Source organism: Bombus huntii, chromosome 14, assembly GCF_024542735.1.
Source record: "Bombus huntii isolate Logan2020A chromosome 14, iyBomHunt1.1, whole genome shotgun sequence".
Lineage (NCBI taxonomy): Eukaryota > Metazoa > Arthropoda > Insecta > Hymenoptera > Apidae > Bombus > Bombus huntii.
This window is the reverse complement of record NC_066251.1, coordinates 4,414,990-4,859,537: the sequence shown is the minus strand read 5'-3', so window position 1 is coordinate 4,859,537 and position 444,548 is coordinate 4,414,990. Positions and strand designations below refer to the sequence as shown.

The 444,548-nt window shown below is 39.3% G+C and overlaps 12 protein-coding genes, 2 long non-coding RNA genes and 2 other non-coding genes across 69 annotated transcripts; 8 read left to right on the top strand and 8 right to left on the bottom strand.

Moving 5' to 3' along the window:
* Window positions 1–6,094: 6,094 nt before the first annotated feature.
* Window positions 6,095–40,607, bottom strand: LOC126873490 (uncharacterized). Of its 4 annotated transcripts, XM_050634375.1 has the most exons (9): window positions 40,237–40,607; window positions 38,230–38,282; window positions 34,333–37,206; window positions 33,759–33,989; window positions 20,595–20,726; window positions 19,608–19,694; window positions 9,114–9,314; window positions 8,206–8,391; window positions 6,095–7,546 (listed from the first exon to the last, which is right to left on the bottom strand). In XM_050634375.1, the coding sequence occupies exons 3-9, from the start codon at window positions 34,640–34,642 to the stop codon at window positions 6,840–6,842; spliced, it is 1,854 nt and encodes a 617-aa protein (XP_050490332.1). In that variant the 5' UTR covers window positions 34,643–37,206; window positions 38,230–38,282; window positions 40,237–40,607; the 3' UTR covers window positions 6,095–6,839. The 4 variants fall into 4 exon arrangements, with proteins under 4 accessions (XP_050490332.1, XP_050490331.1, XP_050490333.1 ...); XM_050634374.1 differs by lacking the exon at window positions 38,230–38,282; XM_050634376.1 differs by lacking the exons at window positions 38,230–38,282; window positions 40,237–40,607 and adding an exon at window positions 39,973–39,990.
* Window positions 40,608–53,809: 13,202 nt separating this feature from the next.
* Window positions 53,810–55,739, top strand: LOC126873531 (ceramide-1-phosphate transfer protein). 2 transcript variants are annotated; one of them, XM_050634502.1, is made up of 5 exons: window positions 53,810–54,008; window positions 54,252–54,470; window positions 54,730–54,938; window positions 55,012–55,187; window positions 55,260–55,739. In XM_050634502.1, exons 2-5 carry the CDS (start codon window positions 54,343–54,345, stop codon window positions 55,380–55,382), a joined length of 636 nt encoding a protein of 211 aa, XP_050490459.1. In that variant the 5' UTR covers window positions 53,810–54,008; window positions 54,252–54,342; the 3' UTR covers window positions 55,383–55,739. The 2 variants fall into 2 exon arrangements, with proteins under 2 accessions (XP_050490459.1, XP_050490458.1); XM_050634501.1 differs by lacking the exon at window positions 53,810–54,008 and having other exon boundaries at window positions 54,104–54,470.
* LOC126873530 (solute carrier family 28 member 3-like) lies at window positions 55,659–60,975 on the bottom strand. Of its 3 annotated transcripts, XM_050634498.1 has the most exons (12): window positions 59,296–59,901; window positions 58,966–59,028; window positions 58,544–58,706; window positions 58,318–58,477; window positions 58,059–58,224; window positions 57,253–57,447; window positions 57,022–57,183; window positions 56,859–56,952; window positions 56,637–56,796; window positions 56,389–56,557; window positions 55,979–56,318; window positions 55,659–55,916 (listed from the first exon to the last, which is right to left on the bottom strand). In XM_050634498.1, the coding sequence occupies exons 1-12, from the start codon at window positions 59,323–59,325 to the stop codon at window positions 55,888–55,890; spliced, it is 1,731 nt and encodes a 576-aa protein (XP_050490455.1). In that variant the 5' UTR covers window positions 59,326–59,901; the 3' UTR covers window positions 55,659–55,887. The 3 variants fall into 3 exon arrangements, with proteins under 3 accessions (XP_050490455.1, XP_050490457.1, XP_050490456.1); XM_050634500.1 differs by lacking the exons at window positions 58,966–59,028; window positions 59,296–59,901 and adding an exon at window positions 60,548–60,975; XM_050634499.1 differs by lacking the exon at window positions 58,966–59,028 and having other exon boundaries at window positions 59,296–59,899.
* Window positions 60,976–68,254: 7,279 nt separating this feature from the next.
* On the bottom strand, window positions 68,255–74,697 carry LOC126873473 (uncharacterized). Its single transcript, XR_007692416.1, has 3 exons — window positions 72,946–74,697; window positions 72,767–72,873; window positions 68,255–68,392 (listed from the first exon to the last, which is right to left on the bottom strand). It is a non-coding gene; the product is annotated as an uncharacterized LOC126873473 (long non-coding RNA).
* LOC126873470 (uncharacterized) lies at window positions 68,386–78,164 on the top strand. Of its 5 annotated transcripts, none has more exons than XR_007692415.1 (7): window positions 68,386–71,970; window positions 72,263–72,289; window positions 75,388–75,509; window positions 75,831–76,070; window positions 76,165–76,401; window positions 76,844–77,460; window positions 77,600–78,164. XR_007692415.1 is itself a non-coding variant. In XM_050634338.1 (7 exons), the coding sequence occupies exons 1-7, from the start codon at window positions 70,481–70,483 to the stop codon at window positions 76,936–76,938; spliced, it is 2,130 nt and encodes a 709-aa protein (XP_050490295.1). In that variant the 5' UTR covers window positions 68,386–70,480; the 3' UTR covers window positions 76,939–78,164. The 5 variants fall into 5 exon arrangements, 4 of the variants coding, with proteins under 4 accessions (XP_050490295.1, XP_050490294.1, XP_050490292.1 ...); XM_050634338.1 differs by having other exon boundaries at window positions 68,386–71,477; window positions 71,559–71,970; window positions 76,844–78,164; XM_050634337.1 differs by having other exon boundaries at window positions 76,165–76,397; window positions 76,844–78,164.
* A 474-nt stretch (window positions 78,165–78,638) lies between these two features.
* LOC126873471 (NAD kinase-like) lies at window positions 78,639–105,387 on the bottom strand. Of its 12 annotated transcripts, none has more exons than XM_050634344.1 (9): window positions 105,082–105,387; window positions 103,189–103,242; window positions 88,244–88,327; window positions 83,830–83,959; window positions 83,239–83,364; window positions 82,945–83,116; window positions 81,498–81,850; window positions 80,467–80,549; window positions 78,639–79,878 (listed from the first exon to the last, which is right to left on the bottom strand). In XM_050634344.1, exons 1-9 carry the CDS (start codon window positions 105,192–105,194, stop codon window positions 79,686–79,688), a joined length of 1,308 nt encoding a protein of 435 aa, XP_050490301.1. In that variant the 5' UTR covers window positions 105,195–105,387; the 3' UTR covers window positions 78,639–79,685. The 12 variants fall into 12 exon arrangements, with proteins under 12 accessions (XP_050490301.1, XP_050490299.1, XP_050490297.1 ...); XM_050634342.1 differs by lacking the exons at window positions 103,189–103,242; window positions 105,082–105,387 and adding exons at window positions 93,571–94,077; window positions 95,349–95,399; XM_050634340.1 differs by lacking the exons at window positions 103,189–103,242; window positions 105,082–105,387 and adding exons at window positions 93,571–94,184; window positions 95,115–95,388.
* Trnae-cuc (transfer RNA glutamic acid (anticodon CUC)) lies at window positions 93,216–93,287 on the bottom strand. Its single transcript has one exon. It is a non-coding gene; the product is annotated as a tRNA-Glu (tRNA).
* Window positions 99,448–99,518, top strand: Trnag-ccc (transfer RNA glycine (anticodon CCC)). Its single transcript has one exon. It is a non-coding gene; the product is annotated as a tRNA-Gly (tRNA).
* Window positions 105,388–105,458: 71 nt separating the features above from the next.
* Window positions 105,459–108,873, top strand: LOC126873474 (uncharacterized). The gene is made up of 3 exons (XR_007692417.1): window positions 105,459–105,917; window positions 106,608–106,664; window positions 107,811–108,873. It is a non-coding gene; the product is annotated as an uncharacterized LOC126873474 (long non-coding RNA).
* Window positions 108,874–116,115: 7,242 nt separating this feature from the next.
* On the bottom strand, window positions 116,116–166,691 carry LOC126873538 (uncharacterized). Its single transcript, XM_050634510.1, has 3 exons — window positions 164,940–166,691; window positions 124,883–125,082; window positions 116,116–122,439 (listed from the first exon to the last, which is right to left on the bottom strand). Exons 1-3 carry the CDS (start codon window positions 165,040–165,042, stop codon window positions 120,886–120,888), a joined length of 1,857 nt encoding a protein of 618 aa, XP_050490467.1. The 5' UTR covers window positions 165,043–166,691; the 3' UTR covers window positions 116,116–120,885.
* Window positions 166,692–183,812: 17,121 nt separating this feature from the next.
* On the top strand, window positions 183,813–233,682 carry LOC126873382 (fl(2)d-associated complex component). 2 transcript variants are annotated; one of them, XM_050634203.1, is made up of 9 exons: window positions 183,813–184,189; window positions 191,773–192,019; window positions 217,857–217,919; window positions 223,793–223,860; window positions 224,139–224,253; window positions 225,317–225,485; window positions 225,553–225,695; window positions 225,823–225,953; window positions 226,252–233,682. In XM_050634203.1, exons 2-9 carry the CDS (start codon window positions 191,783–191,785, stop codon window positions 226,592–226,594), a joined length of 1,269 nt encoding a protein of 422 aa, XP_050490160.1. In that variant the 5' UTR covers window positions 183,813–184,189; window positions 191,773–191,782; the 3' UTR covers window positions 226,595–233,682. The 2 variants fall into 2 exon arrangements, with proteins under 2 accessions (XP_050490160.1, XP_050490161.1); XM_050634204.1 differs by lacking the exon at window positions 183,813–184,189 and adding an exon at window positions 184,409–184,628.
* Window positions 219,434–223,515, top strand: LOC126873386 (translation initiation factor IF-2-like). The gene is made up of 4 exons (XM_050634230.1): window positions 219,434–221,415; window positions 221,517–221,703; window positions 222,592–222,976; window positions 223,355–223,515. The coding sequence occupies exons 2-4, from the start codon at window positions 221,656–221,658 to the stop codon at window positions 223,366–223,368; spliced, it is 447 nt and encodes a 148-aa protein (XP_050490187.1). The 5' UTR covers window positions 219,434–221,415; window positions 221,517–221,655; the 3' UTR covers window positions 223,369–223,515.
* A 528-nt stretch (window positions 233,683–234,210) lies between the features above and the next one.
* On the top strand, window positions 234,211–238,552 carry LOC126873381 (alkaline phosphatase-like). The gene is made up of 8 exons (XM_050634202.1): window positions 234,211–234,379; window positions 235,362–235,564; window positions 235,854–236,046; window positions 236,551–236,714; window positions 236,881–237,228; window positions 237,311–237,509; window positions 237,796–238,014; window positions 238,101–238,552. The coding sequence occupies exons 1-8, from the start codon at window positions 234,289–234,291 to the stop codon at window positions 238,271–238,273; spliced, it is 1,590 nt and encodes a 529-aa protein (XP_050490159.1). The 5' UTR covers window positions 234,211–234,288; the 3' UTR covers window positions 238,274–238,552.
* Window positions 238,335–242,427, bottom strand: LOC126873385 (uncharacterized). Of its 5 annotated transcripts, none has more exons than XM_050634228.1 (3): window positions 242,204–242,427; window positions 240,061–240,255; window positions 238,335–239,904 (listed from the first exon to the last, which is right to left on the bottom strand). In XM_050634228.1, exons 2-3 carry the CDS (start codon window positions 240,143–240,145, stop codon window positions 239,354–239,356), a joined length of 636 nt encoding a protein of 211 aa, XP_050490185.1. In that variant the 5' UTR covers window positions 240,146–240,255; window positions 242,204–242,427; the 3' UTR covers window positions 238,335–239,353. The 5 variants fall into 5 exon arrangements, with proteins under 5 accessions (XP_050490185.1, XP_050490181.1, XP_050490186.1 ...); XM_050634224.1 differs by having other exon boundaries at window positions 242,123–242,426; XM_050634229.1 differs by lacking the exon at window positions 242,204–242,427 and adding an exon at window positions 241,346–242,109.
* A 196-nt stretch (window positions 242,428–242,623) lies between these two features.
* On the top strand, window positions 242,624–256,072 carry LOC126873383 (uncharacterized). Of its 21 annotated transcripts, none has more exons than XM_050634219.1 (9): window positions 242,624–242,762; window positions 242,840–251,454; window positions 251,565–252,407; window positions 252,821–253,005; window positions 253,115–253,183; window positions 253,259–253,459; window positions 253,537–253,569; window positions 253,748–253,962; window positions 255,538–255,877. In XM_050634219.1, the coding sequence occupies exons 2-4, from the start codon at window positions 251,405–251,407 to the stop codon at window positions 252,828–252,830; spliced, it is 903 nt and encodes a 300-aa protein (XP_050490176.1). In that variant the 5' UTR covers window positions 242,624–242,762; window positions 242,840–251,404; the 3' UTR covers window positions 252,831–253,005; window positions 253,115–253,183; window positions 253,259–253,459; window positions 253,537–253,569; window positions 253,748–253,962; window positions 255,538–255,877. The 21 variants fall into 21 exon arrangements, 17 of the variants coding, with proteins under 17 accessions (XP_050490176.1, XP_050490178.1, XP_050490177.1 ...); XM_050634221.1 differs by having other exon boundaries at window positions 252,821–252,988; window positions 253,115–253,191; window positions 253,390–253,459; window positions 255,538–255,875; XM_050634220.1 differs by having other exon boundaries at window positions 252,821–252,994; window positions 253,115–253,191; window positions 253,390–253,459; window positions 255,538–255,875.
* A 4,051-nt stretch (window positions 256,073–260,123) lies between these two features.
* On the bottom strand, window positions 260,124–424,732 carry LOC126873368 (uncharacterized). Of its 8 annotated transcripts, none has more exons than XM_050634158.1 (12): window positions 424,591–424,732; window positions 423,655–423,750; window positions 332,911–332,978; window positions 331,420–331,965; window positions 330,107–330,395; window positions 304,094–304,512; window positions 296,380–296,443; window positions 269,877–270,455; window positions 267,682–269,322; window positions 266,515–266,613; window positions 265,452–266,370; window positions 260,124–264,902 (listed from the first exon to the last, which is right to left on the bottom strand). In XM_050634158.1, exons 3-12 carry the CDS (start codon window positions 332,917–332,919, stop codon window positions 264,398–264,400), a joined length of 5,070 nt encoding a protein of 1,689 aa, XP_050490115.1. In that variant the 5' UTR covers window positions 332,920–332,978; window positions 423,655–423,750; window positions 424,591–424,732; the 3' UTR covers window positions 260,124–264,397. The 8 variants fall into 8 exon arrangements, with proteins under 8 accessions (XP_050490115.1, XP_050490118.1, XP_050490113.1 ...); XM_050634161.1 differs by having other exon boundaries at window positions 331,420–331,862; XM_050634156.1 differs by lacking the exons at window positions 423,655–423,750; window positions 424,591–424,732 and adding exons at window positions 373,551–373,677; window positions 381,629–383,055.
* Window positions 424,733–444,548: the final 19,816 nt, after the last annotated feature.

The following is a 444,548-nucleotide window of genomic DNA, read 5'->3' as shown; positions in this document are numbered from 1 at the left end:
CAGTAAATCCACCATACTAAAGCGAATTGAAAATACAACGGATAACACAAATAGATAGAAAACTTCTACAAGAGGAATTATTCGGTAGCCATACTTGCAACCACGCGTGGTACGAAGAACTCGAAAGTAGTAACGGGCGGCACTGGTCAGACACTATGCTTCGCCTACACTGAATCACTCTCTTTTAAACGAATTAAACACACAACAAATGGCACGAATACGTATAAAACTTTTATAGGACCGTCTGCACTTTTACGCGCACTGTGGAAGGTCGTAAGTCGTAAGTAGTAACAGGTGGCACTAATCAGACGCGTCACTTAATTTATTGGGTTCTCCAGAAAAACCGGACAATGAATCGACCTTTCCAAAATGAATTAAAAAGCAAACATATAAACCCGAACAAGAAGAACGTGTTTGTACTTTTGATCTGTAAAACAAAGCTACATTTCTGCATTGTAAACGGAGAATGAATTAACAATCCTGGCAAATGAACAGCGAACCTATCGAAAAATCAACAGAACCGAATCCAAATTCCGGAACCTTTAACATTTCATACCGGATGGTAAAATCGCGTTGGAACGCTGATCCCTTTCTTGCTGAAACACCCACAGATCCCGCCACCCCCGATAAATTATATGTCGATAAATTAAAGCGTGCCGGACGTCCGCCGATAAAAATCGAAGATGCGAACCGACCAAGCCGATGGAGGAGAGAGCAAAAGGCCGGTGGTAACAGCGATTCATTTTTCATCGACCTAACCGAATTTGTCGAACTCGGGAGCCGCGCCAAGGGTGGGATCTAATTTCAGGGCCATTACGATGTATACGAGCTTCACCACCCTCCACCGACATACTCTACCCCTGTGATCGCCGTGAACTATCATTTGTACGAATTACATCGACCTGCCTCCACTATATCTGCGATCGTTTATTATTATTAGCATCGAGCCAACGCGTCACGCTTCCGGGACCAAAGGATCCTCCATTAATCCTTCCGGAAATCTTTGAGGAAACTTGGAGATATAGGAAATCGAAGTTTCCTTGTTATAATGCAGCTTTCGCGCAGGTGAATCGTAGAAAATTATTGGGGTTGTTGGAATATGATACTTAGAAGACCTCTGGGAAATATTTGGAAAATAATTGACCTTCTTGGAAAATAATTTTTAAAAGACTTTTAGGGAAAATATGTTCGGTGATGTTGAAATACATCGAATTCGATAGTTTCGACGATATTTCGTCTTTTTATAAAGAATTTTTTATACGATGAAAGTATTCCGATATTCCGATATTCCGATATTTAAATATTAGGTCATAAATTATTAAAAGTATGTAAATATTAAGTAATATATAAAATACATATGTCTGTGTCTTTTTTTAATTAAGATAAACATACTTCCACACGTCATCAGAATAGATTTAGTTTTAATGGAAATAACGTTTCGCTGAGATTGAACGTTTCGCTAAAATTTATAAAATTTTCAAGGCTAGTGCGATCGAAAGAAAATTTCGAAAACTACCGGTAAACAGTACATTCATTGGTAGTATCCTTGGAAAATTCCATTTTTCTCATCTCTGTAGGCAATTTATCATCCTGTATCATACGTGCATACAAACCTAAGAACCACATCGGCATTAATTTAAAAAACCAGCAAAGACTCGAGATCGAAAGATCTGCCCTTTTACATTTCAGGAAAGTAGAGCATCCGGAAGAAAATAACTCCGGCGTGAATAAATGATAGGAGCCGAAAAAAGTTGGCGGGCATCCCTTCAGCCGACCAGTTGGTTGTACGTTCGCGAGGAGGAGCTGTCCTTTTAATACTTTTTGTCCTTGCAAACCCAGCAGCAGCGCTCTCCTTGCCGTCAGAAGGGTGCATGTTCTTTTTCTTTTTCTCTTTCCCTCCTTCTTTCCTCTTTTTTTTTATCCCTTGCCTGTTCGTTCGTTGTCAGCCTCTCGCAGCCCGAGCACTTTAGATAATAAGGCCAGGATGCTCGGGCTCGGACGAAAGGGTAAATTGGGTATTCGTCCGAGGAATTATCTCTCTAATTTCTTTAACGTAGCAGTCTCTCACCTTGCTCTTATGTATGCGTATAATTTTCATCGTCGCGGATCGGGGCTTGCCTCGAATCCCCGCCATCGCCAGCCAACCCACCCTACGATGCTCTCTCCTCAGGATGAAAGGGTTCATCTACCTGATGGAAAAGATCAGAAGAAGTCGAGAAGCCGCGTTAAATAATTCCTGATCCCTCCTTCGCTGACCCTTCCTGTACGCCTTTTGCACCCTTTAATCAGGCGCAACTGTCTCGTCTGCATCACTAGCGATCGGAAATCTTTAGCCGTCTTGAAAATGTATGAGGTACTGCGATTAGAAGAACTGATGGCTAATCGATTCTGTCTTGATCAGTGTTTCTGCTAGATTTTGATAGTGGTGGATCGCTTCAGTGCATAGTTTATATAAAGTTAAATATCGAAATCAGTGGGAATGAACAAATTAACCAATGTTAGGTTAACATTAACATTGCTAGGATCATCCAACTTTTATATTTTATTCTCACTCCTGTTTCAGCCAGTAAAAAGAATTTCCGATATTTTAAGAAACTTAACGTAAAATTGAACCGAGTAATCATGCATACTTTTCATATTTTGTCCAAACTGTGAAAATATTTCTTAACGTTAATAAAATAGAATTCAGTCGAAAATGATAGAGAAAACGAAGCAGAGTTATGACGATAAAATCCTAATATTCTGTTAGAAATAAAAGATATCCTAACGCAGCCAGACAACGGATCTACGTACAGCTTCAATTGCACACTCTACAACAAACAGTATCTTTCGAATGACCAGATACCGACCAATTTATCAAAGTCTCCCAACTTTCGTCACCTCGTCGCATTTTACAGTATACAATCCACAAAAGGCTCATTGCCAGTAGCTACAGTCTTCCATATGGAACAAAGACAAAGTTTAGTACCTCTGAAGCGGAAAACCCTGACCAGTCACGGTTTCTCTCGTCTGGATCGAGATCGGTGAAAGAGAGCCGGCCGAGAGCCGCAGGCGGCCACACCGCGATTGAAAGAACGGCCCCAATCATCGACTCTGGAAATGCATTTTCCGTCTCTCTGGCTTCTGTGCCCGACGCCGTGGCGGCGGTTTTCGGGCATAGCTTCATACGGGCTAGCTCCGGTCCGCACACCGGGCAAGAGGAGAGGGCCAGTCTTTGTCGCTATTTCGGGGGGATGAACGAGCCGGGGACACGAATACGTGTTCGATCGATGAATCACTCGGCGTGCACCGTTGACGTTGACGCGGAACGAGAGCGCGACACGCAAACACACAGAGTGAAAGGGAAAGAGAGCGAGAGAGCGAGATCGAGCACTCGTGACGAACGATGCAGCAGCACCAAACCGGTAGCTGAAGGAGAAAGAGAGAAAGAGAGAAAGAGAGAGAGAGAGAGAGAGGAAGGAAGAGGAGCAGAGCTACTAGTGGGTAGTAGTAGAACGGGGGGACGGGTTAGGGGGGGTTGGATGCACCCTCTCTGGTGTATGTACGGTGGCAGCTCACCGGTTGCGGGTGTGGAGTATGCAGGTGCGGGTGTATTAAAAAGCGGGGGTGGCTGCGGTCGCGTACCAATCACCCGACGGGGATGAGGGGGTGGCTCCGTGAGCGAGAGGGGGATCGAAAGGTGGTCTGGTCCGGCTCGATGGACGGGGTAGGCACGGCAGAGAGAGGGATCATACAGAGAGACGGTTTGTTCCGAGAGAGAGAACACGCCCGTGCCACGCAACCCCCGTGAAATTTTAATCGTGTCGTCATTGGGGTAGTTTGTTACGATAACCCGACCAGCATGGACGTGTACGCTAGGGTCTTTCGACGAAGGGAGAAAAAAAGAAAAAAAGAAATAAAACGTCCTGAAAAGATCGAGAGAAGAGGACCGGAGTTTCTGTATTAGTCTCTTTTTACAGATGGATGGAAAATAGTTGAGACTGTGTCGTAGTTTTCGGGAATGTGATAGAAATCTTTAAAGGTAAGATTTCTTTTTACATAAAATTGTCGTTTCTTGTGTTACATATTAGGCGTTAAGTATCGTTTAAGAGATTTTGTAAAAAAATCTGTATCACGCATCTCTATGATACTCGCGCCATTTTTATGGGTGCATATAATTTACACTTCTTATTCATTAATGGGACTTCATCCTATATGTGAAATAAATAATGTGGAATATAGAAACCATTGCTGGGTGTCCAAATTATTTCATCATGCATACATAGCAATTATTTAATTTAATTCATTTATTATTAACTCATGTCACAGAGCCAAATTCGTCAGGAAATTCCTTTTATGAAAGAATATTCGCATATTTCCATAATCAGGTAATTCGCTCAACTTCAATGTTACTGGAAATTTCTATAGACTCGTCCCCAACCATATTACTTGATTTGCAGATAAAAATTCAAAATGTTTGATAAAATAATCAGATCATAAGATGCATACAATGCATAAACATGTAGATAAAAATACGAACTATAACCAAGGAATAGGAAGGCAAGACACAAATATGTATAATACCTTAGCAATTAGTAAAATTTCATATACATGTATATGTATGTAGGATTCTAACAAAAATACGTCGTACTTTTATATGCATTACAACATAAGTAATACAGCGTGTAAATAGTACGGTAAATAATAAGTGCATTAAAACACAAAAAATCCATACTAAAACTCAAAGTTAAAAAGCTAGATGATCCTAATTCGATGGCCAATTGACTATTGAAAACTAAGTAACTCTAATGACTTTTCACCGTTCCATTTCGAATCTCCGTGCTATTTTTACCGGGCTCGTTGCGGATATTTACCTGTATCGTAATTAGCAACGTGGACGAGCGACGTTTTCATCGTTTGGGAACGCGTCGCTGCACCAACGCCGCTCACGGTTGAATACATCGTTTGAAAGATTCATGGCAATGCGGTGTGCCGGGCATTATTGCTCATTTGATCGGGCGGCGCATCCGAAAATAATGTAGAAAATTGTTTTGCGGTCTTTTTATCTCGATTTCAACCACGTGACACGGACACAGAAAGAGAGAGAGAGAGACAAGGGTTGGAAGCGAAGGGCGTGTTGGTGAATGTTGAAGCATATATGCAGAGAGGGACAGAAACAGAGAAAGAAAGAGAGGAAGAGAGAGAGGGTGAGAGAGAGGAAGGGGTCGCTTTGTGTGTCCCATCAATCACGCGGACCTTTTCACCGAGCGGATATCGGGCCTGGCCGTTTTTGCGTGCGGTGCATCCCGCTCGATTGCAATCGTGGCGAATTATTGAATCTGCTGCATATCTCGTCCGTCCGGATTAGGTTGGGTTAGTTGGCGCGCGTCCGCGACTTCGCCGATTTTGCCCCCGCGAATCGGCCAATTCTCACCCTTCCACTGGAAAGGATATCGATCCGCGAAACGTGACGAGTGTTTGCGAAATTTTCCTGTCCTAATCAAGAATCTTCCAATAAATCGATAGAGTTGCCAAACGACCCGGTTCGTTTTCCTTTCCTCGAGTTTTCGAAGAGTTCGAATTTCTAAAATTTCCTCTGTGATGGAACTAACGAATTTTCTCTATCCCAAAACCTCGTGAAAGTAAAGACATCTGCTAAAACTTACTAGGAACCAATTATCCTTTCCCCTTCTCTTTAAGTTTCCGAGGAATTCGAGATTTTTTGAAACTCTGAAAGTTTCCTTCGTAGTACTGTGTAAGAAACATTAACAGAAACTAATTTTTATAGATCACTGTGTCCTACGAACGGTAATTGTCAAAGACGTTTTAAAAGTAATCTCTAAAAAGTAAATAGATTTCCTATGTTCCAAACCTTGGCCGAAACAAGAAAATATTTAAGAAGTTAATAAACACGAACTGTTATTGAACGTTGTTCCTTGCTAGCAAAACAGTCCTACAATAATAAAAATCACGATCTCAAATCTAAAATATGTATCTTGTAAAATCAACGAGTTATTACGTAAAATATCAGAGCTTAACAGATAAAAGCAGTACTTACTATTTGAAGACCAGTCCAGGCTGGTGTCGAAGAGAATGCTGCGTAAGAAGATGGTCATTCATGGAACGGATGATATTACTTTATTTGATGATGTACTTAAACAGTGAAAGAAACTCATCGTCGAGGCCAGTCACATCGACTCGTACTTGATCTTCGTTACGTACACTTTCTGACGGTCGATTAATGTCTCTCATAAAAAGAAGCGAAAAAACAAAAAGGAGATGGGGTAGCCTAGAGGCACGTGACTCTGGCCTGGACTCTTTAAGTCAGTGATATTTACAATGTCACGGATTCACAGTTACCGCGACGAGAAAGAATCGAACGATACCTATCACACACAGACCTTGATAATAACCTAACTCGTCGGAGTTGAAGTTTCGCGAGATTCTATCAACCTTGTGTCCATTGAAACGAAAATCAGGACTGGTGTGATAAAGATCGTTCGAAAAAATCGATTAATCTCACTCGAAATGACAATGGGTAGCGTTTCACACGTACGCGAAATAGTAACCTAAATAATAATTGGACGCCGCTTATATATTTACATACTATACGAACGTAAACCCTGGTTAGTCCTCGAGTCCATGATAATTCCTGGTTCCAGGACCAGGCTCTGAGCTTTCCACGAACCTTGTTCAGGCTCATCTACATCGATACAAATCTCTCTTATAATCACCTGGCCGTACGACTGTCTAATATTAAAACAGACCCTAAATTAATCGAGGCAGATCTGGTTGAAATTTACAACAAGACCATCACGTAAAATTTCGATATTTATCTATCGAATGAAGAATATCCTCGTTTAATACGGTCTCCAGACTTGTCTAGGCTTAGGGCTTCTCTCTCTTCTGCTTCGCACGCCTTCCCTCTCCACGTCGGTATCGTCTTCTTTCTTCCTGGTGGTAAGATCTTGTCCTACGTTCTCTTTATCCTGTCCTTTCTTTGTACTGAGATCCACAGTGCCTTCCAGACGGATCTTCAGATCTCTGCGAGGAATCTCATCGTTCGTGATCTCTTGATCGTTCGAATTTTCTATACTAGGTCTTAGGTGAACGGAGGCATCTTGAAATGTGACGTCAGTAGTGTCTTCCAGGTCGCTTCTAATGGGAGAGATCCTTGGAGAATCCTGTTCCGGAAGAGACTCGTCGCTCCTCACGCGATCTCTGTTTGCATCATTCTCGTTCCTATCGTCCACTTCTATGCTTCCGTCAGGACTGTCCAGACCTGATCTACGAAGAACATCTTGATCGTCGTCTCGACGTTTTTCTTCCTTCAACGCGGATTCTGGACTGCTACTGCTGCCACGAAGTTTCCTCATTTCTTCCACTCGCGCCTGGTCAGGTCTCTGGAGCCGTTGCTGGGCCATTCTTAACGCTAGAGCATGCCATTCCGGCTCTAAGACGTACTGCTGCGTGTGGTAGAGTGGATTGTAGAGCCAAGAGGATTGTGGCAGCAACGGAGCGAATATCGATCCGAAGATAGACCCAGTGGCCCCCAGAAGATGAAGACCTATCATTAAAGTGATTATATCAGTTCTATGAATTCTTCATTTTTTTGTTAATTTATCGAGATGAATTAGAGATTGAAGTTCAGGCATAAGATTTAAATTGGAGATCGAAGTTTAAGATAAGAGGTGATATTTGAGTTCAGTAAGTATATTTTAATAGGCAGTTGTAATCCTCGACTTGTGTAAAACAGATCAAATCGCTAACAGAGAAGATATCTTCTTTTCGATACGATTTCTCGGCATGTTGCTCTTTTCATACTGTTATAATGGAATTTGTTGTTAAATCCGAACTCTTTATTATATTATTATATAATTGACATATTTTTGGTTGATCGAATTTCGATCGTATCTTTAATAGTACGTTGCGCTTTAAGGTACACCTTTTTAGGTGTACCTTGAAGAAGTAATTTGGAATGTCCACCGAACTCAACTTCTTCGGGACTCCGAGGAAGTGAACTGAAGCATTCGAAAATACGATCGAAACCCGAAGAACCACCAATGTGCCATCACCGTGATCGTCTAATCATCGTGAAAGTTTAAAATCTAAAACTATATGACTTTTTATTTATTCCCTGTTTATTAGCGATTTAAAGGGTTAAAAGAATAATTTTCGTTAGTTTTATAATGTTAATTTAAAGATTTGGTTGAAGCGAATCGATACCTTGAAAATGTGAATGATGTCCAGAGGGGCTAGGCGTAGTAGTGGTGGTGGTAGGTTCCGCCGGAGGCGTTGGTGCCGCAACAGTAGCCGTCGTGAGTAATCCAGGTCCAGGATTACCAGGTGACGTGGTCGGGGTCACCTCCCTGACGGATACGCTGATTGGACCCAAATCATTCCTGGACGGTTCTTTAAGAAACCCATTGACCAATCAGTTTTCATCTCTTTGCCAAACATCTATAAATCATCTGACACTATTACCAAGGTCTGATATCCTTTTTACAGATCGTACAAACAAGATCATTGAAAGAAATAATTTGATTAAATCTAATCTTTTCTATCATTTTTGGGTAATTCTTTTTTTTTTTTTTTTTTTTTGCAGCATGCCATGGCCTTTTATGTAAACTACGGATGTTTATGCAAATTTATGAATTTGTCATCATATACAAGGATTTATACGAGCTGTTCAAAAAAGTCAAATAATTGATATAATCGATATTAATATAAACTATTACGAATAATCATACAAAATATATAATGAGTGATCCCATCAACCATATAGTTTACCAAAATCATTGCAATCTTGAAAAGTCTTTAAAAATACCCTTTAGAATACCACGAATTGATCATTTAAATCGCGCTGCTAATTTCAGTGCTAAAACAATTAAAAGAACACGCAGGCAAAGATAGTTCGTATAAAAATCAGAATCACACGGAGCAAACTATCTTCTAATTATTTCGCGCAGTATATTTTTGTACATTACGCGTTGTCGCGTTAAATATTCCATAAATATATAAAGATGCGCTTTATATTTTCGCATATTATGTGCATCGCTGCAGCTTGCAACAATCCACAAACACATAAAGATCCGCAGTTTATTTATAAGACGATAAAGTTAAAAACGGCTTACCAGAGTTAGGTCCAGGAAGTCTAGGAGATCTTTGCTCGATGCTGTGGTGGAAGGGATTGAAGGCCGACGCACCAGCTGCCGGAGGATGTGTATGCGAATGGTGACCGGGAGGCGGCGGAAGACAGTGCGGCGGAAGAGAGCCCCGAGGTAATCCACCCCACCCTTGGCTGGCTCCTTGCTCCAGACCCAGGTGTTGCAAGCCTGTGCAATCCAAGAGATCTAAAATAATGTCTGTCAGTCGCTTGGCTTTTTGGCCAGCACCTTGGCCACCGTTTCTTCGATCGATAAAGACCAAAGTCCTTCTCAAAACGAGAAAAAGCTGTTTTCTTTTTTTGTAAATTATTCTTCAATTTTGTAGTTTTCCAGACGTATTTGGTTGTGTAATAAATTCATTCATATTTCCTTAGACGAACCTGAGAAAACGTATCTATGTATTATTTTGTTCTATTATCCTCTGCAAGTAGATTAAGCGAATTATAAACTGCGCTCATTTTAGTTCGCAAAGATTTTGTCCTTTTACGAATTTTGGTATTCTTTAAATTATTCGACGATTATTCGCGAACAATATTTCTGCAAATATTAGGATAATTGATGTTCCGATATTTATAGTACAGTAAATATTCCATTATTATAATTTGGAACATTGTAAACGTACACTGTGTACCACGAAGGAGATGTTCATATTATCATATGTTCATATTATCATATGTTCGTAGGCCGCGGCTAAAAATATAGATTAGATAGTGAACGAATTTATTACGCAACGTAATTACCATGTTATACTTTTATTTTCAAACTATATCAATTAAAGGTTTTTGTATTTTCAAAGAGTCAATTTCGTATCCAATAAAAAATTGAACGCCACTTTTAAAAGGAATCAATCTTGGCCCAGGATGAATATAGAACGTGAGGAACGACCGCAATAAATAGCAACGAGACTGAAAAAGAAACGCACTCTGGAGGAGATGTGGAAATGTTATATAATGTCAGGTGGATAAACGATCGGCGGATGACAGATAGAGGTACAGAAACGCTTCTCTTTGACGTAGCGAACGTTTGACGTGGATGGACAGTTAAATTTATCCAACAGAGAATAGAGAAACGATCGATCACCTTTCTTTTTTATTTCAATTCTAGCCGATACCGGGTGACCATGGGAATCGTTCACATATGCAGCTATACAATTAAATTCAGGACATCACAAAGCTTAACCTGTTCCAACGCAATTACCCTTCCTCCAAACTTCCATTGCCTTCTTCTTAAACAGACGAAAACCAAGGTAAAAAAAAAAAAGAAGAAATTAATCCTAATTATATCTATTACATCGAATCATCGAAAAACTCATCCCCCAGAGGATATAAAAATAGATAAATATTCGATCTTGGAACTAACACGATAAAAACGAGGAGAAGTGGAAGCGTTAACAGAAACGATCGAGTAAAGAAGTTAGGAAACCGCGGCGGAACGAGTTGTAGCTCGCGAGCAGGGGTGGCGGACGTTTGGGGGTGGAAAGGAGTAAAAGTGAAGCCCGTAGTCATCGGTATGGTATCGGTTTTTCGAAACACCTTGATCAATAGCAGATTATACCGTCATCTGTGCGGGGCAGTTTAAAAATTCCGTGAAAGCTCCGAAGCCACCGGCTTCAGGGGTAGGGATCACAACGGGGGTGACAAGTAGGGGAAGTCTGTTAAAGAGTGGGGAGGGTTGTCTGGTCACTGGAACGTGGGCGTGGCGTACATAGCTCGCGACCATCGCTATTGGCTGCCATTGAATCCCCTCCAACAGTTGTATGGTTGGTAGAAGGGATGGAAAAAGCTCGGTAGGGGTTGAAGGGGTGATTTTTAAGCTCTCTTTAAGCCGAGCTTGCCAGAGAGGACACCACTATCTCGCGTTCTACCACATCGTCGTGGAACTACGAGCAACCCAGCTGGAAACTCACAGAGGAAAAGAGAGACGGAGAGACAGAGAGAGGGGTGGAAGGTTGTAGGATGCAGCTACTTTATGAGGGGATTAAGAAAACGATAAGAGGCGCGCGAAAGCTACGCTGTGAGCGAGCTTAAGGAGGCCAAGGGTTTCCTGTACCTGATGCGCCGTAAGTGACGACTTTGCTTGCCTATTCTCTGAAAATCCACCCTCGAGTCTTCGCACAGGAATTCATATTTATTTTAAACGAAGATATCCTTAAACCTTCGAACGTATTAATAGAAACTTTTATACCGAGGAATGTATTTCTGTATGCCAAAAGGTTCCACAATCGTATACTTGAGAGTTTGTAAACTTTTATACTTGAAATTTTCCAAATCTTTATATTCCTAATATTTTCCTAATCTTCTGTGTTCGAGACTCCGCAAAATTTTATTTTTTTTTTTATATATTTGAGACTTTGCAAAATTTTATACTCGAAAGTTTCCAAATTTTTATATGTGACACTTTGGAAGATTTCGTATTTGAAAATTCGCAAAATCGTCTCATCCCTTAGAATTGAGGGAATTTCGGTTCTCCTAATCGCTGATAGAACGGAACTGGAGAGTTTCGGTATTTGACAGCGGCGCGTATCTGTTTCAACCAGCTCGTAACATACTTTCAATTTAATAAACCCCCAAAACGGCTGGCACCCTTTTCGGAGGGGGAGAGAGTTCGCGTGCCAGGTTGGAGGGTGGCGGGCGATAATTCCGAAAACAAATGAAGACTAATGAGGGGAGAAGCCAGGCGAGAGCCTCTGAAAGAGTCGGAGGGAAAGAGACACAACCACGCCAGAGAGCTGAAAGGGTTCAAGGAGCCGCTACCCTTTAAGGGGTGAGAAATGTTAAGCTTAAACGTTACGGCCCTAGGGTTAGTTGCCTTTATGTGTACCTTCCACCGGGGTACAGAAGCTTTAAGGGATGATGTATTATCGAGCAGCATGTTCAAAATGTGCTCCGCTGTTTTAACCACCCCACACGTCGGGTTACGCGTTCATGTTATTTCTCGATACTTGTCGTGTTTGAAACTTGGCCAGAGAAGCTTGTGGTTAACTAATTTTTAGAGCTATAATATCGTCTAATGATTTTAATAAAAGATGTAATTGAAAACATTACGATAATCTTTGCAAAAGGTAGCTTATATTGGCAGCTAGTAGTATGAGTCAATGGTATGGCAGACAATCGTTGAAAGTAACGATTAGAGATAATTAGTCGGAATAAATTATTGTATAATAAGGACAGGTAACGCAGACAGTCTCATTAAAATGAATCGTGAATGAAATATACTGATCGAGTCAATTTCGTTAAAATTGAAAATGGTAGAATTATGATAATCTTGGTAAAAAGTAATTTCTACCGCGAATTAGTAGTACGAATCAATGATATTGAAAATCAGATATTGAAAGTCGGATATTGGAAATATTAATACAGAAAATAGCTATGCGTAATAAATTACTAAATAATAAGAACGGCTTGCACAGCTTTGTTGTAGTCTATCGCATATGAAGTATCCAGGGAACTAGTAGTATGTATCGGTGATACGTAAGACACTCATTGGAAATAACCTTGTTATACCAATTTCCGAAATGTTTCCCTTTCTCAAAATAAATATAAACATATCTAATATATCATTTCGAAATACAATAATGGTAATTTTAACCCCTTAACACTTACATAAACATCTACATGTGTTCTTTCCAGAACTCAGTAAAATATGAATCCTTAAGAATGGGACATTTCATATGTTCCTACCTGAACATACGGTTAAAATCTACCCACATAGAACATACGCTATGACTGAAAATACAATAGAAAACGTTAAATCTCCTTCTTTCCTTAATTGCACAGCGATTAAGAAAACAGAAAACGAACAAGAGAAAAAAGTACGTCACCCGCCTCCAGATTCTTTCCATCTTCCCTGAAACTCTAAGCCGTGAGATTCAGAAGCGAATTACGTTTGTCATAGCTAGAAGAAAGAGAAAGAGAGCGGAGGAAAGGAGAGTGAGAGCCGTCGGGAAACTTAGGGGGGGGGGGGGGGGCGGCGTTTAAAGACGTTGGGCTAAAGGGTGACGGGCAGGCTCGAAAGTAAAGAGTAAAGCCGGTTCCGTTCGGGTTGCTCGCTTAAAACCCCTCCGGGCGGCAACCAGCCAGAGATACATAATAAATTAATTCGCGTATTTTCCTGTCCTCCTTATCTATTCAAATCTATGCAAAACAGGAGTTAAAACGCCCTTCTTACTGCTAAGGCGTTAACCCTTGTGTAGCTTGCTCGCTCAACCTCCCCCCTCTCTCTCTCTCTTTTCAGCTTCTTCTCTAACTACCCCCGCCGTCCCTCTAACCTGCCGCCGACCTACCACCCCCAACCCCCGTTTCCCACGTCCTAGCCTCTCGCTACCGACGGTCGGATGTCTTTGCACACCCACCCTTTGCGCCCGTTCTCATTATCGCGTCGCAGCAACCCCTAAAATGCCACCCTGGAAAGGTCCCTGGCACCGATCTAAGCTCTGCGAGGAGATATTTCGAGAAAGGACGAGAAAATTGCTGTCTCTCTCGCTCTCGCCCTCCGCACACCAACCTTTCATCCCCTCTCACCCTCGGTGCCTGTTTCCTTCTCTTATTTACGCTTGCATCCTCTTTGAAGTTACGGATAAAAACGGCCAACTTTTCGTAACGTTCATTGTACAGGTTTCCTCGCTACCCTTTCGAGTCACGTCTATCCGTCGTATTCTTCGCTCGTTCTTTGACTAGATACGGTTATGTACGAGGAAATAGAAATTGACGAGTTTCGAGATGCCGATTCCATTCCAATACTTTTTCGGGTCACGAGTGACAATCTCTTAGGGGAGCCTCGATATTTTAGGAGGAGAGAGGCGCAAGGTGTTTCTGAAGAAGTTGAGGCTGGCTAAATTTTATATTTCAGTCACTTAATACTGAATTAGAATTATATTTTGAAATATTATAGCATCCAAATTATTTGTCTGCATAAGAAGGAGAGGTTGCAAGTCATTTAAATATAACGAAAGAGTTACAACTCGAAAAAAGGTTGGGTGACGCTGATGTAACCAAATAGCTTTCTTTAGTTGCAATTTGAAAATTAGAAGTGACGTCAAGTAACATGTAAGTCACCAAATATCGAATGAATTAAGAAGTCGTAAGAAATGAAATTATGCAGAAGTAAATTAGAAATTTACAAGGTCGTATGTAAATTCATTAAATTCATTTACCGTCTTTTTGTGTTTACGGATTCTCGTGTCATTATAAGATAAAAGAGATAGAGGAAACGATAGAAGTTAGGGAACGAAGAAGGACAGAGGGTATCATTAGTTACCGTCGCCGCGACCGAAAGTTCCTGGTCACCAGGGCTGATTAAAAGACGGGACGCCCCAGGAGGCTCTTGCAAGACACGCAGGAGGGTGAAATGTGACGCGAATTTAAAGGATCCGCCGTGATTTGACGCTGGGGTGGACAGAGGCAACCCTTAAAAAGGGAACCTTTAAGGATCCTGCACCGCACTCGTCAAGGGTTACTCGCTTCTCCGTGGACGTGAAAGGATCCTTTAAGAAGGACTCGGGTTCCGTCTGAAAATCGACACCCTGCCTTTCGATTAGGGGTTGGTTTCTTCGGAAACTCGGAACTGAACTAAATAAACTAATTAAGATATTCTGTGGAATATTCTATGAGCGATTCTATAATATTCTATAGATTCAACGTAGAAAAGGTGTGTGAAATTTTGTTGGAATTTGTTTCATTGTAAAATTGACAAAATTTAAGTTTACGTTCACACAGTGAATTTTATAAGATTGAAGTTAAAAGAATCATTCCAAATAATCATTTTCGAACACGAATACAATACAACGAATAAAAGAGCTCGTCGATGTTTTCACTTGAAAAAACTGTCGATGGTCTCGAACATTATCTCGAAGGAAAAATATTATTAACTGCAATTCTAGATCGACTAAATTTCTCTACAATTCTTCGTATCAAAACGCACAAGTAACTAAAATATTAATGAACCCAAAATGAACAAAGCTCCTTGTATATTATAACATTCGTTTACGTATATCTACGCTAAACTCCTTGTTTCGTGATTTACGGAGTCATTTATATCAGTTCGTACTGCAAAATCCTGTAAAACGAACTTGACAATCAGATCGTAGATCTGAAACACGATCCACCTTCTGTTTTCTACAATCGATTAGATATTTCTCCGAGAAAATTTACCATATCGAATTTCCAAAAGAAGCACTACATGGGAGAGGAAATGAAGGAAAGAGAAGAAAACGAGCGGTCCTCTTTAAAGAAAGCTCGCGAAGATCTACTGTAAAACGATCCGTGAAACGAAGGCGCGCGACAGTTTTAAACTGAACGCTCCTAACAATCTCCCCCAAATGAGGTAAAGGCCACCTTATTGAAACAGGGGTTGCGATTTTTCCGGCGCAACCCCCAACCCCTGGTAGGCGGTTAATTGACACTGGAGGGTGGAAAGAGGTGGAACAACGGAACTCGGGGTGAGTTGGGAATCGAGCTGCGCGAGCTGTTCTTGTTAACTCGAATCCCTGGCTGCTCTCGCGATTTTTCATCCCCTTAGCTAGATTGGCAAAGACGCCCTCCCGGGAGCCACGTGATCGGCCTGTTTTCGTTCTTCGGACAATCTCAACGAGGATCTTCTCGCGTGTTGCCACTCACCGAATACATTAATTTTCCCCGTGTTTCTTCCATCCTGTCGCTGCCCGTTCTGAAATTCAATCGTCCAGCTGTGCAACAACCCGATCGCGAATCGATGATCTTTGAAGATAAAGAGTTTCGAAGAAAAATATCAAAGATAATTACTAGCTAGAAATAAGATGATTATTTTTTAAGAATCCTCTAAAGTTTGGAACGTTCTTCTTGCGTGAAAATTAATTTCAACGATGAAACTTCATCTGACGAATTGATAAATCCTTGAACAAAGACTTTTCGCGTTTCTGCTAATAGTTACAGGTAAGAGGAATCGATTCAAAGACGAATGAAGAATTAAAAAACACAGTCAGTTACATATATCTCTCGTTTATAAATATACAGACACCTGGTTACATATGAGATACGATGATTCATCCGAATTAATAAGAATTAACAAAAATTTGCATTTATACAAGATAACCGCCCAGAAATTTGAAAAAGTTGTTTATTACGATTAATATTGCAAAATCTAGTAGTATAAGAGGCACATGAATAGTTTAACAATCGTACGTTGATCTTCACGATCCTCTAATCGCATTGAATAAATATTGAACGAATTAGATGCAGAACACAGAGAAGTTCTCTTAAAAATCAAACTAGAATCTCGGCTCAAGTAACAACAAATACAACAGAAAAATTGACAGTATGGATGACAGGATCGGTTAACCAAGAGCAGTAATCAAGGAATGTAGTGGATATAAATGAAAGAAAGAATTCGATCTTAGCACGCATGAAGGTAGAAAAGAGGTTTGATCGCAACATCCAATATATGAATTCTTCATTTGTCTGACATTCTATAATCTCAAGCAAGTAATAATTACTTTGCGAGCTTTTAATCATTTTCTAGCAGTTTAAAACTAATTTAGATAATAGTTCTCAAAGTTTTTAACAATTAAAAAGCGAGATAACAATCCCAAAGCTTTTGATAATTTTCTAGTAACTTCTAAAATTAACCTCACTCTTCATAAGCGTTCTGATACTTATAAGCGAGAGTTAAATTCAAACACAGTTGCTATACAAGTATCCAGATACCGACGAACAATAGTATACGTCGCTTCTTGAACACCTTCAAAGAAACAGGACAAAAGAAGAGAAAATTCACGGATGGAATAAAGACAGACTCTGTACCGGACTTCGATGGTCCTCAGGGATAGCATAAAATTCGAGCCTCCCCTCGAGCTAGGCCCGAACGAAATTTAATAACATCCCCCTAGTTACACCTCAATGGGCACCTTAACAACCCCTGGCTCGCCGTGTAGCCAGCCGTCTCTCGCTTCTTCTCTTTCCCCTTTCCTCTCCTTATCAACCCCCGGACGCGGATATCTAATAAACCAGCTCTTGAAACGCGTCTTTATCCGAACAACGATAGGCTATAGCCCCTTTGGTGTTGCAAAGGGTGGGCGAAAGTTGAAACGCTTGTCCGACTGACCCCAGCGGCGAACTGGACAGAGGCGCAACCTATGCGCTGACCGTCGAACTACCAGCGAAAGGGTTGAAAAAGTGGTGGACACGAGCTTGGAATAAACCGATCGATATGAGGGTGATGTCGGTCGCGACTGCGACCCAGTTACGCGACAGCGCGTTTCCTTCGAAGGAGAATTGAATTTGTCGTGGAAGGGTGGTTAAGGAACTAGCGAACGAACATTCTTCCTCGTGGTACGTAAGGGTTGTGCTTGAAGTACAAGGGTGAAAACTCTGTTGGTTAGAAATCGAAGAAATATTTTTCTAGAAGCGGGAGATCGAGACTTTGGAAGCTGGATATCGAGTGTGACGAGATTTTTGACAAAAGTACAATTTTTTTCAGGCATAGTTGGTTGTCGAGTTTTGTCGCAAAAGAATAAAGACACTCGCGTGTAATCGTGTTTTCAGATGATGACAATTTTCCTGTAGAAGATTACTACTGCGAACAACTCTTGGGTAAAAGTGGAACTTCTACATGGTGGATTATGAAGCTCCACTTCAAAAGAAATGCAAAGACTCGTAGCTATACTCTATTTTCGGATGAGAATATCTTTAATATAGGACGACGCTAAAACCAGCACACGTGGTAAAGTGGTCGTTGAAACTGTTCCTCGCGTCCGTCATGTACATTTCGATACTCAAATGTGTTTTTATAAAAAGAATATTGAAACAAGTACGAAGATAGACCAGAGAACAGCGATCCTATCATAAAACCTTAAATACAAGTACGACCAACCTTACCAAGAGTAATTCCAACAAAGTTGATTATACCTAGGGCAAGCAAGTTCGACAATGGCAAAAATAGAACTGACGAAGTCGTTGTTCCTGCACGTCGTACCCTATCCTCTTCTATTTTCCTGCCACAGCCGGCGTTCTCCGCAAAATATCCAACGCGGCGAACTTCCATCGCGCAGCTCGGTAATTCGATTTAGCCGTGCTGTATAGCCGCGTTACGACACGAGACTGTGCGACACTTCCGCTCAGCGATTACCGTGGAACAATTTTATGCAGCCGACCTGGAAATTGTTGCGTCCGTCCTCGTTAGCTGAAATTACTATGGGAAATCTGAAGGAAAGAAGAAGAGGAGAAAGTCGACGGGGGCGCGGTCCTTGATTGAGTAGACCACGGGGGTGGTAGGACAAAAGGGAGGGTTGGAAAGGGTGGATAGAGAGAAAGAGAGGGAGAGGAAGAGAGAGAGAAGGGGATGGATAGGAGCGCAGAGACGAGAAATCGACGGCAGGACTGCTACTCCGCACTACCCCCGGGGGCAGGCAGGGGAGAGAAGCTCCGTTAAGCCGCTTATCATGCCGAAACAATACACTGTCGGTGCACCAGTATCAGTAGCCGACCCTCGCTGCTCGAGGCTAGTCCCATCAAAATTTCGAGCTTCGAACGAATTTGAATTGGAATCCGCGCCGCCAAACTAGCTCGTCGAATGCGCCGCCACCGGAAATCGCCGCTGCAACCGGCCGCTCGCTCTGGCTTTCTCGTGTGGTAATAAATCGACAAAAATGGATGCTTCAGAGATGAAACTTTTTGTGTTTGAGGTAATAGAGACTTGTGGTATCAAGACGTTAATCATATTCGATCTTTTAAAGATCGGGATAGAAGCCTGTGATGCGGTTGCTCGTGTGATGATAAATTGACAAAAATGGATGCTTCAGAGATGGAACCTTCTAGTGTTGAAAATAACGAAGACCTGTGGTACCCGGGATTAACCATATTCGATTTTTTGGAGGCCCAAGATGACAGAGGTCTGGAAATATATGGATTTTAGTAATTCGTTAGAAAATCAAGTTTGATAGTTCCAATATTAATTTTAGTCGTTTGCTGATAGCCACTGGCGAATTTCACCACAATTTACCAAAACGAATCTAAACCTAGAGAATCCTCGTGACGATGAAACCACCGAATGTTCCTTCCGTTCCTCTCCAACTGCCAAGGAAAGTCAAAGTATGGGCCTAGCGGCTGTTTCCCTCGAAGACGATCGGAAATTTCAGTAGCGCGAGAAGTCGCTCGTCAAACGGGGCGCAAAGTTTCGGCGAAGAGTGGCGTCGACAAACGAAAGGCCGGGGCTTAATCAGAGTCTTCTCCACTTAGACGCCCCGTGGCAAAACTCAATTTTGAGTCGGCGCCTGCCGACGCTCAATTTTGACACCCTTCGTAGCCACCAAGCAAGCCAAGACTGAGTGGAGCAAGCTTGCCTTCGCGACATCGGCAAAGGGGATGATGCAGGGTTGTAAACTTAGTTATCCGGTTGGAGCTGGAGACGAGCTACGAGGTGGATGCTGTACTATGTGCCATACCGGCAGGTAGCAGATCTGGACGGAGTGTTCTATCGGCAGACACTTACCGGACAACTTGAATCCCAGAGGATCCTGAGGGTGGCCGAAAGGGAACGGCCTGGGCCCGAAGTGGAAGGGATGAAAGGCCTGGTGTCCTGAAACGCAACGTGAATTCGTGTGGTATATTACAACGTGTGTTCTTTTTCTAATCTGAAGTGATATGGGGTCAGACAAATCACTGACTTTCGTTTCTCATATTTTTTTACAAACTTGACAACAGCGTTTGAACATCGTGCGATGTAAATTGTCCACTTGTTAGCTGAGCTCTTTATTAATCATTACTACAGTTTGTTAACATTTTTAATTGACCAGTGACTTGCATTCTTTGTATTCTCTTCGTAGATTATTACTGTTCTCAATATCTCTGTCAAATTTGATATTTTTACGATGTAAGCTATTCGATAATTGTTACTTGAGTTCTCTATGAGTTTAGTACAATTTATTATAACTATTACATAATTAGTTATCAGTATATGTTCATCCAGTGATTTGACCCGTACTATATTAGTTGAAGTTGGAAAGTATTAGCTAAAGAAATTGTAAGGCAACGGGTTAAGGTTTGATGGAGTTTTAGTGAATATCAGTGATTTCGGAAGATGATTTCTATTTTTCTTTTCCTCTTCTTTTTAGAAATTTTGCGTCTAAAAATGAATGGCGTTAAAAAGAAATACAACTATTAGGTATGCTCAGTAATAGAAAGAAGGAGGATAGTTTGTTAGTTGGTGAGTTAACTGTCACTTGCGTTTGTAAATTATTTGCATCTAATTAAGTGCAGATGTTCCATCCAACTAAATTCATATTTATATATTTAGGAGAACAGAAGTATTCGAAAACGTAATTAAATTTTTTTCAAACAATTAGCTTCTTTAAATTTCTACTTCGTAATAATCCACTCCAAATTTTCAAAAATATAAGCAGATGATTAAACATCTATTGTGTCTGTTCAAGTTTAAAAGCTGAGTTACCTACTGCTGGTAAAACCCTGTAACACTTACTTGTCTTTGATCTGGGTTCTCTTGGTCCATCGACGGTGACCTTGATCGCTTTCGACAGAGTGGCTATTTGAGGTGGCGATGTTTGTAGCATAATCGTCAAGGTGAAGCTCTTCCCTGAAACAAAAGTAGAAACTTAAAACAGGATGTTGACGGAATTATCGCCAGGCGGTAAAACGAGATCACATCTCAGTTTCCTAGCAAATTCTTTCGAACCTAAAGATAATAAAAAACTCATGTAGTACTATTATTTACGATAAGAAACGTAAAAAGGACAAAAGCGAAATCCAATAAACTTTCTGAAGCTGAGAATTCTCGGAATGTAAAGCGAATTATTGAAAACAAAGATTTGTCTGTTCTGTAAGTCTGATTCTACTTACACCGATTCTTCGCACGCTTTCACACTATTTCGTTGTTATAAATACAAGAAACCTCGTTTATAGTAAATAGGAAATTAGTACAAGAAATTACAAGTACAAGTAGATACAAGAGTACAAGAATTTAAATATAAGAATAAAGATATAAAAATGTTGTACAAAATGGATGTACTTCACTTGAAGTTTATAAAAAATGATTCGCAATTAAATGAGTATATAAAACTACAAACTCACTTTAAAGTATATGATAATATACCTCTGCAAAACGCATTCTCACTAAAAAACATGTTTACCTTGAAATAAGAAGAACAATCACCAAAAATTAGCACACAACCAAACCAAATTCTCCGACGAGGAGAAATGCTCAGAAAAAAAGCTAGGAATACTCTTGTACGACTTTCGTCGACGCGCAACAAACATCCCTAACGACAAAACCACCCCTAGCACGCGCCTTGCCAACGCGTTTTTCGCGAGAAACGCGGCCAACTGTTCGCGAAAACGGCGACGCGCGTTCGCGGGGTGCGTTCGCTGGAAACAAAACACAAATGTGCCGGAAGTAAGGGGTGAACGAGTGGCGCCGCTGCGTCGATGTTTGCCCTGAATCGGCCGGAATATGTTAATGTCGAGGGGGGAGGGCTAAACGCGAGCCCACCCCCCGACAAATGTACACGGCCGTTTGTTACGCGCGATTTCGTCCTCTCCACCTTTTCCACCGATACCCGGCCTGTCGACCGGTTCGATCGCTCGATCCACGGCCGTGATGCCCCTGTCAAACCTTCGTCGAGATGCAGCCTGTCGCTTCAATCAGCGGCAGCTCGATTTTTCTGCCTCAAATTTTGTCGTCGACATTTCGAATCCGCCGATGCATTAACAGATTATGCTTGTAAAAGGTATCTTTTGTGAGATAGAAAAGATGTACATTTTGAAGTTGAGAAATGCGTGTTCAAAGAGGACTACATTTTTCCTACTTTTTAATAAGACGAGATGTGTTGGATAATTAAATTGTTGGATAAAATGAGCAAAGTATAATAGCTTTTATGGAAGTTTAACACTAGAATTACCAAAAGCGCCAAAGTGTTCCCATTGGGGTTTCGGATTTTCCTTTTTTACAATTATTGATAATATACAGGTGATTTTGTTAATATTGATATTGATTTTTATTTAGATGATGTTTAGATGATAAATCTATATAAGCATGTCGCTAAACTAACTAAAATATCTATTTACTTCGATCAATGTCGCTTGAATTATACCGATTTATGTATGGAACATTTAGTTACATATTAAAAGTTGTTAATCTTTATATTTTTATGATGTTAAAAAGTATCTATAGTTCGTGCGAAACACGAAAGAACAGTAACATGACTTCTCGTTTCAATTCTATACTAAAGCTTTTCTTAAAACGTTAACAATTTTTCTGCTTATTAAAATAAAAATGAGACTGAAGTATAAAAATTCAAATATTGTAACAAGACTAACGAGTCGCCTGTGTTTTTGTAATTACCATGCGAAGACCGCAGATGAGAAACATGATAGTCATATTTTCTTCTTTCGTAGGAAAGCCATTTCGAAGCCAATTCCACGCCAAAACTATTATTTCATTTGATTATGAGACTAAATCCAATTCTAAAGAACGTTTGTGAATCCAAGTTCGAATTTAACATTTTCCACATAAAATAATCGATAGTGAACGCGTATGCATAAAACAGAATCACTGTTAACTATCAACACTGTACCAATATTCACTAATATTCACTAACATTCACTCATAAAAGTATTTTACAAATTAAACACACGAAAGAAGTGATCATCGATTTTCAACTTTCAGCCAAGATTTTTTAACGTCGATTTGACGATCAGCTGGGATACATCGACGGAGGGTCACAGGCTAAACGATGAAATAAAAGCTGGCACTTACGCGAGTTTTCATGCTACGAGCGCCGAGTTATACGGCTTATAATGGGGTCGGCGTGCATACACGCACGCGGTTGCGCAGTTTTATTTTATGGCGGCGTGGCTTGGACGGCAAACGACCGGGTTTTTACGGTGAACCACGACATTTAACCGGCTTACCGCCGTCGTCCAGCGAAATATTCAACTCCGGACGTTTAACGTCACCCAGGAAACGTTCTGCTTCTCCGCGTGTTCCGTTTCGTGATGCGAACATTCTTGTTTCTAACCCTTTGAAATACTTCAATTTCCTTCGTAAAATATTTGTGACCAAGTGACGAGCCTGCATTCGCAACATATTTTTTTTAAATACAATTGGATCGTGATATTTTAAAATAATAAGATCATACAAGTTGGTTCGAATCTCAGAACTAGGATAATTTATCAAGAAAAATTTAGCCAATTTTGATGTTATGGAAATTTCACTCCTTTAGGTATAACGTTATTATAAATGACAAATTGTTACTGGGCATGTAGATTAGATACACATCGATATTATTCAACTTATTTAGTATGTCAGAACTAATTCACATAGTTCGTTTTACAAAAAGATATCTCTATAAATAGCGATGCTGCAAATAAAATTGCTCTTGTGCACATACAATTCTCCTCGCTTAAATGCTATCAAAAATGTCTGAAACCTATACAAAAATCACGTGTACATTCTCGATCATTATATTTCTCCAATTAGAAATAAAAATTCGATGTAGTTGTTGAAATAATTACAGCATATATTATATGAACAAACTAGTGCATAGAGAAGACGTGGAAAAAGATTAATTAACAAACTCTGCTACTATAGATTTGGTTCATGCCCTTCAATTCCAGTAAAAGAACAAACAACGTTAAAAGCGTTAAGTGAAAGAATTAAAAATAGAAATTAAATTAAAAAGAAAAAAGTTTTCTAGTTGGAGCTCCTCTAATAGTAAAGTAATAAAAATCCACTATACGATACTCTTTCGAATGATTTAACTTTCGACTCGAGTAAAAAGCGATGACAAAAATTCATCGATGCCTTTTAATCCCTGGAATAAAATAGAAAAAACACAGTCGGGGTGAGGAAAAAAATTATTCGAAATAGAATACAGAGATTTCCGAGGGTGGAAGCGGAGGGCTAACAAGGCCAAAGTTTATTGCCGGTGCGGTGTCAGATTCGTGATGGCGGTGGCGGCGCGAATCGAGGGTGATGGCAGGCGTTTTGAGGGTGTTTATGAGGCATTATGTGTAACTCGCTGGAAGAACGATCCTCCCCCTTGAGGTCTGCTGCCCTCCACCTGTCTACGCTCGCCGAAATCGTAATTCGTTACGTGCTAAACGCTGCCTTTCCACGCATCAATCTGCGCCCTGTTGCAGCCTTCTGCATAATTTCTCAATTCAGCCTACATATCCTCCAAGCGTTCAATTTCTCAGGCCATATTGTCTATGAAAATTATCTTCCTTCTTTTTTCGAATTATGTCCGATCGAGTAATAAATTCCATTTCTTTAAAAATCGTGGTATTTTTGATACAAATAATAGTATTTTTAATTCTTAACGAAGTAACAGAAATGGATAAGTCTTCGCGTTTCTGACTCAATGGAAGTAAATATTAATTTTGTGAATTACAAAAGAGAGAAGTCAAATATCAGTCAGTTCGAAATCTGAAAAAATATAAAAACTTATCGAACCATATTGTCTTCGCAGCTGTTTTTTAATCTTACGGCTCGTCGACGTGTCGATTAGATCGTTGTTTCTTAAAAACGTCGCAACGTAAACTGCAACGAAAAATGGCATTCCCTTGACTGAGGTGATCGGCGAGACTGAAAAGTCTTCGTTGGGAATATAAAGAGGGCCAGTCGATAGAAGCGCACACGAGCCTCATTTCGCCGCGATTCGGCCAGTCAAAACGTCAGAATCTTAAAACACGACAAACACTCTGAAATAACGATCCGAGCCACCCTCGGCTACGAGCTTCGCCGGTAAACAGGGGAGTTTTTAACACTGCATGATCCCTGGGCAAACTTAGGGTGTACGCGAACGTTCTCTCGTGTCTTCTCGCGGTGTGCAAATCCCTGTCGTGTAAATGGACGTAGACTATCGCGAGCCCGTAAACACGCGGCCATTATGCTTTTTCCTTGCCGTCGGAGGAGAAAAGAATCTGCCGGCGATTCTTTTTATCGCGGTCGAAATACCAAAGCCGAGGGACTCCGTGGAAAGTAATTCCGTCGGGATTATCGAAGTCGAAGCGATCTTTTTTCTCGAACGAAAAATGTCTGGAAAATGAGCTATTCCTAAACCGTTTTGTGGACCAAACGTTTGAATGTTAATTAACGAAAAATAGCAATTAAAAGTGATTAGAGATAGATATTTGTGAATATTTACCGTATAAAATTCTTGTGCCCATATTACATGCGTTATGCGAAGCATTTTGAAATTTCATTGTGTATCATAATCATATTAGCAAAATTTAAAACCAGTCTGAAAATTATTGAAATATTCAAATCACTCCAACTATTAAAGATAGTTCTGATTCTAATTTGAAGCTCGAAAAAGATCCTCCAATCCACATATATTATTTCGCATCTATCCACGGAATTCTATCTTCCGACGTTCAAACTTGTAAAGAAGTTTACCTTTAATTACCAACAACGCTACGTAATACACCGGCGTTTGTTAGAAACGATCCGCGAAGAGGGAACGAGCGCAGATATACACCGAGACAAGCTACAAAGGGAAAGAGAAAGAGAGAAAACGAGACGAAGCTGGGCCTCGTTCACGGGTAATCGAAGCGCAACGATAGCGCGAGCGAGGAATCTCTCAGGCAGGACACGTCGACATCGAGTCGAGGATTCATCGGAGCGAGAGCACGGCGTACGGTTGAAAAGGGCCAGGAAAAACGTGGAGAGCGTGGAATTAGCATATGTAAAAAGAAACAGAAGGCCGGGTCCAGGCGCGTACGACGAGAGGAGCGGAGACCAGCAGGAAAAATAATGTTTAATCGGTAGAAAATCTCGGTGCAGTCATCCGCCGTAGAACTGTTTCTCCCTCTCGCTGGCCAAGCCCTCCCATCTCGTGTCTCCTGCGTGATCCTTTACTTGAGAGAGGGCTGGATTTTTTAATTTTTAATTGGGAAAAAACGTCGCTGAGGTGGTCGACGAAATCCACCGAATCTCTCTGTGAATTTCGACGACGTTTCTCCAACCCTTCGCTCCGCGCTGCCGATTTCTTGGTACCAGACAGGTCTTTTCACGGCTTATAAATTTATTCGTTCGATACGAATCTGATTAGGTACACGTCTAAATTCGCGGTGCAAGAGAAATCAGGATGATTCTATGATTCGAAGTAAAACGAAAATCAAGAACGACGTGATTGTATTAGGGGGCTCATCTCCTTGGAAAATTGAGTTTAAAAATTGGAAGGCTCGTTATAAAAAATGATCTCTTGAATATATCTATAAATCTGATCTTGTTCTATAAAAATCTATTCTGTTTGTCGTGGAATCTACAATTTTATGATTTAATGAGGCATAATTCTTCTCCGATATAACTTGCAGAAACATTCATAGAAATCATGTAATACGATGAATACTGTGTTTAAATAAGGACAGAAATACATTAAAGATGCTGAAACTTTATTTAGCTTTCCAGAAAGAAGCTCATAAGAACAACCTTTAACCGATTGTTTAGTCGCATCTAGTTTGAACTATAGCAAATTCGCGTATAGTTGGACCACGAAATTGGGTCTACGGTATATTTCTAACCGTCGGTTACAAGGAGCAAGTTTCTTCGGAGGAATTTACTTTGGCAGCAGGAACGAAGGGCAGGCGATTAATTAGAATAAGAGGGTGAGCGTTGTAAGTCACGCACGATCGAAGCGAAATTTCGGCAACGATGGTCGCAACAGCTGTTCCATGATCGCGGGAGTGGCGAGATTTGGAGGTCTATGAAAAAGAACCTCGACCCTCTTCAACGTCGACCGATCTTTACGACTTATTAAATCATTTCCACGCGTCTCTAACTTCGCTGAAGAGTTGAAAGTTCAGAGGAATATAGTCGAATGAAATGAAAGTTCCGTTCAGAGTGGAATCTCGAGCAACAGGAGTGTTTTACAATTCCACAAAACGATAGTTGAAGGTTGATTGATAAGAGGAATATTTCGTCCACTTTCTTCTTGAAAGAATTTTTGAGAAATGCTGCGATGAATAACAATTGGAAGAAGAATTTATAAAGGAAACTTTAGCCTCTATGAATTATTTGAGAGATTGTCGAGAATAATATGAATCACAATCTGAAATAACAAGTTACAATGAATGACAGTTTAAAAACGAACGTTTAAAAACATTATCACCCACAAAATCTTTCAGCTTTTTAACAGGAAATAAAGAATCTTTAGAGAACTTAACCATCTACGAATTATACCACGACAGTCATTGAATTAGCCTAAAAATAATTACTGGTAATAATGGAAAACCCTCTACGATGAATGACAATTGTACGAAGAACCTCCAAAAAAGCTTACCACCTTCTAGACATGGAACCAGCTATCCTAAATCACGATCTAAAACATCCCCATAATAATAATAATAGCAAAAAATTTTCTAGAAATACTACTGTGAATTTCTTCGAATTGCAGAATTACTTAAAATTACACGAACCATCTACGACAACGTTACGACAATGACAATGACCTCGCCGATACCGATACGAAGAATTTTTTGGAAACGTTCCAATCAATAACAACTGTCCAAAGAAATCTTCAGTAAACTCTAGCACCCACGATCCCTACCACCTTGCACGCAACGAGTCAGCAACCCAACTCAAAGATGATGAGATCGACGAGTAAGGGTTGTCGAGAATCGCATGAATCACGGGCTAAAACAGCCCCACTAACAACACTAGTGGTATGAGTAGCAGGAGGAAGAGGAAGCAACGAGGACGAATAGCGAATGCAATGCGCGAGGACATCGGTCAGGATCTGGCCTGTCGATAGTTGGAGCTTTGCCTCGGATTCTGCCGCCTCCAGCTCGGGGCCCGAGCACGTCATAAAACACAGGTAACTCCGGTATTTATGTCCGTCGTTTTTACGGGCGTCGCTGGCCACCGGCTCGCAGAGGCAGCCGAATCGCACACACGCGCGCTCGTCTCGCCGCCGCCTCGTGACTCTCTCCTAGGCAACAAGAGAGAGCTTCGCGCTAATCCCTGTCGGGAACGAAAGGGGTGGCCGAGTGATATACGCCTCTGCGCCGCTATGATAATATCCCCCCTGTCTCCACCTGCGAGCGACCGGGACCACCCTTTTGTTTCGCGACTACCATCCCGGGTGCTCGACGAGACTTTTCTCCGCTAGAACTCCCACGTTTTCTGACACTCTAAGATTCGTTTGAGAAGACCTGCAGATTCGAGAATAATCGTGAACCCGCTAAAAGATACGCGAAACTTTGCAAACTATGACGGTGAGATGGAAGAATGTTTGAGAAATATTATGACAGATTTATTTGAGATGCGATCATCGATTTGTCGGTTGGCTTTGATAGTTTTGTTCAATTTTTCCATCGTGCCTGATTAGTAGACTGCGGATATTTGTGCATCCATGGGGAATATGAAAGTGTAAAAGTGTGCAGAATGCACGTATTATGCGAACATATGCGTAATATGTAAAATAATATGGTCGTTATAATATTTTGTGGGTAGAAGAAATTTCTATACAGACTCCAATTTTCTAGTTAAGTTCATGGAAATATGAAATTGCATAAACGTTCGCGGTATACTGATTATTTAATGACGCGTGTCTTCTATGCTAATTTTTAACTGTGGAAGTTAAGGGATTTCGGGCCCTTTTGAAAGCTCTGGAAATTATGGTGAAAAGATAGAACTCTATCTGAGGTACATTTGTCGATTGTTAAATGGTTTCGAGAACATTGTTACATAGATATTATATGTATACAGGGGTATTATCAACTCTTCTATTTTTTAGGATGATGATAGTTACTCTAGGATATTAATAGTACACAAAAGTTCACTCTGGCATTCGTTAACATCTCACTTAGGTGCTTCTTTACAAATTTAGTTAACTTAGAACGATTACGATCGATATTTAAGAGGAACTACATTGTTTTTCATACTTCAATTGACGTGTCGTTTTATTCTCTATAAAGAAGTGCTTGAGTCTAATAAATGTAAGGATTCTTTTTTTAGAAGAATCTATTTCCACCAATTTTACATAATATTAAAGAATCTGAAAGATATCCTGTATATTGTAGTCATTTATTCATCACCACATGTGTGACGTTTTGGAACTACTGTAATTTAGATTCAATTTCAAGCTGCGAAGTATATAACACGCACTTGAGAGATAAGGTTACTCTATAAAGAATCTTTCATATTTTTTAAATTTCAATATCTACATCATCTAGCGTGAAGTTTGAACATTCGCAGGCATCTATAGTATCAGGGAATACTAAAATATTAATGGTACTATTAGTTAGGTGTTTCCTGGAGAAACGATTCTTTCTCTATCGATTAAAAGGACTGATTCGAATTTTTGCGAACAATGTTCGGTGGCTCGCCTTGACTAAAATCATTCCTCATCCGCAGTCGCAGTATTAAATTGGCATGGCGAAGCCCGCGAGCGAGCACGGAACAAATATTTACCCCAAAATGGTCAGTGAGCGCGGGCCACGTGCAAAATAACGGAGGCGAAAAAACGGGGAAAAATGTACACGGAATCCGTATATGAAGCGGCCGCTGCGACTCGTCTCTTCGCGGTATTATGCGCGATACACGACGTGACTCGCCTGCAAACATCATAAATTTTCCATTTATTTAGCAAATCTGTTTACCCGACTCCGTAGATGATAACGATTGTTATCGGTGTGTTATCGGTGATCGGTGATCGGTGATCGCATATTTTCCAGCAGACCGCCTGAAAAACGCGTGACCATCGACCGTTTTGTTAAAGTACGACGAACATATCACGGTCACAGGTGGAAATTATTCTGTGGAACAGGAAATTCGAAAATTTTCATTCGTTATACGAGAACGATTATTCGATGAAACCTTGCTTCGTTGTTTCAGATTGAGGTGGAAGTAACGTCTGGTGTTTTTTTACAAATTTTTCATTTCTCTTGCTTTCCCTTTTTTCGTATTTTGTTATCGATTTCCTTTTGAAGATGTAAAAAGCATGATAATATTTGCTTTATCCGGCATCGTGTTCAGTTTTAAAAACAGGATAGTGGGAATGCCAGAGGCTCGAGTCTATAACTACATTAGCTACTCGATAAAACAGACTACGGTCCATCTGTTCCTCAATTTTTCCAAATGAATTATTCAAGCCAGATTCTTCAAATCTGACAATTTCAAAATTGCAAAGTTTCATGAAAAATGGAGATATGAACCTGAAGATTTTCTAAGATCCAGTACGATAATATTTTTCTACTTTATTGAAATAGGGACAACGAATTACATTAATAGTAATCTCACAGAAAACCGTTAGAAAAAATTAAATTCGCAGAAGACATCTCTATGACAAAAAGATTTTCCTGAAATTTCATAAAACTGTAGGATCTAAATTGAACAAGAAATAATGATGAAAAAAATGTTGAACGTACTCCTGAAGCTGCCTTACACAATTACAACGTCGGAGAAAAGAATTCAATAACAGGAATTATTTTAAAAAATTGCAAATAATACATTGCGTTAATGCGATCCTAGTTTCAATAAGTTATCGACTTCATTCTTCAATAAGAGGCCAAAGAATATTTATTCTAACCGCCAAAAAATCAGAAAAAAAGATTCACGTATAACTAACATCTTGGACCTGAAGGGAGGAAAATTTGCCTATGTATCGCAGCGTGCACGAAGAGGAACTACGTTAGAAGGGAATATTTCCGGCAGATTGGAATATCGGAGTTTCCCGGACACGCGGAAAACAATCTTGCATGATCCGTCACCCTCATAGAGGTTCTAGAAGCAAATCGTTGCGTTCGGCTGGTAGTTAGGGGCTGCCCGTAATACAGTAATGAGGGCTTACTGCCATGGAAACCAAAGCCGCTTACAGCCAACCACTCTACTCCCAACCACCCCCTGCCACCCCTTTGTCTCTCTCCCGCTCTATCACTCTGACCCGTCCTATTCTCTGATTTCCTATATATCCGCGATATCCTTCTCATCCGACGAGTTTCGCGAAAAAATTGTGAAAACCGTTCATGGACGTCCATTGTTTCTCCACGTTGCGTTGGTTCGTTCATTTTTTTCCCCACGTATCAGAAAAGAAGATCGAGGGAAAAGCAGTAAGAGGTCTCATCTTTCCCGGATGCTGGTTGTCTTCTGAGAAAAGTGAAATTTAGTTCTGCATGCTGGTCGGCTCTGTTGATACAGCTTGTCTTTAATCTGAATTTATCTTGTACCTTTGAGTGTTTCGGCCGTGTCTTGTACACGATATGAACAAGATTTGATGGTAATTGCGTAGTTGGAAAGTAAATTGCAAGAGAAGGAAGATTTTATTATCCGGCTTTAGGTATTCCTCGTTTTAAACTCACTATGTCGGAGGCAATTATCAAAAATTCAGAAAGTTACATAGGTAATAGATAGCAGGGAAAAAATGTTGAATTAATAAAAGGTTATATACATCGAATGGATAAATAGACAGATATATAAGAAGAAAGAAGACTTAAAATTTAATAGAAGACTAATAAAAGAGGCGAAGATATCCTTAAAATACATATATTCCAGACATAAAAGAATATGAACATCGATTTTGATCATTTTAGTGGCCATTCAAATTGTTCAATTTCTTCGAATAAACCGCCTTCAACTTTTATTCGTTCGTACTAAAAACTCATTCCTGAAATAGTCAAAATATCTGTCTTGCTAGTTAACTTCATACTTTCCTTTGTTAATTTCTGTAGTAACAAGAAGATAAAGGAAACGAACTTCTGTACCTCTTGTCACGCCGCAAATAGCAAATTTTTGCAAAAACTGCCTCTGTAACGTTTCGTCGTACCTGTAACATCTCGCCACCTTAAGCATCAAACGAGAAACGACTTGATCGTACAAAGTAGCATCAGCCCTCGATCTTTGATTTCCCGAAGGAAGGTGGAAATATTTGGAAATTTACTTGCTCTGCTGGCCGATATCGTCGTCGACGATTCGGGACAGGGGTGATCCATAAAAACGGCTGGCATTTAAACCACCGTTTAAGGACGATCGTCGATGTGTGCGTGTCACGGTGAACGGAAGAGAGTCGATATCGCGCAGACCCCGCAATTTCCTTTCCCAATTTGCCATAAACAAGTCGCCTCCCCTCGTTAACCTACGCTCGTGACTGCTCTCTTGAAAGTTGCTCTCGCGACGGTAAGAAAGAGGATCAGGAAAGAAGAAGACGAGGAAAAGGGACGTCGTTGCGAGTCGGTCGAATTAAAGGAATTAAAGGACGCCTCGTTACTCGTATCTCTCGATCCTCGCCACCCTCTTGGCCGGAAAAAACGGGCCAGGTCCGAAGGGAGAACGACGAAACGCAGGGTGAGCAACTTGCTCGTTCTCCTTTCTTAGCTCGATCCTTGGTCGCGAGAGAGCGTTTGCATTAAGAGACCGTAATGGCAGTGATTATTAGGCTGCATTATTCAACTCCGACCTATGGGCCTCTGATTATTTTTTTCTTTCCCTTCTTATATTTTTTCTCCTACAACCGCCCACCCCCCATCCCGCCTTCTCCACGTTTGTCGAAGGAACGACTGAATTATTGAGTCGCGGGAGGCGAGAATTAAAAAATCTCCGGCGACGACCGGCCGAGATATCGAGAGTCACGGAGACGACGACACTGTTTGCCGGTTGAATTAAAAATGAGGATGAAACGGAGGGGCCAGCTGGCTCTCCTCGCCTCGCGTCCGAGGAAAAACGAGGCCATCAGTCGGCCCACCACCTTAATGTACCGACTACTGAATGATTTAAGACGCCGACCCCCCCCCCCCCTCGAGAAAGATTCGCCGAGCTGCATCGGCTACGGTTGATCGAATTTTTTCAATCGCTCTTCCTCGAGGGGCCCTCGCTTAATTGTCTGCCCGCCTGAAGAACGCTCAACGGAGGGATTCTTAAGGAAAGTTGGAAGAATTAAGAGCTAAATTTCTGAAAATTCTTTCTTTCCACGTCTGTTTCACGAGATCTTTAACTATATTTGTTCTGGGCTATATTTCTTCGACTATGTCCACTTTTTCTTTTTACCATTAGATAATATGACTCACTCGTGCCGATCAACCCCATAAATCAGAATGCATAAAAGAAATGAAAATTGATAGAACTATTTTTCTTCAATTGACTTTAAAATTTGCGATTATTCATGCTGTGCCTTTACGATAAAAAAATTCATGAAAGCGAGAATTCTTTTTTAACGTGTTGAATATCGATTATGTGTCTGGATACAGTGAAACTGATAACTATATGAAAGAGTTTATCGATTTGACTTCTACGTTGTTCATACATGAGATGCCCAATTTTTACAGGTTCCTACAATACTTCACTGAGCCGTAAAAAATATTCAAAGGTAACTTCCAAAGGAGGATTTAAATTGTATACGAATTCTTACCTTTACAATAGTGTACGATAATACAGATTTATCTACAAAGATAAGAAAATTTATCGAGAAAGAATATCAGAAAGTCGTAACAAAATTGAACATTTTACGCGTTATAATCTAATATATCTATAACATAACATATATGAATTTATTAAGAAAGGGTAAGTCGAAGATGTAGAGAATTAAATTCCAATAATCATTTTGCGATACCTCTTCGCTTAAGTTATGACGTAAATTTGTTTTTCTTATATGGGGGAAGAAGTAGAGGAGTATAAAATATGGAAATATCTTACCTCTTCCGCTTCTACCGACGAACCTAAGATCGTTGAATTTCGCCACCTGGTTCTTCATAACCGCCGTGGAATTTCGCAATTCCGCGCAGCAATTTTCATCATTTCCGGCACGCACTGTCACCAGAGTCCCATCACCGACCTCGCCCAGAGCTACTACCTTGAACGCTACCGGAAGTGTCTTGTTTGACCGCCAATGTTGCGGTAGCACCGTACAGACCACGTGTGGCGAGCCTGTTGACAATAATCGCCGAATCATCAACAAATGAAATTCTAACACAAAATATAATCGTACATTAATTACTAAATTAATAAATTACTAAATTAAAAAGATCTAGGTTTTCACCGATCTACAGTACTAAAACCCAATGAAATAAAATGCCAAGATTTTTCGAACAAAAATTATATCCAATTTTATCTCTACGCAGAAATTTCCCAGTATGCTCCTAATCTTAAAAACTAACTATTAACCCTTCCGACGAGAAATTAAACAAGAAGTAAAATTAAGAAAGCTAAACACCCACTGGACAACGAATTTGTAAACTTTCCTAAACGAAAATTAATCGATATTTTTTACCTGTTCGCACAAGTTCTCCAGGATGTTCAGCAAACAGGCCATCCAAAGTTCTCTCGGCGAGCAGATCCGCGGTGAGTGCATAATCCGGTATATTATTTCCACCAGTGGATCCTTGTGGAGGGACCTCGTTGGCCAGGTGCATTCTTCTCCTCGATGACGAGGTCCTGGTTCTCCTAATTCTCCCGCCACCGATCTGATGCGTCGAGTTCCCTTGATGGTCCTGATGACCGTTTCGAACCAATCTCGGATCCGGATAATCTAAGCCTAGAGGCCGATCCTCGGGGCGTGCATCTCGTAAAGGATTCGTCATGAGAACAGGCTCATTGGACTCTTTTCCGGAAAGATCCTCCTCGCCGACAAACCTCGATGAATTCGACTCAATTTTTTTCTACTCGATCGGCCAGCCTTTCCTTTATTAACTCCGATCCATCGCACGCTCTATCAAAAATTCGACAGTTTATCTTCTTTATTTTTATTTGTTATTGTCGAAAATGTATCCAACGACTAACGATATCCAATGATAATTAAGTTCCGTGGTAAAATTCAACTAATAAAGCAGCATCTCTTTTCTTCTTTATTTTGACACGTAGCCAAGCCTTTTATCTTTTCTATTTTTGTCTTTTATAATCAAAGTGTGCACGCAATGTATCCAGTGATAATTAAGTTCTTTATTAAGATTAAACTAATAGAGTAGATCGATGATGGTCATTATTTCGGTAGCAGCTGATTAAAGATAAATTTCCGGTTCCTTCGGTGGCACGCGCACAACTTGGTCGGCCCCGCGTGGCCCAGGATCCTTTGATCCTTATTTCATTATCCCGCGACAGGGCCGAGGCAAGAGCATCCGTTTGCAAATTCTTCCTCTCGTCTCGATTGCCAACTCGCGGGGAAAATTCGTTTTATTGAAATCGACGTCGTCCCTCGTTTCTTCGTTTCTTTGAACGAAATGCACCCCACTATGTGATTCGACGGAAGTGAAACCAACCTTGACTATCTCTTCTGCTACTCGCGTTCATAAATGAATAACAACGATTCACGATAATACACTCACTCTGAAATCTGGCTTCCAGTGTTCCGCGGTCGATCGAAATTACTCCACGTTCATGTCACATCAGCACTTCTGCCCGACCATCTAACAGGTGTTAACTCTGCACCCGGGATCCTCCGAGCCAAACCGCGGCACAAACCTCACGTTCGCACATTATTCTTCCGGAGAATTCTAACTCCCATACACCAGGTTTTATTTCAAACGACAAAAGATTCGGGGATTCACTTTCCGAAGACTTTACGAAAGATTCAGGCATCCATTATTATACATAGGAATCATCAAATCAGTCACTACACAACACGTTTCTTCGAACAATAATAGTCACGAATTTAAAATAAGTTCGAGATCTTTAGTCTCGCCAGATACGTTCCATGTATTCGCCGACGATCATTTCCGCTGTCTCGATAATAATTCAATCCTTTCCTCAACAGCATGACACTTTCTTAACATTTTTCAAGACATAATGACGTGACAGGGGAGAACTATAAATTTCTTCGGTTCTGTCGCCTATCAACGATGAGACACAGGACCAGATTTCGAGAGACACCTCTTCGTGGCTGACGATTAATCAATTGTTTCTTCGGTAACGTTTCTTGGACGAGAGAGGTTGCAGTTGGCGCGACGATGGAAAATTGTAAATTCCACCGGTTTCGTTGGCTGTCAGCGATGAAGCACGGGACCAGAAGGCGAATGATACTTCTTCGTGGCTGGTACTTCGGCGGGTGGCAGCGGCAACTTCCACGGGGAAGTAGGATAGGGTGTTTAACTCGCGCGGTCTCGTTTCGGTTCGGCGGTGGAAGATGGCGGCTTCTGCGGTGGAGCCGCGCGGTGTGGTTGCGGTGTATTTTTGAGGCTGCCGCCCCCAGCCACCACCGAGACCACCCTGGCTAACCTACCCCTCCGTGCCTCTCTTCCACGCCGCCGCCACCACCGCCTGGCCGTACTAAGCGACTGGTGGGGGTTGGTTTTTCCAAGCGGTGGGGAAAAATCTCTCTCTCCTGCTGCACCCTCTTCCACGATCCTGATGCTATACTCCTGCTGATCGCGACTACCCGATGACAACACCCGTTGCTTCTCTTTTCCTCTCCTCTGTTTCACCGTTTGTCACGCGTTTCGTAGAACAGTAGAGAAATCCCTTTGGCCCCGAAAAATACCCTCCGATGAACACACAGAATTTCTTTCGCTTTCCAACGGCCTCTCCTCTCAGCGAAATTCGAATTTACTTGGTCATTATAGACGATGATTAGTCACGAGGTCATATTTAATCGCAGTTTCGTCTGTTTCCGCGTGTCTCGATTTATAGGATCCACACCATTGAATTCGCACTGAGAATAATTCCTATCCTTGAGATCGTTAAAAGGATTCATCTTTGTGAAAATTGACGGCTCTTTAACTGCACATTACCATCTTCGACGCTCTAATCTTTTCATAATATCACCTGCTCGCGTTACAACTTTCCATAATGACACTTGCGTGTAACATCACTCCGTTGCTTATTTCAAAGTCGTCCATAGAGTTCGAGTTCTTTACTTAAGAGTGCCGTAGATCAGAGCGACAGCGAACGCTTATCCAAAACACCACACGATTGCCAAGCGCGGTTTCGAGGTCCCGAAATGAAGAAACGAAATAAAAAGAAACTCGTTCCCTGGTCTGTAATTACTGCGCGGGTCGGCCGGATCGTTTCCACGTTGCGGTCAGCCGGTACACCGATAACGAGGTTGCCTTTCGGCTTCCTTCTACGCCTCTCGTTCGATTGTCTTTTTTTCCGGCCGTTTCCTCGTCGAGTCTTTCCTGCTTCCGTCGTTCAACGACCTCCCCGCGCGAGACTGCAAAACGACACTGGGAAGAAAGGGAAAACAAAGACGGCAGAAAGGTCCCTCGTGTAGTTGCGTTTAGCACCGAGAAATACGGGGGTTGCGCGATGCTTGGGGGCTCTTCGAGGGAGCAAGGCGAGCAACGAAGACAGGACGGAAGGCTGTATCGAGGAGAAAGAGGGGAATACTTTGTCTTAATGTCCCCGTCATACGTGCACCGACGACCGTTGCAACGAATCTTTCCAGATTGCTAGGGTGGATCTTCGAGTGGTCGCAATTATCGTTATTGCGACGCGAGGATAAAATGACATAGAACTCGAGGAAATTTAAGAATTAATAACAAATTGGAAGAGGGCGAAGTTTACTCTTGGCGGTAGAATCTGTGTGCTTCGAGAATTGGAAATAAATCGACTAAGAAGATTTTGAGAAAGTGAATTTAGGGAAACTTAAGAATCGATGACGAATTGGAATGATGTGCAGTTTATTCTTCGAAGAAAAGAATTTTTGTATTTTTGGAGTAAGAAACAAATTAAGTGGAAAAGACAATTTCGTTTTTTTTTTCTCTTGTTTAATTAAATTGGAAGTTTGAAGGAAATTTGAAAATTATGAAAAAACAGACTTGAGGAATCGAATACTAGCTGATAGTGTCATAGCATAATTCATAGCTGTTGAAGTAATTACTTCTAGGAAAAGCCTACATTCTTTTCTTTTTTGTATACCCGTGACCTGGACATCGTCGTTACGAAGAAAATAGAATTTAGTGAAGCAAAAATTTAAAAAAGAGAGGCCCATATTATTGTGGCCTTGAATATGAATGTTGTTTTGGGTTACAAGGTCTATAAATAAAAGAGCTATGAGTAGATTTTTATTGCTGTTTCTTGTAACTTTCAGTTAGAGTTACACATCAAAGTTAATTTTTTGGTAATGTCCTTTGTTATAAATGTATCAACATGCTCCCTATCACTTCTATTGTAATGTAACAATGCTAAAGTGAGGATCTAGATCAGCATACACTATAGCTGTACTTATACTTACTTCAATATATATTTCTATTACAAATTCATCCACGCGTTCCTCTATCAGATAACCTGAACGAAAGCAAAAGGCAATTTGTATTTGGTTAACATAGAAAAACAATTTTGTTTTTTCAAAATTAATTCTCGAATTTGCAAGAAATTTAAGGAACCTCGCATATAGATTCGAGGAATTAAATATCAATAGGTGAAAGATAATCTAGAAGAAAAGGAATCTCGTATCTTCTTTTAAAATAAGAAGTAAATTAAACGCAAAAAACAAACGAGACACGAGTACACCATCTAAGTTGAAGGATGATCTTCCTTTTTTGAAATTACTTATTTCTTTAACAAAATGAGTTCGAGAAGTTGATTGTAGGTAGATAAGGGATGATTCGGAATAAAATGCAATTTGAATATCTTCTTAAATAAAAAAGATACACGAATGCATCATCCAAGCCGAAAAACAATTTTCTTCTCCCAAAATTAATTACAAGTTTGAAAGGAACTTGAAGATCGTTAAAAAGGAGGTTGAAGAAATGAAATACCAGTAGATAGGGGATGATTCAAAGCAAAAGGCAATCTCACCACTGGAAATTAAACTACGGGCCACGAGAATGGTATCGTGTTTCTCTTTCGACCGACGACAGAAGACTATCGATCATGACGGATCTGTAGCAAGTTACGAGGATCCCTGAACGGGAGAGAGCACCCCATATAATCCTACACCCCTATGGGTAACAATGCAACGCCTCCGCGTCCCTAAATTGTCGAGTTCCCAAGATGCATTTCGTCATACATTTTGGCCCCCCGGGCGATACATCGCCTTTTTTGTGTTTCTACCCGACCCGTTATTTTCGACACCGTATACAGTGAACCGAAAGAAATGCAATAATTTCGCGATCGTCATTTGGTCGACTAATGAGGACGTTCGATCATTTATAAATATATTTCGTAATGATACGCGTATCGTATAAAATTGAAAATTAATGATCACCGATCGAACGAACAAAAATACAAATTTGTGTGAAAATCAATTTGCGGAAAATATATTATCCTCCTATCCCTTGGAATTATTCAGTTTTCCTTTAAAATTTCCGAGGAAATGTTACTATCGAACAGACGCGTCGTGCGTTGTTCTAAAATAAAATTCTTTGCGCGTTCGACACGCGAGAAACGAAGGAAATATTTCGAAAGGAGAATCGTCGCGTCGAGGGAATTTCAAAGTTGCGTATGATCCTCGTGGAAAAACGTGAATCGAAGATATAAGAGCCGAGTACTGGCGGGATACGCGTGAAACAGGCGATGGATAGGATATTTAGCAGGTTTCGGATATTTCAATAAAATCGTGGCTCGCGCTGCCGTCAGTTTTTCACAAAAAACAGATATTTAATTATATTGTTCGGTTCGACGTGATTTCGTGTAATTAAATCCTGTCTCCATAAAATTACCAGCCGAAACAGCCAAGCGACAATATTTTTCAATTAAAAGAAAAATATATTCGATTACGTGACCGGTGTCCGGTGCGTTTCGACCGGCGTTTCGCACCTCCCTCGTTCTTCATTTTTATGATCCTCTCTCTCTTTTTTTTCTCTATTTTTTTATTTGTCACGAGTCGCTCTCGGCCTTTTGACGGTAACGATATTCCATAACCCGCATCCGACACGGTCCACATAATCGGTATCGCGGCGGTGAATGCTGGACGATTATCGACGCACTTTTCCGTACAAATTAATTGGCCCAATTATCGACACCGAACAATTACCTACTGGCGACCAATTAGATCAACGCCGGTCGTTGTTCCCGCGCTGCCTGGCAAGAAATAATTGGTGCTCACGATTCCCCTCCCCGCCCCCACTTTTGCTCCCCGAAAAAATGAAAAAGTCGTTAACCAAAAACAAAAAAAAAAAATGAAAGAATAGGGAAAAATTCGCACTCTCCAAAGCAGAGAGAACAGAGAAAAAAAAGTGGAGGGACGCGTGGAGACCGATACAAACATTTAGGAATCGATCTCGATCGGAAGACTCACACTGTGACGAACCCACCCTCCATTCATCCACTTTCTATCCTTCACTTCTTCCACCAACTACAACTCACGATAAATTTAACACGATCCGCGAACGGTCCACGCAACGATACGATACGATACGATACGATACGATACAAGACATCTTAACTCGATTCTTCGACTAACGAGTGTCGTGACACTTTGATTTTCACGGCCACGAGAATGTTTCTCATGAACCAAGACTGTCGCGTGTTGGAATACGAAGTAAAAGGGGTGGGAAAGGGTAGGAGAAGGTAGGAAGAAGGGTTGAGTTGTAGAACGCTGGTAATCACACACGGTTAGCACATGTTAGACGGGGCCAATTGTCGAAAAAGGCCGCAGCTCGTCCTCCAAGACGGCCACGTCTTGGGGGGACTAGGGGGTCCTTGTAGGTGAGAGGATCGTCGCGGGGGTGGAAAGGGGTTGGAAACGATAGAGGCGGCGCCGGAGGCGGGCCGCAGTTTTTCACGAGTTTGCGCATGCGGCTACTTTTATACCCCACCAACGTTGCCGCCGCCTTGGCGTTCTTAAAGGCTTCTTAGGGTGAGTTTTGTCCCCTACAACCACGCCACCCTCCGCCAAGCCTCGCGCCAGCCACCGCGCCGGGGGGGTGGCCGGGCTTTACGCCGTTTTCCAAAGGGTTGCACCCGCGGACACGATGCTTGCGGACGATGACAGTCTCGGTGAACCTCCGGAAAGTTGAATCTTTTTGTCGATCGCGGACTCGATCGAATCCATTAATCGTGGAACTCGTTTCAGCTCTGGCGCGTGTCGCGAGCTCGAATATACCGGAATATACCGGATGCTCTGGAAAATTAGATTAAAGTAGGACTACAGGTGAGAATCGTGACGGGACTGTGGATTTTTATAAATTTATGGGAAATTTAAAAATGACGGGGCATAATATAGGAAAATATGTAAACTACGTATCTAAAATAGAATACTCGTTATACGTTTTAATAAGTAAAATGAATCTCTACTTAACCAGTTAGCTGTTGCGACCTCTTCGAAACATGTGTACCTAAAATGTGTGGTAAGAAGTAAACGACGACGAGTATACTCGTCGAAAACAGCTAACTGGTTGGTTAAGTACTATTTCTTTGGTCGTGTCGATTAAAATATAAATTTGTATAAAAGTCCAGGTGTTAATAATTATGATCTCGTCTTTTATGGAAGAACAATTTTTATGAAGAATGCTGCTCATTCTACGTCAAAACTATCTTTGCATCTGATTTCGTGGTTGAGTATATATTTTACATTCTCGAAAGCTTAACAAATATCAATAATACTGACTATGCAGATCAATATTAACATATTATTCGTTCCTCAGAAAGCATCTTTCACGTTATTCTATAATGGCTTATATTTTCGAATCTATCGAGTTATTTACCTTTTACTTCTTCTTAACCATCAATCATCAAGTGACCATACAAAAAGGATAGAGAATGTTTATGTCACTGTCAATGTATTATGTCACCTTGTATTGCGAAGTAAAATTTAATAAGAGAGAAGAAAAGTGGCATAGTATTTCTGGGATGTGGCTTGTCTTTATATGATTGACAGCGTTCTGGATATTCTGTCTCGAAAGGGTTAAGTCACTCGACCCGAGGGATCACGTGTAAGTATCATCGGCACAAGATTCCGTGCTGCGAACTCGTCGTTTATCCAACGTAACAAGATTGTCGAGAGAAACCAAAGGAGTAGCGCTAAGGAGCTGTTGGTCCGGAGGTGGGTGAAATCACATTAGCTGACAGACGCGTATTCGGGGCTTCTCACCAGGTACCAGTGGACATTGCGTACCTCGCTGAAACTGCATCGTCTGATTATTATCAAGCTATCGGTTGCAGGAACCTCGCAGTTACTAAAAAAATTCTGCAGCCATTGAACTCCATATAAAATTATGAATATTCTTCGGAAATTATATTTCTCAATGTTAGAGAAAAATAATTTCTTAGCATATTTGACATCATACGCCACATATATTGTCAATCGTAAGGTGCGAAGACACTTAATAGTTGATCAACTCCACGTTTTATCTATCATAAGGAGATAGCATTAATAATTGTACGTTTCGAAGAAAATGTTAAGAAACAGTACTTGTAATTCTCGTTCTTCTTTTTACATTTTAATTTACGCAGTTGATCAACATTGTCTCTGAACGACTCGTTCATTGGAGAAGTTAAACGAGTGTTACTTTGATACTTTACGTTCTGACACACGTATACATGCTGCAGACGAAATAACAGATATACAATAACGTAGCTAGACGATATAATAATATAAAAATATAGAAAAATAATGATAAAAATATAGAAAATATCGTCATATGTTCCAAATACTTACCTAAACTACAGTACAATTAAATAAAATATTCTACATTCCGCGAACGATCGACCTGCATTCGACGAAAGTTAATGAAAGTAGCGGTGGAATATTGTTTTACCAAACCATTAAATCTTAGAAGAATCACCCAACACCGTGATTTCTCGGCATAACGCGTTCCTCCTCTGTATCCGGAGGAAAATTGCCAAAGGAAAATGCGGGGTCTCATTTTTCGATAGCTCGAGACGGTGGTGTTTTGGGGTGAGAAACGGAAGGCCGGAGGAAGAAAGACAGCCAGGTCGCGGAGAAAATAAGAAAGCAAATTACCTAGCAGTCACCTACCCCTCGGGGTGAGGTGTCGATATGACATGTAGGGAGACAAGGGACCTACGGCTGGCAACCCCTGGGGTTTATTACAAGGGTGGAATCAAATACACCGGGTGTCAAAAAATGAAACGCCACCCTACCGCGTTCTTTCTGCACCCTCCCATCAGACGCTCGTCGGGGGATGAGGTCACGGTAACTTACGGAATGGTGGCAGGGGCTGCAGTTGTAACGGAGTCAGCCTTGGATGATTCTTCGCGGGTTAGGGGCTGCGGATACCTTCTTCCTGAATCTTTATCTTGAAGTTCGATGGTAAATTATACTGATGTTTTCGAAGCAAACTGTATTTCCAGATGAAGACCACATTGGTATACAAATATTTAAGGACAAGTCTATCTTTGTCGGTTTTCTGACATTGTCATTTGGCAACTAAAAATGTACTTTATAAAATAGTTTAAAAAGGGAACAGACCAATATATTCGAAGATGCGAACCTCTTCGAAGCAGATGATAAATCTACGATGATTCGTGGAAAACAATACTTCGTTAAATGATCACGAGGTATGTTTGACGTGTAAGTTGTTGACGAGATATTACATTTTAAGATTGCTCTCCTTAAAAGACTATCATGATATTTCGCTTGACGTTCGATTATTTTTCCATACAAGGTGAGAATTTTATTTATCACTATTTTCTTCTGTGGTTTTCAGACAGTCGTTTTTCCTTCTTCTATCCTCTTTTATCCAGAGCTTTCAGTTTGTGTCGCAACTGATTAACAGTAATGTTCAACGTTTAAATCTACGCGAAGAACGCTTCTACTCTTATCCCCATCGAGAATTTTATAGAAATAATCAATTCCGTTCCCAGCTTATTACGGAAAATCGTTGTCTCTCGCGAAGACATCGGTAGGGGCGGGATCTAAGGGGATGGTGGTGTTCTCCCTCTGCATCGTCACCCCATTCGCCGGCTTCGCGCTCTTGTTTGTTTCGTAATCTTTAAGATCGGAAGGGTTCGAAGTTCTCTCAGTGCCTGAAAATCTATTGTCGAACTTGCTGCCCCGTTCCTCTTGACATTTCATTGATAAAGTCCATCAATTACATCGACGAGTAGCCACAAGAATTAAATTCCAACCACCGTGACGAAAGTCTGAGAAAAGTAAAATTTTCCTTTCACGTGAAAAGTTTGCACGAAGAAGTGTGTACCTTTTAACGTGATGGACGATTTATTCTCATCTTTCAACGAAGAAACTTCTTACAGGACCAGGGGAAGAAGCGAACAGTGATTAAATATTATGACCAGCGCGATCTTCGAGAACGCATCTACGAAAAACGTTACTTAGGATAATTAAAAAGACTTTTTGTCGGTGGAATCCGCACTGTGGACTGCGTCACGGGAACACAATTTTCCCATTCGAGTAGCTTGATCGCTTTAATCCTATGGTGTGGAAAGTTTCATGTTCAGTTTCACAGTCAGCCGTCTATTACGTTTTCCGCTTGAATTCTGTTTCAAATAAATTCGAAAACAACGTAAAAGAATCTCCAGATTATAGAATATTCTAAAGTTCTAGAAGAATCGCGATCTTTTCCTCTTGTCCCACAAGTTAGAAAATTAAAGCAAGCGATGTTTAACGAGTCGTCGTCTGTTATATTTTCTTCTCTAATTCTAATTTCCGATAATTTTGAAAATAATCTACACGAATCATTAGAATATAGAGTATCTTAACTTTCCAGAAGATTTCTGTGATTTTTATATCTCGCTCGTTTGTTATACTTTCTATTCGAATTCTATTTCAAATAAATTCTGAAATAATCTAAATGATTCATGTAGATTCTTTCTTCTGTGTAATACTTTTTTCGATATTCTAGAAGTCTGAAAGTTAGGAACTGGACACTTACATGGCTGTTCTTTGACAATTACAAGCACGATCTCCTGGCAGTTAGACTAGCAGCCGGAATGATCCACGATGAAAATGTCTCGTAGACGACGGTAATGTCGCGTTGGACGTAGAAACGAGGGTCCGTTAGCGTCAAGAAACGACTCGTCACACGAAGGGTGCACATCCACACACCCTCTTCAGCCAAGTTCCTCATCGTTTCTGAGCAACCTTCGATTACCTCGGTTACGTTAAAGTTCTGCCTCCTACGAATCAACCTTATCTTTCCTCTGAACTTGCTAATTACGCTTGAAATTGCAATTAAATACAAGAATGATCTGTTTAAGTATATAATAATCTTTAACTCTAGGGATTTACCTTAGTCTACATTGATACGTTCAAGTATTTCTTTACCTATACGACAATCATCATCGATCTAATTGATTCAAATTCCAGGTTGTTCATACCCTTCCTTCTTTCCTCCTCTTCTCTTACTTGTCATCTTTCCTACCTTCCTTCCATTTCTCTACCTTCCCTTGTTATCCTTCGTCTTTTTCCTTTTTACCCTGTCTTCGCCTTCTTTCACCCTTCCTTCTTTTCCTTCCTTTCCTTCTTTCCGCGTCCTGTATTCTTCCCCAATTGCACCTCTGCTTAAAACATTCTCACATTCGAAAAATCCGATTCCCCGAATTTACTAGTATTAATTAGTACGATACCGATAGTCCTACCGTAAACAGATTCGTCAAATAAAATTGTCAAATAAGTCACGTCCACTAATCTCGCGGCAAGTAACCCTCGAACTTGATAATAGACGTATAATTTCTGCAGTACAGAAATTAACGCGCGCTTCTCACAGCAATTACAAAGAATGCGACCGCTGTATGTGGAGAATTATATGGGTTAGAGGATAGCCGGAACGCGACCGCTCCTTAATCAGGGTAGTTCTGTTACCCTGTCCCTCGGAATCGTCATCGTCTCTGACCAAGAACGACCCAAGAGAGTGGCGAGCCGGAGCCGGAGGCGATTCAATGGTCATTTCCATTCGCTCCTTGCAAAGTGGTATCATTTCCCAAGAGGCTGGGGTCCGTTGGTCTTCAAGGTCCTGCGGCACGGCTGCCCTTTCGCTCCATCGAGTACGATACCGTCCAGCTGCGAGGTGCGGATCGATACACGCAACGAGGAACACAATCCGCGACAGAAGTCGTCGTTGATAATGGAATTGCCCCCTCCCCCCTCCCTCCGCACGTGATATCCTCCACGAAGAAAGAAAGAAGCAAGTGGAACGTTCTTGAAATGCGATCTTCCGCCCGGAACTAACTACAGATGCTGTAATTTTTTCCAGATTCAACCTACTGGAATTATGGCCCGGCGATTTGCATGGAAATGGGATGTCTCGTTTCACGAACATCTTCAACTCGAACCTGTTCCACGGTACCTGGGAAAAGATTACGATATTAATATAAAAATTAGATTGTTAAACAGATCGATTGCTTGAAAGGAAAGTGAATATTATAAGGAAATAACGCTGTATAGGTTACATCTTCTACTTTTCTTTTTTTTTTTTTTTTTCTTTACGGGACGGCAGTTTTAACATTCAGTACATTGCGCTTCTATTTGATTTTTGGGTAAAACATTTTCCCATCTTTTTAATAATTTAAAGAAAGGTATTTGTCATGGTGTTAAAATATTGTTCTTTCCACCTTCAGCCATTTTGCGTAAAAATGTTTCTCTTAGTTAATCTAGTAAAGTGACATTGAGATCAAATGATAATTCAAGTGATAAGGCCAAGAAGATGAGTTTTGTATTCCGATGTTCCCGCCGAATGGCTTTAATAAATACTTATTAAATCATTTTTCACTTTGCCACCTTTCACTCGAACCTTTCTAACTTAAAATAGAAGATACGATATTAATTATACAAAAAATTAGACAATTTACCGAATGAATTGTGGCAAAAAAAGGTACTTCCCTTGCTGTACGAGAAACGAAATTTTCCTTGCTTACTTAGTACAAACACACTCCTATAGTAAGTAACAAACACCTGACAACTAGAAATATTATCAATTAAATATCGGTCAATTGATAAAATAACTCATTCTCTTCTCGACGCTTTCGTTGTACTTGCGCTGCGGTAATTACTTTCATGCAAACCAGTCATACGCTGTCAGTGATACATTGTCTATCGAAGGAAAGAAAGAAAGTACTTGTACACTTCGGTTACCAGTTTAACTTTTTAATAAATAAATTATACGCTAAAGGTTCCAGTTGAACCTGCTAAATAAATAAATAAATATATAAATAAATAAATCTTCAACTCAGATCTTTCCTACGACAGGTAAACAAAATTACCATATCAATACAAAAATTAGACGATTAATCGAATGGATCGTGTCGAAGAAACGTGATAGGGCTAGGGAGGAGTAGTTTCGAATAGCGAGGCCTTCCGCTAGTGACAGTTTATCAAATTGCAGGGCAGCCAGGCTTGCCCCTAAAGGGATGTAAGGGTCGTAAGGTGGAACGGTGGTTGGGGGTAGCTTATTAGAGCCACGACAGCAGCTCCGGCTCCACCTTGAAACCTCCAACCAACCGCCATCCTGCCGTGAGTCTTACCACCTTGCTTCCTTCCACCCAGCCGTCGCCTTCCTATCTTCAACCCGGCTACCTTTCGCCCCTCGCTCTCCTCACCATCTTCTCTTCTATATAGTTCAAGCAGCGTAGAAACGTGGCTCGACATAAAGGGTCGCCTGGGACCGTCGTACTTGCCGCTCGTCTTTAATCTACGAGGTCACCAAGCAACGACGGCGACTGCCATCCTCCCGAGCAAATGAGCACGGCCTCCGCGAGACTGTGTTCGAAAGATTCCGAGTGTTCAGTCAGATTTAATATTCGCCTCTTTCTTCGGAGAAGAATAATTGTTTCTCGTTAAAAAAAAAAAAAGAAGAAAAGAATGAGAACTTGAAATTGTACGAAAAACATATCATGTAAAGCATATGCTTTGTATATGCGCAGAGGATATTTATATAGGATCGATTTGAGACATCGAAAGGATGAAAACACGAAAAAATCGACTGGCCCAATCTTAAAAAAGTTATTCTGGTTTGAAGAGTGTCTGCTTAATTCTGTCCACGACTGTACAGTGTGTAAGAGCGCGGTGTTATCGAGAATCCCAATTTGGGATACGGAATAATTTTGTATGAGTTTGTCGTTGCATGGTATAGTTGAATAAATGTATCCTATATTTGCATTATAAAATGTATAATATACAATAATACAATATTGCATTCGATAATGTGTTATATTAAATAATTTATTATAATTTGTATAGTATAATGTAAAATCTATGCAAATCCTTCGTCATCTCTTATTCCTATACAGTAATTAATAAATTACCTATGACTCGTCATATTCATTTTTCTACGCATATGTTTTAGGTCGCAAGAGTGAAAGATAGCTCATATGTTGAACATTATAGCGTGTCGATTCGACGCTGACAGAAGTATCGACACACGGCCCTATGGGATTTGTATTTCTTCACGCAACAGCGAGGCCGGGCGTGTAGCAGTCTGATTCAAAAAGACGGACTGACGCCAACTTTGCCGTTTCTCTCCAGGGGGTAGTTTTAAAATTCAATCCCCATACGAGGTCTAAGGGGCCGTACGCTACACGGTGCTCATATCAAACCGAGGGATCAATAGAAAACCATCCTTGGCTAGTAGTGGAATTATCGGCGATTCTCCGTGAATTACACCTAATGGATTCAGAAGGATCCCTGAAACATCCCGAAACAATTACCATAACGCTATAACACAGTGATATCATTTAAATGCTACTTTCTTTCCACGAAACTGCTAACCACTAACTGTTTGATAGGTTTACGTACACCCAAGTCTATAAACGATACTTTTAGAAGCCGAACTGATCAACTACATTTTTATATAATAAAATTCATAGGTGTAAAACCAGCGTTTATCTTAAACAATAAAGAATTTTTTTCAGGAATTTACTAGTCAGAAGGAAGTAATATACACAATTGCAAGTTTCAAGATAAAATTTCACCCGCAGTGTTTGTAAACGACATTTTTATTTGCATTTTATACAGTCGATCATCATGGCTTCTATAGGACATTAAGAAATTATGCGCAAAGGATTTTGGAACACAGATTCTTTAGAACAGAAGCTTCGAACAGACTTCCTGCAATTTTCTATACAAACCACCATCAACACGTAACCACTGTAATTTATTATATTACCAAATATAATTCTTCCAAATAGCTTCAACAAATTCTTATACTGGAACCTTGCACGGGTACAAAATTCTGATCGATCAATCGTTTCCACGATATTTTGGATTAATCGTCGCCGTTTCGTGCACAACCAGCAGGCGTCCTAATACTTCTGGACGCCGTTGACGATAGGAGGTACTTTAAATTCGTTCGCTAGCCAAACAGAGACTTTCAAAAGCTTCATCTGTATATCAGCGAACGTATTCATAGACTTTGTTTGACAGATCGCCTTGCTCGTTCTTTTTCCTTTGTCAGGACGGCGAGGCGCACGATTCTCGTTTACCGTGTCCTACCCTCACCCCCGAATGTATGTCTTCGCCCGCGAAGGGAATCCTTTGATAATCCAGATTTATCTATCTCTGCCGATAATATCAGCTACTGCAGAGAGCATGGCGACTTCCGGTGTTTTCCATAAATCAAGAGACTCGAGAGTCCACCGCCGCGACGCGAAAAATTGATCGGCACCGGGGAAACCGGTTTTAAGTTTCGATGCGTGTTGCTTCGCTCTAGCTCGCGCGCGCCACGCTAATCGTATCGATCCCAGCACTCTTAATCCATTAATGAACTTCCCGGGCTCGTTTTACGCCGGCTACCTGGGCTTTTCGCGCTCGATCCGTTACATCCGACGTACATGTACCGTAGAACTGTATCCCTCGATCGACAGACGTGAAACGAGCCGACCTGTTTCCCTCCTGCCTCTTCGAATCGCAGGTGCTATAGCGTCCACAGTTTTCTGTGAAATCCGATCGATGCAATGATCCAACTAGTGATTCATTTATCTTTTTATACTTCATCGATCCGTTCCAAATTTATTCCGCCCTAGTGTAGGTAATTCTTTACGATTATCTTGTTTCCGAGCGAAAATATAATAAAACCGCTCACTGTCTTTATCGCCTTACCGCCTTTACACACTTTCTAAAAGTAAGTCGTTTGTATCTTTTACTTGTAACTTCTGTGCCTGTACATCTTCAAAATGTTTTGCATAATATATTCATGAAAAGATTCTACAAGCATTCGGATACTTTTACGAGCCATTGATTTGCACTTTGATTTACACTTACAACATTATTACGCATTCTACGCTTCGCAGTACTTTGATTGCCTGCGTAAGGGTTAAGAAGGAAGCAAAATCTCAATAAAACGGCGTCTCTTAGTATAATAGCGTAATGTTCGCGTAACATAGGATTGGAAAAGATCGTGTTTCCTCACGATAATTACGTTAGCAACCCCTACCGCCGTAGTTCACCCTCGTACGTTCTGCATACGGGGATTGACTGAAATCCTTTTTTACGAAGCTGGTAAACAAGCGATAGGTCTCCCGATGCCGACGTCTTCCGCGACGACAAATTCCTCAAATATTTATCTGTCTTCCCCTTGGAACCCTTCAATCGTCGCCGCCCCAAACGTCGCTTCCGTTTCACGCTCGCGGAGTATGTCAATCCTGACGCCTATCGACGTATGACAAATACCTCGTCTTCGACTGCTTGCACTCTCTGTCAGCCTTGACAACCGGAACAAAAGGAGACTGTGAGGGAAGAAAAGATTCGTAAGGGTGTCTGTCGACCAGCCACCGTGGCTTCGCGTTTCTTCTACTTCTCAGCAGTCGCTCTCCCACTCGGGAAAACGCTACTCTACTGATACATAGTTTTCTTCGATTGGTTCTATAATCGATGCGGTTGTTCAGTCTGAGAGTCGAGTCTGAAACAACGGGAATTCTCAGCATCGGAGTTTTATAAAATTGGGCTAGAAAATTTAATAGAAAAGGATAAGATAAAGAGTTATAGAAACAGAAGAGGTAATTATTTTATTTTCATTTAGTATTACTTGCCAGACGACAAAGTATATTTGATACTGTACATATACACTGTGTTCTTTTAGACCGGAGTTCGATTAGATTAATACTAATAAGAACACTCCACAAAGTTCTATATAAACTGCCACTATCTTTTTGTTAATTAACGAATCTAATCGAAATCTACCCAAAACCCGCAAAAATAGCTTTATACGTGGGAAACTAAAACCGAGGAAGGCGATGGTTATACGTACAAGTGAAACTATTCAGAACGTTGATTTTGATAATACATGTAATTGTCTCTTCTCCGGCTATTTCCTCTATTTTCTTGCTTCTTCCTTTTAGTATCGATCACTAGTTTGTAAAGCGCAACAAAACGCTTTATCATCGGCGGCGTATCTTCAACGCGTGGGCTTTCGTAAGTCTCTCTAACAGAACTGGAGAAAATGCCTCTGGTCTGTCCAATAGATTAGGCCGCGTGTTTCTGACACGCGGCGCTAGTTCGCAATTAATTTATTTTTCCCTAGTCGGCCGTTAATTGTTAAACTTAGATGGGCGGTCGTCGGCAATCCCGCAGCTAGACTTCCAGACGGAAGAAAAGAGAGGAGACGCGTCGCGGGACCAAGGAGCGCAAGGAACCGACAGCTTGAAAGGAAAGAGAAGAAGCTAGATATTGGAGCAGGAGGGAACGATGACGATCGACGAAGAAGGAGACGACCGACAACTCAGCTTGGGAGGGTAGAAAATTTGTTAGACAGGGTGCGGACTGGGACGAGAGAATCGAGAATTTGAGGAGGGAATGGAGGCAAGAAGCCAAGGCGCGACACGAACACCGGATTGGGTTACCGGGATAATTAGAATGATGATTAGGAGCGGAGTACGCCTCGTTGACCAATTCTTTCTGGCGCCCTTCATCCGGACGATGTTGCCTTCGAAAGATCAGCTTTCTTACAAAGGGTCACCGGAACTGAATGGGGTGAAAGAGTAAATAACGGGACGATTATCGAGTCGACGATAAAAACAACATCCACAGCGTGTCTATGTTATAGCGGAGGACTTCTCTGCATTTGCAACTAAGAAAAGAAATATCGAATTAGTGGCACGTCATAGACGAGTTACGTAAGAAATTGGGCTTTTTTCAAAGCATGAACACAACAGCTGTATGGGGAGAAAGGCTAAACAGCGGGATAGTTATCAAAGTCAGGATGAGTTACAAAGAAGGAGAAACGTTGAAACACATGGAGTGTGTTCAAAGAACGAGCCTTTTTCGAAGAATAGATGAGTTGAAGAAGTAAAGAACAGAACAATCATCGAGTTGACGATAAAACAACATTCTAAAAATGTGCCTGTTGTAATAGAAAATATTCTGTACTATGAATTACGAAAAGAAGAAGGTTGAAACTGACCGGATTTATGACACATCATGGATGATCCGTCAGGAATTCAGATATTTTCAAAAGTAACCTCGTCATCTCCTTTACAATGGAACACTTATCCACTTACTCGAATGATATACAAAGAAGGGGGAAAAACGCTGAAACTGACCAAATTCGTGGCACATCGCGGGCAACTATCAAGACGATTGGTGAAATCGCTATTGTCAAGCTTGGACGGCGGACGTTACAACACCCCAGTGACACATTTTTATGCGCCTCAGCGTGATTGGTCGTTCGAGTTGAACCCCCGTGAGATCACTTGACTGAATACGGGTAACCGTCGTAAAAAAAGAAAGGCTAAGACATATGGCATAGACCGGAATGTTTGGATTTCTGAATTCGGTGATTCGTAAGCAGCGCGAAGGTTTTCGAAAGGAAAAAGGATATGAGAGATGGTCAATCTCGATTTTGCTGCTTCTTGTTTTCTCGGTTACGTTCTCCATACTCGACGCTGCTTAGCTCCATCCGCGTTGAAGTAGACGTGAATATTTGATCGGCCCTTCAACCTTCGCCTCCTTCGCCCTCCCACAAGCTTCGCCTCTTACCTAACCCTCAGTCCCAGCTGCGGTGAATTATTTAACGCCCCCAGGGATACCAGTTACCAACGTATATCTATGTGTCAGTCAGATTCTCAAACTCTTTTGTTCGTACGCTATTGTTCGTATGCGTAACCGATTACGTAATGGTCAATACTAATTACTGCCGTGGACTTTTTTTCTTAAGGTTCATGGTCGTGGAAATTATGGTCGATTTTCGAATTAATTATTTTTAGCGAATTGCCAATTTCAATTGATAAAACGTAGCAATGATAAAATTGTAAAATATTCTTCCTTGATATTACAAAAAGATAGGAGAAGATTGAAAAGAAGGGAGATGAAGATTTTTCTGTCAAAGTACATGTTCCTTCAGAGTTTTCTATTCATTTGCTTTCACGCGAATGAATATGCGGTAGCGCAAGTTTGAAATGTTTAATGGTCATTCGTTTGCAGTTGAATTAGATTGCAGAGGAGAAAACAGAGGGACAGTGTACAGCGACCCACTTGGAGATGTTTGGAAACCTGTGAAGAAACTACGATCGGTAAACTATTTATCAATTACCGATTGCAGTGTTGATAGATAACGATTTAAAAATCAAGTTACGTTCATATACCGCAACATTATTACACCCATCAATTTATAGTAGAGTATTAAAATTAAAATACTAATAACTTAATTACATTTACGAGTTCAACTTTTGTTACATTTCCTACCTTACCGAGCAACTCGCTTCTCTATCTTCCTTACCCTTATCTAAAAAACAATAAATGGTATATTTTATGGTATATGTTGGTATGATATAAAAAGAACAAATTATGTTAAAGTGAAGCAATAATCAAGGTTAAAGTACTTCTGAAATCTCATTGTATGAGTTACCAAAGAAATGTATCAGTCAAAAAGATGATTCAATAAGATTTAATTTCAAATTTTAATTACAAAATTTACTAGTAGGGTGTGCTTGATTCTATAACGATTCATGTTCTATCTCTCTGCTTTTACCACTACTTAAGGAATCGATAATCTTGTATACAATAAATCATTACATGTCACATCTATTTTGTATTTTGGTTGTGATAGAACTAAAGAAATTTCATATTCGATGATACGAAGAAAGATATTTTGTTATTTCCTCTACGGTTTGAAGGATTAAACCTAAAATTTATGCGCAATGTGATACCATAATCACTAGGTTAGAAAATAAAGTTTATCAAAATAACACTTTTATAAATGAAGTTCATCTCCTAAAATTTTCAATATACATAAATACTAAAATTTATCGACATTGATAATTAACTACCATCCAGTCTAACAGCAGAATAAAATTGACTTCTACAGTCCGGTTTATCATCTTTGTTTCGTTATCTCAGTTTACACGAAGAACAGAACGCATAAAAGCAGAACTGCGTTTAATTAGTATGTTATCTTTGATCAGATAAGATGATTTAAATTTTACCTGCGTGGCAAGTAACAAGTGGCAAATGAGTTTAGTCGTCATTTACTGTGCCTAATACGGAAACGCGAAAATGGCGGAAGGCTCCGAACTGCTGTATTTCGATCTTAGACTAGTTCACGACCATTTTGATCGAGCGCTCTTACAAGACGACGATATTGACCTCAGAGCCTATTTGGATGCCTACAATGAACTTTACAAGTAAGGTGGCAAGAGATTGTGTTTTCTATTAACTATAACCTATAATCAGCTGGAAGTAAACTTTGCATCTAATTAATAGTCATTCATAACTTTCTCCTAAGTCTGAATTATTGTCGTAATGTCAATGACATGCGTAATATCCACAATTCGTGTAATATCTTTTATTGATCTAAATTTACAAATTCCTGTCATTAAATACTTCTTACCATCTGTTTACATTTGAGAATGACATATGTGTAATGTTATTTCTTGTTTGCAGATTTTTCCAATTGATGGGCAGTGTTTTTGGCTTTGTATCCTCTGACTTGAAGGAAAAAATCCAGGTATTGAATGATTTAATGAACAAAGATGACCGGAATTATACCACGATAAAATCTATGATAGAATATGAGAAAGAAAACAAGATTCTGGACAAAGGAGATCACTCAAATGGTGCTCGTACGCTGTTGAGACTTCATAGAGGATTAGGTATTACAATGTATGAAAGTTTCTCTGCAAGGATGTATTGTGTTCTATTCACTAATATCTTCTGAATTTGTAGATTTTATTAGAGAGTTTTTAAGACAATTAGGAGAATTGTCGGACAGTGATAAGACATCCAGCTGTTGCCAGGATGCTTACAATAAAACATTAGCTAAGCACCATCCATGGGTAGTCAGAAAGGCAGCGGTGGTTGCCATGTATACAATGCCTACCAGAGAATTATTATTCAGAAAGGTATTTATGTTTTTATATAAAAATAATAGACCATTCTGGATTTTAATCATTCTTTTCATATCTCTTTTTTAGGTCTGTGGTACAGACGTTCAAAGAAACGTCGATGTTTTGCCAAAAATGTTGGAGGTAACCACTGATGTATTCAATCGAACACACAATCTCTACGATGTCCATCAACTTCACAGTCTACCATAAAAATGCATTTAGGATACGTATAATATTGCACCCACTTCTTGTTGTTCGAGAAAGTACACAACACAAACATTCCACATCCAAGATGTGATACATTGCCAATCCCATACATTGAATAGCACCTATATCGATGTCTTTTGTGATATTTCTTTACTTATTATTATACACGATCGCATTTATGATCACCGAAAATGTACAAAATGCACTAGCTTAGATTTCCATGTTACTCGTACTTTTTTCAAAACTTACTTAGAGTGATTTAAAGAACTCGATGTAGCCGCCGGGAGTTATTTGTCGATTTTAATATTTATGTTATAATATAATATTGTGCAATAATATCAGTTAAGTCTGTCGAGGAAACTAAGTCTTCCTTATTGACCTACCTATTTACAATAATATTTTACAAAACGGTAAACCAATGGCGTTTTCTGATAATTGGGTAATCAATAGATATTGTGGTGATCACTAGACTGTCAGTCACGGTCCATGGCAATATGATCACTCATTGTTAGTAATAGTCATCGGATATCAGCATTCCTGAAAATGAAAGTTCGTCAGTAGAGAAAATCTTAACTGGAAAATGATCTTCCAAATCTTACCAGCAATGCTGGCAGTGATGAAACAGATAATGCTGCCACCCACGAATGCTCTCATGACAGCATTGGCCACAGCTTCCTTCTTATCAGGAGCTAGAGAATTCATCATGCTCATGGTGATTCCCACTGAGCTAGGATTCGCAAATCCACAAATCGCAAAAGTAGCTATGGCCTCGGTTCTACCAAAAATTCGACCTTGTTCCTTATACTTTCCTAGAGTTTCGTAGGCCACAAACTCGTTAACCACAGTCTTCAGACCTATGAGAGTAGCCACGTCGTCACATTGATCCCAGGGCACTCCCATGATCCAACTAAGTGGCATGAATACTTTCGATAGGATCAACTAGAAAAGAATGACCTTTCAACAAAACAGAAAGAATGAAATTATTCTGAGTATTTTAATGTTTCCTCACTTCCAAGCTCAATTCTTCGTAACCAACCAATGACCCTATCCAAGAGAGCAGAGAGTTGACCAACGCCATAAAGGACACGAACGCGACGATGTTAGCGATTATGCCTAAAATCAGAGGAATCGCTGCCACAGCTCCTTTGCTCGCAGCATCGACTAAACTAGAGTCCTTCCTAAAACAAATTTTCTATGATAAATAACATTTCGTTGAAGTACTATCACCGTAGTACGCTATATTGCAAAGAAACTCACGATTTTTCCAATTTAACATTATGAGAAGTGACTATGACCTTTTCGGTTTCCGGGTAAAATAACTTGGAGTAACAGAGAGTTCCTGGTGCTGCCATCAAAGTGGAGGTTATCAGATGAGCAGGATTTGCACCAAACTTTATGTACGCGGCGAAAACGGTTCCTAAAAATTATAATTAGCATCTTCTCGATAAAGGAAAATAATCGAACATTTTGTTTAGTCACCTGACACCGTGGCAAAACCCGAACACATAATGGTGTGCAATTCCGAGGTAGTCAGTTTGTTCAAATAAGGTTTGATCATTAACGGTGATTCCGTCTGAAAATAAATATACAGTCACAATATCCAAAAAAAAAAAAAAAAAAAAATACCGGTCTACCTTCATACCATTCCAAGAAAAATGTTTCCAGCACATGTTACTGATTCGCAAATCGAAGTTCCCACGACACTCTGTAGTATTCTACCTAAATTGAAAATGAACCATTGCATGGTACCTAAATAGTAGAAAATCTGGATGAAGAAGCTGAAGTAAAAGATCACAGGCAGCACCTGAAATATAAAGTATTTTAGTTAGCGAGGATAATTTATTTTGTGGGCTAAAAGAGGGAATTCACTGACGCTGAAAGCGAAGACACCATCGGTGACTAATTTGTCGGAGTAAATGAAGCTTGCACCGCTCTTGGCGAAGTTCAAGAACCCCTCTACTTTGTTAGCGAGGCATTGGAAAATAGATCGACCCAAGGGCCATCGAATTAAGAAGAGACCAAAGAGAAATTGTAGAATCAATCCAGACAAAACTGGCCTCCATTTGACCTGAATTTGTAAAGATAATAAATATCAATTCTTGGTCAAACTTTTCCGATTTTTATGTAAAATAGAACATGTAATGTTAAGCGTTTGTTTTAATAGCGGCGAGCATATAAATGGGAAGGGTTCTGTGCAAATTCATACCTTTATGAATACAAATAAAGAATCGGAAGCTAAATAAAAATTTGTTTCACCTATCAGATACTATAATAAATACTTTACTTGGAATGTTTCGTACGTTTTGCATTTCATGTGCATTCTATGTATGGTTACACATTTACATATTCTTTAAATACATATCTACACCATTACAATATTGTCATTATTTAAGATAAAAAGCCGTTCTATATTTAAAGCGCTTTAGAATATGAAAAGCGTACTTTTAAATCCTACATTACAGGGAAAAAATAAAAATGGAACTTCCATAATACAACTCATTGAATTTAGAAATAAGTATCCTATTTATACGCTCGTCATTATATCTCAAGATATCCGTTCGATAATTTACTCAGAGTGAAGGTAAAATAAAATTTGATGAAAAATTTCGGTAGTATATCGAATTGATAGTGTGTGTATTAAATTGTAATTTTGTAATATCTGACATGCGATTTACTCACGCGACCAGGATGTTTTGAGAATATGTATCCGATAGCGAGCAATATAATGATCCCAAGTCCACTCCTTAATCTCTCCCTCGAATTAGCAGTGTCAATAATGAGAAATACTATGATTCCAATTAAGAAACAGGCATAAAGTACCGTCTGAATAATAATGCTTCCATATCTACCAAAAATAGAAATGAAACATTCGGTATAATCAATTGAATCATTGATAACATGGCCGATCATGCATTTATTAAATCGAGTAGATTTTTACCTTGTTTTGTTGAGATTTTTGACGACGTTGTTGAATGGTCGGCAACAATATCTGAGAATTAAGTGCCCTAAGTAATGATAAAAAAGTCCGCCATAAGTGATCGCTAATAAGATGATTAGCAGTCCGTAACCATCGCACCAATTGAAGTAATTCTCGTCATCTGATAAAAGTCTGGATTAAATAAAAATAACGAAATAATCGAATTTTCAGAATCGTGATTACTCACTGTTTTTTTTCCAGTATAATGTGGCAGAAACAAGATAAATTACTACCACAGCATTTACTATAATCAAATACAGACACTTGAACAGTAGCTGATGTTTTGAATAAAAATTGTTCAAGGCATCGTGTCCTGCACGCAAATAACCAGATGAATTTTCTGCCATTTCCTGAAAAAGGAAACAGAAGTTGAAAATATAAGTCTATTTTATAGTCAAAGTGATAACGAAAATAATATTGCGCTAAATATGAATATAAAAAATTCTGCACAGTTTTCGCTAGTACTCTAGATAACGAGAAACATGACTATCATTGATAAATACTTGACGAAACTTTTATGTAATAATTTATCTCACTGAACAATAGCATTCTTTTAACAATCTTTTATCATTGTCATTACAAACGAAGAGACACAAGCGCGCCGCATACCACGTTTCTTGTCATTTCCTCGCTTGTCAGATGTTCAATCTCGAATGTGTTAAACTCGTTACTCTGTAAAAACGGAGAAACTTGCTAAAAATAATCGCTTGAGGAATACTAATCACTCTCAGTTGAAATCTCGACGCAATAGAATATTTTATATAATACGGAAATAATGTTTTACGATAATACTTTTCAGAAATTAACTAATTAAAGTAAGAGGAAATATTTTTAGGGAAAAAATTATAGAGAATAATAGGAAATTGTATAGAAGAAATGAAGTATAAAATATCTGAAATACTCGAAATGATTGAACAGAATAAACTAAATATAAAATACCTCAAACCCGGGATTTAGGGTCCCAGACATATTTCCAACAGAAATGTGCTCTCTTTGTCAGGCGCAGTTTGTTACTAACTAACTAACTGGCATAAAGATAACTAACGCATTGTGATCGAGAAAAAAAGGCAATTATTTCTGCAGAAGCAGGGTTACCTTACTCGTACGAGCAACTGATAAGTGGTACAATAATTGCTTATTTCGATACCAGATAACTCTGATAAGAGTAAGTCCACTAATTGCCGAATTTCGCACAAAACATGGTTTAATTTTCAAAAAATAACTTTTACCCAAACACAAAAAAGAAAAAAAATATATATATAAGAAAAAGAAGAGTAAACTGTTCTTTTTATCAACACTAATTATACCGATCAAATTATATCACGTATTCGATCACAGCCTTTACGATACGTAACGCACAAATTTAATAATAATTGAATGTAAAATTATAGAACGTTAAGTAAGCAAAAGTTCTTAGTCACGATCCGTCTTGGGCAAAGAAAAGAATTCTACTATACTAACGCTCGACGGATCAGAAATGCTACGGCATCGATATCTTCGGACGCGTGCACTCAGATAAGCCTCTTGTACCACTGAAGATGATATGACTATTAATCATTACCATCAATGGATAGTAGGGGAAACAATGAATTTCGAGTACAAGATTTTACAATTGACCTCGTTTCATACGATCGGCCTCGTGTCGCGTAGGGGACACGGGTTAAGCGCGCTAATTATTGTAGATTTCCACCTGCAGCGCGATAAGACAATGGAGTATCACGCTTATCGTACATGTTGTTACGTTATATGTTATATATTATACATGCTTGTTAAAATTGACTACCGATACATAGTCCATCATTGTAGCCGAAGCAATTTTTGAATCATTTTTATTTTTCATTTTTAACCGTAATAGATTCAAAAATAAAATAAAATTACGCTATAGAGCCACACGATACTATTACCATCGAGTTTGATCTGTGAAAAGTGATCTGTAGAAAACGTTAATCTTTTTTATTTTGTAAAATTACGAAGCGGTCTTACGTACACAGATGGCCACCGCTATATGCAAGTATTTTGAAATAGATTTCTTTCAACTTGAATTTTTTTTAATGGATACGAGTTTTCAGTAGTCTGTTAATTCGACAGACTATGAATTCCCTCTCGATGGCTCGAAAATTACCTAAACGAGAGAATACCTTGAGGCGAATTTCTTCCGACAGCCACGAATTTTCGGTGGTTCGAAAATTACCTGCGCAATAACAGAAAAGGGCGACAATCCTGAGGAGTCGATTCGAATGCCTCGTTCATCCAGCGAGCCCTACGAGCCCTGAATTCGAAAAGAACCCGTGAATTTCGAGGAGACAGGGCAATTGTATCGGCGACAGGTCGAAAAAAATTCCTGGCTCTTTTTCACACGAGTCTGGTACGTAGCTGTCGGTCACGTGACGACGCGTCGTTGTAACGGATCGTGGGTGAAGGCGGACGCGAAACGCAATTTAACAGGGTGAACGTCGCGACGGCTGTCGATACTTTCTCTTGCGTGGTCCATCAAAATTCTTCCGCCGTGTTTAGCCACGCACAAGTCGTTGGCGGCCTCCGCGTGCACCAGCAAACCGGAAAACCGTGCTCGTAATCGACGATATCTGCTCGCAATTCAGATTTCAGGCGAGAATCACGAGGATCATGACGATTCTACGACATTCCGTGTAATGACTGACCGGGAGGAAATTGCGAGACGCGCTTCCTAGACGATAAAAATAATTATCGTGCGCGAGAAGTATTGCGTTAATCGTACGGCGTATACCTTGAAAAAGGAAATCACCTTCGCCGTAATCACCTAATGACGGACGCGCGAATAATTGAGAAGGAATTAGGGGAATTCACTGCGAGTTACGTCGATTTCAAGAATCGTTCTTGAGATTTTGCGTTCTTTGATGGTACAAGGTAATGAGATCGTTGGACAATAGCGAATTTCTGAGAAACATCTTAAAATCCTATATTAACTTTAGAATTATCAGAGTTTATAAAGTTATCAATTCGTAATTTTTAAATAGAAATTTTACAGATTTACAATGATGCATTTTTCGTAATTTCAATGATTTTCTACCTTTGTATTTGATCACGGAGCTGAAATATGCGTCTTCCTCATAAACTTTAAAAACATTGCTCTCCGTAATATTGAAATATCGTTTGTGTTAATAATGATAATGATTATAATTATCAATTATTTTGAAAAGACTTACATCCTTGTACGCAGCAACTTCTATCAGTTTTCAATTATGTCGTATTAAAATTCTTCTATTTAACCAGAAGGCGATATTGGGATTAGAAATTCAACAAGAAGAATATTATATTTTCTCCTGTGATCTTCATATATTTTTTACATAGCTTCTAATACTAAAATTAAAGTATTATGTAATTGTGGAAAATTACAAAAGTAATTTGCAAATACCTTCTAAGAATAATATTGTTCCTTTAATTGCTCACTAATCTATGTAAAATTTGAAAAACACGGGTATTACGGAACTTCAGCGCGTTAAATATTCACTCGCGCAAACAAACGCTTTATCGGCGACCTCCGAGAGGATTGCGAGTATGTTGCCACTAGATAATTAGTCACTCCTGCACGTTGAAGCTTTCACCCATTTATTTAGGGAAAGGTTACGATGAATGTGTCGCCTGGAGCGTAAGTCGGAATGCCATCGATTTCAATCGTCCCTTTTTTCTTTGCCTGAGATTTCGATCAAATTATATAACGAGGCTTATTTGTCCGCGTACCCGAATAATGGGAGAGGCGGATTTCTTAAGCGCACGTGGACCGATCGAAGGTCTTTCCAAAAAAAAAAAAAGATCGGTTCACGAATAATATAACTTCGAAAACCTTCAGAATTGATTTCAGATGCGATTTCAGATCGATTCGCAAGAAGACAGGAATATGCTAAAGAAAGCCCTTCGTTGACAAAAAAATCCAATTACTCAAGATCTAAGTGATCTGTTAATCACGGCTATTTGTTAACACTAGAACTACCAATTAAAATGATTGGTATCAAATTTTTTCTTTTCCTAATTATTGAAAATTATTGTAATTTAATTTTTACTTTCATCGAAGCAGAAACATGACTACGTATATGTACTTATTTATTTAGTTCTAATTAGCTATATTTAACATACTTTGGATGCATGGTAAAGATCAGTAGTTCTAGTTTAATTAGTCTAATCGCGCAAAATGGTGCACATTGTTTCATCTCTATATAAAATAAATTGTATCATGCTTATGAATAATTAAATTATATATATATATATATATATATATCGTACTAACATACTTTGGAAGAATTAAAATCAAACTACCTGAAACTGATTTGTTTTCGCGAATTTTTAATTTCACGATTATAGGAAGTGATTAACAAATTAATTCGGCGGAGCAAAGATTAAGACGATGTGGATCAGGAAGATGAGTCGCCTCTTATCTATCCGAGACGTGACGGGAGACGAGACAGGAACACGAGTCACGTACAAATTTTTGTAGGAAACCAGGCCCGCATGTTTTTCATGCGCTATCTGACACCCTAACTGCGAAGAACTTGATTTCCTAGACAGTCTAGGTCTAGGTAGACAGTGCTTATACAGCGACTGCGATGCGTCGTAAGAAGTGGAAGTTAAAAAACAGAGATAAACAGTCCTTGATCAACGTCTACAAGAAGAGTTTCTTCTTGATCGATCGTTTCATCGATCAAACAAACAACGTACGTCCATTCTGTTAGGTCATTCTCCTGGTATCTGAGTCATTTTTAAGCCATTTATTTTTTGAAGGACATTTTTATTTGAATAAAATTTTATGATGTTCAATGCACGCCCTTGACAATCTACTCGGAGAAAAGAAATTCGAAGGGAAAGTAAAAATTCAAGAAACACGAGGGATGAAGCGAAACGTCAATAACAAATTGATGAGATATTTGTAAAGTTTGCAACCCCTTGTTAAGCAAAAGAAGATCATTGCCCTTCTTAACTAAAATGCCCCATCTACTATATCGACATTGAAGAAAACGAAAGTTTTATACCATCTTTGTTTTTCTTCGTTCGATTAAAAATATCGAACCTGTATACCTTCTGACGTTCCTTAAAGGTGCAAAACGCATGGAGCTTCAAATATTTCAACATATCTTGAAAAATGAGAAGATGCTAAATTTCAGCTAAGAAAAACAAATCAGTTCGTAGGTATTTTAGAGAAAGGAGGTGCGAGTTACTACAGACATAATTAAATTACTGTTTAAAATAAGAATAGAGATCGGATTCAGGACGAACTAAGAATTTCCCTCAACCATTAGTTTTTCCTTAATCGTTCGATAAATCCCCGAGAATGTTCTTTCTAAGAATAGAGAAAACGAGTAGACCGAAATTATTTCAAGATAAATGGCTGCGTCAAACGAACGATTGACGTACGTTCCCGCCACTCAGGCGCAATTTGCATTTTTCGGAGCTATCCGCTTCGCCGAACTGTCTACGGCCTTGATAATTCTACACACCTCCTCTATTTTCCTGTTCTACGTAGTAGAAGTTAAGCAAGCCAGTTTTAGGTCCCTGGCACGGGGCCAAGCCCGTTGAGAATAGCGAAATCCGAAGAGCATAACTTGTGGATAAACATCGGCGTTACACATGCTTCTCAACATCAGCGCGGTGCAGCACGTCGCGGCATCACGTTGCCTCCCGGATCGAAAAATCGTCTCTAAGGAACCTCCAGTGCGAAAATTCACCAATCCTGTCCTCTAACTATGCTGTCGTTAGCTTATTCCTTAGTAGGTTAAACAAAAATTTCGTGGAACACAGTTGTCATCGATGAACCATATTACAATTTTAATCGAATTTGGATGTTTCTAAACAATGCATTATGAGCATAACGATGTATAATAATTAGAATTTCTAAAAAGAAGAAGCGACTGTACGAAGATGTTTTCAATGTTCTCTCATTTTCTAAATTATTTTCATTCATGGTAATTCATCAAAATTTATGAAAGAGATAAGTACGAGGATAAAGCAGCGTATCGACAATCAATTCTCGTAAGGGTCGCAAAAAATTGTCCCTCTTAATTAAAATAACGCATTAACGATTCCAGTTGGAGATCATACTGTGGCGCACGAAAGTATTGGAATAATTTCATTTAATATCGGCCAGCTCAAAATTAGGTTCACTTATTCATTCGTATTAAATTGATAATAATATCGTATTTATCTTTGTCATCTTTCCTTTTTGTGCGTTTGTAGAAAACGATTTATGAAAACACAACCTTAATTAAAGATTCGAAAGTCGCTGAACGTAACAAATTGAAAAGATACAGAGAGTCTGGGAATGCGATGCCGGAAGATAAAAAACAACGTTGACTGCACTACGATCGGAGACTCGCCGGATTCTGGTACATGGATCTGGTTCAGCCGAACGTATCGTATCTGATCCAAGTGAACAGTGTGATTCCCACAGAGGAATTTAACGCGCGGAAATGCGTAGTTGCTGGCCACGATGGAAACAGTAAACCAGATGGCCAGCCAGTCCTAGAAGATGAGAACCGAAGAAAATTGAAGATTCTTCCGAGGCATCTTCCTGTTCCTCTTATTTCGCGCGATTCTGCTGGAACATTTAAAAAAGAAGAATCCCCGAAATGCCAACGACAGAGCCAGGAACAAGTTTCGTTGCGACGATCGTTTCGACGAAATCCTGAGCGATTTATCATCGACGACTCCGATTTAAATAACGCCGTGTGGCGATTGTAATGCATTTTTAATTGGAATATTCGTGTCTTGTGACTTCAAATTAGTGGTGAATGATTGGCCTCATTGATATTCCTCGATACTCTTCAGGAATTGCATCGATTTAAATCCCTTCTCGACACTGGCAATGCATTTTTAATTCGATTCTTGAATTATTCCTGCATTATTAAAAAGTATCGATAACGTTTGATACGGGATGAGAGAAGGGAAATACAAGTACGCATTAAAATTGGAATACTCATGTTCCTCTCTTCGTGGTCTCGGGCACGTCTCGCCGGAATGCGACGAATCCGATCCGTCGTCTTTCGTCGCAGCACGCGACTTTTCTCCCGAGGCGGGAAGAGTCGGATTCCGCCCTTTATCATCTCTGCGTCAGTTCCTATGTTCTGTTATCTGGACTGGCGATCATCTTCCGAAAGCTTGGTAGCCGCTGGAAATTAATCTCCGCGCTGGACACGCGTTGAATCGACGGGTAGGAACAATTTGTGCTCTGACAGCGAATTTATTTTATCTCTGATCTCCGACTAACCAGACTGCATCCTATAAATTACCATCTAATACGAAATGCTGCTTTTTATATTAAATTTATCGATCGGGACAAGAAGATCGATAATGACGGACGGCAATAATAAATAATATTTCCTTTAAAAAAGAGGGAAATGTTTGAAAAATGCAAAAATCCAAAAGGTCTACTACTGCTCAATAATACATGACTAATTTATTACGCGTATTGTATAAAACATTTTGAAGTTTCATTAACATTGCAATCAGACACATTATTATATTGGATAAAGTTTGAAACCGTTCTGAAAAAATGTACAAGTTACAATATATTTATTACAAGCACGTGTTTTGCAAAATATTATCAAAGCGTTTGAACAGTCAACTGTTAATCATTTGGTTGGTAAAAATGAAATGTCATTTATTCGAGGTTTGAATTTAATGAATCTAATACCATATATTCAATGATCAACGATCAGCAGGAAATAATTGACTGTTCTCAAATACAACGAATAAACTGTGACAATAAACTTTTATATACATTTTCAAATTGCAATCAAACTGTGCCAATATAATCGCGACAGTCGACTCTGATTACGATGTTAATGAAACTCCAAAAAGTTTCATCTAACGCGCGTAATACATTCGTCAAAATTTTCTGTGTTAAGTGTCCCAATACTTTTGTCAGTCACTGTAATTATGCATGATGTAACGGTACTTGTGAAATCTATGATCGAGAATCGTCTAGGAGCGTGATCGTTCAAGTTGAATATTTTACTTTCGTCTAATAAAAATACTGGAATATTACAAAAAGGGTGGACGGGACACCGATGTTTTCGATTTCATAAGATTCCACGTGCGATGGCGAGGCGGCGGAACGAGTGCACCTATGCGTGGGTGCGATTGCGCAATACAATTCGAAATTCAAATTTCGCTTCCACGAAGCCCGAGGATCGAGCAGGCGAGACCGAATCTCCCTTTCTTACCGGATTCCAGGTATATTCCTTATCTCGATAGTTGTCTGCCTTCGTGAAGGTGTCAGAGGAAGAGAGATGTATCCGAGTCATGTAAATTGCAGCATTTCCATTTTTTCCTTCTTGTCTACGTGTTCTCGCGCTGCCTTTTCACCCTTGACCGAGCTGTATCACACTTAACATTTCTCTCTCACTGTTATTTTCGCACGTTTCAATTCCAATCGGAGAAATAATTCGACAAACGTGGGCGACGCAAACACGTCCATAGTTTTTCCCCGAATTGCGACCAGTCGTTTTACATCAGGATATCAAGGAAATCTGAACAGTCGTTTGACGTATCAAGAGAATCTGGCAACTGGTCGAAATCTTAACAGAGTTTGGGTTCGTGGAGAAAGTCATCGAACCTACATCACATTTTGTCTAGCGCACAACCCGGCTACTATTATCAATGTTTTTCTGCGTCAATCGAACAATCGATGATTCCGCCGAGCTGGCGTAAGAATATATAAGTTACAAGGATTACGCGAATTGCGCAGAAATAGATTCTGATAATTGTACTGCGAATCGTATTTTTATATCTTAATCTTACTTTTGTTTTATCAAACAAGAAGATATCTAAGAGATAGTTCATACTTTTCCATAATTTCCTGAAGTGTAACCTCCTAATCTACAAACTTTCTATCGATTAAGCAAAGATGATTATATTCTCTTATCACAAAAATATGAAAATGAAGTTGAGAATATAATATACATATATATATATATATCTTTCATAAAGTATATACATATTTATTTTAGAGTAAGTTTAGAACTAGGCTAAAACAAGTGACTAAAACTCATACGCATTTAGATTGAAATGGTTAAGAAATTTATTAAAAATAAGAAAACACGATTGGGTCTAAAATGACTAAAAGAACGCAGCAAGTTTAATTACATTTGATGCTTCCTGAATGGTAAACTTTCCTAAGAACTTAAGCTACCCCAAATTCATCACTCTTTTACAAACTCGCTGAACTGAAATTTCTACTGATTTCAAAAAGCACCCAGTCACGAATGAATGTCTCCTAGGATGTTAATCGAACGATCCAGATTAATACGACACGGGGTGTCCACGGGCCGGTTCCGAAAGGGTTCCGCTCTATTCCTCATCCCTATCCGCGACGCGAGGGGCCTGACAAGGCCGACAGATAAGTGTTACGATTGCAAACAACAGTTTGATGGCGAGGCAAGGCCCCGCGTTATTTATTTTGGTACGTCTAGACGCCAGATTGTCTGTCCGTACGTCCGAATCGCGACGGAGGATTCGGAGGTGACGTCAGACGTGACTGTATTGCATCGTCGCGTCGGAGAGATTCGACGATTCGACTTGTCTCTCTTCGCCGGATCAAATTGCATTCTCTCTCTCTTTCACCCGACGTCTGCCATCTAACTTCTCTGTTGTCCGTCAGTATCATGTGGCCTCCCTCTTTTTGTACATTTAAATGCGTGCACGTGTCTGCGTGTGCGCAGCGACCTGCGATTATATGCACCCGTGATCCAAACGCATCGGTCAACACAGTCGCTCGCTGTAGCTCCGGGGGTGAATAAAGTATCCCTCGCATTTTCTTTCTCTTTTCGTGACCCCGTCCATTTGTTTACGATCGAGGTGATCCTGCCGCTGCCACATATTCATTCGATTCCAGAAAGATCGCATACACCCGGCTAAATTTACCCTTTTGGTAGACTGGTCCGAACGCACGATGCGTTCAACGAAAATTTGATTCAGAATTTTCCAGGCATCTTCTGATGTGAAGGTGTGTAGGAGAAGAAGGAGGAGGAGGTGTAGTCTAGCAAAGTTTATCCTGGACGATGGCTACCTGCCAAGAGAAATCAATCATTAATAAAGAGGCTTTCTTGTTGCAACACATCTTCAACTCGCTTTAGACAAACCGAGGGATAACCGAGGATAACCTAAGATACAGAATAGAATCTAAATTTATCTTAATTCTGAGAAAGATTTAGCATGAAAATTTATTCTATATTATTCTAGCATTCTTGTTAAAAGATACATTTCTACTGTTGCAACATACCTTCAACTTGTTACAAGGATAACCGAGCATAATCTAAGATACAAAATAGAATGTAAAATCTTAACTTTCAGCAACTTCTTTATCGTTCTATCATTCTTATTCAGAAATATGGTGTTAGTTAACCCTACCTAGGCTGAGAATAGATACGAACGACTGTTATGAAGAATTTTAGACGCGAACCATTTCCGATAAATCTCGCCCTGGCGCACTATAACATATCACAAATGATTTATTTCAGAAAGCAGACGGTCGCCTGGCCGATGTCTGTCCAGCAGAGAGACAGTCACAGCAGACAGGTTCAAAGAACCGAATCCTTTAACCTAATTTTCAGATTCGGTCGCGTCACCACAATTTACGTCGTCCGTCGAAAAAAAACAAAAGATTCACGACCTTTCTAATCTTTCTCGTTTGCAGCCAAATTTATGGATTTTCACACGGATCCCGGCGACCGATTCGATCACGAGCACGGGTTTATTTTTCGTCCCGCTCTGTCTCTCCCGGTCTCTCTCAGTCTGCGCTTGTTTTTTCCCCCTTTCCTCGTTCCCGTTCTTCTTTTTGGGCCCCGTCGTCGACGTGCTTTGCCACGTATTTTCACGCACGCACGCGGAGGCTGCATTTATTAAAAGCGATACATTATGATTCAAAGATCATATCTTGGGATTCGTCTAGACGGTGGAGAGGGAGACACCCTATAAAGTCGTACGTGGCTGCCCCTGAAACAAGCAACCGAATACAAGGTGCCTTCTCGTTCATTTCTTCTCGCCTCCGAGCCACCGTTTTTCGTTTCCTTCTTTTCTCCCGCGAGCCCCTTCGTCACGCCAGTCCGCGTTCCTCTCGAACACGTGAAAACGTCTCCCTTCTCTTCCCACACCACGAACAAATCGTTTCATCGGACGAAAATTCTTCCGAAAATGTCACATGGGGCGAATTCACGTTCCTAGATTTGTCATGATATACTGATCCTGAATCCCTCGTCTGCATCTGGCGAAGAATTATTCCAAGTAGCATTGGTCTGCATCTTATCGAATAGAACATCGCCATTGCCAAAAAGTGGGTCTGTGAGATACCTATTTTGACATTTCGAAAAGACAAAGGGGCGAACAGGAGAGATAAGAATCGTTGGAAAAAGGGAAAAATCGAGCAGACGAAGAAGAAGAAGAAGATGCGAGCGCGATAAAGCGTCACGGAGATCGAGAAAAGGCAGTCGACCGCGGGATTTGGGCGAGCGAGGGAAAGGGATTACCACACGCGCGCGGCGGGTGGAGCGAGAGGAACAGACGCACGAAGAGAAAGAGAAAGGAGACGAAGGAGAAGAAGAAAAAAGCGAGTGATCGTAGTAACACCGGCGCGTCTCCTCTCGCGGCTTCGTGCTTGTCTCGGAATTAGTGAGTAGACAGAATTATGTCCGTGAGCAGACCAGCTCGGCTCAGTTGAGACTTACTGCTCAGCCCGTGCACACGTATGCTACGAATCTTTCCTACTTACATATATACCGCGGCTTCCTGATGCGATTAGACTAGTCCGCGATCACCCGCCACAGAGTATCACGGACCAGTTTATTTAACACTTCTTCGTAACGCGGATACACAGCCAGCGTCTTCCGTCAACGTTTGTCGATCCGTTCTCTGGGTCACTCGCTACGACGAGAAGAACCACGCGGTTTTCAGCGAACCTACCTCGTCACGACGATTGCTTACCTTTCGGGGGTTGTGAATTCCCTCGCGCGATAAAAATGAAAGACTCCATTGAACGATAACAGTGGCTACATTACCGTATCAATGAACGAAGTGGTGGCATTTTCTGCCTTCGTACGATCCTGACAGAGAGAAAGGGACAAAACAAGTGAGAATTTCTCAGTCTGAGAAGAAGAGTTTGATGGTGGTCGTCATGGAATTCTCTGGGTTCTTCGTGTTGTTGTTGGTCGTCTCGATTGCAAACAGTGTCTCGGGCCACCATCATCACCGCAGTGTGCACGCGGACGACAAGAAGAAGGGAGATCTGATGGACCACGTGAAAAGGTACGCGGCCAGTGACAACGAGAACGTGGTGCTCTCCGAGGGCGACAAGAGCAGGAGTCTGAGGGGCGAAGAAGCTAAAGGCACCGTTCCCTTCAGCGAGAGGAGGCTGGAGAAGATGCTGGAGAAAGCTATCCTAAAAATAATCACTGGCGATCTCAGCACGGGTGACATGTTGCTATTAAAAAGCCTAAATTACAGTCTAGAGGAAGTTCTGGCGATTCGTGAGAGGGAGCTGAACAAGAAGAAAGACGAAGAACTGAGGAAAAAGGAAAATATGAAATCTTGGTCGAAGGTGTTGTACGGAGATGGAGAAAAGAAAAGTAGAAATTGGAATAAAAATTCCATGGACCGTTCGTCTTCGAAGAAACCTGATTTTGAAAACGTTAAACGAGAAGGTAAAAAGAATCGTCACGTGGATAGGTCACCTTCTTACAAAGATTTCGACTTTGAGGCGTATAATCGACAGGCGATCCTCGATTACGAGAACTTACCCTCCAACTTAGAATTTCAGCAATCCTGGTCAGAACCCACGGTTGTCGACTACGAAGAAGCTACCAAAGCTTCCAAGGAGCAGGATGTCGCAAATAATCTTCATCGTGACTTTGACAGAGCTATGGAGCCTCACGTGGTCTTTAAGATCCGATACGATGACTCTGAGTTCGATTCCAGCTCAGGTTCCGAGGAAAGTAACAAAAATCATCTTAGAATGCCTAAACATCACGTTTCGATGATGAGACATACAACTTCGAGGAATACTGGCAATTCCTTTCATGCATCCACATCGTCACCGCTCTCTTCAACTACTGCTACTACTGTGCCTTTGGTTTATCAATTGAGCAGCACCAACATAAAGGGTAACTATCTAAACAATGATCCTATAGCAACCACACTTTCAACATCGAGTGGCGTCAGTACCACCAAGAGTACCATTTCAGATAAAATTTCGGAGGACAAAAATGGTACAGATACCGTCGTTCATGTTACCAATTCTACTGATAAAATAGAAGTTTCAAAAAGTGTAGAGAAACTTAGTGAGAATAAAAGGATCAGTGAATACGAAGGACTCGAATGGGTCGAGGATGACGTTTACAGAGTTATCCCTGAATTCGTGGATTCCCTTGGTTTCGAGAATACCGAGGATAATGAGACATCTGACTATGAAGACTCTACTCACGATTCCCGACTAAATTGGAATCCGGAGGATAACGAAAATGATACGTTGGGGTATCTAAACGACACTCCTGATTCTGTCAAGCTCTTCATGGCCAACAATAACGTATCCGCCGGCAGCCTTCCCTTAGCCAATTTGTCGTCCTACCTGCAACTAGCCATTGCTCATCGACGAGGGTAAGTGAGCTAATCAATGTGTTTTATGATTCGACGTTTTCCTAATCTATGCTTCAGTTCACTATGCTCTTGATAATTAAGATATATTTCTATGTAATTAATTCAGTACAGATTCGATTCATGGGGGAAGATTATAAATTTCAATAATCGTAGATGGCTCGATATTTTTTTCATTCATTATGTTCCTCTTTGTCTCATTCATTTTTCACATTAAATGTTGTTTATCGTGTGTCTCGCTTTGCAAATATGTCTAATAAAAAAATCTATACAATGTGCTTTTTGTGTCTTTTAGAGGAAACCTAACCTCAAGCTTCGACAGGTAAGCTTCACCCTGATGGCACTATGATCTGATGCTTTTTGGGTAAGGGACTCGGTTTACCGAGCAAGATGGACAGATAAATTCTGTCGAACTCTTTTTGTTTTGCTCCCCCGGCCGACCGGCTGCCTTCCTTCTGGCTTGGCTTGCATAATCTAAAAATACATTCTCTCTCATCACGATTATCTCATTGCTCGTATTGCATGAGATACGATTTATTGCGATAACAACAGGAGATCTATTCTCCACAGAGGTATGTTGTGTCTGCATGAAAAGGTAACACGCATTCTTCCCTTCTTACTCTTTCCCTTGAAACCAAATCGGCAATCTTCTCTTTAATTATCGTAATGAAAGAAAAAGGCAAACGGTTTTCCAACGACGTAACCCAGACCTGTGCTCGCGAATACTTGACGACAAAGGCGTTCTCGACGAATCATTGCCCCCGCCACGTAAAAATATCTCGATGGCCCGTAAAAATACCGTGATGAAACGAAGAACCACGAAGCGCCACTGAATTTCTACGCCTCGGGCTGACCAGCGTCCGCTTCTTCAACCGCTTCGCCTCCCTTTTCCTCGCTGATATTTTTCTAAACAAAAAATTCAAAAATTAATTAAAGATCGTTCAAATTTTTTAGAAGAGTATTGACAAAATTTTATACCTGAACAAATCCAGTTACGAACGTAAACTATTTTAAAATGATTATGTCAAGATTTCGTGATAAAATTAGTGATTCATAATATCGTTTAGAGATTTCTGGTGCCAGCGAAAAATGATTTATCGACCAGAGTGGTCGAGAAAGACAGACGCGGGAACGAAAAGCAAGCCAGGAAGGACGCGCTGTGGAAATTCCGCCGTGGTCCCTAGCTATGTTTTTAAATCGCCCTCCTTCTCCTCCACCACCTTGGCCTCTGGTGCGAAGGCGTTTCTTTTATTTTATTAAGTCTAGACGCGTAAATGCATTCGTGTCGGCACTGGCGTAGCCTGCTGAGAGTCCTCCGGTGTACCCGTCGTTCCGCTTCTTCCTCGGGACTCTACAGGGTGATCTGGACAATCCACCGATACTAGAATCCTCTTGCTCGATTTCAAAGGTTAGCCTGGTTTCAGTCGAAGGAAAAGGAACAGAGTAATCGCAGTTACTTCATCTAAAGAATTATACGTGTTACTCAACGGTAACAACGTGGATTAGGGACGCAGATCAAGGGGAGAGGCTGATGTAAAGTGGTTCTATAGTATCAGACGGATTAATTTATTTCTTACAATGTCTATAGTAAAGCGGACGTGAGTTAGATCGCAACGACGCAGCAGCCTTAAGTTGAGCACCCTCATAATCACCGGGTGTCTAGTCAGACTGCAGTTAGGACTGCTCTCTTATGAGGTTATGTAATACATTTTAATTTAATGCGCTGACCTTGTCTATGCGTCTCTCTTCCTATGCCGACAAAGATGATGCGAGATGCGCAACGGAGAGCGAGGAGGAAGTTTTCGTCAGTGGCTCCCCACCTCACCGCCAGACGATGCAACGTGCATTTTTTGACGTCGTTAATCAGGTCGTCGTTCACCGTTTCGGGATCTAACATTTTCTTCAGCCTTCTGACCTCCGCCACCTACCAATCATCTCGCGTTAATTTTTTTCATCCAGAACAGCTTCCAAGTTTTTTCTCCTAAAAGTTATGATACTTTTTATAATATTTTAAAGATTATTCTGTAATACAATATTCGCCTGGTTGATCGAAGACCTGTCCAACTATACAATAAATTCTTCATAATGATAAAAATGAAAGATCCTTGAAGAAATTGAAGAAATCTTCTTGACTAGATTTCCACGTGCCGACGCTACTTCGTGTTCGTCCGAAGGCTGTTACAAAACCGGCGTAACGTAGCCAATTTTCTTAATACGGTACTCGGGAAGGATCACTGGATTCATTCTCATGATGCAACGGCCTCCAGACACCCGAGTCCTTCCCTTTCCCAGACGGCAGACAGACGTGACACGTACGCAACGAGACGCTGTAGAATGCGTGACTTGGACGTGGCTAGATTAAGGAGCATGTCTAGAATGGAATACAACCCGTCAAGATTTCGTGGCGAGATTTCGTCCGAATACTCTCATCCTTCTAGTTCTCCGCTTCCCTAAAGGGGTTCCTATACAAAAAAAAGTGGGACAAGTTGAAACTCGTAAAAAAGAAATCTATTTTTTTCACATTTTCTCATGGACGTCTAACCGCACGTGGTCACCATTCCCGTAACCTGACCAGTCGATTGTTTAGGAAAACCACTTCTGGTTGTTTGTCGAGCAACAACGAGGTCGTTGACGCGCGATTGGCTGCGCTTAAAGGTCCAAGTGGGCGTCCAGTGAAGCAATCCTTGCCAGTGACGTAGAGAAAAGACGCTCCTCCTTTTTTCCTGCCGGGTTTAATGACTTAGAGCTTCCATTATGCAATCCCGTAATCTCACCTGATGGTCGATGCAAGTTCTACATAGATAGACTTGAAAGTCTTCTCTTCTGTAAGTTTAATTAGTAGTTAATTAGTATTTATCGTTATCGTAAGCTCAGATTATGAGATTGTTCTCTGTTCGATGAAACATTCGAAAGTAAAAATTCATTTAATAGGAGATATTAAAATTCGAGATATAATACAAATGCATTAACACTTCCCTGCTAGACGAGACGAATGAGGTATATACGAGTGCTCGTGTCGGCTGTCTAGTCAATGTCTAGAACGTATAATAAATATCTGTGACCCACACTATGGGCCCTATAGGTCACTGACCACCATCCATTAGTCTGCCTTGCTGCCCGGAAAGCTTACACGTATCTCCAAGTGAAAATTTTTACGTCGTCATCATCAGGCACGGAATTCTTCGAATATTTCTGATTCTTTTATTTCACTTTACTCTCTAACTATCAATTTCTATCCTCGATTCAATCTAAAACTTCAGTTTCTATCTACTAATAGATTTAAATTGCAAACTCTCCTTTTTTATTGTTTTATTCGAGTATTTATATTGAGAATTTGTCGGCTGCTGTGATTTCTTATTTTCCAGTTTACTTTTTATTGCTAGTTTATATCGGTTTATAAACCTTTGTTTCTGTGTGCAGCCAGGGTGAAAAAGCCATCGAGGACATCAAGACGCGGGTTCTGGCTCTCACCGGAAGATTCAACCTCAGCACCGATGCCAACCAAGTTCAACGCGAACGACTCACCATGTTTTCACCGACCTGTAAGTTACTTAACTTGTTAACAGCAATATTTCTTAACTATGTGTAATCGCGGATTAAAAATTTAATATAGATAAATCAATTTCAGTTAAGTTTTCAGGGTCCGAAAATATAAATGCGATACAACTTATTTTTAATAAAAACGAAATAACGTATTAAACAATAGAGAATCTATAAATAAATGAAATAATGCATCAAAGAATAGGGGATCCATAAATAAAGAAATTATTATATCCGACGAGCTTTCTAATTAATAGACTAATATCTCGTTAATACTCTAAATATTTTTCTGGTATAAAATATGTATCGTTCTCTTTCACCAGGTCAAATTCCTCGGAACACGGATCAAGATGCCTGGACGGACTCATTCTCTATGAATATGCACTTTCAATTGAATTTGACTTCCAGCGATCACGTGGTCGCCGCTAAATTAAGAATATTCAAATTACCACAAGAAAACACGACATCTTCTTCAGAAAGCACGTTCGACGAGGAGGAGGAAGACGAGAAGAAGATCAGGATATCGGTCTACTATTACACGAAAACTTTGAAGAGGCATCGATGTAAGTTGTGGATTGATCTATAACATTAATTGAATAAAAATGTATTATTAACAGCGAATGATAATATTAACTGAATAAAAATTTGTATTAACAGCGAAGAAACGCCTGATGGATTCGGTTGTGACTCCTCTCACATCCAGAGGTACCCATTTGGCATTGGATGTGAGACAAAGCCTTCGATTCTGGAGACTTAACCAACGGAATTCTCATGGAAACGGAAGTAACCATGGGCTGGTAATACAAGTTGAAGATCAAGATGGCAGGCCGCTGAAACCGGCTCTATATATTCAACAACCGTCTTGCGCGGATCAGGATTCAGATCAGAAGGCATGTGAGTGTGTGCTCTAACAATACTAACTCCGATGTGACAATTTCGATTGCCTGCTTGCATACCTGCGTGACACTTAACATCGTGTGCCATAACAGACTTGGATGCCTTAGATCATTTGAATAAGTTAAATGATTCAAACAGTCGCGATTGTTGACTATCGCGATTAATAGTTTGCGAGTTTTGCTGTATTGGCGATGCTGTGTGGTTTTTGTCGTGATTTCACGCTGGCGCGCAGCCAGTTCCATCATATTGAGACTAAATTTTTATTTCATAGATAGCTACATTTTTCATAATGTAACAGCAAAAATATTTGTACCGCATAATTTACTTGGAGTAGTTATTTAAATATTTTGAGAGATAGCTTTAAAGATTTAGTCTTAGTATAATTAATGGCATTACCTATTATAAAACATATTTACAACAGTGCCTTCTTTTTCTACAGACCAGCGAGTACCTGCACTCTTCGTACGAGCCTGTACTCGTTACGTTCGCATCGTAAATGGAAAAACGGAGACGTACGTCAACTGCAGGCATTAGAGTGGAAAAGAAAAACACTTACATGCTGTGAGAAAATAGACAATCATTCACGTTGCACTTTATCCTTGGAAAAAACAAGGATCATTTTTACGAAGACCATAGAACATAATCCTTGAACTGTTGCTCGATTCAAACACATACCAACAATAAGTGTGAAATACACTTTTGTAGAAAGAATAGTCGTCATTAAGCTGCGACGTGTTTGTATCGATTATCGATCATAACTACATACTTTATAAATTCGTTAAGAAAATGGAAAAACCAATTTTTCCATTGCTATGCAATGCATATGCAATTATTCTTGCATAAGTGAATGCGTTAAATTCATTAATATAATAAAACAAAATTTAATATTTTTTATACAAAAATCATATTGACGACATTCTGGGTTTTTTTTTATCGTTCTAAGCGCGCGCAATACAAAACGCAGACAAATGCGCCGTCACCGCTGTAATTAGTTTCGTAGCAGTAACGAAGTAAAAAAACGCGCGAAAATTGCATTAGTGGCGAACTGGTGAGAGAGTGAGTATAATCCCAGTAAAAGTTTTTTTATAGACTGCTTTTTAATTTAAACAAGATGTTAACTTAAAGATGGAATGCCGTGTTATTTAAGTGCAGTAGTGGTAAGCTGTATTTTATTGTTTTTTATCATTTCTTGTAGTATGCGTACAGACCGTGGCTTCTACGAGAAAAACATCGAAATACCCGTTATTTTATGAATAATATTAGAGTTAAATTTTAGTATGATTTAATGATGTACATACCAGTGAAATCGAATCAGTAGATTGATTAATATTAAATTAGATTAGATCATGTTAGATTATCGAATAGGTTACTCTCTTGACATGTATGCATGTACACGTTGCACATGTATGTGCAAAGTAATACGCGCATATACATGTCATGCCCACGACTGATGCAACCAAATGTAAGAGCTTAGACATAGATATTTATGTTTTACGTTAATTAAGCAGTGCAAATCCGTGCTGAATTTCTATTACTACACTTTAGGTGGGACCATATAGAATATTACAGTTTGGTACAAGCACTAAGTACTTCACTATGTTGTAATGGCCCATCTGAAAGATTATGTTACTTACTATTATATGCTGTTGTTGTTTAACAAAGAAGACAACACGTTCTCAAAAATCCTACATAATTCCTGTACATAATGTATATTTAATTGCCTAGTTGTTTAAAAATAAATGGTTTGATGTCGAATTTTATGATGCCTTTATACTGAACACATTTTAAGTTTGACTCCTACCTTTTATATGATGGATTGTCTTTTAGCTGTTTTATATTTTCTTTTTAATGAAAAAAGGTATTTTTTAAGAAATAGAGCTTTTTGAAATTATATAATGTTCCAGTGTCTAAACTAAACTTTGTGTATTAGCTTATTTCTTTATTTAAAGAAAGTATTAACTTTATGTTAATCTGTATAAGTTGTTTACTGAAAATACTATTTTATTAATTCACTGTCAAGCATATGTATTATCCTTATATTATATCTATTATATCTCAAATTGTTTTTACTTTCATTTATATCTCAGCATAAATTTGTCTTTTAATCTAGTTTTATATTTTGGTGTATTACTCCTTATTGAACAAAATAAATTGTTTCTCTTATCATGGTTTATATCTTTTGCAATGTTTGAAAGTATTTTAGATTATTGTGTTGGATGTTATTGATGTAGACCTTATATGTAGTACAAAAATGTCTTTATTAAAAATTTTCATTTATAGGAAAAGTACATTCAACATTTACAAAAAAATGATCCTTAACCGGATCATATTCGTTGTAAGAACACAAAACTTATCAACAACAATATCTTTAGTTGATTCTCGCTTATGTGCTCTTTGCTGCAGTTAACGAAACCAGTTTGATAACATTAACAGAATATGAATCCATATAGGAAACATAGACTTATTAAAATGCATCAAAACTAATGAAAAATAAATAATTATATATGTATGATGTGAGGTGTCTTTCATAACCTTTTTCTTTAATATTGTTTACTTATAAGGAATATTAATAATTATATTAACTATGTTTTTTTCACAAATCAATTCAATAGCTTTGATGTAATCACTTCTTAAATAATTTTTTACTACTAGTATCACTAACGACAATAGTCCTTGCGTTTTTTACCTTTATTTTCAATTTTGTCTATGTTAATAAAAATCTATTAATTCAATAAGAAGAAAAACAGAAGGAAGAAGAAAAGAAAGGAAATAAAGATCCATTCCAAAATGATTTCGCGGATTAGAACGTCGTCGTAGAGCGTAGAATTATGCGTTGGAAATATAGGAAAACACTCTTGTTGGGCTTTTTGATGCATTAATTACAGATTATACGTAAATTCTTGATGATCCTTTATCTCGTAAAAACGAATCCGACTTGAAGAATTTGTAATTCTGCAACATAGCTAATCCACTGTTTTTTACGACGCATCCAAATACTATTAGGTTCTTTTGGTAGCTTTGAGTTGCGGTGTACCATGAATTTATGCACCACTAATGACGCTTAGAGGGTACGTACTATTTCTTCTCAGTTTCTTCAGCGACTACTAGACGAGTTCATTCTCCTCTATTCTTATGATAAAATGAACACAGGTTAGGCTTGTTCTTTTCATGTATCATGCAGCGAGTCATTGAAGTTCTTTGAGACCAGTCCTTACTGATAAATCATAATGATCTTTTAGGATCTGGTTTAAAGGCAGTGCATTGTGACTTTCTTGCCTGGCCTAGCTGTCGCGATCTAGAGAGTCCAAAGTGTCATTACTGGATGAATGAGTCAAATCACTTAGTTCGTCCAAGTGTTTCTGCTTCTTGCGTACGTTCCAATGCAAACACTCTGCCAATGAATCGAACCAGTCGGTAATTTGGTCCGCAGCGCAAATGCTGGGCACTGGGTAGATGGATGTGGTTACTCTAAGACTGAAAATAATAGAAAAACATTAAGAATATGTAAAAAAAAGATATATGATATGAAAACATGATAACAGCGATAAGTAGTAGCAGATGAAGCATCGATAGTACTTTCAGCTTGCAGTACAGCTAACGTCTCGTTTCTAGGAAAATATCATATTTTCTCAGCTATGTAAGTTGACTTACATTCTGGAAATCTGAGAAACAATCAGTTGTAGCTGTAAGGAAACTCTCCAAGTGAGTTGAAACCAAAACCATGAAATCAAAATCTCTCTTCATGAACCCAAAACCATGGAAACATTGAAAAATGAAACGTACTTCAGAAGGAAGAACAAAATTCAAAAATGTATGAAGGAATGTCGTAATAAGTTGCAATATTTTAGAAGAGCTGGAATTTTTAGAACTGATGAAGATAAGAAAAGACAGAAAGTCTTATAGTATTTAATAGTAGGACGGACCTGTCCCCATAACGTAGCTCTTGTTGATTGCGACCATCAAAGGAGACGTAAGCTGTGCTACAGTCCCTGCTGTTAGCCATTATCTGTAATAACAGCCAAAAATGCAGAGAGTTAGATTCAGAAATTGATCGATCTTTACCTGTCGCCATGAAAAAGTTCCTGCCTATTTCTGCCATCGAACGATACCCATGAAGTGTTCCTGCTATCTGGTGAAACTGAGATCTATGATAGAAAAGAACTTTCAGTTAATCTTCAACAACGGAGCATGATATCTTCTAACAATTGCCTTTCCTTTATCAACAGAATGTATTGTGACATTAATTCATTCTGTTCTTACACACATGTCACAGATCGCAATAAATAAACAGGATGAATCTATGTTACAACTTAGTAAGTCTAATTGATGGTACGTAGCATACATTCTCTAGAATATATGTTGGAACAACGGTTTGAAAATTTGTTCAGAGGATAACAAAGCAGCGCATGGTCTGAGAATGTGGGCGATATCCACCAAGTTTCCTTCTATGGCAACATCATAAAATACTGACACCACTATGATAAGGAACCTTTAGTGACTCACACGGAAAGACTATTATGTTAACGCTACATTAATTTCTAGAATCGTGGTTTCCTAGCTGCAATGATGATAAAACATTGAAACGGATTTCCCTCAAGAATTGGCTCACATTCAGAATGTCTGATTTTAAGAATTCTGCAGCACCGTGATAGCTTCAAATCTCTGATTAAGGCTCCTCCTCTACATTATAATAAACATCGACTTGTATTGTACAATTGCAAATCTGAATTTACATAACTCTACAACTAACAGTATTGACTATCACTTTGAAGTTTCTCGATTCTAAAAATTCTATGATATTGGACTGCGAACATCTAAAATCTCTGATCAAAAGATTTCTATAGAATCTCTCAATTAATATGATAGAATCTCCTAGAATAGAATCTTCCAACAAAAATAGATTATTGCAAATAAAATTTCGTGGAATTCTACAATTACAGTCTACTAATCAAATTCTCCTACGGTTACGAAATTTTTCCGAGTTTACGTATTCGATTCTTTTTCGCAATTCAAGACCTTTTGTACCGAAACTTGTGCTGACTATAAAAGGTATCCGGCATATTGGTAGGATAGTGAAAAAAATTCGGAAATACCTTCAACTCGACGCCGGCGGGCACAACGATTGGTCTGAAGGACAAAGAGTGAGGGCAGATCGGTGTGATCATAATCGCAGGTACTGAAGGATGAATCATGCTGGCTCCAGCCGCAACAGCGTACGCAGTCGACCCAGTCGGCGTGCTCACGATCAGGCCGTCACCCTGCACACTGGTGACGTGTTTTCCGTCGATGAAGAGGTCGATGTTCGAGAGGTATGGGGACGGGCCTCGATCCACCACGACCTCGTTCAGCACCAGCAAATTCGTTGGTGGCTTCGCCTCCTTATCTTCTTCTCCTTTCCTCATGATGATACATCGCAGCCTGCTCCTCAAGGTCAAGGCCGCGTGGCCTAAAGCAAGGCAAACAATCGTCAGATTTATAACCCGCTTTTTATCACATTGTCAACTTTCAAGCACAACTCTCGGGTGCTAATAGGTTTTCAATAAGCAACTTAGTTGTTTCATATGATTTGTTTCTTGTCTATGCAAATGTTTAGAAGAATATATTGAAGAAATAAAGAATATTAAATGCCAGGCTAACTTGAGCGGAGAGTTGAATCAATTATGATGTCAATGGTTGCGGTTATAAATATGATGTTAATAGCGCTATAATTGCTATATAGTAAAATGATCAACACGTTTATTTTACGTTACGACCGTTCGCGGAGAGACGCGATCGCTAGGAAAACGCGTCAGCGAGAGGCGTAAATTCTCGCTACGATTCTGTTAATCGACGCCGCGAAATAGTCGTTCCCCTGTTTCGATTAAGATAACAGAGGTGGTTCACTGACTTTAACACTGTATTAACAGATGAACACGCCACAAATTGTTTAACAATGAATGAAGTAATATGTTACAGAAAATTGACTCGACTTTACAATATCTCTCAATGAATTCGTTAGACTATGCGTCTTTGATTTTGCTCGTCAGACCTCTCGATGTATAACGTTTGGCTCGTCAGAAGGGACTGATTGCCCTGCGATCATTTCTTTGTCTTCTTTGGAAGACGACCCCCAATATGCTGGAAAACGTAACGGACAAAAATCGACGTTTCTAGAGCTCGCTGCTTGGCTACAACTATGCGCTCGTCGATACATTGTATATCATCCGTTGGGCAGATAAGACGATCTGCCTGCGACACCATAGGGCCGCGAGCGACAGCTAGAAAATACAGCCTGTGGTAAGTCTCGTGGCGTAACATTTTACCTTTGGTATTTCTCTAAATCCTTTGTTTTTTGTCATGCTTTTTAATGTGAATAACGAATGATCACGTGGAGGAATTGTTAGCAATATATAATAATTGCACAAAATATATCAAGGGTTCGCGTTCTTGTTAAACATTATGAAGCCTTGTGCTATCAACAAGGAAGAAATGAGGGAAATATTGAAGGACGTAGATCATCGCTATCGCTGAGATCATCGTTGCGAAGTTCTACGTGCTTACCTTCTAGTACATTTGTTACTTGCTCCTGGAAATTATCGAACTCAAAAGGGGTGAGAAATCCTAATGACCCAAGGTGAAATGCCATGACTGGTGGTACGGATTGTTGAAATAGTAAACTGGCGTATAAAAGAGTTCCATCGCCTCCCAGGCACACGATGAAGTCGATACGATCCTTGAATAAAAACATATAATAATGACACATATAATATAAAATAATACAATAGAAACATATTTTAATTATTGAGAATCAATAAGAGCACAAATAAACGTTTTATGGCGGCTAAAAATGATTACCTGAAGGTCATCCGTGCCATCTCTGAAAGTTTGTAGCCTATCTCGAACCGCCTGAAATCTAAGGTCCCTAGCTAAGGCTGGATCTTCCAGAACAGACGCCTCGACGAACACTACCATTCGTTTTTCCTACAAAAACATTCAAACATTAAATTTCATGAATTTTAAACATAGAAAATTTAAAAATGCTCGTTGGCCTTTAGATAAGTTGGTCATTAGATTAACAAAATGCGTAACCTCGCTTCTGCAAGAAATATATTACAAAGCTATGTGACTAAGTGTAGATAAGTGTATGAAAAAAGTGCAATCACGTGATTCAAATCGATAGACTAGAGCACGAGCACAGAGTCTTCGCAAAGAAACTAGTCTGACTATGATTGCACAAGTGAAAGTATGATATCGTCTAAATAATATATACGGACGTTCGAATATAGTTTTCCTCTTTGTCCAGTAGATCTGGCTATCGAACCTCAAATTATGCGCAGTGATTTGCACAATTAAAATTATCGAACAGTCAAAGAATCGATAGAGTTTTTTCGCATCAATTATACAATATACATACAAAATGGTCGGACAGGAGAGAATAATACTTACTTCTATTAGCCATGTGACTAATTGTACAAACGGTGGCAATACCGAGTTATCACGGACCTTCTTGATGACTAGAACAGTAAGTGGGGGTTTATACCACGTCAACCTCTGAGAGGCTGGATCCTGAATGGTCCTGCAATAAAATAAACGGCAAATTTGTTAATCGAATTCTATGAAATTCTAGAGGATCGTTCAGACGATAAATATTATTGTCGATATTTAAGGGTTTCAACATTGTATTGACAATATACGTATACGAATTATCTAAAGATTCTGTAGAGTCCAGAAGGTCTCTTACGTAGGATAATGTTGAGATAATTACTATGTAATGTCTATTACGTAGGATAATTTAAGTACCTTAAATATTGGCGATGATATTGACAATAATATCGTGGACACAAAATATTGGCAATGATATTCACAATAATATTGATCGCTCAAACACTTCTTAACGATAAAACGATTCTTCTGGAGGCTTTATTATTACAAAACTTTAATCTTAAACATGACATGGTGTAATTAGTGATAATATCGACAAGTTCTCACGTTGAAGTTTTATGCTCTGATTGATAGGAATTTTTTCACGTTTCAGGATGAATTGGACTTTTATACCTAATGAATATTGTCAATCTATAAAGATACGGTGGGTTGAACTCTTTAACATACTTTACGAGCTACCGCGCGCGACTCGAACTCTTTTTAACACTTAGCCAACCGAATAGGGAGACCTCCCTTCTGTGAAGAACACCGCTGCGTAAGCGAACAGGGAGATCTCCCTTTTTGACTTTAGCAACGCGTTCTCATTTTTGTTGTTGTTGTTGTTATTATCAGTTATTGTTTATCTGGAATTGTTCCCAATTAATTCGCCACTTTTTCTACTTTTATAAAGTATAGTATATAATAAAATACAGGAATTTAGTGGTGTTAAAATTAATTAAAAAGTTACACTATCAGTTATGACTAAACAAAGTTATAATCGAACGATACGACACTGTAAAAAAATATTAAAATGCATTATGAATTTGTAATTTCACGTTCAAGTCGTGTTATCAATCTTTAGTTATCTTTAATGTTTTTAATTTTACCTATATTATTTTATACTTTTAATGTAAACTTCTAATTTGATCTTTTGAATAAACAATATGTGAAATCGTTAAATAAAATCATTACCGCCAGATATAATTAACCACTTAAATAATTTTTAGACTTCTTTGTTTTTCAAGTAATGAATATTAGTCCTAGATACTTGGAAAAATATGAGGTTGACATCGTATAGGTTGGCTTGTCCGAGCGCGGCGGAAACGTATAGCTCGCTGCAGCGCGCGCGGTTGGCTAAGTGTTAACATAAAGGTAATCGATTGCAAATCTTATCAGTAAATTAGGGTCACGGGGATCAAACGTGTGATTATGTACATATTTTATGATCGAACGCGGTCATTGTCTTGGTTTTATATCATTCATTACTGCTACCGATTCTTGATGATTTACGTCAACAATTTTATTAAAAACATTTGGAAAAAATGATAAGATATACAAAATGAAAATAGTGTAGAGAAACTATTTCGTAGGGAATATACTTGCGCATTACTCAACAGAAATATATAATTTAACGTATAATTTCCAATTGTCATAAATCAAAGATTCACTTCTAATGTTTCCACTTTTCTGTGCTGAGTTTGTTGTGTAATTTTTAAGGTCAATTTGTAATGTTTTTATTTTTCTGTGTCGAATTCGTTGTGTAACTTTTAATTGCCAAATCACGTAAGAACCAAAAATTCTCACTGATAAGTAGTCGCGATAGAAAGCCGATGATAAGTATACACTGATGTGCGTGACTAAAGCGAAAACGGAGGTAATTCTTGATTTGGTAATTTACTGTCAAATTATGGAGTTTGTCAGACCTACCTGATAGAACCAACCATGGTGACACTAGACTGAGAGTTGTACTCGTACTGAACGTGGACCGAACACAGCGCTACGTATTTTAACGGTAAACAGTTGGACGATGCGCAAGCGCACGAGACCTTTCGTATGCACGTGAGAGCATCGTGGGGCGTTCTTATATGCAGAATACTTGAAATGACGCGAATAACTGATGCACGTGCACGGCTTTATTTGTTTCCGTACCTTCATTGACTTCATTATTATTCTAAGAAATTTCATTAATTTCAAAAATATTTAATGTACATTAATATTTTAATCGTTCAATAATGATCGCAAAGTTCAACTACGATTTATAGTCTTTGGTTGTATTTATTCAGATATAAAAAGTAAATTGGCTGGAATTTTGACGTAACAGATTTACAAAAAAAAATTTTAATTGATCATTACAAAATTTTATACATTGGATTTATCGATACGAAAGATTATTAATTAAACAGTTTTGATAGATAGAACTGAATATTAATTGCATGTATATGTAAATGGATGAATCGTCTTAATTTTCATATTAAAAATGCTTGAAATGAAAGCTTATCTAAGCACACGAATCGTGTTGATTTACATTCAAAAATAATGATATGCTAAAAAGAATCGTTAATCGACTTTTTTTCCATTTACGCACATAAACTGTATATGTTCAGTAATCACTAAATTATTATAATCATGTTAGTGCGCACTGTTTTTAATTCACAAAATTTATGAAACTAGATACTGTTATGTAAAGTTCCTGACGATGATGTGTACAAAACACATCCAGAATCAAACGCAGTGCATAGTTGTTTCTCGATTCTTTCGTTGCATAATGTGATTGTCACAATGACAGCAACATTGTTAGCATAATATTACTTAAGAAGATCGAGATATTCTGCTTGGTTCTCAATGTGTTCGCTAACAACGTACCTCTTGAGTTTATAAAACCGCTTTCTACTTCACACTGGCAAAACAACGCTTAGGTTCGCTTAAAAAGTCATTGTCACGGATAATTAGGTCAAAATACTCGCGTGCAGCGTAGTTTTTATTTGGTACGCTCTCTTTTGCTTCGTAAACTCACCTTCTAATTAACCGAGACGAAAAAAAAGACCAGAGGAAGATACTTTCCAATTTCGTATGATTTTTTAAACTTTGGAATTATCGAGTCATTTCACAGTAAAGTCGTTCGACATTATACACATACAGTTCACATGCACAGTACGAATAACATTAATAAAAAATCAGATAAGGTTTAAAATTTATGGGAATTGGAAGAATTATACATGGAATTATGAATAGCTATTAGTAAAGAAATAATCGGTATAATAATAAGAGTCGAGAAGCAAGTTTATTTTACCGTTTCAATGTTCAACATTGGATAGAATAAAAGGATATATTTAAAAATTCTGCATTTGGTCGGCAAACAACTTTCTAAAGTAATAACGCAATATTTGACACCACAATTTTTGGAATTTTTCAATAAAAGAATTTAAAAATTATCAGGGCGTTCCTGCACAATAATTTATTAACTAATAATATTAGCACGTTGAATGCTATGGGGGTCACCGGTGGCCGGAGCACCAAGATGAGTCATGAAGAGAGAAGAACAAACGTCAATAGATATACATTTTTTATCATTACCATCGTTACTACAATGGTGTGACGAAATTAATGCAGTATAAAATGTATGAAAATAATTTTATTTATACATGAAATATAGATCTATTATGTGCGCCCCCCACCAATGGCTGTAGAACATGGAAACACCCGCTTTTTCCGTGTTTCACCTTAATGAACAATAACCCTAAGGAACGTTTCGACTTGAAAGCTGTTTGGTGACAATTAAGAGCCTTGATAATAAAGTAGAAAATGCTAAATCTTGTAACGGTTCTTTAGGATTGCGGGTCCGGGTTTATGATAAGTCTCTGGACGTAACAACATGGGACAGTTATTTAGCAACGCGAAGAAACAATATAAGGTAATTGATAATCTCAAAAAATAAGTGAATCGAGCAAAATTGCACTATAGCGCTATGGGGAGGGGAGGTAATATTTCAGCATTATATATATCGCATAATAAAAAATTCATCGTGGTAACTCGGCTAAACCTTGCGAAACTGGCATGACATTCAACATGTTAATGGATCGATAAATGACAAGTTGCAGATTGTGGATTTCTACCGAACAATTTTACTATTTTAGACAATTAAACAAATTGTGATCTGTAAAATTGGCGCGTAGAATTTACGCGCTTTATTGTTATGCAAAACAATCTATCAACACCGATAATTTGTAACTTGCGTCAAATTGCGTTAATATTGAACCGATAACAGTATCAGTTCAGTTGTGTAAGAAAGCCTAGAAAGGTGGAGCATAGCGTCAGAAAATAAATAATATTATTCCTCGATAAAATTGACAAAATTTTTACATTTTGAAGTTACATATGTATATTATATTATTTATGGAATGATCTAATACATATTTTCGAAATTTATATATGTACTCACATGATCATTGCAGAATTTTTCATGATGCGCCCGCATGGCCCAAATTGTTGTATGGGACTAGGTGCATTTAGACTTCTAGTTCTCCTGCAAATAAAAAAAAACAAGTGAATAAACAATTAAGGTCGTCGTTATGACAGTTACGAACATTTTATCATTCTTATCTAATCTATCTGTTTTCCACTTTCCGTAAGAAATAACAAAGTTCTGTTATTATCGCTATAAAACGAGAAAAGAAACCTGTATTTTAATTATATTATAATTTTGTTATTAATGAAATCTTTGACGGAGTAACAAACGGGCACTGACGTCAAGATAGAGAATTAATAGTAAACATCATATGAAAAAGATACATTTGCATGAATGACTTGATAAATGATAATTGAAATAGCTAGAAGTAGCGATAAAAAAAAATGATAACTAATCGATGACATATAGAATGAGATTAAATTGTTAGTTATATAATATCATTAAAAACTAAAAACTGATGAGTCCTTTGAAAACTGAGCGGCCAATGTATTAGAAGCTGGCAAATAGACATATACAATATACATATATATGTGAAAATATTAAAATGCAATATTCGAGTACATGAATATTTTGTTTCTTTTTTCAATTCGACGTAATGTATATACATAATAAAGAAATTGGACGGTAATTGCTTTACGCAGAAACTTAGTAGAATTGCTAATTCATAACGCTCATAACTGTGACACATGATTATAAATCTTCGAAGAAAAAACAGTGTCTACCTGAGCACTCTGCTCCGTGGAATATTGTCTGCCGACGAGGTGATCGATCCGTTCCTGAGACGATCAAGCATATCGCAATTAAAATGAAAACGGTCATTGCACTGAATATCCAGTAAAGGTGAGACTTGGTCTGCCATTTTGTAAGACTTTTATCGAATTAATCAGTTCTACGTTAAATTTAATTCCTTTCTCAGATCTTACATAAAAAAATCCATTTAACTTATCTTCTAGCTTATTCCTTATTCTTAGCATCGATATACATATACACATATAACGTTATTCAGAGCAGAATATAATGTTTAAATATTCAGTTGGATTAGAAGTGTTCCACTCTGTTGTTCCCCTAAATATGTAGTTGGCGTACAACAGTTATATCAATTGATGAAATAGATATATCATTCGATACGGCTCGAGTAACCGCTAATAGCAGCAATTTTTCTTCATGATAGAGTCGACGCGAAGACTTTAGTAAAAGCTTAGTCGCAACGGTAGGATATCATTCGCCTGGAAACACGAAGATTCTTGAAACGTTGCAAAATCGTCTTTGTTTTGCGGAACTATGCAGTCATTAAAATCCGAAGGTCGACTAATGTGAAATTAATGCGATGTCCCCTAAGCGAGTTACCAAGAAGTAGTAAGATTTACTCTCAAGGGCGCGTTCTTTCTTTGCATCGAGCCTCTCTCGTCATATCCTTTTTCACTAATTTGCTTAATATTTACAGTATAGCACTGGCAAAATTATGTGTACGTTGAATAAATTAGTCGAACGGTTCTAAAGGATTTTGTTCGGGATTTGAAGTCGCCGTTCGTTTCTGACTCAGACGATACATTTTTCCTTTTTGGGAAAGTCCGAATTTCCTACTTTTGATGTGATTTATGGTTATAAATTTTACGACGATGACGTCATTAAAGAGAGTAATAAGCATAACCCTAACCTAACCCAAACTAACTCTATGTCATGATGAGTCTTGTCTAAAGTAAACAAACAACAAAACCAGAGGATATGTGCCTACGAGAATACACAATTACAAGATTTGAAAGAATAGATTTCCTTCCCATAGAAACGATGGTACGAAGGAAAACCAGGGGACAGAGAGTTAGTCTGTAAGGACCAGACGAAGTTCCTTAAGGAAGTCTTACAACAGTCTTCTCATCAGAGCGTCATGCTCTTTGTGTTAGTCAACAGTGCAACTAAATTAGCTAAACAAAACATTATTCAGCATCTTAACTTGCCAGTGATTTTCTTCGTATATACTAAAGAGTGAAAATAAATAAACTAAACATACTATTACTCCGTATCTCTACTTCCACCTTGAACGTTAATCTCGTTCAAGATTCACGATATCAACCGATCAGTTGCACCTGACGATCGCCAATTAGTTGAGAATTCGCAACAAGTTTCACGACCTTTCTCTTTTTCGATGAATTTTAATAATTAAATCAGCAATGTACGAATTATGTATCGGCGACGATAAAAGATTTTAATTTGTTAACTCCGAACTCATGTTGGAAAATCCTATTCAAAAAAGCGAACCATCAATAACCATCTTTCGTGCATTATTTATTTCAATCTTGTCAATCGATGTACGCCAATGATTCTATGTGGTATAGAATCGGCGTCTCTCTCTTATTATCGAGAGATCTCGAAGAAATTCACTGTTCCACAAACACGATCAAATTTTCACATCACTGTCACCGTCCAGAACCAAGGGAAATGATATTAGTCACAAGCGTAGCATTATGTATCAGCGAACATTTCTCTCGAAGGCAGTAACTTTTTAGAAAGGACCGAATCCCAAGGTGGCTGCACGCAGAATGACGATCAGATCGGAGGTAGCCAACAATTATGGGATTCTTTCCACGGAACCGTCGGTATACCGTAAACTTCATGGTTCTTGTCGACACTAACACTAACGTTACGTAATAATATCCAATTATATCGTATTATATTATCTTATCTTGCAACGAATCTTCGATAGTACGCTTCTGTATAAACGTATAGATCGTAGTGCTGTGTCATTGATCTCAAATGACGACAGATACTCGAACCACTAGAACCCGAATTATTTAGAAATCGAAGAAAAAAATAGTAAAATGAGAAGCAATCTTTACAAATTATTACAAGGATCTTTCGGACATCATTAGGTAACTTTTTCCTCTCGGTTTCACTCGGTCCAACTATTCGACATACAACTTTCTCTCAATTGATTGAGAAACTCGAAGAGAGAAAGAGAAGCCTGAAGAAAAATGAACACGCTGGATGAGAAACGAAGGAAGAAGAGAAAGAAAGAGAAAGAGCCCTTTTGTTCGCCAACAACGATCACGTATCCCTAATCGTGGCTTGGCCCAGATTGCCGTGCATGGAAAGCTTGCAAAACACCATGATCGATTTTCTTTCCCAACCTGTTGTCGGCTCTCTCTTCGACTCTGATCTGTTAAAGGAGAAAACGATCGGCTCACGGCTACGTCCGGTTCGGTAATCGATTGCATCGAACGTGAATTTCTGAAATTCCGAACGCGACGGTTGTTAACGGGGCCGCTATTGGCGTGTAAAGGCTTACGGTAGCCCATAGGGCCATCGGTGACCGACCTACAAGCTGCGAAAAATGGAATCTACCTGGCAAAACGTGAACGCGTTCTCGTTCACAAAAGAAAGGAGCAACAGAAAACACTCCCACTATGCCGATTCCAACAGGTACTCCGACCTTTTTGTACACGTGTGCGAAACGAGGTGCAATGCGTGCCCCCTTAATGATGTCTACCTCCGCCGGCCTCAACGTCATCCTTCCACTTGGAACGGTCTACTTCGTTGCCATGCGACATAACCTAGGACAAATAGTCCCGTTCCTTTGGATTTAGACAGTGGAACAACAACGTTTGAGTTCGTAGAACGTCTTTTAAAAATATGCATGGGTCACTACGGTTCAATTCTTATTTACATAAACGATAACAGTATATACCAATTAAATCACAACTTTTTGATCGCCTTTAACTTTAATCCCCTGTTTTTGTGGTCTTATCAACGACGAAATTAAGCACCGTTGTAGTTCTATAATTTCTGCGTTGGCTATTTTTGTTAATTAATCGTTGAACGATATCACGCCTGCATCACGAGCCTCTGTTACATAAACGACAGATTGGAAAAAGCGAACAGTGTTTGATATCGGCACGAGCACATGTCCCCGCGCGAGATTTAGGTTAACCAACACCTACCTCCAGTCCTACCTCAATTCTGCGTCGTCCATGTTGACCGATTTGCAAAACAGACGCCCTGTTTCGTCGAGGTTCTCAATGATGCACACAGAATATGTTCAGATATTAGAGAAAAGGGTTTGAATTGATGCAGGCACGTTTCATTATTAAATAAAAGTTAATAAATAGACGAAGCTCGTTGACGCTACGGGCGGGTCGACGCTGGCGTCGCGACGCCTGACGTACGCCACGCATGCTCTAACACTGTGGACCAATCAATTGCGTACCGGATATACGCTTATGTTCTGATGATTTTATTTAACTACTTTTACGCAATTTAGAGTATGAAAGTGACAATGTGAAGTTAACAAAAACGAAGCAGAAAAGATAATCGAATGGAGTATTAAATCAGTTATATTATATTATACGTATTACTTCATTAACAGCCAAATTTGCATTAACATAAATTATGAATGTCATTCACAATTTTTTTTAATCAATTTATGTTAATGTAATCTGATTTCTATTTTCAATTTATGATAAATACATTACAATTTCTTTTCTTGAAAATTTATGGCATTACACAGTAACCGTAAATGTATCTGTAATTGTTATTTAATACTTTTTCACTTTTCCCAGACCACACTCATCGATTATTCGACAATATGTATAGTTTATACGCCAGACAAATTGTCAGTTTGCACGGGCGTCGCGATGAAGTGTCCCTGACTAACAAGAATGTTGAGCAAGCAAACTTCGCTCAAGTTTCGCACGAATTGGAATCGGATTACGCGAGGTCCCAGTTTAATTACGAAATTGAACAGCTGTATATGTACAGGTTTCGTGATAGTCGCGCTATACCATTCGGTTTACTTTTCATTTCCTTTCCAACAAAATTCATGCTCGCTTCATATACATAATTATATATAACAAAAAATTATTCTAATTAATTTAATTCTTCATAGTTTAAAATTTGTCTTTTACATAAACCTAAGATTAAAATATTAAATAGCCAAAAATAAAATTAAATTTTCCGGTACCGGGAATCGAACCCGAGCCTCCTGGGTGAGAGCCAGGTATCCTAGCCACTAGACCATACCGGATTACATACTACTATACAGAAAAATTTCGAATTTTAAGCAGACCCTAATTTACTATTTTATATACTTTAATCGGTTAATTGTAATTAAATTATTTGCAATCAATCAATCACTAGTTCACTACCACTATATAAATTTTACCCTAAAACTAAGTCTCATATTTATCAATATTTTATCAAATTTACCATTCTCGCGTATTTATCATTTTTCATTAAATTATAGCAGCCCAAGAAGGAATTACTTTTCCATTCCAATCTTTCAAAGGGTCGTAAAGTAATTTACTCACGGCCAAGTACCGGAACGTTTCCTGCGACGCATTTTCGTATCCTTGTCGTAGTCCTCGAGGAAGGGCACGTTCATGCATGTATCGTCCATATCGTCCCCTTTATTCCTGACGACACATCGCCAATCGAGCATTTCGCTCACACTTCGACGTCTCTGTTTATCTCCCACCATGTTTATTACCCATGCAACATCTTTTTTTCTCGAATAGTTTTAGTAACTTCGTGCTGAATCATGGATTTTATTGCATATTTTCAATAATTTGCCAGTCTAAACGTTTCCCCGTCGAAGCAACACATTTTACACAAATCAAACATTTCATGGTTTCACGCACATATTCAACACTTTAATAGTTTTAATGTCTCAATAATTTTTAAATTATTTTTACGTTCCCTTGTTTTATAGCGTTTGGTATAAGATTTTACAGTAACCTTTGCGAAGTCGTAAACACCTTTGACGATTTTTGCCACACGCGATCGACCATGACGGATCTCCAATATTAATCAACTACCTATCACGTGACACTTGATTAACGCGCCACTTTCGAACGCCCTATGAGGCACCGCTTTCTTTCTTTTTTCGTTTGCGCAACGAAGAAGATTATTATGCCAGCTTAGACTTAACAAAGAGCGAGTTGGAATAAGGAAAAAATTTGTTAGATTGAGTTTAGTTGATATTACTTGCACGCTTATGTAAATGAAACTTTGCAAGCGTTGCGCAATTCCCACTTGTCGCTTGTAAGTTCGCCTCCATCTTTTATGCTTGACGTGCAATTTGCACAATTTTCAACGTTCAAACGAATGACTATTTTTTCAAATATAATAAGCCAACAACTTTTTTTGGCACAATTTCCATAAAAGATTCAATTCTACTTATTTGTCTTCATTTTAACATGATTAGAACGTACTTCTTGTAGTTCAGAAAGATTGCACTTAGAAATAATTAATGGCTCGTTGAAAATATTTGTATTATTCATCGTTTTGATTTACAATTTATTAAAACATCCGCTTCAGTTTATTTTTTCGGTAACGGTCTATTTTCTAAACTGGCAGTATAGTAGCAGCAAAAATATGTTACAAGTATTATGTAATATATACGATACCTTATTTTAGTATTTATTATCGTACCGAAGGTTATATGTAAATCTCAAATTTTTCTACAAATGTATATTCTGATGGATGCCTGTGAATATGGAAATAAAATATATGCATAGTATTGATTTTGGAAACAAAAATTGTAGTAATTACGTATACACGTAGGTCGTAATTAGGAATCTTCAGATCACTAATATGGTTTATCTTATTTTTTCAAACTAACTTTAATTTTATATCTATGGTTGTGTCAATCGCAATTAAGGATCGATCGCTTAAACAGACAAGAATATCCTATTTTAAATTGTCTCCAATTTGTTATCGAAATTTACATGGATTGCGACGAGAAATCGGTCAGTTTTTCAAGATAATTTTCCTTGATCGCACAAAGTCGCTCGTCGATCGTTCAAATCGCGAAATTACACACAACTATTTTTAAAAGAGAAAGCATACTTACAAGGCCGTGAATTCTAGCTTTTAAACGTATCGTCGCGACTAAAGAAATGTTTGCGCGAGCGTCTTTGCTCGTTTGAGATATATCGAGCTAGTTCGCAAATAACAGTGCTTCCTAGGGAGACATTTTGATAGAAATCGAACGCGTCGTATAGAAACGAGGTCTGGAAGCCGGAATTCTCATTCTGGTGAATGAAACGATCGCGTAAGTGTATACGGTATACAGTAACGAGCGTACCTCGATCGACGACTGCTCCGATTTCACTGAGCAACCAAGACTGTACTGGCTACAGCCTCTGAAAGGCACTTACGACTTTCTAACTCACACACGTCCCCACCAATCTGCACCAACTATCTGAATGTACACGCAGTACACGATAAAAAACATGTAGGGGAAGTGGCGATGGATCGTTCGATCGTGGCCATCAACATTTGCTGTAACATTATTCTGCGATTGCAAAGTTTCAGCAACTTCCAAATTTTTAATGAAAGGACCTGTGGTACGGTACATTGAACATTGATTGGATAGATGAACATTTGATTGTAATTGCTAAAACAGTTCATTATTTTATTCCATGATTGTATATTTCCTCGCTGAGTTTCCATCCGCAATAAATTTCCAGAACGATTCAGTGAATGTTGCTAATTAGGGATGATCACTATTAGTGGCAAATTCAGTAAACCTTGTCTAAAACCTTTCAACAGGATCTTTCGAAAGAGTATCACCGAAATTTCCATTTATTCTACTTCATTGTATTCATATTTTACGTTTCTTCGTAAAACTTTAAAATTTTATAATGCTTGTTGTCAATACAAGATGGATTAGTATATATATATATATATATATATATATATATATATATATATATACTAATATAAATATATATATATATATTCTGTATAGTGTATATATATTAGTGTATATTAGTGTATATATATGGATTCCGTATATATCTGGATATGGTATATAACTGGAAAGGATACACCAGGTTGGAATATTCTACATACTATGTACAAAAGTTTAAAATAACGGGAAAGGAAGAATGGAGGAATTTTCCTTTATTGATCTGGCAACAAGGCCCTTGCGTTTTCATAACGGACCCTAACGAATATCAGACCGTATTGAGTACATTAGAACATTTTAACAATAGTAGCAGCGTAGTATAGTCGGATTGTATAATTTTAAGTTCAAAAACACCTCTAAACTGCACTTCTTACATTAGTAAACAAAGATCTTATTGGATGTGATATTTCACCAATTTGCTATTTAACATAAGTCAAAGAGTATATAGTACATGACGTATTTAATTTTGTTTAATTATTGGTTATTATCAGAGTGAGATTTTCTCGTGAAACTCAAGTTAATTTGTTTTCAAAGATTCCGAGTTCATATGTACATACTTGTTGCTTTGCGCCTGCGCTCCATATGGTTTTCTGGAACTTTCAGATAACATATGCACTTAGATACCCTTTTCACGACATATCCCTTTGTTCTCCCATTGTTAAAAGAGAAATGCTTGAAAGAAGAAAGGTTCCTTTCATGGTAGTCTCGGCACTAAGTTAAGCTAGTCGCTAATCGTGGTAAAAGCGACAATGAAAGGCGAACGAACGATTAACTGGTTCATTTTCAAAGAGACCATACAGCTGCTCGACAGCCTAAATCGAATTGAACTCGACCTATTTTTATTATTCTTTCTAAAATCTAATAGGATATCCGACTTTTGATTCATCATATTAATAATAGATATTTACACGTATGTATGATGACTAATTTTATTCTTCAACGATCAATTTTATCTATTTTCACTTTTCAACGATCAATTTTATTCATTTTTTGTTTAATAAAGAATCACATCATATTACCTAATTCCACAATGGTTAATTTTATATATCTTTAGATAGAAAGACAGTCTCCAAGAATGAAATTTCCTTTCCTCTCATGTCCATTGTTTTTTTCTCTACCGTTTTCCCTCCGGCGTTATATCTTGATAAGAAAAACCGTAGTCGACTTCCGGTCGTCGACTTCGCAACTACAATGCTGTTTATTTCTGTCGCCTATTCTGTCAGACAGTTGCGAATAGACTAAAATATGTGTATACCGTGGGCTTAAATTTAAGGAAACACGAGAAAATAAAAGAAAAATTTATTCGATATGTTGCACTTATTTCCACACAAAGGATAATTTCCTGTCGATCATTCATTTCGATCTACTTTGGAAGTAAGCAAATCCACGTATAACTACTTGGCAAACCTTCAATTTCGAATTTCTTAAAAATGAAGTCTACAACGCAATCTTGTTATTTTTGGTTTTCGTCTTATCTTGAGCTGTAAAATTTCCTTGACTTCGCTTGTAACAAGGATTTAAACCCACGGTGTATATGTCAGTAAAGCTCCATCGCGAAGAAAATATTTCTCGCGAATACGAGGCGCTCCATTCGATGCTTCATCGATTGCATAATAAACAGTGGTACGTTCTGCGAGAATATATATAACAAGCAAGTCGTAAGGCATAACTGTAAACCAGTTGCGTGTAATGCAATTATGGTATGAAAGTGATCAAAATTTATTGCGGCCGCCAGTGCCGGCGTTGCAAAACCGATGGGCGAGAAACAGAGTGAAGTGTCCCGTGGAGAAACAAGCGTCTCATCAGGGCCGTACCGATTGTACCATTATTTCCACTTTTTTCTCGATATGCGACTAAAAATAATAATTTACGCCTTTTACGATATGTTGCTTTCTGTTAAGATACTTTAGATAAAGATAGATATTTTTGATACATACAGTGACTTATGAAGATATTTAAACACTTATTATATAGAAAGCGTATAATATTTTATAGCATATAAAATATTTTGATATTTCATTAACACTGTAATGAAGCACGATTGCCATGATTATATTGGTGGAAACAAAAATTCGTGTAAATGAGGAACGACAGAGGATTGAAGGAATGAGAATCGAATTGTTTATGCTGGTGTATCTGTGGCGATTGAGGCGCGTAAATTAAAGTAGATTTATGGTGTCAGCAAGAAAGAGAGTTCTATGTGAATCGTCGAATAGGTAATAGTGCCATTTGAAAGTCAACTAGAGACAAGTTTGAGAAACTCGGGATCTACGTATACTAGAAGTTACCATTTCCATTTTATTTATAAATTTAGCTTTTATTCTGTGTGAATCATAGAGTGGATAATAGAACTACTCGAAAACTGAAGAAAGAAAATTTTAAAGAATAGGAAGTTTCGTTCTTAAATATAGCTTTTGTACTGTGTGAATCATTGAGTGGTTTGTTATTTTGTCCTTAAATACAACCTTCTTTAGTACTCTACATGTTCAAGAAAAAATCTGTCTGCAACATTTCTATAATAAGATCTAACAGACGAGCGCTTTTCACAGGAAGATAATGCTCGGACTTATTATTTTATGCATTTCATGAAATAAAATACTTTCTCGCGGAGGAATACAAAACTGGTGGCTTGCGGATGATATTGTGGTTAACAGTGAGATTACGTGTTTTTAGAAAGACGCTAAAAGTGGCGAGCAAGTGGAAACGAACGTACAAGCGATCATCGCGTTTCCCCCAGTTAAATTGCCACGATGAGCAGGAAAGTGGAAAATTATGCAAATTTAACGAATGACATCGCTTACAATTGAAGGAAAATGTGTTATAAAAAATGAAATCGAATGAAATAAAATTGGGATCAATTTTGAGGTACAGTAGAAATAAAAATGACATATATTGTTCGCATAATCAAATTTCTGTGTAATCAAAATCAAAATTTAATGCGAGGGAAGATTATTTATTTTAAATTTTATATACATTAAAATTTTAATATATCATAAAAATAAGAATTAATAAATTCAATATTATACTGTACAATTCTCTGACATACAGTGGAATCAATATTAAATATGCGCTGCTGTATAAGCGAGAGCATAGTTGTGTTCCACTTCTGATCATTGTATTTCTGATTGTTTTTGTATTTTCTAATTTTGTATTTTTTCAAAAATTCTTACATATTTTAAGATTTATCTATATTATAAGAAGATCGTAAAAATTCAAGCGCTAAAATATGCATTTTCATTTCAACGGTATTTAATGAAAATTTTATGCAACTGCATATATGTAGTACTTTACTACATCAGATTTTATACATACTTACATATACAATACAGTATATACAAACTTGAGCAAGGATTCTTCGTATAAAACGATGAAAGGTTATTGCTAATGTTTATATAATTATTTTGTATTTTGAGTATTTCTAAATATAACAGTATAAAAATACTTGGAATTTCGTGACCTTATCTTCACTAAAGTAATCTACGCTTTGCAAGAAGCACTGTTGGTGTAGTGGTATCATGCAGGATTCCCATTCTTGCGACCCGGGTTCGATTCCCGGGCAGTGCATAATATATTTTTTTTTTTTTGGGAAAATATTTCTAAAGAAATACACGCATGTCCTTCCAATATTTCTTAAATATAAATAATTTAATGTATTGAAACCGTGACATATTAATCTTTTCTTAAAAGAAAATTACTTGACAATTTCTACCACTACACTTGCCATTTAAATCCATATTTCTACGTTCTAATGATAAAATTTAAAGCAATACCTCATATCTTTTATCACTACTACACTTACTACTATCACTTTTATCACTCCTATGTTCTAATGTCAGATTTTAAGCGAAAATATTCGAATAGAATTTTTAGAGCAAAAACGATGACTGTTATCAATTTCATTTTCAAAAAGTCTTAACCAGTATTTTATAGCTTTTATCACTACACTTGCCAGTTAAATTCGTACTTCTATATTTTAATGCCATATTTAATGTAAACGTATTCTACTATTTTGCATTGGTTAACTTCTGCGGATTAACTGAAAATACTTTGATCTTCGTTATCATGGTAATTCGACATGAAATTTTATCCGCAATAGCCCGGTTAACTTGGAGGATTTGTTTCATTACCGATAACAGTACCATACCTGATAATTTTATCGATACTTGAATATCGTTTGAGCAAAACCGCCCTACTCAGCACACTGCCACTACGTTGCATCACTATATAACGGGTACCACTATACTGAAACGACTCGACAACGTACACTTTCGATCGGCGTTTTGCTGGACAAAGGAGAAAAACAAAAATTTCCAATGATAAGACGGAACCTTAGCGATAACCCAACGAACATTGATAAAAACAGATCGTGTTCGCGTGCTTTACTAGTGCGTCGTGATTTTTGATTGACCTGAGGATTCTGAATTCCCAAGCCGCTGTCCCCTCCAAATTTACTCTCAGCTTCCTTATCTTTCCACCACAAATTGAACACGTGATATATAAGTTCAAAGCAACTATGAATTAGTCATAGTCTTGCCATATTAGCTCGAACGTATTCTCGAAGGAAGATGTAATTTTATATTGCAATTTAAGTATCGTTATAAAGGAATTAACTCGTCATTTGAATGATAATTTCTTTATTTAGAGATACCTTATCTTTTAACACGTACTTTTGTTTTTATAGGAAATTAATTGTGTCATATTTACACTTGTAATACTGACCTAACTGAAATTGTTTTTGTCTTTATTAAGATAATTAGTTCGTATAATCTGAGTAATATAGTAATAGTTCATGTTCAGATAAACGAATTCAATCGGTGGAAATTCAATCATCTAAGGGCTGACTAGAATTTGGTTCCAAAAAATGAAGTCATATTGCAATTTTTAATTTCATAATTATGAAAGTTTCTGTAAATGTTAGGTAACAACAGACCTAACAGTGAAGAGGTTAAAGAATCTGACCTAGTCACGAGTATTTTTATCTAGCTAATAAACAAAGCTCCCAATCTGACAATAGGCTTATTGTTAGTCTTATCAGATTTCATGCTCAGTCTTATTTTAGTACGTTATCAAAGATCATTCGATAGACTTTCCTAATTCAGTTAAGAGTTTTCGTGTGGTTATATTGTGTTAAACGATGATGAAGATTATTCTGTTGGATTAAATCTTGCACAATAATTGAGTAATTAATAATATTAGTAAATTGACAAGTCATATGGTAGATTATAGACCTCATTATTTTCTAATAAATACGATTATTACTAGGCTTGTTCCAATTATCTAAGAAAATCAATTGGCATTACTGATTCGTGACACGTAAGTTTCAGCATTTCACTAATGATATTAATTGAATTATACAAGATAAACTAAGAATAAGTGAGATGAATCTGTATTTTTTTTTGCAACAAAATTGTCAACCTGCCTTTTGAGTATCTTCTTGCTTGATGTACGATGTGAAAAATCAGCGATACAGAGCGATAACCTCGGCTAATAAGATATAAGTTTATCATCTATCGCTAATAAAAGTTACCGATAATTAGCTACTAGTCGATTTGCTTTGTTATAAAACTTTGTTTACAATAATTATGGAGAAAAGGAGATCATCGTTTAGTCACTCAAGTACACATAAACTGACGAAGAAAAACTATTATCGCCGAATGACGACAATGACATTGTGATCTTGAAAATGATAGTGGAGTATTGACAAATATAGGCAGATCGACCGCGATCTCGATCCTGCATGCAGGTTACCATGCTCGGATAAGTTACGTGGTAATCATTCACATTCTTCGAATAACTGTTTACATAGAAGCAGAAGCATTATTTAATCAACATTTTTTAATCGACATTTGCGAGATATTACAGGCTATTCACTTAAATATTTGCTTCCTCGATTTTGTAAATTGTAACACGTAAATGCATATTCTCATGTTTGTATAATGAGATACTTAAAAATATTGGCAACTTTTTCTTTTTTCAACAGGTGGTTCACAGACCCATCAACTATTATATTATAACAGTTACTATAATAACACAAAGAATTGATTTGCGTCAAATATTCTAATAGCTATTATAATAATATTCAGAAATATACATATGTATATTGTCAAATAATAATACAATGCATTCAAAGGTTAATTAAATGTTCATTTATTCTAAATGAAAGTGAAACTTTTTATGCACCAAACTATTGTTCCTAGTTGATTAAACGTTTTAATAATAACGAGGAATCGTAACGAGGAATATGATCTTTGAACCAGGTTGACGTCGATGATTGTAAATGAAAGCAGCTAGAACGACTGTGAATTGGATTAACTTTCTTGATACGACAGGACTAACTTGTTCTCGAACGCTTGAAAACCAGTATCCTCAGTGCGTGTCAATTGCACTGCGAGAAAGTTCCTTCTAAGGCTCAAGGTTAATTTGCAACATTCGGTCGATCGAAAGCTAGTTTCTTTTTTAAAACGGTCACGCCAGTTATGAAAAGCTACACTATGCTTCAGGGTATTTAGCAAATAAAGTGATCGTATTTAACTAACAAACAGGCATAGACAATTCGATGAAGGCTATGACTATAACATATCTAGAACTAATCTAGAACTAATTAGAAAGCATATGTACAATAACAGACGAAACAAATTCCATGCATTAAATTATAGAAATATTGAAGTAACATCGTACAGCATGCTAAAGGAGGAAGGGAAGCAATTCGGGTTAGGAAGCGTTCTCGTGTGTGTTACGAGAAAGTTTGCTTCTTTACGAAAACAGGAACAAGAGGAATGGATGTGCATTCCAAGCAAAAACTCAAACGTTGTAAACGTATACAGTGTCATGATATGAGTTTCAGATGGGACAGATTTTGTATTTTATATTGCAAAAGCAATATATAAAAGAATATTGATTAATATTTCGTATAAAGATATGGCGAGTAAAAAGAATACCAATACATATATAGCAAAATAATATTAATTACGTTTCTTTATCTTTTTGCTGACAGATATTGGACCCATTTTGATTCTAGCAGAATTTAAAATATTGCTTTTGCAATGTAAAGTGAAAAATCTGTCTGGCCAAAAACTTTTGCACATCACTGTACATAAACGGTGCGTTACACATATATCTCGTTTAAGATATTACGGAACACAAAAAACACAAAAGATCATACAAGGACTCTTTTGTCATGCTGATGGCGCTAGTTACAAGGACAAGAATGTTAAAAAGTAGAAATCTGCGTTACCTTCGCGGTTCCACTGCCTCCAAGTAATCGACTGTTAACTCGCACCGCGTGTTGCTTCAAGAGAAAGAGAACTGGTTAGATATCAGTGAAGAATAGATTAGTCAAGTAACATGTATCAAATCCTTAACATTTTGAAGAACTTTCAGTATCAGCTGTTTCAAAACTGAATCATAGAAATTTTGTATTTGTACGAGAACGATAAGTAGATAATGTATGCATACAAGGATGGTTAGAAACATTAATATTAAAATAGATATAAAAATGACTTATGTAATTCACTCCGTTTGCTAATAATATAGAGATCTCATTAGAGTTTGAAATGAGGCTGTGGGTCATTAACAAGTGTGTATATCATTTGTTGATAAACTATTGATTGAGCGCTAATTAAACATTAATTGGATATCAATAATATGATAATTCTAATATTACGATCACGATGTGCGTGCATTTATACGTAGCTTTCCATTGTATGCACTATTCCAAAATAGAGAGCGTTGTTAGAAATAAGAATGGCAAGGTCCGTTTCCGGCCTTGCTCTAGATCGGTTAATTCATTTCTGTGAAGAGTTTCGATCTAAGCTTGTAGTACGTAGAAAGTATTAGGACTATAAAAAAAAAAAAGGTAAAGAAATTAAGATCTTTGATAGAAAGATAAACATCTTTGTTGTGATTTTTCTGTCATACTTGAAGATCACGGATAAAAGACATAATAAGTCTATTTTTATTGGTTTTCTGGTTTTAAAGCCACTTAATGACTAAAAGGATGTATGTTAATATGAGATATTCGAAATGCGGATAATTAGATCTAGATTTACAAATTATCATGAAAAACCAATAAACCAATATTTAAGCGGGATAATATTGTATAATATTATAGTTAGCCTCGTAATTAGAGTGAGGATATTCATGCATATATCTGAGAGTGTGTACAAAAGTATATTCAAAGTAAACTATTCAATATTTAGTAAGTGAAATAAAACTCTGATTGAGTCTCATTTCTTTGACTGTATAATAATAATACAAATATAAATTTGTATTGAAATCCTCAGTCTATTTATAAAGGCCACCATCTTTTAAACGTTCAAGATACTCACAAAATCACATATTTAGAAACAAAATAAAAAGTAAATAAAAATCTAAAACCAAATAAAAAGACAATTTTGAACTTGGTTGATTGAAAAGATAGAAATATGGGTGGTTATCACGAGTTTCTTTTGTGGATTTCGTTTGAATAATAATACTGGAAGAAAGGAAAAAATAAATCATGGGCGACGGTTAGGAATCGAATTCCAGTCAATTGCTTTTAAGGCAAGAATGCTGAGCATTACACCACAAAAAGATTCGAAAAATAAAGTCAGCCTCACATTGTGACCTATTGCTTAATATAAATTAATCGATATCGTAGCAGGTTTGAGCATTCTTTGGCCTTGACTTTTACACCAACTCTAAGGAAATTTCGTGTCCATGGATGTCACGGCCGTGCCTCACAATCAATGAGCGTATCTCTTATTTTTAACGCGTCTTCCACAGGCGCGCTCCTTGCGGGCCCGATAGACGCGACTGCCAATTTATTTTCGGCCAGCAGCTTCTATTAATTATACACGCGACAAAAATCAAATACTATTACGATACGCGAGTTAATACGTGTAACAAGCAACGCGCATTATAATCGGTGACGTAGATTCACACACGATTCATGAAATTTAAATGATATTCCATAATTGGAACAACCTATCGATCCTAAATTATAGATCGTTCATGAATCAATTAAAGTTCACCAATCAACACATAATCGTAATTTATAATCAAACCATTTTTCGACTTTAATCTTGCGTCAATTATTTTAACAGAATACTAATTGGTTAGTTTAACAAGATATTGATACGAACACTACCTGAACGTTTGCTGTTTATCGTGCATCTTGATGACAATCGTTTTTTTCGGAGCATTTTCATCCAACTCAAGATCCACCATTGCTCTAGCCAACTGTAGATCTCTCTCATTCATCCTGTTCAGTTTTCTTTCTTTTCCTTTTACTGTATGTACTATCACCGTGAAAAATAACTGTTGGTGTGGTGTATTTGATTGGAGAAACAACGTTGGAGAACAACTTGTTTTGATGGGTGCACTATGAATCAGCAGAGGATCTAGTTGCAAGAACCACACCAAGAGATGTCTCGTCGCGTACTGAAAGCGAACACTCACGGAGTTAACTTTATCGAGGTTGTTACGCCTATGGATTGGCTGCTACTCTAATGGAACCCTCTTTCCCTTCCCTCCAACATACTTTTCTCGCCACTCGCCGAATACATAATATCCTCGTGTTAATACCGGCCGTACAATTTTATTATCCTCGGCTGCAGTCCCGGCAATCTACTCTTTTGCGATACATGCTTAGTACAACCGTTTGTTCCACTTTCGAATCATCTCTGTACTTCCCGCTTTATTCCCTATTGGTTCTTCGATTCTTGTCCGCGCGTCTACTCACTTAGGTGATCAAAGACAAAAGAATGGTAGATGACATTTCATAGTAGTCCATTTGTTCAACGGTCCATGTTACCTTGCTCGACCTGGACTTCAATCGTCTGCGTAATATTCTTCAGTTGTGTAAAGATATAATGGAAATTACTTCGTTATGAAATTCTGCACTTTTGTCTAAACTGCTCGTTGAATAATGTAAATAGAGGTTGTGAATGCTTTTCAGACGATGCAGTTTTACAGCAGACGACGGTAGGCTTTAGTGTTTGATTATTTTCAACATTGTCAATTCCATATCAAGATATGTACAATTCATTATTTACAACTATTGAAGTTGTCTCGAAATTGTCTATCTAATCACGTAATTAGGATTTACTATTCTACTTGGATAAATTGTATTTAATTTTTAGAGAACTGATGCAAAATGCTATAAATAATTGTTGTTACAGTTCTTATATTTCTAACCTGCTCAGGTAATGTTTTACTATTCTCAATCTATTGTATATATTCGTCAGATAAGATGTGTTTCTATATCCATGGCTCCAAAACTCTGAAAGATTGTTCTTTATTTTATGCTAGATGGCGATATTCCTTCCTTCTTATAGTTCCTTGTAAGCTCAGTCGGTAAACTTCATATTGCACCTAAAAGAAGAATTTAGATACTCGTGTCAGTCTTTTTTTATAAACTTGAGCAACATACAAAAATTAGTACACAACGTGAACAGTAGTTTTAAATGTAAAATAAATGCCAAAGATGATTTCATAATTGGTGTCTGTATATCATGGTTCGTTAATGTACTGAATAATTGACTGTTTCAATATATGATGATTTTTGCGAAATGTTGTGTTTTCAATGAACATCTTACATACATACATTTTTATATACGTTTTAAATTTTACCAATCAGTGATTATTAATTGCGATATTCATGTCTCGTTACAGTGCTAGTGAGATTTCAAAATGTTTTGTACAATCTACACAATAAAAGTTTCTAAGAAGGTTAGTAGGGTTTTATTTTAATATTATAACCTCCCTCCACATTAGAATCATATTTTACTTTGTTCTATATCAATTGAAATTAATAAAAAATGATGATAAAAGAATTTTCAATGTCTTAAAACATTTATGAATAATAACAGCAAGTATAAATAACATACATATAATTGATGAAATTTGTCATACGAATGGCATATGAAAAAGTCTTATAAGTGTTAAATGTTTTGAGATTTTAAGACGATTATAATCAATTATTCGTATAGATGTTATAAGTGTTAAATGTTTTAACATCTATACGAATAATTGATTATAGTCGCCAGATTAACAGTAGCATTAATGATTCATAATAATGTATGAGTAACATATAATTAATAAAAATTGTCATACGAATAAAATATAAATGAAAGAATAATAAATATGTTTATGCAGGCTCTTCTGTATACATACGTATGTACGAGATATCAATCACAGTTAATCACAGTTCCTTCGGCCCAGATATTATTTTATTTTGAATTCAAAATTATTTTTTTCCAGCTTTGTATCGAATAATCAGTTTCTCAGATACATTTTTGTTCGTCGAAATGATACTAGATCATTTGTGTTTACTTTCTATAGTTTCTAGGTGCATCTTACTGTTCAGTCTAATGTATTTTTTTTTCTTTCGAGGCATAATATGTTTATTGAAAACATATCCTTGAGCATAAGTTTCTCAGGAATTTGACGAATCCTATTCGTGCATATGCATATAACTAGCGAGCCGCCCCCCTCCCACTCCTTGCTTGACGAAATTCGCTGGGTAAATCGCGGTACGGGGTGTCAGTTAAGTGTGGGCAATCAAAGAGATTAGACGTAGATCAATTCGTGTCACTTCGTGATAGGTGTCTTTGGTACTTTCATACAAATTTTTCTACCAAGTTCAAATCCACGCTATTGTTATTTTCATTTAATTGTACGTTTTTCTTTAACACTTCATTATAATCTATTATTTACATATCTTCTTTCTTTTAATTGTCTTTTTGATTGCCCCATTTGCCGGTAGCTCGTATAATGGGTTTTCGAAAGGCAATTTGACCTTGATCATTGTTTTATTTTCACATAATTTGTTCTTTTTATACATTTGTTTTAATATTTTGTTCTATTTTTATGCAGATTGCAATTATTTGATTCCGAGGGAAAATATTAGACGGATGCTGCGAAATTCGAAAGGACAGAGTGAAAGTCGAAAAGACGCCATGGTGATTAACGGTAAATTTAACAACTTTTGTCTCGAAATGAGGTAATATTTCGTATATTTTAAGGAAGGTAAACGTATTTATATGTTTGTTTCCTTTTTTTAGTTAGGTAATTGGTAATATTTATTCACTATGCAATTAACTCCATTTATTATAAATATTTTGTGACATTAAGTTAATTAATATCTAATATAGCAAATTTTAAATTTACGGTGAATTAAGAATACCAAGATGAAAAATGCAAGATTAAGGAAATTACTTTTTTCTTTCGAATATATTAAATTATGTTTCCGAAGAAATTGAAAAGATTATTTAACATAAATTTGACATAGATTTTCCCCGATTCTGTTTCATTTGAGTAAGAAATTCAAATAACTTTTTCATTTTGTTTCATTTTCATTCATTTTGTTTGTTTGTAAATTATCTGTAATATAATATTGACTATTAATTTCGTCATTTTCATTTTCAATAACTTCTATTACATTCGAGAAAGTACGCTATCAGAGACAAGTTTGAACAGGTTCTGTGCATCGCATTTTTTTCGTATTGTGCAGCTTTGTTTAACGGTCAGAAAAAGTGCGCCATGTTGCATTAGAAGGAAGTCACGTAACGCATAAAGTACTAGAAGCTGTAATGGCGGACATTCAATTTGGCGGGTAATTTTTACAAATCAATCGTATTATGAAATATTCATATATATATATACATTTTCTTTCGTATTCTTGGTATGATATTTGTATGTATATTTTACCTATTGTAAATAAATAATAATTAATTCGTAGTTCTAAAAAAGGAGTATTTTCAAAAACAAACACTCGACTCCCTATCCCCTACCTTTTATAAAGTTTTTCTTTTAGAATATTTTTGTGACCGCGCGCAATGCGGTTGGTAGAGTCAGTGCTTGCTGCGTTAAATCACATTTAATATTGACTTAGAACATAACAACTTTCATTAAATTTAATTGTAATAATCAGACGCGAAATTAGAGTCAGTGTGTCCGCCGATTGTCATTTGACTTAAACGGACGTGTTAATAGTCTATGATTCTCTTTTTTTTATTTGTTAAACATTCGTTTTCGGTAGTAGAGTCGCAGGTCTCGCAAGAGGATAAAGCCTTTCCTGGAGCTCAAGAATGTAAGTTTTTCGTACATTGCATTTTAATTTATTTATCGAACTAAAATGTTAAAATTTTGCTATTGAAGTACACAATAAAAATGTTTGATATCGTTCAGAAATTGGTAGAGACTCAATTTCTGCCTGTCGTTGTTGTGTTAAAGTTCCACTTTTTATATAGTAATTAAACTTTATTAGAATTTCAAATCTTTTTATTATTAAAATTTGACGTTTGAATAGAGTTTTATTTTTCATTGTTTTAAGTTTTCTAACAATAACAAGTACGTTTTCAAGAACATCTTACAATATTTAACATGTTTTGTTACAGGTTTTTCATAACTTCCATCTTTTTTTCTCTTCTTTGGGAAGGATGTAGCTGTGTTTTAAATTTATACATGTAAGAATCTTTGCACATTGTATTTTATTATTTTTATTCTTTGTATTTCGCTGTAATTATTATTAATTAAATACTAAAATCTGGTTTTAAATTTTTATATTAGAATTTTAATTTCTTTTGCTATTAAAGTTAAGTCTTCATAGAGTTTCATATTTTATTTGTGAAATTTTTTTTACAACTTAACAACAATTTAAGTATTTCTAAAAATAAATTATAATAATTCATATTTTGTTAAAGGTATGCCACTTCTTCCCCTTCTTCCTGTTGCCTGGAAAATACCTAGTGGTGTTTCAAAAGCCAAAAATGTAAGTAACTACTTATTTTATATTTTATTTAAGTCGATTTTTTATATTTCATGATAATTATTATTAATTAAAAAATAAAATTTGATTAAAAATTTGAAAACTTGTAAATTTTTCATTCCTAAATTGAATATTATTAAAAAAAATATTTATTTAGTAGAAATTAGTCTTTTATCATTTCAAACTTTTAAAGTAATTAACACCGTCATTACGAGTAAATTAAAATATTCTATGCTTTGTTACAGTTTTCTTCCATTGAATTCGACGATTCCAATTTGATAATGGCTTGATGACAAACTGGATCAGAACATCATCGAAGGCAATATTCTTCACATCTAACCGTGAGTCGCATGTATTTGTGTTCCTCCGGTCATTCAATCATGTCGAAGGATGAATGATCCGAATCGACACGGGTGATCGGTTGTATACGTAGAATTTTTGACGAGCATAGTGACCGTGGGTATTTATACCCGTGAGTAATAACATTTTTTGTCTATATTTTATTTATTAGTTTAGGATAGGTTTTCTTGCACACCGCGTTTTTAAATGTTGATGCTAATATATATAATATATATAAGTATGATATTTACATACTGCAATATAAAGTATTTTGTATAAGTAATATAATGTTATGAGATATAATTAGTATATATATATATGCATATGATTGAAAATTTCACAATATATTCATTATAATTATTTATAAAATCAAAGTATTTTGTAGTGAAGAAGTCTGATACCCTCAGACTTCGTTAATATGGAAATTCAAGTATGATTAAAGTTATTATAATGCTGATGAAGACTATAAATGATTTGTTTTATTTTATTTATTTTATTTATTTTATTTATTTTAATGTTTTACTTTATTCTTATATTTATACCTTTATTCTTATAATTATACCATTATTTATGGTATAGAGCAGTTTTATCATTTGAGTATACATAGTATAATTTCAGTAAAATTCGGAATATGAAATATGAAAGTATATGTTAAAGTATAACTTTGTCTGTCCGTTATGACGGATGTTATCAAATTTCACGTGCAAGAAAACATTTCGCGGCAGGCTGATATCAGAATCAAAACAAGTTTTGAACGTTTTTTTGTGTTTTCAAAGATGTGTTTTGATAAAGATATCGCCTGAGGATATTTTGAGTAATAAAGTTCATTTAGAATCCATTGTTATTCATTGATATAAATATTACTTGCTTTGAATCTTAGTTTATATTTAATAAATATCTGTATTCTTCATTAATTTCCTTCATTCTAGCTTAATAGTTTAATTGTTCATTAAAATAATAAAGTAAAATGCAGTATAGAATTATTAAAATTTGAAATGAAATTAGATTGCAAAATCAAAGAATATTAGCCCGTTAGACAGAAAATATAATAGATAGGCTAATCATATTTTTAGCATAGGATTTTCAGGTTTAACCCCTTCCATGTTCATTGTCAGAATCTCACTCACGTGCCCAGGTGCTTCTTGGGTGGGAGGAAGGCAATGGGCATGATGAGTAGTCTATAAGCTTAACAATTTTTTCAGCGACTGACGTTGCGTTAGCGTATCGTGCACGACGTATTTTCCACTGTGTGTGTGTGTGTGTGGTTAGGCTGTGGAATTGCGTCGTTTCTGCTATTTATTATAATCTTGAAATAGTTATGGATTCGGAAATATGAATCCAATTACCATTGGAAATAACATTGTTAGTAAATAGGTATAGTGGATGTAAATATTAATATTACTAATCTCAGTATTAAACTAATGATAATTACATTGAGTAAAATACAACCTATTCCAGTCAAATTATTTCTTTAGATGATATACATATACATGATTATATACGATTATGGGTATTTAATTAAAATTGAAATTTAAATATATTTGGATAATTAAAGTTGAAATATACAGAATATTTTTACGCAATGGTCGCTAGCCATCGTCAGTCGATTTCAGGGAAATGGTACGTACTTTAGAGTGTGAAAGTTGTATGCCAAACTCGGGTGTCGGAGGCGTCCCGGGACGTCTCTCTAGTGTAGGCCTTTGCGCCCGGGTTATGTGTGAGAACCGTGGAGTGAATGTGTTGGTGTGCTTGTTTTGCCATTTTTTCAGGTTTAAATAAAGGTTTCCGGGTAGGATAGGTAGCATATTTTCTGGTATGAGTGTTAACTATAAGTAGGTAGGACCGGGCAGGTTGGCACAGTCTTTCGTCGGGTAGGCGCGTTTTCGCGTGTCCAACCTGTTTCAGGAAATTTGATTTGAAAAATTGACGGTGAAGCTGACATCACGAATGGAGCATACCATTTGTCTTGAGCCTTGCCTATCGATTTTTCGAATATCGCGGTCGTGGTCGCGAATGGGTTCCGAAACGAACGTTTATTGCTCGAGCTTGCACATGCGAACGGACAGCGGTCGCTATGATCGTTGGTCGTCCATGTGCGCTGGGAATAGCATCCGCGATTTATCTTTTTATTGTACCTTTATAAGTTATTTTTTATTTTGCGATTAGAAAGACTCGAGCCTAGATTTAAGTTTCAGCGGGCATTGCGCCCGAAGAAAGAAGAGGCTACGAACCGAAGAGGCCCGGCAAACTGCCGTTCAAGAGGGCAACTACCAATGGCTTTCCATCCTCTGGATCATCCAGAGCATGGAAAGTCATTCTCGTTACTACTTTGTCACTATGCTCGCTTTTAGTATTTGTAGTAGTAGTAGTAGTAGTTCTTTCTTTTCTTTTTTGGCCGATGTATATGTTGGTCCATCGTCACATTTCGCGGTAGATCGCGGTTTTTCTTATTAGTGTCGCGAGAGATTAATTACGGATTGAATTAGAGTTGCGAAATAATAACGTGCCTTTTTATTAATGTCGCGAGAGAATGTTTACGGTTTGAATTAAAGTTGCGATAAAATGATAATCGTGTTTGCTTTAGAGTTGCGAATTATGATATCGCGATTTTCTTTTGCACTTTTGATTATGAATTTCCAGAATTTCTAAGAGAGTAATACATTTTAGCTTTCTTGTGTCCTTTAAAATGTTTCCTTCATTTAAGGTTAGATTTAAAATTATTAACGTTTCATTAATTTTATAATATTGCAGTGCATTAGACCCTCATAGGTAGAGCTTATACAAAATTTTTTATTTTATTTTAATCGATTTAAATTCAAGTTTGTTTCAGAAATGTCTACAGGAACGAAATATTTCAAGATACAAGTATTTCATAAAATACCCCTTCTCCCAGTCCCAGTTATATTAAAATATTTGTGTAGTTAGAACTCATGAGAACTTTGACTTTTTACTAGGCAGATTAAATTGGATTATCAATTAAGTAGGGGTTTTCTTGAAATTAGCAAATAGGATGCTTACAAGTTGCTTGCAATGCCTTTAAGTTGCTTTTAATGCTTTCAGTGCTTGCGATTAGTTTTGGGTTCAATACATGCATAATTAAAGTACTATTTAGTAATAGCAGTAGTAGTAGTAGTAGTAGTAGTGGTAGTAGTAGTAGTGGTAGTAGTAGTGGTAGTAGTGGTCGTAGTGGTAGTAGTAGTAGTGGTAGTAGTAGTAAGTTTTATATCATTTACTGTCAGATTTAGCTGTTCGCGTCGGTTTTTGAAATGTTTCTTTTGTTGTTCCCTCTGCACAACGATCAAAGGTTTGATAGTTTTGGAAACGCACATCAAAAGAAGAATTTCCTTAAACTTTTTAATGAAAAATTAGTCAATTTTTGCGTAAAAGGAAGGGTGGATGGGATCGTGGATAGGGAGGGTCTCCACTCGCAGCAACCTCCATGCGGTGAGTCCCGGGTAATCGTCATTATTTCATATATAATTACTAATCGCATTACTTTACGTAATACAATTATTAATTATATAGCAAATAATACGAGCTGATTGGCTGCGATTGCGATGGTAGTTTTTGTCATTCAATCGGTTGATTAAGTTCTTCGGCGTAGCAAATCGCAGGGGGTATAAAATACAACTAATTTTTTTCCAAGTCAGTATTTCAAAACCTGAGATGTAAAGTTTAATATCACGTTCATTGATAGGTATCTTCGTATAGGTCTTCGTATTACTTTTTAAACATTCTACGAACTGTAGATGAGGACTAAGTGCAGGTTAAAGAGATTGTTGTGCTTGTCGAATTGCATGCGACAAGTGCATCGTAAGCGAATCGTTGCACTGATAGCATTATAATACTTCGAGGTCAGTCTTCAGCGAGCATGTTTTCGATTTCCATTCCTATCCGTGATTAGAAAGCCAACAGCATCTTAATTCCTTCTAATGACTGCGAATACCATTACGATTCTTTCTAACAAACAACTACTATCGAAACCTGATTTCTTCCTATCACGAGGTACTAATGACGCTCGTTAAAAACCAGTTAAATCTTTTTTTTCTTGAAACAAAGTTCCGCCGGAGAAGGTACTAATTTCTCGACTTTCGAAGACAGTGTCATCGGGACGAAATATTGTATTCATGCTAGAAACGACCGTTTTCAATGTTCAACTGGCTCATGTATCTGAACGTATCTGAAACCTTTTATGAATATATTATATGTATATATTTTATGAATGTACCTCACGAATATATTAAACGAATAGGTATATTTTATGAATATATCATGGAAACTGAGTCGTTCTGAAACCACACTGATCAACTTCATGAATAGAAAGATACAGAATAGCAATGATGTTACAAAACTGCCATTCTTTTTTTTAATGTACTTTGGAATTTATTATTATTGTAATGTATTATTCATGTCATCTTCTAGCAAAGAATCTGCTTGATCTGATGTAAGTTATTTGTTTCTTGAAGACTGAACATTAATCGTATTCTTATGTAATGAAATAAAGAAATTAGTAGAAAGTTGAGTAGCTTCTGATAGGCCCGATTGTAATCATGTCGTGCACTATGCAAAATCTTTTATATAACATTCATGGCATAGTCATCAAAAGTTTTTAGAAGTGTTCAGACACTTTGTCAAGCCACTGTAGTTGCTTTCGTTTCACTGGTGATCAGATAACAGGAGAGTAAATAGCGTCGCGGTAGGAGTCTAGGTATATTCGAAAAGCTAGCCATCGATCGATAGATCAGGAGATCGCGAATGTACCTGTTTCGCTTTGAATCGGTTCACGTGGTCAACACCGGCAACTATCAAGGCCAGTCAGTCACTCGATTACGCGCGTTTCTTCTACGCCCAACGTGAAACCGACAGGACACACGAGCCTTCTCTACTCTGTAATGGACGACCAGGCATTAGTTTACGTCGACTGTTTTTACCACACCCGGGACACCTGCTTGTCCGATCGCCGTGAAAAAAAATTTTGTGCCCGTGAAAAAATTCTTCACGCTAGCACGAAACCCGGTAAATGGTCAACGAACCCGTTTAACGTGCTTTCCTTCGATTTTTCACTTCAACTCCGGCTGATGTCGCGTAGGTGATAGCCATTTGATGAACTGATAGAACACCAAAAAAGAAAAAGATAATCGAAAAAGGTGGATAGAACGTGTCGTGATCGCGCGGCAGTGATTAACAAAGTGAACACGAGCACCTTATCAAGGAGACAAATTGCATTGAGCGCAGGTGTGTCTCTTGAACGTGTATGCATATGCATCGAGTTGCTCGCGATCCAACGAGGAAAAATGTAAATTATGATAAGCGTTGTGATCTTCGTGACGACTGTATGATACTCTAGTTTCTTGTTTCTTACTCGTGTATCCTACATTCTTTTCTCTTCTTTTCTTCTTTTTTTTTTATTTATGTTAGTGGTAGAGTTTGATGGCAGAGTTTAGATTATCAGACGCAGAGTCGTGTACTCTTTTTCCAGGAGGCTGTGTTCAGGTGCTCGGCTAACGACATCGTTAAATTTATCGCAACATTTGACTTCATTAAAGCTAGCAAATAAATTATCTGCCGGTCGATTCCTCCCTATGGAATATTCTATTTTTCCCGAGAGCGCGTGTGCGAGTGCGTGGAATGAAAATTACATGGGGAACGTAAAGTGGGCGGTCCTGTAAACGCAAGAACGAGTTCACCAGCAGGCCAAATAAACGAGAGTTAAAGAGTATCGGCATGGAGGACAGTCTGCGATCCTTGCAAAAACTTTCTGGCCTTCGAGCCTGCAAATTAACTCTGTTTCATCGACGACCGTCCCTTTTCAATCTTAAACTTCTACTCTTGCTAGAGGAGATATGACGAGGTCATCGTCGAATCGTCAAGTTGATCAGATTTCAGAGTATACGACTAGTTCTGATCGTAGAAACAAAAATTCGAAAAAATCTAAAGGGAGATAAAGTGCTTGAACCTCGCCAGGAACGTAGAATGACAATGCAGAATTAGTTTTTTTCCTTTCGCAGCTGCAAGTAAAGCACTATTGAACCTATTAAAATGACAGGATTCAGATAATTTGTTTTCGCAATTATTGAAAATGTATATGTGCTGTTGAAAAAATAATTTTTAATTTTCATTGAAATAACAGGATGGAAATTAATGAAATAGCAGGATGTACTTATCCTTTTGCACTATGATTTTTGGTGCATCATGAAATTGTAAGCAGCAATACATAAAAATTCTATGAAAATAAGTCTACGCGCGTAGGAAACACGTAAGAATCTAGCTGCGGCTAAATCGATCAATATATCCACTTAATGTTTTAATTGTGACTTTGTTATATTCCATCAAGAATAATTCTCGATTTCTATCTTCCTTCCTCAGGCGTTTCTCGGAATTTTCCACTTTCCTATTGTAACAGAGGAGCGTGCTAGAGATACAATAATTTCACAGTGTCGATGGTTGCACAAGCCTCCTCTCCTTTTCTAAAGTTCACCTCAAGAGACCTGCTAATCTTCGCTCGCGATCTTACGAAAACACGCGCTAATTAGCGGAGCGCGTGGCTGGTCGCGGACTCAGGTGGAAAGAAGGAAAATCGCGTGGGTGTTCGTAAAAGAAGAGCGTGTAAAAGAACACGAGAGCAGTTGATGGGGGAATAGAACGAAGTATAAAAGTATAAGCTATGGAGTGCACGAGAAGTGCCAAGGCCTTCTCCCCGTCCACTTTCTAACGACAATCACTTTTATGTAACGGCCATTATTCGTCCTTTTTTATTACAACAAACGTAACATACAAATCCGCCAGAGTTGTGTCTGTTCTTCTATTATAATATTTATTGTTATCATTATTTAGGACAACGAATACTTCAGCCACTATAGGATCGTATGTATTGCAGGGATGATCTCTTTTTTTTTATGGGGGTTTCTGTTACGCAGCCCCGTATAGGGGATACATGTATACAGCCTTTTCGGATTTCTCCGACCAGGGACTAGAGGACTCTTTGGCGATCGACCGGTTTTACAGGCTGCCAGTGTGTTTCCGCGGAACAACGTCCGCTCCGAGTTTTTCCACTTTTTTCCGGCAACAACCCCTTCACTGCCCGGATGACTTCTCACGTTCGCCCTACCGCGTTCAATTGCTACATTTTTACAGACGAGCTCTGCACGTGTTTCCTCTCGACGTGCATGCGCGGCCATTATTCGCGAGCGAAAGAATAAGGAGATAAGACATCCGGGCACAGAGGGTTGCCAGGACACACCCTGAACACGGTCGTCGGCTTGCTGACGCGAAAACGATCGAGCCTTGCTGGAGGTTGTTCTGCTGCAGGTTAACTATTTCTTCGGTGCACATTGCGAGTGTATAAATAGAGAACATCTTTATTATTGATTAAATTTAATCTGTAATCATAGTTCGATAATTGAAAGTAAAATAAAACTTTGAAAATCGTTTTAAGTACAAAAAATATCTCTTTAAATTCTGTATTATGGGAAAACATAGAAATGTAATTTATCATGTTAGCAATTACTGAACATAAATATCCTATTTATACATTCGTTATATGTTCTCGAACTCTTCATTCGTTTTTATTATACGTATTAGATTGTTCGGAAAGTTTGTAGCCTTTTTGATAATAAATATATTCTTTATTGTGTTGGTAGGATTAGGGAACAATTTTATTTATCTTCAATTTCTCTCAAACATTGAAATGTTTAATTCGAACAAATGTTGTCTCTGATTGGGAAAAGAAACCAATTAATTACAAATGTTCTGTTTCCCAACAAGACGATATCGAACTTTGGCTGGAATATTTAATATCATTTACCTTATCCACGAAATATGACATATTATTATAATTATTTGTTGTTCATTTTATAAAATTTTTTCATTCTTGACACAGTTTAATCCTTCTAAGACTTGAAGCAAATTATTGTGGAAAAAGATGAATGATTTTTTTCTAAAAAGTGGAGGTACTTGATGGTCACAAGACTGGCCATACGTTATTCAATTTGTATCTTACAAATTTTACTACAAACTATCCAATTTTTTCGTATTTTGTTATAATTATCTTATAATTGTTATTTACTTTATAATATTTTATTTTGCTCTTTGGAAAGTGTTTTTGGAAGTTGCGTTTTTTAATGAGCTATTCGACAAATTTACTAGGTGATTAACTAAAAATTTCGATTAGATTTGTAATACGAAAGTTCACCAAGGCTCGATCAATTCACTGTCGTTTAAATTAATCTTCCCGCTGTTAATCGTCATACATATTTCCATTATACTTCCATCAGCTTACAGGTTTCTACACAAAGCACACTAATTTTTCGAATTATCGTACATTGTCACACAATCGTACATACGGCTTCCTATGTGATACGCGTATACGAAGATACGAAAAATAAATGGATTCGATCTTTGATTAGCGAAAGGCTACTTTACCTAGAAGAATTAATTTATTGTATAAAATTATCGTCGAAACGTTTCCAACATCAGTCGATCGATTCTCACAGAACCAACTCAATATAACTATATCTTAATAATAATATATATATATATTTTATACACATGTAATAAATAATCGCTTTGCAGATCGCATAAAAGCTAATTCCAATGTAACTTTTCTGCGATCTGAAATAACCGAGACACGAAACAAAAAAATTATATCGATCTCTGTAATCCTAAAATTAACAAGTATATACAGATTTAATTATTTATATTTTTCTATACATTTTCATATTTCTTCTCGACAAAAGCAACATAACACTTTTTCTTTTTTGGCACTTCGTTATATAGTTAGCGCTATTTCTCGATGATAATTCGATATCTCTTGGCTATCGTTAATCGATAGGTTGCAGGCAAAGGAAATCGCCTCGAGAAAAAAAATCTCGTCATCGTTAAAAGTCGTTCTTCTTCTATTTTTTCCGTCTGGTTCCTAATGCGATTATTTTTTTTCGGAACAAAAGAAAAGAGTCACGAGATACACGGTTCAGGGGCCGTTCGCATGACCTAGTTGAACTCAAAGAGAAAAAGACGAATGAGAAAGAGAGAAGGAGAGCAAAGGAGAAACAGGAATGGAAATGTTCGTCCTGACTGGAAGAGCAAACGGAAGTCGATATTAGTTCACGCGCCACTCGTTGAAACGGATGTTCGAGATCCGACCAATAGCTGGCTACGTTCTCCCGGCTTCCGATTTTTAACTAAATAAATTATTTACAACAGCCATCGCTGATCAAACGACGGGCGAATTAAATGCGAATTTTATTCGTTCAGGTACGCGTGGAAGGAAATATAGGGTTGTTTGAAACGTTCGTAGCCTTTTCATGATTGGAAGATGCTCATTCGTTAGAAATTTTTGTGAGATAATAGAATAAATAATAAATGATAAACCAAAGTCGTAATTTTAATTAAACAAGAATAATTCCAGTTAATATGTTCCATTACATTTGAATCATTTACTTTTATTCTAATCTCTATAAAACCTTTTTTAATGGCAAAAACCAGAGTACTTTAGAATCTTTCAAACACCATTTGAAAGAACTGGTTGTTGAAAAATTCTGCGAGAAAATAATCTAATAAATAGCAGAATATTATCACAAAAAGAAACAATGCATAGATTATTCAATAAAATTCTAGTTCTATACAAATGTCATTTTCCAATCATTCTTAAATTTCATTTTTACGATTTTTTCGAACAACCTGAATATAATTACTTTATGTACAAAATTAAAGGACCCCTAACTGTTTACGGTTTCAAAAACTTCGTTAATCTATTTATACAACTTAATAATTGCAACTTTCCGTAAGAACTCTTAAGAACTTATCTCTCATTCCACTCAACAAAATACGTAGAACTTTTCAGGATGGTTCAGTCTCTCATTTGTAACTATCGTATCTCCGGATATTAACGATTCCACGAGTCTTGGTCGGTTAATCGAGAAATCGAAGACCGCCTTCGACTTGCATTCGGCAGGTGTTTCGTGCGCGAGAATCGCTTAGTGAATGGAAATTACCGGTTTCTCCTATTCCCTCTCTTTTTCTCTTCCTCCTCATCTTTCGATTCGATGCGCTCTTTATCCGTGACGTCGAATCACGTTCGTGGACTACGCTAGGCTCCGGGGAATATCGTACAAAAAACAGAACGAAAATACAATAAATAAGAAAAATTGACAAAACCGCGCTCGCAAAAACCTTGTATTTCTTCCTGTACTTTGCCAGGCATCGTCGATGCTCGTGTCGCGTGGAAACGTCTGATCGGAACCTCGAATCGAGCACAGTTCAAATCCTGGAGAGCAAAAAAACCAGCTGCTCCAGGCAGCGACTTTCTCTCGACACGAGTGTGACGATCCATCGCAGTCAAGCGAGCGGATTCGCGTCTAAACTGATCGATATCGATCCTTTCTAACTTCACGATTCGGTCTATAATACCAGTAAATCTACGGAATCGGAAATCGAAGTATCAGATCTGGCGCTTTTCTCTGTGACTCTAATCACTCAAATCTAGGACAGAGTATGTTCCTCTGAAAGGCCTGCTTTCGAACAAGAATTTCTCAGCAGAGACACATCAGAGCCTCAGACACCGAAAACTCGAAAACACCATCCTCTAACACAATTGAGCTAATATTATTAGTGGAGCTTCGTAAGTTACATATCTAACAGCAATATGTTCGCTAAGAAAGAAAATTAGATTTTACGAATCCACAAGTCATCTGATCATTTCGCGTGATATTGCAAAGGAAGATTGTAAAGAAAAAGTGTATAAGCAAAACAATTTGCAATTTGTCAAGTCATTAATATTATCAGTTAGTAAGTTATTGTGCAGGAGGATCTAGGACTTGTAAAGATGAACCTCGAACACAACCATTACTTTAAATAATGTTTCTTTCTCGTGGAAGATCTTATGTGAGGCGTGTCGTTGCCTTTGGAACTCGCAGCATCCTTCCACGTAGTACTCCTAGTAGGTGTCACAGGGTCACTGAACCTCGTTTTGGCAAGAGGAGTTTTCTGATTCTGATCCTGTTCAACGTCTCCCTCGAAGAATCGACACATTTCCCTGACGGGAACGGCCCTCGCTCCTCTGTTGAGATCGTGAAGCGACCGGGCACGTTGCTTCCCTCTGGGACTCGGTTTCGAAGACGTTCGACCGAGATCTTCGGTGCTTCTAGCCAGTCGACCACCTAGTCTAGACAGAGATTCGAACAGAGTCAGCTTCTCTCGTACTGGCACGTAATGGTCTACCCTTTGACACCGTTCCAAGAGCCTGGCCACGTCTTCCTCGCAAGGTGGCTCGGTCAGAACCGACAGAGAGGTCGACGACCTAGGCAGAGCCGTCGAATTGTAATTCTCCGCGAGTTTCGAATTCTGCGACAATTGTCGAGGCACTGGAATCCTCGAGGATAATTGGGCCAATCGTTCCTTACGTTCCTGAAGAGTCTCTACAGTTGTATTAGTAAATTGCTGTGTTTGAAGCAATTGGCTCTTCTCTCTGATGCTTCTCCTCTCTCTTGCACGACTTCTTCTCTCATTCATATCCATTCTAAGTATACCAGGACTCGCGTTACCATTTCTGGGACTATTATTGTTCCTCTTATCATCCTCATTCCGATGATCGTCTTCGAATCTGACTAAGGAAGACTCGTTAGGCTTCACAGGAGGCAATCTGATAATGATGTTCTTCTCGTTTTTTAGTCTAGAAGTTTCATAGCCACTATCGTTGTCCTTCTTTATGGATGTTAGACAATAGGTGTCATTGTCGTTGCCAGAGTAGAACCTACTTCTCGATTTCGAGCCATAAGTTTTTAGGATATCGTTGTTGTTCTCTTCAGCTCTGTCTTTTCGTCTCCTAGCATCTTCTTCTAGCACTCTTCTACTTCTAGCTTCGTTCTCTCGTCTTCTGGCTTCTTTATACCTTTGGATCCGTTGTTCTCTGGTATCTGGTTCAGGAATAGACACTGCTGAGTCCACGGAATCCACGCTGGAACGACACACGCCGCTCCAAGGAAGACTATCGTCACTTCCCTCGCTGCTTTCGCTGCAGCCCCAGGTCCTGGTCATCGGCTGGTCCTTTGTTATTATCGTTGGAATACTTCGAAAGTCCCCTAACAGATCTTCGTCGCTGGAGTTACTACTGGACCAACCACGTAACTCGCTTCTCGCTCTTCGTCTGGATTCTTCTAAGATTGTCGTGGTTGTTCTAGGCTCCTTCTCTGTGGGAGAGTCACTGGTCCAGCAGCGTAACTCGCTTCTGGAACGTCTTCTGGATTCTGTGGGACTGTCGGGTAATGGAACGGGTCCCCTTGGACAGATGGTCAGGATCTCCAGGAAGTTTAGACAGCGTTGGGCTCGAAATGGTGTTTGCCTGACCAATTCTGCTGCTATTGCTCTCACCCAGGACCAGTACACGGGTTCTGAATCCGCCTGTAAAACAGGAAAGTAGTTTTGTCTTAACAAATATTGGATATATACTTCTTAGATATTTTCTTCAGTACTAAATACATAGATTTTCTGACTTATATATGGATCAATGTAACTTCTATCCAGGCGTCTCGAATGTAATTCGAATTCCAGTGGAAATCTGAAGCGAAATTATTTTTTATTTTTCCAATAGGATTCGAAGAATATGTTCAATATATCTTATGTAAATATTGTGTATTAATTATTAGTCTGCGGGCGTTTGTGCAAATTCATATTTTTGTCCATATATTTGAAGAGATAAAACTTAAACAATGATTTGCTTTATACATCGAATGCTATAAAAAGTATACTTTCAATACTTCATATAAGGAGTTCACTTTTGATGTTGTATTCATTGAATATTATAGACTATACCTTTGATGTTTTGTACATAGTATTATAAAATGTGAGAGGGATATTTATGCAGTTGAGTCGTTTTACTGGTGTTAACGAAAGGTGTTCAGTTGACGAATCTTTCCCTTTTCCTCGTTCATACTTCATGTTTCTCATTCTAATGTAGCGATTGAAATTCTAGCCACGTCCTATGTCATTCGTTTAATGGGTCTTAGAGAACCCTCGCTACTATATAATTATTCTTGAAATATTCAAGGAAACCGACGTTAGGAGTCTGTTAGCCGATTGTAAACTCAATTACAGGCTATTATTAAGATCTGTGAATGGCGACTCAAGCTTTGTTGCTCCGAGCGAGACGCCGCTGGATGACCGCGCGAACGTCCTTTGAGTCAGTAAGGTAACGAGGCGAAGGAACTCGTTTGCCAGGAAAGGAGGATGGTGGGACTCCTTGACAATGCCGGGTCATGGGAGAGTGGCGCGCGGATCTCCCACGCGTCCGCTTATCGTCGTGATCGCTCCGGCGGATTTTGACCTTGCCTACTGACCTTATTACCTTCCGCACCCCGTACGGATACGAGTTACGTCACCTGCTCGCGTCCTTCGCGTCTCTTCCTTATCTTATCAATCGACCTTTATGAATTTTTCATTGGTTCCTTTCAAAACCTTGATAAACTCAATTTTTTATGAATTTCTCAATTTCATTACATAGCTGCACGATTAATGTTCAATTCTTAAGAAATAAATGACATTTATACAATTGCACATTAATCATGTATCTGGATAATAAATTGGCAAATTTACAAGAAGAATTGATTAATTTAGTTTCTGAGAGGTTCATCCACAGTGACTCATGAAGGTATTTGTATACTTACAATGGAAGACTCATACGAATTATGATTATAATGTATTATAACTAAACTTTTTGGCATTTCATTAACAGTAGAAACAATCTGGAAATATACATAAACGTGTCTCCTAACAGCGTTAATGAAATTTCAAAATGCTTCCTATAACACATGTATAATATATTCATAAAATATATTTTCAGCCATTTAAACTTGAATTTCAACCAAAGTCAAAGAAAATAGACTGCTGGATACAGATAATTAGCACAGAAATTCAAATGAATCGAAACTTTTGATAAACTAAGAGTCGAGATAGATGGTAGGATTGTATAACTAGATAGAAATCGAGCTGCAGACGTTGGCAGAGCGTAATTAGAAATTGCGGCGTTTAGCAAAACAGGAGCTTTGACCAAGACGAGAAAGTGTTTGCGGGCGAGGAAACGGATCGTGCCACGGATAAAAGCCATTTACATGTAATTACATTGCGTGTTGCGGCGAATTATTCTATCTCGCCTGTCCACTTCTTCTTTCTTTCACGTCCAGGTTCCTGATACTGTTATGCCTCGAATTACATACCGACAAAAAGGTCGAAATCTTGAAACACAGATTCGAATCAGTTAACATCTAACGTCAAAAGAGAGTCAAGCCTCCGATTTTTAACGTTAAAGCTGTCAAACTAATCAAAATGACCGGTATCACATTCTTATTCTGATATTAATGTGTACTTTTATTGAGATAGGTATAACCATAAGATATAATTACGTGTATCTATCTCATTTTGTCATTTCTACTTTAATTATAATTAAATATGTATGACATATTTAGATACATTTTATAGTGTACGTGCAGTGGTTTGAACTGATCGCTGACATGTTTGCTGATAAATATCTTTAACCTAGGACGTCCTGTGTTCGTAAAACATAAGTTTTTCCAAAAACAGAATTTTTGTACAAAGTTAACAATTTGTTTTTAAATAAAAGAATAATTTTAATGAGTAATATTCAGTGACTGTAAGTGAAGCAATTAGATACTGATTCAGGTTTTTGTGAGAGTGCCATGAAAGTGCCACATGGACATAAATTAACTTTCCCCTGACATGTCTTAAACCTTCTAATACCCTCCAAAGGTTAAAGATCGTTAAGATTGATATAAAAAAATAATTTCTCTGCCTGTAAGTTCAGTAGTCAATAAAAAAACTGAGAAGTTACCCAAAAAGTGGCGAGAGTGTGGCCCTGCGAGTTGCTGAGTGTGAACCCAAGAGCCAGTGCGTGCGGTTGACATAGGCTGGGTGCTGCTTGTCGTAGGTTCAATGCCCTCAACGGGAGCCTGGGAGTACCCTCGACCCAAAGCCATCCCATTCTGATGGATACGATCCGCCTCTCACCTAGGTCCTCCACGTACAGTTCGCCTGGAACAAACGAGAGAGAAAAAAGAAAATTAGACTCTTAATACGGATCAATCAGTGCCACAGCCTAAAGTGATTCGAATTATACTGATTGTTCGTGCAGTACTTGCGGATGTATGCGGTGGCCTTTCGCTCCAATCATATCTAATTAAAAGTACCCTGTCGACCGTGCATAATTTATCTGAAAGTTGTCAATGCGTTCAGTTGACATTCCCTTTGACTCGTCGGTTGACTGCGACTTCAATTTAATAATATGTTTCGAGCTTTTTCTCCGCTCGAACGCGGGCGGATGAATCGCGTAAGCTTAGGTAATCAAAAGATTGACGTCATTCAATTGAACGGCGTAGGAGCGAGGATGGGTCTCGCAGGCACCCTAGGTGCTTTCTCTCTTTACGGTTCATCTCCCCTTTCCCCGGCCAATTACCGTCGGAAACAGTACCTAAACACACCCACGTTTCGTCGACTATAATGACTATTTCAGCCATAAGATAGAGATAGACGCCGGGATTCCTACTACACCCTTGTCGTCGACGTCTTCCAATTTTACGACGCGACGCCAGTAGGGAATCTTCTACATATACGTATGTATATACAGCTTTGTTTATAGGTATTGAGGTATTCGTTGGTTTTATACAGAAAATGATAATTGGTTCGGATTGTTAGAGAAACAATAAATCTAAATATGCTTGAATTATTTTGCGATACTTTTTAAAGTAATTTTTTAACATTTCTTCTTTATTCGACGTCTAGATTGATCGAATCAAATTCTTTCTATTGCTGCTAGTTATTATGATAGATTATAACACATACTCGTGTTTCCTCTTACATGAATGTTATAGTAGGTGTAGGTTAATATATAATTTTTCATTATAAGACATATAGATATCCATATTCCTATCACTTTGAGGTAACGGTGATCAAAGTTTGATTGTGAATTTGAGTCACAAGTTATATTGATTTGATGTTTATTAAAGTAAACTTAAGCTTCTTGTGTGAATCCAAATCACAGAGGTAAAATAATGTATCTAAACACGACAGATGATTGGAAATAACTTTTAAACATATTTCCATTTGTAGAGAGTTTTCACAGCTACAAAATTGTTGTATAGAAATTTTCGAGTTGTCCCGGTTCCATTGTATTATCTCGCCTATTATATTGAACACTCGGCGCAGAGTAACACGAGAAGGTGCACAAAGTGGTTGGGAAACGAGTCATCGGCTAAGTACATCCATTAACCTTCCATGAGGAATTCCTTATCACGAGCGAAGGACGTTCATGGATAAAATATCGGGAAGGACGCGATGGACAGGATTCCAGACATTTTTCAGCCCAATAAGGAAGTAAATTGGCGCAGAGAAACTACGTGGAAATCCTTCACCTGCATTCCTGACCGCTTGGTGTACGTCCACGCGGATGGATTCGACGACCAGCCTACGCTCGACGACCTACGACACACGCCCCCACCTGGTTTCCACGGAAACCAGCTGATGGTCACCGAATAGTCCGCGATCATTTCCATATTCGCATCGATTGCCACTGCTAAAGATAGAAACGAAGGGGAAACACCCATGATGACACAAAACATTTTTAATGCTTTTTACCTTACAGGGTATAGAACTGCATAATTTAATAAATTATGTCGGCAATATAGCTTCGAGAGTGGTGTAAGTGCATCACCTTGCTAACAGAAGAGTATTTGTGGAATTTTTCGAATGTAGAAGATATAGATTCATAAATATTATAGTATATATCGTCTATGTAATTATACAAATCTATAAAGTTCTAAAATCTCACATCGTGAATGAAATAAAAGTCATTGTTGAGTATTTTCCTATTTTATGTGTATTTTATTCTTTGTGAATTTCGTGAGTGGAATAAGTATAAATGTGATGGATTTCTGCCTTTTTTTAAACTCTACATCGATGGATATTTATACCTTGCTTAGCCTTCGACAGAAGCTATCAGGGGTGAAATTTCACTCCATGCCATTTTTGTTTGAATATTGTCGTCTCCTAATAGAATTGCCGCGATGTTATTTATAACCTTCGCAAACAATCACTTTTTTGCTTTTCATTTAATATTGGGTAATAATAGAGTAGTGGATTTATTGATTTCTAGAATAAAAATATCGTACTGGGGTAACATTGTATCCATGATAAATTAATCTAATAGATAGCTTTCAAGAGATAATATTACGTCCGGATATTAAATTGATGTCTTTTTTTAGGATTCGGAGCAGTTTGAAACGATAGGAAATTATTTTTCACTCAGTCGTTAACTTTAGTTGTTCAGTTCGAGTAGAATTATCATTCAACTGTTGAAGTTGTTCGTTTCGAAATATTTAATAAAATTCAACATCTTTTACAAAAAAGTTACGTCAAAACTTTCAATTGCAGTATTTTCCCGTCACTCGGTATTACATCGATAAAGTGCGAATTAAAAATCGTAACGCGAGTTCTGTGGTTGTTCTTCTCGCTCCAACGAATGTGGAAAACTGCACGCGGCGTCCGCATAAATTATACTGGCACAAATTACTACATGATGTCTGTAAATTATTACGAAGTGACAGGTCTACCTATCAGGACGCTGTAGTGTCTCGTGTGTAGCAAATCCTCGACCGTTTTTGGACCTATTCCGCGAGAGATTGAGCACGTCATTATCGCGAAAGTGTCGCCATGATCGATCGTATTCTCCACTACTAAACGTCGATGGAAAACTAAGCCAACGGAGTTTCGCTCGCATGAAAATGGAAAATGAAAGCAGCTCCGAGCTACGCTGCCGTTTCTGGAACGAATTTTCTAATCTCGCTCCAGCTGAAGCACGGTTCCGAATCGCTTGGTCCGAAACATTTCTGCAACGGTGAATCACACGCTGCTTTCAAGGTCAGTCTATTTGTCGGATACAATTACGGACTACGTGTGATTTTCCAGGAACGGAATTACGAAACGTGTGAATCATCGTTGACTTCGGTTTTTAGGCGTCCATCTTGCAAACAGAAAATTATAGCCAGAGTGTTTCTTTTTATTGGTAGTTCAAAAGCGAAGAAACATCTGTTTGAGACGGGAAATCGGCGAATCGTATTTTCTGCGAAGAGATTCATTTATGAAACCTTTTGAGCTGAGATTGTATATACAGTCAGTCACAAATGTCTGTATACGCTTCTTACATTTTATGTATCCGTTTTATTCGGAAAAGAAATTTTCATTTCGATTTAATATCGCAACATCGTTTTTAAGATGTTCAATATGACGCAAAAACGTATATTTTATCTTAAAACTCACAAAAAAAAATGGGTTTTGATAACATGGAATTGATTATTGACTTTTAAAATCGTTCAATTATTGCGTTAAATTAATACAAAATTTGATGCAAAAATACAACTAAAACAATCTTCTCTGTAATGCACCAAATTTAAAGAATCTACGTAAATGTTTATGATCGATATATATGTATAATATATCTTTCTATTCAAATGGTAGTATTTCGAGAGCAGAAAACATGTTTCGAATTAAAGAATCCTAGAGAGTCAGCATCCTCTCTCTTTCTTTCACGGTCCATTAAATTTGAGAACTAGTATATACACTAGGCAGTTGTGAATGGCTCATAAATAAGGCAATCCTCCTGTAGACCCGCATCCTGTCGATCCAAAAGTTCTTCGACGAGAGTATATACAAACCAGTAACTCTTCTTGCCTTATCTCAGCGAGTTGAAGGTCCCTATCAAACATCGTCGTTCAGGCATCGCTTAATCAACCAAAATTGAACGATAACAGATCTTCGATTTGACAAATATGATTCTTCGATTCGATGAAGAAAGAGGTATATAAAGTTGGATATTCTTCCCTTATGACATTTGTTCAAGGACAGTCCCTTTTTCCATTCACGAACTCTTAATACAAAGATGTATGAATATTTATGAACATACGGAAATGCTGAAGCATTGCATTGGTTGGTTCTTTGCGTGGAAGAGGCTCAAACGTGCCTCGACGTATGTTTTATCTGTCCCTCGTAGCTGGCCCACACCACAGTGGCACGTTTCACTCAGGAAACCGTTTATTTCCTCAGATCCTAGGATAACGCATGACTGTCACGTATACCGGGTGACTCTTTCAAAAATCAATACCGTTAACTTATTCTTTTCGAAGCACAACTGTGGGAGGTATGCCTTTGATCTTTCAGTTTGCATCCGTGATTTTAGAAAGTCGATCTTTTTCTTAGAATACAGTGTCCCTCGAAAATTTCTGATATTTGCGACTTGTAAAAGAAAATGAAATTACAGATATTGTAATTCGTTATATTAGGAATTTTTGTCACAGAATTTTCCACTTTGAAATTATTTAAAAAATTATTGAATTATGTAATTATTCATTACGTAATTAATTGTGCATAGTATTTATAATTGTTAGCTATATAGGATTTGATAATGTTGCATCAGATATCGAATCGTCCAAACTCGAGCTACAATAATTTGATAGAGACTTTAAACCGAGACCTAATTCTCGACTTCTATACAATAGAAAAAGTAAGAAAAGTCTCTTCGACAGTCGAACGGAGTCCGTCGGTCCCACGAAGATCAAAGAAACGAAGCTTCCGTGCTTCCCTCAGGAAGTACCGTCCTCGTTTTCCGTTGCCTCGGTCAACATCGAAAATCCTGTTTAACAGTCCTCCATTTTTCACCTTGTTCCTTCACGCTCATCTGCCTCCTGTCAGTCCCGGAACGTCATCCTGGTTAAACAGGGCCCCAGACGTTTTTACCGCCATGGTCCTGTCCCCGCAAACACCATGAATTATTTATTCACTGATGAATCGCCGGCGTGAACGCCCTCGGTTTTCCTCACGTTTTTCTTTTTTTCTTATTTTTCAATACATCCACGTGGAGTCCCTTGTATTAAATTAACATTGGGAATTGAATCAAGTCTAAACATAAATAATATTTCTGGAATAGTTCGGGATTTTAATGTTAGGTAATGAGGATCTTTCTGAACACTATAGCTTTTGATTAGTTTAGAACGTAACTTTCACGTCAAGAGGGAATAAAGTATGATTTCTATCGTGTTCATAGAATAACTTGAATTATTAGAAAGGTAGAAAAAGAAGAATAGATAATTCAAGAACGTACGTATAATCTGCAGAAGGTTATTTTTCATCCAAAAATAAATTGAAAATCTATAATAAAATACATTCGTTTGAAGCCTAGAAAATTGTACTCGAAAATTCATCGATATCGCGCCAATTTTTAACCAAACAAGTTCAAACGTACTTTCCTAAAAAATAAAGCCCTAAACAACAAATTTATTCTATATGTTTAACTTACTTTCACGGGTACACCAATTTACCAGTCGTCCAGTCGTATATTCAGTCAAAAAGTTGCAAAGTCCACGTGTTCACGTTGACAGGATTTCAAACTCGACTGGCTTAGAAACAAAGCTCCATTGGCAAAATTCTGTTGCACATTTCCAACTTATCTTTGCACGTATTACATAATAAAATAACCTTCTGTCTAATTATACCGCGCAATCTTCCACGTCTTATATTATTATTGCTACTAGTCAACAGTCACGTGGCGCCAATGTCGCATCGCCGATAAGCGTTAACGAGCGAGTCAAAGTTGTGTTTCTCTGACTTCTTTCGGTGATTTGAGCGCGACCGCAAACCGGTAGTTCACGAGGAAGGAAGTCTGCATCACTCGGAGGTGAAATGCGACGTGAAAGTGGCGAAGCTGTAATGTTGGGACGGAACGAGCGGTGGACCAGGACGGGCTGTCACGAGACCGGAAGCTTCGCTAGGAACCAGGAAGCGGAGGTGGGAACCATATGCATTGACAGTCGTCATGCGAGTCGTACGGAAGATAAAACAAGCAAGTTATAATAAAAACGGTCACCGTTATTGCGTGCTGTTACTTTCTGGTGCGCAGAGTTAACCGTGACAGTATAATCCAGCTAGTTCATGAACCAGCGCTACTGTTTCTCTTCGGACATACCTTCCTCTTCATCATTCTCGTTACGAAACCTAGCGTTTTCCCATGATTAATACGATCGAATTGGGTCGGTATTTATCTTCATTTTCTCACAAGCACTGCCTCAAAACACAGTGCATTGCTTCACCGATTATCCTGCTGTTATACGAACCGCTATTAATAAGACTTTCGTAACCGTCATAGTCTACCCTCTCTAAAAACACTGTCATAATAATTGGTCCCTCGAACTGAAATGCATCAGTGAACATCAGTTCCGACTATTGCTGCATACCGCTAATGAGAACCGGTCATTAAGGTTTTGCTGGTCAAAATCAGAAAACGACATCGATTTCCATTGACATTCCGTTTACGTTCCTTCGTAATATAATTTAGCAATATTTTAGTAATACAGTTTAACGCAGAATGAATCAAATAAGTTTCCAGTCTGTCTAATCGCAATATAATTTGGTGATATAACACCATTTGTACAGTAAAATGAACCAAACAGAATGATTTAAATTCGACTTCGCTAAAATTTTTAATTCAAAGAAATCGTCTTATATCTCTCCGCCCAGCTTCGAAAGAATTCAATTCGAGAATAAGAAAGTACAATCTTTCCTCTTTAACGTAACTCTTTATGCAGGTCGTTATATAATATTTTCTAGTCAGTTACTATAACATTATAAAATACTCTGGATATTTCGTTATATACATCTCTACATTCCGCATGTTCAAATTTCCCATAAATGCGTAAAAATCCTCGGTACAACAATAGCAGAGCAAAAATCAAACTGTAGTTAAAAAAGAATCTACGATAACATGATACACGATAAAAAAACATTTTAAATCACTTACCTCCATAGCTTCTAATCTCCGCGAAGAAGGCTTTAATACCGTCGAATATTAAATTACTATTAATTATTGTAATCGTTAACGAGCAACTACCGAAGATCTTTGTTTCGGTGCGCAACGGAATATCTCGGTGCAACGTTCGCGAATCGTTACGTCGGCTATTATGTAATCTCGGTGCGCTTTGGCGCCGGGTACCTCGATACTAAAAGCACACCTGTGAGTCACCGTGTGTCTCGTCGAGCGAAACAAACGGTTCGTTAGTAGTAATTACGCGACGAACCCGTTAGGTACGCTTACGAGGGACCGTTCTTTTTTTCGCGGGACTATGTTTGCACCGAGTGGTTCCTCTGCAACGATGAGAGATTCAGGACTAACCACGCGTCCTAAACCCTTTACATTAACGTCTAGCAACTCTCCTAATGAATTCTCGGCTTTTATCCATACTCTATTAAGACCACCTTTTCCATCCAGTTCTTTCTGGCCATGTGAAACGCGCCGATTTAAAAGGCTACGAACCGTACGATTCGCTAGCTAACGGTTAGTTTTGACTTTTCACAATCCCTGCACAATGGGTGGCAAGAACGCCTGCTGGAGAAAGTCGTGAAAAGACTTCAGGGGGGACACGAAGCTTCCTTCGTCCCTTCGTTTGGAAAAATTCTCTGCAAGGGGGCTCTTTTCAAGACGCGTCTCTCCTTTCCCAGTTTTCCACGATTTTCCGTGGGTCACGCCACGGGTCATTCCCTCAACGATCGAGTATTGTGTTTGGAAATAAACAGCTACCGGGTATGACCTCGTTGCAGTTTGAACGTTTAGAATGTTCAGATATTAGATTGCAACATATTACACTTTGATGGGTTGTTATTAGACGCTATCGTTATGCATTCATGGGAAATTTAAATGTGTGAAACGCAATGCGCGTAATATGTAAAGGTAAATAAAATTTTACATATTCCTGATGTTACGCAGAAATGAATCTTTAGATATTTTGTGATGGTTTTATCTGCCTGTAGTATATGTAGTATAGTAGGATAATTGGTAAGAGAAACGTTTTAATATGTTCACAATCTGGGGCAGAAAATACATCCACGAAACCGATACAGGCGTTTCATCGATTAAAATGTTGCATAGATTATAACTATATCGCGGATGTTATACAAAATCAGGTTTTCGTGAATACCACTAAAGAAGCAGAGCTTAAATCGAGATTTGTCTTACTCTCTCTCTAAATATTATAACAGTTCTTTACTTCCGTGTGTATACATTATGTGCATCTTATAAATTTTAATACATTTAAATTTCCCATAAATGAATAAACGTCTACTTGTAACATGTTATTATATCAACTCCTTAAAACTATTTTTTCTTGCCAATAAATACTTTTGTATTTATAGAAGCATCATTGGATATCGTTTCAGAGCTGAGAATTTTCTCCTTTGCGTAAAGTTCGGATTTTTTAACGCTTACAAATATATAAACGTATACTTCCCAAGTTAGAATTCAGTGAAGTACGAATCTTTAAGAATCGAACACTTTATACGTTACAACATAACAAGTATGTTAATGTATTCCTCTGTGAAAGATGCATTTAAGTATTCATTATTCCCTGGCCGAATAAGCGGAAAGAGGTTCATTAATTATTTCAAGGCACGTTCCGTTTGATTCTAATCCGACATTGAGCTTTTTATACCGAAGTGGAAAAACTAGCGATTCGAGGATTAAAATATGCGTAGAAAGGGCAGGGAAGCAAAATGGCCGAGCTGTACTCTTCCTTCTGCTCATCAATCTTCGCATGGAAAACATGACGATCGTCTTCGAGGCGAATCATTTGTTATCTAGCTTTTCGTCCCCTTACCTCGCACATTTAATGATCTTTAATCTTCCTTTGTGTACTTCCTTCCGTGAGACATTTTGCATCGTCGAGATTAAGTTTGTACGTATGGAAAAGATGTTTTTCTGAAGATTAAATTTGATAATATCACTCATTAAACTTCGTCATGCCGTCTATTATCAACCACACTGATAACTGAAAAGAAGAGATTTGTTAAAGAAGAAGAAAACTACTAAAAAGGAAATTCGTTATAAAGAGTGTGTATAAAGGGTGAACGCTTCAAAAAGATTCATAATGAAAATATTGATCATCGCGGATAATTAAAACGCTCATGTGACTTTCTTATGAATTTAAATTCGGCGAGACTAAGGTAAAAATTATGGGAAATGAAAATTTAGCATTTGTGGAAGATCACACCTAGACAATTTTTTAATGAATACATTATTTTGAAAGAATCCGTAAACGAAGAGGCCGTAACTAAGAATTTTTGAATTGTAAAACTGACAGTTCTTTCAAATCTGGAATAATGAAGTTAGATAATCGCCGAGAAAGTGCATCGAATGATACGAAGATTACTTTGATCGAATATGTGATATTTTACAGAAATTACGTACGGTTGAACTTTTAGCGACAACCTACGTAAAGAGAACAACATTTCCTCTGATTTTCTCTTACTTCGCGCTTGGTTATTATTTTTTCGGTCGATCGATCGATGCAGCGTTTTCCAACCGGAAAATTATGCGATAAACAGCCGAGGATTGTCCGACGAGTGACAAAGGCTATTGTTAGCTTCGACAATGAAGAAGAGGAACAATCGAGAGTGACAATCGACAAGAAGACGTTGTAGAAGCTATCAGACTTGGTGGAGATTTAAACAAGAATTCTTCGTAGAGTTCTTGTTGTTCAAGTTTGAGAACAGAGACAGTAATTGGAATACTTGGAATCTACAGGAAGAGGACGACGCTGATATCAATTTTGCGTTTGATTATTACGGTTCGTGCTAAGTTTTTTAATCTTAAAAATTCCTATCAGAAGATTCTCTAGATTTCTCTGTAGTAGTTTTATTAAAAATACAAGGGAGAAATATTTACGAGATTCTTACTATAGCACAAAATATGTAAATTCGTTAGAATATAATTCCTCCTATCGTTGTACGTAACTATGAACTGCCTCACGAATCAGTATTTTCCACTCCTGTCTTTTATCTATCATGTTGTCTATTTTATATTTGCCCTTGTTTCCTTTTTGTTGTTATCTTTTGCTGTTGTCGTTCCACACTTTTTGTAGCAGAGCATTTGTGTCGTTCATATCGATAAATTACTATTATTGTCGTAATCTCAAATGAATTTCAAACAAGACGATAATCTTGAAGTACAATCGACGATCAACAGAGGAAAGATTTATTCGATCCAGGAGAAGGAAAAGCCAAGAGAAGAAGAAGTTCCCAAGGAAAAGGCGACTTTCCCACGAGGCTGTTCGTTTCTCGGTTCGTTTACAAGGAAATTTCGCGTTCAATTACCCAAGTTTCGCGCTGCTCGAGACGATTCGCTCTCGTGGATGATGTTCTTGCTAGGGGACTCGCGAGGAAACACGTGTCGTCGTTCCATGAATGCTTCTTCTGTCTTCGCGTATCCGTTACTCTCGCGCACACTCCCGGCCTTTCTTCCTCCTCTTCTTGATCTTCTCTTTTTCTTTTTGCGCTATCGCCCCGCAACGCCCACGAATCGCGTCTCGAACAAAGTGCGCCGGGGAAAAAATGATGCGCAAGATCAAAGGACGCGAACGCAGAACAGGGAATTGGAGGATCGTGTTCCGGGAGCGTGGATAATTGCGTCGCGACGAATAAGTCTGCAGAGATCAGAAGCTGATTAAAGGAACGCAGCGTTTGATTGGTTATATATAGTATCGCGGAGTCGCATTTTCACGTCATTGTAAAAATAGAGTGCACGAATTCTTGTCATTGATCGAAACTGTCGTGATCTCATTCACTTTATTGAATTGGACTTTTTTATAAACCAATCGAAGTTGCTTTTTATTCGCTCTAAAAGGTATTAAGTTACTTACGCCAGAAAATTATGATTTTAAAATTAGTGTACTAGAATATAGTTCAATTCAGAAAAATAGAAATAACGTTAACATGCTTTTAAAACGCCTCATCTTACAAAAATCGCATACACCATACAGCGATGAACCACTTGAAACGATTTAAGTTCGCGTAATGAAATTTTTATCCATCTTTCATCATTTTATTTCTTCTATGGCTTCAGAGTTATGATTTTGTAATCGATATAATGTCACGTGACTGTGCAAACAGAAGAGGTCGAGATCAATTGATCTTATAAGTCATTTGTGTATTATATATCTAATAAAATATAGATGTATTGTATCTTGAGTTACGATCTTCCCAACTATGAGTTACTTAGGTTTAGCAAATTTTGTATAACGAAGATTCCTCATCTCTGGCTCACCATCTTTGGCTCTTCATCTCGACCCTTTGCAGAGTCTCATTACATACTTGGAAGTCGAACGTTTGCGCGGCGCTGACGCGGCTCGATTCGCGATTAATTGCTCTTATCTATTTATACCGCGGATTTTTATCGGTAACGAAGAAAGGAGGGCCGTGAATAGACGATGACTCACGGTAAACATTCACTTACCCTTCTGCAATGGGGAACGTGTCGGGGATTCAGAAACGTCATGGTATGTAGTTGAAGAAAATGACGTGGCGAGAAGAAAGGAACTGGCAACACGAATAACGTGTCTTCAGAGGAGGGGAAAACGGTAGAAAGAGGAGAAAGGAAATCGATTCTTTTCTCCGGAACAAATTTCCACCAGGCAAAAAGGAAGGTGGTTTTGCCACCATGATCGATGAACCTCATCCCTTGATATACGCCGATGAACAAAAGTATTGGCACGGATTTCCTGTGTAAAATGTTGTCTTTTTGTAAAAAATACGATTTTTTATTTAATTTTTTGGTACTTATTCGGAGCTTATTTTCCCGTATTAAATAGTTATCTATTTTTGCATGATGCATAATTATGCAAAATTTTTGGGGGTTAAAGTTATGATATCCTCGGTTTTTAAAATCATTATCCACAATCTTATCCTGAATAATAGTTATGACGAATCGGAATTTTTGCTTTGATTACAATTTTTATATCGGTTGTTGTATCGTGTCTACAATTCGCTTATACAGTTCATTGTTATCAAGTTTCATTGTAATGTGTAGCTGCTTGACGATGATAAATCATGATGTACTTAAGCTTTACACTGAAAAAATATATCGCATAAAGAAATCTGATAAAGAATCGCGTATTTTTTACACTTAAAAAGATTTCGTAGAAAAATCCGCTTTGTGACAATTATTTAACAGCTGTTTAACAAATCGAGCGACGATGACTTGCTATGATATCATATTAGCAAACGTTCAGATTCAATTGGAAAATTCGTTAGAATCACACGAGCAGGGAGAAAGATACGATTGTCCCGGGATGATTTATCTTCACTACGAATAGAGAAATGATCGACGATCTCCGATGACAAAAGGATCAACCAGCATCCCCATTCATCGATGAAAGACATACTGTACAGGACAATGGTTCTGTTTACCCAAGAAATTATCAAGATCCATTTGGAAGGGTCGCGGAAGAATTGTCGTGTAGGATTTTTAACAGACACTACCATTTTGCCATTCGATCGTCATTTGGTTGCTTCATTCTTGATGATTCTTTTTGTTTCCCGCTGAGAGATTTCGTGAAACGGTTGAGGACAGTGTTGTTGTTAAAATAAGAGTCGACAGACTGATGTTTTAAAAGCCGTCGACGTTCAAGCTACAAATGTTCGAACTTTTTGTATTTTTACCTTAATGTTTCAGCTTCTAAGCTTGAAGACTAAAATCGACTAAATTGCAAACTGTATATATGTATATACATATGTATATACGTATACTAGTTGAAAATGAGAAGCGATTCAGAGAATGACCATGGAGTTTTTACTACGCTTAACGAGAAGATTAAGTGTACATGTGGTGAAATTAATTAATTAAATTCTATCAAACTGTATGATACGATCTGAAATTGGTTTCTGATGCCAGTTATGTTTCACTACAATGCTAATGAAATTTCAATATGTTTCTTATAACGTATACAACATATACCTAAAAGTTTTCTACGGTAAATGTTCAAATTATGATTCGTAATGGGAATATTTGGAGAAAATTAATGGCGGAGTTTGATTGCTTATAAGACGCGGTTTTGTTGGTACTCTGATTTGGTTGATACGATATTGGCTGAAAGCGAGCACATCTTGCGGCGAGACCACATCTGTCAAACGTTTCTACGCTTTTTCTTTCAGATTCAACTTTCCCGACTCGCACGAGTACGCGCGTATACGCGACTAGAGCACTCTCGAAGCCCTCTCTTTTGCCCCGAGAGTCAAGAGGGCTTTTCTTTTCCTCCCGATCGATCGTGTGACCGAGCCGATTCGGTCTTTTTTTTCTCTTCTTTTTATTTTCCCTCTCTTCCTTCCTTCCTTCCTCCGGTGCACAATTCGAGTGCATTATGCCCGGCGAAACAATGGCACAAAGGTCCTGGCGAGCTCACGCGCCGGGCAGGATCTCTCGAGGAACAGCTGGCGCGAATTTTGCCGTAATTTTTACAGTATCTGTCGTCGAAAAATCGTTAAAACGCCGGACATCTGGTGTTAAAAAGCGCGTTCCTCTTTTATTTCGCCATTTAAACCATCTAATAATTTTTATTTGCTCGTAGTAATTGCTATTCGGTGTATCTCGATAAATGTTTCAGGAAGAAATATATGGCATTCAGAAATGCCAATATGGCACTCAGAAATGCCATTTTTATTGAAATAAAATTTTACAATAATTTTATGCCAAGCTAATTATCGACTGTTTTATACGTTAACAGAAAAATGTTAAATTATGTTAAATTCTATAATTCTTCTCTGTATCTTTATTCTGTTATCTGAAATAATTTTTACGCTTTATGGATGCTTAAATTCAATCTCTTGAGATTTGAATTATGCAAACACAATTTCTCAATATTTTTCAATATTTGTGTTATTATAACCCCGGACTTCCTGTTGGGAAACGATATTTACATCATACATATAAAATTTCATCAACATTGTAAGTCTAACACAGAGGAGAAGATTAATAAAAGATTTTACTAGACATTTGTAATAATTTTCTTATTAAATCTTCTGAATGTATTAACTAGAAAGCGAATATACAATGCAACCAATAAGAATGAAGCAATTAGTGTGAATAATACCAACAAAGAGTTAAATATGTTATTGCACCTCGCTTACGAAAAACGTGCGATAAAAAATGCATATATTAGTTATGCTATAACCAAACTGTATTCGCGTAGTCGTTAACGTGTTAATTCCATTCTTTATCTAATGTATTATTATTACTAAATCACGAATACCACAGAAAGATCGTAAATAAGAATATTAACTGTTGCCAACCTGGCAATGATTCAAAGCTATACCTTTCCTGCCGCGCAATCATTAACGTTCTCAGACAGGGGAACAATAACCTACTACTTCCTTAATTAGAGCCGAATAACTGCGTCTTGTTGCATAATCGACACAGTGCGCGCGCGCGCGCTACGTTTCAACGCACAAGTTCATATTCTCATCATACTGCAAGCAGCATAAGTTGCAATACGTCCAAAGCTCCATAATAGTGGAACCATGATGACAATCTTGATCGATTTTCGAATAGAGCAATGTTTAAAGGGCCACGAGCAAAATGCCCGTTTTTCAAAAGGAAAAACTTAGAAGCATCGTTGAGAAACGTCTCGAGTTACGTACGTACCCGCATGCACCACACCCCCATACAGAATCATGGTGTCCCATAGCGTCGCTGTTAGAACGTCTTAATAATATCGTCGAATTTACCAAAGAAAAAATAGGTCGTTGGTCTATTCTTTTGGTCTCACTAACGGTTGACAAACCGTTTGGCAACTCTATAGTGTTGGTTGGGTGCATTGTGGTCGTGTTTTGGACCCGAATGACGAATGATTCAACGGGAGGGAATCAGACAATTAATCATGGACCAATTTTTGCGGTTCGAATACTGAAAAGCGGATGAGAGATTTTTCTAATAGAACTAGTTGGTTGGAAAAATGCGCAGTCACCTATGATTGTCTTCAATTTACTCTTTGTGGACGATATATTTGTACTTGGATGAAGTATATATGTATCAGTCTAGACTTTTTGGCTTTATATTAATATCGAATTATCGAAATGCTTCCACGAATTTATGTATCACAACGAAACGTCATAAGGAATCATAAATTCCAAAGTGAATTTAAAATATGATTTTCGTTGCATCACCACCTTTTCTGCTTTTAAATTTATGGAGCTGATTAGTATACTTTAAGATTCCTCTTCTTCCCTAACTCCTTCACGCTCGATGTTGCGTATAAGAAGCATTATACTTTAGCACATTATTAATTAACAAATGATGTTTCTAATTTTGGTGCATCTTCGTCATATAAAGATTAGAAAAGAAGTGTTCCTTTTATTAATAGTTGACAAAAGACAATATCTTTTGGGAGAATTGATGGTGATATTATTTAAATCAGCCTCGTACGAGCCTCTCCACTAATTTCACTTTATTGTATATTTCTCACATCTTTAGGAAATGGAACACAAAGCCACATTAAACTCATGCAAAAAACTGAGAATTTTTCTCTTTATAATCACTTGCTAAAATAATCTCAAACTTTACTTATTCTTAGACGTCTCCGGATGGTACACTTCTTTATTAACAAAGAAAGTTTTTTGCTCCTTCCAATAAATCCAATTTAACCGGTCCAGACTCTTACAAAGGAAACAGAAAAAGCTTCTTCTTTTCTCAAAACGTATACGTTACTGTTCATGTGATTGGACGCGATCACTGGTCCCGATAATTTGCTCGGTAAATTGCTGGGAAGAAAGCAAAACGAGAACGCGGCGAGCCAATGAAGAAGCCCCGTTCGTTCAGCCTTTCGACACGGTCATTTTCCGACCGGTAAAATTTCCATACAAACAGCGGACCGCTGCAGCTTCGCAGCAGGGTTAAAATTAACTGACTTTCACACTATGCGTCTCTCCGTCTCTTTGCATACGTATTGCTAGTTTAGAGGCTATTACTGTGATCATTAGAGCGACCGTTGGGAGTAGCCTCGGTGCAGATCGAATTTCAGCTGAACTTTTCGTCATTACAATAGTATCATTGCCTAGTTGATACTCAGTCTATTCAGATCCAATCGTATATTGCTTATAATTGGTTCAAAGACGTGAACATTGTTTGAAATTAAATGCATATTACAGCTTAACCCTCACCCTTGTGTCAATTTGATACACTTTTCGGATAAAATACTATATCATTCGGTCATTTATAGAACGATTTTTCTGAAACTTGTTGAGTTTGACGTGCGAATGAAATTCGATATGAATCCGATACGCGTAATGGTCAAAACAATTAATTCTAAATTCTATAGACTAAGAGACCAATAAACGACACAAACTTATCGGACGATTTGAAACTTTATTGAGACTGAAATTATCTCAAATATTCACATTTTCGAATGGTCCCTCAGTCTAATTGGTAATCGCGTTTCATTCAAGTATTTTTAACCTACCGATTGGCCAATACGAAATTCGACCAATAGAATGGCCATCTCTTAACACCGTGTCATTGTAATGTAAATGAGGATCACGCGTACACGAACCACTCTGTAGCAGGCGATATTTTTGCCACTTTATTGGCGTAATTTCGTAACGGTACACCAAAAGGGTTAGCAGGCTCCGTAGTTGGCCCATGTGATTGCACGAAATTCGACTCGATATACGCAGCCCTTGAACCGGCTACCTAGTGCGTCGTACATACCAACCATCACAGAAAGAGAGAGAAAGGGAAGCTTTTGATTTATGAGAGCCTGGCATCAATTGTGTGCAACTATGTGGCTACCCCTTTAACGCCGCTTTCGTCACTCCCTCCGTGCGTTCGATCGTACGATCCACCGGGGGAAAAAGGACGGAGTCGAGCGTGGAACGAGCGATTCTACGGGTTACTTCCGTCTCCGGTTTGCAAGTTTGTTGCAAGGGAGAGAAAGAGAGAGAGAGAGAGAGAGAAAGAGGAACGCGGTGCTACACGCCTCTTGGGAACGGTTTGATGGCTTACTTCGTGTGAAACAATGAAATCGAATGTTCTTTTCTTCGATGAGTATTCCAGAATTTTTTCAGATTTTTTGGAAACTTAGAATAATAAGAAACATAGACGTGAACGTAAATGACTCAGCTGGAAAACATGCTTGCCCATGGATGATCGATTCTCCCGTCTCTATACGAAAAAAAACAAACTTTCATCCGTATGTTGTACGAGAGATCACTGAAATTCTAAAAAATGCATCGGTGTAAATGTATAAAATTCTTATGAAAAATTAGGAATTACACTAGCGGCATTGCACCACCGATCAAAGATTTGGAACCGCTTTTCTAGTGTTACTTGTTTTGTTAATTCGCACTTGTTGAACGTGCATGATACGACTACCCCAATTAGGGTCATGGAAACTGTATATTCACGTTTTATATATAGCTACTATTACGATATCGCAAATAGTATGTAGAAAGTCTCTCTTATCTTTTTGGGTCATTTTATCTGCTAATTTGCATTTTTTAGCATATTTGTAACAGACCCACAAGCGTCCTAATACTTGCGAATAGATGCTTATACATATGTAAGGCAACACTAGAACTATAATATTTTCTACAATGTATGTACGTATATTTATATACATAAATATTTAACAAACATCGAGATAGAAGTATAAATTCAACATTAATCTACATTTTAACATACATTATATATATTGATTCATCTCTAAAATTCACTATCTTTCCATTAGTCACTACTACTATATATTTTTCCACATGAAATATTCATATGTTTTTATTATTATTACAGTAGAGTATAAGAGTATTAATAGTAACTCAAATAATAGTCATTAGTAGTTGCAGTATTAAACAATCTCTAGATTGACCCTCAACTGTTTGACAAGGTAATTCCAGTTACGTGTAAAGACGTTATCAAATGGTCGACAAGACGTTTGATCGACGAACCCTTCGACTTCCTAGAGTGAGGTGTTGCGTGAGAAAAGGGTGAGAAATGTTGCCATGTCTATGTGACTGCACGCTATGGTTCCTCCGAGATCTTTTGTAGATGATTATGATTTTCTGTCGCCTGTTTCTTCCACTAGGAAGCTGCTACCAGATATCAGCGCACGACTTGATTTTCCAACCCTTTCACTGGCTCTCCCTCCCTCGAGTTCTAGTCGTCAAACTCATTTCACCCTTCTTTTTCTGGGTTCAGAAAGCGGCGCAACATTGCGGTACTGTGCAAACATCGACGCGAGTCCCGATGGAAATGGAATTGTTGAAGGCAAGGTCGAACGTAGAGGAACACGCGAGAGGCACCGTCGTGGAAGACCGGTTTCTTCGGTTACCCTACTTTTTTTTAGGCTACACAGAATCACTGACCAAAATATTCCTTCCTATTGACTCTTTCGATGCGAGCAAAGAAACAATTTTGTGAGGGGCAAAGAGACTTTAGCAGCTCTAGGCTGTTGTTTGCTTTTTTCACCGAAAGCCAAACCGCCGCTTTGTGAGGTCAAGCTGCCTGCCTCGTACGACAAGCCAAAATGACGACTAATTTGTTATCCTGTTATTGTGCGGCCATCCCTTGAAAAAACCCTTTTGCCTTAGATGAGAAAGTAGCACAATGTCCAACTTTTTCCTCCTCTTCTTCAGTTCAAAGGTTAGCTTTCTCCTTTGACTCTGTTCGTGTTTATATTTGTAGAACATTTTTTGGATTTACATATGTGCATTACAATTTGTCCGAAAGTATTCTATTCTATGAAATAATTTAGAGAAACAGGAAAAAAAGACTATTTCTTGAGTTTATATTTTTAGAATGTTTTGATATCATCGATAGTTTAACATTGATCTGAAACTATTGTCCTCTATTGAGCAAAAAGGAAAACAAAATAAAGAAAGGAAGAAAAGAAGTCGAAAAATCGAGTTGCCCGTTTATCACGTAGATCTCTATGGTTCGTACAATTCATCTCGTCAACCAACATCCCTGACGACTCAATTTCTGCGACGCGACCCTGTAAAGAAAGTAAGATCGAGATAACATTGTCGTCAGATTTTTCGTGACGACCATTGTGCTGTACATCTGGTCAAAGGGTTGCACCGCCATTACGTCGATTTCATCCCTCGAGTCAGAGGACCGACCCTACTAAGAAAGTACCTACGCGACTTCCCAACTGTCTCCTTTCAAAATCAATCGTCGCTCTGGAACCAATGTTTCCTAATATATATCAATAGTGTATCGAAATATGTAATATAATAATATAATTTTAATAATAATAATTAATTAATAGTAATAATTTTAATCTTTTGAGAGAATCTTATTATCGCACAGAAATAAAAATTCTTTCTGTATTTTCTCTATCACTATAAAATAAAAAATTCAATATTTGTAACTATTCGACTATGCTTCCACTATGAGTAAGCGAGGTTTAAGCATGAAAATTTGCCATTTCGCTGGTCCTAGAAACGGAAGCAAATTCAATTATTCTCTGCAGGCCACGTAGCATCTTTTCTCACCGTAAGCTTTTCACCGTAGAATGTAATACGATGCAAGGTATTATACCCCAGCTCGAGGAGGCCTAATTGACCCCGAAGGGTGCACACGTATCGCGACCGTTACACCCCGACGATGAAAAATAAGCCCCTACACAAATTGGCTGTCGATTTGAGGGAATCTTCGAACCTAACAATTGGATGACGAATCTTCAATGCGTAATCCGCTTTGCAGAAGTGTGAAAACCGGATGGCCTTTCGTTCACTCGCGCTTAACCTTGTTTGAAGTACAACTTCTTAATCTGTTTTACTTGTAAGGGAAAGAACAGTATGAATATAAGAATATGAAACAAAGAAATAGTTCGATCAATTGCGCTTCTCAGAAGCTAGAGCGACTAACTTTATTTTCTGTAAATTTCACTGTGTTATAATATAATGATAGATAATTCAGAATGAACGATTTAGGGATTACTAGGTTCGTACGTACGAAATGTCGTTTATTATTGAGATGGAGCAATATTTTGACAATCGAAGAAGATGAACAAACACGCGTGTAGTTCCAAAACCAAATAGAAAGACAACTTTAGTAACGGTTCTGAATTGATTGAATTCCAAATTTCTCACAAATACACAAACATTCACAATCTACCCGTCGTGCGTTCCTCCACGATATTTCCGCCAATAAACATTAAAGTTTGGGTTTCAAGAGGTCCATCAGAATAATTTTCATAGTGTCTGGCCTCCATCCAGAACAAGCAAGGCACAGCTGTTGCAACAGTAGATAACCCAGATCCGTCGAATATTTTCGTCTGGACGAAAAAAACGCTTTTCTCCGACGTATCTATGTACGGGCGTGTGTGTGTACACGGATTGATCCCCGTAATCCAAACTATACGGTGCCCCTATAATAATTGTCACGTGACGACCCGGTATGTTGCCAGCTGTTGCTTAAGTTTCGCCCTGCGAGAGAATGAGCCACGTTTTGATGATTCGACAAGGTTCTGTCAGCCCTTTCTCCATTTCTATTTTTCTTTTTATAACCCCGGATCGAATAATTGCGCGGAAGTCTGCTTATGCTTTCAGTAAAATATCCCTAAGGGTTTCAGTAGCAAATCTATGCACACCCACGGTGACTTCCTAGTTTCTTTTTCACCTTCCTGCTCTGTGTATCTTAAAATGTCTCTATACAGATATCCAAAATGTGATTTCGAAGCTTGTCATGTTGTTAGATATTCCTTTATATTAAAAAATAATAAAACTAGTAATGTCTGAAATTTTTGGTGTGAATCTCAACCGTAAGTTCTGTAAATTATAGCCTAAAATTCTTCGATATAGATCTCTAAAATGTTGCTTCGATATATCTCACGGAAGATATTTTTGTTATCTTATTTCAGTCCATTTTCAGATTCTTAAGTATAGAATACAATACGAAGCTCTTAACTTGAATTCTTTTGTCCAACTTGAAATATCTCGATACAAATCTCTGAATTGTTGTCTTGGGACTTTTCATAATGTCAGACATTCTTTTTGTCTTATTGTAGTAAATTTTCAGATTCTTAAGTCAATACAATAAGACACCCTTTGGTCTAAAACGGCTTCTTGTCTTGGCCATTTTATTTACCAGCTGTCAGTTTCTCACCTCTCGTCCGCTGTCAAAATAAGTAGTCAGCATCGGAAGTTCCATCCTGTTCGCTGTTTCTTTTCGAGAACCAGAATTACGTATAGCGCAAAACTGGTCCCCTCTCTCTGTCTCTTGTCAAAAAATCTGCTGCACGATGCACGTGTGTGCTCGTGTCACTCGTGTTACTCTTGCAGACACTGTTTGACGTCATCACCAGGATGCCTGAGCGGATCCTGTGAGAATCGTTGACAGATCTTCTCTACAACCCTCCTTCCATATTTTTCCTATCTTATCTACTTCTTTCAAATTTCTTCTCCAGAGAAAATAATCTCTTTATCGAGTAAATCCACTTTGATACCTTAAATTGTCTGTACAGCAACTTGTTACATAACTAATTGTGTCACTTGTCACATGAACTAATTACTAAAATTCTGCAACACAGCGAAAGGCATGTTGTATCTGGTTCAAGATAGGCCATTCACACTGGACGGCTATTATTGTTTTTATTCGACAATCTAAAGAAGAATAGGTCAGTGACCCCGACTAAGTAGTCACGTATTGCATGTTTTAAAAATTCATGCGGTACATTAGTTGAAAATCGCGTATGTATACAGTGACGAGGAAAAGAAAGTTTATAAAGTAAGAGGCGTAGGAAAACACTATAATCATACAAAATGGATATTTATTTAACATAAATATAATATATACAGCAGATGATAATATATATAATAGATGTCTGTTATAAATATGGTGAAAAAATTGCCATTATTATAAAAATTACTAAAATTCATAATGTATCAACTCTCAACTTTCCTTTATACGCCACTGTGTGTTCGAAGTTCAACTAGTGGCTCATAAATATAGGATCGTCAGAGTTCAGTGAAGTGTGCCAGGAACTCATCTACAACTTCCAGTCACCATCATTATTGACGTAATTGTACCCTCTTCGATCGAGTCTGTACTCTTGAGTCAGCAGAAACTCCAGGAATCTAATTAAAGCTGCGTCCATTGTTGGGACGAACTGTTGCTTCTAACGATGTCGTTTAACCCTAAAGTAATTCTTCGAGGGTTCAATCGAGGAAATGCAAACCATTGCAATCATCGACTAACGTTTCTTCAAAAGTGGCGTGTGTTGAATAGCCTCGCCCTATGTTAAAATGGCGTACCCTAATTTCGAGAGACGTTAGGAAAATTGAAATCCGAATCGCGATTGGAAATAGCAAGGAGCATGTAGCAAAAGACACCGCCCGCAGAGCGTTGCGACAAAACCAGGGGCGTAACGTGCAAAAGGAAAGCGGCATGCAATCGTGCAATCACGTCGATCCAACGCGTCCAAGGCGGCAATTATTCCGCCACGGCTCCCGTAAGTTCGCCCGGATCCCTTCGAGCGTGTCCATCCGACTAGAAACGCCAACTTGGCCGATCGCTGTTAACCGTCGTTCCCTTCCACGTGCATCGCTCCTTTTTCTTTTGCCTGTCTACGCGCGATTAACTGGCGATTTTCTTCCAGTTAATGAAACAAAAAAAAAAAAACCTACGAGATTCGCGGAAGTGAGATTCTCAACGTTGAATCTTGGGAAATCTAGCGAATCAGTAGGTCGCGAATATGTTGTGATTCAATGTATATAATTCAGAGGAGAATGTATATAATTTCTTTAGTTCTAACTGAGAGGAGATTATAAAGTTATAAAATGGCGGTGAAAGGCACGGAGAGTAGGTAGGAAGAATTAGTGACGAAGATAATCGAGACGAAGGATTGAAGAAAATTTGAGATTGCAGAATGATGAAATCTCGTTGATGAATGCAAGAAGTATAATAGATGTGAGGTATAGTCATTCACAAAATTCGTTCATCTTATGTAAAAGGGTTATTCTCATTAAGATAAATCGTGTCCATTTGTTAGAAGCGAAGAAGACGAGTTCAGGAAAATTTGAGATTTCGAAATGATTTAAGAAATCGTTAATGAAGTAAGAAACAAATACATGCAACACGCACGACAATTTTCGTATATTTTATAAATAGCTGCTTTTAATCAAATAAATCACGTTTATTTATTAACCCGCCCAAAGTTCGAATTCTTCTTAGCCTGTGAAAGAAGGTTTTGTTCGTTAATTTGTTAGCAGTAGAAATATTTCCTCTGGTGGATTTTTAAACAACTGATGACTGTAAATAACAGACTTGTGAGTTGAGAATAGTCTTACTAAATCTTATTTTGATTTCAATAAAAATACTCTTGTCGTACAGCGAACAAAGACTATTGTAACTGATCATAAACAGAAAAGCAAGTCATAGGAAGAAGTGGAAATTACAAAATCCTAATAGAAGACACGATAAAAAATATAAAGAAAAATTGGTAAAAAATCTGTAAACGAAGTAGGGAGTAAAGGAGATAGGCAACGCGGAAAAGAAGGCGCTACGCTCGTGCGCGTAACGCGCAGGAATTACAAGGCTTACTATCTTGCATGGGTTCGTATGGTTGTTCTACTTATCTTTCAACATAGCGGAATGCCTGGCTAGTTAACCCACAAAAAGTGTAGCGGTGGATTCGAAGTACGCGCAGCCTTGCTGAAATAACGAGCACGTGCACTCTCGGTGGGACGAACGAGAATCGTGAATGGAAACAGAAGAAAAAGACCATTTGAAATGGTTATACAGCTCCGCGAGCATCGGTCAGTCTATCATTAATCATAAAAATGGAATTATTAACCTCGCATTGTTGTTAGGAATCTAATTGTTCCTCGCTGTTCTCCTCTCGAGGAATTCTCTGTAACACGGTCTATCGCGCTCCCGGCAAAAATGCATTTTAAAGCAACCAATTTGCACAGTTATTAAGGTTAAAACGTACATTCTTCATCAGTTGAATTGTCTATAACAGGCTACGATGAGGTTATTCCAGTCATGCCGAGTAATTTGGAAAATTTGGTTGAACAACTTTTGAACGATCTATATTTGAAAACAGATTATTTAACTTGTTAGCAGCGGCGTGATAAACGGTGAAATATGCCGTGTACATTGACAGCTTGTTGGCCGGTTTCCTAGGAGGAAATAATTTCTACTCCTCGAGAAGAAAGAAGTTTGTTCACCTAGTGTTAATATTCTCTGCCGTAATTATAATTCAATAGCTTGTGTACATTGTCTTATTTGCGGAAGTTACTTGTATATTTTATTGGTTCTTATATAATACCACCTCGCTGATTCAAATAACACAGTGATCGAGTTATTCGCATCATTTTCTCGTTTTTGATATTGTCTCTTGCGGGATATACAGAACGCTGTATTTTCTCGTTCTTACATTGCATTACAGACTAACGGTCTGTCGCGTGATATGCAAGTTTGATTATTCTATGCAAAGTTCGAGATTGAATTTTAATGTGGTGAAGCTTAAGCTTTGATTCAAATTCAAATAACTATGTATCGCGTTAAAACAATCTATTTTACGGTCTGTGTTCCAGTTCACCTCTACGAGAGCTGACCTTGGGGCCATGCCTGAGTCGAAGAGTATCGATCAAACGAAAGAAAACGATATCACTACGAGTTTCCATATCACGATCTGTCGCCACGGTAACCGCAAACCTATGTACTCGAATATTCCCTAATCACCTTTGTGTCGTCGTTATTGCTATAAATCGGATAAATATGAGTCATAAACAGCTCGGATAGCGAGAAAAACAAGCAGTATTTTATAACCCTTGAAAGAATTATTCGTTTAACTAGTCAATCGATGTTTAACTTCAAGAAACAGAAGTATTGAGGTTTTTTATAATAATGAAAATAGAACATCGTGTTATACGTAACAATGGACTGACTTACATCATTCTGATTTTCAATCTGTCATATAAATGAATCACGCGTCGACTATACTTAAAGTATACTGAAAAACAGTAAAATAAAATAAAATAAAATAGTGACGACAAGGAAAAATTGGTCCAAAGTGGTGTTCGAAGGTCGGAGAGGCAGTATCATCAGTGTCGAAAGGAATAGTGGAAGAAGCAGAGATAGGAAGACAACACGAGGCATCCATAAGCGACCACTGGGTCACAGCAATCGGTGCAACGTCCTGACCTGTCTCCGTCTTCTTTTTTCCACACTATACACACTCTTTTATCTAATATGTGTACACTTTTTTCCTCACGATCTTTGGTATCCCTTCCAATTCATCATCTCTACTCATCTCCCTCGTGGCAATCTAACTTCTCTTTCTCTTCTTACAGTCTTTCATAGCTCTTCGTATCTTACCTCATTGCCAGTTAAACTATTGTGTACATACTCACAGACTCAAGAAAGTATTGGAACACTTGTTGATACATCTTTCATGAATGTATTATGTGTGTAATACGAAACGTTTTGAAATTTCATTAACACTGTTATGAAAAGTGACTATCATTATCACACTGATAAAGCTTGAAACAAATCTGAAAATAATAATAGAAAATTAGCACTGAAAACGCTTGAACTAGGCGTTAAGTGAATAAGAGACTGTTATATTGATATAACTTTGTTAACAGTATTTGCTATATTAATATAAATTTATAATATTAGTAAACCCCAGTTATCTTTAACACGTATTATATGCTTAAAATGGCTATTAATGTAGTATACTAATGTTTTACTAAATATAAGCATGAAATACATAAATATCTCACAATTGCTATGCATATTTCATATTAGTTTCAAATTTGACCGATATAGTCATGACAGCTGTGTCTCATTACAGTACTAATAAAATATCAAAATGTTTTATACAACTCGTACGATATGGACGTAAATGTTTTGTATGCTGAAGCTTCAAATGCTTTCGTAAGCCAAGATATAAGCATATTTTCGGTTCGTTTTAAATCTCTCAGCAGGCACGGAAGTTTCATGCTTGTTCACTATTTACTATATACATAAAACGAATCAGTCGACGAACAGCTGACTCGTCCTCCGACTGCAGATGATTTTTCTATTGATCTTTAGCTGCCTACTGAGTTGGCACGCTCTTCGAGGTTGATTCATTTGGAAATGGTCAACGGTAGATATGATCAACACAACAATGTTATGTAGTATAGGTTGTGAGGGAATCGTGTCGTGTCAACGTTAGAATTTCTTCCTTTCTACCAATATTTCAAACCTTTTCTCATGCAAATACAGGTTTTAACACTCTTTTAAAACCGGAGAAACACGTGCTTGGATATTTTGAAGATGTAGAAATTTCTCGTTATCCTACAAAGAAAATTATCGTAGTTGATTCTCCTACAAATATATTTCAATCACGAGTGTCTCGAATTTTTTGCCTTGGTTCCGGAATGAAATTGGAAACTTGTGAAAACTTTCTAACCTAAATTGTGCAATGGTTTTATACTGTCATTAGCTTCATTCATATTCATCATATTCATTAGCTTAATTGCGCTGTATTCATATCTCGACCAATTCAATTCAATTATCTATTTGAAATTGATCTTTCTTTGCTAACTTTTAACTTTATACTGGTAGAAGTTCCTCATGATGGAATGATCCAGATAATGTTAATGGTCCGAGTAATGCTCTCATTTTAACGCACCAAAAGTTTAATGTTCTATTAAAATTTCAAACAAAAACATTAGTAGGAAAACCCATAACAATTACTTTAATGTTTCTTCAAGCTCGAGAAGCTTGTTAGAGATAGCAAAATACAACTGGGTTGAAAATGACTCTAAGAATGAATTAGAATTAAAGAGTAGTTAATATCTGTCAGTGACAATTTTGAGGAATTTCTAGCACGAAGATCCTTCCCTTACGTCAATTCCCTAATTCCCTGCCCTCTCTGTTAATCGGGTTTATCTATGACGCACAAGCAGTCGGAAAGAAGAAAAAAGGGAGAGGGCCATTTCCTGTCCACGCATTATCCCCATCAGCTGAGAAGCCAAGCTAACGCACCCGAAAATTCCACATCGCTCGTCGCGCCTCGTCAGCTTGTCCGTTTCGTTCCCGTTATCGCGTCTGCTCTATCATTATTGAACCAACGCCCCACTATGCAAGATGTTTCCCATCTACATAGTTAACCCAATCGTGATGAAGTACAGTCAGCTCGGACAGAAGCCGCGACAGAGCTGGAATTCCTCGTGGAACTTGATTAACCGCGAATCTGTTTAATCACGACGTGTCTTTCGATCCCTTCATCCTCAGTCCGACGATTGATCCAGACGATTGGTGAGAAATTCCGGTGTATAAAGTGCAATTTGACCCATAAAGAACCAATATTGCGTTGATAGGGTTCGTTTTCAATTTTCTTTTGGACAATATTTACATTTTACATTTATATTTTATAATTTACAATTTATTTGATTTTTATGTCATAAATTCAAGGATCTGTGTAATATGTGTCTGTATTTGATACTATTTCTCCTGGCATCTAGACTTTTAAATTTTAGTTGGGAGAAATTATTACATAACTATTTCTAATGATCTTTGTATGGGTAAACAATATCAATAAACGATAAATAATGTCGCGTTTATATAACTTTTACGCATTATTTTGCTGCGTAGTCCTTAATGGATCAAAACCAGCCGGTCACAGAAATTAATGGACATTAGCCGCGCTATCGTGTGCAGGGGCCTGTCGTAGTACAGTCCACTTAACAATTTCGCGTTCTTTTCGGAGCAGAGAAGAAAGTTTTTCCTCCGAATTAGCGAGCTCAATGAAGCATTGGCTATTGGGTGAGAAAGTTTAGAACTGCGGTCGCCTTCGGAACGAAACTAGGGAAAGAAATTAATGGACATAGAGTTTGTTTGCTCGATGAACTACACTCAGCTTGCCGAAGCAGTTCTCGAGTTCTTTCCACCCTTTATACTACGAATTACGTTACTTTTAGTTCTCATTACTATTTTTCCTCTAAATGTTTTTGGACTTTTCAAATAATATGTATATCAGGTATAAATATATTTTAGAATTATTGCAGCATAGTTATGCAGTATTTATATTATATTTGGATGATCACATTTATTTTCTAAATTTATTTTCGTGGATAAAGTATTTGAAAATTTGAGAAGAAGATATCTAAAGGGATACAATGGTGAAGAAAGAGTGAGAGAAGAACAGCAGGGTTAATCGTGCGACTATTAATATCATGATCGAAGGTAAAACATTGGCAGAAAATGCTAAACCGAGGGATTCCAACGAGATAGTTTTCTATTCAAACGCGTTGCTGCTTTCTCTTTCCGCCGGGACCATCGTTCCACGCGACGCGAGCAAAGTCTTTATTTTCTCTTTCTCTCTCTCTCTGTCTCTTCTCTCCGCATTTTCTTGCTGCGGCGACAGACGCGCGAGGGCGTCTAATTACACCCACTTGAGACATTAATTAATTCGTGGACCGGAGAAACACGTGCGCCGGCAAAAAGTCATGCGGATGCCTCATGTCGTGGGGAAAAGTCGCAGAACGTGTATATTGGAAAAAGCTCGTCTGGATATTGCGGGAAAAAAATGACATCTGTCAGGCGAAAGTTACTTGATTAATCATGGCTGATCGGAACAGAAATTGTCCAAAAGCTTTGTTCTACTTTATAGAATTTCTTTCTCTTAACTATCAATAGATATTAAAATATACTTGCAATATGTACTTGCTTATCCATATACTGATATAGTTTTCTATAAGCGTTATTCCTAAGACACAAAACTGCGATAAAAGACTTGTGGCTAAGTATGTTGCTACCATACAAGTAAATATGACAAGGATACATACAAGAACTTGTAAATTTGTTCATTTATTAGTTAATCATTTTTAGAAACGTATATATCTTGAAGAAGCGTATACTTTATATAAAAAGAGCAATTTTAACAAATATACTCGATGTATGAATTAGTATATTAGTATTCTCATTACTTTATAAACAGATTATTATGTACATACTACCGTATAAGTATTAGAATCCAACTTTTATGGTTTCAATTTCAATGGCTTGCCACTTCACGCAATTAGATTCTCATTTTCTACTTCCCAGTCATCAAATTCATTTCTCCATAAAAGTAATACGTTCTGCTTCCTTGTTCCTATTTCTTATTGTCGATTCAATTTTATGAAACGATCTTTCCCTGCCAATACTTTCTTATCTTTTCTTCTCCACTTCCTGATTTAATTTCCTGTCCAGGACGTCGCGCACAGTTTTGACAATCTAACGAGTCTCGCGTGTGCCGTTGTACGGAATATTTTTACCTCATGCAAATCATTTTTTAGAAAGTCCCATAGCGTCCCGTCCGTTTCCAGGCAAAACTGATCGCAGTAAAATATGATATCCAAGCCGGTTGGAGTAAGAATCGCGGCTGGTGAAATTCAGCCATCCTACATAGTCGGTGTCAATGGAATTAACGAGCTTTCCGATTCTCGACTTCCCTCCTCGATTCCATAGAAATTCTACAGCGTCATGAATATCCAGTGTTCTGATATTCATTCTGCGATTATGTAATAGATAAGCAGGCAGAAACATTACTAGTATTTCGTATCGAATTCCTTCGACGATTTCAACCTAGTTAACACGTAATGGGAATCTGCACTTTTATCGAATACATTGGTAAATTGTGGAGAACGAGTTGCTCAATTCCTCTCTGTAACTTCATTCAGATACGATCGGATGATATCAACGCGGACGTGGATCCTCTTACACGATTGAATTAGTATTACATACTAATGAAATTACAAGATGGAAGTTAGCACTATTAATAAATATAATGAATAAAAATTCCTGCATAATATTATTAAGTTTGATTTTCTATCCAGAATTATACAACGATTATCCATAATGAAAATAAAATTTAATAAATTCTTTATTTTTTCGATAAAATTTATTATTCTCTACTGTATAATTTCTTTTTATTATACAGTGAAATCAATCACACTGAATATTTAAATGCATTAAATGTAGGTTCTGTAGAAAATAATGCACATACATAAATAACAGTTTGAATCGATTACAAGAAGGCAAAAGTTTTTATAAGAATTCAATTTTATGTATTTTTGCATATAAGTTTCCTCGTCTCTAAATTTGCATGGAATTGCATGCCTTTCTCGACCAGCGATATAGTTTCAAACCTGTTGATGTAATTCATCGATTTCTATCAAATTCATCGATGCAGTGGCGTAATTCCAAAATTATACAACAAAAAAAAAAAAAAAAAAAAAAAAAGGAAAAAAGGAAGAAAAGGAAAAAATGGTACAGGGAGCAAACTTCTTGGAACAGCTGGAATAGTGAAAGTGTACCAGACGAAGGTGCATCTTGCTTTGTGGCACGCGTTTCATCGAGAAAATAATAATTCGACTCGGAAGAGGCTACGCGATCCAGTCGGTGAACGCGCGCACGATCGCGGCGTGCGCCACGATCATAGATCCTGGATCACGTAGATCTAGCCGCACGACTCGCACCGAGACATTTTCACAACCGCTTTTCCCTCGCAGGACTGGTTGCGAATCCGGGCGGCCAGAACCCGGTTCTATGCGATACAACCTCGTAGAAATCCGGCTTAAAGGGGTCGACGGAACAACTCGCCGATACTATCGGAGAAAATCGTTCGCCGACAAAAAAATATCGACGTTCCATGTTCTAACAGAGCGACCATCTGAATTATATTTCTTAGATAAACGATAACGATGATGATTTCTGGATTGTTTCTCGAACGATTGCTGCTGTTGATTTTCATAATTCTCGTATTACGAAGTTTTTTATCATACGAGCTTCGTTTTATTTTCAATAACGTGGCAGTTTTAGTTTGAAGCGTATCCATATGTAATTCGAAACAGTTGTTTGTAGACGCTTTTGTCGAGACTCATCAACTACGCGAAGGGAACACGGTCCAACGAGGCGTACGTTGAACGTTGAATAATTCCGGATGCTTTATCATCCGAGGTTGTGATAAGAAGCACGGAACAACGAGATAATATACAGTTCTGCGTATAACCGCCGGCTCTTCATTGTGCTACTATTTCTGTTCGAGAGATCGCGTATACATATGTATGTAAGTAGTTCTTCTCCGCTTCAACGAGCTCTGCTTATGTAAAATCCATTTAGATTAGCCTTATCGCAAATAGTATACGGGTTTGTCGAACTGTTCGGTTTTGTGTACGTCGTTGCAAGTTCGATCAGTCTAATTTTTATTTTTTTTTTTTTAATTCATCGGGAAAACATTATTGAGCAACGAACTTGGAAGAAAATATTACAGCACAATGGAACAGATCTTTTTACTTATTCTTCAGAATATGCTGTAAAATATTTTTGAAATTATCCTTTCCAGTCTTGTGACGTAGGAAAATTACAATTTTACTTTTCTAAGTTTTGCTTCTCTTAATTTGCGGAGAAAGTAATATTACGATTTTTATTCAACCACAAATCTTCAGAATAAAATTCTCAAAGTAGCGAGATTTTTTAAATTACTTCTTCTAGGTTTGCGAAAAATTTGCAAGGGTTAATTCTTTCATATTTTTGCAATCATTTTACAGTTATTTTGTGAAAAACGTATTTTATCTATGCCTAGCAGAGGAATGTAGAGCAATTCGAGAACCCGAAAACGATCGATAATGAGGCTCACTCGAAAATGTTAAGTCGTGACCGAGCAAGTTCGGTGCAATCACGAACTCTGGAATTAGAAAGTGAATATTATTAAATCCTCTGGTCGGCTAATTGTGATATCGATGCGGCGAGAGATCGTCGTGAAATAAAAAAACGGTCACGTCCAGTTTTCACCGGAATGATTCCTCAGCTTCTCGACGCGATCCGTGATCGATTTATGATCGATAGATGGATGGCTACTAGTCGAACGGCATTTCTTCGGAGAAACGAATATTTTTTTCTTTGTTGGCGTGTTCTTTGCGCGAGAAATCACGGAAGACGTCAATTCTACGCTCCAAGACTCGTCGAGCCTCGATCGATTGCTTTACCGAGTGATCGACGATTATCGAAAATGATCACTTGCAAACCTGGCTAAGTCGAGTAACCGAAGGAGATCAACTTCGCCACGCCTGCTGTTTTAATTATTCTCTCGTAACTGGAGCGATCTTCCAATCTAACCGCTGCTTTAATATTAATGAAGCAACGAGGAAAGAGTTTTGCAGTACTTTGCTCGAGAACGAATATATCAAAACAGAGAAAACATTGCAATACACTTTCATATTATATAGAATCATCCTTTCAATTTTTATGTACTGTGTTATATATTTTCAAACGAAAGAAACAAATTTTGCAATACGCTCTTACAAGTGTATAACCAGCTACAAACATTCAATGTTCATATTTTGTGACATATATCTTTATATATTAGCGTGATGAGTAGGCTACGAATTTTTATGCAAATTTATATTTTTGTGAACACAGTTAGTGAAATAGGACTGACATAAAACCCATAAATTAAAAAATATATATATGTATATTTTAAGATTTAGAAGGAAAATAAAATTTCCAAAAAATTGTAGAAATTCGAGATTTTTTTTATGTTAGATTTATTTCTAAAATCAGGCATCGTTCTCCTTTCTTTAGGCAAGCTCGGAAACAGATGAAAGTGAATTATTGAAATCGCCCACCATAGCGGCGCCCACGTTCCTCTGAAACACCTGTTTACCTACGAATAACACCGCAAGAGGAATCGTTCCACTTCCTCTGCCCCCGTTTTCCACGACTTTACAAACATTTTCAATCTGCGCCGCGCGTTTAAGCGCTGTTCACATGGTTCAATTTGAGTACCACCGCAGTTTCTACTATTCGAGGAGAAAATTTTAAGCTATATCTGTAACTATATTATACTATCTTATTTAAGCCTTGGCGTGTAAATATGAATTTTTATTTATGTGTTTTATTTCATACTGTTTACCACATAATGTATTTCAATTGTTTTTCAAAAAATTGATGATAATTTTAACTTAGTATTTTCGAAGACTTCATAGGAATTTTTTAAAATTTTCTTTAGACTATCTTTAGATTATCCATCGAAAGATCGCAACACACATGAACGACCCACGTTTGCAATCTAACGCCGCATTTTTTCGGCCATTTTCAATCAATTCTATTTTTCCAACGTTAACAAATATCTCAAGGTTGAACGCAATTTTTCGTTTGTCGAAATAAGGACAAGATTAAAATATAAAAATTCCAAGATCGCAGCCAGATTAAGAGTATAAAATGAAATATTACACAATGAGATAATTTTACTCTTCCTTCAGCGAATAAATCAGTCCAAGTTTAATCTCATTGTTTTCCTCGCGGAACGTGTGTTTGGATACGCACAATGAGGAACGCTCTACGGACAGCGCAATGATATAGAGAACCTCGAATGGTAAATGGCACGACCGGGTCGACTATTTGAATCCCGAATACGTGTAAAAGAAGACGGTCGAGCATTTAGTGAAAGGCAGAACGCGCGTCTTTCGTGGCCGAGATTCGATTCGATCGACGAACCTAAGTCACGGTGTCGTTCCTCGCGATTTGCAGTCGATCCTCTTCGCATCGTTCGCCGTGTCATTTGCACGATCACCTCCGTGTCCTTTTTATTTACACCCGCGTTCATTTGCAGTGGCTACAAAAGAGGTTTGCATACCATGCTGTTTGTTACTTAATTTGTTACTTAATTTAGGACCAAGTATGTTAAATTTCATATCATTAGTAATACTTTGATATGGAATGACAATGTGGTATTATGGCAATGAAATGTAGAACCGGATAAGAAATTGCTTCACTGTGAAATAAAGGTATATATGCAATTACTTTTGATGGTATTGTACGTCATGAATAAAATTTTATTAGGAAAATAGAGGAGCTCGTAACAAGAACAATCCTCGTTTTCTTGACTTTTTAGATAATGACGTACTCCAGTTGTCAGAAGACTCGCAATATGCTGGAATTAATATTATCAAAAATTACCTATATTTTGTCTCACGATGAATGAAACATGTCGAATGAAAATTGGCTGATTCTATAAAATCATTTATCAAGATTCCATAATTTCCTGGTTCAATTAAATACGTTTCTCATAGCCTCATATACTTTTCTAGTTCAGATAACTTTTATCACACTTGTGTCGAATCAAACTTGTGTTTATCAGTATAATAGTCGAGTCTCATTACATTACTAATATTGTTTAATTGTGTTTGGTAATATTCATAAAAGATTTCTAGAAAATATTGCAATATTTTTGCGAGTTACTGCAAGAACGGATATATTCGTGGCAATTGTGTAATATGATGAATATACCAATAAAATAATGGAAATGTATCGAACAAAAATGACAAGTGTGGAGGAAGCTTTTGTTATGAATTTCAATTCATCCAAAGGAAGTGTGGTTATGAATTTCAATTATTATATATCATGACGTTTGAATAGTAGAAAACGTACTACATCTTTCTTTTTGTTCGTCGTTAAAGGATTTCCCAATGGTTTCTTGTTCCATAAAGGTCCTCCATTTTCCTTCAACGAGAGAAGCTTAAGGAATTAATTCTCGTAAACGTATCAACAGGGGCAAACTTCTCACAGGAGGATAGAATTGAGTTCATGAAAGGATTCGCGGACATTCGAAGAAACTCGACGAATGGGGATTAAACATTATCTTCGTGTATACATCTTAATCCCTGGTCGTAGCGGGTTTTCGTCAATGGCACTTGTGAACCGTGCTTAATTCGACGCTGTGACCTAAATTTCAATAGCGTGCACAAGCTGGCGTCCTCGCGACGCAACGAGAATTACGATACAGTACATTCTACTCGCAAATACCAATTCTGACTTCCTTAAATGACATATTCGAGTCTTCCTCCAGACAAAGGATATTCGATATTATTCTCACTCTATTTATATTGTACTATTAGTCTAAAACTACTATTATACTATTAATTGAATATCGACTATTTAACATCTCTATTTATAATGAATATAGTTTCAAATCTACACAATCCAATTTTAAAGAATAGCAGCCAGATATAAAAAAGTATATAAAAAAGTGGGAATTTTGGTTGATAAAATAATTCGCACGATCATAGATCCGTTCTTATGCGTCAGAAGTGAGGAAATTCGTAAGGCATTAAACATCTTCCCTGAACAGGAAGAAATTACATGAGTCACGAAGATGCACAATACGACAGTTGAATCTCACATAAATTTTTCGTTAAATAAATGCTACACTGGCATAGTCAGAAGACTGAAACCAACAAAAATTCATCAGATTTATTAAGAACATAAATCTGCTCACAGGATTATAATATTACCCTAAAAAGGAAACATACGTATGTCTCCAGTAATATCTGTCATTTAAAACGTAATGACAGTCAAAAGTTCTTAAACGTTGTTATAAATGGTCCGAAACGATGAATAGAATTTGAAGATCGTGAAAATTATCAGATTCGAAGGAACAACCTCTCGAATTCGAGATAGATATGAAAGTGTGATCGTGAATAAAAACACACTTAAGTTTTCTACATTTGCACATTTACATAACGTGTTGAAAGTCAAAAGTTATTTGACGGTCATATCATACGATGAAATTTTCAAAAAAATCCTTAAATTTATCAAACTCGAAGGAGAAGAGTTTCGTCTTTCGAATTCAAGGTCGATAAGAAATTGAACCATCATACCGAAGCATACACGTCCGAAAGGATCGCGAAATTCGAGGAGAAACGTCCCAGTCGTGTCTCTTGTCAACGTGGACGTTATCGTGGAGGCCGTGTCATTGAGTTGCAAATTTATTTCACCTCGACCATTGGTCGGATATTTCATGAGCGACAATTTATTTACGGCAAGGCAACAGCCACTTGCGTACAGCCTAAAAAATCCGGAGATCCTGTTTCCCGGCTCGTACACGCGGACCTCGAAGTGTGAAACGTGTGTCACCATTTGCGGACACTCGTGCGAGTTCCGTGGGGTTCTTTAAGGGGACCCATTGGCTATTTACAAGAATTGCAAAGCCCCTCTGCACTACAAAGAACGCTCCTTTATGTCAGGACTCGCGTTTCGCGAAAAATCCTTCGAGGGGAACCGAAGAGAGGAACTGAAGATGCTTCGAAAAATGAAATGCAAGGGATTCAAACTCCCCTTCTGCAACATCTATACACGGTTCGTTCGAACCTGGTCGGCTCGAAAATTCATCGAGAATGTGGAAAATTAGCGTAACGTAATGCCCTAAGATCTCGCATTCGCGTATAAAGAAACTTTCCCTTCGATTAACTCCGTTTCTGCACGATTAAGTGCCGAATTTGTTGCGTCGGCCGTGTCCGGGGAAAAGTCGACGCTGCCGGGAAAAGTATTCTTTGTGAAAGTAAAAAATCGAGACCACTATCTTTTTGTAACGGTAATGCTAAAAAAGTTATTGGGATATACGGGATGCTTCGAAGAGTTGCAGTCAAAGTTGAGGACCATGTGGTACTCGTCAGAAGCAAAAGTCTTGATAAATGTGTCTCCATATGTCATTGGTTTTATAAAACATTTCCGAGATGAGTCTGTAATATCATAAGAGAAGAATCTTTTTATTGCGTGAATAATGTTTTTTGCACTGCAGACAGCCGATCATAAATTCGTTCACTGCCATATGTCAACGATTAAGAGATACAATATTGAAGGGTAATTTTCTAAATTGTGGAACATGGGAAGCAGGTCGAATTTTTAGATTTCAGTTAGGAAAAAGAGTTCTACAAAGAACTGATGATAATCCCAACGCAAGTTGTCAAAGGATAACATACGAAGAAGGAACTGATAGCCACATCATTGCGTAGAAAATTGTGCATGACCAGCTGATGTTTCCTTATCATATGCTATTCGTAAATAAATAATTCGTTGATGAAGATGTCAAATAATTATAATGATATGTGGACCCACGTTTATTAAAAGATTCTTACTTCTTTTGATGAGTGTTATGTGGTCCTGAAGTTTGAGATTTGCCTCCATGGAAGCTAATATTACACATTTATTATAAATTCGTTTCTGTGAACAGTGCTATTTGACACATTTCATTTCGAAAAGTCAGAACATAGTTTGTAAATAGAACAAGTAAGGAGTTAAAAATTGGAGAAGTTTCCGTTAGAAGAGAAAGGGTGTTTGATAATTGGTCGTACAGGGGGAGGAAGGCAGGTAGAAATTCAGTGTGGCGGCGTCAAAACCAGTACGGATACGTTGATAGACTCACCTGCTTTCCTTTTACTGTTTCTTGACCTGCCGTAAACGATGGAATTTAGGTACTCCACTTGTCAGTCACAATTAGCCACACGGCGCAACAAGCTTTCGCGCGATCCTCCCACTTTTATCTCAACCCTGAACCTACGCGATACTCAACGAAGAACTTTCCAGGTATTCTTACCGATTTTTCCAAGTGATATCTTTTAGAACTCGGGATATCGTTCATTAAGCCACATATCGTGATTGATATTTGAAATCGGATGATATAGATTAGATAAAACGTTACAAAACAGATACTACATTATTTGTCATCTACCTATAAACAAGATTAACTGGAAATCGTTGCGAAAAGTGGAATTATGACTAGCAACTGCAATACCATTCGTAATGCGTGTTATACACGTACATGTATTGATAGAATTAAAATGATATGACGAAAAGAATGGAATAAAATTCAACATAAATTTCATCCGAAGCATCTGCTCTAAACTTTCAGATGCCTAACTACTGAAATAACCATATTCGGATCCTACTCGTCATAAACTACCTACCATATGTTACTAAGACAAATCAGAAACTTGGTGTGCCGCAAAATGAAATTCAGCCGTATTTTTACGCGGAATGTACTTAAAAACGAAGAAAATCCGTTGAGGAGACGAAGAGTTTCCAGAATTTCGTTCGACCTCGATCGATCCACGGTGATTAAAGGTTCGTATAAATTCTGTCATCGAAGCCGGTGAAATTTCCTCGGGTGTCGTCAACCCTGACATTAAATCATGGACGGTGTCAGGGCCACGATCCCTCGGATCGTAGAGCTCGTATGCGGAGAAAAAGGAACGAGAAGCTTCTCGTAGTGGAAGTCGACGCTAGACAGCCAGTTTTCATGTTCCCCAGAGTGGATAACCGCGTAAAAGTATCCCGTTACCACGGTAGCCCAGATACCGGATTACGGAGCACGAATTGTCAATCGAATCGTGAGAGGTTGCGAGTTTCCGTTGCGGAAAAAGCCGACCATACTAGTCGCCCGGGGGACCGCAAGAATTTCGTGATACGCTTTTTTTTATTATGCTAAGACAAGTGAAGGAATGGCGGCGCTTGGTGAACGGCTCGTGTTCTTCCGTTATATTCAGTGCGATATTTCTATGTTACATATTTGCAAAAGATTCGTGGAGTATTAATTCTTTTGACGTGGGTTGAAACCTTTCTTCTCCAGTTACGGCATTTTCGTGATATTTGAAATGATTTCGCGAATATTAATCCTTTTAACGTTAGTTGGAATTTTTCTACCCTCTTCGTGACTTTTCTACGTTATTTGAAAAGAATTTCTAAATGTTAATCTTTCCAATGTCGATTAAAATGTTTCTTCTTTCGACATGACGTTGCCATGTTATTTGAAAAGAATTCCTGAATATTAATTGCAATATTAAACGTAAAGAAGTGGTGAACATTAATATTATTCCTTTTGACGTTGATCGAGATCTTCTTACTTTCCTCGTGGTGTTTCTACGTTGTTTGAAAATTCGCAAATATTAACACTTCAATATTAGTTGAAATTTTTCTACTTCTACGTCACGACGTTTCTATGTTACGTAAAAAGACTTCCTGAATGTTAACTATTTTGATATTGTTATCTATCTTTCTTCTTCTTCCACGTTTCCTCGTTATTTTGAAAGAATTCGCGATTGTTAATCATTTTAGTTTCGATTGAAATCTTTTTCTTTTCGTCACGACTTTTATATATTATTTGGATAACATTCATGAATATTAACCCATCTATTGTTGATTAAAATCTTTTTTCTTTTATAATAACGTTCCTACGTTATTTGGGAAATATTCATGAATATTAACCCTTTTATTGTTGATTAAGATCTTTCTACTTTCGTCACGGTGTTTCCACGTTATTTTGAAAAGATTCATGAATATTAATCTTTTTATTGTTGATTAAAATCTTCCTTCTCTGAATTGGATTCACTTGGAATCGTTTGAAGATCCAAATGCGACAATTCATATCATTCAGCTGATTTGTTACAGACATTAAAAATCGCATATCATATTTTGCACGATATTAAATATATTTATGTAACTGATTATGTAACGGATTACACGTAACAAATCATTGACGATAGGAAAATAATAAACCAAGCATTTGATAATCACAAGATACATAAACAATATTATCTGCAAATACAAGAGTTTCTAGTACAAGATAAGCAATTTTTCAAAACCAATATATAGATTCAGAGCGCTAAAACGGCTAATAAACGTATTTCACCGTTATCGCATGATAAATCGTCAGAATATCATGCTAAATCATTCCACACGCTATTAATCAGCGAGATACGTAAAACACCAGGTTTCTTTCGATACGAGGTTTATCCAGAAAATCGATAGATCCGATGAGCGAAACCCGCGTGTTTCAGGGAACGGTTGAACATTCACTTTCATTCGAAACAGCGCCTCGAGTTATGGCCCGATAAGATGAATGTTGTAACAACACGGCCCAATGAATCATAACATCGATAATATAATGAGGATCGAGCATAGAAGGCCGGTGGTGAATGGTGAGTTTACGTTTCCGCGCATCCAATCGACTGGTAAACAACTACTTCCAGCCCAACTAACGCCATTAGAGTCACATTCAAACCAATTTAAACTCAACCGAACACGCTTGCCTTGTATCTCCAATAATTAAATTCCACGCGAAATCTTCAACCTAACCCCAGGAGGAGTTCAACGATCCCTAAAAACGTTTATTCTCAAGGCGAAACTCGTTTATCACGCAGGACTTCCTTGATATTATTAATTAAACACAGTCGAGACTAGATAAGATACAAAGCAGATCCGTTACGAAGAAACTAACCTCTGATTTTCGTTTCCTGTGGGTCCAACGGTGGAAAACGTGGGTGGTTCTGCTGTCCCGGTTTCTTCAACAAGACACCCACGACCTGCGGTGCCATCATCATCTTGACGAATCCTCTGTTTCTTTCTCCCCTTTCGATCAGTTTCGTCCAGTCATCGTCCACGATATTTTCGATCTTCGTTTCACTATTAACTCGTATATCCAAGATAAAAAAGAAAGAAACAACACCAACTTCCTTTTTCTCAAACGAACCAAAATAAAAAAAGAGGAAAAGCAATTGGAAGGCCCCCAAAAAAGATTCTTGTTATTTGCTGATCACTTTTCTCACTGGATACTCGACCGAGGATTTAATGCTAGGTCTGACTGGATCTGAAATTAAAGCGGACGGGGCCAACGTACGAGGCGCACACCGGGAGAGCAGCTGCCGATTCCGTTCAGTTTAGACCGTCTGTCGTTTTATTGGCCAAGGCGACGTGTCACTTTAGCGAGGAAGGAACGAGGCGCCAGACTCCTTTTCCACTCTCTTTCGGCCTTATCACTCTATCTAGTTTCTCGCGGCGCACGCGAAGCTTCACCTTATCGCGTGACCAAACGCTACAACGCACTGTACGATCGATTCAGCCTCTTTTTGATTCTATTCTCTCGTTTCATGTGAGCTCGCTACGCACTCTTTCCCTTTCATTCAAACTCCTGTTCGATTGATAACGTCCCACTCTCTCGACCTTTTGTCTCTCGCGATCGTATCACCTGTTGACACACACGGTCAGCAGCTTTCGCCTCAACGGAGCCTCCACGTTCGACGACAATGGCCGACCGTAATACACAGCCTGCAATTATTGCAGCCAGATAACGCTTATCAAGCCGGCGCGTTCGCCTTCGAAACCGAGTTAACAAGTATCGCCGGTCAACTCCCTCGGTCTGCTGATTTCTCAACTCCGAAAACTGTAGTCTAGTTGCGTGATGGAGCCTTCAGTTTTAAGGTCAACTCTTTCGGCCGGCGGATTTTTCAATAACAGAAACGTTGATTGTGATTTAATTTCAGAATCCTCAATTTTAAGATGAACGACTCGCCTTTGGTTCGCCGACTTTTTAAACGCTTTAATTTAAATCTAATTTTAGAACCTTCGATTTTAAAGGCCTACAACTTTGGTTCACCGTCTCCTTGATAACAGAAGCTTCAATTCAGATATAATTTTACAATCTCTGATTTTAGTTCGGGCCAATTGCTAACACTTTTTAATTCCACGGATCTTAATTATAGCTTAAATACAAACTTCGGTTTAATTACAGAATCTTCACAGTTTCAGTACAGTTGAACGCAGAAACCTTGGACTCAACTGGCACCGAAATTTTAGTAATATGTACGCGTATACTTTAGTATAATAATTCCTTGTTGCGACGATATTTCGTAGAACAGTCTTCGTTTCACAACACCAGGTTTTTCGCTTGACAACCAGATACGTACGTTTCCATCGAATCGAGGCTAGTTTCAACGACACTCGCGATTTCCATCACAGTCGCAATGTTCTGTACGTAGTTGCAAAAACGGAGGAAATATGGTCTGATTAATCCGATTTTCTCGCCGAGTTTCCCCCCCAACCCCCCGGCGTTGTCAACGATCGTTCACGAGCCAGGAGGCTGTTTAATTAACGCGTCGATGAGGAAAACACGGACACATTTGGTCGCAATAGCAACGTAAAAACGATCGTTGTCGATCCAGCATGGCGCGCGCACGACCAACGACTAAATAGACGGCCGAGTGCATCGAGCTCGACTGCCTCGTGTTCCCCTTCCATCGCCATCGTTGGTTTCTCTTTCTCCCCCTTTCAGAACCAACCCTCTGTCGTTCTTCGTTCTGTTTACACGCATCCCTCGAGGATAGGAGTGGCACGCTAATTTTTCAACTTTCCTCTTTCACTCATGCGATAATACGATAACACGTATGAAATTGTTAAACGAGTCTCTTTGAATTCGATCATCGACTTTGTCTTTTGCAAGTTTCTCGATTTTACTTGCCAAATACGTGTCCAATTATACACGTAGCGTCGAATTTCTGAAGGAATTTCTTCACTTGCACGAGTTTGTTTATTGGAAGCAGTTTCCTGAAAAATGTATGGATTTATGGCGTTAGATATCTATGACTTTTGAGCAGCTGAAATATGAATGGCGAAAAGGAATAATATTATTAAAATCCGAAATCTATTCATACGTTGGCCATTTCTAGAGTTGTGTCGATGTCGAATAAAAGAACGATTTTTACAAGTATGATGAGTAAACTACGTACATGTACGCAAATTTACATTTTTATGAACAAAACTAAAGGAATGAGATTTGTTTCGTCCTTTAAATATTACAATGAGTACTTTAAGTGTCGTGTAAATCTTTGTGTATTATTTGTGCATTTCGTACATATTTATTTGAATCGTAATTTCATAGTATGCATAAACATCCACCGTGATTAAAGTACATATATTGACAATCCTATTATTTTTCAAACAAACTGTACATTTTCGATATGTTTCTGAAATCCTTAGGGAATAGATGTAATGCACTAATTTTCAACTTCTTCCATCCTTCATATCGTATGCTAAGATTTACGATATTGGTAATGTGGATGGCGAAAAGAAAATATTAATGGTCCAGAAACGTTGGATTGGTTTGGTGTGCGGCAAAACGTCATTCTTATCGGACGTGTCGATAATGATACGAGATAATGAAACCATTGGCGCGTTTTTAGTGAAACAATAGTGATAAAGTCGTAATATTTCGACAGCTGAAATTTGACTCTTGGAAGTTTATTCTTACACCATTAGAGTCACAATTCACCCCCTTAGTAAACCTACATTTAATCTTCTTATTTCCATTCGATCGAACACGTACTCTGTTCTATTTTTTAAGCCAGTAAAACCACGAACTTTTGTTGAAAGGATGCCAATAAGATCATGAATTTTCACTCGTGTAAGTTCGTATTTAAACCATTAGAACCACAATTCACCCCTTTAGTAAATCCACGTTTGATCTTCTTATTTCTATTCGATCGAACACGTATTCTTCTCTATCTCTCGAGCGAGTAAAACCACGAATTTTCGTTGTTACTCCGAGCTCGTGATATCTCAATGGTTAAAATGTGACTCGTGGCAGTTTATTTTCACATCATAGTTTCTTTTACGATCATAATTCACCCTTTGGTAATAACCCTCTGTCTGATCTTCTCGTTTCCATTTGATCGGACACGTATGTTTTCCTATTTTTCGAACGAGCATTATTCCCGTACCTACAACTTCATCGTTCTTCACGTTGGATAAATATTATAGATCTCTACCCGGTAGGCTTCTATCTGGATCTTGTTAAACCGAAGTGTACTTGGACGTCAAGTGAATGGCCCGCGGAAATGGCTATCGGCGGGAACGCATGACGTCAAAACGTCTCAAGACCACCGTCTGCGAGTAACACGTGAAAAACGAAAAATACGGTGACACACTTTCACTCGTTGGCTCGCGCGGGCTACCTGCGAACGGGCCCCATTGAAGTTCCGTCTAATTACGTGCAAAACGACACGGAACACCGGATATCGATGGAAGGAAGGAGCTGAGTCACACCCTCATCACCCTCACTTTATTGGTGAAGCTAGATAAGAAATGGACGCAAACATGCGTCAACTTGACGTTGCAAATATTGAATTCTAATGGAAAGTTGGGAAATTGGAGATGCGTTTACGATGATTATTTGACTCATCTCTTAGATATATTTCAACCTATGAATAGTATGTACATATATGTATCTGATACATTAGAATTCTTTTACTGTATTTATATTTACATTTCATTTCTATTTTATTACAATTTTCGTGCTGTGGATTATTACTTTCTTCGAAATAAAAATAATCCTACAGCGATGAAACGAATATGAAAGTAACGGAAGATGCTTCATGCTTCAAGCATTATTTGAATTATAAATGAAAAAATATACAACGAGTCGAATATGAAGAAAAATCTTCATGCCTCGAACGTTGATTTTATATTTATAAATAATATTAATTTTAATTAATTAACAATATTAATTTTATATTTATAAATAAGAGAAATTTCAGACTAACGAGTCGAATACGAAATTCACACTTCAAACGTTACTTTTCTATAAATAAGAACAAACGTAGAGCTACCAGTAGGATATGAAAGTCACAGAAAAATATTCGGTCGTCCACTAAGCAAAGTCACCCCCCAAAAAAAGGGTACATAGGGTACCATCCCTAGTAGGGATGGATGCTCCAGGTATCGCTTTTACTATCTTCCCGGCTCGAATACTATAAACTCCGAAAAATGTCATATGTCCTGCCTCGCAGCGGAATTGTGGCGACGACATATTAGTAACGTGCTATTGTCACCGAGGAAAAACGGATCAGAGGGACCGAAGAGGAAGACGAAATTACTTCGCCGAGGGTTACCACAATATGGCCAGGTGAAAAAATAAGGTGAATCGGACTGGTATCGATTCACATGTCGTGAGATTAGAAATTATATGCAGATCAAACTTCTTCTTCTATTTTCTCTGCGCATTAAGACATACATATTCGAGGGAAACATAAATTTGTGAATTTATATTCTGTAATAAAATCAACAATCCAAAGAGAATGAAAAAAGATTGTAGGGTAAATTGGGGTTGAAGCATTCAGCATTTTTGTACTGTTTTTTCCCATAACATTCTATTATTTATTTACAGTAGCCTCGGGAAGTAATTTTTTCGGGAAGCTTTTCTCAAGTAGATTTTATAGGTTTTTAACGTGTTTAGTTTTGTGGTATAAAAACTTGAAAAACAAATGAATGACATTTGTAGCGCTATGTACGATAAATGTTTTATCGAATAACCGATACTTCTGTTAATAACTACGATACATTTTAAATATTTAATTTTTTATTCGGTCTACTCTATGTCAGGGATGTATATCTTGAAAAATATCGTTAGTAACAGTTGTATCTCGTTCCTTTTTTAACGAAATATTCTCGATATTCGTTTTAACATTATCGATCGGCAATGCAACCGAGCACGTCAGACGTAATTGGACAATGCACCGATCCATATCGAGGTTGCATTGTATCGACAATGGTGACCAGCGATTGAGACCTCTCGAATGTCCCCTGCGACTCGATATCAGTATTCTCGTCGCATATTTACGGTCGCACAAAGAGACACGGAGTATATTGAGGCTCGTGGCCATCGTCCAATCGTGACACCTCGTGAACCAATACGAATAATGATGTTAAGGAACAAAAAGGATAGAAAAAAGAAGATATTTTTATCCGACGTGCATCGAGCGGAAAAAATGCGGCTGCTGCGATGAAACGACTGCCCAAAGCGAGAGTCAGAGGAGGAAAGAGAAAAAGGGAAAAGAGACGGCGCCAAAAATATCAGACGCGTAGCTCGCACACGCGACGTCTTGCTGTTCCGATTCTTAACGCTGTAGAAATGAACGTTCCGTGGCTTGAAATAAAATTGAGCTCCCCCTGCTGGGGCTTCTCAAATCGAAAGAGTTTTGGTAACGATAACTTTGGTAGAGAACGAAATGGGAAAATAGGTGAATTTGGAGTTGTTTGATGTTCAGTTGAGTTAATGGATCGTCAACGTCAATTCCATACGATTGACTCGTATTTTCTTGCAGAGTATATACATGTACAGCTCGCCTGACACTAATAGTAGTGGGATTTATGATTTTTTAAATGTAATTATTAGCGTTGTTTTAAACTTATGTTTAGATATACGAATAGCAACTTTTCATAAAAATCAAACATGTACATATATGTGTATACTATACAGTTGATAGTATGTATCTTAGTACATCTGGTTTCCTTTGTACGATGATTCACCTGCTCACCTAATGCAGTTTTGTTGCAGTTCAGAATCGTTGAGTGAAAAGTATAACGTAACAAGTCTTGATCATTCATTGTATTTATATAATTTAACCTCGTACAATTACTTCCTACTTCCAAGGCTGAAAATTCCAATAAAAGTTTCCAAACGTTACAGATCAGCTATTTTTTAAATATCTCCATATTTGCATCTAACTGATTGATCTCTCCTTTTCGACCATACCAATGTATTTCCGAATTTTTCATTAGTTTTCAAGTACACAGCTCAACCATAGATTTGAGTTCCTGATTATTTAACTAAAAATACAATAAATGTTTATTTCTCGTACACTAGATATTTCCTTTTCATTTCGTGAATGTATCACGGTGATCAATATAGGAAAGTGGATTTCGTCGATCGTCGATTATTCGAGTATTAATCCGGAGGGAATTGATACGGGCGTCTAACTACGTTCTAATCGACTCGAGTATCGTTTCAGTCGATGAGAACCAAGTTTACCGCGGCGCTTAACCCGACCCTACCTTGATCGATATTCGCATAAACGCAAGCTGGACATACACCGACCAAAATGTCCGCAGCTACCTAAACCGTGGCTTCACATAGGTATATGGGGTCTCGCAATCGGTTTAGAAAATAGTACTAGACGGATCCTGAGTCACGATATAGATGCAGATTAACGTAAACGCGTGCATGCAGACCATGCACGGTTGCCACACAACCCGCTTAATTAAACATGAGTGTAAAGTGATGTTAACACCATGATGACCGGGCACGCTACAGTAAGTACAACCATGTATGTGCACAATGTGTACAGCATTTATCGAATATGTTAGAATAGTTTAGATATTCCATTTTTTAATCGAACTTTCTCCTCTAATCTATGTACATGACTCAGAATGAAAATTATAATTCAGTAGATAATATTAGAACAATTATGATACAATAGATATTATTAGAACAATCATTGTTTAATAGATATTATTAGGACACAGCTGATGGAGATAGAATGGTGTTTGAATATTTTAGTATTCAATATGCATATTTATATTTTTCTGCTTTTCATGTAATTCGCTATTTCGCGAATGAAATATTCCACAATTTTTTAAAAGAATATACCTGAAGTTAGATGGACATACAGAAGAGGTAAAAACAGAGTTAATAGAAAAATATAATTAATGTTTTGATAGAATTGCAATAGAACATTACAGTTGTCTTAGTGTGTCTATTGGTGTGCCTCTTTATGGAAGAGTTAATATTCATTTTTCTCTAACAAATTATAAAATACAATAGCCTATTCGAGAGAAACCAGTATAAAAGTTTTCTATGATGAATGTTCGAATACTTTGGTGAGTCATTGTAAATATGTATAATCCTAAGAAGTAGTGGCTGTATCTTAATAGCAGCCAATGTGCTAAGACAAAGAGCCTTCAGATGTCCCAAATTCTGCAGTTTCTACAGTCACACGGGACTCACAAAATTTTCTGCTAATATAAGAAATATAAAATTCCAACATTTGAAACATAAAAAGGTCGCGAGAGCGACTTAACGAGTGCGCAGACGACTTACTAAGCGGACGTCTAAATTTGGCGCATTTGTCGGGGTGTATCTCGCTGATAGGACGTATATGAATTCTGTTTGTGGAATTTTCTTAATCTCTTTCACCTACGCGTCATAAAAATGTCTCTCGTTAATCACATGCTTAATCACTTTATAAAAATCATTATCAAATCAAATTAAAAACATCTATGTCGTTGAAATGATCATTTTGAAATTGATATAAAAGGGATGATTTAAAAAATAGAAAATAATTGATATTACAGATCCAGAGACAAAGGAGAAATTATAGAATTTTGTATAGACTTGGAAAGAGCAATCGGGACTAAAAATGTAGTGATGCAAGCTATCGAATGAGTAAAGCGGAAAACAATATTGGCGGAACTGGTCAGGTTCGGATTTCGAAATAATTAATCGACGTATTATAATTGATCCATAAAGACAGGCTGCCGCAACACGAGCGGCGCACGTTTCCTCAAAGGTGAAAGTAAAAGCTGCCCAACACTTAGCTCACGCTGTGTAAAACCGCACGTTTTACTCAGCTCTTATCGATCCGCACGTTTCAACGTTCCTACTGCGGTGACAGCAATCACGAGACTTCACGCTCTCCGTCTGATCTTTTCCGTGAAATCCGAATGTCCCTCCTTCGTTTCTTATTTTTCATATTTTTAACGATATTTTTTCAATCCCACCGTTTTTTCCATTACTGATAAATACCAATATTGCGTCGTGACTGGCGGAAATGGAAACGTTGCAACGATCAGGGTCCATTTTCATGTTTTGCTTTCGCGTGTAACACTCTGACGGTTTAATGTCTCTCGTGTCAAGTGTATTAATAAAATATAGATCTAATTGTAGGGAAATTCGATAACTTCGAATATCTGAAGAGTGCAAAGATGGAAGAAAGAAATAATTCAGGAAATGCATAAATGGCCACGTAAAATATCTTCGTTATTTCATATAATAAGCGGTAACATTATTTATGAAAGTTATATAATTAGAAAAAGAATGTTGGTAAAGTAGCAAGATTTGCCTGATTTAATGGAATACTAAGAACGAATATTTATAAACTATCTATATTTTAATACGTATCTATCGAAATATGATTTTGATTTTGTGTCATACACACCGAAGGCGAACTGCAAGATTAAAAAATATAGAAACAAAAATTGTTGCGTTAATAATTATACAATCTAATAATAAAGTTTTAGATAATTAGCCCTCAACTGGTATCGTTGAATCATAGGCGACCACGATGATTCAAATTACGGTCGAGTTAGCTTATTTTATCTTAATTTTAACTATATTGATAATTGCATTAGGATAGTCTTCATGGCGTAAAAGATAGGATACAAATTCAAGTAAAAAATACTCCAAAGTCTACATAACATTTCATCAAAACCCTTCTGAGTCACTTAACGATACTAATCGAAACTCTAAAACTGAATGATACCAATTGGCGACATACAGGCGCACCATATACGTCACTAATTTGAACGGTTAGCTTGACGGAAATTCTTTCCAAATTTTTGGACTGATCAGATAGAATTGACAAATGTCAGGAATCTCATCGGTTATCTGAGGACTTTGTAACATTCTATGACAAGGCGCCACCGAGGAAAGTTTTCACGATAAGACGAGAAAGACTGCTCCTCTTCTCTCGCTAATGTATTTTTACTTTCGTTGACTCATCGGTGAATTGCAAAAGCTTGCTTCGAGACCAATCCTCTTTTTAGTCGGATTATGAGCAAATTCTCGAGACCTAGAATCCTACGTTCTCCGTATTGTTCCCGAGTATTTTTTAGATCGTTATCGTGGGATGCACTCGACGTGGAGATTGCACGCTTATTACTGTCGATGCTTTCGCTAGCAACTCGTAAATTCGTAACAAAGAATCCACGAGATTGCGAAAGGAGCGTCGAAGTAGTCTAATGAACATTTAAGTTTCATTACTCGCAATTCTCCTCAATTTCCCTGATAGTCAGACGATGAAATTGCGGAAATTCAACAGGCTCAGATTACCATGCACCAATTCGTATCTAAATCTTTCTAGATCAAACGAATAAAAAATAATAATGAAATTCTGTGCTCCAGAAATTCAAAAGACGTTGAAATAGATATCTTTAATTTGTCTATTTGATTGTGTAACAGATTTATTTGTATTTCTTTAAGAGTGTATCGGTGATCTTTAAACAGATGCTTTACATAAGATCTATTTAGTCGGTTGATATCTACTTCGAACTGTTCATTATGTCTTTTGCAGTCGTGCGTGAATTTAAGAAAAAACTCAACATGCAGCAATACCAGCTTGCTTTATAATTCTTCGTATTTAAGTTATTTTTCTTCAACTCATGCACGATTACAAAAAACCGAGTGGCTACTGTTGGGAGTAAATGTTTTCTGGGAAGATAACGAAAAAAGTAAATATATGATAATTAAGATCGTTAATTATTATATACGTAGCATATTTATTGTACAGCTTTATATCAGTTTCTAATCTCTCATTTAAAAAATCTTTGATGAGAAAAATATCATGATTGATGCAAGACACATTTAGATTCACGAATGCAGATTTTGAAGAGTATTTAGGATATTCCTACTTCTTTAGAAAACATTAGTCTATTTCTGTCTTCAAAAAATTCTTCCCTCCAGAGATCAAACAGGAACAAAAGCTTTTCAGTAAAAACGTAACAACTTCTTTCAGTTTTCATTTTCGTTTTTCAATCTTCGATACAAGGCACTACTTTTAAAATTTTCAATTAATCGAAGTTACAATAATCGTTGTGTTAATCGATATCTTGATAATCGAAGCTCTGCAGAAATATTATTTTGGTTTGCACATTGGAGGGAAAACTCGTTTCCTACCAGAGAAGTGGCAGTTGTCAAACGCACTCACCGACACAAGCTTGATAGCGCTGATGAACTCTGACACACGCGGAACGTGACTAACCCAAGAGTTAATCAGCGAGCTACAAATCTTTGTTTAACTTATGCGGAAAAGATTTAATAGAGGCGCAAGGTGTTGATGCAATTTCTCCTCGCCGGATGATGAACCCACGCGCCGTTTTGCTCGTTACATCCTCGCAAACGAATCGAGCCACGACGACACTCGAAAACGGCTCAACGATGAATCATTGCGTTGACTAATTGAATTGTAATCGGCAGAATGCAGGGATAATATATTTTCGCGAATCGTTTCGTATTACTAACATTTATGCAATTATGTGATTCGTGTACAATAGTTTTATTAAATTCATCAAATGCATCGCACAATTTTATACTTTAGAATTTTTTGGAGAGTTTAAGGTTTACTGATAGATAGTTAAGTGGTAGATATATACATATATCAATCCAGTACAAATTAGGATTTCTATAGGAAATTCTTATCGTTTCCAACAATACCGACTAGGGATAGAATAAGATTGCAACACTACAGTGGCGGAAAGTGTAACTAAAATATATAATACCATCACTGCATCGACTACGTGCACAGTTTGTCGATAGTCAATGGTTTTGTACTCTGTATATATTGTGCACATTGTTTACCTATTTTATCTCCAATTTGTATATATAGTTCGCGTATTTAAAATTAGAAACTAGTTGTACTCCTAAGATGCATTCATACATCTCATTCACTCATAACAATTTTGCATACTCATCTGTGATTCGAGTAAATATATGCATGGTAATGTAATGTTATAATAGGGTTCTTCTATGCCTACAACAAATGGCTGAACAATGATATTTGCTTTCCCCATGGGAATTTTTGCCGCTTTATCGATGGAATATAGAAATATTTCATATGATTTTACCTACCGAGTAAGGAACGTACAATTGGTTTTGTCACGTGCTTTCGAGGGCGACACAAGAAACACGAATTTTTTTCAATTAAACGTATTTCATCGAAGAGTAAGATGATTAAAAAATCCTACTGAATACCACTTTAAAATATTCGAATGTCCTTCTCTAATGAATCCAAGTGATTCTTAACTCATTTTACAAATTGATTTCCTCAATTGTAAGAACAATATGCGAATTACATTTCAGAAAAAGATCTATTGTTCGCAAGAGCTATGTGCTCTTTAATTCACTATAATTTCTCCTCTTGCGTGGATATTCAAACGTTAACAAACTACATAAACTATAAGTTTCCCCTGCCCGTGGAATAAGGTTCTTGCTGATTAATGCAGACATTCCTATGAAATTCTCTCGTTGGCCTCCATCTAATTTCTGAATAGCTCTGGCCAGACATTGTTTAAACGGAAAGGAAATCGATGCTCGAGAGTCAGGAAATCCTCATTCATCTTGCCCGGGTAATTAAATGTGGAAATCGGCTGTCGCACGTAAAAGTAGAACACCGAAAACTGCGTTTTCGCCAGTTTTATTATTGCTAAAAAATCAATTTACCTCGAGATTTAACGATCCATGGAAAAGGAAGTGGAATATAGATGGATGGAGAGTCGCAATCGTTCCACGCGACGTATGTAATGATTCAGATGATCTAGTTTTAGTGGAAAGAATATAAAGTAGCCATAAATTAAAGTAGCCATAAATATTCAGTAGCAACGCTGATTAATCTTTAGATTTTAAACTTTTACGGTGATTGGATGACGTATTTGTAGTTCTTGGGTTTTTAGTAGCAAAAAGCCGAAGAACCACGAATATTGTCATCAGTTATTGTAGTCATTAAAATTATGTGCATTTTCTGTCGATTTTTATCAATTTGAAATATCCTGACATGAAAACATGTAGAATTTTAGGTTGCAAATGCTGTTTAATTCATCTCGGAGCAGTGAAATTTTTCTGAATTTTCTGTCATATGGTAGAGATCGTATACAGAAAAAGCCAATACAGAATATAATATTGTTAATACTAGATTAATTAATATAATGTACTGAATTTCAAAATATCTCTCCTATAAAACTTAAAAAATGTGGCTTATTATCCCCCTGTAATCTTTATATACTAAAAGTAGAAGGAATAAAAGAATGTACAATGTCAAGTTCAGCTCAATATAGAATTAGAGCAAGGGGTTAGAGATAAATAGAGACGCCGAATAAAAATAAAATCTTTTAATAATTTTAATTAGGATAAGCAGAACGATCAAAAGATAATTAAGGTTATTCCAGGAAGAAGCGACAAATTAACCTGGAAGTCCAGATTGCACGAACACATGCATATTTGCATATGCAATAGGGTAGCAGAGGCTCGCTATGTCGACTGATTCTGGAGCACGAAGAAGAGGCGCGTTGAGTGGATACCGAGCCTCGAAGAGGCAGGTGGCTCGGCATCTAAACGAGGATTTTCTCGACATACATATACCCTAGTCGTTGCGTTCCCGAAAGCTGAATTTTCTCTTTTATCGTTCGAAAGAAGCCAACTTGAAGGATCCTCTTCTCGTTTGAAACTTCTTTTCCGGCTCGTACACGAGACAAGATCTCGCTTCGTTCGAACCGCTGCATCTACGAAAGTTCTGTCTTTTACGCGACGTTACGGCGAAGAAGTTGAAAAAGATCACGGAGAAGTAATTCGACTCGAAACGAGCCGTGAAATATTTTCGCGACACTACCGCCTACAATTCTATTTCAATTTCCACTCACAGTCAAATACTGTGCGTATATGTTTGTTTAAGACGCGATTCACTGATTCTGTGGAATGCTTGATTTTTAATTGGCAAACGATCTGTGGGTGTTGTTCGTGTATGGAATAGGTTGCTTTAAGGCCGGCAATTTTCAAGAACGAATGTTCTACGAGATCTCCAGCGACCTGTTTATCCGTTCTTGGGGATGCAATTCAGGGTAGCCGCATTGCGCCACCCCCTACTATCAGTCAGGGCTGCTTATAAAAGGTACGCTTGTAATTTTCGTTCCGCGACGCGGTGCACTCTGCGGTTTCCGACTGGCCGGAAGACGGAACACCGGAAACACCATCGTCAACGCTCCCTTCTTGACCGTTAAATCGCGTTACGTAACGCTGCTGCTCGAGCATCGTCCCTTCCACTTATTTATATACTTCGAACGCGACATTCCAGCTTTCGTTCGCAAATGCATTCTCAGTGGAAAGCGGAAATACGGTGAATTGGTGAAATTAATGAGGCTTGAAGGTATACCAAATGTTGGTATTGATCGGCAAAACAGGAGTTTGGCAAGTTCAAAGGGAAAATAAGGTGATCGTGCGTTATTAGGAACGTAGAATATCAACTTGGAACTACTTCTTCTTTTGCAGTTGCAGCTTCATTTTTACCAACACTGTAATTATTACGAGCGTCTCAGAAATCAAACTGATCAACTTCTCCTTTTCTAAATCCCTCGAACTGGTCATCCAGATACACAATAAACGTTCGATTTTCGAGGAACGGGTGATATACTTCCATAGGTTCACTTATTTTATGGATACAACAGTAAGTAATAGTAAATTCCAAGAAAAATTGGGAAAAGTACTTGGAAGATGTCATTCCTTTTCCTTGCTTCTCAGTTTATAAAATTAGTCAGTGCAGTTTCTGAACGGGCCATAATAAGTGGTCACGGAATGTTGTTGCACGCTGCTGTACTTATAGTAATTACGTGTTAATCAGTTAAATTCAATATATTAAATTTCGTTTCGTCTAGTAGTGTTTCTAGATATTAAGCTTTCGAGATACTATTTAACATAACTAGAGCACATTTGTGGCTTTTCATATCTCGATCATGTTTTAATAGTTTGTCCACGATACGAAATGTCAGCAGAAAGCGCGGTGTGTCGTTGAAGGCAAGATCGAAATCCGAATTTTCACAAACGTGTCATATGCATAGATGTTCTCAGTGGTAGTAGTAAGCGTTCAAATACTCCATCTATTTTAACTCGCAAAAGATTATACAACACGTACGAAGAAAAATTCTAGGTAACTTGTGGGAAAAAATCTCGTGGAAAAAATTCGTCAGGCATGCGATATAGAATTTTAGTACCGCGTGGAAATGTCGAGAGAGAAAAGGATTGGGAGGAAATGGTAACAACACGGCCGAATCTGTCAGCCTAGTTCTTTGATCTACGAGGCCAGTGTAGTAGTAGCATTCAGTTGCAACGGCGTGAAAAGTCTCTCGTTCTCCACGCTGACTTCCCCTTTGACGCTGTGTACGTATATATGTGTGCACAGCTTCGTTTCCTCTCTATCCCCTACCGTGGTCCTGAGCGCTTCTCGGTGAACCAACCCCCACCATCGGATCGCGGTGTATCGAACGGTCTATGACGTCATTGAACTTTCTGTGACGTCATGCCAGTGGTTCTCAACACCCACGAAACCCGGGAGGAAAGTAACTTTTCTCGGCCGTGTCATCGACCAAGCTAGAAGCCTCTTCGATGGCTCTCCACGATACAAACTGTACCGAAACGAAGCAATCGTATCGAGATTAAGCGAATCGATCGAACGTCTCGAAGAAAGAATGGAAGCACGTTTGAGCACCACCACGAGAGCATCAATTTTCGAAGATGAGTGTTGTCACTGAAACTATTAAGCCGAGATTGATGCCCTATTGAGAGGACACAATTTCGTGGTAATGGGTTTGTGAAGGATTCATAGGGGGTAGAATATGTTTACTGAAAGCGAATATTCTCCTCTTTGGCGATTACGTTATAATTAACCGGCGTATGAAAGACAGAAACAGGAGGCAGTTGAAAAAAAATGTGTCAGTAATGCACACGTGTACGGGAAAATGTTAAAGGTAGCGGACAGATTGGATTAACAGATATGGAAGGAACAAGTTAGACTAACTGTGAATCATAGAATTTGCAACGTACGTGGTATCTGTCGTCATCCTCGATAATTTCGATTGTAACTCGCGTGGGCAGTCTGTGTGCACGTGTTTATCAGGAACGGTGGTTGAACGAGGTACCGGAGGATGTAAAGGTAGGAAAGCAGTGCCACCAACCCCTGGGGACCATTGATCTGACATTCCCTGCGGTGACGTCATGCTCATCCAATAGAAACGGGTCAAACGTCACGAAAAATGGCTATGCTCGTACGACGTTGGCTACGATTCAAGGATGTCGACTTTTTGTATCTTTCTCGAATCATTTACCAAGATGAAAAGTCGCTGTATTTCACTTTCATCAATCGACAGTCGTCACCCTATATAACTCCATATATAACTAAAATTTCAGGTTTTGTCACATTTCTCAACTTTTTAATGTATCGGCCTTTTAGTTTCATAATTAGTTAAATCACAGCTTTGAAGATGTAAAATGAAAATAGTCTGACTCACAGCATTATTGATTCTCAATCTTTCAATCATCGTCAGAATTTATCATTGTTATTCGTTATGAAGTCGATGTAAACTTTCGCGATAAATTATTCGTCGCAAATAGATATTCTTTCACGATACCACTGTTGGGATCTGATATATGACCTATTAATGCAAGCGCGTTTTGTAACACAGCAGTCGTATAAAACGTCCTATGCATGTGACGAAATTGCCATACATTAAAATAAGTCACTACTTTCCATTATTCTTTATGCATAGCCTAACTTCTCGTAGTAATAGTATCTTTATTTGTTGCTAAATTACGTTTCTTTAGTATTTTTTGTGCATTGCTTGGAACGAGCAGTTATGTTTCCTAATATCACATACAATACACCCTTTGCTGTAAAATAATAAACGAAACAACCAGACGAATTCCAGTCATAAAATTTACATATACAAATTCATTGAAAAATTTAAGCTTAATTCAAGAGAAACTGACACTGTCCAATTTCGTTTTCTATCAAATTGCAAAGCGTCCCTGGTAGACGTACACCAGGAGATAAAGGGAAAGAAGAAAGGAGTAGTGTACTCTGGAGAGATCCTCGCAGCAAAAGAGAAGACTACTAAATTGCTTGTTTCTGGCAGCGTGACTCGCGAGGAGGTAACACGCCGGATTTTCAGAGATATTATTACGTAACGACACTCTTTTACCCCTAGCTTAGGCGTAGAAGAACCTCTGGGCACTTTTGTTCGGAGGCCTCGTTATTTCGAGGAGACGTCAGAAGCTCGTACTCGTTACCAACCCTGCATTGAAACGGCCGGGCTGCGACACATAAACCGGAGAGAAAGAAAGAGAGAGAGAGAGAGAGAGAGATTCACGGATTTTTTTCGGTGCGCGCGATCTCTGGATGCGCTCTTTTGTATCTATTTCTTCCCGCTTTAATCCGTGAAGTTGAAGTTAAAGGCAGCGCCCCACCGCTTCCAAATCGAGAGGCAATGCCAGTTTTATGACTGACGTTCACTGGTAATCAGCAAAATATCAAAGTGACTCACGGTCTTCTGGACCGGCATTGCGAGGGCGTATATCTACTCTGACCTTTTGCCTGCCTCTGGGATCAGCCAGTTTTGTACAACTAACACGATAGAATCCGATTTATTATTACGTTGTACTCGAGAGTGGTTAAGTAGATAAAATCTGTGACGAAACTCCAATTTGGGAATAATAATAACCGGGAAACCTTTAATAGGGAGAAACGAGGAAGGGTATCAACGAAAGCATGAAATTATATACAATAGATTTTCGAATCTTGGTAGGAAACCAAGGAACAGTATCTTGTACTATTTTCTTTCTAAACCTCTTCCAAGGCAGAATCATTTATTTTCCAGGAACTCCTCAAGGCTGGCTGCATACAGGTGTTCCTTGATAAATTGTTGATGAATTATTTAAACGGGGTATGGAACATTCCGAGCTTCTTCTCACAGTGGATCGCAAACTAGGTACTCCTATATATTAGGTTTTCCAGACCATGCGCTCATCAATGAATGGCCACGACTGGTTAATTAACCCCTTGCGTCCACGTCTTTAATTATCATATGCTTGAATACCAAATAAAGGGGCGACCTAACCTAATTCCATTCCACGAACCAATCAGCGAAAACGCTGGCCAGGAAAAGGAAGCTAGGCCAGTTAACGAAGGAAGGAAATAATTAGAATCGTCGCTTTTACACACGGGAAAATAATCAGCTGCCTAGTGAAAAGAGCTCGGACGCTTATCTGCGTCGATTCAGAGTTCACTAACCCTAATATTGCAGCGGTACGTCTACGGCTAGATGGAACTGGTATTCCAAAGGTAGGAAGAGAAAGGGGAGAGGAGATAGATGTAGAAAAAAAAGGGGTAAGAAGAGGTTGGGAGCCAGGTGGAAGAGAGAACCGAAGAATAGACCGACATCAGCGAATCTACCGAACAGTCATGCGTTGTGGGTGAGCAACGTGCTCGAGGGGTTTGGGGGAAGGAAGAGCGCAGATTCCGTCGTTTCTTCCCGGGTGGTTCCATCCCTCCTCCCTTTATCGATCCTTCTCCAGCAGAGCAGTAGCGCAACATCGTCGCTAGGAATCAGCAACGGGGACCATGTACCACCTCAGTGAATACCCGGCCATTATGCCGACAGAAATGCTTCGATTCTAGCTTTTACGTGCATTGCGTCACGCACTCCCTAGTTGCATAGTCACGCGTATGATTGATTCGATGAATCCTTTACTGATTGGTTAGTAACAGTCAGCGGAATATTTCAAGCAAAATTTCATAAATGAACGTCGTAATGAGGTTAGGACTTTATTGCCATAATTTGTTACGCGGGTTATAGATTCGGTAGTTTAGGGATTGAGGGTAATTGATGGAATAAAAATCCTAATGGTATATGTCAGAATAATGAGAACTTGGGTTTAGATATCTACCTCGACCATAAAGGGTATCATCCCTTCAGTTTCATAATTAATTAACGCGCAACCTCATTCTCTTGTCACGATACGTTTTTACGGTCTGAAAAAGTATAACGAATTTTCATAATTACAATGGATTGTCATGCACCGTTATGATACTCAGTATTTACCCTTCGATTAATTATCGTCAGAGTACCATTTGTTACAGGTTATAAATTCGCTTAAATTTAACAAAATTTATTATTAACCACCTTTTACAATAAATTCCAGTACGTTTACCAAAATTTACTAACAATCCTCAAGCACTACGTTGGAATCTTTTGTACAGGATAAAGCCTCGCGATAGTTATCGTCAGAATTTATCATTATGGATCATATACTCCTCTATAAACCTGCGATAGATTCCAGTAGATTTAACAAAGTCTTTCAACAAACACCCTCTCACAGTACCATCTTTAGAACGTATTACACAAATGAAAGGTTCCCACCAATCCTCGTCAAAATCTATTCTATTCCAGGTTCTAAACCTACGAAATAAGTTCCAGTAGATCGGCCAAAATTTCCGACAAATTCCCCTCCAATAACCTAAACCTACTCGGGTATAACTCGCCTGGAATATAGCCAGAGCTCTGCACCCGAGCCAACGCCAAGAAAGAAACTCGGAAGGTAGGAACGCTCGCACAGGTAGAACAGAACCTGTGTAGATGCGCAGTGCATGGATGCGCCTTCGAACAGCAGCGGCGAGAATCGTGAACCAGAGTCGTGGAGTTGCAACCCTGTGGCTCGTACGCGCAGGCGGTCGAAGTTCCTCGAAGACCGCCAAAAAGTATCGAGGTCGGCCGGCTAGAGGCGGAACGGGCCGAGTTGCGGCGGAAATTGTCGGGCCGCGGCGAACAGCCACGAGCCAGACCCGTTGCGCGGTTTGCCTCGTTGCAGGCGCACAGTGCAGCCGCCGGTAGAAGCAGCCTCGCAGTCGCTGCTCGGCGATGTTTCAGCTGAGCTGAGCGCACGAGGAACGCTCGTGTCGCCGGCGCTGGCGTTCGTCTCTCTTCTCGTGCTTTTTCCGCTCGTTTCTCGCCGCCTTTCCATTCACCTTCACGCGCACGTTCCCGATTAACCCCGTGGACACCGGGCTCTGGCGCGATCCACCATCGAACGAAACCACCGACCACGACGTAAGTGCTCTGTGACAGTTATCACGGTGTTGCTTAGATACTATACTATACTAGTATTCTTTCGCTGTGACACGATGTATATCGGGGGAGGAATCGGGGAGAGGTAGACAGTGTGAATAGGAGCTGTTTGGTAGAATCTCGTTTGGTGAATTTTTGGTGGAATTGCATACGAGAATTGGTTTATTACGGGGGATCGTTACGTGTGTCAATGGTTAGATTTGAAGGTTGAGTTAAGTTAAGGGGTGGGTTTGTGTCAGTGTTTGTTAAGAATTGGCGGCTTTTTTGCGATGTGTTTTCGCTGGTGCCTTCGACCAATCGCCGGCTGTGTTTACATATGCGGTCGAATCGCTGTGCTCTATCCTTGACGATGAACGGCCTTCGTAACTTCGCCTCGTAAATTCGCACGGGCTCGTAGAAACGTGTTGTCGAGCCTAATCAGGTAACCGCTTGCTGAAAATGTCGCGACGATCATGTCGAACGATATATGTATTTCAACGGTATACATGTCTTGCTCGCACCACAGACATTCGGAACATTGTTTATCAAAAATATACGTGTTACAGTAATCGAAATATTATTACAAATTGAAATAAGAAAGTAGGATATTCGAGTATAAAAATAAAATTCTTATTTCTGATCCTTGTTAACATTTCGATGATATAATGGATGTGGCAGTCGCAGCGGGACGATGACTAGTTGTTTACCCGTTTGTTTAATTAAAGGCTTGTATCCGTAATACGGTAAAATTGTGCACGAAACCGCACGTTATTTCTGTCTGCCCAACCCCTCTCAGCCTGTCTAAAGTTACACGTTCGCTGCAATTCGATAACACTAGGCTAGCGTACTCGAAACGTTAATGATACTACAATGGAGCTTAATGAATGGTCGATTCGTGTTCTATTCGAAGCGTTTTTCTATTAAAACGCGTATAGGCGTCGATGACGTTTCGCGACCAAATCAGAAAACGACCCCCCGCCCCCCCTCCCTCTTTGTGTGTGCGTGCGTGTGTGTTTCTCTCTGTCACGGCATCAGGTTTCGCGTGGAGTCACGTGAGGATGAGGGAAAAGAGTGGGCAGATCGATTCTAATCGTGCAACACACGGCACAATCGAAGTCGGGCCAACGGTGAACAACAGAGGGAGGAAAAGTGGCATAAAAATAGAAGTCAGAGCACAGGACGTGTACTTGGCCGTGTAGCCTATGCGATACGATGTTATCCTGCCGCGGTGGGTGTCCTTGTTCTTGCGACCGCCATTACGACATGTCAAGGCGAGACGCATATGTACGTGTAATATTAGATCGAGCACGATAATCGTCGTGATAATAGCGTAATAATTTTTAACAGCGCGGTTCGAGGTTCGACCGTTTCTCGACGATATCTTCTTCCTTGCGTCCCTTCCTCCCTTCCTTTCTCTTTTTTTCCTTAGAATGTCTGGAGAAATTTGTGTGGAATTTACTGTATATATATATGAGATTATAACATAAAACGTTTAACTTTTAAGGATCGTATTGTGTTGCATTCTAAGAGAGATACGGTTAATTTAGATAGTTGAGGTTACGTATGCAATAAAGAATTCTTAGTTTTAGAATGATACGCATAGATACATTTGCACAGGTATTTATCGAAGACAAAGAAGATTTAGAAAAATGATACAAGAAAATTCAATGTTTCGCGTACTAAGAGCTGGTATGCATTTATGGTGTTGTGTTTCCCCTTCTTTCTCCTTCTTTTCTCCCTCTCTTTGGAATTTCCAAAGGAATTTATTCAGATGTTTGTAGAGTATTGAATGTTGTTCCTTCAATCGTCACTATAATAGCATACAATTTCTAAGAGTATTTTTGATACACTGCTCCTTGACATTTTCTTCCTCTCATCTTTCCCTTCTGTGTATTAGATTGTATATAACATTCAATGATTTCTTACTATTCATGCTTCAGTGAATTTTAAGAAGGATGACTTTAATTAAAAAATATTAAGGTTATACATATGTATGTGGAAGAGAATTCTCCGCTCTAAAATGTAATAGTATGTAATAATGTATCTTCAAAAACAGAAATGTTTATTCAAAAAGAATGAAGATTGGGAAAATTGATACTATAAAGTAGAACATTTTATATGGTAGATCTTAATACTTATAGCGCTGTTTTCTCTCTTTTCTCATTCAAATCTGCGTCAATTTTTAAAGAACTACAAATTGTTCATATCACGCTGCCGCGTTTTCTCACTTATCACTTCATTTTTTCCCGGCTGAAAGACGTAAAAGCAGAGCCGCAGTATCCGTGTAACCGTGCTCGTTGGAGTTTTTTTCGGAGTCTGCGAAAAAACGCGTGAACTTGCCCTTGCTCGAAAAACAGCGAATCCCAAGGTGGCGTGCGTTTCTACGGTGTCGGATGTACCACGTCAGTCAATATATCGACTCATTTCCGATAATGTATTGCCACTCGAAGCGATAACACGTACAAAAGCACACGCTTAGATTATGTTACACGTACATGACACGTCGAAAACGCCTTGCCTCGTATCGAATTTCTTACTCTTTTTTTTTACCCGGTTTCGAGATACTACAAACCATGTACCAACCTTTTTTAACGGCTCGTTCAATTGCTAGTAGAACAACGCGCGTTCTATTTGATACGCCTTCTTATCTCGAGAGAACGGTATCGAGTTTCGCGTATACACTTTACACACTATTATCTTTACTACGGTTAGGAAGACCGCGTCCATTTTTTGTGAGCTTTGTTCGATTTGGAATTGTTCCATAGTCCACAAACACGGAAATGAGTATTTGCGAAACACAGAGAAAATGAAGTGTAAATAGGTTAAGTTAGATTAGTAGATTTCTGTTCCCATTCGTCAAATGATCCATTATTTTTTAGATTTATTCGTGAAACATGAATATAATCACTGTTTTCTATGATTATTGATAGGATAATGTGATTCATTATCACATGTATTATTAAATCGTTAGAAACAAATCTCGCTACTTAGTAAATATGTAACAAATCCTTAGACTTTACAAATTAGCTATGTTAGTAATAGCATGAATCTGTATAAGCTACATCCACGATCGAATCGAAATCGCAAATTAGACCATCGTAAATTTTTCATGTGAGAGACGTCAGAGTAAGCAAATTGACAGAAATCTTATGAGATTTGAATTTTTTGTGATCCAGTAACATACTCTAAAATTAGAACAAAAGGAATTATTGGAATTCCTAACTCAGCTTTCTACGATTACGACTCCTTTTTTCTGCCTTTGATCTACTTTTTTCATAGCTGGATTCCTTTCTCATGGCGTTGCATTATTTTTTTTCATGGTTGGAAATCCTTCTTCATTTCCTCCTGATGCTTCCTTCTTTTTTGCTGTTAGAATTCTTTCCTCAATGTCCTTGCACTATTTTGTGTAAATGGAGTTCCTTTTTATATTTTTACGTCTCACTTTCCTCTTTTTTTTTTTTTAGCCGTGGAATTCCTTCTCTAACGTTCTTGTGTTGTTTTTAAGTTTGCAGCTACTTTTTTTTCAAGTTCCTGCGCTGCTTTTTTTTATCGATGAAATTTCTTCCTAACGTTGTCGTATTGTTATTTCTATGACTAGGATTCCTTTTACTCCTCATTCTAACATTTTCTTTTTTAGTACTTCCTGCTTGGTGTCTCTACTATCTTTTTAGTTACTGGAAAATTCTTTTTGATTGTTCTAACCTCCTTACTTTCTTTTTTCCATTGAAATTTGTCTCAGTACTCTTGCATCCTTTTCTTTTCTTCAATCTTTCTTTCTTCTCAAGTTTAAAAGTTCTATCGATGCTAGAACTTTTTCTCTATATTCGAGAATCCTCATCCTGGTAGAATTGTTTCAAGGAATGCGGAAATTTTTCCAAGTCCCAGTTTCATCATGGCAGACGTATAGCAAGAACTCGAGTAATAAATTAGTTTCCCCATTTCGTTATTCCCCGACCACCTTGATAAACATTATCCATGAATCTGGAAGAGCAGAATCTGGAAGAGTAGTGCTACAACACTCCTGAGATATACAGCAATCAGATAGTTGCTAGGAACAATATTTGAGAAAGTGATCCGCTAGTAACCACTGGTTGACCACAAAGGATGAACGTCGTTCTCTTCAAGTAATCGACTAGAAGATAATTGATAGCATATATCAGCCTTGGACACCTTGACAATGGCAGAAAAATCGAACTGGAGAATGGAGGTTTCCCTTGAAATATTTGCTGTCACCCATTCTGCCATAAATGTAATCTGATTAATACAATTTGTTTTAATCATCCAAAAGATGTCTATTTTTTCTATAAAATAATTGGGTACTTCATATTTGTGATTCTGCATCTTAATAAGAAACACGCCCATTCAAAAGTCTCCGGACAGTTATTATACTAGCTTCACAATTGGAAGAAGTTACGTATGTCTCAAAGACATCAGGAATTGGTATTTAGATATATGACAGTAACATGACAAAATATAGCAATTAATAAAGTTAATACTATATGATTTTTAAAACACAAATGCAACTTAAAGTTCATAATGTATGTGCATTGAATACCAAAGTTTTATTAAAAGTAGGAAACGTTGTAAGACCTTTATATTACAATGTTCATCAATCACTGGAGATGCTGTATCATCTAATCTTCTTACTCTTACGTAGATAATTGATAAATAAATCACAAAGATTATAATGAAGCAACGTAGCTTCAAATCTTCTATATTTATTCAACCACTTCGATCTACAAATTAATAGGAATCTAGGAAGATTCAAGTGATTCAGAATCTCGAAGTTAGATGAAGTACTATATCTCACCCTAGTTCCAAGCTCCATTAAAACCATATAGAATCTTACATGTTATCATCATTGTTACTAAATCAATGGATAGTAGCATTACTCGATGTTTTAATTCAAGATCTCAAGATACTACGAAGACTACTATTATCCTAACGCCACTGATAGAGACGATAGCAGCATCTCGGGTGCAAATTGCAACGATGCGAGGGTACACGACCTAGCCACGGGTGACGTAACAGCTCGCGTATTTCTAGAGCAGCAGGTTAAGAATAGCACGGCAAGTAGACGGCTGAATTAAATATAGTCGGTGAACGACCGGCTAGCACAGTACGAAATTTCATTGAAGTCACGGAAATCCGTCAGAACATTGTCCAGCTGATAGACAAATTTTTTCGATCCACCAAAATAATCAATACGTGGGATCAATGAAACGTCGATTGTCATAAGAGGTTACATATGAGACGCTGAGAAGCGACGCTGATCACTTTCGTAAACCGTAATGTTAGGGAAAATTACAATTACTAGCGTGATTTTTCAAAATGTACCTCGAAATTGGCGATTATTTATACACATGTACATACGCGTTATTTATACATATTGTATACACACATATATATATATATATTTCTGCGTGTAATAAACAAATTCATAGAAACTAGTGCTATGCTTCCTGAGGTGTTGAATATTAATTATGGATCTGACTAATGAAATTGTGAGCATCCTGCAAAATGGAGTTGATCAGTGACTTCTGAAAAGCACATATGACCATTCTAATGAAAGGCTTCGAATTTTTTTTCCTTTCAATTTTTCCAATAACCAAAGCATCACAGAGCAGAAGATAGGGCATTGGCATATCTTCCCTTCCTTTTTTATTTTTTTACTCTAATCACTTGCAACAGAGAACTGTTTCATTCCACGTATTTCAGGAAGACATTAACGAGGATTATAAATATCGGGAAACGGGGGAAGAAATACAGATGACAAGGGACGTGGTATTGTAAAAAACGATTTGATGGAAAACCAATACCCAATAGTCATCTCCCGCTGACCTAGAACTCTTCCAGCTCGCCTGCTGAACTTTTATCAGTACATTGAAATTCTTCGCGAAACATATAAAAATTCCGATCACTCTATAAAGAATCATTCCCGAGGACTGCACACAGCATCCAGTGAATTCTTCCTTTTACAGACTGATAGACTACAGTGACTAACGAAAATATTCAAATATTTACTACAGAATATTTTTCTCAATATATTATGTGCATTAAATGTCGTGACCAGTGTAAATGAGACACGACTATCGTGACTATGAACAGTAACGTTCGAAACCATTCCGAAAATGTGTATAGAAGTTATAATACAAGACATTTATTGCAAGTATACATTCAGTGAAAAATTGAGTAGTAGTTTTAAACATACAACTAGTGCTACAGATGGTTTCACTATACATCGTTTTCTTGCCTTCGATCGTTTCGCCTTGTTAATAAACTGCAAACGTATATGGAAATTCATATTTTCATTAAGATAAATAAGTAAGTGAAATTTAGATAGAAAATTTGTCTATCTACCAAATATCGTAACAAGTATTCTACTTTGGATATATTTTTACATATTAGTTCATTCTGTATATTTTTGCATCTTCAAGTTTCACAGGAATACGTACAAATTCGCGATCTACTTATTAACAATAAATAATGGACTGTTCAAATACTTTGTTGGTCTTTGCAAAGTCTATGCTTTCAAGAAATATCTTGTATCTGCTACATGGATTCTCAGTTTATTCACAGTTTCAAATTTTACCAATATAATTACGATAGCCATGTGCCATTACAGTGGCAATAAATTTCAAAATGTTTTTTTATAATATATACATATAAGGCTTCTAGGAGTGTTCGTACACTTTCGCCAGTCACCGTATTTACGAGTATGTAGAAGTTTTTAACGTTGAAGAGTCAGTGTTGCGACTAATTAAGCGTTTCGAACAAATGATCCATTATGAGACTCGGAGAGCTGCGTTTCTCTTGTCAACTACATTCCGGCCAATTGAAATGGTAGCCGCGTCGTTTCAATATCCTCGATGAAGTACAATACGCCGGTACAAGCTATTGTCCGACACGGTAATAATCGGATGCGATGTCATTAATTAATCAGCGCCGAAACGATTTCCCTTTGACGCGTGTTTCACTATACAAGACGCAATGCGTGTACATAGTTGCGAACAATCAGACCACTCGAAGGAGTTATTTTCCAGTGGTGTGAATAATCATGAATGGCTGGATTAATTTTCCTAAGGAGGAATACAGTGATGGACAAAAGAAAATTTAAAATCGATACACTGAATTTTAGTAACTTTTGTAGTAGACTAATTTGCTTATCATATTCCTTAACAATTGTTTATTGTGTGATGTATATTATATTTATTCATTGCTCTTATTAGATATAAATTTATAGTGCTTTCTTATATTTTTCATTTCAATTTTATATTTTTAATAATTTTTATATTTCAAATTTGCTTTCATTTCAGCAAAAAGAGAGAATATTTGTAATGTTTGTAATGTTTCAACATGAAAATAAAACGAGGCATTATGCATACCAACTTTATGAAGATATTTTTTAACGTTAGGAAAATATAATTAAATCGAAGATGATCGAAAGAACGTAGCAGGTTTAAGTATAACGATGAATCTAATTTTTTTTTATTCATCCACTCGATTCCATTTTTCTCCTTGTCCTGTGAATATCGATTTTAACAATATACAACAACCATACTAATTTTCGAATTTCTCTGTTTTAGATAATCAATCATGCCGGTGGTGCCAGCTTTGGCCGAGGGTGCTGGCCAACTGGAGGACCTTGACGAGCCTCCAGAGCCTCGTGTTCGCGGAGGAAGCGGAAGAGCCAGCCTGATGAAACCCCTGGTTGTTCTCGCGCTTCCTGGCATGTATCTCTTCTACAAGTACAGCCAATATAGAAGGGAACAACGCGAATTGTCTCGAAGGCGGGTCACCGAAAGGGAGCTTCAGCATCTTCATCATAAGATCGTAAGTAATTTGGATTTTAATATTAGTGTTGTAGAGTGATCCAGTCCAATATTTGGCGAATTTAAATGAAAGATGAATTTAATATGAAAATGTAGAGTATGTACAATACAAAAGTCTTGGACCATTTATTAAAAAGAAAGATTTGGTTATTACGAGTGAATGTAGGAATACTCGAGGACTCTTTTGTACAATAAATTATCAACTGACAATGCGATCAAATATTTAAAATTCTTACGAAAGAAACCCCCTTTGTAGGTGTATGGTATTGTACCTACGAAAGTCTTGGACCATTTATTAAAAGGAAAGATTTCGTTGTTACGGATGAATGTAAAGATACTCGAGAGTTCTTTTGTACAATAAATTACCGACTGACGATGCAATCCGATATTTGAAATTCTTTCACAAGAAGATCTCTGTGAAAGTGTACAGCATTGTACAAAAGTCTTGGATCATTTACTGAAAGGAAAGGTTTTGCAATGAATGTAGGGATACTTGGGTCCTTGTATGTATCAACTAATGATATTTAATGAATTGATAAGTTACAAGTACGTAGATGACTATGGCTTCTTACAACCTTACGTCAAATAAGATCCTCAAATAGCTTGCAATTCGTAAATTTCATTTACTATCACCAAGTCTGTGATTGTCGTGCAAATTGTCGCTTATCTGTGCTTACTTTTTGAACAACTACACTAAAAATCGAAGAATTCATAAAATATCTCCTATTCCTCTTAATAATCCTTTTATGCGACTCTCTGATTCCACCTGTTGTGGCTTTTCCACGGTTCTGTCGTCTGCATAAAGAAAGGGCGACTTGATTTCTTCGTTGGAAATAGCGCAGCTTCATCCAGTGTTCATTATATTTTCATCGAGTTTCGGCAAGTGAAGAGTACGCCTCCCCTAAATATCCAGAGCTTCGTCGATTCTCTTCTTTCAATGAACCTGTGCCCTTTCGTATAATCGTGTTGCATCGTTGTTAAGAAGCTTTCAAGACATTCTCGCGATGATTACCAAGGGACGACAGCCGGGAAGAGGCGTATCTAAACACACGATATCCGAGAAAGTAGACTCGAAAGGATGAGACAGCCTTTACTATAGGAAAGCAAGGGAAAGGGAAGGAGGGTTCAATTACCCGAGGTTAACGCGATCATCCCTCACTCGAAAGCCTCTGTAACACCTCCGAAAGGCTAAAGCCATTTATTACTGTATATTTCCAGCCGTATTGAATGTCCTGCTTTGCTCACAAACCTGCCTTCAATTTTATATCCCAACACATACCCTTTTTACCTTCTTCTGTGTAGTTTGTCTTTTAACGTATTTTTAGGATTTACAAGCATTGCATTAAATTCATCTATGTCGAGTCCAAAGCAAGACGATTTTGGCTACAAAGTCCGTAACACACAGGTCGTTCTGAAATGATGTAAGCTCTTTGGAAGATTTTTAAGCATCGCACTAAATTGACTACTCGGAAGCCAACAAAACTGGCAATCTATCACCAGTCTAAATGCCAATAATTAATCAGACTTACTTTTTCTCTTTGAATCATTTTAATCGTGAAAAACAGGCCACGATAGTCGCACACGTTGAACAAATATCGATTTCAGTATACCCAGCGTACTTAATCTCCCAACTTAAGACTCTGATTTGTATCACGCTCCGATCGTACATCAGAGATTCGATTTCTTCTCTTCCTTTAAAGAACCAACGATATTATCTTGTGTACTCTTGAACTTACGCCCAATAGCGTTTTATGAAGGCAATTTGTCCGACTCTTAATAGGCGAACTGAAGTTTCTGCATCCGGAGATAATTATCGTAAGGTCACCTTGGGAAATTGCCTCCACCCAGCAGAGTTGAGTAGGTCAGTCGCAGTTTTGGCATGGTACGTGGAAAATGAAAATGGAAAAAGTGTCCCTGTCAGGATGGATGCCAAGCAGCAATATTCACGGCCTCTGGATCGACGACTGGTCGGATAGCCTGGATATTTGGTTCGGTTACTATGGCCAACATTTCTGTCCCACCTAACTGGAATTTCTCGAATCCATTTAGCCACCGTCACCACTCTGATTTACTGCCTGTCTCGATTCCTCCTGTCGGTGACTGGAAACAAGGATATGATAGGAATATTCCTATCGGTTCGAATGTTCGATTCGTGAATATTATGCGGACCATTCAGCTGGTAGAAAAGGGAACACGGTAAGATAGGGTTATTCGAGACAAGTTTCTATATCTCAAAATTCAATGTTCAACCTTTTGCAGGAAATAGCGAAGCTTGTTGTACGTTGTGAGAAGAATGCAGATTTTCGTGCATTGATGGAAAGTGTAAAAGCACAAAAAGTAAAAAATTCATGTATACTATGCAAGAATATTGTAAAGTATTCCAAGCAGAATGTTGTAACGAACATAGGTGAAACAAATTTTTACTTAGATATCATATTTTTGAATATAAAGATATAAAAATGCATGGAAATTCGCGGTCTGACTATGAGGAATTTATTTGTCTGCAATATGTAATAACGAAAGAATTAGAAAATATCGTGACATTTTCATATTTGTTTCAAACTTTATCGATCTAATCGTGATAATTGTGTCTCGTTCTAACGTTAACGAAATTTCGAAACGTTTCGTACAACACAGACAATATATTCATAAAAGATCTCTATAATTGCTCGGATACATTCGTGAGCTACTATATTTTCGTCATTTCTTCCTTTTCTACGTTTGAAGGGAGCAATTTATGAAAATGTATCCGCACTTAAAGGGTTAATCAGACCCTTCAGTCACGAAAGTTCCAGTGAAAAATCGAATTGGTCGTGGACCCGTTGCTGGAACTCGCGTGTCGGTAAACGACGACTGGGAGAGCCTTGGAATTTTTCGAGCTTATCGCGATATCCAGCCTGCTGCGACCTTAATAACCAACCTCAGGATCATTAATGACTGCAACGAATCGTTAGATTATCGGCACTGTTGCTAGTGCAGGTCTTGCTTTTGTAATTTTTGAAATATTCCAAACGCGCTCGCGTGCGAGTAAACGCTCGAAACCGATGTCTGTGTGTGTATAGTGATCGAAGAATGGGTCTTGACCTTGCATGTGTAGACACCCTGGCATTGATCATTTCGCCACGTGAATTGTCCGATCGTCGAATAGAACGTACAGTCTTTCATTATCGAATTAGGACCAGCGAAAACTTCAAACATTTTTCTTACTTTTAATCGGATTGGGACGTGTAGATAGTTCAGGATAAATCACTTAAGATTAGAATCTTAAATGGTTCAGTTCTAGAGAGAAATGTCATAAAGAGAATTTAAATGGGTTTCAGGGGTAGCGAATTTTTGTGTAATAAATTTCTTTATAGATCGCTGCATAGAAATCATATAAACGACGAATAATATCTTTTTCAATCACGTTGTCGTCTGAATTATCATTGTAATGTGACTAGTGAAGAACAAATGACGTAACTTAATGCTAAAATACAGTTTTTTGATGAAAGTTTACCTCGTTTTACGAAATGGATATATAAAAATAATTTTTATAGTGACTGGCTGTCTCTTTCGCTACATCTTCCTTAGATTCTTAGGACAAATAATGTTTCCGTTCTTAATGGATCACATTTTCATGTAATTAACAAATTCCAGTAATAAGAGGGTATGAAGGCTCTCGCGATATATTGGTAAATTCTGATAATAAACAAGTATTTATAGCCATTTATAAAGATAAAGTTTTTGGTTTTGGAGACGTTTTAAGCAAGAGTCGACATAGTTTTTGGATCTCGAAGCCACGAGTCTTGATCCTGAAACCTCAACCTTGACAGTAGCACGTGGAAGTGGCCAGGTAAAAGTTGCTGGAAAGTCAAGTCCTTCTTGCTGGTTCGAAGGACTTCGTAACTCAACTGGCAGCTAGACATTGTGCCAGATAAGGTGCACGCCAACTCCGCGTTAAGATCGCGATCACCTGGTGTACGTGAACCTTAACGTCGTTCGTCTGACCTGCCGGAATACCTTTGCTACGTGGAAAAAGGAAAAAAGCGGGTTTCCTTCCCATTAACAGTCGACCAATTATGTATTTGCAAATTCTTTTTACCACTTTCCATTTCAATTGGTCATTTTATTAATGAACCAATTTCTTTTCTTTTTTTTCTTTTTTTTCAGTAAAGTAATACTTCGTAATTGCTTCAGCCTTATTCCAACATTAGAAACTACTAACATTCATTCCAGTAACGCGTTTAATAAATTCACTATTATTAGAGTGCGACTATTATTGGAGTTGCATTTCGTCGAAATACACAGAAATTAAAATGCAACAGTTGTATCAGTCGCACTACTTAAATAATTGAATCGATGCACCATATGCAGTAGTGAACGTATCAATATATAATAACTGCAGTATCACTTGTCTACTGGTATTTTTAACTTTCTATGTCACGTTGAAAACATTCTACGTACGTTTTATGTAAAGAAAGTAAAAGATAGAAACCAAAATAGCTATTTGATTGAGTAAAAATAACGAATTACGAATATGTAAGAAATATTTATGTTTAGAATAATTGTTATCGGCTGTTAAATATCTAAAAGAAGACTGACGATAAAAATATTCTTCCACTGATATAATTCAATACTTGAAGGGTTCAGATAAGCACATCCAATTAATTTTCTTGAAAAAACTATACTTCTTGTTGCGTGACCACGTCCTACGTTATCCCTTACTCCCTGTTCTCATTGCATAGAATTTTCCGTAACTTAGGAATTTTCTTAATCTTAACCTGCTGCTCGATTACACAAAATCGAATCCCCGTAACTTCGTGTGAATAGCTAGCCTCGCAATATTCTTAACGTTGAACTTACATCTTGTCGAAAATTGCAGTTCAAGAGGGTCTCTATTGTGACCTTATCCGAAGCTGCTAGCGACGTAACGCACGGGTGGCGCCAATGAACTCTCCCTTTGTGACAATGAACCGGGCGGTAATGTATATCCTGTGCATGTGTGGGTCGTGCCATTTTTAGAGCGCTTTCGTGTTAATTTCCTCGAATGAAACCAAGTTAATTAAGGAGAGCGAAGCGGACGAAGAACAAAGAGAGAAAAAAGAAAGGAAGATAAGGAGGGAGAAAAAAAAGTGGAAAGAATGCAGCCGACTGGCCAATGACCTGAAAGCCGTCCAGCTTTAAGGGTTGATAATACCATTAGACCGACCGCATGAACCCCCATAATGCGCAGACCTTAGAAATGCCGATCGATGCAGCTTCTGCTTCCGTTAGATTACGAGGCTTGTTCACTTTCCAGAACACAGGTTTCGGCGATTATCTCTATAATCGATCGACGTCAACGTATTTTAGTTTGGTCCCCTTTTTTCTTTTTTCTCTCTTCTTTTTTTTTTTTTTTTTTTTTTTGACAGGCAATAAGAAAAAGTCTTTAATTAAACGAAACAGTTAGACGAGTATTTTCATCGTGAAATAAAAAGGCAAAGGAAATATCGATCGTGCAAGAGAACATGCTCCATCGTTGAGAGTATCTTGAACATTCTCCATTGCATTTTTCTCCTGTCTCGTGCTATTGTTTTAAAGCGATGACCGGCGAAGATCGGCCTCGCTCCTTTTATTGGATTCCAGGCAGACTCGAATACGCTCCAGTGGGGTTGCTCGCAAGAAAAACTGTTGCTCGAACGTCCCGGGATGAGTATCCCCGGCTGCATTTTCTCGGTACTCGTTGAATATCGCATGTGTTCACGCCACGTTCAACCCAGCTCTCTCGAATACCAAGCGCATTCTAGCTGATCCATTCCTTTTTCTTCCGTATTGCATGTATATTTGTTTTATCTTGTACAATTATTCATGAAACGTGGGTAGTTTCTTCTCATTTATAATTAATTAAATGGCTGGGGACATTTACATAAATTCGTAGCTTTATGTATATAATTCAAGAAGTGAAATTTAAGCAGAAATTTATTTCGTCCACTGAATGTTATAATTATTATACCTTGAATATTTAATATGTTTTCGCGTATTACATGCAATCTCTGTGCTTTTGCATCCCGAAATTTCTCGTAAATCGATTTATCGTTGAGCGCATGAGTGTTGGAATGAGAGTGTGAAAAGAAGAAAATAGCAAGAGTCAGTGTGTTGATTAATATTTTAAAATAAGAATTTTTACAACGTGCACGATAATGTAATAGCGCAAACTGTAATGCATTCTTCTTTGGAAGAGTATGAGTTAATTACTATTCTCTAAGTAGTATGTGTAGTTCCATTTATATATAATGGAATCCTATTTGCCGATAGCTCTCAATGGTGCCACAAAAGCTATATGTAGCATGTAGCAACCCAGTATTCTCCTTAAGAATTACCTTGGGACGTATCGTCATCCATTACAGTCATTCTTTCTATTTCTCAACCTGTATGTAAAACTTCTTTAATCTACGATGCATCAGAACACATGTTCTGTTATTATTGTTGGGCATACGTCTCGGATACTTGCTGTGTCTGCACAAAATATATTCGGTACATAAAAATACTTCCCACTGCTCTTTTTATTTTTCTAATTATTTTATCGTGAACCTATTATTTCTCCCGTATCACATTTGTCTTATAACATGAAATATGAAATAAAATATTAAATCCAAGATTAAATATTAAATTCAAGATTAAATATGAGATAAAATATTAAATCCAAGATTAAATATTAAATAAAATTTGCTTGAATTTCCCAATAAATGTACATGACATATGTTTTGCGTTGCGTGCTTAATGCTTATGTCCGCCGGTTTATCTTTATTATTATTAAATAAATGATTAAATAAATTAATATTAAATAAACAATTAAATCCAACGATTAATAGGAATTTCTAATAAAGCGAAAGTAATTGATAGATCGGTTCAGGTTCGCACAGAACAGAATGGTTCGGTAGTTAAATATTCCGCAGGCCTAATTACTGCTGGACCTAACTCTCAAAGCTTCTACAAGAGCCTCTCAACCGTGCACTTGGACGTTGGAGTAATCTTAAAAATTAACGACGTTGTTGTAAAGGATGTTCGCCATTTATCTTCGTGTTTCTGTGCTGCGGTTAGAACGATGAGGGTGGTTCGTAATGATCGTCAAAATGACATTATCCATCTGCATGCACGTATTTTCCTTTATATTCCATTAAAGCAACACTTGTGTCAGTTGAATTTCCATATTCGCAACGAAGATTAAATTTATTTAAGTATCTGACTATTATCTCGCAGAATTTTCCACGAAATTCATACGAGCTACTTCGATGAAGTACAAGTCAAGGTAGGTCGACACGTATGATTCTTAATTTATCGCGTTTCTCTTGTAACTCTTAAAAATATCTTTTACAAATTTTCCAATATTTAAATATTCGCTGGCAGAGTATGTTCGATAACAGAAATTTAAAAATTCACCAGCAAAAATGAGTCGAGTTAGATGTATCGTCAGATAGTTGAAAAACAACCATAAATAACGATGAATATTATATTGAAGCACGAAAACTTAAAAACTTTTCTAATATCTTTCTTCGATACGTGTTACGGAGTATTTTTGAACGAGAAATTTACCCTAGGGAAAGAAGAGGAAAGTTTGTTAGCTTTCACGTGGATGGAGGGTAATCATGGGACGTTTAAAACGCCCACGAAATCGGATTACGAGTTTGAAAGCGTTCTTCGTTTCGGATCTCGCGACAAATAGTCCCACGCTACTTGTGTAACCGAGCATTTCGGTTTAGAGTTTCTGTTATCTAACTCCAGAAGATTTTCCAGTTCCAATTTCGTCAGAGTTTAGAACCTGCATGGAATATCTTCATTGAAATTTTTGGAATAGACATACTGCGATACATCGACGGATATCGAATTGAAATCGTAAAATTTCACCGAACATAACTTAATCTCCGACTGAAGCTTGGAATGCAAATCGATCACTAACTGAAACTACTCTGTATAATTTCGATGTTTATCTAATCAGTTAAATTCACTTTCGTAGTCTTCGGATCTCAGATAGATTTTCATTCGACGTTATTTTTGGGCTAGATAGTTTTGCAATATTTTCTGATGCGAGATAGAAGCAAACGAATTTTTAAAACGTACCGAAGGTTTTATATGAGATTTCACAATCTATGAATCTTAATATTTTGTTATATATCCGTTGAATTCATTTTGTGCTATTTTGCAATGAAGTAGTTGTAAACAGCCCTTGAAACTAAAAGCAAAGATAAATCATGGAGGTCTTTAAAATTTTCAAAGCGCCTTAAAAGTTTTAGATCGAATCGAGTTTAAATTAAATTTCGCAATCACCGGATCGTAATGTCTTTCAACGTATTGTCATATTTTATTCCGTATTATTTCGCGAATAGATTACGTAAAAAAGAACTTCCAAGTTAAAAGCAAGAGGGAAAGGATGCCGAGTTTCTTAAAATCTCCAACTCTTGGAGCTTGCTAAGAGTTTCGGATAAAATCGCTGAATCGACACGATAAAATGTTGTCTAATGGAGATTCGTTCAAGCTGGAAGACATAATTCGGTGCTTCCGTGACGATGCAACTCTCCCCGTTGTCATTAATGGCTGCCGAGGAACTTCCTGCGAAATTGCAACGCGTGAGTGGATTCACAGCTATTGTCTGGTTGCATCTTCAAGGATGAATGAAACTGTACCGCGTATAATTCACCGTAATGGAAGGAAAACGGTCGGTAGAACGGAACTGCGAGACAAAATGGGTTTGGAATAAGGTGAAGGGATGAGAAAAAAAATCATGATTATTCCGAGCGCTACAATTTTCTCAAGCTCGCCGTAAAACTGGTGCATTGGAGACCAATTAAAATTAACCTAACCTCGAAGATGACAAGGCTTTAGAAAATCGCGTTCCATCGAACGAAGCTTTTTAAATCGGAAATTCATCTCGATTTCGTGAGATCGACGCCTTTCGGAGAATCAGAAAAGGGACAGAAATAGCGTGGAAAAAGACCGAAGCTGGGAAGCCCAGTGCAATTGAAACGAAGAGTTTAATTACTGGGAGGCGAGATTTCTGGACGAACTACAGCACACGGCAGAAATAGAATAGTCATGATATTTCAGTCTGCCTTCAGGCTTAATGAGGCTCCATGTATAAGCAGACTGTGGCGTAATTTGTCTTCGTGGTGGAATATGGTAATACCATAATCGTCGTATCTATAATTAAGATTATAGTAAGGTAGGGTTATTTGAGTCGCTTAAGCTACAGCATATTGAGATGCAGTCTAGAAGTTTGCACAGATTATACAAGTTTGTATATTACGAGACACCATTTAATATACGATAAAAGAATAAGGAAATACCGTGTACTTTAGGTGCTGCAAGAAAAAATATTAAAAATGAAAAGATGATGAATTTTATGCAGATATTTTATTTAATTGTGCAAGCAACGATGCTATTGATTTAGAAGATGATATTTTTTAAAAATATAGTTCTTATGTAGACGATGTGAATTTTAAAGCAACTGAAAGATAGGAAACCTTAGGGATCGATACTGATATTGAGCATGACATTCCTGCTGCTGGGGAATGAAATTCAGAATTATGTGGAAAATAACAGACTGCAGACATTAGTTTCTGCATAGATTTCACGGTGAACAACGTTGTTAAATGTAGCGTTATTTATCTTGTTTTATGTTCAATGAGTAACAGCCAGTCTGTATTACACTACCTATTACACTGTAAAGTACCTCTTCGTGTACAAATTTAGAGAGAACTGTTTACTGTTACAAGCGTCTTTACGCTGATAGCGGAGCATGACAACCTATTCTGGCGAAGATGAACGTTTATAGACCGGTCTCCAACCGGTAGCAACCTCCAGAGACTTGTTACATTTCCTGAACGTTAGGCTGCCGTTTCGTTTCAGAAGAAGCATTAAATGGACCATGGAGGAATACACGAAGCAACAAGATTTCTCAGTTTCTTTCCTCTTCGATTTAAGGACGAGAAATCTGTGATATAAAAATTTCATGGAAAAAAAGCAAAGAAATCTTTATCTCACGTGTGCGAGTCGGGCGAAGTCACACGGAATGACATACAAAATTATGAGAGCAACCGGATGAGGAGACTGAAAAAGCGGAGGATGAAGCGTGACACAAGGGATGTGGAAACAAGTGGTGGCACGTGACGAAGGATCACGTCATTTATGGAAAGCGTTAATGAGGCGTTACTGCCTCGAGCGTCACTGCCGGCTGCGTAAGTTTTTCCTTCGCGGAAATAATCACGTGACGTCACCAGAACATACTCGACATTGTCGCACATTAATCTTCCAGCACAGTGAAATTGTACCATTGTTATTCATGTAAAAAATTCCCAACGGAATAAAGCATAGAGTTCGTAGAAGTCAGTGAGATTTATTTAAGAAGCTAAAGAACACGCAGCATACCTTCTAACGTTCTGCTGCTAAGAGTGAGTGAATATTCTAACCGACGAAATGTTCGCAAAACCATTGATTTCCATTAGCCCACGACGCGGTACAGGGAAGGGTTTAATTTATGACACCGTCGAGGGTCAAGGCTTCTGATAAGAAGATTGAGAAACACTCTATTCCATTTATGTTAGAATTGTAAGAATTGTCCATTCAATTCCACAAATTTTTTATGGAATTCCATACAGTTCTATGCAGTTCTGTATAATTCGTCCAAGACGTATACATATATCGTATACAGCTATATAGAATTAATAGAATAACGTACACATATCTCACATACTCTGTTCGTATTTCCATAGAATTCCATAAAGTCGAATGCAATTTCATACAGTTGCATACAGTTTTAAATGTTTCATCCAAGCAGTATACCGCACTCAGCTATCAAAAATTTCTGACATATACATGCCTCACACAGTATATTGGTATTTCCATGCGAAAGCTGTCTAGAAGGGTAAAATTCTCAGCTCCGAAGGTACATAACTCATATCGTAGAAACATGATTCACTTCCAGTTCCGTTAAAAAATTAGATTTCACGTGGCGTGCAACACGCCAGGAAACGCTGAGTAAAGAGAGGGTGGCCGAAGGGGTAGACAACCCCTTGGACACACGAGCTGTTCTAGGAACACAATCGTGTACAGACGGAAAGTAATGCAGCGGGGGCGGAATAACGCATCGACTGGTATCGTACTGACGTGTTCATAATCTGAGTCGCCAAGAACAAAGGAACAAAGGTGGAAATCGATACGAGCGAGTTCAGATAGGCGCCCTGTCTCTGCTCTGGAGAGAGGTTCCAGACATTTCGTGTTTCGTTTTCTATTTCCGCGGGGGACAATGCACCTTCATCGATGCTGGATCGAAGCCTCGATACACCGCTGTGATTTGAATGCAGCCGAGACTGCGCCAACTAGACTTCATTCCATTCCATCGATTTCAACACTGTCACTGACAGCGATAGTAAACCCAATAACGTTATGATGTCTCATTGGAATCAATTTGCTGAGAAATTTCTGGATACTTTTCATCGATGCATCGATGCAAGTTTTTCGTTATCGTGAATATTTTTTATTTTATTATCCAATACATATGTATGTTTCCACTATCATCAGATATGTTTTATTATTTAATAATTACATAATTATTGGATTTATTGATATTTTGCCAAGAATAGCGTATGTAGGGTAAATTTGAGTCCCTGTAATGATATTACTATCATCAATATATATTATATTTAAAACTCCACTTATTGGATTCCACTTCGTTTTATTCTGGGAAACCTGGTCGCTGTGATGAACATAGTCAGCGATTTCGTTAGAATATATCAGGCATTAATATTGTATTATATTAATGTACGATGGAAATTGAACTCGATATATATATGGGAATTGAATTTTAATATATATAATTTTTATTAAAAAATTCATAAACTCTCCTCTACAATGAAATACGTCATGAATTTCTTATTTATAACATCAAGATAATCGGTGTTCTTCCAAGTCCTTATCATTATATCATTTCCATGTATTTGATGTTTCATTTTTTTCTAGATAGCTATTATGTATTGATCATACATCACAGATCTTCGCATAGAAGGAACATATTTTTGAATAGCAATTTTGTGCCTCACTTAACATTTAGCAAATCCAATCTCACCTTATCGATCCTAGTAACAAACTTCTATGTAAGGAGAAATATGCGACCGCTGGTATTTTGAGCTTCTCGGAAATTAGTCTCGAAATAAATTTCAATTCGCTCAGTCAGAAAGCTAAGCATAGATTTAACGAGTACAACATTAGACTCTCCGGGGGATATTCGAGGTGGAAGTGAAACGTGTCTTAAAACCACAGAGAATTTCCCCGGCTCCTAGATATTCTCTTGTCGTTTCACTTATTGAGTCGCCACATAAATAACCTGTGCTTTTCACGCTTCTGGAAATCTGCTGCAGAAAATGGAATTTCGACTTTAAAACCAACATCGACTCTACACTTCCACTCACCAATACTGAGATTTCCTACTTTCTTCACGCGGAATTCGAATGTTAACCTAAAATAATAAAGAGACGATCAACAGACCAGAATTTTGTGCTCGAGCAAGATCAACGATTCAAATGAAATAACACCGTTTCGGACGAGATAGTAATTCTTAAATGTTTGAATAATTTCTTAACGAATTTTCAAGTTCGCTTAAGTTTCCATAAGTATTCCGGTACTTACAGTCTGGAGCGTACTTTTCAACACTTGGGCTTAAGTTCCGTTTTATAGTTGAATCTCGTGGAAGAATTTTTAAGTTCACTTAATTGGAACGTCAGTGAAAGAACGGACTAGCTTACGGCAAAAAAGTGGAGTTTCTTCCGGTAATTCGAACGTCTTCGATCGGACTTTGAATGATCGCCGTCAGCGAAACTTTAATTAAAGAGCCATTAGCGTCCATAACAACAGGGATAATCGGTTTCTCGCGCGAAACTCGGCTTGGTTTTCCGCAGAAGGTGACGAGAACACAGCTGGTCACGACACTCGTGGGATTTCCATGACAGCAGAGAGAAATGTGGTCGAACGTGGACGATGCACGGCGCGTTCGTGTCCGGTCTTTACAACCGGTGGTCTTTCAAGACTAGGGTCATCTATAACCCTGGCCATAGGTCGTCGATCGTTATCGACCTGTCAGTGGTGAATTTTTTAACGTACGGTGCCGGGTTGACTGACCGACAGTACAGATTGCAAGATTTCGCGTGCAGGTACACTCAACGCTTATAAGTATCCGGACATTTTGATCGATTCATAGTAGCAGCGCTTACGTGAATTTTCCCAAAGTGTACAACTAGTGGAGAATTAATGAATAGGAGCGAAACTTGAATCATCTATTGATAAACGTAGATGCGATATATTACAATTAAGTACGTGATTTGCTAAATTCATTTTGATATCCTATCTACTGTGATTCACAAGAGTATTTGAATATTTTAAATGTATTACACAAAACTTTTCAAAATTAATAATGATTGATACAATTAAATTATATTATATTGATAAAATTAGAAAGCAAGACAAGTGAATAGTTACTTTAAACGTATGATTAACATTAAAAATGATCTCGTTAAATACCGAGGCGTATTATTTATGTAATTAATGTTCAAATGTGAAGGTTTATCGATGTAATGAGTAATATAAAGGACAATTGACTGTTCAAATAATTTACGACGAAGTAATGACTAAATGTTTGAAATTAGCTGAAGAAAAACAAAGATGACACGCAGAAAATGATGGAACTTTAGATTTCTTCAGTCTCAAAATAATATGTAGATAGTATATAGAATATTTTTGAATAATTTTACACATACATATAATACCCATTTCTGAGTTTAAAAAATCGATCCTTCTCTTTGGTATCCACTCGTCAAAAATAACAATACTTCGCTTGAAAAAGTGTCATTCACTGTATTGCAGATAATTCGGTCGAGGTAGTCTGAGGAAGAGGAGTCGGACAAACACAGTTCACCACTTTACATAAATCATTCCATCGATTCCTCGGAATTGCACTCTATTGTGAGCTACGTCTACGATTCATCTAAGTGCACCCTCGACTACTTCTCAAGACACGCTCCTCGAGTTTGCTTGGATTCTTTTTTCTTTGGTCCACTTTCTTCTATTCGTAGCTCAGCTAAATCGTTAACAAATTTCGACCGGTATTTGGATAATCGTTTTAGACCACCACCGTTACGTAACCACCTTACGAAAGTCTCCACTATGCGCTTCCATCGACTTTTCGAGAGCACTTCAGACCACTCGAACTCTGGATTCGTTCGAAAATACCAGATACTAGCTGATTCGATGCACTCCCGGGTAAACATTTGGATTTTAGAGTGGCAGCTTTTCGAAACTTCTGTTTTCGCGCTCGGGATACCAAAAATTCTCATCGGAAAGTTCAGTCGTCCTTGAGATAAAGGAGAGGTTGGAAGAATCGTTAACAATAAGCGTTGTAAGAGGTTCTCGTTAATTTTTAATTATCAGGAAGGGAGAAACTAGGCTGATAGCACGATGCAATTCAAGCTGGTTCGATTTCTTTCGTGCTTGGAAATGACTGCACCCATTCTCCACACGAAACCGACGTGGAAAACGCTGCTGGTGAAAAACTCAGAAAAGCATTGTCTCGCGTGGATGCCTGGATCATTGGAAAGTATCCACGCTCTGTGTGTTCTGGTAAAGGCAAAAAAGGTGAAGGAGGATAGTAGCTTCCGTTTCTAGAAACGTTTTTGTTGTCTCGACGAATTGGAAAGTCTTTGACGCCAACAGGATACGTTCGAGTTTTATAGGAAACTTTTAATTTCTTTGAAATGCATCTGACAAGTAATTCGTCTATAACGTAGAATATGAAAGATTTGTTGATACGTTCCTTTTTATTTATAAATATTTAGACATTTTGGAGTATTTCTGGTCATGCAGTTACGTACAAAAAAGACTTAGGTACTTTATTTCATCTAATAAATATTGTAACAGGTACTTTATCTTGGATATTTTGCATATGTATGTTTTTTACATTATGTACATTATGTGCATTTTTATACTCTCCCATAAGTGTACTCCTATAAACACCAGCGATTTAAAAATGATTTCTGTCGTGCAAATATCATTACATCATCGATATTTTCAGTCGACAGAAACAATTTCGTCATTAACAGATAATAAATGTCATTCACAAAGAATGTTAATCAAAATCATATTAGAATGACTAAATTATTCCTATCAAATGAAGGTCTAAGTTAAAATTTCTTCATTTTTTTAATTACCCAGTAAAATCATCGATTATGTATGAAATACTTTAGAGATTGGAGAATTGTTTGATATTTTTAGTCATCGAATATTATAGATATTTCTCTTCTTATTTATAACTATCTTCCAAAGACTGCATAATTTTTGAACATCTCTGACCCAGTGATATTACAATAAAGCAAAAGTTCAGAACAGTATTGGAGATCATCCAATTCCGTTTTTTTTCGTGATCTTCGCTCCTCATTGTGCTCCTGTTTCCGAATTGATGAATTGTGCAATGTTTAACACAATTACTCCCGTCTCGGGGAGTCGTTCCAATCCTCATCGATTGTCTAAAATAGAAAATAAGAAGACCGCCCTTGGAATTTCCATATTTCGTGAGTAGCCAAGGCGCATCGGAAATAATGCTAAATTGCAGACCATTTTGCCTCGTGTCCCGTATCCGTGGTCGTAAAGGAGGGAAACTACGCGTTCGATGGTAGTCAATTTTATTGACATTCTTCACAATTGATAACAGGAACCTTTATATCAATTTTTTTGTCTATCAATCTATCGATTTTTTATTTTCTCCTGCGGAGAGATTGTTTTATAAAGTTTCTCGCCATTTTTGTGAGAATGCTTTGCCATTTCTCGATAATATTATTCCTAATTTCGAGCATCGATTTTCAGGATCATTATAATCTATCAATATTTATTTCCATATTTTTCGTCAAGGAATTATTCCACAACATTATTTCGCCATTTCTGTGAGAATATCTTTACTGAATATTCTTACTTCGATGGTTTCAGTGCTTTTAAATTTGTCTACTTTTAATCTTCTCCTACGAAAAAATTATTCCACGATGTTCCTCGCCGTTTTTTGTGACTTAATGAAACTAGGATGAACTGTGCAGTTTCTTGTGAATATTGTCGTTACACTTTGAGCGTCCATTAGTTAGTTAGAATCCTCGTTTCCTCTTTTTTCTCGGACTATACTCAAAGAATTGGGATTTTTTGCTCGTCTGGTTCATCCAAACTAATATCATTTTCTCATGTACCCAGTTGCGTTCCTCGCGAAGGGTGCTTGCGCGTTGGTTCTTAGATAAAACTTCCCTCTGACTCTAGAATCCACCGCGAAGCCCATTAAAACATCAGGTGTCCACGTGCACTGTGCCTGGATATTCGGGTGCCATTTTGGACACTGACTGGCAGGGAATCCAAACGGATTTGTCACGGATTCCGCATAAAACATCCATGCTCTGTTATGTCCACAGACGACTAGACAGAAAGAAATAGCGATTCATTCATTAAGGGAAATTAAATTATGGGAGCAATATAATGAGGTTGTGATATAAAGCTTTAACGCTATCGTGGGCAATCATTACTATTTTAATGATTATTTTATTATATTTATTCATAGAATTCTTTTGCAAAGAAAAACTAATCTGTAATTTCTAGTTCAAAGACCACGATATAATAGATAATTTATTCCCTTCCAAGAATAAAATTCTCCTTTTTATAAAAAGTCACTGGCCATTTTCTTTTTATTTCTTTTCCCTGCTGAAAGTATTATGGAATTGCCCTGCATACCTATTTTTGGATATTTCTGTTATTTATCAAAATTTATAGAATAATTTTAAGCATTAAAGCTTCAAATGTTGTGTTTTACCACGATTAAATATAATTTAATAAGTAAAGTTACCGTTTGCGATAATTACAAAAAACATAACAATGATATTACTATGGTTAAATTTCCTTCATGATAGACTTTATGGACTGAAAGCTAAACCTTAACTTTATGACCAATATCGTTGATCTCATTATATCTCTTACGCCAATCTTTTTAGACTTTTTTTAGATTTTTGGCCTAATAAAGAAGAATCTTAATAAAAAATGAGTTCATAATTCGCAGAAGATTCAGTACATACTATATTGGTTGATGAGTCTCGACACACTTCTCCGAATAACACTATCCAAATTGCATCCAGGCTGAATAGGTTTGCCACCGTTCGGATAAAAATCGACATGACCCAGAGGATTCGGGAAGCCAAAGTTTCCACCATCGGTGTGAATCACGTCGACGAACATGGCGTCAGTCTTTGTCAGATGCCCGTCTCCGCCCGTGTTCATGTAAAGAGGATAGGCGGCGTCCAATCCTGTGATCCTTCCAACCTGAATTCAGATTGAACGTCTTTGGTGAAAGTGAAATTTCTTCTTACTCTGGATAAGCGAAATTTCCATACCTTCCGCGGAGCAAGAGCTTTCCCCATGAAACCAGCGATCTCGGCTCCCAAGCTGAAACCAATTACGTGCAAGCTGGCTAGGGATATCGCTCCCTGAGCGTCCAGCCAATTCACCAGACGAGCGACCTGAGGTCCGACTATTCTCGTGTTTCGAACCGCTGTCACGTACCATGGCAGACCGGCCAATTTGGTCCAGTGCACTAAGATTATATTGTACTCGCCTCGTTTCAGGTAAACTGAAAGATGGCCAATAATTTTTTATCAGAGGGAAAATTGTATTCTTGAAAGTGAATAAGGGACCTATTGTATCTTGTCGATTGAGCTAGAGCCACTCAATATTTTTGAAATTTTTTTTATAGAATTAAAAGATGCAAGGAAATTCTATGGTAATAATAATTTGGATAGCCAAAGACAATTTTCTATTTATGATATAGTGTCGTCGTGTTGATTCAATGGTCAATATCAAGTAATATTTCATTCTACGATAGCATACGATTAATATTAACGCTAAAGACTTAATTTATTAACACTAAAGTTAATATTAAAACGTTTCAAATGCATAGCTTCTTATAAATTATGATGATATAATAAATCTCGATTAAATAAGAATATATATTGGTAAACTAATACTATATAAATTTCTCAAGTAATTGTTATGTATGTATCTGCATATAGATAATTATTTACGTATTGAATAATTTGTTACAGTCCAAGAAAGAAATTTACCATCTGTATGATGTAGTTTCATAGATGAGAAATTTAAATTTTAGCACGTGGTCCTAGTTCAATGGCCAGAGGGCATAAATATACATATATTTTTCTTAAAAGATATTAGTCATCTGATGGATGTAGTTCAAGTTCAAGTTTACTCATTTCAATTCCACTGGTATGGAAACGAGTCGCGGAAAGTTCCCAACGATTTGGAAACTTGTCTGTGGCCAGCACAGTAGAGTTCGCCGTTGAAAAGGAGCAGAGTGAATGTCATAGTCGGGCCAGAAATATGGATCCCGCGTGTACGGGGAAGTTTCCATAGTGAAAGGGTGAACTTTCAAGAGATTCACGATTTATCATCCTGTCAAAATGTCTTACAGTGGCTTGTCTACTTGATTCTTGTAGCTACTAATGTCCCCAGCCTAGTTCCATCAGTTTCTGTCTACCAAGCTCTGTCTTGGCAAATCTGATAATATACGTATGTATATCGGAATATTTCACGTAAATTCATTCAGAAATTCTGTGTCTGCGAAACGAACACTTTGATAATCGATAATGTTCAATGATCTAAATTTAGTCGTTACGAGACGATTACTAAATACGTCCAATATAGCAAAGTAGGATTATTCGTGTCACCCAAGCTTCGACATTTTAAAATTCAATTTTAAACTTTGCACGTAATGATCAAACTTGTTGTATAATATTTCAATATTATTTGACCCAATGTATGCTAATTGTTTTATCGCAGTCAGTAAATTTCCTGAATTTTTAAATACAATTTAACTTAATTTCAAAAAGTAAACTTTCCGTGAATTTGTTGAATTGTAAAACACAATTTCAAAGTAAAAAATTATTCGAGTAGAAAATAAATACTGAATATGAATTAAGGAACGAACGTATGTTGTTAGATATCTTAAAGTTTAGGGGATTAATTTTAAACGAGAAAACGGAACATAATAATGATCCGTGAGGAGGAGGATTTAATTAAAAATGGTTCGACGGTGACTATAACACATGAATAACTAACTGAATAATGAAGAGTACCGTCTCTTATTGCCGTGGCACTTCCTGCCCTCGCACTGCCGCTGTATCCGTGAATGAAAATTACTGTTGGATATCTGTCGTTAAAATTACTCTTCCGCAAGGAATACGGGTCTGAAATATTTAACGTCGTCCCACAAGTTGGATTCCTCCTAATATAACAGAGAATAATGATTTAGATGAAGTTTGAGGCTTCTTCATACCATCGTTAGTAGAATATTTCTATTTATATCGTAAAATTGTTACTTGAAAATTTGATAATTAAAGATAGTTAGTTAGACATTTATCGCAAGTCTACCTAATGAACTCTATATATAATAATTTAATAAAACAATTTTCTATTTTCCTACATTGTCGTTAGTAAGATTGAACAAGTTCTAAGAATTTTTTAATTAATTACCGACGTACCTGGTAAAAAGCAGGTACTCTATATCTTGGTCCACGTCGATAGGACAACAATAAGAACAGGTACCAGCTGGCAACGTCGTTACGTGCAGTGGATTCTCACCTGGTGGCAGAAAGCGAACGTAACTTGGAATGTTCGTTGTTGTTTTTTGCATGGCGACGCTTGGCCTCGACCAATCGTCGCGGTCTTCGTCATTGAACCTGAAAACGGCACGTGATGTCGCGTGCGTTACCGATTCCACTTCACGATCTAAATTCTCCTCTCTCCTGTTCGGTGCTCCTTTCTCCCGACAGAGAAATTCTTTCACTATTTCCATTAGAGATACGGTAGGATGATTTGTAAGAACAACAGATTTATAAGGTAGAACACGCCGATCGGAGACCATCGTTTGGAAGATTACAAAAATCTGAGTTTCTTATATTCGAGTTTGATGAAACGACGAGGTTCAAAGTGTAGCTCACATTACGGCCGTCTTGTTAATTGAGACTACCACGAATTTTTGTATTCAACCAAACTTATTGAGAAGATATCTAGCTGCACGCAACTACTCAAAGCAACACTGGAAGCACTAAACTTACTAACTTGGACCTTGGCTTGGAAATAAATATAATAAAAATTAGCGCACTTGATACATTTAGCGAACGTTTCTCTTCACCATTGCAAATCACATTGACCATGAATTCCTTGTATCCACTCGCAAATTTATCGTTGTTTCATCAAGTCAAAGGAAGGAAACGTCACGCACACGATACATAGTGACAGATGCAGCGTGGTTTAATATTTCAGTAGAAACCATAAACGACGAACATTCACAAAGCGTCGCAAACCGGAATTCCATGCGCGAGTGGAACGTAAATCAGCAACGGCGTTTATGGCCTGGTAAATTTTGCCACGTCGCTTACCGTCCCGAGATACTGTCCGTAATTTCGGCCGAGGACGAAGGATACCCAGTGTTTCTGTTCTGTCTCGTTACAGACCGATCTATCGCGTGATCCACTATCGTGCCTCCTGGCGATTAAATTTTTATCGAAACGGACCGCACCGACGATGAATGTTTCTCTAACTTCAACCCTAGACTTACCGAATAATAGATTGTCTGCGAGCAGAATAAACGTGCAATAAAATGGCTCACCTTGATTCCAGGATCGCTGGACGACGAAGGATTTTGTGTCATAGTGAATTGTCCTAGACCAACGATATGTCATTACGTAACTTGTTTGAGTTGTTTTTTTATCCTACGCTAGAGATACAATTTCATTCCATTTTGAAGTCAAAAAGGTTTTGAGTTGATGGAAAAAATAGCGTTGATTTTTCATCGTATCGAGAAAATCAGCTTCGAGCTGGATCATACGCCGCAGTTTACGGTAAAGTCGTTTTATAAGAATGGCGTTGTATGTACAAATTAATGTAGGTCGAACAATCGTAGCGATTAGACATGGAAGAAGACGAAGTCTATTTTTGGTTAGTTATGAGATATACATTTCAAAATAGATATAAACTAGTTAAAATTCTTCTTCACATTATTAAAAATGCCTGTCCTCTACACATAGCACCAGACTATTACCATTTTTCTTTGCAAAATTATTTATATATTCTATTCTATTCTTCTCTGTATCAAAAGCAACTTCTTTCTACGACGGTGAAATAAATAGGCTTCCACAACGGTGCGACAATAAAAAACGATGGGTATTACATAACTGATTAAACAGATTGTAGCATAACAACATCGCAGTAAACTGATTCTCTTTTATGTCTACAAAATTGACAGCTCATCGTTTTCTGCAAACCTAGTCTATCTAACTCGGAAACTGAAGGTTTCTTCAACGACGGTGAAAGTGTTCGAAAGTCTAAGAAGAAGTTAATCAACTGCAAGTATTGTTGCGACGTGACGATAAACCGTGGTGTGAAAAGTCAAGCGAGACGGAATCGCTTCAAGGAAGCTAGGCTGTCGTAATATCGATTAGTACTGTTAATCTAATAGGACACAGTAGCTTGATAGCCGTGATCTTGTTGTAACGTGAAATTATTTACTACGACCATCGCGATAATACGACAGCGTAACGTGCAATCGTTATTCCACGTGATAACGGCGCTCAGGCGAATTTATTAGTCGATTAGTAGGTTTTTAGTAATAGTATCTTAGAAAGCTGGTGCATAGCACGCTCTAATTAATGCGTTTAATTTATGGTAATGGATTCCCATTGAATCTCGTGTAGCTTGTTACCTACTCTTCGAACTTTAAAGTGGAAGTATAGCAGTACATACGTTACATGTGTTGGTGCATTAAACACTCCTCTAAATCGTTTCCCAAGAAGTTTTCTGTCCTAAACATTCTAAGTTGTTTCGAAACATTTTAGATTGTTCAAAGTTTGATCATTCTATTTTGAAATATCCTTAATTGTTTCCCAGGAAGTTTCCTATTCTGAAACTTCCTACCAAAAACTTCCCTCTTATTAAAAGACATTCAATTAAGGTATTAAACAGTTACAACGATATTTACGAAAGATATTATTGCGTATATACACCATAATTCGTAAAAATCGGCAAAATTTAGACTACACACGACTATAAACTACCTATTAAAAAAGAGCAGTAATGCAATTTTGCTGTTACTATATACATTGCACTATTACATACATATATGTATCGTTCAAATAGCAACGCTTGTATTAACACTGGAACTCTCTCTGTCAATTTAGAAGATCCTACTTATAATTCAGGAAATAAAAAGAATCTGAAGATAAAGAGTGTGTCGAATGATAAAATAGTTCTATAAGATTTGATAATTGTGATACAATCCCCACCTTCAATATTGGATGTCGCCTTCCAAAGATCAGTTTAATCCCATCGGTATACTATTGTGCAGAACTACGGTGATTATATAGAATAAAATAGTAACAGTTTCAATTTTTATGCTAAATTTTATTATTAAAATACGCTTCGTCGAAAATAGGCAAATGGATAACTTTAAACATTAATATAAATTTCAACTAGAAAATTCAGCGGGTGAATAACATTTTTTAACATACAAAAGGCACCGAAATTTCCACAGACACCGTATTCTATCCGTGAAAAGAACCATTCAGAGGCTCTTTTTTATGTAAAACGTGGTCGGCTAAGGCAATCCGCCGAAAATTTAAATGGACGCCGTTATTCGCCTCCTTCGTTCCGAATACGCGCGCATTAGAAAAGTGACTCTTTTAGAACAAAGAAGGAAAACAGATACTCTACCACTTTCAGCTGCATTCACTGCATTTCATTCGAACGAACCATAGAACTAATTAATTAATTAGCTCGTAGAATTAATCGAGATCAATAGAAAAGGATTCACATAAACGATCATCGAACACTCGCGAGGATTTTAACGAACGATCATTATTCATTGATTATTACCTCTTCTGATGATGATTACACGACACAATAAAGAGGTTAGAAAGAGTGGTATCATATCGACAAAAGAAGCTTAAGACAAGAGGATCAGCGAAAGAACCGGATTCCTGTCAGCGATAGCTGCAGGAGCAAAACTGACAGAAATCGAGAGTCGAGATCTATAGCACCTCGAATGGAGGATCTCGAGCATGACGCTAGCCTCGTTTTTCTTCCAATTTTAGACAATTTCTATCGTAAAATTGTTCTGGACCATTAGTGTCCGGTGAACAATTCAAAGCAATCAGATTTACGGGGATATTTGAGCCTAAAGTGTCATTGCTTACATTCCTTCGCAACCGTTTCACGAACAAACCATAAAATTTTATGGAATCGATTATATTATTTGCGCACATATCTGTTTGCGTTTTAGAAATATTCATTAACATTTTGAAGCAAAAATAATCAGAATTGTGTCAATTATATCTCACTTAGTACGAGTCTTGAGAATAAATATAAGTGTAATTATCATCGAATGTTCATCTAATTCTAAGATTGTAATGGACGAACATTCAACACAATAAACAAGTTTTAAACTACTACTATTAGTAGTATAGTAGTATGAACCTTGGAAAAAATAAGAGTTCAATTGGTTGACAGGATACTGATCAAACGCGTGGCTGATGCGAGCCTGAATGAAATAAAAGATATTAAAAATACAGAAAATGTCACTTTTTAAAATAACATTTTAGATATTTATTTTTTTCTATTGTGTTTTCTGTTCTAGACAGATGGTTTTTCGATAATTTTGTTTTATCTGTTAAATAATATATCCATCGAAAATACGCGCAAAGATTGAAAATGAAAAGAAAACCGATTACATTGTCGGCTCCATTGAAAAATACGGTTCTGAGAAAAACACATTTAATTAAAGAAAAGTGTTTCATAATTACCACTAATCTGTTGATCTAAATTCGCACAACATAAATACCTTTCTCCTGTTTGGAAAAAGTCTTACACCACTGGTTTATTTTCTCCAGGAGCAGTCTGTCAACCGGAATCTACGATCATTTAGATACGAGCTTGACAAATTGACTCTTTCGTGAAGATTTCATCGGTATGAGAAAATATGTATATAGACTATTGCTCGATCGATTTGGTGTACGCGCTATAACAATTACCGAGAAAATTGGAAGCAATAAATTGCAAACTAATCGAATGCTTGATGGACTTCTTCACTCCGATGGAAACGATTGCAAATACGCTGTCGATCGGCTCTGTATCGAATAGAAATTGCACAATTTCCTCGCGGTAATTCCATTATCCTAACGATTGTAGAATTTTGAGGAGTTTAATCGACTGTGATTACACGCTACGAACTACTTTCAGAAATGGCGAAACTACCCAAAAGAACAATAAACAGCAATGGGATCAAGTTTCTTGCGATAATTTCCTATTTATAATACCGAACAAAATTGAAAACACGTTGTATATAATCTCCTATACGAATCGTTTAAATCAATCGATATCCAAATCGATCAACTCCATTCCTTCAAAATTCCTCTATTTTAATAACGATATACATAATTAATGTTCAATTTTCCAGAAACTTATCTGTGGGTTAATCGAAAACGATTAACATACAATAGCTCTATAGCTTTTGTACTCCAACTGCAGCGTTTTCAAATGTTAAAAATTGTCGCACGTAGTCGAACCCTATTCATACTCGCTTTGAAATTCGAAATCAAAATACCTCATAAATACACAAAAATAAAACGTAATATCTAATATCTAGTAAATCAAACATCGTAAAGTGAAACTTCGTATTAGGATTACGATTGGTTGGAAATCGTGGAAATACAGAACTCGACCACATCGCTAACGATAACGATAAATAAGATTGGAACTGGCTCGAAATTTCGCTGACGATAAAGCAGATATTCGAAATTGACTGGGACGAAATTTCCGATGTATCGCCACGAACATTGCCGCGTACGATTCGTTGCGGCAATCCTTACAAAACGCCTGACATAAAACCCGATTGCGAATGTCGCGGAGGTTTTCATTTGATGTCGGATGATCCTGCTAGAGGACCGTCCGGTTGTTCCGCACGTACGTGTATCTGGGTCAGGGTGCTTTCTAGATATTAGGGGGATGATGCGCAAAATATCCCCACCACCGTGCAACATTGGTACAGCAACTTTTCACTGTGACGCACTAGCCGTGGACCATCTCGAATCACAGGCCGCCTAATTTTCTATTTAAACTTCGCTGAAGAACGTGCCTTTCAATCGACATCCTAGCAATTTTCCGGGGGACAGTTTGATTTCTACGAAATTCTCTTTGCAGTCTCTCAGAAACTAAACTAATCAGCTTATAAACTTCGCAATTTTATTATCCGGAATTAATTTCCAATGTCTGGAAAAGATAAATACTTTCTGTTTTATTTATCACAAGGAAACAGTATATTATAATTGGAGATACATAGCTAATATTAGAAAAGTAGGACTAAAGTTTTGCAAATATCATGAAAATAAATAAAGTCAATATTGATTATTTTTGTTGTGAATCCTCTAATTTTATTTTAGGCGTAATTAACAAATGAAGGGAATGGTAGTGACAAAATTTTGCAATCGTGGAATCTAATCAAGTAAAGTGGTTTGTAAAAAAAGAAAAATCCAAGGGAACTGATAAAGACATAACTTATCGATCGATTCCTAGTACGCGCGGTGCAATAATAGCACCGGAAACTATTATTGAAGTACTATATCACAATTGTTCAGCCTTCTACGAAAACGCCCAGGCCTTCAACATGTTTGTTCCAGAGAAAAAATCGATTCACGTTAGTTGTTAACCTGTCACTTTCAGCGAAATCTCTGCTAACAAATATGTTTTTGTTTCAGGACAAACTATTGACGAAGCTGGAGAAGAACGAACCGGAGTTAGCGTCCTCTCAGGAAGACGAGGTGAGCATGTAAACGATTCTCTTCGATAGATCTTCATCTTATTTATTATACTTTATACTTTTTTAAAAGTATTCCATTCTAACATTCAAATGTCTAATTTTCTTAATGTTAATAATCGCGTAGACTTAAACATGTCGATCGAATGTCAATCGTCTTACCATTATAATAATTAGGCTGTGGATACTTATGCAAATTTATATTTTTATAAATATAACTTAAAAAATGGAAACTAGATAGACATTTGTTGTATTTGTTAAATATTATAAGGAGTACTATATTTTGGATACGTTATATATTTTTGCACGTTATGTATATTCTATGCATCTTTTGCACTTATCTTCCATAGTTGCATAAAAATCCGCAGTCTAGTTATAATACAAACTACAAAATTCCATTTTTTGCGAATTATTAATCCTTGGCAAATTTCAGGAGAAAATTTCTCTTCTTTTATAAAATTCTACTTTATGCTGCAAATACACTTTTTAAAAATCAGCAGTATAATTCTAATATAAACTACAATGTTCTTTTTTTCACGAATTAGCAATCCTTGCTAAATTCTAAGAAGAAATTTTACCTTTCTCTCTGTGAAGCTTCGCTTTATCTTCACTGCAAAACTACTTAAAAAATTTTTTATTGTATCGATTATCAACCACATTACAGTAAGAAAAAAATACTCGTAATGATTAGTAGTGCACGACCTTTCCCTGGTCAATCAGGTTTGAAAAATTCTCGGCCCACTCGGCAGTTGGTCATAAAAATCGGATATTTCGATTGAGTGGAAAGCCGCAGAAGGAGAAATTACCACTTAATTCTGGCGTAGAATGAAAGAAATTTTCAGTGAAATGTCGAGGTAACCCTCGATTTAATTAATACCTCTGGAACACTGTGCGGGAGAGGTCCCCCCGACTGGTCCCAATGGAGATTAGGTCAGCTGCATTTTCTTACGCGTTTGCCTTCGCCTTTTTTTCTTCAAGGTTGCTCGAGGTAACCTCGTTACTTTCTTTCTTATTGCCAGGGACAAGGCATAATCAAGCCTAATTCGTAATTTTGCCAGAAGGAGAGACGATGATTGGCGAGGGAATGAGATTTGCGCGGTACCCTCGCGAGGAAAGAGAGCGGAATAAAAGAAATCGTTCTCTTTTGATGTCTGGGGAAAAATTTCATTAAATCAATCACGATTGACAATGAGATTTCGATCATTTTTACGCAGCATCCTTTTCTACCTATCATCTCTCACGGATCTGAATTAATCGAGAAGCGTTGCTGATTGGAAAGTTCTGTTATTAAATTTTGTTTTTGTATATTTGTAACTTTGTCTGGAGATTTTCGTAAATAAATGAGACAGTAATTGACTACGATTGAAGATAGTACGCGACAAGTTGTCTAGTTTTGACAAAGTGTAATTTAATTACGAAATTACAAATGGGAGGATCTTGGATGACTCTATTCTTTACCAGAGTTGTTGACATGATGCAATTTAATTTTGGAAATTAATATGCAATCGAATTGGAGCAGTTTCTTTACTTATTCAAGTTCATCAAGACCTTTAAGTTTTTGTTAATTTAATCAGTTAAGTGTTTTATAATAAAGTATATTACAGACGCTATATTTTTTAAGAGTTACAAATACAACTTATAATGAAGAGGCTGCTTTTATATCATTTCCTAGATAGATTGGTGGTTTGTTTAAATTATCAAATTATCAAACGAAAGCTTTTTGATAGAAAAATCATTCAGTACATTAAATTAGACTACAGAGGTACTGAAGAAATATTTCAGTAAAAAAATGAAAAATTCGATAGCAATGAAATAAATGAATTCCCACGAAATAAATGAACAAAATGAATAGTATTAATATCAATGACCAATTAACAACAATTTCAGTGAAAGCAGATTTCTTTCTTTTCAAACAATAAGATCGTCAGGGTCTTCCAGTCAACTTCATATCAGACTTAATTTTAGTTTGAATAAATTTTGAGGTGAACGAACGTAGACTATTTCAGACATTAGGGAAAAAATCGTTGCGCGAGAGGAAAAGCTTAAAAACAGGCATTTCGAGACTGGCCTCGGTCTTAAAAACTAAATCCGCGTTATTTTGAACTATGCAAGTTATTTTCAACAACGACAGAATCAGAGTGGAGAAAAGGAAGAGAAGCTGGCAGGTACAGTGACCCAGAAAGAAATTAATACACCAAACGAGCGACGACACAAGGGCTGCAGAGAGAATTTTCGACGGTCAAATGGACGCTGCATAGAGAGGAGAAGCCTTTCTGTTCGTTCGAAAGACAGCCGCTGGTCCAGAAAAGTTGCAATTTCCGAGCGAATAGGCCGCTCAATGGGTTGAAAAAGTCGATTAACGAAGCTGACAAAGTGGTTGCTACGACCCTGCGACTCCTGACATGTTCGTCCACCCTCGAGCAGCTATTAATATTCCAATTTAATCGACGCTTCATTTGGTTATGTCCATTACAATCCTCTAGGTCTCTGAAGATAACGCCTCAAAGAGGTAAACAGGGATATTTTATTCGTAATTATGCTTGAAGAATTTTATGTTATTAGACGAAAATGGATAATTTATTAAATAAATAAATTTATCATGTGGAAGAATTATTCTATTGGTATCATCAAAGAACTGATCAACTTAATATTGTTAATTTTATTCGAAGTATTTGATGTTATTGTGTGACGATGGAAAATTCGTTTTTTAATGAAATCATCTTGTAAATTCTAAATTATTAAAGAATTAGCTGTACTCGATTCTACTGACTAACGAGGAAAATTTCTTGTTTAAAGAAATCATCTTGTATCAAAATGTCATCGAGCAGTTGGTTCGAGATTTAATAAAGACTTAATCCTAATGACTGAGAAGAACGATTCGTTGACAGGAAGATTAATTACTTGAAATACTATAAAAAAGTAGTATTTTCCATGTATTTAAATTCAAGTGGACCATGTATTCGTATGTACTTCGAGGTCTTACGGAGCGACATAGTTTGTGCTAACATTGCGAAACATATTTTGAATAATATCTATATCCCAACACCACTCTTATTATCAATAATAGCTGCCACATTAAATATGAAATATAAGAAATAAAAGATCAAAAAATTGAAGTAATTGCGGAACGCCAAACCATCATAAATCATTCAAGAACATTAGGAAAATAACTTTTGCAAGTTGCATCGTACGAGAGGAAATAATCGATTATTGTTTGTAGAAAAACAAAGCATACAGGCTTCGTTTAAGACGGCTGGTTACATAATTTGGAGACAATGGTTGACATTATTATCGTCGGTGAGCAAATTAGTTTCCTGAGAAGATAAGTATCACTGTCATCAAAGGCGGTGCTAAGTAAACGATTCGGCAAACGATAACATTCGGACGAGTTACAGTAATTATCTTCCGTGCATCTGTGTTGTAGAATAATATTTTTTCAACTAACATCACGAACCATCAGAATTCTTCCATTATCTGTGGCTACGATTGCGACAAAGAACGTAAGAAAAAAAACAAAAAGATAGGAATCGTAGCTTCTGTGGAAAAATAAGCGACAATGGAGGTAGCTGATAATGACACCCAACCATCATTTCCTTTTCAGCGAATCCTTTTTTCATGCACCTGTGCAATATCTGATGCATCTCATTCCATCTCCCCTTTTCATGTAATCACGTCGTGACTATTTATTCGACGGGCCAAAAGCGAGAGAAACAGTGTCGAGTGTCGAGATATCAGTGAATATGAAGTATCTCCTCGTTTGCAGCGTGGTCGCTTTGCTGGGACTCTCTGTAAGCAAGCTTTTCCCTTTATTTATCAAGCTTCGAGTACAGAAGATATTATTTTAATTATTTTTTCAATTCTACTAACCTTTTTGCATCCATTTTTTTATACATATAATTTGGGTCATGTATATGCCGAGGTTGCACGAATTAAATTAAATTGATACATTAAATTGACGAATTGATAGCAATATGAATAGACCTAAAACCTACATTAGAGTCATATGAGCAAATCTTTTATACAGAATCAATGTACTCTTTGTAGCATGTTGACATAAAAATTAAGAGAGGATAATTTAAAAAGGTAATAAACATTTCCTGCTTTTCTACTTGCAACTGAAGTACTTAGTCAATAAGTAGACTGCGATATTTATACGTTTATAAGATATTTAAAAGTTCCAAATTGTATAGAATACACAGAATATACTGAAATGCATAAAGTGAAGTAAATTACTCGTTGTAGTATTCAATGGATAAAACGAACCTTTATTGATTCTATTTCTTTGTTAGTTATAGTTCATAAAAGTGTAAATTTACATAAACATCCACAGTATATGGATTTCTATATAAATTTTCATTTTTATAGACATAACTAAAAAGATAAGAGATTCGCTTGAATCTTTAAATATCATAAACCAATACATATCTCGAATGTTTTATATTACATCTACATTCCAGTCATCTTTTTTATTTGTATTTCCAAATGTATTTCCAATGTATTTCCAATATATTCCCAAACTTAAGTAAGCCTAGAACTCGAGATGTGAAATCAATTTATTTTTGTCAAATCAAGAATCAATCTATTTTACCTACTCTACTGCCTCGCTATATCATGACCCAAATAATAACTGAAAATCCAAACTACCTAAACTAAACTATCTCTAAAAATAATTCGAGGTCCTTGGAGCTCCCTCGGAGTCTAGTTCCTCCAGTTCTGCCAGCCTTCACAGCGACCGAGAAAAACGCAGCCCCCAAGATAACTCTCAAAATTGCGGCCCACCACCGAATGGATCACCATGCGGGCCACCTCCAGGATCACCTCCAGGACCACCCCCAGGTATGTCTCCTGACGATATGGCCCAATCGGGGCACGCAATGATGTCTCAGTCTGGATCCTCTGGATTCGTGAATGGAGATATGAAGAGAAGCAGAAGGGCTACTCGAGGAGGTGGAGACGGTGGTGGAGGAAGAGGGCGAGGAGGTGGTGATATGGGAGGTGGTATGGGTGGTGGATTTGGAGTTGGCAGGGGTGCTAACGTTGGTGCTGGAGGTCAACATGGAGGTGGGTTAAGAAGCGCGAATAAAATATAAATTGACACTAGAACTACACCGAGTTGAGAAATTATATTTGAACACTTGCTATAGAAAAGTTTTATTTCCGTTTCTGCACATGATGCTTTTATAATAAAGTTAATTAAATTGTTGGACAACAATTTACTTATTTATATGCTTGTTATCGTGGAAACGGTATATAAACATGAAAAAATATATGATAATTATGTTTCTGTTTTGATAAAAGTGAACATTCATTTTGTCAAAAGCACTTGTGCATTTTTTTATTAATTACAAAGCAGCTAATTTCGTTGAGCTTGGTAATTCTAGTGATAATAATAAGGATCATAATGAGATTGAATGTTTTTAGAGCACTATTATGTTACAGGTGGCATGGAATAAATAAATTCACGAACATCATAGCTTTAAGGTGATAGATATATGGAGTTCTAGAAATGGTTATGAAACTGCGGATGTAGTGTAGATTAGCACGTTGAAATAAATCAATTGATAAAAAAACAACTTGTCTTTGAAATATCATCAACCAAATTTTTAGACCTTAGATCCTGATCCTTAGGCAAACTGTCTTCTTTGAGGAAATTTGTAATCCTTTACTGAATCAAATGTTACTTGTTTAGCCACTGAAAGTCTCTGCTGATCAACCAGAAACTCCCAGTGGGAGTTCATTGGATTTATCTTTCGTTTTCTCGTGCGAATCGCTCGATGAATCTCAAATGGGGTGGAGAATGATCAGCGCTTTGCTAGCGCAAAGCTAATGCGCTTTGTCGAGATTAAATTTTAATTACTCTTCTTTCCCTTCTCGTAGTGCGTGATCTGTGTGAATGCCAGGGCCACGATGCAAACTGCTCCCTGCGGCCATCGGGTTGTTTGCAGGTAAAATGATTTTTTTTCTGCATCCTTTTGTGCGTACTATATCATGCATACTATACTACAATATTCTCGCATTTATACATATATATCTTCTCTGTCAATGATTCATTCTAGATGTCATTGATTGAAATACTATCTGGTAGTTTTTGTGTCAATTTAGAAGAATCTTCATTATCTCGACATTATCTCGTTATCAATAAGACAAATACATAAATGAGCAATAATAATTTACAACCAAATTTAATTACGTTCACCACATTTTTCTTTGAATCATTTTACAGGCGTTGCTTCGTCAAAACGATACAAATGGCGGTGTCACAGAGACTTTTACCACTGAGATGCGTCATATGCAGAGCAAAGATTCTACGCCTGAAACAAACCCTCATCCCTCGGGACGTAAGTAGTACAAATAATGAACATTGTTTTCTTCCAGTTCTCACACTCTCTCCCTCTACCTACCTGCTATACCGACTTATTTACTATCTATCTACCTACTACCTATTTATCTACTACCTACTTACCTACCACCTACCTACCTATTTAAGTACTTCTCACCCTCGTCGAAGAACACCCTACGACGTGTTGTGTTTTACGATTATTTCGTGATGCAATTTTTTCACTCGGAGTTTCATAGAAACGTATGCAACCAGAATAAAACGGTCTTCGTGCTCGCCGATGTGATTGCAGGGGTGTAAAATCGTCGTTAATTGGAGCGAACCGGGAAAGCACTTGTCGCCTTGCTAGCGAGGCCAAATGGGCTCGTAAGGCATGACGTATGACCATTCTTTTTTGGAACAGTTTTAATAAATATCATTTCGACTCTCTTTTCACACCAGCGGCTCTGCAATTAATTTCGTGAAATATTAAACACGAACATGGGATACATGGGAAATTATTGGTTTTGTTCGTACAACCTTGCTGAAACCGATATTTCGTTTCTATAATATAACTTCAAAGCGATTGCTCGTTGGCCATATTTGATAAAAATGAATCGATGAAACTTTCTTGAGCTAGTATGATAGTTTCATATGAATGGAAATTTTGGACGATGTGAATTAAATATTTTATTAATTTCTGAATATTTTAACAAATATTTCACTTTCAAGCGCTAGATATTGTATAGACCAAGTGCTTGAGATTAGGGTGTAATTAATTAATTTACTTCAAATTGAGGGTTGAATTAAGGATTAAGCGAGCGACTCATGCTACTTAGTTTGTATTTGAGGGACCCTTTTTGCGTTACATTCTACTTTCGTACTTTTAATATATCTATATAATCCTAATTTTATTTTAGCATCAAAACTTTATTTCGCTTAAAACATTTACACCTTCTCATCCTTCCTGACATACTACCTACATTTTATGATACCTTTTATAATTCCTTTTATAACACTTTTACAAACTTTAATACATTTTTATAACGTCGTATGATAAATCTTGCAATATCTGTATTTTATAGTACTCGATGTCTGGAAAGTCTTGGGTTCTGCCACAAAGCGCGTCAGAGTATAACATGGGGACAGGAGTGCCAGTGGGAGTGACTGGACCTGGCGGTAGATGGGTCGCCGGAAATGTGCCAGCCTCCGCCTCTTTGTACTCTATGGCCAGTGGTTCATCCTCTATTTCCGGTTCGCCATGTTCCTAACAAATCACAAAATGAATTACCTCTTCTATAACATTATCTCAATGTTTTAGGAGTGTCTTCCGTATCTTCTTCGAGTTCGTCTTCTGCAAGTAGCACTGGAAGCTCTAACCTTGGGAAACCTACGAGGGTGAGGCAACCTTCTGGCGCGACTCTGAGACGCTCGCAGACGCAATCTATGAAAATGAGAATTCAGGTTGTTTAAATTTGTTTGGAAATTCTAATAATCGAATTCATATACGTATATTAAAAAATAGAATAACATAAAATAAATATTGATAAAATGTTAGAGTTCAATTTGTTTCGTTTATTATTGTTATTAGGAGTATCAAGATCCGATTCAGCAGGTCGTGGAAGAGGAAGAAGTGATGAGGGAAAATCGGGATCGCAGGTTGCCGCCGATCAAGGAATTCCAGAGGGACTATCGTGCAGGAAAAGCATCCACTAGGATAAGGTAATAAATTATTAAATCTTTTATACAGATTTTCGATCTTTTCTTCATGAGCATCAAGGTTCTTCGTTTCGTACGCATCAATTGGGATTTCAAGTGAAATAATGATCCATACAGTTCTTTAAATAGTAATTCTTTGACTTCTAGTTTCCCAATAAATATTCACGTTTATCTAAATTTTCGTAAGTGTCTAATACTTATGCACAAGTTCGTATCTTATAAAACTGCTTCGTGAAAACTTAATTTATCTATTACTAAATTTGTTTGCTATATAATATACGACATAACTTCTATTCACCAGATGTGCTCAAAAAATCGTGACTCAATTGGAAACGTCGCCGACCCCAAGAGATTCTAACAACGTGAACAGCTCGACGTCCTCATCATCGACGAAGTCCACGTCGAAGAGGCCTCAGTCAGCTCCGAAGCTGTCGGTGGTTCAGGAGATTCAGAAGTCGAAGAAGGAGAAGGAGAGAGAGAAGGAGCGGGAGAAAGCGGAGAAGGCTCGTCAGAAAGAGGAAGAAAAGGCAGAGAAGACTAGACAGAAGGAGGCCAAGAAATTGGCCAAGGAGGAGAAGAAAAGAGCGAAGAAGGAGGCGAAAGCGAGGCGAAAGGAGGCCGAGGAAGCTCTCCTTAGAGAGTAAAAGTAGTCTTCGAGTTGAATAGGAACGACAAGTAGAAGTTCACAACGATCAATAAAGTATTCGAAAATCCTCAACATAGGATTTTCAATGCGATTGATCTTGATCGCACTCGGGGTCCGTTCAAGCTGCATCGCGAACGCGATAGTCATTAAAAATGAAAAAAATGAAATCAAAGGATTCACGAGCATTTTGTAATTCTTAGAGTCTAGTTAGTATTCTTCTCGAGGCACGTGCGATCTCTTTCGATTCTTTGAGATCGAAGAGTGCACGGTGTCGCCAACGATAGCGTTTCATTCCGGAGAGGAAGGGTCTATTTATCGACTATATTAATCGCTTTATTTGACAAACAATTAGGATAAGGCGTTTTAACATTTTATAAAAAGGGCGCGAGACGTAGGTGTTGCTTTCGTGAGGCAGCTTGAACCAAAGGCAATCCCGAGGGACGCGAGGAACGTATAGCGGCGATATAGAGACGTATATCTAAGATAACCTAGAAGCGGCCAAACTTAGTAACCTGTCATATCGAGTTATCGCGGACTAATAATACTAATCGATAGGAAGACTCGAGAAAAGCGTAGCGCTACGTTGCTATTATTTGATTATCGCGTAATCTTTACCCTTTATCCTGGGCGTTTCCTTTTTGTAGGAACAGTAACCTCGTGACGTTTTGTCGTTACTTTTTTTATAGGATCATCCATCGAATCATTCTCATCGATCTGACTAAACGTAACTTGAATCGTCGGTCGTTTTAGCGGTTAACGAACACACCGATCCGAGACCTATTTTTCGACTCCGCTTCACGGACAATACTTTGAGGAAAACGTAGTTTAATTCGCAGTTAAATCTCCCCTTTGTCATATTCTAAGAAAAGAAAAAAAGAAAAAAAGAGACACGTAAAACAATTCTTCATCAGTAGACTACGGATGTTTATGAATTTATGAAAAATTCCGAAGTGCAAGAATGTACAGAGTACACGTTATATGCAGAAATATATAAAGTATAACATAAAACAAAAAAGTATTCTTTGTAATATTCCGTAGGTTTAGAAAGACCAGTTTTTTAATTATGTTCGTAAAAATACGAAATAAACATCCGCAGTTTGCTCGTTAGCAATCTCCGATCATTCGATCATAAAATTGATAATCCTGTTCCTCCAATCGATTTGTAGTAATCATCGTTAGTTCGTTAGAAACTCTAACATTTCCTGTTTCCGTTCTTCATCCCTGAAACTACTCCGAAAGGAAGAACAAAAACACGAAAACATGCAAAAATTTGGGATAATTGAACGCGAAAAAATTCCCGCGGTACTTCATCGAGTACTGATTAAAAGTACTAATTTCGACAGCTAAAGAGATACATATGTACGTTCTTTTTCACTTTCATCCCTGCCGATTGAATTATTTCACCATTTTCTTCGCGCACATGTGCGTGCGTGTGTGTATATGTGTGTGTGCGCGCGTGTGCGTGTATGTGTACATATTCGCGAGACGAGTACTCGTTTCACTTCGGGGAAGACGAACAATTCGCGTAAATATACTACGATAAGCCTAAGCGAGGGTTCGACTAATCGAAGAACACGCGAAAGTGTGTCTACGGCGGAATAGTAAAAAGAAAAAAAATAAAGAAAATGAAAAAAATAATGATAGTACAATACCGATAGATAGAAATGACGAAAGCAGAGTTTCGAGTGCAGTGCGTGCCTCGTTTATCGACTTTTCGTGATTACCGTAGATGCGTAGCGTTTTATCGATTCATTTAATCCTCTTCTCTCTCTCGAGACGCGGCTCGAGAAGCTTAATTAATCGATGAACTATAACTTACAAAACTATTACCCTTCGCCACGTTACACTAGACGCTATTTCAGAGATCCCCTTTTACCCTTGTAACCCTTTTACTGGGCGGAGGCAAGGTAATTACTCGTTTCACAATAACCAGTCGTGTGTGATGATGTTTGTACACGTAAATTCGAGAACTCGTTGGATATTATTCTCTAACTTGTATTAAAAACAGCTTTGACTAAATTCAAACAAGAAGCTAAGAATTTGTGGTTTTATCGGAAGGTTAGAGCTTCAGTCAAAGGGTTACGGAGAAGAAAGACATACAACAAAAAGAGAGAGAGAGAGAGAAAGAGTAACTGTATACATATTAAATATTATACGTAATGTCCTATTATACTCGGATAAGAAGAACGAAAGAAGGAGAGAAAGTAGGTTGAATATCACGAGTATACGATTCACGGTTACGAGACTAATCCGCGATTAAACCTCTTTGAAACTGTTCTCACCCTCTGCCCCTTGCCCCCATACTTTTCAACCCCTCGGTTCGATGAGCGATACTGGATAAAATGATGCTCGGGGTAGAATTAATAATGTTTGAATCGATATTCTATATTATTATTAGACAAGATGGCACTTCGTCCTTGCTACGAGATCGGTTACTTGGAATTTCGAGTTTTCGTTTTAGTCTCACGATGATTGGAAAACAAGCCAGCATCGCTCCGGAGCCAGCTCAAGCAGCCAAAAATCAAAAGCAATTTTTTACAGCGCACGACAATGATTTAAAAAAAAGAAAAACGACGCGATATCAAAAATATACGAAAATGAAGAAGCGAAGCGTGCAGATGTGAGAATCTTAAAGAACAAAGAGAACAAGAGTTGCAGACATCTATTATTGGTAGATGATAATCTCTGGAAAAGAAGAGATTTGTCGATTCATTTTTCCGATACGAATTCGTTTGTAAATTACACCCTACTTCGTTCTTCTTGTGTCATTTTGTTACGCATGAAACGTGCGTTCAAATGTTGTTCGTCCTCCTCCAACTTGACCTAATTTATGCACTGCCGGTAATTTTTATTTCTTAACGATCGAACTTGCGAGGGAAAAGTGACTGTTATCAAAGGGCGTGTTCCCAGGAGCGATCATTCGTAGAATTCGAACCAGTTTAGTCGACCGTTATCTTTTCTATAAAAAAAAATCGATCACGTTCGACGAGGTGAGGGAATCGCCTCGTTCCGATCAGATTGTTTTCATTCCCTTTCTTTTCCTTTATCTTTCTTTCGTCTTACGTAGGTAAGGTTTTTCTCACAGAGCGAACAAACGGTCTCTCGAGAAAGTCTCCAGTTTTCCTCTGTTCGAACGAGCTCATGCAAGACTCGCGTACAGACGAATCTCGACGAGAATCGAACTGCGTCCTCTCTGTAGCGATAACGAGGAATCTTTTGTTGCCTGTTGTTGGTGAACTTTTAAACGGTAAACCTGTTCTATGAATATCAATAGCAACATTTTATCCACACCGAAGCACGGGAATATTTCAGTTTCATTTCAACTTCAATGTATCGTGAAACAAGCCACAAATTGCACGCAGTAAAGGAATTCTTGTTTCTTACTTTTCTTTGATCTTTACCATTTCGAATAGAAACAGGCAACAGCAAGCAACAACTTCTGTCACCGGCAACAGAAGCGAAGAAACGTGGAGAAACATTTCGAGAAACATCGAACGTTAAATATGGAATTGTTTTTCGCTGTTGCTTCAGCGGAGATGCAGAGACTCTCCTTTGATTTAATCGCGACGCATTCGATGGAATGCGATGAAGAAACTCGACAGACGATCTTTATTGTATCCGAGAAAAACATCGCGCACATATCAGTAGTGATTAATGCAATTTTACTTGGCGTCTTTGCTCGAACTTCAAATGTCGAATCGTCTGGTTAACATGTTGACTGCCGATGATGCCACGTTGGCGTCACGCGCAAATGATTTTCAATTGACGTCGGAAAGAGGTCGATGAGTTTGAAGAAAAAAATTTCAGTCGCTATAAAAGGCAGTTAATGTGTTAAAAACCCAGCGAAAGGTCGGATCTTCATCGTCAGGCTGCGAACAGTGGAGTGTAACAACGTCGAAGACGCTACCAATTAGCGTGTAATGTAGACTGTCAATTATTACCTGTTACATCGGTTTCATCCGTAAACGAGTCTCGAGCATTTTGGAGAACAAGCACATTGTGTGGTCGACGAATTCTCTGAGTAACCACTCGAGCGCCACTCGAACTCTGTTAAGCAGAAGCACGCTTCTTTAGGGTTCAATGGAGGAGTGTCAAGACTACACTGCGGATTTTTATGTGTCTATGCGAAATTTAAATGTGCAAAAATACATAAAATAAATATTTTAATTTACCATAAATATTTCAACCACTTAACGCACATGACATATAAGAATATGGATTCAAGAGCTACGATTGTCTTATATGCGCATTAAAAAATTGAAAAAAAAAACACATATATATCTCATAAAACATATAATATCCATTTGCAGTGTAAGAAATTGAATGATTCGCATTAGTAAGTCCGAGGAAAAATTGTGCGTTAAGGAATCAAGTATTTTAAATTCTTATAAAAGTCATCCAAAAGTGACATCGATCAGTCCCATAAACTGAAAAGTATTGGAAAATGATGATATTATAAATAATGGTTTTTAAATTTACTTTAGAATTTAACGTGGTTTGTATTATTTTCTTGCGATAGATGAATTATAGAAGTAACTCATTCGAATTTGGAGAGTAATTCATTTCTCGAGAATTCAATGTTAATCGTCTACGTATGCGTCGAAGGAAACTAACGAGAAGCGAAGTTGATCACTTTGGCATTCCTGCTCAATTCTCATCTCTAATTAAGTTCATAAAAAATATAAATTGACATAAAAATCCGCGGTCTAACCGAGAGAATCTTCACGCGTTCACACCACGGATCGTTTCATTGCGTTTGTGAGACTTTCTCGAATCGAATAACGAAAAGAAGTGATGGACAAGCAACAGGAAGAAGACGAGGAAGATGAAAGTGTCGGGAAAGAGTGATTGAGTAGAAGAGATCGCAGAAACAGAGAGAAGGAAAGGAAGAGAGTGCGTGCGTGAGAGAGTGTGCGAGTGTTTTCTGCCATCGTAAAGTCAATTTTATCGTGTACGTATGTATATGTATCGTCTGAAATGCGCGCGCGCGCGCATCCAATAAAGCGGACGCTGCAGGTAGGATATTTTTGCTGAGATTCAGCGGACGATTCTCCGGTATACGTGGCCTGAAACTCGAAACAGACGAGAAACGAGGAAAGAATAGACTAGACGTTAATACTGATCGCCGAAGTCCAGCGATTTTATTATTGCCATAGTTTGATCGTAGAAGATTAAGTATCTTACGATCTGACTATAATTTGGACTTCTAGCGTCTGATGTGTTTGTATAAGATTTTGGTCCTTTTGTGATGACGAATTCTACGTCTTACTCGATCCACTGATCTGGAAGCAAAACGACCGGAAAATACGATGCACAGATAATGATTCGCTAGCCTTGATCAGTGATACGATCGATGCTGTATAAGGATTGAAGAAACAAACTAGACGGGTTTAACATCCTTTGGCAGTGTGATAAAATAACGAGAAATTGAAAATGAACGATTATAATAAGCAATTATTTCTTTATCGTCAAGATCTTTTCGAATTCATTACTTTGGATGGATTGAACCTTTTAATAACACGATAGTTTAACGAAACATTCAGAACGAGCGATTTAAGAAATAATTACACATTTGTTTATCATCAAGATTCCTTGCGTTTATAGAACCAGATACAAACACTTCTTACGAGAAACAAATATTAACAATTGCATTAATAAGTATATTTAACGTGTAAAATTTGCAGTACCATATTTCATAGTATTTAATGGCCTCTCTTATGTTACACTGTGAAAGGCTTCAGCTACAAGAGTTCATCACGCATGAATGAACGAAAGAATCATCTGAAAGGAGATGGAGAGCAAACTAAAATATCTAGAGACACGAAATTTGTTGGCAATAATATTCAACTTAAAAAACTTAAAATAAGGAAGCAGGGAAAGGGAAAGTGAGACGAGAGAGACGAATCGTGCGGCGTCTGTAGTCGATACAGCGCGACGTGCATGTATCGCGTTCAATGCGTACAGAGAACAACTTTATTGTACTTTATCGTATAAGAGAGATTTGTAGAGAGTTTATATTAGGCCAATTGTCACAGCGAGAGTTCTACGATAGCGATGTTCTTTCTTCAACAGTCGTGGCCAACTATTCAAAATCGTTCCCAATCGAAAAGAAATGCCGTTTTGCTTCGCGTCTGATCTACCGTTTTAATTAGCTCATATTATTCTCTTTCTCCCCCTACCCTCCCCCTAGTTTTATCCACGAAGCTTGCAATCGATCGACGCTCAATAATCGACGAGACAAATTGGAGAAATAGCATCACGTGGACGAAGCAAAGTGCTAAAAGTGACGCAGCGACCTCGAGCAGCCCAAATAGTTGGCCACACCTACAGCCACAAGAGATCATGTCGCGTTCCAGCGTAATACTCGCGTAACAATTGCCTCGACGAGATGAATTCGTATTCGTATGGTCATTAAGACCATCAAAGGATACCTCAAATGTCAGTTAAGAACGTATACACGTAGTAATAATTTTCGTTCGTTTTCAAGATACCTGTTCTTGGCCAAAGATAGATTAATAGAACTGTGTTTAGTATCAATTTAGAGTAAACGTGATTCGTTTATCTAATAGATGATTTCCTATTATTTTATTTATTTTATTTGGAAGGATTCATCAGAACAAGAAGCTGGTTCCGTGTGCTGAAAAATCAAAATTTACAGACTTATATAACTAATTACAATAAGAGGTTGATTAGAATAATAATATTAGAATAATAATAAATAAGACGCAATGGAACTTTGCTTCTTCGTGAATCCTTTAGTGGATATCGTTTTGAACGCGTGAAGACTTGGATAGAGTGAGGTTCGATAATTAGATTTGTAGATTGTCTGGTTTCTTTTTTACTGTGCGTTTTTTAAGTAGAATCAGACGTCGAGCTAAGAGGGACGAAAAGAGCGTGGAGAGACATTTTGGAATGGTAGATTTTATCGATTCTATTTTTCCTAGTTTCGTTAAGAATGTGAGACACGCGAGAAGAGGTGGAAGAGAGTTCTACAAGGATTGTATTACGCGACGTGTTACGATCTGTACGAATAGACGACGAATATGAACAAAAATCAAATAAAACGTTACAGTGAATGTTAGCTAATCCCTTCCTATTTTTTCGTTACACCAATCTAAGGAGTTTCCAACTTCCCCAGCCAACCCCAGGGAAATAATTTTCACTTAAAGATATGAAGTTTTGTTTGCAAATATTATATTACAAAATTGTAATTGTAAGATCGTCAAGTTTAACCTGAAATATGTAAAAGTATTTCTATTTAGATTTCATCTTTCTCACCAAGCATATATTTTACGTTGCATTCAATATTTGCTTACAACTTTCTAAGAAAATACTCACTTTTTTCTCTTATTATGACATTACATTATTTTCTTCTCACTTTCACTTACAAACTTATGTCCCTGTAATTTGCCCGAGAAATTGGAAATACCCTATATTAAATCCTCCTGATCATTCTCTGTTCTATCAATCCTCGGTCAACGATCTACGATCTAGGATAATCTAGATCTTTATAATGGAAAAAATAAAACAGAGTTCTTCATGATCGACTTAATACAGCCTTTTCCCAATAGAGAGCGTTCTAATCCGAAGCAAACAAGGTAATTATGTACTTACATTGCTCTTTTATTTAGTCGCTCTTAGCATGAACACCTATCAACGTCTCTTTCGTGACGTGACACGCAACTATCAACAATGTATCTCACTGATATGATAAAAATAAGGCTTGTCACGTTATACATCAGTTTCTTGCACATTGGGATCGTTAGAACCACGCTTAAAGAAGGTATAATAATTTCATCGATTTCCAATTCGTGCATGTATCTATTTTGTGATCATCAGTGACCTTCCATTAGTCATCAAACCAGCCGACTTCTGCCGATGACAACATAATCGAAACGATACTCATCTTTAAAATTCTCCAGCTTCTTTATATTCCGTACATTTCCTCTCATTCATCTCAGGCGCTTACAATAATTTTCATGCATAGCAACGATGATTCTCCAGTCAGAATATAAAATTTTGTTCGCAGTCAATTTCATATCTTATCAGTATACAAAGTGTAAGTGTTTCGCACGTACATCGTGGATAGAATTGACCTAGTATCTTTTAAAACAGAATAACTGTTTTAGAATTGGGCCAAACAAATTGATTTTTTTCCTTTTTTCTTCTTTTTTTTTTGGAGTAGTTGAAAGAATTAGTTGACGATTAATTGAATAATTAAATGACGTGTAATAAAATTCAGAATATTCTAATCGGCCGGAGTTGCGAGGAAGAAAGTAAAGCTTACTTTTTACAGCATTCTTTATCTGGGCTTGTAATCAAAATTTAAACAACACGTTTTATATTAGTTGGAGTTATGTTAGTCATGTGTTAAAAATTTTATCAAAGTCAATCGACGCGGAAGCAAGCACCAAATTTTCAGCACGTATATAACTGATATAACTCTTCAAAATGTGTTGTTTAAATTTTCATTACAGACCCGGGTAAAAAAGTAACCTTAGCTCTTTTCTCTTCCCGATTCCGATCAATATTCAAAAATTCAATGTCTTCAAAATTTGTTTACACCTCATCTAGTAAACTAGTCCTTTTAGCTGGTCGAAAACAAAATCAAGTCGTTTGTTTCAATTTTGAAGAAGTTATCCTGTGTTAAAAAGTGCCCGTTTTATTCTGCCCACGACTGCATGTATACGTGCATAGATTCCCGAAGGAGCGAGGCTCAATCGTTCCATAATTTTTAATGAATCACTTACTTCCTCGGTATTCAGATACTAAACATTGGCGGGAATTAGCTGACGGAGAATTGGAGAAGGCTTTATCGTACAAATGGAATGTGAATACAGCGAAGAATGTGATCATTTTCGTGGGCGATGGCATGAGTCCTGATACAATTACCGCTAGTAGAATATTTCGTGCTGGTGAGACCAGCCAATTGTCTTGGGAGAGTTTTCCTCATATAGGAATTCTTAAGGTCTACGTCCAACAATCTTCTATAATCGTAGTATAATTCTATAATGTCGAATGTATTCTATGCACATACAGAAAAACTCTTTTATAATCATATGATTATAAAAGATTTTATAATATAGAAGATATCGTTCATATAGAAAATTCTGTAATCAAATAATTAGAAAAAATGTTATACTATAGCATATATTCTACGTATAGAAAATTCTTCTGTAGCTATAGAAACATAAGTAACTAGTATTAAAAGTAAAATATGATTAAAATAAAATTGAAATTAAAATATATTGAAATAGACGTACAATACTGACAAGCAAGTACCAGATTCAGCTTCGACAGCAACAGCTCTATTCGGCGGAGTGAAGACAAATTACAACGTAGTCGGCGTGGATGCAAACGTAGCAATGAATAATTGTTCTGCAAGCTTGAATGCTGACTACCACGTGGACTCTATAATCTCGTGGGCGCAGGCGGCTGGCAAAGACACAGGTCAGCGATAACAAATGCCAAGATTGTAAACGATAATTTGTCATATTAGGCTGTTGTCCAACTTTTCGTTCATATATAAATGCCACTAATATTATTAATGAATATGACGTTACTATGTAAGTCGATAAATCGCGCTTCTACTGTCGACAGTAGAATATTTTCATTAGTTTTTTAATGATCGGGCATTAGGGAAGGATTCTATAATACCAGATTTGGCACTCATAATTTTTATCTTTTTCAAGTGAAACAATTTGCGGAGGGAAAAGATTAAATAATTTTGAGATCGTAGGAATGCGATAAGTCGCTTCTTAATATATCTGGAGATTTTTCTATCCACATGGATGTATATCATAAATCAAAATGCTAAGAATTTTGGAAAATATTTATTTCTTTATCGCGAAGATTTTCTCGAATATGTACTGTGTTTTTGGATTAATTCAATCTTTTGGGCGTTTAACGATTCTAAATTAAGAGTAAACTAATCTAAACTGTGATCTTTTACAGGATTCGTGACAACCACCAGGGTGACTCATGCGACTCCGGCACCCCTGTACGCGCACAGCGCGAACAGAAAATGGGAGTGCGAGTCGACAATGCCGAAGACCGCCGAAAAGTGCAAAGACATCGCCAGACAACTCGTGGAGGATCAGCCAGGGAAAAATATCAAGGCAAACTATAATATATCGCGATTGTTCAGTAAAATGTTTCACTTCAATTTAAGAGATTGTTAAGTATATTCTTCGTCGTTTCCTTCAGTACAGTTGCTTGAAACGTTCGACAGCGACAAATGAAGATTACGACGAGAAATGTTAATTAGAAGTGTATTTGGTTTAGGTAATCATGGGAGGAGGTAGACAAATGTTGAAATCCAATGCCACAGGCACTGAATTCGATCCTATAGACAATTGGGCTGGCCAAAGAAACGATGGTAGAGATTTAATAGAGGAATGGAAGCGGGACAAAGCTGCTAGAAATCTTTCCTTCAAGATCGTTCAAAATAACGAAGAATTGTTTCGCGTGGATACTGATAAAGTTGATTATTTGTTGGGTGTTTTTGCAAATGGCCACATCAGTATGGATTGGAATAGAGAAAAAGGTCCCAAAGGACAGCCAAGTCTTGAAGAGATGACCGTGACTGCCTTGAAGATCTTACAAAAGTCAAAACATGGCTATCTTCTTATGGTCTAGTTCTTATCTTCTTTATATTTATTAGACTAAAAAAAGTATGTCGTTTTGAATAGATATATTAAATGGTAATTTTTAGGTCGAGGGCGGGCTCATTGATTATGCTCATCATCGTGGCCACGCTGCACAGGCGTTGCTAGAAACTGTTAGGTTCTCAGACGCAATTAATACGACCTTGGGTATGGTTGACACTCGAGACACTCTTATTATTGTGACCAGCGATCATACTCATTCTATGAGTTTTAATGGCTACAGCAATAGGGGCTCGCACATTCTAGGTATTTCTGATAAATCCTGTTGCGTTTCTTAAACCATTTCCGACTCAATTTTATCTCCTTTATTGTTAAAAGATCCATTAAATTTGTAGGAAAAACGAAAGAATCGTTGTTTATATTCATGAATCTTTATTTCATTTCTGTGGCAAAGTATTTTTTAAGATATTACGAATCGTTTTGTTTGTTAAAACTAATTAAACTTTCCTACTGAAATACATTGTAAAACTTTAATGTTAAATACATTTCAAATGAGATTTTAATATGAATTAATAATTCATTCGTCTTACAGGTATATCTCAGAAGTCCAAGCACGATGGAATTCCATATACAACGCTGACGTACAGTACAGGGGGGCCGAATAACATAGCGTACACGCTCAAGAATGGTTCCGCCGTCAGGTTGGATCCTTCCGAAGAAAATACAACCGCGTATACGTACAGTCAACAGGCAACTATCATATCTGACGAAGCTTACCACGGAGGCGGTGATGTCGCTGTCTATGCAATAGGTATAACGCGTCGATGATTTATATATTACGTATAAAAAAAGTAACGCGATAATTATTAAATTAATCGACAAACTTTTGTCATTTAGGACCGTTTGCACATTTGTTTCATAGCGTGCACGAACAAAGTTACGTCGCCCGTGTGATTGCACACGCTGCTGGTATGCAGCCGAAAGCGTATGGGAGCGCTGGAAAGCAATACAATAGTCTGGTTGACGTTTCCATGTACATTTGCTTCTTCCTCTTACTTTTACTTCATTGACGATAAAAATAGATTAAACCACAAATGCGTACAATCTTAAAAAAAAGAAAAGTACAACGTCTTATGTAAGATGTAATGTATATTTAAAAAAAAAAGATCAAAGTTACATGTCTCCTTATCGTACTTAAGTAAGTAGGATAGCGAATGGCCGCGAAAAATACACTTGGATCCACTTGATCACAGATTACCCTAACTCGTTTTAGTGGACACATCAAGTCATTTTGACGAGCGACAGCTAATATAACCTTACGATATAGAATAAATCATTTTTTTCTCGCATTATGTATACATATATAACGTAGTATATTTTAATATATATCTTCTCCTCTTTTATATACAAGTTAAAACGATTTTCAGTCTTCTGCCGTAGAGGATAAGGTGAACCGCGATACATTATCCAGGTAACTCGTAAATTGCATTTCATTTACATGTGTACACAGCGTTCATATGGCGCCTATGAAATGCTAAGTAATTCTCGGAAGTTAGAATTCGAGAAAACGAAAAGAAGCTAAAAAAAAAAAAAAGAGAGAAATAAAAGGAAGAATAAAGATTATGCGTAGATAAAAGCAATACATATGTTGTACGAACTTCTTCAAAAAAAGACCGTATTCGTAATCTGAAGCACGTGGTTACAAACTGTCTATCCTCTAAAGTTGCAACTACGTTACTTACGCGTACGATTACATGTATCAGTCCGATAATAACGAAATGTAAAAAAAAAAAAAAAAAACATGGAACTTGCGAACCAATCGACTCGAAATTCTAGACTAACTAGAAAGCCATCGATGGGCAACTAACATACATATGTATATTATAGAAAGAGAGAAAGGAAGAAAAAGAGAGAAAAAGAAAGTGAGAAAGGCAGAGTATGAGGGAATAAAAAAAAGGGTATGAACAAGCATGGACAAACTAGTTTCATGCGATATACAGAAGTAATATGTAAGCTCTATCTGGCATCGCGTCGTTTAAGTAATCAAATGCGACAATGGGGAATTGTAAAAGAGACTCTCAATACTCTCTGGTCTATTATCTGATAAACAGTCTGATCGCAGAGTGATGGCAACGACAGCCGGAACATGATCATTGCATTTTGATTTTCACACTTTTACGGCTCTCCTCGGCGCTCTCGTGGAAGAGAATCTTGAGCGAGATGCATCCGAGGAACAACAGGGCGAAGAACAGAAAAATGAAACCGGGCGTGTATTTTTCGAAGACCATCGCACTGGCCAGCCCGATCAGTTGGAAAACCAACAGCAGAGGGGCGAAGTATACAGCTAGGGTCAAGAACAGGCAGCTATCTTGTTTTCGTTTCTGTAGCCTGGTCATTCGGAATCGTGGCGTCAACTTGCAAAATTCGACGCTCTTTGGTGGCTCCGCTACTTCAAACTCCTTCGAACGAATACCGCGTAGCAGCGTCTGTCGGAAACTCCTGCATAGGAAGAAGATCCTCGCGGTGATGAGCTGAAGGAACTGACCAAGGCAATGGTGCACCTTTCGTGCAACTGGATGCGATTTCGAGTTACCGAAGGAGTAGAGCAGATATGGAAAGAGATTTAAGTTTTGGCAGCAATGGCGAATCTTCTGCATTGAGGCATGGCGAAACAGCATCGGTGGTCCACTGTTACTTCCATCTGTTGAGAATAAAAACAATATATAAGCTCACATAGGCTCTATTAACAAACTAACAATGATATTATCGGAAACGATGCGATACGATCGTGCCTTGCAATTTCAAAGCGATTAATCTTAAAATTGTTAATTAATATAACTTAACCAGGTTCCCTTACCTTTCAGCATATTGGACATACGTCGTACCAGAGTTGGCTTGCCGACGGCGTCTTCCGTCTCTATCATTCCTGACACTTTGGTCATTTCGCTTATCACAATGGTAGAAACAACAACCGTAAATTACTCCAGATATCCTTCCTTCAACTCTCCGATGATTCGATCAGACTGTTGTTCGCACTATTTGTTAATTTTCTCTGTAAAATGGCAATTACAACATTATTATCTTTCATGGTTCGACGTGAGCCGAATTTTTGTTAGTATATAAAACCGAGAATCTCGTGTCGCGAATGAAAACTTTGATGGTCTCGGACGCAAGTTCTACCTCTTTTCCTCTGGAACCTCTGTTCGGGACGAGAATCGCGAAGGAACTCTTCGATCTGCACTGAACAGACCTTCGACTTTACCAAAGCCGAGTGGCAAAAAGAGACAAGTGCCACGTTTCGATAGCCCTTGCGACCCGAGATTAAAGCTCGAGCTGCTTTTTCAACGAATATCTCGACTAATATCTCCACCAATCAAATCGTTTATTTTAACCCATTAAGGGCCAATACTACATTAACGTGATATTACATTTACAACTATTTTTAATCAATTACTGAATTCTGTTTTCCAATGTAGTAGTTATGAAAGGGAGTTGCAAGAATTTGCTGAATACTTTCGCCATCGCTATTTCTTCCATTTCTAATTAGATTCTATAATTAAAAGAACTGCTGCAATAAAGAGACGCTTCCACTTTCCAGTAATATAAGTAAACCAAGACAAAACTCAAATAAAAATCAAATGACTTTTTCAAACATGCTATAAGAAATATTGATAATAATAAACTCTTGCACTTTTGAATATAAAACTTATACCTTTCTTTCTCTTCTAGCAAGTACAATTTAGATATTAGAGCAAATTGTTCAGTTTTCTATTTCTTAAAAAACCTGAAGTATTCACAAACTCAAGAGCGCGGTAGCCTATTAATAGCCAAGCAACATATATATTATGTACTTTATTATAATAACGTTATAGGTAGTTCAATTTCTTTGATATTCCGTAAAATTGCAGAATCTAGGTAACGAAATAGTAGTGAAAAAAATATTCAGTGAATCCTCGGAAACGTTCATTCATCCACAACGTTAAGAAAAACAATTCGACAATGAAAAAGAAAAAATGAACTTTGGCGTTAAACAACTTCGACCCTTAAGGCGCATTTAGGCGATTGTCAATATTATTTCGATATTTAAAATTCAAAAATTCTACATTGTACTGGCTATATATATTGACCATTTAGAGAACCACCTGTTATGTACGATAATGTTGAAAACCTAAATATTGACAATAATATCGATCGTCCGAATGCTCCTTAAATCGGCTAAGATCGTACTTTCCAGACGAAATTCCAAGATTCTCATTTGTCGATGGGCGCAGGACTAAAGAAATATTACGGAACGATTCACTGTTTTGCAACGACACAAACTTTATGACACACTCGCCGATCGGTTGACTGATCATAATATACCTCTCCTGCATCACTCCCGCGCGCCCCTTATCACGGTAAATTGGCCGTGTTTGTAGGTATATAGAGTCAGTGAACGCGAATCTCAAGGGTACTGCGAACGTGCGTTCCGTCGTGTGCAAATTTCTCAAAGCTGACGCATAAACCCCCTCGATCTGTATAAATGTCCGCGTAGCCGATTTCCCTATCGAACACGGGCTGAACGAATCGATACGTCGATAACAATCGTCACTGTGAGCTTATGGTAATAGAAACTCGAGGAACGCAATGTATTATACATTAGTGAGTGATAATACGAAGCTTCTCGATAATTCTCTTTCCCATGGATACATACATGAGGTTGATTAGCGCGACAAGGTAAACAAGAGGGATAAAAAACTCGTTGACTAGCCCTTGACGATGTACGCTATGGTTACCTAGATAATTGTATCTAGAGAGGAAACGATGCGTGATTGTGATCGACCATGAGGCCAATTGACCACGCTTGAATTATCGAACGGTGGGGAATAATGAATTAAACGAATATTCTCCTGGAAAGTTCTGCGACTTTATTGACTCACCTCGGGGATCGTTGGCAATATTTAGACGAACGTTGAGTTAGTAGAACTTCGTTGAGTTAGTAGAACATATAACCCACTCACAATTTTCCTCCAGCGGTTTCTTCGTTCTTTCCTCGTCGAACGTTTAACTATATTTCTTGTAAAGATTAAAAACGAGCGGATATTCACGGAATATGCCCATCCTTCGTTGCCTCAGCGACTATATCCCTCGACAGATCAATAGAGTCGCATGCTTCCTCTGTCGAGAGTTAGAGAACAACTAAATCCGGTCGGAGCACGGCTCATCGCTTCGTACGAACACGACAAAACACAAACAACGACTATGATCACCAGGCGTAGCGGGGCGCATCGTTGAAGCTAGCACGAGCAGCGACCTCACGTTTCCTTCGAGCAACCGTACCGCAGCCTAACAGCTGATTGGTCGTTCACTTCAGTTCCGAAAGTGACCCAACCAATTGGCTGGCATCTTAAAAGAATCTACGCCAGAGCATATGTGGAGTAACAAAGGAGCCGTTTAAGTGGAAACGCGAGATCTGTCACGTATTTACATCACGAGGCTTCCACGTGATCTTTCGAAATGTTCTGGCCCTTTGGATGACCTCCATAGAACGCCACTAATAACTTTCGTTGCTGTGTCAAGGTGAGGAATTGGGAACAGATTTACTGATGCGTCCGATTGCTGTATTGACATGTTATACAGTGTGATTCCGTCGTTAGATGCTTCAAAAGGAGAAGCCGGTGTTGGCTCGTCGCTAGACGCCGAGCAAATTCATATTTTTATGGACACGAATAAAAAGATGGATCGATGACAGATAGTACAAAGAATACTTTGCCTAATATTTACCTAAACTTTGTATGTTTCGCACATTATGTAAATTCTGTATAAGTTCATTTAAGTTTCACATAAATGCATGAGTATTTACGGTCTGTTTATCGTCATACAGTAGCTACAGAAAGTATTTGTACATACTCTTTCATTTTTCAATTAAATGTTCCTTAACCCCTTAACCTACAGCTACGGGCATAGCCCGTAGTACGATGATCGAACCAAACGTAAATATTACGGGCATAACCCGTAGTAGATGATCGGACCAAACGTAAATATTACGGGCATAGCCCGTAGTACGTACTACACAAGTCGTGCGAATGGCTCGAAGGCTGCGCGAGTTTGTTTACATTTTCGGCCCAAAATTCTCAAACGTAAATCGTAGGTTAAGGGGGGGGGGGCTAAGGTTAATTCGTACAAAAATAAGGCATGTTTTTGTGAATTATTTGTGACGACACAGTTAAAATCTCTTTATTAAAACCAATAGTACATTAAAGTATGACATTCGAAGAATATTGTGTAAAATTTTCACGGAGAAATATTAAAAAATACGGCAATGGCAGCAATTATTCGGACGTGTCTCGGAAAAAAGGTAGAACACAGACGTTAACTCTTTTAATGTCGAAATAACAACAAACAATAGCTTCTCATTTGGGACTTCTAAGGGAATATTAGATATGACCTGCAGCTCGTTCTATTAGGGAGTAGTGAAGTTTACCTGGACCTTCTTAGAAAAATATTTAAAGAAAGACGAAGCTTAAAGGATATGGATTTATTATAGTTTAAGTATAGTACAGATTTATTTAGTGATGAAGTTATTGCTTCGGTGGTAGGAAAATTTGTGAATTATATCGAATAAAGGTTAACTATTCCACGGAGTTGTAAACGTGATTCGAATATGGTAATGGCATGTGATCGTGACGAATACGAGACAGCCTAGCACGTGTCCTCGTGAGTGAAAGCCATGGGTCGCCCTGTGGCTTACAAAATTCGTAATTATAATTATGTATCAGAGTTTTGACCCGGTATAAAGTCCACCACAAGTGTGCTTATTAAAGTATTGGAATTGAATGTGCCATATGGCATTGACTCGTATCAACGTCATTTGCCATCCAAATGTATCACCGTTATCTATGTTGTCTCCAATTTCTTTTCTCATTAAAAAACTCCGTCGTTAGGAAAAAACACGAAATCCATCGAATTTCTTCGATTCCTTTCCTGGGGAAGCTTAATACTTGAATGACATTTCTCAAGGAAGCTTCTCGAGTAAGCCTTTCAAGTATAATGCATACCTCTAAAGTACAACTTTCTTCGCAACTCGTAAAACTAATAAATTTTCCAACTACTATGTAGAAACACAAACTCGATGAAGCGGAGTCAGTTACCTTCTTACTCTATTTCCTATCTTCTACATTTTATGTTTCTATCTTATTCTACTTCTTTTTCTATTGCAATATTGTTTATTATAGTATCAACATATATCAACATCATAGTTGAAAATTTGACTGAAAAACGTAAACAATTATCATTAACATAGAGTAAAGTTAGGCTTATAATACGATTTAACAAACTCAGCATTAAGTATCATATAAATTTATATCATAACGTAAAGTTAAGCCTATATTATAAATTAAATAACGCCAGAGGTAATAAATCGTCTGAATGACGAAAGGGAGTCATTAAAAAGATCGAGCACATCACAAAAACGGTTTGCAGATAGACAAATCCGATTAAAACAGTTATTTTGACTGTACAAAGTTCGGTGTGTTTCCAACTTGAAAAAAGTATGGCTTCTAAGATAGTGTGCGAAGATATGAAAGTCGAGCATGTGCAGAATATCTCGAGAAGCAATCAGCTGATTGATTACAGTGTATATAAACAAGAGATCGGCTAAGGTAGAACGCTGTTGGAGCGGCCATCAAACCCAAGTGAGCAATAATAGGATCGTAATTATGGCAATAGGTTGACATGGGCGAAACGGTATAGCACGAAGCAAGTGTAAGAAATTTGCGCTGCACACTTTCAATTGTTGCGATACGATTTTTAATATAGGGAGGTCATATTACGTAACCATACTCTAATATAAATCAAGCCAAACATTTATAAAATAATAAAAGAGTGGTAACGTCAGAGAATACTTAAACTATACTGAAAGAAGCTTCTCAATTTAATGTGCGTACTTTTATGTATAAATCAAAAAACTAATGGACTTGCTACTGATTCAATTATCGAGTATATTAGCAAGTCATTATTTTGCCAATCGTCGATTATCAGAGACACAGTTTTTTTCGAAGAGGTATGTTAGCTCTTGACTACGAAAAATTGTGTCGTTGACGCCGATAAACGCTAACGTTATGTAACAATTCATTGATCTCTGGCTTAGTAGCAGTGTAAAGCGAGGTAGAAGAGACGGTAAAATCACATGGGCGGTTATTATAGAAGTGTAGACAGCGAAGCATCCGCTCACGATGCGTATCCAGTTTTCACGCTCTATTCGCGTGATTATAGTAGGAAAGTGGAGGCGGAATACTTCATACATAGTGAGGTTGTAAAAAATCGGTTAGTAGACCGATATATAGAGTGGCTGTAAAAATTATATATAATACTCTTATCTTCCAGTTAAACGATTTTCTTTGTCAGCTTCTATATATTTCAATTTTATAGTATTAAATTTTTTAATTATATAAAAATTTCAAATGGTATGAAATTTAATATACTTGGATCTAATTAATTAGTATGTAAGTGCTGCAATAAATACAATGGTATATTCATACTTTTCATAAATATTTTTTCATAAATATTTGGTGGAAAAGATATAATAAGGTTATAAATCAATTAGTCGGTAGACGCGCTTAACGTTGTACGAATCTGGTAAAAGGATTTTGGGTGTAAGGCTATAAAGTATGAGAAAAATAGTTGACAGATGTTTTGAATGAGGTTCCTACCTGCTTAATGTTCTTACTTGTCTTAAATTATTGTTTCAGCCCTATTTTAACGTCAATAGCTGAATAATCTTATACTATAGATAATATATACTATATACTATAATCTTATAACACTATATACTAATAATCTTATATTATAGGTACTTGACTGCACCTTTTTCACTTAATAGTTTGGGATATTTTAGTTATTTGTAGTTTGGGATATAAGAACATACTTAGAGCATCATTATAGACTGTTCGATGTCAACTTGAAAGCTGTTCTTCCTCTGTAGTATATTTAAAAAAAAAAAAACTCTCTTCTTGAGAAAAGGAATAATTGTGACTCGTTTAGCATTTTTATCCTGGAAATACCGATTATATGATCATTATATATACATCATTGGACTCTTGACGATGATAGGAATTGAGAAACTAAAATCGTACAACATTTCAGACTATTTACTGTATCACTCATATTGAATAATTCCCAGAATATAAAATTAAATGTATCAGAATCTTTTATGAGATTATATAGTAATCACTAGAAAAACAGGACAAATTATTTACTTAACCCATTTACATGAAAACATATATACATATAATTTTCTCTAGGTTGTACATAAAAATTACAATCTTTGAATTTGGCTTTTTTAAAGGAATGGGAATTGACTTATTAGGTACACAACCTAATATTTTACGACCTCGCTACGTATATTTCTTCCATTTCGATACACGGGTGTACTCGAGTAGGATACTTGAAAAAAATCCTACGGAAGTCCGCTAATTTTCTAATTTCCTATCGAGTAATCGCATTTATGTATGGACGTTGGCCCATGTAACGACGAGAGGTTCCGGCGAAACTTGGACTCCATTTATCTACACTTTTTTCTAGCGTATCTTCCTATCAAGAAACGTGGGTGAGCGAAAAATTAGACGCCAATAACCCCAGTCAACGATTCTCGAAACTAGTGGGCGATTCGACGATAGATAATCTTTCGTTAAATTGTGGTCGTTCTGATTTGCATTCGTAATACTTCATTCGCTTGTTATTCAAGCGCATCGGATATTTAATATACAGCGATCAAACGATGTATATATAAGAATCATAAAAAACCTTGATGATGACTAGGTTGATTCTCACGAAATAAATTCTCTACGCGCATGTAGCCGTGATGTAAAGAGGTCTTTGGAACTTTGCTATTGGCTATGTAAATATGTACCTATTTTTGTAAGCGATTGTGAAATTTGATATTTATGCAAAACAGCAATGAAATAGGCAGATATGTATCTTAGAATTTTAAGTCTAGTTCTCATTGATTATATATTTTGTAGTTTTATTTTGTAATGCAAATTATCTACTTGAAAAAGGCAAAGTAAATGACGATATTCGTCTCGGTATTACAAATTACTTCAGTTTAAATTATGAAATTCTCTATTTAGATATCTATTAGGCAATGACGAGCAAGAAGTTCTGATGAGTCTTTCGAACTTTGCAATCGATGAATGTCAAGAAATCGCCATTCAAATGAAATAAAGTAAATTGCGATATGTTACTCACTATTAATCATTAGTTATAAAAGTAGCAATTTGTTCACGAAATTTTGCATATAACTTTCAGATTACGGTGATTAAAAAGAGACATTCCCTGAAATTTTGTAAACAGTAAAAAATGAAAGTAATCTTTAATATTCGTTTTATTACGAAGGATTATTTAAAACAGATCAATTTTTATATTCTTTTTGAGTAATGGATCTAATGAAGTCGTAAATTAAAAAAAGATAAATTTCAGATTTTAAAGGCTATTTCTGAATTGATATTTACAATCTGTACTTGTAATCTTCCATGAAGATCATACTATATCAACTCCTTATCAATTTCTACTTTAAGTATAGTTAATAATACTACTATAGTTAATTGATAAAAATGTTCCTCCAGCTACAAAATAAATTTATAGCTCTGAGTGAGTCGATACTTTACGTTCTTGTCGAAACTCGAGCACCTTATCTCGGTAATTGAAATTCCTGTTTCGGCGATCAAAACTCGTGTTCTTTCAAGTCTGATTAAGTTTGCAACCTCGCTATATCCTTTAGTATGTATTTAGTATATACCAAGCGTATATACATGCATGCATATCTTGAATGGCCGGAAAATTCTCGAGAATTCTGAATCGATAAATGTCAAGAACTTTATTATTAAAAATTATTAGTAAAAAGTACCAAATTTTGCCAGTGAAATTTTGCAAATAATTCTCGGACAACGTCTTCTATCTTATAGTAACATTACATAGCAATATAATGATCAAATATGATCCTTCTTTTAAATTTTCTAATTGATATGTATGAAGGAGTCAGCATTTGAATTTAATATATTAGGTTAAAAATTGAAAGGTAACAATCATGCGGCTGATTACGTTCATATGTAGTCAACGCCAACTACGAGAGGCTCTTCCAGGAATTTCGTAATCAGTAGCAATTAAAGAGTCGTCACATAAAAGCATAGTAACTTAGAATATTCTATTCATCGCTCAAAATCAATTAAATTCATTATGCGATGTTGTCGCCCTTTTCCTATACATATTCCTATACCTAATCAATGTCGAGGACAACAGGTTCAGCCCTAATATTTTGTAATCAATTTAGATGTCAATGAATGGACAGTCGCTGCGTTAGCATCCAAGGGCAAAGATCACCGAGAGAGTTTCACAGATTTAGGTCGTGTAGCGCTAGACAAAATAATAAATATATACGTAGATTATGTAATTGCACAAGAGACGCTGTCTGCCTTATTTCGGTTTTTTGAGTGGGGTAGTATGTATGTACATTCCACGAGGTAAACACATTGATCAGATAACGAGCAATAACACTTTTAAACAGTATTGTTTCTATCGTATTACCTCGATAACATCCGAAATAAACCTGATTACACATACAAACCAAAGAATGCCGACCGGATATTAGTCATCTCCGTAGAAGCTACATATATGTAGTATGTGTGCAAATTTGCAGGTGCTCCCTCTTTCTTCTTATTTTGGTTTGTTTCGATTATTGCAATGTATTACTTTACGTATTTCGTTGAGTTCTTTTTTTTTTTTTTTGTTAAATACACAAATAATTGTGACAAAAGAAGAAAAGGAACATTGAACTGTTGTTACTTTTTTTATTGTTTTTTTTTTTCTTTTGAGGCGATGAAAGCAACAAGAGTGGAAACATCGAATGGGATTTTTATGAATGCTCTATCGAAATTTCAATTCTGTCTGTAATATTCGTTTTGAAAGATAATTCGTTAGATAGAGAATAAATTAAGACAAAAGAGGAAAGAAGATATTCATTCAGTTTTGAGCGCAAAATTTCATTTTGTTGCTCTTTCTAAACATTGAAAATGGAGTAGATATTTTAGAATTTTTACAGATTCTTTACGATTGGTGATTTGAAGGAATCTCAAATTTTGTTTTCGATATCTACTTATTCTTGGAAAATAAGTCGCAAGATAAAAAGCAAGTTGAAACAAATGAAGGAAGAACACAGTGAATTTAAGAAAACTCAAAAGTGAAACAAAAATTGCAGAATTTTTATGAATTCGTGACATTTAACCATTTGAAGGGATTTTGAACTCTGTCTCGTTCTGAAGCGATAACTCGGTATTAATAACATATCGTTGTGGTCTTATTGTCGCGACAATTATGCTTTTTATATTAGGTGCTATATTATGGTAACCTCGAGCGCATATGTTACTATAATCGCGATTTTTTTCCATCACAGTTCAGTCGTATTACGTAAAAATTAGATATGCAAATTAATACTCCTTAATCACGTCTGTTATTATGTATTAACTCAATGTTTTCTATTATCGAGTCATTCTTTTTCTGTTTCGTTCTATTCTTAATTTTTGTAGCTCAAAACAACAGCGAAAATTACGATTGTATTATTACTGGTAATCGAATAACTAAATTAAATATCCCACTTTAAAATGAATAAAAATTACATATAATCTACCAATTTCGAAATCTCGACAATTGCAACGATAATTGCAGTCGTTCATAGGTTAAAGTGATTAACACGACTTGTGAAATTCTTGAAATTTTAGTGCCAAATTATTTGATTGACGCTTCTCTTATATAATTCTATCAATTTTCTCTATTTTTTGCTTTGTGGAATTAGTCAACTTAGCAGATAAGCGCCCTAATTACAGCTTAAAATTTCTCGCTTCCCAAGATATAGAAACGCGTTTTCGCAGGATCGGTATTATCTGCAGATCGTTATTTTTCCAAGCAATCGCTGATAAGGCGCGATAAGCAGCGATTGTTTGTCTTCTCCGTGCTTCTGCACTGACATTTAGGGAAATTTTCGCGTTTTTACTTTTCCCCCTCTTGTGTTACGCGAACGTTCGTATCAAATTCGCATTGAATTCGCGTGGTTTTTGCGCGGAATTTCGCATGCTCGATATGTATCGTCGCGGAGGACAAATCGCAGAAGGTGAAATTGCGTAAACCAGTGACCGGAAAAAATTGTTCTGCGATTGTTCGCGAAACTTTGTCGACCAGTCACGAAATGTTTATTTTTATTTAATCTAAGAAGAATTCGATTGATAAAAGAGAGACGTACAGTTGTTCGATTCGTCTTTCTTCGTTCTAGAAGACAGTCGTTGCTTTTCTTTTTAAATAGAACAATTCGTCGGAGTTACGTCATTTTTCTTTGGCACGTGTATCGAGCCGATATACAAAGTGCCTCTTTACTTCACCTTATCCTCTGATTAACAGTTTCTTTGTGTTAGCATTTACCCATAATGGTTTCCTAAGTATTTATGTAAGCTGTGTAAAATTAAAAAGCTAGGAATAAGAAACATAATACAATTATAGCTTTCTAAATAATTCATTGCAAATATATTACAAAATACACAAATATCTGAAGGAGATGAAAGGACATCGGGACTTCCCGTCTGGAATATTGGGAAAATCCCTATACCTCAGTCCAGACTTTTACTATAGCTACACTTAAATAATAATAATAAAAAAAAAAAGAAATAGTTTTAATGTTCTAATCCGATTTTATGACAATGGGTTTGGGCTCGAAGTGACATAGCGAGTCACTGGACGTAGCCACGGTCACGGGAGACCTGACAGAGGTATGGAATGATTATATGGCTCTCCTTAAAAACAAAGATTAACCCGAGAGGTGGGGAGAGGAATATATAAGGGCAGTTCCACTTGGATTTTTTTTTTTTTTTTTTTTTGGAGTTCATGCACATAAGTTTTACTTGTACGTCGAGTTATACGTGTATCACATCGCATTCGTCATCCCGTGGACCGTGGATTCGTTATCGAACCTGAATTCGTTGTCATCAACATCTCGACCATCCTATCGCCGCTATTACTTATAGGCTCCTGTAGTGTCCACATTTGTACCAATAAACATCAGCTATATCCGCGATGGTAAATTGAGTGAAGCTTCATCGAACGCCCAAAATTCCAACCTTAATGCGACATATCTATCTGAATAAATGGAAGATCGAGTTTTATCTGCAACCATCTAAAAGATGGCACGTACAGGGCTTCCTACAGACACACTTTTCAACTACATTGATGCGTAAGTTTTCTTTTCCCCCTGAAAGACTTGTTTTTTTAACGCTTACAGTATTTTTTACAAGCATTCGTTTCATTTGTCATAAATATCCTCAAGTTCAATGAATTTTACAGCCGACTGGCACTGCCGATTACCAGATCTCTTATCCTTTCACCACGAGGAAGTTGCCGCGGGTGGAGATTGATAGAGAATTTTACCACAAGTTACCGACCACTAACGAAGTTCGCCAAGCGGACATTTAAATTAGTTATATCGTTTCGTCTCTATCTGGATGTGGTTTCTTTCTCAGCAGTGTCGCCTCTTGTTTTATCTCTACTTCTCGACAAGACCTCAATACCTTATAATCTCAACAAAGTCTACTCCTCGTTTCAAGCTTGTAATCCTCGAAAATTAAAAGTACAAGTGCACTACATCGATTCTTGTATCCAGAAAGCAAGACCCACTGAACTTCTCCTATCTGATATTCTACCTGGAAATATCTTTCAGGTCGACGTGTTTTACAGAACAAATAAAGGAAGGAACTTCTGGGTAATAGTTTTTCCGTACATACACCGGGAATCATCGTACGGCATGGGATCATTAGCTGTTCGCGGTCAACGTCTCTGGTCTCTCCTCGCACTCGGTTTCAAAGCCGCAGAAACTCGTCTATTCCCGTGTCGACGATTTTCCACGGTTCTGGTGTGCTTTTTCGTCCCTATATGTGTCGACGGGTCGACGAACGGCACACGGATACGGCCCTGGCCAGCCCGCAAACAGCATTTTTCCACGGCGACTCGGTTTACGCTCGCGGTTAAAAAGAATCCGCTCCGTGTTGGTCGCGCGTCGCCACCCAAGTACCAACAGAAGAAATGGCAGAGGCTAAAGACGGGCAGAACGAGCAAGGGAGCCGCTATAGCGGGCAAAAATCAAGAGATACCGAGTCAAGTTCCGGGAAACGGTTATATCGTATCGATCGTGTAAGTTAATCGCGTGGATTTGATATTTCATGGCGGAAAAATTCTTCTGAGTTTAATATGTATATCTTCCTACTTCTTCTTTTATCAGAAAGTAGGAGATGATGAGAAAGCACGCGTAATAACCGCGAATGCGTTAATATTCTCTAACGTCGTTTAAAATGGATGGAAGATGGAAAATTTCAGTCGGAGCTGTCCGTCGAGTATTTTAAGAAGTAAAAATTACTTTAAACAAGGTTTCTCTTTGTTTAAAGAATTGAAACGACGAAAGACGCATGGTAGATGCAAGTGTGTGAATATTTTACAGGATTAAAAATGCAAATATAAATCGATAACATGTATTTGGTACTGTATAGAACAAAGATTGTTTTAGATTTCTCTGATTCTCTTTATTCATTTTTTTTTCTTTTCTTTAGTCGGAGGTAGCGGATATATAATAACTGAGAGTGCGTGAGCAATTTCTGTATAATATATAGAATTGCAGCGACAAGGACACACGTGAATTAATCGCATATGTTTGATATTTCAAGAAGAAAAGATTAGTCAAGTATTATGCAGTCTTCTCGTATCAAAGAATCAAAAATGTGATTGTAAGATACAAGTATAGTATAGACATTTTCTATGATTAAAAATACTATCTCGAAGGAAGATTGAATATTTCATCGAGTTAAAATTCTTCCAACTTTGTTTGGTTTTCGTTTTACTTTCAGGACACCTTAGCTGATAACGAGGAACGTGTCGTAACTAGAAACGTGCAAATATCCTCTGCGATAAAAATCGTAAGTAAGTTGTAGGAATTACATATTTTAAACAGCAGAGATTATTGTAAGTTTATTTGGTCCTTATCTTTCCAGAAAATCGAGTATGTCATAATCGAAGACATGAGAATATTTTTTACGATTACACGTTATTTGCGTAAAATCGAATATTCAAAAAAAAAAAAAAACACAGCTATCACTGTGTAAATTTATCTGCATTTTTTCAGAGAACCACAACTTGATGGCAAGGAACGTGTGATAACAACAGACGCTGAAACATGTCCCATGATGAAAAATGTAAGTTAATCAAGCGAATTCGATATCTTAAGATTACACAAAACTCATTAAGCTTGTCTGGTTTTCCTTTTTTACAGAGGGTAGTTGACGATAATAACGAAAGACGCATGGTAATCATTTTTGTACAATTAAAAACGCAAAGATCGCCGGTTACAGTCAATAGCACAGATATTTTTGGCATAAAATTAACTAGTTTACAGATACTTGTTCGTTTGTTCGAACTTGTTTATCCTCATCTAATTTGCATTTTGTGATAAGGAATCACTGGATGTATTTTATTCTTTGCAGCTTTTTCTCGAGTACAAGTCTCGAGTCAGCTGATTGGCAGAATCGCTAATTATTCTTTAAAATAGACGAGGATCTTTGGAATTCCGATTAATCCATGACCTCGGTTACTAGAAACGAGCTTCGACGTGCTACAATAAACTTCAACATTAGAACTACCAGAATTATGAAAATGTCCAGTCGATAGTTTTTCATAGGAATTTTATAAATATACAGCGGTAAATTTTTGAGAATTTTATACGAGATATTGACTTATCTATATCTTATATATCTTTTCAAAATTTTATACCTTTAAAAAGATACGTATTTAGGGATTTTTTGCGACGTTTTATAAAATCTGCAGATGAAATGTTATTCTTCATTTTACATTATAATATCTCTCCACATATACTTCTCATTTTAATTCTTTTACACTGTCAGCCATAAGTATTAGGACATGCTTTTAGTACAAATTGAATATTTTTCCACTCTTTTCATTTTGTGGTTCATTTTTTTTTTTTTTATTATAAATTTGTCATTTCATTCGCGTCATACGACGAACTAAAGATCATAATGGTGTATATAAGATAAAATTTTCAGCACTGTAATTTACTTACACACACACCCTCACATATATATGTATATCTCAACCTTGAAAAGTATCGTCACTCTAATTTCATAATTAATTAAGTTATAACTTTATTCTTCGTCGCAATACGTTTTCGTGACTTGGAGAAGTACAATTAATTTTTACCAAATTTTAATTTATGAAAACTAACTTACACTACTATGACCTTCAGAACTCCGTATGTGTCTTATGGCGAGTAACGTTAAATAAAGTAAAGTTTATTAAAGTATTGCGACAGTAAAACACTTATGGCAGCGTATTTTAATCTAAACTATCATCGGCATGATACAACGTACTATTCCCAATAGTTCTAGTGTTAGAGAAACTATAATCTTATATATTTATTATTGTATATGTTTTATTTAACTCTATATATTTTTTTTCTCTAGATAAAATATTAAAAAATTTTATATCTTTCTATCTATATAGAATGTTTATTCCGCTGTTAATTTATTACGCTTCGATCTTGTTGCGTTGTATAATTTCTGCGCAATTACAAATTCGTTTAATTCCAGAAAAATGTGAAGAGCTTTGCTGCCTCAGCAAGAATAAATGTATTGCTTATACATTCATATCATATAGTATATGATATTATACAATATTTGTATGAACATTGGATCATTATATGATAAATATAAATAGTAATTACATAACTTGCAATTATTGCAACCGTTTAGATATAAAAAAAGAAAAGGAAATATATAGATGTAGATGCATTCAAAGTCGACATAGAACATGCGGAAATGTATATATAATATTATGCAATTGTGTATAAGATTAGGTGTTTTAAAAGAAACATATGAGATATCTGGACATATATTCATTTGATAATCAATGGCGCACATATTTAATATAATTTTGCAATAATTATCTCATATTCTGTTGCAATATTTATATGATAACTTGTATATCTTATGAATATCTCATGAATATATTGTGTTATATACAAGAAATTCTAAGAAATATGTAAATAGATTATGACCTTATAATTTAGCATAGTAATTTATTTCAAAACCGTCTGCTTCGTCATATTTAAACACATCGCATAAAATTCTAAATTTTAAACTTTGGATCGATTGTATCCTTCACCACTTCCATATTATCCTTGCACGTTCTACAAGCTACCCAACAATATTTCCATTCTACATAAATCCTTTATTTAATGTGTGTAATTTTGTGTCTGCAGGATTTTCTTCATAAGCCAGGATGAGGACAGTAAGAGTCATAAGGCAGCGAACAAGATTATTTCTGACTATAATAACTAGTGCGATTTGCTGTTCAGCGAACAATATGGAAAATAGAAAAATATTCCCTGTTCTTGAATTATTGCAGAAATTCTGATTGAATTAGAGAAGCAACGAAGAAAACGTGAATTATTAATTTATAAAGATAATTGTTAGATGCTAAATTAAGATACCATAATCATAGTGATAGGACTATAAAATATATATAATGCATGTGTATACATTATTAAAAGGTCTTAATAAACATTAAGCTATAGTTAATCAACTGTCCACCCGTTGCATTGCCTGTCCAGCAATCCTAGAGTGACCAAACGCAACGCTTAAACGAGAAGCAACGTTCAGAAGCTTTAAACCAATGTACAAAAACGAGAAACACGAAAAATAGTCCTAATCACAATTAAATTAAATTATAAGTACCGAAAGTTAATCTATTCTACTCCTCGTCTGCGGTTAACTTGTGCAGTGTCATCTAGTACATGGTGGTGGAACTGAAATTTTGGGCGATCACACATAGATGGCAGAACGATGCACATCCGAACACAGAAATCGAGCTCCTTGGTTTGAACGTGTGTTGGACAAACCATGTGCTGCCATCTATGCTTAAACGCCTCAAGTCTCAGTTCCTTTAGTACATAACAGATGGCAGAACGTGGCACGTCCGAACGCAGAAATCGAGCTTCTTGGTCCGAAACGTGTGTTGGACAAGCCACGTCCTGCCATCTATGCATAAACGCCTCAAGTCTCAGTTCCTTTAGTACGTAACAGATGGCAGAACGTGGCACGTCCGAACGCAGAAATCGAGCTTCTTGGTTCGAAACGTGTGTTGGACAAGCCATGTCCTGCCATCTTTGCGTAAACGCTTCAAGTTTCAGTTCCTTCATTATCTAATAGATGACCAGACATGACTTGACCGCAGACAAGAAGGGCTACAGTGTGCGATAAGGACAAATGATACGAGTGGTGGAAGGAGAGGATACAGTGTACAACGAAGACAGACATCACGAGTGATGCTAATAAGAGAGGATATAGTGTGCGACAAAGACAGGCGATGCAAGTGCCGGTAGAAAGAGGGAATCTCTTTCTTTTTCTCTCTACTATGCTAGTGTAAACATACAGGAAACATAAATTAATTCTACTTCAATTAGAACGAATAACGAGTTGTGAATGTAAAACTAGTTGTAGTGTAAAAAGTAATTCAAGTATTCTCCTATAATTAAACTACCATTAAATGCAAATTAACTACTATCATTAATAACTCGGATATCTGAATTTATGGCATTTTTCAAATTGATACTTTGTTCCTTCCGATATATAGTAATTACATTTTTATATTATACCTTATTTCTAATTTATTATTGCACCTGCTAGGCTAAAAGAGTCATTTAAAATGCAAACTATGTCCCTAAGGTTTGCAGAATATACAAAAATTGTTTTATAATCATCATTTAATCCTAATTTCATCAAATTGTTAACCAAGTAATACAGGACACTTTGATACAATTAATTCTTTTATCCGCACGTCCAACCCCTTCCTACAGCTCGTTTCATATTTGTTAAGAATAAATTACATTCTATTTACATTTGCAGCAAGTGAAATCGATTTAATCTCTAATCGATCAATTGATTTGTCTGTATTTATTAATTTGCAATTTATTGTACTTTAATTATTTCTTTGATTTTATTGTCTTCCTTTGCATTTTGCATAAGAAAACGTAGAAATTTTCGATCAAACCATCAAACGATTGGCAGGTCAAACATCGACAAATTTCAACAAATCTTCCAAAATCTCTTACTTTTATTTGTCCTTATGTCATCACCACCACGATTAACCGTCACATGTACAAGATTTTTCCAAAATAACGTCGCTGGAGTTATATCGGAAAGTCAAAAGACCTCGAAGAGTCGATGTTGCGCAGGAGAACTAGCGTTTGCTGCCAGTAGATCAATGAAAAGTTTGATTCACCGAGGGTATTCGCTCGTTTTTCGTCATCGCTATCGCTGCACGTGATCTGACCCTTCCCCTGGATCGATTAGACCCACCTCACACGTGGCTGTCGTGTGTTTCAGTCTGCACACCAACTTGATCTTTATTTTTAGCAAAATGGCAAAAAAAGAGTAGAATATTTAATTAATTGTTATTTATTATAAATTTTGTAAATTTTTCTAGCATTTTATATGAATTTTGCAGATGCACTTTCGGCATTTGAGAATGGGGAAGATTTTGTAGTCATCGTAAATGGAGGGTTTAAAGAAGAGATCAGTAGCCTTCGATCAATCATTCGGAGTCAAGATAGCGGAATATTAAAGGCAACACGCTATTGTATTTTTTATGTTTGCTTTTCAGATAGAGTAATTGGATATTGACTCACTTAAATTTAATTTACACCGAAGAAAATAGCATTTAAATAAAATTACAGAAGTACGTAAGTAAAATTGTAGAATTTTGGTCAAATAATACTCCCTTAATTTCCTTTTCTACGTTTTATCACTGATTACTCATATTATCAATATTACTAATTCTCTATGTACATTAACAATAAAATAATATTATAAAATCGATATTTTCATAAAATTGCTTGTGCTTATTCTTCTATTTATTTTATTTACTTACTCTATCTTCTACAGGGTGGTTGGTAACTGGTGGTACAAGCGGAAAGGGGGTGATTCTACGCGAAAAAAGAAGTCGAAAATATAGAATAAACATTTTTCGTTTGAGGTTTTGTTTTCGAGAAAATCGACTTTGAATTTTCGCTCGGTACGCGTGCACTTTATCGCGTCTCGTTATAACTCACTGTAGATCGTTGTCTCGATGGAAAAATTAAAAAAAAAAAATTTTTATTCCATATTTTCGACTTCTTTTTTCGCGTAAAATCACCCCCTTTACGCTTGTACCGCCAGTTACCAACCACCCTGTATATCTCTTTAATTAAATTTAAATAATCTCTACATTTATCTAATGTATCCTTCTCATTTAAATGTATAGAATGTACTGGCAAAGTTTAGCTGTTGCTATACGCCGCGTATTTGGTAAATATTATTATTTATGCCAAAGCGTTACGAAATACAAATGTTTTCTTATTTCAATAAATACGTATATTTATCTTAACATTTTTAACAGATAATTATGAGCTAACCATGTTCATGTTGCCAAGCGATTAATCAATGTTATTCATTAGATTATGTTTAGTAAATTGAGCGATAAACCAGTTGATAAACCACCCAGTAAACAGCATCCAAAAAAAAAAAGAAAAAAAAAGAAAGGAAAAGAAAGGAAAAGAAATGAGAAAGCAAATAACTAGTTCGCCCATGTCGTTGTCATTACGTCAAACTTTCGATAAACTGAATTATTGCGCAAAATCTTTCGATAACTAATCGATAACCAAAGCTTGTCTCGCCTCGCGAAGATTTATTTACAAAATTACGATCTCGTTCTCGATTTCATTGAAATTCAGTGTTCATTGGTTCAGTTGGTTCATTGAAATTAGATAAGAACTGAAAAATTCTGCCAATATCTACCATCTTTCTCTTAGACGATGTAATTGTGTTGTTTCACTAGCCTTCGAGTAACTATTAATTAAACCAATTTGTAATTAAAGTTTCCAAGCGATATAGTAGCGGAGGAAACGGCCAGAGGAGATAAATGACACGAAGATTGCTTCAACGTTTCTATGTACGATGCTTTACGATGTTAATTAACTGGTGAAAATTCCCTTCGAATTAATTCTGCCCTCTTCCTATACGTATCATATACTACAATGTTCTATTTGTCATTTTTAAACTGTTTCGCGTACCTTTGCCGAGAGCACGATCTATAAAATGGAAATAAATTAATTTCGTACAGTGGTTTATAGACGCTGAGATAACATGGCGAACGTCCTTCGTTTAATTTAGAAATATTGTTTACCGGATACTAATTTACAATATAAAAATGATCGATATTGAAATATTCTTTGCCTGAATAATTAAAGGATGCTTGTGGAAAGCACACGTTTTTAAATTACTCGTTTCTAGTCACAGAGCGACATCGGAATGAAACAAGCGAATAAAAATGTGAGTCTTTCCTCGTTGCTTGTGAACTTCATTCGGTTTCAATTTCTACAGTTTATTGGTGGTTTTCTGGAATATAAACTGGCTATCGTAAGTATATACTTAGAAGTTAAGTATTTCATGGGAACAGTTGCTGAATAATAAAACTGTTTTGGAAGCTGCTTCGACTGCAAAGTGGTTGCTTTGGAGAAAGAATTTCGAAAATATTTTGTCAAACTCCGCTTTCAGCAGATCTTGTGATCTTGAAATTCCTTTGGAATGTCAATTCGTCTACTTTCGATTCAGCTTTTTCTTTCGATGATACGAAAGTATAAAAAAAAAAAACATATCGATAGCTATGTCATCTTTTTTCTTGCTCCAAACGAAGAATCTTTTATCGTGGACCTTCGACACAACGGCTTATCTTGTTAGAAAAATATCTGATTCTACTTTCGTTTCTTCGATAGCCAGAATATTTGATGAAATGACAAAATGCTTCTCGTTGCTATAAATATTTTTAATCTTTACTTGTTCGAAAGCAAAATCACAGCTACATAAGGTGTGTGTTTCCGATATTCATTCATAATATAATAATAATAATAATAATAATAATAGAGAATATTAATTAATAATTAATAATAATTAATAATAATAGATAAAATTATATAATAGCTTTCTTTTCTCTTACATCCATACAGCAGGTATTTTAATACTAATGACCGTACGATAAATTTTCCTTTCTCTCAACTTTCCACAAACAATAGTACGTTTTTTTTCTTTCTACTGGTATACATATATCACTCTTTTACACAATTTCTCCCTCTCACACACGCGCACACAAACACACACGCACGCATAAACATACCCATACATACTTCCATCGTTACTTAATATTTTTTCTCCATCGTCATCGATAATCTTCACAATAATATATATTTCTATTTATATATATATATTTTTATATATATATATATAATATAGGCTCGATAGTTATAAGGCAACCTCAGTTCATCGTCGCTACACCAAACATACACTCTCTCTCTCTTTCGTTCTCTCTCTCTCTCTCTCTCTCTCTCTTTATTTCTTTCCAAGTCTCTCGCGATGATCCATCGAGGTTGGTTCACCCTCTGAACGCTCGATCCTCTCGCGATCTCGCCGACTTCGGTCCTCGCCAGACCACAAAACGCGCTCGTATCGCGATTTACAATAAATATTTTACAGCTTCGGTTCAGGTTCTTCGTCGTTCTTCGCGCGTTTCTATCGCGCGCGAAAGAGGAATTGAAAGCGACAGGCGCTCGAGAGAGAGACTCTACATCGTTTATGGCACTCGTTTAATAATGGCTCGGCTCTCAAGCAGCTTATCCACGATCCTCCGCTTCTCCTCGAAGCTTCGACACGTACAATTCGTGAGATCTCTCGCGAATAGTTTGAACAATCTCGCGATTACCGAGATAAAACAGCGAGAGATCGAGGTCGCGAAGTTTGGCGCGATTTTTGCTCGATCGCGAGAGGACGGGGACCGTTTTATGACTAATCGACTTCGTTGACACGCGTAACCTTGCTAGTGGAATGATATACTAGTAGAGACTAATAGGGGAAAAGATTGGGGTTGAGTTTGGGAAGGCTCGTCCTGGATCGCTGAGCACCCGCTTTTTGTTCTTGAACATCGTGAAAGTTTGATGGTTGATACAAATTATTGAGAATAATAAACGTGGGAGAATCGTTGCTGTAACAATGTAAGAATTTTCAAAATTCTCCTGATTGTTCTTGGAATTCGACGTTCCATATAAATTATTAAGAATATCGTTAAAACGTATAGAAGAATTTTTAGGATTCTCTTCGTACTTCTTAAAATTTCATTTTTAACACGAACTACGGCGTATGAATTGTTAAAATACGCGAGAGAAGCAGTTTTCTGTAGCAGTAAAAGGTTTTAAAAAAGCCTGCTCGAATTCTTTTGTAAACGAACGACTGTCTTTTATGATAGAACCTTTCGAATGTTAGGAATTTTCAATCGCTTGAATTGTAAAAGTGTGGAATTGAAAAATCTTCAAACGAAATTTACAAAAAGCGGGTCTCCAAAATGACGAGCTAAATTCTCGTCTTCGTGACTCTCGACTCACGACACGTGGAAAAAAGTGTCTAAAAAACGAAGAATCCTTATCAGTCGCAAAGTTTCTAACTCCTTTAATCGCATATACAAGCATCTAAAATTTCTATTGGTGTATAAAATTCCAAACAAACTAATATTATCTCCGATATTGTTTATAAAATAATGACAGGATAATTCTTGGCGACTGAGTTTTCATTTTCTTTCTTTCTTTTCTTTTTTCTTTTTTTTTTTTGTTTTTCTTGTATTTCGACGCGCTTCTTTAAGGCACTAACTTCCTACGATCGTGTTTCACATCGTTGCAGTGTGTCTTTTTTTTCTTATTCTTTTCATTATCGTTCGTATTAAAAGAATTTGTGTAAATAATCGGTCATTGTTGCTAAGGCACGGTCCTACAAGTTCGGGGAAAACTCTAAAGGCACCCTAGCGCGTCATCATCCAACGCTCGCACGCTTACATTTCATCCCGGTGGGATTATGCACACTCTAAAAGCTACATAGTTGATCGTATTCCTCGAGAAAATACGCAATTCACTGTCTTCTTTAGGTCCGTCGTGTTACTCGTCGATCGTCTTTTTTTTTAACAGGGGAGGAAGCTCCAACGATACGATAAATAAAGTGGAAAATTTGCATAGGAATTGTTAAAATTGGTATCTTATAGGATATTAAAGAGAATAATAAAATTATAAAATATTAATTTTTTAAATTAATAGATAAACGCATACTGTGATGTTTGGCAACTTTAAAAGGATAAACTTTTAGAGAGACGAAGCTTCTTTAATTGATATTTCGGAAAATGGAAAAGCTCTTTCTACTCAAATTTGCTGCATACGATCGCTCCGATATTGAGACGAATGAAAATATTTTTCCAGTAGAAATCCTACTTCTTTACCAAATTAATGATATCGTAACATTGCTGAGTATCCCCTGGGAACAGGAACGCGAGAATTCCTATCGTTTCCGATACGCACCGCATCTAAAACGCACACCAGCCGATCTTCTATTTCGAGCATTCGCATTTTAAAGTATACCTTTCGTACATGCTTCTCTTTTAAAACTCCTTTAAAATTACAACAAGCAACGGTTGCCTGAAAAGCGAACAAGAGTCACTGAATCATCCTTGATCTGTGTTCGCCCTGTCTCGTCTTGGCTGGCAGTCTTTTTATTAACTCTCAGTTTTCTTGCAGTTTTTTCTTTTTTTTTTATTACTTTATATCCTTTTTTTATCAATACTGTTCGTAATACGATTAATGAGAAACGCATACCCTCCTAGTCGTGGCACGTGTCCCGAGAAAGCGTATAATCTTTAGTACGAGTCGCTACCATTTCGGCTATGCAAGTTCCTTTGTCGACATAAAAGAGGAACTAAGGAAACAACTGTGAGTTCTTATTAAAAGAAAAAAGAAAAAAAAAAGGAAAACTGTGAACAATCGTAGAAAAATCATTGCATCATTGACGAACGATCTCTTTGCTATATGTTTTCATTTTACCAATTACCGTGAATTTTTGGAAAATTCTTCGGCATTAATTAGCAACGATCATCAATGACGCGATGGACTAGACACAATGTTCTTGTCTTTTTAACTCGCCTTTCTTGCCGGTGATCATTTACATAGAAAAACAACAGTCTGAACTATATAATCCTGGACTCGAGTTTCAGTAAATTTCATTAATAAGTTCTCTGCAAAGAGATTCGAGCTTTTTCTCTCTCGCGTATCAGTTCTTTACATATATTAACTATCTATATTCTAGGAGCTAAATCGTCGTGACGACTAATTTCGCGGAGGGTACGCGAGCGATACTAGAAAAAAAAAAAAAAAAAAAATATGAGGAAAACAAAGAAGGAAAACGAAATGTACAAGGTCTTTTTCTATTTTAAATATTATAGTTTGTCTTTTATCCTCGCGATCTAAAGCTATAAGATAGACTTGTCGTTCATGTTTATTGTCTACGGTTCTATGCCAGGTTTCTTCCGTCGTTCCATAGATCTCTTTCATCACGAAATCATTCTGTGACACGAAATTCATTCAAAATTCTTCAAAAATTCTTCTCCACTTCTTCGCCCATCGCCGAGACGATTCGAGAAGGATCGTGAAAATATTAAAAAAAAAAAATGATCGTCATTCAGTTAATAAATATCTCCTCTGGTAAGTACGAAGTCATCGAGTTTGACTGAACAGTTCCATTCGATGCATCGACCGATATATATGTATATATATATATATATATATGTATATATACATATGCTGTTTCGATCCGAACGAGAAGACACACACGCCGCCAAGAGCTATCGATTTCTCCTGGTCGATAGAACGGCTGAAGATTAATGACTAGGCCGCGGTCGGGGTCTGCTCCTAATCATCCAGCCTCGACGAACAAACGTACATACGCGTTGTGCGTATCGGGCATGGACAATCGCGAGCGAAATTCTGCAGGGAATGTCTACAGGGTGCATGAAATTGTCTTTTTTAGTTTACTCCTCCCTCGGTCCTCTTGTAATCAGATTTCATCAGCGAGATCCGAATTTGTCGGCTGGATCCAGCCCCCCGCTGCTTCCTTACTCTTTCTTCGGCTTCGGGCCTGGACTCTTCAAGGAATGTCTACCGGGGACCAGAGAATTGTCTTTCTTGAGTCTTCTCCAACGAGTGGCAGCTCCGGTGATCGTCGTTATGTATCCATGTGTCGATACTTGTGAGCAGACATCTGCGCTAGGCCCAGAACAGCGTACTGACACTGAAGACAGTGGTAGTGTGTCTGTTTACCGGAATGCTGACATTGGACACCACCGCAAGGCTGACTCGGCGTGAATTTCTGAAAACCGGCCGCCGCGATACTGTCCAATTTCGCATGCTGTCGCCTGTGAGCGACCACTTTGTTCGTATCTGTGCAGACGAAATCGCATTTCAAACAGTGAAAGTGCGAAGCCTTGTTCTGCATCGAGCCTAACGAAGAGGTGTAGGCACACTGTGCTCTTCCACAGGGAACATTGGCTCTATATTGTTGGAAATCACCGCCCATTAGAGTGTCGAGACGCTCGTGTCTCGCCGTGTGCTGAACGAAACGCGTTTTGTCGCAGAACGAGTAGCCACAGTCTTGACGCATGCAATGGAAATGTGTCTGGTGCTCTCTGTAGCCGCAGTGCGGGTACCTACAGTCTTCGTTGAATCTGAACCTGAAATGGAAATTAAAATCGTTACTTACGTGACTTACAAATAAAAATTTACATCCCGCTATTACTATTTATCGTTGTGTCTAATGTTATTACTAGATATTTTAATTATTTGTATTAAATATTATTAATTTGCATTAAATGGATACATTTAACGACGGGACGAATTTTCTCAGAATATCATTGTCTTTTTTATTGTATATGAAAAAGCATAGAGGCTTTTGGGTCGAAATTGATTCATGCATTAAATTTGATGAAATTAGAATAGAAATAACTCGTAAGCGTTAAGTATACTTCTAGACACTAGTATCCTATTCTAGATGACCTTGAAATCTGAGAAAATGACCTGGAGAAGAAGTATGTCTCATGCTTATATATGGCTCTTTAAATAATGTGACTTTGTCCTAAGGATTTCTCTCGTAAAATTAATTTCATAAAAATTTCATAAAATAACAAAATAATTAGATATTCCTATTTAAACATCTCACCCTGTATTATAAAATATAACGTAACACAGTAAAAATTTCAACCTAGGAAAAGCATAACACAGACCTGACGTATCCCTCCGGTACAGGCTCGTCCTTCAGCATCCGCATGGAATGATGAAGCCTCTGCTTCTTCGCCTCCGGAGAATTGCTATCAGGTGGAGACAGGGATCTCTTGTTGAGATTAAGATTCGCAGCTAACGAGGCCAAAGGATTTTCATCTCTGGTTGGAGGTAGAAAATTGGTCGGAGGTAAACCTGGAGCAAACATCAGCCCTGGTCCACCAGTGTACATGCCGCCATGCTGCAGGAAAGGTGGCAGGGCTTGGTTCATCAGGGCTATCTGTTGATTCATAGCAGCCATTACAGCAGGGTTAGGAAAATGGAATCCGTGGCTAAGGTCGAGTTCGAAGCTGGTGGGAACCGGGGATTGTTGGACACTGGTTGGCATACTCGGCTGAGACAACTGGCCATTCTCGTTGTTATCCATCACCGAATTGTTTCCATCGTCCCTCGATACTTCACTCGGTTCTCTCTTAACGTTGGGAACGTTCTGAACTCCCACGTCCGAGCCACATCTCGTTGGCTCGATTTTCACCTCTTTCACTTGGGTCTGTTGGCTAATTTGACCCAGAGTCTGCTGCATCTGACGTTGCATTTGATTCTGGAAATTCTGAATATTCTGAGCCATTTGAGCGTTCTGCGCCATAAAGTCGTGCTTCTGCGATAATTGCGTCAGATAGTCGTGTTGCATTTGACTAGGCGCCTGACTGGTTAGATCGTGCTGCTGTTGACTGAGAATGGCGCCTGTAGAATGTTTCGCTATGTGTGCCACTAGTCGGTCCAGTTCGGAGAATGCTTGATTACAGGCGTTACAGTGATAATGGTTTTTGCGTTTTAATTTGCAGAAAGGCCTGCTACAGCTCTGCTCTGGTCCATACAGGGTATGCGGCGACGCTGAAGACGTGGATGGAAGAACCGGCGACTCTGCAATGGAAAAGTTTAGCGTAAATACAGGTGCGAATTTTGAAAAATGCGGAAGGCGAAAGGCGACGACTGATTTACTATTTACTGATTACTAATCGAACACAATTCAAGGCAAGAAAATTGGTCGTCGAAAGAGACACGAACCTTGGTGCACGGAAGTTCGCATGGATAGCACGACGCCCGGAAGTGCGGGTTCACTCGGCGGTCCACTGACCGGATAATAGGTGCCAGCCGCCCTCACCACTAGCAACAATCAACCAAACAACCAACACTTCAAATATACCTCCCACTATAATTACAACCACCTTGTACAATAGATACATCAAACGCAACAAGAAAATATAATGTACATGAAAACAAAAATAGGAATAAAATAAAGGATAATTGGGAAATGTATTGTAATCCTTTCGAGAGCAGGCTAAATGAATTGAAGGGCACATAACTAAAACGAGCCTTATCTATGGTTTATATTCCTCAGGGGAGCAAAAGTATAGTTTAATTTCTTTTAATATTAATCGACTAATTTTCATTCGTCGGTACTGTGCTTAAAATGTCCAGCTGCTACTTTGAGATATCCGAAGAAACAAAAGTTTTACATTTTAATGTCTTTTCTATTCAATTCATAATATTTAGTTATTAATATTTAGTTATCCATAACAGTCTGTGTACTATAATTTTATTTAAAAGAGTAAGGACACGGGGAACTTCGAAAAAGAAAAAATGCCAGATAAGACACTTTAACTAAAGAAAAGATTTTTTATAATATCGAGTCCACTATGTTGTGAGTCTAGTTTCTCACTATTAGAATGCAGTATTAGAAAAAAAATTGATATGATTGAAAAATTTGACAAGAATCATTTTGTTATAAGTGGACTGCGAATTTTTATGCATTTATAGAAAATTTAAAGGTGTACAAATTAAAAATGCATAAAATGCAGATAACATGCAAGAATATATAAAGTATTCAAAACAAAATATTATGATATTTATCATAATTTTTATAAGTTTATTCGATAAAAAAATATTTATCTATCCAAATTCCATTTCTTTAATTGGATTAAATAAAAATACGAATTTGCATAAATATTTGCAGTCTAATGACGAGCTTAACAATTCATAGTGACATCGAAAGGATTAAGGAGTGCTGACGTGTATCGTAATATACGCTGGAGTGCGTGTACGTGCAAAAGACATGCATTGATTGGATAACTGTCTCGGTAAACATCTCAAGTAACTACCAAACAAGACTCATCTATAAAACAGTACTATACAGGTGCACTGGTTCGTGTCCATGTTGAAAGTTACACTTACCGGTGGTCTTATTAACATCTGGGCTGGGGATCTCCGATTCCTTTTCGTCCATAATTGATCTGTTCTCCATGTCGTTGGCCAAGCTTTCCTCAGGTTTTTCGATTAATTCAGCCGGATTCTTTACTTGAATCCTCGGCTTCGTTTCTTGAACCATAGGTTGAATTTGCGTCTGACATTCTTGGTTCGACGAGCATTCAGGTCGATCGTCGTGACTACTGTGCTGTTTCTCGTGCATCGCCATCGTCGAGTATCTGACGAAGGAGTAGCCGCAGTTCGGCCTGGTACAGTGAAAATGCCGATTAACGCGATTACTGTGACAGCCAGCCAGTCGACAATCTACCATCTTATCGAAGAAGGCAAAGCCGGGCGGTATGTCGACGTTATCGTGAAAGTCTTTGCTATGCATCAGTAGCTGGTCGGGTCTATCGGTGGAGAAATGACACCTCAGCTGCGAGCAGTGATGGTGTCTCGTTGATCTGAGAACACAAGCCGGATCTGGACAACCGTCTGGGTTGTAGGTGGAGAATCCTTCTGGTTCGCCGAGACTGTTCGAAGGTGAGATACTTCCTTCTCTCTCTTCGATCATAGGATTGGGTGTCAGACTAGGTGTCTGAGGTTTGGGTAGCTTGAAACTGGTGAAGATCGCTTGTGGAGAGTCGTGAGTATGAGTAGCTGGGTCACCGCCGGACCAAATTTCGATAACCCTATTTTTTGGAGGCCTGCCTCTCTTCCGCCTGAACATCGCGTCGATATTAGTCAAGTGCGTTAACGTAACATCAGAGGATAGAGCGTGAGAAGAACAAGAGAGATTTAACTGTCGACTATATTCATGAATCTTATAATGTTGCAGTCGACGGAAGGGTTTGTCAGTCGAAAGGATTACTTCGCGACAGTTCTCCCAATTACAATGATAATGTTTCTCCTTATCGGCATACGGACAACTGTCGTCGCAGCCACCTTCCTCGAAGAAGGCATCGGTGATGCGCTCTTGAGTCTCGTGCTCTCTCAAATGTTCCCTGACTTCGCGAGGATCCTTCAGAGCTGTACCACAGCGATCTAATCCGCAGTGATGATGCTCCCTGCCTATGTGACAGGGACAGTCGACTGTCGCAGGTACCAGATACGCAAGTTCTGTGGCAGTAAGCTGCTGACTCTGTTGCTGCTGCTGATGCTGATGATCCACAGTCACTGTGGAACTTCCACTAGCAGTGACCGTGGTTGTTGGCGCGGTGAGATCCATCGCTAGGTCGCTACCACTCTGAAAGGAATCATCCAAAGAATAATACGACGGCGAGCCTCTATCCTCGTTCGAGCTTTCGCCATTAAGACTCAAGGAGAGACTCTGCGTGCTGAGATCATCCGGTGGCCATGATCCTGGCGGTCGAATACCGCCAACAGCATTGATCTGCTTGTACTTTCTGTAAGCCAATTCCGTTTCATGACGCTCGTGTTTTCGTTTATGAGAAAACAGCTGACCGGATGAATGGAGAACGTAGCTGCAATGAGGTCGTATGCAATGGATGTGATTGCAGACGCGTGAGAAACGACATTGCTCGAAGGGACACGCCTCGGACTTCATGAATTTCTTGAACCCGTCGCGGGATAATTGCTCGTCTTTGATGTGGTACGATTTGTGCTTGTCTGTAAGAAGAAGACGGAGAAAGGAACTTATTAAATAAACCAGTTAAGGACCTTGGGCTAGATTGGTACTAGGTGTATTAGGTGCATTAGGTATTAGGTAGATCGGAAAGTTCTGTCGTTTTTGATCTTTGAAAGGATAGAAATGAATTGTTTTAGTTGAAATGTCTATCAATCGTTTAATATAATATCTATTGTTAATTCATTTACTGATAATTCATTTACTTCGTTGTTGTAGAATTTGTTATTTTTCTTGTTGATATATTCTCCCCTCGGTCTCATTTAAAGCATGAAACAATTCACGAGTTAGAAAGTAGGTCACTGTACACTTTAATTACCTAGGAACTCTGGAACCCTCGGAACGAAGTTGTAATACATACATGTATCAGCAAAATCTGGCGACAAAACTTTTCGATCAACCTAAACGGTTAACTGTATAGAGATATCGGCAAGCAAACAGAAATCGCTAATATTGTCACGGTAAACACAACGAATAATCTAGGAAAGAGAGGACTATAATTTCTAATTTTAAGGGAGAACTGCGAGTAGTTCTTTACCCATGTCAGCCTTGTTCTTGAAGGTGAACCGGCAACCTGGTCGGCGACAATGGAAGTGCGTGGTCCGCTGGCCAACGAAGGGACAGTGATCGGTAGCACAGCTCTCGGTAGCGCGAAATCTCTGGAAACCTTCTTGTATGATAGCCGAGTCCTTGCGATGGTAGTTGGCGTGCATCTGCACGTCCGATGTCGATATGTAAACCTTATCGCAATTTTCATGGATACAGTGGTAGTGTGTCTGTTTTCTATTGTGGGGGCAAGCACGACCCGGATGCCTCTCCGAGCAATCATCCGTCGGCGAATACCTCATGAACCCGTGCTGCAAAGATTCGTCCCTCTTTTTGTGCCACTTGAAATGCCTGATCATTTCCTCCTTTTTCACAAAGACCCTACCACTGCAGTCCAGACAGTGAAAATGCTCTCGGCAACCGAGCTCCTTACAATACGAGCTACCGCATTCTTGACCCGACGTGTACCGCCTCACGTATCGGGAGTAATCGATTATCGGTTGTGACACAGAGCTTTTCGAGCTACCGATCAAGGTGTCCGCAACCGGAGACATGCTTTGTCTCAACAATGCTGAAATCAGAAACCAAAGAGACGAGGTGAGGATTACTCTCGGGCTGAGGATTTACGGGATGATGATCAGCAGGATCGAATGTACGGAACTTTTTCTTTTATATATAGGGAATTTCAGTTTGAACTGGCAAGTTAATTCTTGAATTTTTCGATAGCAGATTCGAGTGGTATCGTCTGCTGTTAATAAAGAATCGGATGGTTGGTAAAGAAGCGTTCTGTAGTTCACTGAGTTCACTGAAGAGCTTCACTGTGCGCGCTTGATTTACCGACCCTATCTGCGACAGTCTAATGTGGTTAGTAAGAAGTAGAGTTTGTCATTGATGTAGACGTTTAAAGTGTAATTACACGAAGAAATTGATGGATATTACAGAAAAGAAATTTGTCTTTCATTAAATGTCAGCAGCAATTAACGGTGACATGATTAATATTTAAACGATCAACCGTAACGTTTAAGAAATCATAAATATGTCCACGACTTTTAAAAAACCTTTGGTAATGATACTGTAGTATCTCAGATATGAGTTATAGCATAGCCTTTCAAAACCAAATGAACAGAAGTGAAATAAAAACGAGTTTCGTTGCAGGTCCTACAACTTCAAGTCATTAAATTATCAATTTGCAACAGCTTGTTTATGATTGACTTATTCTAGTTAATTAATTACAGGTCCTTATGGGATACTATAATGTTTTGCCGAATTTTCAATGAATTTCAAAAAATATTATCGATATAGGGATGCAATATGGCCTCGTGTAATTCATATTGAGAACTTGCGAACTGTAACTTGGAACAATGCGGACTGCCATTATTAGGAATACTGAAAGCACGGAGTTACTTTGTACATCAAATATACTTGCCAATTCTTTTTAATTGGGTATTTTGATTTCGAAAACTTGACGATTTTTCTTCCTATTATTTTGAATTTCATTTTCGAGACAAGATTCGCTACATTTTATTCTGAATCGAACTATCAGCGATTTATGATTGCAACACGTCATTGTAGTTTTATCTGACTACCTCCAAAGTAACGTAAGTCCACAGACCTTAGGACATCTTTTGATATTTAATTTAAAATACTCTTCACTATTTGGTAATGTACCAAAGAAATTAAAATTTGTTAGAATTTTTCAACAAATATGAATGTGTTATAGTCTATCTAAAAATGTACTAATCACTATGCTACATCATGTCTACAAGACCAACGTACTTCTGAATCTCTAACAAGGTTCTCTGGTTCCATAGCAGTCTCGTCATGACGCGTTAGAAGTTTCCAGGATGTTTGTCGTGTTCATACGGTTTAAGTGACAATAACACGCTCTTCCCAAGAATTTCGCGAATAGCCGCGAAATATATGTATAACCACCAGGAGAATATATGGCAAAGACCCCACCTCTGTTAGCCGGAAACCATGGTCCACGTTCGGCGTGCCCTACCAAAGGCTTGGTTGATTCCAAGAAATTCCTACTTGTCGACTGTGCACGTTTGAATGCGTTCAGAAACGAGTTTAAAAATTGTCGAATATTTCTCTTAGGGGTTCCCCCCATCGGACCCTTTGGTGGGGATAGGTACCAGCGAAGTTTTATGCGCACGTGTGTACGCGAAAGAGAAGAAGGGTTCCCCGTGTGGCAGGGAAACGAAAGAAAAAGGAACAACGAGAAAAGAGACGAAATGGTAAAGGTTGCGAGGGAGAGGCGAACCATTATACATACTTCCCATACTTTCATATTACGTTCTCTCAAATGCACGAAGCTTCTGGATCGATCTCGTTTTTTCGTGAATGAAATCAGCAACGCATGAAACTACGATTACGGAATTGAAGTCCAGAAAATTTATCCCATAAGAAGATTGCGGAAGAAGAATGCGATAAGTAACAAAGTTGCCTTTGTATTTGATTTCGGAATTAAATATGTTCATCCTCCTCAAAATTATCAAAATATTAGTGATAATAGTATTAAAATAACTTCGTCAACTAGATTTAAGGGATATTTTGACACACAGACATTTTTTGAGACATTTATTGGTCCGAATAATGGTTTTCGCTCCCAATTATGGTATATTAAAATTCTACCATGGTCTTCACATTTAACAAATTAAATGAAGAATTCGTGAAACTGTGATTACAGAATTAGGATTCTAAAAATGGCACCATACTGCGATTTTCTCGCGAATAAGATGAGCATATCCTTCTTTAACGGGGTTAGGCCGAAGACAGCACGTGCTCAAATTACGAAATTTACATTTCGCTCTGGATGCTTAAATTAATTATCCAGTTTAGCTGAACCGGGAACGTTGATGCATATTGTTGCGTAACATTCGGTTTGGACTGTTAATCTATCCTCCGGTGCAGTAATTATGTAACACAGCTGCGTGTTTTGTGTAGCTCGTTAGAGCACCTTCTGACTACTAGCCGTCGAGGAAATTCTTATTCGCGCGAATTTACAGCCAACATCCACGATGTAACTCATTACGTGTGAGAAAGTTGCAAACATACGAACGTTGGGGGTCAAGGCTCCTCTTATCGAGTTGCTATTAATTAAGAATAAACGCATAGTATGGCGAGTGCTACCAAGAGTGTCCATGATTCTTCTTTAATATCCGGGAATGTTAGACATTTTGTTGATGCCTAATTATGCGTACCGCGTCGCAGGAAGCGTGCCAAAACGGCTGCTAGGCATCGAACGGAACCTGGCCTTGGATCTTGTTAAAAGATACAATGATGTATATTCGATCCTAAATTTGATCAAACAATTGAGTATTTGAGTATTAAAATATCAATAAAGTAGGCCATTGATCTCACAAATCTCTTTATCATGGTATACGATGGTCGAATTTGTTGAATAATCGAACAAGTATTAAGAATTATTTCGTGAACATTAATATTAGATGGGAACTAAAATTTCTAATTGAACATTGAATAATCTCCATTACTGTCTTTCGTTTATTCTTAAAAAACGTTTAAGGATCATTTTTATGATTATGTTGATAACAATATGAATATGCATAGATAGAAAAGCCATATTTCGTCAATTCTCGGTATAAAAGTTGCGTTGGAAACTAGTGTCGAAGCGATTAAAAACTGTTTCAAGTTTAAGACGGAAGGGAGTGGCAGTGCCGCCCATACAGTGGGACAAAAATGCTGACAACAGTGCGCAACGAAATGAAGAATACGAGAAACGTGACGGGACTTAAGGGTCAAATCTTAAAAAATATGAGAAATTCACGGAACGACACGCGCAATCGGGATCCCTCTTTTTCTACCCCTTTGCACGAATATCCAGCAGCTTTCAAAGGCTGAACCCTTTTATTCGTAGTTCTTGAAACTCGTATAGGCTGGAGGGGAGAGGTCGATCCGGCTGTGGATGAAAAACCCCGGGCCCTGATCGGGGAGTTTAAAATTTTCAAAAAGCCCAATCCTGAAAAGAAGGCCCCGTATTTCAGCGCGCAGGCTCTCTCCTCCTTTTTTTATCATTTAATCCGCGCGCTGAATAACCCTTTATACGCGTCCCGTGATCTGGTGAGCTGAAAATCCTCGACCCGAGCACGATCTCCAACCAAATCTACACGACATACTTTCAAACAGGCTTATATGTTACGGAAATAAACAATTTTTCAAATATTATGACATAAGTTTTATTCTCACAGCCAAGCAAATTTCATTTTTATTTAATTCATCACCAATTATCATGATTATCTTCGCGGTCGATACTCACTTCTTTCGTATTACTCACAAGCTCTCATTAGTTGTAGTTTTAAGTTATAAGTATAGTGAGAAAGATAGATGTTAGACTCAATTTTTACCAAATTATCTATAAATGAACTTTGCATTTGTAAAAGAGAGCAGACATTTTTGTAATAAAAGGAATATTTTGTATAGAACATATAATATAAACTATAGAATATTCGAACATTTTCTTTTTCTTAATGATAAACATTGCTTAACAAATTTGTAATTTTAATTTGTGGAACGTTTCTATAAAGAAAGAAGGGGAGGGGCGCGTATTAACATAACCTACAAAATCGCGTGTTTGGATAATGCGTCAAGTGCCCGCTGCGTCGTAGTCCGTTCTACGCGGCAGCCGCGAAGGGTCCATTGAACCTTTTCCTTCCTTTTTCTCTCTCGAGAGGTCCTAAATACCGACAAAAAAAAAATCCCAACGGGCAACCCCCCTCACGGCTTCTTTACCCCTTTTTCGACGGCCCTCGTCACAACATTGTTTCCGGAAAAACGGCTCCGTTAAAGGAGTAACCAGCCAGATGCGATTTAATGAGCTAGAATAGAGATGCTGCGTCGATTTCACGGACCTCTGGGGAGGAGTGGTGCGGAAACGTGATCGATGGGAATATTTTGACGTTGCACGCCAATATTTCTGAAACTTCGAGAAAGGATCACGTTAATCTTCCATCGATCTGTGTAGGAAACTTCCATCGATTCTTGGAAAGTGACCTTTTATTTTCAAAATTATCGATAGGAAGATTCTTCCCGTTTTCACTGTCTCAAAAGGGTACAATATGTTATTCAACCCCAAGAAAAAAGAAGAAGAAAACTTTCGAAGCTCACCAAAAGTTTCCTCGAACGCTACCAAACAACAATTTAATAAAAAGTTGTTACCATCGTAATTATCAATAAAAATTCTCTTCTACTGGATAAGTAGTAAACGAGTTCGAGCTATCTCGTTCTAAAGGGAAGAAAGTAGAAATCTTTCGAAGTTCTTCAAAAGTTTCCTCAGGAGAAACCAAAGAACAGTTGATCCCATCAAAATTATCAATAGAAATAACCTTCTTCTGAGTAAGCGTCAAAAGGGTATAAAAAATGCTTAGCTCTAAAAAGGAGAGAAAAGAAAATATACGAAGTTGTCTAAAAGTTTCCACGAAAGTACGCAAACCATGGTTTACCGAAAAGTTGACCCGGAAAGGGTGCAACTAAAATGGCGCAGCGTCTGTATACAGCGCAATCATCAATCCGGTCGCAACCATGAAAATCGTGGCGCCAAGAGGGTCACGCAAAGCAAGCAGACGAAACGGGAAAGTCTCGGACGAAGGTGGAACAGAGGATAGAGATGGAGAATACAGTGAGAGGAAGAGACCAGCGGACACTAAACTATTCTAAGATCCCCTGCGAGAGAGTGTCGCGGACTTATTGTCTCTTAGCGAGCACGGCGGCGTTATTTCTGTCAAAATTACGTTATGGTCGCCATTCTGCTGTCCCGTTTCTCTCGGTGCTATCCGTTTAGCACCTTCTTTCATGCCGTACCAGCTCGTCCTTTCTTCTTCTCCTGCTTTCGAATCTTCTTCGTTGTTGGAAATCAAATTTCGTTCGCGACCAGAATAAACGGCGGTTACACGCTGCCATTATAATTAACGCGATTCCTACTTTAGGGAAGAGACAGCAGCTTCCAGAGGACTGGCGAGATTCTTGGACACGCTCCCTTTCCAACCGGCAATTTACGAGCTTCCCTTCATGTTCTGCCGATAGAATTATTCCCGCCTTTGTCTACTCGTTCCTCCTAATTATTACTAGCGAGCTGTACCGCGAGATTTATAGACAGTATTTATAGATCTGGGCGTTCTGATATCCGTGGATTCGCCAATCTTACAGGCTACGTAAATCGTGTGCGTTCATCCTCGAATATCATATATATTTTCTTCAGAGGCAACTTGAAAGCTTGATTGGTTAGAAATAAATCAGCCGCCTGTCAAAATTCCTCTATCTATCATCTGATCTGCTCATATATGTGGATACGAACAGAAGCGCATGATTTTCTAGAATTAGACTATGATTACAGTGGATGAGTGTTCTGGCGAACTGTCATTCTGATGAACTCAATACGTCGAAGCAACCAAATATGCATATAGATTCTTACGAGTGTATGCACATCCGCTTTCAGATGTTTCATTCGTCGTTCAAAGTAATAGTAGTTAGTAGGACGTAGTAGTAATAGTTATTTATATGCATGTAACAATCATTAATGCTCTGAAAATGGAATTACTTGTTCGCCAGCTTGTCGGAATCCCTCTCTTCGTCCTCCAATCAATTCACAGTACGAACAGAAGCTCGTAACTTGCAACGATTAAGGCGCAGTCAGAGACTATACTTATTGCTCCATTCTACAAAATTTTACAAGGCGTTAGAATTCGTGCAACGATCGCTTGCGCTCAGAAAACAAAGTTATCCAACGTCTGCGTGTCAAAATTCATCCTCGTATCCTCCAATCTGTTCACGGTATGAACAGAGGCGCGTGATTTCCAAGAATCAGAGCGTAAGGGACTCATTACCTCGTTCGACGAAATTCTTCCCTTTCGTCGAGGTGTTGAAATTCGCGTAACAATCGTCGATGCTCCGAAAACGAGATTATTCATCAACGGCGATTATTAAGCGACTCGTGAGGCTTTCGTGAGGCGCAGCGTGCGTGAACGAACGCGCGCGCGTACAAACGGTCGTTAAAGCAATCGAGCCACGTGCTACGCGGCTCTCTCTTTTTTTCTCTCCCTGGTTCTCTCTTCCTCCCTCGGCGTGGCCGTTTCTAAAGGCACATTCATTAATGTCGCGTATAGCTGGTATCGTTTTACCCCTCCGGCGAGGCGCGGAATTTTTTTCCTCCATCTCTCCTTCTCCTTTCTTTTTTCATTTTAATCTAGCCTGCCTGCCCTCGGACGTATGGATTTTTCGGGCCACTGTTACGGACATACTACTTAGTGTCAACCGACCACCCCTCTTTCCGTACTCTTTTCTACGCGGTGCCCCCTTCTTTTCACGGAGTCGTGGGTCGACCAACCCCTTCCCCTCTTTCTCGCTCTACTGTTACTTATGGCGGCCGCGTTAAATTTAACGAGGGGAAACCTCTCCGTGGAATATTGGAGAACAATGATTTCCGAAATTATTGACCGAGCGGTCCGGTCGACTCGAGTTGGTTTTTTTCTTCAAAGCACACACACGCAACTGCGATATGGAAATACTTCTTAACGCTGATTCAAGTGCACTGGACTGTGTATGAATTATGAAACATCGAGGACTTTCAGTTTAATCCCTGTGCAGGCAATCAATGCTACACGGTCGTCCAACAAGTGCACGAGTGTGCATGGCTAAACGTAATATCCAAGAATATGTAAAATATGCAAAGTACAATGCTCGTTACAATATTTGATAAGTGAGACAAATTTTTGCCTATGTTACACTTAATTATCTTCAGAAAACTCTTGCATAAATCTCTAAAGTTGGTCACGCACTCGCTGATTACTAAAAATGAAATTTATACGATATATCGTCACTAGAAAATATCGAAGTTGTTGAAAGAAACGAATAGCTTCAGATCTTCAAGTATTTAATTAACTCAAGACTCGTATTTCTTACATTTAAAATTCAGTAATTTACAAGAAAGAGCCATGGTTTATATTATACATTGTAAAAAGAAAGGGAGAGTACATCTATCAAACTACGCGTACCTATTAGCGCGATATTCGAAGGGGTCCGTCACGCGCCCCTGGCGTTTAAAAATCCTGGCAAAGGATAAAGATTTTTCGTTTCAAAGGAAAGGCCACCCTTTTGCCGGTGTTTCCAGCGTTGCGAGGGTAAATTGAGTTCGAGCGAAAACACGCGTACTACTTATCGCCGCGACCCCCGAATTCACCCCCGGTTTCTACGCCGCCGCCCCAATCCGACTCTTACGTGGGACGCGCGTAAACTTTTCACGAAGGGTGAAGAGAGCGCGCGCGTAATATCGGCCATTCACGTGTGAGCGTATCCTCCTACCCCTTAGCACATATACACGCACACCCTGTCCCCCACTTTAGCTGCCAAAAATAAACAGAATCGAACCCTTTCTACAAATTCAAATAGCCAGAGGAGGGTGCCTTGTCTCCTCGCGCACCCCATTTGCTCGACTTTCGAAAAACTCGGCCTAGGAACCACGTAAAAAAAAGGATAAAGACGAGGAAAGAAAATAGCCACGGATCGACGATCCGCTGTCAAAACACGAAATCCGATGCCCGATCGTTCGCCATCACCCCGATTTTTCACTCAACAAATTTCCCAAAGCGGCAATAGGAAAGGGGTGACGAAATGGATCGGTAATAAAATAGTATCCGCGGTGAAATATCGAGCGATCGATTGAACGCTATTTACGGAAACACGATAGCGTTGAACCGAGTCAATTTTCCAGGGGTGATGACGTAAATGATTAATCAGCTTTGGGATAATTGGGGGAAGAGACTGCGAATGAATACGTTTGTTTTTTTTTTATTTGTATTGCTGTTCTAGGTTTTAAGAGCAGTTTCTTGAGACACAATCCTTTCCCATAATATTGCTAAACATAATCTCCCTTGTATACGAAGATATCATATTTTACCTGCTGTCTCCGTGTGAAAAGATATTTTTAATAAAACGTATAATTTGTTTTTATTCCATACGATAATGTAGTTATATCAAAATTAATAAACGCTAGCAATATTTATATTATAAAATTCTAATTATATCTTCTAGGTCCTACCAAAGATACATATTGGCGATTCACAGATGAAGGGCCAGGATTTCAGAGCCCTCGTTTTCCAAGAAAACTTTAAGAAACCATTATATCTTTGATTAAATCGCACAATCTCAGCGACGACACGCGAAACAGGGAAGTCAGGGGCAACATCCGAGTTGTCGGACTAATAGAATTACTTAAGATAATTGGGGGAATTAGTTAACGCAGCGGACCAAACGAGTTCCAGATTGGCTAAGCAACCGTCACGATGGAATTGCGAAATTATCTTTAAAGAAACACGTCCTTCCTGGTGAAGGAATTTAGTTTCACCGCGTTGAAAATAACTTCGTCCGTTCGATTATATTGCTGCTGGCTTGAAACGAAGATTCATGACAAATTATTAGAGCGTGTGCTCCAAAGTTCCACAAAGTCCCATAACGCGCATTGATTTACGAGATCGCGTGTCCGATAACTTTCGAATATTCCCCGAGAGCGAGTGGCTGTTAGCCTTAACAAGGCAGTTCGACGAGTGCGTAACGAGCGAGGACTATTATTAAGTGCACCGCCACGCTCTATCGATGCCCGGTGGCGTTTCTGTCTCCGTTCCGAGCCACGACAGACTGGATCTACCCTTCCTCTGATCACCTTCTTCCGGAAAAACCTCATATTTTTAACCCTTTAAAGAGCCTCACCTCTTTCAACGACCAATGAATCAATTATTTACATCGCAGAACTCTTTCCTTTCATCTTGTCAATTAATAACAAAATTTATAACGCTGCTAATATCTAGGACGAAATTAATAACTACTCGAAACTTAAGCAAGAGAAATTTAATTTAGTATCTAATTAGTAGTTTTTGTGTAGTTATTTACGACTAGACGGTGAATTATTTTCAGAAAAATATGAATTTGTATAAATATCAGCGACATAACAATTTCACCAATATAATATCAGCTGCATCCTGCAGAAGACCCATTTGCGAATGAATAGACGCAAAAAAAGAAGCGGCTGAACTATTTTTCGGAAATTAGATTTTAATCTGAAGGAATTACTTTAGAATCTATAGAGATTTCAAGAGCAAAGTGTAACTATGATGCCTGAATAGCGAAGATATAGAGAATATTCGTGCATCAATGTGGATGAAGGGTGGCTGCGAGCGTAGATATATAGAAAGGGCGGTCGAGGGTTCTCGAGGGTGAACAGTGGTAAGAGAGAATTTTCAAAGAGCGCAGCGAATGTCTAACGAATTTTAAAGTGCGAATAAAGAGCGAGTACTCGAAGAATTTGGCCAAGTATGTGTTTCTTGCGACGTATTCAAGTACGTGCCCCTACGACGAATTTTCGTTTCTTGCAAAATGATGGTAAATATTCCGATTGATTTTGATAGGAGTTTGATTCGTGAGCTCTTTGATCGTGGAGTTATTAAGTGAAATATGGAGTCGGGGAATTGATCCAACGACGGGCAAGCGTGGGAAAGCGAAATTGAAATTGGGGCTCTCGTTGACCTCTTCATTGCTCGGACTCGGTCTTCTTTCTTCTCGCTTTTTAACTCGATCTTCTTAACTCTTTAATTCATAATAAGTCGTTTCCTTCGACTTGCACTCCATTCATTGCATTCGAATGTTTCTGCTCCTGCTATAAAATATTCCGTCTGATTGTTACAAGTCAAAATCACTCGAACGATAACTCGATGACAATAGAATCTAAATATTATTCCCTCTTCAACCTTTCACTTGTGCTTCATACGTGGTAATTTAACAACATGTATATATAACAATAAAATATTTCTGTTCTTATTGAAAATGTTTCTCTTAATTGTTGGAGTCTTAAAAGCTCCTGAAAGCTATTTTCTTTCAATGGACAATTCGATGACAATCAGACTTTCTTAAGTGATTTCAATTCCTTCAACTTGTGAGTTCTATGCATTATAAGAATTCTAATAGTATTATTAAATCTTTTTACTCTCAGAATGTTCCTCTGCAATGTTAAACATTTAAACGATTCAAGACATTTCGCTTTAGACCTAAATCTTCTTAACTCTTTTCTGCTTAATGAATCATTTCCTTTGACTAGTGCTTCATATATATGTAGATTTGACAGGAAATCTAACAACGTTGTCTGATATTTCTGCTCAAATTAAAAATATTCCTTCTAATTGTTGAAAACATAAATAATTCCGAACATCTTTCCCTTAGATGCGACAATTCGTTGACGATAGGGTTCAGAGATTCGAGGCGTTTCTTTCTTCTTTCCCTTTTTTTCAACGATACAAATGCTACCCCGCCAGAGTGCCTTGTCCGTTCGGTTCGTCGATCGGCTATTTTTCAACCAGCCATTGGCAGCCCGGACGATTTCGAAAGACCGAGGGTCGGCGTCGGGGTAATTAAATTTAGAATATTTTTTAAATTTCTCCGATTCCACTCGAATGATTTGGCACGTGGTCGCTCTCTTGTCTCCGCCTCGTATAGAGAAGAAGAAGAAGAAAGAAGCAGTGAAACCATCAACGGATGGAGGGGAAAAAGCGCGAAGGGAAAACAGAGGATCGATTCTTCGCGAACCTCTTGCAAAACCTTGTTGAGTGCTGACAGTAGCGTAACCATCGATTTTGCAAACGGAATTTTCCCTAAACGAAACACCTGAACTACTTGCGCAATATCAAACCAACGAGCTAATAAAAGAATCATCTCACGCGACTTTGCGAATGACTCACTAACACCTACACGATTTGCACTATTTTCACGCGTTACTCTTCTTCCTATCTTCTGGCCAATTTCACAGATACGCACTAGTTTCATTAATTCGAAAGGAGCTCGTAGCAGAATCTCATTTGTTGGAACGAAATTCTAATTAAAATCTCTGTAGTTGTTGTGATGGTCATTTTCTCGTATAAACTTTATAAGTTTAAAAAAGATGATATCGTATTATTTGTGTAGATGTTGAATTCACTTATTTGAACGTAAACTCATATTATACGAATGATAAATAATATACGTATATAGTGAGAAAAATTGATGAACTTCCATTAAATGGACTCCAATTCGTTATACGAATTTGATACTCCAGGAATACTGCGAATAACACAGGGTGATACAACCCTCAATCACGTAATATATCGCAAGAAAATCAGATCTACTTTCTGGATGATCGACTTTCAGTCGTTAACATGATAAATTCTTTCCAATTCGAAGATTGAGAGTTTATTTTGAAGCAGGAGGGCTAATGAAGAATGCGGTAAACCTCGATTATGCAATGTATTGCAGTAAAAAAGGAATTCTGATTATAAGCTGGAAGAATCTTTTCATTTCGAAGATCGAAAACTCATTTTGATACAGTTATTGATATATTTCGTCATTCGTAACGAAACATTAATTAATATCCATTCAGCTAAATTCTGTTCGAACGGAATCCATTTATTTGACTTCCTATTGCATGACTAAAAAATAACAATGATAAAGAAATCCGATGAATCACTATTATACGAACTCCAGCTGCAAGAACCTTCGCCTCCGGACAAGTTCAGAGAAATGGAATTCCTATTATAATTTAATTCCAAGTTGCTGCGGATAATATTCCCTGAAATCGAAATTTCCTCGGGGAGAACGATGTGTCGAACGATTCGACTGCGGTTGTTTCCCGTGCCCCCTGCAAGACCCCTCTGTCACGGCCCTGACCCTCCGGAGTTCTCCGGCCGTTTTAGTTCTTGGCCTAGGGCTAAAACAATCGGCGCGGTTCGTGGTCTTGGTCTCGGTCCTCTTGCTCGGTCGTTTCCACCGACGGTGCGACGTTCTCTTCTTTTTTCTCGCTTTTCGCCAAGCGCGAAATAACAGAGAAGGCGGGCAGAGGAGGACGGGACGAGTCGGCGGCCGTGCAAGCGAGAGAGGAAGAGGCGGCGGAGGGCCAGCTTCAACAGCTAACTCGAATTACTAAAGCGCCGAAGAGCAACGGCTTTAAGCGACTTATGGCGAACCGAGAGGAACGACGCGGGATAAAGCCGGGAAGAAAGCTCGATTTATTAACGACACGACGCGACGCCACGCTCTCTCGCTCTCTGTGATTTTCTCGACCGGCGAGGAAATTGATTTACGGGGTTACTTCCCCGAATCATCGTACCACCGGCCGGAAATTCGGCCAAGTTATGGACAACGAAGGTATGCGATCGTCGAGAGAACGTGGTTTTTTCGTTCTTTGATGGAACGACCATCGAGAGAACGTAGTTGTTTTCGTTGTTCGATCGAACGGCCACCACTTAGAGAAGGAAAACTCGAGCGTAATGGATACTAATAACGCGATGAATTATTAATCCGTATACTGTTAAGATCTGTATCTTTTAATTACGGATGTTTCCCGTTTCTTCTTGCGTGAATCCTCGCCATCAACGTGATTCCATTGCGGAATGTGATTTGGAGAGGGAGAGGAAATGAACTGCTCGAGATAAGAATTGGTAATTGATAGCAGATCAAAGAGATTTTTATATGATCGATGGTGTAAAGGAAGATGTTGAAACAGATTTTTGATAGTCCGTTGAACAGTTGAGATTGGAAATGATTTTCTATTGGAGCAATTAGAAAGAGAAAAATTCTAAGTTAATTAATAGCAAAGGCATTATTTTTTAAATAGATGATGACAGAGTTTATGTATCTATTCAGAGCAAACAAGAGATTCTAGAGCTTGAATAGAATTCTGAATCACGTCTGATATATCTATTTATTAGTCATAGACCATCGTTTCATCTATGATATATTCCAATCTTCGATACGTTGAATGCATTAGAAACGTGCAGAAATTGCTTCAAACAATTCATGAACAAAAGAACGAGTCCCTTAAGAAAACGATCATGAAGGTAACTAATAAATAACAAAGAAACAATACATACACTTCAATAAATTACCAACTTCATAAAGATACATCCCTTTAAATTCATTCTAAATTTCGATTACGAAGAATTTCATTTGATGGATAAAAATCTTCCATATCAAGTGTGTAGTTCAGAAGAAGAATAGTTCAGTGAATAAAAATGTGTCCATAGCAAGCATAGTAATCAGAAAAGAATCATGAATTTCAAGTACGTGGTTCATATATGGTACACGAGATTGTTTCTTGGTAGCTGGCCTGTCATCGCGTGCTTAAAATGAACGAAATGGCCCATTACTGGCTCTGGTACAGTGGATAAAGAACGAAGGTATACCGAGTAATCCAGTAAAACGCAGAAAAACACTTTCTCAACGGAGTTTGCCCCTTTTCTTCCAAGAGCGGCTCGCGATCTTCCGACCCCTTTTCCTCCCGTTTCGCGATTATATTCTCGAAATAGTCAACCGGATGCCGGCCGACAGCTCGCGGATATTCCGTATATTTCTGGCTACGCTTTTTCCAACGAAAACGAAGAAAACCGACTGGGTCGATTTTGAAAGAAACAATCCCCTTCTTCTCGTTTGAAAATACACGTAAACAATATAGATGGGAAAATGTATGGAAAAAGAAGAAATGGAATGTGAGTTTGGAAAAGAATCTGTACGAGTTCTATTTGCAGAAGAATCATGCATTGAAAGATTCGATCGACACACCGTGTAATTTTCTTCTCTCGATTCCAGTTCCAAGCTCATCCATGACGATGGACTCATGGCTACTGGCTGTCTTCATACGGACACGCGATTCATCTGCTCGGTTCATTAAAGAGATACAACGAAAACGAAGACAAACCATGAAATCAGAGTAGAAGATTGAGGAAATGATTAAACAAAATTACGAGCGGTGTATTTAATATGCCTTCGTTTTGTGTTTTTTAATGTGCTAATTGAACGAATGTAGAATTCTGCTTGAAAATTGCAAATTGAAATCCCAGAACCCGTAGGTGTACCCCGAGACTTCACGTTTTATGCGGTTTAACGTGTGCAAAACTGTTCGAAGGGTTTCGGATTAAGCGCTTTCCGCGTGGCTGGACGAGCATGGCGTCTGAATTACTTCGTGAAAATCGATAATACACTCCTCTCCATAATGCTGTCGGCGTACGGCAGCTGTTAAAGTGTTTGACAAATCGCCCCTTTGTACGAATCCACCCATATCGGTTCAAAACTGCTTGGTGTATCTAACCTCGATTTCTACTTCCCACTATAACAAAAAAATCGCTCTTTAAACAGAAAGAATTCAAAGGGATGATATTTTCTTTGCGAAATGCAGAGCGATTCCCGGTAAAAAAATTTCACAGTACAAAGGGAAAGCTCCAATATAAATGACATTTATTTGAACGAAACTGTACTGTCCGATTAGATGGACTTTTAGAGGCTGAATCTACTTGTTTGCGTGTGAATTCCTAGTATAAGAAGAAAAATCATAAACAGTGGGAGGATCACTTTCAGTGTACGATCTCCAATTACATAAACTATCTGTTCTTTCAAAAGTCCATATAAACAGAATTCTACTGTAGTGTCTTCGATAGCATTTACTAGCAGATAAATACTTTTACATTATATCTATGATATCAACGAATACTAGACCATTGTTAAATGATTTTTCCATCGTATTAAGAACATATTGGCACAATATTATGGAGTACACCGTAATGTTATCATTTTTCGAAAATTATGGTATAGTTACACTTTTCATGTACGCAAGGAACATTAAACTATCATACAGTTTCATAAGCAGAATATAAGAATAATTTCAAGTACCAGTATACTAAATAAATTGATATGGACATATTTGCCCCCCAATAAATTGTTCTGGTAAATGATTATTTAATATCAGACCTACTTAGTCATACAATTATATCATTTGTGGATCTTGGAAATGGACGTCCAAGCAGGATCCCACGCGTTACGAAACCGCCTGCATAACAATCGACCTGGGATCGTTGGAGTTCCAACGAAAACGCTGAGGGATTCGCGAACAGGGTCGGGGCAGAGAGAGAGGAGGATCGTTTTGCTCGAAACCGGAATATTTCTTCTCCCTTTCCGGTGATTCTGGAATCCGAGACGGACGCTGGCCGCGCGCGCGTTCTTTTTCTCGTTGTCCGGCGTTCCCTTTTTCCTGACGGGATTCGACGGGTCTTACGGGGCCTGGCCGCGGGGAAAAAAGGGCCCCGGCTAATTAATAGAGCCGGATTGAGGAGCCAACCGACGCGGAGGATCGACGACTCTCAGGCCCGTACGAAAAATAAAATGCGCCCCCTCCCCCTCTCGAGTAAATTAACAGAGTGGAGAGCGAGCTGCCGCGAGCTAATTAATAGAGCAGCCAAACGGAAGAAGAAGGGAGATGCCAGGAAGCAAGAGAAGGATATAGTTGGACCATAGGGTATCTCTGGTCTTCTCGTTCCTCTCTTGTCTATCTCTTTCGTTTTCGCCCCTTTTTTGCGCACGAGCAACCATCCAAAGGATCGCGGTCCTTCGACGATGGTCTTGTTTCCCTGGGCCACGTTCGAGAGCATGCTGGCTCGCCTTTTATGAATCGATTCGATTTATATTCCCGCGCGTATAAATATTTAAGTATGTAATTAAACGGCTCCTCTGGCTCGACCGCGGCCGTTGAAAACGCGCTGTAAAAGGAGAAACGCGAACGTAATGATACGTCTGTCGATCGATTACGAATGGAAATCTCGCGCCAATTCCTAGGCATCCGCAGAGTGAATAATCGTGAATAATTTTCAGCCGCGCACGGTGGTTCGCTCCCCGTTAAGACGGATTCGATGTTTCTTCTCGATACAGTCGATTATCGAGCCGGCGGACTATCATGTTTATCGCAGCAACGTGAAATTCCCCTCATTTGATGGTCTTTCGTTCGCTCGAGGATAACTTGAGGAAGAAAAGTAGCGAAGATAAGAAAGATGTTGTGCTGTTTGGAAAATTTGTAAGAAAAATTTAAAGACAACTTACGAGAGTTTAAAACAAGAAGAGAATCGCCATTATGTAGAATTCTAGTGCACCATTCGAGAGAAGAAAAGCGGAGTTATGCCAAACATGATAGAGCGACATACCATTTGTATGATACTATGATAAGGACTGACTTTAAGACAATTATTTGAAGAAATGTATAGACAAAAGAAACGAATGTAAAAATCGAAGTGATATGGAAGAGGATTCACAAAATCAATATTTTATTGAATAATACATAGTCTCTTTTGATGTCTTCCTACTAATCAAGCTGTTCTTCACTTCTTCAAAGAATCATTTGTCTTTCTCAATACGAATTCCTCTAAGTAGTTAATGCAAGTTTTCAAGTCTTACAACTATTCTAATTTCTTCAGCTCTGAAAAATTTGATAAAAGCAAGACTGCGTTATAGTTGAACGTTCCAACACAATCAACTAATCAGCTGATAAAAATCCCTTAAAGCATACAAAAGGGAAAGCGGGGGGACCCATCTTCTTCTTCTTTTTACGGATGGCATTTTCATTCGGTGGTTCTCCACACCAGAAAATAGGAATATTTAATAGCCATGAGGGCTACCGCCATGATATGTGCCAAATTGGCAGTCAAAACACAGAGGCGCCTAGTTGACTGACGACCATCACATCCTTGCCACCCTTCAGGAGAAGTGGCACGCTATACGTCCGAAAAATCAGATTTCGGAAAATACGGGCGCCGGGATTCGAATCCGGGTCCCGAACGTTCGTACCCTAAGGCGCTAACCACTGCGTTGCCGTCGTCCGGCAGTTTAACGTTCCAACAAATGTCGTCTTATTGAGAACCGAAACCTTTTTAACCAATCGAAACTGGTCTGTCTTTCGAACGAGAAACGATATTGCTTCCAAACTTAATAATTAAATACTTAACAGAGAAACTCATGATTGGGCACTGCGAATTTTTATGCATTTGAAGATACAAGATCACACATAATGCACACAATATGAAAAAAGATTATATAAAATATCTGAAGTATAATGTTTTCTATAATATTTGGTAAGTGAAACAATTTTCTATCAAGTACCTTCGCTGTCAAAAAAATCAATTGTATACTCTCAAAAGCATAAATCTGCATAAAAACCCGCAGTGTGTTCATGATAAATTTCTTCCAATTCTACCAATTGAAGAATTCTATCAAAACCTATCCTGACGTAGGATACATTAACTATTGAACGCTATACAAGCTTTCTGAGCAACCTAATAGTTTTATTTCTTTGCTTCTCCGTTCCCTCGCTATAATTAACGCGAGAGCAGACCAGGGAGGCGAGCGGGGGTTGAGAGTAACAGAGGCTAAGATATCTGGCAATAAAAGTGGCGAGTTCGAAAAGGGAATTGCGAAAGCAAGTGCACCGCAATGTTAGTTGGCCGCTTGATTGGCCCCGATCGCCTTTGTATCGGGAAACAAACGATTGGCAATCGCATGCCGTCCTCGAAACTCAGGAATCCATCGTTGCTCGATCAAACGATACTTCGCCCCCTTCACGCCTTCTTCTAACCCCCTTCTACGATCAAGCGTATTTCAGATCATGTGCAACACGCCCCTCTGCCCCGTTTCATCCACATCATGCTTCGTTTCGGTTTTGCCCGTCCTCGTTTTTTCCTGGCCGACGTTTCGCGATTTTTCAGCCGCCAAGAATACACGACTTTATCTCACCGCGCAGTCGATTAACTAATCGATCCTTCTAATTTCGAGCTGTCGCGAACCTTGAAACCGGTATCTCCGATCGAGTTTTTTTAGCCTCAGCCAGTGGAAACTCGTTATACGATTTCAATATAACGTCGTGTTATTTTTAATAGTATTCTGTTATATTTTTATAATAAAAGAATCTAATTCTATCGATAATATATAGCTTGCGAGCCGGTCAAGTGGTCCAAGTGATTAACTCTTCGCTTTTTGAAATTCTTAAAATGTTAGCGAGCTTTGATCGATGCTGATTACCTTACATGCGTATAATTTCATCCATCTTCTTTAGTTTCTGGTTTATCCAATTAACTGATTAGACAAATAAGAGGCTCGTATACATCATCATTACTTATTCTCGTTAATGGCTGATCAAGAATTAAATTTCATCATAGATGCGTAACTATTATCCACGATTTCAGCTATCCATGGAGAACTGTGCAACCTATGCCGCGGATTTAATTTGATTCGGCTGTATTCCAGAAAGTCCCAACGGGCGGACATAGTCGAATGAAATAGCGGGATGATCCGCGCGCGGAATTTCCAACCGGATCCGTTTTTACGAGAAGTGAAAGAGGGGGTGGGTGGAGCGCCACCAGTGCGGCATTTTGCGGAAAAATGTGTTTCTTTTGTCGGTATGCCCGATAGCATCGATGGGCCAAAAGCTAGTAAGGGGATCAGCGGACACCGCGCGCTGAAAGAACGGAACGAGGAGGATCCTCGCGGTCGCGGCACAGGAGAACGAGGAGAGGAAAGAGGACACGGGGGAGGATGGAGAAGAGCGAAAAATTAGGGACGGCATTCCGTTTGTGTACCGATGCATTTCGGTGACCGTTCAGCGGCCGTGGACGTTCCTTTTAATGCGATCGCGATTCCGCGAGCAGTAAGAAATTAATAAAAAGTTGAGGAACGATAAATTAGGCCGGCGACGAGACGGCGCGAGAAGCGGCTGACGAGGGGAGGGAACACGGACGCCGCGGAAAGAATACCGGTGAACGAGAAGGGGACCGACCAGGCCAGTCAGGGCGATAATAAATTTCAAATATAAATAATAAAATTTCCAATCTGCCTGGCTTTCGAGCAGTTTTTTCCCAGGGGACCGACTATGCATCTAACTCGACCGCATTGTTTCGCTTCCACAGTGAAATTCGCTGTTCTACCCTCGCTTAGTTTGTCCCTTCTCCGAATTCTTTTTACTTCGTTGACAATGAACGAAACACGTCTGAGATTTTCGGCGAGAGTTTCATTAATTCGCCCCACTTCGTCTTTTTTTGCGACCAAGGCTGTGAACATACAGATAAGCGGTTAGTAACAATATTGGCATGCGGAGCATTGGCATTGGTTGTGCCATCACTTGCTTTGCCGCTTACCGCTCTGTATGCTCGCGTTCTAAGAGAGTACGAAGATTTAAATAAAATTATAGGTGAATTATAAATTTGTTGAACACAGAGGCTGTGTACGTTTTGCGATATACCAAGTGCATTTGAATTTACGATCTCCTATGGCTGGCGAGATCAAAAGGGTCTTTAATTATTTTTTATCGCGCCGCATCCACCTCGGGGCCAACCGAGTCAAAGATCTCGAACGCGGTCCTCCTCAAACAGTCGCAAGGAATTTCAATCAGTCCCAGACGGTTCACGAGTGTTAGCGAAATTAGAAACACAATCGGTCCGAGGGCCGAGGTAAAAGGGAGAGAAAAAAGGGTTGGAAAAAAGAGAAGGAGAATAAAAAAAAATAGAGGAACGACGCCCATGTCGTAAGAGTTTAATGTTTATGCATGGGCTGCGAAACGAGCCGAGCCGAAGAATAATGCATCTGTAACCAATTATGCGGAGAGGGGCCGGCGCGAGAGAGCCAGGCGAGAAGGAAACCAGCGACAAGAAATCGCCGGTATCTACTTGTCAAATATTTACTTAACCGTTAATTCGCTGAATTTCAACCCCCTTTTTCGAGTAATGGCTGGCGCCCGTAGATATTTCTCGGAGATGTTTTTAATCAAACATGAAATTCGCTTCCATGTTCGAGGGTGTCCCTGTTAAATATCGAGCTGCTTGAGCAATCATTTCTTGACCGTCTTGTATATTAATCTTTCATTTTGTAATATTGAAATTAGAATATTTTCTGTACTAATTATTTTTTGGCACAAATAGTGTAATATATTATCATATAAATTGCTGTACCTGTTATACTTTTTATACAACACTTCTTGGACATTTTAATGTTAAAATAACATTCATTATTTTGGTATACATAATTTAATATCGTTTTACAGGAATGACAAGTTGCAGAAACATTGCACAAAAACCGGCAGCATTTTTTGGTATATATATAGTACGAAATAGCTTTTATTAATAGAAAAATGGTATTTCCTTGGTCACTTCAATTTTTTCGTTAAGGATAAACATAATTCTATACTACAGAGAACGTATACGTCAGCTTTCGGTTTACCCAATACTTGGGAACGTATACGTACTTTTAGAATACAAGATTCTAATACAGCATATCTAAAAAATATGTGATACTGTTTAAAAAATGAAACTTAAGCTTCGCATGTTCCTTGCACGTCTACCTATACTAAACTAACATCAAATTACCGCCGTCAATACAATTCTACGTCAACTCATCTTACATGTGAAACATTCCTTTCAAACACTAAATAATTTATGAATTATTTGTCACCGTATACGTATAAACCAATCTATAAATAAACTTGCATGTCAGAAAGGAGAAGATTACCGAAAATCCGACTAGTCATTCACATTTCATCCCAGAACTACATTCTTCCGGAGCGAGCAGCTTTTGGGACTGGTGTAATTCCTTAAAAATGCAGCTCTTCAAATAAAAGGAAGCGAGAGTGGTCCCCTAAATCCGTTTTCACGGCAACCGCATAAGTCAGGAACGATTTTTCTCAAAGCCTGGCTGCTCTCTTGGCGACTGCGTTATGACATATATATGGTCCTTAAAGGGGGGCCCATTGGTGGGGGTGGTGGAACGTCGAGGAACGATGGTAGGGAGAAACGACTATGGAGAAAGAAAGAAAGAGAAATAAGGCCCCGAAGGGTCCGTGGCTCCGAGTATATGCAGAGAACGCGGTGCACCAGTTATTTATTGTAGCTCCCGTTTATGCTTTATTTGTTATTTGCCTGGTCGGCTGGCTCGGCTTGACTGCCAGCCCACGTAGGTGTACGAGAACCTCTACGAGGGTACCTTATCTACCTTCCAGACATGCGTTACACAGCCGTTCGTTCGCCGAGATGAGCCAGATTCGCATAATTGGCCGCTTAATACGGTGCATTTTTATCCCGGTCGACGAACGTGCAACCCCGCCGATCGAATAGAATTTTTTCCTCCTCCTTCTCCTCCGTATGTGCACGATGATTAAATCCTTCGCGGGTCTGATTTGTTAATCACCGTAACACGAAGTTAATGAGATTTTCTTGGAAAGCGGACAGATATACGATGTGGAACACGATTTTCATTTTTCTCGCCAGTCTAGCTACTTATACACTTTGACAACGAGTAAAATCGTGCATCGATTGGAAACTCTTATCTGGATTAATAGAATTTTACGTCGTGTCGAGGATCGATATTTGAAACGTGCGTACTACACGAGCTACGTAACATGATCGTAAAGAACAGTAAAGTGGCACGGAGTTGTTCAATTAATGCTTATCGCGCACTAACTGTACGTAACCGGGACAATTTTCGGCGGATGTTCGGTATATTAATGCAACAGAAGGATGCACGGGATAAGTCGGGGATCTGTTAATTAAATTGTATTTGATACGAATTAATGACCGCGCGTATCATCGTGCCTGTTAAACCATCCGTCGTAAATGATTGTCGAACAGGTGCAGCACGGCAGACGTGGTTCACGGATGTCGGCGGTAATTGTTCCAGTCGTAAATTGCTTGTAATTGTTTAAAGCCCGTCCGTGGCATTCTACGTAACGCGTGTTCGCTGAAATTTCGATGCGGACCGTAATCGAAGGCTGGCGAGCCGAGGGCCAGCGGGTCGCGGATAATCAATTAAGCTTCGTTTGTACATCCAGGGAATGGTAGTCGTATATAAACGTGGAACAATTGCTTACAGAGCGAGGGATCTTCGAATCCCTCGTAATATCTTGTCATCGTTGACTACATGATAAAGATCAAGATAACGAAACTACATGCACTGACAGCGACTTGATATCTCGCAAACTTTTCGATCGCATTTATAACGCTTTTACCTTCATGAACGATATATAAATATTTAAAGACCTGTTTTCAAGAAATTTTAGTCCGCGAGCGAGTTGTCCGCAATCAAGAAATTAACGAAAATGAACTCTCCTCATAATAGACATTTAAGATCATCATTGAATCATTGAAAACGACAATTTGATATATCTCGAATCGCGCTCCTCTTTTCTTGATTCTATTGCACATTAGAATTACCAGCTCATAGAGTACACGATTGATATCGCATTCTCAATTCTCAAATGACTTACTTCAATAAGTAAATTCGTCGCCAGAAGATGACATAAATAATCGTATTCTGAGGTAAATTTATAGAAACGGCGTTTGTTGGAGAACGTCGTTGGAGAGGAAACGACGGAAGCGGTAAACTATCGTGGCGACTGCATCGACGCGCTGCACACACGCTCGCCGATGGTTAAGTCATCTGTGGCGTAAACGGCGCTCTGAAGAGCGCACGTAAATGCAAGGTGGTGGGTAACGTGAACGTGGAACAACGTGGTGAAGAGAAGTCGCGGAGAGTCCAGAGAGGTAGGAACCGAGATGGATAGGAGGGCGAAGGAAAGCACTTCCCTCGTTCGAAGGAGACTCTAAAAGATGGTCCAGCGATGAGACATTGTAACACGAGGGGCAAGAAGAAGGCCAGGGTGGGGAGGGGTGGGGAGGGGGGAGAGGGGCCGAAGACACCGCGAGAAAGAGAGAATAATGCGTTAAAGCAGCAAGCAGCAACTACTCTAATTGGCCACTTTGTCCATTTATTCGATTTATTTAAATTATGGGACAATTGACAGTAGGCATTCTATTTTTTAAATCTCCCCGGCCAACCGGTTGATTGGGCGAGATTGGCGTGAGACACTGGCCCCACAGATTCCCCAGTTGTGGGCTTAATCAGCTTTGATTGCTGCCCTCTCTCTCTCTTTCCCTCTTTCTCCTTCTGCGCCGCCGCTCTCCCTCGCTCTTTCCTTCTTTCTCTTCTGGCCATCTGTCGCACCGTCTCTGTCCCGCCGACTCATATTCTTTCTCCCTCTCCCCTTTTTTTCCTTTCTCGTTGCGGGGCGAGTAGTACAACGACGAACCCGAGCGAACAACGCACAATTTTATTTTATTCGGTTTGAACCGCGGATCTCGCGACGAGCTTAATATCGTCCGGGAGCGCGAGAGACGTTGATTGGCCGATCCGAAATTGTGGGAATGTGTCTCTGGATAACAGAGACACCGAGCGAGGCCGCCCACTCTTCTCTTTCTCTCTCTCTCTCTCTCCCTCACACATACACACACCCCTCCCCCTTCTTCGGCCCTCCTTTGTCAAACGATTACCATAATTTCCGCTGTCAGTTCTGATTCGTTTCTTCGTTTTCAACTGAAAACCTCGTCGTCGAGCGCGCGACTCAACGCCCGAGTGCAGACATCGAACCGTGTGAGCATAAGCGAAAGAGAAATAGGCGACAAGGAATCCGCGCATTGCTAATAAAACGAAGGAATCAACGAGACACAACGCAATAGGTAGACAGACGTTGAAGCTGGCGTATTTATAAACGAGTATCGACGGGATTACGTAACGTCTCGATCCTATCCCCGCGATGTCCTATAATTAATGAAATTCTCATCGAGTCACTGACTTCTCGATTCTATAGCCAATCGATCGTGGTGCTTCGTGGCCGATCTAAAATTAACTCGTGTCGTTAGAACGTCACTGGGACCTCTTTTGCTAGGGACTTTTTCGTCTCGTTGCATGCAGCTCGTTTAGGAATCTCTTTGCTCCAACATCTGACGTAACCTTTCTTCTAGAAACATTCTTATTCATCGAGGAATAGCCTAACTATATATCCTAGATAATCGCGACAATACATCGCACCATTAGTCTTCCTCTAAATCTAAAATTCTGATTAAAAATCGACAAAATTGCCGTGATATCCTCATTTCATCTATCATCAATATAATCAAACTTAGAGATAAATTTAAACAATTACGAAATTTGTAAAATCCTCATCATCCAAGAATAACCTAACTGTACATCGTAAGTAAACGCGGCACGATCTATCATATCGTTTAACGAAAATCTTTAACGATAAAAGGGCGATAAAATGCCTAGTTGAGAATCGATAGAATTTTTCTAAAATCCTCATCATCCCTATTGTCAATGACTATAACGATGTTTCTTCATCGATATGTGACATAATTTTTCTGAACGGAGTATATTGGGGTGGTGGGTGTGTATGGGGGACCTGCATGAATCCGTTTCCACGCACGGTCTTCCTCTCTTTCCCGATCGTCCGCGGCCACGCAAACCCCCTTCAGCCCCCTCGTGGGACCCACTTGCGCTCATCCCATTTCCTTGATAATTCCCATAATGCTGTGGGCGGATATTCCAATAAAGGGGGAAGAGCCCCAGGCCACAAAACGCTGAAAGCATGGGACACGACTCGTTTCGTCAGGTTGCACACGATTTACGAGCCTGCACCGATTCAATCGAATAAATAGAAGGCGAGACGCGTGTGCGTCCTTCGTTTCCAGACGAGATTCACGGACCGGTCACGTGGCCGTGGGAATTGATAATTGGTCCAGGGATACGGGACCATCGTGTCCAAGACGATTTGAACGATTTCGGGAAAACACAATGTGCTCCAAAATCTTCGAAATCGTGATTCGGAACAAAGTAGGAAACGAACTTCTGATACAGTTTCTATGATCGAAGAGCTCATGACAAGAACAACCCTTGTGCATGTTTGTCTTCATCCAGGAGAGCAAAAGAATTTCTCTTGAATATATTTTAAAGGGAAAATTTTTGTTAATAATTTCCAATGTGTCTGTAATTGTATCTAATTATAACAAAGAAGTGAAGTTGTCAATCTCGTAATGTCAATTCTACCATGTTGAATTCTAGCTTCTAATTACTAGAATACATTGTTATCAAAGAAGTCGAAAGATCCGACGAGAGTAGTTCTTGTTATGAACTGTCCAATTTTGTACAAGAAACTTCAAATCACAGACTCGGATACTCTTTGATTATTCGGTGTCGAAATTATGAACCACCTGTTGAGTCTGACTCATCCCTCTAACGAAGTAAATGCAAACGTACTATTGGAAAAACGATTGAAGCTTTCAAAACCGCGAACGAATGAGCATGACCTTCGGTGTAACAAGAGATTTTTATCGAAATAATTGAAAAGAAATAGAGCAAATGGATGGATTTAAACAAAATACGCGATTTCCCAGTGTAAATAAACGAACATTTTCATCGAATGTATGGCAACAGGATTTTATCGCAACAATTAAAAAACAGAGCAAACAGGCTGATTTAAACAAGTATGCGGACATTCGAGCGTAAATGAATTAAGACTTTCATCTTAGGTGCGATAACAGGTTTCTGGTTCTGGAATAATTAAAAAGGAATGGGACAAATAGGCTGGTTTCAAGCACAGATCGTTGTCGATTTCAACGTGCACCGCTCGCGACCCCTTGCCTGCCCTCCGCCCACCCCCGCGTCGCCGACCGACCGATATCTTTTCCTTTTGTTTTCCCCGTTGCACCTTTCTTTTTCTGTATCCCTCCCTTCCTGTCTGCTTGCCGGTTGGCGCAGGGTCGTCGAACGGCGGAGACTCGATTTGAATCTAATTACGATCCCGATAATTCCGTAAGGAGGCGGAAATAGTAACTCACCGGAAACCTTCGGGTCAGCTGCCTCCACCTTCATCGCCGCCAGGCTCGCTATTGTCGGCGGTACCTAAAAGAAAATACATTACGATGTACAATGCACCAGCATGCTCAGGGCCGTGCTCGCGATGGGGACGAAAGGGGGGAGTCGCCCACGCAACACGAATGGGGGAGAGACGGAGCGCGCCTCTATGAATCCGCGACACGTGTCGTTAAAAAGTTGAATGCCTCCAAATTATCCGGGGCACGAGATCTTTTGGGAAAACCTGGTTACCCTAACTAGGAGGCTGCGACTTTCTACGTGTCGATCTACAGGGTGTCCTAGGGTATAAGTAAGGAGGGCAGTTTTTATTTCTCACAGGATGTAACCTAATGGCAAAATTAGCGAAAGGCTGATCCATTATGATCGTGCATCAAAGGATATTATGACACACTTGTTTTGGTTATAATTTTATGAAATTGGTTTACGATTTAAGAAACTTCTTATCTGACTCATATGAGTCGAAGAGGGAAAGTTCTAAGCACGGTAGGTTATGAAAGCATTCGAACACTTGCAAAAATGTTTTATGAATATATTATGACATATATTATGTGCGTCATACGGAACACTTTGAAATTTTATTAGCACTATAATGACACCCGACTATCAAAATTATATTGATAAATATATATATATTTAGTTACCCACACATAAAATAGTGAAGTTCGAGACGATATTAGTATTGAAATAGGGGCATTAATTCTTTGTATTTCGTATTTTCATTATAATTTCTTAGCGAAATTGTAAATGACCATTTATTATTTAGCACTTTATGGTCATTTTCAATGAACATCTTTTGATTATAGCCATAGAACGCAATGATAAATTTTGCCTGTTAAACGATAGGGCATCCTGCCCTAAATAAAGGATGCTCTTTGAGAGGCTTTTTTCCTTTTATAAGACCGGTACACTTTGGTGTAATAAAATAAATCTTTGAATTGCTCTAAATTGAGCTCCGTGTGGACCATTCGTCTCCCCTTCTTCTTCGTAGCGGAACTTTCATTTGTCTAGAATATCTTCAATTAAAGATGGTTTCGTGTGTACGATAGGTACTGTGAGAAATTCCAGGAATTAACCTTTAGTCGGCGATTTTTCGCGATGACAGAAATTGCGCCTTTATCGTTACGACATCCTCTCTTCGAGACGTTATGCGAAACGGAAACGGCTTCCGGTTCCCCAAAAACTTTCAAGTACGAGGTATAGGGTCATCGACCTTCGAAATGCAATGTGCAAATGTGTGTCAAGAACAACTGCAGGAAAATGCGTTTCAAACCACGTTTTCGATTAAGATTTCTGATTTCGGAGAACAAATTCATTTTATCAGTGATGTTTTCCTTTACATCTATCACAATTCTTCTGTTAAGTTTACGGACTAATCCTTTGACAATTTCCTATATTTCCGTGTATCAGATTTAATAAATACGTAAAATTTCAATTTTTTATAGGAAATAGAAATAAATAATTGAACTTACGTATGATGAAATTTAAACCTTCATATCATTTTTTACTTTTATTACTGTTTTTGTTGCATATATTTTCGTTTTATGTATTTGTCGTATATCCTAGAAATTTCCAAATAACACACACATACACGTTAAATCTCAAAAGCTTGAGACTGAGGCAGAAAAATTCAAAGAGAATTAAAATATCGTCAGAGGATAAAAGATTAAATTTATAATGCTATATTCGTCTGTTTGGTCAAGTCTCTCTCGAACTACGTTGTAAAAGATTTGAACGTGGGACAAACGGAGGAAGAGAAAAAAATCAGAATATCGACGGTGTGATGCTCGAAAGGGACGCCAGTTGTCCGGAAGCCCCATCGCGGTGCAAATTATTCGAATCCTGTACGATTTCCGAAGCCGTATCTGCGATGCCGATCCGTGGCGTCGTTGAATTTATAAAGCGATTGCCACATCGTGTGTTCATCGTGTTTGTCTTGCGTGTCTTCTTTTCCTCCCATTTCCATTTTCAGCCAAAGGGGTCGATTTTCTTTTCTGTTTCTGCTTTCCCGCGGAGAGAACGCGGCTCACGTGCACGGCAATCGCGTTCCACCGATCCCGTGGCCAACGATCCACCATTTATATTCTATGCTCATAATTATCGTCGACCTTCGATGCCCAATATTACGGATCGCTGTGCGGATCGCATGGCAATGCGCAACAAAGAATGTTTCGCGGCCATTTTCACGGGAAATCGATCGATAAGTCGACAAATTCAGGGAAGAGCGCGGAAATTCCAAGATTCTAAGCTTGTTGACGATTTTTCAACGCGCACAGAGTGAATACTTTATCGCGGATGACGCGATGCACAGTATGTTTCGTAACCGTTTCTATGAAAAATCGATTGATGCTCTAGATTGTATTGGGAAGAACACTTATTCGATTCTAGATCTTTCGATGAGTTTTAAACTCACAGACAATCCATATGTATCCGAATTATATTTTTTTTTTTTTTTTTTTTTTTTAGTAATTCTAAGAAGAGAAAATCGATGGATGAGTGAACAAATTCGAAAAGAAGCGAGTAAATTTTAATATCGCGAACATTCCGACGATTTATCGGAACGCAGAAAGCGAACACGAGTATTTCAATTTTGATTTATATGTTCGTCGTGGACAGTTTAATGACTAAAACGGGGAATAATTAATTAAGGTTTCGAGACCTTCTGCAGATTCTACCGAGTAGTTGCGTTCTATCCTTGGGTGATTCACGTCGCCAGAATGCCGCGCAAACGTGACAGAATTTGACTGGTAGACGGAATCACGGATAGCATGAGAATTTTTGTCGTATGAAACACTCGGCTAATCCGTGTCATAAAGCGTGTCCCCCCGGTTGCTTCTTTCCTTTAATGGCCAGCGATAATGTTTGAAAAGAATATTCAGGAGAGAAGACAACATATGTATGTAAGATAACCGGAAGAAGCGTGCGACCACCACAAAGGGGAAAGAAACCAGCGAAAAGGAACCAGCCCCCTTTCCAGACATCGAAAAGTCAGTACGTGCGCCACAAAGCAGATTTCGATTGCAGAGTGGCCCACCATAGGGGTTTCATAGGGAGTCCCACAGGAGGTACCATGCGAAACTCGATGTATAAGGAAGAAAGGCAAGAGAAGAAAAGGAGGACGAGGAAGAGAGCCAGAGGAAGGAAGCAACGATCGTAGAAACAAATAGAAAATACTATACAACGGTTACGTGTATACGTATATGTATGTGCATGTTGGTTAAGAAGACGACAACGACGACAAGAGAGGAGGAAGAAGAAGATCGGCCACGAAAAGAATGAGCGAAGAATCGAGCAAGAGAAAGAGGAGAGGGTAAAAGAAGAGCGTTCCAGAGTTAGAGGGAGAGAGAAAAGAGAGAGAAGAATACGGAGGGTAGGAGGAGCGCATGGGGGGAGGGCGAAGAGGGAACCGGGAGAGTATAGAGGTATATGAGAAAACAATAGAGCTGATTTGCAAACAATAGAATAACGTTAAGAGTCGAGTATTATACGCCGTTGTTACTTCTTGTGCCATAACGCCGGAGAGCATATGCCCATTAATATTCAAAGGCGAAAATAATGTAAACGACACGACAAAAATCGGGGGAATAATTTCAATTCTCCCCGTATGGGATTCCATCGTGGCGATACACCGAGCCTCCCGGGCCATTTCGTGTCTCTTCTTTGGCCACGTACACATGTATATTTAGCTCGACTTGCACACCGCCGCCCGGTACACAGCGAGACCGATGCAAACGCCGACCTATCGTTTCCCGTGAATTTCCCTCCATTCGAACAGTCATCGCCATAAACAGAGGTTTTCTCGCGAATCGTTTGAATGGGGTGGTTGCACGAGCGGTTTACATTCTATATTTAGAATCCCTGGTCATCAGTTACATAGGAATTTGCACCACTACATTTTCCACGTTTCCCAATATTTTTAGTAAAATCGTTCAATTTATTGTTATCGTGCGTTCCTATTTCTTAAGATTATAGGAATATACGTCGCACGAGTAAACTGCTTTCGTGTCCGATAAATTCCGATTTTTATTTAGCATTATTAGATTTTAGAACAATTGCAGATTTCTTCTTAAGAGAATAAATTGTATAAAAAGGCTGAAATTGAGAATTGTTTTATCTATCAACATATTGTGGTATCATATCGTATTATACGTTGAGTAACTTTTAGTAATTCTTCGATTCCTCCCAAGAAAAATCGATAAAATCCTGACGTAACATATTCGTTTATAGCTTCGCGGTTCTCTATTGGGTTCAACTTTGTACCCTTTATGACATTCTGTAATGATCAAACTACAAAAAAATTTATCCGCGCTAAGTGTAGATAGCGTAGAGTGGGTGACGTAATAATTTTCAATTATTCTCTTTTATTCTATCCAATTTGGTTTCCGTTCTGTGTTTCTTTAAATATTGGAGCTGCTTCCTTATTGCAGCGAACCCTACAATTCTATCTACAACATCTGCGTTATTCGTATAATTTTTATCACAGGACAAAATACTAGGCTCCTTATTGTTAGGCTATTCAAGGTGTGGTGCGAATCTTGATTTACTCGCAAATACTATATGATACTATATGCATGAAGATTCTTCGTGATATTCACGAGGCTGTTCCAAGTTACTGGAATAACCCGTGTATGAAACTTGTATATCGAATGTAGGGTGTGTCGAAGGATGGCGTAGAATGTTAATTGTTCTTTTAGAAAGTTAATTCCCCGACGCCTGACGTAATGTTTCTCACCCAAACCGAACCATCGGCGATTTTTTCTCTTTTCTTGCCTGGCGATTTGAACAATCCTACTTCAGATGTTTTATTAGTCATTGTGAAAATGCAATCACATTAAAACCAAGTTTCTTTCCGTTCGAGTCGGTCGTCCATCATTTTTCGAAGCGATTTCAAAGCGAACTCAATTTCGAGACGATTGTTAGCAGCCTACACGCGATAAGATAAACCGAAGAATCTGTCCAAATTTTATGGTGACCGGGCTTTTTATCGTTGGATAAAATCGAATTGCTTGTCCTTTTTTCCTGCCCCTCGATACGATTCTGTACGCGTGCGCAGTGCGAATCGAGGGGAAAGGAATCATTGTTCTCTCGATTATTTCATGGGAACACGTCTGAACGAATTAAGGTCAAGAATCAGGGACTCTCGGAGATTACGGCAATGCATATCGAGGGACAAATTATGATTAGTTGGTTCGTGGTTCCAGGAACCCCTGAATTATTCTAGCGTAGCTACGCGTTTCCCGCTGGAATGCCACAGACTTTTACGAGTCTGTCGACGAGTCATCATTGAGCCATCAAAGAGACACGATGATTCACTGCCCATCGTCGCTAGAACCTTCTATTATTTTTCGTCGATAATATTTTCCAATTATTTTTAGGCGAACTACGATGTTTTACCCGCTCGCAGAATGTTATTTTAAAACGATGAAGGTACAGTAGTGCGCAAAAATTGTTGGCTATTTACTGCTGCTCTTCTTAATTAAAATATTCCACCTAGCACCTAGTGTTTCGTTTGTCGGAAAGTAAATCGATCAACTCTATTTTTTAATGGTTTCTCAGTCGTATTACATATCTACACGATTAACGTACGAGTTTCAAGAAACGAATGACTAATACAAGTTCATGGCCATTTGATCGTAGTTTCTCTGACTCTTCAATTTTTTAAAAGTATTTTAATAAATTGTGTCGAACTAAATCGTAATACGAATTAATTCGTATCGAATTAAATATCCAACAAATATAGAACAATTTTAGAGCGAGCCAAAAAAATGGATGTCAAAAACGTAAATAAATTTAGAACAGAATGGCAGATATTTTTGTCATCGAGGGACCAGAAGATCATACAATATATTGCTTACCTCAAATTAATTAATATTTTCTTCATCGAACAACGAAGTAATTCTTGAACTAACCACTTCTTCGAATAAAATAACAAAAATTAAACACAACATCGAGTATCTTTGTATTCATTCATAATAGCAAAACATTTTGACAGATGGCATCAAACCTGTGCACAGCAGGTACTATAGTTCTAAACTAGATCTAAAATATGATGCTAAAATACGACTCATTTCTCTATAGAACTATTCGATTGCCATCGAAGTAGTTGAAGAAACGAAACGAGAACTAGCTAACGATGGAAACGAAACGATTTCGCGCAGAGTCAACTCTGCATACATCATCGAGTCATCAATGCAGCGTGCTGTAACATGTTCTTGGATGTAGTTCAATTTCACGGAACAACGAACCGCGACCAACTAGATTTATATTGCATCGTGGCAAATTTTCTACACAAAAAGACATAGAAATGAAAATAAACTGCAATTCGATATCTGCATCTGCAGCTTTTTCGCGGCAGAAATCTTTTCCTGATTTCATTTGAAGCGTAAAAAAAAGAAACCTGTTGGCATTTGTAAAAACATCGAAGAAATCGCAATGAGAATAAATTAGTTGGCAGATTTGGTTTACAAGGGAAACGGCAATCAACGGGTCGAGTCAATTAAGGAAAGCTTTTAAACCGCGAACAAGATTTCACGGTGAATTAGTTATCTCGGGTATTGCGTGAGCCAGTCACCAATAAATTGAGATAATTATTTTCATATAATTGGCACGGCGTGTATGGATCTTGGCGTTGGTCATTAAAGTGGAAACAAGTTGAACGAAATCCAACCGCTGTAGCAGATGCTCGCGGCATGTTGACAATCCGGTGTCACGTCATCATCAACAGGCCCGGTGTCCACGAGGTCTACTATAATCGATCTACGTCTTCGAGTCACGAGTTAAGCTCGATTCACAGTGGGTTAAGTATGAATAACTACACCAAACTATCTTGTTTCTTCATAAAATTATACATAGAGCGATAAAAATAATCGGCTCGTTCTATTATTTTCCTGATCTTTAGTGCATCACATTATTTCTGTCTATAATTAAATAAGCTACGTTGAGCAAACGAAAAGCGCTTTATCGTTTGTGTGAAATTTAATGAACAAATATTTTTCTTCGTTATTTGGCTAATTTATTTTTATTTTATTTTGCTTATTTCCTTTTCACGTTTGTAACCATTAGATACTTCATTCTCAAATTTTGAAATACTTTACTGATGGAAAATGTAGTATCAAAATTTAAATATACTAAAATGTATATACTAACACATATGTGAGGTATAATATTTTTCACTGAATTTTAAAAATAACTTTTCCACTTTTCATTAAGCTTCGAAGAAAATTCTGAAGAAATTTAAAAGATTTCCATTTACCAAAAATTCCACCGTAAATGGGTTTCTTGAAAAAGAAATAAACATACTAAATTTAGAAAGGAATTTTGCCAATTTTCATTACATTTAAGAAAGACATTTTTAAAGATCCCATTTACGAAAACTTCCACTGTGAACGTGCCGTCTTTTAAAACGAACAAACATGATAAATTTGAAAAGGAATTTCTCCAATTTTCATTACATTTAAAAACAAATTTTAAAGATTCCATTTACGAAAGAAATCTCACTGTGAACGTGTTGCTCTCGGAAAGTATCCGCGGCGACGAGCACGATGCGAAGGAAAAGAAGGAAAAAGGAAACGAAACAATCCATTTCCGTCGCGAGGGCGGAGAGAGAGCAGGGGACACGGCGAAACGCTCCGCGGGAGATGAAAGGGACCCTCGTCTAATTAATTTGTTCGACTGACTCACCCTCGGCTCTTCAGGTTCCTCCCTCCTGACGTTCTGGAAAAGGACGCTGCCGATCTGAACTTGAAGATTTTGCTGCAACAACTGCGCCAATTGCGGATTCTGCGACAGAATCGCTGGATTTTGTTGCAATAGTTGAGCAACTGCCGGATTCTGCACTAAGATCTGGCTGAGGGGTGTGTTAGCCATCGCGTGAAGCGATTGATGCTGCTGTTGCTGTTGTTGATTCGATTCTTGTTGCTGATGCTGCTGCTGTTGCTGTTGTAAGTTTGGTGAATTGGCATTCGAAGTCTGACAGGATTGAGACAGGTTGCTAGGGGGTGGATTGTGTCGCGGTGGGCTTTGGGGGGTGTGCGGAGGCGTCGGAGGACTTCCCGGCGCCATTGACGATGCATCCTTTTCCTCTTTCACTTTCACCTTCCCTGTAACAAAAATTTGCATCATTTGATTGGCATAAATTTCATAATACTATTAATTCGGATAGTGTCTTTAATTGTTCATTATTTATCATTATTGCTTCTTATGATTAAGATCAGTTGATGTCACTTTGAAAACTTCTTCGAGGATAAATATAAATTAAAAAGTTTCACTCTTAAATGTTAATGTCACTTTGATAAGTATAAATATGAATCGATTAGTGCATTAACCCTGCTGCGGTCCACTTATTTTTATGTCCCAGTCTCATTCTGTTTTTTTAAATACATCGTTTCAGAAAAGATTCTCGCATAAAATTGAGAAGAAGTATGATGGACGACACTTTCCTCAAACTTGACAAACTTGTTAACTGTAGAAAAGCACGACAAATCGAAAATGATCCAAAAGAACGCAGTAAGGTTAACAGATTCTATAAGATCTTCCGTAGAGGTCCAAACGTTCTTCTTTCACCTATCGGATTGGCTCTTCGACCCGCTTTCAGTGACACCTCGAAGAGACTGACAGAGCGACCTGTATTTTCCAAGATTCTGGAAAGCAAGGTGGGGAACGGGCCTGTCGATTGGTCGAAAGCCGGAACATGGATCAACGAATAGAAACGCGACGACTTTGTGGAGGTAAAAAAGTGACTGAGGGGAAGTTTTTTGCCGGTTGAAGCTGAGAGTCGTGAAATTGAGACGTCTCAATAGTGAAAAAGCCGCAATCGACTGCGGGAAGCAGGTACATCTGCTGATTCCCTCAGTTACGAATTTTCATACCCCTCCAGATACTTTCAAATTGCATTTAAACGACAGTTATAGTACCTTTTAAAATATATCTTTTATTTAAATAGTTTTTTTCTGTGTTTCTGCTCTGTTTCATATTCCTAAAATTATTACAATTTTTCCAAAAATCATTATTTCGTACTTTATTGGTGTAATTTCTTTTCCAAAGCGTTCTTTCGTTGTTTTCCATTGTTAGAATTCTGAACACTTTCATGTTGTACCATACAAAGATATCTATTTCTTCTTCTATTCTGCCATATCCTAATGTGAAAGACTAACAGTATTGCAAAAATGTTGCTACTATTTTTCCTGTAGTTCGCGCTTTTGAAAATCCATTTAATAATAATTCCATAATTCCTGTCAAAAATTATTCAATTTTTTGGAAAAATAATTGTTTACAAATTCCCAGTTATTAATAAGATAGTTGGCGATCGAAATCCTGGGCAAAGACAGCTGAATGACTGCTCGTTCTTTCCCAAAGAGAAGACAAACGAAGACAGCGCATCCTAAGGAGGGTTTAAATCGATGGAAGGAGTTAGGGCAGCGTTTAATACCCCCGGGTGAGAAGTCTGCGATTCAGGTAGATCCAACAGGGTTTATTCGCACCGAGGAGGATCCATGAGAACATCAAACTAAGACTAGGAAATTTTTACCTGCAGCTTTCGACCTGGCCAGTCGATCTCGTGGCCGCGAAACGAGGAAGAAAGTGAACCAGGTGAACCAAAAGAAAAAAAGGAGATTGGAAAACTCTGAAAAGGGCTTTAAAATTCCGTGAGACCCCCTTCTGCTCGAATCGATGACGTCTATCGAAATTACGCAACCCCTTAAGCTTCATCTCTACCATCCCTTATTTCGTTTCTTTTATATCGCTTCTAGGATTTTCCTTCTCTACGATTTTTACCACGGGACGATCCTAGAGTCGTTTAACGAGACGGATATGCGGTTCCGTCGTCGACATCGATGAAAAATGACTATTCTCCGAGATAATTTAGGAGACTGGCGCGGACGTGTGGGAAAATACTTCGGAATTATTTTTAGGGTCCCGGCGGATTGACTGGCTTTTTTAATTGAATGGAGTGTTATTTTAGTATTCCTTTTTTTAAAAATCAAAGGTGAAAGGTAAAAAAAAAAATAACTTTTCATCGGCTTTACATTTGTGAAAAAGTTAACATGGTATTTAACCTTCAATCATAGACAATTCCGGATTGAATTTTTATTTTATTTCCATGTTCAAACGAAGAATTTTAATATATATATATTCTGAAAGAATGATTTTTTTTTCATTGCCATAATCAAACGGAGAATCTTAAGAGTGTCAATATTGATTCAATATGTACCTTGAATTTTAGAAAATTTTTAAATATAAATGATATATTGATACTAAATGCAAATTGGTATTTCTAAATTCACTAAATATCATAACAAGTATTATGCTTTGAATATTTTATATAATTTTTGGTACTGTGCGAATCCTGTGCATATTTCACATTCTTGAATTTTTCATGAATGCATATTTTTTATAATATAAATACTGAAATATATGACAAAGGAACATCTGTAGCTAAGGATCGTGGAACTTTTAAAAATTAAACAGACAAAGCTTCTTATTGCTTTCTTACTTATTGATATCTGAACCTTAAAAAAATATACAAGGTGTATCTTGCGGTTGTAGGCGATAAAAAAGGAGCGACTTGGAATGATTTCGTACACGTTTCAACGGTAAATGGATTTCTACGAGGGGATACTTCTGAAGAATCGCATGCACGCTCGCGTTATGCTTGTATCCCGAGCCGGATCCTTAAATTGACTCGATTTTTAAGGTCCAACCCGAAGAGGAGGTTGCGCCGCGGGGATCCTGTGTTTCTTTTCCTTTCGCGACGTTCTCCCTTTCATCTTTGCTCCACATATCGTCTTGGCCAGCCGATTGATAAAAATCAAGCGTAAGAAAAAAAAAGAAAGAATGCCCGAGAAAAATGGCAAAGGGGGTTGAGGGTGGCGGTGAAATCGAAACGTCCAAGAAAATAATTGACGCAGTTAACGACTTAAGAAGAAGATTTATAAATCGAAACATTATATATACACTTGGAAGAAACATGATTGCACGTCGACCCATTATTTGAAATTTTGATTACATCTTAAAGATTTATAGATGTTGATGATTTTCAAGACGGTAAATGTATACTTACGACTCAAAAGTATCTGGACACTTGTCCGTAATATAACGTAGAAGTTGGAAATAAGAACGATGTACTGATAAATGATTACATTTACAATGAATCGCTGTTTTCTGATAAAATAATACATCGATCAAAGATTTCATTATTACACTATATATTACTACTGATAGATATCGTTGAAGGATATTAATTATTTAATTCAACAGTTCAAACGAATCGATTCAACGAATACTTCCACTATTGACTGTATGTATTTTTATTAAGTATACGACACTGCTTGTAAAAGTATTAATTTCATGCTAGCAGAATGTAATTTCTCGAATCAAATAACAATGCGAAACAAACGCGGAACGAAGAACCATGACGATGACATCTGACCCGCTTACCCTTGCACGAACATTCCAAAGAAAAAAAAAGAGAAAAAACACGAAAAATCTTCCGGATCGTGTGCACCCATTTTTACGAGATACTTAAGCCTTTAAACGAAAGCTGGCTCCTCTCCGATTTCCGAATTCGCCGGAGAGAAATCGGTTAACCCCCGATCGACGTCTGGGGTCGCGCGATTTTTCTCAGGGGTTAAATCGACCGTGGCCCCCAAAAACTCGCGTTTTTTCCCCCTTCATCCACTCCACGAGTTCGCAGGTAGCCGCAGCTACCTGCAACACGCGCGTACGTCCGCCAGTAACCCGGAAAAGAATCCAGTAAAGAAAAAAAAAAGAAAAAAACGGGGGAAAAAGGTGGAATAAAATAAAAGGCAGAAAGGGAGGTGAGCGCCGAGCGGAGAAAGGGAGAGATTACGCAGGAAACATCGGAAAGGGGAAGGAAAACACGTAGTAGCTGGCCCTTACAGCTCGAAGAAACCCTCTTTTCTCTCTCGTCGTCTTCGTCTCTGTTCCTTTCACGCGGCCTCTGTCGCGCTCTCTAGGGCGCAGGGGGTAAGAAAACAGGGTAAAAGTGAGTTAATAGTCGGTAAAACGGTATTCACCCCGTGACCCGACGGGGTTACCGGCTCCTTTAGGGCTGAGCCTCTTTTTTTCTTCCTTCTCTTTTCTCACTGTCGTGAGTTCCTCTTCCGGAAAGGGGTCGTGAACGGGACACGCCGGAGGGGTGGAAAGGGATCATCGTTCCGTTTCGTAACGGGAAATGGAAAACCGAGACACGAGACACTCCTTTCGCTGAGAAATCTGAGTAATCGTTCCGGGTGCGATGGTTCGTCGAGTACCTCGCAAGGGACTTTGAGTATTTTTTTCTGGGCAAACTCTCGCATAGCAGCGTGAGAGAAAATGGTGAAATTTTAGAGATTCGCGAGTTATCGGTCAATCTACCAGCAGTCGGATTTCCTGAGAATTTAACGATTTTTTCCTTTTTTTTTTTTTTTGATATAACGACTCACGATAGAAAAGTCATATCACTATATTATGTGTGCTGGATGAAACATCTTGGAAACTTCGTTAACATTGTAGCGAGGCAAACTATCGCGGTTTTCTTAATAAAGTTTGAAACGAATCCAAAAATATATGGTAGAAGTAACACGATATGAAATATGATTTTTAATGTGTTTCTTATCTGTCCTGCGTAAAGGATTGAACGAAAGTTGAGAAGTAAATACGAGCGGTATAAGAGAACGAGGAAAGGGTTAACGAACGGACGTAATAAAGCGTGTGAACAGTAAATCGAAGACTCTCCGTGGGAAGTGGAGACGCGACGTTGGCCGATCGCGAAATCCGTGTCGCGATTTCCACGTATGCACGTTAGGCATGCGTAACGCGAGGAACACTATAAACGCTCGCGTGTTTCATTACACGACGATACGCACGAAATTCGATTCTAATGGGAAACAAGAAAGCCGAGAGGCCGCGGCCACTCGTAATCCGACGTCCTGGCGCGTTTCAAATACCTAAATCACGAATAACGACGCGATTCCTCGTAAAACGGAGTGGCCTGGCTCTCGACAGAGATCGCGCCGGACTTATCGCTAATTGCGATATTACCGCGGGGACAACGATCGTTTTTCGCGCGAGCCATCGAAACGCGAGGATTTCACGCGTTCCTGGAATGCGTCGCATAAAATTCCACGACCCTGTTTATCGGCTGAGTGTCCTCCCTTTTCCTTCTTCTTCTCTTTGCAACAGTCGCGCTCAAAACGGCACGCGGTATCTTGGCGATCTAACAGTTGGAAGAATAGCGGATTGAGACATTTTTATCTGTTCGATAAAACGTCACTCAGGCAGAAAATCTTAATGATGACGGTTGGAATTCAAGAATCGGGGATTTGGATCGGGAAACGATGGATAGTCTTCGATCATCGAATTGGTACCATATCGGGAATTTCATTCTTCTAAGTATAACACGATTTTACATCGTGTGAACACCATGGGAAAAGATGCGGCCAGTCTACCTACGTCGAGTTTTAAATTTTGCTGCTACTCGGTGATTAGAAATATTTCGATATTTCTCTTCGGTTGGGAATAAGATTTGTTAAATCGAAAGAAATCTTATACCGAACCAATGGTATAATATGACAATCAATATCTTCGAAACGTTTAAGAAACTGACGAACGTATACATATATTTAATACCAAAATCAGATAAAAAGGAAGAAACTGGAGATGCAGAATTAACTCATTGAATTTTGCAATAATTTTAATTAACTGCACGAAGTGTATTTACCGAAGCATATTTATGTAAATATGTCGTAGCTGTACATTTTCAATTCTGTTTAAATATCGTATGCATATAATAAATAGAAAAATATATTAATTGAAAATCTTCGATTTTCGCTCTGTTTCATATTTTTGATACTTAAAAGTCCCTGTCCCGTTCTTCTGTGTTTTTCATATTAGTTTCATATTAGTAGGCAGACCTAATATTTTGCAAGAGATCAATCGTTAAATGATTTAACGCAGTTTTTAAAGGACGCTCTAGAATGCTTGATAGATTGAAAAATAGAAAGATACATTTTTATCGTGAATGTTTTTCTCGGGTTTCGAACGCCTCCCAGCTGTACGTTTTCGAGACGCGGGTATGGTACGGGCGAAGAACCGGCTGCGAGAGGCTTTAATGACGGCAGTCGATTCGCCTCGGTCGATATATCGTCGTCGGCGATGACGAGCCGATGGAGAATCGACGATTTATGAGGGAGATTCGTCCGAGGCCGACTTTTCCATCGCGATCCTCGCGGGCCTCGTGTGCAACTCTTTGATGGATCGAGTCTTTTATCGCGCGACCTTGAACCCTCAACAGGTGTCGGTACCTGGCCACCTCGAATCGATTTTCATTTTTCCTAGCCGCGAAATTATTGGATTATATCCCCCTTGGCTTTCGCCTAACAAATGAACCGTCCATTAAGGCGTTCCAACCTCACCGCGCGCTTTTTCAGCTTCCATGACGACCGATCTCTTTCTCTTTTCATGCTCCATCTTCGGATTTCGATGCTCTTAATAAAAGAGTTGGAAAAATTCATCAACGTTGAAATATTAGCATTGCTCTTCCTACGAAGATTAATGTTACTACGTTCGTGTTTCTGTAATTGTTCACAAGTCTCCTCAATTTGAAACAAGTATAAAAGAATCGTTGATACGCAGAATTTCCTATCTTAAGCGTACGTCAAAGTTTTCCTCGGAACGTTACAAAAATCGTTGCTTGGTAAATGCTAGAAAGTAGAATCGTGACACGAAAAAATCGAGCATCGGAGCAGGGTTGAACGATAATCGACGAAATGTAGGTAGAAAATTAAAAAATAGTTTAAAAATAGCTTAAAGATACTTCACAACCAAATTTAGCGAATTACAAGACCTACGAGACAAATTACTAAGTCCGACTCAAATATCCTGCTCACTCGAATAACCCTAACTCACCCTCCTATAGGAACATCGCGGTAGATTAGAAGACGACCAAATCATAGAAGCCTCATCCTGCTGAAGGGACTGAACCACGAAAGGCAAACTAGAACCTTGGGGTTCTCGGTTTCGCGCGATGCCGATCTCGCGAGATTCCCTGGCAGAAAAATCGCCACGGGGAGCGAGAGCCGCGTTCGAATTAATGAGCCATCTGCGTAATTTTTTAAGCGTAGGCCTCGCAGCGGCTTGCGAAAAACGAGGATTCGTCGGGGGCCGGGTGTAACGTTTCCCAAATTTTAATATTTGACCGTGGCGAAGAGGGAGAGAGGAGATGCGTCAGCGGCATGGCGGGGGCAGGGGGTGTAAAAAGAACGGATAGGAAGAAAGAGACGGATGTTCGTGGAGAGGTAGAATAGATAGGACGTGCGAAGGCAAGGAAAGGAGGGTAGAAGAAGCGGAGCTGGGGCGAGATAAAGACCGAAGGGCCCCGCGGGGCCCATTTTTAACACCTAACAGAAGTCAAGATGCCCGGCCGTGATTAGCGTTCCGCCGGGCCACGATGGGGCCTCGGACATTATCCTGTGAGAAATTGGCGGCCGTTCGTTCCTTTGTTCCAGGCGATTTTTTATTGACTCAAATTCTGAAAAAAACACCCGGGTGGAAGGCGAGCAAGCAGCAGCGCGGCCAACACACGAGGACGAACACGAGGGGATGAGAAAGAGGAAAGTGGGGGGCAACAGGGATATGCCGGTTTAGAATCCCGCGGTGCCCCACGAAACGCGACGGTGTGGGAGGCGACGTCCACCGGGATCAGCTGCAGAGATAGAAGGGAGGAAAGGGGATGAGGGGAGACGGGCCAACAGAGAAATATAAAGACGGAAAGACACCGCGGAACGGGGCACAGGGGGAGAGAGAGAAAGAGGGAGAGAGAGAGAAAAAAGGGGCAGCGAACAACTGGCTACGGTCGAAGCCAGAGCTGCGCTCATTTTTTCTCGCGACCGAACCCGAAAACCCTTTTATGCCCACCCAAGATTAATTATCCGCCGTACTCGAAAAATGAAACGGCCATGAACAAAGAGGAGCCGCGCCGAACCGTGCCAGAAAACGCAGCCTCTGTCCTCCCGCTCGTTCGAGACCACTCTTTCTCTCTCCCTTTCTCTCTCACTCTCTCTCTCTCTCTCGTCGTCGTCGTCGTCGTCGTTCGATACGCGCCATTAAATTGGAAGGTAAACGATTTTCGCTTAATTATTGACCGAGACTTGACCCTTTTGTTGTTCATTAAAATGGCAATAGTAACAATTGTGACGAGAGTCTTGGCAAAGGAAAGTCGTGTTATGCGAAGTTTGTACAGAGAAGAGAATGGAAGTACAGGATACCGAGATTTCAATTAATGATTGGATATTAAGGAAAGATTGCAGCAGACAGATACGACGAGCGCAGTTTCGTTGATTTCCTGATTTTGATGTTGTTCAGTGGTTAAAAGAGCGCACTTTCATATGGCGCGCTTAAAAAGGGGAACAATCTTTCCGGTGCAAAGATATGTCTTTTAGCAATAGGTGACAGATGCATGGGATTTTGTCGGAAAACAGGATGCAATCACATAACTTGATCGACGAATTAAAACTGAAATGCGAATGAAACATTGCGGCGAGACATTCATAGAGATTAGCTCAATGTTCACAATGCTTATAATGAACGTTCATTTTTACGAAATACCTATAAATCAGCGAAGAATGTCGCAAAGAATATTCTACACAATAGTTGACGATTAATTATCATTTAGCTGAATCATTATCGAATCATTAGAACGAAGTATATTATGCCACAGCATTAGAGCGAAGAGCCTACTGAAAATAATTTCAACCCCTAAATAAAAACTAAATTCACTTAAAAAACAAAATTACTCGTAACGCATAAATATAATGTAGAACGGAACAAAGAACAAATATTCGCGAGTCGAAATTCATGCAGCGTTTGCTATTCGAGAAGGAATTCTGCGATACAGCGCGGAATAACGTAATCTCCTGTTTCTTCATCGACATGAGAGGAACGGCCGTGACTCTGCGCAGGCAAAATGCAGCCGGGGGGCGTGGATAGAAGGGGGTTAAGGAAAAAGGGGGTAGGAGCTCGTTAGACCGAAAAATTCCACCGGGCCCGATTTGAATATCGCATAATGTCGAATTAATGCCGGAAATTCGACTCGGTGGGGCCCCTCGCGACGCGGTAATGGGTGGGGGCCCCGAAATTTCGTGGCGACCCCCATAAAGCTGTTTCGCGTATGGAAAACGTGCCAGGGCAATAAGTCTCCCTTCTCTCTCTTCCCATCCTCGTCTTCCCCTTTCCACCACGATATGACACTCTTAAAACGGATTTAAAACGCAGAAACCCGAACGTTCGAGGCGCGAGACTCGTTCTTCTACTTTTTCCTCCGACGAGATAAGGGTGTTACTTAAACGACCGAGATATTTCAACCGTAAATGGACCGTGATGTGACTATATTTTGCGCATGGTTGTTGTAAACGTTGAAATCAACGAGATTATTGGCTAAATCAATTTGATTTTGCTGATAAGTTATCGTTTCTAACAAATTATTATTACTAGGCTGCGGATTTTTATTCGTGGGAAATTTGAACGTGCAATTATGTGCCGAATGCACGTAGTATGTAGAAATATACAATCCAGTGTATAGTACTCGTTATAACACATAGTAACATCATTTTTCAACTGGATTTCATTTTTCTAATCGCATATCTTCGTAGAAATACGGATGTGTATAAATATCTTCTATCTGATTATTAGCAATAACAACGATTCAGCAATAATGTTCATTAAAATATTGTCTGACGTGATAATTACATGAAACTTCGACTTATCGAAGCTACTTTTAAACGATCTACATCTTTGCACGTTGTTTTCATATTAAAATCAGAAAATCAACAAAAATTACGTTTTTCTCGCGTGATTTGCACATGGCTGCTTCTTGAAATACAGCCACGTGTACGTGATTTTGTATTTGGCAATGTAGAAAGCTATTATTCTATGAAATATGTTCGCGTGCACAAAATGTGGTATTTGAAGATGTAGGGGGTATTATTCTATGAAATATGACTATATTATAGAACGTGGTTATCAAAATATTGTTTCACGAAAATCTGGCCTGCTTAATAATCCTCAGGGGCCTGATTTGGGTTCTTCGGGGCCTGTCGAGGCTTTTCTGCTTTTTTCTAGAGCATCATGGGAGGGGGAGGGGGGAGGGCGCTCTTCTCTCGTTCTACTCTTATTTTATCCGAGGTCGGGTCCCATCCGCGCGTCCTTTCTTTTTGCTTGACATAATTTAAAATTTATGAGTTCGAGAATCGGTTATGCGCGGCCTCCGCTTGCTCGGCTCACTTTTACCATCCCCCTTCCACGTCCCTGCACCCCATTCCGCCATCCCACCCCCGTCGAACCGGCGAGGTTTCGCCGCAGAATTTGAATATTAAGATTAGACTAGCTTTAATGCCGTTCCACTCTGTATTCGGCTCACCGATACACCGAGGATTCCTCGCGAAAACGTTTTCATAAACTACTATCCATCGCCATCCTCTGCTTTGCCTTATTTGCACATCGTTCACTCCGGCGGACAAGTGTTGACTATTGGAAACATCCGAGTTCGAGATTTGCAAACTTTCCAACTTTCAAATTCGAGGCATTCAAGGATAATTCCTTTTGTCTCAGAGCCAATGGGAGACACGTCATTAGATGTTCTTTTATTGGAAGTTGAAAAAGAAAAAAATTTTAGTTTTTAAAAAAAATTCTCAGAAAAAAGAATTTACTTTTTTAAGTAGTCTTCTTCGATATTCAAGCATAGGATATTTGGAAATTTAACATTGAAGATTTCTCAGAATAAATTATTTTACAGCCAACGGCAGACGCGTTGGATAATTTCTTTTTTCTTTCGGAAATTAAAGAGAATTCAATACGGAAATTTTGAATTGAAGAAGCTTGAGAATAAATTATTTCTAGCACGAGACACGTCATACGATATTCTTATATACGAAATTGAAGAAGGATTTCGATACGTAGCCTCTTTCCATGTGTTCCTCTCTATCATGCAAATTGACTATCGAATCGCGGATTCGTCGAAAAGCGGCGATTGTTTTTGAGGTGAAGATTAGGTGGGCATCGGAAAGAGAGAAGTTCATTAAGATCGTCGAAGCCACAGTCACCGTATTAGGTTCGACAAACTGGTTTTCGCGGGTCTTTTCTGTACCCTGCATCATCCGGCGTATCAGGATCGAATAAGAGAGACATGCGACTTTGCATGGCCCTTAACCCTTTGTTTGAACACGTGCAACTAAGATTACGTGAAATTTCCCTTCGATCAACGAATTTTCGATGCTTAATCGTCTTTTAATCCTTTGAGGCTTTATGTCGAAGTATACTTTCCATCTCATTCAATTCTTTTTAATTTCAACACACGAAGCACGTTCTTCTATGCATAAATAAAATTGAAATGCACAAAAGGCAATTTTTCTATGCAACGAAAAGGAAATTTAAATGATAAACGATAAAACAGTACATCGTGATATTACGAAACGAAATTATATTTGATAAGTCAACGAATACGTACAATATACAGTGAGTAGGTAAAGTAAGTAAAAATAAGGGTGTTATATACCTAAGCATAGATCATTCAAAGCTTCATTACGAGCTCACCACACCCTCATTATCGAAGAACAGATGATTGTTATCAACGTAGTACAAAAATTACCAATACCAATACGGTACCAATCTAAAACTTTCCTTTGACTGTGAAAGTATAAAAAACTTCACAGAAACTGTAACCAAGTTTCGAAAGCAGATTATTAAATAGGAAACAATAAACATAACTCTGATCATAGAGGGTTAATCGATTGCTACTTTATAGTGAAATTTTTAAAAGCGCCTCAATGGTCTGTCGACTTCTAAAAACGAACGCCTACGTTGTCGCATGATGAAAGTGAACGATAATGTCGACACAGGAAAACGAAGGGCCAGAGAGCCGCGTTAACCTAATCCGGAATGATCGTGCCAATTCTAGCGGGCTCTAGAAAATGATATAGAAAGGATCGGGAGGAGGCGGCCGATTTAAATATAATCGGTGATCCCATTGTTTCCGTTCGATTCTAAAACCGTGGCGCGTGACCGCTAATTTGCCAATTGCCTGTAATAAATAGTTGGCAAATGCCTGGCGAAATTTTGTGCAATCGCCAAGTAAAAAAGCGTGTCACGCGTGTCATTGTGACCGTTCTCACGGAATGCACGAAGAAATCTTCGCCCGATCGATCGTTCCGTGTGTAATGTTCGTCGATCATCGATCGTTCAACAGGCACTTTTCACCAGGACTGTACGCAACACTGGCCATGTGTTTTCGAGTCTAGCACGCACTCCTACGAAAGGGGCGACACGTCTGCGTTCTTATTTCCCCTTTCTGTTTGGTGGAGGCGAATTTTGCCGGAGAAACGGGCCGCTTCAATCCCGAGTGATTCGTAATTACCGGCCACGTCAACAAACAGACACGAAAATTTTATCGTCTGAATGACTTTCCACGGCAGTCTGAGAAAATATACAACGCTACAAACGCTCGTTCTATCGTGTTCGAAGGAAGAGAAGAAGAGAATTGGAGCTCGGAGATTATTTCGATCTTCTTAGAATCTGATTGTGCATACGACACAAGTTCATTTACACCGTTGGCTATAAATGTTAAAAAGACACAGATTTCAAGTTCGTGGAGCAATCACAGCCGAAATTCCAATAAATAAATCTTACTGTATATTTTACGTTGTAAGACACAGATATTAAGGACAGAAGGTAACGGATTTATGTTAAAATAATCAGAAAATAAAAAATAGTGAACTAGTCAGTAGTCTACTGAGTATCCTTAGATTTGTTTAATACTTATAGCCTATTTGAACTCATGGCAAATTCATACAATAGAAGTTTACGAAATTGTCCCACTACCAATTATTTTATCACGCGATAAAACTTCCTGTTAAGTCAAACGTATTCAATGCAAAACAGTCCAGTCAATCGAGCGTCAATTAATATTTCTAACAAACGATTTTCGAATGAACTTTCCACTGTAATCGAACGACAAGGTTACTATCTAAATTATCCCAATACGAAAGACGTTTACGCAGTAGAAAGCAAAAATGAAGCAAGTTGCTCGCTTCACAACATCAATCGTTTCGTCACACATTAATCGAGCCAACGGACTAAAAACCAACGATCCACGATAATTTCAATAATCGCCGATATCCGTCGAGAGACCACCGTCAGAAAAAGCTCGACAACCTTTCTGCCCTGGCCTAGAGGCTGCGCAAACACTTCCCCCGATCCGGGTCTGACAACGCAGAAGGGTTAGCATTACTCATCCAGAAGCATCGTGGTCGCGCGCTGTGTCCTCTTCCCCTGCATTAACATTATCTATCAAAGAGCAGAAGACACCGAGCGAAAGAGAGAAAGATATGAAGAAGAAGGCCGCAGAAGAAGCGTCAGGTTGCCTGGTACACACGCATACCATAACGTTTCCTCGAAAAAAGGGGGCAGAAACTACGTCGAAATCCTGGTGCTGTCGTTGTCCTCGTCCGGAACGAGGATCGGTCTGCTGGGCAGAAAACGGACAGAGAAAGAGAGAAAGAGAGAGCCAAGCAAAGATTCTCCTCGGCTAGGAATGCCTGCTGATGGATTGGTCATCCGTGATTAATTTGACAAGCTGACTTTCTGGTTTTCGGAGACTGACAAGGGGCAGCAGGGGCCTCCGCGCCGCGGGGCCTAATGGGCCCTCTCGTTTTCTCTCTTTCTCTAACGTGGGACGTGTTCAGGTCTCCCTATCTCGGGCCACGAATCGATGAGTCCAGCCAGTGGGATTGTTTGAAAAATTAATCGACCCTCCGCGCCGGCCCTCCGTGGAAACGCTAATGGACACGGTCGTCTTTTCTATCGTTTATGAAGCCCGTTGACCCGACACGTTTCACCCATGGGATAACGAGGATCGCGCTCTCCCTCCGCCAGAAATGTCGCGGATAATGGCAACATCTTATTAATCTCTTTCCCTGCTTTTTTCAATTCAACGTGTTTACCAAGGATCCGATTTCTGTTACCGGCCTCTGCATGTTATTAGGAGAAATCACGATGCAAAATTGTGTAAAAGTATCATTTAGAGACCAGGAAAATTAATAAACAAGCTACACAACAAATAAATTGAAATCGAAAGGGCGTGACATTTTGAAACTTTTTTATCGAGAAAAAAAATGGTTAGTTAAATTACTAGAAATTATAACGCCCTGGTGGAATTACAACGAGCGTACATTAAATAAAAAAGACGTAAAAATACGGAGACACATGAAACATGTTGATTTCCTGACAGTTAACAAACCTTTAATTGCTTTATTTCTTTAATGTCGGTTCCCTTTTCCCAAGGAGCACAAAGCGTGAATTTTATAGCCGCCTCTTTGCACCTTATTGATCGTGACACGCGAGACCACTTTATCTTTACGAATACCGGTTTTCTTTCTAGTCGATCTTTTACGCGAATGAAGAAAAGCAAAGACAGATTGAAATTCCAGAAACAAGATCTACTTCGATACAAGTGTTCAAATACCTTTGCCAATAACTGCATGCTTTATACATTTTGCCAATAGTTTCCTTCTCACAAACAAATAAATGAATGAAAATACGATAATAAATGAACAAAAAAATCTTTACCTTCGTCCAGATATACTCGCATTTCGCTACACTCTTCTGCTTTCTGATCGTAAATCACAGCTGCAACGATTTTTATCGTCTCGTTTCGTCGAATCCTTGATAACGTAATCATCGACGATCGATCGGCGGTGTATTCGCGTCGAGCAAGCAGATAAGCATCGACAGAGGTGTCTAAGCTCAGCCGTGGAACGCGTTTCACGCGAAAATCAAGCAACTCTCTATCTCGAGCCGATCTATCGAGGATCTGGAAGAACCTGTCCGCCGCGCTTCACTGATTTACGCGGGAGTTCGCATGCGTACGAAGAACGTGGAAACGCGATCGTATACAAAAGACGGGGTGGAGTTCTGTCGGATAAGATCTGGGCAAAATGCGGAGAAAGATCGCCACGAGCCATGTAAACCGGGGATGAAGCTAAAATAGCGAACGAGTGGAGGAAAAAGCCAAGAAAGTTTTATACGCAAGTTAGTTGATCTCGTGGAATACTCCTTCAATCGGGACGCTTAGAACCAAAACGAAAGTTTTGGAATTTTTTAACTGAGCACAGAAATGGTTGCTTGTATGAGGAAAAATGACGTCGTAAGTAGCGTTGTATGAAAAGATTATTTGCTATGAATAAATATAAATTGTATGATAGTATCATTTAGGATGTGGAAAAACTAATTGCTAAGCGAATTATAGAAATCAGAATTATGTGTAGACAATTGATATAACTTAGTATCGCTTAGAAGCTGTAGAACTATAGAAATAAATCGAAGGCAAAGAAACACAGACATCACAAATTGTTTTCTCTATATTCGATAATCTACAACGTGAAAGATGACACTCGTTAAGAATATGGTCTGTAGTATACATTATATCAAAGAGAAAATATGTACAACGTAATACAAACACGATTTATTCTGAATAGCAGAAAAATATCTCTGGTTCCAGATATATCAATTATTATTTACAGAGAGTTCCAAGTCAATGTAGTTTCGTTAAATGCAACCATGTGATATTTTTATTATTATCATGTTTTATTAAAAATTCCAAAACGAACGCAACGATATGTGCAGCGAGTGTATAAGAAGAGAATATTCGCTGGAGAAGCAATAAAAATATTTACATCGCGTTTCGAGTGAGGTCGGAGGAAGAGGAAGACACGGAGGAGTGATCGACGCTGGACCGGAATTAAACAAATAATCTCCCCCGTGCTGGAACCAGGGAATCCGTTATGGCACCAAAGTGCGCCCCGGTAAAAAGGATCCCATTGAATTCTAAATTTAAACGAATGTCCGAGTGTCAGCGGGCTGACATGACGGGCAAAATAAACAAGATGCCGGGTGGAGTAGAAAAAAAGAAGAGAAAAACGAGAGAGGCGGGAATCGTGGAGAGTGAAAAACCCCGGGCGCGGTCTGATATTCGTTTTCATCTTTCATCGTTCAACGCCCATTGACCTCGATGATCGTGTTAATTTCGCTAGAGAAAAAGAGGACGAACGGCAGCGGGGCCCTCGCTTTTTTCCCTCGTTTTATGGAAAGTTGTTAATTTGACAAAAAGTCGGACAATTGACGGTAATTCTACATCCTTCGTCTTTTGTTCGTTCGCTCGGAGTACTCGCGCAAAAGTTAAAATCGGCCAGAGAGTACAAAAATTGAACAGTTGCTCGATTCTCCACGATCTTGTGATAAAACCAACTGATTGCTTGGTTAATCTCCGAACAATTCTCTCGCGTTAGAACGAGAACGATTCGAGTGAAACGTCAAGTATTTTGCATTTCGTCACACATACAACGATTATTTAATATTTATTTCACATAAACAGCTGAAAGTATGTATTTTTCGTACGTACTTATACGATATTGCAAAATTGGACTAATATCGTTAATGAAATTTGACAAGTCGGAAATTGTTAATACGAATTGTTAATACCGAGAAATTTAGCGCTAAAACGAATGAAATTTTCTATGTAATTTTGTAGACAAAGCTTTACAAATTATTGTAAAATTATAAAAGGGAAGTTTGCAACCTCGTCGGTTCACTGATATTATGAGTTAACAAATTATTGCGTAAAACAGTCCAGAAATAGAAAAAAGAGAAATCTTGACGATAAAGAAAGAATTATTTTCTGAATCGTTCATTCTCAATTCTTCGTCGTTTTATTACACCGTCAAAGAGTTAAATTTCATTACGCCAGAAATGCAGGAAATCGTGACGATAAAGAAATCGTTCATTCTCAAACCGCCGTTTCATCGTCGTTTTATTACACTGTGAAGAGCTTGAGATCTACCGAATCCTACTGTAATTCCACGAAACCAAGAATTCTCACGAGAAGCACAAGCAGAAAAACAATTCGACTAGAAATGGCCGTACCATCCTCAATAAGACCTCTTTCTCTGTTAGTCTCTGACTCAGAACTTAATTGACGAACAAAAAAAGAAGATTCAATTAACCCGGAAGCGGACATCACCAATAGACTCGACCAGAAGACGAATCACACGCGTTCCTCTCCTTCACGTTAGCAACGTTTCGATTTTTCCATAAACATCGCGGATGTTATCGAGCACGTAACGAAGAAAAGCAGGAGATGCAAATGTATATACAAGAAGGAAGGCCTCACGTGTTCAACAGAAGCAGGCCTAGTTCGGGACGTGGCTCGTAAAGGCTTTCATAAAAGCTTCCATAAAACGTTCCGCGATTCCAGTTGACGTCTCCGTGAATTCCTCCGGTTTCCTTCGACTCGCCGCGCGTTGAAATTCCAACACATTAGACCGCACTTGTCACCGTTTCCCGTCGTTTGGAGGAATGATTGATCGTTGCACGATCAAAGCCAATATATCGATTTATTATTCGGTGTTTCTAACAAGCTTTTGGAGTATTAATATCTGTTTGATCATATTAGTAATCGTTTATATATGTTGGCGATTGGAAAGTTGAAATAGACGGAATGTAGATTCTGGCTGGGGACAGATAGATTGCGGATTTGTACGCATTTAGAAATTTTAAAGTGCAAGTATGTATACATATGTATAGGCGAAAATAAATAGAAATAAGTAGAGATAAGAGCAGGATAATGTTATATTTCCAATGATAGTGGGATATTTGTATTAAGATTGCGTAAAAAAGTATGAATTTGCATAATGGAAACACTTCTCTTGTTGATTTCAAAAACGGGCCACGCGTGTATTTCGTAACGATTAACGTGTTAGAAATGTCTCTTGAGAAACTCAGTCACATTATCTGAACCTAGGAATCTAACGAACAGATAGTGAACATTTATACAAATTCCTATATGATTACGAGTAAGGTAATACAAATTTTCAGGTTCACCTGAATCAAGATTTGTTCCACCTACGAAATACTGTACGGGTGCCTTACTCTGTGGACATTGTGCGCATTCTGCAAATTTTTGCGTCTTTAAATTCGCCATGAATGCACAGTAGATATTGCGATCAGTTAATAACCTTCTCAGTTTGCAAGCGTGGAATGTTCCACTACGTGATTTCATCGTTTCTAAACTTAATTTAAACGACGCGAAACACCATAGAATATACCCTTTACTCTCTTCCAGGTGACCATGGTACTGCGGAAAATTCGCAGAAAATCAGCCAAGTAGTTACAGTCGAACTACCATCACTAACGTTAACTATCCTCGCGATAATTCCAGTTTGCCATGGCAAACGAATTAAATTCGACTCTGGTGGGGGTAATAATGGGCCACGTGGGCCACAGTCTCGCGATTATTCCGAAATCCTTCTTTGTGAAACGGTAGATAAGGGTTAACGTATTTCGGCCTCTCGAGAAGCGCACGGTCCCTCTTTTCCTGTTCGTTTTTTCTTCTTTCACAATAATGCAGAATTCGTTGAAGGTTATGAGAGAGAAAGAGAAAGAGGGAGAGAGAGAGAGAGAGTGAAGGGATTCAACAGGTCGCCGATCCCAAAGGTTCTCGACACCTCCTGTCATCCGGACCAGGGTCCCTTTTGTCTCCCAACGAAGAAGGAGCTCCGATTTCGATCTCGTGGCAGACCTACATCGCGCTATTCCTCGGTACATACTCTACCTACGTGCTCAAGTGGCCTACACGTGGAGACATAAAAGCTCGTAACCAGAACGATCTCCCCCTTCCGTTTATGCCGCTGATCCAGGGCCCACCAGAGTCTCGAATTAAATCGGAAGCGATTCGTAACGCTCGTTGAAAAGCGAGCCAGCTGATTTCGAGTTTTCTCCGGTTCCTCTACGCATCTGGTGAATTTCGTCGTGTTTTATTCATATTTTTTTAACTGAAAGGGTTTCGTTCGTAATGGACGTTCTTAACCGAACGTTGTCAATGAAAGATCGTAATGAAAAGTTCTCAGTGAAAGTTGTCGATTGAAAGTATTTTTGTTAGATAGCGGACTGACTAATCGTTAATACGCTTAGCGCGGTATGTTCGTAATTAGAATAAATTTAGTGTTTTTACGAGAAATTGGGGAGTATAGAAATGCAAATTGTAGCTATTTGAAGCAAAGAACAAGTTATGATATATAGTAGGTGAGACCAACGTGTATTCAGATTCCATATCTTCGTGAAATTGTAACATTCACAGTCTAATTATAATTAATATTTAATGCAAATGCTAGCACACTAACGCTCCTTCTTCTATGCTATTCTTCCTCTAGCAATTTACATCTGTTATATATCGGCTTCAAAGCAAAAGCGTGACATCTGTACAACAAACTTTGTATACTTCGTCATCGCTGAACAAACCTCTTGTCGAAGTTCGAAACTCTGTCAACCTCGAATGGAACTTCCCAAACTCGTCAAGTGCCAGTCTCAATTTCATCGTCCAACACACCAATCCAACGCGTCTCTCAATTTTGACGAATTCAAAATGTGGAACGCTGTATTACGCATCGATGAATCATTTTCCACTTCATTCGTTGTACATTTTCCCGAGTAATAGCGATCCAAAAGGTGCGCACAAAAATCTCCTAAGTACATTGTGTCCCAACAGGTGTCCAAAAGCCTTCTCGTGGCGGGATATCATTTTCAACAACAGAACGACCGAAGAAAGAATCGCGTTATCAGTTAATGAATCTTCTCCCCGTCGAAATGAGCGCTGGTCGGACCTCGGGTTCAGTCTCGTCCGAGAGAGTCTCTCTCTCTTCTCTCGTGGGCCCCGACAATAGGAGCGCCCGACGAATTTCGAAAAGAGGCAAAATAAAAAATGATCCTTCGGGGGCCGTAGCGGAGGAAGAGAAGGCGATCGAAGCGAAACAACGACAGAAGGAACGAAAGGAAGAGCTTTCTCTCTCTCTCTCTCTTTCTCTCTCCTTGGCCGCCTGCATGCCTTGCTCGCCGTCCGTCCGACTGTCTGTCTTCTCTTTTCATCCTTGCTGCCTTTTATCCGGCTGGAATGATTAATGGGTTCACGGAGGCATCGCTGTCCTCCACCCCACTGTGCCCTGAGACTAGCACCAGCAACAGCACACGCGGCTTTTCTGCTTTTCTTCGCGCCGGATTACCCCGTCCCTGCCCGCTTCGCTCCTCTAACATGATTCAACCGTTGCTGGTTGTTCGCTCACGCACCCCCGAAATAAATAGCGCGATAAATATGCCGGTTTAACACGTTCATTTCGCTATTGAAACGCACGAAGAAGCATCCGTTCTATCCTCTCTTGGACCACATGACCCGATATAAATTTTTTATTTCGATAGATGTTATTAAAGTACAGGGCAGTCTTCGAGTATTTGGTTCTAGTTGCACTCAATAGACCTAAATCTTACTTTTCACTTACTTTCTCGTGTACTTCACGCCTTTGAAGTATCATGAAATCGTAAAGGAGGAGATCGCCGAAGGCATTCAGACGCGAAGAGCAAGCGAGCAGAATGGTAAGGTTAACCACCCTACTGGGGTGGACGAATTGTTTAGTTTCAATCCAGGAAAACATTTATAGCGTTTGAAGGAAATTAATGAGGCGTAATAAAATAATCTTGCAGTTATTTTGCAAGTTGATGAACTCAGTGTAATTCACGTCGCTATAATTCTCAATTCTTCCCTCCATGTCTGAATTAAACTAGAGAAATAATGCAACTTCAGGGGTGAATAGTCATAATTTAATACGTATATCTTAAAGTATTTAGGTTGGAATGATCTATAGATCGATCAATAGTCGATGTTCACTTTATCGTTCTTTGCCTCGCGATTCAACTCGTCACGGTTCTTTCATAGAGGGAACTTTTTTCCTCGTTTCTTTTTCTTTCTTCGTCGGAGATAGCAAAGGATCTTTTCTCTAACTAATTATTAGAATTATTACGTAAACTCGCGCGCGTTTTCTAGGTTAACGTGAATGGTTAATGTATTCCTGACGGAAGAAATGGATACGCAGCGTATTCGAGGGAACGTCAAGGTTCATAGAAAAGACGGACGTCTGAAGAGGCAGAAGAAACCACGGTGTTCCTTTTTCCTTCGTCTCTCTACCGGCAAGCCGATTCACCGCGGCGACACGCGGTTTCTGTTCGAGTCGCTTTTACATGATAAATTATGCCCGATTTTTTCCGTATCAATCCCTAAGATACAACGCAAGAGGTAGTCTTTTGTTCCATCGTGTGTCTGTGTGTAGGTGGCGAAACTTGTGGGAGACGAAACATCGAAGAAGATGAAGAAAAGTCAAAGGGATTCTCGCCGGATCTCGCCTTCGATGTTACGCTCGTTCTCGTTTTAAATTTCATTCGAATCATTCAAGTTATCTTAACTGAAGCAACTTGACATCGTTTTACCGCTGTGAACCGGTTACTTATTTGACTGGGAACATCCTTTCGAGTTTCTATTCTTCTTCGCGTTAATCTTTAATTAATCGCGTTAATAAATTTCTATTGGCCGGTTGAAGTGAAATTTGACAGATAGCAAATGAAAAATATAAATGTACTGTATAGATTTTCTGATTTTCATGCTACTTGATGTATGTCGAGGGATACATTTTAATATGAAATATGCGGAACATAGAAAAAGAAATAGGTGATACATCTACTGGCCTTTATAAAAGAATCAACAACGTAATTAACACTATGACAGTTATTTAGGACAATGGTAAAAATATGTATTTAATCTCAAATTCAAATAAGAAGTGGTCTTCTCATCGTTTCGCGTTTCGTTCATTAGAAAAGACGCTTACAGAGATAGAAAACTTGCGAGGTTAGAATTATTTTTGAATTAAATTTCAATTAGGCATAGGTTAAGTGTAATCGCCGAATTATCAAATCTAACATTTCGTGTTTTAGTTTCATCTACTGTCCGTGATACCAGCCAAGTTTCATCTTCGTCGCTAACTGCCACTCGAAACAACATCCGGTATTTGAATCTAACGAATTCAATGATTCTAGGTCGTTCGCTAAATTATTTAAATTCAAATTTCCGAGAATATTCTTGAACGATGACTGACAAGCGTAGTTTCTCGACAGAAATTAATTTCTTTTCCTCTTCTTCTTCTCACAGGTTGGTTCTGTTGCTTCGAGGTTAATCCTCAATCTCTAATCTTGTTACCGGCTCTTGATGAAGAAATAACGCGTGACAGTGCTTCCATTTGCCACACTCTCGAAGATTCTCAAGCGAGAAGAAAGGATAAGAGTAGATGTGTGTCAGCAAAGATTCCCAATTCCTGACGAAAAGGAGAAGGAGAAGGGAACATACTCTGGTGACGAGTTACGAGGCATGTCGCATTCGATTTCACGCGGTCAGTTTTCTGGTAATTGGCAGGATGGCGTCGTACAACGGACCGTGAATTTAATCGAATACGACGAAAGATTATTCTCAAACCGGATGGGACAATGGGACGATACAAAGAAAGAGTCAATCGACGCGATATACGATATACTCGATCGACCAATAATGGACAGTCCTTCTACGTACATCGATGTAAGATTAACTTACATAATGTATGAATATTATGATGGAAGGTTTACGATTGAAACGATGAGTCATAGCCGAAGAATTTTCACCAAGTGTTAGAATTCGACAATCGACGCCACTTTTAACCTACACCTCTCGTGTCATCTATAAAATAAATTTCGTGATTGATAGACTGTACATGTTCAGGCGTTTGAAGGGAATTTAAAAGTACGAGAATTAATTCACGTAATGTTCAAAAATATGTGCGATAAAAAATGTATAAAATATCCATATTCTACTGACCAACGAAAACGTTGGTAGTGTTTCATTGATAGAAAGGGGGCGCAGTAGCTAACGAGATTTAATTATTTATACCATTATAACAAACTATTACTAATGCATTCGTATAAATAATCTAATTATCGAGCGTTTGTACTTATAAATACATAATGATAATAAATTGTGTACAGATGGAATATTGCATTGTGGTATCTATCACGCAATAGATTGCATATGTTTATACAAATTTAGACTTTGAAAAATATCACTGCAGAAATAGAATCTAAGCGGAGATTTCTTCTATCGTGGAAGATATTATAAACAGTATTTCACGTCGCATGTTTCATGTATCTTTTTTCCTATTAGCCGCATTCTCTACATTTATGCGCCTTTCAATTTTCCATCTAACCAAGAAAAATGCCGATGGCGTTTCATTGATACAAAGAAGACGCAGTAACCAGTTGCGTCTTTGCGAATGAAGAAAACTCAATTCGCCAGGAAGACGTTAATCTGGCAAGGACTTCGGCTATGAATCAATCAGCTCTGGCAGAAGGTAATTCAAAAACTCGACGGCTAGTATCTTCGAGGCAAAAGCCGGACGAAGAATAGCGAAATTGACTCGTTAGTCTGCGGCGTGGACGAGGGCGCGCGCGCGTGCGCTCCAACTCGCTCGCTCGCGCGTCAAGCCGAGGCGTACATACAATACACACCGCGAGGAATTCGTGAGACTGTCAACCCACGCGAGACGCGCGGCAACGGGAAACGATGACGCTGGCTGATCTCAAAGGCATCCATCGATCGCGAGGCAGTCAACGGTTCGCGCAGTCCGACCGACTTTATGAGTTATAAGTCGGCCATCTTGCGAGAGCCATCGCATATTCACGTGCGCGCATATGCGATGCACTGGCAATATGTAAGTGCCACATTCTGTTCTGGTGCATACGTACAGTCTAATCTAAAAACTAGTCTGCCCGCCGGTCGTCACTTCCCTCGTTGCTAATAATTTTCAGCGGCCGAGGAAACTGCAGCGACTGTTACCGTTTCTTTCGCCAACATTTCGATTCTTCGATCATTCGGTATCGGAGCGTTCGACTTGAGAAAGTTGAATACAATTAGAGCGGATGGAACACGAACGAACCACGTACCAGAGTGACTGTTCTACTCGTTGTTCTTTTCAAACGGAGGGAACATCTCTCGAACAATTGAAGCAATAAATTGTATTCAGCGTTTTATTAAGAACAGAACATCTCGTTCTTCGGCGCAAGAAACATCCTGCCTATACATATACGGGAATTTAATATAAAAAGTACTATAAAGGGCAATTTGAAAGATCGTAAGTCGATACTACGAGAGCCATTAAATTATCTAAAATGCTCTAAATTATATAGTAAGTATAATTGCGACTTCTCCATTCAACCGGTTGATACGACTATAAATAATGAAAAGAAAAGACCTCTCTTGCGTAACCGCACCGAGTTGCTAAGATAAGATCTATTTAAAATTCGAATTATTTAGATCAGGTTCAAAGTTGTCGGAATAAGAAGAAGAATCATCGAGAAGGAAAAATTGCCAATTAGAGTGAGATGCAGTCATTTCGAATTAGAAGCGCTATTTAGATTATGCCCAAAGTTGTGAGCCAAGGAAGAAGAACTGCGCCAACTTCGATTATGGGAAAACGAAATGGTACAAACAAATTTTACAAGCTCTCCTATTTGGCGTAAAATTGTACGAGACAAGTTTACACCCTACGATTCCCAATTTGTCAATTCGTCAATATCATCAGTTTCTAAATAATAGCGCAGGAGATCGGTTTAATAACAAAAGCAGTCGATTCTTTCTCGATCGATCAGAGTGGTTTCGCGGTAACCTCGTTTCACTTAAGAATCTATCGGAGAGAATAACCAGCCGTATAATCGATAAGCCCGGTTACGATAACAGAAACAATGAATCTCCATAGTTGAATTAATCTGACCAAGCTAATTTCACGTTAACGCCGAGTTTTCCTTTTTCTCTGACGGGCGATAAAACGACGTTAAAAGAGCCGAGGTCGTGAATACCATGCGTTTGAATAAAATTGATTTTCCGCCAAGTACGATCACGAATGCCAGCCAGTTACAGTTGTCAATTGTTCGTAGCCCAACCCCGAATTCGATGCCAACCAATCGTCCAACGTGCGACAGTTGCCTCGACTAACGATTTCGTCGAACACCGAGAGCGCCTTTAATTTCTCTTCAGCGAAGAGTGCGAAGTCCTGCCGCGAATAATAACGATTCGTGGAACCTGACGCGACCACCATCGATGCTCTTCCAAACCGATGGTATTTCGTGGGATCCTTGAAAATCGAGGATCCAACCGTTTTATCCTTTCGCTCTCTCTCTTTCTCTCTCTCTTTCTCTCTTCAGCTTCGAGCACCGCCCACGCGTTAATAGCCTCTAGCTGAAGCTTGTACGGCGAACGACAAGTTCTAGTTTGTTCTCGCAAGACGGTCGTTAACAACTGTTAACCTGCTTACTTCTAATTGCTCGCTAGGTGAGTCTTGGATAGAAATAAATGTACATGGTCGGAGAGACGTTTGCAAATAACGAGCTTGGCCTGTGATGGAGTTGCAGTTGTAATTCGATTAGGACATTTGTTAGGTCGCGGATGTTTATACGTTTATGGGAAATTCAAATGGTACACCGATAATAGATAAATTGAAATGCGTATCGTATATCGTACTAATATAATACGAATGGTATGCAAAAAAAATTTGATTAAGAGATTTGTTAGCAGATTGTAGATATTTATAGGCTTGCGCGAAATTTAAATACTACACTGACATTAGGGAAATTGATATAGCTACGTGTCTCATATTTATAACAGTTGCATAGAGAACCTATTTTTTTTTTTTTTTTTAAAGAAAACTGTACATTGTAAGTTAAAAGAGCAAGATCAGCAGGAGGAAGACTTACCGTGAGGCTGATGACCAGTCGGAGGGTTCAGAAAGGTCGGCGGTAGCTGTCTGCTCACTGACTTGGCCAATTCTCCTCCCGCCAGCCCGTAGATCGCCAACAACTCCTGCATAGTCGATTCAGCGTACTCCCTCATTCCTTCGAAGGGTTTCCTCTCCTCGCACTCGGTCTCACCGTCACCATCCTGCCCTCGATCATCCTCGAACGGCGTATCGTCCAATCGTCCCGATTCGGTATCCAAAACGCCGCTTCCACTTTTCTCCGACGATTCTGAGTTCGGACTCCTGGCCTGTGGACGATCGATACATGTCACGTGAATGAAATGACGCGAATGAATTCCTATGCAAGTTATTTTGCGCATGTTAACCGACGTGCGATTCCACCAAGCACGCTAGACACCACTAGAAGTCGTCATAACGTTTGACGTTGCATCGAAATTTTCCCGTTGCACGCCGATAAGCGTTGTAAAAGTAAACACGAAATATTCCGTTGCGCGCGTATTATATAAACGGTTAATAATACAGCTAAGGAAATGGCACTTGAACAGAAATTTATCTCACGCTCTGAATATTACATGTAATTAGTTTCTAACCCTTAATTAGTACCATTGATAATAACACATGTAACAGGTTGTGTTTTAATGTAAGGTTACTTAATTTCAGGTTGTTTAAATTTATATTTTGCATCCTATTTTGTTTCTCTTGTTCTTCGTTTTATTTTATCCCCTTCCTTGGGCAAGGAATTGGAACATTATTCATTGAACAGAAAATATTCCTAGACTGTACGGATGCTTGTTTAATTATGAGAAATTTTCAGATATGAAAACATTCAAAATCAGATATTCGTTTATACGTGTTTAACGAGTGAAACAAATCCTTTATTTAGGTTCCATTTCTTTAGCTATGGTTATAAAAATATGAATTTGAATAAACATCCGCAGTCTTGATATGCTTCATGAAAAGCACAGCAGTCACATTGATTAATTCCGTAAATTAAAAAATAGAATAAGGTTAGAAACGCTGTTTTCTAAATTTACCATTATTTAATCATCTTCGTGAAAATAATTTGTTTCTTGAGAATTCACTGTTAATCGTGTACTTAATTAATGAAAAGTAGAGTCAAGTCAATTTCGCTTTTAAGCCTGCTGCGTTCTTCGTATCATTTTCGCCTCAGCTAACGTTTTCCCGTTACCAAAATGTGTCTTAAGCGTAGAGTAGATACGAAACACCTGTCATCGATACGCATAAAATATGAATAGCCAATATCAATAGCGTATGTATTAAACAAGAAACACCATAGATGAAGATACTCACCTCAGTACCAGGGGAGTAAAGTTTCTGAGATCTGAGCTGTTCCAGGATGAACTTATGCCTAAGTGAATCCCCACTGTCATCGTCAGCCTCGGAAGATGGTGGCCTGGTGGCAACGGACAGATCCATGGGGCTGACCTCGTTGTTGTTCAGCCTTTGCTTCGATCTATCCTCCGCTGGCAACAGCATCGTCTTCCTCTCGTATTCCAATATCTCACTGGAACTCTCCTCCAACGCTTCCAACTCATCGTCCTCCTTTTCAGATTCATCGGACACTTCCACCATCCGGCTGCTTATCGGCTTGAAGTTCTTGCGTTTGTTACGCGGCTTTTGGATGCTCGTGATCTGCAGCTGGGCCTGGCCCTCGTACTGGGAGTCGCTGTCCTGATCGGCGGTCCCCCGCCGGGTCGTCGCGTAGTTGTACACCGAGTCGGAAAGCATCTCCGCTGATGAGAAAGGAACCGGGGCATCAGACACCGAGGCAGGTGCAGACTCCGGGTCCTTCGACCCGGGAAAAGCGAGGAATCTTAGCTCACACTCGACTCTCCGCTGATGGGAAAGCAACCGGAGTATCAGACACTGATACAGGGGTGAATATTGGGTCCACAGACCCGGAAAAGCGAGGAATCTTAGCTTAGTTTCTTTAATTCTTTTTAATCATCCTTGTTAGGCAAAGTATCACAGCTTCTATTTATCATAAATTACTTTTTGATTTTGGCCCACTGAAAGATCGAATATCTTTATGATCAAAGAGATTTACTTCTGATCTAATGAAAATTGCAATTTTTCCTGATAAAGAGATCCGCTCTTTGTCCAGTAGAAGATCCGATTTTTCTAATCCGAGAGACACACGATTGGGGGAATCGATTTGCTTTAGGGCGAATCCAGACCCCGCTGCCACGATCGGTCGAGGCTCGTCGAACAGGATGCAGTTCGAAGGACCAAAAGTTATTTACAAATCGCGAATCGAGCGATCTCTAACTGGACACAGGTGTGCTGCAACGCGACGAATCTAACTGTTACTCGATATATATTTCGTTTCCTTCGATTCTTCCTAATCGGCCTTATTAATCGAATTCTCGATGCTTTATTCTACTTCTCTATTTAATCCAGTAGAAGATTGAATATTTTTCCGATCGAACAGATACAAAGGATGGAATTCAAAGGATCAATTCGTTAATTACGAATGTTACTTGCGAATCTCGAATCGAGCGATGTTTAACTGGAGGACGCGATGTATGTTGCAGCGCAACGCGAAGGCCGTTCTGCCCGCTTGTCGCGAATGAATTTTTAACATTAATTAGAATTCAACCGGTCCGTACGAACGTTAATTGAACGTTCTTGGAATCGTTGAAGGAGCCGAGCGCGGCTATTACGATTCGATCAAACGGGACGGCGCATGACGCAATTGCAAGGCTGGCTATGTTTCCTCGCTAAAGTATCGTAACGAGGGGTTGCTGTGCGGTGATACATTAGCAAAAGGGAGTGTCTTACTGGGGCCATACGGGCTGGTTACGGCGGACATCTCGAATCTCCTCACTCGGCCGGCTCTTCAATGCATTCTGAAACAGAAAAACACGACCAAACGTCATTTTCATTTGTATTCTACACCTGGATGGTTTAATCGTACTAATTTTTCTTGCCTTGAATTGAACTGAATTCGACAATGCATAATAGAATTCTGATAGATCGCATAGTTTTCATCACGATGGTGTTTCGTCATTTGATATTTAGACGATGGAAGCAAAGGAACGCTATAACGTGTACGTGTACGTTATACGTATATAATTAATTGGAATTGAAGCAATGTAATTGTATTTCTGTCTTACTAATATTATCAAAAACGCTTGCGTGTTTCTTAGGTAATTGCGGAAGCGAAGAATCTGATAGCAAGTATTTTTACTGATTTCGCGATTCTAGTGCTTAAGGAAATTACATGTTTATTTTATGTAACTTTTATTTTTGTTAATATGCTGCATTACTACATCAATCATCGTTGTTTCTTAAATTACTTATCCTCGCTCTCATGTGTTACAGATACAATCCAATAATCCGACATATTTGATAGTCCAACACTGCGAAAATTCCTAGCACGTCGCATTATACGAGTTTTATCGCAGTTCATTTCTGAGAAATGATATTTTTCAAAGAAATCTATTTGCATTATCAGTAATTAACAAAAAAAAAAAAAATTTGTTCGCAACAATCTATGAAAAATTCGATCGAATACGAATCCATCAAGAAACAGAACACGAACCACGCAAAATGTTAAACGTGGCTCAAACTGCAAAGGGTTGATATCTTCAGTTTCTACCGCGAGTCGACGTTTCCCCTAAATTTGGCTAATAAACTACCAATGAGAATAAGGAACGGTGGTTCCCTGCACAGCTGACACAATCGTCGGAACGTGGAAAGAATTCCCCGACACGTCTCGGTTATCTATTTCTGTGTCAGTGCGAAAGTGGGTTAAAGCAAGTTCAGCGAAACCCCTGTGTGTTGCCCGGGCCTGTTACAGGCTGCCGAGTGCCGAACCAAGAACCCGTCCACGTTCGCACCACTGGAACGAGACGCGAGAACAAGGCGAAAACAAAGGCACGTCGCCGTAACAAAAGCTACGCTGATATACGAGCGCTGCTCGGTCAGCCGAGTAGACGGGCCTGCGATAACATGAAACGAGGGACAATTCGTTTCTACGTTGGTGAAACCGCGTCCATTTTCGTAGCGTCTCGATGCTCCTTTCGAACTAGTCGTCGATCACTCGGAACCGCCAATTCGTGGAACTTGAGCAATTGGAAACTGGATAGTTCACGAGTCGAGCGTAATTTCACCCTTAAACATTCTTTCCGCTAAATTTTTATTTTCATTGAAAGAGTCCATTGAAAGAAGATATCATCGAGCATTTAACTTAGGAAGGGTTGGATTAATATAGCAGAGACATCGATAGGCAGAAACGGTTAATTTTTACGCATTTATGGGTAACTTGGTGATACGCAAATACACGCAATAATACGAAATATTTTGAAGTTATATTCACAAAAATATGAACAACCCAGTTTATCTATGAAGGGTGAAATATTCGTAATTAACGATCACGTACAAATTTCACAAGGATACGAAAGAAATTTGTTTCGCGAGCCGAAACGTAGTCTATTAACGTGGTAGATAATTCTGTGATCTGCGATGCAATAGAGGTGGTGTGATATATACATATTTTCAATTCACTATCTCGATCTCAATTATTACATAGAATTGTTAATGTGGAAGCAATTAAAAGCCAACAAACTTGTTCGCAGGAATTGAATTAGCTGTGGCAGTCGTTCTTCTCGTTTCATCATTCGTTAATCATTTATTTCAGGCTGTTGATTACCAGTTAGCTCTCTCAATCGATTTGGATGACTCCGCCGGAGGCATCCATGGCTCGCTGCCTAATTCGGCCTGAAAATCGTTAGTTCCGTTTTTGCCTGGTTCATTATCGGTTATTTATTTCCGCACTAAAACTGCCCCATTAAAGATCCCCGACGAATATGGCAACGCGACCGTTCAGCTGCGCCACAAGAAACCATTTTCCCCCGACGTGGTCGCTCCGAAATTCCATCTTGCCCTCCGCGACAAGAACATCTTCCATTCTACCGTAGACTTACGGGACGAGACACGAGCTGTCATTCTTGATCTACTTGTTCACTGACAAACTCAACCCTGATGCTGGACCCACGTTACTATTCGCGAACGGTACGCAAGCAGTTCACGAACTATATTTGTTGGCGTCGTGGTGGCTTCTGGCACTTTTGCCACCAGCGTACAATAAGTAAATTCGTCAACGATTCTCGCCGATATTTCCCTCTATCTACGATTTCTTACTCCTAACAATATTTTACATAATTTTAATAATTTATGCACATAAAATGAGACCTCGTTCTAATAAACTGTTCAATTTGAATGACCTTTTATTCTCGCCGGATTCAGGTATTTGCGGTTTGCTTTAAACGGCATTCGTGATTCTCCTTTCTCGACTTTCTTACGCATCCTCGTCCAATTAACCCCTCGAGAACGAAACTGGTTTCGTGATTAAGGAAAGGGTATCTTATCTCCGTTTCTTCGACATAAATGACGCGATGCCTGAAATGTTTGAACGTCATTGATTATTTGAAGAAATGAACTAAACGAACATCGCGTCGATACCGGGTCACATAAAAGTTATCTTCGTCTGCAGACTCTAAACGGCCAAAATCCAACCAACTTCAATCAAAATCTAACGAACTATTCAGGACTTTCGGACTAGCCGAAAAACCAGTACACGTGGAAGGTACTGTGTTCTACTTGACTGAGCAAAAAGAATTCGATCTAAGGCGAATTTCCCTAGTGGGCACGGCGGAAGTTGAACGCGATTGGAGCGTGCGTACTAGGCGGGCCACGTGAGTCTGTTCGAAGCGTGGACACAAGAGGCATTCTCAACGGGGATGTAACACGAGTGGACGATATGTCCGAGCGAGAGACCAGGCTCTTTTTTTGCTGACTATACACAGAAGGGATAATTAACATCTGTTACAGTACGTATAGCGAGCGGGCCGCCCCGTTTCACCCCCACCATCGCCAACGGGGCGGACCTTGAATACATTATCACCCTGTTTGCACATGTACGTACGTAGAACCGGGCCGTCGAATCGGAGTGCAGCGCGATCGACCCTGAACAATGGGATCCGAGTGTCTTTGTCGTCGCTGCGCAAGGTACATCTTTTCTCTTCTCCGTGAAATCCTTCCATTTTTCTACCCTTGCGCGCTGCTGACACGTTAACGGTGGTAAAATGGTTCAAAGAAGGTACCGAAAAACGTTTCACATGATATTGTTGGAGAAGGTGTTGGCAAATGTAATATAATATTTACCTGTAGCGTATAGTGTCGGCGTATAATAACTAGGCTAACGATGGCATAAGAGCAAAGCGCGGAAGGATGATCCAAGCGCGTGGCTAGAAAATGATAAAAATAGAAAACTCGCGTTTCTTGGCTGCGGGGTGTAAATCGGATAAATTATTATCATTATTATCAACGCTATTACGAAATAGAATATTTGGCAACAATGAAATATCCTGGTGTATTTTTTTCTTTTTCAATCTACCACGGTTCCCAAGACAAGATACGGAAAATTCGCGTGGCAGTCAACGTGTTAAAGAAACGTTCGAATGAAAATTAACTACGCTCAAGTCTGACGCGATTCTTAAATCTTTATGTTTCGATTTTGTTTGAATAAGCGAAAGCTATATAAGTGAAATTATCAAAATAAAGACAAAGAATAGCTAGATCGCTGTTAATTAATAAAAGGAACTTAAAACATTAAGAAAAGGATTTCAAAATTCCTTTTCGATATAGACATGGAAGGAATTTCGCTTGAGAACTCATTGTCTGCTGCGTCTCTTCTTTCGAGGAAAGAGAAATTCCTGGTTCGTTGGCCTAGATTCTTGGGGTGCCGGTCTCGAACCCATCGAGAATAAAAGTCGGAAAGTGTCCACGGCGGGAAACCTTGAAATTCTTCGGACTATTATTCGCGTACGGTTACAAAAAGCCACGACTGAGCTCCTAATGATTCAATTTGAATGGAAGACGCACGCGCGCGTGGACTGAGGGATGATTAGGAAAAAAAAAGTCGAGCAAACGATTCGCGCGTTACGCCTCGACGATGATGAATTCAGGCTGGTTACCGCGAATGGAAGAGCCGGTTGGGGCTGGCTCGCGATGCTCGATGGATATTGAGACATTTTCCTAGGACTTGCTCCTTCCTTTTCTTTCGCCGAGGCAAAACTTGAAACCTAGAATCCTTAATGAACGTTGTCACACTTGAGGAAACAACTCGGGAATGGTGTTTCTTCGGGATTCTGGTTTTTATGCGCTGTCATTTACGAGATAAACTTTATTACTTAGGTTAGAATTTTCTATCAATTAACCTGTCTTTTTGCTGATAGCAGATATAGTTGGAATTTTTTCAATTATTTCAAGAAGATCGAAAAGAAGGAAAGTTACGTTGATCAATTCCATTCGTTAAAATACAGAGAAATTTTCCATCGAATTTCGAAAAATTACTCTTTCGTTATGCTAAGCTCTGCGAATTGGGATAGATATAAATAAACAGCGACGATTACAAATATCGTTCTTTCGAGAACTCTGAAACTTACGATCATTCGTGGCGTCTCTCCGTGACAGATAAAAAATTCATCATTCATTCATCAATTCATCAAACATCGAGCACTAATTAGATCGCCGAAGGCACAAAAGAAATTTCACGTTTCAATCTCTTTCTCGTGGATTTCTGCTTTTATTGATCAAACTGTCGATTTAAGGAACGATTGCCTAATTTTCTAGAAACATTAAGAGGTGTTCAAAAACTTCGTACGATTCTTTAGAGGTGTGGAATTTAGGTTTGGATACAAACCATCCAATTTACCTACGGACGACTAATTACGTACTTGGTTAATGAAATTGAGAAATCCATAAAAAGTGGACTTAATCAGTTATCTCTGGAGATATTCATATCTGTCTGAAGATTGTAATATTCGTAATAAATTACTCGGAGCGTAACCATCGTTGCCAGTTTCCCAGTAAATCATCTCGTCGAGCGAGCAGATCACCGCCACTACCCTTGGAATCTGTACAAGAAACCGCGTCTAACAGACTCAACAGACCAGAGACTCCATATATCGTAGCGAAGAAAAATTGAGTAGAAACAGGCCACTGGGCGTTCTGATCCCGAGGGAATTCGATCGAAGATCAACGTTCGCGTGCAACAAGATCGTTCAAGGTGCGTTCAAGCTAAAGCGAACGAACGCCGTAGCTTTTCCTCCGCTTTGCTTAAATTCAGTAGCGATGAATCGTTCACAAGCCAAATGCGATTAACATCACATTTCGCAATTTTTTAAATCTCACCCTCGAAACTGTCGATCGATGCTTATCGATTTTTTTCTACTTTTTGTTGCACAGGAATTACCATAATCAATAATATACCGTAACTGGTATATTTTTGAAACATGCGATAAGCAACTATCTAGCGAGGGGCGTCGACTTCTTTTCCCTTCGATCGTTAAAGGAAAAAATGACAGCAGCCAAAAAACGACGATAGCTGTTGAATGTCCTGTCTGGAATCAACTGTAACATATCTATTTACAATATACTTTTTATCGAGAATTTCGTCTGGTAGAAAAAGCGATTGAAAATCGCTGGTCTAAAAGGCACTGTAGCAGAAAGGAACGATCACGAATTCTGGCAACGCGTGTACGAGGCAAGCCAGAAGAGACAGTAGCAGAGTCGTGAGAGTGGTGGCTACACTCGACATAGCTCGACGCTGATGCCGATACCAGAAGCAGGAAAACAAAAAAGCAGGCGACGTAACGCGTTCGTTCGTCAAACACTTGAATGTAATGTTGCCAGGCCTGGGGGCTGGACGGGCCTCGTGGCTTTTCAAGTGTCTGCTGGAATACCGGTAGATTATTCAAATTCGCCAGCGACTTAAAGCCTTAAAATAAGCGTTGCTTATCTCTCCGACGTATTTCCTCGAGTGGGTCTCGATCGTTCGGGAAAACGACGTTTGCCTCTGATCCGCGTGTAATTGTTTTCCTGAGACGTTACTTCTTTTTGACATTGCTTTCGAGTATCAGTATGCTTGGCGTAAAATTGCACTTTCGAACTTCGCTCTCTCACTCTCGTTCACTGTGGATCGTACGTTTGCTATTATAGAGTGGATATTTATACGAATTCACACTTTTATGAAAATAATTGAAAAAGTAAGACGTAGATAGAGATTTTTTTCGTTTATTTAACACTGTAAGGAGTCCTGTATTTTGCATATTTACGTTGTTCCACGTCATGTGACAGATCCGCGACGAACTCATTAATCATATTTAATCGTTATAGGATATGACTTTTTGCAGATTTTTTACTACAGGTCTTTAGACATTAAGTATTCTCTTGTTTACCAAGATGATGATTCAGACATAAAAATTCGAGGATTGCAGGCTTAAGAAGATCTCGTTGCGCTTCGATACTCGTACCCTAGAAACGACAAAGAATTCTCGAATCGTCCTGAACCTCTGTGTTCTGGTCCTACAAGATGAAAGCATCTGGCCCTAGAAACACTTGCTTATCTGTTTCAAACTGAACAGTTTTTAAAGTCACTGTACCGGCGAATAGCAGTTCAAAGCTAACCATATCGCTAAACTGCTGACATCAATCATCTCTGCATTACCTCAACCAGTTCAAACGGTATTCGAAGCAGTCGGAACCGTGTCTCGGACAGGGACGCGCGTGGTGAAACAACGGAAGGCACGTAGAAGCGGCCAGCAAGTGCAACAATCGTTTTCTAACTATTCTCTCGGCTTCGCGGAGACGATTCACGTGCGCGCACGGTTAGGTGGATCGTGAAGAAGGCGAGAGAACACCAACCATGCTTCTTCTCTTGCGAGAAACTCGGGGAAGAGAAACGAGACGACGAGCTACCGGGCTAGAAAGAGGGCGAGTGTGTTCATAAGATATGGTGTGAAACACGAGGAGGCCGAGATTAAAGAATGAAAAACATAGAATTCTGAGAACTGGTTGAAGTCATAATATTCGTAATTTCAAGCTGCGCCTTGTGGCGACCGTCTTCTGCGTCGTTGAAATTAATGTGAGCGGAAATAAAATTCCTCTCCGTTTCGCCCCGTGGTCCCTTCCACGCGCGCGCGAGCTGCCTAACGGCTTGTTCCCTCCTCTTCTTCTCGCTTTTCTCTGCCGTATAGCCGAGCGACAGAGAGGAAGAAAGGGAAAGAGGAGGAAAGAAAGAGAGAGAGAGAGGGTATACGACAAGTGGAGGAACGTTTAAACGGTTCGAGCGGCGTGCAAATAAATTCGCAGCGCCGCCGCCGCCGCCGCCGCCGCCGCCGCACCGGGAGAGAGAACGATGTTTGCCTCCAATATTTGGATTTCGACGATGTCAAAAGAATTACTGACATCGAGCCGCGCCGTGGGAGGGAGAGATTCACTTCGTTTACTCGTTCCTGTCGCGACCTAATTAATAATCACGTGAGAAATACGGGAAATACAGAGGAAGTTACGTTGATAAAATATATGAGCCACTTGCGTATCGAACGCTAGAACGATACGTACACGAATGTTCTAATATTTTGAAAACGCTATACGACTATCGAATAGCAACAGGGGAAATACAAAGGAAATCTTTTAGGGAACTATGAATGATACTTGTGAATCGAATACCGCGAGGAACTGAGACTTTACAATTGGTAGGTTAGAAGATGAAATACTTAGAAAATAGAAAATATATAACTAGTAGAAAAAATGAAAGAAATTTTTTATACGTTTTTCTGATTGTTAACTACACTTATAACTAGGGCATTAGGTTACTGCAGTGACGACGTTAGGAAAGAGGAAAAATAGAGAAGGAATTTTATTTCTTAAGAAATCGTAATTACTACTTGTGAATTAAACAAGATCAGAAACCGAGACTCTACGATTACGTACGGAATAAAAAATGAAATATTCAACGAACAAGGAAGATGAAAAATGGAGAACACGAGACATTTGACATACTTAATAACAGCGTAAGAAGCAGGAAAAATACGGAAGCAATGCCTTTTAAGAAACTGTGATTGCCATCTATGAATCTTGGACTAATAGTTCAAGGATACCATAATTCTAAAGAATCGAAGATAAGACACGGTTACTCGCTCAACAAATTCGCTCAACACCTCGCTCAAGTAAAATTCTTATCTGTGAATACTCATGCTTTCTATGAATAAAATTAAGAAGGTGAAACTTCTGTACGTTTTCTAAATTTCCTAATACTTGGCACTTTATTCTCTATGAACCAGTAGTGGAAAAAATAGTTTGTACATATAACTCGAATACGTTAATTCTCCCACTACTCACGACTTTTCGTTCATAAAATAAGAGTTCACATTCAGACAAGTAGAAAGAGTCAACAGATGTCCGCCTATTCGGACATTTACACAGAAAAATATTACTCAAATAAATCGAGTTTATTTCGTTCGAGTAAACATATACACTGCATTACGAATGCATTAAGAAAAAAAACCGTTGTCCTAACTGTAAGAAATCGCGACTGTAAAATTAGTTGTGGAACGGAAAGCGAAACGAATCGGACGAATGGAAACGGTAATGAGGATGGAAATTGAAAGAAATCTTAGAAAACTGGATGGAACTACGTACATGCCATTATAACATAACTCGTGCGTCGGTAATCTCTATGCAAATGATCGTGGTTCGAACAAAACCCGTCGGGAGCTAGCGAAACGCGATGGCAAAGAGAAGAAGACTAGATGGGAGCAGGAAACAAGGGCAAACGCTTCGAAGAGGACGTGTCTCGTTTACGGGGATTAGGATAAAGCTACGAAGGCCCTTCCTCTTCTACTACTCGGTTCCTTATGTTCGTCCTTTTCTATCTCAGCTTCAGCTGGCTTTTTATCTGGCCAGCTTTTACATCCTTCTCTTTATTTCTTTCTCGCTTTCACACTGTTCTGGTTCAGCATTCTCTTCTGCTGCTCTCTCTGTGTTCCACGTAAAACGCCTCGAATGCCGGCGGCGCGCCGTTAAAAATAGAGCACGCAACGACTTACTAATCTGGTTAGGGCTACTTAGCGTAACTCCAACTATTTAGACCTGGATACGGTTACGGTAGTTAGGCCGCCTCTATCGGCTCTAAGTAGACCCAACGAGGACCAGAGGGGATCACCTTCTATCCTCCTACTCTTTCTTCTTCCTTCTATTTCTTTTTTCCCTTCACTCTTCTTCGTTTCACGAAACACGCTAAAACGTCTTAATGGCTTCGCTGCTCGCGCGGAAAAACGCGACTTCGAGATCTCTCTCTCCCTCTCTCTCTCTCTCTCTCTCCCTCTCTCTCTCTCTCTCTCTCTGACCTCTGTACACTGGAGCTGGGGTTATTCGAGCCAACCCGAGATTCAACCTCTTAAGACACGTTAAAATTCAATCTGCGACTTTGCATGCTTGTTTTATATCGCGCGGCACCATTAGTCTTAAAATTTGATCTTCATCAAGTTCGCATGCGGTAATTAAACTTGTCGTAGCTATATCATGAGACATCGTTGGTATTTTAATGTAACTGTATGAAACTGGTATTTTAATGTAATGTAATGTAATTTCAGGTTCAGCAATTGTTTGCTTCAGCGACCGGGCATTACATAAGAACTGACACAGTGATAGAATAATTTCCAGGAATAAAGTGACGTATCCACGCCACTGAATTATCATAATTACAATTGAGAATATTAAAACGTTAAAGAAACTTTCGTGCTTTTCGCGAGTGGAATTATATCCACGTAGCTATTGGATGTAAGTACACGATGTATTTCTCTGTTTATCACGTCGCCAACAACGAACGAATGCAACAGCCTGTTTGAAAATGTAGATCGCTTAAAAATTGTTCGTAAATCGATTTAACGAATTACAAGGCAAAATAATTGGCTCAAATAATTCTACGATACTTCACGCTACTATATTCCTATAGAAATAATTTTAGGGTATATATAAGTGTGTTTATATCTGATTTGTTTGTTCACGGAAGGAATGTAGATGTTTCGATTTAACGAGCCTGGTGTAAAAAGACATGAAAATTGACCGGTTTCACGACTTCAACACAGAGGCCCGCCTTTTTTCGGGTTTCAATTATTCGCGTTTAATGGAGGCGTTGTTATCGTGACCGACGATTCGATTTCTGCATGGACGATGCACGTCGCGGGCCTTCAAGGCTAATTAACGAGTGAGCGCCGGGTAATTAATCGATGGATGGACCGGGGGACGTGCGGACAGGGAAGGCTTGGCCGTTTCTACCTCCCACGAGAGTCGTTTCATGATCCTCCAGGTGTACAAACTTTCGATGTTCTTCGAGCAAGAATTCCTGCGTACACGAATCGAGCCAGGATTTCTAGACGAAACAAATAACTCATTATCCTCTGTTCTTTAAACAAAAGAAGGAAGATAAGAAGCTGTTTATGGAAAATTTGATACGCTGTGGAACCCAAGAAACTTCTGCACGAAATATAAGAACGGGAAGAACGAAAGGAACATTCGTAAATGAATTTTTTCTATAATATAATCCTTAATAATAGAAGAAAAATGGGAGAAAATTGATAAGTTGTTAATGGAAAATATAAGTCGGTGAACCAACTTTGGCAGCTGCGCTGTCAAACAGAGAATGAAACCAAAATTCATGAATTTCCGTAGATGGGACGAATCGTTAATTCTCTTTTGCTCTACGATTAAACGCTGAATGATAGAAAGAAGATGCGTGGGATCGAATGATCGCGTGCGAATGATAAAAATATCGAACGTGAAGCTAAGATTCGCAGATATCTGTATCTGAGTTTGCTCTCTGCTCTAAACAAAGGCAGCAGACTGGAAGGAATCTAATGAACGGAAAATTCGAAGAATAGATCGATTTATATACGATGACACGTATATGAAATATACGTTACATTAAAAATTAGATACATTAAAAATGAGATCATAACCCATAAATGCTCGTACACAGAACGAATAACTAATTTCCCCCTCCCTTCTGCGCGAAACAAAGAAACGAAAAGGAAACTGTTGAATGGAAAATTCGATGCGTGGATAAACGCTGTCGGCCCATGCGAAATATGCTCACACGTGTTGGCGCAGCCGTCGCGACCCCTGTGATCTGTCCGAAAACGAGATTTCGAAAATCCGTTATTTAAATAAGGAGGGTCCCGAGGGTACGGAGTATAGAGGAACCAGCGACACATCGAAGAAGGAAGAAAGGGAAAGAGGATGAAATTGAACACACACACACGCGCGCGCGCACAGACACACACACACAAAGAAAGAAAAAAAGGCAAGAAGACGAAACGGGGGATGGAGAAAGCGGGTTGAATGATTTTATAAAATTAATAGTAAAGGGTAGCTCTGCATTTGCTATTATGCGCATATGCAAATAGGACGGAAGGGGTGGCGGGGTTCTGGATGAATTCGTGGATCGAATCCACGGAAAGGGTATAAGAGGGAGGGAGAGGATATGATGAGAAGAAGAAGGGGGAAGAGAAAAGAGGCAGTCGGTGAAGAGAAGGGACGAGCGTGCAGGCTGCAAGGCATTAAAACTTCCGAGATTTATAGTGGCACGGACTGGTCTGGCCTCGCTCGATTCGGGGTAGCTTCCACTAAAAAGGGGGGGCCATATTGCTGGTAACGAGCAAAGAAGGGGCGGACTATCGGGGATGCGTAATATTTCGTTCCAAGGATTTTAATGCGCAAGTACAGGGCGACTTGTATAATCCGGACTCCTGGCAACTGTAGGGGGACCAATCCTTTATACTTTTTACCTCTGTTGCGATGCCACCTCCAATAATTCCTTGGATTATTCGATCAATCCATGATTCGAATTCTTTACATTCCGCGAAGAAGGAATACCCTTTGCGTGAAAAATGGTTTTTCTCTGAGGGGCAGATTTCGTCGAATCTACTCTCTAATAATCGTGGAAGAATCAATTTTCTGTTGCGATATAACTTGTGATGATTCTTTGCATCGCTCGATCAATCCTAGGTTTGTGTTTCTTTCGATTCGTAACGAAGGAGAACTTTTCTTTCGCACGAGTAATAGATATCGTCGGATTTTTCCAATTTATCTTCCAACGACCATGGCAGAACCAATTGTCTTTTCATCTCGGTCGCGATATGACAATTCCAAGGATTCCTCGAACCACTCTTCCAATTTCTAGTTATTTCTATTCCGTAAAGAATCGTTCTTGTAAAATTATACACCTGGCAGTGTCGAGAAAATAAAGTCGACATTTGCAAGTTTTATGATTCTGCAATCGTCTTCAGTGCTGAAGATTTCGATGAAAAGTCGCAAGCGTTGGTTATTCGATCGGAGTTGCACAGAGTCGTGGCACCCGGGACGAGCTGAAATATAGTCGGTCCGACACCAGGGAATCTCTGGTGAAGAAAACGATCGTGTTGCGAGTTGCCGAAGAAAGCGAGCATTCAGGCTCCGCGCGTTTCTTCAGCCGAGGAGACGTTTCGTCCATAAAAAGAGACCCCGCTGGAAGCGCCAATCGTTTCGCTTGGCAAGTGTAACGTTTACAGGCTGCCTCTAATTGGTGTTCGAGGCTGATGAACGCCAATGAAACATGGAAAAGATGGGAACGTACGATACACGTTTGCTGTCTGCTCTCTCTTTCTCTCTCCCTCTATGAGTTCTGTGCCGTGTAACTCGCAAAAATCAAACCGGCACGAAGAGAAACGGTTTTACCAAATACGCGAGTCGCTAGAAGACGCTAGACGCCATGTAAGATCGGCCATTTATCCGCGAACATCTTGTTTCGTTTTCATCTGCGATGTAAACGCTCGTTTATGATCGTCGTTCGACGACTATTGATTAATTATCATTTAGCTTACAGTGAACATTATTTTTTCGAAAGCTCTCGTCACTTTATTACGAAGCTGATAGCAAAATACAAGGAACAGAGTGTCGGACGTAAAGTGTTACGATCTTTGCTTTATAAAACGATACGAAAACTCGAAGAGAATTTTACAAGACGTGGCCTGTCGTAATCAATTCCAAACGCTGTCGTCTTTGAAGGAGGAATAAAAGCAGGTGTTGCTCGATAATCTATTATCGGCGCTCAAACAGATATTCAAAAAGAATATCGCGGACCATCGTTGTCTTGTGTCATCGACTCTTTTTTTTTTCTTCTTTCTACTATTGAACAAACAAGCAATAAGAACAGCTTTGTCTGAAATCACCTCGGCCGATCGTTTTTGCATGATCAAGGAGATGAAATATATCGCGTAAACGAAAGATTATAGAGGAATCGAAGAAGGAGGAGTCGGATAGATGTCCTGGAGATCGCTGCGTTACGTTCTTACCAGATGTTTTAGGCTGCCTGTCAGTCGAGAAGAGCATCGACGATCCCGAAGGCTTGATTGATTCCTAATAGCGCGACCGACAAGAAACCAATCGAGATGTAACGCTCGTCCGCGGCTAATGAATAATGGAAAAATTTGCTCTCCTTTCGGACACGGCTCATCCGAGCACGAGTTTTCTGAATTATTGGTCGATACCGTTAACCTCGTTCCAGTACACTTGCTCCTCATTTTTCCCGTCTCTATTTTATGTTAATAACTTATAAATACATCTACAGACTTTGATCACGGGTTAATTAGAATCGCTTAAAATTTTCGATGTTTTTCATCCTTTTAGCAAAATTGAGAGACGTACAGGAATTCTATTGGGTTGGCAACTAAGTGATCAATACCACCTAATGACAAAATCAATAGTATCAAATTTTGTTAATTACTGTAAGTTGTTTCATACATGCCATGCTCCTTTTCGCTACAGCTGATATCGTTTCCACATTCTGAATTTTTGTTTCCAACTCGTGTAACGTAGCGATGGCGAGCAACGAGCAGCGACTTACAGATATTTCCAATGGCTCTCAGATCATCCGAGTGTTATCTGATCGTGGAAGATAATAAATGAAATAATTGCGATTTATATTTACATGATCATTTACGTGTTTAGGAACAATCTAGACGATCAATCATAATTTGCTTTTTTATCTGTATATGTTTCAACGACGTCTGGTAGTTGGAAGAATGAAATTTCTGCGTGTGGTCTTAATTCCACGATCAGCGACTGAATATGTTTCCCCGATAGTAATCACGATTTCATTCGTTTTCTTTCACCAATCACTAAATAACAGTCTACAGAGTTACATGTAACATACATTACTACTGTATGTACGGTATTATGTAATTGTAATAAATTCTATCAACATTCCAACCGCTCGATTCTACGTACACCTTGAAAAGGTCTTGTACAAGCATAAAACCTTACATAGCACAGTAGCTTCAAAGAGCGTTTTAGCCTGTTCCGATGATGATGATCGAAGTCAGAGACTTTCACGAAATAGATCATCGTTCTATCTCATTTCACCTCGTTCAATAGAAGCAGGGCTTATTAAAAGTTTGCCTCAAATTCCGAGTCGTTTAAAATACAAGAGCCGAACGACCTTGTCCAGTCCAAAACGAGAAACAAGCAGGTATAAGAAGCAAAGGAGGAGGAGGAGGAGGAGGAGGAGGAGGAGGAGGAGGAGAAGGAAGGTACACAGAGGGAGCGTATGGAATTCCCCCGAAATCCCGGCAGCTCTGACATAATGAGACATCGAACTCCAGGACGAGATCGTGGTCGTACGAAAAAACGCGGAGAAGAAGCCTGCAGAAAAAGCGAGCGGATCGTTTCTGCACGACGAGTCCTTCTCTCTGGATAGAGCCGCGAACAGCAGAGCCCCAGAGGGTTTTGATCGCGATCGAAGCTCGGAAACAAAAGGCTCCCGAGCAAGGTTTCAGCAAGACCGTTGAAAATCCCTTGGCAGCATTGGAATAAGAGAGAGCAGAACGCTCGGTGAGGTCTCGAAGAAGAAATTATGCGAAAGAAGGTGGACGCTGAGATTCCGCGAAATCCAGCGTTGTATCCACTCGCATAAAATTTCGAGCGAGCAAAACGAGCCGAGTCCGAGACACGGGGCGCCCGCGTCTCGAAGATAAAAGCGAAAACCTTTCGGTCGAAATTCCGCGAAATCCGGTAAAAATTGAAAGCGAAAGGCGGTGGACAAAGGAGCCGAAGAGGAAAGAAGAAGGAAGAGAGAGAGAGAAAAGATTCGTGTGTCCTGCCGATGCGTTCGTTTCTTCGGGCATAGAAGGAGAGAAGCCAAGGGGGCCAGAAGCAGCGAGAGAGCTTCTTCTTCTTCTTTCTGAAGAAGAAAAAGAAGCTCCGAGGGGGCCCCGTGGAATGATGAATCGTTTCTATTAAAATACTTTTTCGACGGGGAATACAGAGTGGGCATCCAGCCTGCGGAGCCGCGAGTGGATTTATTTACATATTTTCAATCTGGATTAAGAGGTATAGAGCCGGGCCCACAGGAGAGAGAGCGCCTTCTACGCGCTTTAGAACACGCTACCAAGCTTTCCCCCAAAACCTTCATCGTTCGGCTTTTACGATTTTTATGAGCTTCCATCGCGACTCTTTTAAACACACTTCTTCCAAAATTCGTGGATTCTTTTTCCATATATAATATGTATATACACATAGTTATTCTGTTTTAAAGATCGATCTTAATCATTCATTTAGGATATTCTTTAGTAGTATCTTTTAGCAAATTGAAAGTCTTTCCGGAAAAAGGATTTATGGATGCGAAGCAAGAATTTTGTAGTCAAGTAGCAAAAAATTATTACGAAGTGTTTCTTTAGTTTGTAAATAATGAAAAGAACAAGGTTGAAGACCACACGGGAGATTACATGACGAGTCCACCTTTTTGTTGATTTCCTGACTTTCATGTTTTACTTGGCAAGTAAGAAGAAGTATTTGAGCAACTACCATTAAGCTAGTAGTTTAGTGGCTACCATTAAAAAAGTCAGATGTAACGTTTCCAGTACAGTTTACACAATTCATCATTTCTCTTATGATCCCTTTTCCATAAATCGTTTCGAGATTAAAGAAAACTAACGTTATTTCTTTTCTCTCATTTCTTCGTATTTTTGCTTTCCTTCGTTCAGCTGGAAATATCTATTTATTATTCCCTATCAGCCTGTACAATATAATTTTACTTGAACGATCAACTTCGAATATTTTAACACGCAAAGAGCAAGAGAACTGCGAATATTGCAAGAACATTAAATGATGGTAAACGATGTTACCACTTAATTGCCAATAGAATAGCAAAGAATATTAAGAAATTAAAAAATGCCATTGTGGAGCATAAGGAGATGATTACCATCGAAGGGTCGAAACAACGGAGGATTTTACATTGCGAGGATAAGACAAATTTGGCCGAAGAATTTCGCCTCGAACCTTTTCCGTTTGAACGGCCCTAAATTTATTCGAAGCTTTGCCTGACAAATTCGAGGCGTCTCGAAGCTGCCGACAGAAGCCGAATTCCGTCGCGATGATGGAGACACTTAGGTGACTGTGAACGATGCGAACACTTGCTCGCCTGTCTCCTGCCTACACGTCTTTCTTCGCCAAACGATACTTTTCACGGCGTGGGTTCCGTCGAAAGCGGAAAATAGCCAACGAGCAAAACCATGGGAACAATCCGGGAAACCAGTTTTCCACGGAGCGGCGAAATCACAAACGCGATTCGATCGGATTTCTCTAATCGAACAAGACATAAACTGGCTGTCAGCGATCGATTACACCTGGCCACCGGGACTCGACTTTCGCCTGATCGAACTTGGAAAAGAAACGTCTTATTCAAGTCTCCGTTTGACGTCGAACAACGAAGAAAATATAAGTAAATCGATTCTTGAACAAAGTATTGACAATTAGATGGAATTTGTAATTTATTTAACAAGGCTACGATGATCCGGTTTGTTAGTAATTCATGAATCTGCTTGAAATCTTCCGAGGTCGATGATCAATCGTATCGCTCACAAGGGAACCTTTCGTAATGTCGAAGAGATTCTGCTATTTTTCCATCTTTTTTATCGCTGTTGCGATACGACGATCCCTTAGATTACTTGATTTTCCATTTTAACTCCATCTGAGCACCTTAAATTTTTTCTCAAAAAGGATCTGCGATCTTCCTGAAGTTCGCATGAAAGAGAATTTACAGTGATTTAATTAATAAGATTATCAATATGAAACTGCCCTATTCTAAGATGATCAGATTTATATATTTTACAGAACTCTTCCGAGATATTCCAACAATTCCAAAATTCAAAAAACCCATTTGTTTCGTTATCGTATTAGTGATCCAATTCGTATCGACATAAAAATTTCCTAATTATATTACCAACATTCGAAGAGATCGCTCCATCGATTCTCCATTTTCTAAAGAAAAAGAGGGAGATCTTCCTATAGTTTGTATGGAAGAAAATATACAAATTCTAGCTTTTTATTATAAACGGTATAAGAATATTTTGCGTAAAACTCTGTTTGCAGCTATGGAGGGACCGGAAGTGAATAGCACAGGCTTCCTCACGGGGCAAGGATTTCGCTTGTTCGCATCAAGATTCGCTTGGCTGGCTGATTAATTGGCTCTCATTAACGTCGCGTCGAGTCGCCGTTTCTTAAGCACGTGCATTGTCCTGCCGGTGTTAACGCACGGCCGTTGAAATACAACGAAATAATATTCCTCGAACACGCTCGAGAAATATAGAAAATAAAAATCAGTACGAAGACTGATAAGCATAGAACAACAAACATCCTTTTTCTAACATTTCCTTGATAATCTTTTTCTTTAGAAGAGAACAAAGGAGAGAGTTTTCAGTATCATTAGTGGAAACTGAATTGTTTGGTACTCGTCTCGATCGAACAACCATGCTCGTGGTCCAAGAAATGCGTCTTCGTCTCTCGAGGGATTAACGCCTTGACATCTACACGTGTTCCAGCGTCATCCGCTCGTGCTTTTCTCCGTCGAGCTGGCTGCGAGCCGATGACGAACGATCCGCGCTTCAGATTCTGACGCCTCGTTTCGGACTGCCGAGGAAACCCGTCTTTCCATCGACTTTGAGGACCAACACTAAGTCTCTTTCAGCTTTATTAATTACCCAACTGTCTGGCTCTAATTACGAAGCGATTCTTCCACCTATTTCCAAGATATTTCGAAAATCCTGTCAACTATCGTCTCGTCGTTCAGTTTATGACGACCGACTAGTTTCGAGTGCAGCTTTTCTATCAGCAAATTAATAGAATACGATTTCAGTCACGTTTCAACCAGTTCAATTCGATTCATTTAATACGAAGATTTCATCAGACGTTTCATTCGCCTCGATTCGTTCAATTTCAAGGTGTCGATTCGATGGTTGAAAATATCTAAGCTTAACTAAAGGTAGTTTATTAAAAAGCTACAATTGTTACGCAGGTAAAGAAATATTACTTTATTAGTAACTAGTAGTTAACAACAATCGTCGAATGCTCTGTTCGATGTGCAGTCTCGCTCTTGTTTCAATCGAAACGGGACTTTCTTAATCCTTTACAGATCGCTTTCATACAATGATTCTTTCATGCCTCTCTCCGACTTCAGCTCTAATCAGAAACAGGATTCTGTTGACAACGACCCAGAAAATGCACGTGTCTTAAGAAGAAACGGGATGACAGATTAAAAATATCGGATCGTCGATCGATGAAATCAAGAGCTTTCGCTTTTCTTTCCTGTTTTCCCCACTAACCCACAGCAGTCAACGTCGCGTCGTCCTTATCCCTCGCCAACGTAAAGAACCGGTTTTTTCAACAGTTCAAAGACACTTGTTTTTTTTCGCCGCGGAGGGAACTCGCGCCACCAAGAGGAACCGTTGCGCCGTGAAAATGGTGGAAACAGTCCCGCGTTGCGTCGCAACAATGGTGACCAATGCGAGTTGGTGATCGCGAAGGGAGGCAAAGGGGATGTGATACACCGAGAGCAAGGCAGAGATTCGAGGCGATGGAAGTTGTACGTGAATCCTCTGGATGGAAGCGACGCGGCGAATGATAAATGAACTCCTCTTAAACCGCGAGCTCTCATATCGGCCCGCTATTAACATAGTGCCGGATAAAGTAACGAATTTAAAAGAAATCCAATATAAAAGCCACGGGAATTCCATCGGAGATCTTATCCTGGCGGAGCTCTCGCTCGCCGCGGAGACTCCATTAATCACGCCGTTCTCCTCTCCTCTTTCTCTCCCGCTATCCCCCTTTTCTTCTCTCTGTTCGCCCTGGCCGTTTTGCCCCCACCCTTTCCTCTTTCTTTCACCCGCCCGCGGTTCATTTGTCTCGTATTAGTCGTTATTACGAGAGCTGAAAATTCAAATGGACGATGGATAATGGCACTGGCCGGTTCGGAGATAATGCCCCTTCTTCTCTCCCACACCCCCCTCTGGTCAACTTCTTGACCAGGTTTCTCTCTTTCTCACACATACGCACACCACACACTGCCTCTCTTTTTCTCTCTTTCACTCCGTCGATGTTCTCTGTCCGCGTTGGCCTCGCGATACCACGAAGCAGATCGAAATCTGCCTTCTTTTCTTCGTACGCCGCCGAGGAATCGAACCGAGACGATTTTGGAAATGGAATTCTCCGACTGTTTCTCGATGGCCACGTTCACCCCTCAACGATTGCTGTTTCCTCTCGTTCCTTTTGCCATCGTGCATTGGGCAACACGTTGGTTGGCGGATTGTAGAATTTCAGGATTGAACGTGAAGTAATCGCGAGATAATGAACGAAATTTAGGCTACTCGTCGAGATTTTTCTATTGAATCTGTCACGTCACGGTTTAATTCGTATAATTATTATATATTCGTTGCGTGGAAGAAATATCGTGTTTTAAACGAGTTGTCGACTAACTTAGTAATTGATACATTTGTTTTTGACGATACCGGTCCTAATCTTGGTGCGTCACGCCTCCCTCGTGAATGAATGAAGAGAAGCGTGTTTCGATTATTAGTAATCGTCAAGGGAAAGTATTTCCTTAGCGTCCTAGAAACGTCCAATCTTAAAATCGTCAGTGACGAACGAAAGAAACACGTTTGTAACGACGAAGATTTGCAAATTCGTGAACGATACTGAAACTGCAGTGGAACAATCCTATTTCTATCAATCATAAAACGAAGAAAATAATCTTCATCCCATCTCTTCACACAACAGGCAAAAATTTGCATATTCCTACTATTAATATCATTTCTCGTGTTATATTGTTCTACCATAGTAAACCGACAGTAAAGTAGAATAAGTCTATCCCTGTCGGACCATCTTCTCTACCAGTCCACCGACAAAGAAGATAATTTTTATGTCGTTTCTTTACTAAGAAGAAGCAAAAATTTGCTTCTGTCTTTATGGTACTAATATAACAGCGAATGATATCGAAATAAAAGTAGAATAAATCCATTTCTGCCAAACGGTATTAATAAAAGGAAATTGCTTTCGTTCCAAAATGTTGCGTAGAAGCTAATAGAAGTAAAGAAACGAATCGAAAGAAACGAGAACGATCGGTTTTATGGCGTCGAAACGATGATCCGGATCTGGCCCAAAGATCGGTCGTGGAGGAGCGTTCGAAATGGTTCGATGTCTTTGCAGTCTGCTTCTCGTTAGCAGCATTGTAAATTCTACCCGCGGTTTTATTGAAATCTTTCGAGAACGCGTCGATTCGTAATTGCGGTGGCTGCTGCCCGCTCGTAAATTATCTTGAAACGAGTTTTTTGCACAATCAAGTATGATCGACTGGACCACGTATCACGTTGCTTGCCTCATGATTGTTGAAATTTATCGTTATACGGAAAGACTCGTTAATAACGCGTCATTCGAACAAAACGACCGCGAATCTGATAATCCTTGATAATCAGATATATCCATGTGACTCTGTTTATTAAACTATCGTAAGATATTAATGAAAATTGTACATGCGTAAAATTAGATACACACGACAAGTCGATAATTTTAATCTTAACTTTCGCCAGTTTTGAACGTACAGTAGCTACAAAAAGTATTGTTAAATATCTTTATTAATGGTACTCAACTTTTTATATATAACAACTACCAAATGATCATAAGTTAAGATCCTAAGTTTCTAAAAAACTGTAACTCATCGATCCACGTACGTCTCATTGAATATGATATAAGAATACCAATTATTATTATTAATATTATTAAACGTAATACAATATAATATCAATGATAAAACGTCTCTGGTCGGATGCCTGAAGAAACTCGAAAACTGGACAAAAGATCAAATAAGCCACATTACGTTTCTATGAATTTTTGTATTCCATAAAATCGCATGCCACCCGGTATAGTATAAATCGTTCGTCGTATCATTGATTTCTTCTAGTTTTCAATTGAATAGGTGTAACTACTACCAAAAGACTTTTTAACATGCGTATGCTAATGTCTGACAAAAGGCAGGCTCCAAGAATAGCCGGCAGTTTTCCTTCTGTTACCATCGAACGTAGTATTCTTCTGTCTAGCTAATCGATAATTGTCTAGGAACGAGCACGAAGGTGGAATTGCATACAAGATTCCAGATCCACCGGAGGCGAGCATTCGCGGTTATTGCTTTCGAATTCTTCATATCGTTCGCGATCGACTCATTGACATTTTCGTCGGGTTCCACTCGTTGGAATTCCGTGTCTGTGCCCACGTCGCCGCGTTTCTCGTACAATGAAAACACGCACGTAGGTTACACCTGTGTTGTTACGTTGCTGTGTGCTCGCGCGGTCAACTCGTGCGTTTCCTTTCGGTATCATCTAGTTCGAAATCTCATGCGAACCGAGATACCAGTTCCCGCTTTTATTCCTCTGTTGGTATACCTCTATTAACCTGCAACGTCAACTTGTTACAATTTTCTATCGACCTTTGCGTCTTTTTGTGTTTGCTGCATAGACAGTACGACACCAGTGTGCCTTTTATTTGCTGCTGTTTCTTTGTCATACAAATTTATCCCGGATTTTATTTTGAGACTTTCTCGAAAATATTTTAACGTAATTATTCATGTAACGCGAAACATGTAATGTAAAGTGAAAATATCTTGGTGTGATTATTCCACATATATTTATTAAATTGTCGATTATATCGAGATAAGCCGGTGATTGCAGAGAAAATAGAAAAGATACCAATTTTTCTATAGTTTCCTGCTTCCGAGATAACTCGTATTCTTTTAACAGTACAAAATAATCCAACAATATGTAGGAAGATTCTTACTACTGTGAGTGATTTCTCGTTTAAATTTTATGTTAAACATCTCAAAACATTGGAAACCTGCCAAAATGAGAGTAAAATTGAAATATAAAGATTCTTAACAGGCTTAAGGCAGAGAGTTAAATTCTTTCACAGGAAACAAAAACTCCTTTCCCTCGAGAATCCACGATTTCGATTTCCTTACAAAAGAAAAAAAAGATTGCGATCTTCAATTTGCTGAAGAAACGCTATCAGACGAGGTATCGCAATTCGGAACATTCCATGTTTCATGTCTGAGAATTCAGCTTGAGAAGGGTAGAGCGAAGATTTCAGACGATAATTACCGGAACTCCGGATGTCATCAACGCGCACACGTTGCGTCGATCGAACTTTCCCTTTCCGCGATCGGTCACGTGCCTGTCGAGCCCTGTCGATCAATCGATACGCGTGCGTCCCAGTCCACCACGAGGCGGAATATCGCGATAAAAGCGAGAGAATCTCGTGCGTCATCTGGTGAAAAAGGAACGAGGTGCGTTACTAGTATAATTATCGTTCTGCTAATAATAGTTGCGCTACCACTAGTTCGCGAGCGGTTCTACCGGTTACTGTACCTCTATTGCCGATACTACTACCATTAATGGCTAAAACTTACGGAATGAGTTACGCTAGCCGCTGCTCCCGACATCGTTCCGCGGCATCGTTAGAAATTGTAGTACTTGTGCCGGTACCAAAAGGATATCATGTAATTGATTGTTAATAGGCTGGTAACTAAGCTGTTGCTAACATAGTTTTAATTTTCACGACATTGGTACTTCGCTAACTGGTCGCGAGTCGGAGCCATATCCTAACAGATATCCTAGCAAAGTGAACAAATTATGCTGTGAATTATTCAAACAGATATACTTTCAGCAAATTTTAGACATCTTTCCTTTTCATCGTGTAAGAGCGAGATATGGATATTTCAGATATTTGAACACCTGAGCAACTAATTCATTTTTTGCAAATATCAGTCTCAGTATCTTTCAAGAAATAAATTTCTGTAAACTGATTCGCCGTAAGAGCAACGATAAGTTAATTTTCAAAACCGGCGATTCTTATTATATTTGTCAATCCGGGCAATTGGCCAATGTAGTTTTTCAACGATCCATTCGTACATTTTGCAAGTCACAGGTGATACGTGCTAATAACTGCCGCATGACAGCGACAAGTTTGAGGGTAAAAAAGTCAAGCTCCATTTTAAATGTCAATTTCATACAATTAACTTACAATCTTATTCAATGCAAAACTACAAAATTACGCAATTACAGCCTACTATCTACGACTTGTCACTTGTCAATTTCCTAACCTTGTCAATTACTATAGCATCGATATATGCTTTACTATAGCTCTGGTGTTTACTCGTGTGTAAAATAAAATGGATTAATCAAGTCAATTTCGACAACTTACGTTACGGCGACGTCTAATTAACGCACCGCTACCGTAACCCGCAAATCTCTAACTTGTTTGCTCGTAAAATCATAGGGACACGATCACCTTTTTTTGAAGAAGTTTGCGTACGCCAGCGAATCCGAATTGTCGAACTTGTCGCATCGCTACGGTTTTCAACACGCCGCATAAATATTCCATTCTGCAAGAAGATCGAATACACGTTGAACGGTGTTGGCCCGGTGTAATAAAATGATAAATGTCTCGGGGATTGGTTCCAGGAGAGATCGACATTCCCTCCAGGAACGACGAAACGGGTGAATGAAGAGGCATCGCACGCTTGGCATGTTCCGCGTGTCCGCAGCATATTCATCCGTCCGGCAGCCGGTCATATAGAATCGTCGATTCCGCGGCGAATGCCGGAGAGCGTTGATAATTTATTTGTGAGACGTTGCCTCCCGTCGAACGTGTCCCACCTTCGCAATCGTCCGACTGACCGTCGACATTCTGGATTTCGCGCCTTTTTCGTGCGTTCCATTGTCTTTCGCCACAGGCGAACACGAACAGAGAGTGCCGAGGGAGGCAACTCCGCCTTTTTCGGCGATACGACACCAGCCACGGTTTGCCACCGATCATCGTGATGTTTATTAAAACGAGCAGCAACACAGGCGCGACACGCGGGTTGCAATTGCTACCGGACGCGCATTTTTATAGCGGGGGAAATGTCACGTACCGATCGTGCGCTCGATGACGCCCGTTGTTCCGCCGATCGCCGCGCATCGGAACTCGAGGGAAATGTCAATGAGCCTGCACCGAGCAGCTGGCATATCCGGTTCTCCAATTTTACCTACGCGACCGACCTCGCCGGACTTTGCCGAAAATATAAGCGTTCGACGAAACGTTCGAAACAGCCATACACCGAAACCATGACATCCATCGATCCGAAATTCGTTCGACAGTTGTTTAACGTGTTCGTGATAAGAATGCTAGCAGCGGAGGTAAAAAGCCTTGCGCGTAGTATAGGAGGTCAAGGGATGCGTGTATCACTGCACTGCAACGATCGTGTGTAAAATAATGGCGAATGACGTCGCCGAACGTGTTATGGAAATACGGCAAAATCTCCGAATTTGCAATTGCACGCGTATAACGTTGGTAGGTTTCAAGAGAAATAAAATACAAACTTTCTGAACGTCCAAAGATCGAAGATTCTCAACCCTCAGAACGTTCGGACGAATCGTGTTCGTTCGATGCTGACGATTCTTCATTTTCACTGGACGATTTCGCTTTTTGTGTAATTAACAATTTCACATTAACTGCGTGCATGATTAATATTTGAGAAACACATGGATTTAATTAACATGGTTTCTCGGAGCATAGAACTTTCAGTGTTTACTTTTATCATCACTTATTATTAATTGTATTAACATAAACTCATCCGGTTTTTATATTTGTTACTGTAAAATCGAATCAAAATTTGGCAGCGATAAAGGCAAACTTTTTATCTGCTAAGTTCTAACATATTCCAAAGTGGCAAACAATCATTAAATAATTTAGGATTCGTAGCAGGATGGCTGGACGCAGGAGAGGGTTGAAAAGTAGAAAATGGAAGTTTTCGAACGTGTCGCGTCGGTTTCGTTGACTTTGACCGATAGCCCAGCATGGGTTCGCGCTCTGTTATCTTAACGCACGCGGAAAGCGAAACGATACAAAACGAGAACGAACCACGCAGAATAATTAAATAAAACAGAAAGTAGAGGAAGGGAAGGTGCGACGAGAGAGGGTAAATCGCTTGGATGGAAATAAGAGACAGGTAATGCTGAGGGGTGGAATTGTAGGGTGAGACAACGAAGCGGAGGAAAGGGGGGAATCGAGGGAATTGGAGGAACAAATGGAGTTCGACTTTTCTGTGACAAACGAGCGTCCCCGAAATGTCAATCAAACGACCGTACTGGCGCATTCCGAGCTACTCCACCTGATTTGGTTAGACGTGCAGATATCGAGCAGCTGCGTCGCTGTTCACAAGTCAAGTCACGTGGAATTCGATCCACAGCACTGGCCGGTCAGTGTGTGTTCTTTATCAGCGAAATTCTGATAAACCTCGTCACCTTGTCTCGCCTGAGAACCTTATCGAGATGATTAAGAAGCTGCGTCTCGGTAACATTGTTGCCATTATCGAATTTTCATACTACAATCTTGCTCTCGTTTTAGCAACGAAAAAGACTCGTAGTGTTTTAAGAAAATGTTTAAACGTAAAATTAAGACGAGAAACAGAGCATATAGGTAGCAATTTTTTTCCTATTTTACTGCAAAATGAAATTTTTGTATTTTTTCGTGTTACAAAATATCGAATGTTGGTTGGAAAATAACCAAAATGACATAGCAGAGTTAACAGTGTAATAGAGCGCCTTTGTCGCAAAAGGTCCCATAAGATAAAATAATGAATCGAATAAGTTATTGTTAATGATTGTTGTATTTCAATGAAAATTATTAAATCTCACGTAGTTTTTAAATATTTGGTTTTCGTATTCTGTATAATTCTACTTTACCATACTCTTTGTGTTTTAGAGACAATTGCTAAGTATTTTTTATTTCGGATGAGGGAATACTGACGTTCACTCGTTGACACGACGCGACGTTTACTTCAGGAAAAGCATGTTTCCTCGTGTGCCAATTTTCGGTAGATTCGTAGTGGCATGACAAAATACGACAAACCAGCGTAATATTTTAAAATATCAGCAGTAATAGCTGATGTGTAAGACCGTAACAAAATATGTGCTTCATTGTAAGAGATTTAAGAGAAGCATATTTCGTCGCGAACAATTTTGGAGCAGAATGGTCGGTATATTTAGACGAAGACGGACAAACTACAACTAAGCAGTTACACGAGGGATTTCAACATCCAGCACAAATGTCTCTGTTCATATAATAATTTTCAACTCTGGCACACCTTAACCTTGAAACATTCGATCCAATTGTATTTTTCTCACGTCAAGAAATATCTTTTTACGACTACATACATTTTCAGATTCGTCTCAAATATCAATCATAATATAAGATAATGAAATGATATGATCATAATCATATCTCCAGTCTCATTAGTCTACATGTAACAAATTTCCATTTAAATTCCACTTCATATGTTCACTAAAAGATATAAAAATGAACAAAAATCCACAATCTTCTCACTAGAGAGCTAACAAGATTTTAAGATCCACCATTCGTTAAGATTTACAAACTATACCGATGGAATAACGCAATATAATGTACAACCCCCCCTTCTTCTATGGTGTCGTCAACAATCTCGTAAGCAGTTGATCCGATATTAAACCTCAATTAAACAAAAGAAGGCAATAATTCAAAATATTTCGTACAACACGCATAATATATAGCTAAAAGGTTTCACCGTAAAAATTCGAGGATCGCAGCAGGGTTAACGATATTGTGAGGGTGGAGCAGTCGTTGTTCGCCATTATATATCTTGTGCGATTGGAGATCGTTGGATGGGAAAAGTCTCGCGGGAGAGACGGAACGCCCAGTTCTACGAGATCAGGATTGATCGTTACATTTATTCGTAAACGGTGGAGACGCGATGGTCAATCAATAAACGTCAGAGTGTGCAACTTCCGAGAGGCGTTTTCGCCGCGAAAGCGATAATTTTACTTGGGTTCGGGTCAAGGTACATCGTCGCGCGCTACGGTGGCATTCGACCACTTTAGAAAGTCGACGCTGCCAGCCCCACGACGATCCTCCGCTCGCCGATATATAAATATTAATAACTACAATATCGTAATTTCAGAAACAATGCGCGACACGGCCACACCCGAACACCGCGGCCTAGTTACATGCAAGCCACGACATTAAAAAGCTGTTCCCTTGTGGTTCTCTATCCGCGTTACACCTACTCGATCCCTGACTCCAGCACTTTTGGTATCGGCTCGATTTTTCAAGCGATAATATCGCAAGAATGCTTCCAATTCGAAGATCGACAAGTTATTTCAATGCACGACGAATAATAAGTGAATAATGGATAACAATATATCGTTTATTCATTGTTTATTTCATGTGCCGAAGATAATTGCCGATATTATAACATTAAGAGTAATTACAAGGGAAATCTATTTATTTTCCGACAAATTTCACCATCCATTTTTCATCCATAAGACGGTCAAAAGCAATAAGAAACGAGGAATCGAGCGTTTAACGAATTATAGGGAAAATAGATTTTTCATTATCGACCATTGGTTTTTAATTGGCGACGTTTTGACAGGGTGTTCCTAATGTGAAAAACGTATCATATTTTGAATTAAGTGGAACAATTCTTCATCGCGTAATTTCCTACAGAGAAACTAGAATTTCACTTATACATTGACGTTTCATTCGTAACGCGATAAAATAATTCCAATTTAATGATCGACAATTTATTCTGCAACAGTGTGATCCACGAGGGACGATGCATATCTCGATCATGTGATATACCGTAAATAGATCTTTCCATTTAAATGACCTATTTTTAATGGATATCGCGAAAGAATATTTTTACATTACGATAAACATCATATTGCAACGTAACGTTACGAGGCTGTTGGCATAACGTTTTAATCGTGGAAACGATGCGAAGCAGATCGAGCCGCCAACACCGTGAATTATTGCGTTCCACTTTGTCCTGTAATCACGATTTTTTCATACCGTTTTTGCCAGCCGCGAAAGATTCCGAGCTTATATTGAAACATTTATTCGTTTCGATTTCATAAAGAATTGCGTAGTTATTAGATAGGAGAGCGAGATAAGAGACCCATATCTGCGAGTCGTGAATCGCAAAACATCTTTTTGCCGAGTTACGTTTAAAAATACTAAGTGCTACATGTTCACTCGCGGCTTGTCATTTTTTCTTTTCTTTTTTTCTTTTTTTTTTTTTTGTCGAGTCTTGTCGCACATTCACGATCGTGGACAAGTCGATTTTCGAGGTCGTAGAAAATAGTGGTACTGCAAATTAAATCACTCGAATAAGGAAACAATTCTTTATTTTTTTTACGTTCAATTCGATTTTTATACGTTCACGTTAATTTCCAGTTCTTATATGTCTAACTATAAACACATCAAAATTTGCAGTCCTCATATGGATGACTATAAACGTCAGATAATTTGCAATTTTTGTATCTTGTGATTAATGTGACAAGGAATGAGGTGTACGGTGTTTGCGGCCATACCGAGGAATAATTTATCATTTTTCCCCTAGAGAGGACTATATTCACGAAAAAAAGGAAAAATGATAGAGCCAACGTAATGTAGGATATTTTATTAAATAAGAATTAAACTCGGGATACAAAAGGCAAGATCGTATCAATAGCTTAGTAAAGTAGGTATTATCCACTTTCGAAAAGTTTCATTATTTTATTCAAGTTCATCTCCTTAGACTTTGTCGCGTTCCTATCTTATGCCTCGTATTTGTATAAAAATTGAAAATTTTTTAATGATTTTACTCTTATCAGAACTACATTGCGTGCTTGAAAACGAACCGTCATAATTTGTTTAATAGATTTATTTAGGCGAATTAATTGTCAACCGCGTTGAACAGAGAACAAAAAGCAAATATATAGGGAATTGCAAGAATTATCAGGCTGACACAATGGTCACGAATGTCACAACGATATCAATGTTCAAGGTAAGTAGTCGACATGAATAATTAATTTCCTTTATTCGACAAATAAGCCGCTTCCTCCGTGGATTACAAATAAACTGAATATACCCAACGATACTCTCGTCAATTTGGTACAATCGGATTAATTTCTTTTCTTGTTTATCGTCTGTCACATCCGTCTCATCGTCGTTTTCCTCACTTTTTACGTCCACCTGCTTATCGTTTTCATATTGTCATTGCATCTGTCGTCGTGCAACTCCACGTACGTTATAACATAATTTCATAACATAATCGTTATTCGATTGCGTTATACATCACAGACAGAGAATCTACAAACATCCACTTAACATCTTTACACGCGATACAAACAGGTTGCAAACGTAAACTCGTAAATTTCGCAATTTTTATATTATGAAACAAAGCTTGTTGCTGATAAGTGCTTATTTCTGGAAGGTTTAATCGAAGGCAGGAGGGAAAGGAAATATTACAGCGATTCTCGGGTTTAGAGAACGTAAATAAATGAAATTTATTCGCGTTCGCGGATTTGTCGGCAACAAGCGTTTTATCGCGGAGGATTTATATCGCGGCCGGTCTCTCGAGGAAATTCCGCTGAAAAATGTGCCGCGCATAAATACCGAATCAAGAAACTAAATTCCGCCTGGCGATTACGCGAGGAAGTCGACTTCCGTGCGTGGGTGGCTGTGTATCGAACAATTAACGCCACCAGTCGCAGATAAAGCGACTAAGAACGGCTTAGGAGACCGGGATAAATGTTTTCCTCCACCTTCGCGCTTCGAAAGAAACGCTCGATTATCGATTAACAGTTTCTCCTGTTCTCCTCCTTCGATTACTCGATCGTGACTATCAGACTATCTTAATACTTAATACCTTTTATGGCTACTACATGCTGTTCTATAAGAACAATACGTTTTTTAACCGTTCGAACAGTAGACTTAACCAGTAAACAGTAGAGTTAACCAGTTAACAGTAGAGCAGTTTTACAATCACGGAATTCGAAATTAATAAAAATAGATGAATATCGTTTGAGTGGATTTTAGATTTCGTTTGTGTCAATAGGATATAGTTTATAGCTAAAAGAAATGGAACGTAAAAAGAACAAGAGATTTATGGACTGAAACGAATCATCACGTTCATGCGATTGACAATCCGAATGACGGGTTGATTTGTTTTCGACATTTGTTAACGAGTTACGACAACCAAATCTTTTTCATAAACAGTTAATTAAGGTAACACGTTATTGGACTCGTAAAATATTTCTCTGCAACTTACCGATTCAAATAGATGTCCTTGAAAAAAACTTAAACGTGTTGAAAACGAGTTAGTCATCGTTACTGAAGACGTAAAATACGAAATTTATAATACAAAAATTAACATAAACGGCGCTAAGATGTTCTTTCATCTGGTTGTCCGGGAAGGTTAACGTTCAGCTGCTTTATTTTTCGTCGATGCTATCAACGAAAATGCAAGTAAACGAATGATGAGAAAGAAGAGTTACACGATATTGTCTTTGCTTCTGGGCGAGGGATAAAATCGAAACGATGAGAAATTGCGCTGTAACGCTTTGTCTCCTTGCTATTTTCACGTTAAACCGGTTAAAACGGTAGAGCCCCATCGTCGACTGTCCCCTCTAAATGCCTGTCATTTGTTGGCGCGAGCGTATACTTAAATTAAATTAAATCAAGAACATGTGACCACGCGGCTCGTCGTTCGGTACGGACGATTAAGAAACGTTATTCCACTAAATTCCTGACGAATCGCCGTCCAGTGGAAATCATTGAGACATTTTGTCTCTAGTATTTACCATAAAATCTATTTCCCATACGCGAAAAGACATTTCGTTAATGACGAGCGAATTAAAGAAGTTTGGTATGTCGGAAATAGAAAAACCAAGTTCATTGTACTCAACTCGTCAAGAACCAAAATTTCATCTGCTATTGATTCGCAGTTTTGCATATTCAAGTTCCAAGAGAAAATTTCAAGGAATTGTTTTAATATTTCTGTCTTCTTCCACCTTCTTCCAGATTCTATAACATTTGCGAAACTTAAAGAAATAAAAGTATTTACAATATAATAACCAGCTGTTTTTTAAACCGTAGAAATTTGTTTGCGATCATAATTTATAATTTAAAATAATTTGTAAAATATCTATTATTCAAATACGTTTTCGCGCTCTAACGAAACGACAATGCTCCGCGTAACCCACTTTTACGCCCCATTCCGCTATTTGCTGCCCAATAACTTAAATATCGAAGAAAGCGCGAGGAACAGAGGCGAATACACAGCTTTCCACACCGAAGAATTAAAATACGTTTTTATACTTCAGCAGAATATTCCATTCGCCCGACTTTTATGCATAATTTCACGATTCGCTGGCGAGTAACCTAAACCGGCAAGGGAACGCGAACAACGGAAGTAGTCTTCGACACCGAAGAACCCGTTCACGCCTAAAGGATCTACCATTACAGGAAGCGGGAAGTTTCCCTCTCTCAAACACGAGCTACGATTTCCGGAGACGTTGGAACGGCCGTCCGTTTTCGGGAAGAGATCAGACGAGGATTCACGAAGCGAAATGAAGAAGCACCATCCGCGGAGACAAGCGGCGGCCGGGAGAAATCGTAAATTTAAATTTAGAGAGAGGCTGGTGCAGGCGCGCGCTCGCCTGCACACCGCCCCCACTTTTCACGCGGGCGTCTTCAGATTTCGCCGTTTTCAAGCGCGAACAGATCGGTTGGGAAAAAGTGTGGCGGTTCTCTCGGTGCGGTGGCTGCGATTTGAAATTCAAAATGTAGCGCGGATTGACCGGCTTTCGTCGTAAATTGTCCCGGGCCGCCGTTTGGTGGAAAAAGTTGTTCGGATATTTAAGAGGAACACGCGAGGGCCCGAGCGCCTCCAATCGCCGGTCCTCATCGGATCGTCTCAATAAGGAGACGAATAGGTCGTTCTGGCTCTTGGTCCCAGGCAAAGAAAGCGCCGTGCACTCGCCTCTTCTCCCTTTCCAAGCTTCTCTTTTCCTTTTTTTGTTTTTTGGATTGGGAGAATTTCCATTTCTTGCCGCGAGGACACCCTCGTGGCACCGCGCCGATTTTGGCGCAGATATCACGTTTCCTTGTTTTCTTGTTTGACGATTGTTTCTTTCGTTCGGCCGAACGATCTGCGAATTGGGAAGTTTCTGTGTAATTTACGACAGAGATCACTGCGAGAGCTTGCGAAGATTTTGTAGATGCTGCGAGTCTTCTTTCGTTTGATTGACTGGTTTGCGATTTAGAGAACTTTCGTGTAAATTATGGTAAACGTTATGGTATGGAAAACGTTAGATCTCGCGAAGATCTCGCAGACTGTTGTGACTATTCTTTCGTCTCGTAGATCAATTTGTGCGTGAACCACGATATGACATCGTCGTGGGATTTTGTGAGGATCTTGTAGATGTTGCGACTGTTCTTTCGCTCGACAGATCGGTTTCGAAATTGTGAATATTTTATGTAAATTTTAATAGAAATTGCGCTCTCGTACGAGGTAAAACTTCTATTTGGATGGTGATAAAAATCGTTCTGAGCCTTTGATACGTAAATCTTTTAAGATTCTAGAGCTTCTACAATCTACGTCAATCATAATTACGTGACTCTTTTTTTCATTCGATCAGATTGATCTACCAACTGCGAATTCTCTCCGTCGATGACGATAAAGGTCGTCCAGAATTTCCACGAAGATATTCTTCATAATGTTATTCCCCTTCGATGTAATAAATCTATTTTAAAATATAGAAGCTGCGACACGAATTCTGACAAAAATTCTCCCAAACTTCCTTCGAGATTTCCATTCAATAAATAATTATCCACGATATGGCAATCGCATAAAGATTGTAATTGAATGGTTTACAGGATTGAACACAGGAACTACATCATTGATACTATTACGTCAGTGACGGGCATGAGTAACGGTACACGGCTTATAAAAACATTGGAGTTAATCCAAACAGAGTAATCTGGTCGATCGACGAGGTTCGAAAAGAGGCGTCGCGTCGCGCGGATAATTTTTATCGTCACAGGGTTTTTTAATCGGATCTCCGGCCCGAACGTGACGCTGCTCGCACGCGATATCGTTTCGTGTCCATGTTCACGCGGCGTTTCTTTTCCTTTCTTTCCTTTCCTTTCCTTTCGTCGGTATTCCGCAACGGTACGCGAGAAACCGGAGAGTTCGACGAGGGGACCGGAAATTAATTGCTTGCACGGCAATCGATCCCTGATTATTTCGTTACGTCGTACGCGAGACCGATTACTGCTGACGCGGAAAAGTCATCGCCCCCATCGACTCCCCACCACTTCAAACGCCTACACGCCTCATTTTTTTCGACTTTTCGCAGAATAATTTCCTGCCGATTAAGCGTCATTCGATCGCCGAATTAAATTCGTGTTACATCGTGCACTTAGAAACTGCGCCGAGATATTTTATAAAATGGATCGAGTCGCAAGTTTTCACTCGAATCGATGCAACCTGCATGTGTGTATTGGAACCTTGATCCTCGAACCTAAGCATCGCCGATCCTTAAAGACTATCATTTTTCATCGTCTCGAACTTTGTTTTAATATTATTCTTCTGTAGTAATATCGTCGTCGTGTTATTTCTAACTATACTACCTTTCTATGCAATCAGAATGGTCAATAAAGACCAATCGTCTTGACTTTCTGCCGCCATATAAATTTGACTTTAACATTTCATGATAGTCAGATACGTACTCGTAACGCCATTACTCCATATCGGCAGTTTTCTTAAATAAAAATTAGGAACCGAAAAGTTGAAGCTTGTTGGACCTGTTTGTATATCGGGTTGGCAATTAAGTGATTGCGGATTTTGTCAATACCACCTAATGATAAAATCCGCAATCACTTAGTTGCCAGCCCAATAGAATATCGAAGCTGTTTGTATTAGCGTAAAAAGATACTTCTCAATAAATATATATTAACGTGTGAAATAGTTGGAGCTTGACGAAATTCTTTGGGATAAATATAACGAAATACTTTGGTACCAAATGTTTGATATATTGATCGTCGTAACGTGGAAGAATAGAAGATTATCGGTGACCAAAATCGGTGATCGATATAGTATCGCTGATGTAAAGCTGAGTTGTAATAAAAACAATTTTGACAGATGAATCGCAGAATCGTGGAACTAGTACGTCAGTCGTGACATCGCCTGATTATATTCTTCGCGTGATAATATGTTTCTGTGCTTGAACAAAGGTTTACAACGGACTACGCAGTGTTCAAATTTCGTGCATCGAGAGGGAAACCAAAGAGAAATCTTAATGAACTGGAGCTTCCTAATAAACCTAATAAATTTCGTACTCGGCCCGCTCCACTTTCTCACGAGTGCGAATATCAAAAATCCTTCTCGGGAAAGTAAGCAGGTACAGCCGAAATATTCTCCCACGAAATTCTCTTTTATACTAAAAGCCAGCGTCGAATGATCGAACACATGCTTAGGTTTCACAGAAACAAGGAAGCGAACGAGGTTTAACATTTGCTCGGATGAGAAAAATCCCCCGGGTCGTTCCGCGCGAAGAAATCGGCCGATTTCGCGGAGATAAAAGGCCGGATCGTGCAACAGAGAATCCAGCTGACCTACTTGCCACTTGCATTCTTCCGTTGCAGTGTCTCTGCGCGCTATCGTCGCCGTTAGCGCAGGTACACGCGCGATATAGCGCGTTCCAAGCTCGTATCGCGTATCTCGCGTTTTACGATCCGCCATGCACCGCGACCAAAAAGTCCGTTTCAAGAAAACTGGAACTGAACAGTCGTTGGAGAAGTCGGACTATTCGATCGATAACACGCGGCCAGCCTGTCGCTTTTCTTTCCTTTATGTATATAAACGAGGACGTTTTACTGCCGCGATTTGTCCGCCGTCACCGCTAAATTTCTATGTCTGTTTTATCAGCTCGCCTGCTTTGTTATCCGTTTAAATGGTCGAAAACTAATCGGAGACAGCGTTCCAAGTTTCCATTACACGCGTTGGATTTCCTGATTATCGCACGAGGGCCTCAGGGCGATTTCGTTTTTATGCCGAGTGAGAATGGCGAGTGAGAAACGAATTGAATTTTTCTGAATTCTCTCGATCTTGTCATTTGTAATCCTACTTTCTGATAGTGTCGTAAGTCATGGGAGAGTTAACAGGCTTGAGATTTAGTATAAACGCGCGTTAGGATTCTAGATCGAAGTTGATACACGTTAACTGTATGGTTATTGTGTGGAAGATTACATCGTACCGGTTTTGGACATTTTACCGGATATTCGAATTTCACGGATAGATACCTCCGTCTTTCCATAAACAGAAGTTCTACGCGATCGACGATCAACTTGTCAAAAGCAAATGGTTCTGCTTCTACAAGCTCGTTAATTGCAACATGATAGTACAAATAATTGTACATTGAAAGGTGAATTTTCTACGCTGAACAGCAGAGATATATTAAAAAGTGTCCAAGTAACTTTACCGTGTTATTACCTAACCGACGACCGCTATACTCGTTTCCTCTTTTCTCTTTTCAGTAGAAAAATATCAGAGATTATAGTACGAGATAAGAGTTTTAATCGAGTGTGCTAAGTATACATAAGGTAAAGTGTCAAGCTGGTGAAACCAGGTGAACCAAATATCGAAGTCGAGTGGGTCCTGCGGCGGTCTCTTCCGAGCAATCCGATTAACGTCACATCTGGCCAGAAGCGTGTGTTGGTGACTTTCATAAATATATGCCTCGTGCTGCATAATCATAAATCTAATGGCGTGTCTTGTCCGTTCCATAAATGACGCCGCTGGAATCCTCCGGGTGCAAAGACCCCCTATACGAATTCTTGTCCCGGCTTCGATCGAGCGCCACGAATTTGGATCCGCGAAATCGACTTTCTAATCCTCCTCCGAGACCTCCAACCTCCCACGCGTTCCTTGCGAAACGTCCCTCTCGTTCATTAGGACGATAGAAACGTCTTTTTGGCGTCTTAACGAAGAAAGTAATAAGAGATTCCTTCCTAATATTTCGCGTAAGGATTTTTGTCGATTCTATAGACTGTTAGACAATCAGCGATTATTAACTAAAATTATTATCTTACGATAGGGAAATAAATCTATTGTTATCTTTGACTTTTGAATTCGCATGGACAATTCATTACAGCCATATAGAAATTTTGATGTGTTAAGATATTCGTTCTCTGATTTTCTACATAGAATTTTTGTCAATTCTATGGACAAAAATTATTTCTTTCACCGATAGTCAAATCTAACGTCGATTCTAGCTTTTTAATTCGTACAAACAATTCGTCACAATCATACAGACTTTCTGGCGTTCTAACAGCTTCTTTCTTCTACATTAGATCGTTATCGATTCTATGTGACTGTACCGGTCAAACGCTATCGAAGAAGTAGCCGGAGAATGTAGGATGCTCTGAAAGGAAGCTGGATCTAAAATTGTTCTGTGAAAAATTTGCTACTCCCGAAGAAGTACTCGATATATCGACAAAAAGAAACAATACTTATTTCTAGCTATCTACTATATCTGGTAAGAAACTGTATCTACTTCAAGAGACAACACGAAGATGACGAAGTTTCATGTAACCTGTCAAACCACATACTGACGATCTGATAAGATCGCAACAACATCGCGTCGCTGTTCCCTTCGAAACCTAAGAAAACACCAAGAAGAAATCCTAATATTTGTAACGTTAATACTCGTCCATAAGAATCGGTCAATTACAAAAAAAAAAAAAAAAAGGAGCAACACCGCGAAGCTAACCTAAGAAGTAGAAGAAAATAAACCAGAGTCGACGTATAAAGTCTCGAGATCTGGAAGAAAATCCGCTTAGGAACAATGCAAGGACCTGGTCGAGGTCCCCGTTGCGGAGAAAAGCCGACGTCGGATGGCGGAGAACAGCGGCAATCAGCTGATCCACTTGGGACCAGTTCTCAGGAGGAGAGCAGCGCTGGAACGCGGTGTGCGTTCGCAGGTAACGCGACTGAAGCCATGCAAAATAAGTTGTGTAGGTGAGCCAGACACGAGAGGAGACGTGGCAAGGCAGAAATGCGCTAGGGTGGGAGGGGGAGAGGGAGGAAGAAGTCAAGGAGGGAAAAAGAGAAGAAAGGAAAAGAAAAGCTGGAAACGAGGCTGTGCTGGCGGGGACAGCTGGCGACTGGAATGTGGGTTAGGCTGCCCATAGGTGGGCCGCTCTAATTATGAATTAATTCCTGAATAACGGTCGAACCCGTGCGACACGAGCTCGCTGATGAAAACGCGATCCGGAGAACCGGTCGCACACCGTCATCGGCCCCGGTGCTGTCCTCTTCTGTGCTCGTTTCCTGTTTCGTTGTCACTTCCTCCATTTTTCTCCGCTGCTGTCCAGGAAGAAAATTCTTAAACCTTTCGCGCAGCTTTCTCGAACAGATTGAAACCAGATTCGGCTTACAGTTTTCGATCTCACAGTTCGTCAGTGTAGGAAGACTGTTTTCTGTCGCTTCCTCCATTTCTCTCGATTATCGTTCGGAAAGAAAATTTCTTTGTCTTATGGAGACTCCTTTTTTCGGAGAGGTCCAAGAAACACTCGTGGTTCTTCATCTCTTGATCCTTAATTCGCTACTATAGTAGGAACTAATCGTGGATGGTGCGTCTCCATGAACATAATTGGATTTATGATATCGTCCAATGTTTGATTTGACGTGTATTTGGTCGATACATACAAAGGCACGACCGGAATGTCCGACAGTGAAAATACGAAATTGTAAAGAGAAAAATGTCAAAACGTACTGTGATAGATATTCTAATTTATGTTGATGTAATTGAATTCATTAGGTTTGACTGATAAGTGTGATGGGGGCTTATCCTCGTGTATGCAGCCAAAATGCTGCGGTTATGTCCAAGTGTATAAACAAGTTTGGAAATTTTAATAGTAATCGCACATGTTGCAACAAGACTGCAACATTACCATGTTCCAGCAGCGAGAAAATAGAGTATAAAGATCAGCTTTTGTTACAATATACCAATATATAGTTGAAAAGGAACGTTAATATGCAGAAAATGTTGGCAAATCTCGACCTGCTTTTTTTTCATTTTAGTCAAAGAAATTATGGGCACGAGAAGGAAAGCAAGGACACACATCGAGTATATTCATCTACGCTACTTTAACTTCGTTTTTTCGCTTTCTTCGCACGAAGTTGTATCTAAGATGACATTTATCAAACGCTGCAGTAATTTTCATTATGTATTTTATTTCATCCGTCGCGCTTACTATTCCAACGTCATGTTACCAATAAATGAACAATGAAATCTACTAACTCAGCTCCTAAACCTAAAACACTTCGATTACAATAAAATCGTTTCCAATTTCCCACTGCCAGATTAATTCATTAACTCAGCAGACACAACGACTGACCACTGACGTCTGTTTCGAGAATCCCGCGACACAAGCTGCCTGAAATGTCCTCGATATCTATCACCTAATATGATACAATAATCTATCATCATCTACGATCTCACAATTTTCCAATTTCCCAATGCCCTGTTAAGTCGTAACGAAATACACTAGTCTGACCATTGACATCTATTCGACGAATCCGGCGATACAAACAAATCTATTAACTCAGCCTCTTAAACCTTCAAACCGTCCCAACTGTAATAAAAAACCTTTCTTAATTTCCCAATGGCAGATTAATTCGTAACCGAACACCGTGGCTGACCATTAACATCTGTTTCAGGAATGCCGCGACAAAAACTGCCTAAATTGTCCCCGTTATCTATCGACTTCGAGCAACTTCCCCCGACCAGAATTAGTGTTGGAAACCCAGAGACCCAGGAACGCTCGAGTCTGAACGTAGGGAATGAGAACCGAGGCCGTTATCGGCTCTTATCAGCCGGCTTAATTGCGCGGTGTAAAATCGTGCGAAGAGCCGACCGCACGAGGGCTCGACTTCTTCGAGTCTGTCCTATCATCTCTCCCCTACAGAGGTGGTATTCCGGGTGTTCACCGGAAGGTCTCGAGTCGAGTGGTGGATTTCGAGGGAGCCGAGCATCCTGTCGTCGTTCGAGGATCGACTGACAGGGAGAAGCACGCGAGCAGCAAACCGCCTCGAGTCGCCATGCCACGAGGTGATGAATGATTTCTTTGACTCCAGAACGCGGCATTGACTTGTCGGAGGGATCATCGTGACAAACGATCTCGGATGCGACGCGACACGCTCCTCCTCTTCGCGTAATTAGACATCGTCCGACATGATTTCTGTTACGAATCGCGGAAAGAAACGAATTATACAGAAATGGTTGAAAGTACAGTTGCTTGCAAAAGTAGCGGAATATTTATGGAAACAGTTTATGAGCGTGTATCATGTATATCGTACGAAGTCGAACTCGTAATGGGATTGTATACTGCATCATGATTGTACCGGGAAAGTTTTTGAAGTTTTTCAAAATTTTGAACAAACCTGGAGATCTCGTGGAATAAATTTTACTATAATTCGAGCATGATACGTACGTAGAAGCTACAAGAACATTGATTTTTTTTTTAAGTAGCATGTTTTACAATGGAAATATCAATCTTGAGCCGCCAAAATCATTATTTTAACGAATTCATGTATATTACTTGAATTATAACACAAATTCTTCCGAGTCTCTACAAAAATTTTCTAAGCAATGCAAATTTCATTTAATTGTACGATTTTAGGATTGTGGAGCGTTTATGTAAATTGCAATAGAAATCGTTCTGGGTTTTGTTAAAGATTTTGTACATGATGTAACTCTTCCTTTATTTGACAAAAAATTGCGAATATTGTACAGTATCGTATGTTATGAAAAAAAAAGACACACATTCGACGTGCCTCGAAAAAGAACGAGGCTGATGGTTCATCTCGATGTACTTGAACCGAATGGTTGGATCTTTGGAAAAATTCGATCTACTATTTCAATCTACGGAAAAATTTAGTCCAGTGGTTCGATCTATGAAAAATATCGGTTTATTGGTTCGACGTATGTAAAAATTCAACCTATTGGCTATAACGCGAATTAGGAATATTTAAACCGATAGCTGGCCGATTACCAACGTTCCGTTATTAATCGGTTAGTGGCACGTGATCGATGGAAATCATTAATTCACGTGTAACTGACCCAGTCTAGATTTATCTCGAGCGATCTTAATTAAACCGTAAGTAGTACCACGGGCTCGCAATGGCGTTATTGATACACGTTTGACAGAGTTGCATGCAGAATTCTGCGTTTCGTATCGAGCGGTGATAAACCGACATTCCAATCTCACTGACATACGAGATCCAAATTGCTAACAATTTTTTATTCCCCGTGTATCATTACCCCACGCGTAATTTGACTTCAATGTTGCCACAACGACGCACGACAAACCTTTTTACTTTCTAGTAAATTCCTCGCGACACCTTCGTCTCTGAGATACATTGCCCGATTCAAAGTACAGACGGGTCGGATATTGGTTTGTCGAACGAGCTACCAGAAAAGGAAGAAACACATTGGCCTGGAAAAAGAAGAACGAAAGAGGCTTGACCAAATGGATCGACGATTCAATTTGATAATTATCGTTGCTTAATAACCAGAGAAGAATCGCATAGGCTGTAGATCTTGTTTCGCAGCTTTCCATTTCGTTCGTTGGCCGAAAGGATCCCGAAGGGATTCTTGCCTCGAAGGACAGAAATATGCGCGAGCCACGCACGTCTGCTGGAAAAGGAGAGGAAACCGGCCACGGCGGAGGGAGGCAGAAGAGCAAAGTCACCGATTTAAATTGAAGTCGGGGAACACCCGCGAGGGAGAAACATTCGCTGGCCTATCGGGTTTAATAACACCCGGCACCGACTCTATCTGAAATTACGGATGGTGCTCCGATCTCGGCCTCTTTCTGTCTCGTTTCTCCTTTTCCAACTCCGTTCGAAGATCGCCACGATACGCTACAACATCGGCCGTGGACGGTCTTTTTAAGAAAACAACGTATGACGAGCGACTGTTTTTATTTTTCTCTTTGAAGATTGACGTTTTCAGTAATTTGCGTGAGTTCTTTTAATTTTTAATCTACAAGAGCACGATATACGATTCAAAGTCGGAATGGACGTTCTTTCGTAAAAAAAAAAAAAGAAAAAAGAAAAGCAACAATTCTGCGGAGAATGATTTCTTGTTTCGTAGTGTCTTCGAAAATTAGAGTTTTCAGTAATTTGCACGGAGTGCTTTTTTATTATTCTGGACAAATTGCAGGGACATATACCGTAATCGAAAGCAGGTTGCACACGTTCGTTTAAGGAAAACGATGCATGGATAATGACTTTTTTTTACCTATTTTCTTTTGAGTTTAAAAATCAGCGTTTTGAATAATCTATACGGAACGTTCTTCGTTCATTTTAGAGAAACTGAAGCAACATAATCTGTAAGCAAGAATAAAAGGGTTTGATGTGAACGCCTTACTATCGAGTTAGAAGGGAACGTAGAAGAAAACGAGGTTGAATTATGTCCGTGATAGTGAATTTGATATTTCAAATTACGAAAGATTGATTATGATATAAGTAAAACGGCAGTAACTAAACGGAAAATTAATGCAACGAATAAAGAAACTCAAGTGCCGATAATCAGAAAATTTATTAAAAAATTCGCAACGTAACGTATCAGCTTCTGAAATGAGAATTTAAGTACTGTAAAGAATTACCGACTACCTACTTACTAAATTAGACAAATTTAGAGAATCAAAACGATATTAGAAAAATCGTAAAGCAGAGTGGAATTGGGAAAATTGGATTCCTGTACGATTATGAAAATTTATGGTGAAAACACTATTAGACGATTAGTAGATGAGGAAAAAGGGGAAAAGAGAAAAGCTAATAAGTAATGAGACTTACATTCTCGATAAAATTACAACAACGTTTCTTATCTATATTTATAAGGCAGGTATTACTGAATTCTCGCTTCGACGATAATTGAAAAGCTGTTGAATTAGCTATTAATTCCTACGGTCTAATTTATGCGTAAGGAGCCATAACTATTCATAGAGTGCGCGGCGATATTCCATTACAGTCTGACAGAAAACTACAATCCGTATTCTCTGGTTTCGACTCGCTTTTTTCCCTCTTCTCCTCATCGTTCTACCTCTCATTCTCTTTCCAATATTACACGCGTGTGTTTTACTCGCGTAAATTTACATATACGCGTTGTAACAATCATCGAACGCAACGTGGAACAAACGAAACACGAATCGAAAAGGAAATCCTTTCGCTCGTTGAATTAATCGTTTCAAACGCCCACGAGCAAGCGTCACCTATTTATCAAAAATCACAAATACTCCGTTTATCTCAATCTTAATTTATAAAATTGCAATTCACAAATTGACTCATTAAGAACCAACGTCGCATTAATTCAACGTGTCATTTGCAATTTTATTGTTTCCCGCCACTCTGATTATATAAAAGAATTCCAAGGATTTCTTCAATACTCTTTTCGTTAACATTCTTTCCACTTAGATTCTACGACTTTACGATGTCTAAATTGCTCGATTCCTAATGCGGTAGCCGCCAAAACTTTCCAAAACGCTCGTACCATCATAAACAGGGTTTCGCTTAATGTTAGAAACACCAGATTAATCAAACTGAATAATTCGTAATTTTTCGCCGAAATTTCATCCATTTTGGAGCGACGCATTTTCAAAAGGTTCGGTCGGTTTTTCCTTAAGTAGAAGCTTTCTCCTACACGTTGCACCTTAGTTTCTTTCATACATATTTTATAGCTTATTCGTTCGTAGTTGAAGCGTTAACGTCGGATTTTTCAGATCCGTTACGAAACAGAAACGGGAATATTCATGGACGAGACGTCGACAACGTCAAGCGAGATTTGCATCAAAGACGTACGCCACGCTCGTAAATCCTCTTCTCGGCACACACGGCTCGCTCTCGATGGATCTGTGCCTCGGTCTAAGTCACCTAATAGAGTATCCAGCGGTGGCGGCGTGGAAAACGACGAATACGAAATCGATAGAGTGTGTTCTCTCTCGGTGCGACAAAGCAACACGAGATCCTCGTGTTCAGCATCGCGGCGAGGATGCACGAAGAAGAATAGACGCGACGCCGGCACATGTGGCCGTCATTAGTCATTCGAAATTCTTCTGTCTTCGCTTTTTAATTCGTGCATCGAGATCGCCGCGGTTTCACGGCCGCGTCGAAGCACGGCCCGAGGGTAAGAGAAGAAGAATACGGCCGGGCAGAGCGAAGCACACGCGTAACGACAAAGACAACAGAAAGGCAATGGGAAGAGAAGAAGAAGAAGAAGAAATGGGAGAATGGTTGTAAAGGGAGGTGAAGAAGTGCACATTCGGACTGGAAGGTTCGAAGGGAGGGGGGAATGAGAGAAAATCACGCGTGGTTCGTCATAAGAGGAATTCCTTTAGCGATACTGGGCCCTCCATCTCCTCGTCTTCTTCTTCTTCTTCTTCTTCTTCTTCTTCTTCTTCTTCTTCCTCCCTTATCCCGCCTGTTTCGTCCCTCCCGTCCCTTCTGGCCCACAGACCCCGTGCTTTTTTACTGGTTTATGGGATTTTTTTCACGCGGACCGCCGAGTCGTACATCAGAGAAGGCTGACTGAGGTCTTTCTCTCGTTTGGATGCCCCCTCTTTCTCTTTTGCACCGCGTGTACGCGCGTTCCATCGCCTCCTTTCTTTCTTTCTTGTTCGCGTTCGTTTTCTCTTCCATTCTTTTCTTTACTGTTTCTCTGTCTGTCTGTCTGCCTGTCTGTCTCTCTTTCTCCGTTGATCGTGGTTGAAGGGTCGTGTGCGTGTTGCCATGAGGGAGAAGGAAAGAGGAGACGAACAATAAAAAAGAGCAAATGCCAGCCGCCATAAAAACAACTGAAAGTATTAAAAACTTTAGGCCTTTTACTGCCGAGCTGCCTTCCCGAGGAAGGTACAGTCGGACGTATACGAACGACCCGCCTCGAGAACGCTCTCTCTGATGCCTTCTGATCTTCCCTTCGTTCCCCCCACGCTTTGTCGATCGATGGTAATTGAATAATTGTTCGGGAACTTCCGATCAAACACCCGAGGGCCGTTGCTTTAACTTTCTGTATCTCACCATCTCTCAATATTTTCATCGTTACCGGTTCACGCTTGTAGAAGTTTGTATTTTTGACGATCACGCTAATTCCGTTCAACAGATGTCGCAGTCAATAGTCTCGTTAAACGATACTCGATTCGTCGTAAATAAATAAACGAATAAGTCACAGGAATGAAAGAAGCTAGAGAACAACGGTTTCCACTGACACGTACGGCGAAAGGGATTCGGAAGCAAGAAGATTATATTGTAACATGCCCGTGTGAACACCAGGCCGCTTAATTCGATTTTATAGATTAGGCAAGAAGTTTCGCCGGTCCAATTTACCAAACACGCAATCCGGCACACGTAGCCCGTTTCTTTGCGGATCTAAAGGGACCAGAACTGTCGAGAATTCGAGCGATTCGGAACGCGTTAGACCAAGAAGAATTCATTTCCACGCGAAACCCGATCTATCGGCTGATTCTTCTTATCTTTTCTTCTTGCCGCGAGGGCACACGCGAACAACAATTCGTGACCCGACAAAACCGTGAAACGGAGGGAAAAAGAGCGTTCGCCTGGGTGGCGGATAGTGGCGAATATGGAGAGAAAGAGAGAGAGAGAGAGAGAGAGAGAGAGACGAGGTATGGCGGGTAGGAGTAGAAAGAACGAATGACGGGGGATGGAGGCTGCGCCTCGTAAAATTATCGTACTTTAATAAAACGTGTCGTGCAAAACGCGAGGATAACGAGAAAATATAGGGTTCGAAAGACTCGTGAAATTTATAGAGCGATCGCCAGGTCCGCGAGCAAGATGAACGAAAGGAGAGAGGGCGAGAAAGAGAGAAAGTCACATTTTGGGATGGTCAGGCCGGGTTTAGTTCGGAGGCACAATAAGATGCCGAATAAATCAACGGAAATACCGTGAGTATCGAGCTCGCAAGTCGATGTTTTACGATCGAACGTGATCGTCGAGCCTTGAATCCACCATCGAGACCAGAAAAAAAGCTTGGAAACAAGTTTTACAGTTTCCCCATTTCCTCGCTCGTGATACGCGTACAACACGAATGGGATGTTCTCCCATCCTCTCCACGTCGACTCCTCTTTACCGCAGTCATCGATTTCAATAAATATTTCATCACATATTCCGCGAACGATTACAGATTCATTAGATTATTTTTACCGGAGTCCGAATGAAACGTGCGTCGTCGTGTAAAATCGGTTTACATGTTGTCATGTAAAATAAGTTAATAAACGTGCTAATAGGGAATCCTTCTTCTGTGTCGAAGATCGTTTTCTTTTTAAAAGGTCTTCTCTCTCCGTGTACCTGGTCTATTATTTTTAAGTGATTCATAAACTGCAGTTACTTGAAAATGATTTGCCTCTACCATTTCTTATCGTCTTTCTCATTGATAGAACTATCATTGATTCGTCGATAATTCCAAGCATTAAACGTAGAAACTGTCTCTCTAAACGAGGAAAAAAACGTATGGAAAAGCCCGATTATTCGGTGGAAATTTTTTCATCGTTGCGCGAGACCAGATACTTTTTAAGTCTAATAAGGAAAAGTACTCCTATACTATCTTTCGTCGGTAAATCTTTCCTAATTTCCAAATCACTTAACTCGCCGATAATATCAAACACGAAAACCATTTTTATTCGTCGCGTCAGGCTAATTCCTTTTTAAAACGAATTAAAAAAAACATAGCAACACTAGAAACTTCAGCTTGATGAAACTTTCTTAACCTCCAAATCATCCGATCTGTCAATAATCCCAACGAAAGTCTCGAACTTTCAAAGCATCCTTTAAACCAAACAAAAAGAAAGAAAAGAAAAGAAAAGAAATACTCGAAACGAAGAAACCAAGAAGAGGAAAGGAAAAGCACCTACTTAAATCCCGGTTACTGGATGGAAATTTTTAATCACGGCCTGAGATCAGCTAATTCAAACAGCGCTAATTTGCGCGGGCAAATTACGCGGGACCGGCGGCGATAACTAAACAACGGTGCGAAAAAAGGATAAGAAGAAGGAAGCGGATCGCAGCGGAGGCAGAAACGGGAGACGGTAGCGCGACATAGTGGAGTACGACGTTCGTGATTCTCTAATCTCTGCAAACCATCCCCCAACCTCTTCGCCGGTTCGGAGTGGAGGAGGCAAGAGTCTTTGGGTGCCCCTGGAGGGCACCTCGACTACGTTGTACCGCACTGAGAGGGCCGCGGCAGCAGTAAATCTCGCGGACAAACAATCATAATTTTCGAAGAGCTAACAAAAAGCAAGAGACTCTTTAAAGGGAGCCGATGCCAGGCAACATGAAATGCGGCCGCCTCCGCGCCTCCAATTGTTTCGAGGTTTTCTTTCCTCCCCTCTTTCGCCAAAGCCACCGCAACCTCCTCGCCCTCTTTTTCTCTCCTCGTCCTTTCCTCCTTTCCACCAGATTCGCATCCGCGTGTATCAACAAGTGTGCACTCTTCCCTCGTTGATTTCTTCATTCCTTTATCTAGAGTCTTTCTTGCCAATTGTCTTTTTTACACCGATCTCTCCCCTTCGCGGTTTCTTACGCGTCTCTTTTTTCTTTTCTTCCCTCTCTTTTCTTCCTACGGCCTGTTTACTTTAGAACGTGTCGGTAGATCGATCCTAAATGGCTATATCGCGAGGGGTTTTGTCGGTTTAAAGGGTAATAAGAAAGATTCCTTGGAGAAGAGTCGCGGGTCTAATTTGGCGCAGCGATCGGACGAGCAGCTGCTTCTTGCGATTTACTTTAGGAATTCGCGGGGTGGATTGCACGTATTTCGAGGCTGAAAAAGGAAGAAGGTTCGCGCAAAACCTTCAACTCGCACGCCGGTTTTTAGTCTCTTTACAGAGGAGAGTTTCGAGCGAAAGAGCGGAAAAAAGATCATAATTCAACCTTGATGTTCTCCTCCGATTCTTCTCCGCGTTTGTATCTCTTCTGTTTTAAATATTTCCATCGTAAAGAGCGTGCAATACACGAAAGGCGAGAAACACTAAAAACAAACGTACAGAAACTATATATATACGTACAGTATCCGATTATATCTATTGAAATAGAGAATCCATTTCGATCGTATGGATCATCATTCAAAATCATAATAATTCAAATCATAATAATCACAGAGGACTAGAAAAGAACACTAGAGATTTCGGTATACGACCAACATGCTTGTCATCCATCGTGAATCGAAACGAAGAAGATACGTCACGCTAATCCTTCTAATATTTCCAGCAAACATTTCACCATAGATATACATATGGTTTCACTTACCAAATCGATCGCAGCTACGCGAGAACAGAAACGAACGATAAACCCGCGAGGCCAGCGTAAACGAGATCGAATCCGATAAGTGTGAGGGGAAAATTTCCAAACGACACTGCATGGAACATGAAAACACCACCTGTTCCAAGACTCTTTGTTCTTTTTTCTTTCTCTCGAGACGGCAAATTACAAGCCTCATTTTCAACGTCTCAGCAGTGGTTGAAAAGAAAAGAGGAAGAAAAAAAGGCGAAGGAAATATACAAGGCGGGATGGTTAATTCTCGGTGTGCACACCTTTATCGAACACGAAGGAGGAAGTTCTGAAAACGAACAGGGGCAGTGCTTATCGAGAGCCGTGATTCTGATTACAGGCTCTCGGGACGAAGAAATCGTCAGGCATGGTTCGCCATAAAAATTCACCCCCGGCCAACCCCCGGTTCCGATAACGTGTTTCTTTCCGTGGTTGGTTTCTTAAAATCCCGCTAAGATAGCATCGTCGCGTGAAATCAGCCAGCGTTTCTCAGTTATTTCCACCCGGCCAGACCGTGAGCAGCGCTAATTTTCCGCTCTAACCGAACGCGATATTCTCTTACTGGTAATTACGTGTATCTGTGCAGGTCGAGAGGATTCACGCCATTCGACAGACATGTAACATGTGCGTTTTTAGAATATAATCCTGAGAGTCGGATGAACTCGGTCTCGCGCGAAAGAATATTCTCGTAGTCGGGTGTCAGCCGCGAAATTTTTCCTTCTGCTACGAAAGAACAATGCGTCCGTGCTAAATCCGGCCTGTGAAACGCGCACCTCTCAAAATCCGAGGCTAAGTGGCTGCCAACTACTTTACAGCCCTCCCCTGCAATAACCCATCACTTCCCTGACATAATTCAAATACTTTGTTACTGCAGGCGCGCGGCAATGTTCACTCGCTCGTATAAATTATAAATAAACCTGCTCCGCGACCCGTTTTAATGGCTTTCCCGAAACTCAGCAACGGAACATTCTGCTCGCTAACGATATTTCTACTAGACGGAGGCAGACTTGCCATATTTCCGCGCCTTTTTGCTTTTTTTTTCCTAAAGCGCGAGATTATTCTCGACGATTCTTCTAAGGTCTAGTTAGAGGGTAAGACTCTTCAGGTATTTACCTCGACTTCTCTCTCTTTCTCTCTCTCTCTATTTCTCCCTTTCTCAACGAGTATCTCCGTTTCCTCCGCTTCTTGTCTCTCGTTTGGTGAACATAGTAGCGCTCTCCCGGCGATGAGATCCCGGAATTCAATGAAAGGTGGATGGGTCTGACTATAGTCGTTGGTCGTAACTTCCTTACGTCGATTTTCCTACACGAAGAGGGAAACTTCACCCGATCGCGTGTCGTCGCCGTGTCTCATCACTCACTCGTATAGTACGGTGGCTCTGTCTAAAGTTTCGTGTGGCGGAGTGTATCACTTTGGCATCGCGTTAACACCGATCAGTTCGAACCGACTGAGGTTGCGAGCCAGGTATCGATCACCAAGCTTGTCTCCGGTAATCTATTCCCTCGAGTCACACTGGTCACGAAAAACTTGTCACATCGATCGTATATTTGCACACCGTCCACGAAGAGAAAAAAAGCACTGGCCCTGTTGTTTTTTTCTTTCTCTTTTTCCCCCAACAAGTTGCACTGTCATCCGATGGACATCCACGAAACGGATCACTTAATTCGACGCAACACGAACGACGACTCCGGCGACCCTTCGACGACGCCGTGGAACCGGAAGTCCCCGGTACCAGCGCGAATTCACGAAGAGAAGTCGAGAATTGGCGGCGCGCGATGATGCCACTGTCCTCTCTTCCCTAGCTCGGCTCTCTCTACTCACGCCCGAGGGGGTGGGGAGAGGGTTTGTTTGCCAACTGGTGGTGGCAATGGTCCGCAGAGGGTGGGGTATGCGCGCGTCCACCGGACGAAACGAGCGAGATCACGATAAGACGCAGAAACGTACGAGGGGGAAAACGTTTCGCGTCGAAAGCAGCGCGTTCAAACAACTCGAAACGATGGAAAAACGTCCTCCACCTTACCGGCGATTCTTCTGGGGGGTTGATCGCGACGTATCCGCGGGTTCTCCACCCGTGAAACTCGCTACCCGGTGTGCCTTCCACTCTACACCGCGGAACACTCCACTCCGGCTGCTTGGTGGGGGAGGCTTAGGTTGACCAGAAGAAGAAGTGGGGGTGTTCCGTGGCTTCCGTCCGGAGGAGGCGGTCTGGTTCCGTGTGTCTAGCTGTCCACTGACCGGGCTGATAGGCCAAGGCGATCCTGACTCCGACTCGATCCGAGGGAGAAGGAAAAAAAAAGAGGAGACGCTGGCACGATCCCGCGAGACCGCGCGCGGTCCGCTGCTAAATCGACGGTTCAACCCCCGTTTTTCACGGGGTTATTAGAACGACGTCGGACGATCCGTGGTCGAGAGAGAACGCGTGAGAACGTAGAGGCGTCCGAAGCAGAGAGAGAATCTTTCACCGAGCCCAGAACGTAAAACAAGCGAGTGCGCGTGGCTCGGCTGGCGCGAGATGACTGAACCCCTCCGAAGGGTAAGAGAGAGACAGAGTGGAGGGGAGCGGTGCCACTTCTCTGCCCCTTCCTTCTCCGCTTAGGAACGAACGCTGCGGTTCGTTGTCCCCACCAAAGCTGTCCTGGAACGATGCCCCACCCCGTCAGACGGAACGACACGTCGGGTTCTCCCCGCCTCCGCCGTCGTTCCACCTCGCCTCTGACACCCTCTCCGCGTCCCGGTTCCCAACCCAGACAGCTCGCGTTCTCCCCACGCGGTTTTCTGTCTTTTCTGTCTCGCTCGCACCCGAACCAACGGACTGCGATGTTCGCCGCGCCGCTGACTGAACCGGAGCCTACCGAGAGAGAACCGCGGATACACGCACTCCGCGAGGCTAAACGAGGGAAGAAAAGAGAAGGAAGCGTGTGTGCCACCGCCGCCACGCACACAAACCGCTCCTACGAAGTTCTTCTGCTCTTCGTCTACTGTCGTGGCACTCGTCCACCGGCTGGCGAGCGGCGTGCTGCGCCCCGGGGCGGCTTTCGATGCGTCGTCCACGTGCTTCTTCTTATCGCGGACTCACCCTCGAGTCCGTGCGAGTGGAGGGGGTTTGTGGGTGGGCCCAGAAATAGGCTCGATATTACGAGAAACACGTTTGTGTTCTTTGGAATTCGCAGAAGCAAAAGTAAACTGATTTATTGTTAGATTCTGAATTATAAGGAAAATTACGATCGTCTAGGGAGAAAGTACAAGCACAGTGGAACCACGTATAACAATATCCGGACTGATCGGAGGGAAAGTGGTTTGAATAACCCGACGGTTTCAATAATAGCACTTTATCAGTTTGAATAATGGTAGCTGATATTCGGAAAATTGAAACTGACCAGACGTTTCTGTATCGTGTTCGACTGTTCTTTCTTTGGCATATGGAATTTATTCATGATGCCCAACAAATGATTGCGTATATCCGTTATAGGAACGTTCGTTTAACTACGCCTGGTCTCGGTTTAGATAATACAGACTCGGTTACGTGTTTGTATATCGTAACCTACCGTATACACACGGAGTTCCTTCTTGGAATTTCTAGGAGAATAACCAAGCTAATGTTTTCCAATTTAGTCCATGTATAATTATAACGTTAAAAAAAAAAAAATCGCAATCTTTCCCTCATTTGATTTCGAAAAGCAAAAGTTAGAATTCCAACATCTAACGCGCAGACCCTCGATAGCCCCCGATGTATCTCTAAACAAATATTTAATAAAGAAAACAAAGAACCAAGGGGTCGAAGAACGATCTCTCACTCCGACACAGAATAACCAAATATTTTTCGAAATTCGTACCGGGGGTTGGAAATATCCACGCGCGATACGGCGAAGTCAACTTGCACCCCGCGCAGAATCGCCAGGGTGCTGTGTCGGCCAATGACGTCACGCAAGCTCTTCAACCCTCCGTTAGACCCTCCCACATTTTACTAGCTGAAACGGGGTGCCCGTGTCATCGTCATCGCTTATCGGCGATTCGTTTCACAGGGGTGACGATTATCCCGCTCTCTTCTCAGTTAGTTGTTAATTGAGACAGAGAACACTTAGAAAAACGCATAGTCTCTTCTCACTCGGGAAAATTAGGAAGTGGCTCCTTATCGATCGATACTCTAATCTCTCTACCATTATCTATTCCTACGTCCCTTGTCCCTTTTTCGCATACATGTGATCAATATGGCATAGATAAACAGCGTATGTAGACTTTTCGAATTTTAATGTTCAAGTTGTTTAATATTTCCAGTAATTAAACCTGGCTTATTGTCAAATTTCCTATTATTTTCGCGGACCACCTTAGAATGATCTAGGTGATTTATTTCACCAAGAGAAACGACAACTCTTCGCTTGTCCGACGCTGCAACTTGAAAACTATGATTCGAATTTTAAAGGTCTGGGCGATTGGAGAGATCATTAGAAAATAAAATTCCGCAAAGCACGAATAAGCGATTCATTGTACAAGTGAAACGACGAAATCTTCCTCGGTATCTGATCGCTCGAAGATGGAAATCGGAAAATTGCAGCTTTCCATGATTTAAGTAAAGACTCCGAACGAATTGTTAACAGCTAATCGATGTTACAAAGAAAAGTATGAGTATGGCGTAAACTTAAAAATCGAAATTGATATCTTGAAGGTTTCAACGCTTAAAAATATAATTACAAGATGAAATTCGAAAAAATGCGAATAAATCTGCGAGTTTGGCGGGACAGAGGGGACAGGAGAAATAAAATTCTAAAGGATCAAAAGCGCGGACCCTACAGCGAGTCGTTAGTTTGTTATTCCATGCAAAGAAGCATTCTCCCGTTTTCCATAGTTACAGTGGTGGAAACAAAAGAGCGGTAGGGCGCAGGCTCGCCCTTCAAAGGGAAGCTACGAGAGCAGGGGTAAGCTCTTGTCCAATAATGTTGAGAGTTTCGCCACCCTCCGACCAACGTGGAACCTCCCCCTTTTTTCGCCGCGAGCCCCGTATGGACGAGCTTTGATTCTTGTAAAGGTTCAATCGTAAACATAATGGAGTAACAATGTGCCGAATTAACTGGCGCTGGATGAAACAAAAGCGGGAACGAACGATTAAAAACGATCCGGAGCCAGTGTTCCCAGGAGCCGGCTGGCTTTTCTTTTCGTATTCGGTACAACCGACCATTCACGGGTCCCTTCCAACTTTTAGATTGACATTTCCGAGCCTATTTACATCGTGCGGGTAGTTTATAGCACGGATTAAAGATAATTAAAGCTGAAAAGAGTCATAAGCGAAAATAGGACTCGTTCATGTACCCACGCGGTCATGTGAACGTTCTTCCTTTTCGATTCATCGGTGGTTCGACATCCTCGTTCGTCACGATTACCTCGCCAATCTCTTACGTTGATATTTCTTGATGTCGTGCTTCGATCGCTGAGCTTTATCGTCAGCCGTGGTCGCGATGTGTATGAAAACAAAGAATCTGAACATGCTCCTTGAGAACTACGATCAGATGGTTCGGTTCCTTTTTAACGGCTATTTGAGTAACTGCGTTCTTTGTGTTATGATTCTCTATTGTTGAAAGGTAGTATATTATGTTTGAGGAAAATACAAAAGAATTGTTATCGATACCTGTAGAGTTTCGTCCCGATTTTGAGTCAAAATTTTGCTCAAGAAAGAAGATTTCTGTTTGTCGAAACAAAGATGTGGATTGAAAGATAGAAATTGGAAGAGTCGATTACTGTAATTTGTAATACCTTGACGAATATAAAATATTCAAAGTTCGTAAATGTATGATTTATGTTTATTATTCTTCAATTTAGAGTGCTGAAACTAACATATGAAGCAAGGAGTTAATTCCCTTGCGAAGAATATTCGATCTCGAACCTACGATAATTTCAAATTCCAACACTAAATTTATATAATTTTCGTTCAATTTAAATAGAAAAAAAATAGGGTTCATCCTAACACATGTCGGAGGAGCCTGAGAAAATGCAGATAAAACGCAGCTGACGTATACTAAACACGAATTACAATTTCGCTTGGTAACTGTAACGGTAACGCAGATTCGAGACGATGAAACGAAGAAACCAGGAAATTAATTTCGTTTCATCTTGGCTGGTGGCGTCACCTGCGCTCCGAGGGATTCCCACTTAATTCCAGGGTTGTTTTTCACCCCTTCGAAAGGTCAGGTAGTCGATGTTTCGTGGAAACTAGAATGTGGGAAAAAGGAGTCGCGGCCCGTTAGGTTCCGCTGGCGAAAGGGTTGCTGCGTAACCCTCTGGAAATGGGTCAGGATACCGGTCCCTGATCGTTTCCTTAAAGACCCGTTTAGCCTCGTCATATAAAATATCGTGTTTCTTCAAATCAAGATTTACCTGTCGGTTAATGCACTTACTTTATCGGTGCGGGTATATACATCGTTTAACTAAAAAAACGCTTGATTTATTTGATCGACCATTCAATGATATATTTGATAATGGTACCAGAAGAAGAAAGATGGAGCGTTAGTATGTCATTTAATACTTTGTCGATCGATAGGAAAAATTTTCTCATTTCGAAATAATTTCTTATCTTACTTATATATCTTTATTTTTTCATATAAATATAACATATAAATTTGTAATCGTAATACACGGTCCAAAACGTATTAGCATAGCATTATATTTACCATGGCATTTACGTACTAATCAGTCAGCTCCAAATGTATTAAATTTCGTATCGTTTAACGATATTCCTTTTGTAGCCACTGTATGTACGTCTTGCTTACTTTGTAACCCTGTTGACAGACTTTAAAATTCCGAGTCACAGTTTTTTCCTTCCTAACGCAGAAACCTTCTCGTTAGCTTTACCGAAGGGTTTCGAATATCCGGAAAGAAGGGGTTTGTACCGTTTCGATGTTCATGTGAGAAAACCATTAGCCGAGAAAGAACCTTTAAATAACGGGCTACCGGATTCAGCCGCCGTTGCCCGGAGGGATGGATCGAGAGAAAAAAGAAATATCGGTACTTTCGATTCCAGGTAGTCAGAATTTGACAGAAATGTCTTTTCACGTTAAAGAATAAAAAGAAAGGCAGAAAGACATTAGCGCGTAGCTGAAAATGTCTCGAGAAATCAATGGAAATTTGGACATATTTTCTTCCCTCTTACTATGTTTATTGTAAAGTAATGTAACGAATTTTTCAAAAGTATTATTCTTAATGATCATTTACTTTTATAAAAGTTTCGCATAAAATGCTTTTTCACGAGATTAGTATTGGCTTTCAGTGAGATAGAAATATGACTATATTATCCCTGTTTATATTTATCTTATCACTTTATTGTAATCATTCGCGTGTAGCATATCTAGATAAACGTCAAAGATCCAGTTCTAGTTCTAGTTAGTTACAGTATTAAAACTGGTTGTAGAAGATGAAGTAGAAACCAATTTAGATGCTCGTCGTATTAAACGTCCCTCGACCAACGTTTGATTTCGCGAATCTTCCTCAGGCGTACGTGGTCTGACGCTTTGTTGGTCTACAGATGGTTTTCCACGAAGACAATTAATCTATCAACTAGATAATCACCTCTCCGGTCTTTATCGTCCAGGGCAGACGAACGTTCGTGGCACGCGAAGCGACGAAAGTTCTTACAAGAAAAAGTTTCGGAAAATGTCTACTCGATGAAGTTTCCTTAATCGACGAGAAGTAAATTAGGCAAAGAAGGAGAAAGAAGAAAGGAACGTCATGCAGTGACAGCTGAAGGATGCTCGACTCTGAAAAGGAAAATAGAGGGTTCCAGTCGGTGGAAAAAGGGTGAGAAGAATTTAAACGCGGAAACGACAGGGTGGCGAGCCGTGGAAGAAAATAAAAAAAAGAGAAGGATGCAGCAACCCTTTCCTCTTCCCTGGCTGTCGCACGGAACCACGGAAACCACCTTGGAAATTCTATTCTAAAAATACCGTAGCTACGCGGTTTCTCCGCTTTTTTCGACCCGCTCTTTCTCTTCGACCCGCTTTTTTGTCTTTCCACCCCTCCGTGGAGATGAGCACCGGCCATATGGTCCGCGAGGGAGAGATAAAAAATTCATATTTTCACCGCTCGAAGGGCCGAGCTACGATATTTTTAAACTTTGTGCCGCGCCGACTGAGAACATTCAACTTTCCTTCGCGCCTGCCATTTTCGTGGAGAATTTCTCTTATGCACTTTTACGACCTTTTTGTTGAAAAAATTCCGTCACCGTGGCTATTCGTATGTGGAATATTTTTATGCTTAGTACGTGGCAGTTATACGTGAAGAAGGAGAATATTCCTGCAAGTATCGAAGAAAATCAGAATTCAAACAAATTTTGCAACATCGAAGAAAATCAAAATCTAAACCGAACCTCTTCCGACTATCAAAGAACATCGTCAAAGTCCGAACAGATCTTTCAATATCGCAGGTAATCGTCAGAATTTGAACGAACCTTCTTCTACTTATCAAAGAACGTCATCGGAATCCAAACAGATGTTGCAACATTGAAAAACATCGTCGAGATCTAAAGCTATTCTTCACCTATGGAAGTACATCGTCAGAATCCAAACAAATCTTCCAACATCGAAGAAACTCATCGGTATCTACACAAATCGATATCCAACCTCAGACGCTAATAACTGTACTGCATACGTTCATGCATTTATTGGAAACGTAAAAGCGTACAGCATGTACATAATATTCAAGAATACATAAAATATGCAAAAGTTCGTTCTAATATTTAGAAACGGAATATAAATTCCACTTTTATAGTTACACTCGTGAAAATATGAAATTACCTAAAAAATCTGAAAGATCTAAATATTTATATCCCAATTCTGCTCGTTTCATCGGTCGAAACGAACTCCTACTATTTTGGAAGAACGTTTAACATAAAATTAAAAGGGAAAATCACGCGTACCAATGACAGTTTTCCCGCGTTTTAGAAACTTCTCGACGCCAAAATCATACGATTACGTTGAAAACGACCGAAAGAGCGTGGCAGGGTTAAAAAAAGGTCGTTCGTGCCGACTAGACTGGATGGATCGCGTCTGGATGTTCGATCGGCTGTGTGCGCGCGCGTGTCGTCGTCGTCGTCGTCGTATCTACGAGCGTTGTACTTGAAGGCAATGCATTGAGCAGCGCGTACATACTCGTCCGACATGGAATGTGGTCCGGTTGCCGAGCGTGCGCACGCGGCCCGCCGTGCTATACTTCCCGTTTTTTATTGCCCCGTAATGCATTAGCCATAATAGCCGTACGCACTTAATGGACTGTAGCCTCGTTACAGTATGCCACGTCGTGGGTGGATACGCTGCCTGACCGCTTCTCTCAGCCCGCTCCTTTCTGCCCGCGGTACGCGCTCGCGTCTCCGATACGGATTTCCACAGACCGGTTGCCCCCTTCGCTTCCGCGGATTTCGTGTTCACGGAAACGCGCTTCTACAGCGGGCCGCCTGCCTTTTCACCCACCACGGTGCACCGATTTCTTCCATTTTTCCTACCACGCTCGGTCTACTACTTTGTACGGGATACGATTCGTGAGTATGTTCGATGGAATGCGTTGCTGGTGTTCCTTGATACTGGCTGAAGTATATATGGCGCAGTTGAACAGATTTAGCGAGCTCGGTGCAACTGATACGGCGGACACAGGGAATTGAGAAAATGCAAGTGATGAAGCTGAGATAGTGCATCCTGAGCAGACGATACAGGGATATGGTGTCATAGAGGAATACAGGCATATCGACAATATGAATTATCGACAAAGGGGAGGGAATTGTAGGAATCTATCGGGCGTCGCTAATTTCTGTGTCCCGATATTACGCTCCATTCAAGAAGAAGATTCTCAACGTTTCGGAAATATCTTTATCCACGGAATTCAGAATCTTTACGTATCTTTAGGTTTAATTAATTATCTTCGGTATAAGAGAATAATATAATTGCGTGTAAATTGACTCCAACAGATAGTTGTTTCGTCTAAATTAAAATCATCTAGGCTCATCATTCTTTGCTACTCGGAGCAGAGCGCAAACTCGTCGAGTCGGCGATTTGGTTGAAGAAGAACTGTTGATACTTTGAGAGAAACTGTTGCGTAAAATTGAAATAAACGTTTATTGACGTGGACAGTGAATAGGGAGCAGTCGAGAAATATATCCTCTTCTCTTGTTCTTGCTATATATATATATATATATCTATTCTTCTCTGCTATACAGTGGCTCTAAAGTATTCCTAGAATAAAGTCGCCATCAATTTCATGAGAATTACGATGTGGACCATGAGTTTATTGGAATTTAACGAAACACTGGTGAAGTATGTGATAGTAAGTACATTGAATGGCATAGTAATGAAAGCTGTGAATGGAGGGTGCTGGTATGGTATAAGCGACAAAAGGAATAGAGTAGATTATAACGAGTAGAGAATGCAGATCAAAGGGAGCAGATAAAACGCAAAGAGAGCAGAATGAACACGTGTATGTACCATAGTCGGAGAGTTTCTAAGATGGCCAGAGGCTTCTTTTCGAAGTTTATTTGTGTACCGCGAGTGGTAATGAATAAATACATTCCTGTCTTGGTACATTGTCATTATTGTTCCGTTTTATGCGCTCTACGCCAACTGGCAGAGTTCCCTCCCGCCACAATGGCATCTAACTCTCTGCCACGGCCAGCGTGCAGCTAAAGTGTACGCGATGCCATCACGGTTAGTAAAAATAGTTTACGTTCGTGCAATCCGGGGAAGCAATACAGCAACCCGTTCCGAACAACCCATTACCTACACGTTATCCTCTATTATTCGCGAAAAAGAATCATTCCTGTTAAAATCGAGAGAATAGTACTCTCGAGGCCAGTCATGATCCTATCAGTCGATAATCACGTTCATAGTAAACAATATTCCTAGTCCCGCTCTTACTACCAGATTGTTTCTCGTATTCTATCGACTACCATGTATGAGATACGCCAGAAGAGGATATTGGCAATCTTAGGTTAGCGTGGAAAACCAATATTCCCGGAGACGGCACAGACTTCGAAGCAAATTTCTAGTTGCACTTGTAATAAATTAATAAGGCTGATTCTTGCCTCGTTAATTCGAAATTAAGCCTGCATTCGTTCATTTTCCAGTCAATAAAATATCTCAAGTTCGAAGAAAATATAGAATCATTCTTATCGTTTAAATTGTAAATCACGTTAAACAACATAACGAAGCGTGAAAATACCGTAGCAGGATTAATGTTACAGACATCGATAATAAAACATCGAACGTTGCTCATGACGCAAACAGTGTAAAATCGCGATTCTAATCGATATTGCCGCTCATTTGCAATTTCAACGATTCTACGTAAATTCTCTGAACGAGATCGTTGGCGATAAGCTTGGATAGAGTTGAATAAGGCAAATACTCGAATGTAACTGTACAACGGAAGGAAAGTTAAAGTTTAAGAATCGTGGAGGGACGCGGAGCAGCCGGAGTTTGTTACTCTCTTCACGGGTGGAAGATATTCAGAAGTCTCGGCCGCTTTAGAGGCCTGGCGCGAGCGCGTGTGCGGCACAGAGAGCAATCGCTAGGACTGGTTTTCAATATGACTCACGCGTGTAACACCGTTCGATCGTGTATTGGTGTGCTCGTATATCAAAACCAGTAGGCACCCCCGACATTGCACGATCAAATACGCCGTTGTCCGCCGGTGTATTCGTACGTGGCGAACGTTAAACTCGTTGTGTGCGTGCGCCTTTACGCTGGCGTGTACGCACGGGTTCGCTGCCTCTCCACAAACGGCGTGTCTCCGATTTTTCCAGACTGGCCTTAAGTCTAAGTCGTTCTATTTAAGCGAGCGCATGGAATTAAGTAACAAGCCGCTGTCTTTCAGCGCCACGTCCGTCTCCTTTCTCTCGCTCCGCTATGCAAAATCGTTCCATCTTTCTTCTCGCCTCCCTCTTACGTGTACTACACGTATTATAGCTACGTTAAGCAAGCCGAAGCTAACGTCAAACCCGACGGCGGTATGCTCGCACACGCAGAAAACGCACGTCTACGGTCGGTGGTTCGCGACCGATCGCTTTCCTACCAATTATCTTCGATCTCCTTTTCTTCGAAGCCTCTCCGCGCGCGCGTTCCGCTCCGCGCGCTCGAGAAACCGTGAACTCCCTCGATCGGCCGGATTCGTCGAGTACATGAATCACGTTTAATCCACGAGAGACCGGGCTTTTCTGCCTTGGATATCGCTTCGGTATTACGGGACGGCCGACTATATGCACGAACCGCGAATATTCAACCTCATTATGCGTCTTATATTTCTTCCTGCCGCGACGTTTCTTAATCGAGAAATTAAGCTGATTGTCACGGTGTTTACGCTCGTGCAAATAAAATATACTTAGGATAATTGGAATTCGTATCTCTCGATGTGTATAATATACTCGTAGCCGTGTAAATAACGACGCGCGGAAATGGATTGGAAATGAAATCACTTCTCACTTCTTTCAACTCATTTAAATGCTTCTTTTTATAGCACATAATAAATATACCGACGTTTGATTGTTATACGTAGGAAGAATGCGGATGTTTAAGCAAATTCGCGTCTTTATGAACGTAACTAGAGGAATATACCGCGCACGAAGATTTCTTTTGTCTATTAAGTATCATAATCGATACTTTTGTTACTGCGTCCGCGTTACGTTATTGTTTTTACACGTTTAAAATTGCCGCAACTGCGAGCAAGTTAGAAATGACTAAGCATCGAATATCCGCTATCTGGGAACGCGTGATCGGCGCGAAAATATTTTACGTAGTAGGTCGAATCTGACGATCCTGTTGTAATGGTTCGCAGGATGAATCCTCGGACAGGATTCTCAAGTTCAGCTTTTCTTCTCGTTTTCTTTCGATCGTATCTCGATCGCCGCGCCTCTTCGCAAAAATTGTCGAGATGTGTCTAACGTTTTAACGTTTCAACGTTATCACATCGTATCGTCGTACGTCCATGATATTCGTTATCGATGAATAACGACTTAGCGAACAACGTAACTTACTGAACATACCTCAACGAACACATACGAGTGTGTGAATAAACTCGGTAACGTAACTTACCGAACGAAATAATAATAATTACGACGACCGGTTAGTTGAAATCTTATTTTTATTCGCGGCTAAGTATCTCCATCAACGATTAACAAAACACGAATGTTGTTACGATTATACAAAATTTCACCGATTGTAAAACATTTCCTAAATCTATGATAAGAGCACTTTAAAAACCCACTAATAGCAATAGCACGCTGACTGTTAACACATTCGCATGACGTCATCGATGGTCATCATAGTGTTAATGATGCACGTATTTCGAACGTAAAGTCACGTTAAAGAGTTGTCAGTGGAGGTACACGGTGAACAAGGCAACACGAAAACAGGATTCGACGCTATATTTGTCTAGGCTCCGATTCCCCCACGAAGCGAGGGGAAGGGATAATTATTTTCTCGTTCGAGCTAGGAGAAAGAGAACAGAGGAATGGAGGAAAGCTGTGTTAGATTTGACGGGGGAACTTCCAAGCTAATTAGAACCTCTGTTGCCTTTGCGACTACCAAGCCTTGAAAGAGTGACCATGCTCGTGGTTGGAAAAAGCGACCGAAATTCAAGATTTTTGCCCCGCAGTCACGGACACCGTTAGAAGCGTTCTTGGATCGCGGATTTAGATCCGTTTTTTGCGATCGTTAGCCACCGCGGCCTTCCACGTTCTGTCGCGGCGAAGGAGAACTCGATTATTAATTTAATTTCTAGATCCCGTTCAGAAAATTCCATTCTTTCGTCTCTGTTCCAGTATACAGTATGCCAAATAGATCGCGATGAATGATAACCGCGTGCTTGCCGTATCGCTTCAAATGAAAATAAAATGACAGGTTCGAGTAGGATACATTTAGAAATCGATTGGGACTAACAGATTTCTGCTTTGCGTATCTACGGACAATCTTTGCGAATCTAACGAACTTCCAAATCTCAAGTTCCAGTTAACTCGTTGCACGCGGAAAACGATTTAATACTTCTCTTTATCAGCCCGATAATTGAGAATTGTATTTACGAGGACAGACTTTCGATTGCTTGTTTATGATCGAGAAAGATTAGTTTCTTTCTATTTGCGTATCTGCTCTTTCATGTATCGAACTGTAGCATAAATTCATCCTGTTTTCACGTTAATTGTACAAACGAAGCAAAACGAGGCAAATATATGTCATGACACATGATCAATTTTATATAAAAATCCTTCGTCTAATTATAGCGTTTACGTGTACATTGGTCAAGTCCGGCTACGTTAGATCTCGTACATTCACCTAGTACTCCAAAAATTCGATACTATAAAAATGAAGTGTGCCATCTAACGAAAACACTTCGTTACGGATAGCTTAAGAAGTCACTGCGAATCTGAAAGTGCCGATCGCTGGAAAATAGGTCAAGGATTGCGCAGAATGTCGAAGGAAGTCTATCGGATGGCACTCTCGGAAACGTTCTTTCTATGAATGCGTGGGCTACAAAAGGTACCCCGAAGAAACGAGCGTAACCTCGTCGGTATGCAAGTATTATGTGTCTGATGGAAACGGGATATCCCCGACCTGACTCGGCAAACAATCGATACCAGAGCAACGGAGTCGATACTCGAGCGTACTTACGCTGTGCTCGTACATTCACGCACAACTCCACTTTCACGCGAGTATTTGCGGTGAAAATTCAGCCTGGCCCAATCGCGTACTAAACTAATTCCCATGGCCATCATCCTCGTGCAACGTCATAGTTCAAACATCGAGCGCGATCATAATTAACGATAATATACATTTAGCGTCTTTTGCGTACGATAGAACTGCGTTTCTTTGAACTTCTTGCAGGACAAATACTTTGTACAACGATCGTAGTTCGCATAATATCGTGGATCTTCCTCGCTGTTATTTCTGGCTCGGATGGGCAAATTCGGTCAGCAAAAGTCGAGTAACTCGGCAATTAATCGAAAATTTGTCGCAATAAATGGAGCTGCACCGTAGTATCCTTTTGAAGGTGGAAAGTTTACGCCGTCCAGACGGCAAGAGGTTGGAGGGTTGGCGATTTCGCAAGACGATAAATCCGCGAGCAAGAGCGAACGATAAAAGCCACGGCACGCGTTCGCCAAAGTGTCCGCGTTTTATTACGATCCATCGAACAAGAGAGGTCGGTTAATCGCGATTTTCGAAATTAATTGCCTCGTAACGTTTGTTTCCCGAAAGGCACATAAAACCGTTGGCTGGTGCGCGTCGACGGGCCTCGAATATAAATTACGCGTTCCTTGAAACACTTGTACTTTCCTGTCCCTTTGGCCACGTCCGTGCTTCCCTTCGGGAACACACGTGTACCTGCCACCAATAACATCCACGAGTACGATCCTCTGGCCCTCGAGAAAAAGTACCCCTCTCCTTTGCCCTTGTCGTTACCCTCCCACGTGATTTACACAGACGAATTTATAGTCTTATTCGGCGGGGAGCATCGTTACAAAGTTTCCTCTTCTGCTCACGATTCTATGTATACACCGTGACCCTAAATCGTGCGGCACAAGCGAAGTTCGAGACGAAAGAAGATTGAAGAAGGATGAAAATGAGAAAGTTGGACGAGTATACGCGAATTAGATTCCTAGCCAGGCAGAGGTAGACAGGCAATCGAAGAAGTTCAAGAATTAATTGAGCAAACTTTTAAATTTGACTTCGAGCGTAAAAGTTCTATTCCACTTTCCTTTTTTTTTTTTCTTTTTATTTTTGTTGACTTATTTTTCGTGCGCGGCATAATCTCCATCCAATTATCTATTCCTGGCCAGCCGAGAATTAGCTAAACTCGCTTTTAGAACCTATGTTGATGAGAATTTTTTACTTCCCGCGGCGAGCTCTACAAGCTTTTCAAGTTTCAGCCTCTCTTTTTTTAACACCCTGTATGTTCCCCTTGTGCTACACTCGGCTTTCGCCAACCAACTCGATAATTAATAATCCTGGGACGTTTATCCTCTCGCAAAAGAGGTACAGAGTATGCTATTTAATCGTTGTTTCATTTTACAAGAACAGCTGCTAGACAGATCCGAAGCATGCTGATTCCATCGAATTTAATAAGAAGGAAGACAATGACAGGCAATGAAGGCAGCAACACTTCTACACAGATTAGTCGACTATCGAGTCAAGGATCTCTTGACCTATATCACGCCTATCCTCAAGGTTTTCACTGTCTAAATGCGACAAGTTCGCAATAAAGATCGCATAGAAGGGAGATAAAGGTAGTCTGTACGGATACCGGTATGATGATATACAGGATACAGTAATGATCGATAGTACTTCTTTCTAGCAGCATATGGACAACGGAACTCTATTTATCTGGATCTATCGAGGGACAAATAGTTCGCTGATTTTATCTTTCCACTATCTATCGATCCTTTATGTAACAATTATTATTCTAGATATGTTTTAAAAAATCGAACAACGTTTACGTTTCTGGTGAAATTGAGAAATTCGCGAAAATCGATTTAATTAGTTAAAAGGGGGGAAATCTTTGAAATTCAAATAATAATAAACGAGGTTTCATCGTGATTAGACGATAAAATTGTTTTGCCTGGAAGGAAGGCTAGGATCACGAATTTTTATTAATTTCTACCAGTACAAAAGAGGAAGTCCTTCGATCTTGTCAATTTCCAAGGCTCACGACAGCCTCGCCGACGAAACGATCCCATACGTCAGTCAGAGGCCTTCTAAGCAAACCGGTACACCCTGTGTAGCAAGCGTCTACACGACAACACAACAACACCACAAATCACACTAGCGAACAATAAAATACCAGTAGCTCACACCCACCACGTGTCTCTCTGCCTACATCGGCGCGGAGAACCGTATCTCTGTCTTACTCCCGTTCCCTTCTTCTCTCTTCCTTCTCGCTCACATCATCGGCTTCTTTTCTCTCTACCTTTCTCTAGAAATTCCTTCCCGTTTTTAAATTCCCGGAATCGCGTGCTCGCCCATTCACAGCCACGAGTACGACGACGAGGGGAGGGAGGTGAACGAGGGGAAACGGCAGGAGGATGAATCGAGGAACGTTCGATGGCCAGCACCGGTCGCTGAGTAAACGACACCGGGGCATTTAATTGGAAAGTGGAGGAAACAACGACAAAATTAAAATGCAACGTCCGACACTCCTCGAGATCGTTCGTCGAATATTTTCACGCTTTTCCTCGTTTTCCCGACGAATTTCGGCAATCGGAATTTTAATGGAAACGACTACTTTTCAAGATTGACTAGCGGAACGATTGGACAATTACTTTGGAGATTGAGTAGCGTGAAATAATGTGCGAAAGTCAAGTGAGCGTAATATTTTGATAAAGAGGATTTGGTTAAAGAAATTTGTACGTTGTTTCGTCGAAGTAGGAAACGAAATGCTTTACACAAAGGCATTTTTTATATCTAAGGGAATAATAATATATTGTACTAGCGTAGATTTTGTCAAGCTTTGAGAAGAAATGATATTATTTTGAACGATTGAAACCGCCAAAGACATCCGATTTAATAATCAGATATATATTTTTCCACCGTTTTCATAATCAAAAAAAAAAAAAAAAAAAAGGATAGAAAATATTGCCGCAATATGAAAATATTAAAAATGTTCAGGCACTCTCATACTGAAAATACGAAAATAAAACAATAACACGTCCTTGGTTGGACGTATCCGATTTCTAACTATTCGATATCGAAATATCCTTTCTACTCGTAAAGCGTCGCTCAAAGTGAAAGGTCGAGAAAAATCAACTTATCTCTCGTAATCTTCGATTACTAATTTATTAGAAACGCGGATGATTCGAGAGTTTTGCACGGGGTCTCAGCGAGTTTCTCATTTTAGACGGTAGGAAGAAACGCGAAGCTAAGCGTGAAACAGCCAATATTTCACGGTTTACGTGCACATTGTGCGCAATGTGTTAAACAGCCGGCTAATAAGTTGAAACGAGACCCGGTGGGCTTTGTCGCGGCCAGGTAACGTTGCATTAAAAGCTTGCCTTATAGTTGCATTCCGTTTGTCATGAACTTTCACATTCAACGACACGTTTTCGCATCGTAATCGTTATTCCCGTTCCAGGCTGGAATTCGTCGATCGCCAGGCCTTTTGCTCCTTCTTCCGATAATCACGCTTTCTACTCGCGTCGCTTCGTCAATTAAGATTGTTTAACGTTACTGATGATGTACCTCCTCGATGTGCCTTTACCTTCCCTCTCAGCCCGCGTATCGTTCCATTCTTCGATCGAAGCAACCGAGACGCTCGCAGATATTTCCTGCGCAACCAGCCAAAATACCATTTTCTGACGATTCAATGATTCGACGCAACGACACGATGCAATGAGTCGTCCGATTCATCCAATGAAAGCCACGGTATTCGAGCTTCATTAGAAGATTGTTGTCATTGTTGGCATTTTTTCAAATTCCATCGAGATCGTTTATTTGATAACAAAACGGAAGATCATATCGATGTTAATCCTCTATAATGGCACTTGATTTCCACTGCAAGATTGTTGTCGGTAATTGAACAAGCTCTCATTGCATGAAGCTTCTTTTTAATTTCATCGAGGTCGTTTATTCGATTTCTAACTGGATCAGACCGACGTGAACCGTTTATACGTTTGCGGTGCTCGATCCTGATTGCAAGATTATTACAGATAAAGATCATTAGCGGTAAAAAATTATACTTTGGGATTTTAGCAGAGTCTAGAATTTGTCGATATTTCAACGAGACTGTTTCTAATCTTCAGATGGAAAATCATGTATTTTTAAACGTCCTGTACAATAACAATTTTATATACATATTTACGAGTTAAATGAAGTCTAGGATATAATTTTATCTTAGATTATTCCGTAAATATAATCCTTAAATCTTCAAGCTAATTGAACATTTTCTTCGTCCTGATTTCAATAAATCAAACTTAACATCAGCCAAGTAATATTGTCGAAAAATCTCATTATCCGAGAATTTTTCCTACTAACAGCTTTTTTGAGTATGGAAAACTCTACTGTACTAAATTAAAATTTTCTCTCAATTTTCCTATAAACTTCCCAAACAACCCGAAACAGATTGCATCCGAAAGGAAGCCAGTTCTTTCGCGTCTCAACGAGATACGCGCGACCGACCTTTTACTGGCCAACACTCTCCTTATCACACGGATCCCTCGCAATTTCCTTTGGCTACCCACAGGCACTGACTACTCTTGCGATTAATGTCCGCTACGATATCGATAATCGATAGCGGCGAGTACGATTTATGACTGAGAAATTTCGAACGTCCGAGGTTTTGGACAAATAGGTTCAACTTTTTCCTCGTCACCATAAATTTTAACCGTGGAATGAATGGAAAGTTCCCCTTGGTGCTCTTCTTCGTTCTTCTTTTTTTTCCTTTGCTTTCAGAGCGTTTTTTTGAGAGGCAGAAAATTGGGCGAGAAGTGGGTCGTTCGTTTTTTCTTCGTCTAGCGGTGGCCACTTTTGGGGCGAAGTGGATGAACCAGGGAAATTGGGGAACTGGATAATGTATCCGTTCGTGGGATGAATGACTTGTTTTCTCAAAGTGTGAACCGGGACTCTGGCGCTCTTTTCACCAAGTACCTATCCATTACAAATAGCCGAATCGCTCCAAACTTTTTGTAGAAGATCTCTTTTAAAATTCTTCTGTTAATCCTTCAGTGAACAAATTTTTGTTGGGTATATTTTTCATAAGATAGTTTAATATATAAAAAATAGAATCAATTAACTAAACAAAAAGCAATTTATCCTTCGACAAACAAAGGCACTTTTAACATTCTAAAAAATTGTTTTAATATAAATATCGATAATGATTATTTCGTGGCTTTCCCCAAAGAAATGTTTAATTCTCGTTGAGTCATAGTTGACTATAATGACTGCAGTTGGTTGAATTAAACTAAATTAGAAGTTCTAAAATTAAGTGATCTAATCTTTAATTCATATCAACCACAATGCGTTAAATAAAAAGTATCTGGAATTTATCCATGTGTATAATAGACAAGAAAACCGTATCCATATTGAAACTAAAGATGTGATGATTTATATTTTGCACCTATGTGACGTGTATGCCTTGTTAAATACTACAAGTCATTTTTCTCAGATCCATCACATTGGACCAGATACGCCTATTCGAATTAAAACACGGCAGAATGATTTAGTGATGCTCATTAAGAATTAAGAAACGTTTAAAACTTAAGAGAACACGTTAGAACAAAGAATAAGAAAAAAATGCAGTATAGTAAATTGCGACACAGAAAATCTCAAATTATATGCAATAATTATATCTTATCATACAATTTTATAGAATAAATCTCAAAGAATCCGAAAGAAATAAAATTATGATATTCCAAGCTAGAACCTTCGGCTTCTTCTATGCAAAAGATATACACAGTGGCACGTGACTTAAAGAGGAAGAAAATTCTCCGGGGAATTTACTAAGGGATCATCTGTGAAATTGAGCCGTTATAATACCTGACCGTCCCCCTCCACGTGATCCTGGGGCACAGTCCAAGGAACGCTGATCCTGTTCAAGGACCCCCCTGGTCGTCGTCGAACCCCCGGAAAATCGCCGCACAATGGACACGGAGACTCTCGAAAATATTTTGACAGGTTCCGATCGATGATTTTCTTCGAGCTGACCTTCTCTCGCGTCGAAAAGCTTGAAAAAGCCAAGGCTTCCACGAGAAGGGGAATTTTTCGAACAGGGGAATTACGATTTCACGGCGTTCGAGCTGAGATAATGGTCGCAAAAACAGGCGAGGAGAAAAAAAAAGTTGGCCACAGCCATAAGTAGCTGGCGATGGTAAAATTTATGACGAGCGGTTCGTTCACTGGCCACCGTGCGAAAATTGCTTTTTCTATCGATTACACTGGAAGAATATATGGTTCTGAAAAAAAAGGAAAAAACAGACAGTTAGAAAGATATTAAGCGTGCTTTTTTAAAGGCGAAACCTCAAAGGGCGCTGCCTCCTTTTTTGGTGAACGAAGATTTGCGATTCTCGATCTCTCTATAGAGGAGAGTGGTTAACGCAATTTTTTGTCGCCAAGAATTCATCCAATAATGACGGGAAAGTGTGAGATATTTCTCGATTCCATCTAGCAGGGGATGAAGATGTTACGATGAAAAAAGGCGACGCAAAAAGTTGACCAACGAAGGAAACGCGAGAAGAATATGACAGGTATATTTTTGTTCATTTTCTGACTTTTATATCGTCTGGCGGCTAAAAAGAGATATTTTAACATTGGACAAGATTATAACTCATTACAACTATTGAAGATTATAACTTAGAAAAAATGATAAGATAGGTTGGAAGACCTACAATAAATCCATATTTTGTAAGAGACTAATAATACTAATTTACGTGCTATACTAACTCGCACAGTATCAGTTTCTATAATAAATATCGTTGATCTTTCTTGAAATATCGAAAATCCTGACAAAAACACGTAGGCGTTTGATCTCAGAATTAAACGGTTGACAACGCGTTGAACGTAAAAATTGTTCTCCCACAAAAAGCAGGAAACGTGACTTGCCATGTTCTTCAGTTGTGGTCTTGATTTTATTTTACAAAAGGAAAGGCGGCGAATAAAGTAGCTCGAAGAGAGGAGACTTTTGGGTGGAACGCAATCAAGCCCTCGAAACCGAGTCAGAGGAGGCCGTGAAGAGGAACAAAACGAGGAAAGGAGAGATACATCAAGCATCCAGCCGTACACATTACGAACGTGTAATGAAACAGATTTTTCCATAGTTCTCTCGAGTCTGGCCTCGGGCGAAACGATACAAGGCGTACCGTCCGCGTCAAAAGTTAAGGTCGATATCTCGACGACGAGCTGGTGGATCGAGTTTAAGAAAAAAAATTGATGGCAATGAAAAGGGAGAAACGTGACGAATAAAAGGACGTCTCGTTTGCGCGTTCAAGATCGGCCGAAAATCGACGAAAAATTCGCGAGGCCGGGGCGTCTGGCCGGGGCCCATAAAGTGTCGAGCGTAAATCACTTGGTTTTATGGTGGTGCACGTTCGCCAACCTTTAGCTGATGAATTCCTTGCTCGGCCAAACTCGCGGCTAGTGGTGAAATACACCGTGCTCTGAAGGATCCTCGCCGGTATTGCCGGCTCTTCGTGGAAAAAGGATCGTTCGAAAAGGCCTTCGTCTCGCAGCATTTCGCTTGATCCGCCGAGAACTCGCATCCAGATTTCTATCGCTTCTTTACCTGAACTTTGTCGCCTCCTTTTTATTTAATTTGTCGATTTTTTGCATCTTCTATATCCGTCCACGTTTCCACGTTTCGTATTTATTTCAGCTTCTTTGAAAGAGAACGTCTTCGTTCTTTCTTCTTTTTGCAGAATTTCGCTCGATTCCTCGAGGTTACATACCTCGTATCCCCAGGTTCCTAACACTTTTTTCTTCCTTTTCTCTGCGTCATTGTATGTCTTTTGTCGCCTTCTTTTTATGCAATTCGCGAGAGTTCTGTATTTTTCTAGATTCGTCGACATTTACGTATTCGTATTAATTGGACGTTTCTTTAAATCATCACGAAAAGAAAGAGTCTCACATCGAAAGTCCCAAGTAGACGATAACGTGAGAGCGTCTTGTTAATTCCTCAAATGTCCGTACCTTCTCGTGTTCGTCCACGTTTCTACATCCTGCGCTGAAGTCGATCAAATGAAGTTTACGCAAAAACAAGCTGAACGATTACGATAAAAAAAGAAGCCTGAGATCTGTAGTTGCAAGGTGACACTATCTACCAGCGTCTTTTTCTTCTGGAATAGACGAGAGAGGGAAGAGAAGAAGCCGGAAGGAATCTTTTTAGGTCGATTAGAGAGAAGCGAGAGAACGAAGGGGACTAAAGAGGTGTCGGCGACAGGCTCCGCCGTTTTCTGGATCCGCCCTAACGGCGTTCCGATTATACAGATATTCAAATGAGCCCGTCCCCGTTGTCTCTGGCCGCAACAGTTACGTATCATCGAATTATTCTAATTTCCTGTGGCAAAACAGCCGGCAGAAGTTGCCGGAGTTCGCGAACCTTCGTCTACTTTGCCGTCTACGTTCGGTTCTCCGTCGCATCGGGGAAAAAGGAACCGGTTACGCCCACTTCTGGGGGTGTCACGGGGGTTGGCTGGCCTATCTCAACCCTCCTCGACCGCCTTCACCCCTTGCTGGGGCTCGTTCAACGCTGTGGTGGTGGTGATGGTCGGTTTCCAGGTTCCAGGGGGCGGACAACGCATCCTCCACGCGCAAAATCCGAATAGCCCTTGCTCATTCGCGGAATTCTTAACTCCGCGTCGATTCAGGGTTGGTTTCACGAGGGTCGATCATGCGCAATCCGAAGATTTACGGTGATTCGCGAGAATAACCCACAGGGCGCGTAAAAATGTTTCTACCGCTTCTTTCTCGATCTTATCCTTATCTTCTTCTTATTTAACTCGTTAAATTCCTACATTTTTTTCAACGTATGCCTACATTTCTATGTTTCCACGTCAATTGGATGTTTCTTTAAAGAGAAACCAAGTGGTCGTAATAGAGAGCAAGATAACGGTATCTATAAGCGCTTGTTTGCTATTCAGCATAAAAATATTGCAGGGTGGAAAAACAAAGGATACGGTATTTTGTTAACCCCTTAACCTACGATTTACGTTTGAGAATTTTGGGCCGAAAATCTAAACAAGCTATTATATATCATATTATATATTATATTTGGCCCGATCATCGTACTACGGGCTATGCCCGTAGTTGTAGGTTAAGGGGTTAATGGAATTTGGCTTTGGATTTCACCGGGCGATTATGGAAATATGGTATATTTCAAGGAAATCTTAGTCTTATCTTTTTTTATCGTGGGGATTTTTGCCACTGGGATATCGACGAGTAACATTCGTGTAACTAAAGCTACGACTTTTGGTTCGGGTAATAGAAGCTCCGCTATTTTATAATTCTAATTTCTATACCTGAAACCGACCATTAAGCTTGTCCATATAAACGAAACTCTTACTGTACTTCCTAATTCTACATTCACTACACGAGTCAATTTGAAGAACTGGCGGGGATAGCAATGGCCATTTAACTGAGCAAAGTGCCAACCGATCGACGTTATACTATCACATGCAACCCCAGATGCAATTGCACTTTAACGAAACGAGTTTACGAAACGTACCGAGTCCTAACGAGCATCGTGAAACTTTGCTAAATCTAGCGATTATCGGTGAACCGATACGAGGCTCGTCACAGTCTCAACGAAGAATGAAGAATCGTGGCGACCATATGGGCAGAGTGCACGGTTCACCGGTGGAATATAGCTCGTATGACGTCACGTACGCGGCCGGATGCCGTGAACGTGTCACACGGCCCGCACGGCTCCACGGAATAATAAAGAAAATCGAAATGGGAGAAGCTAGAGGACGAGGGACGGGTTGGGAGGGAAAAACGCGGTGGAAAAGGAGAACTCGATGGAGTTCCTCGTCGATTCTCCAAGGGAGCTGGCCGATCAGCGCGGCACGTACACGTACACGTGTCCACGTGAGCGTACTCGTCGGATTTATTTGGAAATCCAGATAGCGGTGGGAATGCGAGCCGTTAGTTTCCTTTGGCCAACGCTAATGAAACGACCAATGGGACGAGGAGAAGGGATGTGGCACTGATGGTTGCCACCAAAGTTCACTGCTCGCGATAATTATCCATTCTAATGATGATGGATGTCTTTATCCGTGGGCTTGGTGCGATTAGACGGGTTAATGGCTCACAACCGGTCGAATGGCGAGCATCGACCACCGAACGCTACAGATCGATGCTCTTGGAGGAAAGTGTGACGGTCTCTCTCGGATCATTCCATGCGCTTCTACAATGGAATTTTGATGGAGAAGCTGGTTTTTCAGCGGAGATGTTTGCCAGTCAGAGAGCTTCGATGAATTTACGTTGGAGCATGTGTTGCGAAGTTGGTCGAGAAGAGTCTGATTCACGAACGTACAACCTGTCGCTTGCATGGTGCGTCTTCTTCGATCGTGTCTCGTCTGTTCATTTTGTTTTCGTTTGAATGTTTCGTTTATACCGGCGAATGTAAAATACGTTTCGCATGTTCGCTAAAACATAGATTGCAGTAAAACGCCTACGATGGGTCGTATCTCAAGTACCTTTATTATAACCGATAATTACCTACTTACACGAAATACATTACACAATTCATTTTGTAAATGTTCTTCGTATCCTCGCTCACAGGCGCATTAAAATTCCCACAGACGAACAGAATTATCTACGCAGGAACGTCGAAATTTCTCTATCATCGTAGACGAAGTAATTTTATGCAACTGTAGCTAATTAGTATGGATAATCAGTTACAATCGTCTACCCTTTAATCCGCAAAATTCCAGGAAGAACGAAACGCACTTCGCCTTCGCTGTCGCCAATCTCCGATTCTCCAACAAGAAAAACCGAACGAAGTCACCTGTATAAGAACGTATAAAACTCCCTAATATCATTGACGAAGGAATTCTATCTGCGTGCAAAAGGAAGAGGCGAGGTCTGGTCCATCCAGCTCGAGCGAAATTCTTTCGTGATAGACAATGAAAATCGGGCAGGACCGCAAAAGAAGAAGAAGATTGGAGGGAACGAGAGAGGCGGAGAGGTCCGGTCTCCGGGCAGCAACGTGTGTCGTTTCTCAGTTAAGTCTCTCTGTGGTTTGAAACACGATCGGCCTGAGAGTGTTCCATCATATGTGTCTATAAAACAGCTCGCTGCCACACGATCGTGTGGGTGCGTGCGTGTGCGTTTGCTCGACGTAGCACGTCGGTGTGCCTGGTCGACTGTACTTGGACTGGTTTCTTAGAAGGAATCAGGAGATAATTAATTGTCCTCGCGAACCGGGCATAACGAACCGCCGCTCCTCAGCCTCCTTCCACCCTTTGGCCAGCCTCTTTTGTGCATAAAACGTGGCTGGTCGTGCGCACAAAGGGCCACGAAAATCTTCTTCTTCTTCCATATCGCTTTCGCCTTCCTTCGCCCTAGACACCCTTTTCTCTTTTTAAATGGAACCATCCTGGAATCTTGCCTCGCTCTCCTCGACATTTCGCTCTTTTTCTTCCATGTATATTCCAACTTTGCACTTGTATAGGTAGTTTGAATAATTAGCTCGCTCTAGAACAGTGTAGGCTTTTGTACCTTTAGCTAACGTTCGTGCTAAAAACTATACATTGCTCTGGCGTTCTTGAACTTGCGAACCTTGACGCCAGCTCGATCCCATTCCGGGCCAGCTTGCAATTTCTCCGACATTGGTCAGGCATCCTTTTCAATATTCCTTAGGTCAAGAAATGGAGAACAGTTGCATGGAATTCGATAAGCTGCGAATAATTCGCCGCGATCCTATGCTCAAGCTTCGAATGAGCAGAATTTGGGAAATAAAAATCGCGACAGAAAAAGGGGACTGGCTATGAGAACTAGCTATGGAACTGGCATAAGTGCGAATCCAACAGAGAATAATTCGACAGAGTTTCTGGGAAATAGAAATAATTCTCCGCTATCTTCTCTTCTATTTTTGAACAATTAGAGAACTAATCTCTAGTTTGATAGAATTTAATATATGCAAATAGAGAATAATTCGATAGGATTGCATAGAGAAAGAGGATTAGCTAAGGATAGGTGCAAGCGAGGAGGGAAATTCGTGGTAATCGAAGTCGAACGGAGAGCACGCACGTCGACCTCGAAGCTTGCACGGAACTCTCGACGGGGCCCGGTAGATTTATTTTTCCGGCACGGTCGCGCTCGACTTTATCTCGCGGCGCGCGAACAGAGGCAACGCTGACCAAGATTAATAATCCTGAAATGGTCATGGCGACCGATAGCTTCGCTCTGTTCGCCCCGGTAATCTGGAGCACGGAACCTGATTCCACCTAGTACTGGTATTTCGATAATCTAGAAACCTCGTGGAACAGAATTTACGTCTCTGCCGGCGGTTATTGCGGATCAGGTTTGTCCATCTAGCTGTTCAGACGTGAAATCTAGATCCGCCACGCGAGCTCCGTGTCGTCTACGGTTCTACGAAACTGGAATATGCTCTTCCAAAAACGATCCACTCATCGACTTGTCACGATAAATCGATCGCGATAGACCTTTTCGCGATTTTGTCATTCGTCGCGATTGCTTTCGTCCGTCCGCTTCGAATAATCTTCGATCCTTAACAGAGTTCTGTTTTAAGATGTTTTAAGATGTGCCGAGTAATTTTCAAACAATATTTCGTTTTATACGATAGAAATTTATACACGAATTATGGCATGAATAGGTATTTATGTTTGACATAATGTAAATTATATGTGGTGACTTTCTGTTCTCATAATTTCCTGATTTTTCACTTACAGCGCACGATCAAACTAGTTATCATAGGTAGCTAGAGATAACGTAAAGACGTGTCGGTTTGTACGTACACGCGTACCGTGTTACACGCAGTGAACGCGTTAAAACAAACTTGTTCGCTTTATTATCCTAAGAGTTAATCATTTTTCTTGAAGTACGTTCACTACGAAACTTTTGAAATCTCGTTAAAAAGTCTCAGATCATTAGCCTATCCGCCAACTGCTATTCTCAAACAAGTTCCACACTGCTCTACGTTCTTAACGATTGCTAATTTTTTTTTAAACGAAACTATCTCCAACCTTCCTCTTGAAAAATTTCATATCGTTAGTTAACCGTCGATTCCTACACGAAAACGAGCCGGATCACGATCGCTCTATGATCCTAACGATTACTAATTTCTCACGGTTACGAAGCATCTGAAACCGCAAAAAAAACCTTTACCCTTTAATTAAGTGGTACTAATCTAACTCAGAGACAATCAATCTAACGCAGATACAATCTACTTTATCCGTAAAGAATGAGGAGCCTCGGAATACGTCTTTCGTCTACAAATCGACAGAGCCGCTAATACGATGTCTGCGAATGAATAAGGAAAAAAAAAAAAGAAGCGTTGGAAGGATTTTGTCCCGGGGCCGAATCACGATCCCGTTCAGCGTCATTAATCGCACACGCAGAGAGTTATTAACGCGTTGACGAGCAAACGTTCGTTCGATCTTAATTGCTTGTGTTCCGTGGCCACGAGTAGAGTAAGTCATTGTCGCGGTTTCAACGCCACAGAGAATATCGGCTCCAGAGTTTCGGTATCGGCCTTAATGGATCCGTTATTCGCGCAACTTGTTAGATCGGTCGCAGATCGTGCCCGATGGGACCGCTTACATTCGTAGATTTATGACGACTACCGCGAATTTCGAGGATATCGTGACTGGCCAAGAGTCTGCGGATACTTGGCAGATATCGGGTCGTGTGCCTGACCGATCGTACGCCACGATCGCCACGACAGCTTTCCTATCAAGAGCAATAGGAGATCGCTGGCTTCGCATTCCTTCCGCCCGACTGTCAAACGATCGTCATCGAATCGCTCGACGATGGTGCTCTCTGATTAACAGATTTTTCGGATTTTGTATAAGTTGCACACTTATAGGGAGATTGCGTATGTTGGTGCGTTTATGGAACGTTTATATGCGAAATCGAAGAAAAGTAAAGTATTCGTCAAAATATTTGACGTTTAGGTTCTGTTTCTTGTGCTTCAAAAGAATACGAATTCGAAATTAAACACGGACTGGGCCTGTTATGACACCGTTTATGAACGCAATTTAATCTCATCTCTGCGATAGCAATTATCTGGATACTTTCGAGCGATAACGTGTACGTTGCATGCACAGATTTCTTGTCAAGAACCATTTACATTCTCGTATCGACACATTGAAGAAGCGTGCTTATAAATGTTCACAGCTTTCGTCGAAGACCACACGGCAAAGATACGATGACCATCTCCGTCGGTTTCCTAACTTTTAAGTCATTCGATGGCTAAAAACGAGCACTTCAGAATGGAATGTTTGACAAGAAGAATAATCCGATACGTACGAAATATCAATTAGCATAATTCATATGCCTAACATCCTTTGAAATATCCACAAGGACAAGAGAAACAAATAATCCGCTGAAGATCAAACGAAAAGATCGCTTAGACGTGGAATTACTTCTTACGATATATCGAATTTCTACGTAGAAAAACTCGTACAATGTTCTTTCGTATAAAAGTCTTGTTAGAAATTATGACTCGTTGTATTCTTCATGTCTGGTCTTCGTTATTATCGTTGGTACCAAGCAATTTGATTAAAGCGAAGCAGAAAAGCTACGGTCTAATCAAGCACGACTCGGAACGTTGGTATAAATATAAATCATCGGTTCTTCCGCGTTCGAGAGATCGCTAAACATCTCCGAGAGGAAAGCCTGTATCTGGCACGATAGATCGGTGGTTGCTCGTAAAATAATTCAAGCGAGCGCACCGGGCCACGGGTATCGGCCTCGGTAAAACGATCGATTCCGTATTATCTGCCGTTTTATCCGACGATTTATCTAAGCGTGCCACTCGCAGCGGATGCAAAGTGGAGCAAACCCGGCTCGACAGCAATATCTCCACGGGTATTGCTGTGCCCTGGACAAACTGGATATCCAGTTTCCAGCATTTCTCGCTTCTCCACGCTTTCGAGGCCCTAATCCCGAGCGTGTGTCTCAGCCTGCCGACCGAGAGCAGTAAAATCGCCGCGGTATGTATATAAGACACGGCCAGGTACGCGGTGAAGAAATAATTTCATCACTCGGCCATGCATGCGAGCCAACAAGGAGAGACCAACACACTGAGAACCAGAATCACCCGGTTGTTCTTCGGTCCGCGGGAATGCATCCTCGCGGATCGACTTCGAGGCCCCCGGCTATTCTTTTCAATCCGCTCTTCTCGCTTTGCAATGTGGATGACTCGACGTTTTGTTTCTTTCTTCAGAGTAGTTTGCAAGCTTTCCGAGTTTTCAAAAAGCTTTTGATTATTGTAAGAATAGGAATGAGAGGAAGATACTACGGTGACACGACGAGAGGCTCGAAGCGCTCGATCGAATTTCAACGCGATATCGTGGGTTCGCTGTGAGTTGAATTCATGGGAGACGTTCAGCGAGGTAGAACCGTTTTCAATGATCGCGATTGAAAATATTGGAACGAAGGAGGATATCATAGATAGGCGACACACCTCGTATTTGATAAATTAACGTGCAAAGTTAATAAACTAGCGTGTAACAGAGCTCCGGTCTACGATGTGTCAACGCCATCGTCGTGAAAGAATGAATCGTAAATTAAAGATTCAAGGAAAACTCCTTAGAAAAGCTGACGTAAGGAGCGAAACCTGCAGGTACGCTAGAACCGTTCGGAAGCTACACTCTGACAAGTCCATAAATTGAAAAGTATAGGAAACCGATGATGTTGCAAATATTTTCTTAAATATATCTTGCAATTTACTATCATTTATGTCGTCTTGCTGTAATAAATGAACTTGTTCAAGTCAGTCATTCGTTTCTTAATAACTGAATATCAATCATACACCGACGTATATAATAAAATCATGAAATTAAGAAAAACTACTTGCCAACAGTTTGGCTTCTGAAAGGCTCCCATTTCTATCGGTCAAAAAATCCAGCTACGACCCGACCATTGTTACGATAACGAAATATCTCGATAACGCTACATTCGCGTAAAATAATTTTAGTTTCGTAGTGCATACGTTAAAACGAATCGATCGTTGTAGTTAGCGAAACGTGGCTGTACGTGGAACAGTCCGATTCGTTTATACATCTCTACTTAAATAGCATATTCCTGCGAACATTTTTCCCTGACGATTTCTCTAAATCCGGCGGGTAATTCTGAGAGTCGTAGGTTCGCAGAATTCTCGTCAAGAGGGTCACAGGCATATTTTTTCGAGGCGGTAGAAGCGCGTGTCCGCGTGGAGGAAGTGCGTAAAACGCGCGTGCATTCCTTCGATTCGGACGTGTAAACGCGCGCTGGAAGTGCGTGCGCCTCGAATCGAATCGAGATACGGACGCGTGTTGCGAATGCGTGTGCCACGGGGCCCTGTGAGGGACGTGAAGGGGGGTCCGCGGGGTTGAGAGCTTGTCGGAGCTCTGGTTTCGCCAGCCCGGGGCTACCTCGAGCCGAGGAGAACGGTCAAGAACCTAATACACCTAATACGAGTATTAGGCTGGTTCTCTCCGTGCCCTATAAACTTCGATGCGTACGCGCAGATAATTCTGTTGGAACCTCGTATAGACATATATATATCTCAGGTAATTAAATCTCCGTCGCGTTATAAATTAATGGCGAAATTATTCAGGAAAAGAATTTCGAGCTTCTAATTCGATTTCAAACATATTCGACGCGTGGAGATGCGAATCCTTGAAAATAGGAAGAAATTTGTATTTACACGACGTGGAGAAGTTTCAGTTCGAAGTTAAGAAGATACGAGAGTTGTATCGAGGCGAAATATCAAGCGGAAATTTGATGAACACGACAGAAACGTGATGAAACATCAGTTGTGAAGAAACATAGTGCTACTCTATAATTCAACTCGCTTCTCTGTACACTGTTCAACTTGATAAATGTAAGAGGGGGAAATGTATAGAAAAATGTCATTACGTTACAAACATATTTATCGTTTAATTTAGAATTTAATATTTGCAATTGCCTATATCGCCTCACTGCGATGAATAAGTCATTTGTCTTCCGAGAAACATAATAGTAACCATGTACTCGGATAAAAGTGGAAAAAAAGGATAATTGTAGGAGTTTGGCTTGCAGGAGGCTAATTTAACGGTGGAAAATTGTGTGGTTTATCGCGTTTTAAACTGTTGATATTTCTGTCGCGATCTATATCGTAATTACAGAAGCATCTGAAGCGATGCTAATTCCTCCAGCAAATAGCCAGATCAAAGAGGCTCGAGGAATTCTTTTAATTCCACGGCGTAGATTATAAGCAACCGGAGGCTAATTAGCTCGTTGCACGTTCAGAAAGCCGAGCAAATTACGTTTGCCGAGGGAACAATACGAGGCGAGGTGTTAATAAGAGCTTACTTCGTCAAAAGATCCGTCGAATGCAGAATTCTTAGAAATCGTGGATCTTCATCGACTCTTCTCATGTGAAATTCTCCGCGCCCATCTGTTTCCTTTTTCTTCCATGCCAATTTTCAGACGATTCCACGGAAATGGGATTAATAAAGGGAAAGATTCAAGGCTGGTTTCTCACGATTCGCAACCGGAAAGGACAACTCGATTCCAGCTGATTATATTAATATATTAATAATATCTGTATTAAGAATGTACTCTTGGTACCGGTTTCCAAGACCGATCGAATCTTATTTCACCTTTTCCATCTGTAAAAATTAATCCTCCAAGAGTGGATGCTGCGTGGATTCTGGCGCGTGTGAATATAATTTCCCGTTTCTCATTTTTCGTGTTACATTTACACCGCAAATTCAGTAACAGATATAATACAAGAGTCAACAATCACCAAAACACATTAGTTAACCAATTACTTGACACGACGGATCAGATCCGCAGACTAAAAAGACAATACCCTTCAGATTTAAGCATTAGATTCAACTAGAACCAAATATACTATAAACTCTTATAATCCAAGTTACAGTACCACGCCAAAATAATTTACTTGTAATTCTCAATGAGAATTAATTGTAAAAAGTCTATCAAAAAAAAAAAAAAAACATTTACACCACCACATAAAAGATATTTCAAATTATTTCTCATCTAATTACTCTTATCTCGATCGATCGTATGCAATTAGTACCAAAATATTAGTTAACAAAAATAAAGAAGTAACAATTTAAAAAGATGGACGAAGAATTCTATTCCAACTTTGGAATAAAAATTCTTTTCTATTAGCTCTTCGCGCTATGCATCGCTATAAAATAGAATACATTCGACGATTGTAAAACGTACAACCAAACGTCCATCGGCACAAGATCGAAAAAGCCTATTCCGAATTTTAAGACGTAGTAACGTGTTACAAATGAAAGCAGGCACATAATCTTCCTCGAAGAATGAAAAAAAAAAAAAAAAAAGAAGAGCATTAATAGGCATAATCACCGAAACTCGGAGAACAGAGAGGCAAATTCTCGAGCGAGGAGGAGAGGAAAAACGCAAAATGGATCTGTACACATCTGGCGGAGAAGTGTGAAAATGATGCTAAACAGGAACGTTGGCACGATAGACACGAGTCAAACAGAGCAACGAACCAAGAAACGAACGTCTTTATTAGGCGGCACGGGGAAATTTTCGAAAGTGCTTACGGCTCCGTCGACATTTCTTCCTCGTTTTGCGCGTGACTGAATGCGCGGGCCCCGACGTATATATACGTATTTCCTGGCGGTCACGCAGTCGCGTGAAAACGTGTCGCGAGCAGCCACACGACCACGGTAATGGTACGGACGAGCCAGCTAGCGCTGGAACGAAACGGAGTGTGTCGAAAGCGCGTACAAAGTATCTCTAATCGTCCCATTGTATCGTTTCTCCTTTGTCCATTCTCGCGGGTGAAAGCTTCGTTAAAACCCGATCGCTAATGCCCCTCGCTTTTTTTCCCGACGAAAGAAACCGGCTCAAGCTGTACACCCGGGGTCAGATAAGAAGACAATGCTGGCAATTCATCTCCTACGATCTGGACCATTCTCGTCTGCATTCGTTTTTTTTTCTCCTTTCTTTCTATATTACAAGTTTGCGATGAACTTTGTGCTAGAAATCTCCTAAATGTCTCGTCCTTATACACACGCTGCACCAGTGTTTCACGATCTTTTTTCAGGTACTATCCGCTTTTATAATAGCCGAATAACTTGCTACTCTCCTCGTGAAAAAATCTTTTTAATCCGTTACGTTTTTTCAGACAGCTTGGTAGAATTTATTTATTTGGGTGAATTTTTTTAACGCGAATTTTCTTAACGTTCGGCTCGAAATTAACTGTACAACGTAGCAAACACTTCAATAAGTACCTCGAGATCTTGCATAATCTTTCTACTCTTTAATCTTCCGCAGGCATCCTGGGCAAGTTCTTTCGCAACGAATTTTTATTTTTCCTAAATAACACTTTACATATTTGGTTTGGGAACTAATTATATAACATGGCAGAGACTTCATTAAGTGTCTCAGAGTTTCCCTCGATTTTTTTCAAAGCCTACAATTATAAAACAACCAGACGTGCGCATAAACGATCCAGTTCCACCACGCTCGAGGGATAAAACGTGGCAATTTATAATTATTTGATGCAAGTAATACACGCGATGTGGCCGCATGAAACTAAATAAACGTTAGGAGTCTACGACTAAAAATGTTTTGCTGATTGCTACATATACTTCGCAATTTCCCTTAGCTTCGTGTAAAAACAAATTTATAATAAAATATGGCAATTTACTTTGATCTAACGTATACGTTATACGACGTAGCTACATTGAAATCCACAAATGCCAAAAATTTTCCTCCTTCGAGAGTCACGACCCGCAATTAAATCTCCACGCCTGTGAACTTAAAATTTCCACCTATTTCTCGCTCGATAGAGAATGCGAGAGTTTGGTAAGAAAGTTGGTCGAGTTTTGTGTCCCAAGTTGATGAACAGAAATACCGTATCGTCCGAAAATAAAACGGTACTCGCCGAGGCGGACGCGTAACGAGGCAAAATGCAAGCTCCGGTTCGTATGACAAACGCGGAGAAATTTCCAAGAGAGAAAAAGGCGGCGGAGAACCTTAAAACGTGTGGTTCGGTTCGGTGGCGATGTGACGAGCACGTTGTTGAGGCTTCTTCCTGTCGTCAGTCGACAGGTTAAATATAGACGACCGTCGCTCATTTCCGCAGCCGCGCATGATTTCTTCGTGAATGGAAGCATGCCCGCGGAACTCTACTCGCATATAGATCGCCGGCTGCCAGCTCGTGGAAACACGGGCGTCGATATTTTCGCGCGAAACCGTGCCGCTTGATTGTTTTCATCCCGACCGACTTATTCAAAGCTGATTTCCAGCTGACGCTGAAACGAACGCAGCTGCCAGGCCTGTCGTAATTAGTATTATGCTGATTAATCGGACAAGTGCAACGAACGCTTACGAGAGAGGAATGTCTGTTCCTTCTGGAAACCAGCAACGACAGCTTCGCGTGTTTCCGATGCTCTTAAACGACGCTTTCTGTCGATACGATGGATTAATCATGTGTCTAACAATAAGTCATCTGTCGGTAGTTGATGCTAATTTCTGTAATTACGTGTTTATTACTCCAGACGTAAAATGGAAAATACTGTCTTCCGATCGGTGATCTTAATCCTTGATGACAGAAGGTGGGCTGCGACGATCCAACGTCTGCAGACTTTCGACTTATTCCAATTCTTTCGAATGTTTCAAGAATTTCTCGTAATTATACGGTCGATATTTTGATCTTAAAACCGACAACTCTAGATCTTTCAATCCTAACGCTGCAAGATGGGTTAGGAGAATTATGGCGGAGAGAAAGTACGGAGACTTCGTTTTTTACGAATTTTGAGTTAAATACGCGTTCGATATTTCGCATGTAAAAATCAAAAACACCGAATCTTCCATCTCCGATCTTCAAATGCCAGAAAGCGTACAGAGACTATCGAAAGTCCGCAGACTCGTATCTGATAATCCTCCTAAGTATCTTACGCTGAATCTTCCAAAAAATTGACTGAAACAATTAAAAGCCCGAAGGTTTCAGATATCCTTGTGTTTTCGAGTGTTTCACGAATAAAAGTTGAAAGATCTCTGCAACTTTGCAAGATCTGACAGGATTACGTTAGGAAACTTCGTCCGGGAATTTCGTTTTCTGGGTCGTCCAGCGAACGAAAAGGAGGCCCAGGAAAACAGGGGGCGGAAATGTATGGCGACGATATAGTGGCGCGTTTTCTTTCCTCGCGGTGAATTTTCGTGGCGAGAATTGGCGCGTGTCGGCCAATTGAAATGCACGGGACCTCACTTCGGTTCCAGTACGGCGAGAAATTCTTAAATGGCCGGCCCGTTGCTGCCCAGGAATGTATGGAAATGTTACGTACCACCTCTGTCCTTTATTGTCCTACATGGTGACTGGTGGCGGGTTAGGTAGATATATGGACTGCTGCGTGCGCGTACCTACGTGGCCGGTCGCTTATGTGCGCGTGCACGCGCGTGCAAGTGTGAAAAGATAGATGAACGCGCGTATGTGTGTGACGCGTGACACGTGTTAATCGTGCCTGTGAGGTCCCAACCCTCCCCCACCCGCCTCGGCCAGGTACACACCGTGTACGCGTAAGTATAACTCCGATACGAACGTTCCTTAAGCCTCTTTCGTACTTTACATTATCAAATATATTCGTAAAAATTTCTAAAACTCGACCGCTTCTTTAGATATCTTTTCTTCTTCGTTCTCTCATGGTACTGTTTATGTGCCGCGAAAGCATTTGAAGATTGCGGATGAAGTACACGACGTGTCACATATTCCACAGAATATATTCATAGAAGAATAATTTAAAAATTCAGTATGTTGTCCATTAATTGTGTGTTACCAAAATTGTTTTTTTATTGTTATATCTTCACCCTTTTCGTAACTTCAAAAACGTCGAATAATCAAGATATTGAAATACTGTTTGTCTTAACAGTTACGAAGTGGCGTTAAAATAAAGCATTCGTTTGGTATGTACGTAACTTACAGTCCTTAGATGCACGATTAATGCAGTTAATTCGGAAACGATATCCACTGAAGATTACTCTGTTGGATTTCTCACAATTCATTCAAACGCAATTAATTATAGCGAGTCACGTGATTATATAAATGGAAACAGGAATTTGTTGGAATCGCAGTCAATTCAGTGATCCACTGATCGAATATGATGAAGCGTGAACGGGGCATTATTCGAGCACGCGTGTTCGAGTCTTAAGGGTCGGGACGCTACTGGTGGACACTTCTCGGGTCTGCTTTTTAATTTACGACTCTCGATTTTTTCGTGATGGTGCAGGGTTAATGAAATTGATGCCACCACGCTGGTCGTGCATCAGATTAGCTCCGGTAAACGGTGATTTAGTGAATTAGTGATATTTAAGATTATCGGAGTAGCTTCCACGGCACGGGCCACGTCTTCACGCGCGTGTGTTCCACTGTCACAATGTCCACCATGGGATTCTCGTAATGTACGACGCGTAATCTAACGAATTAATGGGAATTAGCGGGACGAAACGACGTTCCTACATCTTTCCTCCTCGAAACAACGATATTTTAGGATGAAACGACTGACATTGAAAAAATGAAATAGTATCTCCAACAACGAAAGCGTTTGGAAAAGTGTACTCACCGTGACCGTGACGTATGCAAAACGAACCCCTCGCGTCGTTTAAAATGTACGATCATAAATTTCTTTTGTCGTTCATGAAAGCGGTGTCGCAATCGTGCGCCACCATTATGCCTGAATAACGCGAGCAAGAACGAGACAATAAAAACTCGTTATATAGGTAGAAAATACGTGGTTCGTAGTTAAACGGGAATAGTAGTGTTCGTATTATCCTGGACACGTTATTGGAAATTATTATCAGCTATCCGGTTGCTGCAGTATTCTACGTTTCTAGTTAGAAAAGTGAAACGTTGCTCCCAATGTCGAGCACAAATCTTATAATGTTCAACGTGCATACGCTGCCAACTATTCTCCTATAATCAATCTTACTCGATAACCTAATGTATATTTTATTCTTTCATGGAGAAAAATGTAAAGTCGTTGATAAAAAATTTCATCAACGTTTCTCCTTCTTTTCGTTAGAAGTAGACTGGGCATTTTTATATATTTATGGAAATTTCGAAGCTGCAAAAATACACGCAATGCGTACGATATGCAAATATATATATAATGTAATATAGATATATATATATAAATGTATACAGCGTTTAATCTAATGTTTAGTAAATGAAACTTTCTATTTAGATTCCATTCCTTCGCGTTCTTTATGCTTATAAGAACGTAGAAATGCATAAAAACCCACAGTCTACTTATAACGACTCGGTTTCTTTATTCGAGTTGAAAAATCGCTCGCGTGTTGGCCTGCTTAGGCGTAATACTTATTGTTAATTCAACGAATACCAGAGGGTACTTCGATCGGCCGAGGAAATGCAATATTTGCTGGAATTCAAGAAGCACAACGAGACACTCTCATAAATATTTAATCGGAATAGTTGACCGAAAGAGTTGATCTACGACGGTGTGCCACCCTGTCGCGGATTCGCGGCAAGCAATTATTTTTCAAAACAAAATTTACGACAGCGGCGAGTCACTCTTGCGAAATGCGCGGCCATCCGTTATTGTGCCAACAACGACGCTAAACTATTTAACAACAGGCTCGTTTCGCAACGATTTATCTTGCTCGCGCGATCGCCAAGCTTAGAGGCGACAAATTCGACGTCCCCCCAGCGCCCAGCAACGCGAATAACATCGGATTGGAACACACCAGTTCTGGCCGTTTGTTTCTCTACCTCAATAGAAAGGAATTACCATCGATATCGTTTCTTTCGACCGGACAGCTTCTAGCTGGCTAACGACAAATTGTGTAAAATTGAGAGAAATTGCCTCGATTATGTCTACGCTCTGTTTCTATTTCGATTCCGAAATGTTTTTACATATCGCAAGAATTTCGAGTTACATTTAGACGATACAAGATTTTTCTTTTATTTCAACGTATTCGGACGCTGTATTATTTTTATTCTTGAAAATGCAGTTTGTCTTTATGTCGTAAATCGATACGTGTCTTCAGATCGATATTTTTACAATACTTCTTTCCACTTTAATTTTAAAATTTTTGTTCGATCCTATTGTAGCGCTGTTCGATCGTAGCGAGTAAGTCAAAATACCTTTTCAACCCAACTTTTGTACAGTATTCTCTCTCAATTTAGGTCTGAAATTTTTATTCGATCCTATTACAGGATTCAGTCATTTTTTCGTTTCTGATGTCTTTCCTCGTTAAACCTACGGCGCGCGATATTATTACATTAAAGGTTAACAATATTTCATAACGCACGATGATTATTCTATACAAAGTTCAAAGTTCAATTTCAAAATATGCTGAAGTTTCACCCAGCCAAATTATCCTGCTTTACCGTGTCACCAACTACCAAGCATATAGATAAATCATGAAAAACGCTCGTAAAAGCTTCGTTTATCTCAAATGGGAGTCGTTAAACATCGATTAAAAAACAAAAACATATTTGGGGAGGATTTTCGATATGAGCTAAGTGGAAGCAAAACGGAACTGAAACTGGAATCCAGCCGATGCGAGAGAAAAACGCTGGTAGCGCCGGGGACTGTTGAAAATCAGCTTAAACTCGGCTCATTAATTCCGTTTTACGGCTTGTCCGAGGGCGCGGGCTCCGCGAGCCGTAAATAAGTCACGGCGATCCGATCGAAACGATAGAAAATCAAAGCACGTCTCGTATGACACACATGTTGCAACCGATGGAATGCAGGTATCATACTCTATCAGCCAGCGCGTGCCCTGTCGTGTTTCTTTTGTGGAAATCGATTGGTAGGAGGGAAAACGCAGCGACCGAGGCGAGACAGTTTGCGAAAAACCGTGACCTTTTTCGGTGAACGCAACCCAAGTTGCATTCGGTCGCCGGACGACGATTTCGCGACGGACAAATTGCAGCCGGTTGAAATTGAATACCGAGTAGGCCAACGGGGAATAGACCCAGTCTCAGGGACGACAATGCGATTGCCTGAGCCCGATGCAGCGATTGCAACGTGCATCGAGATTGATTGGGTGTAGACAGCCGGCTTTTCACGCGTGTCAACGCTTTCGTTTTGACAACATTACTATGCCTAACATTACCGTGAATTCGTAAACAGCTAACAGGTACATCGGTGTTTTATTAACTGGCCGTGGATTGGCATCTAATTTGCTTGGTTATTGAAGCAGTTGAATAAGGCAGAAAACGATGTTTGTTCCTGTTTTGGTAATATTACTGTGGCTTTGAATTTCTAAAGAGTAAGAAGATACAATAGCGCTTTGTTAACTAACCACAGCTTGTGGCGTTATTTTGTCATACTCAGAGAACAATACGAGTAATTTACAGGAATACGTTGGAGTCCAGATGCGCAGTAGTATTAGTCGTCACTAACCGGCCATGAATTTCCACTTTATTGGATTAATTACCGAGAGAAGAATATTTGCAAAGAATTCTAAACATCTTAAACAAGTGAAGACTTCATATGAAGCAATAAATTCTAAGAAGAATTTCCTACAGAATATACGCTATATATATGGGTCAAAAATTGCAATCGCTTCTCTAACTGTACGATACTGCATTCCCTAATTTTATCATTATCAGATTGTGTTACACGCATATGAAACGACCAATTTCCTTCTATCTATTTTCCAAACCTTCTATTCTAAACTAAAAATCATTTTATATGTCATTCTAAAATCGGGAATTTTTACTTTCACATATTTCTTAGAATCCTGTAAAGTATGAATTTATTAAAAAATAGGAAAATTCACATACAGATGCTTGTCTGAACTCTTCCTAACGAAACAAAATTCTAAAGCTGACATTTCTTTTAAATCCTTAGATTCAATAAAACGCATAATGATCCTAAACTTTTGACCTCATTGGATGTACACTAATGCGTATACACGTACGTACACACGTATTTACCTTCTCAGGAAAATTATTGGACGCGTACCGAATATTCTATCTAATTGTTATTCGAAAACACTCGTAGAATTTATTTCTGATTTGGAGACTATCGATACTACCTGGATGGATCTGTATCGCTACCAGTTACTATAACACTTTTATAACTTTCTACCAGATAAAACCTTTTAACGGGGTTGATTGTCCAAGAAATACGAGTTACATAGATGATCTGTCCAAAGGAGATCTCTAACGATCACAGTGCTTTAATAACTATATTCTAAGGACACGTTTAAGGATGTAGGGAACGAGGTCTCGGGATTTTCAGCATTTTTTAGATGTAGATAGAGGAGTTGGTTGGAAGGAATTGGGATACACTGGGTTGGAATGACGATACGAGCACGCGAATCAACACGCCTCTTTCATGCTCAACACATCGGCGACAATGGAACGCAGAACACACTGGCACGCACCCACCTGCGTGTGCCACGGACGTACCAACATGTGGATGAACGTTTATTGCGATGTATGCGAGTTTATTTGAGTTCCAGAAGCGACTGGTTCCGAGGCCTTCGTGTACGAAACGATTCATGTACTTGACATTGAATTTTGAGGGCTTAGAAGGGCGTTGACTTTGAGAAATTGTTACCAGTATAGATGAAAATTGGTCTAATGATACGAAATAAAATGTTTTCATGATTTACGAATACTTATTTTTTTAGAGGAAAATTCTGTTTCAAATTGTTTCACGAATTCCCTCGTTGGAATTTACATTAATTCTAATGTTAACGAATCTTTATCTTGTTTCAATAAATGAAATGATTTTTCACTGAAATGAATTACGAAAAGATTGTAAATTAAAGATTGAAAAGATTGTACGAGTATTTAAACGAGATTACTTAATTGTACAGAAATAATTAAATAGCTATTGTAATAATTATTGAAAGTACATAAATAATTTAAGAATAGAATAATAACTAAAACCTTTCATATTTTTCTCCTTGTCCTAATTGCAGAAATATCCAGCTTCCTACTATACGATTTCCACAAAATGTTTGTAAAATCTCCATAAGATTACGTCGAAAACGAACCGCAGAATACACAGCGACTAGAAAGCATACAATTTATTTTTTCCAAACTGGAAACTATAAATAATCGAATAATTAAGTAAGAATTAAAATTCTTCGTATTTTTCTTCTCGTCTTAATTACAGAAATATGCGATTTTCTACTTTACGATTCCCATAAAATTTTTGTAGTATCTCCATAAAATTAAATCGAAAACGAACCACAGAAAACATAGAGACTAAAAGAATATACAATTTATTTGTGTCAAACTGGCGGTTCTCGGTTCACAGGTTTGGTATAATAAACAAGCTATTTGAGAGTTTTCGTATAGGATTCGACGAATTGGAAAGTGGTTCCATTTCTAGGAATCCAACCAATACACAAATTACAACCTCGACGGTGTATCGACTATTGACCACGTTATCAGGCCGCCTCCAAGGACAGCAATAACAAACAAGATCTGCCAAGACTTAGGTTCTTAAAGATCGCTCAATAACCAGTGTAATTCGCGTTCGATTAAATCGCGATAACTCGAGAACGCAGCGCCGGAACCACCCACGCGATACCGTTCTGTTCTATCAAGATGGTAGCTGTTCGGCTACTGATTTCGTTCTGGAATATTATCAGCTCATTAAAATCATTTTTATTTGCTCGTACACAGTGTGGTATTAAACGTTCTATTATGCGCACCGCGAATTTCATTGTACACGATGTGAAAACGCGCTTGATATATTTCACGATAACTACGGGATTTAATAATTTTTAAAATACTTCACTCTTTCGTAGCGTAAGAAAAATCATAGTAAACTGTCAAGTATAGTATTATAAACTTCACGCTTTAAATGTATCGTATCTAACGCTATTGTTAATCTCATTATTATTAATCTTATAGAAAAATCAGCATTAATAAATTCTTTTCGGAAACAGAGTAACAGGTTTAACAATAATTATCGTCAATTCGTTACTATTATTGGCGAATTACTGTGCGAAAGAATTCAGAAATACACGACATCTTAATGACAAAGAAATACGTGATTATTTTCTAAGTCTTAAAACTAATTATTTTCACTCTGAATTTATCTTCATTTTATTACACCGTTAATTAGACATTCTTAATACCTAAAAATATGGAAACCAAACTGCGGGTTTTTATGCAATTTCACATTTTTCCGAACAGAGCCAACAAAATTTATTTCGCCTACTACGAATTATAATCGGTATTCTAGTTTGTATTTTTAAAGTTGTCATAAATACACGCAGTGGTCCACATTATACTTATCACGTAAGTTAATATCTAATCGCATCCTTTAAAAATAAACCTCTATCCTTATCAACAAATCTCCTGAAAAAATATTGAATTCTAAGACCACGGAAACATATCTCACAAATTCGTATTTGTAATCGTTAAAACGCGCGATAGTAAACATCGAATTTCGCAACGATACAATGTCGACGCCTTCGTGCAATAACACGCCGCCATATTGGACACCAGGAGGGTGGTGTTCTCCACCGTATAATATATCAAAAAATCTCACTTACCATACTGATATGGTGTCCGTGATTGCATCGCCTGGATGGTCACCGTTTCTGCGCTGGTCGACGAGGATGCACAATAGAATCGGATCGAAAAAATTCCTAAAAGCAACACCGAAAATTAGAATATACGCGAACGAATTTAATAACGCGACCCGTCACGCACGATAACCGATCGCAAACTGAAACGTAACGTCGCGAAAATCGACGACCTATCCCGAAGGTTATTCGCTGCGTCGTTTAACGACGAATTTCTAATATTATTTCCGACGACCGTCTTCGGTTTAATTCGGCTTTCTTTCGGCTTTCTTCCTACAATTTGAAAGAAATACACGAATTATATAATTTGTAGCACGCGGTATTGCTATTCAAGTAAAAATAATCGAGTAAATATATGTTCCGGTAGATTTTGCGTAGAGAAAGTTGTATTGATCGACTTTGTAAAATATTGGTGAATATCGGGAGGACAAAAAAGGTTGTAATTGACAAATGTAGATTGATCGATGAATTTGATGCGTAGTGCGAGACTGGAAAGATGAAATCAGACGATTCTTAGTTGTTACTTTTTTTGTTGATCTGTTAGTAAATCTTCAATATTTTATGCTTATATTAAAAGACTTTTAAAGTAAAAATTAAAATTTAATTTTCTTAATAATTCCTAAGAATTCTTAAAAAAACTTATAAAGTATTGATGGAAAGACAAATGATATTGTTAGATAATTGCTAAATTAGTCTATGCATCGCGTACGTATATAAGAGAATTATTAATTATTTAACTTTCCAAAAAGGTCTGTAATTCCACGTTCACGGTAGGGTTTTTAAAAAAAGCGAAAATTGAATCTGTGAATTACTTTCGTCATGTTAAACCTAATAAACATACTTTTTCCGAGGAGTTCTTGAATCTTTTTATTCTCTAACCTGTACTATCGTACATGTGCTCACCTTGGATTATTGTAGAAAACTGACTTCACAGCTGAACTTGTGAAACTGAGAAGCGGTTTCTAAGTGGCGAGAAGCTAATTTGCTTAAGGAATTACGCAATGTTGATCGAGTACTTTGGTGCAACCCTTCGAAGCTGCTGTCGCCTATGTTTGCCAAAGACCCAAATAGGCGGAACAATTTCTCCCAAGTAACTTTCCCACCGCGTAGGAAACCGAGAAGTCCTCAACTAGAACATTTTCCAGACTAACAAAATTAGGGTAACATCTCGTTATTGTCGCTCTTGAAGCCAGACGACTGACACCGATACGTAGTACCTACTTCACTCGATAAACAAACGTTCTCGTCCAGAACGTAACGCTAATTGTAAGAAAATCTTGACGATATCGATGGGAAGACAAATGATTAGATCGCGAAGTTTTGTAATTAAAACAGTAGAATCTCGATAGAAAATTGTTTTACGATCGGGTATTGTAGACAGCATACAATTTGGTTATTTCATATATCCTTTCATATTATGTGCGATCTATGCAATTCTGCGCTTTCAAATTTCCTATGAATGCATGGAGATCCGCAGTTTACAAATGATATTGTAATCACTGAATGCGGTAAATCAATTCGTGCACATACATTCACGTTTATTGTGTACATACTTTAAACGAAATTGGATAGTCCATTTTCATCGTCCAGAACTCGCTAACGAAACAGACATTTCTTAAGACAGCACCTCTACTGAATCCATAAAAAAAATCTGGTTTTACAACGCAAAAATAGCGCCGCGTATCCCATTTAATCACATCGTCATTTTCGCGAAGGGTCAGGAGATTGACAAATCATCTTCATCGGCTGACACACGGACAAGCGTTCGGGAAGGTGCGATGACAAGATCTTTCTCGATATCTCGCGGTTATTACGTGTACAGAAGGCGAGGACGTGTTCGTGAAAACGTTCGACGATCTCGTATGCACAGGACGTTCCAGGTTAGCGCGTGTCCCCCTCGCGTTCGCGCTTCCAAGTCGGCCGTGTGCACGCGTGTCTCCTCCCTTCGTGGACACGCACACGTACGCGTCTCGTGGAGAGAAGCATGCCAGAAAGAAAGGAAGAGAGAAAGAGAGAGTGAGAGAGAGAGAGAGAGAGAGAGAGAGAACGGTGGAAGATGAAGAAAAGATAGGCTGTGTCCACGCGAGGATCAGCCGCTAGAAGCACGACCCGAGGAAAAACTGGCAGCTCTACGACTCTATTCCCCCTCTTTATCCGACTTTATTCCCACGAGGCCGTTTCAGCCACAAAGAGCAGATAGACATCGGGAAAAACTTGATAGACTTTTATAAATTATTGGCCGGAGTACGAAGATGATTTAGAAAGCGTTCTTCAGCTGCTGCGAGCGACGGAAGCCACGGTATCGATCTTCCAGGTTTTCACAGTGATAAATTGCGATTCGTCGAGTGGAGGTGCAGCGTAATCATCGAAAGGGTAGGTTTAATTTGAACGTTCCGAGTATCCGGTACGCTCCTACTGATTGCGCTTCCGAGATTTAAATCTGTTACTTCGAACGCTTCTTATTGTCGTTTATTCGTTTAAAGCGGACGTTTCATTAAAATCACCGTGGGTACTTAGATTTACAAAACGCACAGGCCTCCGAAGGCCTTCGCCCTGTCTATAAAAGTTTCCGCGATCATTACGAGACACCCTACGATTGTTTTATAGCGCGATAAAACCACCAACGTCTACCGTGTCGTACGGAGGAACGTGCATCCGTTGGTGTGCGTGCATCGGAGCGATCTACACGAGCTGCTGCACGAGTCCACGGAGGAAACACGTTCGGAAAAACTGGCAGCTCTCGTCGTTCGCTTTACAACTCTATTCTCCCGGCCACCCGTTCCCTTTCTTCCTTCGTTTCAACGCGCCACGTTTTTGCCAGTGCAAGCGCGCGCGCGCGCGCCCGCCACCCGAGGATACGATTCGCTAACACGAATCAGCGAATCGTAATTATACAGGCGATGCAGTCCGACCGGGCTTTTGATATCTCAGTTCTTCTTGCCTCACGACTCGATCGATTTCCCTGAATTTTATTCAGACGAAGATTATTCAGCCTCTTTTTGACAAGATACGATTCGCTCGAGTTTTGTCGTTTGGTAGAAGCTGCATCATTACGCCGATGAATCATAAATATATCGTCTCAAACGTTAGATGCACTTCTATCATAGAGATAGAACATTTTTAACACCATCTCCGAGAAACATCGTTGCATTAAAATTTGTACAACATTTTGTTCTACATTTTTACGTAACGAAATAAAAAGATAGCCAATTTTATGTAAATCCTGTTGCATATAAAGAGTACAAGTTCTTTGTAGAATCTAACTGAGGAATTCCGAAAGGGGATAAATTAGAAATTTCGAATAATAGAATAATAATAAGAAGATAATAGCGTAATAATCTGGAAATAAATATGAGTCAGAATTAATGCAGTCTGCGGCGTTCAAGGATAATTTTCGAACCTTCTTTATCTAGATTATTCATCTAATCGATTCGACTTCTAAAAGTCACACTTTCTGGTAATCGGACAGGAAATATTCCAACGTTCTTAACGACGAAGGAAAAAAATATCCGGCCATGGTTTTTTCAATAAAGTCGATTCGAGCAGCTGCGCTGAGCGCTGGCGCGGCTCCCTACCTGGCCAAATAAAAGAGCAAGATTTTTTTACGGGTGCAAACGAAAACCCTCGGGATCTCTTTCTCGATGGTCGTCGATATCCGCCGCTAACGAGGTCGTCCCAATTAATTCCCAAGCCGTCGTCAAGGTGGTCGATCGATAATCGAGACAGTCGACACGCTGGGTGAAGACGAATCCGGCGGAAAGGGAAGGAAAAAACGAGAAGAATATCGGCCGAGCTTGAAGAACGAACAAAAGTGAAAAAAGAAGATGATAAAGCCGTGTGCGCGCTGCCTCGCCTCTCTTTCTCGTTTATGTAATTATAGCGGTATCTCGTCCACGATATTGCCCAGCATTTACTTTACCCGATGATTAGCAAATTGCCGGCAATAAATGCGTTTTAATTGTCAACGCGGGTAAAGAGCGCCGACTATGACGTTAGCCTTATTCCTATTATACACTCGAGCAAATCTTCCGGCTGTTAATTGAAAATTCTTCATCTAACAATTGATAACCGTCTCTGTTTTACCTCGAATCAGGAAGAAATCTTTATTATTTACAATTTTGTAACAATAGGTAATAGATCATTTTCATTCAAAAACTGTTTCTATATTGCCAAACTTAGGTCTAAGAGAATCTCCTATTTTTCATACGTCGAAACAAATATAATAAACTAAAACGAACGAGTTAGCCAATGATTTCGGCCGAACCAATACAATTTAGAACATTTTCAAAGCCAAAAAAATTATTAAATACCGCCAAAAATAACTTGAAGTAAACACCCAAAGTATATTAACTATGGAAGTAAGCTTATAATTTTCTGGACGCTAAACTGCAATGAAGGATCGACTGTCCGCGAGGAAAGGGGACAACGTTGCGAAACTGCAAATCGCTGGCTGACACGCGTGTCACCGGGAGGGAGAAGGAGCGGCTCGAAACGATATGTAAACGAGCTACAGAGCCAAGGACGATAAATCACCAAGAAAATCGCTCCTGAAGTCGACCACGTAGGGTAGAGGTCGGTGTCGATGACACCCGCCGATGGAACCCCGGTGATACGACGATCGAGACCAAAGTACGCGCGCATATGCCCGAAAAATGAGCATCCCTTCGCCTGGTGGGGATAACTTTACGCCCGTACTCCTCGCCAGGAACAAGCCCTTCCATGAACACGCGTCGGAAAGTGCGACGACATGCAAATTCCTGGCCAACAATGGGATCCCTCCGTTGGAAGTGGGTTGTCCTCGTGAAGAGGGGGTAGCAACCCCTTCTTATTCGGTTCGCGTTAGTTACACACAGACATTTTCTCTCTCATTTCGTAAATTGAACTCAGATATGAAAATACTGTGAAGATTGCTAAGAAATATACTCGATATATCATATACATAATGAATATCTGTGATCATCAGAGATTAGGGAAAAATTCGACGATGTCGAGGCTGGTTCGCGAGAACAATTTTATTGCGAGCTGGATAAATCTGTTTACCAGATTCACCTAGCCCAAACGTATCGATCACTTCGTCCACCTCACAGCATCGCAATTATATTTCTCAAGCATCTGTAAGAGATCCAAGAAATCTATCATTCTAAGAAACTATTCAGAAAATGTATTATTCGAAAGGAAAGAAATTTTTCTATTTCCCATCGCCTGCATCCGTATACTGGATCAAAATCCTACAAAATTCTCTCAATGGTTTCGTTGATCTCACGATTTCGCAACCTACATTTTCGAATATATATAGACAATTTAAAGAAACATTTCTCCAACAAATATATCTATATACAAACACACAGAAACACACACACATATATATATATATATATATAACGATTTAAAATTGAAGAGGACAGCAATTTCCCACTTTTCTCCGTCTCTGTCGATGTCGGGGATCCCAGTATATTCCGTGTACCGGTCGGTCTTTCCGCGGGATCATCTGCATATCTAAATAATCGAACGTAGCCATGTGTCGTGGAGCGACAAAGAGAAGCAGGCCTTTCGAAGGAAGAGGACGTATGGCGTGTGCGGGGTCCTCGTTCGTCGGTAGCTACGACGCACGGTCGCCTGCTTTGCATTGCAAATACAGCCGCGGTCCCCGGGGTTCCTTGAACCAGATCCGATTGGCTCAGCCAGTACCGCGAATCTAGATCTATCTCTCTTCATTGGACCTTTAATCCCGCGAACGCGCTTCATTGATTGTCGATTGAAAACCCCGCGCCACCCCATCTCGTTGCGCTTCACCTTTTGTCTCCTTTCTTTCTTTTTCCTTTTTCCCTTTTTTTCGTTCTCGCCTCTGTCCTTGTCTGTCTCTCATCCTACGTTTTCTAGGTTTTGCCTTTTTGTTATATAGCACGAGAAAAATCGTCTCGCACGAATCTACCCCTGCGCGATGTTGCTTCATTGTGCGACACGCTGCCATCGGCAGCAGCTGCGCGCCTTTTTACGAATACATTAACGCCGTGGTCGGTTGATAAATTGTTGCTTAACGGGAACACGGCTGCGGCGTTCGCACCTCGCGAGATAAATCGATCGCCGATGTCTGACGTCGTCGCTGCGAGCCACGGTTCCGCGTTAATCGAATCATGCCGGACGTACGTTTATCCGCGATAAGTGAATTTTACTCGAAACGAGTCGATGTAATGGAAGACCGAAAGACAGGAACATTTGTTTCAATCCTACGAAAAGTGAGACGAGAGAATCGTGCACGAATAAAGTGGCGAATAATAGAATAATTTCTTCAGATAAAATCGGAATATCACGAATCTCGCTTTCGGATCGGTCTTAAATTATTCAAACGATAGGAAGCTTTTCGAGTCGTAAGACGAATGTTCCTTCAATTTTGACAGAGCTTTCATTTAAGGACTTGGCAATAGTTTATCACAGCGTTATAAATACTTCAATTTTTCGAATTCGAGACAGACTTTGATAAGGTACATTTGTGACAGCGAAATAGCAAATGGAATATTACGCAACTCTGGACATTAACTATAAACCGTTGCTAATTCCTCATCTCCAAATTTTTCTGATCGTTGTCAACGTGTCACGTTACATCCTCGTGAGAAAGTATCAAATCAACGCAATTGAAGTGTCAACGTTTGTTACGAAGAAATTCATCACCGGAGAAATAAGCATTCTCTTTGCAACAATTTTCTCACGAAGAATCAGACATTTTTCGAAATGGTACACTTCCGTTATCAAATCGAGGCGTCGAATTCAAAGGATACGTATACGCGTGGATGCGTGTACCCGATGGAACCCCACGCGAACCCAGCGTCCTATGCTAATCAGCCGATAAATCAGCGAAGGACATCTCGGGTTGCCGATTCATTACGAAAATGGCAGCTGCCAATTGGCGCATGTGCCGATTACGATGGCGCAGGGTAACTTTTGCCAACGAAAGCAGCTCGGCTTAAATAGAAGCACGGAGGTTGTTCGATGATCAATGAACCGCTTCCGTGGGACGGGCATGCTAAGTAGCATCCGCTTTGCATCGCTTTGAGAAATGAATTGTGGCCCGTTGGTACACACGTGCTCCACTTTCTTCCGCTCCATTGTCACCGCATGTGTTTGCGCATCTTAAAAATGTACATAGTTCGCGCAGAGTTTATTTATTCATATGGAGTAACATTCACTCGATTACGCGTAGGTTTAGTCAATAAGTGTTCGTATAGTTATAGAAACCCTTTAACAATGTGGGTTATATAAAACATTTTGAAACTTCGTCAACATGTTACGATGGAAAATCGAATATAAATTTTTCCAAGACGCAATTTGTTTGAAATTTCTTTTATTCGCTTATTTGTATTATATTCGCTTATTTCTTAATCCCTTTTCTTTCTTTTTTTTTCTTTTTTTAAAGGATAGTAAATTACCAAATGACTAGCCTGCATGGTTTTGAATTTCCAAAATAGAAATAGATTTACTTTTGTCTAACCATCGGCTCGGCTTCCAATATCCTGGTACACGTGATTAATACTTCTAGATAGATATACATGTCTCAAAGGAACATTGCATTTCTTTCACCGGTAACAAGTATCTAACTTGATTTATGTTATCTCGAAACTCATTCGCTGTAACAACTTATACGAACGTTCCAAAAGTTCCCAATAGGAGATTTAAACAATGGGCCAGTAATTCACGAAATTTCCAACGATTGCGGAGGTTATCGATTCCGATACCGGAACACCGGGACCGGAACCTCTTTCTCTCTGTCTCTCTTTCGGCGTGTCACATCGAAGCGGACAGATTGAGCGATAATGGCGAAAGAATTCCGTTATCGAGCGCCATAGATAGGGAGCCGTGACTCGAATTCGACTCACGGCGAATTGAAATACGAGCGTTGGCCTTGTCGCCATCGCGAACAGTACCGGAGGACTTTATACTGACCGAGCGAGTTTACATCGCTCGGCGGATGTGTAAGCTGGGGCCCTGTGTGGGCAACCGCCTCCTGCATTGTACCTGCCCGAGAACAGGCCGCGTGAAATGTCGCGCCGCAGGTAGACACCCGGCTGACTTATGATCCGTCTGGGTTATTAACAGGTCGGATTCTGCGTCTGAGAGGTGCGAGATTTTTCAATCGCTCGGACACTCTCCAGGAAAACTACCGACAGAACTTGTCGATGTTGTACGAGCACCTGAGAAGTCGATTTAATCCACTGTACCTTTTATTGACCGAGTGAGAACCATTTTAGAAAAAAGAGAATTTTGAATTGAACAATGCGTTTCTCGCGTTCGATGATAGGTCGCCTTCTGACGAAATATCCTGCAATCTGCGTGTACTAAAATGATCGACAGCGACTGTAGAACATTTCTATGACGATACAGGTAATTCTACCTTCGAAACGTTTAATTTTAATTACCAAAAAGACTAGAGAATCGGCTATGGAATCAAAGACGATTACCCGTCGACTTATCGCAGTGTCCTGACAATCGACAAGGCCCTGGTCACTCAGACAGGTGAAGCAATCCGTGTCCCTTAGAAACTGACCCGTCGAGTGACCTGCCAGTCCCACCTGGTGCAGCCGCAGAAGCTACCAACGCGGATATTGTTGCGGCCAGGTGCTTTTGTCGGCTCGACCGTTTCATTATACCTAGCCACAAGATTATCGCGTGCCTCTTTTAGTACGTAATGCTCCTTGGAATTAACGCTGTAACCTATTCTACTTAAAAGTTCCTGCAATAAATACCTTCGAGCATCTCGAACTTCGACATCCATCGATCGTTGAAGCAACAAAATGTCAAATTGCGAATCTTTTCCAATAATGCGTTTTGAAATTAACCGCCGAAAAATTGAAAAAAGACGATCTATTCTACTTGAATGGAACAATTGGCAAGTACCTTTTAGTACTTTATATTTCAACGTTCGATGATCATCAAGGTAAGAAGATATTCTATATACTATGTACTATTAAATATACTGTTCTAACCTAAAACGCTAACACCTTCTGCTTAAAAACCTAACGTTTAACCTAGACAACTGATGCTTTTCGATACGCCTCTACTCAAACTTCATCCAATCATTAATAAATCATCAAATTATGCTCCTTTTCAGTTACGTAATATTCCACGAAATTACACGAAACCTATTCTACTTAAAAATTCAACGTTTAACCCAAACAACCGATACTTTCCAACATCTGAAATTTCAACACCCAACGATCACCAAAGTGGCAAAATATCGAATCACTTTTTAGAATCGTATCGATGCAACCAAATTTCAATCTACTATTTCCAATGATGATCAAAGTGACGAGGTTTCCATCTATCCTGACTCACACAGTGAGCGTGCGTGGAAGGACGCAGCGACGAAGAGGATCAGGAACGAAGAAGAATACTCTGGGAGAAAAATACCGAAGGCGAAACGTAGAAGAAGGTGAGCGTGCAATTGCAGAAATCCGAACCGCATCGGAGCGTACGGTTGCTCGCCCACGCCACATGCTCGCGTTATCTGGGCCTTCGGGGTCCGACAGAAAAGGGGCTCCAGCTTGCTGGCGATGCGAGACGAGCGCGGCAAAGGGCGAAGGGAAGCCCCCGGTGAGTTTCCAGGGATCGCATGGACGAGAGCGCCGTCAGGACGAATGGAACCCTACGGGTTGGCCGGACAGCGACCATGGTGGTATCGCTCGAACGATATCAACGTCGCCTCGCGCACCGGCTATATCAATATTATGCTTACTCGTTTCTCCGTAAAACGTGCCCCACCAGCAGAAACTGTTGCGTCTGCAGGCCGCGGACCGGATACACAGCCACTGCAACCACCAGCAAACACATCCAGCGAAAGAAGAAGCGATCTTTGGGAAATTAATCGTGACCCGCGGCGTTATCGTTTCACGCCGGATGTTTCGTTGATGAATGGCTGTGAAGAGATGATTAAGGCGTGAGAGGATTTTTAGATACGTTAGAGGTGGTTTTAGCCATTTTCATCTTGCATTTGTGACTAGTAGATTTTTTACGTAGGTACATTATTTTATATGATTTAGTTAATTATCGTGACTAACACATCAACAAAAATACGTGCAATTTCCATAGTATTTCTGTTAGAATAGACAGTGCTTTCGGTCGAGTCAGGTAATTTTTGGAATCTTCACAGATAATGGTAGAAAATAAGAAGCTTAGCGATATGTAAATGATTTTCGCGATGGAAGATACACGAAAGGGTAAAGAGAAGAAAAAGAACACGAAGCTGCGGAAAGTGCACGATCTTTCTTTCGATGTTTGCAGTATTTCGCTGCTCTTTATCTCTTCGTACCAATTTCCTTCGTGATATATATATTTTACAGGTGATGAACTTTCTTAACGTTGAAATTAATTTTATCAATATCCTGAATTATCCTTTCCAGAATATTATAATTCTATTTCAAAATTTCTCCATTTTGGTGCATATGGATGATCGATTTCCAACTACCAAATTTTTCACACGACTTTCGTTAGAATTCTGGAAGCCAGCGAAGGCATAGCTCGCGATTGCGCTAGCCTCGAATGATTTATTCGATCCCACCAGTTGCTCAATCATCGAAACTCTCCGCGTTCCCATCGTGCGTGCGCTATCGAGGTCTGTTTCATCTCGTCTCGATCACCCAGATACGTATACAGGGTGAAACACTCGAATTAATCCTGTATAAGTAACGTCTATCTTATAGTAGCAAGCTGACCACGAATTTCCTGGTTTTTTTTTTATAATGACAGGAATCGAAGCTTTTATCTGATAAAAGGAACAAATTAACTCGTACGACGAAGGTTTCGGTGAGTGATCGGTGGCACCTGGTCCCCGTGGCCTCACCCTGTATATATCGAGCACGGTGATCGATACGAAATGTCATTTACCATGCAGGAGTTCCGGGAGCGGACGAAGAGACTTTCGAATTTAAATTACGATCGGTTTCGCGAATCCACGAGTCATTCGGATCGTTACCTCATCGCCGGCGGATCGCTCGTTTTAGCCAGACTAGCTTTCTAAATTCGGCGCTAACATCGGGACCTGAAATATTCCCAAGCGAGTCGAAACGAATCTGCACAGTGCTGAAAAATGTTGTACTCCGAAGCAGCGCTAACGACGGGATCCGAGACGCTTTCGTACGACGCTAAACGAGTCTTCATAGTCTCGAAGAACTACGAATCTTAGATTTAAAGCCAGCGATGAGATCTGAGACTCTTCGAACTGGTTCCCAATGAATCTCCGTAATCTCGAAGAACTTCGAATAGTTTGAAAGTCGAGGCGCAGCGAAAGAAAAGACGTTAATAGTAAACAGACTAGACTAGCATTTACGAATCTCCGAGATCTTGTGGGCCGCGATCAAAGTCGAAATCCGCTGGCCAAACACGTTTTCCAATGGGAGCAGCTGAGCAGACGCGACGAGTCACGCGATACAACGTCGTCGAATGGATTTTTAAAGAACGTAGGAAGGAAGGCGTGCCAGGGAGGGACAAAACGATCGACCTGATCGATTCCCGAACCGATTTCCAGCGTCACCAAGTGTCGACGACGATCGTGAAATTCGCAACGGATGGATCTTCGGCTCGTAGAAGGACGGAAGGTAGCCGGCTCCCTACTTTCCTTTTTTTTGTTCGGACCAGAGGCCAGAACGTATAAGATTTCCACGCACGACCCTTTCTAGGGGCCGAAAACTCGCTAAATGCGTCCTTAATGTGACGACAGGAGCCTCCTGCTCCGCTTTGCGGTTACGCAATTTCTTACTGATGAATAGGAGCTGCGTGCCCCTAGGACACAATGGCGACCAGCGTCGAAAACTCGCCGCCGAACCGCAGATAAATAAGCGTTACCTGAGCCTGAAACGTTCGCGGAACTTTCTGTCCGCTTTCACGGCGAGGATTGATCGTGGATCGATGAAATTTTGATGACTACTGTGACGTGGCAGACGCGGATGAAGGATTAGAACGATTCAAGCGAGGATTTCGTTCGTTTCTGAGTTTTACCTTCGAACGTGGGTGAAGATAAGTGCGAAAGAAGAGACACGCGAGGCTTTTCGAGAATAGAGCGAACCGATCCTTACACTGAACCTTTTATCTGCGAATAAAAGCAACTTAATCCGTGATTAATTGACGAAACGTGAGAATTCGAAGTTAGAAGAAAGGATCGATACTTCGTACAACGCGAATCGACGAGAGACTTGTCCTCGGAAGAATCTTACTGTTTCAGAAACGAAATTCGTTCTAATCTTCCAGAGGAAAATAGGTTCCTGTAGGACACTCTTTTCTGACGATTTTGTAAAAAGTACACAGCGTATTAAGATCGGAGACATGTTTTACCGAAAACAAATACGCACGCGCATTTGTTACTTCGTAAAGAACGCACAATCTGAGATCCGTTTTACCGAAGATAAATAGGTTTATCGTTTGATCGATGGGTAGCGTTGCCTGCGTACAATAAAAAGTGTTACGTTTACTGTTAAACGCAGTTCCGCTAAGCAATCGGTTATCTATCAATTACGAGAAGCAGCAAGCTCGTTAAAAAAGGAGGAACGAGAAGGTTGCAACAAAGATTTTCGACTGTTTCTCTAAGTCATCCGTTCCATGCACTTGGTTTCACCTCCGCCTTCGGTGCAACACCCGGTAAAGGACTTGTAATCTTCGGTTTGTCGCAGCGCCACTCCTTGAATCGTCGTCGAGCGCGAAGAAAGAACGATTGCTAAACGGGCGAAGGGCACGATGACGAGGCGAACGTTAAGAGAAACGGAACGATAAGACTATAAGACGAAGACAAAGAAACGTGGCGAGCAGGACGCAACAAACGCAATAAGAGAGGACGAGGAACAAGTACGAAGATAGGGTACGAGAGTGAGAAAGGATCGGAGAAGCATATAGCTGCCGGTGAAAGAAAAGAAGCAAAAGCGTTCCTCGAATCGCTTCTTCGTTTCGGCGGGCTCGTTCCACGAGCTGGCGCGCGAGCGCACGCGCGCACACACCAGCCCCCTACTCTCCTTTTTTAATTTTGAGAATCCAGTTAGTCCCGAGATACATCGAGCAATCCTGGCTTCATTTGAATAAGCTGTGTAAGTACTAGCAGCCAGCTTGTGGGCCCCGTTACAGGGGCCAACCAACAGAGCTGCAGAAAAGAAGGAAGGAAGGGAGGGCAACGAAGGAAACGAGACAAGGAGGTAACGAAACGCGGCTTGGGTCGCCTGTTCGACGAGGATAGAAATAGTACCACGGGGAGAAGATCGGGGTTGAGGGGAGGAGGCGGCATATCACTTTACTACCAAAGGTGCTTTCACGGACAGGTGCACCTACGTGCACCAACACCGCCGCGAAGGAAAAAGGCTCGGGCATTATACATTATGATTCGTCATTTCGGAATAACAACGAAGCGTACCGGCGCGCCACGCCCTCCGCGCGAGGAATTCTACATTTGGAACACGTCCACACGCGGAAAGAAGGAAACCTCCACCGCGAGCCGGGCCCTCCTTTCCTCTCTCTCTCTCTCTCTCTCTCTCTCTCTTTCTATCTCCTTCGCTTGTTTTTCTCGCCGGATGGCGGAACAACAACAACAGGGTAGGAAGACCACGCTGCTTCTTATTTCTCTAATGAACGAATATGATTGGGGTAATTCATGGATGGCGAAAGTACGAGTTTCGCGTGGCTTTGTCAGCTGCTCGCGTTACCATCAGATCACGCCATCTTGGTCGTAGAATTCGCAAAATATAATTCGGAGTAACGTTTGCTTCATGGAATGGACGAACGATAGACGCGGGCTAGACGAACCGAGACCTTTGCTATAGATTAAAGTAAAGATAATCGATAGCGCACGTATGTTCGGTAGAATTCCCTTTGTACGAACTCCATTCGCTTGATCGAAATTTTAGACAATGCTTGACCGAATAAACTTCTGTCGCTTGAATCTACTTATCTGAATGTGAATCGTATAAACTATTTGTCTGGCGAAAAGATCGTGTAAACAGACTTTTGCTACAGTTATTTGCGTATCGATTATTGTACGCTGCTGCTTGTGTGCTGGATTTTAAAACAGGAAATACACTGTCCTTCGTGTGTCATCGCAATTACTGTATACTGTAACGGTTTATATTTTTCGATGTATACATGTCTCGTACGCGTTTAACAGTGAAAGGGCTAATCAATTAAAATAAGCTCCAGCATCGTAGAATTCAATCTCGAATTTTCCGCACAACGATCAAGCTTGTTATTGTATATCACAGTCAAACTGATTATCGTATAATGATAATTAGTGGACAATATAGATTTAGTGTGAACGATAAAGGATATCAAAAGCAAGAGAGTGACTCGAGTAAACCAAGGATAGGAGCAAGAAGAAGGCTATTTGGTATTGAAAGGAAGTAAAAACGTCTTCGTCTATGAAGCGATCTTTGAGCCTGTATTTGCCACGTAATTTATAGTTTTTCCGTGAAAGATTCGCGTTAATCAATCCATTTCACCGGCTAGATCTCTTTGGGATCGAATGGCCGCGTGCACGTGCATGAAAACACTTAACGCAATCATTTCGATCCTCTTAGAATTCCCTCACGTAGGCCGGCCTCACGTGAAATCCGATTTCATGGTCGTCGATTATTCTCCGATCGGTTAATTGAACGGAATCGAAAGGGATCGTCACGGGAGTCGGTTAAACTGTCATTAAAAGACTGTCCATTAGCAATTCCCCGATGCTGCTCACATTGGCCACTAGTAACATTGTGAGTACAATGTCTCACGAATATATAATTCGATATAATTGAATCGTGTCATGTATATTCTTAGGTTTTAACAAATCATCGCCGTGATATTTTTATCGGTGTATTTCAACGAATAACAAACAATATGACTATACAAAAATTATGTAAGTATAATAAACGTTGACAGGGCAAACAGTTGGCTCTACAACATTGTAAAAGACTCGCAGAAGAAGTCACAGCGAGACAATAGCACTGCCTACGTAATTACGTTTTGTGAGACAAAAGAAGAGAAACCCGGTGTTTCAAAACCTCGAACGCAATTATACGTAGCCGATCATAGCACGCAAACGACGAAACAAAGGATAGTTTCTATCCGTGCTTTCACAATTTATCGAACATCGTCCAAAAATAAGATTTGCCCAGACGAATACGGTTTCCCCCGTTCTGGAACGACTATTTAGGTGCTTTCATCGGAGCTTGTTGTTTCACGTCGCGTCCCGGCGTTAGCCCGGCATCTTGGATTTCATACGGAACGTCAGACTGGCTGAGTAAACGTCCCTCAACGTCGATTCCCGTCGTCGGAGCGTTTCCTGTCTCCGTCACGCTGTCGAAGACAGGCCAAATAAACAGGCCGTCACGATAATCTCGCGCTGGAAATCCTCGCCGATGGTATTTGACAAAAAGCAGCGAAACGCTCCGCTGGCAGACACCGAACCCGTGGTCCAAGACTTGCGATCGGGAAAGCTGTCCAACGAAAGTTCGGAAAATGATTGCGGCGTGCAATAAAGCGGCGGCCACGGTATTCGTTCATTTGCCAAGCGATACGAGACACCGAGACGCGTTTAAATTCGAAGAGCGCATTCGAACCGCGATCGACAGCGGGCAAAACGAGCAAACCGAATGGAGGAGGAACGAAGACGAGAGGAGAAGCGTCTAGAGAAGCTAAAGGAGCATCCGTAGAAGAAGGAGAACGAAATAGGAGCGAGGAGAGTGAGAGAGAAAGGGAGAGAGCGGTGGCGCGAACTCGGGTGGAAAAGGAACCACCCGCGGCTGAAGAAAAGGACGCAGAAAAGCGAACGAAGGGAACGACGCGGCGGCGACGACGACGACGACGACGGCGACGACGATGACGACGACGATGCGATGAGAAGAAGAAACGAAGTTCTCTCTGGTCCCCCTTGAACAGAGTGACCAGCGAAAGGGTGGAGGAGGTGACGCTGGTGGAGGAGGAGGTCGAGAAGGGAGGGAGGATGAGAAGAAGAAAATGAGCGAGACCGTGAGCGATAACGCAGAGAAAGAGAACGAGGGCTTCGGAGGGAGAGATGGTGTGTTTGCTCGCGTTTGAGGGGTGGAGAGAGGGAATAGAGGAAGCGGAGCGTGAGAAGGAGATGGAACAAGAGAAGGAGGAAAGGAAGAAAGGAGGAAAGAGTAGCGAGAGAGCAGAGGGAGAGCCGAAGGACGAGGAGAGGCTGCAAGAAGCGAGTCGAAACTGGTCGCATTCCGCGGGACAAGAGCCGTGTGGAAGAGACGGAGGGAACGGGACAAAAGAGGATCACGCGGGTGATTACAACATTAATAAACAAATGAGCCTCGAGGCGGGAGAATTTGCCATCCAATCGGGTTCTGGAGGCGGACACGAGGCGGAGCCACCTCCGACCAACCTCGAGGGCCTCCGGAGGACGCTCTCTCCCTCTCTAGCTCTCTCCTCCTCTCTTTTACTCCGTGAAACCGAGTAAGCAAACTCCTTCTCTCTTCCAAAGCTCGCTCTACCCAAAGACTATAGCTGCACTTTTACGTAGACGACTCGATACGCGCGCGTTCCGATCCGGAGACAACGTTCTCCTACCGTCGATGACGCTCTTCTTCTTCCTTTTCTTATCCTCCTCCACCTCTCCTTCGTCTTTCTCCGCTACTTCTTCCTCCCTGACTCGATTATTTCATCCCTGTACAACCGAGGATCGGCCCTTTCGAGACTCGCGTTACGCGAAATCTTTTGCAATTAGATTTCTTGGAATACGTAAAGAACGTCGAAGAAAAACGTTAAAATATTATAACACCAAACGTATTCTAGACGACAACTCTATACATTTGTTCTACTATTCTGAATTTAGAGAGAGAGAGAGAGAGAGAGAGAGAGAGTTAAGACACTTTTAGTTATCCTTCAAATGCAGGATAGTTTGGAACACGAATGTAAGACGAATCAAAGATGTTCCAGATGGGAAGTCTACGAGTTTTCACGACTACCTAAGATCTAGAGAAAGGAAATTAAGGAAATTTCTAGTTACTTCTCAAGCGTAAAACACTTTGGTGCACGATTATCTGATACATTAAAATATAAACGAACAATTGATATTTTAACTGGCAAAATTTGGAATACAACTTTGATCGAATCATACGCATACAGAAAATTATACACTGGATAACGTTTTGACCATTATTTTAAAACTAGAGGGAGAACCCCTAACGAATTTTCAAATCTGAAATATTCCCCGAGCGTAAATACAAGTACATCGAGTACAAGTCGCAGATTAGTAGTAGTAAGATTTGGAATATAATTTGAACGAAACACATACAGACACTGTTTCATAGGTGTTTATAGGTCATTAATTTAGTCGTTGATCGAGTACCGATCGATGTCACGCAATCCTACGTGGCAGTATAGAAGTTTTGAGTAGATATGATACGCGCGGTCTGACAGGCACCTTCCCAGACTACTCGCATGTAGGTTAAACGCTGGAAATTAATCAGTCGTGGACATTCTACTCACGACTTTGGCGTCGACACGCGCTAACGTGTGTCGCTGCATTCTACCAATATTCCTTTGGTAAACGCGAAATGGAAAAACGTTTTTTCATTCATGATTATCATGAACAGGCTATTCTCATTCTTCCTTCAAACCTTAAAAGGAAAAAAAAAAACACCGCGATTTCGCTAACTGCCAAATCAAACTCCGAGGGAACAAAAAGTTCTCTCGCAATTCCTATAAATAGCTTGGATCTTTGTAAATTTCAATCCTACACAATTTTTCGTAGCTACCAAACTAAATAAATTATGACGAATAAGTAGAAGTTGTACGTGATAACTACAGTTGTCTTTCTTCAACGATAAATAATAGAACAATATTATATAACTACAATATTCTGAGTTTGTATGTCAGTGAAAACGAGAAAATGTCCGCGATCAAAAAGATTATACAAGTTTCTATAAAGTAACACCGTAGGTACAAGTCGGTGATATTTGCGAAGAATACGATGATGAAGCCATAAATATAGGAACATGCTAACGATAGTTTACTCGTCTTCGTTCCAAGGATATTTCCCTCGAATACCGCAATTAAATATCCGAACACTTACGAACGGAGAACGGTCAAACTATCGATGACTTCACGGAATAATTTCACTTCTAAAGATGGACGATTCTTTGTGACAGCTATTAATCTCCTCGAAAATCGATCGAACAAAGTCGTAAACTCGAATGGACGGTTCGCGAAAATATTAAAAACGCTTGCGGCATTTTTATTATACAAAATTGATAGAGAACGCTGATGTTTTAAGCGATCCTGAAGAACGAATAGGTCGGTGAAATAGTAGAAACCTTGATCTTGTATGGAAGATTGTCTGCCGGTCGGAAAAGGAGGTCTGTCAGGGAGCGGAGCGGCGCGAGATCGCGCGAGTATTGATCGTAAATCATCTAGCCCGGGTCGAATCGCGAGGGAGGACAAACGACGTGAGAAAGGAAGCGAAATAGCCACTCGTTCGTGGATAACGAGCGTTATAGTCGGCTCGCAAAAGGGTAGACGGGACGAGAGGGTAAAAGGTGGACGAGGAGGTCGCCGGTTGAAATGGAGGTCGAAGAAGTCGAGAGCCAGGCCATGCCTCTCCTTAATCTTTCAAGGAATTAGGCTGCGGCCGCGCCCTTTCCTGCATTCGAAGAGTTTCAGCTTGCCGGTGCTCACGAGCATCCTCGTTTAACCGGAAGTGGCCCATTACCCGACTACTTAATAGTCCGTGAAAACAATAGAATTACGAGCTGGCTCGCGAATCGAATAAAAATCGAACGGTGACTCGAGAGGTTTGAGTAAGTACGGCAGGCAGTGGTCCCACACGGTCACCGATAAAAGGAGGAAATTGAAACGAAGACCAGCGCAGTCTAATCGTTCTGGAAATCTATCGCTGGCTGGAACCGAGGCGTTCCGGAAAATTGCTTGTCCCAACCCTGTTTCCATGCTCCTCCGGGCTTCCAGGCACGCACCATTGCGCGTCACGTTGCGTGCAACCACACGTGACCGACCGTTCGTTCCGGCCTGTTCTTTAGCCACTTTGATTGAATACTGCCGGCCCGATGACGGGAACGTCGTCTTACGTACTTATTCGCGTAGATTTCACGCGAGAAATCGCACGCTTCGATTATCCCTCCTTGCATATTTTCTCAGGAATTTTAAAGTCCCTGCAAATCGTAGAATCGTCGAGACAACGATGAAAAATTCTGCTTGACAGCGACGATTAAACGAAACGATAAAATTTTCCGACGGTAGCAATGGTGTATGATACAAAGTCTTTGCGCGGTAGAAGCTTGGAAAAAAAAGAGAAAGAAGAGTGGCGAGTAAGTACGGTCGTTGTAAAAGAGCAAAAGAGCGCAGGTCGATTCTTATTCATCGATTACGCGGTAGCAGGCTGGTTGACGCAGCGAGGGAAGGGTCCCGGGACACAATTCCGGTAGTGATAAAACTCGCGAAGAGTCTTCCTAATTCGAGACGTGGAAGCGCTCCCCGTGTGTCCTTTTAGCATAATCCTTCGTCGACAAGGGACCCACGGTGAGTAGGAACACAGGAGGCAGCTCTCTACAGAGGCAGGACACACACGGGGACCGTAGGATCGTCTCCTTTGGTAACGTGTCCACGGTCAATCCACGTCTATGTGTCGTGGTGAGCGGGCCGTGCAAGCCCTTGGCGCATCAGCAACAGCACCAGCAGCACCAACGGCAGCCAGCAACGTTGGCCATCGCGTTGTCTGATCATCCTCGCCCTAATGAAGGCTGGTTTATCTGAAGGCTTTCGATTCCCAGTAGAACCCATACCACACGTATGCAGTGGTGGTGGTGGACACCTTCGCGGTGGTGCTAGCCACCAACTCGTACATCCTCGGACAAAAGTCGGAGCCCGTTTCGAGCCACCGCTCTCGAACAGAGCGAGATAGACGGACGGATGATCATCGCCAGGCCAGGAGGATCGCGACCGTTTATGATGAAGCGTTTTCTCCGACGAAATATCTAACCAGAGAAGGTGGGTAAGCTTGAATGCGATGAATGGAAAATGAAGGGAGTGATACATGGACCCCCTGGTACGAGCAAATCCTGGATCGATTAAACACGTAGCCTCTTGAAATCAGACTGCACTTTCGGCGTCACGGTTACTCAGATTTTTAACTGGTAACGGTATTAGCCATTCGTTCGTCGTAAACATTTTTGCGACGTAATTTTCATATACTTTTCCTAGTCTTATTAGGAATGAATATATACTTTGCTTTTTATTCGATGGATTAGTATATAGATGAATTCCTCTTCTTCTTCTACTTCATCTTCTTCTTCTTCTTCTTCTTCTTTGAGAAAGAAAGAGAGAGAGAGAGAGAGGGAGAGAGAGAAAGAGATTGATTCGTTTGAGAGAAATCGGCTGCTCGAGCGAAGTGTAATCGATAACCTGCCAGTGTTTTGGCGGCGGCTGTACGCGGTTCAGGCCACCCAAAGCTGAAGAGGACTCGAGGTGGGTGCTCCCTGGAAGGGAGCGTGGGGAAGGGAGAAATCCACGATGTTAATTTTAACTTAATTAAGGCTTAATTGAGAGGAAAACATTATACTCCGCGAGCGCGACATTGCCCCGAGGGGCTTCTGCATCTGCAACGCAAATCCGGATTTGAAATTTCAAAAATCGCGCCCGCCCTGCCTAACCGGCCCCCTCCCATCGCGCCATCGGCCACGGGGGTGCAAGATCGCGGATCGTGGTCAATTAGAGAAGGTGAAGGAGGCTGCTCCGCTGATACAGAGGCCACCGGCCGATCGGGGAAACGGAAAAAAAGCAAAATGATCGCCGTGTGACGTTGGCAGCCTGCACGTTTAATGGATTTATTTAAATTCGCCCACTGGCTGAATCCATGCTAATTTCTTCGCCTCTGT

What these genes read in the sequence shown, in the direction of transcription:
- LOC126873490 (XM_050634375.1), bottom strand. Translation starts at nt 34,642, where the DNA reads ATGACGAATCCTTTACGAGATGCACGCCCCGAGGATCGGCCTCTAGGC. An exon ending in TGGAGAACTTGTGCGAACAG is followed by an intron (nt 33,990 to 34,332) that starts GTAAAAAATATC and finishes TATTGTCAACAG; the next exon opens with GCTCGCCACACGTGGTCTGT. An exon ending in ACTTCCTGGACCTAACTCTG is followed by an intron (nt 8,392 to 9,113) that starts GTAAGCCGTTTT and finishes GGTTTCTTAAAG; the next exon opens with AACCGTCCAGGAATGATTTG.
- LOC126873531 (XM_050634502.1), top strand. Translation starts at nt 54,343, where the DNA reads ATGGCGGAAGGCTCCGAACTGCTGTATTTCGATCTTAGACTAGTTCAC. An exon ending in GAGACTTCATAGAGGATTAG is followed by an intron (nt 54,939 to 55,011) that starts GTATTACAATGT and finishes CTGAATTTGTAG; the next exon opens with ATTTTATTAGAGAGTTTTTA. An exon ending in GAGAATTATTATTCAGAAAG is followed by an intron (nt 55,188 to 55,259) that starts GTATTTATGTTT and finishes TCTCTTTTTTAG; the next exon opens with GTCTGTGGTACAGACGTTCA.
- LOC126873530 (XM_050634498.1), bottom strand. Translation starts at nt 59,325, where the DNA reads ATGTCTGGGACCCTAAATCCCGGGTTTGAG. An exon ending in TCTCAAAACATCCTGGTCGC is followed by an intron (nt 57,448 to 58,058) that starts GTGAGTAAATCG and finishes TTACAAATTCAG; the next exon opens with GTCAAATGGAGGCCAGTTTT. An exon ending in AATGTTAAATTGGAAAAATC is followed by an intron (nt 56,558 to 56,636) that starts GTGAGTTTCTTT and finishes AATTTGTTTTAG; the next exon opens with GAAGGACTCTAGTTTAGTCG.
- LOC126873470 (XM_050634335.1), top strand. Translation starts at nt 70,481, where the DNA reads ATGGTGGTCGTCATGGAATTCTCTGGGTTCTTCGTGTTGTTGTTGGTC. An exon ending in GCCATTGCTCATCGACGAGG is followed by an intron (nt 71,971 to 72,262) that starts GTAAGTGAGCTA and finishes TGTGTCTTTTAG; the next exon opens with AGGAAACCTAACCTCAAGCT. An exon ending in CACCATGTTTTCACCGACCT is followed by an intron (nt 75,510 to 75,830) that starts GTAAGTTACTTA and finishes CTCTTTCACCAG; the next exon opens with GTCAAATTCCTCGGAACACG.
- LOC126873471 (XM_050634342.1), bottom strand. Translation starts at nt 93,740, where the DNA reads ATGGTGGGAGATAAACAGAGACGTCGAAGTGTGAGCGAAATGCTCGAT. An exon ending in ATGGCACGGATGACCTTCAG is followed by an intron (nt 83,117 to 83,238) that starts GTAATCATTTTT and finishes TTTTTATTCAAG; the next exon opens with GATCGTATCGACTTCATCGT. An exon ending in CCGCCGGCGTCGAGTTGAAG is followed by an intron (nt 80,550 to 81,497) that starts GTATTTCCGAAT and finishes TTTCTATCATAG; the next exon opens with ATCTCAGTTTCACCAGATAG.
- LOC126873538 (XM_050634510.1), bottom strand. Translation starts at nt 165,042, where the DNA reads ATGATGATGGCACCGCAGGTCGTGGGTGTCTTGTTGAAGAAACCGGGA. An exon ending in ACAGGAAACGAAAATCAGAG is followed by an intron (nt 125,083 to 164,939) that starts GTTAGTTTCTTC and finishes CGTTTGTTCCAG; the next exon opens with GCGAACTGTACGTGGAGGAC. An exon ending in ACACTCTCGCCACTTTTTGG is followed by an intron (nt 122,440 to 124,882) that starts GTAACTTCTCAG and finishes CCTGTTTTACAG; the next exon opens with GCGGATTCAGAACCCGTGTA.
- LOC126873382 (XM_050634203.1), top strand. Translation starts at nt 191,783, where the DNA reads ATGCCGGTGGTGCCAGCTTTGGCCGAGGGTGCTGGCCAACTGGAGGAC. An exon ending in GGCCATCGGGTTGTTTGCAG is followed by an intron (nt 223,861 to 224,138) that starts GTAAAATGATTT and finishes ATCATTTTACAG; the next exon opens with GCGTTGCTTCGTCAAAACGA. An exon ending in AAACCCTCATCCCTCGGGAC is followed by an intron (nt 224,254 to 225,316) that starts GTAAGTAGTACA and finishes TGTATTTTATAG; the next exon opens with TACTCGATGTCTGGAAAGTC.
- LOC126873386 (XM_050634230.1), top strand. Translation starts at nt 221,656, where the DNA reads ATGAAGTATCTCCTCGTTTGCAGCGTGGTCGCTTTGCTGGGACTCTCT. An exon ending in TCGCTTTGCTGGGACTCTCT is followed by an intron (nt 221,704 to 222,591) that starts GTAAGCAAGCTT and finishes AAATAATTCGAG; the next exon opens with GTCCTTGGAGCTCCCTCGGA.
- LOC126873381 (XM_050634202.1), top strand. Translation starts at nt 234,289, where the DNA reads ATGTATCTCACTGATATGATAAAAATAAGGCTTGTCACGTTATACATC. An exon ending in AGCCAGGGAAAAATATCAAG is followed by an intron (nt 236,715 to 236,880) that starts GCAAACTATAAT and finishes TATTTGGTTTAG; the next exon opens with GTAATCATGGGAGGAGGTAG. An exon ending in TAGGGGCTCGCACATTCTAG is followed by an intron (nt 237,510 to 237,795) that starts GTATTTCTGATA and finishes TTCGTCTTACAG; the next exon opens with GTATATCTCAGAAGTCCAAG.
- LOC126873385 (XM_050634228.1), bottom strand. Translation starts at nt 240,145, where the DNA reads ATGACCAAAGTGTCAGGAATGATAGAGACGGAAGACGCCGTCGGCAAG. An exon ending in TATGTCCAATATGCTGAAAG is followed by an intron (nt 239,905 to 240,060) that starts GTAAGGGAACCT and finishes TATTCTCAACAG; the next exon opens with ATGGAAGTAACAGTGGACCA.
- LOC126873383 (XM_050634219.1), top strand. Translation starts at nt 251,405, where the DNA reads ATGGCACGTACAGGGCTTCCTACAGACACACTTTTCAACTACATTGAT. An exon ending in CTTTTCAACTACATTGATGC is followed by an intron (nt 251,455 to 251,564) that starts GTAAGTTTTCTT and finishes TGAATTTTACAG; the next exon opens with CCGACTGGCACTGCCGATTA.
- LOC126873368 (XM_050634158.1), bottom strand. An exon ending in TTTACTCCCCTGGTACTGAG is followed by an intron (nt 330,396 to 331,419) that starts GTGAGTATCTTC and finishes GATCGTCCACAG; the next exon opens with GCCAGGAGTCCGAACTCAGA. An exon ending in AGGAACCTGAAGAGCCGAGG is followed by an intron (nt 296,444 to 304,093) that starts GTGAGTCAGTCG and finishes ATTTTCTTTTAG; the next exon opens with GTACCGCCGACAATAGCGAG.